Source organism: Thermobia domestica, chromosome 17 (assembly GCF_964235325.1).
Source record: "Thermobia domestica chromosome 17, izTheDome1.hap1.1, whole genome shotgun sequence".
Taxonomy (NCBI): domain Eukaryota; kingdom Metazoa; phylum Arthropoda; class Insecta; order Zygentoma; family Lepismatidae; genus Thermobia; species Thermobia domestica.
In genome coordinates this window covers 56,483,454-57,060,169 of record NC_137470.1, presented here as the reverse complement: position 1 = coordinate 57,060,169, position 576,716 = coordinate 56,483,454, and the positions used below count along the sequence as shown (strand labels likewise).

Genomic DNA, 576,716 nt, shown 5'->3' with positions numbered 1-576,716 from the left:
GAGAAACAAGGATGTTATCATGCTTGGATCGGTTCAGTACATGAAGCACACAAAGGCCTAACCTAGGCAACTCGTATGTTGAGACTTAAATAACGTGTTACTAAACTTCAAGTTATACTGCATTCTTCATTGATGGACGCTATATTGCAGCTAAAACAATACGTTTGTTCTTAATATAATTTTCAGTTTTGTGTCTTCCATGTTACTGATGCAATCTCGGTTACAGTAACATAAATAATGGGTATCACTAGCCAACACATTCACAATTATAAGCTATATTGCATGTATGTAACGAGATACTGATCTCGAAGCATTACTTCCCTCTCCTTGGGACAATGTAGCCTGTTTTTATATTGATTTCATTGAGATTAGTGACCAGGGACCTTATTAAAGAGAGGTGAGCCCGCGGAAGTCCTAATTGCAAAATGACCATTTCTGCTGCTGAGTAACTTGCAAAACAATAGATGAGTCAAAATGTTTGTTCCTCTGTTTGTTTCCAGTTATATAGAACAATTGTGTTTGGATTTAGGAGAAGTAAGGGCACAAGATACGCAATTGGCTTATTAAGGTAAGTCAGCAAAAAAAAAAAGAAAAGAAAAAAGAAAGAAAGAAGGAAAGAAAAAAAAAGAAAAAAAGAAATAGGTGTTTGTTGTATTTATTGACCTAGAGAAGGCTTTTGACAGCGTGAACTGGAATTGTTGTTGGGAATTCTAAAGAAGGTTTGGTTGGAATAGAAAGATCAAAGACTTATAAGAAACCTATTTATTAATTAGCAGGTAAGTGTGAAAATAGGGGTGGACACGATAAAGGAAAATGCAATTAGAAGGAAATTTCGAGAGGGACGTTAACTCCCGCTGCAGTTATTTGATATCAATCTAGATGAGATAATAAAGAAAAGTCCACACAATTAAAACAGTACAGTATTTCGGTGGGAAGTAGAATGATTAGATATATATAGCTTGCATATCATATGTGACTTGTTGCGGAATCTGAAAAAAAGAAAACAATATGTAGAAAACTTAAGGAAGGTCTGTGAAGAATATACTGTAGGATGAAAATAAATGTTACAAAGACAAAAGTCATGGTGATTAGATCGAAGCGGTCGGAGTCAAATATAGAAGTAGGAGAGGAGAAATTAGGTAACTAGTTTTAAATATCTTGGTAGTATTATTAGTGCTGTCGTGAACTCAAATCCTGAACGTGCAATCAAAGCAAGAATATAAATGAAGAAAGAATCATTTAGGAGGCAAAAAAGCCTATTTCGTGGGTCCTTGAATAAAGAGTTGAAATGAGACTTATAAAATACTTCGTGTGAATTATCGTACAGTTTGGGTCACAAATATGGACATTACGCAAAAATGATGAAAAATGACTGGAAGATTTCAAAATGTGGGTGTGGAGAAGAATGGGAGAGAATAAGCTTGGTCAAGCAGAAAACGAATGAGGGTGTTAGTGATAATGAAGAAGAAAGAAACAATTTTAGATACTATTGGAAAGAAGAAGAGAAACTATTTGCAACATTGACTAAGAAGGAACTGCGTAATGAGGGACGTGGTAGAAGGTATGGTGGCAAGAAAGAGAGGGAGAGGCGAAGGAGCCTACAGGGGGTATTGATATAGAAATATTGTATACGAAGACAATAAAGTTATGTAAAGATCGTTCATGGAAGCTTCTTATTTACAGCAAGTGATCTTCCAATAATGGCAGAATACTTCTGATGATATTAATGATAATGAGTCGTAGAGTTCTAATATCATCATAGAGTTCTGCAGACTCGTCAATTGCTTATGAAAGATGGTTGTCCCGAAGCGTTGGAGAGACAATCATCTAGCAGTGGATTGACAAAATTTGTGACAGAAACAGTTGCAAAGCAAAGATAAAATCTAGTGAAGATGGCACCCTCTTCAGGCCTCTGCTGTAGATACTTGAAGCTGACCTTGATTTTGGCGCCTTTCTCTTACACTCCCCTTCCTCCCCGAGATGAATTTCTTAACAAAAGAGGATCGAAAGCTTTTCATATGAGTTTACTGCTGTCCTTTTCAACTAAATTCGAATATGCGAACTTTACTGCTAAGAGAGAGAGAGAAAAAAGAAAGAACAAAGAAACCGGGTGGAAATGATGGTGAGCGTCGCCGTTCTATCTGCCATTATCACGCCCTGTTCAATCAGCTTCCATCTAGACGGTTTCGCAACGGCGTGTAGTTCAATAAGTATAGTGGGAAGATGAACGTAGAGCTCTCAGGTATTTTAACGTTTTTAGAAGTAAATTTTATTTATTCTAATCAATAGTTTGCATGTTGTGTAGTTGTAATTATACATATATTGAATTTATGTATGGGAAGATAATTTACTGTCACAAATTTTGTTACAGCGCGTGTAGAAAAGAGTGTCGTTGGAAAATGAAGAAAGCACGCCATATTTGTAGAAGTACCTCAATGGTCAGGAAATCTGTTTTAGTGTCATAGCTAAAATCGTTTGTATTTTAAATTCTTTAATTTCGTTATTCATGTGTTCAGTTTCCTTAGTTACGTAATTAACATAAAATCAGTATCCAATGCGTTGTAGAGCTGTGAAAATCCCTTGTTTTACGGAAGACATTGTAAGCATAAGAATAGCAGTACTCCATATTTAGGATAGTATTAGAACAAAAACTATATAATTTATTAGATATATTTATGGGAATCTCTTTATGAACAATATGATATATTTCATTAAAACTAGTAGAGAGGAAGTATTTGTTTAAAACTAAATATTTATGCATATTTCTCATTTGCCAAGCCATTAAGTAGCCATGTTTCTTTGACGTCATGTGACATTCGTGACCTTCAGGGCAACGGTGCAACTGACGCTGCTTAGGCAGAAGCAAGGACTTTCTGTAATCAAAAATTCCATTTCACGTACAAAAATCAATTTATGTGAATCGATGAATCAGAGAAAAGCAATGGTGTCATCCAATGAATTGATTTTATTGTGAATCTACTTGTGCAATTCCAAAAACGAGAGTATGCTTAGGAAATCATAGTGCAACGCCATTTTGTGATGTTTCAGAAACAGGAAAGAAAAAAAAAATATTTCTCTAGCAGATTTTTGTTTGTTTTAATTTCTGCGTGTGATACAAAGTTTGTGCTTATGTTTGATAGGAGAATAATGCAGAAAATTGATGTTTGTGTGAAGAAGTAGTTTTAATTATTTGTTTCACGAAAGCCATTGGAAACATATTTCGTCGTAAGAATGTCACATGGTAAGAATGAAAAAAAATTACTAATAATATATAACATTTTAGAAAGAACATTCTGTTAATTTGTAATCGAAGTTTAGTTGCCGTAGCTATTTTTCTATACTTCTCTTTCGTATACTTGGTAAGAAGTTGTTACTGGATATTATGAAATGAAATGAAATCTTTAAGTTTTACGTCCCACGCTATACCGGCTAGGCTAAAGGAGACGGTGATGATGAGAAATGAGTGAAATGGTGGAATGAAGAAAGTGGGAGGAAACGGGAGCATACCAGAAAACCCACGAGCACGGTGTTTGTCCATCACAAAGTCCTCACGGCGCGAGCTGGGATTGAACCAGGGTTCTGATGCACCAGAAGTAAACGCTCTACCACTGAGCAACGTAGTCTTGATGGGGAAGACTTGAGGTTTTTATTTTCACAATTGGACTTGAGCAACATTTACATTACATTTTGGCAACATCATTTGTTTTACTTTGGTATACTACTACTACTACTACTACTACTACTACTACTACTACTACTACTACTACTACTAATAATAATAATAATAATAATAATAATAATAATAATAAAATCTCAAAATGATAGTTTGCTGTATTTTCCTTTCTTTGAAGTATTTTCATACTCACATATTCACTGAAGAGTTAGATGATAGCATGGAAATGTATTGTTATGCAAAATTTTAAATGTTATATTGGTAACAAAGCTTTTGATTTTATCTATTTTGAAGTAAATTAATTACTTGAGTTTTTTCTTGTTTTCCAGAAAATAATTCGTATTTATATCGCATTGAGGTACAACCTCCATTGCGAAGTAGTCATGTACATGATTTTAACCGGATTCAAGCAGCGCTGACAACTTCAATTGGATCTTTTGGTTCATCTGCTTACACTGATCAACAAGAAGTAGTCAAGTAAGTATTTTGAAAGGTTGTACTTTAACAAAAATATATAAATGTCCAACTTATACTTTGTGTTTTCTATCAAAAAATATTTGTATTGGTTTTATTGGTCGTTGATGGAATTGAAAAAAAAATCTTGCAAAATTACAAAGAACTACTGTCAATACTGTTGTTTTTGGTTTAGTTTCTAAATAATAATAATAAAAAAACGCTTGAGTTTTAACGTCCTACGTTTATGCCCTTAAGTCTAAGGGAGACGGGTGATTAAGGCAAGTGAATGACGATGGAAGAATTAGTGTAATGAAAATGTGGGAGGAAACGGAAGTACTCCGAGAAAACCCACGGACAGATGTTGTTCCCCACACACTTACTTGACCGGGAGCGAAGCAGAGACCCCTACGCACCAGAAACACCGTGCTCCAAGTTTTTAAATAAAGTGAAGAGTAAGACAATGGAAAGCAAACTAGAAAAAAAGTAATGAACAATATATATAAACTCATTGACTGTACTCCTGCAGATTGTTTAAATTTGTAATTGATTTTGTGTCTGTTCATATTGAATACTTTTCAAGCCGAACTACACAGCTTATGAAGTAAACCTTCATCGTAATTTCAAGTAAATTTGTTATTGAATAACTGATAATGTATTCAAATGTCATTCGAATCCAATTCAAATGAACATTTTTATGTATAGTTCGTTTTAAACTGAACATTATATTTCCACCATTTCAATGAGTGGACCCCATCAAGTCTACGTTGCTCAGTGGTAGAGCGTTCACATCTGGCGCATGGGGTCCCGGGTTCAGACCCTGCTCCCGCTAAGTGAACCTTGTGGTGGACAAACACCGCATGCTTGGGTTTTGCTCGGGGCTATACCGATTCCTCCCACTTTCTTTATTCCACCATTTCATTCATTTCTCATCATCACCATCTCCTTTAGCCTAGCCGGCATAAACGTGAGACGTAAAGCTTAAAGATTTCATTTCAATGAGAAACAAACGTTTCTACACTAATGTGTAAAATAATGGTGTAAAATAATACGTCATTTTGTGAGTCTCTTTGTATAGCTTGAAACAACTATTTAGAAACGGAAGAGCAGAAAACAAGGTTCTGCCAAATTTCCGTGTTTCTATTAATGTGTTTCCAAAAGGTAAGCTGAGGTGTTGCATTTCGACAGCTGACTTAAGTGCTTTAATTTCCAGATGTAATAAAATGTGAAAATGTAGCCTACATGTCTCTACTCCCAATTCAACGACTAGTATCCAATAATATAGCGTGTTGTTCGCAGTAGATGATTTGTGCTAATGAGAACCTTAAAAAATCAACCAACTATGTATGAAATCGAAAGACAATTGTTCTGTCATGTCTTACGTCGCGAAAATACTTCACTTTTACAAAAAACTACGACCATGGATATGCAACGCATTTTGCATTTCGAGTTTTCGTTTGCCGTTACATTTCTATGGTTTTGAATTCTACTTTTTCTCATTTAAAATAGATCATTTACTAAACAAACTCCCAGAGGTGTCCTTTTTTGTCGGAAAATATATTTATTGTATATAAAACAGGAAATTTGAATACTGTAAAAGAAAATGTTTTTCTTCAATATTTAGAAACTGAAATTTTCGAAAACACTGTAATACGTGTGACTGATTTTTATGATACTCTATTCATAAAGGAAAGAAACCTTTACCCTTCTTCTCTTAGGACACATGCTTCAAAAGGGCCTTCTGTATCCCTTGCTTTACTAACAAAATTAAATTCCTGTCCAAATTTCACGTTTCTCTTCCAGCTATAGCAGCATGGGCTGGACGTTGATGAGTTAGTCACTTCTATTATTCTATGCACACATCATTTCGATTGTGACCAGAGATGTCCATTGCATTTCGACATTCATTTTCGTTTGTTCGCATCACATTTTCATGGTTTTTATGTAGCAAATTGCGGTGTAATACAGCTTAAAGTCCCTTGTATACGTAGAGAAGGTTCGGGTATTATGGAATACCATTTTTGTTGCGCTTGTAACTCAGTTAATAATTTCACATTGAAACAGAAAGGAAAACAAGTATACGCCTTACATATTTGTCTTTATTTATGCGTACCTTGATAAAGAAATTTAGTCACAGGGGTGAACAAAATTTATAATTTGAAAAGAAACTACTTTGGAGGGTAATATGAAATAGTCGGGTAATATGAAATAGAAATGCTATGTATAAAAGAAATGAGTTTTATGTTGAACATACAATGAATACAGTGACAATATATGAAAACTCTGAATGCCAAGCCATAACTGAATGTGATTACTTGCAAAAGACACAAATATAATACTCTGTTTCAGGATCGCCACAGTCACTGTGTGCTCTCATTAAACATGATAAACGCTGGACCCAAGCTCACCTCTTATATCATCAGAAAATTTGCTGTAATAAAAAATACGTTTAGCATTGTTATCATCATAAATGTATGTTTAATTGCCCAATACCGATAGATATTTTTGTAATTGGAATACCATACGGAATACGGAATACCATGTTTTTTTTGCGGGTATTCCATATTGCCCTCCATGCCAAATTGGAAACGAAAGAGCTGTTAAATGCATTCGAAGGCGTATAGAATAATGGCGCTTATCAAACTACCACTCTGTATATCCAACCTCATAGTAAACAAAGAATTGTTTTTCTATTACATTGCAATAGGAAAGTACAAGTTACCTGTTTAAAGTTTTCACGAATAAGAAATCAGATTTTCACGTCTACCAACAGAACGAATGTCACAATCACAAGGAGGCTGACTGTAGAGCATCATGGGAACGTGAGGTAGTAGTTTCTTTCCTCTCCGCTTAGAAGCAACACATCAAAGGCGAGATAATGAGATATTCCATATTATCCGATTATTCCATAACACCCGATCTTCCTCTATAATGGTACTGTATGCTTTAAGTTCGAGAGAAAGAAGCTATAATTGCAAACATCGAACCCAGGACAACTGAGTGCCTTAAAATAAATTTCAGGATTTCGATCTTAATTCAACTTTTATTGCTCTTACCTATAGCGATAATCTGACTTAACTTCCTAGTTCCAATGTTAAATTGTACTATCATGATGAAATATGGGGAATAGAGGTTCTAGAACTTGCAACGTAGTGTTGGTGTTGGCTACTCCAATCTGGCTTCCGTGCCATCACAGGTTTGGAACTTCTCATCTAATTTCTTCATTCTCTACACTTAAAATAATATTTGTCTGTTTGAAAAGAAAATAATTAAAACAAAATTATTAAATGAGGAAATGAAGTATCGGTCTTACACGGTAGGAATGTATCTTTGTACAGATGCACTTAATCTACAACAGAAGATGATGACTAAAAGTATTATGCTTTTGTTAAAAGTAAATATGTACCATAAAATGTCGTAACTTAGAAACTCTTTAGCTTAGTTCCGTATTTTGGTTCACTACGGGCGGGTGCCCATTTTTGGAAATTTACTCTTTTTTTATCACGTATTACTTAGTATTGGTGACTTATCAGTGTATCTCTCACGGCTCTCAGGTTGCTAGTTTCGGACTGAAAAACTAGATTTTGTGACAACCGCCCTTACTGAACTAAGGTCCGGAGTTACCTACAGATTAAGTGTGCACTTACATGCAGAAAACAACTGTAAGCTTGCTATTTGCATAACCTAAGTTTACCTAATAAAAAAGTTATGTTTGGTACAAAAATTTTCACCATTCTCTTACGTATCGGTTAAAGTCAATATTATGTATCTATGACTTACCGTTCCCGAGATATTGGGCAAAAATAGTTCCGATTTCTGGAGATTTAACCCTTTAAGGATTTCCAGTTTTTGAGGTAAATTTTAGACTTTCATTCCAACAGTCACTGTTTCCATACTATTTATCGTAGGATCATGGTTCATATCTAGTTTCTTTCAAGATGGATCATACTTTCCAACAGTACTACTCGCTTGTCCGTATTATTCACCAGAAATGGGAAAATGAAAAAAATCAGGAGAAATTTCGAAAAAAAAATCGAAAATTTTTTGTGCCCCTCTGACCCGGGTCTGAGTCCATATAGGGATCTGATTTTTTAAAAAGAGATTGCGCTGTTATGTATATAATACGTATGCAAAATTTCATTCTTGTATCTTGAAAACGGAGGTCGAGAGAAATGTTTGAAAGTCTGAAGGTGACCCTTGTGTTTCATATATGTAAGCCTATATACATATATACATAAAATATTTAAAAATATACTGCGTCATTCCTATTTAACCTAGAGTCATGGTTGAAACTCCATTTTCTTTAGCATAGGAAGCCCTTTCCAACGGTACTACTCACATGTCCCTATCATATACCTGAATCGGAAAATTAGGGAAGGACCCAGAAGTTTTTTTTTTTTTTTTTTTTGAAAATCCCACCAAAACACTTTGCTCCTCTGGCCCAGACCTGGGTTGACGTAGGCATTTAATTTTTTTTCGGAAGATACCTTGTTATGTGCACATGTGCAACCTTTCAGTCTTGTATATTGAAAACAAAGGGCGGAAAATATTGTTGAAAATCTGAAGTTAGACTCTCGCTACACACACGCACATACACACACACACACACACACACACACACACATACATATATATATATATATATATATATATATATATATATATATATATATATATATATAAATTTACTGCGTCATTACTATTTGACCTAGAGTCATGGTTAAAACGTTATTTTCCTCAGTATAACAAGTCCTTTCCAACGGAAGGACTCACATGTCAGTATCATATGCTTGAACCAAAAAAATTAAAAAAAACGGATTTTTTTCTGAAAAAAAAATCACCCCCTCGAAATACTTGCGCCCCTATTTCACGTACGGATCTCAGAAAAAAAAATGAGAAATAGAAAAAGATACACACAATCTGTGTGCAACGTTTCAATCTGGTACCGTGAAAACTAAAGGCGCGATTTTGTTTTAAGAATTTGCCTTAAGAAAAATAAAAGAGACACGCCCCTCCGCCTCCATTTGATGCCACCAGGTTGACCATCCGGTTCCAAAACGCATCTGAGGTGTTTTTTGGTCCACTCTTGACTTGACTATTAAAACAAAGTGGCTTCAATACCTGTTATAGAACCTAAATAAGCGGTCAAAGACGATACTACGCCATGGTAAAATTACCGAAAATCCTAAAAAGGGTTACGGAGCCATATATCGGGAACCGTAAGTCATAAAGAGATCTAATTTTCATATTGGTGTTGATCAATATCTCAGAGGATGGTGAACATTTTGGTACCAAATAGTAACCGGTGGCCACTGTCCAACTGATCACTGGCCTTGGAAAACAGTTAATATCGGTACCAAAACGTTTACTATCCTCTTAGGTATTTATTAACACCAATATTATCTCTCTATGACTTACCGTTCCCCAGATATTGACCAAAAAATAGTTCCGATTTCCCGATATTTAAGGAGTCATTTTTGTCCACGTGGGAATTTTTGTCCACGAGCTTTCACGTCGAAAATGGCCTGAAACAAGGAGATGCGTTGTCGCCATTATTATTTAACTTCGTTTAGGAATACGCTATAAGGAAAATCAAAGATAGCAACCAAGGCTTACAGTTGAACGGTATTCTCCAGGTTATGGCATATGCTGATGATGTAAATTTAATAGGAGATGATAGGAGAACAACAGAAAGAAATGCAGAGATCTTATTAAACGCTTGCAGGGACATGGATTTAGAAGTAAATGCAGAGAAAATTAAATACATGGAAGTGCGTCGGGACCGGAATACAGCAAATTATGGATGCGTTAAAATACTAAATAATACTTTTGATAAAGCGGATAGTTTCAAATATCTAGGATCAATATTAACAGAGGAAAATCATATTCACGGAGAAATTAAATGTCGACTAAAAGCAGGGAATTCGTGTTACTATTCGTTTCAAAATCTCTTGTCGTCGCGAATTCTGTCGAGGAATTTGAAACTTAAAATATACAAAACGATAATCATGCCTGTTGTTCTGTATGGCTGCGAAACATGGTCACTTACTCTGAGGGAAGAACATAGACTGAAAGTATTTGAGAACAAGATCCTGAGACGAATATTCGGACCCAAGAGGAACGGGAATGGGGAATGGCGGAAACTTCATAACGAGGAACTACATAATTTATATGGTTTACCCAACATTGTTAGGGTCGTCAAGTGTAGGAGGCTTAGATGGGCGGGTCATGTAGCTAGAATGGAAGAAAGTAGAAACGCTTTCAAAGTCTTGACTGGAAGACCAATCGGAAAACGACCATTAGGAAGACCTAGGCGCAGATGGGAGGACAATATTAAGATGGATCTCGCAGAGATTGGAATACAGAGTAGAAACTGGATGCAGTTAGCTAAGGATAGGAGTCAGTGGAGAGCTTTTGTGAACGCGGCATTGAACCTCCGGGTTCCATAGGCCATCGAGTTAGTTAGTTAGTTATCTCGGGAACTGAGTGTTATAGAGAGATGATATTGGTGTTAATCAATACCTAATAGGATGACGAACATTTTGACGAACATTTGATGACGAACATCAAAACGTAGCCGATGGCCCCTGGCTAACTGGTAACAGTTCCTCAAATATATGCCAAACAATTTTGAATTTCGGAGGATTTTAAGTAGCCAAGTCTCGAGAACCGTAAGTCATAGAGAAATGATATTTTGTGTGAAAGAGAAGAAAGTGCGGATAAAAAGATTTAAATGTAGAAACAATGACAGTTATTCTTTCCCGCTCCATCTCTCCATTCTTTTTCAGTTCGTTCTGTTAAGCTCTTAGAGCATTCTCAAGGATTTTTTTTTTTTTTTGCATATTTACTTTTAACGAAGTTAGTCTATGTCATCGAACTATTGATAAATTCTGTGAATATTATATACAGGGTTTTGAGCTCAGATTCATTTTGACCTACACCAAGCCAGAGTCCCTTTAAGAAATATCGTGTTTATTAACATTAAAATACACAAATTATGCAGTAAATAAACACTTTCCAGTTAAAGGTTACATTCTATATATAGAAAATGAATGTCATGCGTCAACCCTTTTCTGTGCTGACATCCACATATCTCGGTATATAGGTAATTTTCCCACTGATATATAATTTCAGGTTACATTTAGTTTTACAGTACTACTCATCTCGTTCATCGTTAGATATTAGATGTAAATAATCCTGCAAAATTTTGATTCAATTGTGGGGGTATCCTTTATAGTATCGCAAATGTTATAATGTATGCTCAATCAGTCATAATTGGATGCTTTCTGTACCATCACACAATGGACCTATAATGAAAAATTATTTGATTTCAATAAAAACCAGTTGAGAATGTTCCAAGAGCATTGCCAGAACAAACTTGAAAAGAATGGAGAGATGAAGCGGGAAGGATAACTGTGATTGTTCCTAGATGTAAAAGTACATCTTTTATATGCATCTTCCCTTTCTCGCAAAAATTAGCAAAATATCATCTCCCTATGATTTATAGTTCTCGAGATATGGCTGTTTACATATCTAGAAAATCGAACTTTTTTGGCCAATATCTCGGGAACGGTGGCCAGTTAGCCAGTGGTCACGGGTTACTATTTGGTACCAAAATGTTCACCACCCTCTTAGGTATTGACCAACATCAATATCATATCTCTATAACTTATAGTTCCAGAGATATGACTCCTTAAATCTTCGGAAATCGGTCTTTTTTGGCCAATATCTCGGGAACGGTAAGACTAATGCGAGAGATCCCATCACTTTCTCAGATAGTTTTTGATGCTCTATCTAATGGAAAGCTCAAAATTGAAAAAAAAAATATCGCAAATAACAGACAGATAGACACACAGACATAGAGATTTCAGTAACAAACTTTTTAAGTTTGTTGAAAAGTGTTAACGCAGGCATGGAAGATCCGGGTTCGATTCTTGGCGGGAACTGATGTGCTTCGGATTCCACGTTAAGCTGTAGGTCCACGTCCCATATAGCGTCGCTGCTGAAAGGGATACTAAACTGAAAAATAAACAACAAAAACAAAAACCTGATATTGGGGATTTTCGATGTCCCTGATCTCAAATTCCATATTACCTTTAAAAACATAAAATGGCGGATATAATACGGTGGTCTTAAAAGAAAAAGAAATAGATTTGAAGTGAAATCGGTATTAAGGTGTTTCTCAGGTTACTGATTTTAAATTTTAGATAAACTAATGATAAAGTGAGTTCACTGCCATATCTTATTGAATATTTTATTCATTTCTTGTGCATCAACTAGAAACGAAAAAGTCGTAAGGAGTGCCTAAAATCAAATTTATGTATCACCATAGAAAAGCGTAAATAGAACAGAAATGAAATGATATGAAATCTTTGAATTGTACGTCCCACAGATATGCCAATTAGGCTAAAGGGGACGGCGATGGTGAGTAATGAATGAAATGGTGGAATGAAGAAAGTGGGAGGAAAGGGAGAAAACCGAGGAAACACATGCACACGACGTTTGTCCACCACAAAATTCACTTGACGGGGGCGTGGATCGAGCCCGGGACTCTAAGCAACAGAGGTGAACGCTCTACTACTGAGCCACCGCGGCCCTTGTAAATAAAAGAAAATAGGGAACCGAGGCCAACTACTTTAATCTTGGATAAATGAAGAATGATTTGGAAGATCAGAAAATATTGTTTGAGAGTGCGATCTCGTGGGATTTTGACTTCAGTATATTTTACTATTTGCGATTCAACCTGTAAAGGATGAAGAAAGACGATGTTGTAAATCCTGTAACATAATAACAATCAAGTTTTACTGCATTTTACTTGCATAATTAAAATTTACTTACTTTGAGTCGCTGACTCTATTTCACCAGAAAACTCAAGAGAATAACCACAAATACACCGAAATGGAACGTGCATAAAAACTACCTTTACTTTTATTCTGAGCTATATCCGTAGTGGCTAGTTCAACACTTAGATTAAAATAAATTAGACAGATAGGTGTGTGTATCTGACCGTAAAAAAAAAAAAAAAAAAAAAAAAACGGTCGTTTCTGTCGGTAATCATACCAAGCTAATAATTTAGAATATTAAAAGTCTTCAAATAGAAACTTCGATGTAGGGGGTTTTGGCTGTGTTTCTTGTGACCGGAAACACTGTGCGACACTCTATATACAGGGTGTTTCAAAATAACACCGACAACGTTTGGAAGGTGATTCCTCGCACCAAGATAAGATGAAAAGTATAGACCAACCTGGGTGCACAAATGCTTCCTTTCGGAGTTATAGACTGCCGAAAACATGAAAAATAAACTTTAGAGGTCCATAACTCCATTATTACCCTACCAGCACAATTACATAGTAGGCATATGCATATCATATTCCACTAGGTATATGGGAATGTGTTCAGTATGTGCCTTACATACTTCTGAAAAAGAAATCACATGGATGGCAAGTGATAGTCAGTCTATCTCCGCCCCTAGGCACATGTCAGGGAACGTCCCTAGTATATTCTAGGTATGTTCCCCATGCCGTAAGCATCAACGAACCACAAAATTACTCCTCCAAAATATGTTAATTCGCCTATATGCGTAATGTATTTAGGTTAAGGTCATTCTAAACAACACCTTAAGCAAGTAAAAAAAAAATATAGGGCTGCCCTAGAGTGGGCGCAAACCACCAACCTCTGGGTTACTTGCCGCTTGTTCTTCCGACTTGGCCACGGAGAAGATGCAGAGAATGTCGATTGTACAGGGATAAATTATTGAGGTCTTTTGCATTCGGGCTAATCAGAGTGCTCCTTTAACTGCAAATATTCGACTGTAACCGTTTCTGATCAGATAAAATCTGCTCACCATCTAATTTTATAACAAATTGACGAGTGTTTATTCACTTTATTTCATGGTTCTTCCATATTCAGTTTCAAATGATCGGCGACAGTTGCAATCTGATAATGTTGATGCCTTTGTTGCTTCTAGTACACAATCGCTTAGAAAAAGAAGCAACAAATGCATCAAATGTGGGAGATGAATTTAGAACAACTAAATGGTGAATGCCTAGCACATCTTGTGCTGTTACGGTATGTGAAACAATATGTACCTAAAGGACGTACCTAGAACATGACAGATATGTCCAAAGTGACGACATAAAAACAAATGACTGTTAGAGTGCGAAACTGAGCCAAGTATATAAATGCTATATTTGTAGTACATAGTTTCAAATATCAATTAAGTGTAACAAGTACCTAAAATGTAGGTAGCTGAAGTACATACTTAGCACACGAATATCATCTATGCCAAGTGTCCGGTACCTAAAAAGTAGCTGGGACATCTAAATGGTACATTCCTAGCACATCTTGTGCTGTTGGGTTATGGGTCCTACCGTTGTCGGGTCAAGACTTCACTTTGGAACTAATATGTGTACTATCTAGAAATACATGTTTCGGAATCCTATGGTGCTCACGCAACAATTATTATGGAGACAGCTACGGGCATTTGAAGTACTCACCAATTACCTCTACATAATTTGTTGCGGAAGTACCAGAGGATTATGAAAGATAGATATTTGGATAGGAAACATGCTAGTTCCTACGTGAAGTCTTGACCCGACTAAGGTAGGTCCCATAGTTTTGGAGCTATGGACCTTTAAAATTCATTTTTTCATGCTTTTGGCAGACTATAACTCCGAAAGGATGCATTTGTGCACCCAGGTTGGTCTATACTTTTCGTCTTATCTTGGTGTCAGGAATAACCCCCCAAACATTGTCGATGTTGTTTTGAAACACCCTATATATATATATATATATATATATATATATATATATATATATATATATATATATATATATGTTAAAGCCAATTATAAGGATCGTTCGGGATTAAGTTTCTTGCTTAATCTTCCATGCTTATGCTATTTATAATTTGTAATACTCCTTCCCCTTCACATTTGTAAAACTATAATCCCGCCACTATATTTACATAATTGAAGAGTTCGGTGGAAACAATGATAACCCTCATTTTAAAACCAAGTGAGTTACTTACAGGAAAACATTGATAACACTCATGTGAGCTGAATTGTGAAAAGAGTTCAAATTTGAAACAACAACATATCCAGTATGCTATTTTTTCTATCTTAAATTGTTTCTGTAATTCAACTCACATGAGTGTTATTGTTTTTTCTGTAACCAACTCAAGCAGTTTTGTAATGAGGGTTATCATTGGTTCCCCCGAACTCTTCAATTTTATGCTCCACGCTACTCACAAAATTGCAACGTTGAAAACATTCCTTCTACCATGGTGACTCAGTGGTGGAGCATAGAGCTTAGTGATGCATAGGGTACCTGGTTCGATCCCAACCTGCCCCAAGTGAGCTCTGTGGTGGACAAACACCGTGTGCATGTGTTACCTCGCGGTTTTCCTGTTCCTTTCCACTTTCGTCATTCCACCATTAACATCCATTTCATTATTACAGACTCCGTTAGGCTCTGTACATAAGCGTGAGACGTTCAACTTTTTATTTTATAAGAAAAAAAGCATTCCTGATATCATGTGGAATCAGTTACTTTTACAGTTTTTCATGGAATTAAAAAAAATAGGGATGCCTGGGAACCCTTGCGTATTGCATCAGGCATGTATCAATCTTCACGTTGATTACGTCTGATAAACCTGCAAAGAAAATTCTGGTGGTTAGAAACACCAAAATTGAGTCGTGGAAAACCTCACCTGTGGCAAACTGCATACTACCATGATTAAACCCTTACCCTCTGATTTTCTGGAGGGAGAAATTTCGGGTTTCCGTACTTTTTCTTTTACTTGTACTGGAAATTTTACATTCCTGCCAAATTTCAAGTTTTCCTGTTTAGGGGAAATATAGGTTTTGAATTAAGTGCCCTAACTATATGTAAATTTTGCCCTTCCGCCAAATGTGCTTCCTTAGAGGTGCAGAATTCTAGTTTCCGTGTTTGTCTCATTATTTACGTCATAAATTCTACACTTCTGCCAAAACTTCATGTTTCCGTGTTTATAGGAAGACGAAAATGGTTGTGTCCAGTCAATGAATGAGTGTGAAAATTTGAGTCGTTTATTTTTACGATCCTGTATCTAGTAAGGATAGAGATAAAACATTGAAATTTCATATAGAGTATGCTCTGCTCCAGGTTAGTAACTCAATCCATTTTCATAACACTATCTTCATTGGAAACCAACTTATGTATGTTCGAAAAAAAGATCTGAGTTCCTTCGTGTACATAGAGATAAATAAACAATGGCGTGCTCCAGCTCTGAGTGAGAGAGAGAAATTGACTTGAAACACAGCTGTGTGCATTGTAACGTGCCCGTTACAAGTCACAGGAAAAAAAAATATAAAAAAAATAAAAATGTAAATCTACGATAAGAAAAATGGTAAAATTACTATTTATGTATTAAATATTATGGTTTACAGAAGGAGACATAAGCCTATATATATAAAAAAAAAATCATCTTCGAATTTTTTTAAAAATAGGAGAGAAAGATTTGAATGTAAAAATAATGCTTGTGAGAAGATTTCCTTTGCCTTTCGTAACCAAGAACTTCAAGGTCTTGGCTTATGCGCTGGTCGTCGACTGCGCATGGTCACAGCTTTGCGGCCGCAAGCAGCTGGTCTCGGCTAGCTGACTTGGGCTGTGCTTTGCGAACGGGTAACATCTGGAAGGATTCAGTTGTTCAAATGGATTACGAATCTAAATGGACGTTTCGTGTTGGTGCACGTTTCTTGTATCGAAGTCTTCGTTTGTAGAAGAGTGTGTTATTGAAAGAAATAAGAATATTCATTACAAGTGAGGATTATGATTATAGTGATATTTCATTTGCTGCTACATTTCGTGTATTTGCGTTTTTTTTTTTTTTTTTTTTTTTTTTGCAAAAATAGTGAAATTAATGTTGCTTGGAAAATCGATAAAGGTGTTGGAAGGGAGGCTTGGTTTAGTTCTCTCTGATTCTGTTAGCAAGCAAATTATAGAAAGGTGTGTTATTAATACTCAGAATCACGTAATTATAATTGTTTCTGCATTTTTTTTTTCGATTTCGTGAATGTGGGAAATTGTGGATCTACGTCCCATTTTCTCATTTGAATTTCAGATTGAATTGAGATCATTTAAATTGAATCCTGAGCATATCCTCACCTTTCAGTGGATTATTCTTGTTTTGATAAGAGAGTCCGAGACGATTGAGGGCATAGAAACTACAGAAAGTTGAGGTAAAAACGTGGTTTTTCACAGGTGAGTTAATTTTCAATTTTTCTATTAGATTGTCTGTCTACGTCTATTCTGTGGGTTGTCTTGTTGGCTCCATTTGGTTAGATTTTCAGCGGAATATAATTATCGCGAATAAGCTTGGCAAATCCAGGGGATCAAAGGTGGAGGGATTGTACCCGAAACCTTTGAAATGTGCTATTTACCCTATGTTCGTTACAGGTCTGAATTTCATGTTTTTGATTGAAAGAGTAAAATCCGAAAGGCTTATTAATGCTGTTTTTGAATGCTGAAGAATTGATAGTAAAATTTAATTCCCTTTTTCTAGAAAGTAAAACTTCGTTTGACTTGTTCGTGCTGTTTGATGTATGTTTGACCGGTTTATGTTTAATATGTTTCGATGTTGCAACGCATTGAATTGAGTATAGAAAAGTTGTTTGCGGTTGTTTTTCATCGGGAAATTTCCATTTTTGAACTAAATTGCGACAAATTAATAAAAATAATTTCTTTTTATGATAAGTGTTAATGGAACTTGTTCTTCGGTTTGAAAGAAAGGGAAATCTTCACTCGATTAAAGGTACGAATTTATTTCTTATTTTTAAAGAAAGGAATACATTAGTACTAGACAAGAGAGGTCCTGGACTGGCCTTGAGTATTCATACTAGAGTTAAATATGAGAGGTCCTTGACTGGTCTCGAGTATTTGCGTCAAACTTTAGAGGTTCCTGACTTGACTGGAGAATTTGCTTTATTATTTAATTTTGAAGATTTACGATTCAGCGGATGATTCTTTGAAATTATATTATTTTTTCTTTTCTCAAGCTGAGAAATAAAATATTATTGAATCCAGATTTTGACTTGGCAGCGAGAATAAATTAATTATTGTAATTTATTTGTAATAAACATTTATTCCTGAATTGGTTGTGTTGTTATTTCTTTATATATATATTTACTGTTAATTTATGAACTATTACTCCTCTGGATTTCCGAATTGAAATAACAGCCTGAGCTATCCGGATGCTTGCTCGTGTAAAGCCCCTTCTGAGGCCAGGCTGGATTGTTTTTTCCCATCTTGTCCGCTAGGCTACGGATGGGGGCGTTAAAGCCTAGATGCTCCTCACTAGGACACGAAAAATATTTTGCAATAAGTGAGGAAGCATTGAAGTTATTACCAATGACTCATTGGTTGTTCTATTTGGTCTCACCATAATTCAGTTAACATTAGTATTCAACTAAAGACATAAGCAGTGGTGCTGTTCTATTTTTTTTAACAATCGGTTCTGTATATATATGTCTGGGAGATATAGTAGACAGATAGGTAACTAGATAGACACAATTCTCTTGTAACATGTACACCTTTACAATTGTGTAGCGCCTCGAATATCTTGGAAACGAATTGTTCAAGATAGATGGTTGTCAAAAGGTATTGACAGAACCTTCATTCAGCAGTGGATCGACAATTGTTGATAAACGGTCTGTATGTGTGTCAAATATGTATAAATAACCCTCACCACTTCACTCATATGATTCCACACTTCATTCTTGATATTCGCGCATGTGAGATTAAGGAATAAACGTGTACACCTTGTTCTGAGAGATTGTATATTTAACTCTGTAGCTGCAATAATTTCTAAGAACAAAATTAAAAAAGCAATAAAATTTAAAATAAAATTTACCGTAACCCCGCCCTTCATTAATTTTCTGGTAAATACAGAGCAAAGTAATGTTCTTCAAATAGGTAAACTGTTTCTGGTTGTGAAACATCTGTATTCTACAAGCTCTTCCTTCCGACTGAAATTTGCAATACACACACTTGTTATGCTAATAGAAATAGAAAATATATAGAAATCGTGGTTTATTTTCGGTTTCCGAAAATGGGTTCTGCAACGTGAAGTTGCCACCGGTCATTTTGTTTTTGATATAAATTGTTTATAAATCGTGAACAAACGAACATGTTATGAAGACAATTGTGAACAAACGACCTGCATGGCTTATTCTAGATTTCCGAAAATGGGTTCTGGCAGGTTCACTCACATAATTTGACTCTTTTCTTTCACTCTTGGCTAGGTCATGCGTGTGTGTGTGTGTGTGTGTGTGTGTGTGTTTAGTCTGGGTATAACAAACGGTTCTGCGAACTCGAAATAATAATGGTCCTTTAAAAGTAACAAATTCAGATTAAAAGCTGTTGAAATGTATAAACGCTCCATTGCTGACCTTTATATCATCAATTGACTCTGGCAAAGAAACATTGCAACGTCGCGTCTATTGCGTCTTTTCAAGGAGTTGAGGGTGGCGACGATATAGCAGCGTCCAACACCCGTGCAACGATTTTTGTTTGCTAACCAAAATAAAAAGATTTTTTTTAAATGGATGTTGCATTTGATTTGAAAACATATCATTTCATAAGTTGAAGATAATTTTATATATTTAGTACATCTTACACAAAGTATACTTGAACCGAAATATAAGTGCTAAGAACTAACACGTCATCTGTTTTCGCCTACGAAACTCTTAACCTTGAAATAAGTCGAACTTGTTTTCGATGGGAAAAGCAGGAAGCTGAAGTTCATGGGTCATACGCAAAGGTATCTACCTCCTTCCATCTTAGTTTGGCGTTCCAATTTCATATTCGGAAGATGTGTTAGAGGATAGAAAAACAAAATAAGTACATTTTTTCAGGACAACAAATTAAAAGTTTTGAATTAAATTAAAATACTTTAGTTCACTCGCAAAAATGAAAACTACACTATCCACTTTTACAGCATACTACTAAATATGGTATATTTAACCCAGACATTAACTTTTTCCAGTTATCGAAGAAAGAAATATGAATTTACCAAAAGTGAAATTATCATGTTTTGCTATGCTCGTATAGAGACATTATACAGATTGACAATTGAAAACCCGGTCATCGATAATCCGATTCTTTCAGATTCCCAGCATGGATTTCATAGTGCATTTTCAAATTTACAGCGTTGACGCGAAACTGTTTTCTAGAGGCACCATTTATGTTTTGATGGCGTTGTAGTGAATAATCTGTTTTAGTGTCTTACTTGTACCTGCCAACATTCATTTGTTTTTATTTTATAGTTTATTTGCTGTATTTTCTTTCTTTAAAAAAAGACTGTACAGGTATTTTGTGTTAAGTATATATCACAGGTTCGAAGGTTGTCGGACTTTCAAATGTTATCCTGTATTATGTCAACTTTAGTTGTAATTTTAAGCAATGGACGATAAATAAAATAAATGATTATTATCTTGTCCATCTGTTGCTTGTTTACGACAGCTTTCAAATAAAAATACATTTTTCATCGAGGCATAAAACTGACCAAATTCTTGACAGCTGCAGGCATGGGCAGAGCTACGAATTGTCTGCTGGGCGGGGGGCAGTGGAGTACAGACCTTTTGGTCGGTCTCGGAGGTCTTGGTATGTGGCCTTCTTATAGGTGGCATTTTCGTTTTTTGGCAAAAAGTTGGGGGGCAATGCCCCCATGTCCTTCATAACTCCGCCCATGCCTGCAGTGATTTTAAGAGGGAATAAATCAGAAGTTTTAGTAGATATAATAATAATAATAATAATAATAATAATAATAATAATAATAATAATAATAATAATAATAATAATAATAAAACGTAAATAGCAGGGATAATATCACTAAGGACGTAGCGTCCACGACAACTGGTGAAGCACTCCTTCTGTGAGTAAACACAATAACACATTAAGCACAGTGTATTAACCTAAATATGGTAAAATTCAATCATCCAACCCAGTTACCCGGATCAATATCAGAAAATAATATATATATATATATATATATATATATATATATATATATATATATATATATATATATATATATATATAAATTTTCAAAAGAAAAGAAAAAAAGAATAAACGAAAAGACTACAGAGACAATAGGAAGAAAGAAGAAGGAACTCACTGAAATATATGTATTCGTTCCTACAAGTATAATTTCCTTGACATTCGTATAACCAACGTTAAATTCGAAGAATTCATTTGTATTTTAGGAATTGTGATTGGACTTTCAAAAAGTGAAAACGAGGTAATGTTATATTGTTAACAAATAAAGTAGAATTATAAGAATAACGGTAGAAATTTATCATTTTCTTTTATTTTTAGAACTATGGACGATTGACTCAATTATCCGGATTGTCCGGACCAATGAATTTCAAATATGTAGGATAAATATTAACAGACCAGAATCATATTCAGGAAGTAATTAAATGTCGAATAAAATCAAGGAATGCGTGTTGCTATTCAGTTCAAAGTCTTTTGTCGTCACGAATTCTGTCGAATAATTTGAAGCTCAAAATATATAGAACGATAATCATGATTGTTGTTCTGTATTGTTGCGAAACATAGTCGCGTTTTCTAAGGGAAAACCACAAACTGAAAGTAATAAAATCCTGAGACGAATATTCGTACCCAAGGGGAAGGGCAATCGGCAATGCCGGGAACTTCATAACGAGGAACCGCATAATTTACACCCTTTAACAAAGATTGTTAAGGTCTTCAAGTCTAGGAGGCTCAGGTGGGCAGGTCCTGTAGCCAGAATGGAAGAAAGTAGAAACGCTTTCAAAGTTTTACTGGAAATTCAATCGGAAAACGAACATTAGGAAGACTTAGGAGCAGATGAGAGGACAATATTAAGATGGATCTTGCAGAAATAGGAATACTAAGTAGAAACTAGATCTAGTTGCCTAAGGATAGAAGTCCGTGCAAAGTTTTTGCGAACACGGCATTGAAGCTTAGGGGTCCATAGGCAATAGAGTTAGAGTACCAGTGTAATGCAATAATCATTCGAGAGTGATGCGCAATATTTGGAATAACATTTTTCGACTATGCCGCTGCTGTTCGTTACAAACTTTTCTTTAGCTATAGTTAAAAACCCTCCAGTTCTTGATTTTACTTTGGTTTAGAAAACTAGTCTCAAGGGCAGTGTTTATGGTACGCCAGGGCTCGTAAAATCCGGGACCTCAAGTCACAGCGGCGCCTAGCTAATTTAAGGCCAAACCATACATTTTTAGTATTTTTGGCACTTAGATCAGAATAATATTTTTCCAGCACTGTCTAACGCAATTTACAGAAGCCATTCGATCTGTGCTAAAATGGATATTGAGTTAGACTTGGACTTGCTTAGTAAGGATGTGATCTCTTTTATATATGTCTTTGGTTTCCGAGTTATTGTTAATCAAAGTTGTGATTTTAACTTAGTCAACTTTTAGCAAAAAATCACCAATGCTATTCAGAACAATAATCAGTGAAAAATGTATGAAACAAAGTTGTTAAATGTTAGATAAAATGCAGCGTGTATTCATCACGAAGATTTGCTAAAGTCAATGATAGGGGATCGGCAAACTAATTACTAGTTATTAAAATAAAAACAACAAACGGGCCAGAAGAAATTATCTGAGTATTGCACTCAAACCATTGTTAAGACACTCGTTTGTTGAAAGAAGAATAATATGGAACAGATTATGTAGAGCTATTGAGTTTTACACACAATTTGATGTTTTGGTCTGTACCAGGCAGAAAATAATCAATATAACTATAACTATTATTCGAAGCTAAAATTACGTCTGGTAAGCTATTTGCTGTACTTAAAATATATTAAATAACTCTAATTAACTAACTCTATGGCCTATTGAACTCGGAGGTTCAATGCCGCATTCACAAAGGCTCTCCATTGACTTTTATCCTTAGCCAATTGGATGCAGTTTCTACTTTGTATTTCTCTTTCTGAGAGATCCTTCTTAATGTTGTCTTCCCATCTGCGCCTAGGTCTTCCTAATGGTCTTTTCCCGATTGGTCTTCCAGTTAAAACTTTGAAGGCGTTCCTATTTTCTTCCATTTTTCTACATGACCTGTCCACCTGAGCCTCCTAGATTTGATGACACTAACAATGTTCGATAGACTGTATAAAATATATAGTTCATCGTGATGAAGTTTCAATCATTCTTCATTCCTGTTCCTTTTGGATCCGAAATATTCGTCTCGGGATCTTGTTTTCAAATAATTTCAATCTATGTTCTTCCCTCAGAGTAAGCGACCATGTTTCGCAACCATACAGGCAAGATAATAGTTTTATATTTTTTAAGCTTCAAATTCCTAGACAGAATTCTTGACAAGTTATTTTGAACTGAATAATAACACAAATTCTCTGCTTTTAGTGACGTTTAATTTCTTCGTGAATATGGGTTTCGTCTGTTAATATTGATCCTATATATTTGAAAGTATCCACTTTGTCAAAAGTATTATTTGATATTTTAACGCATTATAATTTGCCGTATTACGATCACGACGAACTTCCATGTATTTAGTTCCTTCTGCATTTAGTTTTAAACCTATTTCCCTACAAGCGTTTAATAAGACCTCTGCATTTCTTTCTATTGTTCTTCTATCACCAAATATTAAATTTACATCATCAGCATACGCCCTAATTCTGGTGAATACCGTTCAACTCTAGGCACTGGCTGATATCTTTGATTTTCCTTATTCCAGAACAAAGTTGAATAATAATGGCGATAATGCATCTCTTTGTTTCAGGCCCTTCTTGATGTAAAAGCTAGTGAACAAAAATTTCCCTATCCGAACTTTCCTTTGGAATTCATTTAAACATATCTTAATGAAGCGTAAGCGAATTTACGCCCATTTTGCATCAAACACATTTGTGGCTTTTGCCATGCTTGTTTAGTCTCCTGGTAACATTTGAATTCAATATCGGAATAAAATGCTGCATATTAGATTGTTTTATCTAAGAAAAAACAATACTTAAATTTTCAATATCGTTTTTCTCCAACTTCATGTTTCAGTCTTACGCCCTTATTGCATCAAACTCCTCAATTAATCTAATTAGCTTTTCCGGTATTCCAAATTATGTAAGAATGTCGTGCAATGTTTCTTTCCTTACCGAGTCGTAAGTCTTTCTAAAATCAATAAATAGTTGATGTACCGGGGTATTGTATTCCCACTATTTTCGAGTATTTGGAGAATGATAAATATTTGGTCGATAGTTGATCGATTTCGTATAAATCCGCACTGATAATCTCCAATAATTTCATCTGCGTATGGGGTTAATCTTCCTAATATAATGTTTGAGGGGATTTTATAGGACGTTGACAGAAGAGAAATGCCTCGATAATTATTACAGTCAGTTTTCTCGCCTTTTGTGTGAATTGGAACAATGATTGATTCTTTCCACTCTTGTGGCAATTCCTCCTTCCACATAAGGAGAATAAATTTGTGTATCTTGTTCCACAATATTTCGCCTCCAGCTAAAATTAATTCGTCCGGGATTTTGTCTACAACCGGAGATTTGTGTGCTTTTAATTTCTTTATAGGGATTTCTACTTCTATTTGATTAGGTTCTGGAATATACGGTTCTGCAGTATGCATTTCCCTTTCTCCACACACGTCAGTTTTTGGCTATCTGTATCATTGAGAATTGTTCCATCAGCCAACGTAATTTTGCCTGTTTTCTCTTCTCTGCTAGTTTAATGCATTTCTGTTCTGTTCGAACCATGGTTTGTTCCTACGTATTTCCGCGTGTCCCAATTCTAGTTTTGTTGAAATTTTAATGCTATCTTTATTTTTAATGCAAGTATCCTCAATACTATTGCACTCCAAATCTTCTAAAGCCGAGAATCTATTCTAAACTTCAATCTTGTACTCCTCTCTTCTAATTTCTTTAAATTCAATCTCTGTTTTTAGACATCGAATATTTCCTTTATTCAACAATAATCTCTCTCTTATTATCGCTGCTATCAGGTAGTGATCAGTGTTACAATAAGCCCCTCCAAACGACCGAACATCAATTACTCTATGTTAGATTGTCTTCTTCTATCTACTAAAACGTGATAAATTTGATTATGTATTTTTTCCTTCTGGTGAAGTCCAAGTATATTTATGAACGTCGCGATGTGGGAATTTTATACTATTCACGATAAGATTATGGATATTGCAAAGTTCACGAGTCTAACACCGTTTTCATTACTTAATTTATGCAGACTTTCGTTCTCTATAATCAGTTTGAAGATATCCTCTCTTCCTACCTTCTCATTGAAATCCCCTAATAGAATTTTCATATGGTATCGCGGGAGTTGGTCAAATATCCGTTCCACTTCTTCGTAGAAAGTGTCTTTTATATCGTCATCTTTATCTTCTGTTGGGATATGTACACTAATGTCCAAAATGTTTGTCGCATATCTATAACTTCCTTCTTGTAAGAATATAATTTGATAATGATTTTGCAGGGTACTCTTAATTCTGATGCTATGTGTATAATCGAGAAATGTATATTTGTGGTAAATTTCATAGGAAAAGAATTATAAATACGAAAATTAGAATGAGTAAAAAAATGTTGCTAAATGTACAAGAAAGTTTTATTTTCGTTTTATTGTTCTTACGTGCTGCTTTTTTGACATGAAATTTGCCACATACGTGTCTTTGCCGATTATACACATACTAACATTATAAGAAATGACAGGCGTATTCGTTATCAAATTATATTCCGACAACAACATATTTATAGACATCCGACAATAATTTTGGACATGAGTGTACATTTAAGACAATAATATCACACCACCAGCCTTTAAGAGTAATAAAATAAAGTTTATAAGTAACAAATTCAACCCGCTTAATTGCTGATATTATTCGTTTGTGAACGAAAAATCCTGTTCCTAATTGGTGGTTTTTATTTCCTTCCCCATAAAAGAACGTAACATTTCTGGAATTCACAGATCCATTTCCTTCCCTCCTAACTTCTTGAACTCCTACTAGGTCCATTCTGTTTCTATCTAACTCACTCGTTACAGATTTTAACGCGCCTGCCCTATAAATACTTAGAATATTCCATGTTCCTAATCTCATGTCCATTTTCTTTTGCTAAGATCGTGGCAAGTCATCAGTCCTGGTTCGAGGCTTCTGTGAATGTTTCTGAACAAGTGTCTTTTTTTCTTTTTTCTTTTTTTTTCTTTTTTTACAGGATGAGGTTGTTAGCCTTACCTAAAACCCCAAGCTGGAGGACCACTCTTTGCCGTCTGTCCGCGACTGTTTATTCAGTATTCGCAGCTAACCTCTATATCTTTATACTTTCTCCTCGATTCGCAACCTGAGGAGGTGCCATGCCGTGGTGACAGGAACCCACATTATGCGGTAAAATATATTAAATACAAACTTCAACACATTACCTGGAGCGGGGTTCTTGGGTTTGATTCCCGGGGGAGCTCATGAGATTCAAATTTCACGTTGAGCTGTATGTTCACATCTCATATAGCATCTTTGCTGAAAGCTACACTAAACTTCAATCTAATTATTTTAATGCATCATTTTTACTTCAACCACAGGCGTATCAAGTGAGACAAGAGAAGTCGCCTTGAACGTAGTCTCACCTAGTCCCTAATCCAAGTAGAAGATGGAGGGGGTTATGAATCTCTGTGTTTTTCGAATAAATACATAGAATAATATATACAATCTTCTTTTTCCAAAAATAGACACACATTTCTCTTTAACAGGCTAAATTTTCAGAACCATGTATGGAGTTATTAGTTTTTGTTTGAAATAAAGATAAAAGTACAATAGTTTTTAAGAAGTGAGTGGCTATGATTTTTAGAACAAAAAATTACTTTTAAAATTAAGCAATTTTAGTTGCTGCACGCTGAACGAATATAGGACTGGTAAGCCTAATATGTTTTTGTGGAATACTAGCATCTCATATAACTTTGGAATGTCTGAACGAAATTTAACTTTTTGCATCCTATTACAGATCATTCGTTCATCTTTAACATATATAAAAACTCATTCGGTTTTGCTAATGCATTCTAAATTGTAGATATAATGATTCTAACAATGCTTACCATCTGCACTGTTAGAAGCACTTAAATATTTCGTATCATGGTACAGAGTAAGAGTTGAATAAAAAATCGCTATTTATAACTAGTGGGTAGTTTACTGAAACAGATAGTGGAGTATAGTTTGAAAATGCTACTTTACGTGAATAGTAGCTAATACAGAATACTTGAAATTAATCGGTAATCAGAATTGTCCTTTAAGAGACAATCTCTGGAAACAATCAGTCTCTGGAAAATTACTGTCTTCAGAGAGAAGAGGGTTACCTATTTTTTTTTTTAATCTTCAGAGAGAAAAATAATTACAAAAGTTTATTGTATTATTCCATGGATTGGCTATATTTTTTTTCCATTTCTTAGGTAAAACTGCGCGCCTATGACTTAGTATTCTATAGGATACCATTGTTTCTAAAGCATAACATCTTTAATGAATGTCTTCTACCTGTTTTGACATATGGATCGAGGAATAAATAGTTACAAAGAAAATCAGAGATTTAATCTTGAGAGTACGGGCAACGAAACGTGGAGAGATAGATCTATGCCAGGAATTGCCTGCGCACATACGGGAAAAATCGTAAGGATCAGACACATGACAGGAGAGATAACCGCAAAAACATAGACAATGAAGTGGCCGTAGGCTCTATATGTTGCAAAGACGAAATTGTGATCAGATTCCATAAACAATGTAAAAAGACAGGTGAAAAGAAGCGACCAGAAATTGTCCTCTTACAATTTGGTGTATCGATATCAACAACTACTGGTAACTACGTGGAAAGGATTGGATAAATGAACCATAAGATACTGATGTCAGTATTGGTTTCCACTGGGTTTCAGATAAATGCAAAATTGCCATGTGTTTTCAGCCAATATATTTAGGTATACAGATAAAATAGTAGTTACCGTTTAACCCCTTAAAGTAGCATGTTTTTAGAAGAATTTGCATATTTTGACTTAGAAAGATGATGTTCTATCCTAATAATCTTAACTTCACAGTTTGTGCAAGATTATCTTTGGAACGGATCGGGATTTCGGATATCACACATACTTCCCTATGTTTCTTTGCTGTCTCGTCTGAGGAAGGAGCCATTTCTGGACAGTGTGTTGACATGTGATGAGAATTGGTCCCGTACGAAGCTCCCAGGCGCCGTCTCATTGGTTAGCATCCCATGGACCGGTTCCATAACAGCCGAAACCAGCACTGTTCCAGAAGAAAATCATCCTGTGTGTTCGGTGGACTGCTCGCGGCGTCATGCCTCGGGGTCTGCTACAGCCGATCAGAGCATGAATGCAACTGTGTACTGTCAGCAGTTTAGCCGTGTTCAAGAAAAATTCAAAACTCTTGAGCCAGCAATTTTGAATCGCAATGGCGTTCTCCTGTTACAGGTGCAACGCTAAGCCCCACGTGGCATCGGGATACCACTCTACGCCTTGGATTCAAAATACTATTGCATCCTACGTACTCCTCGGACATTGCACTGTCCGATTATCACCTGTTCCATTTCTTGGACAATCATCTAAGAGAACGCCAGTTCAGATCTCTAGTAGATGTGCAAAATACACTTGATACTTTCTTCGCCTCACGGCGCACCGAGTTCTACCGCGATGGAATCGATGGTTTTCCAGAACGTTTGCAGAAAGTCGTCGATGCTGATGGGGACTATTTTTGACCTTCCAGGTACGTCTTAGGTGACATATCACTGTTTGAAGTTGGTGGTTGAAAAAACGACAGAACTTTCTTGGTTAACTTAATACAAGTAAAACACTCATCTAGATGGAGATCAAACGGAGTAAAAAATAAAATGTACAAATGATTGAGATTAGTGTAGAATTCATAGCTTAGTATCTTATGGTTGTTAATCATTACATTTTCATTTAACTGTCTATCCCAAGGAGAATAGGGACTTAAATATTTCCATAAATCTCGTCTCCCTGTGCAAAGAATGGCTATTTCAGGTAGTGAGAAATAAAATGCAAATAATAAATAGAATAACAAATAGAAAATGTACTCAGTTACGACTAGAAAGTAAAAAATAAAATACTGTTAAAAACGTTTTCCTTACTAGTAGAAAATATAATACAAAAAAGTAGAAAAGGAAAACAAAAAATATTTTTAAAAACACACTTTCTTTAAAAATAAAATAGCGTAGAAAAAATAAGTAATAAAATAAGTCCTATTGCAAAACTTAAAATAATTGTTTTCAAGAAAATTAATTAAAAAAAAAGAAAAATCTATTTATGTATGGCTGAAAATAAAAGTGTATGGGAGCTCTCATATGCAAAATTTAGCCTTTAAATGACCATTGATGCAACCGCTGCGTCTAAGCTTCAAACCTTCGTAACTCAGCCTCTAATTAAGCTAAGAAGATACTTTTGATATCAATTTGTTTCCTAAGAATGAAGCTTTCTGCTTATATACATTTTATGTATGTGAGGGGTGCCATTCTTCAGAGGACGGTAAAGCTTGTGCTTTTTGTATCAGTTTTTTGGAGAGGCTATTCCCCCCTTGGGGGTATTTATATATAACTTCTTTTGGTATGTGAAGTAATGAAGTAGTCCACTATGTGGTAATATCCTGTAATTCTTCCTCATATGCGGTTGGAGGGAGGGGGACAAAGGTGGCCAATTTTTTGAGTCTCAGTTCTTTTTCCACGTAAATTATATTTTCAGGATGGTCCCGTATAAGATATCTTCTCACTGAATGGATCTAGAGCAGGGTTCCTCAACCAAGGGGTCTCGGGAGGGTTTCATGATTTCCCGAAGACAAAGGGAACAGACAAATATAATTAGAATCTCATACCGGATATTACTCAAAGTGGTGGCCTCTCCAAAATGAAAATAATCAATAAATTTTCAACAACTGTCCAAGTCTTTACAAAACAAAATCAAAAATACGTTGTACAAATCACTTTATTTTTCATCATATGGCCCGAAATTAACGGAGCTATGAAATTTTTAAAATTTTCCAAACGTCCTCCATTTTAAACTGTATGACGAATCGAATTCGATATTTGTAGTATGGATGAACTGAAGTGGATATGAATAACACGTGTTGTATTGACATGTGCTTCTGTTATGATGTGGGGATCCTTACAATATATAATAAATTGTAAGACTATTCATGGCTTTGGATTAATTGTTTTAACAAAAGAGACACTGACCAAAGCTTAAAATTATAATTTAAAATAAAGTAAAATTTTAAGCTTTGGTCAGTGTCTCTTTTGTTAAAATAAGAAATTGATTCTACTATTATAGAAATAGATTAATGTCGTGAGATTTCCGAAATAGGTATATTAAAAATCACATACAAGGTTATTACAAAGCAGATACCGGTATTATAAGAAAGTCGCTGGCAAAAAGATGTGATAAAATGGGGCTCGTGATAGGAATTAAGCTGAGAACCAATGGTCTAGAAGCATAATTCTTGTTGCTGTAGTGATGTGTAAGCAAAAATTATGTGCATAATAACGTGTTACTCTCGTGGGGGTGGGCGGGTTGATTGTCAAATTCAATGATTTTTTCGTATACACGTTACATTTTTTGAGAATATTTCCTACATAAAACGAATTCATTACGTTTTTCTTTTTAGCATAACTGAAAAATTCCACTTTCTTTGACAAACACACACAACTCACTTACTCACTCAACTCATAATAATTTATTGTAGGAAGGAAAGAGTAACCAGGGCGCGGATCCGTACACTGAAAAAAAAAAGTATGTGGCATACGTAAAAACGTAAGCTACATGTGTAAATCCTATAGTTTCGGGACTTAACTTACAGCAAACGAATAACTGAAAAGGTATATTTTATACATACTTTCCGTATAAGTGTTCCGAATAAACGTACTTTCCGTAAGAACGAAAGAAATGTATATAGGTAGTCAGGATCTCACATACAGCTGGACGTATGTAACTTATAGCTGACATACGTATTGTATGGAAGACTGTTAGATGTCAGACATCCTACAACGGCATGATGTAACATCTAAGCGGGATTAAGGGTAGTACACATGTAGGGTATGGTTAACTTATGCTCCGTACTGATTTCTGTAGTAAATATAAGAATACCGTATATTTGTATATACAGTGTACCACTGTCCGGAATACGGATTTTTCTCAGTGTAGTTAGAAACAATCCTCCCAGGGACATCTTGAAACACATTCTAACCAAACTCGACAGCAGTAGACGCTGTCGAGTTTGTGCGGGTAACAATGTTCGTAAATATATCTGGATCTTTTTTTACTGGCTGCAATGTTCCACTCTGTGTCCCAGACTGCTATTGACGCTTTCACAGTCCCAAATAGTGGTAAGTACATCTTTTTTTTTTTTTGCTATGAATCTCGTTCTGAATTTTTATCTCGCTTTCTATTGCAGCAATGGATACCATTTTTATATTATTGTCACGAGTGTGTTGCCTACATGTTAGCATTATTTTGTCAACGTAGGGTGATTGTAAGGGTCGCCAGAGCCCCTCAAATTCTATTTTTTCACATTTTTACGACATTTTTGTTTCTTGTTTTTCTTCCACGACTAAGGCGGGAATTGTAGGAATATTACTTCGCTGAAATTTGTTCTCCATAAGCTATCCAACAATCTATCAGTCATGACTAGGGCCAGGAAGTTGAGGAAAAATCGTCTTTTTTACGAGTGGCCAAAGACGAGGCTTAACATAATATATGTTCATTTTGGGTCATTGTAGGCCAGAAAATGATGATTTTATTTTTCGCTTTTTGCCTTTTTCGGCATTCTTTTTGTTTATTGGTCTTTTTAAGTTTTTCATAGGTCTTAACGTCTTGTTTTGCACTTCATCTTTCGACCATAAATTTACTGGCCATTAACTCGAATCACCACACCACCTCTTAAAAATCTTTTCTTTAGTAAAGAAAATTCCAATGATAAGACATTCTTCAACGACTGGACTGATAAGACCAGATCTGCAACAATCACAAGTCAGATAAGGAGGCGTAACAATATGTTCCGGCAAGGGGAGTGAGGGTGGGGGAGTTTTCTTGTACTTCAGTTTGTGGAAGAACAACAGACCATTTACCTACCAGAAGCTTGTATTTCTTGAGTATTATATTAATTAAATATGTAATTCTAATTAAATTCGGTCTTATTTTTACGTCTTTTTTTTACAGTTTTTAGATCATTTTTTAAAGATATTTTTAGGTTTTTTGTACGTCCTTTTTAGGCAATTTTTAGGTCTTCAACTTCCAAGCTCTAGTCATGACTCTGTGATAACTAGTCACATAATTTGTGCTCCATAAGTTTTCCAACGATGTATTAATCGTGGCTCTTATAATAATTACTTGACTAACCCCACCCCGCCCCCAATGAGAGTCTACGATTTCGTTCAAATCCCTGGCGGACGTAAAAAAAAGGTTAAATATTTCTTTCAATTCTCATGTAAACCAAGTGATTATATATGAGAGCGCTTCCCATGCTTTTCTTTCTAGCCATGCATAAATAGTTTTTTTAAAGTAGTTTTCTTTAAAACAATTGTTTTGCAACTTTTTTAAAAAAAAAAACTTTTTGTACGATATGTTTTGTTTTTAAATTATGCACGTTTCTAAGAAATATTTTTATTTTACTTTTTTATATAATAGATTCATTTTTATACAATATATTACGAGTGTAGTTTATTTTTGTCAATAGCTTGTGTCTACCAAGGGGTCGCGTTACCGAGGTTGGGATTCACTGATTTAGAGCCATGGAGTTCTGCTAACATCGAAAATGACGAAATTGCTCGACTTTCAATTGCATAATGTAGATTATTATAGTGTTATTTGGTAATAGATAAAAAAATAGAAGCGGACAATCCAGGAAGTGATGTAAATCGGTGGTAAAATCTGGGGAAGATGGTGCCCTCACAAGGCTTTTGCGTTGAATGGTTAAGTTGACTTTGATCTTGGCGCCTTTCTGTGGCTCCCTTTTCCCTCCAAGTTGAATCTATAACAACCAACAGCTATTCATGTAAGCTTATTATTTGCAATTTTTCTTACATGGATGGATATTAATTTCGATAATTGTGTTTGCTACGCAGTTATATCTCAACTCTATCAATTATATTGTATTTTTAGTACATTCGAACATGCATGCTTTCAATGCTGAGATAAAAAAAATGCAAAGAAACGGATGCAGACGACAGTAGACGTCGCTGTTCCATTTACTACACTTACCCCCTCTTCTTATAGCGTCGTTCTCGACGCTTCCACTCTTCCGTAACAGCATTCAAGTGTTTAAATAAGTGAAACAGCGAAAAACGCTCAGTTATCTGAACACTTTTGAAAGTAAATTTTCTTAGTGATTAATCAAAATTTTACTCATTATATTAGTTTAAGTCTTATAGGATGAATTAATATGGTGGAGAAGATATCTTTATTAGGAATTTTGTTGCGACATGTGTAGAAAAGAATGTTATTGGGATATCAAGGATGGACGCCATTTTTGTGAGAACTACCATCGTCAGGAAAAATGTTTTGGTTATCATAGAAAGGTATTTTCTTTTATTAAGCTGATTTTTTAGTTTGGGAATTTAAGTGCTTAGTTTCCTTCCAAGCGTAAATAACATGAAACAAGTATTATTTACATTGTAGAGATATGGATGGTTGATTTTCAGAAGCCTTGCAAGCACATTTCTTATTTAAAATATCAGTATGATAATGATAGTCTTTAAACAAGAATTTCATTATTTCTTAGGTAGATTTATGGGAATATTTTTGTGCATAATGTAAATACTGTACGCTGTAAAGTGCATAAATGAAAGTTTTTTTTTCAACTAAAAGTGCATAGTTCTTATTTGCTGCGTTATGCGGTAGCCATGTTTTTGCACGTCATGTGACGTCATTCGCGGTCGTTGAGAGCAGTGATGCAATGGAGGATTCTTAGGCATAAGCAAGGACTTCTCTTTTTTAATCAATAATTGCATTTAATTTTGTGAGATTCGTAGAAGAGAAATCAAATTATGTTAATTGAAGAAATAGAAGACAGCAATTATGTCATAAAATGATGAATAAATGTTGTTGTGAAGCAACTTGTGGTATTCCGGAAATGTGAACATTCTTGGGAAATGATAGGGCAACGCCATTTTGTAACGTTTCAGTAACATAAAAGAAGACCCACCTTTCTTAGTTGATTTTATTTTTCCTAACTCCTGGGTGTAGCACAAAGTTTGTGTATTTATACTTGATCGAAAGAATTGAAATGTGTGATACACGAAAGTGATCTTTGTGTTAAAAAGGAATTTTAAGTTCTTTTTATCCACGGAAGCCATTGGGAACATATTTCGTCTAAGAAAATTACATGGTAAGAGCGAAACAATATAGTAGACTAATAATATTTTAACGTTTTCTAAAGTACATTCTGTTAATTTCTAATCGAAATGTATTGTCTTAGCGTTTACATCTATTGAATGTTCTAGGTACGAAGTTGTTATTAGAAATTCTGTAGGGGCGAGTGCTGTTTAAAACGACAAAATCGCGCATATTAGAAGTTCATTGTTTAGGAAAACATATATTAGTTTTGAGGAGATGCGGTTATATTTTAGCTTATTCTTTAGTTCTGCTTTTGAAATTTTTAGTTTTATTTTATATATAAATAGCGGGGGTAAATCGTCTGTGATTTTGAAAAGATTGAAGAGTCCTTTATTTTAAGGAAGTCATTACACAGAGCATCTTAAGAGGCCCCATCACGGCGAAATTAAAATACTGCTAATTTTACAGCAATTATGTGATATCCTCAAATAGATAAAAGATAATCAAAATCCGGAAGAAGAGCTCGCTAGACAATATTATTTTACATGAGATACCATTATCATGCCTCACATATCGGCTTTCGATTTCCAGCCATTTAGATAATCGACATTTATTTTCGCGTTTATAAATGGCTACAAACAAAGAGCTACTAAGCGACTCGTGATAACGGTACCTTATGCAAAATAATATTGTCTAGAGCACTCTTGTTCCATATTTTAATTATCTTTTATCTGTTTGAAGAATCACATAATATCTGTAAAATTAACGGTATTTTAATTTCGCAGTGGTTAGCCCTCTTAAGAATTCAAGTGTATTACGACAGTATCTAAGTAATAAATAAATTATTTTTTAGGATATTTAAGAGAATCATGTTGGCTATAATGCGCAATATTATTGTTTTTAAATAATGATTCAGGTCTAAGTATTATTTTCTACACGTCACAAATTAGCAATGTTTTCTATGACATATTAAGATCTTCGTGAATATTTTAAAGAATTACGTATCATCAGATGTCGAACATTTTTGTTTAAAATCGTTTTTAAATTTACCTGAGTCAAACAAACACGAAGATAAGTTATATTCATTCATAAGGTAATGCCGTTTGTCATTCATAAGTATTGTTTGTGCATGTAAGAAGCCGAGTTATTCATTTGATGGAAACCTGTGATCAAGATATTGTGTCATATTTAAGGAACATGTTGAACATATTGAGCCCTAGGAACATTATTATTATTAAGTATTCTGCCTTTCGGCAGGTCCTGGGACTAATGGTACTTTATTTTCTCAATTTTAGATTTTGTCCTCGAAATGTTTCTTCCACTTTTATCGATCTTCAACCCCTAGGATCATATTGAGATGATTTTAGAAATTACAAAAGAATGCAAATAAGTTAGTTTCAACGCTTCATAGAAATCTGTTAATTATAGTGAGAAATCCTTTTGCAGTCTAAAACCAAATTATTTTTAATTTACTTTAGCAGTTTAAAAATGGAGTAATGTATTTTAGTGTTTTAAAACATAATTTATTAGATTGTAACTGAAATTTGTGCATTTCTAGGTCCTAATGCCTTTTGTTTCTGTGGTTAGAGAAGTTCTGATTGTACATTCCATTGCCGAGATTATATTGGTGTGGGAAATTGAAAAAAAACAACTTCGTTGGATAATGATGCAACTGCGGTGAGGTGAGGTGATTTTTACTTTAGCGTTCTGTTCAGCAGCGAGGCTATATGAGACGTGGACCTACTGATTAACGTGGAATCCGAACCACATGAGCTCCCGCCGGGAAATGATGCAACTACGTCACCTGGAAAGGTGTATCAGGTAACTATGCCTAACATAATGTTAATAGCATGCCTTTCGAGCATTTTCTCTAACTCAACTTAATTCAAAATACATTTTTTGGTTTTATAAGTAATTGTAGTTTCACCTGAAATATATCGTGTCCGTGAGTTTTTCTCGGGGTACTCCTGTCTCCTCTCACATTCTCATTCTACCATCTATTCCATTATCATTCTCTTGCCTTCATTATACGTATCCTTTAGTCTTAAGGGCACAATTGTGGGACGTTAAACTGAAAGATTTCATTTCATTTCTGAAATACACAAATGAATGATAAAATTGAATACTTAAGCAGCTGTCTATTTACTATTAAGAAAGCATTTCGACTTTTGTAAACTGTTCGTAACTTTGTAATTTTATGAAAAAAGTATGGAAACATTCAATGCTATGCATAACCAATGATACCTCTATTGGATTGGATCTGAGTTTAGCGTCCCTTTCAGGAGCGAGGCTATATGAGACGTGGATTTACATGTTAAGGTGGGATCCGAACCACATGAGTTCCCTAACTGAATGCGGGTGTCTCATGCCATAGGTGCGTACGCTAACGGCTTATAAGCGAGGAAGCTCGCTATCTATGTTGCAATTCATCTTACTGTTAGATACTTTGCAGTTAGCATAAGGGCATGAATTCATGAAAATTGGAAACTAGTTTCTGTTTGGTAACACAAATTGCATAATTTCGTAAAATTAGGAAGCGTAAGATGTCATCTGAGTTTCGAAATTCCTAAAATGTCAAAATGAAAAACAGATTTATTTCCAATGTAAGAAAAATGGAGACTTATCATTAAGTTCTCGTGTTTTGTTTTGTGTTTGTAGCAACTCTGAGAAATATATATACGGACTCTCACTTCAGTCCTTTTGAGTAGAGGGATCTTTTAATTTCCTTTAGTTAAACACCTATGTCAAACATGTTTTCATTCTGAAGTTGACTCTAAACTATGTTTAGATAACATTTTGACAAAGTAATTTGCTTGATTTTTGAATAATAATAATAATAATAATAATAATAATAATAATAATAATAATAATAATAATAATAATAATAATAATAACTAAGCACAACAACACACTGAGCAATGCTATGTGATAATATATATATATATATATATATATATATATATATATATATATATATATATATATATATATATATATATAACACATAATCCTGTTATAGTTTCAACAAAACAACTATGCCTTTATCATATTTCCACTCCTGACTGCTTGGGAGTTACTCACCTGTGATATACTTTCCGGAGATCAACTTTTAATTAGGCTCTGCCCCTTAATTAAAAGTTGATCTCTGGAAAGTATATAGGAGGTGACCAACTCCCAAGCAGCCATGAGGAGTAGAAGCTTGATGAAGACACAGCTATTGTGTTGAAACTGCTATGCGATTATGCTCTTTACATATATTGTCACACAGCATTGCTTAGTGTTTTGTTGTGTTTAATTTGAAAAAATGGAAACAAGGCCTAATATAATAGTTAATAATAATAGTAAGTTAAACTCTTAAAATGTTATTTTTGCTCTTTTTCAATACGTATTTTTAAAGAAAGAGAACACCCGCCTGTTTACAAATTAATTAAATGATAGAATATAGGGGTATATATTCATTTTTAAAGCATAATGTAGTAAAATATCCGAAAATTTTATTTTTTTTTCAAATTTTCCGTTTTTTCTAACCTCGGCAAAAAACAGTAAAAAAACTGTTTCTTTTTAAAACCATGAATTTCCGTTTTTTTCAGGCTTTCACAACACTAGCAAGAACATTTAGTTGCCCAGCGTAGCGTACTCGCTAACACTTGGGCCTCTTGTGTGAGCGATCCCGGGTTCGATTCCTGATGGGGACACTCGGTCGAAAAGGTGTAACACATTTTTCAGGCGAACGTCCTAAGTGAGATTTTCCTCATTCCCACCAGGCAAATGGCGGGATGGTATCTAATATGATGGTCCCAGGCCGCTTACTCCCTTCCCCAACCCTTCTTTCCTCTCTAATTTCTCGACCAGTGTGATCGCCGAGAGAGGTTATCCCTGAGGAGAACATTTATTTAAAAAACTGAAGGTTCTACGTCTTATATTTTCGGAGATCTGGTAAAACATCACTTAGTCTCCCCCTTAGGATGTACAATTTCCAAAGTCCGAAGGATCCCCCTTAGGATATACCTTCTTTGCCGCTTCCGATGTAAACAGATCATTTATACAAAATTTCAAGGTTCTATGTTTAATAATTTTGGAGATGTGGCGAACGGAAAAAAAAATCATTCAAGCCCCAAGATAACCTTCTCATTGCTCCCTTTGTCTTTCTACAACCACTGACATGTTTCCCGTCTATAATTAGGTTTTGCTACTCCGTATAGTGTAATAAAGGGTTTATTTACATTTGACATATACTGTTTTTGTGTAATACTATTTGATATTCATTTCTTTTGGTAGAGAACTCATAAAAGTGCCTTACGGTTTGAAGAATGGTTAGCAGCACGTACACAACTGCCTCCTGATTTGCCGGATGGATCAGCACATAAGTTACATGCAAATCATTATTACGCTCGGGATGCACGACATGAGATGAAACCACCAAATGTTATAGCTGATAGCTCAGTAAGAGCTATTCCTGCCGAAGCAGAAGGAGGGTATGTGAGGTTTTAGTTTATTAAATAATATTCTTTCACTGTATGTCTTGCGTTGAAAGTGCAAGGGTGTTTAACGTAAAAGACCAGTGCTTATAAATCAGAAACGGTTCGAAATACTAAAAGAATGACACAAAATGTGAGACAGAAAAATGGCATGGGGTTCATCAAATAGAGTACTCTGCTTGCACTATAGGGTCCCTTATTATGACCATCCACATTTTGAATAGTAAGATAAGTAATTTGATGTATTATTAAATTAAAATGATTATGGAGAAATAAATTTGTAGGAAAAACATTTTTCTATAGGGCACCGTTTACGAAATTACTATCATTTAAGTATGAGTTATGTCTGAATATATTCAAGAATTCACAATGAAATGATAACCATTTTTTATAAACTTTGCATCACACGAAATACTTTTTCCTACAGAAGTTGTTTGCTTTCCCAAAATCCTTTCAATGTTCTACTAAATTAAATATATTTTTAAAATTTTCAGGTGGTCCCCCGACCAATAGTGTATATACTCTGGTTAGAAGTATTAGTTATTCCTTCCCTATCTCATTTCTTGTTTCATGATTTAGTATTTGTGATTTAAGACTATTGGACGTTTTATCTGTAGATATGTGAAAGAATTAAAAATTAAATGGATGCTATTTGTAAACGGGGTCTCACGAAAAACAATTTTCTACAAAAATTGTTTGCTTTTTTGTTGTCTTTTTAATGATGTGAAAAATTACATACCGTACTATTTAAAATTTTTCGAGTGATCCCCGGAGGCCCTATGGGGCTTCATTCTATGTACCCTCTGACATTTTCTATCATCTTTTTATCCCAAACCGTTTGTCATAAGCAGTGTTGTTTTCCTCTTCACCACATCCAGAGAATGTGAAACTTCCGACCTAACAAGTACATACTACATACGGCAGATTAATAATTCTTTCCACTTGACAAATCTGCAATATGCAATCACTTGGGAGTTAGAATCTTAGTTAATCTGTAATGCTATATGCTACAATATTCCGGTTATGCTATGAGTTATATATAATTTACATAGAACCGGACGTATGCAAGAGTTGTGATAGCAAAAATCACTTTCTTAATTAATCTAGACATAGACATTTTTGTACAAAAATATTCCTGATGTATCTTTTCAGTTGAAATAAAAGAATAGGATTTTTTTTTGGGGGGGGGATGTTTTTAATGTGTTTAATTTTGAGCAGTAGTGTCTATTTGAAACTTCCCAAGCACTGATTCATGACTAGGCATTGACAAATATGAAACAGGTACATACCTTTTCTTATTGATGTCGTCTAGATGAACAATGTAATACGCACTAGTAACAAGGTCATCGATGATACTACTGCCCTGCCTTAGTTTTGTTACTCGACTCGAGGCCAGGTTGGGGGCGCGGTGTCTCAGTGGTAGAACGTTCACTTCTGGTGCTTGGGGTCTATGGTTCGATCCCAGCTCGCGCCGTGTGGACTTTGTAGTGGGCAAAAAGCGTGCTCGTGGGATCTACCGTTTCCTCCCACTTCTTTCTTCCACCATTTCACTCATCTCTCATCATCACCGTCTCCTTTAGCCTAACCGGCATAACCGTGGGATTTAAAACTTAAAGATTGCATTTCATTTTTTCGAGACGAGGTTATGGAACTTCCTGTATTCGTGGTGAAATACGTAAAGACGTGAACCTCTGAAATCTACTTCTCTCATCATATTTGCCAATGCATGATCTTACACGTTGAATTCTGAAAGCTACCTGACTTCAGTGCTTGGCAACGATTTCAAAGATGGAATTACACAGCAGTTTTAAAGAATTCATTAATTAATCATAATTTAGTTTTGAAATATCCATCATTTCCTTTCGCTGTTCGTTGAATGTCCTTTGAAGGATATTGAACTAGAAGTACAATCGCGGACAAAGTTTAATGATGATATCGGCGAGCGTCCGTGACAATTGTTGCCACCCCATTTTTTTGTCGAAGTTATTTGTAACTCTATTTTCTTTTACTTCTTACCTGTTTTAGCAATGATAGTTGTGAAAATTTTTGTTTCCTAGGTTTAATTTTGAAATTCAATATATTCGTAAACATGTTTGCATCCTGTGAAAAAATCTAGACAGCTAAACGGCTTCCTGGTTTACGAAAGTACCTCCTCAATTACCTATGATATTGAATCAACACCAAAAATTGAGATAACTGTATTCTTTCACAGTAGGGTGGAAGCCCCTATGATGGTCACTGTAACGTTGTTTGCTCGATAACATGCGGGATATTGCAACGATACTCACAAAAAGTTGTGTACGCGAAGTGACACATTTCAACTATACACAGCCATAAGAAACAAAAAAAGACACTTAGTATATCCTAAGTTATTACAAGAAAACTGAAAGGATGCAAAGTGTCCATCATTGAAACACACGCTCCATTGATGGCCACAGGTATGTTCCTATTATGACTACATTAAGATCTGAATTCCAGCTTGCGCCGTGTGGACTTTGTGGTGGTCAAACACCGTGTTCGTGGTTTTTGGGGGTTCTCCCGTTTCCTCCCACATTCTTCATTCCACCATTTCCTTCATTTCTAATCATCACCTTCTCCTTTAGCCTAACCGGTATAACCGCGGGATCTAAAACTAAAATATTTTATTTCATTTCATTAAAATCTGACTATTTTCCGTCTACTGAGATCGAAAGAACGAATAAATTGTGTAAACAAATAAGAAGAATGTTATTTACATTGTGTATTAGTATAATGACGTTATATTATTCACGACATACACATGGACATACACAACAATTGGACATTCTGACGTACATCGTTGGATAAATGATATACAAGCTAGGCTACAAGTATTATATGTAAGGGCTAAGTACTAAATAGGGTCTAACACAAGCTACTACCTAAGATATTGGACATGTGCTAACTACAAAAGTAATAAATCATTTATATAGGTTACCTACTCATCGTTTATAATTACATAATTTATATAGGTTACCTACTCATCAAAGCAGTCGCCAGAAAAATATTTAGTTTTTTGTCATTCGACCGTACGATTGAGCACAGGTTTCGTGTACCCAAGCACTACAAAAAGTACATTGAATCCAGTTTCTACCATCTGCAGAGTAATCATAATAATAACCGTTACATTGTCCACAAAAATTTTCTTTCCTCGCCTTAGATGATTTCCTAGTCATCAAGCGAGTAGAAGGCCCAGCCTTAAACATCTCCGATGTATCGTTGGAAGTCTTAGTATTGATGGGTCTATATTCCTGACGATGAAGAGATCTAGAGCACTTAGGTTTTGTAGCCGCGGCACGTGATTTTCTTTTTTTTAGGTGTTGGATTTTGGACGGATACAATGGATTGTAAATAGCATTACGATGTGCCCTCTTTCGGTTAGTAGGCTGCACTTGTCGTAGTCACTTGTCGTTTGTCATCAGGTTGTGTATGAATAGTCCTACAATCAATACCATTAGGAAAATTCACAGATCTGGATGCCGGTGGTGAGTCAGATAGAGTGGATGTGCTGGGTTGAGAAGAGTTGGTTTGATTGCATCGTTGACTGTCTTTACTCATTTCTCTTGTTGGTTTTTGAATGTTTCCATGTGAGTCTCTGTGTCCACAGAACGAGAATCTTCACTGAAAACATATGCTTCTAAGGAATCTTACAAGGATTGATTGAAAAAATCCCACATGCTTCGAAGATTCTGACACCGTTAGATACAGTCGCTGCTTGCGACCAGGCTTCGAAAACACAGCTTTGGAAAGCTCCCTGAGTGAAAGTCTCTGAAGGATGGCGTCCTTTCCAAATGTTAGCTGCCTGGTTATAATAGTGTTTTAAAGGTTTCCCAGCTGTGTTGTGAATAATATAACGTCATTATTTAACAAAACTTCATTTTGTGCTCAGTTGGCAACACTGCATTACATACGATGTTATTAAGCATGTCTGTGGGTACAATGTTTGCTTACTATACTGTTGTGTAAATACCATTTTGATTACTTTAATCATTTTGAAGTTCTTTCTGTGTCAGTGTATCTTTTGCATTGCTATCTTCACATGATTCTAGATTCTTCTTTCCTCTGTATCTCCTGTGTTTCTGGGTGTCGGCCCGTAAAACTTTGGATTTCTCACTTTTCTTCACTCCTCTATCGATTGCACATTGTTTGATTGGGCAACGATACTATCAATATAAGATGTTCACTTATGAGTATTGCAATAATTTAATAACAGGAAAAAAACACTCACTATAATTTTCACTTCTGCAAAGTCTGACACCAGCATTTGTTTCTGCGCTGATGAATCTCCAGGTTGCGTAAGTCATTAAATGAGTTATTTTGTACTTTCCAGTGTCAGTAGACGGAGCGATGGCTCAGTGCTAATGATGGCCACGCCTAACTTCTCTGGGCATCATAGGAACTTCACTTTGTGGCCGTCATTGACAAACACACTTGTTTAATTAACCACCCACGAGAGGGCAGATCACTGTAACACGACAGCTAGGCTCCCGTGTTTTACCAACTAGAAGAAAGGTCAAAGCGACATCAACAATATTGTTTACAAAAAACACACTTAGCTAGACATGCATCCTTGTTGAACCTACTCAAAAGTTATAAGAAAGTATTAAAACATGCATATTTCTCAAAACGTTGTGTGTACGAGAGTTAATACTTACATTTCAACGATGACAATTTCACCTCGAAATCAGCGTGGCTCTCTTCATTTACAAAACTCACAACTATCGATGTTCTGTGATTAATGCTGAAATTACGTGCTTGTGGCCATAATAAGAACAATGACCATCACAGGGGCAAGGCCCTATAAATCTTTTTTGTCCCTTTTGATTTCGCTCGTAGCTAAATGATTAGTTAGCGTTACTTTTGGTGCAAAAGATGCAGGTACGATTCCGATGGGAACTTATGAGACTCGAACCTACATGGAGCTGTAGGCTCATATGAGATAGAGCCTCTATGTTGAGAATAAAAGTTAAGCTCCAAAAACAATCAACCAACCAACTATTGTTTCTATTTGGGTTAATCCATATGAAGTGATCCAATGAGGGCTGCTTGATCATTTTTATTTTTTATATACTACTAGCATATGTTACCCGCTTCGCTGGGTTAATAAATAATTTAAATGCACACTGATATAGCTCATTTTCGATCATTTTAATGTATGTCACCCCTCCTCATCCCCCAAGTATCGAGATTGAAAATGGATTTAAACAGCATCAGAAGTGTGACTGTTCATCTCGGCGACCGCAAAAATTATAGAATCAACACTAATATCGGTCTATAGTTATATATATATATATATATATATATATATATATATATATATATATGTGTGTGTGTGTGTGTGTGTGTGTGTGTGTGTGCAGGCCGTGGCATCGGAAGTGTCACGTTCATTTCAGCGACTCCAAATAATGTGGATTCAGCACTAATATCAGTCATTTTCGATGATTTTTAAATATTTCTTCCTCCCTTCGCTCAAATTGCGGGTTTGAATTTGGATTTAAGCGGGATCGAAAGTATTACTGTTCATCTAAGAGAACCAGAAAACCATAAATTCGACACTGATAGTGGCCATTTTCGATCACAAACACACACAAACACCACACACACACACACACACACACACACACACATATATATATATATATATATATATATATATATATATATATATATATATATATATATATATATATATCCCCCTCCCCTAAGTGGCGGGATTGATTTTGGATTTAACCCGATCGTAAATGTCACTGTTCATCTGAGTGATTCAAAACATTTTGAATTAGACACTAATATTGGCTATTTTCGATCATTATTATATATAGCTCCCCCTCCTCCGTGCTGCGGCACACCGCATCAGAATTGTCACTGTTAATCTCAGCTATTCCTAAAACTATGGATTCGACACTAATATTAGTCATTTTCGATCATTTTTAGAAGTTTATCCCTCTCCCCTACGTTGCACCCTCCCCCTCACCAACTATCAGGGCTGAACTTGGATTGAAACAGCATCAGAAGTGTTACTGTTTCTCTCATCGACCCCAAAAACTATGGATTGAACACTAATATCGGTCATTTTTTTATTATTTTAAAATTTCTCTCCTCCTCCCCTACGTTGCATCGTCAAAGTGAATAGCCTAAAGTAACCCCTGCCCCTAAACTCATGTATGTTGAAAATTTGATTTAGATTGGTCGGGTGGTTCAAGAGTGATGAAGTCACAAAGGCATTCATTTTTATTTAAAGGTTTTTTTTACATATATCTTCCCTTCCCCTCCCCCAGGTTGGCTCGTCAAAGTGAAACGATAAGAAAACACCAAAGGCCTGACCCTCATATATGTTAAAATTTGATCGAGATTGGTTGGGTGGTTCAAAAGTTATTAGGTTTTATTAGTTTTTATTTATACGCCCCCTCCCCTCCCTAGGATCTACCGTTAAAGTGAAATTACAAAAATGTTTCCAGGTCCAAACCACATATATCTTGAAAATTTGATTGAGATTGGTCGTATAGTTCAAGAGTTATTAAGTTACAAATATAGTCAGTTTCAGTCTTATATAAATTGATTTTTATATAGCTCCCCCTCCTTCTCCTCCCTAACGTTGTTCCGTCAAATTTAAATGGTAAAGGCGATTCCAGGCCTCAACCGCATCTATTTTGAAAATTTAATCAAGATCGGTTTAGTGGTTCAGGAGTTATTAAGTTTTATTTATTTTTATACTCCCTCTCCCTACCCAAACCCTCATAGTCCAGGAAATCTAGGGCAATTATACCCTTAACCTGGGCAAAATTGCAATAGAAGCTTTTAAATCAGTTTTTTATTCAGGAATCATTACTGAATAACATATTCAAAATCCGACAAAATCGGACCATGGGAACACTCCCAAAAACGGTTTTCAAAATGGCAGATCATGATTTAAAAACCTTGCGTCTATCTTGCAATTTTTTTGTGTATCTCGGTTTCCTGTAATCCGATTTTGACGATTGTTTTTTTAAATCAAATGTCATTTCACGTACTATATTTTTTATTATGAGCACTGATGTCCTATCTCGTACATTTTCTTGTGAAAAACGACATTTAATTTTAAAAATCATAATTTCTAACATTTACACCTTAAACAATTGTCTGTACCTCGGGTATCTGCAATCGAATTTACATTAAACATTTTTTAAATAAGAGCTACATATAAATGCTAAAGTTTTTAATAACAACACTTTTCTCCTATCTTACACCGTTTCATGTAAAAAAAAAACCTATTAATTTACGATCAACGTATTTTTATTTAATTATTTAATCGTTTGATAAAGCTCAATAAATTAAAATATTATTGCCACTTCACTGTGTTTTATATGTGTGAGAATGCTAACAATGTAATTCATTTAAAAATAGTATAACTCGTTTGTGCTTATCCTTTTGTATGCATAAAGTAAAACTTTCAAACTTAATCCAGCTTTCGTTTGTACCCAATAGTATTTAAATAAAACTACATATATCAACACTATTCTACAGCAACTGTTTCAGGTAACAATGATTAACAGAGTTCACATATCAACTTTTAAATTAAATAAAATTACTTCAAATTATGTATGTTTGCGTTAAAAAATTGAAGTTCGTAAAATACAAACACTTTAATGTGAATCATCCTCATCACTGAAATATTTATTATCAGCACGAGTTTGAATATTATCACAACCAGTGACTTGGCAGTCTCCACAAGCAGCTGAACATGGCAATCCTTTACGCCTGCATTCACATCGAACAGTTTCGCATCTACTCTTACAAGAACACCATATCATGTTAAGTAGATGCTCTGGAGCTGGTGGCATATCACAAAGTATGGGATGGTAGGAACTATTCTTTATATACCAACCCCACTCTTCAGCCTTCATTTCCCCTTCTGTAGATTTCCAGATTCTTATTTGAAAGTATGTACGAAAGCTATGGTACTTTGTAGACGAATCAGTAGGTGGTAAACGTTCAGGTGTAACAAATGATGTAGCTGCAACTACCTTTTCAAGTAATATTCAGTGGCGTAGTACATTTATGTATTCCAATGAATTGCAATCATATAACAGAAGCATTGCTTTTCTTCCAGCAGCCTCAATTTCAGACTGTTGACAAGAGTCAGAACAAAATACATTTGCAACTGAACGGAGGTCACTATTCTTGAGCAGCTTGTTAAATGCTGAGGACTTTCCAATTGAAAAAAAATCGAGACGTTGTGTCACAGCCTGTGAAAGCATGCACAAATAACAAGAACTCGCATATATCACGACCCAATAATGATTTAATGAGGAGAATATCATACACAGGATTGGAATGTTGTCCCCGTCTTATATCACTGCGATAGTGTAACTTGAAATCTGTATTATTTGCATGATACAGAAGCAGAATAAGCATGTCAGTATCTTCCCCGATGACTCTTGTATTTGCTTTTTCAGATGATGAGACTGCAGCACGAACTATATCCACATCAGCATCTCCAATTGCATTGTGCACAGTACACGAGCGATCCTGTAACTTTTCAGTTATTAGATAAATCATTGCCTCTTTGTTCTTTGCATTACCTAAGAATAGTTCTTTCTTGCCAACAAACTTCATGCGAGGATTGAAATTAATATCCTTACTGGTCTTGATGCAGCGTCTTCTGTGAGTCATATCCTTGATAGTTGGAGAATCACTATAACCATCGAAAACAATTATAGCTTTCCCATATGTTTTCAGGTTGAAATCTGTATAAGAAGCTGCAATGTTGTCATATGTTTCATTACTAGGCCATGAAAGTCGATGTAGGAGAGATACACTGTCCAATACACACTAGTTTGTAAACTGAATGTCTTCAGGTTCTTCCATGTGTACTTTTTTGTGTGTGTATTTTAGTATCGCATGAGCTAACTGAGACTTGTCAGCTTTCCTCATCACACTCTGAGATTCAAATAATGCAGGAGGATAAGGACAAAGTTCACAACACATCACATCTTCAAGATTCATATCCCCACCAGCAGCAACAGTCATCATTCTCTGAAAGAGAAGTGTTGCATCTATTTGTATATCACCATTAATTGGACTCACAACAGCAGCATCAGATCCTAGAGTTTTCGCTTTGTCGGATCTTTCCCCAGAATATTTTAATACATCATTGCCCATATTTTTTGAACGATGTCTGTACCAATGGAATGCAGTTCATCAACATTTACTCCAGGATCAGCTATTACACCTGTGACAATGTTAGAAAGATCTGGGCCAGAATTGAATGGGGATATTGATTCTAGTCGGTCAAAAACATTTTAATATCATTACTGTCCCTAGTTTGTCTACTTTCCCTCATTTCTTTGTGTTGTTCACTGCTTTCCAACAAACGTTTAGTGTATTCCTGCATTGCTAAGTTTTAAGTAGAAGACGCAGGCATAGAAAGTAGCCATATTACTCTTTGAATCTCTGTAAATCCACTTCATCGTGTCAGAACTCCTCTACTTTTCAGAGAACGCATTAATACTTGCTCTATCACCAGATCTGAACCTAATCCGGCCCATACCCTATCACTTCTTCTTATCACAAACTTGCCTTCCTGGAACATTTTGTGAAAAACTGGATTTTCAGATTCCAAACTGAACATTTTCTGCAAATATAAATATAATGACTTGAGATAATTGTGATGTCCAGCTGCTGCAACTATTGGGAAAATCTCCATCACAGATTGCAAATGTAAATCCCATGAGCCAGTCCTATCTGCTGTTATTAAGTTACATGCAACGTTGATCATTTGCATATACTTTAGCCAAAGTTTACTTCTTCTTGAGAAAGACTGAAGGTGAGTTTTCTTCTCCTCCAAAACAGTACTGATTTGAGATAATGCCATAGACAGCTCCACGTCCTCAACATGTTTGCCATTTATGACGTTATCAAGTAAGATACAAGCTTCTTTAACTAGATGATGAGGGGATGCATCTTCATTGCGAGGGAAAACAAATGAAACCAATAAGGTACAAAGAGCTACATCTACTATCATATGCCCTCGCATTGCTCGAGAAACAGCTTTTCCAGACATCATATGCAGAACAGCGTTTGATCCATAGATTTCTTGAAGTACTTCAGATAATCCTGAACCATTCATCAAAGTGCCAATAGAACCCAAAAGGTTGATCAGAGTATAAAATGTTCCCATCATTAAAACAATATCTTGGAGATCTTGTTGCTCATGGATAATTTGGGAAGCTTTCCAAAATAAAGGCTGATCAAAAGTAATGATACAAGGGATACGTTGATCATGTGCTAACTTGTTCAGGTATTGCAATGTTGAGAGTATACATGTCATGTCACTACCTGCCATATCAATGATAGGAAGAAATGTGATTGATGCCACACCAGGATGTGAAACATTTGTTCCAGAATGAATTGTTTGCATAGCTCCTGACCAACTTGGACCTGATCTTTCGGCTGCACATATTTGCTAGAAGATTTAACCTACTTATAGAGGCAATGGGCAATATTGGAAGTTAGCTGAATGAAATCTCCCTGAGCATGCTTCTTGAATGTCTGTATTCCACAATATCAACTGCGGCAACATTCTTAACATCACTTTCACTAATCTTACAGCGTTGAATAATTGGATGGATCTTGTTCTTTGGGTTTGTAGCTGCAATCATACCCATCCCATGAAAGGTGTTCTTTCCATCCAAAGTACAAACATTGTGGTCAACATTATCACCTGCTAGAAGAACTGCAGTGTTGTTGGCAGTATTTAACGATATATGACTACCTGATACTGGAGCATTTCTTTCAAATCTAATTACTTCGGAATATGATGAACAATAACCAAGACTGTGAAGCAAATCAACAAGGTACCTTGATCTAAAGTTGTGATGCAGCTGGATAGCTAAACCAATCTGCAGTGGACATAGTAATATTCTAGGACGTATACCTTGCATAATGCTCTGACCAATTGAACCCATTTTTATAGAGGGATCCTTTCCCACAAATAGTTTTGACAACAGTAATTTCAAACTCTTAGGCAGGTATTGCAAAGTACTTTCTTCAGTTAGGTCACTTGGAGATGGGTACACATCCACATTACAAACGTTGAGGGATTTCACCTCACTTCTGATTAGTTTGGCTGCTGCTTCTATTAATTATATCTTCTGTAATTCAATATCACATTCTCATGACTTTTGGTGATAATTTTGAAGAATTTCAGTGGCTGTATCAAGTAAAGTGACTACATCTGCCTTTCCACTTCCACCAGAAATAATAATTTTCTCTCCATAATACTCCAAAACTTTTCTCTTCATATGTCTCCGATCATAGGCACAGCTTCCACTCCCTTCAAGATATTCTTCCATTTTTGAAATCAGATCTCCCGTCAGCAGTTGTTCTTCATCATTATTTTCCAAGTACGAATAGGTCTGAAGGAATGCAAGGTACTGTTCTTCATTACTTGGCCGACCTTTCTTTATGTACTTATTAAAGGAAGAGTATTCACGGGGAATGTTCCTACCAGTTCGAAAATTGACACTACAAGTGTTATGATAGACGCAGTCAGCTGCATGAAGGTCACCAAGATAGTAGTCTAAATGTCCGCGTACCTTAAATGACCATTCATCACAACGATTTTCACAGCATTTTTTTAACACTTTCAACAAATTCTGACGTACGTACTTTTACATGCTCTGATGACGGTTTATGCTTCGAAGAAAAGTCCATAAATGTATCGCAAAACAAGCAATGAGTGGCACTATGAATTGGGTCTTCATTTAAACGTGCACTTTTTCTTGGTTTTGTTTCATCACTAGTCTGCAGTTTCTTGACACCAATATCCTTTGAATCTGTAAATCGTCTCCGACATGAAACATGGACACTAATACCAGGAACAGCAACGACATCACTTCCACGCCTGTGGCATGCTTCATTTATGCCATCTGCTCCTTTCTGTTTAATTTTAACTACCTCTTGCTTACTGTCCAATTTTTCCTTACATATCACACAATATTCAGACATCTCCATTTTTAAATGTGTAATTTAATCTGAGAACAAAATAGAAAAAAAGCAAATTATAAATAGTTGCTTTTTAAAATATTAAAGCCGTAAAAACAAAAATTAATAATAAAAACAAATTAAGAAAACAGGCAACTAACATACACAAATTAAACATTATTTAGAAATACAGGGTGGCCCAAACGTAGGTATAGACCCCTGCATTGATCAAGTATAACACTCTAGCTTATGGGTTTATTTGCTTCGGCTGTTCCGGGCTTAAAGTATAAGTAAAAATACATTAATAACAAATAATAAAGAAGCTAGGTGATAACAATAAGAAATTGTATGAAATAAAGGAGGAGATAAGTATACCTACTTTTGGGCCACCCTGTATATTGGAACATTTGGAATAAATTTATACTATTTTTGGGAGGGTTATAATTTTTCCCCTTATGATTTAGGAAACTTTATGTAGTTATATAATGTCCCCGATGGATGAGTGGTTACCCTCGTCACCTTGTGGTGAAGAGGTCCCGGGTTCGATTCCCGGTGGAGTCATGCGGTTCAGATCTCACGTTAAACTGTAGGAACCATCTTCAGAGGTCATCATCAACAAAACCGTGAAAATCGGATGAGATGAACCTGAGCTACAGAAGAAAATTGCAAGATAGACGCAAGATTCTTTAACCATGGTCCGCCATTTTGAAAACCATTTTTAGAGGTGTTCCCGTGGTCCGATTTTGTCGGATTTTGAATATGTTATTCAGTAATGATTCCTAAATCAAAAACTGTTTAAAAAACTTCTATTGCAATTTTGCTCAGGTTCAACTGTAAATTGCCTGGACTACTCATTTCTACCATCAAAGTAAATTTATTTATTTACTTATTTTATTTGCCTGTTTTGCATACAAATGAGAGTATTTTCGAGTACGCATACAGTTGTCAAGATTACAAAATAATTACATATATGCTATAAAAAGCTTACAGATAGAGTAATACATACATAACTATGACTTTTATAAGCTTACACATTCATAATATAATTAACAAAAAATTATACATTGTCTTCAAAAAACTCATTTACGGAGTAGTAACATTTATCTACTAAGAATTCGTGAAGATCAGATTTAAACATAGAATATGATTTGTTTTGCTTTAGAAAGTCAGGTAACTTATTGAAAATTTTTGTATAGTTTATATATAATTTTTTTTGAAAAAACGAGAAATTTTGGGGGATAACATGCAAATTATTAACGAATCGAGTATTGTAGTTATGGACGTTACAGTTTTCAATCAATAAGTGTTTGTTACTTACGGTAAACAAGATAATTTTATATAGATGCACACAAGGTAATGGTAATAGTTTTTGTCCTCGAAAATGGGCTTGCAAGAAGACTTTGTTGACAATCCAAACACAACCCTTAGTGCTTTCTTTTGTAAGCGAAAGGTGCTAATACATTCAGTAGAATAACCTCAAAAATAACACCGTAATTCATTAAAGAATGGAATTTTGCATAGCACATCGAAAGTAAAGCCTCTGTTGTGACATTACCTCTTAGTCTACGGAGGCCGAAACAATAGCCTAAAACCAGCTCAGCCTCGAAGCTCATCCATGTTGCAAACTTGATCGAGATTGGTTGGGCAATTCAGGAGATTTAGAGTCACAAACATAGTGATTTTCAATTATGTATATATATATATATATATATATATATATATATATATATATATATATATATATATATATATATATATATATATATATATATACAGTATGGCGCTAAATTCGTTGTACAAAAGTAGAGGAGTGATTCCTGAGAGTAAAACAAACAAAAAAGTTCCTATAAACATAGGGCGAAAACCCCATCGTTTACGTGTTATAGGCTGCCGAAAACATGAAAAAATGAATTTTAAAGGTTCATAGCTCCAAAACTATGGGACCTACTGTAGTCGAGTCAAGACTTCACTTAGGAACTAGTATGTGATCTATCCAAAAATACATGTTTTAGAATCCTAACGTACACACGCAATAATTTATATGGAGGTATTTGGAGAGTACTTTGTATCACAGGCCCGTAGTGTAACTCCCTCTAGAAAAATTGTTGTGGAAGCACCTAAGGATTCTGAAACACGCATTTTTGGATAGGGCACATACATACTAGTTCCTATGTAAAGTCTTTACCCGACCAAGGCAGATCCCATAGTTTTGGAGCTATGAACCTTTAAAATTCATTTTTTTTTTCATGATTTCGGCAGCCTATAACATGTAAACGATGGAGTTTTCACCCTATGTTTATTGGAACTTTTTGTTGGTTTTACTCTCAGGAATCACTCCCCTGCTTTTGTACAATGAATTTAGCGCCATACTGTATATATATATATATATATATATATATATATATATATATATATATATATATATATATATATATATATATATATATATATATATTCTGTACAAATTTATTAAATCTGTGAAATTTTAAATATCAAATATGTAACAATATTGATTTTATTTTTAGTTTCGAGTAGATTGTTCATTTGCATTTTCATTTCAGGAAAATTTCCACCTCAATATGGTGCTCAGATGTAACCTACATTTGGAAGTCGTGGGATGGACTTTTAACCTAGATTTCAGAAATTGGATCCAGTGACTCCTGTGCAGATGCTGATCGACGAGGTGTACCTAAGTAAGCATTCTCAAAAGTTGTAATTATCATTTGTCTTTTAATGTAAAAGTTTCGTTGTTTATTTACTTAACGAAACTAACATTCCCGAGTTAATTAGCTATTGGTTGTCACTAAAACTGTATTTTGGCGTTTTTCCAGTAGCATTACAAGAGACCATTGACAAGTTTCTTGAGTTGATTTTGAGTTTAACTTCCTTTCAGCAGCGAGACTATATGAGACGGGACCTACTGATTAGCGTGGAATCCGAACCACATGTGCTCCCGCCGGGAATCGAACCCGGGTGACAAGTTTCTTGTTAAGTTTAGAATAAAACAATATGATATTTTTGTTAAAACAATAATTTTGTGCCTCATAAGACGATATTTATTAATGTATTGACTTAACATTTCTTGTCTCAGTTTTGATTCAGATCTAGTACGTGTTGCACGAAAGAGAAATACTATTAACCTGGTATTTAACCCAAGTTTACCTAAACTATAATACACCCTAAAAGGTGGCAACCAACACATAACTGACCTACGTGAACTACATTAACCTATGTATAACTTGAAAACAGTAAATATTTCTTACGCAAACCTAAGCTTAACAAACCTCTGTTCTACTACAAACAATACAAACAGCAAATATCGCCCACCCTTGTGCCTGGGGCACACTAATCTTGTATGCTACTTTCATGCCCCTTCTGGCTGTCGCTCTCTCCAGCTCCTGTTCCTTCCGAATTTAGGATGTTTTCTTTTTCGTGCAAACGTAACCTACTTAAAGTTAAAAGTCACTAGAAAGTATATAAAAATTCAATATCTCAGAGGACAATTTTGTCTATTATTTCTGAAAAAGGAATTCAAAATCTACATATCTCGTTCTTATAATGGGTGTTTTTTTTTCTTTTTTTTTAAGAGGCGGAGAATTTTATGTTGCAATAAAACACAGAAAAAATGTTTTCAATATCCGTGAAACTGGTTTTATTTGACAGTTATTTTTATAGCATTAATGTTGAATACTATTTCGGGGATGTGGCCACCGGGGCTGAAGCATACATGGCGTAACCTGGAGGCCCAATTTTTACACACCCATGGCAAGTAAATCAGGCTTTATTTCGGCAATAACGCATCGAATGTTGGCTTCCAAGTGCTCAGTTATTTTCTGGTTTCTCGGCGTAGACATGCGACTCTGCATATCCCAGAGAAAATAATCTAATGGCTTCAAATCTAATGAACGAGGTGGCCAGTTAACAGGTCCTTTATGAGCACCGTAAAATTCACGTAATGCCCGATAAGTGTGTTGAATTGAATCATGGTTTTCAAAATAAATTTGCACAATTTACAAACGTTGCTCCGGCATGAGTCTATTCATGATGGATTGCCAAACCAAAATAACCTCAAAACAACTGAGAACTGTAATATCAGTTGCCACAGAAAACAGTGTTGCAAGTTTAAAGTTCTCCGCCTCTAGAAAAAAACTACATTACTGCAACTTTTATTATTATTATTATTATTATTATTATTATTATTATTATTATTATTATTATTATTATTATTATTATTATTATTATTATTGGAAGCCGCAGTGGCTTAGTTGTAAAACGTTCACCTCTAGTGCAGGAGGTCCTTGGTTCGATCCCAGCTCGCGCCAAGTGAACTTTGTGGTTGACAAAAACCGTGTGCGTGGATTTTCTCAGGGTTCTTCCACTTCCTTCATTCATCCATTTCTCATCATCACGTCTTCCTTAGCCTAGCCGGCATAACTGTGGACGTAAAATTTAAAATGTTCGTATTATTATTATTATTATTATTATTATTATTATTATTATTATTAGTAGTAGTAGTAGTAGTAGTAGTAGTAATAGTAGTAATAGTAGTAATAGTAGTAGTAGTAGTAGTAGTAGATGGCGTAGGAGTAAAAGTAACTTTTCTGTATAATTCAGTATATTTAATTTTTCTTTGTATGTCATCACATTTTGTAGCTGTGAATGTTCACAAATGTACCTTAAATTATAAGGGTCTTCTGAGAGTCACTAAATAGGAAACGGAGCAGAACAGATCTTCCCAATGCAGCTGTTAAATATTCCTGGTTGTTTTTCGTACAACTTTCCAGGCATAGCATGTTTTCATGTAGATTTTCAATTTTTTTTTCTCTTAAAGAACTTAAAAGCGAAATTACCTTCAAAAGATTTTCTACATTTATCTATTTTTTCAGCACAGCACTCTGGTCCCTGGTACAGAGGTATGCCTTGATGAATACATTTGCTCAGAGCTGTATTTTTTAACAAAATTATTGTACCGCACATTAGTAAAGATTTTACCAATCCACTCGATCGGCATTTGTGTATCTCTTTGTATGTCCGGGTGTCCGTCAATTCCACTATAACTTTCGGAAAGAAACGTATTCTATTTTAATGAAATTTCGTATATGCCTTCCTTCAAATTGCAGAAATAACCCGTTATTTGTAGTTGCAATCCATCTAGAATAAGTGGTTAAAATGAGTCAAGACTCACCACTACATTGAAAGTTTGAATACATGCAAGACAATGGCATTTTGATCATTTCTGCAGTTTGGAGTTAAAATCAGTAAAGAATAGAAAGTTGAATTTCCTTTCCCCTATCAATTTAATAAGTATGTATCGTTAAAAAGAATTCCATTTTTGTGTAATACGTTATACACTTTGTTTCAGGCTTCCTAATCGTTCCCTCTGTACAGAGCTAAAATCAGAAACTACTTGAAGTTAGTGAAAAATGAGGATTCACTTCATCTCTCCCTCAATCTTTTATGAGATTCATCTACGATCTTTCATCATTATCCTTCATTTACATCAATTTTTATATAGGTAGCAGGATTATTTGTAGTTGACTAGGTCCTAGGCCCGTACCTGAAGGTACAAAATCCAGTTAATGTTATGAAAGATGGTTTGATTTGATTTTCAGTTTAGCGTCCGTTTCAGCAGCGAGGCTATATGAAACGCGGACCTACAGCTTAACGTGGAATCCAAACTACAGGAGCTCCCACCGGGAATCGAACTCAGATCCCCCACACGAAGGGCATGTACTCTAACCACTTAGCCACGAGAAAGCTCCATGGGAAAAGGAGGATAAGAAACATTGAATATAGATAGCAATCAATAGTTATAAGAGAGAAACATATGTTACTAAAGAGTACTAGATTCAACAAAAGAAACAGACGACAAAATATGAGAGTGAAGTTTATTATTTGTTTCATAAAGAACGAATTAAAATGTTTTCTGAATCCACAGTAATTACATCGGTTCCTATTGAAAATAAGCCCGCATTTGAAAGTTATTTACTATATATTACCAAGCGCGCCGATCCTGGGGGGCCCGGGGACCCGGCTTCCCCCCAAAATCTCATGTGGCCCCCCTATTGTATTTATGAATATACAATATTTGGCATAATTTGAATGCAATTTGTCTTAAAATCCTCATATACATAACTTCTGCATCTGGATGGGCCCCGCCAAATTTACAGAGAAATCGGCACCCATGTTTATTACGTGTCTTTGAGGTATGAGTCATAGATGTTAATTTATGTTTACAAAATACCTTAATTCTAACATAGGCGAAAGATCTTGCAGATTAAGAATATAGGAGCCGATTTATAAAATTCTTTCACATCACTTTTTCTCCTTTAAATCATGTTTTCAGTATTCTAGACTATAATTTTCTTGGTGTATGCACAAATGAATAAGTACAAATTGATTATAGGCCTGCAAACCAACATACCGTGAAAACGATGCTAATGTGCAAAACATGCAGGTGACTTCCTTTGTCACTACAAGAGAGAAATTTATATATTCTTTAATTCCAAGAAGATAGAAGATGCTGGGACTGCTCAGCAACACATGTGTCTATTTATAGCCCTTTGTGAATTCTATGGTAAAATTTGTACCATACGCGTTTTTCGTGGTACATTGCGTTATTTCTCTTCTATCTGAGCCTTCTCGTCCGTTTTTTTTTTTGTTTTGTTTTTCAAGTCCAGAGGTATTGTAGAAGACATTACGTATGGTTTCAGACCTTCCTGCGTTCAGACATTGGAGGTGATGACGTCATAAGTCTAAAATTTATTTTTTCATTTATTAAGCCTATGTTTAATATTTTTTGGAGCGCTTATTTTTGCACGTAGAAGATTGAAGTTTTGCACAAACATTCAGTACACCGAGTAGTATTTACCAGATTTTTTTTCAGATTTTTGAGATAAAACAGGGGGAGGGGGAACCAGAGGGGCAAAAGGTTGAATAAAGGGATATTTTTACCCAAAAATCCCGTTTTTCAGGATTTTCCCGCCTCACATACATGATGGGGACACGTGAGTCATACCGTCTGAAAGGCAGTTCTATTCTGAAGAGAACGACGGTCGAATCATTATCCTAAGGGTAATTAGAGATGTCTCAGGGAATTTTTGAAAAATATACTTTTATATAAGGAAAAATGGGACATGGTCAGTATATTTTTTTGGCGGGATTAGTTTTGCACCTAGAAGATTGAAATTGTGCATATACATTCAGCCTACCTAGTAGTATTTATCAGATTTTTTTCAGATCTCTGCATTAAAACAGGGGGGTTAAGAGGGGAAAAACGTTGAAAAAAGCTATTTTTAGACCAAAAATCCCGTTTTTCAGGATTTTCCCGCCTCACATACATGATAGAGACACGTGAGTCATACCGGCCGAAAGGCAGTTCCATTCTGAAGAGAATGACGGTCAAATTGTTATTCTAGGATAATTAGGGACGTCTCAGTGAATTTTTATCAAAATATACTTCTCTATAGGGTAATATGGGGCATTGTCGGTATATATATTTTATGGCGGGTTTATTTTTGCACCTAGAAAATTGAAATTGTGCACAAACATTCAGTCCCCCGAGTAGTATTTAACAGATTTTTTTCAGATTTCCGCGTTAAAACAGGGGGGTCCAGGGGGGCTAAAAGTTGAAAAAAGGGAAATTTAGACCAAAAAATCCCTTTTTTCGTGAATTTCCCGCCTTAGATATAGGGATGCACGCGAGACGCGAGAAGTCTCGTCTCGTCTCGCGTCTCGTCTCGCATTTGCGAGACTGAAAATTTTATGCGAGACGCGAGACGAGACTAAACCATGCGAGACGAGACGCGAGACGAGACTCAGTTAAGTCTCGCACGAGAAGTCTCGCGAGACTTCTCGCAGTCTCGCAACATTTATGAATTACATGTAATTATATATTTAATGATTTTACATTTATTGAATTTTCTAAGTTGAGTGTTAATGCCTCCAGGAACAAAAAAATGATTGGGGCAATAGACATTTTATGAGATTTATTATTATTCAAGGTTGATTTTCAGAATTAAAGCCTTCTTTAGTTTCTAAACATCATTAAAAAAGAAAAGCTTTGTAAATTGGAAATTTATTACAACATCGATTTAGGACTTTATTTTGCGACACAAACACATACACGCGGGCGCGCACGAATACATGAACTTCTGTTTTTTGGTCTGGAAAGCGAATAAGACTCCCTATTGCTGCAAAATATGATATTTCTGTTGTTTCTGTCTTTTTCACATTACTACTAGCGATTTATGTTGGGGGATGGTGGGGAAATCCCCTCTCGTCAAAGTTTATCCCGGGTCCGTCTCGCAGAAATAACATGATATTTTTTACATGGAATAAGTATTTTTTTCTATATATTTATCAAAAACATCCCCCTCTAGTTTGGAAGTTTAATTCAAACACTGGTTTGGTAGGATGGCCCTATAGGTTTGATGCGAGATGGTAGGAATGGCCCTATATCTGTCAGTAATTTTATTTTCTAGATCTGGCAACACTATATAAGTTGAAAGCGAAAGTTGATAAAATGCGATAATGCAACATTGCTACAAGCGCGAACGAACCAAAAGAATTGGGTCGTATTGTGTTGTGAGGAGTTCTTTTGTTGTCTACAAGCGCTTTTGGCGGTATAAAAACATCTTTATAATGGAAAATCACCCTTCAAGGAAACGACCAAAACGTGTAAATGTTGATAGTGGCGACGATATTAGGGATGTGTCAGGAAATTTTTTACCTGAGATCATGGTGTGTTACTGTAATTTGGGGCATGGTTGGAATTCCTGATAAAATTTCTTCCGCCCTTACTATTCAAGATAGAAACTTGAAATTTGGCACACACATTTAGTATACCAAGTACTATTTATCAGATTTTTTAGATGAGTACGTTCACACAGGGCCGCTCCAGAGGGGCCCAAACTGCGAGAAAAAAATTCCCTCCGTAATTGTTCCTTTGACATCATTTTTCCCGCTCCTGGTATATGGTATGATCATGCAAGTGGTACCATTTGAAAGCCAGTTTTATTCTGAAGAGAAAGAGGTATGAACCATGATCCTAGGATAAATAGTGATGATGCAGTAGCTGCTTGACTGAAAGTCTAAAAAAATAGCCCAAAAAGCCGGGTACCGGAAAGGGTTAATTTGACGAAAATTAATGGTCCAGGAATCAAATTCCAGCACAACTTTTCTTTTAATTTGGAGCGGAGGGGACACAAGTTCGGATACCATGTTGAACTTTAGGTTCCGTCTCCTTAGAATGTTATGAACATTCATCCCATGGAAAGCAATGGCAAACCACCAAGGATTCAGCTTGCCAAGGGACTTTTAGGTCAAATACCTGCCTTCGGACAGAATATCACATCATCATTCATTAACAGCCATAGAATAACACATTGCAAAATTTTGACCACAATATATGCGAGATTGCGAGACCATGCGAGAAAGTCTCGCGCGAGACGAGACTCAAAATTTTATGCGAGACGTGAGACGATACTTCACATTTGCGAGACGAGACGAGACGCGAGACGAGACCAACATTTGAGGCTGCGAGACGAGACCAACATTTGAGGCTGCGAGACGAGACGATACTTTTCCATTTCTCGTCTCGTCTCGTCTCGCGTGCATCCCTACTTAGATACATGATGGAGACATGCGAATGGTACTGCCTGAAAGGCAGTTCTATTCTAAAGAGAATGATGGGCGAAACATGATCCTAGGGTAATTAGGAATGTCTCAGAAATTTTTTTCCCTGAGATCATATTGTTTTTTTGGTAATTTGGGGCATTATGATAATTCTTGATAAAATTTCTCCCGCCCTTAGTATTCAAGATAGAAACTTGAAATTTGGCACACACATTCAGTGTACCAAGTACTATTTATCAGATTTTTTTAGATGGCTACGTTCACACAGGGCCGTTCCAGGAGGGGGGTGGCAAAGTGCGAGAAAAAATTCCCCCCGAAATTTTCTTTTGGCATCATTTTTCCCGCTTCTGGTATATGGTATGAGCATGCATGTGAAACCATTTGAAAGCCAGTTCTATTTTGAAGAGAATGAGGTATAAACCATCAGTCTAGGATAATTAGTGACAATGCAGTAGCTGCTTGACTGAAAGTCTAAAAAATAGCCCAGAAAGGCGGAATCCGGAAAGGGATAGAGAGCAGGCGCGTTAGCGATGGTGAGTTTCGGAGTAAACTAAAATTTCCTTTCAGACTACAGCCAATACGGATATCTGAACTTAAAGCGTCTGTTTGTTTGGAAAATAAAAAAAAATACTGTTTTATTGTCAATTGCGATTGGTGAATAATAGGATAATATAAATATCAATAGTAAGACTATTCATGGCTTTGGATTGATTGTTTTAACAAAAGAGACACTGACCAAAGCTTAAAACCCACTTTATTTTAAATTATAATTTGTAACTGTTTCGGATATATAGCATATCCTTCTTCAGACACTATCGAAATTAATGAAATGCAGACATATATATATATATATATATATATATATATATATATAAATGTTGCTATAACATATATTGAAGAAAGGAGGGGTCAGAACTTATAGAAAGAGTGGAGAAACTTTATTAGGATCAATAAAGAAGAAGAATAGAAAAGGAACTAAAAAAGATTAATGAAGAGGAAGAAGGGGTCATCTACAGGGTATGGTATGAGGACTGCGATATGTCATATATAAGAGAGACAGGAAAGAGAATGAAAGAAAGGATAAAAAAAACATGAAGATGATGTTAGGAGGAAGAAAGATACCGATGCCATATACAAACATGTTAAGGAGACGAATCACGGAATTAATTGGGATAAGACGGAAGTATTGGAGATGGAGAAAAGAATGATAATAAGGAAGTGGAAAGAAGCGGATTGGATAAAGAAGGTAGGAAGAGATAAACTGATGAACTGGACAGGGGGCTTACCAATTAATGAATTATGGCAAGGAAGTTTGAATAGCATAGAGAAAAATAAAGTAAAAATAAAATAAAATAAATAAATAAAAAAAGCCCCTTATAAGAACCAAAAATGAAGGAACGTGATTAATTGGAAAGTGAACACGAAGACTTATAGGATGGGCTGAAGGCCTCGGTAAATAAGAAAAATAAATAAATAAATAAAAATAAAAAAGTACAACAATGACTATATACATATATATATGACGGTTAAAGAATTTAAACTTTGTCATAACAATATTTATATATATGTGTATGCTAGATACCCGAAACAGTAACAAATTATAATTTAAAATAAAGTGCGTTTTACGGTTTGGTCAGTGTCTCTTTTGTTAAAATAAATATCAAATATTTCCCTCGCTTGTACTATGCAAAGGATCACAATTACATTCATACATTTTCGTTATCACATATACTGTTAAATTTACTTGTGTAACATCTACTGTCTGTTCTGTAACATTTACTGTCCGTAACATTTCAGAAACATTTATATAAGATATCCTTTCAATTGCATTGTAGGAAGCACTCATCCTCCATATAGGAGGCTTAGCGAGGAGATTTGTTCTTGCCTCTTTGCAGGTGAAAAACATTGTTGTTTCCTTCCCGGGTTTCACCTGACGGGACATGTAATTGGACCTTGGAAGTAAGATTGGGCAGTCAATTTTACTATGTAGCGATTTGTGTAGAAATAAAGCATCCGCATGTTCTCTCCGACATTTCAAAGTGTGCATACGGAATTTTTTTGTAATATTTCTGAATATCATTCATAAGTAAGTAACGAAAATATTTATTTTGATTGTATTTCTTCAGTCGCGCTAATGGGCTTATGAATAATAATAAAGGAATGACATAATAACAACAGCAATTATATGAACATTATCTTCCCATTCAGAAAAATTAATAACTGCTACGACGGGATTTGGGCTTTTGCGTGGGAGACCCAGTTTCAATTCCCGGCGGGAGCTCATGTGGTTAGGATTTCACGTTAATCAGTAGGTCCACGTATCATATAGCCTCGCTGCTGAACGGGACATTAAACTCAAAATCAACTGAACTCTTTTTGGCTCCTAGAAAAAGTTGATTTCTAATTATTGGGTCCCCTTTCTCCAACTTTCTCTTAATCTTTATGGGCCCACTGGAGCCTGGGCCCTCCCGCACAGCAAGGTCTGCGGTTCCGTTAGTTACTACCTGGGCCCATTACATACATGGCAAAATTATTAAGGGGACAATATTGATAAATCTCAAAGCCATACGAATAAATATTACTCAAATGGGTCCACGACTCATTTTTACTCTATTTACCTTTTGTGTGCTGTTTTGTTTATGTAATGTAGCGACCCGATTTGATGCTTCATTTCTAATTTCATATTCCTATCGTATACGGAGTAAGAAAATTTTGTCTCAAAATGGGCCCCCTCAAACGGGGGGAGCTTCTCTGGGGTGCAGTTGCCCCCCCCCACAAGTTACGGCTCTGCCGATGACGTAGATTCTACTTAAGAACATTTCGTGATACTTTCTTCATTGAACAACGTGTGTGTAACTTGTTTTTGAGTTAAACAAGTAAATTTCGAGTAAGTCATTAAGACACACGCAAGTTGCTTATATTTTCTTATTTATATATGTTACTTATATTTTGTTTATATATGTTTTGTTATATTTGAGTATTTTGAACACACTGCTGAACAAGACTGCACTTATTTAATATAAATGTGTTTTTATATTAAATAAGTGCAGTCTTGTTCAGCAGTGTGTTTATTTTCCTGATTTTATTCGCAACACGTTGACTATGATTGTGTGTCAGTTTGAGTATTCTGTTCATATTTTTCCATGAAACGATTTTAACTAGGTGTTAGTTAGGGTGAAAAATTAAATGGCGCGTTGGGTGAGTGGTTAGCGTATTGAATTTCTATTGTGTAGACACGGATTCGAATCCCGGCTGGGCTGAAGCATTTTCAAGTTTTTTTGTTTCAATTTCAATTTCAATATATACTCAGTGTGATAAACAAAATCTTGTCTCCTCCAGAAAGAAGATGTTGGAATGAGGAGAATTGGAGAAGGTCTCTCAATGGAGGAAAACATCCACAAAGTTATTTCCAGCAGTTTTTCCAAATTTGATATTTTCAGCTACTTTCAAGCATTTTCTGATTCATATGTGATCAGTGTTTTTATTTCTTTTATTATACAGTATATAATGAAAAAAAATGCATTACATACACAGCAATATTGAGATTAACATATCATGCTCATTGGACAACACGCTCTGAAGCAGAGAGATTGATCTTAGAATGGAAAACTGTTTCGTTAGTCACCTACTTTACAATTTTACTCACATAAACACCTGGATGAGGGCTACCAACTGCTGTCAGTGCCTAGAAAAGTTACGTGTACGTTGGGTTGCATCTGTCTAGGCGTTCTCACAACTGCAAAAGACCTGGACCCCAACCAATGGAATTAGAGCACTTAGGGAGGGAGATACTTTTGTGGCTGGGTGTACTAGAATGCCAATGTGTCTTAAGAGTAATATTGTCGTATTCTATGTATTTGTTTTACCATATGGGTCAGACAGTGACAGTTAGACATTGATCCTCTGCATACTACGCTCCAACCTCTACTTATTTATGTTTGTGGCTATACAAGATGGTGTCACGAAATCAACGAATACCGTGGAGATCTTAGAAAACAGTTTCCCACGAGAGATGATTATGGAGAAGAGTGGGAAACAATCTCATGTAGCAGTGGATTGATAATATTGTTGTTCATGACGATGATATGCAAGGTGTTTCATAAAGATAAACCTGGGTGCAGAAATTGTCATTTTGGAGTTATAGGCTGCCGAAAACATAAAAAAATGAATATTAAAGGTCCATAGATCAAATACTATGGGACCTATTGTAATCGGGTCAAGACTTCACTTAGGAATTATTATGTACCCTATCCAAATATCCAAGTTAAAGAATCCTACAGCACTACGCAAACAATTTTACAGAGATAGTTGGAGAGTACTTCAAATTATATGCTCGTAGCTAAACTCACTCTATAAAAGTTGTTGCGTCAGTACCTTAGAATTCTGAAACTTGGATATTTGTATAGGGGACATACTAGTTTATAAGTGAAGTCTTGACCCGAATATAGTAAATCTCATAGGTATGGACCTTTAAAGTTCATTTTTTCATGTTTTCGGCAGCCTATAACTCCAAAAGGTAGCTTTTGTGCACCCAGGCTGCACTATAATTTTTATATTGGGGTCAGGAATCACTTCTCAAACGTTGTCGGTGTTATTTTGAAACAACCTGTATAGTCCAGTTTAACCAAATCCCGATGGACCTGACTCACTAAGAAAAATCTTCCCGATTCCGAATTTGTGGGTTACCTGACTCACTAAGAAAAATCTTTACCAGAAAACCATAAAGATTTTTTTTTTTTTTTTTTTTTTACAAACTGAATTAAACTTCGATGTTTTAGCCGCACACATTTAGTTTAGCAATGCCCAGTTCAAATGGTCCGTTCCACCATATGTTACCAACACATCTTTTCACGCTGAAAATCAAATATACCGACGTATATGTAAAATAAAACTTTATTCCACTTTAACCGAATTTTCGTTTAATCAAATTCGGTTAAACGGGACTCGAGTGTAAATTAATTGTATATTAGTGGTTCTGAAAGTCCCTTATATGCAAAGTGCCCAAGCTACGTGATCGACCAACATTTATATGTCATCAGGAATGGATGTCTGCAACACGAAAGTGAAGGTACTGACCATTTAGCCAGATGGAAGATTTAATTGAAATGTCATGACAGGGATTTTGATGTGAGAAAATCATTTAGCAAATAAGTCGCAATCAAGGAAACGAAACAATTCGATTGTGAAATCTAAGGATGGCGACAACAGTACAGTGTCTTGTACAGTGAATTCTTGAAGGTGACCTTCATTCTGGAAACTACTGGACGTTTTCTTCCCAGCTGAAGCTATTCTTAACAAGGGATTGCCGATAGCTTTCTTATAGCTTTGCTCATTTTTCTAGCTAATTTTCGGTAGCAGTGTTTACTATATAGAAATATATCGACGTATCAGATTTGCCTAAACTCGAACATACGTACTTTCCCTTTAAAAAAAGTTTTCAAACAGGAAAGAAAGCGGATGCAGACGACGGTTGGCGTCGCTGTTCTACGGACCATCGTTTCTCTCTCTTTTTTTTTTTTTCTGCGTCAATGTCGACGCTCACTCTCTTGTGTAGTGTGTTGAACGCGTGCAGAGGAAAGGCAACCGCTCAGGTATTTTAAATTTTATTAAGAGTAAATTTTGTTAATAGATTTTAGTTGACATTTTACTCCCTTTAAGCGCTGGTTGTATACATTCCATTAATATACTTGATTAAAAGCTTTATAACAAATATTGTAGTAACAAGTCAGGAAAAGGCGTTGTTGAAAAATGACAAAATGGCGAGCTTTTTTAAGAGTCAACTACTTAGAAAGAATGGTTTCGATATCACAACGAAAAGTAGTTGAGTTTGTATCTTATTCTGTAATTTCGTTTCTGAAGTGCTCAGTTATCTTTGATATGTAAATAACAAGATAGACACTGTTTGTGTCGCAGAAGTACGAAAGTTCCTTGTTTCAGAGTAGCCATTATAAGCATATTTCCACGCAAGAGCAGCAGTATATTTATAGTAGTAGGATACGGCTAAGGATTTCACCAATTGTTATGAATGTTTACGGAAATAGTGTCAGTTGTAATACTAAAGTCTGTGGCATATCTAAAGATATTTCCATTTAATAAGTAGGTCTAATGACTTTGTCCACATAATTTGGCAGCCATGTTTGCATAATTACGTGACATTCCGATCGTTCTAAGCAATACTGCAATGAACCAGTAAGAAGATAGTTCGCAAACTTTTGTTCGAAATTGTGTTTCAAATTACCCGAATCAAGAGTATGAAGGCAATAATGTTGTGATGTGATGATGATTTGTTTGAGGACCAGATTTGCTTGTAAGTTGTGTCCATGGGGCAAAAATTAATACAAATACGCCATTTTTATTACAAAGCTGGTTGAAAAAAACGTGTAGTTACATGAGGGGAAATAGATATATTTGTGTTTCCTTTTAGAACATTTCTTTCCCCCTCAGTTCTAGAAAGTTTGCGCTCATTTTTGATTCATACGCGAATAATAAATGTTTTTTTAGGTTGAAAACGAGGCTTTCTCCCTTTGTTTCATGGACGCCATCGTAAGCATATTCAATCCTAATAATATATTATGCTGTTAATAAATTACTAAAATTGCATTAAGATAGTGTACATAAATCTGTTATATATAACAGAACAGCCTATCACAGGATGAAGCTAAATTGTTTATAGTTTATTTAAAGATAATTTAGTCGTAATGCGTTATTTGAACATCATGTACTAGTCATACATGCAGTGGCGTATTTACGGGGTGACTATCAGGCTCAGACCTATATATATAACTGTATACCTATACCCAAACCCAGTGCATATACTCACTTAGGAGAATGTACATAGCCCCCCGAAACAAAATAATAAATACGCCACTGCATACATGCTACGTCATAATAATTGTGCAATCAATCGTAAGACCACTGTGAACCACTAAAGAACTAGAATAAGATATTTTATGAAAAATTATAAGTAATTGACTGTGTATGAATACTGAACAAATCTCCAATTATAATAATTAATAACATTTTTTATTAAAGAAGCACAAGACACAACTATGGTATATATATGTATTTGGACAAGTACAATTGAAACATAGGAGTCGAAACAGAGTAAGGCTCATGAGCTTCAAGTCTAACATTAACATAGTTTGATTTTGACAAAGAGGTATTCTCATGTGCTGCATTAAAAGTATATTTACATAGTATTTTCTAGTGATAGCATTACTGTAGCCTCGTTTCTCGTTTCCTTTTGTTAGTGAAAAGTTCATGTTACGAAGACACTTTTCTGGTTTTCAATTTGGCAAAATCTCTTATTATTGCATCCGTATCCATTTCATATTGATATTGGTCATTTTTTTTTATTTTCAATGGCAATCAAAGCTAGTCCAGTTTATCGTTCTTGAGATGCAGTTGATCTCAAATAATTCTTTATTAATTTTAACTGAATTGTTTAATACACAGCAAATGACAAAAGTGTGTGCCTCAATCGATATATAATTTGTCTTAGATTCAGTGTGCGGAACTTCAAAATCACCCATCCCCCACTAAATCCGATTTCCCATTTGGGTCCGAAGACCATCCATTTTTTGAAGTAGGCTACAAAATGCAAATAATGTTGTGAATTAGTCCCCTGAAGTTGTACATTTCTTTTAAAAAGTTAAAAGTTCTGAGTGATACAGAATCTTGAACACCTCCGCATCCCCAAACACAAGTAACTAACAATAATCAAAACTGTACTTTGCATCATTACTATTACAAAATGTTTAAAAATATCGCTCCATCTAAATTTAACACGAGAGAATGGATTGATAATGATTGTTACACTTTTACAATACAACGAACGTACGTATGTATGTAATTGACAGTGAGAGTTCTAAAAAAGATGTGTTACTTATAATCCTAATGACCTTTCAATTACAGTCACCCTTTCTAGCTATCTACACGTAAAAACGAATTTTATTTAAACAAATTTTGAAACATACTAAATTTAACTTAAACCGCAAAGGCCGTATCTATTCCATTTTAATTTAACACAGGGGTTAAAGTGAGGGGGAACGCTGGGAGACGCCGTCCGACCACATCCATAAATTATCTTTGTCATCCCCCCACTTTCTAAAAAAAAATACAATGGGTAAAGATAGGTATGGGGAACGGCGTGACGTCATGTTTTCCCCTATCTTTTCAGATCCACTTTTACCCCTGATTTAACAATTAAATTACGGCAATCAAGTAAAATAAACTTACAGTTTCAAAAGTTCGTTGACTTGCAAATGTTTTGTTAATAGTAACTGGTATTGATAACCCCCCACCTCAACATTTGTATGATTATCAGTTTCAAAATTTTGTCCAGAAATCGAAAGAATTTTGTTTAGAGCCTTCGCTTACTTTACATCTTCTTTCAAGTTTTGTAGCTTTGTTTTCGATAAAATGCTCACTTGGTTTCTTATCGTTGGCCATTATTATCACATGAAATATAAAGTACCATTGAAAAGTGAAACCGTACATCATTATAAATAAATATTTTTAAAAAGACGAAACGACTCGGGATAGAAACGCAAATGTTGACGAATGACAAATGGACTAATAGACATTAAGCAGTGGGCAGTAATTGTTAGCCACTGATCATTAGGAACTTAAGTTAAAATTTTCCCTCAGAAATGATCAAAAATTCCATTTGTATCACCCGCCTTTTCTTAATATTTGCCCGCTTCCACGGACCAATGGACAAGGAAAGCCTAGTTACTTGAACTTCGATAATGTGCATTTCATTTACACTGACCTTTCTCAACCTTAATTATGCTTATTAAACCGTAGCACTATGCGGGAACATTGTTTATGACAAAGTGAACCACCCTTGAAGACATTTAATTCTACTGTGATAATACCACCCAATCCATAAACAACACGTGCAGTGGACTTCCTTTTGTTTCTTGATCCATTCCCGTTTTAAAGACATATTTGGAAATGATATTCTGTAGCAAGGTCGCGGAAGGATTGTTGGGAGAGGAATGAAGAGTTTGTTATAGTTGTATTTTAGGCATATGGTGGGATTGTGGAAAGAATGCTGCTGTCTTTAGTCGTACTGCCATAGTGCTTAATATAACATCTATTGAAAAGCTACATTTCATTACATTTTATCTCATATTCGTAAAATCTCCCTTTTTCCCTCTTTTCAAAATCTTTCCTAAATCTTCCTGCGTCGCGGGAAATTTTCCTTAAACTAGCATCACTTATAAGTGTGGCATTAACGCCAATTGATGTGTGAGTTCATATCAATTGTAAAGGGGTATTTTACAGTCAACCACGCAAAGATTCATCTTTATTGTCCTTTTGGTGTATTTTGTTTGCATCTCAGTCCGTAGAATATTTATTTGAAGCTATTTGGAAAAATTTTTCATCATAACATTTTCTCCAATAAATATTTTCATTTACAACACACAATTCATTTTCCAGTTTGACACCCTTTTCATCTGGCGCCTCCAGCGAACGCATAGTTCGCAGGATTCTAAATCCGGCCCTGTTTAACACAGGGTGTGTGTTATGCTTTCAACACACAACCGGTGTTAAATTCGGATCTGTGTTGGTATTTTCGGTGTTGATTCGACACCATATGGGGTTGATAGTATGGGAAAAAATTTTGAGAGCTACCTGTGACGGTGTTGTACTAACACGAACAAACTAACACAGTGTGTAGTGTGTTAATTATTTTGTTTTAATATTACACTATATCAAGTATCAATATAACAAAGTTTCTGTGTTATTTCAACACACCATCTGTGTCATAATTCAAGGTCAAAACCATATAACACCGATTTGGTGTCATTTCAAAACCCACCTGCGTTAAAATTCAAAGCCAGACCACCACACTAACACCGTTTTTGGTGTTAGTTCCACTCCACTTCTATGTTACTTCGACACCTATTTCGGTGTTGAAATAACTCTGTGTGTGGTGTTGATGTATCCATTTTTCTGAGTTGGAAAAGCTTGTGGTGTGCATGCTTATGCTTGACGAAGATTCTAATTTTAAAATAAGAATAGTAAACTGCAGAACACTTTAGAAAATCTTCATAAAATGTTTTGTTGTCCTCCCCATAATTTATTCTGATGTGTTTCTTGATGGCGCGAAACACAACCTTCATCAACATCTTGTTCAAGAATAATAGGAAACTCTTACCTACCCATATATCCTTATAATATGAATGCTTTTCAATCGTATTTCTACTTGTTTTCCGCCATTTTTGAAACACAGTTTCCGGTGTGGCCTGGTGACCTTTATTGCAATGTAGAAGTGACACAATAATACGGTGTTATTTCTTGATGTTGATATATTTATTTAGAAACATTATGTAAAACAAATGAGAACACATCGCGCGGTTTTCATATTGAAATTTTGTGAATACCTGGATTTGTTTAAATGTTTGTTTTCTACTATGTTTGTTTTGGCTTAAGTATATAACCCTTTATAATTAGATTCCCAACATATTTGGCAATCACGCAGAAAAGAACCCCAAAGATTCTACACTTGTGTTAATTCAACATAGAGTCTGTGTGTCATTTCAACTACCAGCCTTTGACACACGAAGAGTGGAGAGTGAATTGTTCTAACCACCTGGTTGTGTTATATTTTAACACAACCGCGTTAACACATAGGCTTGCCGTTGAAATAACACGACGATTTTTTACAGTGTAGGACAAATGAGACAAAATAAATCCTACTAAAAAGCGCATAATAATTGGTTTCAAGAATTTTTTTTAAATCTATTTATGCATGGGTAAAAAGAAAATATGGGGAGAGCTCTGAAATACAAAAAGTTTACCCTTTAAACGTCCATTGACGCAACTGCGACATCAAAGCTTTAAGCTTCAATAACTCAGCCCTAATTAAGCTAAGGAGGTAATTTAGTATCAATTAGCTTCTTAAGGATTAAGCTTTCCGTTGATATGCAATTTATCTATGTGGGAGTACTACGGGGAAGGGGGAGGGTAAAACTCGTGTTTTTTTGCTTTGTTTCTTTGCATAAGTTTTTTTGAAGGGCTATTGGCGTTGGGAGTATATAAAACTTTTATTGGCATGTGGTAATACCCTGTACGTGTTGCTTAGGATCTTAGATTTCTGGACTCTCGGCATCTAAGGCGAGAGCGTTAGCTACTACACCATTTATTTTCAGAATGGTTCCAATCAAGATAAGGTATTTTTTCACTGAATTAGTCTAGAAGCATAACTCTTGCTGCTGTGCATGATGTGTGTAGCAAAATTGATGTGCACATAACGTGTTACTATTGTGTGACGGTGGGCGGGTCGATTGTCAAATTCAATCAATTTTTCTTCCACGCATAACATTTTTTGAAAAATATTTCATACATAAAATGAATTCATTGCGTTTTTATTTTTAGTAAAACACAAAAAAATCTACTTTCTTCGACACACACACACTAAGAATAATTTCTTGTAGGGAGAAAACAGTAACCCGCAAAGTTGTCCTAGGGCGCTTATCCGTAGTTAGAAACAATGCATCCAACGACATGTTTAAACACATTCCAAGCAAACTCGACAGCTGTAGACGCTGCCGAGTTTGTATGGGTATAACAATGTTCGTAAATATACCTGGATCTTTTTTACTGGCTGGAACGTTCCACTATGCATTCCAGCCTGGCATAGACGGTTCCACAGTCCCCAATAGTGGTAAGCATTTTTATATTTTATTGTTTCTTTCTTTCTTTTTTCTTTCTTTTTTCTTTCTTTTTTTCTTTTTCTTTTTTTTTTGCTATGAGTTTCGTTCTGAATTTTTCTCTCGCTTTGTATTGTAGCAATTGCTACAATTTTTATATTATGGTCAGAATTGTGTTGCCTACACATTAGCATCATTTTATCAGCGTAGGGTGACTGCAATGGTTGCCAGGGTCCCCCAAATCATTTTTATATTTTTACGACATTTTTGTTTCTTCTTTTTCTCCAGCAAATAAGGTGGGAATTGCAGAAATGTTCCTTCGCTGCAATTTATGCTCCGTAAACTTTCCGATAATGTATCAACCATGACTGTGATAATTAAGGGAATCACCATGGCTTCAAAGGTGAGAGTCCACACTGTAAAAAAAATCGTTGTTATTTCAACGACAAGCTTATGTGTTAACACGATGGTGTTAAAATATAACACAAACAGGTGTTTAGAATAACTCATTCTCCATTTGGAGTTGTATGTCAAATGCCGGTAGTTGAAACGACACACTGCCTTTGTGTTAAAATAACACAATTGTAAAATCTTCGATGTTGTTTTCTCCGTGATTGCCATATATGTTGGCATCTAATTATAAAGGCTAATGGATTGAAGCTACACACAAACACAGTAGAAAGAAATACTTACACAAGTCCAGGTATACGCAACATTTCAACACGCAAACCGCGCGATGTGTTTTCAATTGTTTTACATAATGTTTCTGAAGAAATATGTCAACAGCAAGAAACAACATCGTATTACTGTGTCATTTCTACACTGCACTAGAGATACCAGTCAAGACCGGGGACTGTGCTTCAAAAATGGCGGAAAACAAGTACAATCACGATTAAGAGGCAAACATATTATAAGGATATAGGTAAGAGTTTAGCTTTATAGAGTTGAACAAGATGTTGGTGAAGGTTGTGTTTCGCACCATCAAGAAATACTTCACAATAAATATTCGGGAGGACGTCAAATTTTTTTATGAAGATTTTATATATGAAGTATTCTGGTTTACTATTCTTATTTTAAAACTAGAGTCTTCGGTAAGCGTAAGCATGCAAACGACATGGTTTTCCAACACAGAAAAATGGTTACATCAACACCACACACGGAGTTATTTTAACACCGAAATAGGTGTCGTAGTAACTCAGAAGTGGAGTCGAACTAACACCAAAACCGGTGTTGATCTGGTGGTCTGACCTTGAGTTATGATACAGATTGTGTGTTAAAATAATAAGAAAATGATGCTGAAGTAATACAGGGACTGTGTTATATTGATACTTGACATGGTGTAATATTCACACAAAATAATTAACACACTACACACTGTGTTACTTTCCTCGTGTTGGTGCAACACCGCCACAAGTAACACTCAACACTTTTCTCCACACCACCGACCCTGACATGGTGTCGAATCAACACCCAAAATACTAACACAGACCCGAATTTAACACCTCTCAACACCGGTTGTGTGTTAAAGACGTAACACACCCCCTTTATTAAATGCCAACACCACGGGGTCTGTGTTGAACTAACACCGCACATTGAAAGGTAAATATTTCTTTCAATTATCATGTATAGCAAGTTATTATATACGAGAGCACTTTCCATGCTTTTCCTTTCAGCCATGCATAAATATATTTTTTTTAAAAGTAGTTTTATTGAAAACAATTATTTTGCACCTTTTTACTTTTTTGTACTAAGTTTTATTTTTAGGGGAAGCGCGTTTCTAAGACATTTTTTATATTTTATTTTTTTAAATAATAGATTCATTTTTATATAATATATTACGAGTGTAGTTTATTTCTGTCAGTAGCTTGTGTCTCCCAGGTGTAAGACCCTTTCTTCCTAGTCACGCCACACGAATCCAAATCGAGAGTCTTAACTAAGAAAAATAATTATAATTCAACAATCGATTTAAACTCGAGTAGCAAACCCGAAAGAAGAGTCTTGGCCGAACAGACACATAAACCCAAAGTCGCCGCGTCAGACTGGACGGATTGATATTCCTTGTGAATATGTTAATACAGAGCACAAATAAATAGGATATACAGATAGTCATAAATAATGAAGGGACCAGATTTCAAATTTTCAACATTAAAGTTTATTTCAGAGAGTTAGTTGTGCATATATACTAATACGTTAGATTAATGTATATGCACAAAGCAACAATAACAACAGAAGTAAAATTTTAAAAAATATATATGTATATATATATATACCCCGCGTAGTAATACGTAAGAGATCCAATTCAAAATATAATTCAATTTGATTCAAACATATTGATTATTAATTTAATTGCAATATCTTGCAGCAATCTCGGTATCTCCATTTGAATCTAAATTCGCTTGAATATAATACAAAGTCGAAAGGTAATTTTTCAAAAGTAATAGAAAATTTAATAATAATAAAATAAATCTGAAGCTAATCAGTCTCAACAATCTGATTTCAATTCAAATATATTATTCAAAAAATTTCTTTCGTAAATATTAAGCGAAAGTTTCAATGTTAACTAGAAAATCTATGATTCAATAACTTTTGTCACCGACTGTACAACAATCATTAATTGGTGGCATCAAGAAATATCACAATTAATCTTATGAAATTCTTTCGAATCAAAATCTTATTCATAATACAACACTCTTTACTAAAATTGTACTTAGTCCTATTTTTATCGACCGTGACTGTACAAACTTGAAAATAATACTTGATAATTACGTAATATATTAATTTCACAATTACTAATCTTTATGATGTTCAAAATATCGCACAACGTACCTTCAGAATTAAATGCTCTATGTAAAATTTTACTCTTAAGTGCTCGATATAGAATCTCAATGGAAATCATTCATCAATAGTAAATGTAATATGCACGTATTAACGAGTCAAAATTACGCTTTAAAGTCACAAACATATGCACAAGAAATAATGTCGAACTTCTTGATATTCTTTAGAATTATTCGGATCAATACTCCCGGATTATTATTCCACCAATTTCAAAATTACAATCTGGGGAGGATTTAACTAGATTATGTAACAGATCCCTACTGTGGCAATTTAAATCAAATGCAAATAGCGTCCTAACCAAAGCGGGAACAACTTTAACCACAACCAAACAGGAATTGTTAACAAAGTGACCCATCTACTACTTAAATTGAAAATCCACTCATCGAAATTTTCCGTCTTCTTGTTACCTTGTTTCGTGGTGTTACAGTATTGGAATTGGCTTCGTTGACTAACCGAGATAAAACTCGAAGCGAATAAACATATTGGTCAAACGGCACTTTTATCCAGAACCTTTTTTAAAAGATTCTCGTCAAAAAATTCAAACTAAACTTAGTTTCGGCGTACAAACGGTTACTTGCAATAGCAGTTGAGCTTATTAAGGGAAAAGCTTCCTGCATTACAAAACCAAAGCAAATAACTGTTGTTTCTCAGATCTTTTCTTTTCTTTTCGAAGATTATTGTCCCACAAAGAAAATGCAGAATTCGTCCTTTGAGGCAAAAATGCTCAATAAACTAACCAGACAACTAAGGTTATAGTAATCAAAACGATTACGCTGGTTATTAGGACAAACTCGTAACATATAAACGGGCACTAAGTTGACCTTCTTTGGTCCCCCGTTCAATTCCAGCCTCGGCTCCAATACTCCTCTAATCTTTCTGCTTAAAATAAGAAAAGAAACATAACAGAAATACTTGCTTCTGAGAAACTGTGATTATTTTCACATTACTAAGCACTTTTTCCACACTTTTCACTCCTTTTGCCGTTATGCCCAATACATTCATTGCACCAGTTCAACTTCACTGTTAAACTCATACACAAACAACGACACCAAGCAAAGATTGGTACACGTTTCGTTCCAGAACCGTCACCACACATACAACCATGAGTTAACGATCCGTGCTGGCTGACAAACTACAACCATGAATGCACGATTCGTCCTGGCTGATGAACTACAACTACGAGTTCATGATCCGTCCTTGCTGATGAACTACGAAACAGTATGCGGGCACAAGGCAACCGCATACCGCGAAGCTATGAAACGTCACGTGACGCGCTAGCAGACATGAATGATTTCCATTTCAGTTCTAATATACGCGCACTCCTACTCTTTCCTTTCTACTTTAAAAAAAACTAACTGAAAAATACAAAGATTAAATATATACATAGGTTAGATTTAACTTGTTTTAAACAACACTATAACATAATGTAAACATATTCCCTTATTTTCTATTTTTTTTACAATCTCTTGCTTCTCATAAGTCGTCATCAACATGGGACGAGTCCATTCAGTCGCGAGTCGGGGGGTGTCCTCAAGGCGACTCGTTATACAGGGGGACGCGGTAACCAGTTTGGGATCCACTGATTTAAAACCAAGGAGTCCTGCTAACGTCGAAAGTTACTAAGTTACTCGACTCACCCATTGCCTAAAATAGATTAGGCCTATTATAGCGTCATTTGGTAGTATATAAGAAAAAAATTAGAAGTGAATAATCCAGGAAGTGATGCAAATCGGTGGTAAAATTTGGAGAAGATGGCGCCCTCACAAGGCTTCTGAATTAAATAGTTGAAGTTGACCTTGATTATGGCGCATTTCTGTTGCTCCCTTTTCCCTCCAAGTTAAATCTGTTACTACCAACAGCTATTCATGTAAGCTTATTATTTGCATTTTTTCTTATATAGATGGATATTAATTCCGATATTTGTATTTGCTACGCAGTTATATCTCAAACCTATTAATTGTATTGTATTTTGCAAATACATTCCAACATACATACTTTCATTGCTGAGATAAGAAATATTTAACTGCAAAGAAACAGATGCAGACGACGATAGGCGTCGCTGATCTACTACAGTGACTCCCTCTTCTTACAGCGTCGTTCTCGACGCTTCCACTCTTGCGCAATCTTTTAATGAGCAGATCGCCGGAAAACGCTCAGTTATCTGAACACTTTTAAAAGTAAAATTTTCTCCTACTTAATCAAAATTTTACTCATTATATTAGTTCACCAATATGGTGGAGAAGACATCTTTATTAGGAATTTTGTTGGAGACACGTGTAGAAAAGTGCGTTGTTGGAAAGTGAATTATAGACGCAATTTTTGTGATAACTTCAATCGTCAGGAAAAATGTTTTGGTTACCATAGAAAGGTATTGTCTTTTATTAAGCTGATTTTCTTGTTTAGGTATTCAAGTGCTTAGTTTTCTTCTATCATAAAACAATTATTTTTTACATTGTAGAGGTATGGAAGTTCATTGTTTTAGAAAATCCATTGGAAGCATATTTTCTATTTAAAATATCAGTATAATAATGACAGTCTTGGAATAAGAATTTTGTTATTTCTTAGGTGGATTTATAGGAATATTTTGCTGTATAATACAAATACTGTACGTTGCAACATGCACCAGGGAAAGTTTTTCTTTTCAACTAAAAATGCATAATTCTTATTTACCACGTCATGCGGGAGCCATGTTTTCCCACGTCATCCGGTAGCCATGTTTTCCACGTCATATGACAATCGTGGACGTTGAGAGCAATGAAGCAATAGACGCCTCTTAGTCAGAAACAAGGACTTGGTCAATAATTGCATTTAATTTGTAAGATTTATAGAACAGAAATCAATTTATGTTAATCGAAGAAATAGAGGAAAGCAAGTATGTAATCTAATGATGAATACGTTTTATTGTGAAGTGACTTGTGCTATTCCGGAAATATGAACGTTCTTGCGGAATGGTAGGTCGACGCCATTTTGTAACGATTCAGTGACATGAAAGTGGACACGTCTTTCTTAGCAGACTTTTATATTTCTCAAGTACTGGTTGTAGCAGAAAGTGTGTGTACTTATAATTGGTGCAAAGAAGAATAATACATGAAAGTGATGTTTGTCTTAGAAAGGAATTTTAAGTTCCTTTTTCCACGAAAGTCATTAGGTACAAATTTCGTCTAAGAAAGTCACATGGTAAGAGTGAAACAATATAGCAATAATATTTTAACGTTTTCAAAAGAACATTCTGTTAATTTGTATTCGAAATTTAGTTGCCTTAGTTCGTCTCGTTTTGATTTATTTAATGTTCTAGGTACGAAGTTATTAGAAATTCTGTGGCGGCGTGTTATGAAAACAGTCCTGTTGAAAACGACAAAATCACGCAATCAAAGAAAACATGTATCAGGTTTGAGGAGAAGAAATGGTTGTATTTTAGGTTATTCTTTAGTTATGCTATTGAAATTCTTAGTTTTGTTTTCTACATTAATAACGTGGGAAAATATTTTGTGATTTGTAAAAGATTGAAGAACCCTTTATTTTAAGGAAGCCATTACACAGCGCAACATCTTAAGATGCCCTGTCATGGCGAAATTAAAATACCGCTAATTTTACAGTAATTATGTGATATCTTCAAATAGATAATAAATAATCGAAAAGCGGAACAAGAGCTCGTTAGACAATACTATTTTACATAAGATACCTTTATCACGAGTCACGTATCTGCATTCGATTTCCAGCCATTTAGGTAAGCGGCATTTATTTTCACTTTTATAAATGGCTGAAAACGGAATGCTACTAGGTGATTTGTGATAACGGTATCTCTTGCAAAATAATATTATCTAGCGCGCTCTTCTTCCACTTTTCGATTATACTTTATGTATTTGAAAGTGTCACATAATTACTGTAAAATTAGCGGTATTTTAGTTTCTCAGTAATTAGCACTTTTAAGAGCACAAGTGTATTACGACAGTATCTAAATAATAACTGAATTATTTTTAGGATATTTTAGGGAATCACCTTGACTATAATGCACATTATTATTGGATTCAAATAATGATTCAGGTCTAAGGCTTATTTTCTAGTACGTCACAATATTTTCAAGTTTTTTATGGTATTAAAATCTTCGTGAATTTGTTTAAAGAATTACATATCATCAGATGCCGGACATTTTTATTCGAATCGTTTTTAAACTGACCTGAGTCAAAAAAAAGGTAATTTATTTTGATTGATAAGGTAATGCCGTAATAAGTATTGTTTGTGATTGGAAAAAAGCCGTAAGTTATTGATTTCATGAAAATCTATGATAAACATATTGCATCCTAGGAACATATTAAGATTAATTTAGAAACTACAAAAATTGCAAAGAGGCTGTTATTTTGGACGCGTTAATTATAGCGAGAAAGCCTCTTGCAGTCTGAAACCAAATTATTTGTAATTTACTCTAGCTGTGTTAGAACTAGAGTGATATATTTTAAGGGGTTACAGTGGATCAGTGGTAGAGCACTTACCTTTTGCGCTGAGGTCACTGGTTCGATCCCCGGCCAGGTAAGTTTCTGGTGGACAACATCGTGCTCGTGGGTTTTCTCGAGGTACTCCCGTTTTCTTCCACCTACTCATTCCACAAATTCTTCCATCATCATTCACTTGCCTTAATCGTCGTCTTCCTTAGCCTAACAGGCATAATCGTGGGACGTTAAACTCAAAGATTTCATTTCATTTTCATAATATATTTTAGTGTTTTAAAACAAAATTTAGTAGTTTTTAACTGAAATTGGTTCATTTTTAGATTCTAATGCCATCTTTTCTGATAGAGATGTCCTGATTGTATATTCCATAGTGGAGATTGTATTGGTGTTGCAAATTGGAAAAACAACTTCGTTGTGTAATGATGTAGCTACGTAACATGGAAAGATGTAACAGGTAACTATGCCGAACATAATGTTAATTACTAATATCATTACTTTTACCAGTACAAAAAATTAGTAGACCTATGCCTTTGAACCACTTTTTCAAACTCAATTAATTAAGAATACATTTCTCGATTTTATGAATCATTGTCGCTTTACCTGAGGTATATCGTGTCCGTGGGTTTTCTCGTGGTACTCCCGTTTCTCCCACATTCTTATTCCACCAACCAAGTTTTCCTTCATCATCTCTTGACTTAGTTATACGTCTACCTTAGTATAAAGAGCATAATTGTGGGACGTTAAACTGAAATGTTTCATTTCATATTTCATTTCTGAAACATGTAAATGAATTATAAAGTGGAATACTTAAGCAGTTGTCTACTTACTATTAAATAAACATTTCACTTTTCGTAAAATGTTCATAATTTTGTAATTTTATGACAAAGTATAGGAACATTCAATGCTATGTATAACTGATGGCATCTATATTGGATTGGATTCTGAGTTTAGTGTCTCTTTCAGCAGTGATTCTATATGAGAGGTGGACTTAGATCTTAACGTGGAATCCGAATCGAACCCGGTTCCCCCACACCAAAGATGCGTACGCTAACCGTTTAGTCATCAGGGAGCTCGTTATCTATATTGCAATTCATCTTACCTTTTGATTTTTTGCTGTTAGTATTAAAGTCATGAATTCTTGAAAACTGGAAAATGTTTTCTGTCTGGCAAGACAAATTGTATACTTTTAGAAAATTAGAAAACAGATGTTGACGTCCGAGGTTCGAAATTCCTAAAATTTCAAAATGAAGAACTGACGTTGGTTTCCAAAGTAAGGAAAAAGTTCCCGTATTTTGTCTTGTGTTTGAAACAACTGTGAGAGAGGTATATATACAGACACTCTGACCTCAGCCCTTAAGAGTAAAGTGATCGTTTAAACTCCCTTTAGTTAAACACTCATGTCAAATATGTTTTCATTATAACTCTGGGTCTCAGGAGTAGGGATGGTACCGAGACCGAGACGGACTTTTATATACCGAGACGAGACCGAGACCGAGACGGACTTTTATATACCGAGACGAGACCGAGACCGAGACAGACCTCTATAAATCGAGACGAGACCGAGACGAGACCATGGTCAGTCTCGAAAGTCTCGGTCTCGTCTCGAATATTCATAGTTATTTTGCCTTTACTCAAAATTTGTTTCGTTGCTGTATGAGATAATATGGGAACGGTTGACTGATGTACCTGCACAGTGGCGTATTTAGGGGTAGATATTGGGCTCAAGCCCTCCCGAAACAAAATCCACAGCTGTTGTGTATATATAATCTTCTCTCTCTCTCTCTTTATCTATCTATCTATCTATCTATCTATCTATCTATCTCTCTATATATATATATATATATATATATATATATATATATATATATATATATACAGGATGGCCATTTTAATCTTTCTATGGAAATATCTCGAAAACGGTTGAACATAAATAAATTGAACAAAAACTAAAGTAAGAAATACCATTGGGCAGATCGAATGGCGATGTCACGATGCCCCCCAGGGCCGCTCTTCAAGGGAGCCCGGGGCCGAACTTTTAAGATTTTAAATGGAAACATGGGGCAAGAGATACCTCGTTCGATAGACTTTCAAACACTAAACAGAGTTGTGACAATAAACAGAACAAAAAGTGAGACAGGATATATATATATACAGGCGCGGATCCAGGATATGATCAAGGGAGGGACTAAACCATACTTTGTCTATTTATCCAGTGTAAAGCAGGGTTGAATTTCATTTTATTCAGAGTATCCCTGAACATTAAGGGGGGGGATATAGCCCCTATAGCCCTTTCCTTGGATCCGCACCTATATATAAACAAGCAGTGTTAGCAACGCAAAATAAAGTTATATTTTCTCAAATTGCACTATGTAAGGTATTACCTATTTCTAATTTAGATAAAAAATAAAACCACAATACCACATCCTGTATATTATTCAGTGTAATAAAGGACAATACATTATCACTAACATCAACATTTTGGAGATCTCTAATAACTCAAATGGCATAGACGGTGCAATGCGCATCATTTGTATCTTAGCGTCAAATACGGTACTACGGTCATGGTATAATGTATTTCGAATGAATGAAGAAACAAAGTTACAAGAAATGAAAAATTTAACTTTTTCTAAAGACTTTACTTCGAAAACGTGCTGATATATCACGTCTTATCATGTAGATGCTCCCAAAAGACTTACCGGTAAGTGATCATAATGTCATTTACAAGAATTGTTATTTCAAACCGTTTCAAAGATACCAAACACGTGGATAGTGATTGTTTTATTGCTTAAAATAACACATTTGTGTTAAGTTATTATAATGGTTGTTGTTTTAGTTTGCTTCTATAACATTATAATAATAGTTTTTGGTTGTTTTAATTAAAACAAGTTGCAGTTCCATTATTTTAAACAGCGTTGCCAACTTAAATAAATTGCTAAATATTATTCTAAATATAGTGCAAACAACATAACTAAGCTGCAAAATATTTTAATAACTCGTAATTTGCCTTATGGTGCAAGAATGGTTTCAAAAGACGACGTTTTTCATAGTGTTTGGGCTATTTATAATGTTAATGTCAAAATTTTGGTTCCAGCAATACATGTACCTGTAAATGCAAATTGTAACTGAAATTAAATGTAATGATAATTTTTCAGTAACACTAGTTGTTCCCCTAAACCTTAGGCCTAATGTACACAAAACCATGCTTAATTAAAAGTTCTAAATACACCCAAGTTACATTTCACTTGTTTTAGTTTGACCACCGACCACCTCAAACTCGATCCATACCATTAGTTATATGCAATTATTCAAGGATTTACAGTTAGTAATACACATTGTGTTGATTTTTGGTTTGGTTTGTTTTAGTTGAATGTCCCATGATTAAGCTAGGGTGTCTAAAAGAAGAGTGGAGCTAATGATTATAATGGAAACCGAACCACTTCGGTCGTTCAACTGTACCCCCAACGGAAATCGAATTCGGGAGCACGCGAACCGAAGTCAAGCGTGCTAGCCGCTAGACCAAATGGAGGTCCTCACATTATGTTGATTTAAATCATTGAGTCAGTGTTGCCAGATTCGAAGATTAATAAGTAGCGTGTCTGTGTTCCAAAAGTGGCGGATTTGAACTATTTGTAGGCCAAATATATACAGTGGAAATGAATTATTTGGCAACTATGACTGGTACTAATTGAATAATTTTTAACATGGGCTGGAACATGTGCTGGACATATTGCAAGAAATTATGAACAAAAACAATTCTAGACAGGATACCACGAGATAAAAACAGCCTAGGAAACGTCCTACTACAAGAAGGTTTGACGAAATCATGAACAACTGGGGAGTAACATGAAAAAGAATTGCTCAAGATAGATAGTTGTGGAGAAGACTTGCAAAGACCTTCATTCGTGCAGTGGACTGACAATGGTTGATAATGATTATGCCATGATTTTATTATATCTGGACCTCAGAGGTAAACTAAACCAAGTCATAATTTCGTAATTTTACAAGAGAAGCGAAAAACCAGTTCCTTAAGTAAGATCTATAGTACTGTTTTCAAACTATACTAAGTAGTTACAAAGTAATAGGATGCTTTTAGACTTACATTGTTACACCACTAGAAAGAACTTAGTCTATTTAAAAAGTATTCTTAACTCAATTTCGACCAAAAAATGACTGAGCATAGTTTACCTCTAAAGTTCATGTATGTATATAACTTACTAGGTAAGGTAGGGTAAAAACAGATCCAAAATTTAACGAAATTCGTACAACGAAAAACAAATTTGATCCCTCATATTGCAGCAAAACTACGAAAATTAATACTAAAGAAAACTAGGAAGTTAAGAATCACTTGTTTTGCCGGGACAGAGAAAATAGATACATATTGTTCGAGTTACCTATATACTTACATAATATGTATGTCCATGTTTCGCAAGTAATTTTCAAGCAATCTCGTGAAATTTCAGCGTAATGAACGCATGATTAGTTTTCTCGAATAAAGATCACATGCACCGCTGAGAAAAATGAAATGAAATTTTTGAGATTTACGTCCTACGGTTATGCCGGTTAAGCTAAAGGAGACGGTGATGATGACTAATGAATGAAATGGTGAAATGAAGAAAGTGGGAGGAAACGGGAGAACCCCGAGGAAACCCACGCACATGGTGTTTGTCCACCACAAAGTTCACTTGGCGGGGATTGGGATCGAACCCGTGACCCCAAGCACCAGAGGTGAACGCTCTACCACTGAGCCACCGCGGCCCCATGCACGGCTGAGAACTCAGGAATAAGCTTAATCTATGTTACGGCACTGGATATAGGCTTATATAATACACTACTACCTTATAAACTTGTATAAGAAACAGAATGTACTTAAAGTGAAAGGCGAACTATACGAAACATAAGACTTTGAATCTAACTTGTTTGGTGATCCAACCCGAGACCAAAGATAGCAAAGATGAGTGCTGTAGCTCCCACCATAAGGTTAAGGAAGTGCCTGTTTTAAAGTGTCAGTTAAACACTGCGATGTGAAACGGTAATAAAGCAATTGATCAATTTGAAACAAAATATATGGTAGTAATAATTTACTCTATTTGTTAAGATAATGAACGTTATATTCTGTTTTTAAACTGACAATCAAAGCAGAGCGTTTTGGATAATAACTCAAAAATTGTAAGATTTCAATTTCGGTATGATTAAATACGTTCGTTCTGCTATGTGTTGCGTTATCTGTTAGGAGGTATTGAACAATTCTGATTCAAAGGAAGTAAATAAACTACTTTATAGTACTGGAGTTAATTTAAGAGAGTTTAATTGTGTACAGTACTGAGGTTATTTGAGGCAAAGTCTATTGCTGAATATGAAATATGGGTTACTATTAGGGTTTTATCCCAGGTATGTTATACCCATTGATGATTGAACCCGGAATACACGCATGGAAAGCATTAGCGCTAGCAAATTAGCTACGAAGAAGTACATCATACCATAATTCTGTCAAGAATGAAGACAAAAAGTAAGAACCGGAAACGATAATAATACTTTCACAATTTTAATTTCATACTATTTCTTTCGAGACTTTCGAGACGAGACCCGAGACGAGACCGAGACTTGGCCTTCGAGACCGAGACCGAGATTGAGACAAGCATGTGTTGACCGAGACGAGACCGAGACCGAGATGGCGATTTTTGACTCGAGACGAGACCGAGACCGAGATCGCTATTTATCAACCGAGACGAGACCGAGACTGTACAAAGTCTCGTCTCGTCTCGTCTCGATACCATCCCTACTCAGGAGGTTGACTCTAACTGGGTTTAGATTACATTTTGACAAAGTAATTTGCTTGATTTTTTAATAAGTTATAATGAATAATTATAATTAACACAGCAACACACTGAGAATGTCTATGTGATAATATTTATAAAACACACAATCATGTAACAGTTTCAACACTACAATTATGTCTTCATCAGATTAATACTCCTTCTGGCTGCTTGGGAATTGGTCACATTTTATATACTTTCCGGAGATCAACTTTTAACTAGACTACACCCCTATAATAAGTTGACCATTGGAATGTATATAAGAGGTGACAAATTCCCATGCAGCCAGAAGGAGTATTAATCTGATGAAGACATAATTGTAGTGTTGAAACTGTTACATGGTTATGTGTTTCATATAAATTATCACATTGCCTTGCTCAGTGTGTTGTTGTGTTTAGTTTGTCAATATGAAAACAAGACCTGATTGAATAGCTAATAATAACAGTAAGTTAAACTATTAACATGATACTTTTACTTTCGTTCCATATTTTTAAAGAAAGAAAACACTGACGAGTTTACAAAAAAAAAAAAAAAAAAAAAATAGATGATAGCACAGTAACATATATTTGTCTGTATAAATATATTAATTCCGTAAAATTTTAAATGCCAAATTTCAAACAATTTTGATGATTTTACTTAATTAGTTTCGAATTAATTGTTCATTTGTATTTGTCTTATTTTTTAAGGAAAAGTTCCACATCAATATGTCCCTTAGATGTAACTTACGTTTCGAAGTCATCGGCATTAAATTTTAACCTAGATTTCAGCAATTGGATCCAGTGACTTCTGTGCAGATGCTGATCAACGAGATGTACCTAAGTAAGCATTCTCAAAAGTTGTAATTATCATTTGTCTTTCAATGTGAAAGTTTCATTGTTTATTTACTTTTAAAAAAAATCTATTGCATCGAGCTTATTTGCTCTTGGTTGTCACTAAAACTGTATTGTGGTATTTTTCAGTAACACTACAAGGAACCACTGACAAATTTCATGTCAAGTCAGAATTAAACATAATACGGGGATATGGTTGATATTAAAATAACTACAGTTGGTTGCGGCAGATTAACAAGCTGTTGGCAGAACAATGGTAATTTTATTGATCAATGTTTTTACTTCAAGTGACTAAATAGTACATAGAATAAACTAATTTGGACTAATGATATTATTTTCAATCATACTTTACAGATTGTTTTCATGTGTGTAGTTAAAAGTGTGTTATTTTTGTTAAAAAAATACTGTTTCTGCCACGTAAGACAATATTTGTTAATGTATCGAGTTAGCATTTCTTGTCTCTATTTTCTTTCTGAATTAGTATCTGTTACATGAAAGTAAAATACTATTAACCTGATATTTAACTTAAGGTTACCTGAACTGTAATAGAACGTAGAAGATGGCAACTAACACATAACTGACTTACGTATAACTACATTATCTTACACATAAATAACTTGAAAGAAGTAAATCTTTCCTAATCTAACCTATTTTAAAGATAATCTTAACAAACGTAAGCAAACATAACTTAACAAACCTTTGGTCCATTAAGAACAATGCAGATTGCAAATAATGCCCACTCTTGTGCCTTGGGTACACTAATCTTTAATGGTACTTGCTTGCTTCTTCTGGCTGTCGCTCCTTCCACATCTTGTATCACCCGGATTTGTAAATATCATTTTCCCTTCCAAACGTACATCGTTGAAATTAAAAGTCGCTAAAAAATACTACTCTCAATATTTCAGGAGACGTTTTTGTCTCTTTTTCTGGAAAAGGAAAATGAACTCAAAATCTTCATATCTCGTCTTTATAAATTATTATTATTATTATTATTATTATTATTAGTAGTAGTAGTAGTAGTAGTAGCAGTAGTAGTAGTAGTAGTAGTAGTAGTGGTGGTGGTTGTAATAGTGGGCGTAGGAGTAGGTGAAATTATCCTTATTTTTCAGTATCACGTGTGATATATTTAATTTCCCTTTGTATGTCATCGTATATTTTAGCTGTGAACTGTTCGCAAATGTACCTTAAAATTATAAGAGACTCTGAGATAGACACCAAATAGGAAACAGAGCAGAAATGGATATTTCGAATGCAACTGTTATTTCTCGTACAACTTTACAGGCAAGGCATATTTTCATTTAGCATTTGAAGATTTTTCTCTGAAAGAACTTAAAAGCCAAAAAAAAAATCTTTAAAATGTTTTCATATTTATTTATTTATTTATTTATTTGTTCATTTATTTATTCATTTATCAGCAGAATACTCTACTGTTGGGCACAGTGTCTCAATGGTAGAGTGTTTATCTCCGGTGCATAGGGTTCCTGGTTCTATCCCAGGACAAATGAGTTTGTGGTGGACAACATCGTGTCCGTGGGTTTTGTCCGGTTGTTCCGTTTCCTTCAACATTCTCATTCCACCAATTATTCCATCATCATTCACTTCCGTTAATCATCCTTCTTCCTTAGCCTAAAGGGCTAAATCGTTGGACGTTTTAACTCAAATATCTCATTTTTACAATACTCTAGTCCCAGTTACAGTGTTGCACGTTTATGAATACATTTATTCATATGTGGATATTTTAACAAAATTGTAGAACTGCTTGTTAGTAAAGTTTCTACTACTTAACTTGATCAGCTTTTGTATCTTAATTTGTCTGTCCATCTGTTGATTCCACGATAACTCTCGTAAAACGTATTTGATTTTGATGAAATTTTGTATATATATATACTCTTTGTCCTCCCCAGGACTGTGACCTACTATTTGCATAGTAATTTGATTCCCCAGAGTGGACGACAAGCTCTTAAGGAAGCGTTGCAAGTAAGTTGTTAATGAAATAATAAAAAAAAACTTAATGTTATATATATATATATATATATATATATATATATATATATATATATATATAGATAGATAGATAGATAGATAGATAGATAGATAGATAGATAGATATCTTCCTTCAATTTGCAGCATAACTTTTTTGGTTTATAGTGATAATTCATCAAAAATAAGTGGGTAAAATGTAGTGGAAACCACTGCAATGTTGAAAGTTTGAATACATAGGCCTGCATGCAAGACAATTTTCGATATAAACACCGTAATAATAATTCGATTACGACAACTTAGTGTATACTTTCTTCGTGACATTTTGATAATCTCTGCAGCTTATGGTTAAAATATGTTAATAATAAAAGGATGAATTGTATAAATATGACTCACGATAATTTTCGTTAAAAAATGTTCCATATTGGTTAAATACGTCATACATTTTGTTTGCGGCTTCCCGATCTTTCCCTGTGCATGGAGTTAAAATCAATAACTACTAGAAGGGAGCCAAAAATGAGGATTCACTTTATCTCTGCCTCAATTGGTTATGAGATTCATCCGCGATCTTTCATTTTTACCCTTCCTTTACGTCAATGTTTTACATAGGTAGCTACAGTATTTGTAGTTACACTGAAGAAAATCGTATGTGGCGTATGTAAAAATGTATGTTACATTTGAAAATCCTGTAGTTTTGGGGCTTAACGTACAGCAAGCATATAATTGAAAACGCATGTTTATAATACTTACCGTATAAGTGTTCCATCCATATGTACTTTCCGTATGAAACAATATAGGCGGTCAGGATTTCACATTCAAATGGACATATATAACATATAGCTGACGAAGGTAACGTAAGTATATGTATGCAATGTAAGGAAGACTATGAGATATCAGACATCCTGCAACGCCATGATGTAACATCTAAGAACAGTGAGTATGCAACATATGCATAAAGTATGTCCCGTACTGATTTTTATAGTAAGCAAAAGGATTTCGTCTATTTATACAATATACTGCTGTCCGGATAACGGATTTTTCTCAGTGGAGGCCAGTATCTGAAAGTACAAATTCCAATTAACGTCATGAAATGCAGTTGATCTGATTTGTAGTTAGCCTCTCTGAGCAGCGAGGCTATATGAAAATTGGACCTAGAGTTTAAACTTTGTATTGGAACTACCTAAAGTCCCGCCGGGAATCGAACTGTGGTCCCCACGCAAAAGGAATGAACGCTAACCACTTAGCCACGAGGGAACTCCATGAAAGAATGAGAATAATAAACATAGAATATAATTAGCAATCAATAGTAATAGGAGAGAAACATTTGTTACTAAACTGTACTCGATTCAACAACATCGGATAGGATATGTGAATGAAGTTTATTTTTACAAAGAATGAATTAAAATGCTTCATGAATCCCCAGTAATTATAACAGTTCATATTGAAAATAAGCCCGTATTTGAAACTTCTTGACTATATGTTACCTCGCTTTGAAATATGAGTTACAGAAATCAATTTATGTTTACAAAATGCCTTAATTCTATTATCGTGCAGATTAAGAATATACATGCCGCTTTACAACATTCTTTCGTATCTTTTTTTCTGGTTTAAATAATATCTTCAGTATTTTAGAATATTCTAGAATTGATGCATGCACAAATAATTGCGAACAGATTGATGATAAACCTGAAAACAGATATACCGCGGGAATGATGCGAATGTGCAGCACATGCAGGCGCCTTTGCTAGGTAGTCAGTACAAGATATATTTTTTTATATTCCTGTTCAGAAAAGGTAGAAGGTGGTAAGGTCGTTCAGCAGTGCACGTGTATCTCAATACGGAGCAGGCATGTTAGCGGTGGTGGGTTTGCGTGTAAACAAAAATTTCCTTACAAACTACTGTCAGTATGGATATTTGAACTTAAAGCGAATGTTTGTTTGGAAGATAAAGAAATACTGTTTTGTTTGCGATTGCGATTAGTGAATAATAAGATGTAAATATTATATAAAATATAATATTTCACTCGCTCCTACAACGCAGAGGATCACAAGTACATTTATACATTTTCGTTATCACATATATTGTTATCTCTTATATACTGTCTCTGAAATTCCAGAAATGTCTATATCAGATATCCTTTCAATTACATTACAGGAAGCACTCATCCTCCATATAGGAGACTTAGCGAGGATGTTTGTTCTTGCATTTTTACAGGTGAAATACATTGTTATTTCATTCCCTGGTTTCATCTGACAGGACATGTACTTGGACCTTCGAAGGAGATCGGCCAGTCAATTTTACCAGGTAGCAATTTCTGTAAAAATAACATATCCACATGTGATTCATATTTTGGATTCACCCCAATTTTTCTATAAGTAAGTAACAAATAGTTTAATTGTACTTTTTTTTCAGTCGTGCTAATGAGCTTATGTGTTTTTCAGTGCCTATGACAGAGCCGCATATTCTAATTGCGACCTCACAAAACAGAATTAGAGTTTCATATATATTCTGTATGAATTATTAATTGTTTCAATATGATAAGTGTTAGAAAGTAAACATAACGAATAATGGTCAACTTGGCGATGGGTCTGTAGCTACTGATAATAATATTGAAAATATGTTAGGATAGAATTTGAGTCTGTGATCATTATTAGCTAATATTATTGTTTGTTAGTTACAAGATGTATAATAGCTTATGAGTATTATCATTGCAGATTTAGGCTTTTAAATAAAAGCTAATTGAGATTATAATTGTGATTAATTGTATTAAGCTTTTAGTGTGGAATTTTAGGATCAAATAGGACTCGTAGATCTTTAATTAAATTAGGTGACTCTAAAATTATTCCATCAATACAAAAGTTATGTATAATTCTGTTTTCTTTACGTTAAAGGACAGAGGTTTGCATTTATTCACGTTCACCTTAATCTTTTTACTCTCACACCAGTTCATAATACTGCACAAGTATATTTGAACTTTTATACAGTCCTCAGATGAAATAATTTTGGAAAATCATTCGCGAAGAAAAGAGCGTAAAATAATGAACGTAACAAGGTAGGTCATTTATAAGTAAAAGAAATAAGAGTGGATCAAAATTTTAGTCTTGAGGAGAACCAGATAAGAGTATGAACTTTTCAGAATCATATTCTTTGTATACGATGGTCTGCTTATGACTTTGTAAAGAAGGACACAAAATATTTTTTTGCTTTACCAAATTAAAGGCTTTTGAGAAATCAGTATAAATCAATCCACTTGACCCCCTCTATTCAACTCATATGCAATAATGGCTAAGTTAGTGAATATTGATCTATTCTTTAATAAGCCCTGCTGGTATACTGATAGAATGAGTTTTGCATTACACATTATTCCCTTGAATATTACTTGTCTAAACACCTTGGCAAATGCTGATGAAATAGTAATAGGCTTTAAATTCTACATATTCCTTATATCGCAAACTTTAAGGATTGTATTATAGTCAAATTATAGATCATTTCTACTTGCCCAGAAATATTCTTGCTTTTAATGACACACGTATATTAGTATGCAGGGGATGTTAGTAAACATCTATACACTCTGTAAAAATGTTACGACTGTGTGTCATCCACTCCACAAGATTTTTTGGGGTTTCAAAATTCTTATTGCAGAGAAATTTCTTCAACTTTCTGTCGTGTTATTTTATTTAAAAGAACATTATCTAATGTTGAGTATGTAGTCCCATCAGGCATAAAGTTATCTTTGTCACAATATACTCTTGCATATCTGTAATCTGAATTGAAATAATGAGCAAATTCCTATGCAATAAACTCTTTGTGTTTATCGGTTATTGACCATTACGCGTAAGGAAACCTATAGACAATGAATATTTTTAGTTTTATTTTTATTATTATAATGTCTATTTTAGATCTGAAAGGGATAGGATCAAGTTTGAAGACGACATTGCCCTATTCTTATAAAGTCAGAAAAAATATCATTTTCTATAAAATGTTACATTAGATACAACATATCTAACACAACTAAGAGCCATATTAATTGTTGATGTAGATTGATTTCTATTAGTTTTTGAGGACGTTTGATCGGATTTCCAAGAATATACAGAAAAGATTACTAAGTTTAAACGAAGCAATAGACATCGTAGGATTATTACTCAATTGTATAATATATACATTCGCTGTGAGTGTGTCTTAATGTGTCATTTTGTAGACATAGTTATTTATTTTGTTATAAAGTTTTTATTAGGATACTTTTTTGGTTAGAGTCAAATCTTGCAATTTATTTTTTCATATTAACCAAAGTTCTTAAATGTTGCACAAATGTGTAAACCGGATCACAATACAGTGCCCACATAATTTTTTCTGCACAATTACTCATTAAGAATTAATTATCGAGCACTTGCTGCTAATATAACTCAAACCCCGAAAAAAGTGTGGGTGGTTGCAGACAACTCGGCACTCTACTGAGTTTATACCAATAAGTTTTAGTATTTACATCTTTAGATAATTTTGTAAATGATTTGAGGGAAGTTTTGTTAGTTTTGTAAGATGTCCTTAGGAAAGGCAACGTCTGAGCTTACATATTGAAATTATGTCTTTTGAAGTTATCCTTTGAAAGACGTTAGAAGAATTCATTACAGATATTGAATAAAGTGGGAACGGGCTAAAGAGTATTTTTAAAAAATCTCACGCCAATTTGTGAAAAAAAACAACGGAAAAGTGACATTTCTGTTTTCTCCAAGTCCGAAGCAGTTTTCACCAAAACCGATTTTGATACAAAATCGAATAGGATTTAAAACTGAAACTAGCTTTAATAGAAAACCGAATTAGTTTTCACAAAAATAAAAAAAAAAATGGTTTCGTTCTTTCAGACCCGATACCAAAAACAAAACCAAAAAAAACAAGGAAATAAAAAAGAAAAGAAAAGAAAAAGTTTTTTTGTGCCCACCACTACGATAAAAACTAACGAGTTAAGCAATAAACGTTAAGGAAATTTTATAAACAATATATTAATAATATACATTGAAAAGGAGACAGTATAAAGATTCTGGCTACGGAATCAATGTTTTTGTATTATTTCGTAATTTATTTATAAAAAAAAACTCTTTTTGTTCATTTTAAACCTACTTAGTTTTCAATAGTTGTTTTCAGTTGTTATTTACGATTTATGCATTAATACTCCCGTCTATCTCCTCTTTCCATCTTCTTTCTCTTTTCTCCTTTCAATTAGTGTTTCACATGAAATGAGACGAGACAAGAAATAAGATTTTCTTGTACATTTTCTAGAATTCTCACCTCGTATCTAAAATGATGTGATCTTGTCTCAAAGATGTTCTTGTGTCGTTTCCAAAATTCATATGGAAAATTTATGACCGGATTTTTTTTCACCTTAATTTTATTTAGGAATTATCACAATTCTTCCGCGTCACAAGAGATTTGCTACAATTGTGATATAACAATATTTACACCATACTTATTATTTTAATATATTATGAAATTACTTGCGTATCTTTAAACATTGATAAATTCTGTCCATTGTGTTTGCATAATCACTTTGTGAAATTATAGTTTTCTGCAATGAATCGTGAAACACTAAAACAGTGTTTTTGAGCGAATACTTGGGTGAGCTATTGTTGACTAGAAGATCCGTGAAATTTCTCCTCTCGTCTCTTCATCAACGCTACTTTCTATCGACTTTAGGTGAAGAAAGAGTATAGTATTGACGAAGGGAAAAACGAATTAGAAATTTACACGGATTTTCACCCTTCTTAATCTCTACATGCCAAGAAAGTGATTTCTGAATGCGTGTGCGTCTGTTCTTCCGAAAGCATGTACATCGGTCTGACATCATACTGTTCATTGTAACAGAATGGAAATTTAAATTTAATTTTCAAATAAATTCTACAGGGAGAGGAAGAGGTCTCGATTTTTTAAAGAATATTTGTATGCTAACACAATGAAAGCATTTATTATTTTCAACAAAAATTATTACAAGATATTTAATGAAGACTCCATTTTAGGAATATCGTCCAACACTTCTAGCCTTACTTTCTTTATTATACAAAAAATATCTTCTCCTTGTTAGTGCATGCTTTTTTTGTTTTTTTTTTTTTACTATATGTTACCAAAGCTCTGTTTTTAATCTTTTTAATGATTATTATTATAATAAAAAGCAAATTTTCAAACCTTTCTTTGAAAGAAATGATTAGATCATTTTCTTTTTTAAGTCTCCAGAAAGTGTGGTTGGATTTGAGTTTAGCGACCATTTCTGCACCGAGGCTGTATAAGACATGGAGTTTAAGGTAGAATTGTAATGACCGTTATGAGTTCAAATGAGAAGGCTGGAAACCTAACCCGGGATCCCGTGCACGGAAGACGCAGCGTATAGTGATTAGGGAGGAGCTCTGAAAATATTGTTAATACTTTAGTTCTGCAGAAGTAGTATTTCGCACATTTATAGTATGTAAATCAGAACAGACCAACATATAATTAGCTTCACAACCAAGATATATTACTATTTCCAAAATACAACTATTAACAATATAAATATTAAAATGCTATAGATTGTAGTTAATTTCTGATTAATAACACAATCCTTAATGTTGTTTTCTTCGTAATTTACATGAGACCATTTTCTCAAGTAAAATTTATAATTAATTAAGATCAAATCACGTTACCTCTTGTGTCAGTACTAATTAATTTCGGTTTACTCTAATACATGTTTGCTAATTTAAAATATCTCCTAGGACTTTCGTTTCACTCTGTAGGTATACGAATAATAGAATGTAGAAGTTTGTTAATTTATTTGGAATTTAGCTCTTTTGATCGACGTTGTTATACCGGAAGTTATATCTAAGGTTTAATGTGGTTAAAAAAAATGTATTTCTACCGGAAATCGAAAGCAGACGAAAACTGGTTTTAATGGAGGCGAGAATCATGAACAAGTTCTAATACCGTATTGTTTTTGTTTCTTCTTTTTGGTTCCATATGCTAGAAATACGATTGATGACAAGATCAATTAATTAGTTTACTATCCTTTTCCTTGTAAATTTTTTTAAAACTTTTTTGTTTAATTAATTTATTTATTTTTGTTCCATACACCATTTATTGTATTTTATTGAATATACAATGTAAAGACACATGTGTAATAAGCATATAGTATCAATAAAAAAGAAATGTCATTACGAATGGGTGCCCATAAGAGAAGATTATGATGCAATTTGTGCCATTTAAAGCCTACGGATCGACAAAAAAATAATTTAAACATCTAAACCAGTCAAAAATAAACTTTTGCTTTAAAAAAAAGTATAATTTATGCATAAAGAACGACTTTTATTCAAAATCGTACCCGGAAATTGGGAAAAGTATCAGAAGCAAAACAGACTAAAGGAAGTAGTTCCTTTTAGAAAATGAATTTAGGGGAAAGACATTAATCATCTGGGAGATGGGTAACCCTACATTACAGATGCAACTACTTAGAAATTAGACTAGGAGTATATGCACAATAAATATACAAAATAAAATATGTAACACTAACATTGAATACAGAGGTAGAACCACAACTTTATAATTAGACCTAGCAATTTTAGCTGCTGCATCTTACTTTTATTTTATATTATTACGATTAAAATTCCGGAATTACTTTTATTGCATAGAAAATGTTAAATAAATAGTCGTAACTGTGTTTTAGTTGCACTTCTTTGCACTTTTTAATGGCATTCTTATAATTACCAAACGTATGCGACATTGAATTCCTTTCACTTTAGTGCGAATTACTTTCACTATAGTCCCGTTAGTAAAAAGTTACTGAATAAGCAGTAAACGGAGGTGGTAACATTAAACTAACCAATTACGGCTATCTCTAAGTAGTATTACCAAATCACTTTCTACATACAAATATTTACTTTGTGATCAAAGTTACACCCTCACAAAAAAAAACACTCAAATAGGTTAACTGTTATTTGTTTTAACACTTTTCTGAACTTGGAACTTTGATTGAAAAATTAATTGATATTGGTTCCAAGAGTTTTCTAAATTTGTTTCTTTATTAACATTGTGTTCTGGAACTTTGTTTTAGGTGATTGTTCTAATATAAGATTGAATTTTCACTCGTTACGTATGATGTAGATAGTTTCGCTATTGTTTGTGTAAATATCTATATTTGAAGTTTGCACATTTTTCCCAAAGTTTTGCACCTTCTTTAACCAGAATTTTGCACATTTTTTTTTTCAAAATTGGAATGCAGTTTATACCACTATGGAGGACACTACATTTTCTGCACGTCAATGAAAACAGGATGAAGGTTGTTCTACAAGTTCTGAGCTTATTAAAAAAAAACATAATTTATATATACCTGCGTTTCCTGATGACTGTATACTATAGGGATATGTTATTATTGAAATGCTAATGTGCATGAAGAATGTTTTATGTTAGTATATCCTAACTATGTATAGAACTATATGAGCTGACATGAAATAACGGATACTTCCGCTTAACGTGGAAAGTTGAAATTTGGCTTGATTGTAGCTTTTCGGGACTAACGCACAGGAAAACTGTCAAAAGTGAATATTTTTAATTTCCAGAGAGTCTAAAGGGGGAATGAGGAAATTCCCCATGTTTTTTAAATGTTAGTTAACCTATAAAGTTATGTTTCAGGCACTTGGGAGTGGAATAGAGACTTAAAATTCGGTATGCTTTTACGTTTTTGTTAGCGTTATCCAAGTGTATTACCAAAAATAAAAGTTATCAAATTTAGAGTGATCTTGGGGCGTTTGGGGAAGAAAAATCTTTCCAATGTTATTTATATGGGACATCTTTTTCACCCCAAAATGTTTAGAAACTTGCGGCAGGATTAGAATGATGAAATTTGGCATGATTGTAGCCTTCCGGGACTAACCCAAAGAAAAATTGCCAAAAGTGAATTATTTTAGTTTTTAAAGGCTCTAAAGGGGAGCATGATATAATTCCCATGTAATTTAAATGGGCGTTTTCTTGGGATACAAAATTTTATCTTTTAGGTAGTTAAATTACCAAAAGAAATTTGAAATTCTGTAGAATTGTGAGTTTAGGAAGTGGGAGGTCGCAGGCCGAACAAAAGCGGGTGTTTGTGGTTAAAGCCTTCAGCTCGAAAATTTCAGGAAATATTGGAGCAAATGCACAAAATTCACTTTTCATGCAAAGGTTGATACATAAGAGATGCAGAATAGTAGGCATATTGTCTCCTTAATAATTTTGTTATGTACGGAATGGGCCCAGGTAGTAATAAATGGAACCGCAGACCTTCGCGTGCGGGAGGGCCCACAGGATTAAGAGAAAATTGGAAAGAGGGGGCCCAAGAATTAGAAGAGCAACTTTTCCTAGGGGGCCCAATTAAGCGTATTAATGCTTGAAACCCCAGAAAGAATCTAAGTTACGGCGCTGGTCATCGGTTGCAGAGAATGTCCCGATTTATTTACATTTCGTCTTTACCACAACTTCTAATTTCCAAAGAAAAAAAGAACACAAATTACTTTCACATTCTTCAAATTGTTTCAACACGGTAGAAATAGACAGTTCTATGTTTATGTTCGATAACTACTAGTTTCTTATGTTCATATGGAATGAAGAAAAGCTTTGTCAGAATGATGGAATGCTGGATTGAATCCCGAACTTCCCGATAGAAGCGCAAAAGCTCCACTCAGTCATGTTTGTTGTGCAGTTGTGTTTATCTTAACTTAAATATATTCGGTAGTCCTTTTTTTTTTTTTTTTTGGTGGTGGTGGGGTTGGGGAGAGTTTCGTAATGATATGAAGGACGTGAGCGAAGAACATGGTAACCAACAAATTTTCAATTGCTGAGTTATGCAGCTCAGTTATGAGACAGACAGCAACGCATACCGCTTTGTTCAGTCCTTCATGTATAGTATTATGTGAAAAATCAGCTTTCGAACTTTCAAAATGGATTGTGCAGCAGAAAATCTCTAGTTTCTTAAAATAGTAAAATTGTGGGTTACCATGTTCTTGCCTCATACCCTTAATATGTTGAATCCCTCTTGTTAAAAATTCAGAAATCTTGAAGACTGAGTAAACCGTGATGGTGGTTATATAAAACTATATAATTTCAAGAATATACAGAACCAAAAGCTGTAGATGTGCAGCTTTTAAGTGTATCATATAAATCTAAGTATTCTTCTTATGTTTTGTTTTAATTTTATTTTGTTCCAAAAAGAGGATATGGAATATTTTGAAGTAAAAATACTACATAGAATTTTGCTAGTTGTTTGTGTATTTTTTTAAAAGAAGTAATTACTTTTAGGGTTGGCTGGTCTACACCAGCTGTTTTTTTTTAAATAAACAACTGGTTTAAACCAAAAAAATAAAAAGAACGAAAAATGCGAATCTTGTGAACTTCATGGTGATGTTTCCACACATCAAACAATCTGCATTAGTTTTATTTTCTTTTCATCTTTTAATCAAGGTGTTCCATGTTCAATTATCGGTTGAACCACAACCCTTCTTTCATGCGTAAACGAAATAGCGGTTCGGATATAACTTTAAGCGAGTCTTCTCCTTGATAACCTCGGCATTACGTAAGGATGTTAAGCCTGAACATACGAAACGAAACCAAATTGTATATTTCTGCATGCCTGAAATTTTATAAAGAAGCCAAGGTTGCTTAAATATATTAATAGAAATTGGCATAATTTATCGATTGCCTACGTAGCTTCCAACATTAGCTTGGATTGTACTTTCAATGATATGTACGTACTAAATTTGTAATTTAATACCTCAGTTTTAGCGTACTGATTATGATACGTTGACCTTTAAATTTTACATGCAAAGCAATAACATGATTTTTCCGTTATAGTTTTACATTTAGAGTAATGACGGGATTTTCCCGATGGCTAGGGCGGGAGTTTCCCAATTTAAGAAATTTACTGACCGATCTTCTTTAAGCTTATGCGACCTCTTCCAGCATAACCCCGTTGTTGCATAATAACACCAAGGCGAAACAAACTTATTTCCGTCAATATGTAATATAAATACATAAAGCAAAATATCTAAACCCAAAAATCCTGGTTTAAGCCAGAAAAGCCCAGTTTAAACTTCCCCCCAAAACGGGTTTTTGGCATTTTCAAAAACAACCATGGTTCTTCCCAACCCTGCTTACTTTTGTATATAGGAGGTTAAAAAAATTCTTATTATATGCATTGGTTAGTCCTTTGGAATTCATAATGTAAATATGTTGAGAAGTAAAATTGTTTGAAATATCTTTTCGAAATTCATGGTTTATTTTCGAGGTTTTATATTATTATCGGCATCAACTATTAATTAAATGACTTTTTGTGTTATAGAGAAGCGAAACAAAATCTGCTTTATCAAATTAAAGCAGAATTTTGAAAAAAAGCCCAAAATTTCCCAAGCAAAAAAGCGAAGCAGAAAAAACCGAGTTTTTTTTTCAAAAAAAAGTCGTTTTATTCCGAGCCCTTGCAACTCTAATCTGGAGTGATCATCTATACACTCTGGACATTTTTTTTTTGTTTTATGTCATCTACATTATTACATGATTTTTGATAGAATTTGTTTTAGGAAGCTCTACAAGAAAAAAATCGCATGGAGCAAGATCTGGACTACTTGGCGGCCATTAGACACTTCACCCCATAGAAATAAGTCATTCCCTAAACTTCTCTCCTAAAAGATTTATAGTCGTAGTCGTATAAGAAGGTGGCGAGGATATCTATTCTGATTTTCAAAGTGATTTTGGGACCGGAGAAAAGAAGTTCTGGCCCCACAATGACAACTTGCACATGGAAGTAGCTTCTGAGCGTAAATTCTGTGATATTAGTGATTATTTTTACGCTCACGCCAATAACACAAATAACAAAAAGTTTGGATTTTTCTTGTCACTACTGTTGCCCAATAAGAAGGAATGGGCGTAATAAAATTCCAGACGCATGCACTATCATAAGTACAAGCGAAAGAGTGTTATTGTATTTCGTAACTAAAAATGCAAATTTACCGCAAAATTCTTACAAAGAATTAGAGAAAACTGCTTTCAACATTTCACATTGACACTCCCATTAGACAAAAGAAGTTCTGAGTCCACGCCCCTAAAAGAAAGCAACACATAGATATTATCTTATTGTCACTTAAGAATTCTTTCTAAACAAACATATTTTTTTCTAAAATAATGCCAAATATCACATTAATTATAAAAAAATGTTTCTGCAAGTAGGTCATTGCGTAAGAACAATCATATTGAATTTATGATGCTTTTCAAAGAAAGTTGTAGTCCCATATTAGTTACTGGTACATAAAAGTAGTATGGAGCATTAATTCTGTGCATCTTACAACTAATTTGACACTCATGAGCACTCCCAAAATAAAATTTGGAATTTCTATCAGTCCTCCTCATATGACCCCCAAAGGAACCAAATTACCCTGCGTGTCCTATGCTTCCTGTTACCAAAATAATATTCCAGATTTTTAATGTCATAACGACAAATTTCACATTAATTAACAAAAGATACCTTCTTATCTTATGTCCCTAATAAGGATTTTTAATATGATTTTGTTTTGGAAGGGAACTGTAGCCTCACACAAGTCACTGACCATGCAAGAAGCATTGGAATATTAATTTTGTGATATTTGTGAATAACCTGACGGTCACTGGTATTTCCGGAACAAAATTTGAAATTTTTATAAAGATTCATCATATGATGCTTCGTCCCCTGTGCCTCCTAAGACGATGCGTTACCAAAATAACAACCCTGATTTGAAAAGCGCATACTTTTTTGCTACAATGACGCCAAATTTCACATTAATTAAGAAACAATACCTTCTTCTCGTATGTGCCTACTAAGGATATTTATGGTGATTTTTTTTAATTTTTGAAAGAGGGCTATAGCCCCATTATCAGTCACTGTTACATGTAAGGAGCTTTGGAGCATTTATTCTGTGACATTCGTGATAAATCTGACGCTTATTGGCATTCCGAAAATAAATTTTGGGATTTTGGTAACACATCTCCTACCACCTTTTTATGTCCCTTCCCACCGAAAGGGGGTCCCTCCCAAAATAATATTTTAGACGGCTTTACTAGCTTTGTGAACGTGTGTTTTCGCATTTTGTAACACATACGACTCATTTACCCCAAGATCTTTACGAATAATTATTGGAGAAAATTGCTTCCAAAATTTAACATTGGATCTCCATAAGGAAAATGAACTTTCGTGTTTACACCCCTAAAAGAGGAGCAAGACGGTAATTTTCTTTTATTTCCTTTAGAAATTCCAAAATTTCAGATATTTCTCAATAAGAGTTCCAAATTTTACATTAATAGTGTGAAAACTTCATCTTCTCCCACTTCTGTAGAAAATTACACGAATTATGGAACAGTCTTTATATATAAATTTATGGTTAGTTAGATGCCTTAATAAGTCCTAGACATAGGTCAATCAGCTTTTCCTCCAGATCAATCCCTTGAAATTATTGAGGTACAGAGCTAGCGTTCTCTACCTGCATAATACAATTATTAACCAATCTTTGAACATAATGTGGCAGTAAAAGTTATTTAACTGATTAAATTGAAACATTTTATAGATAATTTATGCACTATACACATACTTTGGAACTCTATTGGAGAATGATTGTTGAAGTTTCAATATATTTTAAAAATATAAATATTATGCCCACTTCTTCATTTTTTCCAAACTTAGGCATCATTGCAGCGTTACAATATATTAACATTTTTTTTCAAATCTTACTAATTTATTATGTAATCCAAGTTGCAACTTTGCGTACTATTGGGATTCGATCCTCACACTTTCGATTTTCTCGACCTATTCTAATATAAATACTGCTACCACAACCATATATGGATAATACAGACGAAGTTCTTACCTCTAAAATAAGGTACTGCAGCAGGTGCGTAAATTGGCCTCTATGAACATCCGTGTATGAAAATCTGCAAAGCATGTTCCAATATAGCCGATGCTACATGTGAGGCATGTAACGTACCTCGTCCACAGCAAGGTGAATGCATTCTTGGAAAATTTGGGCAGAGGAAACTGATGACACGTACGCTACATGTTCAAAGGAATAGAGACTCATGTGGCAGTGAGAATGGAGAAATAATTTATGTATAATCCCTTTACAACAAGAGCATTTCTCAGAGTTGTATGTTGTATTCTTTTCAGATAACTAATTTGTGTATGTTGGGTTGCATAGTTACCCAGGCGTTTGAAATAAAAATAATATGAACTCAACTATTGGAGTTACGTCACTCAGGGGTCCATATACTTATACCGGTGACTGTACAATGTCGTGCCCACATTTACTGCAAACCCTATGCTAACGGTATTTCACAGGAGTATATTGAGGATTTTAAACTTCACCCACCTATTTTTTGTGACCATTGAATATATATCTGTCTTCTCGAATATTACATCATCGAAACGCAAAATCACTGTTTGAAAGATCTTTATAGTAAGAGGAATGGAAACTACAGAGTATATTGGCAAAATCCCTGCCGAAGGAAACAAGGTCTCGGATAATAAGGTGTGCGGTTACATTCCTTACTCTTTGAAAAAAACGAAATGAAATCTTTAAGTTTTACGATCCATGGTTATGACGGCTAGGATAAAGAAGACGGTAATAATGAGAAATGGATAAAATAGTGGAATGAAGAAGGTGGAATGAAACGAGAGAACCCCGAGAAAACCCACGCACAAGGTGTTTGTCCAACACAAACCTCATTTGGCGCGAGCTGGGACCCCACGTATCAAAACTGAACGTTCTATCACTGAGCCACCGCGACCCTTTCTTAGTCTTTGAATATATGCCACCTACTTTCACGAAAAATGTGTAGCGCCCTGCCTATCACGCGTGTGTTGGTTTCAAGAGAGGACGTTATCAATCTAATTTTAATCTTCTTCAGAATTATCATTGTGTATAATACGAGGTCGCCCAAGTTCTCGTCAAAGAGATAAGATTAACACTATTGTTTCTCGAAAATTAACACTACATTTCTTGAAGACGTGAAACAGCAATCTTCGATCAGCACTTCCAGATTATTAGAGACGCCTCGCTTCCAGACTTTGGCATTTAGTGTCTTCAGAAATTGGTTGCATATTTCCCAGGGTATGTCATTGACCTGGTTACTGTAGATATATTCTAGGCATTTCACACTAGAATATCAAGGAGTAAAATTAACTCTCTATCTTGATGTCCTATAATACCACAATTCATACTAAGACCCTCCCTACTGGTCTAGTGGCTAGTGCGTGCGTCTTTGGTGCACGTGGTCCCGGGTTCGAGTCTGGGTGGGGCAGCACTAACTAACTAACTTTATGGCCTATGGAACCCGGAGGTTCAATGCCGAGTTCACAAAAGCTCTCCACTGACTTCTATCCTTAGCTAACTGCATCCAGTTTGTACTTTGTATTCCAATCTCTGCGAGATCCATCTTAATATTGTCCTCCCATCTGCGCCTAGGTCTTCCTAATGGTCGTTTTCCGATTGGTCTTCCAGTCAAGACTTTGAAAGCGTTTCTACTTTTTTCCATTCTCGCTACATGACCTGCCCACCTAAGCCTCCTAGTCTTGACGACCCTAACAATGTTGGGAAAACCGTATAAATTATGTAGTTCCTCGTTATGAAGTTTCCGCCATTCCCCATTCCCGTTTCTCTTGGGTCTGAATATTCGTCTTAGGATCTTGTTCTCAAATACTTTCAGTCTATGTTCTTCCCTCAGAGTAAGTGACCATGTTTCGCAGCCATACAAAACAACAGGCATGATTATCGTTTTGTATATTTTAAGCTTCAAATTCTTCGACAGAATTCGCGACGACAAGAGATTTGAACAGAATAGTATCACGAATTCCCTGCTTTTAGTCGACATTTAATTTCTCTGTGAATATGATTTTCGTCTGTTAATATTGATCCTAGATATTTGAAACTATCTACTTTATCAAAAGTATTATTTAATATTTTAACGCATCCATAATTTGCTGTATTACGGTCCCGACGCACTTACATGTATTTAGTTTTCTCTGCATTTACTTCTAAACCCATGCCCCTGCAAGCGTTTAATAAGATCTCTGCATTTCTTTCTATTTTTCTCCTATCATCCCCTATTAAATTTACATCATCAGCATATTCCATAACCTGGTGAACATGTACTGTTCAACTCTAGGCCCTGGTTGCTATCTTTGATTTTCCTTATAGCGTATTCCAGAACAAAGTTAAATAATAATGGCGACAACACATCTCCTTGTTTCAGGCCATTTTCGACGTGAAAGCTCGTGGACAAAAATTTTCCTACCCGGACTTTACTTTGGGATTCATTTAAACATATCTTAATTAATCTAATTAGCTTTCTCGGTATTCCAAGTTCTGTAAGAACGTTGAATAATGTTTCTCTCCTAACCGAGTCGTACGCCTTTCTAAAGTCAATATATAGTTGATGTACCGTGGTATTGCATTCCCACCTTTTTCGAGTATTTGGCGAATGGGAAATATTTGATCGATAGTTGATCGATTTCGTGTAAATCCGCACTGATAATCTCAAATAATTTCATCTGCGTATGGGGTCAATCTTGCTAAGAGAATATTTGAAAGGATTTTATATAATGTTGACAGAAGAGAAATGCCTCGATAATTATTACAGTCAGTTTTGTCGCCTTTCTTGTGAATGTATGTGAACAATGTGAATTGGAGAGCACAAAAAAAAAATAATTTCGTAATCATTCACCTTCATTAACCTCCGTTTACTTTAGCCTAAAGAGCATAATAGTGGGACGTTAAGCTGAAGTTTCATTTTGTTTCAAACTAAGACACTGCCCAACTAGCAGTTGAACTAACACTGGGCGCTTTTATCAATAACGTGCTAGATATTAACCAAGTGGAACACAGTATCATTCTTTGACGCTTTTCAACCACATTACTGCAAGAATACCTCCTACAAACCGAAGAATTTCGACATTAAAGCTCCAACATCAACTACTTCTTTCGTGTAGCTACTAGCTATCTATTCTTTCTTTCTCTCTTGGTTGCATCTATGTGTGTCAATTCATTGCACTGAAAGACAACTACAAGGTCCATGAGCAGTGGTCGAAGTGAGACGGTATGCTGTGGTGTGCCATACCGCCTCTGGTTTTTCAGTGATGAAAGCATGCCTTCTCTGGTTATTCAGTGATTCAAAACTACCGTTACTGGAAGATAGATGCTAAGTATCTTTAATAAATTAATTTTTATACGCTGTAATTGACGAATAGCTTTGCACGTAAAAGGTTTTATTTCTTATGCACAAATAATTTCTAAGTTGACAACACGGATATTTTTCTTTCCTTTTGTTTATAAAATGAGGTGTCTTCAAAAAAGGCAACTTAGTTTATATTTTGATGTGCCATATTGAATTGTTTCTTTGTTATGTATGTTTGTCTGTGTGTGTCTTCTTGTCTTAATGCATATAAATGCCGTGTTTTGAGCAGGAGCGGATTTTAGGAGTTGTCTGTGGTGGGAGCGGACCTTGGAGTGTTTGGAATACCCCAGTAGACCTGGAGCTGAAAGTCACAGACAAAAGAATTAATTGTTTTATTACCTAACGACTTTCGATGTCAATATGGCCGTGCCGTCCTTGGGGAGGCTGTCCCGGCCTTGGGGTAGTTTTTTGGGGGAAGTGGTTTTATTAGTTGTGCAATAGATGTTGTTTGGAAAAGTGGAATGACCTCCTTTCTTGTTGATACACGCTCCTATATGATTCTTGAATCGAAATTTTAAAATTATAATCAAATTAAAATTAAAACTACGATTTAGATAATTAGAACTTCAGTATATGGATTAAAACGCGGTCCCTAGCTCCCACAAGCCTTTTCCCCATTAATTTAATTATGATCTGACTTGTAAAGCTTGTAACTAATTGAACACTCTTATTTGAACTATAAAAATTATGAATAATGAATATGATTACACCCTTTAAGCTCCTATGTTTAGCAATGATTTTTAATGGTGCTTTGTTTTACTGCGTAAAGTAGTATGATAATAAAAGGAAAAGGAAGGAAGAAATATTTATTTATTTTCATGTATTTTTTTTTGTTGCGAACTGCACTTCTTTCGTTTAGCTTGCTTGGCTCTTAAATGACAGACTTAACTTTGCTATTTTTCAGCGGTGCTCAGTACAAAATTCGCAGATACGTAGACTGATGTGTTCTTTCTCCAACTTCCATTGCAATACTGAGCGTGGGAGAATGAAGTTCAGTTTCTCACACCCTATGCAAACAACCTTGCGATATGATTGGCCAGGAAAGACCAGTTTGTTCCGCCTCCAATGTTTAACCAAGGGAGATAGTTACCTACCAATCATTAACTCTAGTTTTGAGTGAACGGAAGATCCCTCCCACCTGTTCCTCTCTTTGCCTCATCAATGTTTTTGTGTGAACAGGCTTATACCCTCTCTCCCCACCCCGCGACAACTGACATACATTCCTTGTCACAAAGGATGTTTACTTCTTTTTCTTCAAACCAGTTCTGGTGGTTGGTTCTGGAAACAACAACCTTCCCCCTCCATTACGCTGTTCGGACGAACAAACAAGGTGATGGGTGCCAGACTGGCCTTGCACTCAATGTCGATAACCTCATATTGAGTTTGCAAAACAACACACACAAAAAAACCTGTAGAATGGTTTCTGTGTATTGCCACATAAAATAATTGTGCTGTTCTTTACGGCAAAATACAAGTTATTGAAACAGATGTTGAAAATGATAACTATATAGTTTCACTGAATAAAGCCGAGATTTTAAAATTTAGGAACATTCCGCTTGAGCCGAGTTTAACGATTTTTATTTTTTTATTGCTTGGTAAACAACTATTTGCCTTGAAAAATACAATTTGGCGTCTTTGAGGTACGAATTCAGACATACTGGCGATGTTTTTCAAACTTTAGGCATTGTGTGAAAATTCCCTGGTATTACTTTACGATATGTATTATCCATTTACCTCTATAGAAAAAGAAAGAAAGAAAGAAATATTTCCTTCGATTCGGGAAGATACCGACAAACGAAATACCCCAATTCTTTTCTTTTTCTTTGTAAAGTGATGCAATTCTGTATTACAAGGCAAATTCATTTACTTTATTTTTTTCTCCCCCTATTCCATTCCCCTTATGTTAATAAATAAATAAAAATTATATTATATAAGTGCAGTACACATTCCCTGTATTGAGAATCTTTCTTGCGACGTGTTTGCGTTTGCTTCTTTAGTGTTTTTCTGGATTTTTTTCTATGTCTTGTTCAAAGAAGAAGATATCATTTTCATGTAAGTTTTATATTATTATAATTGATTAGATATATTTGCATAAGTATCGAATGGGGGACCCATCCTAGAAAATTGACACATATTGTTTTTTCTTATGAAAATAATTAACAAATTGTAGAAAAGAACTAAGAGTTTGTCAATATGTTTCAACTTGTGGGGGACCATAGCGCCCCCAAACAGGGGAACCGCGTCTGACTTATAACGCCTTCCGTGTTTGCCAAAATCGGGGGGAGCCATGCCTGGACCATAACGTCCATCGTGTTTACAAAAATTGGTGCGAACTACGCATGGGGTATAACGCCTTCCGTGTTTGCCAAAATCGGGGGGAACCATGCCTGGACCATAACGTCCATCGTGTTTACCAAAATCGGCGGGAACTACTCATGGGGTATAACGCCTTCCGTGTTTACCAAAATCGGGGGAACTAGGCATGGGCCATAACGCCCAACGTGTTTGCCAACACCGGGAAAAGCTAGCTTCCTGAACGGGCTGGCCCACCACCTCGAAGGAAGGAAATATTTGTTTTTTTTTAAAGAGATTAGTTGACGGTGTTAGCGCCCCATGAATTGTTTTACGAATAATTAAACTTTTGTTTGAAGATTATGTTTGAGTTTCGATTCCGTTTCGGTTGCATTTCTTGGACAAGTTAACCACAGGAAAGAGTGAAGAATGGAACTAGCATTATTATAGTTAAGAATATGTGGGGAACTTTACACGAGAAAATATCTTGGCAGTGTTAATCTTTTTAGAGAAAAATGCGTGGTGACATCCCTTAAGAACCGCCAATGAGATACTTTATAGTTTTAGAAATGTTTGGCAATGTGCCTTAAGACCTGCCACTGATGGACTTTAAGGCAAAAATCAAGTGTGCAATTTCTTTGAATCTTTATAACTGAAATTGTGATTAAACAGAATTGCGTACTGCCCAATATTTTTGGTTGTAGATTTTATATAAATACATTGTGTCTGAATGATTTGTCGTGAATATGTATTCATATTAGGAAGTCTTTTCGGAAAATAAGCAATTTACACATAAAGAACACTTTTAGAACAGATACATAATCAATATTTACTACAGATAATGTTCAAAATATATTGTTTAGTGTAAAATAATTAAGTTCAACAGAAAAGATAGACATTTATCTTGCTTGTATCCCTAATATTTAGAAAATCAGTCAGTATTAAGTGCACAGATGTATTCACAAAGTGTTCAGAACTGAGCAAAAGTGTTCAGAACCGAGCAAAAGTGTTTTATAGTGAAAAAATGTACTTATATATAGAGTTCTCAGTTGTAGTGGATGCAATTTCCAAAGATACATGCGAATATTGCAATTTTTACGTAAATGTGTAGACTTTTCTTTAAATGTATGACACTTTCCCACAGTTAGACTCGAAAGAAAAGAACTACGTTCATTGATTCATTTTGGATCATAGAACTGTACGGCGGACTTTCCCCTTTGAATTCGTGTTAGAATAGCTTGTCCATCACGAAACGTAGTGAATACTCAAATGGTTCTTTTTCCAAGACATGACGAATAAAAGAATGTAATTAAGTGAGAGAAATTTAAGGTAGATGTTCTTTATTCCTGAATAAGTGTTGGGAATATATCTGAAAAATGTAAGAAATATGAACCTGGGTATTTTTAACATGTGTTGCAGTATTCAGAATCTTAATCATATGGTAGTCATATGGTTTTTGTACATACTAACTCTATATTAAGCAAGGTAATGAGTGAGAAAAATAAATATTGGAACTACAGAAAAACTAAATGATTGCAACGTGCCTTGTAAAATGAAATACGAAATATCTTTTTAGGGGTGCAGAAAGAGAATCCAATGCAGTGTGAACGCTCTCTTTTGCGTAGAGAAGAGGAGACTATACCCGTGTTTAAGACTGAATTCCCCGTCATAACTTTTCAATTACTGAACGCTATCTTTTGCGTGGGGAAGAGGGGACTATATCCGTGTTTAAGACTGAATTCCCCCTCGTAACTTTTCCAAATAGTGAACGCGCTCTTTTGCGTGGAGAAGAGGGGACTATACCCGTCTTTAAGACTGAATTAACCCTCATAACTTTTTCAAATAGTGAACGCCCTTTTTTGCGTGGAGAAGAGGGGACTATACCCGTCTTTAAGAGTGAATTCCGCCTCATAACTTTTCAATTACTGAACGCCCTCTTTTGCGTGGAGAAGAGGCGACTATACCCGTGTTTAAGAATGAATTCCCCCTCATAACTTTTCCAAATAGTGAACGTTACTTGTTTTATACATGAATTTCACAGTGAGAGATCTCGGTTTTACTCCGTCTTTTTGGCATTAGGATTTCAATGTAAACGTATGCAGCAATAATAGTAGAGGGGTCATCCCCCTGAAATGAGGAGGTAGTGCTTCCTCACTGAAAGACTGGGCTTCATACCCCAGAAATGATGCGGTACGGCACCACTTAACTAAATACTCGTTCTGTCACTGAAAGACTTGGGTTTATATTCCTTATTTAACCCAATAGTTTTACTTATACTTGCTTGATTTTCGATACTTTTATAGAATATTAAGACCAACAGAATATACAAGTATATGTATTTGAATGAAGTGAATATGTGCTATGGTTTATTGCACATTGAAAACATATAAACTATACTCACCTGAGAAATATACGGAACTCTGCCACACACGTGTCAGCAGTGCTGAACTTTCGACGCACAACTAATCTTTAATTATGACTTTTGCCGCTAGGTGTCACTAGTAGTAGTGGTTGTGCAATACATAATAGGACATGATATAACGTGCATTTGGCGTGTGGGGGTATCATTTCCTTTCACGACAGCGTACGTGTAAGATCAAGGACAAGCTTTAGCGCATTTTAATTAATTAACTATATAGTTTTAATAGTATTAAATAAAGTATAAAGAAATTGATTCAAGCGTATTGTATTCCAGACATTGAAGCTTTGCCGAACCTTGAGTGGTGGTAGCAGCACAAATAGAACACCCAGACATATTGTTGTTCAGCCTTACAGCGCCGCAGAGTCAACATTTCTTCTTCTTTTTCTGGTTTTGTGAACGAACAACTAAGGCTTGAAAAATGTGTATTTCTTACGCTTATTGTGATTTTTTTAAAAAAAAGAAAGAAATTATACATATTTGAGCTGTATTTAACCAATATTAATGAACAGAGAGACTTATTGTGTGTGGATATTTAAAGGAATAGTTTACAACTCAATATAAGTGAATATATTTTACTGATTTTTTTTCATAAATTAAACAAATTGCTATCCACATAATACATATTATTATTATTATGTACATATTAATAAATTTACATATTATTATTTGACTATAGATTGAAAATAAGTGATTGCTTTTTATGTACATATTATTAAAATATAACTATAGGTTGAAAGTAATTGAATTGGTTCTCTTTCTCTTTTATATTCAGGTGATATATTAACGTCAACTTGATAACTCAAAATAGTTTTTTCTTTGTTTTATTTCTTTCAGATGGATTTCTTCTGCCCAACCGAAGAATTGAATATGGTTGATGAAATTTATCTCCAGGAATTGGTGCGCGGTTTCAACGACTACCCGAGGGTCTTCAGTACCTGGAAAGCCATCATGGAATTGAGCAGGCTGGGTCATCGGGGGTCGGGGAGATGCGATGCACTCCTACGCGCCCTTCGTGCCTTCGAAGGTAATGATACATTACTTCTCCAGCACTGTGTAAGCAGGGCTGATGTAATAGATTTATTTTTGTATGGGTTTTTCCGTATGTATGATACTTACGAATCGGCGCAGTCAAAACTCGTTTATTTATTATCATGTGGGGAACGTCAGGTGGATAGGATAAAAGATACAGAGTTATTGGACTTTTTTGATTTTGGCAAGCGGTTTGTTTCGGAACCGTGCTTAATCCCACCCGCAAATAATGCCATAGTCATGCCCCCTCAAGAAAATCATAACTTGAGTCCTAATAATCTATATCAATTAACAAATGAAGATTTAGCTTTCTTAGATGAAGTAAATGAGATTGGCACTCAAAATTTCGATGAAATACCAGCTGAAGAAATGAGTTGTTTGGTTCAAAACGAGGACAATGCTGTGGTTATACCCACGCAACAAGTCCAGGGAGAAAATCCTGTATACAATCCATCTGAATACTGTGTACAGGATAATCATGACTATGGGGACCAAATGTTTTTACTCCTCTGCCTGACCCGTCATATGCCAGTGTTCCACCAATGGTTGGTCATGGCAACGTAAACAACAATAGTACAACTGGTACTACTAGTAGTCCTAATAGTGGTAGTACAGGTGGTAGGGGTAGTGATAGTAATAATGGCGGGGATAATCAAAGAAATAGTAATTTCGAAGTTGTAAGAGAAAGCAGACAAAGGTTTCGTAAGTTCCATCTTACGGGACATGAAATTGCCGTCAGACCTGTGGGTGATGAAAGGAACATTAATAACCCAGAGGCTTATATCGAGAGTTTAATTGATTTTGCGTTTCAACATGTGATCTCCAACGCACGCCCCTCGGACTACATTGGCTTATACATAGAGAATAGTAATAGTACCAACAAAAAAACAGTGTACGTTCCGTTTAGAAGAAAGGGCAATTTCTCTGCTAGGACAGTCCTCACTTCAATCGAACGTGTATTAAATTCGAATGAAGTGTTCCTTTTGGAGCAAGAACTGTTGTTTCGATTCCATATAGCTGAGAGTATGCACGGCCAGTGAAGAAATAATACAACGAGTGCCGTTGACAAATATGCAAAATACCAAGATTACTTAGAAAAGCGATTAATTCGCATTGAAAATAGAAATATTTACTGTCTCCCTATGGCCATTGTATGGGGCCAAGTAAAGCTCCACGGTACAAAACATGATTTGTATAATTTAAGAACAAGAAACCAAGATACATGGCTTCTTAAAGCAGAAATTCTCTGCGAGATGGCAAGGGTTAATGTTGAAAGTAAGCAAGGTTGTGACTTTTCCGATTTGGACCTCTCTCAAGCATATTTGAAAGGGGAGTATCAAATCGTAGTTTATTAGGAGCATCAAAAGAATAACCGGGAATATATAATACGTTACCCGGGAGAACCGGCAGAAAATAAGATTTTTATCCTTTATCGAAGAGGTAACACTATTGGTCATTTCGAACCCATTCGTAACATTAGAACTTTCCTCAAGGCACGAAAGTATTGTTATTATTGTTTGGAAGCTTATGATGAAAGGTCACGTGCACACAAGTGTAAAACTCGTTGTACTTTTTGCGAACATACTCACGAACGTGATTATACTGCAAACAGAATAAAATGCAATGCATGCAATAGAGAGTTTGCTGAAGGTGAATGCTTTAATAATCATGTGACACGTAATAAATCGGCTAGATCTGTATGTGATAATGTCAAGCTCTGCATCAATTGCGGGGTCATCTTTGATAAGAGAGGGCGAAAATCTGATCACATGTGTGGTGAACATTTTTGTTTAACGTGCCGTGCGTATGTTGATACAAATCATACATGTTTTGTTCAGAGACAGCGACCTGTTCATACGAAAAGGTTTATGTACATCACCTATGATGTAGAGACGATGTTGAAGGCACCGAATGAGCGCGGTGAAAGGGAACACGAAGTTGTACTGGTGTGTTGTCGTCATGTTTGTCACGCATGTATAAGAAAAGGTATCGATGAGCCCTGTAAAACGTGCGGTGACAATATTGGAAATGGTTCGTTTTCTTTTAAGACAATGACGGCTTTTATTAACCATGTGTTAGTAGAGCGTCCTGTCTTTCAGAAGATCGTGGCAATCGCCCATAATGGCAGCCGCTACGATGGCCTCTTCTGTCTTAGAACTCTAATAGAAGACCAGCATATTGTACCTAGTGTCCTTATTCAGGGTCAAAAGATTTTTAATATCAGCATAGGTAATCGTATCTTTTTTCGCGACTCTTTCCTTTATATTGGCGTGAAATTATCCAAACTACCAAAAACGTTAGGCCTTAGTCAAAATTTAAAGAAGGGAGATTTCCCATATTTGTTCAATACTGAAGAGAATCAAAATTATGTTGGTCCCTACCCTCCGCTTGAGTAATATGACCCTGAAGGGCGAAGCACAGAAGAAAGAAAACAACTGGAAGCCTGCCACCAAGAACGTGCGGAACGTGGCGAGGAGCTTAACCTCCAGAGGGATATGCTGGCTTATTGTGAGAATGATGTTAGAATTCTAACAGAAGCGGTCATTAAGTTTAGCGATATCATCGAAGAGAAAACGGAGGGTTTGCAATGTTTCATAACATCATCTACCATTGCAAGTCTTGCAATGCGGACATATCGTACCTTGCACTTACCGGAAAATACTATTCCTATCATTCCCGCGTTGGGATTTCATCATAAGACCAAGTATAGTACGAAAGCTATGCAATGGCTTATGTATATGGAAGACCAATTAGGGATAGAAATCCAGCATGCTAGGAGAGGTGGGGAAAGTATATTGGTAGGTACAAGGTCGATGGATGGCACGAAGGACTAAACGCTGCCTTCGACTTTTACGGGTGCTATTTCCATGAATGCCGCCTTTGTTTTCCCTTTAACCGTGACGCGGTTTTGCACGATGCTCAAGACTCGTACAATACGATGGAGAAACGATATGAGCAAACCATGCGTCGCCGTAGGTACCTGAAAAGTATAGGTGTAAACCTATACGAAATATGGGAAAGTTCTTGGGACAATAAGGTAAAGACGGATAAGGAAGTGCAAAAGTTGTTTCAAGAACGCTGTACTAATCTACCTGATTTTCTTATTATTAAGAACTGTTACAACGGTGGTCGCACGGAGGTCTTTCGTTCCTAAGTCAATTATGCGAGTGATGAGCGAATTTCCTATGCCGATGTAACTAGTCTTTATCCATGGGTGATGGCGCGTAAACCTATGCCGGTTAAATTACCTGAGATTCACACGGGACCCGACTTTCCAGATGTGAAAAGTATTCACGGTGTAGTCAAATGCACAATCGTCCCTGCAAAGGACCTCTACTTTCCGATCTTACCATACGTTGCGGGAGGTCGATTACTTTTCGGCCTTTGCCGCACATGCATGGAAGAAGAAAACACTAACGAATGTACCCATAGTGACGCTGAGTGTGCTCTCACAGGAACATTTTGCACTCCAGAGTTACACCTTGCTCTTAAAAAAGGTTACAAACTAATCGATATACATGAGATATGGGAATTTGAACTCTTAGATCCTGAAGAGGGGAATTCAGGAGGGCTGTTCGGGACCTATGTGAATTCCTTCCTTCAGATGAAGCAGGAAGCCTCTGGTTTTCCTGATTACTGTACCACTGAAGAAGACAAACAAAAATATATCGATGAATATTATGCCCATGAAGGCATACGATTAAATTATGACAATATTAGGATGAACCCGGGATTGAGGCAATGTGCGAAGCTATACCTCAATTCATTGTATGGAAAGTGGGGGCAACGCACAGACATGTCGCAGAGTATAATCGTTAGTGATGAGGTTACCTTTCTTAGGTATTTAACTACGGCAAGGTATGAAATTCAAAGTGTGGTACCAATTGATGATAACCATCTCATTCTCACGTACAGAGACATTGAAAATGAAAACGTTCCATTAGAGTTTTCCAATGTGATACTAGCCCCATTTATTACTTCGTAGGCTATACTTAGACTTTACGAACTACTGACGACTGTAGGACCTGACAGAGTAATCTACTGTGACACTGACAGTATCATGTACTTACATAAAAAAGATGAGGAATCCTTGTTACCGCTCGGAAACTATTTGGGTGATCTGACGAATGAAATTCCTGAATGTTGGGAGTTTACAACCTTTATTGGTCTAGGCTGTAAAAATTATGCTATGCGGCTAACAAACGCCCAAGGAGATGTTCGGCATATATTCAAAATTAGGGGGATAGCACTAAATGATAGGAACTCTCGGAAAATTAACTTTGAGAGTTTCTATAAATTAATGTCTGGACAATTAGAGTCCACAGTAATAGAAAACCCAAATAGCATCGTTCGTAGACCGGGGATCCGTATCTTTAGCTGTAGAGAGACAAAGACGCACCGTGAGGTCAACAAAAACGAAAACGTATTGACGAACCTTACATAACCGACGATGAACCAATACGTAAACGTGCAAGTGTGCCTTACGGTTATAGGCCCACGAATGAGTGAATGTGACTTGTATGAATGTCTCTTTCGTGTAATGAAACCCCGAACCATCATCGATTGTAAAAAATATTTATTTCTAATTTATTTTAATTTATTCTTAATTTATTCCTAATTTATTTAATTTATTCTTAATTTATTTTATTCTTTTTATATTTTCGTTTGCTGTGCAAACAATATATAACCTAGCCACTTCAAGCTTTAATCTTATATCCCAGTGATTTTTATCCATTTCGTTTACTATGTATACTCCGAACAATCAACGATTGTGAAAATATTATAATTTCCTTGGAAACTTAATATTCAATGTATGAGTGTGAGTGTGTATATAAAGCAGAGCCTCTATTGTATGCATTCATTTGATTACAAGATGTTAAAGTTTCAACATCCCTCTACTATTTTAATTGCTGGTCCTTCAATGACTGGTAAAACTTGTTTTGTAAATCGTTTACTTAATGAACATGATCAAATGTTTAGTATAAAGTTTAATGATATTGTTTGGTGTTATGGTGCAGTAATACCAAAATTAGATGCAAATGCAAAAATACGTTTTGTAGAGGGAATACCTGACATGAATAATTTTGAAATTAACAAAATTCATTATTAATACTTGATGATTTAATGTCAGAAACTAATGGCGATGTTGCTAATTTATTTACAAAGTATGCACATCACAAAAAGTTAACTGTAATATTTATTATTCAAAATTTATTTCCAAAAGGAAAACATGCACGCGATATTAGTTTAAATGCACATTATATTATAGTATTTAAAAATCCACCTGATAAATTACAAATACAATATTTAGCAAGGCAAATTATGCCTCGGTATAGTAAAGAAGTCGTGAGTGTGTTCGCAGAAGTAACACGAGAGCCTCACACTTATTTATTATTAGACTTGACACAAAAAAAAACGATGCGTTGCGAATACGTACAAATATTTTTCCGAATGAAATCATGTATGTGTACGCTAACGTAAAAGACATGCATACAGAAATTTTTGTTTAGTCTGCATCAAAATGTTGAAGGTGAAACAACACTACAGCACGCTCCGTGCGCTGTGCAAATGCAAGAATACCAAACGAAAACAAATTTTACAAAATGCTTCATGGGATTTATTAAGAACAATATCTTAAGTAGCTAAAACACAATAAAAGGAAACATCCCTTTAAATTCTCGTCAGAAGCAACGTTTACGTAAACACAAAAAGATCTTACGTGTTCTATCTCAGCAACGTACTGCATTGAATAAAAAGAAAAAGTTGTTACTACAGAAAGGTGGTGCTCTTTTACCGTTAATCTTGGGACCACTTCTTGCAGCAGTGGGAAGCAGTATTTTTAGTCGTTAAGTATGTCAGAATTACGTAAAATGATTTTAGTTCCTGAAAATGCTGTACATGAAATTCAATCGAATCTTAAATCCATAGATTCACATCAGTCACGTTTAGATGAAGAAATGAATAACATCTTAAAACGTCGTGATCTTAGTGTACAACAAAAATGGAAATTATATCAACAAGCTTTGCATCGTTATTTACAGTATATATCTTCTTCACATAAACCTATTACTTTACATATCATTCAAGAAGAAGAAGAAGAAAAATCACCATCATCAACTTCCTAACAAGATAGCAATACTTCTATTTTACCATTTGTATCAGACATTTTACAATCAGTACCGAAAACACTTCGTAGGAAAACAGATCTATTATTAAAATAAGTTCTGATAAAATTCAATTGGATAAGTCTGGTACAGTACGTATTCATGAAAAAACAATACCAGGTTCCAATATTATAGATTTAGTAAATGATGTTGTTCGTACAAGAAAATATTCAAGAAATCCTATAGGTATTCATGAATTTAAAAATTTATTAGAAGATCTTAATGTTCCTAAAGAATTTATTGGTACACCTATTAGCACGCCAGCATCAAAAGTGAAAAGTAGTAGTAGTAGACAACGTATTCGTAAAGTAAGAAAATCTCCTAGTCCTGCAGTAGTAGCGAATTTATTTAAACATTGGAATGAATATAGTATGTAAAATGACAAAATTATCAAAAATATATTATGATTATTCAAATCCTGATTCTTTATCAAGTATACAAACATTACAACGCAAAACAAAGTTATCTAAAAAGAAAATTAAAAAATGGTTAGCCTCTCAAGATGCTTATACATTACATGCACCAGCTCGTAAAGTTTTTGAACGTAAAAGTATTATGTTAGTGCACCAAATGAAACATTACAAATGGATTTAGCAGATATGCAAAATATTGCAAAGTATAATAATAATTATAAATATATAGTATGTTGTATTGACATTTTTTTCACGTTATGCATATTGTGTTCCGTTAAAAACAAAGAAAGGTCCTGAAATGGTAAAAGCAATAACAAAAATTTTTAAAAATTTCAAGTTACCTGTGTTTAACGTACAAACAGATTTAGGTGGTGAATTTTATAATCGGCATGTAAAACAATTGATAAAAGAATATGAAATTAATCATTATAGTGTTCATTACGAAATTAAGTTTGCGTTAGCAGAACGCTTTATAGTACATTAAAAGAAAGATTGTATCGTTATTTTACTGCAAAGAATACTTATCGTTATATTAATGTATTAGATCAAATTGTAAAAAATTATAATCATTCATACCATTCAAGTATTAAAATGGCACCTGCACAAGTAAATGATTCCAATGTGAATCAAGTGTGGGAAACATTATACGGAAATAAAAAGAATAAGAAAAATATAACTTGTAAATTTAGTTCGGGTGATTATGTTCGTGTTAGTAAGTATAAACACAAATTAGGAAAAGGATATTTACCTAAATGGTCACAAGAAATATTTATTGTTGACAAATGTATTAAGTCAGATCCTATTACTTACAAATTAAAAGATTGGAACGGTGAAGAAATTAAAGGAATATTTTGTGCAGAAGAATTACAAAAAAGTAATTATGAATTCAAAGAAAACATATCTTATTGAAAAAGTATTGAAACGCAAAAATGGGTGGATGTATGTAAAATGGTTAGGATATCCATCAAGTATGAATTCATGGATTAGATCAGATTCTATTCAGTCTGCAAAATGAATTCGAACTTTACACACGACTTTTACGTTACTCTTCCTTCAAATGCAAGTAGCACTCTTTTTGATAATAATACAACATCATCATTTCGAGTTAAATTGGCACAACCTATTGATTTACGTGATGGGGAATTGGGTGTTGCATTAACACAAATTAATATTCCTTGGAGTTTTTACAATGTTGGTGAAAATGAAGAAATTATAATTACTAGTGTTATCGATGGTCGAGTTGAACGCCAACATGTTCCAATAACACCTGGATATTATTCATCAATTGAATCTATTCTAGAATTAATTCCAGAAAATGCTCGTATGTTACACTATTTAAAAAAATAAAAATCAAATTGTTATTAAACATTCTTTGAAATTAGAAGATCAATGCATGATTGGTGTCACATCAGGATTACAACACATTTTCGGATTAATTAATGAAAATACGTATGATGTTAAAAAAGTTATATACACAAAAGTTAGAAATGTTGATTTAATATTAACACGTGGAAAATTTCCATGTGATTTGGATTATAATATTCCCAATACAATTAATGCTTGCATTGATATTGTAAAACAACAACAAAATATAGGACCATTAGTTCGAAAACTTAGTGTATATAATGTACAACACGGTCATGTAAAATCGTTTGTTTTTCACTCACCACATTATGTTAAAGTTGAAAAGAAATATTTTGATATGATAGAAGTAAACTTAAAAGATGAACACGGGTTAAAATTACCATTTCGTTTTGGAACTTCAAACCTAACACTTCACTTTAAACGAAAATGATTTCTGAAAGTATTGATGATAGTCTTTACATTACACTAGTTTCAAATGCTAGTGCAGATGTATATCCTACAAATAGTCCAACACAGTTTATTAATCAATTAAAAAGTAATATTCGTTTATCAGAATCCGATTGGCATGTAGGATTAAGTGAAGTACATATTACATTAACATGTTATAATGTTACCGAAGGGGAAAATGTTATATGGTACAAATTTAAAAATGCAGAACCTATGAAAAGTAAAATTCTTGTTGGATATTATCCATCCATTCATCATTTACTAGAGGAATTAAACGCGATATCAAGTTTTATAAGATATAGTTTTTCAAATGTTGTGCATTTTGAATGTGATGAACGTGTAGAATCAGTTACATTATCGCCTACATTAGCTTTACAATTAGGTTTTTCTGAAAAATCAGATCTTGTTAAAGAATCTCGTGGATTCAAACAACCATATGTAGATATCGGATATCCACATCAAATTTTTATATATACAGATATTATACAATATCAATTTTTAGGTGATACAAAAGCACCATTATAGCACGTATAGCAACAATCTCTGATATTAAATACGGAAAAGTTCAAACAATTACCTTTCAAGATATTCATTATATGCCACTTGCAAAATTTTGTTTTAACACAATTGAAATACTATTAAAAGATCATACAGGGCGAATTTTGCCATTTCGTTCTGGGACACTGACCGTAACACTACATTTTAAACGCTCTCCTTCATCTGCTAAATAATAATTATAAAAAGATGACGACGACGTGGACGTGGAATCAGGACGCAAAAGAGCAGGACGTGTTACTTATCACCGTGGACGTGGAATACCATATTTTTCAGGACCTGTATGTCAAAGGGGACATGGTATAGGTAGTTTCTTTAAATGATTATTTCGTTTTGCTTTACCATTTCTTAAACAAGGTGCAAAAACTGTAGGGCGTCAAGCGTTACAAACCGGTATGCAAGTTGCGGGTGATGTATTAGAAAATCGACCATTTAAAGAATCTGTTCGTGCGCGTGTAAAAGAAGCTGGTAATAGTTTAAAGACAAAAGCAATTAATAAAGTTGGGCAGTTGCTAACTGGTAACGGCAAGAGACGGTCACGCAAGAGGAAAGCTCCTGCAATTGTAAAGTTTGGACCACCAACAAAACGTAAACATATACACGACATCTTTTCATAATGGCGCTCCTAAATTCAAGTAGTTTTGAATGTTGTACCAATGAATTTGATTTCTTTTCTATACCAATGACACAAACAGCTATTGAAGCAACTACAAATGCTGAATATCGTTTTATTTCCACATTAACCTCAGAAGGACCTATTGAATTTGTTATTCCAGGAGAAACAGGGGAATTTATTCATCCTGCATATCTATATCTTTATGTACGTTGTAAAATCACTAAAGCTGATGGTACAACTTTAGCTAATGATGATACTGTTGCACCAGTAAATAATTTCTTACATTCTTTATTTAGTCAAATTGATATTTCGTTAAATGATAAATTAATTAGTTCCTCATCAGGATCTTATCCTTATCGTGCATACATTGAAACATTATTAAATTATTCTTATGATGCTTCTCAAACACATTTAGCATGTGCATTGTGGCATAAAGATACTGCAAAAATTTTAATAAATTAGATAATACAAATGCTGGTTTTCAAAAACGTGCTAATAAGGTGAAAAATAGTAAATCTTTTGAAATGTATGGACGTATTCATACTGATATTGTAAGTTTAGATCGTATGCTTCCTAACAAAGTAAGTTTGCGTGTAAAACTACATCGTAGTAAAGATAATTTTTGCTTAAAGTCTCCTGAAGATACAAGTTATAAAGTTGCACTTGAGGAAGTTATTCTTCATGTACGACGTATTGATGTAGCTGCAGATTTAGCTATGCAATTAAATACACGAATGGGTTCGGAAACAGCAAGGTTACCTCTGACGAGAGTGGAGACAAGATCTTATACTATACCTGCACAAGTAAAGTCTTACAACATTGATAATCTTTTCCTGGGTAATGTTCCTAAAGGAATGGTTATTGGTTTCATCTCCAACACAGCCTTCAATGTGAAATCATATCTTAATCCCTTTGAATTTCGAAACTTTAACGTTAACAAACTGCAATTACAAGTCGGCTCAAATCATTTCCTCCCAACCCCCTCACTCCTGACTTTAATAACAATTTATACCTTCTAAGTTACTATACTTTGATTTCAGGAACTGGTATATATTATCAAAATTATTCACATATTGTTACTCTTGATGAGTATCCAAACGGATATGCTCTGTATGCTTTTATTCTATCTCCAACAGGAACTTTAGATGATAACACGTGGGATGTGGTACGCGATTTCCCTGTAAATTTAAAAGTACCATTTTCAGAAACTTTAACTGAACCTGTTACATGCATTGTGTACGCGCAATTCGATTCTTTAGCACAAGTAGACAAAGATAGAAATATTTATACTGATAACAACTTCTAATTTATTCAGTTGAGTACGATGAGGGCTGTTGTACACTTCTCGGCGTATCATGATAACGAAGATGATTTTATTGTAAAAGAATTAGCCATTGTAAATCCTGACGTTCCCTTTTCCCAAAATTAGATTTTTAAACCACCATTTCCTTTAAATAAGTTAGCTGAGCCGATCGTAAGTACAAACAAATATCTAGGTGAGAATGTGTATGGCATTACCTGGCACGAAGGCGATGTAGAATATTGCCATCTTAAGGAAATACTTCAATCATATTGTTCGAATACTACAACAATATACACTTACGGAATAAATAGAAAGTGTTTTCTTCAAGAGATTCTTCAAAGAGAAGTTACAAATATAGAAGAAATAAACTGTCCAAAGTATACTGCATTAAGTTTTCACGTTCATCGGTGTGCAGATAATAAGCATCGTTTCGGACAATATAGGTGCAGTGTTCATGAAGCATTACTGTATAGTGAATATGTAAAAGTGTATGACTATGTCTTACATGTGAATGACAGTGATAGTTACATACCTACTACAATTAAAAAAAATAATAATCTGCATCATGTATAGTGACGAATTGTTAAAAGTGTTACTAAGTGATAAAGTGACTGGAGCAAGTGTTACTGGAATTTACCCTATTGACAGACTTCCTGTAACGGTAGAACCTCCTGCTGCACTTGTGATTAATCTTGATACATCTGATTCTGCTGGTTCCCACTGGGTCGCAGTGTACATCAATAAGAAAAAAACATGTGTACTACTTTGACAGTCTTGCTATGGACATTCCCAAAGAAATAAAAAACCTTTAGTCAAAAAAATACTAAAATGTACTTTACAAATAATCATCAATATCAACATGATAATTCTGTGTTGTGCGGGTATTTTGTGTTGTCCTTTTTGCATCATATTATCCGCAATCATTTCAAAAGTGTTTAAAAATGTTTAACAAGAAAAAATTGAAAAAGAATGATGATATCGTTTATAAACATGTGAACATTTTTTTTAAAAAAAAGAAAACAGAAATATTTTTTTTATTTTTTAAATTTTTTTTCTTATTATATGTTTACAATTGTTTTTATTTTTTATCATATATACAATTTTTATCAACTTTTTTTCTTAAATTTTCAATATTTTTTTAAAACTTACATCCCTGCATTTTATTTACAGTTCCTAAGAAAAAACATTACAATCTTGATAATACATTAGTTAATGCTGTTGATCTTTCATATTTCCACCAATAATTCAACTGTTGTGCATTACGATATGCACATCCTGATTTCTTTTCAATATTTGTATGAAAATTACAATAATCATTAAATGTGTTTCAACATAATTCACTTAATGGTGGACAATGTTTTGTTTCTAAATCAATGACATTATCTAATGCAAATATTCTTTTAATCCAAAGAGATTTCTCTAAACCTTTACAATAAAAGGATGAATTCTTTGAACATAATTGATATACAAGGTTTCGTATGCATGATACAATATCCATTTTTGCTATTCCATTTCAAACCGTGTAAATTTAAAGTTAACCAATCAATTTGTTTTCGACATCCTAATGATAATAAATTATAATCTATTGGTGATTTTACCAAGCAATGGAAATTTACTGTATCATCGCATGCAGCTAAACAAAACTCACGTATGGTAAATTCATTATCAGACATTTTAAAACCTTGAATATCGATAATATATTGATTTACACATGGTGAAATTTCATTTGTGTGATAAATGAAAAACGGAATAATCTGTCCAACAAATTCTGTATTTTTTAAAAGATCACAAATTTTACGCATATACCATATAAATGAGATTTCACTATGTTCTTTTTCAAAAACTTCAAAAAGTTCACTAAGAGTTTTATCAAGAGATAAGTACTTCGCTGCAAATGTTCCAGTATTATGAAGATGAGTACAATCATGAGGAAGATTTAACTTGCATTCCATGCATTCAATTGGTGTTACGTAAGTATACTTTTATAGTTTTTAATACAAATTCACATTAATGTTTTCATCACTGCATAACACACATGAAACACTAACTTTATTCGAATACATTTTTTCAATCTGGAATGTTGGATTTCCGTCTGTCTTTTCTTATGAAAATGTCCAGTAATTCCGGAAGATAGTCTGTATCACTTAATAATTCCACATACGTTTCATAGAATTTTTTTCTTGTTAATATTCCAATAATATGGGTGTTTGCATACAAGTAAAACACATCTTCTTCAACACTAGGACTTGCAATAATACTCCATGCACGGGTTTCCAATGACTTTGGGTGTACATTCATACAATCATGCGCAAAATCATGAGGGGATCCTTCTTTACATCCATCGCATATTAGTGTATCGTTGAAATCCCATTTTACAATAGCCTTCTTGGTACATTCACGGTCCACCTTTTGACTATTACAACAACAATCTAAACCCCAAAATCGTGATGTTCTTGATAATACTGCTGGAGATGACGGTGGCGTTGGTGAAACTGTTGTTAGCACTGGTGATTCTATTGCATCAAAATCATATTCTTTATCTGACGATGATTCGTATATTTCTGTTTTAGCATCAGATATTGCTTCAGTGTTAACCTCGTAGTGTTCTTCTTTTTCAAAGAGATGCATGGTGTCTCTATATATATTTTCCGCTATGTCCCGTATTTAAAGTATTTTCATAGCCACAAGGTAATCACGTGTTCATCAATCGTCGCGCAAAACTTCTTTTCTATTACCAATTAGCATAGGAGCATGATTCAACATGTTTACCTGCCACAACCTCAATCCTCTTTGTATTCTTCGCCCACAATGTCTTGTGTTCACCTACCCTGGCGCCAAACTTGTTTTTATTACTCTGTCGGCACTCTGTGATGTATACTAAACACGTCGTTGGTTTTCCTTTGTATTTGTCTTCATGTTTTAACACGCACCTTTTACCCGACAACGCCATCTTTCCCTCTTGCCCAACCAGTTTCCAAAAAGCGCGCGAAAAGTTTAGTTCATGTATTGAGTTCAGCAGCGAAAGACGTACGAAAACTACGCTCTGTATATGTACCAGCATTCCCTATCGTACCGAAGTATATGTATTCCGTACACGAAATTTCTAGTATGCTCACACAGTGTTCGAGAAAATAAAAAATACGATCCGTCAAATTAAAAAGTCCCGCATGAATAAAGTTTATTCCCTCCACCATTTTAATATGATCACAATCAAAGATTGTTCTGAATTTTCTATGCAAATGGTCAAATTAATTAATATGATCACAATCAGAGATTGTTCTATGGGGTATGCTTTAGCATACGATTTGGGAAAAAAACATAATATGATCACAATCAAATTTAACAACGACTATGCTTTAGCATACGAATTGGGAAAAAACATAATATGATCACAATCAAATTTAACAACGAGCAAACGATCCAATAAATAAATAAGGAGCTTGCTTAGCAACCGATCCGTAAAATAAGATGCTCCAATTAATTTATTAAGTAAATGCAAATAAGAATGAGCTTCTAATGAAGCGAAAGAATGAAAAACGATCCAATAAATAAGGAGTTTGATTAGCAAGCGATCCAATACAAATTGGTCCGACTAATTTATTAGGAGAATGCAAATAAGAATAAGTTTCCTATAAAATAAAAGAATAATTAATTTGATCATAGCATAGCTGTTAGAAACAACCCTATCAAAATCACGTGATACATGTCCTTCAACCTCTTTTCTAGAAACTACTCCATCCCTCCTAACACCCAACCTTTTCCAGGAACCCGTCTAACCACCTAACAAACTGGGTAATAAAACCACCTCCCCCTAAAACCTCCCCAAGGCCGGCACGGCCATATTGACATCAAAAGTCGTTATGTAATAAAACAATTAATTCTTTTGTCTGCGACTTTCAGCTCCAGGTCTACTTACCCCACACTCGAGTGGGAGACCTTGATTTTTGCCGCAGGAAATTATTAATATCCTCATTCGATTTTTGAGCATCTTCGTGTATAATTCTCTATAATACAACATAAGGTGACATTTTTTTCAGAAAGTTGGAGGGGATCAAAGTCTCTCCATGAATGCCCACGCGTTACTACAGAGAAGCTGTCCAATGGTTTTCAGTCATTATGTAAATAGAAATTCAATCTTTTAGGCAACATACTCTTATTGCATTTCAACCTCTGTTTTTTTTTCACTTCAAACAGTGTGCATGAGAGTTTGAACTCATCAGCTGGCAAACACTGATCGAATAATTGTTTGCAACGTAGTAAAATAGATGTCGCATGACGTTCCAAGTAAGAATTTTATCTAAATATTATTTTTTGACAATTCTACGTTATCTATGCAAGTTACAGACTTTTTCTTGTTTGAACGTACATATATCTTTATCTAAGTTTCTACAATGTAATAGAAACAGGAATAGCTTTCAATAAGTTGACAATAAATAAAGCCGGCTGGTGGAGAAACATCACAACAGCGGATCGTGCCACGTCCTTTGAAAGAGGTGGGATAATGGACGGTACATGGAATAACATTGTTTATTGCCCGTACTGCTGCTTGGGTTTATTGATCAAAATAATTAATATTTCTGATTGCTGTTCAATTTTTTAAAATAAGATCTTTTTTTTTATTTGTGAGTGTTGCATTTAATAACTTGCATATCATTTCACAACTGTTAATATAGTTGCCATTCGGTATAGTAAAAGGAAACACACATGTCAACATGACCAGTGATGATCTCAAGGGTTGGTTCCGCTAAAAACCCCCCTGAAGCTACAAAACTCTCTCCCTGGATATATCTCCGACAGTGCTCAATGTGAATTACCTGTATTTTAGTACTTCCTATCCCCCGTATATTGAAATCCTTCCCGGAAAATGTCTTATGAAATCATAACTGTACATGACTAATTTGTCATCCGCTACCAGCTGGAAATTCTCAGCCCTCAGCAGTGTTGCCAACATTAGAGGTTTCCCTTTAAATCTAACGGTATTATGATGGCATGTAGCGGTAAAAGTTTCTGGCACGCGAGTTGGCGGAAAATTCGAATATTACAAAAACTATCCGCAATGCATTTCGAAAGTAATATTTCTATACCAAATATTTCTATGCATTTTCTCCAGGATATGCAACCAGATGCTTGCAAATTGCGAATAGACGAAGTGGAAACATTATTTTAACAACACATACGAACCACCAATATTATATGTCTCTTGTTCCTTACTATGATAATAATAATAATAATAATAATAATAATAATAATAATAATAATAATAATAATAATAATAATAATAATAATAATAATAATAATAATAATAATAATGAAACCACACTTTTTACGCAATAGTTATTCTTTATTTATATGGTGTTTAACGTCTCTTTGTTACAATATTTATAATATTTGTAGGTTAAATAACTCTAAGAAACAGCGTAATTTATTATATATTCGTGGCTTCTTGTAAATATATTATAAATTGTTAAAATGTCACTTTACGTCTTTCATTTATATTTTTCATAATTTCACAGTTTATTTCTGCCAGTATCTGCCACCCCCTTGCTAGCTCTTCACTATCCCCAGGTTGTAAACCACTGTTATCGACTATAATTACTTAAAGTATTATGCATATTACTCATCAATAGCGGAATTATGATGTTTTTTTCACGAATCTGGGTGAATTTTGAGTGATCTCACTGGCAATAGTGTCTTGAATCAGTTGAACTTACCGTTTACTGAAAAACAGGAAGCTCAAAATCATAGGTCAAACGCAGGAGCATCCATTTTTTTCTTTAGGATCATGCACAGTTCACAATTTCATAATCGATAGATATTATGTTGTGACAATTTGTAATTATAATTTGAAGAAATGACCCATAAATAAAATAAAATTAAATAATTATGTCCTCTCCCGATGGTTAGTTGTTTAGGACAGCTTTCAGAGAAGAAAAAAAAGCTTACATTTTACACTGAGGTATAAGATTGGACAAGTTCATGACACCTACTGCAATTTTAGTACGAACTGAATTATAAAAGGTAACCAAGAAAGTTATGTCGCTTTTTCACCCACCACCTTCGAACATCGATATGTAACCTAAGTCGTACCAGGACGATCAAAAATAGTCCCCATCAGCATCAACGACCTTCTGCAAACGTTCTGGAAGGTCATGGATTCCATCGCGGTAGAAATTGGTGGGCCGTGAAGCGAAGAAGATATCAAATGCATTTTGCACTTCTATTAGGAATTTGAACCGACGTCCTTTAAGATGATTGTCCAAGGAATGGAACAGGTGATAATCGAAAGGGTGCAGAGTCCGGAGTATGGCAGATGCAATAGTGTTTCCCATCCAAGGCGTAGAATGATGTCCACGGACATTTTAGCCACGTCAGGCTTAGCGTCTCCCAGTAAGAGGCGGACCCCTTTTCGATTCAGAAGTGCTGGCTCCAGAGTTTTGAGCTTGTTGTAACACGGCTCAACTGCTGACAGTATACAGTTGAATTGATGTTCTGACGAGCTGGTAGCAGTTTCGGAAGCACGATGCCGCGAGCAGTCCATGAAACACACAGAAGGACCTTCTCCTGATACAATGCTGGTTTCGGCTGATTTGCAACCGGTTCATGGAATGCTAACCAATGATGACGGCGCCGTGGAGCTTCATATAGTACCCAATTCTCATCGCTGCAGCGGCGTTTGACCCCAGTTTGAACTCGTACAGCATACACGCCGTTATGATGCTCTGTGAAGGTTTGATGTTCACTATGTCTTTACGCAAGTTCAAGGTGTAACTGAACTGCCACAACCAGGTAGTGTGCTCCATATACCCACACCAACAAATGACGTTCGCCTTATCTCTATTCGCATTCAACTCAAGATGTGAGGCCAATTGAACACATACCTCCACAAAAAGCGATAGAACGTTCTTGGTTATCTTTATAGATGTCGATAATTCTATTTTTTAAATAAAGTATGTCAGTTTGTGTAATGTAATAATTCCTAATAGTAAGCAGTTACATAAATAGATCTCACTACCTATGATAATAGAGTGTCGAATGTGCAGACAATTTCATAACTTGAAACTAATATGACGATTTATTTACATCTTTTTAAAGTGTTGTTTCAATAGAAAGGACCGTAGCATTAATATGGCTTAGCATTAAGCATTAATAAGTATGTCTTCCTACAGTAATATGCTCTAGACGATTTATTTGTACTTAAACAGTTTTGTTCCAATTTAATTATTTTAAAACTAATTAATAATTAATTAACTCTATGGCCTTTGGAAATCAAACTTCGACGACGCGTTCTTGAAAGGTCTCCCACGACTTTTGTTCTTAGCCAACTTTATCCCGTTTCTACTTTTATTCCCATTTCTGCGAGATCTATCTTAATTTTGCCCTCCCATCTGCGCCTAGGTCATCCTAATAGTCGTTTTCCTATTGGCCTTCCAGTTAAAACCTTGAAAGCGTTTTTATTTTTCTCCATCCTGGCCGTAGGACCTCCTCAGCTGAGCCTCCTCGACTTGACAACTCTAACAATGTTTGGTTAACGATATAAATTATGTAGTTCCTCGTTATGAAGTTTCTTCATTCCTGTTCCTCTTGTTTCCGAATATTCGTCTCAGGGTTTATTTTAAAATATTTTCAGTCTACGTTCTTCCGTCATTTCAAGTGGCCACAACACAACAGGCATGGTTATCGTTTAACATATTTTAAGCTTCAAATTTCTCGACAGAACTCGCCAACATGAAAGATTTTGAACAGAGAAACATAAATTTCTTGCTTTCAGTTGACGTTTAATTTCTTCGTGGATGGGGTTTTAGTTCGTTAACATTGATCCTAGATATTTGGAAGTATCCACTTTGTTGAAGGTTTATTTGATAATTTGACGTATCCATAGTTTGCAGTATTATGTTCCCGATGAACTTCCATGTATTTAGTTTCCCCGCATTTACTTCTAAACCCACGTCCCTACAAACGTTTAAGCCTTTGGGGATTTTATGGTACAATTTGTACCATACGTGTTTTTCGTGGTACATTGCGTTATTTCTCTTCTATTTGAGCTTTTTCGTCAGTTTTTTGTTTTATTTTTGTTTTTCAAGTCCAGACACATTGTAGAAGACATTACGTATGGTTTCAGACCTTCCCGCGTCCAGACGTAGGAGGTGATGACGTCATAAGTGTAAAATTTATTTTTCATTTATTAAGCCTATGTTCAATATTTTTTGGAGGGCTTATTTGTGCACGTAGAAGATTGAAATTTTGCACAAACATTCAGTCCACCGAGTAGTATTTACCAGATTTTTTTCTGCTGCAAAGCAGGGAAGCCCGAAGAAAATTTTCTAGGGGTGCCATCTCCATGGTTGCTATATTACGTCTGGTCTTTCTGGCATTTAATATACATGGTTTGATTATATTACGTATACATTTTCGTGAGCCAGGGTGCCCGGCCCTCTGAATATCCCCCCTCTTCGAGCGCCCATGCTACAAAACAATGGTGAAATCTAGCGAAGGTGGCGCCCTCTTAGGACCTGTGCTCTGGATAATTGAAACTGACCTTGATTTTGGCGCCTTTCTGTTACACTCCCTTTCCTCCCCGAAATGAATCTTTTCGTAACAAAAGAGGATCAACAGTTTTTTTAGATTAGTTTATTGCTGTCCTTTTCAACTAAAATCGGATATACGTCCTTTTGCTGCTGAGAAAAGAGGAAGTAGTTTAAGTGAAAAAGAAGGTGGAAATGATGGTGAGCGTCGCCGTTCTATCTGTCATCATCACGCCCTCTTCAATCAGCGTCCATCTTGAAGGTTGCGCAATGACGTCTAATTCAATAAGTATAGTGGGAAGATCGCTGTAGTGCTGTCAGGTATTTTAACATTTTTAAAAGTAAATTCCATTTAATCTAATCAAAAGTTTGCACGTTGTGTAGCTGTAATTATATATGTGTTGAATTTATATATGAGAAGATAATTTCTAGTCACAAAGTTTGGTATGGCGCGTGTAGAAACGAGTGTAGTGGAAAAACAAAGGAAGCACGCCATATTTGTAGAGGTACTTCAATGGTCAGGAAATCTGGTTTAGTGTCATAGCTAAAATCATTTGCATTTTAAATTCTTTAATTTCGTTATTTATGTGCTAAGTTTCCTTTGTTACGTAAATAACGTAAAATAAGTATCCATTGCGTTGTAGAGCTGTGAAAATCCCTTGTTTTACGGAAGGCATTGTAAGCATAAGAATAGCAGTACTCCATATTTACTATAGTATTAGAACAACAACTGTATAATTTATTAGATATATTTATGGGAATCTCTTTATGAACAATATGATAGCATGTATTTTATTAAAACTAGTAGGATAAGTATTTCTTTAAAGCTAAATATTTAACCGTATTTCTCATTTGCCATGTCATTCGGTAGCCATGTTTTTTTCACGTCATGTGACCTTCGTGGACGGTCAGTGCAACGATGCAACTCATGCTGCTTAGGCAGAAGCAAGGACTTTTCGCAATATTTTTAAAAATTCAATTTCACGTTCAAAAATTAATTTATGTCAATCCAAATAATAGAGAAAGCAATGATGCAATCCAATGATTATTTGATTTTATTATGAATCTACTTGTGCTATTCCGAGAAAGAGTGTATTCTTGGGAAATGAAAGTGCAACGCCATTTTGTAACGTTTCAGAAACAGTAAAAAAAAATATTTCCTTAGTAGATTTTTATTCGTTTTAACTTCTGCGTGTGATACAAAGTTTGTGCTTATGTTTGATAGGAGAAGGATACAGAAAACTGATGTTTGTGTTAAGAATTAGTTTTAATGATTTGTTTCGTGAAAGCCACTGGAAATATATTTCGTCGTAAGAATGTCACATGGTAAGAATGAAATAATATAGTAATAGTATTTTAAATATTTTTAAGATTACTTTCTGTTAATTCGTAATACAAATTTGGTTGTTTTAGAACTTTTCGTGTACATTTCATTAATGTCCTATTTAAGAAGTTATTATTAAAATTGTGTTGGGACGTGTTTCAATTTTTTTTCTTTTTTATTTTTTTTCTTTTGGAAAATGTTACTGCCGTGACATAATAGATCCTCACTGCTTAGTAAATAAAAATAGTTATCAGGAGACAAAGTGGTTTTCTCTGACTTGTGATATTCGAGAATATTTTATTAATTTCAGAACCAATGCTTGTTACGCAGCAACAAGATCTCTCACATTTCTAATCAAAATAATTAACACAAAGATGATTTTCGTTGATTGATATGTTAATAACGACATTTTTTGATGATAAGGAACCGTATGTCGTCGTTGGTTTTGTAGAATCCCATGATACAGACACTTTATTCTAAGAACTTATAAAGATAATTTCAAATTTTCGTAAATCGTAACGAAATTAGTTTCGATGCTTCATAGAAACCTGTTAGTTAAACAACAAAACTTTTCGCAGTCTTAAACAAAATTATTTGAAGTCAATTTTAGGATGACTTAATGCGCAATTTTCATATCACATAGTAGCCATACCTGCTACGTCATTAATAATTGTGCGATGAGTCGAGAGAGCACTGTAAAACTCTTCAGAACTAGAATAAGAATAAGATATTTTAATATGTTTAAAGCTACGTTTACTACTAGTTTTTAACTGATTTTTTTTTTCATTTCTAGGTACTAGTGATATCCATTCTCGTATTGAGAGACAGTTGGTTGTGAATTACATTGGAGAAATTGTATTGGTTCTAAATTGCAGAAATAACTTCATTGGATAATGATTCAAGCAAGCAGTCTGGCTAGAAGTAGCAGGTAATTATGCCAAAATGTTTATTATTAATCAAATTGCATTTCTAAAAAGAAATAATAATATTTGAGATAATTTTTGAAGCATTACTCACTATAGTATTCCATAATTCTAATTCCAGATCTCATGTGTAGTTTTTGAGTTAATCGAGGAAAATGAATTTTCTTGTAAACCTAAAAGTTGATGATGAAAAAGTACAACCTGTTAAGGAGAGTCTGCTCCTGAAGTATTTCCTCAAAAACCTCTTCATTATCATGCAAAGAAGTGGAAAGGACTCACTGTGGTTCATAATATGTATTCAAAAATTATTATTATTATTAAATCTTAAATTTTTGAGTTGTAACTTTTGAATATATAAATTACACAAGAATTTTAAGAATGATCCAAAAATGCATCAAAAGATTGCGATCTTGGCCAAGAATTAGTTTTTGGATCAAGTGCCACAAATTTTTTGAACGGCCTCTAAATCGAGTTTTCGTATTTTTTTACGAAATAAGCACATCATACTGAATTCAGTGATTGTTTGTATTTGGCTACACTATATGTAGTTCTCCAGATATAAGGCGTACAAGAAAATTTTTGATTGAAGTATATTGGATCTTTTGATGCATTTTTGGATCAGGGTCCCCACAATTTTTGAACCACCCCTAAACCGAGTTTTTTTTTTTTTTTTTTTTTTTTTTACGGAACAAGCATATTATACTGAGTTAAGTGATAGTTTGAGTACGGCTACACTGTATGTAGTTCTTCAAACATAAGACGTACAAGAAAACTTTTGTTGAAATATATCCGATCTTTTGATCTAAAAATATAGTCAAAAGTTGGAGATATGTCGATTCACATACATACAGTGAAACTTGTCTATATATTATCGAGCAGGACTCGTAAAAAAAAATCCGTTACAGATAGGTTTCCGCTTATTAAAAAAAAAGTCCTTACATAGTGTGAGAAAATAAGATGATGTACGTACTAAGTCAATTTACAGTATTTATTTTTAATAAGAATTAATACATGCACAACTTACATTGAACAGAAAACAATACTGTAGAGGCATTAACTTTGTTTCTTCCAATAGGCAAGAAGAGCAATATGTACCCACTACTGCTTTCTTTCCAGCAGTCAAGGAGGGTTTTCTGTATTTGTTACTGCTTGACTTCTCGCTTTCCACGAACACATTAACCTCAGAAAGCACAGTAAGCATATCAGTACCATTTCAACGAAAAGCTAATTATTACAGTTCTTTTAGCAGGGACAGATCTAGAAGATAAAAAGTGGAGAGGCCAGCCAGATCCCAGACTATGTTTGGTATATCATGAGTTTACTATACACTTTCAAAAATATATAAATAATAGATTATTTTTTTTTGTCACTCAAAAATTGGGGGGCCTACCCCCCGGCCCCGGGATGGATCTGCCACTGTCCTTTAGGCATTTGACAGGATCTTGGTAATTCTTTAACCTACACTCTTCTTCCAACTCAATACCATATTTCTCTTCTTGCTTCACTATTTTCCTCTCTTTTCAGACTTTTCTCTAATTCTCAATTAAGACATCTATCTACATTGTGTCTCTTCCGGTTCGCATATCACTGTCTTGCTGACAACGTAGTATATTGTATATATATATATATATATATATATATATATATATATATATATATATATATATATATATATATATATATATATTGAATCTATTCCTTTAAAAAAGTTATTTTGATTTCCGTTGTCTGCGGAATACATTTTCCGTTTCATGAAAGGAATTTGACACGTTTTTTGCCTCTAAATTCATTTGGCCATGAGATATTTCCATTTAAGAAAGAACCCGTTAAAGGCAGGTTTTACCGTATATATTAATCGATAAATCACATCAAACTGGAAGAAATGACATGTATAATAGTCATTTCTTATGCGTAGTTCTCAATAAAAAGGTTAAAAAAATAAACAATTTTATTGCGCATTTGATGAGGATCTTGGCTAGAAGATCGAAACGTCACGTGTAAATGTATTTTTATATTAAATAAATGCAGACTTGTTCAGCAGTGTGTTTATTTTTTATTGCGCGTAAAATGTTGTTTGCACCAAATAATGATCGATTCCTTTTGTTCTGCTGAAAAAGACTTTCTGCTTATTTATTTATGTTATACTGTATACGTAAAAAAATGCATATGCAAACAATAGATTCTCTCTTTTGCCTTTTGTCTCCTTCCAACACGCATATTACTTGCTGATTGATGAAGAATAAAACCAATAGGCATTGAGAAATCATAACGCCTCATTGAAAGAGTTCTTAATTTTGTAATCTCATAACAGAAGACGAGTATTATTCAGACTGTTAACTGTAACCAACTATACAGGGTGTTTCAAGACAACACCGACAACGTTTGTTAGGTTACTCCTGGCACCAAGATAAGACGAAAAGTATAGACCAACCTGGGTGCACAAATGCCTCCTTACGGAGCTATAGGCTGCCGAAAACATGAAGAAATGAACTTTAAACGTCCATAGCTCCAAAACTATGGAACCTACTGTAGTCAGGTCAAGACTTCACTTAGGAAATAGTATGTCCGTTATCCAAATATCCATGTTTGAGTTTTACGTCCGACGGTTATGTCGGCTAGGCTAAAGGAGACGGTGATGATGAGAAATGAAGGAATGAAGAAAGTGAGATGAAACGGCAGAACCCTGAGGAAACCCACGCACGCGGTTTTTGTCCACCACAAAGTTCACGTGGCGGAAGCTGGGATCAAACCAGGGACCCCATGCACCAGAGATGAACGCTCTACCACTGAGCCACGGCGGCCCCAAGTAAGATAAAGATTCCAACGCTGGCTTACTATCACATCTAGCGTGAAACTCAGAACTCCATTAGTGAAAGGACATCTTAACTGATACACAAAGCTGCTTTTCTATGTCCGGACTAGAAAATACATGCTGCAATGCAGTTTCAAATTAAACTTCGCATATATGCAAAGCTGCGCGCTAAGGGGTTAAATGTTATATTACTAGCAAAGTTGACAAGCTTATCTATTGGAGTAAATTATTCACTGGTGTTTCTTTGATTTCCAGAAGAATTTCCATATTCATATGGCATTCAAATACGACCTCCATTGCGACGTAGTCGTGAGAAAAATTATAACCAGTATTAAGCGAAGTTGACAACATAAATTGGATCTTTTCGTTCATCTTCTTATACTGATCAACAAGAAGTACTCAAGTAAGTATTTTTAGAAGTTCTACATTAACAAAAGAGTCTTTATGACCCAACTCTCATTTTGTATTTGCTATGAAAAGTTACTTGTATTGATTTTATTGGTCGTTGATGGAATTGGAAAAATATCCAGTAAAATTACAAGGAATCGCTGACAATAACGTTATTTTTGGTTTAGTTTATAAATAAAAATATTTCAGTTTAACGTCCAACGGTTATGACTTTAAGGGTAAGGGAGACGATGATTAAGACAGGTGAATGATGATGGAAAAATTGGTGGAATGAGTACGTTGGAGGAAACGGGAGTACCCCGAGAAAACCCACGGACAGATGTTGTCCACCACACACTTAGTTGACTGGGGATCGTATCAGGGAGCCTATGCAGCAGAGATGATCGCTCTACCACTGAGTCAGCATGGCCCAATTTGTAAATAATGTGAAGGGTGACAAGAGAGAAGCCATCGGAAGAAATTCGTTCAGAGATTTGGTATGTTGTGTTTCAAACGCATTACTACAAAAGCATGCATATCTACACAAAAGATTAAAATTGGCAATATAATATATACAGGGTGTACCATTTATCTCACTAGGCCCTTTAACTTTTAAACTAATTGATTGAAACCTATACTGATTTTTTTACCCTCCAAATATCGCCAGGGGGACGTTTAGCATACTCTGTGGTACCGTAAGGTTAACAATGTTGCCAACTTAACACAAAGCTTTTTTCAAGTTGCACTTCATCAGATTATTACACATTTCAAACTGTATGTAAAAACAGAAATTTGCAACGATACATCTAATATTCAGCGTTGCAAACTAGGGATGCTACAGTACCACAAACATCCAAATTTTGGTGGTCTTTACAGCAGTAAGAACGCAAGTGAGATAAATATGATAATGCACATCCAACGTATTTTGCTGTGCAACAGTATGACTATAATTTGATGGATTTCGAATAAATATGAACGACGTTACAAAATATTGGATATTTGACTTTTTTCAAAAGCGTTTATATAAAAATCTGCTTCATCCAATTACGAAGATATTTTTCAATGCATGTAAAAATTACAATGCCGTTTACAGGAAATAGATATCTCAGTTATGCAATTTCGTTTGATTTTGGTTTGATTTAGTGTAACATCCTACGGCTATGTCTGCTAGGATAAAGGAGACGTGGAGCTACTGATTATAGTGAAATCCGAACCGCTTTCGTCGTTTAACTGTACCCCACCGGGAATCGAATCCGGGACCACGCGAACCGAAGTCAAGTGTGCTATCCATTGGACCAAGCGGGATTCATTAATTTTTTTGCAATTTTGAGAACTTGTTCTATTTACATTTAACAAAAAGTATTGTTATGATGTTGTAGAAAAAAGTAAATAAAAATGTTTTTAAAAATTTCCTACAAATACGTCATTTTATGCAATTTATCGTAATTTATCACTTTTCTCATATCTCCGGAACAGCACGAGACCTCAAATTGCTATAAACGGCATTGTGATCTTTATGTCTATAGCAAATCATCTACCTAATTCCATATGGTACTTATCTAAACACTTTTTCGAAATAAAGTTATTTGAAAATGTAAAATTATCAATTGGTTGTAACGTTGTTCCTACTGTTCGAAATACGTCGTATTGTGACGGTAATTTTGATGTGTGTTACAGTGTCTGTATTACTTACGTTGTTAGTGTTGTAAAACCGTCCAAAATTTAGTTGGTTTTCCAAAAATGAAATGAACCTCGAGAAAACCCACAGACACGATGTTGTCCACCACAAGTTACTTGTTCCGGGATCGAACCAGAGACCCCATGCACCAGAGGTTAGCGCTCCACCACTGTTCGTTTTTGATCTCACCATAGTTCAGTTAACAACATTAGTGTTCAACTAAAGACGTAAGGGTAATAATAATAATGTTAAAAAGTAAGAAATTCAGTTTAAAAGCTGTTGAAATGTATAAACGTTCCATTGATGACTTTTAGATCTTCAATTGACGCTGGCAAAGAAACATTACAACGTCGCGTCTATTGCGTCTTTTGAAAGAATTGAGGTTGGCGACGGTACTTGCAATAGCAGCATCCACTACACGTGTTTCTATTTTTGTTTCCTAATCACAATACAAACTTTAATGTTTTATGTTTAGTTCATTTTTAAATAAATATTTCTTTTTCAGTTGAAAGCATATTATTTAATAATTTTCAGACAATTACAAATACATTTTATACAATGTATACGTGAACCGATATATAAGTGCTAACAACTAATATGTCATCTGTTGTCACCTGAAAATTCTTAACCTTGAAATCAGCTGAACTTTTTTTTTTCGATGCTAAGAGCAGGAAGCTCAAGTTCATGAGTCAAACGCAAAGGCATCTACGTTTTTTTCTCTTACTGTATAGTGCTGATGCACAGAAGTTCGCCGTTTGAATTTCATATTCAAAAGATCTATAGGAGGATAGAAGAACATGATATTTACACAATTTCGGGAGAGCAAATTAAAAGGTTTTGAATTAAATCAAAATTCTTTTACTTCACTCGTAAAGACGAAATATACAGTATACTACTAAATAGGTATGTTTAATTATTTTATCAACTTTTGCCAGCTATCAGAGGAAAAAAAAATCAGAATTTACTAAAAGCGACATTATCATGTTTTGCTATCCTTATATTGGGACATTATAAAGGTTGACATTTAAGATCTCGGTCACCGATAATCCAATTCCTTCAGATTCCCGGCATGAATTTCATAACGCAGTTTCAAATTTGCCGCGTTGGCGGTTGGCGCGAAACTCTTTTCTAGAGGCGCCATTTACGTTTTGATCCCACTGTACTCAAAAATCAGGTTTTATGTCTTGCTTACACCTACCGACATGCATTTCTTGATATTTTATCATTTATTTGTTGGATTTTCTTTCTTTAAAGGACTGTAAAGGTATTTTCTATTAAGTATATATAACCTTCCAAAATCCAGGACTCCTCGGGTTCGGAGGTAGCCGGTCTTTTAAATGTCAACCTGTGTTATGCCAACTTCTAATTGTTATTTGGAGCTATGACCGATAAATAAAATAAATGTTTATTGTCTTTTCCTCTGTTGCATATTTAGTACAGCTTTGAAAGAAAAACAATAAATTTTTCATCGGTGTATAACTTATAACAGTGACCAAATACTCGACAACTGCAGGAGTTTTGAGAGGGGTAAATTAGAAGTTTGGTAAATATTATAAAAAACACGAAACATAAATTGCAGGAATAACCATGACTAAGGGCGTAGAGTTTATGAAAACTGTGGAAGCGTCGCTTTGCTGAATAAACATAATAATGCATTTAAGAGAGTGCATTGACATAAATACAATATCTTATTCAACCCAGTTCTCCAGACCAATATCAGAAAATGAAATAAACATATACATTTTCAAAACAATAGAAAGAAAGGAAATATAAACTCGTTGACATGTTCGTATTCGCTGTTAAAAATATGTCGATTTCCTTGACATTCCTAGAACCAACGATAAATCTGGAAAACTCGTTATATTCAGAAATTGTGATTGAACTTTCAAAATGTGAAAAGCGGATAATATTGGACATTGTTCACAGATGTGGTAGAAGTGACGTTTGAACAGTTTATCGGAATTTCCCACTGCTTTTATACTTAAACTAGAAACTTTAGAAATGTGGGTGTAGAGAAGAATGGAGGGAATTGGTTGCGTCGAGCGGAAAACGAATGAAAGAGTGTTAGAAATAGTAGGGGAAAAAAGAAAAATTTTAGATATTATTCAAAAGAGGAAGATAAACTGGTTGAAACATTGGATAAGAAGGAACTGTATCACGAGGGACGTGTTAGAGGGTATGGTGGCAGGAAAGAGAGGAAGGGGGTGAAGAAGACTATAATTAATGGATTATATCAAAACAGAAAGTCGTACGTGAAGACGAAGAGGTTAGCGGAAGACGGTGGAGCATGGAAGCTTTTCAGTTGCAGTAAGTGACCTTCCAATAAGGCAGAATAGCTATTATTATTATTATTATTATTATTATTATTATTATTATTATTATTATTATTATTATTATTATTATTAGAAATATAGACGATTGCGTCAATTATCCGGATTGCAAGGATTAGTCCAGATAATTGAATTACCAATGTAATGCAATAATGATTTAAGAGTAATGTAGAATATTAGCAATAATACATTAAAAATAACAGTTTCCTACTGGCTATGCCACTGCACATTACCGTCCAAAGGCCATGACGCACCATTACAACCAACTGGTTTAAATGACTGATATTTCATTGTCTGAAGTTTAAATGACCTGCAGTTGTCAGCACTCCTGCAAAAAAGATTAATACCATTATATTAGATCTGAAATTAGCACCTTTTAAAAGTATTTCGATGCCCACACCTATGAAATACTAGAAATTTGTAAGAAACGCCTTTGGTAATATATAAACAATATAAACCATGACGTAAAGTAGAATTTCTGTTCACTGTTTGGAGAATACCACTCTGATGACATTGTATTTTTCAAATGATGCACAGTGAACTGCAGTAATCACAGCAAGTCTACATATTTCGCGTAAAATTTCTTTCAGACAGCGGAGATAATAGATCACTAAATATGTAAGTGTATCAAGGCAATGCTAAAAAAAATCTAAACGATTTAGTCAGTGGCGACAGTAGAGCTAGTCAAGCGAGGAGTGAACCCTCCGGTGGCATTGTCTGGGGACAGACTTGCAACGGACATGTTGGATTGTTATGTAGGTCAAGTAATGTAAAAGTACTATTTTCGGTATCCAATATATATATATACCTTGTCCCCAAAATGCATTGCTCCTCTTCCAACTCCCCCAAAAGTAAAAGCTGGCGCCGTTAGTGAGCCTAGCGCATATTTTATTGTTAATTTTCTGGATACTATTGTGTTACCACGGTTAGCCCTAACAAGGGACATCATCCAAGTGTCCGGCTCCGATTTCAATATTTTTTTTTTCTGATACAGGGCAGGTATGCATTACTTGTGATGACAGAAATTTTTGGCATGGTGCATGTTTTCTATTTAAAAAAAAATTAAGAGTTGTGATATAGTTATTAGAGATTACAGCAGAAGTTCCTTACTACCCTTTGCAAACGATGTGTTAATGAAAAATGTGAAGAATAACCATGTAGATACATATAAGGCCTAGAGGGAAGTCGTATGGTAAGTATGATCTTGACGGCAGATATCTTGAAATCCGTTATTTTGAATTAAGGTCAAGCTTTTTTAAATAAGAATAGGGTAATATGACACATAATTTCGGGCTAGAATTTAACCAGGAAAACAATGGTAAAGTTAGTTTTAAGGTACACTCATTTGGTGAAAAGTTACAGCCATATAAATTGTTTATATTTACTATCTGCGTAAGTCCCTTACCTTCGCTTCTAACCCGCGCATTAATAATAATAAGTGGATAAAGGTTCGGTAATACATATTAGGCCTAGAAGGGAGTGGTACGGTAATGGTAATTTTGACGGCAGCCATCTTGAAATCCACCATTTTGAATTAAAGTGAAGTTTTGAAAAATGAAGACCACAGCATTTGACATCTTCTTTTAATAGCAAATTCTCCCAAAATGTCAATGGCATGCATATTTTTGTTCTAAAGTTACCAGTATGAGTTTAGGACTGCTTCTAGTGTGCACCAAACGTCCATTATTCCCCCTTTCAAATTGGCAACACTCCTAATTTTCACTGCATGTTTTAAGATTCCAACTGGGACTTTGCAATTGTTGCTATGGCTCATGTTTTCTAAATTTATTACATTTTTAAGAGCTGCGATTTTTCAGTTCATGAATAGTGTTGGGATAAGCATCCAGCAATCTTTATGAAGTTTGAAGACTTGCAATGTCATTACTTATTTCAAACCAAAATACAATAGAAGCCTATGGACCTATGTGACATAATGAACGTGACACAAATGGAAGTCGAGAACGTAACCTTACTACAAATGAACGTAGTAAGTATAACCAATTAATATGCCTGTAATTCTCCTCCAAATGTGCGTATCTTAAAACTAACTTCACCATTGTTTTCCTGATTAAATTCTAGCCCGAAATTATGTGTCATATTACCCTATTTCCATTTAAAAAACTTGAGCTTAATTCTTAAAGCTTGAAATGGCGGATTTCAAGATGGCTGCTGTCTAGGTTATACCTACCATACGACTTCCCCAGGCCTTATCTGTATCCACATCATTGTTTTTTCACATTTTTCATTAACACTCTGTTTACAAAGGGTAGTAAGGAACTTCTGCAGTAATCTCTAATAATCACATCACAACTCTTAAAAATTATATATATAAGAAAATAGAAAACATGCACCATGGCAAAAGTTTCGTCATTGCAAATAATGCATACATGCCGTCTATCAGAAAAAAAAAATCATTGAAATCGGACACTTCAGTGATGTCCTTGTAAGTAATGTTCCAAAATTTCCGAAAATTTTAAACAGCCGTGGGAAAAGTTATTTTCCTGTTTTTAACCAAAATTTAAAAACAATTTTATTTGTATATATTTTTTCTTAATTAACACTATCCTTAATTAAATTTATTATTTCTCGTTTCAACTACCACTGTTATGATAAATACAATGCTCCTAGGCAATCTCATATATTAAAACGCTAGGTTTATATGTTTGTCTCCAAATAAAAGTTTATACGTTTGTCTCCAGTCCTTTCCTCTTTACTTCTTTATTACATTTTTAGGGGTACACGGAAAGTATTGATTTTTTTAAAGTATTTTTTAGAGTGGTGGGTAGTGACAGTACTTTATTTATTGAGTTGGAGGGTGTTGGGCATCAATTTAAGTATAACATTGGTTGATTGCTGAAGAACTTGGAATGAATGGGTATAAAGAAACGGCCACTAGAGGATTTCGCCCTCTCTCTTGGCCAGGGGTGTGGGAGCATCAATTATTCTTTATTAAACTCATAGCTGGTCAAAGAGCTGTGAAACAATTATTGTTATTATACACTAACAAAACTCAAAAAATAAAGATATTAAACAACAATAACATTAATAATATATGAATAATAACCAACTAGTAAGGAAAGGTACACATACAAAAGATAACAAAAGGTGCGGAAAAAACTGAAACTAATAAATAACGTAGAAAATGCAAAAAAAAAAATGAAACAATGATTATGAGTGAGGTGCTCGTAACGCCACAACACAACATATAGATGTTAGTACAGACAAATGCAGATTAATCTTCTGTCCTGGGGCGGCTCAGGACTGATGAGAAACATGGGGTAAGCCCACATTAGTGTTGTGGTGAGACAAGTGCTATGATGGAAAAAGATGTGGAAGATGTTGGCGGATGAGTTGGTGACGGAAGAAGGTGGCATGGTGGTGATGTACTGGCAGAGTGCGGATGTATATGGAAAGCAAAACTCTGAGTGGTGTATAGGAGTACTTAGATTGAGATTCTTGTTGTAAATCTGTAAATATGGTGTCAAGAAAGATATCCTTACTATCATGGAGACTGGTAGTTATGAACTTCTGACGCAATAGTGCTATGTGTTGAACAAGCGGAGGAAAGGTAATTTTGTCATACAAGTCAGCATTATGATACGGAAGTTTTATCCTAAATGCAAGACGAATGGCATATCTCTCAAGAATTTCAAGTCTATTGTAAAATTTCGGAGGCGCTGAACACCAGGCTATGTGTCCAAATGTAAGTATACTCCGCATAAATGCTTTGTATGTGTTAAGCAATAATTTGGAATTTAAACCCCAGGTCTGGCCAACCAGACGACGAAGAAGTTGTAAGCGGTTCTTTGCTTTGATAACAAGTTTCTGAAGCTGGGGTGTCCATCGCAACTTATCGTCAAAAATGATTCCTAAGTATGTTACTGTTTTAGCTGGTTGAAGAAAGTGATCTCCCACACGTATCTGTAGTAAATTTGGATTTCGTCTAACTTTGCTGCGGCATTTAGGAGGTAAAATAACAAGTGTTTGTGTTTTGTCTTCATTAACTGAAAGTCTCCATTTACTACACCATTTCAGAAAGCTAGTAATTGTAGTCTGTAAGTTTGTATTAATCTGCTGTATCGTGTTTCCCAGTGTAAGAAAAGCTGTATCATCAGCATATTGAAAGAGATAAGTGTTCGGCGATGGAGACGTTAAATCGGAAGCATAGAGTATGTATAAAAGAGGAGATAGACTAGAACCTTGCGGTACTCCTGTGTATGGAAAGACTGGATGTGATAATGAGTTGTTTATGCTGACGTAGGCTATTCGGTTGAGTATAAAAGAAAATATGACTCGGAGGTATGTAACAGGAAGACCCAGTTTAACAAGTTTATGAAATAATCCATAATGACAAATCCGATCAAAAGCTTTTTCCAGATCCATTAAAACGAGACAGAACGGAAGAGACTTATTATAATGATTGGTAATAATGGTAGTTAGACGAAGTAGTTGATCATTTATGCTATAATGAGGTCGAAATCCAGTTTGATGGAGAGGTAGAAGTTGTAGATCCATAATGTATGGGTATAAACGAGATACGAGTATTTTTTCAAAGACTTTACCTAACGTGGAAGTTAACTGGATTGGACGATAGGACTGTACGGAATGCGGGGGTTTGTTGGGTTTCAGAAACATACAGACTTTAGATACCTTCCACTCAAGAGGATATAAACCAGTTCTAAGCATAATTGTATATATCGATGCTAGAAATATGAAAAAATGACCAAACATTCCTTAAGTAATCTGTAAGTTATTTGGTCAAAGCCTGGGGCAGTACTACGTTTCCGCTTGATGATAGATTGTATCTCCGCGGAAGTGATTTCACGAGTCAAAGGATTATCCGCTTCTAAACTATGCTGGATGGAAGGTTGAAGTAATTGTGCAATTGCCTCTTCAGAAACTCTAGGGCTGAATTGATGTGTGCAAGGCGGAGGTGTAAATACTGACTGAAGATGTTGGCTAAAGCGTCTGCTTTATCTTGATCTGTATCTAGAGATTGATTATCCTGTATGAGAGGATAAGATGAACTAATTGTCTGTCCAGTTAGAAGATGAATTTTTTTCCAGTATTTCGTGGGATGTGACTCTGTATTCAATTGATTGCATGCTTTGCTCCAGGTAAGCCGTTTATGAGCAACAATATAGTTATGAACTGTCCTTTGCCATCGTCTTGCTTGAGTCAAATATTCTGGATTCCGTGTTTGTTCGTATTTTCGAAAGTAAGTGCGAGACTTTTTGACGAGAGTCAAGTACTGCGGAGGTAGCATAGGTTGGTAGGTTTTGCCTCGGTATGTAGGTATGTTTTTGTTGGCGCTACTGGTGATAGCTGTGCTAATGCTATCGACGGTATTATTAAGGTCGGTCTCTGATGTCGGTGATTCAAAGGAGGCAAGAGCAACATCTATATCAGTACGAAACTGATCCCAGTTAGCCTTGTCGTATAACATGATGGTTCTCATAGTTGATTCAGATACTTGCCGTCTCTGATGGTTGATAACGACTTTCACCGGAAGATGGTCGCTGCCGATACAATCTAGTACATTTATATTACATTTATCGACCATAGAGGCAGTGCTAATAACAACATCGGGTGTAGTCTGACTGCTTGGTCGCGTATGTTTGGGCAATTGATGGACATGCCCATTTAAATTAAGAGTTATATGATCGAAAAACTCAGCTTTATCACGGGCAGAGCGACTGTGAATATTAACGTCGGCTAGTACGACAAGATGTTTAGAGTGGTGAAACAAATAGGTGAAGAACGCAAGAGGAATGATATGACCTGGTCGAACGTATATTGTAGCTACTGTTAACATAAGGTGAGGAAGATAAACTGTTGTCACTAGGTGTTCCGGTAATTGTATATGCTGCGGAACAGAGTTGCATCTATAAGTAAGTTTATTACGAACTCCAATTGCAGCGCCACCTTGGGCTCGTGCGTTATTGTCTGCATAATCGCAGCGAATAAATTGATATCGAGGAAATCTGACATAAGTAGCAGGTTTGAGTGCAGTCTCATTTAGTACAAATAAATCGATATTTTCCTCAAGCAGTAACTGCTCAAACAATATTCGGTGTTGCGCTAAAGAACGAATGTTCAGAAAAAGAAGTGTCAGAGCCATATTCATACACAAAATTACGGACTTAAACTGCAGTGTCTCGGGGAGCAATATGAAAGTGAACGTACGGTCCAGAATATGTAGCATACAAATTAACTTGAAATATAGCGGAGGCTGCTGCAATAACATGATCTAATATAAGTTGACGTTGGAATGGGAAAATATTTTGTAATATGAGTGTTATGTAGCGGAGGAAGTTTTCCACAATAAGAGGAGAGGTGATAGACTGTGACAAAGGCACGTTAGAATCTATGGTACGTAGCGGTACCGTCATCTCCGGGTGGTCAGGAGTTGGATTCGGTTTCTCTTTACATTTATAACTATAAGTTGGATGCTTGTCACTGGAACAGGTCGAGCATAGAGGTGGTTTTCCCGTATTAGGACACTCTTTAGTATCATGGTTGCCAGCACAGTAGCCGCATTTTACGACATTCGGACACTTAGCCGTTATATGTTGGTTGTACACCTGGCACCTTTCACATCTAATTGGAAGAAGGAGGCTTGTTCGGGAAGGTTCCACCCTATAACGTTTCTTAAATATGTATGCGCCATCTTGAAACAAGGCATCGATGGAGGATTGAGAAGTAGTCAGAACTCTCACCATATATGTTGGACCATTATTATTTTTGATACGTATACATTTGGTCACTTCAATTCCCTCTGCTTTTAGCTCCTCAAGCACCTCATCATCTGTTATTTCAGGTAAAACTCCGCGAATAACTACGGACATCATTGGTGTTCTCGAAGGTGGAGGAGTTTGCTTGATTTTGTCAGGAAGCTTAGACAGTTGTGCAGCTTTGCCAAAAATTACCTTATTACGGAGAGTAATGCCAAAATTTTCGTCCTGAGATTTAATAATAACACCGCCCCTGGTGAAAACTATCTGTTGGATACTGGCCCTTGGAAGATACTTGATAATCTGATTAAAGATATGGCGGGTGTTACTGTACTTCGGGTCGAAGTTGGTTAGAAGGAAAGAATGCAATTTAGGACGAGCAAGGGTGGCTGCATATGACGGTTGTAATCCAACAGTAGATGTGCTAGGATCCCCAGCGGCCGTCTGCATTGGTTCCGATTCTTCCGACTTACGAATATAAGTAGGAGAGCGAGATCTGGAACGCTTATCAGCCGATTCTAAACTACCCTCCGAGAGCTGACGGGTACGTCGATTCGTTCGAGGATCGCGTTTGGCATCAGCCACTGCTTTAGGTGTGGGACCTTGAACTAATCCCGGTAGCTTATGCATGGTGCGATAAAAATATGCACCGCATAAAGTGATGTAAACAAACCCCGCATAGATAGTGCTACAGGTAGCCCTAACAAAGCGACAAAAATGTTGGTTAAACTGTGATTACAAGCAATGACCTTCAAAATTTAAGATAAACCCTCCAGAAGATGAAGATCCTCTGTCAATCTCCTATGTAGGGTATCTGCGCTGATCTCACAAGTACGTTTGCAATACTTGATCACTGCTTAGCACAGTAACTAACTACAAGAGGAGTTAGGTTTGTAGTAAGTATGTTTTTAAAGTATCATATTTTATGGGTTATATATTCCAACACAACACAGTTGTATACAAGGGTTGTATATCTCTCAGGTGTTTGAAATGAAATGACATTTTTAAGTTTTACGTCCCACGTTTATGCCGGTTAGGCTAAATGAGATGAAAATGAGAAATGAATGAAATGGTGGATTGAAGAAAGTGGGAGGAAACGGAAGAACACAGAGAAAACACATTTTGTCCACCACAAAGTCCACAAGGAGCGAGCTAGGATCGAACCAGAGACGCCAAGCACCGGAGGTGAACGCTCTACCATTGAGCCACCGATCCCCTTTCTTGTGTTTGTTTCATGCCCAAACGATAATGAAAAACGAAAGATAACCATTTCTCCAGTCCAAGACGAATCTTTATTGTTTGGAGTGTTTTGCCCAAGGAACACCATATATCACTGGCATTCTAATTAATTGTATATGTATGTATGTATTTATTTATTACATACTGCATGCAAGGAGAAAGAAAACACTGGTCATACATGAAATAAAAACTCCAACCAGAAGTATGCTCAATCTTGCAAACGGTGCGAGATATTGAAAAAAATAAATAGAAAAAAACTTCCCTTTATGGTACCCCTTGCCGATTTTTATGAAGACGTCTTTCACTTGTGTCTGTAAAGGGACATCTAGAGATGTTGTGAGGAATGACAAGGCGATTCATTCTCATATGTGAATGATGAGCTGTGTGGAGCGCAAGTTCAGTTTGTAGTAATGGAATTGAATGAAGAAAGAGAGATATTGATTGAACGTTTAGATCTATGACTAAATGTACTGACTCACTCATTACTAACTATCCAAAACTATTAGAAGTTGAGCCTTGAAATTTTGTAGATATAATGTACTTATACATTAGATTGCAAATGAGACGGAAGTCTGTAAGATTCGGCTCTAAAAGGGCAGAAGGTGGTTAGTTTTGTTGCTATTCTTCAAATCTCAGAATCTATTAGACATAGAACTTCGAAATTTTGTATAAATATTCCCCATAAGACGTAGTTTTAGGCAATGCAACTCCTAAAATGAAATGGATTGAGCTTTCATGCAACTCAAATGAAATCGCACTTCAATCAGCTATTCTGAAACCACAAATAATTTGCATATATCTTTCAAACGATTTCCACAAACTAGGCGATGGCCAGTTCCGGAATTTTTATTTTCCGGAATCCGGAACGTAAAATCGGAAAAAATTCGGATTTCAGAAAAGTCCGGAATTCGAAAAAATCTGGAATTCAAAAAAAGGAGGATTTCGGAAAAATCCGGAATCAGAAAAAAATTGAATTCGGAAAAATCGGATTTTTCCGAAATTAAGAATTTCTTCGAAATCCGGAAAGTAAAATCGAAATCATTCCTGAATTCGGAAAAAATCCGGAATACGAAGAAAATGCGGATTTCGGAAAAAAAATCCGCAATTCAGAAAAATTTGGAATTCGGAAAAAATCCGAATTTTTTCCGAAATCCATATTTTTTCCGAAATGCGGAAAGTAAAATTTCCGATTACGGAAAATAAAATTTCCGATTCCGGAAATTTGGCAGTCCCTATCACAAACCGTATTTTTCCAGTGTGAAGAAGACTGCTAGTTATTTTAACATTTTTACTACCCGTGGAGATCATAATAGAATTTACCACATCTATATAACAAATATTAGACTATGTATTTTATAATTTTTTAACTATAACTGAAACCCGTTTAGCCCTTCACAAATAACAATATTATGAATTCGAATATTTATACACAATCGGAAGTCGAAACTAACTGATCGTAATTCGACCAATCAATGATTTTTATTATTATAGTCAACCGGGAATCGAACTCGATATATCTCTAAGAGAAATCTAACATTTTTTATCAAGATTACCTAACCGGTTGATTTACCCTGTTGTTCTTGCAAATCGGTTACCATTTCTTTTTGTTCTTTCTCTCATGTTTTTAGAAAGGAAATACAATTTTCAATTCTTATAACAAATCCAAACCTTTTGCATTACGAATACAAACTTTATTTTAGTTTATTTATTGATTTTGTGATAAAGGGCTCATCTTTTATCAGCATGGGCGGATTAGTTATAAACCTTCTTAAATACAATTGAAACTTCTCCACTCCAATTGATTTTGTTTCTAAAAATTAGTCTCAAATACAGTATTATATGGCACGCCAGGGCTCGCAAAATCCGGGTTTCCAAGTCGTGGTGGCGTCTGTAAATATGAGTCTGGCGCCCAGCTAATTTAAGGCAAAACCATGCATTTTTTATTGTACACACCTAAATCAGAATAACATTGTTTGAGCACTGTCTAATGCGATCTGCAGAAGCCATTCAATCTGTACCAAACTTAGCATCGAGTTAGACATTGACTTGCTTCGTAACGATGTGATTTCTTTCATGTATATCTTTGGTTCCCAAGTTATTGTTCATAAAAATGTGGGTTTAACTCAGCGGTTTTTTAAAATTTTTGTTCTAAGGGAGGAAGCAAGAGTAAATATTATATATTTAAAATTGATGTATGCATGTGTGTATCTTCCAGCATAACTCTAGATCACCTTAATCAAATTCCGAAATGGTGGCCGTGCTGGCTCAGTGGTAGACCGTTCACCTCTGGTGCTTGGGGAACGGGTTCGTTCCCAGCCCCCGTCAAGTGTACTTTGTGGTGGCCAAACACCGCGTGCGTGGGTTTCCTCGGAGTTCTCCTGTTTCCTCCCACTTTCTTCATTCCACCATTTCATTCATTTCTCATAATCACCGTCTCCTTTAGCCTAGCCTTGATAACCGTGGGACGTAAAACTCAAAGATTTAATTTCATTTTTTCAATTTCCGAAACATGATACTAATATGGCATGAAATCTCGAAAGAAATTTTGTGATTGTAAAATAAACCTAAAACTCAGAAAACGAACCACATTAGAGTCGAATGCATAGTTTTCGGGGTTGCTAAGTTGATTAATAACATTCCAGCTGGTTCTTAAGCCAAAGTTCAGTCGAGGGAGGAAAACAATCATTAATATTGGGAATTATAAAATATGGCATGCACAAATAATCGAAGATGACCAATATTAGTATCGAATCCAGTTTTTTAGTGTCACTGAGATGATTAGTGAAAACCCAGCTGCCGTTTAAGTTTAGCTGAGCCCTCATCGGCATGGAAGTGAGAAATAAGTTCTCCATAATGAATGAAATGTGTGCAATCCATGTTTTTTTTAAAAAAAGTCGCTACGCTTATTGGTGACATTTCTGATGACATTGAAGAAAAAGTTTAGGCACATCAACTGGTTCTTGAATTCACGGGACTATACGCAGATGGATATGAATGTATAGATGCATGTTCCAGCAGGTCCTCAGTGCGTCTGGAGGAATTTCAACTACTTTTGGTGCACCCCTACCACCCCTAAATGGTGGGTGTTAGTGCCATAAACATAATAGTAAATATCTTATGTTAGTCCAGAATCAACAGTTTTCGGGCTTGCCGACATGAATTGTGTCATACCCAATGCCATTTATGAACAAGTTAAATATCCATCTACATGGAGGTAGAAGGGAGTGAAAAATAACATGTTCAAAATGACTGAAATTGAATCGAATTCATAGCTCAGTATCTCATGAATGCTTATCATGACCCTTGCATTGAAAGGCGTATTAAATGTTTCCATAAAACTAGTCTCCCCGTGGAAAGAATGGCCATTTCAGGTATTGAGAAATAAGATGTAAATACAGTAGAGTCAGGAAAACTCGTCGTAATGTGAATCGAAGAGTGACCGAGTTTGCGAAAATGCAGTTATCGGAAAGGGGTTAAAAACAAAAAGTACGAGTGTTTCCTCAGAAAATACAGTACTGTACTTCTATGTATTGGTTGCTTCAGAATACAACAGAGAATAATCTGCCCAATTACCCTTAAGCAAAGGAAAACTACGTACTTTATGAGAGCATAGAGACTTGACTATACACGAAAATGAATATTAATTAATATACACTGTACACTGTCATTTTTTTCGTTCTGCCAGCAGGGGCGGGTCCAGGAGGGGCGATGGGGGCAATCGCCCGCCCCCCAGAAGAGGAAACTATATATATATATATATAAAACCCATCCCAGAGTTTGGACCTCTTAAAAGCATCTCTAACTGACAGTATGACAACCTACCACCCCCCACAAACCGGACCTGGAACCGCCCATGCCTGCCAGGGTGTGGTCGAGTTATCCGGATTTCCGGGTTATCGAATACCGAGTTTTTGGGACTCCACTACTATAAAGGTACAAATAGAATAACCTGTAAATAGCAAATGTGTTCAATTACGACTAGATAGTAGAAAATATAATATTCCTGAAAAATGTATTACTTCTTTTTCTTAATAGTAACACATATCATATTAAAAATAAAACCGGAAAACTAAAAAAAAAACTGCTTAAAACCATACCTTCATTTAAAATGGAAAGCGTACACAGTAAAAAAATGGTTGTGTTAATTCAACTCAATTTTAACACAGGGAAGTGGTTTCAGCGTGACTACCACCATGGGTGTTAATTCAACACAGACCCCGCGGTGTTGGCGTTTAGGACAGGGTGTGTGTTATATTTTTAGCACACAACCGGTGTTGAGCGGTGTTAAATTCGAATCTGTGTTTGTATTTTCGGTGTTGGTTCGACACAATGTGGGAAAAAGTGTTGAGTGTTACTTGTGGCGGTGTTGGACTAACACGAAAAAAGCAACCCAGTGTGTAGTGTGTTAATTATTTTGTGTTAATATTACATCATATCAAGTATCAATATAACACAGTCTCTGTGTTATTCCAAGGCACCATCTGTGTCATAATTCAAGGTCAAATCTATATAAGTAACACCGTTTTAGTGTTAATTCAACACCCCCACTATGTTAAAATTCAAGGTCAGACCACCACACTAACACCGTTTTTGGTGTTAGTTCCACTCCACTTCCGTGTTACTACGACACCTATTTCGGAGTTGAAATACTCTGTGTGAGGTGTTGACGTATCCATTTTTCTGTCTTGGAGAACCATGTTGTGTGCATGCTTACGCTTACCAAAAATTCTAATTTTAAAATAAGAATAGCAAACTACAGAACACTTAATTTAGAAAATCTTCATAAAATGTTTTGTTGTCCTTCCCGTAATTTATTGTGATGTATTTCTTGATGGTGTGAAACACAACCTTCACCAACATCTTGTTCAAAAATGATAGGAAACTATTACTTACCTATATATATATATTTATAATATGAATGCTTTTCAATCATATTTCTACTTGTTTTCCGCTATTTCTGAAACGCAGTTTCCGGTGTTGATTTGTGATCTATATTTATTGAGAAACCTTATGTAAAAAAAAATGAGAATTCATCGCGCGGTGTACATGTTGAAATTTTGTGAATACCAGAATTTGTTTAAATATTTCTTTTCTACTATGTTTGTCTGTAGTTTAAGTACATAACCCTTTATAATTAGGTGCCCAACATATTTGGCGATCACGCAGAAAACAACACCAAACATTCTACAATTGTGTTAATTCAATATACAGGCTGTGTGTCATTTCAACTACCGACATTTGAGACACAACTCCAAATGGAGAGTGATTTGTTCTAACCACCTCTTTGTGTTATATTTTAACACAATCGCGTTAACACATAGGCATGTAGTTCATATAACACAGCGATTTTTTACAGTGTAGGAAAAATAAGACAAAATAAATCCCACTAAAAAGCGCATAATAATTGGTATCATGAAAACTATTTAAAAAAAAATCTATTTATGCATAGGTAAAAAGGGAGAGCTCTCGTGTACAAAAAGTTTACCCTTTAAACTTCCATAGACGCAACTGCGGCGTCAAATCTTTATGCTTCAATAGCTCAGCCCTAAGTAAGCTCACAAGGTAATTTTAGTACGTATTAGTTTCTTAAGGATTAAGCTTTTTGTTGATATGCAATTTATCTATGTGGGAGTACCACGGGGGAGAGGGAGGTTAACGTTTTTTTTGCAACAGTTTTTTTGAAAGACTATTTCCCTTGGGCGTATATACAACTTTTATTGGTATGTGGTAATCCCTGTACGAGTTGCTTATATGCGGGAGATTGTCCAATTTTTTGAATCTCAGTTTTTTTTACCTAAATTGCATTTTTCAGGATGGTTCCATATAAGGCAAGGTATTTTCTCACTGTATTATTCTAGAAGCATAATTGTTGTTGCTGTGCATGATGTGTGCAGCAAAAATGATGTACACATAACGTGTTATTATTGTGTGAAGGTGGGTGGGTCGACTGTCAAATTCAATCAATTTTTCTTCCACTCATAACATTTTTTGGAGAATATTTCATACATAAAATGAATTCACTACATTTTTTTATTTTTAGAAAAACAAAAAATCTACTTCCTTCGACACACACACACTAAGAATAATTACTTGTAGTGAGAAAACAGTAACCCGCAAAGTTGTCCCAGAGCACGTATCCGTAGTTAGAAACAATACATCGAAGGACATTTTTGAACACATTCCAACCAAACTCGACAGCTGTAGACGCTGCCGACTTTGTATGAGTAACAATGTTCGTAAAGATACCTGGATCTTTTTTACTGGCTGGAATGTTCCACTATGCATTCCAGCCTGGCATAGACGGTTCCACAGTCCCCAATAGTGGTAAGCATTTTATTTTTTCTTTCTTTCTTTCTTTCTTTTTCTTTCTTTTTTCTCTTTTTTTGCTATGAGTTTCGTTCTGAATTTTTATCTCGCTTTGTATCGCATCAATTGCAACAATTTTTATATTATGGTCAGAAGTGTGATGCCTACACATTAACATCATTTGGTCAGCGTAGGGTGACTGCAATGGCTGCCAGGGTCCCCAAGTCATCTTTATATTTTTACATTTTTGTTGCTTCTTTTTCTCCAGCGAATAAGATGGGAATTGCAGAAATGTTCCTTCGTTGCAATTTATGATCCACAAGCTTTCCAATAATGTATCAACCATGACTCTGTGATAATATAACAACATATAACACAAACAGGTGGTTAGAATAATTCACTCTCCATTTGGAGTTGTGTGTCAAATGCCAGTAGTTGAAACGACACAGAGCCTGTGTGTTAAAATAACACAAGTGTAAAATCTTCGGTGTTGTTTTCTGCGTGATTGCCGAATATGTTGGCATCTAATTGTAAAGGCTAATGGATTGAAGCTACACACAAACACAGTAGAAGGAAATACTTAAACAAATCCAGATATACGCAACATTTGAACATGTAAACCGCGCGATGTGTTTTCAATTGTTTTACATAATGTTTCTGAATTAATATATCAACATCGAGAAACAACATCGTATTACTGTGCCATTTCTACACTTCACTAGAGATAACCAGTCAAGACCGCGGACTGTGCTTTAAAAATGACGGAAAGCAAGTACAATCACGATTAAGAGGCAAACATAATATAAGGATATAGGAAAGAGTTTAGCTTTATGGAATTGAACAAGATGTTGGTGAAGGTTGTGTTTCGCACCATCAAGAAATACTTCACAATAAATATTCGGGAGGACGACAAAAAGTTTACTATTCTTATTTTAAAATTAGAATCTTCGGTAAGCGTAAGCATGCACCCCACATGGTTTTTCAACACAGAAAATGGTTACATCAACACCACATACGGAGTTATTTCAACACCGAAATAGGTTTCGTAGTAACACAGAAGTGGAGTGGAACTAACACCAAATCAGTGTTAATCTGGTATTCCAACCTTGAGTTATGGTACGGATTGTGTGTTGAAATAATAAGAAAAAGATTTTGAAGTAATACAGAAACTGTGTTACATTGATACTTGACATGGTGTAATATTAACACACTACACACTGTGTTACTTTCCTCGTGTTGGTGCAACACAGGAACAAGTAACACTCAACACTTTTCTCCACACCACAGACCTTGATATGGTGTCGAATCAACACCCAAAATACTAACACAGACGCGAATTTAACGCCACTAAACACCGGTTGTGTGTTAAAGACGTAACACACACCCTGTATTAAACGCCAACACCACGGGGTCTGTGTTGAACTAACACCGCATAGTGGTAGTCACGCTGGAACCACTACCTTGTGTTAAAATTAAGTTCAATTAACACAACCAGTTTTTGCTGTTCACGATTTCGTTCAAATCTCTGGCGGGCGTCGCAAGGTAAATATTTCTTTCAATTAGCATGTTAATCAAGTAATTATATGGAGAGGTTTTCCTTTTAGACATGCATAAATAGATTTTTTTTAAGTAGTTTTATTGAAAACATTTATTTTGCATTTTTTTTACTTTTTTGTACTAAGTGTTATTTTTAGGGGAAACACGTTTCTAAGATTCTTTTATATTTTATTTTTTGAATAATAGATTCATTTTTATATAATATATTACTAGTGCAGTTTATTTCTGTCAGTAGCTTGTGTCTCCCAGGGGTCGCGTTACCCAGGTTGGGATCCACTGGTTTAAAACCATGGAGTCCTGCTAGCGTCGAAAGTTACCAAGTTACTCGACTCATCCATTCACTAAAATAGATTATTATAGCGTCATTTGGTAGTATATAAGAAAAAAAAATTAGAAGCGAATAATCCAGGAAGTGGTGCAAATTGGTGGTAAAATCTGGAGAAGATGGCACCCTCACAAGGCTTCTGCGCTAAATAGTTGAAGTTGACCTTGATTTTGGCACATTTCTGTCGCTCCCTTTTCCCTCCAAGTTGCATCTGTTACTACCAACAGCTATTCATTTAAGCCTATTATTAGCATTTTTTCTTATATAGATGGACTAGCAGCGTTCACCCCGCTTCGCTGCGGTCACCCCGGAACGCAATAAACTTTGTTACTTAGATAATTTTTACTTTTTCGCTTTCAAATTGCAGTAAATGTTAACATTATAGCGCCTGTCATTTATGTTAACCCGCCGAGTGACACGGTCATGCGGGTTGCATATAAATACGTTTATTTTTATACCTATGATGAACTAACAAAGGATTTGTACGTTATGGACACTTGAATGGTCAATTATCTCAAGACACTGGTAATTAAAAATTAAAGTGATATGATAAAAACCATCTAGGGTCCAAATCCTAATAACCCCCCAAAAATGAAAGAAATTGGTTCAGCCGTATTAGCGTGATGAGCTAACAAAGGATTTGTGCGTTCTCTTTTATAATATAGATATTAATTTCGATAATTGTATTTGCTACTTAGTTATATCTCAAACCTATTAATTGTATTGTATTTTGCAAATACATTCGAACATACATACTTTCATTGCTGAGATAAGAAATATTTAACTGCAAAGAAACAGATGCAGACGACGATAGGCGTCGCTGATCTACTACAGTGACTCCCTCTTCTTACAGCGTCCATCTCGAAGCTTCCGCTCTTGCGCAACGTTTTAATGAGTGGATCGCCGGAAAACGCTCAGTTATCTGAACACTTTTAAAACTAAAATTTCCTCCTGCTTAACTAAAATTTTACTCATTATATTAGTTCAAGTTGTATACGATGAACCAATATGGTGGAGAAGACATCTTTATTAGGAATTTTGTTGGAGACACGTGTAGAAAAGAGTGTTGTTGGAAAGTGAATTATAGACGCAATTTTTGTGATAACTTCAATCGTCAGGAAAAATGTTTTGGTTACCATAGAAAGGTATTGTCTTTTATTAAGCTGATTTTCTTGTTTAGGTATTCAAGTGCTTAGTTTTCTTCCATCATAAAACAATTATTTTTTACATTGTAGAGGTATGGAAGTTCATTGTTTTAGAAAATCCATTGGAAGCATATTTCCTATTTAAAATATCAGTATAATAATGATAGTCTTGGAATAAGAATTTTGTTATTTCTTAGGTGGATTTATAGGAATATTTTGCTGTATAATACAAATACTGTACGTTGCAACACGCACCAGGGAAAGTTTTTTTTTCAACTAAAAATGCATAGTTCTTATTTACCACGTCATGCGGGAGCCATTTTTTTCACGTCATCCAGTAGCCATGTTTTCCACGTCATATGACAATCGTGGACGTTGAGAGCAATGATACAATAGAGACTTCTTAGGCGGAAGCAAGGACTTCTTCTTTTCCTTTCAATCAATAGTTTCATTTAATTTTGTGAGATTCATACAACAGAAATCAATTTATGTTAATCTAAGAAATAGAGGAAAGCAATTATGTAATCTAATGATGAATAGGTTTTATTGTGAAGTGACTCGTGCTATTCCGGAAATGTGAACGTTCTTACGGAATGGCAGGTCAACGCCATTTTGTAACGATTCAGTAACATGAAAGTGGACATGTCTTTCTTAGCAGATTTTTATATTTCTTAAGTCCTGGTTGGAGCAGAAAGTTTGTGTACTTATAATTGGTGCAAAGAAGAATAATACATGAAAGTGATGTTCGTCTTAGAAAGGAATTTTAAGTTCCTTTTTCCATGAAGGCCATTAGGAACAAATTTCGTCTAAGAAAGTCACATGGTAAGAGTGAAACAATATAGCAATAATATTTTAACGATTTCAAAAGAACATTCTGCTTATTTGTAATCGAAATTTAGTTGTCTTAGTTTGTTTCGTTTAGATTTATTTAATGTTGTATGTACGAAGCTATTAGAAATTCTGTGGCGGCATGTTTTGAGAACAGTCATGTTCAAAACGACAAAATCACGCAATCAAGTAAAACATGTATTAGTTTTGAGGAGAAGAAATGGCTATATTTTAGCTTATTCTTTAATTATGCTATTAAAATTCTTAGTTTAGTGTGGTACATAAATAACGTGGGAAAATATTTTGTGATTTGTAAAAGATTGAAGAGTCATTTATTTTAAGGAAGCCATTATACAGCGCAACATCTTAAGAGACCCTGTCATGGCGAAATTAAAATACCGCTAATTTTACAGTAAGTATGTGCTACCTTCAAATAGATAATAAATAATCGAAAATCGGAACATGAGCTCGCTAGACAATATTATTTTACATAAGATGCCGTTATCATGAGCCACGTATCTGCTTTCGATTTCCAGCCATTTAGATAACCGGCATTTATTTTCACATTTATAAATGGCTGCAAACGGAATGCTACTAGGTGACTCGTGATAACGGTATCTCATGCAAAATAATATTACCTAGCGCGCTCTTCTTCCACTTTAAGATTATATTTTATGTATTTGAAAATATCAGATAATTACTATAAACATTAGCGGTATTTTAGTTTCGCAGTGATTAGCACTCTTTAAGAACAAAAGCGTATTACGACAGTATCTAAATAATAACTGAATTATTTTTAGGATATTTTAGGGAATCACCTTGACTATAATGCACATTATTATTGGATTCAAATAATGATTCAGGTGTAAGGCTTATTTTCTTGTACGTCACAAGATTTTCATGTTTTTTTGAGATTAAAATCTTCGTGAATTTGTTTAAAGAATTGCATATCATCAGATGCCGGACATTTGTATTCGAATCGTTTTTAAACTGACCTGAGTCAAAAAAAAAAAAAAAGATAATTTATTTTGATTGATAAGGTAATGCCGTAATAAGTATTGCTTGTGATTGGAAAAAAGCCGTAAGTTATTGATTTCATGAAAATCTATGATAAACATATTGCATCCTAGGAACATATTAAGATTAATTTAGAAACTACAAAAATTGCAAAGAGGCTGTTATTTTGGACGCGTTAATTATAGTGAGAAAGCCTTTTGCAGTCTGAGACCAAATTGTTTGTAATTTACTTTAGCTGTGTTAGAAGTAGAGTGATACATTTTAAGGGGTTACAGTGGATCAGTGGTAGAGCACTTACCTTTTGCGCTGAGGTCACTGGTTTGATCCCCGGCCAGGTAAGTTTCTGGTGGACAACATCGTGCTCGTGGGTTTTCTCGAGGTACTCCCGTTTTCTTCCACCTACTCATTCCACAAATTCTTCCATCACCATTCACTTGCCTTAATCGTCGTCTTCCTTAGCCTAACAGGCATAATCGTGGGACGTTAAACTCAAAGATTTCATTTCATTTTCATAATATATTTTAGTGTTTTAAAACAAAATTTAGTAGTTTTTAACTGAAATTGGTTCATTTTTAGATTCTAATGCCATCTTTTCTGATAGAGATGTCCTGATTGTATATTCCATAGTGGAGATTGTATTGGTGTTGCAAATTGGAAAAACAACTTTATTGTGTGATGATGTAGCTACGTAACATGGAAAGATGTAACAGGTAACTATGCCGAACTTAATGTTAATTACTAATATCATTACTTTTATTAGTACAAAAAATTAGTAGACCTATGCCTTTGAACCACTTTTTCAAACTCAATTAATTAAGAATACATTTCTCGATTTTATGAATCATTGTCGCTTTACCTGAGGTATATCGTGTCCGTGGGTTTTCTCGTGGTACTCCCGTTTCTCCCACATTCTTATTCCACCAACCAAGTTTTCCTTCATCATCTCTTGACTTAGTTATACGTCTACCTTAGTATAAAGAGCATAATTGTGGGACGTTAAACTGAAAGATTTCATTTCATATTTCATTTCTGAAACATGTAAATGAATTATAAAGTGGAATACTTAAACAGTTGTCTATTTACTATTAAAGAAACATTTCTATTTTCGTAAAATGTTCATAATTTTGTAATTTTATGACAAAGTATAGGAACATTCAATGCTATGTATAACTGATGGCATCTATATTGGATTGGATTCTCAGTTTAGCGTCTCTTTCAGCAGTGATTCTATATGAGAGGTGGACTTAGATCTTAACGTGGAATCCGAATCGAACCCGGGTCCCTCACACCAAAGATGCGTACGCTAACCGTTTAGTCATCAGGGAGCTCGTTATCTATATTGCAATTCATCTTACCTTTAGATTTTTTGCTGTTAGTATTAAAGTCATGAATTCTTGAAAACTAGAAAATGTTTTCTGTCTGGCAAGACAAATTGTATACTTTTAGAAAATTAGAAAACAGATGTTGACGTCCGAGGTTCGAAATTCCTAAAATTTCAAAATGAAGAACTGACGTTGGTTTCCAAAGTAAGGAAAAAGTTCCCGTATTTTGTCTTGTGTTTGAAACAACTGTGAGAGAGGTATATATACAGACACTCTGACCTCAGCCCTTAAGAGTAAAGTGATTGTTTAAACTCCCTTTAGTTAAACACTCATGTCAAATATGTTTTCATTATAACTCTGGGTCTCAGGAGTAGGGATGGTACCGAGACCGAGACGGACTTTTATATACCGAGACGAGACCGAGACCGAGACGGACTTTTATATACCGAGACGAGACCGAGACCGAGACAGACCTCTATAAATCGAGACGAGACCGAGACGAGACCATGGTCAGTCTCGAAAGTCTCGGTCTCGTCTCGAATATTCATAGTTATTTTGCCTTTACTCAAAATTTGTTTCGTTGCTGTATGAGACATTATGGGAACGGTTGACTGATGTACCTGCACAGTGGCGTATTTAGGGATAGATATTGGGCTCAAGCCCTCCCGAAACAAAATCCACAGCTGTTGTGTATATATAATCTTCTCTCTCTCTCTCTTTATCTATCTATCTATCTATCTATCTATCTATATATCTATCTATCTATCTATCTATCTATCTATCTATATATATATATATATATATATATATATATATATATATATATACAGGGTGGCCATTTTAATCTTTCTATGGAAATATCTCGAAAACGGTTGAACATAAATAAATTGAACAAAAACTAAAGTAAGAAATACCATTGGGCAGATCGAATGGCGATGTCACGATGCCCCCCAGGGCCGCTCTTCAAGGGAGCCCGGGGCCGAACTTTTAAGATTTTAAATGGAAACATGGGGCAAGAGATACCTCGTTCGATAGACTTTCAAACACTAAACAGAGTTGTGACAATGAACAGAACAAAAAGTGAGACAGGATATATATATATACAGGCGCGGATCCAGGATATGATCAAGGGAGGGACTAAACCATGCTTTGTCTATTTATCCAGTGTAAAGCAGGGTTGAATTTCATTTTATTCAGAGTATCCCTGAACATTAAGGGGGGGATATAGCCCCTATAGCCCTTTACTTGGATCCGCACCTATATATAAACAAGCAGTGTTAGCAACGCAAAATAAAGTTATATTTTCTCAAATTGCACTATGTAAGGTATTACCTATTTCTAATTTAGATAAAAAAATAAAACCACAATACCACATCCTGTATATTATTCAGTGTAATAAAGGACAATACATTATCACTAACATCAACATTTTGGAGATCTCTAATAACTCAAATGGCATAGACGGTGCAATGCGCATCATTTGTATCTTAGCGTCAAATACGGTACTACGGTCATGGTATAATGTATTTCGAATGAATGAAGAAACAAAGTTACAAGAAATGAAAAATTTAACTTTTTCTAAAGACTTTACTTCGAAAACGTGCTGATATATCACGTCTTATCATGTAGATGCTTCCAAAAGACTTACCGGTAAGTGATCATAATGTCATTTACAAGAATTGTTATTTCAAACCGTTTCAAAGATACCAAACACGTGGATAGTGATTGTTTTATTGCTTAAAATAACACATTTGTGTTAAGTTATTATAATGGTTGTTGTTTTAGTTTGCTTCTATAACATTATAATAATAGTTTTTGGTTGTTTTAATTAAAACAAGTTGCAGTTCCATTATTTTAAACAGCGTTGCCAACTTAAATAAATTGCTAAATATTATTCTAAATATAGTGCAAACAACATAACTAAGCTGCAAAATATTTTAATAACTCGTAATTTGCCTTATGGTGCAAGAATGGTTTCAAAAGACGACGTTTTTCATAGTGTTTGGGCTATTTAAAATGTTAATGTCAAAATTTTGGTTCCAGCAATACATGTACCTGTAAATGCAAATTGTAACTGAAATTAAATGTAATGATAATTTTTCAGTAACACTAGTTGTTCCCCTAAACCTTAGGCCTAATGTACACAAAACCATGCTTAATTAAAAGTTCTAAATACACCCAAGTTACATTTCACTTGTTTTAGTTTGACCACCGACCACCTCAAACTCGATCCATACCATTAGTTATATGCAATTATTCAAGGATTTACAGTTAGTAATACACATTGTGTTGATTTTTGGTTTGGTTTGTTTTAGTTGAATGTCCCATGATTAAGCTAGGGTGTCTAAAAGAAGAGTGGAGCTAATGATTATAATGGAAACCGAACCACTTCGGTCGTTCAACTGTACCCCCAACGGAAATCGAATTCGGGAGCACGCGAACCGAAGTCAAGCGTGCTAGCCGCTAGACCAAATGGAGGTCCTCACATTATGTTGATTTAAATCATTGAGTCAGTGTTGCCAGATTCGAAGATTAATAAGTAGCGTGTCTGTGTTCCAAAAGTGGCGGATTTGAACTATTTGTAGGCCAAATATATACAGTGGAAATGAATTATTTGGCAACTATGACTGGTACTAATTGAATAATTTTTAACATGGGCTGGAACATGTGCTGGACATATTGCAAGAAATTATGAACAAAAACAATTCTAGACAGGATACCACGAGATAAAAACAGCCTAGGAAACGTCCTACTACAAGAAGGTTTGACGAAATCATGAACAACTGGGGAGTAACATGAAAAAGAATTGCTCAAGATAGATAGTTGTGGAGAAGACTTGCAAAGACCTTCATCCGTGCAGTGGACTGACAATGGTTGATAATGATTATGCCATGATTTTATTATATCTGGACCTCAGAGGTAAACTAAACCAAGTCATAATTTCGTAATTTTACAAGAGAAGCGAAAAACCAGTTCCTTAAGTAAGATCTATAGTACTGTTTTCAAACTATACTAAGTAGTTACAAAGTAATAGGATGCTTTTAGACTTACATTGTTACACCACTAGAAAGAACTTAGTCTATTTAAAAAGTATTCTTAACTCAATTTCGACCAAAAAATGACTGAGCATAGTTTACCTCTAAAGTTCATGTATGTATATAACTTACTAGGTAAGGTAGGGTAAAAACAGATCCAAAATTTAACGAAATTCGTACAACGAAAAACAAATTTGATCCCTCATATTGCAGCAAAACTACGAAAATTAATACTAAAGAAAACTAGGAAGTTAAGAATCACTTGTTTTGCCGGGACAGAGAAAATAGATACATATTGTTCGAGTTACCTATATACTTACATAATATGTATGTCCATGTTTCGCAAGTAATTTTCAAGCAATCTCGTGAAATTTCAGCGTAATGAACGCATGATTAGTTTTCTCGAATAAAGATCACATGCACCGCTGAGAAAAATGAAATGAAATGTTTGAGATTTACGTCCTACGGTTATGCCGGTTAAGCTAAAGGAGACGGTGATGATGACTAATGAATGAAATGGTGAAATGAAGAAAGTGGGAGGAAACGGGAGAACCCCGAGGAAACCCACGCACATGGTGTTTGTCCACCACAAAGTTCACTTGGCGGGGATTGGGATCGAACCCGTGACCCCAAGCACCAGAGGTGAACGCTCTACCACTGAGCCACCGCGGCCCCATGCACGGCTGAGAACTCAGGAATAAGCTTAATCTATGTTACGGCACTGGATATAGGCTTATATAATACACTACTACCTTATAAACTTGTATAAGAAACAGAATGTACTTAAAGTGAAAGGCGAACTATACGAAACATAAGACTTTGAATCTAACTTGTTTGGTGATCCAACCCGAGACCAAAGATAGCAAAGATGAGTGCTGTAGCTCCCACCATAAGGTTAAGGAAGTGCCTGTTTTAAAGTGTCAGTTAAACACTGCGATGTGAAACGGTAATAAAGCAATTGATCAATTTGAAACAAAATATATGGTAGTAATAATTTACTCTATTTGTTAAGATAATGAACGTTATATTCTGTTTTTAAACTGACAATCAAAGCAGAGCGTTTTGGATAATAACTCAAAAATTGTAAGATTTCAATTTCGGTATGATTAAATACGTTCGTTCTGCTATGTGTTGCGTTATCTGTTAGGAGGTATTGAACAATTCTGATTCAAAGGAAGTAAATAAACTACTTTATAGTACTGGAGTTAATTTAAGAGAGTTTAATTGTGTACAGTACTGAGGTTATTTGAGGCAAAGTCTATTGCTGAATATGAAATATGGGTTACTATTAGGGTTTTATCCCAGGTATGTTATACCCATTGATGATTGAACCCGGAACACACGCATGGAAAGCATTAGCGCTAGCAAATTAGCTACGAAGAAGTACATCATACCATAATTCTGTCAAGAATGAAGACAAAAAGTAAGAACCGGAAACGATAATAATACTTTCACAATTTTAATTTCATACTATTTCTTTCGAGACTTTCGAGACGAGACCCGAGACGAGACCGAGACTTGGCCTTCGAGACCGAGACCGAGATCGAGACAAGCATGTGTTGACCGAGACGAGACCGAGACCGAGACGGCGATTTTTGACTCGAGACGAGACCGAGACCGAGATCGCTATTTATCAACCGAGACGAGACCGAGACTGTACAAAGTCTCGTCTCGTCTCGTCTCGATACCATCCCTACTCAGGAGGTTGACTCTAACTGGGTTTAGATTACATTTTGACAAAGTAATTTGCTTGATTTTTGTATAAGTTATAATGAATAATTATAATTAACACAGCAACACACTGAGAATGTCTATGTGATAATATATATAAAACACACAATCATGTAACAGTTTCAACACTACAATTATGTCTTCATCAGATTAATACTCCTTCTGGCTGCTTGGGAATTGGTCACATTTTATATACTTTCCGGAGATCAACTTTTAACTAGACTACACCCCTATAATAAGTTGACCATTGGAATGTACATAAGAGGTGACAAATTCCCATGCAGCCAGAAGGAGTATTAATCTGATGAAGACATAATTGTAGTGTTGAAACTGTTACATGGTTATGTGTTTTATATAAATTATCACATTGCCTTGCTCAGTGTGTTGTTGTGTTTAGTTTGTCAATATGAAAACAAGACCTGATTGAATAGCTAATAATAACAGTAAGTTAAACTATTAAAATGATACTTTTACTTTCGTTCCATATTTTTAAAGAAAGAAAACACTGACGAGTTTACAAAAAAAAAATAGATGATAGCACAGTAACATATATTTGTCTGTATAAATATATTAATTCCGTAAAATTTTAAATGCCAAATTTCAAACAATTTTGATGATTTTACTTAATTAGTTTCGAATTAATTGTTCATTTGTATTTGTCTTATTTTTTAAGGAAAAGTTCCACATCAATATGTCCCTTAGATGTAACTTACGTTTCGAAGTCATCGGCATTAAATTTTAACCTAGATTTCAGCAATTGGATCCAGTGACTTCTGTGCAGATGCTGATCAACGAGATGTACCTAAGTAAGCATTCTCAAAAGTTGTAATTATCATTTGTCTTTCAATGTGAAAGTTTCATTGTTTATTTACTTTAAAAAAAAATCTATTGCATCGAGCTTATTTGCTCTTGGTTGTCACTAAAACTGTATTGTGGTATTTTTCAGTAACACTACAAGGAACCACTGACAAATTTCATGTCAAGTCAGAATTAAACATAATACGAGGATATGGTTGATATTAAAATAACTACAGTTGGTTGCGGCAGATTAACAAGCTGTTGGCAGAACAATGGTAATTTTATTGATCAATGTTTTTACTTCAAGTGACTAAATAGTACATAGAATAAACTAATTTGGACTAATGATATTATTTTCAATCATACTTTACAGATTGTTTTCATGTGTGTAGTTAAAAGTGTGTTATTTTTGTTAAAAAAATACTGTTTCTGCCACGTAAGACAATATTTGTTAATGTATCGAGTTAGCATTTCTTGTCTCTATTTTCTTTCTGAATTAGTATCTGTTACATGAAAGTAAAATACTATTAACCTGATATTTAACTTAAGGTTACCTGAACTGTAATAGAACGTAGAAGATGGCAACTAACACATAACTGACTTACGTATAACTACATTATCTTACACATAAATAACTTGAAAGAAGTAAATCTTTCCTAATCTAACCTATTTTAAAGATAATCTTAACAAACGTAAGCAAACATAACTTAACAAACCTTTGGTCCATTAAGAACAATGCAGATTGCAAATAATGCCCACTCTTGTGCCTTGGGTACACTAATCTTTAATGGTACTTGCTTGCTTCTTCTGGCTGTCGCTCCTTCCACATCTTGTATCACCCGGATTTGTAAATATCATTTTCCCTTCCAAACGTACATCGTTGAAATTAAAAGTCGCTAAAAAATACTACTCTCAATATTTCAGGAGACGTTTTTGTCTCTTTTTCTGGAAAAGGAAAATGAACTCAAAATCTTCATATCTCGTCTTTATAAATTATTATTATTATTATTATTATTATTATTATTATTATTATTAGTAGTAGTAGTAGTAGTAGTAGTAGTAGCAGTAGTAGTAGTAGTAGTAGTAGTAGTAGTAGTGGTGGTTGTAATAGTGGGCGTAGGAGTAGGTGAAATTATCCTTATTTTTCAGTATCACGTGTGATATATTTAATTTCTCTTTGTATGTCATCGTATATTTTAGCTGTGAACTGATCGCAAATGTACCTTAAAATTATAAGAGACTCTGAGATAGACACCAAATAGGAAACAGAGCAGAAATGGATATTTCGAATGCAACTGTTATTTCTCGTACAACTTTACAGGCAAGGCATATTTTCATTTAGCATTTGAAGATTTTTCTCTGAAAGAACTTAAAAGCCAAAAAAAAAAATCTTTAAAATGTTTTCATATTTATTTATTTATTTATTTATTTGTTCATTTATTTATTCATTTATCAGCAGAATACTCTACTGTTGGGCACAGTGTCTCAATGGTAGAGTGTTTATCTCCGGTGCATAGGGTTCCTGGTTCTATCCCAGGACAAATGAGTTTGTGGTGGACAACATGTGTCCGTGGGTTTTGTCCGGTTGTTCCGTTTCCTTCAACATTCTCATTCCACCAATTATTCCATCATCATTCACTTCCGTTAATCATCCTTCTTCCTTAGCCTAAAGGGCTAAATCGTTGGACGTTTTAACTCAAATATCTCATTTTTACAATACTCTAGTCCCAGTTACAGTGTTGCACGTTTATGAATACATTTATTCATATGTGGATATTTTAACAAAATTGTAGAACTGCTTGTTAGTAAAGTTTCTACTACTTAACTTGATCAGCTTTTGTATCTTAATTTGTCTGTCCATCTGTTGATTCCACGATAACTCTCGTAAAACGTATTTGATTTTGATGAAATTTTGTATATATATATACTCTTTGTCCTCCCCAGGACTGTGACCTACTATTTGCATAGTAATTTGATTCCCCAGAGTGGACGACAAGCTCTTAAGGAAGCGTTGCAAGTAAGTTGTTAATGAAATAATAAAAAAAACTTAATGTTATATATATATATATACATATATATATATATATATATATATATATATATATATATATATATATATATATATATATAGATAGATAGATAGATAGATAGATAGATAGATAGATATCTTCCTTCAATTTGCAGCATAACTTTTTTGGTTTATAGTGATAATCCATCAAAAATAAGTGGGTAAAATGGAGTGGAAACCACCGCAATGTTGAAAGTTTGAATACATAGGCCTGCATGCAAGACAATTTTCGGTATAAACACCGTAAGAATAATTCGATTACGACAACTTAGTGTATACTTTCTTCGTGACATTTTGATAATCTCTGCAGCTTATGGTTAAAATATGTTAATAATAAAAGGATGAATTGAATAAATATGGTTCACGATAATTTTCGTTAAAAGAAGTTTCCATTTTGGTTAAATACGTCATACATTTTGTTTGCGGCTTCCCGATCTTTCCCTTTGCATGGAGTTAAAATCAATAACTACTAGAAGGGAGCCAAAAATGAGGATTCACTTTATCTCTGCCTCAATTGGTTATGAGATTCATCCGCGATCTTTCATCTATACCCTTCATTTACGACATTGTTTTACATAGGTAGCTACAGTATTTGTAGTTACACTGAAGAAAATCGTATGTGGCGTACGTTAAAATGTGTTACATTTGAAAATCCTGTAGTTTTTGGGCTTAACATACAACAAGCATATAATTGAAAACGCATGTTTATAATACTTACCGTATAAGTGTTCCATCTATATGTACTTTCCGTATGAAACAATATAGGCGGTCAGGATTTCACATTCAAATGGACGTACATAATATATAAATCACGAAGGTAACGTAAGTATATGTATGCAATGTAAGGAAGAGTATGAGATATCAGGCATCCCGCAACGGCATGATGTAACATCTAAGAGCAGTGAGTATGCAACATATGCATAAAGTATGTCCCGTACTGATTTTTATAGTAAGCAAAAGGATTTCGTCTATTTATACAATATACTGCTGTCAGGATAACAGATTTTTCTCAGTGGAGGCCTGTACCTGAAGGTACAAATTCCAATTAACGTCATGAAACATGGACAGTTGATCTGATTTGTAGTTAGCCTCTCTGAGCAGCGAGGCTATATGAAAATTGGACCTAGAGTTTAAACTTTGTATTGGAACTACCCAAAGTCAATCGAACTGTGGTCCCCACGCCAAAGGAATGAACGCTAACCACTTAGCCACGATGGAACTCCATGAAAGAATGAGAATAATAAACATATAATATAATTAGCAATCAATAGTAAGAGGAGAGATACATTTGTTACTAAACTGTACTCGATTCAACAACATCGGATAGGATATGTGAATGAAGTTTATTTTTACAAAGAATGAATTAAAATGTTTCATGAATCCCCAGTAATTATAACAGTTCATATTGAAAATAAGCCCGTATTTGAAACTTCTTGACTATATGTTACCTCTCTTTGAAATATGAGTCACAGAAATCAATTTATGTTTACAAAACGACTTAAGTCTAATATCGTGCAGATTAAGAACATACAAGCCGCTTTACAAATGTTTTTGCATAATTTTTTCTGGTTTAAATAATATCTTTAGTATTTTAGAATATTCTAGAATTGATGCATGCACAAATAATTGCGAACAGATTGAAAATAAACCTGAAAACAGATATACTGTGGAAATGATCGAATGTGCAGCACATTCAGGCGCCTTTGCTAGGTAGTCACTACAAGAGATGTTTTTATTTTTTATATTCCTGTTCAGAAAAGGTAGAAAGTGGTAAGATCGTTCAGCAGGGCACGTGTATCTCAATACGGAGCAGACATGTTAGCGGTGGTGGGTTTGCGTGTAAACTAAATTTTCCTTACAAACTACTGTCAGTATGGATATTTGAACTTAAAGCGAATGTTTGTTTGGAAGATAAAGAAATACTGTTTTGTTTGCGATTGCGATTAGTGAATAATAAGATGTAAATATTATATAAAATATAATATTTCGCTCGCTCCTACAACGCAGAGGATCACAAGTACATTTATACATTTTCGTTATCACATATATTGTTATCTCTTATATACTGTCTCTGAAATTCCAGAAATGTCTATATCAGATATCCTTTCAATTACATTACAGGAAGCACTCATCCTCCATATAGGAGACTTAGCGAGGATGTTTGTTCTTTCCTATTTACAGGTGAAATACATTGTTATTTCCTTCCCTGGTTTCGTCTGACGGGACATGTAATTGGACCTTCGAAGGAGATCGGCCAGTCAATTTTACCAGGTAGCAATTTCTGTAAAAATAACATATCCACATGTGATTCATATTTTGGATTCACCCCAATTTTTCTATAAGTAAGTAACAAATAGTTTAATTGTACTTTTTTTCAGTCGTGCTAATGAGCTTATGTGTTTTTCAGTGCCTATGACAGAGCCGCATATTCTAATTGCGACCTCACAAAACAGAATTAGAGTTTCATATATATCATATCATTTTGTAATTCTTTGCTTAGTCTCATAATAAAACCAAGATTTCTGTATGAATTATTAATTGTTTCAATATGATAAGTGTTAGAAAGTAAACATAAAGAACAATGGTCAACTTGGCGATGGGTCTGTATCTACTGATAATAATATTGAAAATACGTTAGGATAGAATTTGAGTCTGTGATCATTATTAGCTAATATTATTGTTTGTTAGTTACAAGATGTATAATAGCTTATGAGTATTATCATTGCAGATTTAGGCTTTTAAATAAAAGCTAATTGAGATTATAATTGTGATTAATTGTATTAAGCATTTAGTGTGGAATTTTAGGATCAAATAGGACTCGTAGATCTTTAATTAAATTAGGTGACTCTAAAATACTTCCATCAATACAAAACTTATGTATAATACTGTTTTCTTTGCGGTAAAGGAGAGAATTTTGCATTTGTTCACGTTCACCTTAATCTTGTTACTGTTACACCAGTTCATAACACTTCCCAAGTCCATTTGAAATTTTACACAGTCCTCAGATAAATTAATTTCGTAAAATCATTCGCGAAGAAAAGAGCGTAAAATAATGAAGGTAACCAGAAAAGAGTATGAACTTTTCGGAATCATATTCTTTGTATACGGTGGTCTGCTTATGACTGTGTAAAGAAGGACACAAAATAATTTTTTGCTTTACCAAATTAAAGGCTTTTGAGAAATCAGTATAAATCAATCCACTTGACCCCCTCTATTCAACTCATATGCAATAATGGCTAAGTTAGTGAATATTGACCTATTGTTTAAGAAGCGTTGCTGGTATACTGATAGAATGAGTTTTGCATTACACATTATTCTCTTGAATATTATTTGATTAAATACCTTGGCAAATGCTGATCAAATATAGTAGGCTTTAAATTCTACATATTCCTTATATCGCAAATTTTAGGGATTGTATTATAGTCAGATTGAAGCTCATTTCTACCTGCCCGGAAATACTCTTGCTTTTAATGACAAACTTATATTAGTATGCAGGGGATGTTTAGAAACATCTATACACTCTGTAAAAATGTTACAATTGTGTGCCATCCACTCCACAAGATGTTTTGGTGTTTCAAAATCCTTATTGCAGAGAAATTTCTTCAACTTTCTGTCGTGTTATTTTATTTAAAAGAACCTTACCTAATGTTGAGTATGTAGTCCCATCAGGCATAAAGTTATCTTTGTCACAATGTACTCTTGCATATCTGTAATCTCAATAGAAATAATGAGCAAATTCTTATGCAATAAACTCTTTGTGTTTCTCGGTTATTGACCGTTACGCGTAAGGAACCCTATAGAAAATAAATATTTTTAGTTTGATTACTTTATTATAATGTCTATTTTAGATCTGAAAGGGATAGGTTCAAATTTGAAGACGACATTGCCCTATTCTTATAGTCAGAAAAAATATGCTTTCTTATAAAATGTTACATTAGATACAACATATCTAACACAACTAAGAGCCATATTAATTGTTGATGCAGATTGATTTCTATTAATTTTTGAGGACGTTTGATCGGATTTCCAAGAATATAAAGAAAAGGTTACGAAGTTTAAACGAAGCAATGGACAAAGTAGGATTATTACTCAATTGTATAATATATATATTCGATGTGAGTGTGTCTTAATGTATCATTTTGTAGACATATTTATTTTGTTACTAAGTTTTTATTATGATACTCTTTTGGTTAGAGTCAAATCTCGCAATTTATTTTTTCATATTAACCAAAGTTCTGAAATGTTGCACAGATTTGTAAACCGGATCACAATACAGTGTGCCCACATAAATTTTCTCTAGCTTAGCTATTGTTTTTTTTTCTGCAGAATTACTCATCAGGAAAAATTATCGAGCACTTGCTGCTAATAGAACTCAAACCCCGAAAAAAGTGTGGTTGGTTGCAGACAACTAGGCGCCGTACTGAGTTTATTCCAATAAGTTTAAGTATTTACATCTTTAGATAATTTTGCAAATGATTTGAGTGAAGTTCGGCTAGTTTTGTAAGATGTCCTTAGGAAAGGCAACGTCTGAGCTTGCGTATTGAAATTATGTCTTTTGAAGCTAAAGAAGTTAGAAGAATTCATTACAGATATTGAATAAAGTGGGAACGGGCTAAACAGTATTTTATAAAAATCTCACAACAGTTTGTGGAAAAACCGGAAAAGTGACATTTCTGTTTTCTCCAAGTCCGAAGCAGTTTTCACCAAAACCGATTTTGATACAAAATCGAATAGGATTTAAAACTGAAACTAGCCGTGATAGAAAACCGAATTGATTTTCACAATTAAAAAAAAATGGTTTCGTTTTATCAGACGCGATACCAAAAAAAAAAAAGAAAAAAAGAAAAGAAATAAGTTATTGTGTCCACTACTACGATAAAAACTAGATTTAAACAATAAACGTTAAGGAAATTTTATAAACAATATTTTAATAATATACATTGAAAAGGAGACAGTATAAAGATTCTGGCTTCGAAATCCATGTTTTTGTATTTTTTCTTAATTTATTAAAAAAAACTCCTTTTGTTCATTTTAAACCTACTTAGTTTTCAATAGTTGTTTTTAGTTGTTATTTACGATTTACGCATTAATACTCCCGTCTATCTCCTCTTTCCATCTTCTTTCTCTTTTCTCCTTTCAATTAGTGTTTCACATGAAATGAGACGAGACAAGAAATAAGATTTTCTCGTACATTTCCTAGAATTTTCACCTCGTCTCTAAAATGATGTCATATTATCTCAAAGATGTTCTGTTGTCGTTTCCAAAATTCATATGAAAAATTTATGACCAGATTTTTTTCACCTTAATTTTATTTAAGAGTTATCACAATTCTTCCGCGTCACAAGAGATTTGCTACAGGTGTGATAAAACAATATTTACGCCATACTTATTATTTTAATATATTGTGAAATTACTTGCGTATCTTTAAACATTGATAAATTCTGTCCATTGTGTTTGCATAATCACTTTGTGAAATTATAGTTTTCTGCAATGAATCGTGAAACACTAAAACAGAGATTTGAGCGAATACTTGGGTGAACTAATGTTGACTAGAAGATCCGTGAAATTTCTCCTCTGTGATCGTTACTTTCTATTGACGTTAGGGGAAGAAGGAGTATAGTATTGACGAAAGGAAAAACGAAATAGCAATTTACACGGATTTTCACCCTTGTTAATCTCTACATGCCGAGAAAGTGATCTCTGAATGCTTGTGCGACCGTTCTTCTGAAAGCATGTACTCCCATGCGCAAAAAAAAAAAAAAAAAAAAAATTGTGCGTATACTGTAACTCACGATTTTCCGCATTTATTCCTTTTACCTTACGTTTATGAGTAAAATTGAGTTATTAGTATATGGAGATAATAGAGAGCAATCCATCTAAGGTGATATTTCCAAAAAATATAATAAAATAATAAAAATATAAGCAAAAAACAAAATTATGCTCGGTTTTGTGTATACTGGCAACGATGATTTCTAGGGATTTTTTCAGTAGCACAGCGCGATTGCGGAGGGAATTCAGTAGGGGAGTCGAGGAGTTGGATCAAGGAACTGGATAGTGGAGTAAAGTGTTGCATTTATTGGTTAAAACCTAGTGTGTAGATTGCCTGCCAAATATAAATTAGCTTCTGTAACTAAGATGTCGTACGAAAATATAGAATTAAACAGAAAAACTCTTATGATAAGGTTCGAAGCGGTACGCACCATGGTTATAAAGATTATTTCTTAAGAAAAAAGAACAAACACAACGTAGCTTCTGTGGTTAGGTGGAGAGAGTGGCGGACTAGTAGTTATTTTATTATTTTGACACCACATCGAATCCCATCCCATCCCATCCCTTCCCTTTTTTTACAAAACATTATTGGAAATGAATAATTTTGATGTTAATAACAACTGAAACAGTATAATAAGGAAATAACTTATTGATAGTATCCTTTAATCGACGTATTTATTCAGTATTAGAATACGTGTACTATTTTAAACAGTTATCGTTTTCAGTTTATGGTCTTGTATGATACCTGCCCGTTCTTGAACAGCAGACAACTCACTTCGGATTTGTGTCCGAAACAGGAAAAATAAGATACGCGACCTTGACAGTCTTTCCAAGTTTACCTCTTGTTATATCGACATGACGTTACATCGAATGATGCTTGTTGTCGTGAAAAAAAGGAAGAAAAGAAAAAGCTATTGTCAAATTATCGTTTGTGTGTGTGTGTTTGCTTGTGTTTTTTCTTTTTAGAGTATTGACTTTCTTCCTCTCTCTCATTTCTTCATATCCACAATTCCAAGAAATTATGACCGACCATTGTGGGTTTATTGGGAATAGGACGATTTATTTTGGATTGCTAACAGACGATATTTTTTTTAACCATTTGCTTTAAACTTTGGCTTTGTGGCTCTTAGCACCCACAAAAGGTCATTATAAAGTATATAAGCAGTTCCCGTTTTCACCGGCCGCTGAAAAGATATTGGGGAAGAGAAAAGTGCTTTTCGTAAAGATAATGAATAAAACAAATTAAAACAAATAATTTATAAATCTTTATAATACACTGTAAAGTTACGAGCGATTACGGCTAACAATTAAACGTGAGATTAAAATTACGAGTATTATGTATTATGATTAAATAATTAATACACAATAAGCAAACTACAAGCAAATTATATATTTAACAACCTGAGTGCTTAAAAACAATTACTTTATTTTTAATTTTTATTTTTTAAAAATTATTTACTTTGATTAGATGGCTTTTTTGATCTATAGGAATGATTTTTTTTAAAAATTTTATTTATAATTTGCGCTAGCGGCAACGAATGAGAGTAGGGGATAATTTATATAACACTTGCGTTTTATTATGCACTGCACAAGGAGGATTTGGATTAAGTCAGCCGCAGTTTTTTCTTTTGGGCTTTTTTTTACAGAAATTTGGTTTTCTGTAAAAGTCAAAAACTAATTTGAGTGTTATGCTTATATTTACTAAATTCTACGACGACAAAAACACGATTTCAAAATGCAATCATAAGTCTGTGTAAGGAAAGTTTTCGTTGAACGAAGCTAAATTATACAGATTCGTATGCGAAAGACGAATATTTCCAAAAGATAACATGAATATGAACGATAACCATACCGTATTTCTACATTATATAGTAGCGTGAAAAACTGATATTAAAACGATATAACAAACAGGCATAAGCTTTTTTTTCTAGCACGGCAACACATTAAACGTAACTAATTAAATTTCGGGAATTACAAATTATCACCTTACGTGTCGTTGTATTCCTATTCGTTTTCACGTTCGAGCGACGAAAGAAGAAATTGTAGTAATAGTGATAAAAATCGAATTCGAGATTTCAATGAATTCAAGTTTCACGCCCCCACATATCGAAAAAGTAATTTTGATGTCTGTCCATCTGTTCGTCTGTCGGTTCGTCACGCTTTTTCATGTATTCAAATAGAGGCTATACTGTTCGACGTATCTGGACCGAATTCTAGACATGAAGTTTTTATAACACTTTATCGTTTCGAATTCTATATCCTCCGACACCTAAAAACAAGGGTAGTTTACTGAAGGATGAAAATTTAAAATCATTAAATTGTCTCAAAAACGGCTGTAAAGGGTTTGCTTATATTTTTACAAATATAGTATGAATCATTGCTCTGAAAAAATACGTAATTTGTAATTTACTGTATGGGATGCGTTTTTTTGAACAATTTTCTCAATCACATTTTATAAATAAATGTATCATTAATAACCTGACAATATGACACAACTCGTTCGTCCTGTAAACATTCAGAAGAGGTAGTTTAGCCTACTCTTCGACGATTTTCCCATTAACACCTGACCTAATTTTGTTCATCTTTCATAAATAAATGTTACATAAATAACCTAACGATATGGTATAATTCCATCATCCTAAAAAGCTAGAAGTGGTATATTACTTTTCAGAGCAAGTTTTACCCTACGATTTTGTCGAGAAAGACTCAGGCAATTTTGTTCGTATTTCATAAATAGCATAACTCGTTTGTCCTGAAAGATATACAAGGGATATTTAATTCTTGGAGATGACTTTTTTTAACGATTTTCTCAGAAAGTACTCAGACGCTTTTGCTCATAGTTCACATACAATTATCTCCTTAATAATTCTAATGTATGGCATAAGTTATTTCTAACAGAAATATGACGAATGGGTACTTTACTTTTGGACGTAAATTGCTTCGAACAAAGTTTTCTAAAACACATTATTTTATTCGCATTTCCCAAATAAATGTTTCAGTAATAGCTGCAGCCTAACAAGAGTCAGTTTAAGAAATTCGAGCGAGAAAATTCAGTGCGTTTCATCCGTACCCATTCTTAAATATATTTTTAAATGTTACACCCAATCACAATTTTCCTAACAAACTCGAAACTTCTTTTTAAATGTGCCTTGTTGTGGCCAAATGGTTCAAGTGCATTGGTTCTGGATTTGATTCCCGGTGCTAGTGTATTTTTATCCACCGTTAAGGAATAGGTGCAAAGAGAAAAGTGTTTAAAGTTGCCTAACCAAGCTAATGAATAATACAAAGAAATAATACAATATTACGAAATTATAGAAGAAACGTTGTTAATATTAGATATGTGCGTGTACAATGTCCAACCCATGACTGTCAACTCCAAAGGTAAGAAAGTGAAACATCCAATACCAGGTTAATCAGTGGTCTCTAGTTAAAGCTATCCTACTAGGAAATAATTGAGATACCTTTTTTGGTATACATGTTAGGAGATACATCGCTGGGATACATGTTAGGAGAATACATTGGGTGAGAGAGTTTAATACTGGAACTCATGAATAGTCTGCACCTTCGTTGAGTATTGAAGTGCGTAGGTCTATATAGGTTTCCATTGAAATGAGCATTAATACATAACATCTGTTGAACATTACGGGGGGCTTGCGGACAGGTTTGCAGTGCATTTTACGGGGTTCGATATTGTAACAATCCTAGCAAACTACTCAGCCTTTCCGCACTGTACTCTATAAGTTAAATTCGTGCTTAATTAAAACTATTTGTTTAAATTTAAGACTATTAATCGTTATCACCTGTGCACTACGGGCAACAATCCGCCAGTAATTCTTTATTTTTGCCCTTTGTTTTAGCGCCATAAATGTCTTTGTTCATAAATTTCTTTGTCTATGGTTTTGCATATACGTAGCATGGACATTAAATTTTGACTTCTACGCCATATTCATCTAATTACAAACGCACCTATAGAAGTAACACAATAAACTTGGAATATATAGTTTGTGTATGGAAAATCATACACGAGGCGCTGCACGGGAGAGCAGTGTGCATACATATGGCAGTCAACTTCCTAAGAAATTTATAATAATAATAATAATAAAAACAGAAAATGAAACAGTTATTTACATAATGTATTTATTTAAGCATGGAAGTGGAATAGACTTAAGTTATTTCTCTCTCTCTCTCTTTGAAGGCAACAACCTTTAGGGTGCCAAGACGTAGAAAAGGACTTGTTTCACTCACGACTATAGAGTGGTGTGTGTTTGGCACATCGGGTTCCTTCGTTGTTAGCCCCAGCTTTCTAGACCGGATGCAGTTATTCCCGGTAGAAAATACAAGAAAATATACCTTTCTATTACTATTAAAGTAAATAATTACACTCATTCTCTCAACGTGATACTTGTTTGTTTAACTGTATACAGACAGCTGATCCATGGAAGAATCTTTGATAATAATAAATCAAATAAACTCGACAAATATTCTTGTAATTTGCTGGGCACGCCAGTGTGCCTGTTATCCGGTTGTGGCACACTGGAATATAGGGTATGGCTTTCTAATTTTTCCCAACTATTTTAACTGCTTCAATTGAAATGAATCTATAATAATAAGAGAGTGAATTTAGTCTTCTTACCCTTCGATTTAGAAATAAGGCCGCTAGAATTGTATATTTAAAAAATAATAATACTCAGAATTTTATAGAGTAGTTTGTTTTATGCGAAATGACATACTTCCTGCAACTGTTTGGGTTGGAATTATTTGAGATCAAATCTTTAAGTTTTACGACCCACGGTTATACCGACTAGGCTAAAGGACACGGTGATGATGAGAAATGAATGAAATGGTGGAATGAAGAAAGTGGGAGGAAACGGGAGAACCCCGAGAAAACCCATGCACATGGTGTTTGTCCACCACAAAATTCACTTGGTGCGAGCTGGGGTCGAACTAATGATCCCATACACCAAAGGTGAACGCTTTATTACTGAGCCACTGAGCCACCCGGACAATACTTGAGCTCCGGGGGTCAAGAGTAACTCCTGCTTTTACATCATGAAGTAAAAAATCTTGATATGGGTGCGTATAATTGTATGAATTTAGTTGGCAACTGTCGCCGATCAGTAGCAAGTGAATATGGGAGAACTATGAAAAAAGTAAATAGACGCTTGCCATTTTGTTATAAAATCACATGACGAGTGTATTTCATCTGATTCCAAACAGTTATCGTCAAATATGCACGGTTAATGGAGCACTCCGATTAGAAATATTAAAAAGACTTCAACGATTTATCACTCTACAAGCTGTGTCTTCATAATCGCCTCCGTGGCGAATTCGGAAGAACACGCAACTAATAACCCTAAGGTTGGTGGTTCACGCCCAGCTCAGGGCACTTTATTTTTACTCTTTTTAAAAATGTTTGTAGACTCACCTTAATGCAAAGGCGATTTAACGTATTTTAGGGGAATAATTTTGTGGTTCGTTGGTGTTCCGTCGCTTCTGTGCCGGTGTTGGTATAATTTTCAAAGCGGAATGGGACCAATTTTTGGCTGCGGGACCACCGTTTTTGGGGACATGTCGCTAGTTGCCTATCGGTAGTCCACCGACGCTTACGGCATGGGGTTGTCCCCTCACGAGTGAGGCAGATTGTAATCGACCAAGAGTGTTTTGGAAAAATGGGAAACATCTTCCGACTTCGACTTCTAAATAATCCGTTTAGGATCAAGTCGAATCAAGGCTGCGTCACGGGAAGGTAGAACAAGTGAGGCAATCTTTCCAAGCACTACGCTGAAGAGCCTCTGTCTCATTCAAAACTTAGACTCTTCAGGAAAAGTAACAGGTTTATTACTTGTAATTTATTCTTTGAGTCAAAGTATTTTGCAATAAACCATCGTTTTGTAAGATATTTTTACGATTGTATACTATTAATTTCGAAAATTGTACACACAATATAATTTCCCATCATGGATTTGATAAAAAAAATCAAAGTTCGAACAAAGAAAGATCTCCGATCCACATGTCTCTTTCATTATTGACCCTTAATTTATTTTATTCCTAGGCAAAGCTAATCGACGGGATGGCTCTAAGTGAAAACATTCATTTAGATGGTTAAGTAATCAGGAAATTCCTGCTGTTATTTCACGAATCACAACATATCTTGAGAAACAAAAACAATTTTGCTTCCCAGGGGAAGGGAGTAAATCGTCTGCTTACGTTTGCTTAACTAGGAAGAAGGCAAGGGCGCCGATCCTAGGGGGCCCGGCCCCCCAAAGCTCATGTAGGCCCCCTTTGTATTTATGAATATACAATATTTGGCATACTTTGAATGCAATTTGCCTTAAAATCCTAATATATATCTTCTGCATTTGAATGCCCCCCCAAAAAATTACAGAGAAATCGGCGCCCTTGGAAGAAGGTCTAGTGAAAGGAATAAAAATGTGATAACGTAATACTTGAACAACTCTATCTAATGGAGAAAAGTAAATTAGTATTCAACACTTTTTCAATTTTAAGCATTTCAAAGATTCTCGTAATTTAGTAGCGTCCCGGATTTGCATTTTTGAAGTACGGGTACTCTATCTATACCTTAACGTTTCAGACCACGCACTTAAGCCGCTTTGCGACAAGAGGCACATCGGAGTTTTTCTTTCGATTTCCTTAGAAATATTCAGAGTGGTATGACTTCTAAAATTATGTTTAAAAAAGAATACATATCGACACAATATGATGATAATCTAATACCTAGGAAATGTATTGAATTGTTTTTAATTTGTTCTCACGCTACCAAAACAGTATTTATTTTTTTATTCCAGCCTTTTAATATAAGCATTTCACACTATTGTCTGTTCTAGGACAATACAATTCTAGTTCATGTATATGCTAGCTTTCTAAATACAGTAGAATTTTGCTTATCCGACATAAACAGGCAGGCAGAACGCTGGATAATATGGATGTGTTAAGAAAAGATCTATTAAAAGTAAAACTTATGATATAATTTTACATATTACACATCTAATAATAATAATAATGTTTTATAACAAATAACTGCACTGCACTGAATCAGGGACGTATCCAGCGTGATGGCCTGAGGGCTGTCCCCCTCCGAAACTCAAGCACTTTTTAATAAACATGCTTTTACCCTTTTGAGATTCTTTTATATCAGTTTACTAATAGTCAGTGTCCAAACTTTGGGCAATGTGCTGTTGTCTTGTTATAATTCTAAGAACATACCATAATGTCATTATACCATTTGGAATTAAAGACCGTTTTAAGTAGGATTAACATTTTGTTTCCGTTCTGTTTTTATCTTTAATATATTAGAACGATACACTCAATGTCTTCTTGCTATTTTTATGTTATGTTATATACGTAGCAGACAGTTTTCTTTATTTACATTTCTCTCGAAAATATGTTTCATTTTGTATGTGCTATAATGCAGTTTCCAAAGTAAACCGGTTTATAAATGAAAAGTAGGAAAAAGTTTAAGAGAAATACAGAACTGTTGCATTATTATTATTATTATTATTATTATTATTATTATTATTATTATTATTATTATTGATATTGATATTTTTAAAACATTAGAATTACGTGCTAACGAGGATTCATGTTGCCCCCCCTCCGAATAGAAAACCTGAATACGTGTCTGCACTTAATAATAGATGTATGAGTCAACGTGTAGATGGGCGCGCTAGGCGATAAACTCCAGAGCATGAAATATAGATTAAGACCGCAACTTGCAGTTGTTCTTGCCGATTGGTGCTTTCTGCAATGATATATCGGATCATATGGTATGTGTAACAAAGGATGGTCGGAAAATCGAGACCATGGTGTATTGGTGTTTCACGCACCTAAACCTGTAAAATGTTTGTATAAACAATTATCTTTCACTCCCTAGCTAAATTTGTGGGTATGATCACACACCTTGCCTCATAAAATATAGTCTTATAAATAAAAAATATTTTTTAGCTAAAAGCTAAAGGGAAGCCAACTTCAGTAATTTACTTTAGCTTCTTTTTTTAAATAATGGCAAACTAGTCCATTTCATCACGATAAATCACGTTTGATACTAAGATGTTTTTTTCTGTCCGTATATATCCTTCACACTTTGTTGGAGACAAAATTGTTATTTTCCCAAGCAAACAGGATGAGAGAAGCTATACAACAACATGAACTGAAAACAATAGCTATTACCAATAGTACTCCAGGATATCAATAAGTTGTCCTTATTATATTGCTTCGGTTCTTATTAACATGAAATGTTTTGTAAAAAAAAGAAAAGAAAAGAAAAAAGAAAAAAAGAGAATGGGATAGGATGGGACTCGATGTGGTGTCAAAGTAATAAAATAACTACGAGTCCGCCACTCTATCCACCTAACCACACAAGCTACGTTGTATTTGTTCTTTTTTCTTAAGACGTAATCTTCATAACCATGGTGCGTATCGCTTCGAACCTTAACGTAAGAGTTTTTCTGTTTAATTCTATATTTTCGTACGATATCTTAGTCACAGAAGTTAATTTATATTTGGCAGGCACTCTACACACTAGGTTTTAACCAATAAAAGCAACATTTTACTCCACTATTCAGTCCTTGATCCAACTCCTCGACTCCCCTACTGATTTCCCTCCGCATTCGTGCTGTGCTACTGAAAAAATCCCTAGAAATCATCGTTGCCAGTATACACTAAACCGAGCATAAATTTGTTTTTTGCTTATATTTTTATTATTTTATTATATTTTTTTTTGGAAATACTCCTTAGATGGATCGCTCTCTATTATCTACACATACTAATAACTCAATTTTACCCATAAACGTAAGGAGAAAAGAATAAATGCGGAAAATCGTGAGTTACAGTATACGCGCAATTTTTTTGCGCATGAGAGTACATCGGTCTGACATCATACTGTTCATTGTAACAGAATGGAAGTTTAAATTTAATTTTCAAATAAATTCTACAGGGAGAAGAGGTGCCGATGTTTTAAAAAGAATATTTGTATGCTAACACAATGAAAGCATTTATTATTTTCAAGTTACGTAACATAGGAATAAAAATTATTAGGAGATATTTAATGAAGATATTTACAAGATATTTATTTATATCTTCTCCTTGTTAATGCATCTTTTTTTTACTATGTTTTACCAAAGCTCTATTTTTAATCTTTTTAATGATTATTATTATAATAAAGAAAGAAATTTTCAAACCTTTCTTTGAAAGAAATGGTTAGAACAAACTCCTAGAGAATCTGAAAAGAGACGAAAATATAAGAACCTCTTGGACAAATACCACTTCGTCACCATCGCCATTGAAACTTGTGGGTCCTGGGGTCATGAAGGACTAAATTTTATTAAAGAAGTTGGGCGCCGAATAACTCTCAAAACAGGCGACACTCGAGCTTCAGCCTTTCTTATACAGAGATTAAGTATGGCTGTGCAAAGAGGGAACGTAGCAACGATGCTAGGAACGCTTCCACCGGGAAAGGCGCTGGAAGAAATCTTCCTTCTGTAACCACCCTCCTCTCACCAAACTCACGCAATTTCTGCTGATTATGTTGCATATTATATAAGAAATTACGGACAACCATTCTTTTACTGTATGGTTAATTTACCTATCTGTCTAGTCTAAATAACAATATTATTACTATAGGTGCAGTATATAAAAACTCGTCAATTGTATGGAATTTAAGTGTTATAATATGCAGTATTTTAATCCGAGAAAAAAAATTATGTGTCAAATTTTTGTGTACATAAGTATGATTTTTAAACTTTCAATGTTCCAATTAAAATTATAGAACAATATTTTCCTATTTTAAGTCTCCAGAAAGTGTGGTTGGATTTGAGTTTAGCGACCATTTCTGCACCGAGGCTGTATAAGACATGGAGTTTAACACTAGAAGGACCGGATGGGTCAAAATGACCCATCACCATATTTTAATATTCTACTGTAAACGTATTTGAAATACTAAGTGAATAATATTTTATGAATTTGTTAATGCTGTTGGTCTGCACCAATGCTAAAATTCAGAGCATTGTGGGTTCACAAACTAAGGCAAATTTTATAGTTATACCTAAAATTCCCACAATGGGTCATTTTGAGCCATGTTAAATTCCATATATTTTTACGGTATATTTTAATTTAAATATTTGGTCGAACTAAACACATAGCAACATATTTTATGCCATTGTGTTTTACAACTGTGTTACACATAACTAGACGTACCTCATTTTTACTGAAGTTTTTGATGTGTCTGACAGATGGCGCGCAAGGATAAAATACATGTTACTACCAAGTGAAATACATAATGCTACCTCTAGATATTATTCGTTAATGCTGTAATCTATAAAAAAATCTTCTTTCACTACGTCTGTTATTTTTTACTCCATATTTATTCATTTCCAATCCTTATCAGTAATAACTAAATAAGATCCCATGGAGAAATGGTCGCTTGCTTTCTAGAAAAGTCTCTTGATCTCAAAACTTACTCACCGTAAGGCTACCCTGTAATAAAAAAAAAAAAAAAAAAAAACTTACTCAATATTTACAAGTTACTTGTGTTATTGGTGACGGGTTGTGTGATGAAACAGAGTGTTTTGTAGACAAAGATACAATTTTTATGCGATCATTGTGGAAGCATGTCAAAGGAAATATCGAAAATGTTACGTAACAACGAAGAAATACTAGCAGAATTGCAAAGTATTTCAGATAGCGATTCTGGAGATGAAGATGGAAATACATTGTGTGATGATGTGCCGATTTCAGGTTCGGATTCTGAATTTACAGAAGAGTGTGAGAACGTGTCCGAAAGATCAACGGAATCCTCTTCGAATGAGTCAAGCGATATTGAAGATTCCGTACCACAAACACATAATCTACCGAGATCTGTAACTGCGGCTGATGGAACAAAATGGGAGGTTATAGATTCATCAGCTCCATCTCAGGGTAGAAGACAGACGCATAACATCGTACGTATTACTCCAGGGCCAACACGTTATGCAAAGCAAAATATAACCGAGGATTCGATGTTTAGTGCATTTCGACTGATTATCAATGATGAATTCTTATCAATTATCAAAAGATGTACCGAGAAAGAGGCGGAGAAAGAAAAACCTAATTGGACAGTAGATAAAGGTGAACTTCTAATTTTCATAGCATTGCTCTATGTTAGAGGTGCGTTAGGTCTGCGGAATATGCCACTGAAAAGTTGTTGGTCCAGCAAATGGGGAGTAACTCTTTTTAGAGATGCAATGCCTAGGAACAGATTTCTTGAAATCATGACGTACATTCGATTCGATATACGTGCAGAGAGAAGAATCAAGCTACAAACTGACAAATTTGCCCTTGCATCTTCAATATGGGACATATTTGTGAAAAATTCGTTGAATTGTTTCAACCCTGGGGAAAATGTTACATGTGACGAACAACTATATCCCACAAAGTGTAGATGCAGATTTTTGCAATACGTTGCAACGAAACCGGATAAATTTGGAATAAAGTACTTACTGTTAGCTGATGTCAATACCAAATACTGTCTTCACGGGTTTCCTTACCTAGAAAAAGACGAAAATAAGCCTGCAGATCAGCCTCTTCCCGAATATGTAGTTTTACGTCTAATGGAACCATATAAGAAAACCGGCTTGAACCTTACATGCGACAACTTTTTTACTTCTGTATCGCTAGCTGAGAAGTTGAAGAAAGATGGTATCAGCATTGTTGGCACAGTACGGAAACAACGTAGAGAATTACCAGTCTGTGTCAAGAAAGTGGAACCAAATCGAGAGCTATATGATACAAAAATATATAAAAACCAATATGGCCACACGATGACAGACTACCTCTGTAGAAAAAATAAGAACGTGCTAATTTTGAGCACTCTGCATCCTGATGTACAAGTACCAACAACAGGGAAAAAGAAGCCTGAAACAGTTGTCTTTTACAATCACACGAAAGTGGGTGTAGATGTTCTGGACCAAATGGCGCGCAAGTACTCTGTTCGAGCTGGTAGTAGACGATGGCCAGTTCATGTTCTTTATAACATATTGGACTTGACAGGCATAAATGCTTGGATAGTTTACAAAGCAGTCACTGGAAGACGGATAAGCAGAAGGAAGTTCCTCTTGGATCTAGCTGACGAAATCATAAAAGAGAGGAAAGGGAATCTACAACCCAAACAATATCTTCCACAGCAAACTAAGGGTTCTACAAAAAGAAAGCACTGCCAGGTCGCACCAAACTGTGCCAACAAGTCATCTGCATGCTGCCCATCATGCAAAAGATTTGCCTGCGGAAAGTGCTCATCGAAAGTGTTGGTGTGTAATGAGTGCAAGAAAGACGTGTAAGACAGTTTTCTCCTTGCACCATTTTCATGAGTGGGTGAAGCTCAATAGCTCATTGTATTTCCAAGATTATTTCAGTAAGAAAGGAAAACTGTTAACTGAAGTGTTCATCTGTAAAATAACAGACTGCCTAGAAACAATTTTGTGTTCAAGAAAAGAATAATAAAAGAAAAACTATTAGAAACATCATTTTGTAATAAATCATTTATTTTTTTCAACATTTTAATTCTCATACAAACTAGAAAAATAAATTGTGTATTGTTGAAGTATATATCACTTCCATATATCCTGTAACTAGCTATCTATCTGTATATATAAGTATATAAGTATTTCTGTTTACCCCTTAATGTACGTAAAAAGTACTTCTGAACTAACATTTACTATAATTCACGCTCTCTAGTGCAGAAAGACAAGAACCCAATAGAAAAATCCACAATATCAGTATAAAAATTAATATGGGTCAAAATGACCCATGGCGGGCATTATAGGTAGGTAGAAACTGTGGTCCTTCTAGTGTTAAGGTAGAATTGTAATGACCGTTATGAGTTCAAATGAGAAGGCTGGAAACCTAACCCGGGATCCCGTGCACGGAAGACGCAGCGTATAGTGATTAGGGAGGAGATCTGAAAATATTGTTAATACTTTAGTTCTGCAGAAGTAGTATTTCGCACATTTATAGTATGTAAATCAGAACAGACCAACACATAATTAGCTTCACAACCAAGATATATTACTATTTCCAAAATACAACTATTAACAATATAAATATTAAAATGCTATAGATTGTAGTTAATCTCTGATTAATAACACAATCGTTAATGTTGTTTTCTTCGTAATTTACATGAGACCATTTTCTCAAGTAAAATTCATAATGAATGAAGATCAAATCACGTTACCTCTTGTGTCAGTACTAATTAATTTCGGTTTTCTCTAATACATGTTTGCTAATTTAAAATATCTCCTAGGACTTTCGTTTCACTCTGTAGGTATACGAATAATAGAATGTAGAAGTTTGTTAATTTATTTGGAATTTAGCTCTTTTGATCGACGTTGTTATACCGGAAGTTGTAACTAAAATTTAATCTGGTAAAAAATGTATTTCTACCGGGAATCGAAAGCAGACGAAAACTGGTTTTAATGGAGGGGAGAATCATGAACAAGCTCTAATACCGTATTGTTTCTTTGCTTCTCTGTGGTTCCATATGCTAGAACTACGATTGAAGACAAGATTAGCTAATTAATTTACTATTCTTTTACTTGTAAAGCTTTTTTAAACTTTTTTGTATAATTAATTAATTTATTTTTGTTTCACACACCATTTATTGCATTTTATTGAATATACAATGTAAGAATACATGTGTAATAAGCATATAGTATCAATAAAAAAGAAATGTCATTACGAATGGGTGCCCATAAGAGAAGATTATGATGCAATTTGTGCCATCTAGGGATCGAGGGATCGAGAAAAAAAATAAACTTCTAAACCAATCAGAAATAAACTTTTGCTTTAAAAAAGTAAAATTTATGCATAAAGAACTACTTATATTCAAAATCTTACCTGGAAAGTGGGAAAAGTATTAGAAGCAAAACAGACTAAAGGAAGTAGTTCCTTTTAGAAAAGGAATTTAGGGGAAATACTTTAATTATCTGGGAGATGGCTAACCCTACATTACAGATGCAACTACTTTGAAAACAGATTAGGAGTATACGCACAATAAATATACAAAATAAAACATGTAACACTAACATTGAATACAGAGGTAGAACCACAACTTTATAATTAAACCTAGCAATTTTAGCTGCTGCATCTTACTTTTATTTTATATTATTACTATACAAATTCCGGAATTAGTTTTATTTCATAGAAAATATTAAATAAATAGTCGTAACTGTGTTTCAGTTGCACCTTTTTGCACTTTTTAATGGCTTCTGTACTGGATTCTATTCTTATAATTACCAAACATATGCGACATTGAATTCCTTTCACTTTAGACAATTAATGAATAGGCAGTAAAGGGAAGTGGTAACATTAAACTAACCAATTACGGCTATCACTACTTGGTATTACCAAATCACTTTCTACATACAAATATTTACTTAGTGTCCAAAGATACACCCTCACTGAAAAAAGCAGTCAAATAGGTTAAATGTTATTTGTTTTAACACTTTTCTGAACTTGGAAATTTGATTGAAAAATTAATTGATAATGGTTCCAAGAGTTTTCTAAACTTGTGGTTCTATTAACATTCTAATCTGGAACTTGTTTTAGGTGGATGTTTTAATATGAGAGTGAATTTTCACTCGTTATATATGATGTAGATATTTTTGCTATTGTTTGGGTAAATATTTATATTTGAAATTTGCACCTTTTCCCCAAGGTTTTGCACCTTCTTTCTTTAACCAGAATTTTGCATTATTTTTTTCAAAATTGGAATCCAGTTTATACCACTATGGAGGAAACTACATTCTCTGTACGTCAAAGGAAACAGGATGAAGGTTGTTCTACAACTTCTGAGCTTATCAAAAATAAAAAAAAATATAAGGTATGTATACCTGATTTTCCTGATGACTGTATACTAAAGTGATATGTTATTATTGAAGTGCTAATGTGCATGAAGAATGTTTTATGTTAGTATATCCTAACTATGTATAGAACTATATGAACTGACATAAAATAACGGATTCTTCCGCTTAACGTGGAAAGTTGAAATTTGGCATGATTGTAGCTTTCCGGGACTAACTCACAGGAAAAGTGTCAAAAGTGAATATTTTTAATTTTCAGGGAGTCTAAAGGGGGAATGAGGAAATTCCCCATAATTTTAAATGTTGGTTAACCTATAAAGTTATGTTTTAGGTACTTGGAAGTGGAATGGAAACTTAAAATTCGGTATGCTTTTACGTTTTTGTTAGCGTTACCCAAGTGAATCACCGAAAATAAAAGTTTTCAACTTTAGAGTGGTCTTGGGGCGTTTGGGGAGGTGAAAAATCTTTCCCATGTTATTTATATGGGATATCTTCAACACCCCAAAATGTTTAGAAACTTCCTGCAGGATTAGAATGATGAAATTTGGCATAATTGTAGCCTTCCGGAACTAACCCATAGAAAAATTGCCAAAAGTGAATAATTTTAGTTTTTAAAGGGTCTAAAGGGGTGGATGAAGAAATTGTGGGTTTAGGAAGAATTGTGGGTTTAGGAAGAGGGAGGTCGAAGGCCGAACAAACCCAGGGGTTTGGAGGCAAAGACTTCAGCTCGCGAAGTTCAGGAAATATTGGAGCAAATCCACGAAATTCACTTGTGATGCAGAGGTTGATACATAAAAGATGCCGGACAGTAGGCCGAGGAAACACGGGGGTCTGTGGTCAGAGTCCCCAGCTAAAGAAAAACTAGTATATAAAAGAATAAATTCAGTGATTGATTTACTGATTCACTTCTCAACAGACATTCGAAACTATTAGGCATAGAACCTTGAAGCTTTTTTAAAAATGCTCTTCTTAAACTTTTGGCTGTAAATACAAGTAAATTGCATATCCATACGGGGTTGAGAGGATTAAATAGTTGTGTGTGTGTGTTATTTACTTTCATTCAGTATCGAAGGCGAATGGGAACGAAACGGAGGGGAAGGAAGACATGAGAAATTTCCGTGGGTTGCGACCCTCGCAGGGGTAAACGATAATTTCAATTAAATGAACTACGTAGAAAAGAGAAAGAGATGAGGATGATTCTGGAAAGCAAATTATTTCGCTCAAAGGCGTCCAGCTTCCTTGCTGGAGTCATTTGAGTTACTTAATCTTTCATGGTCAACAAATAGTAAGTTTCCTATTGGTACTAGCCGTGAGTCTTGGTTCACGCGAATGTCAGTAGATGGAGTTATGGCGGTCTTGTGTAAATGATAAGTTGTTTTTTCCTAAGCCAGGAAAGCTGAGCAACTCAAACGACCTCAACAATGGAGCTTGGTTCATTCTGGGGCAAATCGTTTAATTAGTGAGAGATTAAGAGAACAAAACAGTTTGAAGATAAAGAAGAGGAAATACTCAAAGAAAATAAAATTAATCTTTTAGCTTTACGTTTCTCGATTATTCCCTTTAGATTAAGGAAGGCGGATGATAAATGAAAGTGATATTACAATATACTGATTATGAAAGAATTAGCGGAATCACAATGTGAAAAGATATTGAAGAACCTCGAGAAAATTCACGCAGACGATGCTCTCCAGTACTTTTCCCAAAGGTGTTCATTGAGGGAGATGTAATAAAGTATGCAAAGAAAGTAAAAGTAGGAAGAGAAACATTTCATTTTCTGAATCCATGGATGATAAATAATTGAAATAGATAGTTGGTATGTAAAGACGAAATGGAAATGAAGGTACGAAAGTTCTCAACTTAAATCTATTGTAAGTAAACCATGTTGTTTGAGATCTACTTTCAATAAGTTTATAAATCAATTTCGTTCTTCATAATAATCTAGGATAATAAATATGGCCTGCAATACACGGAAATGGATGATTATATGGAAGGAATTCTTGAAATGAGAATGTAGAAGGAAACGGAAGAATTTCGAAAAAAAAAAAAAAAACGATTGTTGTCCAATACAAACCCACGTAAGCTGAAATTGAAACAGATACCCCGAGTACTAGAGGTACGCGGTCTATAATTATGGCAGTGTGCTCCCATATTTCATTTGCAATTGATATCGTCACTTAACAAGCCAACAACCAACTTTATTAGTACAGTATTTCCATCTACAAAGGCAGACATCCTTTTTGATACTTGTATTTGGCTATTTTAAAGAGTTTGAATACATCAAGTTATTACGCCCATTTAGACAGCCCCCACCCACCTTCTCAAAATTGTTCGAAAATGGTGTAAATCGTTTGTGCAGAAATCTGCAACACAAATTTTCGTTTGTGGAACAATGAACAATAAACTAGAAGAAAAACAAAGTGCGGGTTGTCTAAATGGTAGCCCCCCACCTTGTCCAAATTGTTCGAAAATGGTGTAAATCGTTTGTGCATCGTTTGTGCAGAAATGTGCAACACAAATTTTCGTTTGTGGAACAATGAACAATAAACTAGAAGAAAAACAAAGTGGGGGTTGTCTAAATGGTAGCCCCCACCTTGTACAAATTGGTCGAAAATGGTGTCAATCATTTGTGCAGAAATGTGCAACAAAAATTTTTGTTTCTGCAACAATGAACAATGAGCTAAAAAAAAACAAAATCTTAGACTGCGTAAACGGTAGCCCCCAACCTTGTCAAAATTGATCGAAAATTGTGTCAATCATTTGTGCATCGTTTGTGCAGAAATGTGCAAAACAAATTTTCGTTTGTGCAACAATAAACAATGAGGAAGAACAAAAACAATATGAGGCCTGTCTAAACGGTAGTCCCCACCTTGTCCAAATTGGTCGAAAATGGTGTTAATTGTTTGTGCATCATTTGTGCAGAAATGTGCGAAACAAATTTTCGTTTGTGCAACAATGAACAATGACCTAGAACAAAATAATGTGGTGGACTGTTTAAACGGTTGCTCCTCCACCTTGTCAGAGTTGATCGAATAATATGTCCGTCAAATTGGCCGGTATATTTGAGGATGGCACATATTTAAATACATTAATCATTTGTGTTTCGTTAGTGGTGAATTTTGCTCTAGTATTAATTTGTACAATATAACTCGTAACGTTATTTACATTTCAAAAATCCGAGCCAACTTGACGCCAAGTTGGCCGGGATATTTTTCGAATAAGTAAATTCTAATCTTCTGATTATTTGCTCTACGTTTGTACAGGAAAGTGCTAGAGTTTCATTGCTATCGAAGTGAATTAAATGGCATTTGAAATGTCCCTGTCAACTTGGGGTCAGGTTGGCCGGGACACTTTCCGAAAACAGTTTTCAATGTCAATTTATTCTTCAACGTTTGTGCTCCAAAGTGCTTGAATATTGTCGTTTGTGCATTGAAACTAACGGCGTTATTAGATAAATAACGAGAAGCAAAGTGTTAACATTCATAATCTTAGGTGCCTGAAATTGCCCCCCCCCCGACCTGGAGCGCAAACGATTGAGATTAGTATCATCGGTTAGTGTTTCGTTTGTGAACGAAACAACATCGTTTCTGCTTAATTAGTTCCGGAGATATAAGCGAGAAACTGGTATTGGCCAAGTTAACACTGGTCCTCGACCTTAAGCACGAACGATGGAAATACTGTAATTCATTAGTGGATCATTTGTGCTCGTTTGTGCATGAAAACCTGTAGTTTGAGGGTAATCAGTTACGGAGATGTAAGCGAGAAACTCGTGGGAATGGAGTTCACGTTTCCCGACCGACTTCAAGCACAAACGATGAAAGTATTGCCGTTCGTTAGTGCATCGATTGCGCTCGTTTGTGCGCGAAACCTCATCGTTTGTGCTTTAATAGTTTATGGTGAGTATAAGCCAAAAACCGAAAAGAGTTGGAAACTAATATCTCCATATCTCATAAACTAATAACGCAAAAACAATAGAGTTTCATGCACAAAGGATGATATGCAATGCACTAAGCAACGGCACTAATCCCATCGTTTTTGCTTCACATGTGGGGGAAATACAAGCATTTTATTTCAAAAGAAATGGCAAAAAAGTTGTATCTAGTGTCCTACTATGTTTTCAAATTTTGGCTTATAACTCAGGAAGTATTGAAGAACAAATGATGGCGTTTCGTGCACAAACGATGCTCTAACAAATGGCACTACCGTCTTTATTTGTGCTTGAAGTCGGGGGGCCAGCTTGAACTTGGACCCCTACCAGTTTTTCGCTTATATCTCCGAAACTAATAAAGCAATTTCCTGCACACACGAGCAGGAACGACTCACTAATGAATGACACCATTTTCATCGTTTAAACTTGAGGTCGGTGATCCAAGTTTATGCAGGCACCTAATTTTTTTTGCTCATAAGCTCAGGAGCACAACAGAAGCACTAACAATTGACACTAATCTCATCTTTTGTGCCCCACATGTTGAAGGGATGCAAGCATTTTATTTCAAAAGAAATATCAAAAATTGTACTCAGTTTCCACTCTTTTCAGTTTTTGGTTTATAACTCACCAAGGGGTTTTGGGTACTAACGAGCACAATCGATGCACTAACGAACGGCAATATTTTCATTGTTTGTGCTTGAAGTCAATGGGAAAGTGTGAACTTCGCCCGATACCAGTTTCTCGTTTATATCTCCGGAACTGATAAACCTCAAATAACAGGTTTTCATGCACAGACGAGCACAAATGATCCACTAATGAAATACAGTATTTCCATAGTATGTACTCGAGGTCGAGGACCAGTGTGAATTTGGCCCCTACCAGCTTTTCACTTATATATCTGGAACTAATAAAGCAGAAACAATGGGGTTTCGTGCACAAACGAAGCACTAACCAGTGACACTAAACCAATCATTTGTGCTCCAAGTCAGAGGGGGGTGAAGTTCATCACGTGAAATTATAAATCTTATCATTGTGTTTTACGTTATATATTTAATATCGCCGTCAGTTTCCCTGCACAAAGGACAAAATTCAAGGACTTTTGAGCACAAACGTTGAAAAATAAATTGACATTGAAAACTGTTTTCGGAAAGTGTTCCGGCTAATCTGACTCCAAGTTGACAGGGACATTTCAAACGAAATTTAATTCACTCCGATAACAATGAAACTCTAGTACTTTCCTGCATAAACGTAACACAAATAATCACAATATTAAAATTTACTTATCAGAAAAATGTCCCGGGAAACTTAACGTCAAATTGCCCAGAAATTTTGAAATGTGAATAACGTTGTTGAACATAAAAAAGAGAAAACATATCAGCACTAACGAAACATAAACGATTGACACCAATTTCGACTGATTTTTACAAGACCGGGATCTACCATCTAGACAGCCCCTACTTTTAATTCTAGTTCATTGTTTCTTGTTGCACAAACGAAAATTTGTGTTGCGCATTTCTGCACAACGATTGACAACATTTTCGAAAATGTTGACCAGGTGAGGGCTACCGTTTGGACAGCCCACTCCCTTATTTTTGTTTTTAGCCTATTATTGATTGTTGCACAAACTTAAATTTGTGTTGCACATTTCCGCACAAACGATGCATAAACGACTAACACCATTTTCGACCGATTTTGACAAGATGACGCTAAACCTTAGAAAGCCACCACCTTGTGTTTGATCTGGCTCTTTGTTCATTATTGCACAAATGAAAATTTGTGTTGCACGTTTCTGCACAAAAAATGTACGTGTGATTGAACCAGTTTTGATCAATTTTGGAAAGGTAGAGGCTACCGTTTAGACAGCCCCCCATTTTGTTTTTGTTCTAGCTCGTTGTTCGTGTTTGCACAAACGAAAATTTGTGCTGCGACATCTCTGCACAAACGATGTACAAACGATTGACACCATTTTCGACCAATTTTTACAGTGTGAGGGGCTACCCATTGGACAGCCACCACTTTGTTTTGGTTCTAGCTCATTGTTCATTGTTGCACAAATGAAAATTTGTGTTGCGCATTTCTGCACAAACGATGCACAAATGTTTGACACCATTTTGGACCAATTTGCACAAGGTGGGGGGCTACCGTTTAGACCTCGCCCCACTTTTTTTTTCTTCTAGCTCATTGTTCATTGTTACACAAACAAAAATTTGTGTTGCACATTTCTGCAAAAACGATTGACACCATTTTCGATCAATTTTGACAAGGCGGGGGCTACCGTGTAGGCAGCCCCCACTTTGTTTTTGTTATAGCTCATTGTTCATTGTTGCACAAACGAAAATTTGTGTTGCACGTTTCTGCACAAACGATGCACAAACGATTGACACCATTTTCGAGCAATTTTAAGAAGGTGAGGGGGCTGTCTAAATGGACGTCAAGCTATTACCACTTCAAAAATATATGTAATCAGAAAACTATGTTAGAAGAAAACCGCGATATGCATTGGATTTCTGTACACAAATGGCGAACTATCTTTGAAATAAATCATTACATGTAAAACGAAATGAAATAATTTTCCAGTAAACTAATGCAATTGAAATAAATGACGTGTTCAGTACAAAAGGGAATCTTGTCGAGTTTTCGTCATTTTAGACATATTTAATCTTTGACATCTCAATCCGAAGCTATGTTCTGAGTTTAGAAGATTCATGTGCAGATATTGTTAATAACTCTTATAATGTTAATAAGAGTGTTCACTTTTCTGTGCACGTAAGCGTAACGTACAAATTCTCACAAATTCGGTAATTGGGCTAGTTTGACTTTACTCTGAATGCTCCAAAGTATATGCACCTATAAGCAAATATATTATAAAACCAAATTTCCTATAAATTTTATATTACTGATGCACACAAAATTAATCTAATCTAATTACATATGTAAATTATTTCCTTCTTTTGTTAGGTCTATCAAATGTAATTCTCCAGGTAGAAAGAAATCCTTGATGGTTTATGTATTAGACAGAGAAATGTGAAGCGGAACATATTGTCTATAAGGACCCTCGTGGACTTAGAGTGTACAGGAAAATAATAGTATCTCAACGCAGTATGTAAATCAAGAAATTATTGTCATATAATTTTATGAATATTGTGTTTGAACTTTTATGAATTGAACACAAAATAAGTAAAATAGAAAGAGTTATCTAATATAAGAATAGAAAATATTAGCACCAAGGCTGTGGAAAGAGGGTTGGTTGTAATTAATTTCATTGGGGTTAATATAGAACTTTCTGTTAGTACAGAACTCCCAAGTGATGAATTTGGAGCCATAACGCACGAAACATACAGTAAGATATAAAATTTGTTGACATAAATGATGGAGAATACCTTGAAATATCCATTTTCGGTTATAATTTAATGTATCTTAGGAAAGTTGTGACCAACAAATGGTATTTTTTCATATTTCTAAAGAGTGTGGAAGGTTTTCCATCAAAATCCGATGCTATACAAGAATTATAAAAACATACCTAAAATCTTAAAAGAGATTAAGGATACAAAGGAACATACTGACAAATTCAATTAATCTTAAAAAAAAAAAACAAGCAGCACTAATAGAGACCTAATTTCGAAACATTACATATGTATTTCTTAAGAAAACAAATACAAATAATCCAGGATTACTATTTCGTGATAACTACAAATATATCCTCAGCCTTTCTGTTAGCTTTCAGTTGAAATCAAGCATTTCCTACAGTGATATTCAATCCACTGGGAGTATGCTGTATGTATTCCAGGCCCGTAGCCAGTCAAAAATGTACAGAGGGCCTGGTAGAAGTTAGGGGTGGCCCGATCCAACCATATTGTAGTCCACTACCATATTGTAGATGACTCGGAAGCCTACCGTGAAAATTTTAGGGTGCAGTAAAAATTTAGGGGGGCGGACCCCTGTGCCCTGCCATGGATACGAGCCTGATACATTCTAAATTTGCTATCCTTGGCGAAGTATACATATCAGATCACGTGACATTGGTAGGAAGAACCCTATGGTTTATCGACCAGCTCCTTTTATGTTGCTAAAGTTATAAATTGTAAATGTATAGTAACATATAATTAGTTAGCTTAAGTTTCACTTAATTTCACCAGTTGCAATTGGTTGGATTAAGTTGAAAATTTTTACAGGCACAACCATATATTTTCATAAGTTGATCTCCTGTCTAACTCCGCCACCTACCAAAATTGAAGCCACGTAGATTTAGTGGTTACTAATGAAGTTTGATTCATTTTATTAAATTGGACATCACTCCTCCCCATAGTCTAGTGAGAAGCTCGTGAACCTTTGATGCATGCAGTCCTGGATTCGATTTACAGTGTTTCGTATTCCATTTTGCGCAGCAGGTTTACGCACCATAAATTGTCTCTGTGCTGGAAATGGACGATAAACTTCAATAACAAACTCGACATTATTGCCAAGCTAAAGGTGGCTATCTTAGACAGGTTCTTTCTATGTGAACTATACACAGCTATACAACAGTCGGTGACACAAGCAAGAAATCGACAGACGTAGTTGTTCTTATATTCTCCAATGAAACTCGAGTTCAATGGGTTTCACAAATAACAGCTTATCAGATTCGGCCAAAGTCGAGAAAAAGTGGCGTTGTGTTGGTGTTCCTTTTGACGTCACAAGGAGATTAGGGGAAAAATATATATACAAATTGTTAAGTTTAGCTGCATTAGGGGAGAGAACTAAGTAGAAACTAGAAAAATATGATAGGTTAATAAACTCTTTCCGTAATGAAAATTTAGAACTGGTTTCTGTAATGTCCTATTTCAATAGCGTATCGTATGCAACTAAAGATTTCCTTTATCTTTACAAGGTTTCTTATTTGTCTGCCAACTGCACTGAAAACCTTCCACTCGTCCTGTTCTATGATTATGTTACCTGTATGTGGCCACTGAATTTATTTTGAGTACTTCCCCAAAATATCTGATTAGGTAACTACGATTTTGCTACAATAGGTCTATCCTTATAGGAAACAAAAGGAATAGATATACGATCAGTGCTGTCGTGCATGCTACATTAGTTAATAGTAAACCAATCACTTTAGACCTTTGTTGTCCAATGGGAAGTTACATGCTTAGTTGTCATGGTCACATGGGCAGTTTAATTGTTTAGCATGTAAATGGTATTGTTGCCAGAATCCTGGTTTCAATCTATCTGTAATAATGACGTGCAACAACATGGTATGGAAAGTTCTAGCTTTAGTCTGACGTGTGTAAGGCCATATTTTAGATACTAGACAAATGGAATAATTTGATTTGCAACGATACAAAATCAAAACATACTAGCAATGCTGAACTTAGATTTTCTTCGAGAGAGTTTGAAAATAATAATAGAAATAAAAATAAGAATTCAATAATATGATATATATATATATATATATATATATATATATATATATATATATATATATAAGTGGCTCGGGTGAAAATAATGGTAAATGGTAGTTCCGTGAAATTGAGCTATTAGGTGGAATGAGGAGTGATCGAACCACAGAAGAGTATGTAGATAGTTTAATTTCGGAAATGTAATTGAAGATGTCAGGGAAAGTCTGTTTGGTATGTGTCATGGCATTGAATTGCACTTTCTCTTTCTATTTCACTTAAAAGTTAGAAAATGTGACATATCTATTATGTTCGCTCGAGTCGCTTGTATGTAATTCACATTTTCTTAGATGACTTAAGATCATATCAGGTGGCGAAACTCGCTTGAAATGTCAAAACTCAGCAGTGCATAATAATTATGTAAATATTTAAAGTGTAAACAAATCAATGTAACGATGTTGGTGTCATGGAAGAATATTTCGCAGCCAAATCCAAAGAAATACAAAATGAACTTCTATGTATTTGTCTCAAAAAAAGTATCAATTGATCTCGGATATATGAAGTTAAAGATGTCCTTTTTTCAGTGAACATAGAAGGGAATACTGTTTGGCTCATTTTCAAATAAAAACATTCCGTTTTGCGATTATAGTATAAATGTTACGTTGTGTTCTAGAAATGAGTGGCAACATGCCACAATATTTCAATCCAAGAACAAATCGGTGTAGAGCAGTGTTACAAGATTCTATATTTTCTTTAGGCATCTCTAATACCCAATCTGTGTACTAATGCATGTTATATTTGATAAACCAAAGTTCCAGGATAAATCGTGCTTTGATAACACAAATGCAAGGATTTTGAGATTTTGACTCATGGTATATATTACTAAGCTCTTGCTTAAACCACTTAGCTAACACAGTATCAATATTTTAAAAGTCATTTATTTCCCTCGAATGAAATTATGTGATTTTAATTAGATGACGGATGTTGAACTCATTACTGAAAACCAAAATCTTCATCAAATCTCGTTTTAATTGGACAAACCGCTACATATTACACGTAATGTGCAGTATTGATCCAAAAATCTCAGCTACCCACCACCTTTTAATATCCCACATTCTAAGAGCCACATGTAGAAAGTTCTAATTCTCTGGCTTTAAATCAAGGTCTTGTTTGTCCAAAGAAGATGCACACTTGTTTGACTTAATTCCGTTTCTGGGTAAGAATGTATAGCTTGTTGAAAAGAGGTGAGTTGCCAGGCATCTTAAACCGTCTTGGAGTGTAGTCCTTGTACTTGTTTACATATTTTCAACGAACTTAAAAAAGTTCGATACTGAATTCTCTATGTCTGTCTGTCTGTCTGTCCGTCGGATGCTATTTGCGATATTTTAAATTTTGAACCATGCATTCGATGGAGCATCAAAAACTATCTGAGAAGGTGATTAAATTTTTCGCGCCACTCTTAACGTTCCCGTGATATTTGCTAAAAAATAGTTCCAATTTCGGGAGATTTAAGGAGCAATTTCTCGGAAACCGCAAATCACAGAGAAATCATAATCAACATATAAGAGGATGGTGAACATTTTGGCTCAAAATAGTAACCGGTGACCACTGATCAACTGGCTACTGGCCAACTGGCCACCGTTCCCCCGATATTGGGTTAAGAAAGTCGATTTTCGGAAGATATAAGGAGCCATATCTCGGGAACTGTAAGTCGTAAAGGGATGGTATTTTGCGAATTTTTGCGAGAAACATAAAAATGTGGCGATAAAAAGATTTGCTTTTACATGTAAGAACAATGACAGTTATCCTTCCCGCTCCATCTCTCCATTCTTTTTAAGTTAGTTTTGGCAATGCTCTTGGAACATTCTCAACTGGTTTACTATGTAATTGAGGCTACCAAAGTATATCAGTTTTATTCATTTTTGTGGAAATATACTTGAAATATATATATATATATATATATATATATATATATATATATATATATATATATATATATATATATATATATATATATTTGATCTTTTACACTTGTAGACATTTTCCAGAGTCTCTCTGATAGATCAATAGATCAGCAGTACTCAGCACGCATACTTTGTGTTTTTTCCACTGCAGTGTTTTCCAAATGTGTGGGTGGACACGGTGACTCAGTGGTAGAATGTTTACCTCTGGTGCGTGAGGTCCCTAGTTCGACCACCGGCCAAGTAAGTTTGTGGTGAACAACGTAGTGTCCGTGGGTTTTCTCGGGGCACTCCCGTTTCCTCCCACTTTTCATTCCTTTAATTCTTCCATCATCATTCACTTGCTTTAATCATCGTATCCCTTAGCCTAAAGGGGGTAAACTTGTGACGTTAAATTGAAAGATTCCATTTCATGTCATTTTTCAAATGTCAAACTCGTGACAAAGCTATTGTCCGTATTCATCGCTTACTGTGCCAGGTTTTTACCTATTGCATTCTATGAGTTGAAAACTTTTCATCATGTGACTGACAATCAATTCATAACCTTTAGCTTGTAAATTTCCAAGAAAACTTGAACATAGCGATTTAAATGACACCAAGCTGATTTACTTTCAAAGGGTTCATCCTGCATGACCGCTTCAATTTCTGGCGTACAAACAGTTCTTCCTTAAGCTCGTGATTTCTCCTTTGAAGCACGTGAACAACGTACATTCTCTGTCTAATGTTCTAATAGGAATCTTCATCAAACTAAACTTGATATATAATAGTGGTAAAAAAAAAATCTTGAAAATTTATAATTGGTTTGTGAGATATGTTCTTGTTTTTGGTGACAACCACTAAAATCGTAATGTTTAACACAAAGGTCCCAACATATCCAATAACATGGTAAATGCTGATTTCCAAAGATCCCATGTTACTATAATGCTGGTGAGAAGTGTCGAAAGCTCGGAATCGCTATTCCGTTTAGGGCAATAGTCTATACCAACTTTTACTGTACAACTGAGTTCAGGGAAGGATTGCAACGCCAATGCTTAAGTATGCGTCTTCCACCGTCACACAGAATGATACCATCATCACCACATTCATCTTCATCTTCACCAGGACGTCTGGGCAATTGTGGTAGCCATCCCACATTGTTGTCCTGAAATACCACAGGAAGAAAGGAACAAACTTTCTTTACATGTCTTCATTTCAACTAACTATTAGCAGTAAAAATACATTCTTACAACTCCTATCACATTAGAAGCTTTTACACACACAAGCGGAAACACGTTTATAGAAAGCGTGCCACTTGCTAATGAAAGACCACTATGTATACCAGATATGTTACAAGTCTCAGATATTTATGTAAATGTTATGAAGCACAGCATCCACTACTAATGTATATGATGCATCACTTCACACTCTTCCCTTCACCATTTTCGTATTACTATCAACCACTGCTACCCTCTGAAACCTTAGATATGGAACGCCCTGGAGATTATCAAACTCATTATCACCTTCCTCTCATATTTCCATCATTTGTACAGTAAATACATTTGTTACTAACATCGGCTCACAGTGTTTGCATCAAAGCCTAGAGTAGCCCTTAGGCGAGAAGATAACTAACTTTCCTAGTGATATGCTGTGATAGTGCACCTCACCTCATCCTCCATCTTCATCATCTACGCATTTTTTTCATTTATAATGACATCTTATCTTTCGATCTATATTACATAATAAAATGTTACCACTTCGACAGTAATATACTAAGTACATCTATCTAACATTCGTCATACCTAATATTAACCCTCGAACTACCTAGGCATTTTTTGTAACGCGGACTACCAAGGAGTGGTATTTTGTGCTCACTTGTTAAGATTAAATATATCTCTCAAAAGAAATTAGAAACTCTCACAGAAATCTACAGGGAATGAAGTGAACAGTGCACGGGATGAGACTAAGAGCTATTTATTATGCTGCCATCTAGGAGTGGCAATTCTAAATGTCAGTCACATCTCTTACCAACGGGGGGGGGGGGCAGTCTTTGTGCCCACTAACTGAAAATAGCAAATTTCATGAGACACACATACGTCCAATTTGAATTACAGTATCCCATTGGTAGTCCGAGGGTTAAGAATCGCACAGGTCCTTTACAATAAACATTCTCTACAGTTTCTCTCAATCTCTGATTACACCAGTATATTAACTACTCTTTCCTAAGTAGAACTATTCACGACTAGCAAAAAATATCACAAATATATTAACATTTTAGAAATTTAATTTACGTATATGCAATAAACATACGCACTTATTGTTAACTTGAATTATTCTTACTTTCATGGTATCAGTGTTTAAATGGAAAATGCAGTAAGTATGGGACCTTTTTTTGTTAAATTACAAAGATACATTAAAATAAAAAAATAACAAACTAAAACATCGTGTACAAAAACAATCTTCCGTATTATCTCTTTGTGTCTAGTTCTCATGGCTCTAAATATACCCAAAGGAAATATACATTTTATATTTGCTTGCAAATAGTAATTATAATGTAGAATATAAATTTATGTACATAAAACATATACCTCAAGTGAAAGTTTTGTATATAATACTCAGTGTGTCCCATAATATTGCCCGTTTGTTGGTCGTATGAAATGCGATATGAGACCTAATTTTGTCTATGTACCATGAAGAATATCATGTGTTACAAGATCAAATGCTGTTTTAGTTCTGAATTAACATTTTCTTTTTCTCTTTCAAATTACTCATGTTTGTTTAGTGGTTCCAATCTCAATGTTGTCGGTGAAACATTATTCGTAACTTCGTTACATCCGATTTTAACTCTGGGGCCGCGGTGGCTCAATGGTAGAGAGTTCACCTCTGGTGCTTGGGGTCCCGGGTTCGATCCTCCCCCCGCCAAGTGAACTTTCTGGTGGACAAACACCGTGTGCGTTTGTTTTCTCGGGGTTCCCCCGTTTCCTCCCACCACCTTCATTCCACCATTTCATTCATTACTCATCATCACTGTCTTCTTTAGCCTAACCGGCATAATCGTGGGACGTAAAACTAAAGATTTCATTTCATTTTTTTTTATTTTAACTCTGGAAAGCAGAATTTATACTTAGCATTCACCTATGAAGACGCCATCTCTGTTCATTGAGGCAAACTGCGTCACTGCTGTGCCTTCACAATGTGTCTATATGACGCACAATATATTCCTAAAAATAGTAAGAACCTTCTTAAGATTATAGATAACAGAGGGAAACAAACAAAATATTCTTTATAGTTTCATTGTCTACCTAAAAAACTGCGGTATTCTTCCTCATACTCTCAAATAAAATACTTTCATACCTAAAATATTTGCAGTGCACTTCGATTGAATCATAGACGAGATATTGCAAACCTTTTAAATTCCTTCAATTTCTTCGGTTATGTTTACTTCATCTAGCTGGTATTGGTTTCTTTCTACTACTACTTCTACTACTACTACTACTACTACTACTACTACTACTACTACTACTACTACTACTACTACTACTACTAATAATAATAATAATAATAATAATAATAATAATTATTATTATTATTATTATTATTATTATTATTATTATTATTATTATTATTATTATTATTATTATTATATCAGCTCTTCGCAGTGGTAGGTTCAACAAAGTAAGTTCACACACTTGAGCATTTAATATTATTATTAAACTAAGTAATACACTGAAACCTCTCAAAACGGACATCGGTGGAACCGATTATTTGTCCGTAAATGAGAAATGCCCCTAAAAGAAAGGTTTCTCTCTCATAACACCACACCACACATACACTCTGTAAAGAAAAAATAGCGACACTTGCTCGGATATGGTGTTCGCAACATACTTTAATAAATATGATTTTTTACATGAATTCCTGATAATATTACAATGCATATCCTAATGAGTATTTCATTCTTAATACTTGCATCAGAGTTTCAGGCTTTTGACATGAATTTAATGAATTTATATGTATATATAAGTAACTATGTGTGTTTTGAGCAAAATCGTTTATAGGAAGAGTTATACATAAAACCGAAAAAGATCAACAACAATAGCAGAAAACAAAAAATGGAATTTCTTAAGGGTAAGACATATTGTGTGCAAACATCGGGAAGTACCATACACTAAACTAGTATTTTGTATGTGCACCATGGGATTTCTGCAGTGCACCGAATCATCGGAACCCTTTGGTAACAAGGCTATTGCAAAATGCAACCTCAATTTCACGGAATAACACTCGGATTATCTGTTCCTTGAATTCCAGTCTATTTGAGATAGTTGTCTATTGAATCTTCTGCTCATATTGATCCACAAATTTTCAACTGGATTCATGTCAGGTGAGTTGTAGGCCACATGAGTCTCTAAATAGTCATATTCTTGAACCACGTATTAATGATTTTCGCTCGGTGACATTAAGCATTATCGTCCTGAAAAAGGAAGTAGTCCAAATTTTCTTCAGAAAAGTCATCTTTAGCTGTTGTACGAACTTTACGTACCAGAATTTGAAGATATGTTCATGCATCAAACTATCCTTCACATATATTCGTCATTCTGATGTCTTTAACAGTGAACCAAACCCATACCATCACTCAGTAACTGAATATTTGCATCTGTTAAACAAAATCCTTGTCAAGTTCCTTGTTTGTTTGTATCCACAACTTCACACCACAATCGTTTCCCACTATTTTAAACTTCTTTTCAACGAAGAAAACGACGTGCTTGCAGTTGTCATATGTCCAAGTTGCATATCGACTCACTCATGTTGAAGTCATCTGTATTTGTCAGTTTCGACTTTCTACGCGGTTTCTTCTTTGTAATATCCTCTTCATACAGTCAAGACAATACAGTTGTACAGTAACTACAGTTCCAAGATCATGTCAAACTACATAAGCGATTTTTAGAGAAATCACTCCTTAAATCTGCAGTACTATTGATTTCATTTAGCAATCTGCTCTGGGTGATGCTTTCTTTTTTCTTTCACACTGTTGACAAAGGGACGATTTGTTATGCTGTTTCCACTTGTGAATTACTCTTCCTGCCGTAGAATGATGGATTTTCAATATTCCATCTATTCCCTTTGAGATTTGCATTAGCTGCGCAAAGCAAGAATTATGTCTTGTTCACATGGCAACAGGACACATTTCTTACCCATCTTATTTGTTTACAGTCCACATGTAGCAACAATATCACACACAAACAACGCTGCACAACAACAATTTCGCAACTTGACACTGTCCAAACAATGAGAAAGCAAAGAACAATCATGAAATGCTATTTACCTCAGCCTACACATCACAAATGCAATGCAGAATTCTCACTACAATAATTTACGAGACGCACTCAGTGCTATCTAGCGAAAATATTACTGATACACAAACAATTGACAAGCGATGTCGTACACCATAGGTGTCACAGATAACCCAAATGAACTATTCCACTCTTCATTTCCTTCTATTCCTCTTCTAACGGGCTGCAACTATGATCTTCTGTGTAAGTTAGCTTGAGAAGTGAAGTGTCGCTATTTTTTCTTTACAGAGTGTATTTATGGCATGGAAGAATAAGAAAGTTTGTCCTCTTATGAAGGTGTCCACTATTGAGAAATGGCCGTTAAGAGAAGTTTCACTGTATTAGGAATAAACCTCCACTATTTTGCCCAGTAATTACATTTGATTTGATTACATACGAATTATTGTAATTATTTTGAAAACTTCTGCTATTATTTCAATTTATTCAAACCCAGCAAGTTTTAGCGGGTGATTCTTTTTTCAAAATATTAATTGGGAAAAAATCCCTCGCCCCATGTTGACATCACATTCGTGTAGTAATTAATACTGTATATAGTTCCAATTTCATTATTTTAATATTCTAACCCTGTTGTTAACTTTAAAATTGTTGTAATATTATTCGATCTCTTAATCTCGGTTCCTGTCCCTTCTTGGCTACGTTATTGGCTCTGAATGTCTATCATAAGAAAATTATTCATTGAAGTTGTTTTCCAGAAATCCAGTTTTTCAATTTACAAATATTTTGTATCTTTCTGTTTTGTCTCTTTTAATATAACCTAATTTTAATAATCCCAGGGCTCATAGTGGTCTGATCTCTTGTAAATAGTTGAAAGGTGACCAAAAATGGTCAAAAGCACACGAAAAAGTTACAAAAATCTAATCATGCCCATTTTTTCCTTTGTCAATTTCTGCATCATATTTCTATTTGTTTGTTGTTTTGTTTCTTCCTTACTTATTCTTTTTGAGCTTTCTACTTTCTTAAGTTTTCTAAGTATGCTTTGTAGTTACGGTAAGCAGACGTAAAAAGCTGCTGAGTAAGTGGAACCAGTTCTGGCCTATTTCCGAATTTCTTCATCACGGACACTACATTAACTTAGCATTAAGAGTTCTCAAGAACGTGAAATATTCAAATTCATCACCTACTCTTAAGAAGAACATACAAGAAGCATAACACAAGACGAATATGATGAACCACATGAACACACACACATAACGTTGAACGGAGCGTTAACTATTACGAGAGAAAACTAAATGATTATTATGATAGAAGAAATAATAGACACAGAAGGGTTCTCAACCCCATCTACCAACCGTCCACTCTGCTTTAGAAAGAATAAAAGCTGAAGTGAGAGGAAAGCTGACTGTTTCACATGTGGCAGCAAGTACTGAAGCTTTCAGAAGAGTAATGAGTAGCAAGTTTCTGCCTTTTCCCATTTGATTTTATATTTTTCTTAGAAAACTGCCAACGTAAAACATAAATCACACGAAAAAGTCACTTTACCTCTCAAAAAAGCAACTTTTAGAGACAAATTTGGAAAAAAAAAACTTTTAGTGACCAACTTGAAAACAAGTAAATTTTAGTTAAAAAAGTGACTCGCTATGAGCCCTGTTCTGCTCAACGAATTTACATGAATAAAAATATACTTTACAAAAAATTAAGCTAGCGCCAAATGCATTTACGCATAACACTAGACTCATTCTTAAAAATATATAATTCTTACTTCGATCGATCTCTTCATTTCTAAAAACGTTTTGACTACACCTTTCTAACGTCCGTCCGTTGATACACTACTTGCAGAACAGACTCGGAAACAGCCACAGAGCTCTGGGGGCCATGAATCTGTTAGAAGGGGCCAAGTCATTAAAATTTCTCTTACAAATATCTAAATTGTGCATTTTGTATTGAGGTCTGATGGGGACATGAAAAATTTAGGAAGGGCCAGGCGCTCCCTAGCCCCCCTCTGGTTGCGAACCTGTTGCAGAGTAGCACTACCGGATCTGGTATAGACTTATTACTACATTGTCACATTTTTTTATTGAGGAGAAGGTAGGTTAATGACCGCTCAAGACGTTGTCAATTTTAGTCATCTGCATCTGTCCATCAATCTCTTTTCTCGGAAACGACCGCGGAGCCCAGGAAGGTAGGTACGACCGGTCTGTTTGGTCAATTGTTTCGATCGAAACACCGCCCGAAACAATGAGGTCATGTGATTCTCGAAACCGTACATGAGAACGAGGTCGCTTCGTATTTTGAATTGAAATAAATGAATAAGAATATTGCCTTCTTTCCTCAACGCTAAACCTTTTTTAACTTAATGTAATAAATAACCTATATGATACCGATTGATACAATTAGATTTGGGGAAGTATTCATTTTCCATCCAGGGGTGTGTGTAAAGAAATTTGGAGGGGTCTTAGGGGGTGTTGGGGGTGTAGATTACTCCTTCAAGAGATTTATGATATTGTCCGAAAGAAACCGAAGGAAATGACGAGCTTGAGAACATTCGGAATTTAAGCAACACTATAGACAAAATTGATTGATATGGGAAATATAATCTAAATTATTTTGCTGCGTTAATAAAACAGTGTCCGTTATCGACTCCCACTACTGCCTTTTATTATAAAACTTTTCACTATAAAAATATTTTTTACAAAATACTGTACAAATAATATCTCTAGTATACAAGGTTAGTTATAGGTAGTCTTTCACCGTAAGGCCGCAGACAGGATCTCTATATCGCCCCGTAGCAAGCTTAGCAGAGGGGAGTTTAAGGACCCAATGGTCCGTAGCAAGCAGAGGAGGGTTAAGTGGCCAACAGAGCCCCGTAGCAGGTTAAGCGGCTGTGGTTAGGATTCCCAGACAGAGCCCCGTAGCAGGCTAAGTCAGGAGATAGGATAGGCGTAGTCCTGTAGCAGACTAGAGGCCTGAGGTTAGGTTACTCCTAATGTTCCATGGCAACTAGGAGGGTCACTAGAAAACTGGTACAGAAATGCCTTCGTCCAGCCAATTTAAAGGGTTCCTTGGATGGCAGTGGCCAATTTAAATTGTTCCGTGGTCGTCTGCTGCTCCGTGGGAGGGGCTAGAAGCCGTCGTCTGCAAGTGATTGTAGATCCATCTGATGTGAAATCCTCTTGTCAAACCACGTGGTGGTATTTGTAAACCCTGGCGTGTGGAATTGTTTATACACTACATCACGTGGGACATTACAATATAGAAGAGTATTGAATTGCTGTGAAGCAATTAATAATTATTTTGAAATACGAAGTGATCAAAATTAATGTGTAATCCTTGTATTATCATCGGAGTAAGTAGCACCAAATATTGTACACTAGTATATACTATGATAAATCTTTAAAATAAGTAAATAAAATGAACTGTGCGGACAACGTTATGTCGTATCCGAACCATCGTAATGTGTTCATTGCTTTCCCACTGGAAATCGAACCCGGGATGTCGTGCATCAGAAGTACATGCGCTAGCCACTAGACCAACGAGGAGGGCTCGATCTGGAAGAAAGTTTGTACATTCCTTAATACATGCTATCGGGCATTGTTATGCTGAAATACACAGTCCGCAGATAGGTTATGTTGACGTTCCCTACTATCACAGCCGATTTTACCATCAATGCGTAACAGTCGATATCGCGTGTTGTGCACCTTACACAATCACACTTGCCAGTTTTCTTTATATTCTATCGTTTCTAAACCTGGTTAGCTTACTTAGCTACCATAGTCAAGATTGCCATACTTGTCGTTTTGATCGGGACAGTTCTGGTTTGAAGATTTTTGACCTGGGGTACCGTCAGGTTACATTTTGTTCCAATTCTAGGCCGTGTCGATCTTTTCACATTTTTGAGGGTACTCTATCCTTATTGCAGCACTCTAAAACATTACTTTTGGTACTATATATTTCTACATTAACAGTTGCCTTTATTTATAGCACACTTAAATGTTGGTAGAGCACACATACAGTTCATAAGTTATATAATCTTTGTATCTAAGATGTATGTTATTTCTCTAACAAAGTATTATGACTAATACATTCAATAAATAGTTCCTTTGTTGATTAAGGACCCAATTAATAATTAATACTGCGGATTAAGTACTTTCGAACAATACGGAATGAGTTAATCAAGCTCGAAGTGGATTTTTACATTCAATTAAGCGTCCTAAGAATATATCCATCATTAACTTTGTACTATAACCGGAAGTAATAGAAATCTACTACGACTTCCGGTTTTAATATTGATCTACATAGATAAAAAATGATTAAAGATATAGCAAGCAATGTTCTTTTTAATAGAAACGACTTATCGTGCCACGAATAGCTACCATCATTTCGGTTATCTCTCTATTGAAGCCGGAAGTAGTTGAAAATACATCCTTCTGGTTTTAACGTTGATCGCTATAGAGTATACGCGGTAACAGTGAGAAGCATTTTTCTGCAACCAATGAAGCGTATCAAAATACTACGCTTCACTACAATGCTACGCTACAATTCACTACAAGTCCTGTGCCGATCAACGTCAAGCAGTGTCCGTAGTCTTGCAAGATGAATTTAGTCCGTAGCTGTTCGCATATGCCTTCCACCGTGCATTTTGTCCGTTGACTGTCGTCCCGCCTGAAATGCTGCAACCCATCTCGCCATTGTGCGATATGGTAGAGCAGCATCACCACAGGCCTCTACTAATCCTCTCTGAATTGTCCTAGCATTTCGCCCTCGTGCTACCTGGAATTTCATAAACACATGGTGTTCTGCACGCGCAAATATTGCGTTAGGGCGGTATTTCAGACAACAATCACTTTAACAATGTCTACTCGCCATACACACCGTAATATTGGACCGCAGCAGCGCTGAACTGACTCGTAAACTTCCACGAAAGAAACTACGTTTGTCATTTGTCTCCTGCCTACACGAAAATCCAATTGTAGCAGTGTTTATAGTTCTAGTGGAATAACCGTCGTATATACATTTAGTTTTATTACCATGACGTGTAATTACACCTTCACATTCATATCCTTTCGTATAACTTTTAAAAACTATATTTACTCTTTATTTACTATATTCTTTACAATACGTTTTATTATAAATATCGAAACTATACTATAAATTTTAACAAATGAAGGTATTTAGATGTTTATTAAAATGTTAGCAAATGTAACATTAAAAACTGTAACGGAACAAACCTCTTAATTTGTAGTCAGTGTTTTTGCAGCGTTTCGATTTGTCCAAAATAGCAACAACTAACATTTTCCGACTTGATGTGGAACGTTATATCTCTTAGAATTTTCCTTCACTATCACAGCAACACGTATTAAAGAGTGTCAGTCTTACTTTGATGCAAGGCACCATCATTCTGGAAAGAATGAAAGTTGTTTCAATATGGTTTAGAAATTATGAAATCGTATAAATGTCAAAGCATATGATATTTTTCATGGTGGTCTCAGTCATTGTTTTGCCTTCGAATACTCGCTTCATAAAATCACTCATAATAAAAACTTAACTTCTGACTCCACTGATTCTTCAACTGTTTTTAGTTTGAAATGATTACTCGATTTTTCCAAGCATTCAATAAGCGATTTATTTCAGAAATTGCGCTCCGCTCCATTCCATTCCATCCCTTTTTCTTTCCTAAATGAAAAAAAGAAGCTTGCATATTGATGTATATCTCTGTCTGCGGCACCATTTGCACCATAATTATTTTCATTTATGTAAGTTATTGTATTTAATATGTTACTATGGTGGTGGGTATTATGCTTTTTTAAGTAATTGTTTTACTTTGGAAGTGGAAAGTTTAGAACGGGTTGTCATTGTAACAACAATAAGTAGCTTAACTTGGCGTGTTTGACGATTCTGCACTTTGGATATTACCAAATCTTCTACATTTCTATTAAGAAATCAGTGTTGCCAGTTTAATACTACCCACTAGTATAAGATAATTGCCAGTGAAATTATAGTTTAGACAGTATATATACATTTAGCCTTTCTTGCTATAGAGTAGAAACTTGTCACTAGAGTTGCCTACAAAACAAGGGTTGAGGTTGTTTCCTATAGAAAGGTTTTGTGAAAGTGATGTCTCTTCTCTGACAGTGCCAGTGGAAACAGTATCTGTCTCTAGTGGAAAAGCTCCGCCTCATCTTCTATCTTGACACTGGGTTTCCCTACGAGACTAGAGTAGAACTGTCACCAATGGAAAGTATGCTCTGGATGTGGTGTCACTTCTCCGAAAGTGTATCTGTATGCATCTGCTTTTATTCGAAAAGCGCTATCTCGTCTTACCTATTGTCACTAAAGTTGCTACCAGACTATAGTTGAAGCTGTCTAGTATAGAAGAGGTGTTTTGAAAGTGATGTCCCTTATCTGAAAGTGTATCAGTTTTAATTGGAATAGCTCTGCGTTGTCTTGTATCTTGCCACTAGGGTTGCCTACCAAACAAGGGTTTAGGCTGTCTTCTACTGGAAAGCTGTTTGCTGTTTTCAAAGTGATGTCACTTGTCTGAAACTGTATCTTCTTTTGTTGGAATTGCTCTGTCTCATCCTGTATCTTGTCACTAGGGTTGCCTACGTGATAGGAGTTCAGACTGTCTCTTATAGAAAAGGTGTTGTCGAAATGATGTCTCTTGTCTGAAAACTTACCTGTTTTATTGGTATAGCTCTCACTCGACTTTTATTTTTAGTTCGGTTGCCTACAAGACAAGAGTTCAAACTGACTCCTATAGAAAAGACTCGTCTAGATTTAGATTATTCTTTTCCTTTGTGTTTGGAAAATCCTCGGATAAGGACGGTAATCAGTTAATGAATTTCCGAAATATGATTTATTCTGAAGAAATGAAGAAGGAAATTGATCCTAAAATCAAAAACTGTAATCTAAGAGGAGCGGAAATACATATTTGAAAAAAAAAAATAAAAGTACTGAGTTTTAGCTTTGAAAGTTTTAAATTTCAGTAGAAACAAAGAACTAACCACGCACGACTTATTTTAAACGGATTTCTCCTTTAATCACTAATAAGACACAAACTTCCTAATTGTCTTCATTCTGAACTAATGCCATGCATCTGCTGTCGAAACACACTGGAAACATTCCTTTCAGTTGTATTGATAGAGAAGGGAGTTTTTAAAGGAACTTAAAAAATATCAGGCGCGCAAATGTATTTTGGAGAAGTGTGCAATTTGTTCTATATTTTCTTTAATATTTTATCAATCTGCATGCATAGTCCCAACGTTAAAGTATTTTCTTTTCTGAAATCAATATTTTCTCTTATGTCACACTACTTTCGTGATTTGGTCTTCTTGTGATTCGGACTAGTGACCCAGGTATTCTCAGCAATTTTCTCTTCTTTGTTATTTTCCCGACGGCAGCGCTTATAGTTTGCATCCGACGTTAACTTGTAGGTTCCCGTTCCATATAGCCTCTCTGTTGAAAGGGACGCTAAATTTCTACCCAACCCAGCAAAAGATCTTCTCTCTTATTGGAGTTAAAGCCCTCACACTCTCAGTGAGTGTATTGAAATCTACCAATCAAAAACATTCGTCTTCTTTGTCTTCCTCTTCCATTTATGTTTCTTGCAATTTGCTTTGTGACACTATTTTACGAGAGATACTGCAGTTATCAAACTGTATCAAAATCTTTGGTTTGCACTTGTGTTGTTTATTCACTTAGACGTGTAGGATTACTCGTGGGTAAAAGTGGATCTGAAAATGTAGGGAAACGGTATGTATTGGCAAGAAGTCACGCCGTACCCCTGCCTATCTTTGCCTATTGTAATATTTTCGGAACTGGGGACGCCGTACATATTTTTGGAGGTAGGAGGACGGCGTCCCCCTCACTTTTACTACTGGACTTATTTTGATCTAATACTCCATTTGAAAGCTTCTGCTTGTACATGGAATCGAGTTTTGGAACAACTGCAGTTAACATCGGTCAAAAGCAAACAAACAGAAAATGGTTCCAACCGAAAAAAGTGATGGTAACATTCTTCTCTGCCACAGAACATAACTATATAACGATTAACTTCATGTTACATTTCAGCCCACAGTTCGTGTAATTATTAGATGTGTCCACACGATCAAATTACATTAAATCAGACACGTCACCTTGTAACAACATTACCTTTTATTCTCAAAATCTTCATGAAAATTATTATGTTGTCATAGCAACGAAGCAAAATAGCTATCTTCCTTTAAACAACTCACATTATATGATTATCAATATAAAAATTAACAACATATATATCTTCTTTCTTTCTTCTTCTTCTACTCAACAGTTTGTGTACTTTCAAGCGCCAATGCCCAAAATAACAACAAGAAAATGGAAGTAATTTATCGCATAGATATACAATACCGTTGTAACTACAGCTAGCAGTTCTTAAGGTATCTTGATATTTCTTCTTGTGGTAAGTTGACCGTAAAATACCAGTCCAGAATTCATTTGTAGGGGAACCTAGATAGTTTTTAAAATCATTCCTAACATTAAATACCTTACCTTCTTGAAACTGTCGAAGCTCTTTTGTATTATAGTGATTCGCATGCTAAAATTTTAAATGTGTAGTTTTCAGTTAAGAAGCAAATTGATTATTGGTCTAGAACGAAAGAAATGTTAAATAAGTGGAAACATAAGAATTGGAAAGGGACTCAGAACGAATATGCAAGAAAAAATAAAACATGCTCAAATGGAGAAAAAAGAAAAAAAATTGAAGGAATAATCCAAAAAAAGAGGCATAACATTTAGATATTAAAGGAGTAATATGAAGAACTAAAAGAAGAGGCATATGTTCAGAAAGATTGATCCTGATAAAAGAAACAGTTTTTTGTTTGTCTTTTATGTCTATGTGTGTGTGCTGACGGCTCCTGTATAGCCCAAAACTGGTGTAACTATAATATTACCTCTCTTTCTCAAAGTTAAATTCATTTTTCCGAAATATTCACACTCGTTCTATCCATATTTACCGTAAAAGGGGGCTATCTTGACAGGTTTAGTACTATTGTAGTTGTGTACAGGGGACACTGGCCGCAATCAGTCAATGATACTATTCTCATGACAACAATAGGTATCTAGGTTATCACATAAACTATTGAACATAGTTTTCTGCAAGGCAAGTAAGTTTTGGAGGGAAAAATTAAAGAATTATCTGGGGCTACTTCGGTGAAACTTACTCGACGTATGAAATAAATTTAACATAAATTAATGCAAATCCAGTGTAAAACACTGTTTTGGTCATGCGTAATATATGTTGTATGCTTTTTTAACTAGGGTGTTTAAAAATCATTATACAACATTATACAAGTTTTTCTTAAAGCTTTTCTTCTAACGTACCTTTACATGTAACAACGGAATGAAAACCTTAATCAACATCACAATCGGAATAAGAATACTGCATCAACCATTTTGACCAAAGTTTTGGATCAAATATTGCAAAACTCACACACCCAGTTTTATCACCTGAAATACTGAACCAATTCTTTTCCGCCTTTGTAGTTTCGAAAGTCACATATACAGGTGGCACAGGTGTTTTCGTAATACTCTTTTATTTTATTTTATTTCCTGCCGGGCCTTTTTTAAGCTGTGATGGTTGTCCAGTTTCCAGTTTCTTCTGTCTGGGGTTCTTCCACGACCTCCTCATCCGTCACCAAGGGCTCCCCGACGTCTCCCTCTTGCACCCTCATATCTGATCTCAGTTTCCGGTTCTTCTTTCCGTGAGAGCAACCAACGTTCAGGACAAAACAAGTTATTTTAACCTCGCTTCCCTACGCTCGTCTTCGCTCTGGTGCTTGGACCCGCCCTGCGATCGTGAACAAACTGTAGAAACTTGCGTCCATGTCCTACCTGACATGTGTGCTATGGGGCTCTTTGCGTAAGTTTGAGAGGTGATGTTCAACATTCAGGGGAGCCAAACCTGTAGCGCGAAATCCTGCCTTCAAATTCTCGCCTATGGTGGGAGCCAGGGAATCCATGAGCTGGGAGAATAGACCAGGGAATGGCTGCTTGGGAATCGGTCTGCTTCGTCCGTCCTTCGTCCGCCATGACCTCAGTATCGCTCTCCGCTTCTTTAGTGGCCCACATACGCTCATATCCAGACGCTTTAGCGCTCAGATAGGAATAATCACTCATATGTCAAAGTAGCTCAGCTCTATGTCAAGGAAACCTCCAGTGTCAAAGTAGCCTCATTTTACGGTAACGTCTCCTTTACAGTGTTGTTCACAAGTTTGTCGATTCCCTCTTTTATTCCAAGAAGGAAACTCAATTTAGCTAAATTTTATCTTATGAGGCATTTCCTCAAATATTCTTCGTAAATTGTGTCGCACATTTTTCTCCTTCCACGCACACTTTTTATATTATATACTGTATACACTGACGAAATCTGACCTAATACAACATGCTTTGCATCATCTGATTCTAAGGCAATTTGCTCTAATTTGAAGGCACACTGACATTTTGAAAATCACATGAAACACGTCATAGTAAATTATAGCTTCATGAAGCAAAAGCTGTACTGAATATATGTGTTTAAATTGTAGTTATAAAATCATTTTAGTTACAAAATTACAGCCCACCGTGTGCAGCAGTGCTAAATGTGTCTCTCATGGTCTCAAAAGATGTCCCACCGACGTAGTTTCTTTTGCAGAAAATTAGAGGAAGCTTTGGCAGTTTCTTGCTTGTCTTTTCTGTCTATGTGAGTGTGCTCAGGGTTCCTATATAGCCTAAAACTGGTGTAACTATAATATTACCTCTCTCCCTACAAACCTAATTTCAATTTTCCAAATTATTAAAACTCGTTCTATCTATCCTTACCGTAAAACGGGGCTATTTTTAACAGGTTTAGTAGTATTGTTGATTTTTACAGGGTACACTGGCTGCAACCAGTCAACGATACTATTTACATCACAACAATAGGTATCTAGGTTATCACATACACTATTAAACTTAGTTTTCTACAAGGCAAATGGGTTTTGGAGGGAAAAATTAAGAATTACCTGAAGCTTTTTTGGTCAAAGTTACTCGACGTATGAGGTTAATTTAAAATAAATTAATGCAAATCCAGTGTAAAACACTGTTTTGGTCATGCGTAATATATGCTGTATGGTTTTTTACAAGGATTTATTTTACATCATTGTACACCATTATACAAGTTTTTCTTAAAGCTTTTCTTTTAACGTACCTTTACATGTAACAACGGAATGAAAACCTTAATCAACATCACAATCGGAATAAGAATACTGCATAAATATTTTGATCAAAGTTTTGTATCAAATATTGCAAAACTCACACACCCAGTTTTAGCACCTGACGTAATGAAAACACTCTTTTCCGCATTTGTAGTTTCGAAAGTCACATATACAGGTGGCACAAGTGTTTTCGTAATAATCTTTTATTTTCTCTCCTGACGGGCTTTTTTTGAGCTGCGATGGTTGTCCGGTTTCCAGTTCTTCTGTCTGGGGTTCTTCTTCGACCTCCTCATCCGTCACCAAGGGCTCCCCGACGTCTTCCTCTTCCACCCTCATATCTGATCTCAGTTTCTTGTTCTTCTTTCCGTGAGACTAAGTGACTTCCAGCACAAAACAAGATATTTTAACCTCGCTTTCCTCCTCTCGTATTCGCTCTGGTGCTTGAACTGGTCGTGCGATCGTGAAAAAACAGTAAGACACTTGCGTGCATGTTTTTCCTGACCTGAGTGCTATCGGGCTCTTTGGGTAAATTTGGGAGGGAATGTTCAACATTTAAGAGAACCAAACCTGTAGCGCGGAATCCTGCCTCTTTCCGCCATGACCTCAGTAGGACTCTTCGCTTCTTTAGTGGCTCATACACGCCCTGATCCAGTTGCTGGAGCTCCCAGAAAGGAAGAATCACTCATATGTCAAAGTAACTCAGCTCTATGTCAAGGTAACCTCCAGTGTCAGAGTATCCCCGTTTTACGGTAACGTCTCCTTAACAGTGTTGTTCACACATTTGTCGTTTCCCTCTGGTATTCCATCAGGAAACTCAGTTTAGCTAAATTTTATCTTAAGAAGCATTTCCTCAAGGATTCTCCGAAAATTGTGTCGCACATTTTTCTCCTTCCACGCATTTTTTTGTGGAATCTACTGTATACATTAACGAAATCTGACTCAATACAACATGCTTAGCATGAACTGATTCTAATGCAATTTGCACTAATCTGAAGGCATACTGACATTTTGAAAATCACAGCAAATACGTCATAGTAAATTACAGGTTCATGAAGCAAAAGCTGTCCTGAATATACGTGATCAAATTGTAGTTATAAAATCATTTTAGTTACAAAAATATAGCTCACCGTGTGCAGCAGTGTTAAATGTGTCTCTCATGGTCTCGAAAGTATCCCAGCGACGTAGTTTCTTTTGAAAAAAATTAGAGGAAGCTTAGTCAGTTTTTTGCTTGTGTTTTCTGTCTATGTTTGTGTGCTCACGGTTCCTATATAGAATAAAACTGGTGTAACTATGATATTACCTCTCTCCCTCCCAACCTAATTTCAATTTTCCGAATTATTAACACTCGTTCTATCCATCCCTACCGTAAAACGGGGCTATTTTAACAGGTTTAGTAGTATTATTGATGTGTACAGGGTACACTGGCTGCAACCAATCAATGATACTATTTTCATCACAACAATAGGTATCTAGGTTATCACATAAACTATTGAACTTAGTTTTCTGCAAGGCAAAAGTGTTTTGGAAGGTAAAATTAAAGAATTATCTGGGGCTACTTCGGTCAAACTTACCCGACATATGAGGTAAATTTAACATAAATTAATGCAAATCCAGTGTAAAACACTGTTTTGATCATGCGTAATATATGCTGTTTGCTTTTTAAACTAGGGTGTTTAAAAATCATTATACAACATTATACAAATTTTTCTTAAAGCTTTTCTTCAAACGTACCTTTACATGTAACAACGGAATGAAAACCTTAATCAACATCACAATCGGAATAAGCATACTGCATCAAGCAATTTGATCAAAGTTTTGGATCAAATATTGCAAAACTCATACACCCGGTTTTATCACCTGAAATACTGAACCCATTCTTTTCCGCATTTGTAGTTCCGAGAGTCACATATACAGGTGGCACAGGTGTTTTCGTAATACTCTTTTATTTTATTTTATTTCCTGCCGGGCTTTTTTGAGCTGTGATGGATGTCCGATTTCCAGTTCTTCTGTCTGGGGTTCTTCCACGACCTCCTCATCCGTCACCAAGGGCTCCCCGACGGCTCCCTCTTCCACCCTCATATCTGATCTCAGTTTCCGGTTCTTCTTCCAGTGAGAGCACTCAACAGCCAGGACAAAACAAGTTCTTTTACCCTCGCTTCCCTATGCTCGTCCTCGCTCTGGTGCTTGGACCTGCCCTGCGATCGTGAACAAACTGTAGAAACTTGCGTCCATGTCCTTCCTGACATGTGTGCTATCGGGCTTTTTGCGTAACTTTCAGAGGGGATGTTCAACATTCAGGGGAACCAAACCTGTAGCGCGGAATCCTGCCTTCAGATTTTTGCCTATGGTGGGAGCCAGGGAATCCATGAGCTGGGAGAATAGACAAGGGAATTGCTGCTCGGGAATCGGTTCGCTTCGGCTGTCCTTCTTCCGCCATGACCTTCAATATCGTTCTCCGCTTCTTTAGTGGCCCATATACGCTCATATCCAGACGCTTTAGCTCTCAGATAGGAATAATCACTCATATGTCAAAGTAGCTCAGCTCTATGTCAAGGTAACCTGCAGTGTCAAAGTAGCCACGTTTTATTGTAACGTCTCCTTAATAGTGCTGTTTACATGTTTGTCGATTCCCTCTTGTATTACAAGAAGGAAACTCAATTTAGCTAAATTTTATCTTATGAGGCATTTCCTCAATGATTCTTAGAAAATTGTGTCGCACATTTTTCTCCTTCCACGCATTTTTTTTTGTGGAATCTACTGTATACACTAACGAAATCTGACTCAATACAACATGGTTTGCATCAACTGATTCTAATGCAATTTGCACTAATTTGAAGGCACACTGACAATTTGAAAATCACAGGAAAAACTAATAGTAAATTCAGGTTCATGACGCAAAAGCTGTCCTGAATATATGTGACCAAATTGTAGTTATCGAATAATTTTAGTTACAGAAATACAGGCCACTGGGTGCAGCAGTGTTACATGTGTCTCTCACAGTTTCGAATGTTGTCCCAGCGGCGTAGTTTCTTTTTCAGAAACTTAGAGAAAGTTTAGGCAGTTTTTTGTTTGTCTTATCTATCTATGTGTGTGTGCTGACGGTTCCTTTATAACCTAAAACTGGTGTAACTATGATATTACCTCTCTCCCTCCCAACCTAATTTCAATTTTCCGATTTATTAACACTCGCTGTATCCATCCTTAACGTAAAACGGGGCAATTTTAACAGGTTTAGTAGTATTGTTGATGTGTACAGGGTACACTGGCTGCAAACAGTCAATGATACTTTTTTCATCACAACAATAGGTATCTAGGTTATCACATGCACTATTGAACTTAGTTTTCTGGAAGGCAAAAGGGTTTTGGAGGGGAAAAATAAAGAATTACCTGAAGCTATTTTGGTCAAAGTTACTCGACGTATGAGGTTAATTTAACATAAATTAATGCAAATCCAATGTAAAACACTGTTTTGGTCATGCGTAATATATGCTGTATGGTTTTTAACCAGGATTTTTTTACATCATTATGCACCATTATATATGTTTTTCTTAAAGCTTTTCTTTTAACGTACCTTTACGTGTAACAACGGAATGAAAAACTTAGTCAACATCACAATCGGAATAAGAATACTGCATCAAGCATTTTGATCAAAGTTTTGGATCAAATATTGCAAAACTCACACACCCGGTTTTAGCACCTGACATACTGAAAACATTCTTTTCCGCCTTTGTTGTTTCGAAAGTCAGATATACAGGCTTCAGGTTCCTCCACAACTACCTAATCGGTCACCAAGGGCACCCCGACGTCTGCCTCTTCCACCCTCATATCTGATGTCAGTTTCCGGTTCGAATGTTGTCCCAGCGGCGTAGTTTCTTTTTCAGAAACTTAGAGAAAGTTTAGGCAGTTTTTTGTTTGTCTTATCTATCTATGTGTGTGTGCTGACGGTTCCTTTATAACCTAAAACTGGTGTAACTATGATATTACCTCTCTCCCTCCCAACCTAATTTCAATTTTCCGAATTATTAACACTCGCTGTATCCATCCTTAACGTAAAACGGGGCAATTTTAACAGGTTTAGTAGTATTGTTGATGTGTACAGGGTACACTGGCTGCAAACAGTCAATGATACTATTTTCATCACAACAATAGGTATCTAGGTTATCACATACACTATTGAACTTAGTTTTCTGGAAGGCAAAAGGGTTTTGGAGGGGAAAATTAAAGAGTTATCTGGGGCTACTTCGGTCAAACTTACTCGACGTATGAGGTAAATTTAACATAAATTAATGCAAATGCAGTGTAAAACACTGTTTTGGTCATGCGTAATATATGCTGTATACTTTTTTAACTAGGGTGTTTAAAAATTATTATACTACTATATACAGGTTTTTCTTAAAGCTTTTCTTCTAACGTACCTTTACATGTAACAACGGAATGAAAACCTTAATCAACATCACAATCGGAATAAGAATACTGCATCAAGAAATTTGATCAAAGTTTTGGATCAAATATTGCAAAACTCATACACCCGGTTTTATCACCTGAAATACTGAACCCATTCTTTTCCGCCTTCGTAGTTCCGAGAGTCACATATACAGGTGGCACAGGTGTTTTCGTAATACTCTTTTATTTTATTTTATTTCCTGCCGGGCCTTTTTTGAGCTGTGATGGTTGTCCGGTTTCCAGTTCTTCTGTCTGGGGTTCTTCCACGACCTCCTCATCCGTCACGAAGGGCTCCCCGACGGCTCCCTCTTCCACCCTCATATCTGATCTCAGTTTCCTGTTCTTCTTCCCGTGAGAGCAACCAACGTCCAGGACAAAACAAGTTCTTTTACCCTCACTTCCCTATGCTCGTCCTCGCTCTGGTGCTTTGACCTGCCCTGCGATCGTGAACAAACTGTAGAAACTTGCGTCCATGTCCTTCCTGACATGTGTGCTTTCAGGCTTTTTGCGTAACTTTGAGAGGTTATGTTCAACATTCAGGGGAACCAAACCTTTAGCGCGAAATCCTGCCTTCAGATTTTTGCCTATGGTAGGAGCCAGGGAATCCATGAGCTGGGAGAATAGACCAGGGAATTGCTGCTCGGGAATCGGTTCGCTTCGACTGTCCTCCTTCCGCCATGAGCTTCAATATCGTTCTCCGCTTCTTTAGTGGCCCATATACTCTCAGATCCAGCCGCTTTAGCTCTCAGATAGGCATAATCACTCATATGTCAAAGTAGCTCAGCTCTATGTCAAGATAACCTGCAGTGTCAAAGTAGCCTCGTTTTAGGGTAACGTCTCCTTAATAGTGCTATTCACACGTTTGTCGATTCCGTCTTGTATTACAAGAAGGAAACTCAATTTAGCTAAATTTTATCTTATGAGGCATTTCCTCAATGATTCTTAGAAAATTCTGTCGCACATTTTTCTCCTTCCACGCATTTTTTTTTTGTGGAACCTACTGTATACACTAACGAAATCTGACTCAATACAACATGCTTTGCTTCAACTGATTCTAATGCAATTTGCACTAATTTGAAGGCACACTGACAATTTGAAAATCACAGGAAAAACGTAATAGTAAATTCACGTTCATGACGCAAAAGCTGTCCTGAATATATGTGATCAAATTGTAGTTATCGAATAATTTTAGTTATAGAAATACAGGCCACCGGGTGCAGCAGTGTTACATGTGTCTCTCACAGTTTCGAATGTTGTCCCAGCGGCGTAGTTTATTTTTCAGAAACTTAAAGAAAGTTTAGGCAGATTTTTTTGTCTTATCTATCTATGTGTGTGTGCTGATGGTTCCTTTATAGCCTAAAACTAGTGTAACTATGATATTACCTCTCTCCCTCCCAACCTAATTTCTATTTTCCGAATTATTAACACTCGTTCTATCCATCCCTACCGTAAAAGGGGGCTATTTTAACTGGTTTAGTACTATTGTTGATGTGTACAGGGTACACTGGCTGCAAACAGTCAATGATACTATTTTCATCACAACAATAGGTATCTAGGTTATCACATAAACTATTGAACTTAGTTTTCTGCAAGGCAAAAGGGGTTTTGAGGGAAAAATTAAAGAATTATCTGGGGTTACTTCGGTCAAACTTACTCTACGTATGAGGTAAATTTAACATAAATTAATGCAAATCCAGTGTAAAACACTGTTTTGGTCATGCGTAATATATGCTGTATGCTTTCTTAATTAGGGTGTTTAAAAATCATTATACTACATTATACAAGTTTTTCTTAAAGCTTTTCTTCTAACGTACCTTTACATGTAACAACGGAATGAAAACCTTAATCAACATCACAATCGGAATAAGAATACTGCATCAAGCAATTTGATCAAAGTTTTGGATCAAATATTGCAAAACTCATACACCCGGTTTTAACACCTGAAATACTGAACCCATTCTTTTCCGCCTTCGTAGTTTCGAAAGTGACATATACAGGTGGCACAGGTGTTTTCGTAATACTCTTTTATTTTATTTTATTTCCTGCCGGGCCTTTTTTGAGCTGTGATGGTTGTCCGGTTTCCAGTTCTTCTGTCCGGGGTTCTTCCACGACCTCCTCATCCGTCACCAAGGGCTCCCCGACGGCTCCCTCTTCCACCCTCATATCTGATCTCAGTTTCCGGTTCTTCTTCCCGTGAGAGCGACCAACGTCCAGGACAAAACTAGTTCTTTTACCCTCGGTTCCCTATGCTCGTCCTCGCTCTGGTGCTTTGACCTGCCCTGCGATCGTGAACAAACTGTAGAAACTTGCGTCCATGTCCTTCCTGACATGTGTGCTATCGGGCTTTTTGCGTAACTTTGAGAGGGGATGTTCAACATTCAGGGGAACCAAACCTGTAGCGCGGAATCCTGATTTCAGATTTTTGTCTATGTTGGGAGCCAGGGAATCCATGAGCTGGGAGAATAGACCAGGGAATTGCTGCTCGGGAATCGGTTCGCTTCGACTGTCCTCCTTCCGCCATGAGATTCAATATCGTTTTCCTCTTCTTTAGTGGCCCATATACGCTCAGATCCAGCCGCTTTAGCTCTCAGATTGGCATAATCACTCATATGTGAAAGTAGCTCAGCTCTATGTCAAGATAACCTGCAGTGTCAAAGTAGCCTCGTTTTAGGGTAACGTCTCCTTAATAGTGCTATTCACACGTTTGTCGATTCCGTCTTGTATTACAAGAAGGAAACTCAATTTAGCTAAATTTTATCTTTATGAAGCATTTCCTCAATGATTCTTAGAAACTTCTGTCGCACATTTTTCTCCTTCCACGCATTTTTTTTGTGGAATCTACTGTATACACTAACGAAATCTGACTCAATACAACATGCTTTGCTTCAACTGATTCTAATGCAATTTGAACTAATTTGAAGGCACACTGACAATTTGAAAATCACAGGAAAAACGTAATAGTAAATTCAGGTTCATGACGCAAAAGCTGTCCTGAATATATGTGATCAAATTGTAGTTATCGAATAATTTTAGTTACAGAAATACAGGCCACCGGGTGCAGCAGTGTTACATGTGTCCCTCAGAGTTTCGAATGTTGTCCCAGCTGCGTAGTTTCTTTTTCAGAAACTTAGAGAAAGTTTAGGCAGTTTTTTGTTTGTCTTATCTATCTATGTGTGTGTGCTGACGGTTCCTTTATAGCCTAAAACTGGTGTAACTTTGATATTACCTCTCTCCCTCCCAACCTAATTTCAATTTTCCGAATTATTAACACTCGTTCTATCCATCCTTACCGTAAAACGGGGCTTTTTTTTTAGCAGGTTTAGTAGTATTATTGATATGTACAGGGTACACTGGCTGCAACCAGTCAATTATACTTTTTTCATCACAACAATATGTATCTAGGTTATCACATACACTATTCAACTTAGTTTTCTGGAAGGCAAAAGGGTGTGGAGCGAAAAGCTAAAGAATTACCTGAAGCTATTTTGGTCAAAGTTACTCGACGTATGAGGTTAATTTAACATAAATTAATGCAAAGCCAATGTAAAACACTGTTTTGGTCATGCGTAATATATGCTGTATGGTTTTTAACCAGGATTTTTTTTTACATCATTATGCACCAATATATATGTTTTTCTTAAAGCTTTTCTTTTAACGTACCTTTACGTGTAACAACGGAATGAAAAACTTAGTCAACATCACAATCGGAATAAGAATACTGCATCAAGCATTTTGATCAAAGTTTTGGATCAAATATTGCAAAACTCACACACCCGGTTTTAGCACCTGACATACTGAAAACATTCTTTTCCGCCTTTGTTGTTTCGAAAGTCAGATATACAGGCGGCAGGTTCCTCCACAACTACCTAATCGGTCACCAAGGGCACCCCGACATCTGCCTCTTCCACCCTCATATCTGATGTCAGTTTCCGGTTCTTCTTTCCGTGAGACTTACCGACATCCAGGACAAAACAAAATATTTTAACCTCGCTTTCCTCCTCTCGTATTCGCTCTGCTGCTTGAACATGGTCGTGCGATCGTGAAAAAACAGTAAGACACTTGCGTGCATGTCTTTCCTGACCTGAGTGCTATTGTGCTCTTTGGGTAAATTTGGGAGGGAATGTTCAACATTTAGGAGAACCAAACCTGTAGCCCGGAATCCTGCCTCTTTCCGCCATGACCTCAGTAGGACTCTTCGTTTTTTTACTGGCTCATACACGCCCTTATCCACTTGCTGGAGCTCCCAGAAAGGAAGAATCACTCATATGTCAAAGCTAGCTCAGCTCTATGTCAAGGTAACCTCCAGTGTCAGAGTGTCCCCGTTTTACGGTAACGTGTCCTTAAGAGTGTTGTTCACACATTTGTCGTTTCCCTCTGGTATTCCATCAGGAAACTCAGTTTAGCTAAATTTTATCTTATGAAGCATTTCCTCAAGGATTCTCCGAAAATTGTGTCGCACATTATTCTCCTTCCACGCATTTTTTTGTGGAATCTACTGTATACACTAACGAAATCTGACTCAATACAACATGCTTAGCATCATCTGATTCTAATGCAATTTGCACTAATTTGAAGGCATACTGACATTTTGAGAATCACAGCAAACACGTCATAGTAAATTACAGGTTCATGAAGCAAAAGCTTTCCTGAATATACGTGATCAAATTGTAGTTATAAAATCATTTTAGTTACAAAAATACAGCCCACCGTCTGCAGCGGTGTTAAATGTGTCTCTCATGCTCTCGAAAGATGTGCCAGCAACGTAGTTTCTTTTGCAAAAAATTGGAGGAAGCTTAGGCAGTTTTTTGCTTGTGTTTTCTGACTATGTGTGTGTGCTCACGGTTCCTATATAGCCTAAAACTGGTGTAAATATGATATTACCTCTCTCTCTCCCAACCTAATTTCAATTATCCGAATTATTAACACTCGTTTTATCCATCCCTACCGTAAAAGGGGGCTATTTTAACAGGTTTAGTACTATTGTTGATGTGTACAGGGTACACTGGCTGCAACCAGTCAATGATACTATTTTCATCACAACAATAGGTATCTAGGTTATCACATAAACTATTGAACTTAGTTTTCTGCAAGGCAAAAGGGGTTTGGAGGGAAAAAATAAAGAATTATCTGGGGCTACTTCGGTCTAACTTACTCGACGTATGAGGTAAATTTAACATAAATTAATGCAAATCCAGTGTAAAACACTGTTTTGGTCATGCGTAATATATGCTGTATGCTTTTTTAACTAGGGTGTTTAAAAATCATTATACTACATTATACAAGTTTTTCTTAAAGGTTTTCTTCTAACGTACCTTTACATGTAACAACGGAATGAAAACCTTAATCAACATCACAATCGGAATAAGCATACTGCATCAAGCAATTTGATCAAAGTTTTGGATCAAATATTGCAAAACTCATACACCCGGTTTTATCACCTGAAATATTTAACTCATTCTTTTCCGCCTTCGTAGTTTCGAAAGTCACATATACAGGTGGCACAGGTGTTTTCTTAATACTCTTTTATTTTATTTTATTTCCTGCCGGGCCTTTTTTGAGCTGTGATGGTTGTCCGGTTTCCAGTTCTTCTGTCTGGGTTTCTTCCACGACCTCCTCATCCGTCACCAAGGGCTCCCCGACGACTCCCTCTTCCACCCTCATATCTGATGTCTGTTTCCGGTTCTTCTTCCCGTGAGAGCAACCAACGTCCAGGACAAAACAAGTTCTTTTACCCTCGCTTCCCTATGCTCGTCCTCGCTCTGGTGCTTGGACCTGCCCTGCGATCGTGAACAAACTGTAGAAACTTGCGTCCATGTCCTTCCTGACATGTGTGCTATCGGGCTTTTTGCGTAACTTTGAGAGGGGATGTTCAACATTCAGGGGAACCAAACCTGTAGCGCGGAATCCTGCCTTCAGATTTTTGCCTATGGTGGGAGCCAGGGAATCCATGAGCTGGGAGAATAGACCAGGGAATTGCTGCTCGGGAATCGGTTCGCTTCGACTGTCCTCCTTCCGCCATGAGCTTCAATATCGTTCTCCGCTTCTTTAGTGGCCCATATACGCTCAGATCCAGCCGCTTTAGCTCTCAGATAGGCATAATCACTCATATGTCAAAGTAGCTCAGCTCTATGTCAAGGTAACCTGCAGTGTCAAAGTAGCCTCGTTTTAGGGTAACGTCTCCTTAATAGTGCTGTTCACACGTTTGTCGATTCCCTCTTGTATTACAAGAAGGAAATTCAATTTAGCTAAATTTTATCATATGAGGCATTTCCTCAATGATTCTTAGAAAATTGTGTAGCACATTTTTCTCCTTCCACGCATTTTTTTTGTGGAATCTAGTGTATACACTAACGAAATCTGACTCAATACAACATGGTTTGCATCAACTGACTCTAATGCAATTTGCACTAATTTGAAGGCACACTGACAACTTGAAAATCACAGGAAAAACGTAATAGTAAATTCAGGTTCATGACGCAAAAGCTGTCCTGAATATATGTGATCAAATTGTAGTTATCGAATAATTTTAGTTACAGAAATACAGGCCACCGGGTGCAGCAGTGTTACATGTGTCTCTCACAGTTTCGAACGTTGTCCCAGCGGCGTAGTTTCTTTTTCAGAAACTTAGAGAAAGTTTAGGCAGTTTTTTGTTTGTCTTTTCTGTCTATGTGTGTGTGCTGACGGTTCCTTTATAGCCTAAAACTGGTGTAACTATGATATTACCTCTCTCCCTCCCAACCTAATTTCAATTTTCTGAATTATTAACACTCGTTCTATCCATCTCTACCGTAAAAGGGGGCTATTTTAACAGGTTTAGTACTATTGTTGATGTGTACAGGGTACACTGGCATCAACCAGTCAATGATACTATTTTCATCACAACAATAGGTATCTAGGTTATCAAATACACTATTGAACGTAGTTTTCGGCAAGGCAAAAGGGTTTTGGAGCGAAAAAATAAAGAATTACCTGAAGCTATTTTGGTCAAAGTTACTCGACGTATGAGGTTAATTTAACATAAATTAATTAGAAATCTAATGTAAAACACTGTTTTGGTCATGCGTAATATATGCTGTATGGTTTTTAACCAGGATTTTTTTTACATCATTATGCACAATTATACAAGTTTTTTTATAGCTTTTCTTTTAACGTACCTTTACATGTAACAACGGAATGAAAAACTTAGTCAACATCACAATCGGAATAAGAATACTGCATCAAGCATTTTGATCAAAGTTTTCGATCAAATATTGCAAAACTCACACACCCGGTTTTAGCACCTGACATTCTGAACCCATTCTTTTCCACCTCTGTTTCGAAAGTCAGATGTACAGGCGGCAGGTTCCTCCACGACTACCTCATCCGTCACCAAGGGCACCCCGACGTCTCCCTCTTCCACCTTCATATCTGATCTCAGTTTCCGGTTCTTCTTCCCGTGAGACTAACCGACTTTCAGGAGAAAACAAGGTATTTTAACATCGCTTTCCTCCTCTCATATTCGCTCTGGTGCTTGAACTCGTCGTGCGATCGTGAAAAACAGTAAGACACTTGCGTGCATGTCTTTCCTGACCTGAGTGCTATCGGGCTCTTTGGGTAAATTTGGGAGGGAATGTTCAACATTTAGGAGAACCAAACCTGTAGCGCGGAATCCTGCCTCTTTCCGCCATGACCTCAGTAGGACTCTTCGCTACTTTAGTGGGTCATACACTCTCAGATCCAGCCGCTGGAGCTCCCAGAAAGGAATAATCACTCATATGTCAAAGTAGCTCAGCTCTATGTCAAGGTAACCTCCAGTGTCAATGTTGCCTCGTTTTACGGTAATGTCTACTTAACAGTGTTGTTCACACGTTTGTCGTTTCGCTCTGGTATTCCGCCAAGGTAGCTCAATTAGGTAAATTTTATCTTATGATGCATTATCTCAAGGATTCATCGAAAATTGTGTCGCACATTTTTCCCTTTCACGCAATTTTTCTTGTGGAATCTATTGTATACACTGACGAAATCGGACTTAATACTACATGCTTTGCATCTTGTGATTCCAAGGCAATTTGCATTGAAAATCAAAGCAAACACTCATAGTAAGTTACAGGTTCATGAAGAAAAAGCTGTCCTGAATATATATGATCAAATTGTAGTTATCAAATAAATTTAGTTTCAAAAATACAGGCCACCGGGTGTAGCAGTACTAAATGTGTCTCTTCCGGTTTCAAAAGATGACCCAGCAAGGTAATTTCGTTTGGAGAAACTTAGAAAAAAAATTAGGCAAATTTTTGTTTTCCTTTTCTGTCTATGTGTGTTTGTTGACTGTTCCTATATAGCCTAAAACTGGTGTAACTATAATATTACCTCTCTCCCTCCCAACCTAATTTCAATTTTCCGAATTATTCACACTCGTTCTATCCATTCTTACCCTAAAAAGGGGGCTATTTTAACAGATTTTGTACTATTGTAGATATGTACGGGGGACACTGGCGGCAACCAGTCAATGATACTATTCTAATAGCAACAATAGGTATCTAGGTTATCGCATACACTATTGAACTTAGTTTTCTACATGGCAAGCAAGTTTTGAATATAAAATTAAAGAATTACCTGGGGCTACTTTGGTGAAAGTTACTCGACGTAAGAGGTTAATTTAACATAAATTAAGGCAAATGCAGTGTAGAACACTGTTTTGATCATCTGTAATATATGCTGTATGCTTTTAACCAGGATCCCTTTACATCATTATACATCATTATAGAAGTTTTTCTTATAGCTTTTTTCAACGTACCTTTCCAGGTAACAACGGAATGAAAACCTTAATCAACGTCATATTCGCAACAAGAATACTGCATCAAACATTCGATCAAATTTTTGGATCAAATATTGCAAAATTCACACACCCATTTTTAGCACCTGACAGACTGAATCCACTCTTTTCCGAATTTGTGGTTTCGAAAGTCACATATACAGGTTTCACAGGTGTTTTCTTAATAATCTCTTATTTTATTTTCTTTCCTGGCGGTTTTTTTTGAGCTGTGATGGTTGTCCGGTTTCCAGTTCTTCTATCAGAGGTTCCTCCACGACTACCTCATCCGTCACCAAGGGCACCTCGACGTCTCCCTCTTCCACCCTCATATCTTATCTCAGTTTCCGGTTCTTCTTCCCGTGAGAACATCCGCTTTCCAGGACCAACAAACATCTTTTAGCCTCGCTTCCCTCCGCTCGTCTTCGCACTGGTGCTTGGATTCGCCCAGGAATCGTGAACAAACTGTAGGAGACTTGCGTCCATGTCTTTCCTAATCTGTGTGCTTTCGGGAAGACCTCGATAATGGTTGTGTGTACAGTCCTTGTATCAATTCGTACGTCATCTGCAATGCCTTGAAGACCCAACCATCGGTATGACTTCAAAACATCACGTACAAGTTCCACATTATCATCGGTTTTGTTTGTGGACTGATGACCTTGCACTGGGTTCGTCTTCATCACTTTTTCTATCGTTCTTGAAGTAACTAATTGTGTCATCTCAAAACAACAAATTTCGATAGGCTTTTGTTCTCGAACACTTGTTTGCTCATTGCCAACGTCTAAATAGCCGATTTTCCAGGTTTTACTCAAAATTTAGCGGCACAGAAGCTCGTAAGCGACGGATACTAGGCGGGTTTGGAAGCTCACTTCCCTCTCCATCGAGCACACCTATAGCGAGCGAGCTGAAACATATTGTCATGTCAGGAAAGAAAGAATGGTTTTATTACTTTTTATACGAAAATTATATTTCCCTAGAGCTCTTCAATGAAGGAAAACCTTTTGCTTTTCAGGGAATATTTCAAACTAGGAAATCGAAGAAGTCTGGATGAACTATATCAGAGGAATAGCAGTTTGTACAGGAACTCAGAATTATACCAAAAATTCCTTGCTCGTAAATTGCATAAATAACTTTATCGTTTTCTAGTAGAGAATTCGATTCTTGTATCTTCAGAATATAGACCCGTTTTCCGGCACAATTTCACGTAAAGGCTGAGGAGCACTTTATAATATTTCTAGAAAAATACCTGTGCCTTGAAAACAAATTCATGATGTATAGCACAAGCAGAATTAAAGGAAAAGAAACAATCTTTTCTTTAAATTCAACCAGTTTTCTCGTTCTCTTTTCTGACTTTGCATTGCGATAATTGTACGGTGCTTCTAGGTCACACCAATAAACCTGTCTTGTCTCCTGCAGTTACTCTATTTAACGTATGTCAGTTTCTGTCCATTTTGGTACTTTAAATCAAGTGCGAAATCACTCATCCGAAGAACCGATCACTGGTCTTTACTCGCCAGGCTACCACTCTCTACTAAAGATATATATAAGGTAAAGATTTTGGCAGGGCGTTCCAATGACAGAACAGGATTTTACTTTCACAGCATGCTATTTTCCTTTCCGAGCAGTGGCGTCTTCTGATTTAAAACTTTCCAATCACACGACATAAATCTTGAATAAAATCCTGCAACTGAACTACTTATTGTCATTCTCTGGAGTAAAATGTCTCCACATGTAAAATTTCGTGCACAAGTCTGTCAGTACAGAAAAATCTCCAATAATGGTGAACCATATAGTTACTAAACTTACCAGTAGAGGACGCTGCTTTTTCCAACATATGTTGTATGGCAAGTTCAGAAATGCAAGACGTTGAATGTTATGATACGCTATGTTGCACATAATGCATTATATAATAAATACTATAAATTTATTGTATTTATACAACTGAGATAGATATTGAAGTGTTGGATTAAAATAAATTACAAAATTATTATAATTGGTACCTGGTTTTATACGCAGAAGATAACCTGTTGTTTTTTAATGAAATCGTCTCACACCTCTATTACTTTCCACCTTTCACCGTCAGCGTGTTCATCTTTGTCAATATTCCGCAGAAACCTCCCTCTCGTACAGATGATGACCTTTTGTTATCCATACGGCTTTCCATGAAGTGGCACCTTCATTTTGGCGAAAGAGCCATAATCGCAGTGGCCTATATTAGATGAATACGACGAATATTTTAGCATCTCACACTGCCACCGACGAAATATATCCCTCATAGTGTTAGACGTATGACACCAAATATTGTTATGAATGATGACGGAAACCATGTTCGCCGTGATGTCCCTTTGTCTAGAGTGCAGGATGAAGGTTTTGCAGCAGCAAGCTCCATCGACCCTTATTGTGAAGTACAGTATTGTGTAGAATGATACCATTTACATTGTAAACCACAATTAACATCATTTTCACAACATCACGGTGTGAAGGATTACGTTCTTTGGGAGAGGACAATTAAGATAGTGTCTTTCATTGGATTGCCGCTTCAACGGTGGTCGATCTATCCCACGTTTTGTCTATAGTAACAATCTTTCCAACGAACTATTCACCTATCCCCTGCTAGTGATTCAGTGACTCTTGAGACATTTAAACTCTGTGATTTGATATGGTATACAGTTTCATCTAACCAAAATCATGCAGAATGTGTAGTACTCTTTTGTGACACATACCCACAATCGTGAATAACTCACATGCAGTCAATCGGTGATTCGCTTACAACAGAGAAGTCAGTAGCTGAAATGTAATGTTGTCTGTTGCAGTTGTTCCCCAAACATGGGCGATCGTTGGATATTCTCAGGCGATACCATAGGCAGTTACAAAAACATGGATTATTCCAAAACCATCATACTAGATTGAATTGATAATTGTTTTAAAATTATGCCATTTGATATTTTATTTATCATCAGATTTGTACTAAAGCAGTAACTTCATATAATAATCCATAAATTTTCCCAACGCTCTTTGTTGTAGCCATTAGATTATATATAATTGTCCATAAATCAACACAATTCACATTGGAAAGTAGGGGAAATTATCATTTTTAATGTCAAATCGATTCGTTTTTTAACTAATTTTAATTTGAAACCGCTACTTTGTTTGATATTTGTTATTAACTTAATCAATCATCTTTCAATAGCCCATATTTTTTATTTTAATCCCTTTAATTTTTCATTATTTTCTCAAACCTGGTCATTAGTAGGTCTACTGGTTTATCTATTGCTGTAAATACTTACAACTCAAACCTCTAACACGCACGTAACATTAAATCCACCGCTTCATCAGCTTTAAATTTAATGCGTTGTTTCAGGATAATCATAGTTTCATAATGCGCCTCCCTGTGCTTACAAGGTAAAAAAATTGTAATAGTATCATCAAGTTTAATACTGAGGTGATATTGCGTTCGTTACATTGTTCAGTCAATGGATCAGTCCAGTAACTTTGTTGCTTCCGATTACAATGAAAGCACAAGGTTCCAAAAATTACATATTCGGCTCTAAACAACAAGTCTGCCACTTAAAGAAACAATAGGCTGGTGCATGTTTCAATTTATTTTCGTGCATATGCGTTTTCTTATCTCTGATCCAGTTATTACTTACAGCCTTATCTTTCTGAAATTGAACCAAAATATACCTTATCAACAGGCCCGTAGCCAGCCTCCAAATTTAGGGAGTGCAAAATGAAAATTAGGATGGGCAAGTTTCTCTGTCACACACACACACATCCTATATATATAATGTCAACCTCTGTATGTGTGTGATGATGAATAACTTCTTATGCTCTTAAAACTAAAACTACAGCAAGAAGGAATTATCGTTACTCTGTAATTTGAGGGAATAACGGACAGAGGTAGCCTATATCGTTAGTACAACTGTATCTGAAAGCTAGAATACAATGTGTCTCCGTATTATTTATTTATTATGGCAACAAGATATTTCTTCCGTTTCCTCATCTTCAAGGAAATATAAGCAATAGAAATATTTAAAAAAATAGTTGGACGAACGAACCAATAATTAAAATTTCCAAAGAATTTACACAGGAAATATAGTTTTCAATTTTTGATCGACTGAAAAAAAAATGTGAAACTTGAAGAAATAACATCTAGATAGTAATGACATTTAATACCACCTTCAAAGAGATTCTACAGAGAAGTTTCTGAAAATTTTAAATCAATATTTTGAAATGTACGTGACTTAAATATATGCATATTGGAAAAATGAAATGAAAATCTTACTTGTATTGTTACTTACATTTCCTTAGATAAGAAACTTGATATTTCTTCAAATATCACGCGCTTTATTTTACACTTGTACTTCTAAACATTTTTGATAAGTTTTTTATGATGATGTTCAAAAGAAGTAATGATATGCTTATGGTTTCTTTTTCTGTCTACAAATTTAAGATTAAGAAACACACATACAACACGCATATATCGCAATGATTTTATAGGTAGAGACTAAATGACGGTCCGGGCGAGTACTTCCCTTCACCAATTTTATTACAAAGTTCTAATTACAAATGTCTTTGATTACAAAGAGTAAAAAGTGTCTATGTTCTTATTGACCAGACTAAGGGAGATTGGTGTTTTGCACGGTGCTCCTTCTCTGAAAGCAGTCTCCAAGGCACCTCCAATTTTTTGGTGAGTCTTAAAGGAAAGCCCCCTCAGCCAAAGGCAGCTTCGCGTCGCTTGGTTGTAGTGAGGATCAATAGTCCAATACGACCTCGGGTTAAGGTAAGGTGTACCCCTAGTCCAATGCGAAGTCGGAGCAGATGTTGGTTAGTTGATCAGTTGGTTGACTGATACCAGGTACCTCCGTGGTTGCGCTTTTATGTGTCCTCCGGGTCCTTTCGTGTTGTCCGTCTTCTTTCGGCTTCCTCCGGTGTCTTCCGTGTTGACTTCTCGTCTGCTTCATTGTTTGTAATCAATAACACATGTTGTATTGACATGTGCTTCTGTTATGAAGTGGGGATCCTTACAATATACACTCCTCATGATGGCACACTAATAAAAGCAAATTGAACTATAAGTAACAACACAATCACAGTATAAGTTTCCTTGTTTAGGATGTTGCCAATTTTAGAACAATTGTGTCCAGATCGATGTTTTTGGTGATGTCCTTGTTGTAACTCAACAAAACAAGATCGGCTTTGTGGTCGTGAAACATCCATAACCTTTGAGGTCGTAAAACTGATGTCAAGCTGAAGAAGCAGTTTCCTACGATAGCAGCACTACTTGGTATGGCTAGAGCTTCCTCTACCAAAAAAAAAAAAAAAATACCGGGAAAGGATGTCCCATATGTTTGCAATTTATTACCCAATACTGCAAGAGAAGTTACATTCTGAATATCTGTTTTAGCTAATTCAAGCTCAGCATTTAAATGTTTCAATGATTCTCGGTATTCCGGGTTGTGAATCAACAGTCCCTTTAACGGATTCAATTTTTTCACTAGTCCTAATTGAAGGAAGTACTTGGAAACAGATGTTATAACTTCATTGTTTATTCTTCAAACCGATTTGTAATTTCACTGCAAAAACGATCAATTATCTCGTAATATATTCTCAAATACTCTGCTTCATCATCACTTTTATCTTCAAAGTTAACACCACTAGCATCAACAATACTGTCAGAAAACACACGTGGAAGATAAGGTTTTCGTCTCAATGGAGGGTCTCATCAGATACCACCACGTTCTTTTTTTACTGTATCAAAAATATATTTGAATATAGCAGGTTTTCTCATTTTTTGCAGTTGACTTGGTACACTTTCGATTAACTTCAGTGCTGCCTCAATATCTAACTTCCTTTGTTGTAGTAGCACAGTAGCTGGTTTCAGATACCCCAATACTTTAACCATAACTGTTGTGAGGAGATGAAACATTATCTGTTTCATTTGCCACAACAACCCAATAGCCTACGTCTTAAGTCCGTCCAAATTTACTTCCAGATGAGGAATCCGCGATTGGCTCAAGTGTTTCTAGAATTAACTCCTTTTGTGAATGAACAACGCTGATTCCAAAGGACACCAGTCTTTAATATTGTCTGAGGTGGTGTATAATCCATCGGTATGTCCTGGTTTCTATAAACCTAAAACCCCATCGTCACGTTTACAGTACTTATTTAGTCGTGAAAAAGGAAATAAGACAAGCTGATGATTGTGGTTCCTCTACAATCAGGGTTCTCTTTTAATGAAACATATCGAATATTTGATATAACTCGATTTACGTTCAACAGCACTTGAAGTGACTGAATTACTTTCTGTTGTTATCCTTCTGTTCCGGTCACTTCTCTCATAATTTATATTGTCTCATCTTCTTTGTTCTTAAACCAACGTTGTCTTATGTTTATCATTAAACTAATACGGCACACCAATGTTCACGGAAGTTGTTTAGACATTAGAACGAAAAATTCAGGTGATTCCTTCCCAGTGTGGATTCTTTTTCACTTTAACATTTGGATTCCTCGATCTAACCTGGCCTACATCCAATCTCATATTGAGTAACTAAACTACTGTTCACCTTTATCTTTGTCTTTCGGTCTCTTGTCTCTTATTTTCTGTCATCTGATCCTCTTTGATCTTTAACCAGCATTGTCTTCCGGTTTCTACTAACTTAAACCGCTGGCAATGCTCACGAATCTTATTTAACCCGTAACGAGTTTTCGTTACCATTTGGCTACACATTTTTTGATCTTGCCTATTGCGCTTGAAGAGTTATTATTTTCAGATATTGTACGTTGTACAATATATTTCAGATATTGGCTATTTGTCTACATACTCTCTACAATGGTAGGGCAGTTATTGCCCCCTGGTGAAAACTCGGGTGAATTTTACGCGGGAAGTAGTCTGTGTACATGTTGTTTTGCAAGCAGTGCTAGAAGCTGAATGAAAAGGTAAGAAACCGTTCACGATTGAACGAAAGAAAAGAAAACAAGTTGGCTTAGGTGAATCCCTTTTTCTCTTTAGCACATGAAATATTCATTCTAAGTTGACTTGTCTTTAACAGCTTCTCGAATGACAATACGACTTCCTACTTTTATAGTCGTCTTCCGGTTTTTATAAACCTAAAACGCAATCGAAAGTTATTTAAACGTAACAATGAGAAGGAAGCTGACGCAGGTAGTTGCTACCCAATTTGGGTTCCTTTTTTACTTGAACATATCGTTCTTGGTTGTAAGTTGAGTCACCTCCAAGAGTGCTTCGAGAAAGTGAACTACTTCCGTCTTTAATGCTCGTCTTTTGGTCTACTCGTTCCTAATTTATATTATTTGTCTTAATTGAATTTTTACTAACGTTGTCTTCTTGCTTTTTCCAACTTAACACAGCATTACGATGTTCACGAAAAATGTGTGAATGTGAGAATCAAACAAAAAACATCTTTATCAATGTTTTATCATGTGCGTTATCATGTAAATGTTACAATGTTCTATCATGTTCTTAATTTACGGAATTTTAGGTCTGGATTTAGTAAAAAGATTATTCGCTCGTTATCCTTTCTCGCACATTTCTAAATTATCTAAATGCTTATGTCACAATATAAAATATTTGTCTGCCAGTAGCATTTGTTAGCTATAGCACGTCGTTCTTTACGTACAGTGTATATCAATGTCATTCCCTTTGTATTGTCAAGCCTAACCGGTACAGCTGTAGATCGAAGAACTAGAAAATAACTTGCTATTACTTCATCAATTACTTGAATATGCCGATATAAGGTATTTTGTAGTTAGAAGTTGTAATTGAAATATATTTGTATTGACAAAGTATGAACAAAAATAGCAGTATATGAAAATTTATTGCTGTTCGATCTGTAGTGAAGTGAGACTTTCCATGCCAGCATGTTTTGAGTAAATAGAATAAAAGTTTGTTTAACTGTTTCCTGAAGACTTTTCACAGAACAAACTGGTGAACTATTTTTAACTCTGCATTTACACTCATTCCTATCTTGATTAAGAGGATATGCAAATGTGTAAAATAACCTTTGTAGATATTGCAATACACAAATTAAAGAGCATAACAACTATTTAGCAGCAAATTAGTATGACTCGACACTACGTAATATATATATACACACACACACACACACACAAAACTTACCTCTAAAAACTTACAATTAAAACTACAACTAAATTATTCTACGCATTTACAAATATAATCATATCCATAATCTTCACATCTACTACATCTTCCAAAGCTACAGAAGTCACTTGTGCATTCTTTTTTAGTTTGCGTTGCAATTGATTTACATGTTGTGCAATAATATCGAAAGTAGTCTAATTTTATTATGTTTTGCTTAGTCATTTATTATATAAATGAATTACATATATTTTATTTCATTTCTATCTTATAATGACCCCATGGTAGGGTATTGATCTCATCCTTTAAAACACATCTCTTATCATGCACATAACTTAAAGCTAACTTATTCACTTCTATACTGTACAAATCGTGCTTATAACTTCTAATTAAATTCATCTTCTTATAATATTCTCTTTGGTTAATCAAACAGTCCTTATATTCGTTAAATGTACGTTCTTTATACACAACACTCTTCTTAACACCTTTAGCTTTCTTACAACACTTTTCTTTATCGAACTTGCCTTTAAAGTCTTTATCTGTTAAATCTATTTGAGGTGCTTCTATACTGTACATCTTACTTCTTAAACCCGCAAACTCTTCTATGATTGTACCTTTAATCTCATCCTTCATCTTACCAAGTATTTTCTTCTTGATTTGTGGTATCTTATATTTGTTATCTTTAGGGTAATCACTCGTATCGAAGTAATCAATATAATTTTTCATGTTCTCGTACACATCTTCTGTTTGGATATGGTATATATAACTATCAGTATCTGTATAACATACTTCTATTTTGTCTTGATATTTTAGTTTCATCACATTATAATGGAAATCGTACATTAAATATTTTGACAAATCTAGAATTGACATACCTACATAAATCGGTTTGTTGAATTGCACTTTAATCTTGTTCATGTGAACTGCTACTAAATTTTCCGTAAAAACTGTAGTACTCTTATAATTTGGTTTTGCTACAAGCTTCTCGTATTTTTTCTCATCACTTACAAGTTTAATATTAACTCTCTTTCTAATATTTTCCATAGTCTTCCCAAATACTGAATTATTCATGAGCTTATAGAAGTCTTTTTCAAAATCATTTGTTGATTTCGTTATCATCTGTGTGTTTAAATCAATATATTTATTTAACCAATCCGATTGTTCGAACTCTATTACTCGATGTATCTTCTTAAGTTTTAATCCAAGTGAAAGACATTGTTTTAGGTTTCGATAGTGAATTACATATTTTTCTTTGTCATATAGGCTTGTTAATAGCTTTGATTGTTTTGAACCAGGCGGACATATATTTTGAGGAGCTAATGGATAGTCTTTGTGATAGTCATGTAATTTTTAGGATATTCAAGATCAACTTCTAATATATAACCAGTATCAGAATTATCAGTTATACTTGTAAAATCTATTTCTTCAATCTCATCTTCACTTAACCATCTAAATCCCTTATACGGTAGATATTGACTCATTGCCCACCCAGACAAGTTATTGGCATCTAGATACATTAAGTAAGAATCTTCTTTATTCTTATCATAATCTTCCATATACTTATTATTTGCTTTAACATATCTTTTTGAGCATTGAGTAATCCTTCCTCTTATACCTTTCTCTACCATTAATACCATATCATAATCCCACAACAATTCTAATTTTATATTTGTCATCTTTAACATTGCATCCCAAGCAAAAACCTGGTGCCGTCATATACCAAGCAGGATCAAGGTCATAAGTTTTAAGACATGTTTCTCTAAAGTTCTCAAACACATCTGCTAACAATAATACATCCATTTTCAAATATAAATCATGGTGTTGTCCGAGATTCTTAATGTTAAACGTTTCCCATACTTTCTTTGCATGTTCATAATCTTCATCACTTATATGTGTGTTCATAAGCTTGTTAAAGAATGCTTCCTTTAGCGGTAATTTTCTTTCTCTAAACCTATCCCAATTGTTAATATAATCATATGGGTAAACACCTTTTCTTATTACAAGTTGAAACTGTTCTTGATTAGGAGAAAAGTGTTGTATATGTATCATTTGTTTAGGTTTCAAGTTTGATGATTATTTGTCTAAACTAGAAGCCATAAATCTAAATGAATCTACAAATTTCAATTTAATAGTTCCAACCTTTTTACTGAATGATATGTATCTTTTTTCATTATTTTGTATTAGATCTATTTCTTCTTTATTACATCCAAGTTCTTTTATAAACAAGTGTGAGTCATATTCTGTCAAGTTATGTATGATTACTGGTACAAACTTTGGTACTTTGACTTTTAAATTCCAGTTATTACATAGAGGTGCTATAAATGTTCCTGTTATATGATCATGATGCTTAACTTTATAATTTTTTTAGTATACTCCTGCTTACAGTAATAACAACATTTAGATTCATTGAACTCTTTTCTCTGACTTTTTGTTAATGGTAATTCGTTATTTTGTTTGTATATGTTCGATACGTGTTTAGCTTCTTTTGTTAACAGTCTTATAAATTTATTAGCATCGTTCTCACCTCTATACAAAACAGGATTAGTCTTACTTCCATCGCTCTTTACTACATAATAACAAAATCCAGATGGTTTATGTTGTTGATATTTTTTCGTATATGGCTCGTTATCTGGATAACATTCTTCACAACCCATAACTTTATGTAACAAACATTCAAAATCAGCATTAATCACAAAAAGCATTTTCATTGTGTATTGGTAGTTTTTAAATTCAACACATTTACCTTCTTCGGGCATTATTATTTTTACCGGCTCATTTAACGAACAATCTTGCTCATGTTTATTTAAAGCGTTTTGAGAGTAAAAGTATAACAAACATCTATCACATAAATATTTTCGAGCTCTCTTTTTAGTTAACTGTGTACATACTAGTCTGCTTAAATCCTTAATCCAACAATAGTGTGTTTTATCTTTATCTTCATTTTGTTCTTTTATATATAATAAATTAACATGATTTTCTTGCTTGTTTTGTGTGATGTAGTATACAGATTGAAGTCTTTATCACACGCATAGACATTTATAGAAATATCAAGTAATTTTTCAGCTTTTAGAATTTCGCTTAGTTTTTCAGGAAAATGAATGTTTTTTTTAATTTTTCTTCTAAGTATTTAGCGACTTGCTTGCATTTGGAAGGTCGTTGTGGATCTTTATTAACTGGGTGTAGTGTTGGGTAACTGGGTAACTTATATTCTTATTAATTGAAAATAAGAAACAGTTTTCATCTTCGTTCTTTACATTTATGACTGCTTGTTTACTTTTAATTTGTTTAGGTAATTCTATGTATGTTGATCCTCTATATGGTGTATGTTTGACGATTGCTAGTTGTAAAAAGTTAATGTTTATAAGGGCCAAGCCAGAACCTCTAGCTTGGAACGCATCCATTCTTGTTCTTAATCTTTGTTTCATCTTAGTTATTTCTTCTTTTAAATTACTTGATTGATATATTTCTTGGTTTTCAGTGTTAAAATAGAAGTTTTGAGTTTCTTCACCTTTCTTATATGTACAACTTATATAAAGATTAGCTTTTAATGAACTATGTTTACTTAAGCTAATTTGTAATCTGTTTAGTATGGCTTTAGATGTTGCAGTAATATATTGTTCAAGTGGATCTTGTGATTTGTAATCTGTTGTATGATCCCATGTTTCTAATCTTGATTTCATTGTCGTTTCTTTGAGTTTTACATCAATTGGTACTGATTCAACTTCGATTTTTGGTTCTTCAATTATTTCTTGTTTAAATGGGAATATATCTCTAATCTGTCTTCTGCTTTGTTCATCATCATATTGTTTAAGAAGGTTTATTAGTTCATGTTTTCTTAATCGGGAATATCTTCTGATTCCCTTCTCTTTATATTGTCACCTTAACTCTATTACGGTAAATCTATTATAATTACTCATCTTTTACTATATTGAAAATCTTACTATAACTCAATTTTTATCTTCGCTGCATTATTCCTAATCATTTTTTTACTATTTTTACTTCCATATATCCTAATACAACATTTAACATTGTACTATTTTTACCTCCATATATCCTAATACAACACTTAACATTGTACACTCCTGCCATTGTCTACATATTACGCGTTGTATTAGAACACGACTTTAATGGGAATAACCCATCAAAGTTACATATACACATATTAAAATTAAATCATTTTTGTAAACTTACTCATCATCATCATAATCATCACTACCATATTTATATTCATCATCACTACTCAAATCAGTTGTTTTTGTTGCATTATTAATAATTCTGTTTCGTTTAACAGTAGTTGTTTCTCTAGTAGTGCTGCTAAGAGTTTAAGATAATGATGAATTAGTTTAAGTCTATCATGTAATAAATCAAATTCTTTCTCCATATTTATTATATAGAAAACCAACAAAAATGAGATAAATTTAAAAATCTAAGAATAAAAAACGAACAGGTGAATATGACTAGTGCTAAGGAAATATTATCTTTCAAACCTATATTTGATTGTGTATGTAAACATTTAGATATTGGTGGTTATAATGATGAAGGCAAAATAAATTTTAGCGTGTCCATAGGTATGTTAGATCATTTGTTCAAGAAAGCCACTAAAGAAAAGAACTCATTTCTTATACAAAACATTCTCTATGCAAACGTTATGAATTTGTCTGATGAGATATTAGATTCACTGACTGATGAACAATGGATATCTATAGGTTATTTTGATTATGAGGAGGAATATAACTATGATCACATTAAAGAAGACTTTATACGTAAATATCTGCAGAAAGTTAATTTGAGTGAAATATGTTCATGGAAAAAGTTATCGGAAGAGTTTATAAGAGAATTAGCTGATAAAGTTGATTGGGAGATTATTTCGGAAAGCCAAGACTTATCAGAAGACTTTATAAGAGAATTTGCAGATAGAGTTGATTGGAAAGAAGTATCGTACAATCAAAATCTATCTGAAGAATTTATTAATGAGTTTATAGACAAAGTTGATTTTGATGCTATATCTTATGGAAGCAAACTCTCTGAAGCCTTTATACGAGAACATGCAGATAAAGTTTCTTGGTGGCGCTTATCTGGAACTCATCAATTATCAGAAAACCTTATAAGAGATTATGCTGACAAAGTAGATTGGGAAATAATTTCAATGTTTCAAAATTTAACAGAAGGATTTAATGCAGAGTTCAAAGACAGAGTTCATTGGCATAACATTTCAATTTATCAAAACCTCTCTGTAGAGTTTCTATATTTATTTAGACATTATGTAGATTGGAGAGTTATAATAAGAAAATACCGTAATAATTCCGATTTAGGTAGTATGTTGAATAGTATGTTGAATTTAGCATTCGATGTTACAACAGATGGTTTGTTTAATGTTTAACTAATTACCTTTTATGACCATTATATCATAGAAGTTGTAGCCTTAATTATTATATCATAAAAGTCGTAACCTTAATTATTAGGTATTAACTGGTCATACAAGCAATCTATTCTGTTAATCAATTCTTCTTCCGATAGTGATGTCCAAAACTCATTACCCTTACCTTTAAGATTATCTAGTTCTTGCTGCATTAGGTTGAATAGCTTAATACTGTTAGGATCTCTAAACTTTTATTGCATGATATATTACATGATACTATATTATTACATGATTCGGATATTTTTCTTCTGCTTCATTAAGAGGCTTATATAGACTTCTCTTTTGACATTTGATAGCATAATAAGGGAAAGGATCATTAGGTTTGTTTTTCTTATATATGATTAGAAAGAATCTCATGAATTATCTTTTGAAATATCATCTTTATATGGTGCTGCAATTTCTTTTAAGCTCTCATTTTGAATTCTCAATCTCTCCATTGTTTGTTCTATTTCTTCTACTGTTCTTTGCAACTCTTCTTGATCTTCTTGAATCTGTTTAAAATTAGAAACGAAATAGTCCTCGATGATTACCGAACATTTTTCGTGAAAGTTATGTGATATCCAAAAAGCAATAGGTAGGAAAATTCTTTTGTACACATATGTTCCAGAAATTATATTATTTATCTCGTTACCTGCAAGTTTTATTTCGTATGTTGAACTTTTTAAGTGGAGCACATCTTCTCTATTTATTTTTTGTTGTAATATTCAATAAGATTCTTTGAGTTAACCAATCGTAACCAATCTTTAAACGGCTTACCTCCATCATGACACAGATTAGTAGCATTAAAGTAGCCAGGTTTTTTTATCGATAATCAATCTAAAATCACCAAGCAAACCATACCAGTAATCATCTTTAATCTGTTTATAGCAAATATCGTTTAAACTAGGAGAATTATCCTTAGTACTCATATTTATTATATAGAAAATGTTGATTTTTTAAACTTTATTTCGTTACAAGATAGTTTTACTGTAAACAATGAGTTTTCAAAGTGAGCCGAATTCGGTCCACTTAGTTTGTTATTGTAGTATTCTAATATTTCCTGTGATTTGATAAGTAGAGCGCTGGAGCACTTTTGCTCTAACGCTTTTTTCTGTTGTATTGCTAATTTTTCATTATAGTATTGTATTAGTTTTTTTATTCTCAAACCAATCTTTCTTGGTTATTATTCCATAAAAGACAATATTTATATTTACACTACAACATTACTTTTATCTATCCAGCTATTATGTGAATCATCAAAACCTAGCCATTTAACATATACTTTATCACCATTCTTTCTCAACACCTTTTCCACCAAGTATTCATCTTTAAGTTTCGTCTTTAATAGTTCTGGTTCGTAAAATCTACCTTGTACATCCACTTCTTCTAAATCTTTAATTCTATATGTTGGCGGATTAGATTTAATGACTTCACTAATAACAAATACTTCTGTTGACCAATTAGGTGTATATCCTTTCTCAAATAACCCCTTCAACTTACTTATACGAACATGATCACCTAACTTGTATTTAGGTTTAACACGCTTATATTCTTTCTTATACATTTTATCCAATATTGCTCGCTCATTCTTCTTATTAACTTCTATAGGCTTTAAACCAATTGTTCTATGTACTCTATTATTATACTCACTAACCAATGTTGGTAATATCTCTATCCATTTATAATTTCCTTGTGTTGTGAACCTTTTCCACTTGTTTTGTTTCAGTGTTCTATTAAATCTCTCAACAACAGAAGCTTTCTTACCACTATAGGTTGAGTAATGATTAATCTTATTTTCCTCCATTAACTTCTTAAACTCTTTATTGTAAAACTCTTTACCTTGATCAGTTTGTAAGTTACTAGGTTTTCTCGTTCTTAATATGGATGCGAATGCTTCTGTAAAATTTTTACCACTCTTATCTTTAACAGGAACAGCAAACGCATATTTCGAGAACACATCTATAATCGTTAGCAGATACTTATAACCTTTATTTAATTTAGAAACACCTTTTAATACTCCACTATCCATTTCTACAAGATCAGCTTCCCAAAGATCATCAACACCTTTTATAACCACACTTTATCTGTCAAAGTTTTTTTCTAGATGGTTTGTGAATTTCTTCTATAATGTCTTCTCTAACACCTTTACCATCATATAGGCAATCATTCTTTTTAACGAATTGAGATTTAGTAACACCACATACAGAACAAATACTTTTCTTTAGATATCTTCCATTCTTTCCATTCTTTGTTTGTTCTATCCTAATGGTATCTTTCTCCGTATCTGTCAATTTCTTACATTTAACACAATACATTATCATTACTATTTATTGTATAGAAAATCAACGAAAAAAAAATAAAATTTATCATTACCTAATGCTATACTTTTAACATTATCGTCATCATCACTTGATTCGTTTTCATGTTCTGTTTCTATAAGCATAATAATCAATAATAACTTACCTTCTTTCAATTCAGAATCTTTGGTTGCTCTAATTGTTAACTGATCATGTATATTAAAGTGTAATGGAAAACTTTCAACTAATGCCTCATTTAAAAATAGATCTATAAGATGTTAATTAATACTTGATTCTATATGCATTAACCTACCTCTATAAAGAAATTTGTAAGCAGCAGCTAGATTATATAAAAAAAGGTTGGTTTCCCAAGATCATCTTCTGCCAATCGACATGGTAATTCAACAATTTCTTTTCTTGTAAGTAAATTAAATTCTTCTTTCACTGATTCAAGCTATTCTAATGTTACATCTTGTTTATCAATACCATTAGATACATTAACCAATCCTTTGTTCTTAAAATCAACCCAGGATGTAAAAACTTCTCTAGATTCTTCTATTATACTTTTAACATTACCAAAAATATCCATATTTATTATATAGCAAACGTCTTTAGGAAAGCTCTCTTTCTATGTATATTACAACAAACAATAATTGTTCTTCTTCCATAGCTGAATTTTTATTTGGTTTAATTGTGATTATATCGTTCTTGTTAAAGCAAAAGGTAAATTTTCAATCAAAGTATCACCCAAATATACCTCTAGAAAGTATTTATCCAAACTTAATTCCATGTGCATTATTTTCCTATTATAGAGAAATTTGTAACCATTAGAAAGATTTAATATTCTAAAGATTGGGTCTTTAACATTCTTAGTCCTCAATCGATATAATAGAGGTATAGTTTCTTTTTGCATGATCAATTTAGTAGTATCCATCCTAATCTTTTGAAAATCTTCTTTCTTTATATATGTGTCTTGTAACGTATCTAATGCATCTTCAAATCGTTTTCTATCGTTCTCTAATAGAGCTTCTATTGATCTAAGTTGACTTACGCTAACAACATCATTTAAATTATCCAACAATTTTAATTTTTCTTTACTAATATCAACATCACCTTTTCTATCTTTAACATTACCAAATATATCTATACTCATTTATTATACAGAAAATGCCCATCCTAATTTTTCAAAACATTTCTTTAACATCTCTATTTGTTTAGGTGAGTGTTTAAAATCAATATCAACATGAACATCATGCTTTCTCAACAGATAGTACAATACACATTTTAAGTTAATAAACAATACTCTTTTCGGATACAGTTCTTTAAAGGTCTCGTATAAGTTTTCGAACTCGTTTATAAGTGTTTATTCCATATGTCGTAAGTTTAATGGTTTTTGATTGGTAACGTGGTAGTGTATTAAATAAACATCATCATAACATTTTGTGTATTTGTTTTTCTTTAATACTTTTAGAACATCTTTTGTTGATATTAAATCTTCTGCTATATCTCTAAATTCATCATTTCACACCTTGAACACATCTTCAGGAATAATTCTATCCTGTAAAGCTTGCAAACGAGATAACTGTAACTTAAATCTTTTTGTAGTATCATACCATGGTTTTCTTACACAACTAGTTCTCATTTCTTCATTAGTACTAAAAACCCGACCATTCGCTACAGAACAATAATCACAAATGTAACTACTTATACCTTTTGTTAATGGGTTACATGCACAGGACCGACACGGCATAGGGCCGACACGGCGTAGGATCGACACGGCGTAGGATCGACACGTCACAGAACCGAAACGGCATAGGATCGACACGGCACAGAACCGAAACGGCACAAGATCGACACGGCATAGGATCGACAGCAGAACTTTCATACGATCGAAATAATAAAAAATACATTATTTTATAATTACGCAATATTAAGTAACAATTATTTTCTCAAGGATATATAAGAGAGAACCGTCATACGATCGAAACGGCATAGGAACGAAACGGCGTAGGATCGACACGGCATAGGACCGAAACGGCACAGGACCGACATGGCATAGGACCGAAACGGCGCAGGATCGACACGGCACAGGACCGAAACGGCGTAGGATCGACACGGCATAGGACCGAAACAGCGTACGACCGACATTTTGTAGGGTGGTCAAGACTTTCTGAATATAATAATATCGCATATCCCTCACCTTGAATTTGGGTATATAAAAATTGTAAGGATAAATAATTCTAAACGGTATATATAAATTGTATAAAAATACTGTTCTTAATATATCCATGTCCCACACCTTTAATTTTGTGATATTAAAAAAAAATGACGGTAAATAACTCCAATAGTTGATTCGAGGTTTTCAATACCGAATAAATAATATTATTTGTCAGATGTTTTTATAATGTTGTAATTTTTTATGTATACTAAGTTGAAGTATGTACATGAAACTGCAATTTTAAAACAGTAGGCTTAGAATTTGCGTGTGGAAATTTGGAATTTTTTAAGCGAATCAATGCACCTATGTGAAGTTGCTTTTTTTCAAATTTCAAATTGAAATCGGAAGCCAATCATTTGTTTTTCGTTTGTTATTGACTTTTTTGAAGAAAAAAATCGTAAAAATCGTATCTTTCTTAAAACATAAAGAGATGTTTACAAAATAAAGTTGGTATATGGCCAAATTTACTCTTGTTCCTCCACTTAAAATTTTGATTGAAAATCAAAATCAATTGTTTGATATGCGTAAGCTATTAATTATTTTCAAAAAGAATAGTCTGTTTCGAAAAACATAAAGAGTCTTTTCAAGAGAAATGGGTGATGGAATTTCATATTGGCTCCACTTTAAAGTCTCGAATCAAAACCGAAGCCAAGCGTTTCTTATTGGTTGTTTTTAAGAGCAAATCGCTTGTTTCGAAAAAAATAGAGAAAGAAATTTACAAAATAAATTTAGAATGTGATCAAATTCAATCTGATTCCTTTACTTACAAATTTCGATTCAAGACCAAAATCAATCGTTTGATATGGATTTGTTGTTGCTTGTTTGGAAGAAAAGTAATTTGATTCGAAAAAACATTAGAATATAATTAAGAAATAATGTTGATGAAGGTGATTTGTTTCGGGGCGGGTTGCTTATTTTGAAGAAAAAATCACTTGTTTCAAAACAACAAGTAAAATATATATATTTGCAGGATACATTTGGTGGTCAACTTCTTACTGTCTTTTTTTCTGCTTTTAAATATCGATTCAATACTCAAGCTAATAACGTGTTTTCCTTTCTTATTGATTGGTTTGAAGAGAAAATAGTTTGTTTTGAAAATTATTAAGAGGTATTTACAAAATAAGGTTGGGTGGGCCAACTTTTTGGTGGTATTTCAAATTTCGATTCAAAATCAAACTGAATCATTTATTTTTCGTTCGTTATTGATTGTTTTGAAGAAAAACTGAGAACCATTAAAGAAATTTTGATAATAAAGGTGGTCACCTTCACAGGGTCCCTGCACTTCAAATTTCGTTCAAAGCATAAAACGGTTAAAATAATAAGAGAAACACAATCAGTATTCTACGCAAATGTTTAGGGGGTTCAGGGGCTTTAGGAACACAAGTTTATATAATATCAAGTGTTTATATATATAAACGTGCTAATATGATAAACGTGCTTAACTTTGCATAATACCTTGCTCAAGGGGGGTTTCAAAGTCCATAATCCCTTTCCTTCAGTACGCCACTAAACATCAATTATAAATCATTCGTTATCCAAATTGTACTTCTTGTACTGATTCAATTCTTAATTTCAAAGTTTAAAAGTATATGAGCACTTATTATGCTATTGGAAAAGAGCACATATTTTATAACAGTGCAAGGAAGTTTCTTGTTTTAACAATTGAAAGAAAGGAAAACACCAATAAAATAATAATAATACCTGACACGAATTCCGATAGTAAATCATATTTCATTATCTTATTTGAAACTTTGAGAAAATTGAAGCTCTACACCGAATACAAATTGGATAATAAGCAATGCTTTATAATTGCTTGATACATTTCAAATTGATAACAAATAGAGTGATACTGTTTAAAAGAAAGATTGGATAAAAACAAGAATTTTAGGAATGATCTAAAAAAAAAGGATCAAAATATTATGATCTTGGCTAATCTTAATTTTTGGATCAGTTACCATAAAATATTCGAACAGTCTCTAAATAGAGTTTTCTCCAGATATGTAGTTCTCAAGGTATAAGGAGTACAAGAAAAATTTCGATTAATGAAATATTTTGGATTTTTTTTATAACAGGCCACAAAATTTTTGGGCGGTACCTAAATCGACTTTTCATATTTTTTACGCAATAAGCATATCACACTGAGTTAAGTGATATCTTGGGTTGGGTTGCACTATATGAAGTTCTCCATATATAAGACATACAATAAAATTATTGATAGAATGGAATATATTGGACTTTTTGGATCAGGGGCTACAAACGTTTGGACGGTCCGTAAATCAAGTTTTCGTATTTTTTCGGAATAAGCACATTATGCTGAGTTTAGTGATAGTTTTGGTTTGGCTGCACTATATGTAGTTCTTCAGATATAAGACGTACAAGATTTATTTTTTATTATTGAATGAAATATATTAGATTTTTTTGGATCAAGGGCAACAGAATTTTTGAATGGCCCCTAAATCGAGTTTTCGTATTTTTCAGGCACTAAGCACATCATACTGAGTTCAGTCATAGTTTAGGTTTGGGTACACTATATGTTGTTCTCCAGATATAAAGCATACAAGAATTTTTTTTGTCTGAAATATATTGGATCTTTTGATCCAATAATAGTCCTTCATCCTCCATTTATACATTAAGCAAGTAACAATATAACGTGTACATTACGTGATACACTTTGTATTTTATGGTGTGATGTTTAATAATAAATTACTAACAGAATACCCGTTCTTCGCACGGGGAGAGTAGTTTCATTTTGAGCATAAAGGGCAATGGAATCTGACTATGGATTTAAATTGCATCGGAAGTGTTACTGTTCGTCTGAGTGACTCCAAATACTATTTCATCGACACTAATATCGGTATTATTTTTTATCATTATATATATAGGGTGTAACTTAATTAATGTAATGAACGTCTGGAGGTGATTCCTGGACTCGGAAGAAGAATTTAAATGAAACGATTTCACGTACAAGAAACTGAAGGGACCCCTCTCTCGAAGTCGAATATGGAGGCGTGGAGAAATACAAGGAAAGTTACTCTCTTTTGTGGGCGACGGTCACGATATAAACGCCTCGCCTCTGGGTTATTGCCCCTTGCTACTCCATAAATGAGTTGCATATCTGCCAGCTCGTTGACAGGGTAATCTTCCATTGCGCAGGCGTGTACAGGTTATCACAATCAATTTTACTTAAACACCAACGTCTACACTTTTACACGACCTTAAATACCTTGACACAACCCTCTACCGTTGAACGCAACACTTCCCATCCTGTTATACAGCAATTACACGCGTAACAGTAGAGCATGTGACTATGTATATCACTCACAAGTTGCGTAGATGCTTATTACAACTCAGCCATGCTAATTGATGCCATTCCACAATAAAACTGCAAGACAGCCTTCTGCAAGCCACTCGCAATTGGCACACAAGGAACGATAGTTGCGTAGGTATTCCTCCCTCGAAAAAAGACTATCCTTTTTTTAAATGTACTTTCAACGAGCTTCCTTTTAGAAAATTTCTCCAGCAATGACAAAATCAAAATGTAAGTGGTCTACACTAGGATAGTATATTGGTATATTTACAATAGCAATGAAGTTTTTCATAGCTCAGGGAAAAGTTGAGGTTTGCCAACTCGAAGAAAGGGGAAAACGCCATCAAAAGTATTCATGGGAGAAGATTCACCTAACGGATAAATCAAGTATACTGTTCCAGCGCACTTCTTGGTATGGTTATGCAACGTGTACAACATCCCTTGTTTCTCCACTTTTGTTGCTTCTGTGCACAGAAGTACCATATTCCACGGAATTACATATTACGAGGAGGAAACCATTTAATGCAGCTTACTTTTGCCCCATATGTATTCACACAATATTTGGAATCCCTGGGTCATGTGGAGAATTCCTTGTACACTCGTTCATGACATTTGATCTTTGCATTTTTTGATGTTATATTTCTTTACATGCCGCCTGACTGTCCTATGCACAGTCGTTTTAAACCTAATCTGAATCAAAGTTAGTTTTCCTTTTTCACACACTCTTCGACAGGAAGCCGTTCATTTACCATCCGTTACCATTAGCCTAGAAGATATAAGTGTGATACGTTAAAGACTTCGTTAAATTTAAAATCTTCTTTCGAGACTTTATTCTGTATTGAGACAAAATAGATGAATCACACATTTGTATCTCTCTTTCTTTCGAATTCTGAGTGTTCTTCTAACTTGAACGATGCACTATTATTTTTTAATGTTAAATCTTGTACTTGATTGTTCATTTCTTCATTCAATGTTTGATAAAATACTCAAGGAATACTCCAATTTCTTTGGAAGTCATCCTTGCATCGCCACTGCACTATATCCGTTTGTACGAAATCGAATCTACGACTAAAAATAGTGAACATTCTTTTACCCGACTTCAATCCGACGTTTTGTTCATGAGTTATGGCGGTTTATACATTTTTCCGACATATTTTCGGGTGTTACACCCAGGTTGTTGTATAGTTTTCGTTTTATTTCGGTGTCAGGAATCACCTAACGACGTTTGTTATATTAATTAAGTTACACCCTATATATATACGGGCGCCATTTTATGTATTAAAACCACCAAATTTGTTTAGTAACGTAAATAGCTAAACTATGAAAACGTATTTACTAGAGAAACACTTTATAGTTCTTGTAATAATTTTCTCTCAACAACCTGAATGTAAATATATACCAATAAATCAATGTAGCTATATTTTAGAAAATGAAATGAAATCTTTGAGCTTTACGTCCCACGGTTATGCCGGTTAGGCTAAAGAAGACGGTGATTATGAGAAATGAATGAAATGGTGGAATGAAGAAAGTGGGAAGAAACGGGAGAACCCCGAGAATACCCACGCACACGGCGTTTATCCACCACAAAGTTCAATTGGCGGGAGCAGGGTTTGAACCCGAGACCCCGTGCACCAGAGGTGAACGCTCTACCACTGAGCCACTGCGGCTCCAGCTATATTTTAGAAATACAATAGGCACTGATTATTCGAACACTGCTCTAATACATAGGGACAACCAAATTTGTAAATAGAGGATTTTGTTTTTAAATAAAACAAACTGAATTGCTTAAACTGCGTTATATCGATTGGTTTTAGCATCTGATTTTTTTTAAAATTAAATAAGTAACAGCACCAAAAATTCCTATATTATCTTCGAAAATAGACCTACATGTTAATTGCTTTACTGGCTTTATACATTTTTTTTGAAAAAGTGATTGTAGGGGAAGGTGGGGCTAGTTGCAACAATTTTCAGGTCTGTTTTTCACTCGAAAACTATTATAGATATAAAAGCTATATTGAGTATACTAAAAGGTACATGCCTTAACTACATACCAAAAAAATAGAAGTGCAAAACATCGAACGGCAGTTTTGATAGCATCCACTTTTTGAACTAAGTCCGACTGTTGACACTTGCCTCAGCCATGGGGTAAATTGCAACATCATCTGGGGTAAGATGCTATCAAATCTACAGCTTCAACATCGCTTCACTCACTTTAACTGTGGCAGTCACTGTCTATAATCTATACAGATATAGTACGGATTTCTCTCGGAACACGACCAATGAGACCACTTCTCACAACATAAACTCTGTACCCAGTCTTCTTCTGCATCCTGTTCTTCGTACGGTTCTTCAGAAACCAAACAAACGACTTAAGAATAAATTCTTCTCAGCTGATGATTTTACGTTTTCGGTTGCTTTTAGATGCTTCTTTTCCACTTCGATAGTACTTTTTTCTAGCGTGTCTGTGAGAATAGCACATCTCTTCCTTTTCCGAGCTGTCACGTTTTCTAGTTCCAGATTTTGGATAGAACCATACATGTTCAGGAGATCATCTGAAGGATTCTACACTATCTTCTTAGATGCATTTGCAGGTGATCCATGAAGCTCACTTTGACCTGCAGTTTGAAGTTCTAACTGAGGACATGAAAGGAAACAACTACTACTAGGCACTGCAAACAATAAGCCATCACTGTTGTCCTATAATAATAATAATAATAATAATAATAATAATAATAATAATAATAATAATAATAATAATAATAATAACAATCATAATACTCTTAGTTTTATAACCAACAACAATTGTTCATATAACAATGCTTAACCGCAAAAATATCTATTTCAATGGCATGGGGCATGTTGCAACAGATGTTGCAAGTTACCGCATATAAATATTTATATATAAAAGCTTCCCCCGCCACTAAATAGCAGGTAACATGGGAACAGAAATATAATGTAATTGTACTTCAACTGTTATACTATTTGGGTACTACATGTTACTTACTGTTGTTACACATATGTAAGGTGTAGTTAGTGCTCTCAAACGGGTCGGGTCAACTCGGGTCGGGTTGTCGTGTCTGGTCAGTCGGGTCAGCTCGAGTCGGGTTGTCGGGTCGGGTCAGTCGGGTCAGCCCGGGTTGGGATGTCGGGTAGGGTCAGTCGGGTGAGCTCGGGTCGGGTTGTCGGATAGGGTCAATCGGGTCAGCTCGGGTCGGTTTGTCGGGTCGGGTCAATACTGTCAGCTCGGGTGGGTCACTCGGGTCGGGTTGTCGGGTCGGGTCGGGTCAGTTTACTTTGGTCAGCTGAGTTTAGGTTGAGATTAAACTCGGGTGGAGTCGAAAGCTGCTGTTTTTCACTAGCTGCCTAATTAAAAATAGCAATTTTCAATTGATTTTATAGAAGACATAAATTTATTTTGAACACTTGCAGCTAGTATTTTTATCGTAAATCCTTATTTTTGTACTTGTGTGTACTTTAATTTTTAAATGTGGAAGATTGATTTTACCAATCGACTATAATATTAATATCTAGGCCAGTATGGAGTCTGGATTTAGAACAAAACTAGAAGTTGTTTAAGCAAGGCTAAAAGAAAGATTGGATATGGACGGCCAAGCCCAAGCAGGGCCGCGGTAGCTCAGTGGTAGGGAAATCATCTCTGGTGCATGGTGTCCATGGTTCGATCCCAGCTTGTGCTAAGTAGGCATTGTGGTGGAGAAACGCCGTGTAGTGGGTTTTCTCGAGGTTCTCCTGATTCCTCCCACTTTCTTCATTCCACCATTGCATTCATTTCTCATGGTCACCATATCCCTTAGCCTCGGTGCAGAATCGAGGGACCTTAAACTTAATATTTCATTTTATTTCACCAAGCCCAAGAACATCGATACAGGAATAAGATAAAGATTGGATATTCCTGACGAAGTGCATAGTAGTCTTGCTCTTGACCTTGTTTTGGTGATCACCAAGTAGCGATGAGCATATTTTCTTGCTTTTCGTATAGTATAAAGACCATAATCAAAATCACACTTGGTCTTCATTTGTACCTATAAGACGAGCATTCTTGGATCTTGTATAGCATGAAAGACTACCAAGACTACGAAATGCAGGACCAAGACTTGACTGTGGGGCAAGACAAAGAATAAGACGCAGTATTGATGACCAAGACCCAGGGTGTGAATTGTTTGAATTTCATTTGTTGGGCTGAAAGTAATGAAATAAAATTAGTACTTTATAATTAACTATCATACTGTATTTTTAAATTTTAAATTACAAAATTCATATTATGTATCTTCTTACTTGCAACTATATATACTGTAAAATACGTTTTAATTACCGATAAAGAAAAATCAAATTCGCGCTGGTCCCGGAATCATAAGAACCTATTTTGAGTGAAAGTTGAAGGGTTGGAAAAAATCACAGGTGTTCTCGCGTTTCCTAAACCCTTCTCATTGTAGTTAAACGATTTCCTTTTGTCTCCGCCAAGATACTCTTGCTACTGCCTTAGGAGAAGATCCCCTGCCGTCCGAGTAGATGAGAACACTGACCTTGAATAAAAATTTCGTCACATAGAACTAAAGCAAGAAAAAATAAATTTCTCCCACGCCGGACACTGGTATCAGTTATAAAAAGAAATAACCAAACCTCAAAAGTCCCAAATATTCATCGAGATGCATGTACAAATCCCCCGCTTGATGTAGCTAGTGGTTAACGTGCAAAACTTCGGTACACGTGGTCCGGGTTCAATTCCCAATGGGAGTGCATTTTGGCGTTCAGCCAGTGTCATGACCATAGTGCTCTCAAACGGGTCGGGTCAGCTCGGGTTGGGTTACGGATCGGGTCGGGTCGGGTCAACTCGGGTTAGCTCGGGTCGGGTTGTGTGGTCAGGCTAATCGGGTCGGGTTGTCGGGGCTGGTCAGTCGGGTCAGCTCGGGTCGGGTTGTCGGGTCGGGTCAATAGGGTCAGCTCGGGTCGGGATGTCGGGCCGGGTTATTCGGGTCGAGTTGTCGAGTCGGGTCAGCTCGGGTCGTGTCACTCAGGTCGGGTCGGGTCATCAATTCTGGTCACGGGTCGGGTCGGTCTTCAACCCGACCGGATCCGTTGAGAGCACTAGGTGTAGTAACGAAAGAAATGGGACCAGGTTATGCGTACGCTGATGATGTAAATTTAATAGGGGATGATGGGAGAACAATAGAAAGAAATGCAAAGGTCTTATTAAACGCTTGCAGGACAAGGGTTTAGAAGTAAATGCAGAGAAAACTAAATACATGGAAGTGGGTTGGGACCGTAATACGGCAAATTATGAATGCGTTAAAATATTAAATAATACCGGTAGTCCGGTACTTTTGATAAAGTGGATACTTTTAAAACGACCCGATCCGTTGAGAGCACTAGGTGTAGTAAAGAAAGAAATGGTACCAGGTTATGCGCACGCTGATGATGTAAATTTAATAGGAGATGATGGGAGAACAATAGAAAGAAATGCAAAGGTCTTATTAAACGCTTGCAGGACAAGGGTTGAGAAGTAAATGCAGAGAAAACTAAATACATGGAAGTGGGTTGGGACCGTAATACGGCAAATTATGAATGCGTTAAAATATAAAATAATACCGGTAGTCCGGTACTTTTGATAAAGTGGATACTTTCAAATATTTAGGGTCAATATTAACAGACGAAAATCATATTCACGAAGAAATTAAATGTCGACTAAAAACAGGGAATTAGTGTTATTATTCAGTTCAAAATCTCTTGTCGTCGCGAATTCTGTCGAGGAGTTTGAGGCTTAAAATATATAAGACAATAATCATACCTGTTGTTCTGTATGGTTTCGGAACATGGTCGCTTACTCTGAGGGAAGAACATAGACTGAAAGTATTTGAGAACAAGCCCAGACGAATATTCGAACCCAAGATTAACGGGAATGGGGAATGGCGGAAACTTCATAACAATGAACTACATAAATTATACGGCTTACCAAACATTGTTAGGATCATTAAGTCTAGGAGGCTTAGGTGGGCAGGACATATAGCCAGGCAGGGATGAATTCAGGGGGTAGCCCGGGGGAATCTCCACCCGAACAAAATTCATTCCCCCCCCCCCAGGAGAAATTCAAAAAATTCAGTCACAAATTGTAGAAATTACTTCACTCAATTATTTACTTTTCTTTCCGTGTACGTGCAGACAAAATCCGATCTCTCAATATACATATAAATGACGCAGACCCATTCTATATAAGTATTAAGCATATAACATCTAAGATAGAATACCAAATAGCAGCGGCGGCGGGTACTATATGTTTCATGGCTGTGCAACCGGACATTTTTTAATACTAAAATATTTTTAAGTATTAAAGCAGTGTATCAGTAAAAAATAAACCTTTGATCTTGAGCGCAAAACAGTATTGATGCATTTCTGAAAAAAGTCAATTAAAAATAGAAAGAAAGAGAGAAATTTACATTTCCAGTGGAAGCGAACGTTGCCACTGAAAGGAGTAACATTGAGCATATGACAGCGAGCTCCTATTTCTTAACATGGAGAAGTGGATTTATTCTTGCATCGCTCCTATCTTCCCGTATTGCCCTCTTGCGATTGCATTTTCTCCCGCAACTTGTCAGCTTCTGTAATAGTTACGAATTCCTCCGCTTAGCAGCGCTTGACTCAATTGATAGGGTGAGAGAGATACAGACGCTTGGAAGAAAGAAGTTATTCACAAAACATAAACTCGCAAAGTCTGGTGGTAGCAGGGACGTATCAAGGCTGAAAGTTTGGGGTGGCGGTTGTTCGAAGTCAATAAATTTTATTTAACATTTATAATACAAAGTTGAAAATTCTTGGGATAAGTTTTATTTTTTAAAAAATCCTACTGTGGGGGGTCGATCGAGTCTTACTACTGGTCTAATTCCTAGCTCTGTGTCTTTCGTGCACATGATTCCGTGTTCGAATTCCGGCGGAGAGCATAAATTAATATCAAATCATTCACTTCCAATACTCATCTGTCTTCTTTAGCCTAATTTGCTGGAATGTTAAACTTTTTTTTTTTCATTTTCGAAGGAAAACATCTTAGATTTCATGCTTCTTTACAGACAAAAATACGTAGTTTCTGAAAATGGACATTTTGTACCGTTTATTTATACAAAGAAATGCTAACAAAATGCATATTGTCGGAGGAGAGAGGTGTTTCTGGACTCTAAAGAAAATAAAGAAGAAAATATTTGCGGTAGCGATGCTTTCTATTCAGAAAAACTTGGCGAGCAGCATTTCAGATTTCAATAAAGTCATATAAAAATTTGAAGCCCAAAAGATCGAAGAAAGACCTTCCATTCTAAAATAATGCATAGTTTATATCATTAAATAATTTTGTTTAACTGCGTGCATGTAATTTTCTTGCTTTTTTTCTTATGGCTTACAGCACATACTATATATTCGAGCATCGTATACTATATATATACTTACAAGCAGAGCGCATAAACAGGCAGAATCTTTATTAAGCCTATTACTAATATTACATATTATTAATAGCAGTAATAATAATGACAACTTAATTCCTGGCGAAACAGCCTTTAGAAGGCCTGGACTTATGGCACTCATTTCTGTGGGGTAATGTGTTTAGAGGTCTGCACGGGCTCGGGCTACTATGATAACCATAATGGGGTTAGCCATACTGAGAGCTTTATACAGTTCTACCTGAGTTGGAGCGGATTTATGTTAGGGACAAGTAAACCCTTAGATCTTGACCTTCGAGGAAAAAATTGGTTATGTTTTGTCGCGAGCTATATATATCGGGTGTTGCAAAATAAGTGTTACAACTCTTGAGAGGTGACTCCTGCCACTGAGACAAGAAAAAAAAGTTCTCTTGAACTTTCGGCTATCGGACATAGTTTCAGATCTACAAGGTGCCGAAAGCGAGGAAAAATGACTTTCGGACGCCAATAGTTCGGAAACTATCCAACATAAAGAGGGCGGGTAAAAAATTCACTGAAGAAGTCATACCTGCTTCATTGAATTTTGAATGTTTCACAATCCTACCATGCACGCGCAAGGGATTCCCCAAAGGAACGTAGGGAGTCCCGGATAATCTGCCAAGTGAAACTTGGTCTAAATGGATATGAATTGATAGGCTTTGTACCAGGTAACAATAATTCGTTTGTATTAAGTCGATATCTGGAACAAATACAAAATGCCGGACACCTTCATGCCCGTTGTGTGTGGTTGCATAATCGCCAGGTACGGATGCCGGACAACAGTGACGTTCTGAGTATCAAGTATAGCGAATTTATACTCAAATGCTCTAGAAAGACATCTGGAGTGTCGGTAGAGCATAACAGATGAAGCAGGGTGATTCACATGTGTGGAAACACGTAAAGAAAAATGCCCAGAAATGCACTCATACTCAGTAAACGTGAGTTCAAATCGTCGGAAATGTAAGGATTAGCGTCAAGAACATGAAAGCCATTGCCAATTCACCAATAATATTCCCTCAAACTGATGCAATGTAATGTGCACTGTTGCATACCAATACGGATACAATAACTGAAGCCAAGTTAATTTACATATATATGATTGTTATTAATAAGAAAATAAATAAGAAAATAATCAGGCAGTATATTATAAGGAAAGAACATTAATGATCATAACGAAGGATTAGGTATAGAATGCACGATACGTATGATATAGTAATGGGCGTGAATGATGTGGCGAGGTGCATACACAGGACAACACGTGGGTGATATTAGTTATACAAATGAGCCTATCTTTAGCCTAGAGGCTGCTCTATTCAATGATGAAAATGAATGAGTCCCATGTTAGTAAGTAATGGTAATCACTGTGCTGGAAATGATGGGTGAATGAAAGGAAGATATTCATCAATGACGTAAATGGCGATGATAAGTAAAGCGGGATCTAACGGTGGTAGATTATAGTGATATAAGGTGAAGAGAAGCGAAAGTGGAGAATGATAGTAACGGTGAGGTTTTGGGTGAAGTGCTAAATATCGCATTGTATCCTGAAGTAAAGGATGTCGGGTTTCGAAACGTCTTGTGATATATATTAGCCGCAGCTTTTCAAGAAAGTATTGTAAGGTCGGAAAGGTAATTTGGCGGAGTGTGCAATTAAAACAGTTATCGTCGGACATGAAAAGAACACGAGAAGCTGACTTCCAATACGAGGCCGAAACGTGTAATTAGCCAGTAATGAAATTTAATGCATAAATGATAGATTTACTCTTAAAACATTTCTAAGCGATATAGCCCAATTCTTATCCTATGCCTGGCGTGTTATTTCAAATCATTTTGCTAATATGATAATCTTTCTAAGTCAAACAAAATATATATTATTTTAAACTCTGTTTAACTAACTTCTGTGACACACAGAGTTTGACCCTGGTCTAGCAGATACGCAGTAGTGACCAACAGATTTCCTTTTGTTGTATGTATACCTTATGTAAATAAACAATCATCATCATCATATATTTTCTCTCTTATTCATTTTGCAATTGTTAAATAAGATTAACAAAGGGTTGTAAGAACTAATAGCGTTATATTAACAAAGGTTCACCAAGTAGTTTATAAAATAATTTCGTCCTTATATGTAATGGAATTGCAGGGGCTTATCGCCCAGCCTTGTTAGGAAGAAGAAGCATATACAGTTTATTGCATTGCAGATAGCATACTCTACAGGGAAATTAAATCATAGGTCACACTCTATCACTGTATTACCAAACCAAACTAGTAATATTCCAAGACAAGAACCATTGTCGTGTTCAACAAATAACACTAGACTAGTAAGTGATAACACAATACGTGTGCAGAAACCAATACATAGTCATTCAGGGTGTAGCCAGCAAGTTATTCTAGAGGGCCTTGATTTTTACGAACTAAAAACAAATCAAAAGTTTCTTTCAAGATTATGAAAGAATTAATAACACATAGATACATATGTATTTCAGAAGTACATATTATTATTATTATTATTATTATTATTATTATTATTATTATTATTATTAGTAGTAGTAGTAGTAGTAGTAGTAGTAGTAGTAGTAGTAGTAGTATATTTCATATATGCTACATTTCTGAGACTTGAGTCTTGATTGTACGTAAAGTTAAAATCAAAGGTTATGTTACGGACGGCAAATGATGGCTTAACACCAAAAACATATTCCTGGCCGGGACCGGGGGTTAGTCTGTTTTATGTTTATTAAACGTGTTTAATAATTACAGCAAATGAAGGATGTTTATAATAGAATGTGAAAGAATACAGTTTTAAAAGAATTAAACTACGTCAACATGTTAAAATAATTAAAAGAACCTAATTAATCAGCCACTTTGTACTCTCGTTTGCTTAACTGGACGAACCGAGGCCTAAAGGAAAAGAGTTTTCTGCCCAAATCTCATAAGCAATGGGATATTTTAATATTATAGAAATTGACCCTCCTTTCCCTTAGAAGGATCACTATCGGTCGCAAGCGATTTTCTGCGAGCGACAACCGCAATAGCGTGGCTATTGTGCTTTTTGGAAACCTTCCTTTTCCATATCCCGGAGACTTTTCTGTGTCATTCCTACGAGCCCTGCACTCCAGACTGATCAAGCCAAGGGTGTGCAGTGCTACGGGTCTGTCCGGAAACTTCCTCCTACCTTGGTGGCTATCCAAACGGGTCACCTCACCTTCATCATCTCTCATCACATCATTGTACACTGCTGTAGTACCTTAAGTTTGGGCTTCGGCCCATCTGTTGATCTCCATGGCGGATCCTTCTCAGATCACTGGGGCTTCGATGGATGGTCGTCACGGAGGATTACCCCCAGTCTTTCTCGCTCCACCGGCTCAAGCCACGAAGGTGGAAAGACGGAAAGAGGGCAGCAGACATCGTAGAGCCTCAGAGCACTCCAATGCCTCCACCATTTCGAACGCCTCCAGTCGATCAAGATCGCCACTTTGTACTGCGAATTATGCTGAGCGTGTAAGAAACTCACCGCCGGCTAAGAGACAACATTTGTCAGAAACATCGTCAGCATCTAATGCTATGGATTTGGAAACTGCTCACACATCTTCACAATCACCTATGATTACTCCGTCATCCGAAAATCAGCTACATTCATTTTTACTCCAGAATTTTGACCCGAAATTCGAAAATGTTAAGTTTGTAGTTCTCCAGCTACGGAAGTATCTTCCAAGCATAAACGTCACTAGAGTTGTTAAGACTCGCAACGGAATCATTCTGAAATCAACTGATCCCAAGTTTGCCATCACTGTACGCAACAAAGCCTCGTTTGAAATCTTTGGCAAGAACGCTACAATGGAAACTCTTAGTTCATCTCGGCGCAAACAACCACCACCTCCTAAGAAGCCTCCCCTTTTGTCCGTGGTTATTAGGGGAGTTGAACCGTCGTATACAGACGAGGAAATTTCAGAAGAGTTGCGGGCAGAGGGACTTACCATCACGAAAGCACTTCGAATTCGCAATGATCAAGAACCGACCTTTATGGTGCGGATATTAACTTCATCCCAAGAAACAATCGATACCCTACTTGCAAATGGTGCTTTCATCTATAAGCAACGACATCGAGTCGAACCCTCTCGTTCTTCACCACCATTACCGGTTCGTTGCGAGAAATGCCAAGTTTATAACCAACACACAACTGCAAACTGTCGTAACACTGCCGTCTGTGGCTACTGTAGTGGCACTCATCCTACTCGTTCCTGTACTAATCTAAACCTACCACCTCGATGCGCTACTTGCAATGACCAACATCCCACTTATAGTTATAAGTGCAAAGGGAAACCTCCACCAGAAACTTCACATCCTGAATTAGTAGCTCCATTACGAACACTTGATTCATCCACCAACACAGACTGTCCAGTGGAATCCACACCAGTCACTATCGATAAACTTCTGGCTTTCACAACTCTCGCCTTACAAAATATCCATCCTTTTATACGCCCACATATCCTACAACAAATTACTCATGCCGCCCGGATCATCTTCCATGCTTCCTTTAATGCTACGTACTCTAACACCGATGTCTATTTTCACACAACAAATCTTCCGTCCGACTCCTAACTACCTCCGCATACTTCATATCATGGGTATTGTGTTCCTATTTCTAAACATTCGATCCTTATTCAAAAACAGGCTGCTTTTTGACACGCTTCTGCTGGAAGAAAAGGTGAACGCCTTCCTTCTGAACGAAACCTTCTTAAAACCTCGTGATACTATACACATACCCCGTTACAATATACTTCGTTGTGACAGCCAGCTTCTTGCTCACCGAGCTAATGGTGGAGCAGCTATTGGCTTCTACCACGCTTTACCATTTCGACGCCATACCTGTCCACTTACCAATCTTCCAGTGCATGTTATCACAACATTGTATTTTCCCAATATCGCAATCAGTGTCATCACCATCTATATCCGTCCTGGACATCAGATTCCTCTTGCTTTTTTCCAACATATTTCACATAACTTTAAGCACTATTTAATCAAGGCAGACATCAATCTCCATAGTCGAACTGATAATGAACGCACTACGTTCCTTCAATTTATTTCTTAGCATACAACAGGAATTATACATGATTTACCCACACCGTCCCGTCCTATCTCTCAAACAACGCCTGATGTTGTTATCACTTCTAATACCATAGCTTCCCACTGCACAGTCGAAGTTCTTGATCTCATTGGCAGCGATCACGCACCTCTCAAACTTACTTACCACCACAATACCGACAACAACCCTGTCAATGCACCACCTCCTCGCACATCCCTTCGTTACGACAAGGCCGACTGGAACAAATATCGTGAATATATTACCCATTCACTTCAAAATCACGCACCACCATCTACGGAAGAGCAGCTATACAACAGCATAACTACAATCAGCTCTGCCATTTCTAACGCATCCGAACTCTATATTCCCTGTTCAGCTTCTGTTCCATACAAACCACAACTACCGCCTCAATACTTAGCCATGATTCGCCGCTCTCGACAGCTATATCGGGAATACGTTCGTACTAGAAACCCAGAAACCCTTCATCACCATCATCAACTGCAACGCACTGTTCGTAATTATCTCAAAGCATATAAACTGAGAAACTGGGTAAAAACTTGTAATAACCTCAACGAAACCGGCCACCCTTCTAAATTCTGGAAACGTTTCAACGCACTCTGCGGTAAATATACAAAACCTCATTATCCTCTACTCCATAATAACACACCACTTCAAAGTGATCAAGAAAAAGCCAACGTCTTTGCAGACTACTTGCAGGAAATTTTCACACCCACACCGCTTTCCGATCTCACAGCTCCGCATCCTGTTGCCAACCTACCTCTTGACTCTCCGCATTTACAGCCCAGTAGCAATCATACGCTTCCAAATCATCCGCTTACAACACCCATTTCTGCAACCGAAATTATCGCTGTTGTTAACCGCAAACGAAACTCTGCCCCAGGTTTTGACAGTATTACATATCGGCACATTAAGGAAAGTCCTCCTTTACTTCTGACGCTTCTCGCCCTCATCTATACTTTCATTCTCCGTACCGGATTCTTCCCAACGGATTGGAAAACTTCTAAAACACTTATGTTCCTGAAGCCAAACAAGCCCCCTACCGCCACATCTTCTTATAGACCTATTCAACTGACATCCACATTTAGCAAAATTCTCGAACGCATCATCGTTAAAAGATTGAACCCATACTTAGAATCTAAAAATATCCTTCCTATTCATCAAGCAGGTTTTCGCCCTGGATTCATATCAATGATCAACTCCTTCGCCTCACCAGTCTAATCACAAATCATTATAATTCTGTCAAACCTTCTTGCTTACTTTTATTCGACCTCGAAAAAGCCTTTGATAAAGTCTGGCACCTGGCACTTCTTCATAAGCTTCTCCATCTGGCATTTCCCATTACATATGTTCGCTTTATCTATCACTTTCTTGTATGTCGTCTGTCTTACGTCAGCATCAACAATCAGTTTTCTCATCCCATCTTCCTTCTGTCAGGAGTACCACAAGGTTCTGCTCTATCTCCGCTGTTATATATCATCTTTGTAGCCGATTTCCCTCTACTTCCTCCTGATGTGTACTTATTTCAGTATGCTGATGATACTGCTTTACTAGCCTTAGGAAATACTATCCGTCAGATCACTCGAGATCTCCAAGAAGCCATCAACCAGTTCACTCATTGGTGCCGGAACTGGAGTCTTTCCATCAATGCAGCAAAAACTCAGGCCATTACCTTTCTACCCCCACGAAAGCGCACCAGAGTACACCGTAACCCATCGCTGCTTTCACTCACAGTTAATGATACTCCAATCATTCAAACTCGATCCGTTACTTACCTGGGCATTCTTTATGATTCTCACCTCACATGGAAACCACACCTCAAGAAAGTAGCTGCCAAAGCTTATCAGCGCCTGAACCTTCTAAAGCGACTGACTGGCACAACCTGGGGCCTACAACCTAAAACAGTTCTGAATACATATAAAGCGTTCATGCGACCAGTGCTTACGTATGGGTTTACTGCGTGGATTTCCGCCCTTCCAACCTACTATGAAAAGTTCCGCATCCTAGAGCGACATGCGTTCCGCATCGCACATCGTATTCAATTACCAAGCCCAACCCGTGAGCTGTATGATCTCGTCACCTTCCCCGACATTTCGTATCATCTTGAATCTCTTAGACAGAAGTTCATCACAGTCCGATACACTTCTCACCAGCCATTACTCCTCGATACCATGCACTATCATGCTCTTCATCCTGTCCGTCCCCGCTATGCCTACTCCCCACTTAGTCTGCTCTTCACTCTATACTGTTATACGCTGCCACCTGATCACCCGGATTTACTCTTACTCGCAGACTATCACATTCATGCCCATCTACCGCACGTATTTCCATCATTTTCTGCACAGTAAGACCTTCTGTCTCTAACAGGGCTCCCTCCGTCTTCATCAGCCTAGAGCAGCCCCTAGGCAGAAGATAACCTCATTTGTCATACTAATTTCCCTTGTGTTTGTCCCGTGTATTGCACCTCATCCCATTATTCACCTTCATTCTCTTTAATATAACTTATCAGGATTTCTCAATCACCAAATCATATATATAATTGTGTTCGGAGTTTAAGTATTTATGCACTTTTTTTCTCTATATTAATTTCCTTATATGTTTATGAACACTTTCTTTATATTTTCACTCATTATACTTGTTATTTCACTTTTTATTCATTCTATGTATTTATAACAATGTGTAACGTCAATTTATAATTATATAATTAAGTAGTTTTCACCTCTCCTAAATTTATGATTATGATCGCAAAGGTCATAATGTCCATATATTCTATGATAATAAATAAATAAATAAATAAATGAAATCACTTAGCCCATCTGCCTATTAACCCTCTATCCATTAATCCTCAATAACTCTCCCCCCTCAAAGAGGGTGTAGCCCTCTTATAGGGTGCTAGCCTCCGGCTAGTAAAAAAAATCCCTTAGAAGTGTAATTTTCAAGACGCTGAAACATATAGTAGTTTATTACTTTTAGTTAAAAGTTCAAATACCGAGTTTCACGCATCTAGTTTAAACAAATCCTTCCTTAATTTATTTACATATTTTCTGAGTAAGTAGTGAGGAATTCGAACATAAAAAATGTGCTCCCTTTTATGTGTTCAATTTTCAGTATTTTTTAACAGGAAAGCTTATATGCCAAGTTTCATTTTACTAGCTTTAGAAACTTGCGAGATACGCTACCCTTTAAAAAAATCTTACCCCACCCTTTTTACGATACTTATTTCCAAAAACAAAATCTTTCTTATGTCCTGCTTTCATAAGAAAATTAGATTTTATAATTAAAATTTAACGACTCTACTTGTAGTAGTATGCCCAAAAATCACTCATCTTTACTCTTTTATATAAGAGTACAAAACATAAATACAGTCAAACAAATGGACTTCCATGAACAGTTTCCGATTTCTTATAACTAACTTATTCGTACATTTCCCACAAGCTGTGGTTTTAAATTCACGCTCTGTCAAGGTCCAGGTTTCAAAAAGGAATTAACTGGAAATATAATAATATTATGTTTTCATGTACATGTGTAATATGTATAAATTTATTGTTTATTGAAGCTTTCGTAATCTGAAAATAAACTTTTGATTTGCTTTTAATATATAAAAATCATCCTACCCTAGAAAAATTTGCAGGCAACTCCCCTAAATGACTATGTAGTAATTTCTGCAAAAATGTCACAGCACCTAAAATTTAGGTCTAGTGCCTATATTTTTTAGGACTTGTGCCGTTTAGAACTTATGAATGTCACCCACTGTATTGTATAATAAATGTTCTTTGTTCAATTTTAAATCTACTGCGTTCTTTATATATACAGTTGGTATTTAATGTTCACTCGTGAAATGTCTAGTGAGCTTTTGTCCTAATTAAATAAACTTTGGTGGATTTTTGTCTTACTCTTAATAAAATACGCTCCATACAGTATATATTGCAATTCTGAATGTTTGCTTGCTTTCAGAAGTCTAGTAAAATATGCTTTTTAAACATTTTTTTCATTTTTTTATTTATTTATTTTTGTTTTAGGAATTTGTCTTGGGATTCTCGTATCTCCATTCGAAAGAAACGAATTTCTTAACTAATTATGTAATTAATTCTTAGAATGAAATAGGTTGAGTTATGTAATTCGTGTATAAGTGCAGAACATATAGTGATAATAATAATCTTAGTAGTACAAATATAGCTGCTATTGTTGGAATTAGCTATGTTCGTGACATTATTGACAACTAGTTGCTGCATCGTCGCAATTTCGTAGGGTGGTGGCGAATTTCAGAACTAAAGCAAGTGATTGAAAAAGGCACAAGACTTAAACGGCACAAGTCCTAAAAGGCAGAAGTCCTAAACGGCAGAAGTCCTAAACATCATACCGCGGCACAAGTCCTAAACTGCAGAAGTACTAAAATTCAGGTCTAGTGCCTATATTTTTAGGAGTTCTGCCGTTTAGGACTTCTGGATGACACCCGGCACATCATGCAGCCTCAGTGATGGTTTGGTGGGGAGTGAGCTACTCAAGCACAACCCAGCTGTATATTTGCGAACAAGGTGTTAAAACATCTGCCAAAGTATACCAGGACACAGTGCTAACACCTATAGTGTAACCACTGTCTGCTACCATGTTCCCTGGAGAAAGGTGGACCTTCCAACAGGATTCCGCTCCAGGCCACACAGCGAAAGCAACTTAGGACTGGCTGGCGTGGAACGTCCCTCACTTTATTTCTACCATTGATTGACCTTCTAGCAGCCCGGACCTTAACCCGTTGGACTACAAACTTTGGGCAGTCCATCAGGCAAAGGTCTGCCATAAACGACATAAATCTGTTGACAGTCAGAAACAATCCTTGACCCGAGCAGTGAACAATTTTCCCATAGACAGTGTTGGGTAAGTTACATGTAAAAATGTAACGCGTTACAAGTTAGTTTACTTTTTCCTAAAATGTAACGCGTTACTTTCCCCCAAAAAGTAACTGTTACTTTACTTCGAAAGTAACGCGTTACCACTGGCGCAAATCCCGGGGGTACGAGGGGAACATGTCCCCCCAATCTTGGACCTGGGGGGACTGTCCCCCCAATAATCTGACGTGAAAACTGCTTTTTAGTATACGTGTGATGATTTGTGTCCGACTGCCACAAAGGAATATAAGATGAAATTGATTTCTCTTGGCTTTTCCATTTTTTAGAAAGAATCGTATTCTGCAGTATTTCAAACTGAACTTCGTGCTGTACTGCGTTTAGTAGTTTTATCAATATGTATTAATTCCACTTCCGCTTCTTGAGCACAAATTGCAATAAATGCCAGAGGAGGATATGGCCCTCTTCTCATGTTGGAAAGTTGTCCCAGCTGTAGGTACGGGCACAAATTCCGGAGAAATGGGCAGATATGTCCCCCCTCCCAACATTGGAACTGGAGGCCCTTCCAATAATTCGATTTGAAAACTGCTTTTTGCATATAAGTCTGATGATTAGTGTCCGACTGCCACAAAGGAAAGTGAGATGAAGTTGGTTTCTCTTGGCTTCTTCACAATGTTGGGTAAACCATATAAATTATGTAGTTCCTCGTTATGAAGTTTCCGCCATTCCCCATTTCCGTTCCTCTTGGGTCCGAATATTCGTCTCAGGATCTTGTTCTCAAATACTTTCAGTCTATGTTCTTCCCTCAGAGTAAGTGACCATGTTTCGCAGCCATACAGAACAACAGGCATGATTATCGTTTTGTATATTTTAAGTTTCAAATTCCTCGACAGAATTCGCGACGACAAGAGATTTTGAACTGAATAATTACACGAATTCCCTGTTTTTAGTCAATATTTAATTTATTCGTGAATATGATTTTCGTTTGTTAATATTGATCCTAGATATTTGAAAGTATCCACTTAATCATAAGTATTATTTAAAATTTTAACGCATTCATAATTTGCCGTATTACGGTCCCGACGCACTTCCATGTGTTTAGTTTTCTCTGCATTTACTTCTAAATCCATATCCCTGCAAGCGTTTAATAAGACCTCTGCATTACTTTCTACTGTTATTCTATCATCTCCTATAAAATTTACTTCATTAGCGTACGCCCTAACCTGATGAATACTGTTCAACTCTAGGCCCTGGTTGCTATCTTTGATTTTCCTTATAGCGTATTCCAGGAAAAAGTTGAGTAATATTGGCGACAACGCATCTCCTTGTTTCAGGCTACTCTCGACGTGAAAGCTCGTGGACAAAATATTTCCTACCCGGACTTTACTTTGGGATTCATTTAAGATGCCTCATCACTGCGAAATTAAATTACCGCTAATTTTACAGTAATTATACGATATTTTCAAGTAGATACAAGATAATCGAAAAGTGGAACAAGACTTCCCTAAACAATATTATTTTGCATGAGATACCGTTATCACGACTCATTTATCTGCTTTCGATTTCCAGCCATTTAGAAAATCAGCATTTATTTTCGCGTTTCTAAATAACTGCAAACGGAAAGCTACTAGGTGACTCGTGATAACGGTACATCATGCAAAATAATATTGTCTAAGGAGGTCTTGATCCATTTTTGATTATCTTTTATCTATTTGATGATATCACATAATTACTGTAAAATTAGCGGTATTTTAATTTCGCAGTGATAGGGACTCTTAAGCATGCCTTCATTAATCTAATTAGCTTTTTCGGTATTCCAAATTCAGTAAGAACGTTGTACAATGTTTCTCTCCTAACCGAGTCGTAAGCCTTTCTAAAATCAATAAATAGTTGATGTACCGGGGTATTGTATTCCCACTTCTTTTCTTGTATTTGGCAATGGTTAATATCTGATCGATAGTTGATCGATTTCGTGTAAATCCGCACTGATAACCCCCAATAATTTCATCTGCGTATGGAGTCAATCTTACTAATAGAATGTTTGAAAGGATTTTATAGCATGGTGACAGAAGAGAGATGCCTCGATAATTATTACAGTCAGTTTTGTCGCCTTTCTTGTGAATTGGAACAATGATTGATTCTTTCCACTCTTGTGGCAATTCTTCCATGTTCCAGATAAGGAGGATGAGTTTGCGTATCTTGGTCCACAATTTTTCGCTTCCAGCTAAAATTAACTCAGCCGGAATTTCGTCTACACCCGGAGATTTGTGTTTCTTTAATTTATTTATAGCGATTTGTACTATTTGGTTGGGTTCTGGAATATACTGTTCTGAGGTGTGTATCTCCTTTTCTCCACGCACACTAGTTTTTGGTTGTGTGTTAAGCAAATCGTCAGAGAAATCTTTCCATCTATTTAAGATGCTATCCATGTCAGTGAGAACTGTTCCGTCAGCTTTCTTTAATACATAAGAACATGGTTGATAGCCTTTCTTAAATTTGTTGATGCTTATACATGTCCCGAATGTTTTTATTTTACTATTATCTTCAAGTTCCTTAATTTTAGCTTTACAAAAATCGCGTTTCTTTGTTCTAAAAGTTTCGGAAGTTTCCCGCCTGATGTCTACGAAATTTTGTGTAGTTATTTCATTCGGATTTTGTAGCCAACGTAATTTTGCCTGTTTTCTCTTCTCTACTAGTTTAACGCATTCCTGGTCGAACTATGGTTTGTTCCTACGTATTTCCGCGTGTCCCAATATTTCTTTTGAGATAGGATGTTTTGTAAGCAAGGAAAAGAATTCAATTGCTGGAATATTTTTCTCCCTAATTTTAAGGTTTCGTCTGTTAACTAAAGAGTATATGACATGCGTCAAATTTCTATAACGATTTCTGTAATGCTATTGAGATTATCATCATTTTGCTCAAATAAGAGTATTGTTGCGTCAAATATCATTGATATTCTATCTTAATAGTGGTGGGGAAGTCATTATCTATATTATTATAAGACAATTTAATCATGTATCTATGTGGATGCCTAATTAGAAACACCAATTATAAATATGCATTGTTTTCAGATTTCAGAATGTGTTCACGGAAGTGATTTGTAATACTGATATATAATACTACTTCATCTACATCACCTGATATATAATGTACTCTACAACAGGTTCATCTAAGAAATCAGAGTCATCTACCGTAATATGAGATTCATCTCCCTTCCCTAGAATGAGCCACAAATCTGCCCATCTCCCAATGTTCAAGACAACCAATGGCGTATTTAGGATCTTGTTCGAGGGGCTATGCCCAATACAAGGAAGGATGTGGGCAATTGCCCACCTGAGTTTGAGAATAAAATATATTTTAATTTATGCATAAATTGAAGTTATAATGGCAAGAATTGCAGACCAATTACTCCTATATGATATGATACAAAAATTTAGTAGTGAATCTAAAACTTTATTCTATTCATACAAGAAAAAAGAAGCATCCTCCTTGCCTACCTAATTTCCCGCCCTAATTATTCCCAAGTTTTGATTTTCTTTAATTCAAACATTTCCTTATTTTAAAAATAACTAAACGGTATAATTTTTCCTTTGTTATAACTAAAGTCTCGTCATGCTGATATCCGCGCAAGTTGGTGTGGAACACCAGTTTCGCTTATGAGCTCTTCTTATTTTTGGTGTTACTCATGACGGCCGACTTGAATCACAACTGACAACGGTCGGTAAAGTATGACAGGCGAAGCGAAAGAAAGTAACATCAAGAAAAAGGAAAATAAAAATAGAAAGGTCGAAAGAAAGAACAAACGGACGTAGTTTTTTTTAGTAATGAAATTTGAAAAATACATTATTATTTCTCAACAAAGAACATAAGAAAATGGAAAGTCAATGATATTCTTAGAAATGGTAAGAAGGATTATTGTTGTACGTGTAATGCGAAAATCAAACAAATTTATTCCGGGGGGAGCTTGAGCCCGACAGCCCATAAATACGCCATTGAAGACAATTGTTACCATGATCCTCCACAGCATTGTTTTTCAACTTCATAAATATTTTGAGCATCGTTTTTATATATATGGGAAAAGTCTTACTCATCCCCCCCAATGTTGAAGACAGATTTGCGCCTATGCGCGTTACTAACGCGTTACTTTTAGGTCCGAAACTTAAAATATGTGAAAAAATGTTATCACTTCAATTTTCCGTACTACTATTACTATCACTTTTATTATTATTATTATTATTATTATTATTATTATTATTATTATTATTATTATTATTATTATTATTATTATTATTATTATTATTATTATTATTGCCCTTTCTGAATCGCTTTATGTAAATGCAAGGACACATTTTTACTTGACAGCTGTAAGTTATGAATATTTTCATATAATGTAACATTGGCTAAAGTGCCATACTGCGTTACTCGTAGGGATGGGCTAGGGTAACCAGACGTACTGATTTTCGCAGTAGTGTACTGTTTTTCAAAGAGCTGTCCTGCGTGTTGCGAAGATGTCTAGGAAATCGAGAAATATCCTTCTTCTTTAAAATGTCCTGTGAAATGTCCAGAGTTAATTTATTTCCAATATCTTAATGTTTCATTCTTTATTCACAATATTTTGAATCAAACACACTCTTTTATTGAATGATGAACAGCTGTGTTTTTTTAACACTCCTCAGAAGACTAGGGATGGAGAACAATCAACCAACCATTTTTTACAATACATCGCTTTTACTGAGAAGGGCTTGTTGAGATATCGCTAAAGTAGAAAAGGTTTTTTTTTGAACTTATGACAATGATGCTAACCAAGTTAAATAGAAGTTCCCTTGTGCTGGTCTAAATTTTCTCTCATTTCTTAAAATAATACCACGCTTCGAAATTTATTATTTTTTTTTAGCCCAACACGAACTTTGACTGTACGTTCATAAAATAAACCAATTTGTTATTCATCAAAGCATTTGGTGTTGTGTTTAATTCATTTAATAATTTTGTTCGGTGCTTCTTCTAAGGAAAATGTTTATTAACTTAAGGTTAACATTAAATGAAATAATGATATGCGTATTGCCGACGCAGTAAGATATCATATACTATTATACTTGTGTCCTACTTTTCGATTGTTAGAATGTGGTCATCCTACGATGGGCACGAGCGAGTACGAGCGAGTATTCTTTGAAACTCGATTCGATTAAAAACAGACATCTTTGAACGCGATTCGAAAAATTTCCTTCAACCCACTCGAATTCGGGTCGAGTCGAGCCAAATCTGGTGTGTAGTTTCGAGTATTCTCTTCAAGTATCTTGCATAGACAATATAGGTTATCAATGATACTAGTACTACTACTAGTACAACTTTTATTATTATTATTATTAATAATAGATAATAATTATAATTATAATTATAACAACACTGTGTTTAAACATGAAAGATACGCGGTCTGTATTTGAATACTAAAAAAACTAGTTGATTGCTAACCTCGGTAGTCGTGAATTCTAGGAGTCAAGGATATTGTTCACGAGCTTGTGAATTTGGGTTGAGGGTTTAGGTTGAGTATTCGGGCTCGAGCCAAACATTGTTAAAAGTTATAGGGCACTGGCCAAATATCTTCAAAACTGTTCGGCCCGGGTTTACTATTTTCAACAACTTGAGCAGCTCGGTTCACAGCTCACTCACTATCGACCCAAACCGAGAAGTCAGCCGAGCCAACAGCTCACCGAACCGAGTCAGCTAGAGCCTTCGGCCCAGATGAGCCAAACCGAGCAGATGGCTCATTCCAACCAAGCCAGCTCGAGCCATCGGCTCAGTTATTACTTCCCAACTGAGCTTCTTATTAAAAAATCTCTTGTGGTCTTGATATCGAGACGAGAAGACATGCGAGCAGTGTTTCCTCTAGTGAGCAACATTAAAAGTATTCCATATTACTACTTAGCTTACATTTCTCATGGCTTTCGCTTTCTAGTGTAATCAGGGCATGATTTCAAAACGAGTTAAAACGTAATAATAATAATAATAATAATAATAATAATAATAATAATAATAATAATAATAGTAATAGTAATAGTAATAGTAATAATAATAATACATATAAGTATTCCATACATATAGAAATGCTTTGGACCAACCACACAAGAAATTACATTTTGTCCATTTACCACTATCATTCTTTTGTCACTCACAATTATTAATATTCATATAATAAATATCTTATAATTCTTATATTTTAAAATCAATTGACAGGGCTATGATTGCTTTTATGAGAAATAAATCTTTGGTTTTATAGATCGTACGCAGTGGCGATGATCGTGCGTCGTTTCGGTCCTGCGCCGTGTCGATCCTGTGCCGTTTCGATCCTGTGCCGTGTCGATGCTGTGCCGTTTCGGTCCTATGCCGTGTCGATCCTGTGCCGTTTCCGTCCTATGCCGTGTCGATCCTGTGCCGTTTCGGTCCTATGCCGTGTCGGCTCTATGCATACGTATTTCGATCGTACGTATTCTATGCATATAACTTGCACAGGCATACAATCGACAGGAGTTTATAATTTGTAAGAGCAAAGATTAAACAGATAATAAAAATATTATTTTTTAGGCACATGATTAAAAGTTAAATTATTTCAGAGCAGCGGCGTGAGAACAAAACGGCACAGGACCGAAACGGCACAGGATCGACACAGCACAGGGCCGAAACAGGTTTCTGAGCTGAATTGTCGGTCGTATGCCGTGTCGATCCTGTGCCGCATACCCTTGTTAATGACTTACTACCACAATAATCACATTTTAATGGTCCGGAGTTATAATTTGACAACAAGTCCTTTAAGGTAATTATTGGATATAACTTGTTCAACTCTTCTTCCGTGTACAAAAATTTAGGTATAAACATTTTCCATAATTGAATAACTGTATATACCTTGTTTTTATCTTTTAAGTCTATCTTACTAACATACTGAAAATACCGATATAACTTATAACTAACTAGTCCATCTAGTTCATATTCATGCTTCTGGTAATAATCTAAAAATCTATTGTGTATAGCTTCCATATTTATCTTAAAACAAAACTTTTATGAATATAAATCATAAAAGCACTTTAACTTAATCATTTTTAATCATATACATAACGTCACTAAAAGAATACCCTTGATTTAGAAGATTTAAAACCTTAACACAAAGATGACCACATATAACTGAATTAAAGTATTGTATTCCTTCGTCATTGTAAAATAAGTTTTTGGTACCAAGATATTGTACTAGTGTTTTAGGAGGAACACCACTATAATATACTTTATGTTGTTATCTTTCCAATAGCATATCCAATGAGTACCAATGTTTTCTGATTTATCGAGGTTAACTACACCGCACTCATTTACATAGGGTTTTTGTGGAAGTTCGTCACTCATAAATACACCACTAAATTGTTTTATCTTTAATTCTTTAACTAACCTCTCTATATCGAAGTTGGTCAATGGTTTTAGTTTTTTTTTTAATTCTTTGGTTTACCCGCTCCATGTTTTTCTTCTATTGCCATATTGTGTCTTTTTTTGTTTTTCAAGTTCTTATTTATTCTTCTTAGCATCAAGTACGGTTTTAGTAATCGCTGCTGCACCACCTGCTAATGAACCAACTGCTCCTAAAGCTGCTAAAATGGCTGGAATTGTAAAGATAAAACCACCCATATGCTCTTTCTTAATCTTTTTCATTTGTGCAGTAGTTAAAGCTAAATCCATTGCTTTACCTTCTTTAATTTTCTTAGATTTATCACTAAGTTGTTTCTTTGTTAATACATGATCGATATTTAAATCCTTTAGTTCGTTATAAGGAACACTAAACATACAACCTTTAATAGAACACATCTTCCTATTTATTTAAGAGAAAATCTTAGATTGTAAAAGTACAGTTGTTGTTGCTCCACCAAAATCAATTAAGGGATCATTCTCATCTGTTATCCTTATCTCGAAATTGTCAACCTTGTCTTTGGATATAGGGAAAAATAATGGATAAGTAGGATCATAAATAATACTATGTTTAAATTCAGCATCTGTTTTAAATGATGCTATAATTCCTGTTTCTCTATGTGTGTATTCAGTATATTTAACAAACATACCATCAGCTATATTACAGTGAACATTAATTGTATCAAACGGGTGAAACTTTGGCAACTTACTTCCAATACGTGTTTTTCTTAAACTTAAAGAACATTAAACCCGGGGACAGTACCTATACCCCCAATCGTAACATCATTACTATCAGTTTCTATTTTAACTCTATTTCTTAAATGATCTTCTGATAATGTTATGTTGATGGATTGAGATTTTAAGTACTCATTAAGTGATTTTAAATTATATTGCCCTTCTGGTATAAAAACTTGTCTATCACCTTATGAGAAACTGTTTTTTTCTGTAATGTTTGGAGTTAAGTATGTTGTGTAAAACCCATCAAATTCTATGCTTAAGTAGTTGTTACTGTTGTCTAATTCACAATGGAGTTTCTTCTTTAAAACAGAAGTATCACTCGTTAACTTAAATACCTTAGCCATTTATTATATAATAAATGAATGAGTTTGATTTGCCTAGAGATATTCCAAGAGATAAAGTAATTAAGTTAATAGAAGATATCATTCAAAAGTTATAATACAGTTTAAAGAAGAGAAATAGAAAACTACGAATTGTTAGATATGCATACTACAGTTTGATTACGTTATCGGTTATACTTTCTGCAACAACTGTGTTTATTAATATTTTTATACCTGTAACAATTTGCTCAATATTAAATACATCTCTTGCAACTGGAAGTGCTATAATAACAGGTTTGTCTTCTAAGTTAAACATAAGCAAAAAAGAGACGAATATAAAACCATTGTCACTTGTATTAATTCATTTAAAGAACAGTTAGAGATAATAATAACATTAAATGGTGAAATGGATAACGAATATATAAAAGATACGTTGCTTAAGATCAGAGAACAACTTAAAGATATAAGATCATAAAAGGTGTTAGCAGATTATTTTCTCTATAATAAACGAGTAAGAAAACTATTCATTGGGGTGTAAAAGAAAAGATAAAAGAAACAACAGCTAAGAAAAGAAATGGAGAACTTATACCTGATGATATTCGATGTTTTATAGTGGGTCCATCTGGGTGTGGTAAAACATTTCTGTTATTTATTTTTTTATTACAGCCAGGTCTTTTAAACAATAATTACTTCTACATATATTCTAAAAGTATGAATCAGCCAAAGTACGAGCAATTAAAAGATCGATTTCAGAAAGCAGAACTAAAGTTCAATAAACAAATAGCAACGTTCTTAAGCAGTAATGATTGTATTGTACCTATTGATGAATGTGAAAAACACTCTGTAGTTGTATTTGATGATTACATTTTGGAGAATCAAGATACTGTTAGAAATTACTTTACAATTGGTAGGCATAGACATTTAGACTGTTTCTATCTTGCACAAACATATTCAAAAGTTCCTAAACAGCTTATAAGAGATAACGTTTACTTCCTATGTGTATTTAGGCAAGATGATACTAATCTAAAACATGTGTATAATGAGTTTGTTGGGGGAGATATGTCTTGTGATAAATTTAAAGAGATATGTTCAAAATGTTGGCAAGAAGATTATGGTTTTATAGTAATTGATATGACAAGGAAGGTAATCAATGGTAAATATAAAAACAAAATAAAACACTTCTTAAACGTTTGATGTTTTTTCACGTTTATTGACGTTTTTTTAATGTTGACGTTTTAGCGTTTGACGTTTATTGACGTTTGTTCGTTTTCTATATAATAAATGGATGAGAAAGAAATTAATAAGAATATTAAGTTAAAGGAGTTTTTGATAAAGGGCTTCAAATCTTGGAAGAAAGAAAGAGCAGGTATATACGATAAATTTAAGCCACAAGAACAACCTGTAATTGATGCTATTCAAAACTTGGGGAGTGAGATCAAAGAAGTAGCAGAACAAAATAAAAAATCTAATAACTGAACTTGTTCCAATCGTACATAAGACGGCTTCAATAGATCCTAGTCTACTAGTAACACCTAAAAAGATATCTTATGATAGTCCTCCAAGTAGTAGTGATACGCCTATACCGGGAGAAATAAAGCAGATGAAAAAACAAATTAAAGACAAAGTTGAAGGAGAGATAACCTTTAACAACAACACAATCATTTCGTAAGATTGCAACAAAATATTATAGTAAAAGAAATGATAGTGTATTTGGAATAAGAGCTGTAGAAGAAGATGGAAGAATAATAAATAATATAGGAAATTCTGAAGTTAAAGTGAGTGGTGATGATTTGATAATTAATGGTAGAACTTATAAAGGAACAGAAGGTCTATAGGAATTATTAACGATGAATACTAATAAAACCATCGAAGATTATGATGATGACGATTTTGAACAGTACAAGGAAATAATAATGGAATCAGATGCTGCCTGCCTAAAATATAATCGAGGTAAAAAAGTAGCATCTAATAGAGGTTCTAAATACATTAATATTATCAAGCCTATTTGGGATTATTATATTAAGCCAAATTTACCTCCGACTCCTAGAAGGACTGGTGAAGGAATTAAACAATATACCGAGATACCTAAAGAATATATGTGGATGGATGATGTGAGAAAGTTAATTGATCGGCTAATAGTTATAGATGGAGAAGAAAAGACTGGTAATAATAACTTGTATAATGAGAAAGTAGGTATAGTGAGTATGATTAATAATGAGCTTTCACAATTTATTCCTAATGATCCAAAAGGTATAGGTTATTTGATTAAGATCTTAAATACGTTACCACCACAATTCTGGAATGATGAGAAGCTTGGAAAAGGACTAATGAATAAGATTTTAAACATGAAGGAGATACCAGAGTTACATATACCAGGCTTCAGAATTAGCGGACCTTTTACGAAGCTTCAAGAAAGGTTAGAAAGATGTGATGAAGGTATAAACCCATTAGATGAAACTTGTAAAGAACACGATATATACTACAGAGACAATAAAGATACAGAGTCAAGACATATTAGAGATAAGGAAATAGAAACTAAAGCATGGAAAAGAGCATTTAGTAGTGATGCATCAATTGGTGAACGATTAGCTGCTTTTGGAGTCGGTACTGCTATGAACGCTAAGGTTAAGTTAGGATGGGGATTATAAGTTAGGATGGGGATTATAAGTTAGGATGGGAATTATAAGTTTTTAAATGTTCATTATGTATGATTCTTTTATGGATACATTCCAAAAAAGCGTGGTTTCAAGATTTTCTTTATAATAAATGGATAGTATTGAGAGTTACGAGTTACAGAATTTTAAAGCTAACACAAGAACATTTAATAATTTGAATGAAGCTAACAAAGATATTGAGTTCGATTTCGATGTGGGGGTTGGGTTCATACAACCACACAAAGCAGATTGTCATATGACTTTTGAAGTTGTTGGTGCATGAGTTGGAGGAACATTTGATGCAAATGATACTATAAAACTTGTAGATAACTTCTTACCATTTTTCTTTTTTCAAATTGAGGTTAGAAAGCATGGAGTTGTTATAGATAAGATTGAACTACCAGTAATAACATCTACAGCAATTGGAACATTAAAAATATCCAAACCAGAAGTTGAATATCTAAAACAAGCAGGATTCGAAACAGATGATAAACTTGTTCTAAGAAAGGACTTTAGCGTTTTGTATCCCTTCACATTAATTCCAGGCTTTTTAAGTGATTATAAAGAGGTTATGTGGAAAAGCGGATTGAGAATATCATTTACAAAAGCTAATAAGAATAACGACGTCTTGTACAAATGGACTGGATCAGGGGCAGGTGCAGCAGCTCCTCATGATGAAAAAATAACAATAAAAAGTATGGAGATAAGAATGCCGATTATTGAATACGAATCTAATTACGAAAACAAGTTAAAGTTGAATATTCTTAAAGAACCTAAAATCATGTTTTCATCCCATACTAATCAATGTGTTCAGAAGATTGTTGTAGGTTCTTTCTTGGAATTTGATGTTACTACTCAATTTAATTCTAGACAATTTGATATGCCCGATTTCGTAGTTGTAATGTTCCAAACTGATAGAAGTGGCAAACAAACAGCAGATGCAAGTACGTTTGATCATTGTAAGGTAAAGAATATCTATCTTAAGAATGGAAGGATTGAGGTATTTCCAAAAGAATCAAGAAACTTAGATATTGCTAACAAGGATTATTTTAAGATGTACGAAGATTATACTGCATTTAAGAGAATAACATGTGGTAATACCCAAATGTACTATAATCCTAAAGAGTTTATAGATAACAGTCTAATGTATGTGATTAATTGTAGTAAGAGGAAGAATGTATTGGTAAATGAGAGAACAAATATAAAGATTGTAGTAGACTTTGCAGAAGCTATGGCTGTTAATACTATATGTTATGCGATTTTTATTGGACAAAAGAACTTTACATTTAATCCTAAGAATGAGAAAGTAGTAGAAGAGTTTTAGATAGTTAAATGTATTTTTGTGGTGTTTATGGAGGTTATTCCATAAACGAAATTAGCAAAAAATGATTAAAATATTTTCGTGAAGATAAAAATTGAAGAGTGTTCATTGATTTTCTATATAATAAATACGATGGCCAGTCATATTAAGATTTTAAATAAACTTGGAAGTCTTGAGCAAAAACAAGTTATTGGATTAAGAGAATTAGAATTAAATACAGAATATAAGATTGTGAAAATGGAAAAGATTAAAACTAAGTTTGGAAAGAGCATTTTAGTTGAGTGTGAGAAGTTTAAGGTATTTCTTCCACCTAGATTCACAAAACACTTAACAGATAAAATGATTTATGAGATCGTTAAAGATGGAATAAAAATCAATACACTGGTTTAAATGATAATTATCCAACTGTTGAGTTCTGTATGTAAATTTCAAATGAAAAGTGGTTTTGTGAATTTCAAATGAGGATTGGTTTTTATGAATATTTTCATAAAACCTACATTTTCCTTACAACAAATAAAACGCTATGGCTAATTATTTGAATAAGAAAATGACGTTAAAGCATTAAGATTCCTTCGTATAGATTAGTTAGAAAAAGGTAAAGCGTACGAGATAACATTATGGAAATTGATTCAAACACAGCGTTATGGTCAAAGAGTTTTAGTACATTTAGATGAGCAATATAAGACGTTATTACCACAAAGATATAATGATGAAACTTAGCAAGTGTTGAAAGATATGAAAAAAATATAAGTTGGTTGTTAAGTACGAAGGTTTGAAAGATTTAGATAATGGTTATAAAATACATCAGTTTTACTTTAGAAATGAATCCGAAATAGCAGAAGATTCCATTATCAATATCCGAACTTGTAATTTTAAGTATGTTTTAAGTGTATAAGTGTTTTTATAGTATCAAGGCTATAAAAAACTAAAACCTTTGGATATACAGAACATAATGTCAATTGAATTTTAAAGATACATGTATAAATAAGGTATTTATTTGAGTTTTTGGTAATTATATCCTTAGAGTTATGCAACCTACAAATATTCGATAGATAGTAAATTTATTTGTGTATTGATTACCGTTTTAATTTTGAAAATCGGTTAATAAATAACGAAGTTACAAAGATTTGAAAAATACTACCCCTTCAATACACCACTAATGACAGGGTTGGTTATCGTGCTCAAAAAATTATCATGTTTACCTTATTTATTACTAGTTCATTTGTAATAGTTTCAGAGCTTAATTCGTAATTTTAACAATTCTGGAAAAACATGATAAAAATAATTAGTTTCCAACCCTGTTTTCTAGATTATGTGATACAACTTAGTTATTGAAATCTGGTATCACTGAATGCTTCAACTCTAGAGATGTGTGGGAGAAAGAGAGAAGAAGATGTGAGAAATACATTTTGTATATGGAACACTAGCGCATGCATGTGGCAGGTTTTAGAACTAGATGCTGACTCTGTCGACAAGGATGCTAACGGCGAAGATGCATTCGCTTGAATTCTGATCGTTACGAGAGAAAAGTTGAGCGAAGAATGCTGCGCCCGAGCTATGCTTAGTTGTTAAATCCAATGTTAAGTATATGGGAGGCGAAGAATACAACGCCGTTACTTCGCTGTTGGTCATTCTCTCTCTGTTTCTATTGCACAAGCTTCTCTGTCGTTCAGAGCTGAGAGAAGGGAAAAGAGAAAGAGAATCGGATTGCGGTCACGTTTTACTTCCTCCTTCTTCTTTGCTATATATGTATATGTGTTCTCGGCAGCTGATATTGTAAACGTGTGTGTGCGATTAAGCGAGAGTGTATATACATATATCCGTAGCAGCTGTATACAACATACTAAACTTTAAACTTTTATAATTCAGTTATTTGTGAACCGATTTCGATCAAACAAAAACTATTTTTTCAATCAAATTCAGCGCTATAAGTTATAAGTTTTTATGATTTTAAGTGTCATAAAACCTATGCGCAGTCCTCTCAAATCAATCTCGCTTTACGTTATCCTTCTGTGTTAAAGTGTAATTGTCAGTGGCGGGTTCGTAATTTTTTGATAGTTAGGGGTGGGAGGGGAAATTGCGCTCGTAGTAAAAGCAAGAACTATTGAAAGAAAATGCTCTTATCATCTACAATATATTTTATCCCGAACACTGTACATTAATAAAAATCTCATTGTTAGTAACTGTAAAACCTTTTTTAGGAACAACTTTGGTAAGACTTATCACTCGCTTAATCAAATGTTTATACTGAGGAAAAGGAAGCCGTTCTCTAAAATGTTGTGGAAGAGGTTCTGGAGCTGTTTCTATTTCAAACTCCTTTATACATTTTAATCTCATGCCGTCCTTAACGGTCTTCCACCAAAACAGAGATACACCATCTGGTCTCTTCTTAGGAATATTTGGGTATTTCTGTATTAAGTTCAGTTCTTTCTTCGTGAGAATATATGTTTCAAATGCTCTAAAATCAAAATCATCATCTACTTCTTCAACTTCACTATTGTTATATTACTCTCTTTTCTTTTTATTACGACAGGCTTTGCACTCATTACGTCTTGTATTACCATTTCTAGAAAACTCTTGGTATTGTTTTAATTCGTTACAATTAATGCACTTCTTCATTTATTAAATATAAAATAGATACTTGTTCTTAACTTTTGCGCGCAACGCTACTTCATTCATTTTATGTCTAAATAATCTGGTCACAAAAAGGGCCAAAATTGCGCTCGTAGTAACCATATCCTACTACTTCCCTTGCCAAATTACTTGTCTCATATGTTAATACTTAGTATTTCCACCCTTAGCATGGAATACAGCTTTCACACTTCGTGGAAGTGACAGTGTATGCCATTTGTCGAGAAAGATATTGCTCCACGCTTGATGAAGTGCTGCGTCCAGTTCCGTCAAATTATTGGGCACCCGGTCAAGAAGGCGCAGCTGGGTTTTCAACTCGCCCCCAAGTTTTCAATCCGGCTCATATCCGGGCTTTTTGCAGGCCAATCCAGATAACAGCCAACTATTATCCGTGAACCACTGTTGACCAGCCTTAGACCAATGTGATGTCGCGTTGTCGTCCTGGTAGATGCCATCGCCACCCGGAAACCAGTCTTCCATTAAGGGCTTGACAGCAACCTCCAGATGTTCGAGATACTCCTCGCCAGTTCTGTGCCGTTTTAGAGTAATTACCGGACCCACACCATTCCATCCAAACGCTCCCCAGACAAGCACACCGCCGCCACCAGCTCGCACAACAGGAACAATGCAATTTGGATGTAGAGCTCCGTGCTGTTCCCGTCTTACCCGTCGTTTCCCATCAGTTGTAAAGAGTGTAAACCGGCTCTCATCACTCCACACTACCTGTTTCCACATTTCTACGACCTACTGACGGTAGTCTTTAGCACAAACATCCCGACAACTTTTGTTTGTCGTGGTCAAATACGGTTTGCGCGCGGAGCGGCGAATTGCAACCCCAATGCTCTTAGTTTCCGTTGCACTGTACGTTCGGAAATTGCTGTATTTCTCATTAAATCCTTCCGTGTTTTGGAACGTTGTCATGCGCCTGGTTTCATGATTTGCATTCACTAGTCTTTTTAAATGACGACGAACACGATCCGACAGGGCTTTGGGGCGATGGCCACGGGATGCTGAAGCACGTTTTTCTCCCTCAATCAGGTACGCTTTATATAGTCTTGATATACTTCTCGTTGATACTTTTAACTCACGAGCTGTGTCTCACACTTTCTTTCCACATTGTTTCATAGCTACAATCTGGCCTTTAGTGAACTCGTCTACTGCTTTCGTTGACGCCATTCTACCAAGGCTGACATTGGTTCAAATCTACACAACACACAGCATATGAGCCGAGTAGATCCACAGCACATTACCACTAGCGCCAACTATCACTAGGCACACAACTGTCCGAATTACTTACCTTGCACACGTATATATATAATGGAATGAGATGGTTGACAAACCAGTGTGGCCTGTAAATATTTTTACTCGTAAGAAATTCTTGATTTTGTTGTTCTTTTTCATACTTAATCGTAGAGTTTGTCTATTACTTTCACGTCTTCAAGAGAAAATAATATGTCTAACTCAGAGTAGTGTTTCTGTGTAGAATGCGGAAGGTCTGTGATTTTTCTCTTTGACACATGCCAGTTCGCGATGGTCGGGCAGCTGGAAACAAGCATCTTGGAAACAGAACGACTTGTCGGTCGGTGATGAACTGCTGTGGTTAATGTTTTCTAAGCGTTGAAATATTTTTGAAACCAGCACCAAAGGACAAGGTGTAGGGCGAGGCGCTGCATTAAACATGCTGCATGTTATTGCCTACCGAAGTTTTGATACAAGAAGATAGGGCGCATATTCTGAGACAATTTACAGCTCTCTTAACACTGGTCGAAGTAAAACTGTGTCTCAACATACAGTTTATTGTACACTGTTAGCTATTGGCGATCATAGGCGTTACAGAACTCGTTTATCAATATTAATTACATAGCATTGTTGATTACTAGTGAAATGGACAGGTACCCACTGTCTTTACACCACCGAGCAATATCACAATGATAATTGGTCTGTTGTGGTTAATCCTACCACGATGAATCACAATACTACCTTCATCGAATCTAAGAAAGAGTCAAAGACCATTGTCTTACAGTTCAACAGCTGCCCGAAAACTTTCCCAGTGGCTCGAAAATAGCCTTGTGAGTACTCCCTTGTGATTCGGGGAAAGGTCGAACGTTCGTCATTTTCTTATTAGTGCGTGTGCTGGCACTATGACGAGTTCTATCTATCGGCAGTTCATTGCTGCCCATTGAATGGACATCATTGGTCATGTTTCCAGCTGGCGGTGGCATGTCTCACAATGACAACTCTCCTTGTGAAGGCTAAAGTTCTTCAATGTTCACGGAAGTTGTTCAAGCATGAGAACGAAAAATTCAGGTGATTCCTTCCCAATCTGGGTTATTTTTAACTTTAACATATGGAATCATCATTCTGACCTGACGCACATCCAACAACACTTTCATCTTTCACTCAACTATTGTTCGAATTTATCCTTGTCTTCCGCTCTCTTGTCTCTTATTTTCTATCATCTGATCCTCTTTTGCCTTTAACAAGCGTTGTCTTCCTATTTCTATCAACATAATACTGCTCACAATGCTCACAAAACTTATTCAAACGAGAGAAAAGGAAATAAGTTGGCTTAGGTGATTCCTTCACAATCTGTTGGTTTTCCTTTAGAACTTATTTAACTTATTTAATCCTAACATTAGAAAGGGAAGCTGACGCAGGAGCTTGCTACCCAATTTGGGTTCCCTTTTTACTTGAACATATTCTTGGTTGTAACTTAAGTCACCTCTAAGAGTGCTTAAAATAAATAAATTACTATCCTCTTTAATGCTTATCATCTCGTCTGTTTGTTCCTAATTTCTATTATTTTCTTAATTCATTTATACTCACGTTGTCTTCTAGCTTTTATGAACTTAACACAGCATTACAATGTTCACGGAAACTAAGTGAACGTGACAAACAAAACAATATCTTGCTGAGGTGGCCGCTACCCAATCTGGGTTCTTTTCTATTGGAATATATCGAATCTTGCTTCTATCTCGAATCAGATTATAAGGTTTCTTCTTTAACTGAACAATGTTTTAACATGTATATTAGTTTACGTAATTTTTTGGGCTGGTTTTAATAGAAAGATTATTCGCTCGCTATTATTACTCGCACATATCTACTTTATGTAAATACTTTTTTTAATGTAAAATATTTGGCTGGCAATTGCTGGCTGCTAACTATAGCACGTCCTTCTCTACGTCAGTGTGTATCAGTGTCATTCATTTTGTCTTATCAAGAATAACCGGAACATCTGTAGAATGTAAAACATGAATATAAGTTAATATTGCTTCATCAATTACCTCATCATGTCAATATAATATATCTTGTATGTCGAAGGTGTAATTTCAATATATTTGTATCGACAAATAGAATACAAATAAACGTATCAACACCTGGAAATATATTGCTGTTAGATCTGTAGTAACTTTTGGATTCTCTATCACAAGTCTTGAGCAAATGTACGAAACATTTGTTGTTTGCTTACTCTACCAAGACCTCTGACAGTAAAAAGTGGTGAAATATTTTTATACTCTGCGTTTACACTCATACCTGCCTTGAATAAAATGTTATGAAAGTTTGCAAAATAAACTTTGTAGATATTACAATACACAAATGAAAGCGTATAACAACTATTTTGCAGCAAGTTTCTATTACTCGACATTAACTAATATATACATATAATTAAGCTATTTATTATTTTGTTCACAACTTACTTCTAACGCTTCCTCAAGAGCTTGTCGTCCACTCTGGGGAATCAAATGACTATGCAAATAGTAGGTCACAGTCCTGGGGAGGAACAAGAGACAAATTTTAATTTTTTGGAATCTACTTGGTTTAGATAATACAGTAAGACTCCTATTATTCGAACTGAGCTGTTTGAGACAATAGTGTTTTCTGTAAATATTTTCATTCGTAAGAAATTCTGGATTTCATTGTTCTTTTCCATCTTTAATTCTAGAGTTTGTCGATTACTTTCAAGTTTTCAAGAGAAAATTAAATGTCTAACTCAGAGTAGTCCTTCTGTGTAGAATGCGGAAGGTCTGTGATTTTCCTTTTTGACAGCTGGCAGTTCGCGATGGTCGGGCAGCTGGAATCAAGCATCTTGCAAACAGAACGACTAGTCAGTCCATGATGAACTACTGTGGTTAATGGTTTCTAAGTGTTGAAATGTTGGTGAAACCAGCACCAAATGACAAGGTGTAGGGCGAGACGCTGTACAAAAAAAAACTGCTGCATGTTATAAACTAGCAAAGTTTTGGTGCAAGAAGATAGGGCGCATATTCTGAGACAATTTACAGCTCACTTAACAGTGGTCGAAGAACAACTGTGTCTCAACATACAGTTTATTGAACACTGTTAGATATTGGCGATCATAGGCGATGCAGAACACGTGTATCAATATTAATAGCATAGCATTGTTGATAACTAGTGAAATGGACAGGTACCCACTGCTTTACTCCGCCGACCAATATCACAATAATATTTGTTCTGTTGTTGCTCTTCCTACTACGACGAATCACAATGCTACCTTCATCGAATCTAAGGAAGAGTCAGAGACCATTGTCTTACAGTTCAACAGCTGCCCGAAAACCTTCCCAGTGGCTCCAAAATAGGCCTGTGATTACTCCCTTAAGGATTGGGGTAAACGTCGAACGTTCGTCATTTTCTTATTAGTGCGTGTGCTGGCACTATGACGACTTCTATCTATCGGAAGTTCATTGCTGGCCATTGTATGGTCATCAAAGGTAATGTTTCCAGCTGGCCGTGGCATGTCTCACAATGACAACTCTCCTTGTGAAGGCTAGAGTTCTTCAATGTTCACGGAAGTTGTTCAAGCATGAGAACGAAAAATTCAGGTGAATCCTTCCCATCTTGGGTTCTTTTTCACTTGAACATATGGAATCCTCATTCTAACCTACGCACATCCAACAGCACTTTCATCTTTAACTGAACTACTTATCGCCTTTGTCCTTGTCTTCCGCTCTCTTGTCTCTTATTTTCTATCATCTGATCCTCTTTGACCTTTAACGAACCTTGTCTTCCTATTTCTATCAACATAAAACTGGTCAAAATGCTCACGAAAGTTATTCCAACGGGAGAAGAAAAAATAAGTTGGCTTAGGTGATTCCTTCACAATCTGTTGTTTGTTCTTTAGTATATGAAATCTTGAATTTTTGCTGGCTTGTCTTCAACAGCTTCTATAATGATAATATGACTTCCTACTCTTATCGTCTTCTTCCGGGTTTTACAAACTTAAAACCAAATCAAAATACGGAACTTATATAAACCTAACATTAGAAAGGGAAGCTGACCCAGGCGCTTGCTAACCAATTTGGGTTCTTTTTTACTTAAACATTTTCTCATTCTTGATTGTAATTTGAATCACCTCTAAGAGTGCTTAAAGGAAGAGAATTACTATCCTTTTTAATGCTTATCATCTCGTCTGTTCGTTCCTAATTTCTATTATTTTCGCAATTCATTTTATACTTACGTTATCTTCTGCCTATTATCATCTTAACACTTCATTCCAGTGTTCACGGAAGCTATGTGAATGTGAGAAACAAAAGGAAATTGCTCAGGTGGCCGCCACCCAATCTGGGTTCTTTTCTATTGAAGTATATTGAATCTTGTTTCTATCTCGAATCAAGGTCCATAAGATTTCTTCTGTAACTAAACAATGTATTAACATGTATATTAGTTTACGTAATTCTTTAGATTGCATTTAATTGAAAGATTATTCGCACGGTATTATTACTCGCACATATCTACTTTATGGAAATACTTATTTGCCAATGTAAAATATTTGGCTGGCAATGGCTGGCTGCTGACTACAGTACGTCCTTCTCTACGTCAGTGTGTATCAGTGTCATTCATTTTGTCTTATCAAGAATAACCGGAACATCTGTAGAATGTAAAACATGAATATAAGTTCCTATTACTTCATCAATTACCGCATCATGTCAATATAAGATATCTTGTATGTCGAAGATGTAATTTCAATATATTTGTATCGACAAATAAAATACATATAAACGTATCAACACCTGGGAATATATTGCTGTTAGATCTGTAGTTAATTTTGGCTTTTTTTCACAACTCTTGATCAAGTGGACGAAACATTTGTTGTTTACGTACTTTAGCAAGACCTCTGACAGTACAAAGTGGTGAAATATATTTATACTCTGCGTTTACACTCATACCTGCCTTGAATAAGACTTTATGAAAATTTGTAAAATAACCTTGTTAGATATTACAATACACAAATGAAAGAGTATAACAACTGTTTAGCAGCAAGGTTCTATGACTCGACACTAACTAATATATACATATAATTATACTATTTATTATTTTGTTCACAACTTACTTCTAACGCTTCCTTAAGAGCTTGTCGCCCACTTTGGGGAATCAAATGACCATGCAAATAGTAGGCCACTGTCCTGGAGAGGAAAAAGAGACAAATTTTAATAATTTGGAATCTCCTTTGTTTAGAAAGTACAGTAATACTCCTATTGTACGAACTGAGCTGCTTGACAGCTGCATTCTGGGTTCTTTTCTATTGAAACATGTCGAATCTTGGTTCTATCTCGAATCAAAGTCTGTAAGATTTATTCTGTAACTGAACAATGTATTAACATTTATATTAATTTACGTAAGTTTTTGGGCTGGATTTAGTAGAAAGATTATTCGCACGCTATTTCTCGCACATATCTACTTTATGGTAATACTTATTTGCCAATGTAAAATATTTGGCTGGCAATGCCTCGCTGCTAACTATAGTACGTCGTTCTCTACGTCAGTAAAGGCTTGTGGCCTCCTCGGTCACCAGACTTGTCCACGTGTGACTTTTACTTATGCGGACTTTTAAAGGGAAGATTATACGAAACAAATCCACACACAATTGAAGAACTCAAGACCAAAATCCAGGATGTCAGCAATAGCATTACAACACAAGAACGGACAAGGGTATATATGAATCTCCTCAATCGTGTTCACATGTGTGTTGAAGTGGGCGGAGGACACTTTCAGCACCTGCTGTGAAGGCTGCTGTGAAGATAAGTAGTCATATTCAATACATTACATTTCATTTATGTGTGTAGTTAATCATATTCAATACATTACATTTCATTTTTTATGTGTTCACTTAACGGGCCGGTTTTACGTGCCGCACCCTGTACTTCAACATATAGTTCTTGGTTGTAACTTTCGTCACCTTCAACAGTGCTTCGACAAACTGAACGTCTTCCCACTTTTCTGTTTGTCTTTCGTTCTGTTCCTTTCTAATGTGTATTATCTGTCCTAATTGATTTTATACTAACGTTCTCTTCTAGGTTTTACCAACCTAACATACCGTAAAAGTATTCACGAAAAATATTTGAACGCGAGAAAGAGAAAACAAGCTGGCATAGGTGGTCACTACCCAATCTGGGTTCTGTTTTACTTAAACGTATCGAATCTTGGTTCTAAGTCGACTCACCTTCCAAAGTTTTTTTTTTTTTTTTGTCACAGATTAATGTCTCAACTTGTACGTCAATATACGAAATTTTAGGTCTGCATTTAGTGAAAAGATTATTCGCTAACTATTCCTTCTCGCCCATATCTAATTTATGGAAATGGTTAATTGCCAATATAAAATATTTGGCTGGCAATGGCTGTTTTGCGCTCTTTTTTATGTACAGTATATATGAATGCAACGGCGCCGATCTTGGGGGGCGGCCCCCAAAGCTCATGTGGGTCGTTGGTCGTCAGATCCGAGCTCATGGTAGAGCTTACATGAATTAAGTGAGTTATGCAGGTGTGTGAATCATGTCCCATAGACCCATCAAAGACTCATTGCCTTCATGCTAAACTGCAAAGGTGCTGGTTTCGTGTGAGTCGAAACTGTGTGTAGCATATAATAGGCAAATTATCATGTTTTAGAGTGCTTCGACAAACTGAACGTCTTCCCACTTTTCTGTTTGTCTTTCGTTCTGTTCCTTTCTAATGTGTATTATCTGTCCTAATTGATTTTATACTAACGTTCTCTTCTAGGTTTTACCAACCTAACATACCGTAAAAGTATTCACGAAAAATATTTGAACGCGAGAAAGAGAAAACAAGCTGGCATAGGTGGTCACTACCCAATCTGGGTTCTGTTTTACTTAAACGTATCGAATCTTGGTTCTAAGTCGACTCACCTTCCAAAGTTTTTTTTTGTCACAGATTAATGTCTCAACTTGTACGTCATTATACGAAATTTTAGGTCTGCATTTAGTGAAAAGATTATTCGCTAACTATTCCTTCTCGCCCATATCTAATTTATGGAAATGGTTAATTGCCAATATAAAATATTTGGCTGGCAATGGCTGTTTTGCGCTCTTTTTTATGTACAGTATATATGAATGCAACGGCGCCGATCTTGGGGGGCGGCCCCCAAAGCTCATGTGGGTCGTTGGTCGTCAGATCCGAGCTCATGGTAGAGCTTACATGAATTAAGTGAGTTATGCAGGTGTGTGAATCATGTCCCATAGACCCATCAAAGACTCATTGCCTTCATGCTAAACTGCAAAGGTGCTGGTTTCGTGTGAGTCGAAACTGTGTGTAGCATATAATAGGCAAATTATCATGTTTTAGATGCAATATTTATATATAGATATAAACTCAAGCTATGAAGTCCCGCTCGTCTATACACTTAGATCACGTGGTTTTCTCTTGAGATATATTTGCCGGTGCAACCTTATGATGAAGGGGACGTTAGGTTACAAGCCCAGTCTAATATAGTATTGGTATTCAGTGGAAAACTAATCCCCAAGTCACTCATTGTGCTGTTCATGTCATACCAATGCTATTGTATCTGCTGGGTTCGTCTATATGTCAGTATTGTCTGTCCGTTCCATTTAGTTGTCTTAATGGAAGGAGAAATACCGTTTCTTCATTTCTCCCTTGGTGATCTCTTTCTTTACTTACAGTGTCGCAAAGGTATTGCGTAATGTGAAGCCGTCCCTTCTTTGTCATTATGTTGTTTCAATTTGACTTTTATTTATCACCGCTTTTGTAATAAAACAATAACTTCTAATTATAACCAAAAATTTTCATAACATCCTTCGTTGAATCAATAATTTTGCAGGGCCGCGGTGGCTCAGTGGTAGAGCGTTCACCTCTGGTGCTTGGGTCCCGGGTTCGATCACGAAGGAATACGTGCGTCGTGGTCAAGAACTACTTTCTTCAGCACTACTCTTTCACATGTTCATCATATTCTTATTACTATGTGTCGGTGGCACAATGGCCGATCCTATCTGCAGCTCATTGCTAGTCATGTACAATCATTCATATCGGACATGTTTCTAGTTAACAGTGGCATCTTTCAGACGAACAACTCCTTGTCATAAGGCTAACGTTATTCTGCAGTTTTTCGAAGAGTGTAGTGGTGAATTCAAATTGCCACAATGAGACCCGAACTCACAAAATCTTAACTCACCTGCCAGCTTTGGAATGTAGTTGATCTTCAGATCTCAGTTCATTGTATAATTTACATGAATTAAACGACTTATACAGGTATGTGTTCCATGTTCCCCAGGTACCCAACATTTCGTCATTGCTTCCATGCTGAACCACACCTGTGCAGCTTTCCTGTGTGAAAAGTAGGCGTAGCAGATAATAGTACGTGAATATGTTTTAGATGACACTAGTTAACAAAGATTTTGTTACATAAAAGGAAATACCTGTTCTTAAAGGAACTTTTTGCGCTGAATTCGAATATGCACTCGGTTTTTCTCCATCACGTACGTTTTTCCCGTAACAGAGGGATTTTCGGGAAAATCCCTCAAAAATTTCTCATTTCGTTTATTTTACACCCCAAGATCTTGTCCCCTTGCCTATACTAACATAGAAATTATACCTAAGTATACTTTGATTCATATTTAACAAACCCTCCAAGTTTCGTTATAATCGCTTTATTCTTTCTAGAGAAATAAAAATGTTTGTATGTATACTGTGTGTACTGTTTATTGCACCTTATAGTAATGCTTTCAGATCTCTTAAGTTGAGGTAAAACGTTTTGCTTTATTACCACAAACACATATATAAAATATAATACAATATAATTTACAAGTGTGACAATTTACAATAAACAATAATACAAATGTACCAAAAGGTCATGAAAAGACAATCAAAACTATCACAATATATGAAACTTCCATTGGGTTACAAAAACGTACACAACTTCCTTCTTTTGTAAGAAATGTTGCATTCTCTAACAAGACCCCAACAATAGTCCCCCATCATTGAAGGATCCCATCGTCCCTGGTACCTTTTCTCCATTGCCATTATATATTGGTGGAATCTTTCCCCCTGTTCGTCGCTGAGAGCACTTAGGTTAGCAGGAAAGAAGCTGAGGTGGGAGTGCAAAAAGTGGATTTTTAAAGACATCCTACAACCCAACTCTTTGTATTTCTGTATCATGTCCTGTACGATTTCTGTGTAACTCTGAGCTTTGTTATTGCCCAGAAAGTTGCGCACAACACACTTAAATGCTGTCCAGGCAGCTAGCCCAGCACTGTTTAACTTGCTGTGAAAGCTATCATCAAGCATTAATTTCCTAATTTGGGGACCAATAAACACTCCCGCTGAAATCTTAGCATCACTCAGCTTAGGGAACTTATCTCGCAAATACTTGAAACCTTCACCAGATGTGTCCACGGCTTTGACAAAGTTTTTCATAAGTCCTAACTTGGTATGAAGTGGCGGTAGTAATATCTTATTAGGATCTACCAAAGGAGCGTATTTGACGTTGCCTTCTCCAGGTACGTAATTCACTCTAGGTTCCCATTCCTTCACTTCATAATGTTTGTCATCAGCTCGGCTATCCCATAAACATAAAAAAAACATTGGTACTTCGTGTAACCGCACTGCAGTCCTAATAAAATACCAACTACCTTGAGATCACAACATATTTGCCAACAATGGTAGTTGTAATTTATAAGATTTAGCAAAGTTGACATGGTGTCATAGGATTCCTTAATCTTCACTGAGTGCGCAAGTGGTATAGAAGGTTTTTTTAATTCCATTATGTAAAAGGACAGCTTTAAGGCTGACCTTTGACGCGTTGATAAATAACCTCCATTCTTCTGGAACGTAAGGAATTCCTAACTCCGTCATCAACCCATTTATATCCGTACATACGCACACATTATCTTGCATTGAGAAATAGCTTGAAAATTGAACATGCCTTTTCCTGTACACTGATATGTTCGTTTCTGCATCCAATAAGTTCCACTGCTGGAGCCTTGATCCCAGAAGTTCCGCCTCTTGTTTTGTCAGGTGCAAATCACGGACTAGGTCATTAAGTTCACATTGCCGGATGAAATGTGGCTCGCGAACACAGTCAGGGATCAACGTTGGATCCTTGGATGTACATGTTTATGTCGATGGTTCATCAAGGTCATGATCATCATCAGAGTCTTTTGGCCATATCTCTTCCCAGTTGGTAGGGGGCTCGGGAAGTGGAAGTTCATCCCCGTGCGTAATAGGTCTAATTGCTGATTTAACGTTGGGATAACTTATTGTGTATTTGCTTTTTTTAAGAATGTCCCTTAACTACTGTGAGACAAAAATAACAATCATCCAGATGGTTGGTGGGTTCTCTCCACACCATTGGTACAGCAAATTTCATGAACCTCCGTTTCCCTTTGGCCCATGCAAGTAAAGTGACGTAGCACGACGCACAAATTATGTTGGGTGCCCAAGTTTTGTCCTGATCTCCCACACGACATCCGAAATATATAATAATATGCTAGTTTCACCGATGGCGTAATGGATCTGCACTGTCCTTTAAGTACAAACTGGCCACACACATAACAAAAACTATTTGGTGAGTTAACACAGGAACGCCGTCCTCTTGACGCCATTGTACTGATCACAAACTAAACTTCTGGTCTTAGTTGGGTGTAATGCCGTTAAGATCAAACATGAAAGCACTCTTAGCAGCAAAGACAACTTTGATAGTGAAGTAGTGTTAAACCACACGTCAATATAAAAATGTACAAAACTCCCTCACCAAGTGTCAAGAACACAAGAAAGAAAGAAATGCGCGGGGGGAGGTGGGGAACGATACCGGGAGGGGGGAAAGTGTGTTGTTGACTATTGTAAATATTCATTTTTATGTCTGTGTTTGTAGTAATAAAGCAAATCGTTTTTACCCCAACTCAGGAGATCTAAAAGCATTACTATCAGGTGCAATAAACAGTGCACACAGTATACATACAAATATATTTATTTCTCTAGAAAGAACAAAGCGATTTTTACGAAACTTTTAGGGTTTATTAAATATAAATCATGGTATACTTAGGTATAATTTCTATGTTACTATATGTAAGGGGACAGGAGCTAGGGGAATAAAATATCTGAAAAAGGGAAACTTTTGAGGGAATTTCCCGAAAATCCCTCTGTTACGGGAAAACTGTACGTGATGGAGAGAAACCGAGTGCATATTCGAATTCAGCGCAAAAAGTTCATTTAAGATCAGGTGATTTTTCTCATGTAACAAACAAAAAGTTTAAATTTGTTAACTAGTGTGATCAAAATATACATATTTATAATCTCACGCTATGAACTCTCGGACATCTATACAGTTAGCGCACGCACTTTTCTTCTGGGAAACCTGAGTTCGTTTCACGGTGTGGTCTCATCGTACGTTGTGCTACAGATACAGTCTCATATAGCCTTGGTGCACAATGAAAAGCGAAATATCAAATCATGGACTGTGTGGGTGATATCATACAGAGGCTATTATGGTTGTAGGGTTCATCTACGTATCAATATTGTCTGTGTATTCCACTGAGTTCTGTTGAGAAGGGAAAAGTATATTGTTTTTTTTTCTTTACTGAGGTATAAGTGGAATTTCGATTTTTCCGTGCTCCTGCGCAGAAGATGCCACGATTGTTGGAGAACCATCGTCTGCGGCTTATTTTAACAATGTCTTACTACGTATCCTTTTTTTGGATTTTCCTTATCAAGCCATTTTCGAAAATTTTGGCCACTACTTGAAAATACTTGCGAGATCTTGCTTGTAGCTTTTACTCTAGATGTTAGCGACCTGTTGTAAAACTACCTGGCTCAGGTGGCGGATCCATATCAGGATTCCTCTTTACATCAGCATATCGAATGTTGGCTCTAATTGAATTCAACTCCAACAGAACTTTGGGTATCTGAACTATTTCGACCGTTTAACATTATTTTGGAGAGTCTTCTCTACTAATTTTTGTCGTCTGATAACCTTTGTTCTTAAGCCAATGTTGTCTCCTAGTTTTTGTCAACGAAAAACTCCATCACAATGTTCTTGAAACCTATTTAAAAAAAACGAGCTGGTTCAGAATGTTCCTTCTCAGTGTGGGTTCTACTTTGCTTTAACATAACGAATCTTGGTTCTAATTCCACTCATCTCAAATGACACTTAAAGTGATGGAAGTACTTTCCACTGTTATTGCTATGTTTCGCTCTCTTTTCTCTTAATTTCTACTGTATCATCATCTATGTTCTTAAACCAACGTTATCTTCTGCTTTTCAATGAACGAATATATCACGACAATGTTTAAAGAAGTTGTTCAAACATGAGAGCGAGAAAATGAGGAGATTTCGTCCCAATCTGGGTTCTATTTTTACTTAAAAATGTCGTATGTTTCCTGTAACTTGATTCACCTCCAACAGCACTTCGGTTGACGGAACTACCACCCAACTTCATCATTGTCTTTCAGTTATTCTAATAAACTAGCTGGCACAGGTAGTTGCTTCCCAATCTGAGTTTTTTTACTTAGTCCAAAGTTTCCTTCCGTTTCTTATCAAGCTAAAACCGCATCACAATGTCAACTAAATCTAATTACACGTGAGAAATAAGACAAGCCAGCTCAGGTTGTTTCCCCCCAATGTGGGTTCTAGTTGAGTTCAACATATTAATCTTGGTTCTAACTCGATTTGCATACAACTGCAACTCGAGCCACAACGCTACTTCCTATTGTCTTCTGGTTGCTTTATAAGAAAACTCCAATCACACCGTTGAGAGAACTTATTTAAATGTGAGAAAGGAAACCAACTGACACAGGCGGTTGATTCCCAAGCTCCGTTCTTTTCTACTCAAACATATAGAATCTTAGTTTTAACTCAACTCACCTCCAAGAGCAGGCTAAAGTACTTCCGCATGTTATCCACATCTTTCAGTTTCTTCTACGTGGATACTTTCTACATTATAATACGGAAAACATTAAAGCAAAGGATCTACCAAGTGAGACCAGATTTTACCTGAAATTGGAAGCTACTTCTAGAAACACCTGCTTCATAATGAGGGACTACTGTCTCTGGAATATATAAAAATGGGCTTCTATCTCTGGGTCGTGCTGATACACCAATAGTCGGCGCTGGTCATTATATTGTTCAAATGCGCTGCACAACTGTTTGCCTTTAGTCTTCTGTCAAAACTTTCGGAACGAGTTTAGAAGTTTTTCATCTGAAAAACCTTGGCAATTATTGTCTGGATAGTCATTTTGTCCATTCTTAGTCGGTCTTGAATCATTCGAACAGCTAACCATCTCGACAGTATGAGTTCAGCACATCACATACACATTGCACACCTACTTCAACTCTACATGTAGAAGGGGATCCTGCTCGGGGTTCATCTTCCATACTTTCTCAGCCGCATTTGAAGCACATACGCCCTCTAAAACAGCAGCTTTTGATAGGCTTTCACTCTCGAACACCTGCAGACTCATGGTCAACGTCTCCACACCTGATTGTGCGAGCCCCTAACAGAATTTAGTGGCATTGAAGCTCATAGGCGACTGGCAAGAGGTGTGTTTTGAAGTTTATTTCTCCTCCTATCGAACCCACCTGGAGCAAGCGCGCTGCACGTATATATGCATAAGAAAAAATGGTTTCATTACTTCTCATACAGACATTGTATTTCCCTCAAGGTCTTGAATTGAGGAAAATCTCTTCCCTTTCAGGGGAGATTTCTTTTTACAAATAGAAACAAGTAGGAGTCTATATAAGCTATATCAGGGGTATGCGAAAGCTCGGAATTTGGCCGAAAAGTCCGTGGTCGTGAACGCACAATAATCCCTCCCGTTTTCGAGATGGAGAACACGTTTTTTGTCCAGCAATAATGTTGTCCCTTTTTCCGCACATTTCCACGCAAATGTTAAATAACCTTTTTAAAAAGTAATTATGGTTATCTTTCTGACCTTAGAGACTAGTCCCTCATATATACGTGATTCCCGTAGAATTAAATAAAACGCCAATTTGTGTTCACATTCACTTATCTTTCTCACGTTTTTTTTGGCCCTGGTGAATTTGGACCCTTATACTTCCACGATTTTTTTTTTCATTTAATTTTAGATCATACCAATAAACCTATGATTAGTCGTTTGTAGTTACCTTATTTAAAAGCATGCGCCAGTCTTTGCTTTATTCGGAACTTAAAGTCCGTGTTTCCTCTGTTATATTATGAAGAATATAAGGAACATATTATGAAAAAACGAAAATACTATGAAACTTGAGCAATTGACTGTTCCTACAGTGGCAGATAGTGTCTGATGAGGCCAAGTAAATAGTTGGCGAAACTGTTAAACGTTAATATTTTTTACAATAAACGCATGTCTTGGTCAGCGAGTAGTTAAATTGGATTTAAATCAAACTTCTAACAGTCCCGTAACGTTAAATCAACTGTCTAAAAATTTTAGTTTGAATTCTTTCTTTTCCTATTTCTGCGAAGTCAATTTTAGTATTGTCCTACCACCTGCGCCTACGTCTTCCTAATAGTCATTTTCCGATTGATCTTCCATTTAAGACTTTGAAAGCATTCCTACATTTATCCATCCTGGCTACATGACCAACCCATCTGAGCCTCCAAGACTTGATGACCCTAACAATGTTTGGTAAACCGCAGATGAACGGCATAAATTATGTAGTTACTTATTATGAAGTTTCCGCCATTCCTCATTCCCGCTCCTCCGAATATTAGTCTCAGGATCTAGTTCTCAAATACTTTCAGTTTACGTTCTTCCCTCAGAGTGAGTGACCATGGTTCGCGACTATATATAACATTCATGATATTCTATCTAGTTGAAGCAAATTAAAGTAGAACTTGTTCTCCTACTAGTTAAAGATAGTTGACATCACTGAAAAGTTGTGCAACATTCTTGGTACCTTGAATTCGTACTAATACCTCTCTTCTACACAAATAGTGTGATATTTAGTGTTCAAGTATTTCAACATACAAAACAAGTATCATTTCAAATACATCACATGGCATAACTCGTAGCTGATACATTTAATATTTTTATTCTTTTCTTCTTTATAGAATGGATATGTATTTTTCTTAATAATTGTTTTCACAAAAGACTACAGGGCTTCGTTGAAAAATTTTAAAATTAACTATACATTTAGACCATTAATTTTGTGGCTCCAGGAGAAAAATAGCATGATAATGAGGTGTTGAGACATTGAGTCTAACAAGGATTTACAGCTCGTATTTGGTGTCTGGTATTGCTCTAAATATCCCTACGTACCTGTGGGCAGTGTTTCTACCAGAAATGTTTTTTGGGGCACTGTGTCCACCGGAGGAGACCAAAAATAGTACGTCTATAATATAATAATAAATAGAATAGTACAGTGTGCAAATAATATGTACCTCTCTGAATACTAAATATGCCCCCGGGAATATTTTTCTCAAGGAAACACTACCTGTAGCAAGGAACATTTTGGTTCTTTTGAATTTCTAACACTGGAAACGGTTTCTTAAGTGTAGCAGATTCACGGGATAAATCAATACTATTTCAAATCGTAGATACGAAATAGTCATTGTGGAACCCATCTAATAGCAAATGCAGTATTTGTTCTTTCTTGTCTCGTCATCAATGCTTCTTCCGATGACCGCAAAGCTCACTAATAGTTGTTTTCCTAGCCTGAGATAGACAGAGTTCATATTATAGATTGTGCATATAAATAGCAGTGATAAAGAAGATAGCTACTTGTCATGCTCAGGTATGCATGTACTTGCCTTTGAATACTTCTATAAGTAAAACATTTCGGAGGACCAAATGTAGGTCAATAGTCCCTTGTAGCCAGCATTTGAATAACCATGCTCTTTCCGGCACCTAACCTAGTGTTATAATTACAGAGATGAAATTAGTGGGCCCCTTCGCATGTTAGTATCATGTGTGGTAGCTTCAGTTGCACATGTTCATTAATACTTTAGAATGACTACAAACAACCTTTTGGTCAAAGAACAAAATAGTTTTTCAAATTTTACTTAATTGGTCACGTTTTTAAGAAATTTACTCTTTCCTAATAAATCGTGACAGGGGATATCGCAGAAGGGACATATTTCTCATATTACTGATCTGTCTTTATTTTCTATGAAGGGAAATGGAACTCGTAATTTTAGAATAATAATCATAGTACATACTCATTACAATATTATTCCTTAAGTTCGCAGCCAGGGCGTCTACGCATTAAGTACGTCTAGTTACCTCAATTTTCTTTTAATTACTTAGAACACAACACTCTAAAACTCTGTTTTAACAAATGCACATTTGCTTTGTTGTTTCAGGCGGATCGTAGTTTCATAATCCGCTTCGAAATACTTTCAAGACGTATCATAGTATCGTCAAGTTTAATATCGAGCCAGTATTTCGTTCGTTGCATTCTGCGGTCAGTGAATGTATCAAGAAATTTTGTCACTTCCGATAGCAATGAAAGTGGAGGGCTCCAAAATTACATTCTCGGATATAGGCGGAATGTAAGGATTCTATCCTAAATGCACTATTTTCTCCGCCTCGATCCTCAACCTGAGGATGCACCATACTCTGTTGACAGTACCCCACATTACATGAAAGCATGTTTACACATAGTGTTAAAAATATACATTAGAAACGCTAGTCATTAAGAAAGTGTAACTTACAGACACCGGAGGGGTAACACAAGCAGTTCTTGGGATATGGTTGTGCAGATGGCGACTGCACTTCTGTCACACTCGTTGTAAAGCAAGACGTAGATCGACAACGGTCGATGTGGAGCCTGGCTGGTTCTCGTTAGCACCGTCCAACAATGCTCCATAGGGTTCAATAGGCCTAGACTTCTGGACACCTAGTGTGGCAAGGTAGGTGTATTCCCAGTAGAACAACTGGGATTGCCCTGTACAGAGGAATACGCGTTATCCTGCTGGAAGATGTGCTCTCGCAAAGTGTCCAGATCAGTTATAAATTTGCATATGCATGTCAAATTCGAATACATGGTTGATTTCCTGTTCACGTGCATGTCTACAGACACCCACACCATCGTATCGCTACTATGTTCAAAGCAGAAAGAACTATAATGAACGGGATTTAACAGCGTGTTATTTACATACATACACACACACACACACATATATACACATACATGATATATTGAAGCAACAAGAGAACCAAAAGTGAGCGGGATAAGAAGCAGTTCATAATGTCAACCGAATAATGTGGACAGCTTAGAAAACCCTATCTTCCACTAAAGAATTCTGTAATGAAGGGTCCGGTTCTCCTTATGAAGGAGTCTCATCTTTGACCTCAAAATATCAGTCAAATCTCATAATAGCTATTATTATTTAACCTTGAAATATTGCCACCTTAATATAGTATTATTACCTTTACGTTTTGAGAATCATAACGTGTAATACAAGGAAAAGTGTGAAAGATATTGTGACTGTTTTGTACAGCACTCGAGCTGAAAGTATTGATAGTATTCGCACTAAACATATAGCTATTTCTTCCTGTCATATTGGTGGATGCAAAGAATCTCTATGCAATACAAAATAGTTCATTCGTTTCTTGCAATTAAAGAATAAAGAATCATTAAGCACAATCATTCTTTTCCAAGAATATTCACTCTGTCACTCTTATGCAATTATAAAATAGTAATAATTTATATAATTTTGCTTTTCTCACTGAAACCGAATTAGCTTGGTTGCAAGCAAGGTGATGAAAACGTTGACAGAGAATTGGTGTTTCTTTTCTTTACTAAAATAAGGCTAGATTGACTGATAGTAGTCTGTGCAGGAGAGAAGCTTTCTCCTTCGTTCATTTAAGGGATTTGAAAGTTTTTCTCGTTAACGTTTGTAAACATAAGTAGGCTATAACACATCCACGGAGTTATACATGTAATTCGTATATATGACAAAGCTGTATATAGGAGAGTTATATAATCTTGATACTAAAACGGAATAGAAAAGTTCATCGTCGCAAAGGAAAATATTATCCATTTTTCTCATCTCTGCCAAGCCAATGAACTCAAGGCTTTTATTACGGATTTTCATAAATAATGCCTTATATCACCCTTCCAATTTCCAAGTTAATCTGGAGGTTTCTTTCTCCAGGGTTCTTCCTACTATTAGTGAGCTAATTGCATCGTATGTAGTTGTGGAAGATTGTGGTGCTGACTCTTAGAAGAGTTGATTCAGGACACTGTATTTGGGTGTGAAACATACTTAACCTGTTTGGCTTGTTTCTTTTCTGCCATTAATGTTTTCTCAAGACTTCAGGTTCTCCGTATGTGGCCACATAGAACCCTATGGAGAGTCGCTTTTAGCGTTACATTAATATTTCGACTAACATTTGATTTCAACTTCTGTATTTAGAAACACACTTATCAAGTTAACAGCGATTTATATCGAGAGAGGTCTGCTACGATTTAACCGCAGGGTTGTCCAAACACGTTGGGAGAAATCTCGATGAGGAGTATTCTCCCTTATATTGAAATCACCAAAGGATCATTAATGTTCCATAATGATTAGAGTCGTATGTTTTGTTTGTCGGGTACCCATGGTTTTGTCGCCTCATTTTGCTGCTTTCTAATGGAAGTTTTCTCACATTCTGGAGACCACTTGTAGGGACACATTTAACTGCATTGTCATTTTAGCTTGGGACAATCTTTCTTCCAAATATGCATCACTGGTTCCTCCTACGGTGTCCAAACGATAGGTCAAGTCTACCCCTCTACACTCTAGTGCATCATGCGCTACATGATCGAGAGTTCAATAAACAATTTTTTGTTTCCTGCAACTTATTCATATCTCTTTAGTGGTACTGAAGTTATAATGTCTCTATGGTACACTATTTTCATCTTACGACACACTTCCGTTACACTTTTCAACTCTGTAATCCAAAAGACATCCATAGCTCCAATATCCTCCTTAGCGTGGACAGACCCAACTTACACCAGGAGTCGCCACAGTCACTCATTAAACAAAGTTTGCAACATGTTTATAGCTGGCAGTTAATTATTTTACAGCAAAGAAATGTAGTATTCATTCTACTGAGAGACGAAGTTGAATACAACATTCGTACATACTTTAGTTCTCTCTAATGTTCAACTTTTCAAAGGTCTGAAGTAATTATGCCTATTGTACACTAAGTCGCTTTTATCTCACATTGAAATTTTGCATGAAAGAAATTTCAAATTTAACACATCGTGAGCAATTCAGATTACTGTTGTGTTGACAACCAAACAACTACTATGCAATTTGTGGCCATATAATTTACTATTTAAAAAATGTATCCATTAATGAAACTGAATGGAAGCATTAGTTCAGTTTTGTCATTTTTAGATTTTACGTAACTTTGTATCAATCGTTCTAATAGTCTGTAATATTTGTTACTAACGACGTTGCAATCCTATACCATCATACGTCTATGACCACATGAGTAGCAAGTAAGTTCTGGTAAACAGTGAAAGGTATCACGCGCTACAAACGTCAACTTCGTCCGGGAGATGTTCACACGTCGTAAATGTCTCCTGCCATCTAACGGTGAAGTGAATAACGTGTATTACCTCTGTCTGAATAGTAGAAAACGGGATATGGGTAGGTAGTGTTAAGGTACATGTTGTCCGTGAAGTCGTTAACGGGTTAACTCGCCCTGGAATACGATTATTAGCTAACACTTCATAATTGTTTCGATACATCCTTTTCGCACTAATATTCATAGAGGTTGTTTGGTTACGGGTATATAATTAGAAGTACTCACCAAATCTGACTATAAAGTTTGTTGCGGAAGTACCACAGGATTCTAATAGGTGGATATTTGGATGGGACATATACTAGTCTTGATTAGACTACGGTAGATCGCACAGTATTGCAGCTATGCGCCCCTCAAATTCATTTCTTCATGTCTTCGGCAGCCTATAACTGCAAAAGGAAGTATTCGCGCACCCAGGTAGGTCTATACTTTTTGCTTTATCTTGGTGTCAGGAGTCACCTCCCAAACGTTGTCGGTGTTGTTTTTAAACACCCTCTATATGTCAAAATTTGAGATTTCTAGAACGCTGTTACTAATTCCAAACTATTAAACAACTATATAACTAGCAGGGCTAACTCAGGAACTAAACCCCAGGACAATAACAACGAAAAAAAATATATCGACTCACATAAACCAAAGAAAACCATAGAAGGAAAATTCGCATCTTCACTACGGTAGAGAAGTGCTCAAACATAAGTACCTTCATAATTTGTATTAGTATTATGAATATGAAGCGGAAGGAGGACAAATCATTTTTTCTCGAGCACTTAGAAGTGGAAATAATAAACTAGCACGTCATATTGCAAATAAACGCAATTCAGAAATGAAACATGTAATCCTCATTACCGATATCTTACTTATAACTTTGGGTGCAACAAGCGGGAACATTTTAAACTTTCTTACCCTATTTTACAATTTGAGAAGATTTTGAAAGGGCACAAATCACCTGTTAGTCCAAATTGAGGAAAAATAACCGCCAATAACTCCACCCTAATTAACGAATCCACTACCATACCGAGATCCTTCTACACAGATTACATGGTCTTGCTTCACCTCAACAACTACGTTTTAATGAAGAATCCACAAACATCTGAAATACGGGGAAATATTTCTGTTATATGTGGTCTTCATTATGTCAATTAAACTAGGACGAATTAAAAAAACTATTAGGCGTCCTCCTTCATCCTTTATACCTTAATGGTACTATCTTCTCAATCATTATCAGACGTTGAGTAGTTACTCTAAATTGATGTAGTCGACTTTCTTTAGAACTTAAAATATATCGAAGTATTTGGCCTACTTCGTCCTCAGACCACACTTAATTATGATTACTTGTAAAATTTACATTGTTCGGAAACTCACTCATTTGAACACAGTGATACCTCTTCAGCCATAATCTTTACTAATACCCGGCAAAAAAAAAACAGTCCCTCTTAAACCGAATGAAAACAAACCTATGCAATTTAAGTTTCTTTAATATAACTTTCTAACCTAATAACCATATAGTCCTATATGCAGTAATATCTCATAACAAGTAACATTATTAGTATATGCAAAAGAAATAAAACATTATTCTTACTCATACTTAATGCCTCAATTTAAGAAAAAAAGCTATTTTGATTATGACTAAATTACTTTCGTTTCTTCTCCACAGGCAACAGCACAATCGCAGACAGCGAGAATTGTAAACACACATTCGAGAATTCTTAAAGTCTAACGCACGAGAGGCCCAATTTTTTGTCTTCAAATTTCGTATCTAACTGCCATGGACCTTTTATATATTAGCGGAAAAACACTGTATCAAAGTGTATCGTGCATCACAGTTTTACACCGGATAGCAGTACGTCACAGACGCTTCCTACGTGCGAACGGTGAAAAAGTTGAAGCGAAGGGTCAACAGATTAACACCAGAACTTGCCTTAACTCGCATGCTCACCAAAACACAGCTGTTTTGTGGACAAAGACTATTTCGTCGGGAGGATATAATAAGTCGGCATATGTCTCTGGATCGTACTGAAACACTCATATTTCATCGCCCGTAATGACATTGTTCAAACAATTACATGACATTGTCTTTTTGAACGTGATGCACAAGTTTTTGCCTTTGGTCTTCTCACAAGATTTTCGGGACGGGATTTGCAAAAATTTTCTCATCAGCAAAACTTCGGCAATCATTATGTTCACAGTTATTTTATCAATTCCTTGTGGTTTGCAATCATTCAAACATTTAACCGCGTTCATTCGAACACTTAACGGAGTTCAACAAATCACGCCCCTTTGCACGCTATCTTCTGTCCTCCTTGTAGACTGGGTCTTTCTCGGGATTCGTCTTCCGCACTTTTCGACCGTCTTTAAAGCATTTTGTGATTTCGAAACAACAGCTTTTTATAAGCTTTAACTCTCTAATACTTGCTACCTCATGCTCTATATCCAATTTTCCGAGCCCCACACAGAATTTAATGGCTAAGAAGCTTATAGGAGACAGACACTCGGTGCTTTTTGAAGCTTACTTCCCGTTCCACAGAATTTACTTGGACGTCCACGCTGCAACGTACAGTCGGATCATAAAAAAAATTCATTACTTTTTATACAGAGAGTGTATTTCATTCAAGGTCTTAAATCAAAGAAAATCATTTTCCTGTCAGAAAAGGTTTCAATTAAGTAAACAAGTACAAGTCTTCATTAGCTATATCAGGGGAATAAAGAAAGCAGGAACTCGGTATTTAGCCCAAAAATCCGTGAACATGATCGCACAATAATCCCTAGCGTTTTCCAGAGGGTAAACGCAGTTTGTCTCTCCAGAATGTAGGCGCTTTTTTCTTCGCGTTTAAATGCAAATGATGAAGAACATTTTAAAACTAATTATGGTAAGCCGTCTGACCCCTAGAGGCTAATTCGTGATATACGATACCCGTAGAATTAAAGAAAACACCAAACTTGTTTTCACATTCGACAGATTTTTTCACGCTTTTTTGTTTCTTTCTTTCTTTTTTGTCGTGGCGAACTTGGACATATACTGCGATGATTGTGCGTTTGATTTTAGGCCATGCCAATCAACCATGATTCGTTGTCTGTAGTTACCCTACTTAAAAGTATGTGTCAGTTTCATTTTTGTCTGGAACTTAAAGCTCGTGCTTTTTTGTTGGTCTGACAATTTCAGATTAAGTTTGGCTAACAGTCCATTCATGTTCAAATAAACAGTTAAAATTAAATAAAATTACATATCTGAATTACAAGTCCTACATCTGAAATCTGGATTTAAATGTGATTTCGAATATCCGGAATTGGAAGTTATCGAAATCCGAACATTCCCATGTCCAGATTTTTGATAGTACTGTTTTAATTTCCATATTAACATAGAGTAAAGAAACAAAACGCTCCATTTCGTCCTAATTTTGCCAGACTTGCCGAAGTTTCTTTCTCTTCATTTCCTTCCGTTTCTGTCGCCCTTCTTCGATTGATTCGATTTTGTTCATTTCGAACCAAATCAAGTATGGTCCGTATCAGTGCTTTCACTTGAACCGACCTAAGAAAACAAAGTTAGAGACACGTCGCGTCGTCTTATCGCATCCAGTAGTGCTTGCTTCACTAGCCGCAAATAGTAGCGCCCTCTGTTATTTGCATAATGAAACGGCGACTTGGTGCAGATGAATTTTCTGTCATAACTGACGCTTCGAATACGCACTAGAGGCGACGGAAAGGGAAAGTATGTCCACAAGCCTTCTTTATCTATAGTTTACCAGGAATAGATGTAACTCATCTTGTTATTGCAGAGAAACCTTGAACTGTTACTTGGTTTTATACTCAGAATAAGAACTGCAATTTCATTTAATGAATCGTCTCCTTCTGTACCACTTTCTGCCGCATGCGTGGAAGTCTTTGTACACCGTCAGCAAGTAAATCTTTGTTGATAATCCGCAGAGACCACCGTATGGTATAGATGATCGTTTCTCGTGTGTCATAGTGCTTCCTGTGAAGTAGTTCGATCATTGCGGTGAAAAAGTTGAAGTAGTACTGGGTCGTACCAGATGAATGAGATGGATGTTCAAGTGTATCACACTACTTCCGACGAGGAATCTTTGTCATAGTGTTAGACGTGTGACACCATATAATGCCATGGACGATTATGGCCGAGCTTCTGTCAATTTGTCTAGAGTTCAGGATGAAGGTTTTGTCAGAAGTTGTTGCAGTAGTAAGCTTCATTGCATGTTCTTGTGAAGTACAGCATTGTTCAGAATGATAGTGTGGATGTCGTAAGACTTTACTTTTAAAAGGTCACCGTGTGAAGGAAGCAGTTTTTTTAGACGAGTGCCATGTTGTTAGTGAGATGAAGCTGAGAGAAGACGTATTTGCTTAAGTGAAGTGAAGTGTGACATTGAAGTATCAATTGGAGGACCAGAATTGGGTTCTTCAGAAATACTGGAAAGAAAATATTGTGTAGTATCCCAGGTGTGGGTCATCATCATAGATATTCCGCCATTATTGGCAGGTAATTTGCGACAACTGAGAAGCTTCCATGTTCCATGGTCATCCGCTAACCTCTTTGTCTTCACGTACGATATATTCATCAAACAACGATCGAAAGTAACTAACAAAACAGTCTTCTGAAAACAAGTCGAACAAACAACCTTTATTATACGACCACTAGCAAGAAGAATATCCCATAAAATACATACGGTGGATAAGCGAAACCTCTGTGGAGGCTTATTTTTAGTGGCATTGAAATAAAACACATCTAAATAAGTTAAACCGTTACATCCTGTGGCTAACGGTATCTCCATATGGCAAACCAACTCTTTCCAATGACTCACTTTACTAATAAAATACGATTGCACAGAAATGGCAATCAAAGAAAATAATGACTTTCTACCGCTTATCTTTTAACAGCCCAAAAGTAACATGTACGAAGTGCTATCCAAACTATCCGAGAATGGCATTGAAAAAATCGGAAAACTATACTTATGTCGTAATATCCTGCGTCACCTTCAAAGTAGTCCCCTCTGGCATATATGCAAAATTCCCAGCGTTGTTACCCATTCCTGTAAGCACTTCTGGAAGTCAACAAGCAGAAGGGTGTTCAGGACCAGTTCCGATTCAACTTGGATGCTTCAAATGGAGTCAAAACCTAACCCTTACAACGTCAGTTTCATCTCCATGGAAAGGTAGTAACCGCTTCGGGAACAGGGAGGATGCAGGACATTTAACGTGTTGTTTTTGGCTAGGAATTTCATCACAAACACCGAGGTGTGAGCGGGCGCGTTGTAATGATGCAGCAATCAGTATTTCGTTTCCTAGAAATTAGATTGTTAGCCTTTTTGAAACCAATAGGTATGTTAGCCCTTCTCATTTGTGGAATGATCTTTCTAGCTGGGAAACTGGAGAAGAAGAAAGGAATGTTAAAGGAAGGAAGCGGTCTTGGTTCATTATGGTAGGTACCCTCCCGGCATTTACCTACTGTGAATGAGGAAAACCCCCGAAAATCCCACTCAAGATAGGTGACTTCATACATTTTAGGTACCGGTACTTCTGAACTACTGTTTTTATAAATTTCGTGGACACATATTTGGAGGGACCTATGGCCCACCTAGTGTTATAAACTTTCCGAACACTTTTCAACGATCTGCGAAAAAGCTTTTTCTGTTACTTCTTCTTTTACTCGGAGAGACTGGAAAATTTGGGAAAAAAACGTTTTATTTGAATGCAGTTTCACTCAATATACACTGCCTTTAAGGAACTTTGAAATTTTTGTTTCGAATTCGACACTATTATGAATGTAATGCTACTGCACAATAATAATGAAATTGAATAAAGAAGAAGAAAAGCCGTTTATTTCGAAAAGCGTATTGAGATAATTCAAACTAAAGTTGGGGTGTAGCTAACTTCGCCCTTTTCTCTTAAATTTCAATTTCGATTCAAAATCCAAACCAATCGTTGCTTTTTCATTTGTTATTGATTATTTTGAAGAAAACGTTGTTTGTTTCGAAAATTATAAAGAGATATCTCCTGTATTTAGCTCGCATTGTACGTAGACTGTCATTTGCATACTTCGTTATTTCGTCAACCACAACATCAGGGAAAAAGGTTTCCATCCATCCAGAACCGTCACTACATTTGTTGCAGTAGCTCCCTTTACTCCTGGTAGATGGATGACTATGTTTATGCATCCCCTACGCGTTTGTTGTCGTGGCGGCTGAGTATTCCAACGAGTCTCCTGGTTTCTTCCTACATACTGTACACGAGGAACTATGAGTTCTTCATTTATATCAGCTTCATCTCCAGATAGTTCACTTCCACTGTCATGTTCGCTGTTACATGGCTGTTCGGCTTCTGAATCAGCAGAATCTTCAGATAAACTAACATCAATATCATCATCAGTTTCTTCTAATAACCATTGATTAATTTGTATTTCTGAGAGATCCATTCTACTAATATGTTACGTAGGGCTTCAATACTCACAATTCACACCATACACACTTTTCAATCCAGAAGTTGAAACTAACTGAGCTCCATTTCACGTAAAGTATCTAATGAAATTTCACTGACACCGTCGGTCGAGGTGTGAGAGCAGCGCTCACTCGTGTGACACTTCAATACAAAACACAGTATAATTCACACTGATTCTTGGCGTCAAACCTTCTATCAACTAAATTCCGTTCGTAACATTCCAACTAACATATAGATGGTACCACACGTAAGTAGAACATTACAACGACCAATGGCAGCTTCAGAAATACAAAAGTGAGCGCTGCGATCACTCCTCGACCGATGCAGTGTTAACAAAATGATAACTCGATAATTCTTCACATGTAACAGTCGGATCAAGCCTTGTAGCAAAACCTCATTTAGTTTGTGTGTTTTTTATTAACTTTTAGTTATCACTCACCTTTTTCCCTTGCACCAATGTTGATCTAGTTTTGACAGGCTCATATGCCTTCGTGTTATCAGAAACCAAATCCTTTCTACTGTTAACTGTTACTTTTTGTACAACTTACCACTCGCTGTCTGTGTCTTACCTCGGAGAACTGATTTTGACATTGCTCACCTGCATACTATTGCTATTGCAGTGGGGTTGTTGTCTTTGCACCTGAGTTGAATTCTAAGATGGTTTGTTTGCAATACCAGCATACGTTACATTTGTTATTTTAGTGGATTTTTCTAACAACTGGGATAACTTCATGTTTTCTTGCTTGGGAGAAATGACTTCAGCCTTAAGGGTTTCATAATTATCACTCACAGTTTGTAAAGCTGCAAACACTTCTTTAAAATATACAACCACAAGACTACAACAATTGCTGCAGCTCCCATTTTCGTATTGGTTTTGGAGTCACTAATTGAGTTATTTCCAAATTCTTCTTCACTACACGACTCTATTAATGAGTTATCGTTGTTTAAGTCTTCAGATATTTTTGTTGTCTTCAGAATAGTTGGGGTCACTATTGTGCTGTCATCCCTCTTCTCGATGCAATCTTGACATTTGTATGTTGAAATACCTTTTTCCAAGTGCATTTCATACTCGACACGTGAAAATTTCAAAGAATGTTTAACATGAAATCGTTTTGTGCACACAGAACACGATAAAATCAACTGTTTGCCAAATATTGGCTTCCAGCATAAAGCACATGGATCCTCAGCCAGTGCCCTGTTGGATTATAATAATAACCATCTTTTTCAAGAAAGAAGTTTTCATCAGGCGATATCCTCACACAAAATGTCGACAAACGTTGTGTGATTTTTTAATACCTCCAGTTATATGTAATAAGTTAACTTTTTTTGTTGATGTGTAAACTGGACGCGAAAGAAACTCCAGTCTAGCTGCCAACAACCCTTGTATCACCTGATCGCTCACTGGATGGGTTCTTTCTCCCTCAGCCCTCCCTCAACGAAGCGGCGTCCCGAAGAAATACGGCTGGACATTAATAATAATAATAATAATAATAATAATAATAATAATAATAATAATAATAATAATAATAATAATAATAATAATAATAAAGCTTATTAGTGTATTGAGTTTACTTTTTTCCAACCCAATTAGGCAAATTGTCATCACCTAGAGAACTTTGGCTTTGCTCTGCCTGTCTTTCTGGCTCTTAACAATTATCCTTGCACTAAAACAGTGTGACAATCAGGAGAGGTCAAATACTGGAGTCATTAAAAGCTTCACCGTAAGATCGCTTTTTGGCTTTCCTTTCTTCTCTTTTCTTCAATTTCTTTATCCAAGTAACACCAATAATACCGATTATCTTTTTTACTCACCACTCAGCGACGCAACTAGGCTAGTTTTTTGCTCGGGACAAGAACTTGTCTTAACACTCCCCGACCTCCCAAACCATAACACTCTCCGACTACACCTGAATTGGCATCACACAATAATTCTATTCCATTTTGTCTTCAAGTAGTAAAGCTTGATTTCAAAATTGCAGTACATAATATAATTTTTAGTACGAGATTAAAGATCAAACTAATTAGTATTTGTTGCCAAGTAATCTGAGATTAGCATGCTTTAGATATTCTTATAGTGTTATCATAATAACTGTAATTCACAATGTTTTTGGAATTATATCGGGATGTGCATATGTGTAGAATGAATCAACAGTCTAGTCTTTAGAATAGAATATTTAATTGTGGCAAACAGTCAAGCTATAGTCTCAAGTTTTATACTCGGACATTTTGCAAATCTCTTAAATCGAAAAATTAAGTGAAAACACAAAAAGCTGAAACTAAAATTTAACTTTGCGGGCTGCTTTTGAGGACATTGTAATATTTTTACAATGTCCTCAAAAGACAGCTTTGAATGTAACTTATGCTCTATGGATATGATTCTACGGTTAGCGAGCCGTCGTCGTCCTGTTAAGTTTCTGAAGTATTTTTTTATGATTTTTAGTTTGCTAAAACTCCTTTCCTTACCTTATAGTGCTTCAGTGGTTTTCTTTGCTTTTATCCCCAACCACTATCACTCCGCGGAATTGTTTCTAACGAATGCAGACCTAGGCGGTGCCCAATCTCTCTCTCTCTCTTTTTTTTTTTTACTAACTCTCTATGTGAGCACAGTGTTTCAGTGCGTTCTTTGCTTGGATCCCCAACCACTTTCTGGCCGCGGAATTGCTTCTAGTGAATGGAGTGACGCGCGGCTGTCAGTCTCATTACTTTCTAAACACACTCTTTATATGAGCACAGTGATTCTATCTTTCCTTGGATCTTGCTTCTACCTAAAAATGCCCGACGCGTTGGCCAGACATATTTCTTTCTGGATACATTTCGTATGTGAGCAGAGTTCTTCAGTGCGTTGCTGAGGTTTGATCCCCCTCCTAAATCCCACCGGGGAGCTTGCATCCAGCAAATGGAGCACCATGCGGCAGCCAGTCTCATCACATTCTGCACACTCTGTATCAGAGCACAGTACTTCAATGCGTTGCTTTTTTTCAACCCCGCCACTATCTTTCCGGGAAGCTTGCATTTAGCGAATGGAGCGCTAAGCGGCGGACAGTATCATTACTTTATGCACACTTTCTATATGAGAACAGAGGTTCAATGCATTGCTTTCCTTGCATCCTCCACGACGATCCCCCAGGAAAGCTTGCTTCTAGTGAATGGAGCGCCGCGCGGCAGCCTGTCTCATTACATTGTGGACGTACTCTGTATGAGAGCAAAGTGCTTCAGTGCGTTTCTTTGCTTGGATCCTCCACCACAATCCCTCTGCATAGCTTTCATTTAATGAATAGAGCGCCACGTGGCGGCCAGTCACACTATTTTCTGCGCACACACAGTATGTGAGCACAGTGCTTCAGTGCTTGCTTTCCTTGGATCCACCACTAATAGACCACCGATGAGCATGTTTCGATCGAATGGAGCGCCACTCTGCGGCAAATCTCATTCTTTTCTGGACACAATCTTTATGTGAGCACAGAGAGTCAGTGCGTTTCTTTGCTTGGATTCCCCGCCACTATCCTCCCGGTGGCTTACTTCTAGCAAATGGATCTCCACGAGGCAGCCTGTCTCATTAGTTTCTGGGCATACTCTGTATGTGAGCAGAGTTCTTCAGTACGTTGCTTTGCTGTGATCCCCCAAACTATCTCTCCGGTAAGCTAGCATCTAGTGAATGTTGCGACACGAGGGTGCCAGTCTCATTTCTTGCTGGACACACCTTGTGTGTGAGCGCAGTGCTTCAGTGCGTTGCTTGCTTTGGATCCCCAAGCAAAATCCCTCCGCGGAGCTTGCATTTAGCGAATAGAGCGCCACGTGGCGGCCAGTCACCACATTCCTTCCGGGAAGCTTGCTTCGAGCGATTGCAGGACCATGCTGTGGCCAATCTCATTACTTTCTCTACACACTCTGTATTTGTGCACCGTCCTTCAGTGCATTGCTTGCCTTGGATGCACCACTAATTGACCTCCGAGGAGCACGCTTCTAGCGAATGGAGACCAACTCTGCGGCAAGTCTCATTACTTTCTCGACACACTCTGTATGAAAACGCAGTGCTACAGTGCGGTGATTTGTTTGGAGCCCCCACAACAATCCTCCAGGTGAACATTTATCTAGCGAATAGAGCGCCACGCGGCGGCCAGTCTCATTACTTTCTGGGCTAAATCTTTATGTGAGCACAGTGGTTCAGTGAGTTGCTATGATTGGTTCCCCAACCACTATCCCTCGGGGAGCTTGCTTAAAACCAATGGAGCGCCGCGAGGAGTCCAGTCTCTTTATTTTCTAGACACACACTGTATGTGAGCACAGTACTTCAGAGCCTTGATTTCCTTCGATCCCCCACCACAATCCCTCCAAGAAGTTTCCTTCTAGCGACTCGAGCGCAGATCGGCGGCCAGACTGATTACTTTCTGTACACACTCTGTATGTGAGCGCATTGCTTCAGTGCGTTGCTTAGCTTGGATCCACCTCCAAAATCACTCCAGGGAACTTGCTTCTAGCGACCGGAGCGCCGCGCGACGGCCAGCCTCATTACTTTCCTGACACACTATGTATGTAAGCACAGTGCTTCAGTCCGTTGCTTAGCTTGGATTCTCCACCTGAATCCCTCCGCGGAGCTTTCTTCTAGCGACTGCAGCGCCGCACGGCAGCCAGTCTCATTGCTTTCTAGACACAACCTGTATGTGTGCACAATGCTTCAGTGGGGTGCATAGATTGGATACCCTACCACTATTCCTTCGGGAATCGGCGGCGGCCAGTCTCATTACTTTTCGACACACTCTGTATGTAAGCAAAGTAATTTAGTGCGTTGCTTAGCTTGAATTCTCCACCACAATCCACTCGGAGAGCTTGCTTCTAGCGAATGGAGCGCAGCGCGGCGGCCAGTCTCATTAGTTTCTGGACAGACCCTGTATTTGAGCACATTGCTTCTGTGCGTTTCTTTGCATGGATCCCCCACCACAATCCCTCCTTGGAGCTTGCTTCTAGAAACTGGATCGAAGCGCGGCGGCCAGTCTCATTACTTTCTGGACAGGTTATGTATTTGAGCAAATTGCTTCAGTGCGTTGCTTAGCTCTGGTGCCCCACTACTAAACATCTGGGGAGCTTGCTTCTAGCGATTGGAGCGCCACGCTGCAGCCAATCTCTTTATTTCTTCACACACTCTGTATGTGAGCTCAGTGCTTCCGTGCATTGCATTGATTATATCCCCCATCACTGTCCCTCCGGGAAGCTTACGTTTAGCGAATGGAGCGAAGCGCGACGGCCAGTCTCATTACTTTCTGCACACATTCTGTATATGAGCAAAGTGCTTTAGTGGCTTGCTTAGCTTGGATTTCCCAATACTATTTATCCGGGGAGCTTGCTTCAACGGAAAGGAGCGCCAAGCTGCAGCCAGTCTGATTATTTATTCAAACACTTGTATGTGAGCACAATGGTTCAGTGCGTTGCTTTTCTTGGAACCTTACAAATATCACTCCGGGGAGCTTGCTTCTAAGTGAATGGAGCGCGACTCGGCTGCCAATCTCATTACTTCCTGGAAACACTGTGTATGTGAGCACCTATCTTCAATGTGATGCTTTGCATGGATCCCACACCACAATTCCTCCGGGGAGCCCTATTTCTATGGAATGGAGCGCTGTGCGGCTACCAGTCTCATTACTTTCTTGACACATTCTGTACATGAGCAATATGGTTCAGTTCGTTGCGTAGGTTGGATCCCCCACAACGAGTCATCTGGGGAGCTTGCTTCTAGGGAATGGAGCGCCACTTGGCGGCCAGTTTAATTATTTTTCTGCATACAGACTGTTTACGAGAAAAGTGCTTCAGTGCGTTGCTTAGTTTGGATCCCCCACAACTATCATATATGTAAATAGAACGTCATATAGGTGAAAAAAGTGCCAATGATTATTAGTGTTAGTGACAGCAAAAACAAAGTGTAGTGTAGTTTTAAGAATATTAGTTATGGTGCACAAGTGTTAGTGTGGAAACACAGGTGAAAAGCATTAGTGCAGTGAACGAAATAGGTGAATACCAACGGAATATATTTAAAAATATATATATATATATATATATATATATATATATATATATATATATATATATATATATGCATATATGTGTATATAAATGTATATAAACATATGGGTGAAAACAACCTAAACACACAGGGAAAACTTGCAAGAAACATAAAAACATAAATACGCAGAGAACACAGAAACCAAACACACATACAGAAATACACAATAAACAAGCAATCTAGATTCACACTCTTTTGTTATTTTTTTGTTTTGATTAGTTTTTTGTATTTTTTCCCTTTTTGGTTTCTTTTCCTTCCTCATCCTTTCCCTCCCAATTTTTCCGACTTTTTTTTCTTTTTTTCACTTATGGAAATAAAGAAAAAAATCAAAACTACCATAGAAATCATTCGTAATGATGATAGCTCGTCGCTTTTCGAATGCTCTAGTTAACCGACTAAGAGTAACACGACTGAGCGAATGTAAAAAAAAAAAAAAAAAAAAAAAAACATTCGGGGAGCTTGCTCCTGGCAAATGGGGCACCACGAGGCGACCAGTCTCATTACTTTCTGGACACACTCAGTATGTGACCAAAGTGCTTCAGTGCGTTTCTTTGCTTGATTCCACCACTACTAAACATCCGGGGAGCTTACTTCTAGCGAATCGAGCGAAACTCGACGGCCAGTGTAATTACTTTCTGGACACAATCTGTATGTGACCACACTGTTTCAGTGAGTTGCTCAGCTTGAATTTTACAGAACAATCCTACCGGCAAGCTTGATTCTAGGGATTGGGGCGCCACGCGGCAGCCAGTCCTTTTACTTTCTGGACACACTCTGTATGTGTGCACAGTGCTTCAGTTTATTGCTTGCTTGGATTCCCCCAACTATCCCTATAGGAAACTTGTTTCTAGCGAACGGAGCGCCACTCGGCGGCCAGGCTCAATACTTTCTTGACATACTCTGTATGTGTGCACAGTGCCTCAGTTCATTGCTTTGCTTGGATCTCCCTAACTATCCCTATGGGAAACATGTCTAGTGAATGAACATCAGCCAACTCAAGAGCGCCTGGGAAATTGAGCATCTTACACCGTGAACCCACGGTCTTTTACGACCTCCATTTTAGGGGTGAATTTATTCCCTTTTATGAACACTTTTTAAGGGGTGTATTCGTTCTCTTTTATGAGCATATTTTTAGGGGTGAACTCGTTCCCTTTTATGAGCATATTTTCCAACCCCTACGAACACATAGCAGTATATCAGACTACGGACACAGCACAGCTAATAAAAGAGTATGGCTTTCGACCTCCATTTTAGGGGTGTACTCGTTCTCTTCCAAGCCCTACGAACACATAGCAGAACATCAGACTACGTAACATAAGAGAACTAGTAAAAGAGTATGATTTATTTTTCAACCCTTAATTGAACATAGTGCATCAGACAGAGACTACGAAACATAGCGGGGGTGAACTCGTTTCAACCCTTATTTTAATTACGAACACACAGCAGATACATAAGACTCGTTGCACCCCTATTTGAGCATAATGAACATAGCAGAGAATAGGGGTGTACTCGTTACCTTTCATGAGCATCTTTTCCAACCCCTATTTGAACATAGCAGAGAATACATGGAGACTACGAACACATAGGATAGCACATTCATTCCCTTTTATGAGCACATTTTTCAACCCCTATTTGAACATAGCAGAAATTACATAAGACTACGGGGGTGTACTCAACCCCTATTTTAACACAACAAACATATCAGTGAATATGGGTGTACTCGTTTCACACAGCAGAGCGGATTCAACCCCTACGAAACATAGCATGGATGTATCCATTCCAACCCTTATTTTAACATAGCAGATAACACATAGCCGAACATAAGACTACGGGGGTGTGCTCCAACCCCTATTTGAACATAGCAGAGACTACGTACTTGTTCCAACCCTTATTTTACCATAACGAAATATAGCGAAGATTTTAAGGGTGAACTCGTTCCCTTTTATGAACATATTTTAAACAGCATAGGGGTGTACTAGTTCCAACCCTCTATAGCAAAGATTCTTTTAAGGAGTGAACTTGTTCTAACCTCTATTTGAACATAGCAGAGATTATTTAAAGATTGCAAAGGAATGCAAAACTTCACTGTTTTATTATCAGTTACATAATAACTTCCGTCATATGTGGATAATTCTCATTACGTCATTCATCCGGATTTTAAAAACATTGTGCTAGTTTTCTCTTTAACAAACAATACTGATTAATTAGTATAACTTGTCATTCAACGATAGGATTTTAAAAAAAGGGGAAACCCCGACCGTGACTTGATGATATCATCTCTATTGCGCAATATTACGCAATGAAATCACATAGGCATATGTTGATCGCTCGCGGTCTGTCTTGTCATTCACACCTGACCGTGACTCGGTGACATCATCCCTATTGCGCAATATTGCGCAATGCAATTACAAAAGGTATAAAAGACTGATCGAGAAGCTCTTTTTTAATCAGTTACTTGTTAGTGTTTCAGGTGTAAAGTTCTGATTGTTTGTGTGTGTTTTGTTTTTTTAGTTGTCTATAGGTAAGACATCTTATAACAATAATATCAGATTATAAAAACTCACTTCTGAATTATTATAGTAACATTGCATATTTTAAAAAAATGGCAACGAAAAAGGTTAAACCAAATACTATCAATTTATCAACTGATACTCTATTTAATAATAATTTTAAAAAAAATATTTTAAAATGTGATGATGTTTTAAATGAGGATAGTGGATACTTTTTAAATAATAAAAGAAAAAACTGTTTAGTTATATTAAAACAGGAACAACATAATACGTTTTTTAAAGTAAATTTTTCTTTGGCTACAACTTTTGTAAAACCAGTAGATTTAGAAACATGTAGATTTTTGTAAATAGTGGTAATAAAATTATTTTATCGAGTACAGATGTGAATTTTATAATTGAAAAATTATTTAATAAAATTTTAGTTGAACAAGAAAACAGAGCAATTAAGAAATCAGGGTGGTCTATATGCTCTGAACCTAATCATCTCTTAGAAATTAAAATCAGTAAATATGATCCAATGACTTCACCATCTTTTATAAAATTGCTTCAATGGATTTTATCTAAAAAGAAATGTGTTTTAAATATTCAAAATAACGATAATAGATGTTTTTATGTATTGCATTATAGCTGCATTGTATCCCGCAAAAGAACATCCACATCGTGTAAATAATTACATACAATATATTAATACTTTATTACCGTTATTTGTAAAAACGAATATAAAATTCCCTGTTGAAGTAGAACACATAAGCAAATTTGAACATATGTATAATTCCGTATTTACTAAAGAACAAATTTCTAGTAATATATATGGCATTGATTATGATAATGAAGCAATTTTTCCGTTACGTATAAGCGAAAACATAGCTGTAGATAAATGTATACATTTACTGTATTGTGAAGAAAATTGCAATAGTCATTATTGTCTCATAAAAAATCTCAATGCTTTATTGAAAAGTCATAAAGAGAAAGCTTATATAAAATTGCCTCAATGGATTTTATCTAAAAAGAAATGTGTTTTAAATATTCAAAATAACGATAATAGATGTTTTTATGTATTGCATTATAGCTGCATTGTATCCCGCAAAAGAACATCCACATCGTGTAAATAATTACATACAATATATTAATACTTTATTACCGTTATTTGTAAAAACGAATATAAAATTCCCTGTTGAAGTAGAACACATAAGCAAATTTGAACATACGTATAATTCCGTATTTACTAAAGAACAAATTTCTAGTAATATATATGGCATTGATTATGATAATGAAACAATGTTTCCGTTACGTATAAGCGAAAACACAGTTGTATGTAACCATATAGATTTATTATATTTAAACTCTCATTATTGTTTAATTACAAATTTAAATGGTTTAGTTAGACATCAATTAGGTACTCATCAAACATTTATTTGTAGATTATGTTTAATATCTTTTTATAACAAATCAAAATTAGATGAACATGACAAATTATGTAAAGAACATACTCCAACCAAAATTAACATGCCAAAACAAGATGTTTTAAAATTTCGAAATCTGAAATTATTACAAAATGATGTGATAATAGTTGCAGATTTCGAAAGTTTATTAAAACCTATAAATAAACAAATTGGATCTAGTACAATACAAATTCAGGAACATATACCATGCAGTTTTGGTTATATTGTGTGTTGGAGTAACAAACATATGAAATCAGATATAGTTATTTATCGGGGGGAAAATGTATCGATTAAGTTTATGTCTGCTATGGAGAATGAATTAAGAAAAATAATAAACATATTAGATCAACAAAAACCAATAATACCATTAAATAGTTCTCAATTACAGGAGTATAATCTATCCACTGAGTGCTCTGTTTGCGATAGTAAATATATGAGTAACAATAGAAAATTTAAACATCATACCCATTTAACTGGTGAATATATTGCCACGGTGTGCAATAATTGAAATTTGCAAATTAAACGTCAGAGTAATTTCATCCCTGTATTCTTAAATAATTTATCTGCCTATGAGGCACATTTATTTGTGAAAGAACTAGGTTGCACACCTGGCAATATTTCTGTAATTGCTGAAAGCACTGAGAAATACATCACATTCTCTAAACATTTTAATTTTAATGGTAGACCTATCGAGTTACGTTTTGTAGACTTATATAAATTTCTTCCGTAGAGTCGCGAAAATTTGGTGTGAAAATTAAAACCTGAGCAATTCGTATATACAAAGCAATATTTTTCTGATGATAAGTTTCCTTTAATTCTCCGTAAGGGAATTTATTATTATGATTACATAACAAATTTTGATACATTTAAAGAAACTGAATTTCCTGAAAGAGAGGCATTTAATAGCAAACTGAATGGAAAGGAAATTTCCGAGACTGACTATCAATATGCAAAACTGATTTGGCGTGTGTTTAAATGTCAAAATTTAGGGGACTACCATGATCTATATTTAAATTGTGATGTACTTCTCACAGCAGATGTATTGAAAAATTATCGAAAGACGTGTTTAAATTCTTTTTGTATTGATCCAATTGATTGTTTTGCTGCACCTGGTTTGGCATGGCAAGCCATTTTATATAAAACAAAAATTGAACTTGAACTTTTATCAGATATCAATATGTATATGTTTGTAGAAAAATCGATTCGCGGAGGCATTACACAAGCTGTATTAAGATATGCCAAAGCTAATAATCCTTACGTACATGATTTTGATGCGGAAAAAGAAAAATCCTATTTACTGTATATTGACATGAATAATCTGTACGGACTATCAATGATAGACTATTTACCATATGGTGGTTTTCGGTGGGAGGATAAAATTTACAATTGGCAAGACAAGAATAAAATTATCAATTTTCCCACGGATAGTGAATGTTTTTTTTCTAGAAGTGGACTTAGAGTATCCAAATTATTTACATGAATACCATTCTGATTTTCCGTGTGTTCCCACTGATGAAGTTCCACCATATGGTAAATACTCAAAATTACTATTAACACCTAAATCGAAATCGAATTATTTCTTGCATTATAGAGTATTACAATTTTATCTAAAACAAGGTTTAATATTGGTAAAAGTACATAAAATATTATGGTTTCGTCAATCTAAATGACTTGCATCTTATATACAAGAAAATACTCAACGTCGTGCAAATGCCACAATTGAATTTGAAAAAGATTTGAATAAGTTATTAAATAATTCTGTATACGGAAAGACAATGGAGAATGTTCGAAAACGCATTGATATAAAATTAATTAACAATGAAAAAAGTGTAAAAAATTAGTAGCTCAAGATCAGTTTCAAAAGTGTGTAAAATTAGGAGATAATCTTGCATTATTCCATATGTTAAAGAAATCTGTTACTCTAAATAAACCGATCTATGTAGGAGCTACAGTTTTAGAACTATCAAAATTAGCAATGTATGAATTCCATTACAATATAATGAAACCTCGATATGGAGATAAGATTAGTATTACTTACATGGATACTGACTCTTTCATTTACTACATTAAAACCGACGACATTTATAAAGATATAAAAGACATGAACGGATATTTTGATACTTCTAATTATGCGGAAAATCATGCTTTATATAACACAAAAAATAAACACGTTTTGGGTAAAATGAAAGATGAGTTAAGTGGAGTTCCTATCATTGAATATGTTGTTTTACGAGCAAAAAATTATGCAACAATAACTGATGGAAATAAAGAATTGAAAAAATGTAAAGGGATCAAGAAAAATGTAGTTAAAGAACAAATTACGTTTGACGATTATAAATCATGTCTATTTAGAAACGAAACTATTCATAGAACACAATTTGAAATTAAAAGCAAATATCACAATTTAACAATAAATCAGGTAACAAAATTAGCGCTAGATACGTATGATGACAAGAGAAAAATTTTAAATTGTAATATGCATATTGTTCCCTGGGGGTATCATAATAAAGATTTGTATATGGTAAATATGATAATTTAGTTTTTGTATATATTAGTATTGATAAAAAAATATGTCACAATCAGTTCGAGAACAAATAGTTGCAGAATTACATAAAGGTGCAAGACGAAACTATCCTCGAATACCCGTGATAACGAAAGGAATTCATGATTTATGGCAAGCTGATTTAGTTGAAATGAATAGTGGAAAATTAAAAGGTTTAACAAACATTAATCGAAATTTCAAATATATATTCACTGTTATAGATACATTCTCTAAATATGCTTGGGCTATTCCTGTGAAAAATAAAACTGGGAAAGAAATTACACAAGCATTTATAACAGTACTGAGGAAAGCAAACAAAAGCCCCAAATTTTTACAAACTGACAGGGGTCGAGAATTTTATAATTCAGAGTTTCAGAAGGCGATGAACCAAAATAACATTAAACATTATTCCACGTACAGTGATGTGAAAGAAAGTATTATTGAAAGATTTAATAGATCATTACGTAATTTAATGTGGAAACAATTTACACTGCAGGGAAATTATAAATGGATTGGCATTCTGCCGGATTTACTACATAAATATAATAATACTATTCATTCCACTATTAAAATGAAACCTATCGACGCTATTAAAAAAGAAAATGAAAAACATCTATTGACAAACATCTATTGCAGAAAGTTTTCTGTGATAAAAAGAAAAAGTAAATTTAAGACAGGTGAATATGTAAGAATTAGTAAACTGAAACGTCCTGGTTTTGATAGAGGTTTTACACGCAATTGGAGTACAGAAATTTTTCGAATTGCTGTTTTCTTCACTAATCCTCCGACATATCACTTAGTAGACTCAAATAATAAACCTATTGAAGGAAGATTTTACGGACACGAATTACAATTAACGATATTTCCAAAAACATATTTAATTGAAAAAGTTTTGCGAAAGAAAAATAATAAGGCGTATATGAAATGGTTAGGTCTGCCAAAAAGTGAAAATTCTTGGATTGATTTAAAACATACTATATTGTAAAAAAAGAAAAGTCAAGAATTTATAGGTGAAGCATGTCGTCACAAGTATTTCTTGGAGATTTTATAATTTCAAAAGGTGAATTTTATATTTTAAATTCTAGCAACACTGTAAATTTTCGTTGCTTAGTTAAATTGTCATCATCATCATCATCACGAGCTCTATCAGTGTCACAAGTAAAAAGTATATTAGCTCAAATTTGTTCTTCAACAAACGCTGTGTTTTTATGTAAAGGTGAAAAGAAAGCAAAATATTTAAAAACGCTATTTAAAATATATGTAATATATCTGTAATACAGATGGAATGGAAAATTCCTTTTACATGTATGGTAGCAGATCCTAAAGGCTGTTGAAAATCATATTATGTTAAAACATTTCTTGACCATTATAGTAAGTTATTTAAAAATATTGTATATTGTTATGGTGAATGGCAGCAGTTGCATGATACTCTTTCAAGCTGTACGTTTAAAGAAGGTTTACCTCAAAATAATGAATTTCAAGCACAAGAGGGTCCACATTTTGTAATTATTGATGATTTAATGTGTGAGTGTTACCATCGGATTGTAGATATTTTTACTAAGGGTAGCCATCATAGAAATATAAGTGTAATATTTATAACACAGAATATTTTTCATCAACAAAAAGGAATGCGGGATATTTCGTTAAATTGTCATTATATTGTTTGTTTTAAAAATCCTAGAGACCAAGCTCAAATTAATTATCACGACAATTGTATCCAGGTAATACAAAATTTATTTAGAAGCATATCAAGATGCAACTCGAATTGCACATGGTTATTTACTTTTTGATTTAAAACTAAATACTCCTGATGAGCAGCGAGTTCGAACAAATATCTTTCCAACAGATTTTTTAAAATTATATTTATGTGCCTGTAAAATAATGGCAATATGGTTTATATTCTAACAACTATTTGTGCTATAATATCCGGAAAAATGATTAGTAAGGAAAATGCACATTTGTTAAAACTTTTAGCAAAGTCAAAACCGAAAGCACGTAAGGCAATTTTACAAAATGCAGATCCTGATTTAATTCGCTCTATTTGTGAATGTTCCTATAACGCATTACAGGGAAATGTTCCATTAAATAAAACAGAGATAAATAAGCTAAAAATAATATAAAAATGAACTGAGATATTTGGTGAAAAAAGGTCCGTCATTAAAACAAAAGAAAAAAGCGAATAATTATACAAAAAGGTGGTTTTCTTGCTGCATTGCTTGCACCCATTTTAGGAGGTATACTATCTAGTTTAATAAACTAATTATGCGAAACGCACAAAAACTTATTTTAATCTCTCCAGAAAAATTACATCATTATCAAACGATATCTAATCTTGATGACGAAATGAAAGAAATTTTAAATAATAAAAGTTTAAATGCAGAAGAAAAAAGGATAAGATATGGATAAATCTTACAAAAATATTTAAATATAATTCAAAAACCGGCAGTAGTTACACCAACAGCAACTACTACTACTACTACGGAGGAAGAAGAAGAGGATGAGGAGGAGGATGATGATAAAATAATATCTACTCTCCCTGAAACTTGTAAACCTAAAGCAAGACCTTTATTACGTAAATTGAAACAAAATCCAAATATTCAATGGGACGATAATGGAAATGTGAATATTAATAATAAATTAATTCCAGGTGCAAACATAGTGGATTTGATATCCGATTTTGTTAGATGTCGTAAGAAAAATATTTCAGTTGCCGGTTGGAAACTTTTTGCTACATTATTAGCAAAAGCCAATATACCCTTAGAGTACATTGGTAATCCTCAACGAATAGATTATATTAGAAAACTCACAGAGGAAGAAGAGGCCCGTATACGCAGATGGTGTACTTATAAGCAATAATACTAATATTCAATTGTAATATATTGATATTTTTAAGTATATAGAAGAAAGATGAATGATCAGTACTTTAATTATTACACACATCAAGCAGGAGGTGATTATAACGTGTATAAAGGTACATAATATCAAGAAGGTTATGGCATTGGTAGTTTACTAGGAGGTTTATTTCGTACTGTATTTCCTTTATTAAAACAAGGTGTAAAAACTGTTGGTAAAGAATTGATACGTACAGGAATTAATGTAGCAGGAGATGTACTAAATAATAATGGAACTATTGAAGAGTCTTTGCATGATCGGTGGCAAGAAGCTAAAACCAATTTAAAAAAACAAAGCTCAAAATAAATTAAATCAGGTGTTGGAAGGATCTGGAAGAAAAAGAAAGAAAGTTCATTTTAGTGGTGGTGGTGTGAAGCGGATAAAAAAATCCAAAGATATTTCTGATTGATTGATTATGGAGGAAAGTGATAGTTTTTATCTCACATTTCTTAGCAATAGTTCTATGAAATATTTTCCTCAAAATACTCTTGCTTGTTATACAACTAAATTATATCATCCTATTGTACTGGAGAAGGGAGTGTGGGAAACAGCTGTTGTTGAAGTACATTATACAAGTTCATTTCAGAATGTTTCCAAATATACAAATAATATTTATTACGGTATCATGAATACAAAAAAATGGAACATAACTCAAATCTTACCAGGACACTATTATAATGTTGATGATATTCTATCTCAAATTAATCATAAAAGTGATATATTAAATTTACAATTAAAAGTCAAAGCATCTGAAAAAACGAATTGAGGTTAATAGAGTAATAAAGGATCAAGAGAAGCCTATAGAAGTACGCCTATCTCTTGAACTAGCCAGAATACTAGGTTTTGATCATATTCAACAGGAAGATATAGCAGTTGTTCATCACGCTCGTTATCCACTTGATTTACAAAAAGCGCTACCTACACTTATGTATATTTACAGTGATATTGTACAACCACAAATGGTGGGTGACACCATAGCTCCATTGTTATGTATTATAAATACAAATATTACAGAGCATGGTATTAATAATGTACATATTTTTGATAATCCTCATTATGTGCCAGTGCAACGTAAACAATTTGATCAAATTATTATTGATTTAAGAGATAGTACAGGTAATCCACTTCCTTTCCAATATGGCAGTGTATGTGTAAAATAACATTTTCGTAGACGTAATACGGTATTGTAAATTTTACCATGTGTGAATATTATTAGTAAGAAAAAGACAAAAATGCACTGTGAGTGTATGAAATCAGAATTAGATTTATTTGCTGGTTTACCCACTCAAACCAGTATATAAAGCTGTGGCTTCAATATCTGATAATGCACCAATAGAATTTGTAGTCCCCGGTCATGGGGATGACTATATTGACTTACCGCGCACAATGTTTTATAATAAAGGTAAAATTACTAAATCAGATGGTTCTAATTTAACTTCTGCCGATAAGAAAATCGGCCCTGTAAATGATTTTCTCAATGCAATGTTCAGTGAAGTGCAATTATATTTAAATAATCAACTTAATTCCTACTCTTCACATACATATCCATATCGATCGTATATTGAAAAACTACTAAATTATAATGCTGAAGCTAAAACAACGCATCTTCAAACATCAATGTGGTTTAAAGATACTACAGGGCATATGGACAGTGTGGCCGATAGTAATGTAGGATTTAAACAATGTTTTCTTCTCACTGCTTTAAGTCAGTCATTCGAATTATTGGGTTATATTCATGCTGATATTTTCAATCAGGACAAATTTTTACTGAATGGTGTACAATTGCGTATTAAACTAATTCCAGCTAAACCTACGTTTTGTCTAATGCGTGACGCAGATGCTGATGGAAAAGTTGTAATTACAGATGCAACATTGCTTGTGAAAAAGGTTAATGTATCACCAGCAGTTAAAATAGCACAAAATAAAGTATTACAAAATCCTAAATTTAGAATAAAATATCCTATAACAAAAGTTCAGGTGAAGACAGAAACTTTGCCACAAGAAATTATGGATAGTACACTTCCAGATCTGTTTTCAGGCATAATGCCTAAACGTATTATTATTGGTTTTGTTACCAACACTGCTTTCAATGGTACTTAACAAACAAATCCATTCAATTTTCAACATTTTAGTATGACGTTTTTTACACTGTATGTTGATGGAACTCCGGTCCCATTCAAACCATTACAACCGGATTTTGATAATAATCTATATATACAAGCATATTCTACGTTATTTACAGGTTCAGGTATTTATTATTCTAATCAAGGTAATGATATTTCACGTGCTGAATATCCTAATGGTTATACTCTAATGATATTTGATTTAACTCCTGATTCAAGCGCAAGTGCTGTATTTCATACTAGTCCACAACGGCAAGGAAGTGTACGTTTAGAGGTTCATTTTAAAGAAGCACTGCCATCTCCTGTAACAGCAATTATTTATGGTGAATTCTCTTCAGAATTAGAAATTGATTTCCAGAGAAAAATATATATTAATTAAAAAAATGTTAAATACAATTGAACTTTATGAAGCATTACAACAAAATTTGCCTAAAGATCATTTTATTGGTGTATATGCTGCTGATGAGTTACCTGTGTTTATTCATACATTTCCAGCCACCATAATTATAAATACTGATTCTAGTGATAAGCCTGGTGAACATTGGGTTGCTGTTTATATATCTAATATATGTGTGGGAGATTTTTTCGATAGCTATGGTATACCTCCCTATATACAACATCATATAAGGTTTTCAAAATGAAATTGTCTGTATTATACATGGAATAATAGACGTATTCAAGGTGATTTATCTCAATTTTGTGGACATTACTGTTTTCTATGTCTAGCATGTCGTGCATCTGGTTATTCACTGCACGAATTTTTAAACGAATTCTCACCCACTACTATTGATGCTAATGATATTATGCTTTGTTCATTTATGAGAGTATGATGATGTTATTTTTTTAAACTCCGTCATTGCCGGTCCCAAACCCTGGATGAGAAAGGAGGAGGGTTGGGGGTTGCTACCCCCGTAAAAGAAAATAATCTCTGCTATGTTAACATAAGTAAGTCATACTCTTTTAGTAGTTCTGCTATGTTCAAATAGGGGTTGGAAAATATGCTCATAAAAGGGAACGAGTTCATCCCTAAAAATGGACTATGCTCAAATGAGGGTGGAAAAATAGGCCAACTGCTATGTTACATTAGAACGAGTACACCCCTGCTATGTTACGTAGGGGTTGTATCCGCTCTGCTGTGTGAAACGAGTACACCCATATTTTCTGTTATGTTTGTTGTGTTAAAGTAGGGGTTGAATACACCCCCGTCGTCTTATGTAATTTCTGCTATGTTCAAATAGGGGTTGAAAAATGTGCTCATAAAAGGGAATGAATCTGCTATGCTATGTGTTCGTAGTCTCCATGTATTCTCTGCTATGTTCAAATAGGGGTGGAACGAGTCTTATGTATCTGCTGTGTGTTCGTAATTAAAATAAGAGTTTAAACGAGTTTCCCCCCGCTATGTTTCGTAGTCTCTGTCTGATGCGCTATGTTCAATTAAGGACTGAAATATAAATCATACTCTTTTACTAGTTCTCTTATGTTACGTAGTCTGATGTTCTGCTATGCGTTCGTAGGGGTTGGAAGAGAACGAGTACACCCCTAAAACGGAGGTCGAAAGCCATACTCTTTTATTAGCTGTGCTGTGTCCGTAGTCTGATATTCTGCTATGTGTTCGTAGGGGTTGGAAAATATGCTCATAAAAGGGAACGAGTTCACCCCTAAAAATATGCTCATAAAAGAGAACGAATACACAACTTAAAAAGTGCTCATAAAAGGGAATAAATTCACCCCTAAAATGGAGGTCGTAACAGACCGTGGGTTCACGGTGTAAGATGCTCATTTTCCCAGGGGCTCCTGAGTTGGCTGATGTTGTTCTAATATGAGCTATGTTGGCCCAGATCGACCCATTTTCTACTACTCAACAATCCAATATAGTTATAATCATAGACGATTTCCCTATGGCTACATTAGTTTTAGCTGATCCTAGTGGTTTATGCTTGTCCAATGGAGGAGTGTTCTCAGTCGAGTATCTTTGTCGAGTAATCTGAGTGATACAGGTTTGAGGTCCAGGGCCCACTCAGAGCACTTAGTGCAGGCCCTGGTTCGTTTTGTCCTACCACCTATATCCGAACTGAGATCCGCACACCGGCTTACCTTATTCCAGTCTGAGATACTCCTGCATCCAGTCCCTAGCGGGGTAACAATTCCTGTAGCACACACGCGCGCACACAAGAAACACCTAGTATGAACACAAACACTCACACACACGATTCGAGCGCTTTCGGAGTTCCGATCCAGGTTTAGCCCGGGAATGCACTGGCTCATCCACTCTTCCCCGGGGAGCACGGAATTCCGGTGCCTTCCAGAAGGTGCCTTCGGTCCTGGGGAGGGGTCCACTTTCTCCAACACGCTTCCATCTCACTTTATCCATATTTGATTCCTACTTGTTTCCATTGTAATAATTTCTTCTCCTCATTTCTGGGTATGCTTGTATGATTTTGCTTAATATTTTGCAATCCCTTTCGCTGCTGATTATCTGTTCCAGCGTTTTTGTTCTTATACTATCTCTTTCTGGTAACTCATCTTCCAACACTGGGCACCAAAGAACATGAAGTTCAGGTGATCCTAGTTCTCCGCATTCACAGAACGGGTTGTCTTTTGCTTTGATCTTATGTAGGTAAGTTTTGTAGGGTCCGTGTCCACTGAGGAAGTGTATCAATCTTGATGCTGGGTAAAGGTATTTTAATTCTCTTCTCGTCTCCAATTGAATAACCTCCTAGATTTAGTCGAGGTCCTCCATTCTTGATCCCATATGTTTTCAATGGCTACCTCGATGTCATTCTTGGTTGTGGCCTCATTGCCAGTTAACTCTTTTTATTTTTCTTGGTTATTTTTCTTTGGCCAATAATTGCAGCCTCTTTGTACGACTATGAAATTCAAAGGTTTAATGTTTAGCAGTATACATAAAGCGTTGTTTGGTGTAGTGCTGAAAGCTCCGCATAACCGTATAAGTAAGTTCCTCTGAGGTATGTTTATACTTTCTTTTATCCTTTTATTATTAATAATTCTATGTGCCCATACACTTGCTGCATAAGTCATAGTCGCACGGAGTAAAGTTTCGTGATATAATTTGAGTTTTTGGATGGGTAATTTATAAGTATTCGTGCCAATTGTGAGTAATTTATTTGTCACTCTGTTTCCACGTTCAGAAATATATTCAATATGCTTTCCAAAGTTTAGTCTGTCATCAATATTGACCCCTAAATACTTAAACTCTGTTACTCTTTCTATTTTCTGATCTTCGATCTTAATTAGTGGATCTCTTTGCAGTTTTGTTCCGAATAAAATGTATTTAGTTTTCCTATTTGGTAATTTTAGTTTGCAGCCAGTACACCAATTTTGTAATTCGTTTAGTGTTTGGTTTGTCTTCACCTCTAATTCTCTTCTAGAATTTGCTGATACTATTATGGCGATATCATCAGCGGAAGCTATTATTTTGTCTATTTGTTAGCTATTATTCATTTTATGAAGGCATGGTTGCAACTGTATGTCCCACATGAGTGGTCCCAAAATTGAGCCCTGTGGACATCCTTTTTCGTTATTCACATTTATATTCCCTTGTTATAGTTGTATTAATATTCGTCTATTACAGAAGTAGCCTTTGATTATATTTATTAGGTATTGTGGAAGCTCTATACTTTTTAAATTATCTATTAGTGATGGTATCCAAAGATTATCAAAAGCACCCTCTATGTCTACAAATAGCGGTAGGACTAATTTCCTCTGGAAGCTACTTCTCTGCAATTGTTCTTTAAAAGCATACAGCGCGTCCTCTGTTGATTTGCCTGCCCTAAATCCAAACTGCAGTTTCTTTTACGTTCCTATATTTGTTTAGTATGTTGGCAATTATATTTTCAAACATTTTACTAATGTTTTTAGCAAGCAGATTGGTGTGTATGCTCCTATATCCACTGGGTCCTTCTCTGTACTTTTTAACAGTATAATCAACTAAGAAATTTTCCTGCTATCAGGGAATTCTTGTCTTTTCAGTAGCATATTAAAGAGTATTGCAAGATATGAGTCCAAACATCTTTATTTCGTTTATAAATGTCGTTAGTTATGCCATCTAATCCCGGCGATTTTCCAGACTTTAATTTGTTGATAATCATTTGTATTTCTTCGTTAGTGACCAGGTCTGTCTCCGGAATTTCCTCTGCTAATTCTGTTTCTTCATATTTCTTTCGTAGTTGTTGTTGTTCCTCAGTTTCGTTTTCTTTTAAATCTTTAGGAAAAAAACTTTTGTGTTAGTTTGTCCAGTGTTTCTTTCCTTGTGTTAGTGAATGATCCATCCGCATTTCTAACAGTACGTAATATCACCGGGTTTATTTTTTGCATAATTAGTTTGTATGGCAAGCCCCATGGATCAAATTGTATGTTTCTAGCTAGGAAAAGATCCCAGCTATGTTTCTTTGCTTCCAAAATCTCTGCTTGATATTCTTCTTTAGCTCTTCTGTACTCCTGGAGCCTCATCTGTTTCAGCTGTGGTACCCACGTCGCTTGGTAACTTTTCCTCTTTGCTCTTACTATTCTTCTCATTCTTTCCAGTCAGGGATTCCAGAAGTCCCGGTAACCTACTCTCTGTATCTGTTTGGGAGCTGATGCTCTTATTGCTAACACTGTTGCTTCTTCAATTCTTGTCACCATCGTGTCGGTTTCTTCCATTATTTCTAATTGCGTGAGTATCGATTTTTCTTTTAAAATTTTCCAATTAATCTTCTTTGTATTCAGTTTTTCGCTAGTTGTTCTTTTTTTCTCCCTAATTAAATTAAAGAATAAAACTTCATGGTCGTCATTCGTTAGTTTATCATGCACTACCCAGTTGTTGATCCTCCCCATTAAATTTGGCGTACATACTGTTAAGTCAATATACGATTCACCAATGGCCCCACAAATTTTGGTTGGTTTCCTGAGTTTATAATTAGGAGTCCGTTTTGCGCGATAAAATATCCCATGTCTTCTCCCCTTGTATCTGTACATAGAGACCCCCAAGCTACGTATTTTGCTTTGGCATCCATGACCATCATTATCTTCTTATCGGGGTTTTGCCAAATTATATGTTGCAATTTTATAGTAAACTGGCTTATCTCTTCACTATATTGAAAATATGAGATTACTAGTCAAATCTTTTCTGATCCCAGTGCGATCTCTGTGCTGACCGTCCATTTGTCGCAATACTACGACAATTTTAGAAGTTCCTGTTCATAATTACTGTTATTGCTAAAGGTTCCTGGCCTCCATATATTATTTTCGCCGTTTCTGGAAAGGTGGTTAATTTGTTTCTATAGGTATAAAGTTCTTGAATTGCAACTATATATATATCGTTATTTCCCGCGTATCTTCCTAGTTCCATTGTGCCTAGCTTCGATCGTTGCGAATTGTTCTGTGCAATTTTTATTGTTGTTAGTATACTATGCATATTTTGTGTAAACGTAAGCATCCATACCCGATCTGCTATAGTCTAAAGATATTCTTCCATGCGCATTGACCTTTGTTTGTAGACATTTTCAAGTTCCCAATGGATACCCCTTCTTTCATATATTTCATTAATCAAATCAATCATTTCTCACCAATTTCCTGGTAGATCATAAGTTCTAAGTTCAATTCTATCTACTTCTTCCAGAACTTGAATATGTGATTGTTCTTCCCATATCATGTAGGTCTCTGATAACTTGACGGAATGCTATACTTAGTATATTTTTATACTGTAGTGTTGCCAATCTGTAAGGGTGGTTCATGTTTTCATATAGTGGTTTTGGCTCCCTAAAATTGTGCCTAGCTGTTCTCTGCTGTCCGCGAGTGTAGATGACGTTATTTTGTTATCCTGGATAGTTTCCTCCGTAACCGGAAATAGATATTTATCTTCCCCGTGCACAAAGTGAATCTTAACATCCCTTTTAACATTTTGTTTCTATGTCTGTATGTGAGCACATTGCTTCAGTGTGTTGCTTTGCTTGGATGCCCCACCAAAAACCTCCCTGAGAGACTTCTTTCTTGCGACTGAAGCGCCGCGCGGCGGCCAGTCTCATTACTTCTTGGACACATTCTGTATGTGAGCAATGTAGTTCAGTTCGTTGCTTAACTCGGATTTCCCACAACCAATCATCCGGGGAGCTCGCTTCTAGCGAATGGAGCGCCACTCGGTGGCCAGTCTCATTATTTTACTGGATACACACTGTTTGTGAGCACAGTGCTTCAGTGCGTTGCTTCGCTTATATTCTTCACCACTATCTTTTCCGAGTGCTTGCTTCAACGGAATGGAGAAACAAGCTGAATTCAGTCTCAATATTTCTTCACACACTCTGTATGTGAGCACAATGATTCAGTGCGTTTCTTTGCTTGGAACCCCCAAAAATATCATTCCGGGGAGGTTGCTTCTAAGTGAATGGAGCGCTACGCGGCGACCAATCTCATTAATTCCTGGAAACACTCTGTATGTGAGCACATTTCTTCAATGTGTTGCTTTGCTAGGTTCCCCCACAATAATTCTTCCGGTGAGCCTTATTTCTAGGACTGGAGCGCCGCGCGGCGGCCAGTCTCATAACTTTCTGGACATTTTCTGTATGTGAGCAATATGGATCAGTTCTTTGCTTAGCTTGGATCCCCCACAACCATTTATCCGGGGAGCTTGTTTCTAGCGAATGGAGCGCCACTCGGCGGCCAGTCTAATTATTTTTCTGGATACACACTGCTTGTGAGCACAGTGGTTCAGTGCATTCCTTTTCTTATATTCCCCACCAATACACCTTCGGAATGCTTGCTTCTAGTGAATGGAATGCCACGCGGCGTCCAGTCTCTTTAGTTTCAGGACACAACCAGTATGATAGCACAGAGCTTCAGTGCTTTGCGTAGCTTCGATCTCTCACCACAATCATCACGGTGAGCTTGCTTCTAGCGATTGGAGCGACGCGCGACGGCCAGTCTCATTACTCTCTGGATACAATCTGTATGTTAGCACATTGCCTCAGTGCTTTGCTTTGCTTGGATCCCCCACCAGAATCCATTCGGGGAGCTTCTTTGTAGCGACTGGGGCGCCACGCGGCGGCCAGTCTCATTACTTTCTAGACACACTCCGTATGTGAGCACAGTGTTTGAGTGCGTTCCTTTGCTTGAATCCCCCACAACTATTCTTCCGAGGAGCTTATTACTGGGGAATGGAGCGCCGGGCCTCGGCCAGTCTCCTTACTTTCTCGACACATTTTGTATGTGAGAAAAGTGCTTCAGTGTATTGCTTAGTTTGGATCCCCCACAACGATCATATAGATAAATAGAACGCCATAGAGGTGAAAAACAAGAGTCAGTGATTATTAGTGTTAGTGACAGCAAAAGCAAACAGTGTAGTGTAGTGTTAAGAACATTAGTTTTGGTGCACAAGTGTTAGTGTGGGAACACAGGTGAAAAGCATTACAGCGGTGAAAGAAATAGGTGAATACCAAAGAAATATATATATATATATATATATATATATATATATATATATATATATATATATATATATATATATATATATGTGTGTGTGTGTGTGTGTGTGTGTGTATACATATGTATATAAAAGATATGGATGAAAAATCTGCAAGAAACTAGGAGCCTAAGGTAAAAAGAAGAAGCCGCCAAAAGGTAAAAACATAAAAAAAGAAATACGCAGAAAACACAGATACCAAAAACACACACAGAAATACACAATAAACGAGCAATTTAGGTTCACACTCTTTAGTTAAATTTCAGTTCCCTTGCTTTGTTTTGTTTTTGTAATATTTCTCTTTTTCCTCTCTTCTCCTTCCCCATCCTCTTCATCCAAATTTTCCTAACTTATTTCTTTTTTAACTTATGGAAATAAAGAAAAATCAAAACTACAATAGAAACATTCGTAATGACGATAGCTCGTCGGTTTTCGAATGCTCTAGTTAACCGACTAAGAGTATCACAACTGAGAGAATGTAAAAAAAAAAAACATTCGTGGAGCTTGCTCCTGGCGAATGGGGCACCACGAGGCGACAGGTCTCACTTATTTCTGGACATACTCTGCACGTGAGAACAGTGCTTCAGTGTGTTGCTCTGCTTGGATCCCAATCCACAATTTCCCCGATGAGCTTGCTTCTAGCGAATGGAGCTCAACCGGGAAGCCAGTCTCATTAATTTCTGGAAATATTTTGTTTGTGAGCATGGTACTTCAGTGAGTTAGTTTTTTGGATCAACCCCCACAATCCCTCCGGAACCTTACTCCTAGCAAATGCAGCCCCACGCTGCAGCCAGTCTCATTATTTTCTGGACACATACTGATTGTGACCATAGTACTTCAGTGCGTTAATTGCTTGGAGCATCCACCACAATCCCTCAGGGAAGCTTGCTTCTAGCAAATGGACCGCCATGCAGCGTCACGTCTCAATACTTTCTGGACAACCACTGTGAGCATAGTGCTTCATTGTGTCAATTGTTTGGATCATCCACCACAATAACTGCGAGTAGCTTGCTTGTAGCGAATGGAGCGCCACGGGGAGGCCAGTCTCATTATTTTCTGGACACATACTGTTTGTGAGTATAGTACTTCAGTGCGTTGATTCGTTGTATTATCCACCACAATCCCTCCGGGTAGCTTGTTTCTAACGAAAGGAGTGCCACGCGGCGGCGACTATCATTACTTTCTGCATACACTGTATGTAAGCAAAGTGTTGCAATGCGTTAGTTGCTTCAATCATCAACCACAATCCCTCCAGGTAGCTTGCTTCCAGCGAATGGAGTTCAACGGGGCGGCCAGTCTAATTATTTTCTGGACACATTTTGTTTGTTTTCATGGTACTTCAGGGCGTTATTTTTTTTGGATCATCCACAAGAATCCCACCGGGGAGCTTGTTTTAGCGAATGGAGCGCCACGCGGAGGCCAGTGTCATTATTTTTTGCATACACTGTATGTGAACATAGCGCTTCATTGCGTAAATTGTTTGGATCATCCACAACAATAACTCCGAGTAGCTTGCTTGTAGCTAATGGACCGCCACCCGGCGGTGAGTCTCATTACATTCTGCATACATTGTATGTGAGCATAATGCTTCAGTGCGTTAAAAGTTTGGATCATCCACCACAATCCCTACTGGGAGCTTGCATCTAGCATCTTGCATCTTGCGTCAAAATTAGAAAGGCTAATAATTCCAATCAGAAAACAATTTATTTAGCAATATTATAGAAAAAAATATTGCTCATTTTTATAATATGACGTTAACAATAACAATAATTAGTGCAAACACTAATAGTAAAATTACTTAAAAAGTTTAATAACCAAGGTGAAATAACTCCAACATTTAACTTCAAATTTTCTCATTTTTCATACGCCAATAGTCTTTATCAAGGTAAATCAAGATTTTACTCAGTACTTAATTTAATTTAATACCTTCAAATGGATTACAGATCTCGAATCTCAGCACGCAACCACAATTCTTTCCGGTCAATATCCCGTAAATAATACAAATATCGATTCTCCCGAGCAAAGTATAATTATTCCAAAAATTAAATTGTTGGCCGAATTCCTTTCCACAGTATCCAATGGTCCGACTCCAGATGGCTTCGATTTTGAAGATTTAAGCTTACAAAAATATATACTGTAATTGAATAACAAAGTGAGAATTAACCAGCAAATTTTTAATGAAAAAATTATTAATAGAACCACCTAAAATACTCGGGAACCTTCGTCGAATCATATGGACAAATAAACTAACAAGTTGTATTAGAAATTAAATCCAAAGGAAACCAACAAACGTAAAAGAAAAAACAGATAGTCACCAAAGAAACTCAGAGTTGGGCTAAATTAACAGCAACTCCTGCTTCACTCACCCAACCTCGGCTCGTAAGGAATCAACCCAGGTTTCAACCAAAAGTACATTTCCAGAAAATTCGTCAAGGGCAAGTATATTTTTTTCCAATTCCGATAATCCTCGGAATACTCCAGGCTCGGTAGAAAAACGAACGAAACCGTATAAAATTAAAAATAATACGCTTTACCCGGCCTTTGACAACGAAAATCAGTACTCCATTTTCATTTTCTTCAATTAGATCTTTACGGTATCAATCCAATGCTTCAACTCGAGGAAGCAATCGCTAGCCGTCAGAAACGAAAACAACAGGCATTACGTCATACGTGAAATGACTCGTAGCTGCGTACTCAGAGCAGAAGACCTTGACTTTTCGCTCGTTGCTTCCTACCACACAAAAGTAGAAAAGAAAAAAGAACAAACATTTTTGTTAAACACAGGTTTCCAAAACAATACAATAAGATATACATTTTTCATTCTTTTCTTTTCTTGCTAATTTTCTTTCCTTTTAATAATGTACTTTTTGGTTTGTTTTTTCCAACACGCTTTTAATAATCTTTCTTTTTATTATTTTCTTTTCCAATTTTACTTGTTCTTCACAATCCACTAGTCCTCCGGAAATTAACAGTATACACTGCTGAAAGCACATTTCAGTGACGGTTCGGAAATTAATGTCACCTTCGCCACAAATCTTCCACCCTTGATGGATAAAATTCCTGCAGAATTTTTCTGTCACAAACTTGGAATGGGCAACATGTAAGCTGGAAAACTCATAAAAAAAGTATAATATAAAGACGCATTTGTGATTATTTATAATTATTCCATATATATATATATATATATATATATATATATATATATATATATATATATTGTTGCAGTATGCGCTTCACGACACTTCAAAATTATAGAAAATGTAAAGATTTAAAATTTATTAATTTCGTTAATTGGTTTAAAGAGAGAATTATGACAATGTTTTGTTTATTATTCTAAAATGCTGTAATCAAGTAGCAGACATGTTATATCATCAGTAGGCATTGCTGATGCCTGTTGTTTCATCAAGAAGCAAGACACTAGTCTGCAGTGTCACAATAATAACAAAACAAATATGAAATATATAAATGTCAAACGTTGTGAAAATTTTGTAAACACAGACACATAACTGAAATGAGGTAAAAGTGGAAATATCGCAAACATAAGCTGTCTACAGAATTTGGTCAATGAAAGAAAATGCAGAAATTGTGAATAAGCACAATTTCGGCTCAGAGATGGGAAACGTCAAGATAAGCAATAAACAACAACAGAATTCATCATCACGAGAATGACGATAAAAACCTAATGTTTGAGGGAATCAGGATCAGTGGAGGATCAGTGATGGATGAGTGAAGGAGGATCAGTCTCAGGGAGTCTCTATGATCAGTTCTGGGAGACTCGTAGAGGAGCAGTTGTTAGCAGTATCCATAGAACAGTCTCCAAGGAGTTTTATTCTTGGAATAGTCTCAATGAGCCCTTATTGAGATCAACATCGAACCGAGTTCCAGTGGACATCCATCCACTGGGCGACGAACTTCGAAGTCTACAGTCCAAACCTCGTTCATCAAAGGTATGCTAAATAACATCTCTGATATTCATTCTTTGACCAATTCATAGATAGTTCGATGCAATGCGAATTTACTATTTTACTTAATAACACAGACAAACATCCTACTACTAAAACTCTACTATAAAACAATAAGTGAATAAATGAATTCTCTAAAGATTAATTTTATAATGTTTTAATTCAATCTCCTTTCGAATTATAATTAGTAAGTAAGTCATAATACGCTCCCGCAAGGAGGTTGAAATGCTGGTATTGTACTTCATACCCAGCATCTCCACCATGACAACATAAATACTGTGCTTGTGCCTATTAAGCCAGGGATGTAAACTAAGTGCACAGTATTTGTTGCTTCTACTCACTATCCAAAGTAAGTAGGAAACTAGAAACTTCTTCTATCTCCACCAACCTAAGAAACTTAGGATTTTATATTGAATGACATGCGAAGCGATATAATTAAAACATAATAAAGTTAATCTTTAATGAACTCATTTATTTACTTATTGTTTTATAGTAGAGTTTTAGTAGTAGGATGTTTGTCTGTGTTATTAAGTAAAATAGGAAATTCGCATTGCATAGAACTATCTATGAATTGGTCAAAGAATGAATATCAGAGATGTTATTTAGCATACCTTTGATGAACGAGGTTTGGACTGTAGACTTCGAAGTTCGTCGCCCAGTGGATGGATGTCCACTGGAACTCGGTTCGATGTTGATCTCAATAATGGCTCATTGAGACTATTCCAAGAATAAAACTCCTTGGAGACTGTTCTATGGATACTGCTAACAACTGCTCCTCTACGGGTCTCCCGGAAATGATCATAGAGACTACCTGAGACTGATCCTCCTTCACTGATCCTTCACTGATCCTTCACTGATCCTTCACTCATCCTTCACTCATCCTTCACTCCCTCAAACATTAGGTTTTTATCGTCATTCTCGTGATGACGAATTCTGTTGTTGTTTATTGCTTATTCTGACGTTTCCCATCTCTGAGCCGAAATTGTGCTTATTCTCAATTTCTGCATTTTCTTTCATTGACCAAATTCTGTAGACAGCTTATGTTTGCAATATTTCCACTTTTACCTAATTTCAGTTATGTGTCTGTGTTTACAAAATTTTCACAACGTTTGACATTTATATATTTCATATTTGTTTTGTTATTATTGTGACACTGCAGACTAGTGTCTTTCTTCTTGATGAAACAACAGGCATCAGCAATGCCTACTGATGATATAACATGTCTGCTACTTGATTACAGCATTTTAGAATAATAAACAAAACATTGTCATAATTCTCTCTTTAAACCAATTAATGAAATTAATAAATTTTAAATCTTTACATTTTCTATAATTTTGAAGTGTCGTGAAGCGCATACTGCAACACGCCCCTACTTTAAACTAAGGCATCTCCGATGCCGACTAGATCTTTGTAAAAGATCGGCTTTCGGAGAACTCCCTGTATATGAAATTTCAACATTGTTAATTAATATGAAAATTTTAAAAATAATTTATTTTGAAATCGAAAGCCAAATTATTGTTAAAACACAAAAACAAGAATTAATGATATTAATTTTGATGAATTTTCTTTTTCCTGATTTCTTTTCCAAAAGTTCATTTAGTTTTTTTTTTTTCACTTACAAATTCACCTCTGTCTGATAACAGCATACTGCATCTGCTTGATAACAGCATGTGTCTGCCATCTATTGACAAAACACAACACTATTTGACCTTTGTTCGCTGTCGACACAATAATGAATGTTTCTAACCTAAGTCCTTTCTTAGGAAAATTGAAACAGCTCTATTCATATTCACACTATATATATACACACACTATAGTATTTGTTTAAACACTTTCACTATGGATTTCCATTTAAATTCAGCACAACACTAAAACACAAACATAAACAGCATTCTGTTTTCCGCAACCTTGACACAAATTGATTACCATGGTTGGCAACACAATGTCAATCTCGAGTCAACGCTTTTATGCAAAAACTGTTGAACTCAGCAAAAACTTCATCTCTCTCTCTCCTCCTTCTGCAATTTCCGCTCGACCTTGACTTAATTACATATTCACTCTACGTGTAAAGCGTCTTTCTGATACAGAATTGTCTACGTGCACTCACTATTACAGTTCTATTGTATGATAAAATATCATCCTGATACTTTGATCAACGAATTCATAGTTCAAATGCAAATTATGTGTAAATCTAAATATATTACCCTTTTTTTTTCAATGAAGTGTGTAAATTACGTGATGTTTAATTTCGTGTGTGAACGCGTTATATATATATTACTTTTTTTTTCAACATCCTTTATTGTGTTATAGATCACCTCTACTTTTGATGGTGAGTACTCTACTATTTTATTAATTACTTTGCCAAATTTAAACATTATTTATAATACTCTACATGTTACATTTTACAAATATTTTAATTTCTATTATTAATTATGTTCCGTAACCGATTGTTTTTATTTATTCCTATTACTAAATTACTTATTTATCACAATTCACTGCACATAAAACGTATTTACAGATTCGGGGAATTATACTGAAGCAGACTCATATTTCCATGAATCTGGGATCTAGGCCTTTGTTGTTGTCTTGCGGCCATACTCGCAAGCCATCATGTAAACCCGTTTTATATACAGTTACTTTCTCCATTTATTTACTTTTTTTACTACTATTTATTTATTTAAAAAAAATTATTTACTTTAAAACTCCCTTCTTCTCCATACTCAAAAATCTTATTTATTTATAAAACTTGTCAAAATCGGTATAATAATCAACTTAAATCGATATCTCGATATTATATTGATAATAAATAGTACATTAATTGTACTTCATACTTGTCTATTTCTAGATCTTGACTCAAACGTCTTTAGTTACTGGCCTTGTAACCCAAAAACTATCTAAGCCATTGTCACATTCAGATATAATTAATATAATAATAAATCAATCATAATAATTTTGATAATAATTAATCATAATAATCTTAATAATAATTAATAATAATATAATAATACAGTAATGTTAACTAGCGCTAAATAATAATAATTAATTAAATCATTTCTTGCCAAATGGCCTAAACGTTGAAACGAACGCTTTGATCAGTTTATAAACATGATACTATACTTCGTCTCATAGTGTGCTATATCTATTTAAGGGTATCTAAATCGACTGCATATAGCGTAGTCCTATATCCCCTGAAAATCTTATTTAGTAAGCTTATTTCTTTATTATAGCTATCTCTAGAGCTCTATATCTTAACTAGTATTTATCCTCAATGCTTACTCATATATTTATCTAGCTAGCTTCTTTTTTTTTCATTAACATTACTAAATGATAATAATCATAATAATACTTAATACTCATAATAATCATAATAATCAATAATCATAATAATAATCGTCAAATCCATTGCTAATAATAAAATATTTCAAGATTAATTAAAATCTTGCCTTGTCAAATCCATAATATTCTGTTTATTAATCTATATACTATTAAATTAGCTATCTATTTCTTTATTTTACTTATTTTCCTTCTCTTTTCCTCTTTCCAGATCTTTCCATCTCATTTTCTCATTCCTTAATTTAAATGCATGTGATCAGTATAATTTACCTTTCCTTATCCTATGAACTTAACTATTCTAACTTAATTGCTAGATAGCAAGTCTATTTTCTATTCTTAATTTTCTTAACACTTATGTTCTTAACATCTAACTTATTTCTAATCCTACAATCCAATTACAAAAAAAAAAAAAATTCAAAATTTTGATCTTCCTAGTACTCGACTAACTAGGTAAGACTCACTAAAAAAAAAAATTCACCGCTTTGCGGAACGACAAGTGGGTATCCAATTCCTTTCTGTACCGCCTTAATGTCGCCGAAGACTTATGTGTTCCTACTAATTTTCGTGAGAGGTTTGGCGCACTCCCAGTTCAACGTCACGAAAATGTGATTTCTAACCTTCCTAGGTTTTCCTATAAAGAATGTCCTAATTACATTGAATCTATTTACTATGACTTTTAAACCTAATCACTATACATTTAAATTTCATCGATCCATTTTTTTTTATTCTTTCTTGCCTTTATTTACTTATTTACTAATATTTACTACTATATTCTTATTCTTCTATTTTTCTTTTTTTTTCCCGATAGCTACCTAAAAATTATCCTTCATGACCTAGCTATTTAATCCTATTTATTACTTTTTTTAAAAAAAAATTCTTATTACCTTAGTAATGTATTATTTCCTATGTCTTGAAGACATTTCTGTTTATTTACTTTTATTTTAACTTCTAATGTTTACTTCCTTATTTTAACTTCATTTTATTTTAATCTTACCCAAAATTACTTATTTAAGTTTTCCTAAAACTACAATAATATACAAATCCTCAACCTTATTATCTATATAACCATAATAATAATTCTTACTGACTAAACTAAATATAATTCTTATTCTTAAACTACTTATAATTACACTAACTATAATTTTAATTAACTACTTATATCTATATATACCCGACTCCTATATTATAACCTTACAACTATAATTAATATTCACTATATACATACTACTGGCTATGCTCCATTTCTAATATTTTACATAACGCCGCTTCTTTCTTTCCAAGAAGAAATTAGCAAACGCTGCCGTATCCAACATTATCGTTTCTCTAGATACAATTAGCTTCGACTTTTTCTCAAGTGAGCTAAAAGTCCCTATCACATCAGCAATTTGAATTGCGTCCGTGCATTCGTATGTCTTTTTGAACTTCTCGAGCCATGTGTTGACCCTAGCCTGGTCGACACATTCCCTAAATATCCCACATATTTGATATGACAGGCCATTTAACTTCAACCCAAAGAACGTAGCGTTCTTTAAGCTTAAAGATACTTCTACCACACCTGATATCACCGACAAGAAATGCCTGCGATACCCTAACTCAATTAACCTATTCACATCAAAATCCTTTCTCTGAAAGGTCACCATGTACCACTTTTGATACTTCCACCTTTGACTCTTTTCCTGAATTACTTCCTCTTTTCTGTCAGAATATGTAGGCCCGTACTCACTAAAACTTCTCAAGACACCTAAGTCTAACTTATAATATCTACTGTCCGTAAATATTGATGCTGGTTTGCCATCATCCTTAAGAACCGGATAATGATCCTTATGATTATTTTCTAATGATAACATGGCTCTACCTTATTTCTACAATTATCAGTACGGGTGGGTGGTGTGGGATTAATTTTAACTATTACTTACTGAAATACTTAATTTATGGAAAATTACTTCACCTAACGCATGTCCTTACTTAGCGTGCAAGAGGTCTAATTAACTAAGATACTGGGAATCGAACTCCTAAGCATCTGCACCATGACAACATAATACTGATCCAGGGATCAAACCTAGAGTCACTTTTTACTTTATCACTAATGGGTTACTAAACTTATTAAACAGTAGACCTCCCGGAAATCGAACCAAAGGTCGCCTCCACCATTTCAACCTCCTTGCGGGAGCGTATTATGACTTACTTACTAATTATAATGCGAAAGGAGATTGAATTAAAACTTGATAATGTTAATCTTTAGAGAACAGTATTTTGTTGTCATGGTGCAGATGCTTAGGAGTTCGATTCCCAGTATCTTAGTTAATTAGACCTCTTGCACGCTAAGTAAGGACATGCGTTAAGTGAAGTAATTTTCCATAAGTTAAGTATTTCAGTGAGTAATAGTTAAAATTAATCCCACACCACCCACCCGTACTGATAATTGTAGAAATAAGGTAGAGCCATGTTATCATTAGAAAATAATCATAAGGATCATTATCCGGTTCTTAAGGATGATGGCAAACCAGCATCAATATTTACGGACAGTAGATATTATAAGTTAGACTTAGGTGTCTTGAGAAGTTTTAGTGAGTACGGGCCTACATATTCTGACAGAAAAGAGGAAGTAATTCAGGAAAAGAGTCAAAGGTGGAAGTATCAAAAGTGGTACATGGTGACCTTTCAGAGAAAGGATTTTGATGTGAATAGGTTAATTGAGTTAGGGTATCGCAGGCATTTCTTGTCGGTGATATCAGGTGTGGTAGAGGTATCTTTAAGCTTAAAGAACGCTACGTTCTTTGGGTTGAAGTTAAATGGCCTGTCATATCAAATATGTGGGATATTTAGGGAATGTGTCGACCAGGCTAGGGTCAACACATGGCTCGAGAAGTTCAAAAAGACATACGAATGCACGGACGCAATTCAAATTGCTGATGTGATAGGGACTTTTAGCTCACTTGAGAAAAAGTCGAAGCTAATTGTATCTAGAGAAACGATAATGTTGGATACGGCAGCGTTTGCTAATTTCTTCTTGGAAAGAAAGAAGCGGCGTTATGTAAAATATTAGAAATGGAGCATAGCCAGTAGTATGTATATAGTGAATATTAATTATAGTTGTAAGTTTATAATATAGGAGTCAGGTATATATATAGATATAAGTAGTTAATTAAATTTATAGTTAGTGTAATTATAAGTAGTTTAAGAATAATAATTATATTTAGTTTAGTCAGTAAGAATAATTATTATGGTTATATAGATAATAAGGTTGAGGATTTGTATATTATTGTAGTTTTAGGAAAATTTAAATAAGTAATTTTGGGTAAGATTAAAATAAAATGAAGTTAAAATAAGGAAGTAAACATTAGAAGTTAAAATAAAAGTAAATAAACAGAAATGTCTTCAAGACATAGTAAATAATATATTACTAAGGTAATAAGAATTTTTTTTAAAAGAGTAATAAATAGGATTAAATAACTTGGTCATGAAGGATAATTTTTAGGTAGCTATCTGGAAGAAAAAAGAAAATAGAAGAATAAGAATATAGTAGTAAATATTAGTAAATATAAGGAGAAAAGGCAAGAAAGAATGAAAAAAATGGATCGATGAAATTTAAATGTATGGTGTTTAGGTTTAAAAGTTATAGTAAATAGATTCAATGTAATTAGGACATTCTTTGTAGGAAAAGCTAGGTAGGTTAGAAATCACATTTTCGTGACGTTGAACTGGGAGTGCGCCAAACCTCTCACGAAAATTAGTAGGAACACATAAGTCTTCAGCGACATTAAGGCGGTACAGAAAGGAATTGGATACCCACTTGTCGTTCCGCAAAGCGGTGAATTTTTTTTTTAGTGAGTCTTACCTATTTAGTCGAGTACTAGGAAGATCAAAATTTTGAATTTCTTTTTTTTTGTTTTTTGTAATTGGATTGTAGGATTAGAAATAAGTTAGATGTTAAGAACATAAGTGTTAAGAAAATTAAGAATAGAAAATAGACTTGCTATCTAGCAATTAAGTTAGAATAGTTAAGTTCCTAGGATAAGGAAAGGTAAAAAATTATACTGACCACATGCATTTAAATTGAGGAAAGAGGAAAAAGAGAAGGAAAATAATTAAAAGATAATAGAGAAATAGATAGCTAATTTAATAGTATATAGAATAATAGACATAATATTATGGATTTGACAAGGCAAGATTTTAATTAATCTTGAAATATTTTATTATGACTGGATTGGACGATTATTAATTATTAACTATTGATTATTAAGTATTATTATGATTATTATATTATCAGAATTATGATTATTATATTATAGTAATGTTAATGAAAAAAAAGAAGCTAGCTAGATAAATATATGAGTAAGCATTGAAGATAAATACTAGTTAAGATATAGAGCTCTAGAGATAGCTATAATAAAGAAATAAGCTTACTGAATAAGATTTTTAGGGGATATAGGACTACGCTATATGCAGTCGATTTAGATACCCTTAAGAGATATAGCACACTATGAGACGAAGTATAGTATCATGTTTATAAACTGATCAAAGCGTTCGTTTCAACGTTTAGGCCATTTGGCAAGGAATGATTTAATTAATTATTATTATTTAGCGCTAGTTAACATTACTGTATTATTATATTATTATTAATTATTATTAAGATTATTATGATTAATTATTATCAAAATTATTATGATTGATTTATTATTATATTAATTATACCTGAATGTGACAATGGCTTAGATAGTTTTTGGGTTACAAGGCCAGTAACTAAAGACGTTTGAGTCAAGATCTAGAAATAGACAAGTATGAAGTACAATTAATGTACTATTTATTATCAATATAATATCGAGATATCGATTTAAGTTGATTATTATACCGATTTTGACAAGTTTTATAAATAAATAAGATTTTTGAGTATGGAGAAGAAGGGAGTTTTAAAGTAAATAATTTTTTTAAATAAATAAATAGTAGTAATGGAAGTAAATAAATAGTTAAAGTAGCTGTGTATAAAACGGATTTATAAGATGATCTTGCGAGTATGGCCGCAAGAAACAACAAAGGCCTAGATCCCAGATTCATGGAAATATGAGTCTGCTTCAGTATAATTCCCCGAATCTGTAAATACGTTTTATGTGCAGTGAATTGTGATAAATAAATAATTTAATAATAGGAATAAATAAAAACAATCGGTTACGGAACATAATTAATAATAGAAATTAAAATATTTGTAAGATGTAACATGTAGAGTATTATAAATAATGTTTAAATTTGGCAAAGTAATTAATAAAATAGTAGAGTACTCACCATTAAAAGTAGAGGTGATCTATAACACAATAAAGGATGTTGAAAAAAAAATATAATATATATATAACGCGTTCACACACGAAATTAAACATCACGTAATTTACACACTTCATTGAAAAAAAAAGGTAATATATTTAGATTTACACTTAATTTGCATTTGAACTATGAATTGGTTGAGCACAGTATCAGGATGATATTTTATCATACAATAGAACTGTAATAGTGAGTGCACGTAGACAATTCTGTATCAGAAAGACGCTTTACACGTAGAGTGAATATGTAATTGAGTCAAGGTCGAGCGGAAATTGCAGAAGGAGGAGAGAGAGAGATGAAGTTTTTGCTGAGTTCAACAGTTTTGCATAAAAGCGTTGACTCGAGATTGACATTGTGTTGCCAACCATGGTAATCAATTTGTGTCAAGGTTGCGGAAAAAAGAATGCTGTTTATGTTTGTGTTTTAGTGTTGTGCTGAATTTAAATGGAAATCCATAGTGAAAGTGTTTAAACAAATACTATAGTGTGTATATATATATAGTGTGAATATGAATAGAGCTGTTTCAATTTTCCTAAGAAAGGACTTAGGTTAGAAACATTCATTATTGTGTCAACAGCGAACAAAGTTCAAATAGTGTTGTGTTTTGTCAATAGATGGCAGACACATGCTGTTATCAAGCAGATGAGTATGCTGTTATCAGACAGAGGTGAATTTGTAAGTGAAAAAAAAACTAAATGAACTTTTGGAAAAGAAATCAGGAAAAAGAAAATTCATCAAAATTAATATCATTAATTCTTGTTTTTGTGTTTTAACAATAATTTGGCTTTCTATTTCAAAATAATTATTTTTTAAAATTTTCATACTAATTAACAATGTTGAAATTTCATATACAGGGAGTTCTCCGAAAGCCGATCTTTTACAAAGATCTAGTCGGCATCGGAGATGCCTTAGTTTAAAGTAGGGGCGTGTTGCAGTATGCGCTTCACGACACTTCAAAATTATAGAAAATGTAAAGATTTAAAATTTATTAATTTCGTTAATTGGTTTAAAGAGAGAATTATGACAATGTTTTGTTTATTATTCTAAAATGCTGTAATCAAGTAGCAGACATGTTATATCATCAGTAGGCATTGCTGATGCCTGTTGTTTCATCAAGAAGAAAGACACTAGTCTGCAGTGTCACAATAATAACAAAACAAATATGAAATATATAAATGTCAAACGTTGTGAAAATTTTGTAAACACAGACACATAACTGAAATTAGGTAAAAGTGGAAATATCGCAAACATAAGCTGTCTACAGAATTTGGTCAATGAAAGAAAATGCAGAAATTGTGAATAAGCACAATTTCGGCTCAGAGATGGGAAACGTCAAGATAAGCAATAAACAACAACAGAATTCGTCATCACGAGAATGACGATAAAAACCTAATGTTTGAGGGAATCAGGATCAGTGGAGGATCAGTGATGGATGAGTGAAGGAGGATCAGTCTCAGGGAGTCTCTATGATCAGTTCTGGGAGACTCGTAGAGGAGCAGTTGTTAGCAGTATCCATAGAACAGTCTCCAAGGAGTTTTATTCTTGGAATAGTCTCAATGAGCCATTATTGAGATCAACATCGAACCGAGTTCCAGTGGACATCCATCCACTGGGCGACGAACTTCGAAGTCTACAGTCCAAACCTCGTTCATCAAAGGTATGCTAAATAACATCTCTGATATTCATTCTTTGACCAATTCATAGATAGTTCGATGCAATGCGAATTTACTATTTTACTTAATAACACAGACAAACATCCTACTACTAAGACTCTACTATAAAACAATAAGTGAATAAATGAATTCTCTAAAGATTAACTTTCTCATGTTTTAATTATATCGCTTTGCATGTCATTCAACATAAAATCCTAAGTTTCTTAGGTTGGTGGAGATAGAAGAAGTTTCTAGTTTCCTACTTACTTTGGATAGTGAGTAGAAGCAACAAATACTGTGCACTTAGTTTACATCCCTGGCTTAATAGGCACAATCACAGTATTTAGGTTGTTAATATATATATATACAATTTCGTTTTTCCAGTCTTCAATTTTTTTTCAAATGAATTTAGACATAATTTAAAATTTTTACACGTTAAAATTTTAATCTTTTAAATTTATTTCTTTTCAATTAACTTGAAATTTCATTTAATTTTTTTCATTGTTTTGCGCAAAACAATTTAAAATTATTCCTATTTTACATTAATGTTAACTTTTCACAAATTTTAAAGGTAAAAAATTTTCAAACACACTAAAATATTTTACAAAGAACTTCACAAATCATACAAATACACTTATAATCAGTTTTATCCAAGCATAGTAATTAAATTACATCGCAATGATTCTACTACAAATCAATAGCCTTCCGGAAGTCAGTTGTTATCTGAGTTTTCATTTTTTCTTGGAAAATATTTCTTAAGTTCAGAAACATGAACTCTTCTGGAGTCCCTCGAATTCTCCAAATCACAGACCAGCACAGTATTTGGAGTTAAAAATTTTCTAATAATGTCGGACCTTCCCACTTCACGCTCAATGACCTCGTTATCTTCTCAGACAAAGAAGATTTAATGTGAGATTTGATCAAAACCTGATCATCAACTTTTACAACAACTGGATCTCTTATTTTAGAAAATAATTTCCTTCTATTCATCCAAGACTTTTTCCATATTGACTAGAGCTCGATTCCAAATTTCGGTATTATTAAGATTCATAATTTCTGGATTATTAATCTTCCATCGAGATTCAAGTGGGGTGTTAATTGGATGTCCATAAAATAGCTCGTATGGTATTGACTTTAACCCAGAATGTTCACATAGGTTAAGAATGAACTGCAGCTCGGGAATGAACCGCGACCAGCTGATTTGGTTATCAGAACAATAAGCACGAAGAGAATATTTTAAGGTTTTCACGAATCTCTCCAAAATGTTTGCCTCAGCATTGTACGGGCTTATTCTAATATGCTCGTTACCCAAGCCAAAACGAATATTTTAAAATAGTTTGATACAAAGACGGAAGCATTATGAGTAGAAATTCACTCTGGGATGCCAAGTCTACTGAAAACTTTAAGAAGGTGATTACAAATTGATTGTGAACTTAATTTCCTTAATTTCTCAAGAAAAACATACTGTGAAGCATTATCCACTACAATTAGGATAAAACTATATTCATTGGAAGCAGGGAGAGAACCAATTATGTCTATCATTATGTTCTCAAAGACTCTGGTTGCAAATTTAGAAATTAAAGGTCCCATTTTCTTTTGATTATTATCTTTCACTAGCTGACATTTAGGACACGTTTTTACGTATTCTTTACATCTTCTACTATAGTCCCCCATGTATAACGACGCATCAACTTTTTTAGCGTACTGAAAATCTTTGGGTGTCCCCCGATCAAATGTATGTCATCAAAATATTCCATTATTAATTTCTGCAAATTTTGAGTTATTACTATTTTATATCGAAAAGTTAAAGCTTTGCTTTTCTTCATCAAAATTCCTTTATTCATAATATAATTTCTAACGATCTCTCCCTTTTCAATCATTTCCATAATATTTCTTAATTCTTCGTCTTCTCTCTGCAAAACCTCAATTGGTTCCTTTACGAGATGAAGATTCCAACTATTAGCTAGTTTTAATTTTTCCTCACAATAGCAAGACCAACTGGACCGTCTACTTGCACAAACTCATAGGGATCATAGCAACGTGTTAGAAAATTTGCAACTATGTTTCCATAGGATCTAATATGTTTAACCGTGAAATTAAATTGGCGAAGAGTTTCAACTAAAGGTCCATATTTAAGGAGTCTCTTCAAATTTCCAAGTATCCAGGAAAGAGCGTTATTATCCGTGAACACCACGAAGTCATTGACAAGATAGTGCCGGAGTTTATAAATTGTTTTTACCAAACTAATAAATTCTATTTCATAGATAATTCTATGACGGTCCGCTTCCGTTAATTTTTTACTACAGAACGCGATTGGGGCCAAGTTATTATACTGATATAATTGTGACACTAGGTCTCTGATCGCTTTCCCTGACCCATCAATATGGACAAAAATCTTCTTCGATAGCTCAGGAGTCTTCAAGACTACATTTTCAATCAATAACTCCTTCAATTTATTTAATATTTCTGGTGTCCATGTGTCCAAACAAAAGGTTTTTAGGCGATTTCAATTCACTAATAGGTTTCATAATTTCTTGCAACCCACTAGCAAACCTCCCGTAATATGAAAAAAGGACCACAGATTTTCGAAACCCCACGTCTATTACAAGGAGGAGGGATATTCTTAATTGCTGTAATTCTAGATGGATCGAGCTCAATTGTTTCCCCATCTGCTAAGAATCCCATATATTTAATATTTGTCCTAAAGAAAATACTTTTTATCTGGTGAAACAGTAACTTCATGTTTCCTTAATCTTTCTAGCATTAATTTAAGTACCCTCTTATGTTCTTCTAAGGTATCTGTCGTTACCAGAAGATTACCGAAATAAATCCTTATGCCTTGATCTTTTAAATCACCCAATATTTTCTCCATTGCTCAAGCCAAAATACAAGTGCCGGTCTTTATACCAACTGGTACTCGAGTATATTGATAACTTCCAAGAGGAGTAACAATCGTAGTTATCTCTCTAGGGTTTTTATGAAGGGGGATTTGGAAATACGCTTTGGTCCAGTCGATCGAGAAAAAACAACGCTTCTCCGCTAAACTAGCCAAGCATTCCTTCAAATTAGGCGAAGGAAACACATCGTCACATACCAGCTTGTTAGCATTACAAAATTCCCTACAATACGATGTGTACCATTTATTTTTTACCAAGAAACAGCTGCTACCGCAATTTGAGTTATCCACTTCTACTAGAATACCCTGTGATACAAGATATTCTATACAATCATAGAAATTTTTTCCTTATTTTTCGCTACCGGAAAATGAGTTTCTTTGAAAGGTTTTTCTTCTTTGAGGTAAAATTTGGCTTCAAAGTCTTTAATACAACAGATTTTATCATTTATAACTTCTGAAAAGCTCGAACGCAATTCACTGACGAACTCCAAAATTTCTGGATCATCGCAACAATCCAAATCATGCGAATTCCCTAAATTAATATTATTATTATTATCCTCGGAACCAACTTTCGAAACTTCAATATTATCCGGAACCGAAAACTGTTTTTCATTTTTCTTTATTAAATCCAGAAAGTTCTTTGTTTGTTCTACATCAATGTCTGAAGTAGTAGAATCACTATCAACTACATCGTTTTGGACCGCCGCAATACATTCCACCGTTTGCGAACCATTTTCCTTTATTGTCTGCTTTGACTTCCTTTTCTTCCTTTTTCACATCTTTTTCTTGATTGATGTTTGAACACAATCTCCTTCTATAATAGAATCCTCATGAAAAGAGACAACTTCTTTTTCCTCAACCTTCGCATTTGACTTAACATCCTGCCTATCATCAACCAAATATCCCATATCAACCACTGGATTAACTACTGGTCAATCTTCCTCATTTCCATTAGATGGCATTGCACTCGCACCACCTTGTTCCCAAGTGGTTCTTGGATCAGCAGACGAAAAACTCGGATTATCTAAATGACACAGTTCTTTAGTACCCTCAGAATTCTTTGGTACATCTACACGGTCCGTACATTCGAAGAATTGTCTAAGTCCCCTTAACTGATCTTGAGATGGCACAGTAATCTCAAAAATTTGTCGTTCAATTTCCGCTCATTCGATCTCGCACTGAACACCAATCTCGCCTTTCATATTAACTGGTCTTAAATCACGACTAAATTCTTCAGATAAATCATCGAAATTGTCAAAATTGCCTGCACGACTTCCTGATATAGTCCTTTTCATGACAGAAGTGTCTCGAGAGAATAACAAGGCATTTTTTCTAAAATCATTTACACCATTTCCTTCAATCTTTTTTCGATGGCCGGTACTATGTCCTGATTTAAATCCCGTAGAGGTACACGAAGATCTTTCACTTTCTTTCAATGGAAAATCACCAAATTGTAAAAGAACTGATTTCCTACCATTGCGTAATACCAATCTCTTTTCAGCGAAATCAACTAAAGACGAAATATTTTTTAAAAATGGTGTTCCCAGTAAGGAGTCACATGGTAATTCCGAAAACACTAAAAATCTTAAAATCAATGTTAACAGTTATTTCATTTCACTTATGTAAGTCAATCCAAGAGATGCACGAATATATAATGGTTTGGTTTCCACACGATAGTGCGCCAACCCACAACGTTCGACTAATCGTTTGGTAATAAGATCATATGAAGATCCACTTCAATGCAAATATTTACGAGTTTATTATAAATTAAAGCCTTAGCGAAGGTTGCCACCACATTATCCATCTGTGCCGGAACTACTCCCGATCGATTAAAACTATCATACAGAGTATTGGATTTCATCAGTGAATCAGATTCTTTCCTTTCTGCATTATAATTACCCTTTACCCGTGGAGCTTGCATGTAACGAATGGAGCGCCAGCAGGAGGCCAGCCTCATTATTTTCTGCATACACTGTATGTGAGCATAGCGCTTCGATACGTTAAGTGTCTCCATCGTTCACCACAACCCCCCCGGGTGCTTGTTTGTAGCGAGCCGAGTGCCACGCGGCGGCCAGTCACATTTTTTCTGGACACATACTGTTTGTGAACATAGTCTTCACTGCGTTAACCCTTATCCGGGCAAACGGGGCCTCCCATGCCCAGTAGATTCATATTTTTCTTCTAATTTCTCAATAACCATAAATATTTCGATGCCATAAAATTCTGAATTCTTCAATGTTTAGTCGAAGTTAAAGTTATGAACATATCGAGTTGGTAAGGCTAATAGAGTTGGTAAGGCCCCAGTTGGAGTCTACGTTACAAAAATAGCTTGCCCGGATAAGGGTTAATTGTTTGGATCATCCACCACAATCCCCCCGTGGAGCTTGTTTGTAGCGAAGGGAGACCCCCGCGAGGCCCAGTCTAATTATTTTCTGCATACACTGTATGTGAGCATACTGCTTCTGTGCTTTAATTGTTTGGATCATCCAGCACAATCTTTCCAGTTAGCTTGCTTCTAGCGAATGGAGTGCCACGCGGCGGCGAGTCTCTTTACATTCTGCATACACTGTACGTGAGCACAGTGCATAAGTGCGTTAATTGTTTACATCAGCCGCCACAATCCCTCAAGGGAGCTTGCGTGTCCCAATAGATCGCCACGCGGAGGCCAGTATCATTAGTTAATGCATACACTGTATGTCAGCATAGTGCGTCAGTGCGTTAATTTTTTGTATAATCCACCACAATCTCTCCGGGTAGCTTGCTTGTAGCGAATGGAGCGCTACGCAAGGGCCAGTCTTATTATTTTCTTCATACACTGTATGTGAGCATACTGCTTCAGTGCTTTAATTGTTTGGATCATCCCTTACAGTCCCTCCGGGTAGCTTGCTTCGAGCGAATGGAGTGCCACAATTCGACGAGTCTCAATAATTTCTGAACAAATAATTTTTGTGAACATAGTACTTCAGTGCGGTAATTGCTTCGATAATCCACCACAATCCCCAAGAGGAGCATGCTTGTAACGAATGAAGCGCCACGCCTAGGCCAGTCTCTTAATTTTCTGCATACACTGTACGTGATCATAGTGCTTCAGTGCGTTAATTGTTTACATCATCCGCCACAATCCCTCCGGGGAGCTTGCTTGTCCCGAATAGATCGCCACGCGGAGGCCAGTCTCATTAGTTAATGTATACACTGTATGTCAGCATAGTGCGTCAGTGCGTTAATTGTTTCGATAATCCACCACAATCTATCCAGGTAGCTTGCTTGAAGCGAATGGAGCGTTACGCGAGGGCCAGTCTAATTATTTTCTGCATACACTGTATGTGAGCATACTGCTTCAGTGCTTTAATTGTTTGGATCATCCCTTACAGTCCCTCCGGGTAGCTTGCTTCGAGCGAATGGAGTGCCACGCGGCGTCCAGTCTCATAAATTTCTGAACAAATAATTTTTGTGAACATAGTACTTCAGTGCGGTAATTGCTTCGATCATCCACCACAATCCCTAAGGGGAGATTCCTTGTAGCGAATGAAGCGCCACGCGGCAGCCAGTGTCATTATTTTTTGCATACACTGTATGTGAACATATAGCATCAGTGCGTTAATTTTTGGATCATTCACAAGAATTCATCCGGGTAGCTTCTTTCTCACGAATGGAGGCCACGCGGAAGCCAGTCCCATTCCTTTCTGCATACACTGTTTGTGAGCATAGTACTTCACTGCATTAGTAGTTTGGATCATTCACAAGAATTCATCCGGGTAGCTTCTTTCTCAAGAATGGAGGCCACGCGGAAACCAGTCCCATTCCTTTCTGCATACACTGTTTGTGAGCATAGTACTTCATTGCATTAGTAGTTTGGATCATTCACCAGAATACCTCCGGGCGTTGTTTCAAGCTAACGGAACGCCAGGCGGTGGAGAGTCTCACTAGTTTTTGGACATACTCTGTACGTGAGCACAGTGCTTCAGTGCGTAGCTTTGCTTGGATCCCCATCCATAATTTCCACGTCGATCTTGGTTCTAGCGCATGGAGTGCCACGATGCGTCCAGTCTCATTACTTTCTGGACACATACAGTATGTAAACACCGTACTTCAGTGCGTTAAACACAATTCCTGCGGGGAGTTTGCTTCTGGTGTTGAAGCGCTAAGCGGCGGCCAATCTCATTACATTTCTGGACCAATACTTTTTGTGAGCATAGTTCTTTAGTGCGTTAAATGTTTGGATCATATACCACAATCCCTGCGGCGAGCATGCTAGTCCCGAATAGATCGCCACGCGGAGGCCAGTCTCATTAGTTAATGCATACACCGTATGTCAGCATAGTGCGTCAGTGCGTTAATTGTTTGGATAATCAAATACAATCCTTCCAGTTAGCTTGCTTCTAGCGAATGGAGTGCCACGCAGCGGCGAGTCTCATTACATTCTCCATACACTGTGTGTAAGCGTAGTGCTTCGGTGCGTTAATTGTTTGGATCATCCACCACAATTTCTCCGGGTAGCTTCCTTCGTGCGAATGGAGTGCCAAGCGGTGGCGAGTCTCAATAATTTCTGGACACATACTGTTTGTGGGCATAGTGCTCCAGTGCGTTATTTGTTTGGATCATCCAGCAGAATACCTCCGTGGAGCTTGCTCCTAGCGAATGGAGCGCAACGCGGCTGCCAGTCTCATTAATTTCTGGACATACTCTGTACCTGAGCATAGTGCTTCACTGCGTTGCTCTGCTTGGATACCCATCCATAATCTCAAAAAGGAGCTTTCTTCTAGAGAATGGAGCTCCAGACGGAGGCCAACCTCATTACTTCCTGGACATATATTTTATGTGAGCATACTTTTTTCAGTGTGTTAATTGTTTTTAATCTTCGACCACAATCTTTCATTATTTTCCTCATACATTATATGTGAGCATAGTGCTTCAGTGCTTTAATTATTTTGATCGTCCATCACAATCTCTCCGTGTTGTTATCTTCCTGCGAATGGAGTGCCACGCGGCAGCGAGTCTCATTTCCTTCTCGATACATTCTCTATGTGAGCGTAAAGCTTCAGTGCGTTAATAGTGTTCATGATCTACTACCATCCATTCGGTGAGCTTGTTTCTAACGAATGAAACACGACGCGGCGGCGAGTCCCCTTACTTATTGTATTTGAGCATAGTGCTTCAGTTCGTTAATTGTTTGGATCATCCATAACAATCCTTCAGGGTAGCTTGCTTCTAACGAATGGTGTGCCACCCGCCGGCCTGTCTCATTACTTTCTGCATACACTATATATGAGCATAGTACTTCAGTGCTTTTAATCCTTGTATCATCGAACACAATCCTTCCGTTGTGTTCAATTCTACCGAATGGAGCGTCACGCGGGGGCCAGTCTCATTACTTTCTCCATAGACTGTATGCGAGCATAGAGCTTCAGTGCGTTAATAGTTTGGATCATCCGCCACAACCCATTCGGGTAGCTTGTATCTAGCGAATGGAGTGCCACGCGGCGGCGAGTCTCATTATATTGTGCATACACTGAATGTGAGCATAGTGCTTCAGTGCGTTAATTGTTTGGATCATCCACCACAATCCCTCAGGGTAGATTGCTTCTAGCTAATGGAGTTCCACGCGGCGTCGAGTCTCAATACTTTCTGGATACATAATGTTTTTCAGCATAGTATTTCAGTGAGGTAATTGTTTGGATCATCCACCACAATCCCTCCGGGAAGCTTGCTTCCAGCGAATGAAGCGCCACGCGGAAGCCAATCGAATTATTTTCTTCATAAACTCTATGTAAGCATAAGGTTTCAGTGCGTTAATTGTTTTGATCATTCACCAAAATCCCTCCGGGTAGCTTGCTTCCTGCGAATGGAGCGCCAAGAGGAGACCAGTCTCAATATTTTCTGCATACACTGTGTGTGAGCGTAATGTTTCAGAGCGTTTATTGTTTGGATCATCCACCACAGTCAATTTGGGTAGCTTGCTTCTAGAGAATGGAGCGCAAACCGGAGGCCAGTTTCATTACTTTCTGGACATATACTGTATGTGAGCATAATGTTTAAGTGCGTTAATTGTTTGAATCATCGACAACAATCCTTCCGCGGAGCTTCCTTGTAGCGAATAGCGTGCCATTCCTAGGGCAGTCTCATTACCTTTTGCGTACACTGAATGCGAGCATAGTGCTTCAGTGTGTTAATTGTTTTGATTATCCACCACAATCTCTCCGGGTAGTTTGCTTGTAGCGAATGAAGCGCCACGCGGAGGCCAAACTCATTACTTTCTGCATACACTATATGTGAGCATAGTGCTTAAGTGCGTTAATTGTTTGGATCCTTAACCACAATCCCTCCGGATAGCTTCCTTGTAGCGAATGGTGTGCAACGCGGCGGCGATTCTGGTTATTTTCTGCACACACTGTATGTGAGCATAATGTTTAAGTGCGTTAATTGTTTGAATCATCGACAACAATCCTTCCGCGGAGCTTCCTTGTAGCGAATAGCGTGCCATTCCTAGGGCAGTCTCATTACTTTCTGCATACACTGTATGCGAGTATAGTGCTTCATTCCGTTAATTGTTTTGATTATCCACCACAATCCCTCCGGGTAGTTTGCTTGTAGCGAATGAAGCGCCACGCGGAGGCCAAAACTCATTACTTTCTGCATACACTATATGTGAGCAAAGTGCTTCATTGCGTTAATTGTTTGGATCATCCACCACAACCCCTCCGGTTAGTTTGCTTCTAGGGAATGGAGTGCCACTCGGCGGCGAGTCTCATTACTTTCTGCAAACAGTGTGTGTGAGCATAGTGCTTCAGTGCGTTAATGGTTTTCATGTTTTACCACAATCCCTCCGGGGAGCTTGCTTGTAGCGAAATTAGCGCCACGTGGAGGACAGACTCTGTATTTTCTACATACACTGTGTGTGAGCATAGTGGTTCAGTGCTTTAATTTTTTGGATCATAAGCCACAATACCACGAGGTTACTTGCTTTTAGCGAATGGAGTGCCACGCGGCATCGAGTCTCATTACCTTGTGGATACATACTCTTTATGAGCATAGTGCTTTAGTGCGTTAATGGTTTGATGTTCCACCACAATCTATTCGGGGAGCTTGCTTCTAGCGAATGGACCGCCACGCTGTGGCGAGTCTCATTACTTTCTGGACAAATACTGTATGTGAGCATAGTGCTTCAGTGCGTTAATTCTTAGGATCATCCACCACAATAATACCGGGTAGCTTGTTTCTAGCGAATGGAGTTCCACCCTGCGGCTTGTGTCATTACTGTCTGCATACACTATATATGAGCATAGTACTTCAGTGCGGTAATAGTCGAGATCATTCGCCACAATCCCTCTGAACAGTTTCATTGTAGCGAAAGGGGCGCTACGAGGTGCCCAGTCTCATTATTTTCTGCATACACTGTATGTTAGCATAGTGCTTCACTGCTTTAATTGTGTGGATCATCCCCCACAGTCCCTCCGGGTAGCTCGCTTCTAGCGAATGGAGCGCCAACCGGAGGCCAATCTCATTACTTTCAGGACATATACTGTATGTGAACATAATGTTTCAGTGCGCTAATTATTTGGATCATCCACCAGAATCCCTCCGGGGTCTTGCTTGTAGCGAATGAAGAGCCTGTCGGAGTCCAGTCTCATTAATTTCAGCATAAACTCTATTTGGGCATAGTGCTTCAGGCGTTAATTGTTTGGATCATCCACCACAATCCCTCAGGGTAGCTTGCTTCTAGCGAATGGAGTGCCACGCAGCGGCGAGTCTCATTATTTTCTGAATACACTGTATGTGAGCATAGTTCTTCAGTGCGTTAATTGTTTGGATCATCCACCACAATCCGTCCGGGTAGCTTGCTTCAAGAGAATGGAGTGCCACGTGGCGGCGAGTCTCATTACTTTCTGGACACATAGTGTTTGTGGGCATACTGCTTAGGTGAATTAGTTGTTTGGACCATCCAGCACAATACCTCCGTGAACTTAGGGTGACTTACTAGAAAATTTAATTATTCAAAATGGACTGCAAATCTTAAACGTGGGAAATATACCAACCTTTATAGGAAATAGAAGAAAATCACACATAGATGTATTATGTGCAACCACTGAGTTAGCATACAGAGTAACAAATTGGCATCTGGGAGACGGTAACACGCTAAGTGATCACAAAATTGCCACCATAGAGATTCAGGCAAACCAAACAACCAAAGTAGCAGAGACATATAATATAAAGAAAACAAACTGGAATAAGTTTAAAGATAATTTGAAGTTACCACAAATAGAAGAAAATAGTCATATTACACAAATAATACAGCAAATAGAGTTAGTAACCAAAGAAGCACTAAAACATGCTACCCTGACAAATAAGGAAATTAAGAAATAGGAAGACTTTTGGAACCCCAAACTCCAGAGGTTGAAACGAATAGCAACATCAGCAAGAAAAAGCAACCAATCAACACTTCATCCCACTCTGTAGGAAAGGAGATTAGAAAAATACAGAATTGCTAAAAGGGAATACAAGGAAAAACTATTAGAGGCAAAAAAGTAAACCTGGGATTTATTCCTAAAAAAGAATATAGATATAGACCCATGGGGAACAAAATACAAACTAATTACACAAAAAGTCAACCCTTTAATATTGAGCACAGTTAAAAAACCTGATTGAATGCTAACAACGAACAGAGAGGAAACAGTAACGGCATTAGCAAATAAGTTCTTCCCAAAGGATATAAAGAAGACAGATACGGAAAGTAACATCGAGTTAAGAAACAAAATGATGGAGGAAACCATTGATACTGTACCTGAAGAAGATCTGGTAACAAATGAGGAGATGGAAAAGATAATGAAGAAACTTAAAAACAAAAAAGCACCAGGAATAGATGGACTAAAGAATGAAATATACAAAAAGGCAAAAGATAATTGGACACCATATCTAGCTAGACTATTTAACTGGTTACTTAAGAAGCAACTTTTCCCAGATACCTGGAAAGTATCAAAGTTAAGTATCCTATCTAAAGGACCAGAAAAGGACGCCTCAGAAGTTGGATCTTATAGACCCATTTGCTTCCTTAAAAACATTTCCAAAATTTTTGAAAGAATAATACTAAACAGCTTACAAAAATATCGAGACGTTAAGGACGATCAATTGCAATATGATTTTAGAACTGGAAAATCAATAGTAGACGCTATAAATAGATTAGTAGATAATATAAAGGAAATAGGTACGAACTAAAATATGTCTTAGCACTCCTCATAGATATTGAAGAAGCTTCTGACAATCTTTGGTTTCCCTCTCTTCTAGAAAATATCAGAAAATTAAATTTGCGTAAATACATAATAAACTTAATAAGAAATTACTTATTAAACGGTAAAATCATAATACCGAACGAAGAAGGAGACATAGAAATTGAGACCGAGAAAGGTTGCCCACAAGGTTCTATCCTGGGACCAACTTTATGGGACATTCAGCTACAACCATGCTTGGAAGTACTAAACAAGATGCAGGAAGTGGACATAGTTGTTACGTTTGCCGACGATATTGCAATAACAGCAAGTGGAAATAGCAGAAGAGAATTAGAAATTAAAACTGCAAAAATAATAGAACAATTAGACAAGTGGAGCAAACACAGTAAACTAAAACTATCAACGAGCAAAACTAAATACCTAATTTTTCGAACAAAGTTACAACGAAACCCAATAATGAAGCTAAATAATATAAACATAAAAAGAGAACAAAGGATAAGATATCTGGGAATAAGATGAAAAACTAAATTTTGATGCACATTTTAAATTTATAACAACTAGAGGGAACAGCATAGCAAATAAATTAATTGCGATAGCTAGAAACAAATACAAACTACCATTGAAAATAATAAATTTGTACCAAGAAACTATTTTAGCAGCTGCAATAACATATGCATCAAGTGTTTGGATTGGGACAACATTAGAAAATAAAACATATAAGAATAGATTAAATAGACCACAAAGAAACATACTGATAAGATTAAGTGGAGCTTTTTCATCAACATCACATAGATCATTAAGTATAATATTAGGAGTAAAACCCATGAATATTGTAGCTTTGCAGAGGGCAGCGAACTATTGGTTAAGAAAAGGAAATCTAGACAAAATCAGGAATACATTTGATAAAGAACTAAATACCGAAGAAGAAATTGAAGATCATATGATAGCAATTTGGAACGAAGATTGGCAACGGTATGAAGGAGCTCACAGAGTACATCAGATATTTCTAAACATAAAAGATAGACTACAAATAAAACATTTAAATCCCACTTACGGAATAATTCATTTCCTAACAGGACATGGACCGTATGAAGATTACTTGTATAAAATAAAATCCAAACGGACACCAAGCTGTGAATGTGGAGAAATTGGCGCACCAGAACACCACATTATGTGGTGCCCAACAATAGAAGATGACGTGATACTAAGAAGGGGTATTCGAAACAAGACTTTACAAGAAATATTAACTAGTAAGGAAGATTGTGAGAAATTGAAAAAAATAACTAATGAATACTCAGATATAAGAAGAAATATGTACAGAAGAAATTTAAACAATGGAGAGAATTAAAGTGATGAATAAGAAAATGAACGAATGTGAGACTTGTTCCTGAACCGGAGAAAAGACTCCAGGAGAGGAAATACAGGAAATCCTTGTCTCGCACCGGGAACAAATTGAATGAATGGATGCACCTCCAGCCTAGGGACTGGAAGAGGAATTCCGGTGCAAGAGTGCGTGAAGTGGAGAGTGGTGGTGGGTTCACGGGAGGGAATAGGGTAACGGCAAGAAAGGACATAATGGAAAACACCGCATTTACCGTTCGGGAGCCAGGTGAGGTTGGTGAGGATAGCACTGGGATACAACGGACCGGGGTCCACACTAAGTGCTCCGAGTGGACGCTGGACCCAGTCTATAAGAACCAGCGAAGATACCAAGGAACGCAAAATGAGCGGTTAAAAGAAAAAAATAAATAATGAATACAATATTAGAGTTAAACGAATTTTTAGTACGTGGAAGAGTGAAAGCAAACAATAAATGGAAAAACACACAGGCTGAAAAACTAAATGCTTACGTTAAGCCAGAAATTCGTGTGGTGCAAGGAGAAGTTATATATATATATATATATATATATATATATATATATATATATATATATATATATATATATATATATATAATAGAAAGTCATATAGGTGAAAAATAAGTGTCAGTGATTATTAGTGTTAGTGACAGCAAAAGCATACAGTGTAGTGTAGTGTTAAGAATATTAGTTTTTGTGCAAAAGTGTTAGTGTGGAAACACAGGTGAAAACCATTAGTGCAGTGAAAGAAGTAGGTGAATACCAAAGAAATATATTTAAATATATATATATATATATATATATATATATATATATATATATATATATATATATATATATATATATATATATTTAAATCCCTCTACTAATTTGGAGACCGTCATAAAACGTATCCTTTTTGCAACCGATAGAACGGGTGGAGTATATAAATTTGTTTTTGGATATATCGTCTCTAGACATTGAGGATGACACCGTAGTCAACTTTTTTTCTTCAAAATTGATGTATTTCTGCCTGTTCCCAAACTGGCGTTCTTCTGGAGACAATTCACTCAAGTACCTCTTCGGAGTCCAGTATAGATGTTTTTTTGCGTACAGTTTCAGGCAATTTCTGCGCCCATTCAAGCAGATGTTCCAACGTTTGCTTGGGCGTCCAATTAGCCTTACAATGAAGCGGACTTCCGGCGAAGCTGTGTATAGATGTTTTATGCACCTCTAGTTACGAAAAAAAAATATGTATGTATTTATCTGATGGAGCGACGAGCTGTTCCATCTGCTTTTTACTATATAAAAGGAGTATCAGACCACCCGTCCCAGGCACTTTTCTCGCCTCGTAGTGCTCGTTGACACTTGAAACAAAAAATGAACTACCAAATCGTATGTGAAGAATCAAATAATGGTGCTTCCGTATCCAGTGGCGTAGCGGGAATACTTTCACGGGGGATCAACCTCAAAAATTTTAAATGGAATACTCCACGGAGGATCAACCGCAAAAAATATATTTGGAAAGTGGTATCAGTTTCGATTTCTTTGGAAGTATTATTGATAAAACAAGCAATTTTGCAGGAAACACTTTTCGTTAAATTCTACGGTTTGGCATCTGTGTGTGTTATTTGTTGTTGAATTGCTATTAGACCACCCGTCCCATGCATTTTTCTCAGTTCGTACTTCGTAGTGCAGGTAGACACTTCAAACAAACAAACAAAAAAGGAATGACCAAATCGTATGTGAAGAATCAAACTGTGCTTCTTTCATATTCAGTGGCGTAGCGAGAATACTTCCGCGGGGGATCAACTTCAAAATTTTAAATGGAGAGTGGTACCAATTTCGATTTATTTGGAAGTATTATTGAAATGAAATAAAATTTTGAGTTTTACGTCCCACGATTATGCCGGTTAGGCTAAAGGAGACGGTGATAATGAGTAATGAATGAAATGAAGAAAGTGGGAGGAAACGGGAGAACCCCGAGAAAACCCACGCACACGGTGTTTGTCCACCACAAAGTTCACTTGGCGGGAGCAGGGTTTGAACCCGAGACCCCTAGCACCAGAGGTGAACGCTCTACCACTGAGCCACCGCAGCCCCGGAAGTATTATTGAAAAGGAAACAACTTTTACAAGAACATTTTTCGTTAAACTCTACGGTTTGGTATCTCTGTATTATTTGCTGTTGAATTGCAACTAAGAACAACAGTTTTAGTTGGTAATAACTCCAAAAGAACATCAGATAGGACATGTTCTATTAAATAGTTGTTGAAAACTCTTTACAGCATTCAGTATCAAACGTTAAGGTATATCTCGTCTACTTATCAACAAACGAAAACAATATTACAGGACAGTACTATTTTAAAACATACTTTACCAGCTGGCGCAGTACAGCTTTCGTAACAAGTCTAGACTGTTTTCTTTGCGTACGTGTGGACGCACGGCGATCGGAATTCAGTTTCGGGCGACAGGTTACGAGAGATCGAGGGTTTCACCCAAGTGGAAGCCTGCTGAAGTACACTATTATTGTGTATTTTTTTGCTCATCAATTCTGACTCCTTCGTTTCGCTTCGCTTCCATCACTTCACAGTTAGCAGTGTATAATTTCACATCGCTTATGGTATCTGGCTATGGATACCGGACAGGCTTCAGGACCATCAGCTTCCAGACCTTCTACTATCTCGACGAAGACGGAAAAGCGGAAGCCTCGTAGGGAAAAGTCTACAGCAGAAACAAGCCCAGATCGATCTCGCTCACCACTTAGCTGCCCAGTACCGTCGTCAAGATCGCCACCATCCAAGAAATACCATACAGATGCCCACAGCATCTCTAGTTCCGACGATGACCGTCTCATCATTGACGAGGAATTTCCTCCTCTGCCTCCTCCAAAGCTGAAACCAGACATTTATAGCTATCTTCTTCAAAATTACGATCCGAAGTACCGGAATTCGAAACTTCTTCTTCAACAACTTCTGAAATACCGACCACGCTCTGAGATATCACAAATAGTAGAAACCAGGAACGGCTTCATCATCAAGTCATCATCACCAAACTTTGCTACAACCATCCGAGATAAACATAGCTTCGAAATCTTCGGAAAAACCGCAACACTTTCTCCACTCGCTAACAATAAGCAGAAACAGCGCCCACCCCCACGCCAACCACCTACCATGTCGGTAGTGGTCCGCGGGGTTGATCCGTCGATAACAGATGCAGAGATTGAAGATGAACTACGAGAGGAAGCCTATTCCTTCAAAAAATGTATCCGTATTCGGAATAACCAGGGGCCTACTTACATGGTCCGGATCTTGACCACTTCACAAGAAACGATCAACGATCTACTAGATAATGGAGTATTCATCTTCAAAAAGAGACATCGTGTAGAACCGTCACGATCACCAGCACCACTTCCTCTTAGATGCGAAAGATGCCAGGAATACAATACGCACTCCACTGATCGCTGCACAAACCAATTCAAATGCGGCTATTGCTCTGGACCACATCCAACTCGCACCTGCACTAATCTTCAACAAGCTCCTACTTGTAATACTTGCCACGAAAGATCTCATCCAACTTACAGTTATAAATGTAAATCTCGGCCTACTCCAGAAGAGACTAAACCAGAGCTAGTAGTACCATTACGTACTCACGACGCTCAGAATCAAACAGTGGATACACCACTGGAACCCAATCAATATGTCACCCTTCATCAATTATTAGCATTCATCACTTTGACCCTTCAGAATGCCCAACCTTTTGCACGGCCACTCATGTTACAGCATGTTCAACATGCCGCTCGCAACCTTTTCCATCTTGACTTCCATGCTACCTATAATGGCCCCTACGTACATTTCCATGCAACTCCACTTACAACTGCTGTCTAAATCTATCTTCACTATGACTTTTATCATGGCTCTCATATTCTTATTCCTCAACATCCGCTCATTTTTCACTCATAAAATTCTATTTGAACAACTTCTATTAGAAGAAAAAGTCAATACTTTCCTTCTGAATGAAACTCATCTTACACCCAAGCTCACTTGCCGCCTTTCAGGATATCACATTCTTCGCCATGATAGTACCATACCAGCCCGCCGTGCTAATGGTGGCGTTGCCATAGGCTTTTCACCTCATATACCTCATCGTACTCATTCCGCTCCGATTCAAAACCTACCAGAACATCTTATTACTACTCTATATTATAAGTCATTATGTGTAACAGTAGCCACCATTTATGTTCGTCCCGGTCACACAATTCCACTATCATTATTTCACTACATCTCTAACAACTTCCGTCATTACATCATTTTAGCAGACATTAACTTTCACAGCCGCTCTGATAGAGATAAGACAACTTTCACGAATTTCATTGTCACAACTACGACCGGTATAATTCATCCTTTACCTAAACCCACCCGCCCGGAATCTAATACTACTCCTGACGTCGCCATAACTTCATCCTCTTTATCACACCGTATTCACATCGATATTTTAGATCCAATAGGAAGCGATCATGTCCCAATTAAACTCAGCCTCCGATTATCCACTACCTCTATCACCAACACACCACCCCCTCCCAGACTAATCCCCCGCTATGATAAAGCAGATTGGTCGAAGTATCGGACTTATTTAAGTCACTCTCTTCAGCAATGCGTTCCTCCCACTACGGAAGATGAGTTATACTCTATCCTAGATCATATCACTAAACATATACAAGTTGCCTCCGAACAGTTCATTCCTAAATCTACCTATTCACCCCATAAACCTAAACTACCCCCACAATATCTTACTCTCATACAGCGCTCCCGTCAGTTTTATACAGAATATGTGCGATCTGGTAACCGTGAAGCTCTTCAACATCACCGAGCCCTCCACCGTACAGTTTCAAACTATGTTAAAGCTTATAAATTACGACAATGGATCAAGGCTTGCAATTCTCTTTCTGATACATCCCACCCTACCAAATATTGGAAGCGTTTCAACGCCCTCACCGGAAAATTCACCAGAACATCCTATCCACTCATTCATCATGATCAAGCACTCCACTCAGACCAAGATAAAGCTAATGCCTTCGCTACCTATTTACAGGATATCTTTACGCCTTTGTCAGCTACACGTCATTTTCGTCATCATCCTACAGATCACTTTAACTTTTGGTCTCCACATCTTCAACCAAACGTGCATCACACAGTCTCTTCTCATAAAGCTCTCACTGCCCCCATCACTCCTATCGAGATCAAGCATGTAGTTACCCGCAAACGCAACACAGCACCCGGCATCGATAACATCTCTTATCGCCATGTGAAAGAAAGCCCACCTGTTCTGATAAATATTCTTGCCCTGATCTATACTTTTATCCTTCGTACTGGCTATATACCCGCCCAGTGGAAAACGTCTAAAGTTCTTATGTTTCTTAAACCAGAGAAACCTCCCGACCAAGTATCCTCTTACCGTCCGATTCAGCTAACCCCGGTTTTCACTAAAATTCTGGAAAAAATCATAGTGCAACGCCTTCATCTCCATCTTTCACGGTACAACCTCTTGCCAGTCCACCAAGCAGGATTCCGCCCACAGTTCAGTATTAACGATCAGCTCATGCGTCTTCTAAACTACATTACTAATCACTACAATACGGCAAAACCATCCTGCCTGGTCCTTTTTGATCTGGAAAAGGCATTTGATAAAGTTTGGCATAAAGGACTTCTCTCTAAGTTACTCAATTTTCGCCTTCCCCTCGCATACATACGATTCATTTATAATTTCTTGTCTGGACGCCTCGCATACGTTTTCATTAATCAACAATCATCTCATCCTATCTTCCTACATTCCGGTGTACCACAGGGTTCTTCGCTCTCTCCCCTACTCTACCTGCTGTATGTTGCAGATATGCCTCCACTTCCTCACAACGTTCATTTATTTCAATACGCCGACGACACTGCCTTTCTTGCCGTAGGTCGCACTGTTCACCAACTCAACACAGCACTGCAGGAGGCGATAGATACATTTGTCCTATGGTGTGATAAATGGAGGCTTAAGATCAATGCCAGTAAAACACAAACTACAATATTCCTGCCACCCAATAAACGCTCCAAAGTCCACCGCAATCCATCTCTCTTAAATCTCACAGTTAACGACACTCGTCTTCAGCTTTCTAAGACAGTCAAATATCTGGGACTTACATTGGACAGACACCTTTCTTGGAAAGCACACCTGCAGGATGTTACAGCAAAAGCTTACCGTCGACTTAACTTACTTAAACGTATAACTGGTACCACTTGGGGTCTTCATTCAAAACTTCTTTTAAACACCTACAAAGTATTTCTTCGCCCAGTGTTGACTTACGGCCATCCTGCCTGGATTGCAGCTCCCCCTTCCTATTATCACAAACTTAAAGTTCTCGAACGACTCGCCCTTCGTATAGCATACCGCATCAAGCTTCCCAGTCCAACTCAGATTCTATACGACCGAATGCCTTTTCCTCACATCTTATTCCATCTCGAACAACTTCGCCTTAAGTACTTTCAGAGACGTCTCACTCTTCATCACCCGCTTCTCCGAGATACTATCAACGCTCATACCAACTTCGATCTTCCACATCCCATCACACATTCTCCTCTTTCCCTCCTTTTCACACTGTATCATTACTCTCTACCACCCGACCACCCTGATCTTCCATTGACTCGTACTTTTCTCATAGAACATCCTCCACCTCATATCACACCGTCATATTCAGCACAGTAGTCCTCTGTTACTAACAGGGCTTCCCATTGTCTCTCATCAATGCTTGGAGTAGCCCCCAAGCGAGAAGATTAACTTGCATCTGTCCTCTAACAATCACCCTCGTGTTGTGTTGTCTTGTGCACCTCATCTCATCGTCATCTCATTCTTCTCTTCTCCCATATAGAAAGTATTGTCCAATCTCACAATCAATCAATCATACAATACCGACATTCCCCTACCTCATGATTGCTATCGCAAAGATAGCAATATCCACCTGATGAATAATAATAAATTTTATGAAATAAAGTGATAATAAAATAATGAAAATTCCCTTAGACCATCTCCCAGTCCTTTCCTCCCAATTCCCAAACTTCTCTTTCCCCATGGAGGGCGTAACCCTCGGGCGGGTAGCTAGCCTTGGCTAGCAAAAAAAAAAAAATTTAAAATTCGGGATATGAACCAATTAAAAAATAGCAGAGAAAAACACTCTTTGGTTTTAAACTACGTATGAAACAAATTTGGATGTAAAGTCCAAGAACAACCCCTCCCCTCCCCAAAAAAAATCAAATTTAAGAAATCACTGCCACTCTCTTAGTCTTCTTAACTTATGTAAACATTTTAATAAATCACTTTTCGGAACTCTTTGCACAAACAATTGTTCAAGAATAGTATAAATAAACAAACTGAAGATAATAAATAAAATAAATAAAATGAACTGTAAGTTCTTAACATTCTTACCAAAATATCGTACTCCCCCCCCCCCAAGAAAATAAAACTCATAATAAATGTTCAAAGGATCGTCCAGCACGTGCGATCCACATTCGAATGCGCACCGGGACATTGTAGATTGCTCTTAACACTTCATTTCCCCTTAGTCCATGGCATACATTATAAATCTTGTTCATTATGTCTTCCCTTGTAGTAGAACGCTCTTGCTAAACCAGCTCCTTGACTCGTCCCCAAAAGAAAAATCGAGATGAGTCAGATCTGGAGTACGAGCTGACCAGCAAACGGCCTCCTCTTCCGATCCACCTGTTTGGAAATAAATGAGCAACAGTTTGTCCGGCAACTCTTGCAAAATAAGCAGAGTAAGCGTCTTGTAATCACGTTATTTCACGAGTTGCTAATGAGACCTCTTCCAAGAGCTCAGAAAGAACATCTGACAAAAAATTAGCGTATCCTACTTCTGTTAAAGTACCTTCGAAGAAGTAAGGACCAATTTGGCCTCCCATTATACCACACCAGACATTAGACTCCAGATATGTTGATTGTCAACTTTACGTACCCAGTGAGCATTCTCGCTGGACTAGTAGTGAGCATTGTGTACGTTGACTTACATTAATCTTGAAGATCGCCTCATCCGTACACAGAATGTTCTGGTGAAGCATGAGTTCCTGGCGCTCACCCATTGACAAAACTCCAGATGGTTATGGAAATCTTGTTCTTGGAATTTTTGGTGCAGATGAACATGATAAGGATTTAACGCATTATTGTGCAGAGTCCTCCAAATCATAATATGGCTCATAGCAGCATCCCTAGCTAATCGTCCTGTTTTTGCGATTTGAGGAACCATATTGACTGCATCAAGGATGTTTTGAGACATGGCGCCTGATCCTGAAGATGGCGCCTGATCTGCAGACGTTTGTTGTGGTGAGGATGGACGTGCACAATCCTTTTGGTATGCCTCCGAAACAAGATGCGCTACATCGTATTCGGATGTCTTTACTCCAGCATTCTTGCGCATCCACAGTGAACAAGCATCATTGTATGCGTCTTGAGATGGTTTCATAAAACACCTATCAATGAGTTGAGTCTTGTGAGTGTTATGTGGAGGAGTATGGAGCAATGAATCCTGTGATCTCTCGCATATTTAATCACTTTCAGTTGTTTATGGCTGCCATGTTTATCAACAATTGGATGTGAGGGGATGACAGAATTTCACAAAGTGTTGCAACGAAGTTTTTTTTTAAAAAAAGTATCACTCGTTATCCAATCAGTACTTTGTGCTACAGCAATACTCTCAGGTGGAGCATCAACAAACAGTCCCTCACTCATTCTCTGGCGCGGAAATACGACTATGAAGAGGGGTAGTACAAACTGACCAGTAGCACTCACGCAGAATATCAATGTTATATTCCGACCTCTTTCAGCCGACGTAGGATTGCCAGATTTTGTAAGCGAAAAACAGGGGAAACCAATCTCACGCTATATAGCCATTAAGATCACGGTTCCTACTCGTCTGGTAAGAATCGATTATACCTGTCTATTTCAGATTAGTAGCTACTTACAATTTTCCCGTTCATTCGTTTTATATACAGTTAGCACAAATGAAGCCCCACAAAGGATGTATAAAAAATGTGGAGAGGTAACGGGAGAGCTGTCTGGTGTCCCTTATTCCAAATTCCGAGCTTTTGTATTTAGCATTCCTTAAGTATTGCGCCAATTAGGACACACTCTCCCATTTATGATTGAAGAGATACTCTTTTCTTTGTTGCGTCATCATTTGAGTCAGAAATACTACCTTCCGTTTTCAGGTGAGACATACTAGTTCTTGCGGGCTATTTCTTTTTCAATCTGAAGAGCGAAAACAGGCGTCCTGAAAGCCTTTTTCGGGACAGTTAATTCTTTCATTGAAAATCGGGGCGTCTGGCAACCCTAGCCCGACGTCAACTTGCCCAGAACTCGTTTCCGTTTTTCACATATCACTTTGGGATTAACATTAACACACGATACACTAATCTCATGAGCGTTCAGTATTCGTGATGGTGGAAAAGAGCATTTGCTCATCAGTGTGCACTAATTTGTATAGAACTTTGCAATTTGTTCCTTATTGAAACTTGTTGTTCACGATATACTTACGGGTCGCTGTGGCTCAGTGGTAGAGCGTTCACCTCTGCTGCATAGAGTTCTTGGTTCGATCACAGCTCTGCCAAGTGATCTTTGTGGTGGACAAAAACCGTGTGTGGGTTTCCTCCGGGTTCTTCCGTTTTCTCCCACATTCTTGATTCAACTATTTCATTCATTTCTCATCATTGCCGTCTCTATTAGCCTAGCCGGCATAAGCGTGGGAAATAAAACTCAAAGATTTCAATATACTTGTAGACACAGGTGTTCTAACAAATAAATTGGGAAGTCACTTCTTAAACTCGTATAAAAACCTTTCACAGCACTCTGTTTGTCTTTGTTGAATTGTCATTGATATTTAGTTCTTCAGCTAAGTCAAACTAGCTACAGGTATTTTTACCGTGATAATGACATTAAACGATCAGCTAACTGTTTCGCACGGCATTTTAGCTCTTTTCCATACATATCGGGAAAAGTATTTTCTCAACTCCTAACTTACGCGCAACAGGTAATTTTATTCCTTGCTTTCACTGTGACAGTATGTGTTGCAGAGGAGTATTTGGGACACCAAATCTATGTATCAAATGCCATGTGAAGCAGTTAGCTGATCGCTTAATGGCATTATCATAATAAGAATACCTGAAGCTAGTTTGACTTAGTTGAAAAACCAAATATGAAAGCATCACCATTTGTTGTTTGAAGTGTATACGTGCACTACGAGCCGAAAAAAAGCCTGGGACGGGTGATCTGATACACCTTGTATATATGTTACTTTAAAATTTCTGCAAAATTCCTGAAATGGGTTAAGTGAAATAACATCTGAGGTTTGAAAACATTTCTTTCAGTTTCAAACAGTGTTCAGTAAACAAAATTAAACGTTTACTTTCCTTTAAATGGGTGAATATGCAACTGAGGTAAACTGTATGGCGTTTTTTACTTCAAATGTAGTTTTCTGTTATGTAAAAATAAAGCGTTGACTTTCATTTATATATCTACAGAATACTTCAAAAGCGCTGTAATATACAATAAGTTGGTAAAACTGAATTTGCGGTGAAAATGTGTGAAAACAAATTTTTTACAATTTTAAACATTATATTCACTTCTGTTATATTAAGTGTTTCCGATGTTCCCAACGTAGTTTCCTTGGAGTGAAAGTCCGTGGCCATAGGAAAAATTGTTGAATATGCATCTCAACTAAAAGTTCATAAGATTAAAAGTTTTGTAGTTTCAAGCGTAGGTTTTAATTAAAGGACATTTTAGATACCGTATTTACGCGAGTCTAAAACCTCCTCAAATGTGAGACAAAAAAAAAAAAGCTACTCGGCATTGACTTTTAAGAATGAAAAAGATAAATAAACATGTGAAAACACAATGAAAACTTTTCGTCTTCCGTTTTCAGTTTCCAATATCCGGATAAAAAAATTTCCCAATTTTCGGAAAATGTGAGTGTTCCTAGTACACATTTTTCACAGAATCATGACTAACAAGATTAGCTATCTCCGGCAAAACTCAATCGTTTTCTGCTGTAAATTGGGCCTTACTGACAGTGCAAAATGTAGGCCTAAACTTGCAAACTCGAATGTAAGACACACCTCTTTCAGACTGTTGCTTCGTAATGAATAATTTAATTCAGTCTCAGTTTTCATTACAACCTTACGTGCTCATTGACGAGTGTCACAACAACAGGCAAGTAAAAGTCTTGAAGCCTAAAATACCAATTAATCTATAAAGAAATCTTACTTCCAGTAGTGACAGCAAATGCAATAGTGTTGATAATCCGCATTAATTGAGACCGCTGTTACGCATCTAATTAAACATGCGTTTGTTTAGCAAAGAAAGGCCCTACAGTGCATGGTTACTTTTCTTATAATACGTCAAGCTTGAAAAAGTTATGGCGGAATATCAAGCAACCTTAATTAGTTTAAACTATAATGTTTACGTTGTTCCAGGGAAAATATATAAAGGAGAAAATGTCTGAACAGTGTTCAAAAGGAATGATGCTTGCTTCAATTCGTTATTTCTGATCACTGTTCAGATGATGTAGTCAATGAAATATTGACCCAAAACCTATTGACCCACCACCCATCGTGACCATGACCCACTGTGGTCCACCATCCACCATGAACCACTTCGACAAACCGTGACCCAATATGTCCCACTACCTAACGTGACGCACTCTGACCCACTACCCATCAAAACCCATTGTAATCAACTTTAACCCATGATCCACGTCCTCCTGTCCACTGACTAAAGAGTTTACACTTGCAATTAAACAATGCTGTGAAATTATCACTAATCGGAGTTTGAATTTCCACGGTCAATCGCTCAAGCACCGCTCTGTTATAATAAGGTGGATCTGACCTTTACAATATAAAATTGTAAAGTGGTTGTCATGGGTAAAATTACGATGAATTTGAAGTATTATATATAATTATTTCCTTGCTGATTTACAGATACTTTTCAGTGGAAAAAAGGATGAAATTTGAAAGTGGACCAAAGTAAATGTGAAAAAAGATGTAAAGTTTTCCATATACTTAAGTATACAGTGAAAACTTAAGACTTCCATGTAATTAAACTTACAGTACAAATTTTATATATATACATATATATATATATATATATATATATATATATATATATATATATATATATATATATATCTCGCAACCTTATATCTTCAGTGCCTTGTGCTGAAAGGTTCCATATAATAAACATAAGATTCAAAAAATATTATATTAGAAAGTAGTGGATATATGATACCACTGCTTTCTAATTATTACTGCTTTCTAATTAATTGAGACTGTAATTTTTGTGTCTCAATTAATAATTGTTTCTTATTTTTTTCTCAGGTAATATCGATCGTTTTTGATTAGTTTTACAAATCAACTCACTACCGATTTCCCATATATAGAAAGTCTCCCCCATAGAAGAGAAATTTAAAAACTGCTAGAACACGTTCTGTTTATTTTTAATAAAGAGTTAATATACTGAATTTCACTCCCTAAGTTGAACGACTTGTGAGATACTCAATTTTTCGTAAAAAACTTGGACCTCCTCTCCCTCTTTAGTACATGCATTGTAATAAAAGTGATATGATAACATCCCAGTTGGGTTTAGGGTCTAACTATCTACCAAAATTCATTTCATTTGGCTTTGCCATTTGTCCGTGATCATCACTCACACATAGTTACATTCGCTTTTATGTAATAACTCATGTATTACAGGTGATTCAAAAATGTATTTTTTTAGTAGTTAGTTCCTCTAAACACTCACAGGCTGTATCTCGAAAGTCAGGTAGTAAGTCCTATTGTTGTTACAACAGTTACAAATATCAATATCCAAAATACCTGAAGTTCTTGTTTCACATAGATATACTCATCTCAGATAAGTAAACAGAAAAAAATGAAAAAGGAATAAAATGGAGGCCTTGAAAGTGAAACACAGGCACAGTCACCAGTGTTCAGAAGATGCTGTCTACTATAGAGTGAGTCAGTCGGTCTGAGTGTGTCGGTGAGTCACGGTGGGTCACGGTGGGTAGTAGGTAGCAGTGGGTCACGTCCTGCTGACCACGACCCACTGACCCACTCACAAATCTTGACCCACTAACCTATTCCATCTCTGTTGCACACATTTTATCCTTTGGGGACTTTCCTTGGAAAAAAAATCATCATAGTCCAAGTCTTCCAAAGTGTGAAGGCTGATTAAGATTCAGACATCACTTCAACAAACGAGAAAACAAGATACAGTAATTACAAGAATTTTCATTGAATTTGCGTAGTGAGGACAACATAATTGAAATTAAGTACTCATCAAGGTTACTCGAGAAAAGTATAAATAAGTCATGAGAGCAGAACAACTCTTTTCTTCGGTCGGGGTAAAATAGGACTAGTTTATCAAATTGAATGTGAATGTACAACTTTCTAAATTAAAACATTCTGATTTGCTCAGTGTGATTTTAATCTATATTAAGTAAACAAAGCTTGTTAACATGTAAAATGTCACAAACATTATCACAAAGACATACTGGAAGTGAAAATACAAGTATGGATAAATTACTTTCTTATTGGAAAAAGTTTCTTCAAATTACACACAGTATGAAAGATTATAAGTTACTTTGAATAAAACCGTCAGTAATAGAACTTAATTACTTGACCAATAATTATGTAGTAATGTTTGCACTAAATTGTTTTGAGAACCAACTTACATCATTTACTTCAATTATTTTAACCCCAGCCAAAAACCAAGAACAATTAAGGAGGAAAATGAGTGATTGAACAACAAGGAAGAGTTGTATCTAAACACATGAAATTACTCGTACTTTTAAAGAAACTCGAAAGCAGTTGGCTGTACCAGTAAATATATCAGTACAATCTTCCTGTCTTTACCCAACAATGAAAAATTAAAATTACCCTTACCAATTTCAACCTAGAAATTACAAATATTCAGAAAAGGAAGTTCATATCTCATTTAAAGGCTTGATTGTGCCGACGTTTTAAAGTTATTTGCCTTTCTCATTGTTAAAGCATGCCATACACCAGGCACGTTGCCAAGTGGGGGGTCCAGGGGATCCGGACACCCCCCTCTTCAGAACCAGAAATGTAAACATTAAGGAAGGATGAAACAAAAAGAAACGAGAAAAAGAAGAATCACCGGTAAAAATATAAAGCTACAGCAAGAGTTTGGCTACTTTTTCTTATGAGGAATTTTGTGTAGAGGAAACAGGGGGAGGTAAAGTTGAAAATGGATATTATTGTAATGGAGCATTCCGAATTTCATCTCGCCCCATGCTAATTCTATGGACTACAAATGACGATCGATGAACAGGTTCGATTAGATAGATTCTCAGAAGAACTTAAGAAATGCCCACAATCACGAATAACATGAGATTGGTAACATACATTCCAGTTACACTTGTTAAAGAAATTTTCAATTTTCAATTTCATGTCATTACCCCTTCCCCCATTACGAAATCCTGGCTAAACGAACCCATATAGGTTTTCAGTTGAATGATCGAGCCTCTGTTGTAATAACCACAGTATTTCGTCACGGACCCCCCTATTACGAAATCCTGGCTACGTGCCTGCATACACCATGAATGAGCTCGGTGTTCCGTTTTGTAGGCACTCCGTTCGAACTTTTTACATGTCAACAGAGTTTTTTTTTAATACCATCAATCAGAGCCGTAACTAGAGCGCCCGAGGTGAAGTAGAATTCGGCACCCAGTCAGGGGTGTCATTTAGGGAGGGCAGGAGGGGGCAATTGCCCCCCCCCAAGAGTTTGAGGATTACATATACTTTAATCGAGTGTCTACTAACATACTAGTACAAAACGTGAAAGTGTCAGTGGTACTCTTGCCCCCCCAAGTGAAATCTGAAATGACGCCCCTGCACCCAGTACAGACACCTTACCAAGCTTTCTGTTTTTTAAATACGAAAAGCAGCTTTTGTTATTATGCTACACTGAATTTTTATTAAGCTGCTTAAAAGAGCATTACAACACCCAAGAGCGATCATTATGTATTCTTTTACAAATAAGAGCTGCTTTCAAGAGGTTTATTTTGGAATTTTTGTTAAACTTGACAAAACTCCCTTTGGTTCTATACAAATCCACCTGGAGAATAGTTATGGAAACTTACAGTACAACTATTTGCAATATTTCATACTATCGATAAGAAATGAAATTTCAGTACAGTAGAAACTATGTGTTTTTAAAATGCTCAAATTGAATTATAGCATTAATTTCCAGTAACAATTGTAACCCTTTGTAATTTTATTCTGTAGATAAATTGGATTTTAATTTCAATTCTTTTACGATAAAAAAATATTTTGTGAAATGTAATGGACATTTAGAAGAAGCCTTCTTTGCGAATTTCTCAATATTGATCTATGGAGCTAAAGAATATGTTTAATGCTGTATTCTAAATCCAAAATATAGTTCGCTACAACATTTTGAAATAATAGTAATTACTAAATCTCTTAATGAATAGAAGTTCTGAATTTAAGGTTGCTTATTATCAGGGTTGGCTGGTTTAAACCAAACAAAAAACGAAAGAAAAATGCTTTAAATCGTGTGAACTTCACGGTGACGTCTCCACATATCAAACCATCTGCATTACGTTTATCTACTTTTCACCTTTTAATCAAGGGGTCCCGTGCTCAATTCTCGATCGAACCACAACCCATCTCTGAAGTGTAAACCAAGTAGCGATTCGAGGTGTCCCTTTAAGCGAAAGTCCTCTCCGTGATAACTTTGGTATTTCATAATGATTTTAAGCCTAAACATACAAAATGAAACCAAATTACATATTTCTACTGTAATGAATGCCTGCTGCTTTATAAAGAAGCCAAGGTTGCTTAAACATATTTATAGAAATTGGCAAAATTTATCAACTGCCTACGTGTTTTCCAACATCAGCTTGGATTTGACTGTTTTAATTTTATTGAATGATACCTACATACCAAATTTGTAATTTAATACCTCAGTTTTAGCGTAGTGATTATGATACGTTGACCTTAAAATTTTATATGCAAATACACTTAAAGTAATAACAGGATTCTTCCAATGGCTAAGGCGGGAGTTTCCCGATTTATTTATAATTGTATAATGTTTTTACTTGTGTAACTGATTATCTTTTTGTCCTTCTGAAATGACTCTTGACAATTATATTAACAAGTAGGCCTATGTAAAGATCAGGAGTCCTTCTTGAGTGAGTCGGCAATCGTATTTGTGACCAATTAGTCCCGGTTTCGTGTCGAAATAGACAATTTTTCTTGGATGAAGCCGAGAAGAAGCTTGGATTCTGCTTCAAGCTTATGTGACCCTTCCAGTATAACCTTGTTGTTCCATAATAACACCAAGGTGAAACAAACTAATTTCTGTCCATATCTAATATAAATACATAGAGTAAATTATTTAAACCAAAAAAAAAACTGGTTTAAACCAAAAAAACCGGGTTTAAACCAAAAAAAACTGCTTTTTGTTTTTTTTTCAATAAAAACCATGGTTTTTGCCAACCCTGCTTATTATTAATTAACATTAAAAATACACTAACAGACATACACACATATATATTATATATGTGTATACGTTTGGTATGTATGCTGATAGAAAAACCACAAAAGTAGATACGTGTGCACAAAAGAAAATAACCTGGCGATACAAGTGGTTGATGAAAAAATGATTCCAACCAATTCCTTCAAATTGGAAGCATTTCATATAGCCTATCGAAGGAATAAATAAAAAAAAATACACTGGTAGTGATCAGTCTTTGAGAAAGAGGAAATTCGCTGACTCTCCTTTCCTGACTGAGAGGAATATTAACACTTTCGAACTACAAGCAGTTGTAAAACAACTGCTTGTAGTTCGAAAGTGTTAATATTCCTCTTGTTTTCCTGCACTTTTAATATTCCCGCGCAAACAGCAACTTGCATTTCCTCTCGTGTCTCTTCACTCTTTTCATTTATGTATCTTCATTCTCACAGAAATATTAATTCCATTGTGTAGAAAAGCATGATTAAGTACACAGAGAAAAATCCGTTCTCCGGGCAGCGGTATATTGTACAAATATCCGGTATCATCTTGCTTACTACAGAAATCAGTACGGACAATACGTTATCCGTATGCTACATAGTCACTGCCCTTAGATGTTACATCATGCCGTTGCAGGATGTCTGACATCTAACATTTTTCCGTATATCACATACATATACTTATGTTACCTTCGTCAGCTATATGTTATATACGTCCATTTGTATGTGAGATCCTGACCGCCTATATTGTTTCATACAGAAAGTACGTATAGATGGAACACTTATACAGAAAGTATTATAAAACATGCGTTTTCAGTTATACGTCTACTGTACGTTAAGTCCAAAAACTACAGGAATTACGCATGTAACCTACCTTTTTAAGTACGCCACCTACAATTTTCTTTCTCAGTGTAAGCAAACTCATCACCATCAACGTATTTCAGACTCAGACTTTGACTGTTTCTGATTTTGAAAACGCTCTTGAGTACATTATAAATCATTACTTAGCACCTTATATATCACATCGTCATTAAAAATCATATACAGCAATAACTTTCTTTAAGTACTAACATGTAACACTTCCCAAGTGTAACACTCCGATTTTGATAAAATTTGGCAGGTAGATATTACACATGAAATAAATGAATACGTACTTTCTTTTTACGGAAAAACGGTTTTAGGGTGCAGAAGCCCCAACCCAAAATTTTGAAAGTTGGCACTCGGAAAGCAAGAACAAGTGGACCGAAGTAAATGAAATTATGCATAGTTATCGTAGAATTAACACTACAGTGGTAACTTTCAGGAAACTTTCATAAATGGTAACGTTGGGTTTACGGGACCCATTCAAGTTTTTACGCACTGAAATCAATTAAAGAAGAATATTTTATAACTTCGAGCTTACATTGATGAAATTATCTTTAGTTACATTAAACGAAAGAGTACAGTAATTTATTTTGAATGCCAAATTCAAAATTAATATATGTCTTTTATTGTTATGAAAGTATTTAACGAACATTTTTCATTCAGCTATTATTTAGTTAGGTTTGGTTTAAACACAATATTCAATACGTAAAACAATATTCCAGGCATGATACAAAAAATGAAAAGTGTTAGGTAATGACGATATTACTTGAAACTGAAGGAAAATATGTCTTTTAACTTTATTTCAATTTTTCTTTGCACTAACTTCCAATTTATGAAAAACTGCAGCCACTCTTATTGGCATCAGTAGTAGTGGCCCGCGTATGCGCGAATGACTCATCCTCACTCTCTTTCATGACCAGGGTGAAAGGTCAATGACCTGGCCCGGGGTCAATGACCTAGGGGTACCTAGGACCACCCCCTCTAAATTTTGGCAGGGGTACCTTGGCCCACCCCCTAAATTTTGGCAGGGGTACATAGGACCACCCCCCTTAAATTTTGGAAATTGCCAAATCTAAAAATTTGGTATGGTAGCCTAGGACCATAGTATGTACCTCTATCAGTATTGGGGGTCTATGTCGTTCCCTTTTATGGGTAAAAAATTGCCAAAAATTCAAATTTCGGGGGTTTTTGACCTAATTTATCCCCTTGGATGAGGTATTATTATCCTATATAGTTATATGGGCGTATACAGGGGTCCATTACCTTTCATAACATATGGGTATATTAATGCACCCCTTGAAAAATTTGGGAGGGGTACGTTGGCCCACCCCTTAAATTTTGGAAATTGCCCAATTTAAACATTGGGTATTATAGTACAGGACCCTAATATGTATCATGATAAATTTGGGTGGTCCACCTCATTCCCTTCTAGGGGTACAAAATTGCCAAAATATAAACGTAAGCAATACGTTGTACCACGTGTTTGGTCTTTTGGCCCAATTTGTCCTCTTGGATGAGGTCCTATTACCTTATATGGTTATATGGTCATGTATAGGGGTCCATTACCTATCATAAGACATGGGTATATTAATGCACCCCTTGAAAAATTTGGGAGGGGTACTTTGGCCCACCCCTTAAATTTTGGAAATTGACCAATTTCAACATTGGGTATTATAGTATAGGACCCTAATATGCATTATGATAAATTTGGGTGGTCCACCTCATTCCCTTCTAGGGGTACAAAATTGCCAAAATATAAACGTAAGCAATACGTTATATCACGTGTTTGGTTTTCGGCCTAATTTATGTGCTTGGATGAGGTCCTATTACCTTATATAGTTATATGATCATGTATAGGGGTTTATTACCTATCATAAGACATAGGTACATTTGTGCACCCCGGGAGGGGTACAATGGTCCACCCCTTAAATTTTGGAAATTGACCAATTTAAACATTTGGTATTATAGTACAAGACCCTAATATGTATTATGATAAATTTGGGTGGTCCATCTCGTTCCCTTCTAGGGGTACAAAATTGCCAAAAAATATAAACGTAAGCAATACGTTATACCACGTGTTTGGTTTTTGGTCGATTTTATTCCCTTTGATGGGGTGTTATTACCTTATATGTTTACATGAGCGTATACAGGAGTCTATTACCTTTCATAAGACATGGGTATATTGATGCACCCCTTTAAATTTTGGGAGGGGTACCTTGGCCCAACCCTTTAATTTTGGAAATTGCTTAATTTCAACATGTGGTGTCATAGTACTGGATACTAATATGTATCATGATAAATTTGGGTGGTCCACCTCGTTCCCTTTTAGGGGTACCAAATTGCCAAAATATAAACGTAAGCAATACGTTATACCACGTGTTTGATTTTTGACCTAATTTATCTCCTTGATGAGGTCCTATTACATCATATAGTTATATGGTCATATAGGGGTCCATTCCCTATCATAAGACATAGGTACATTGATGCACCCCGGGAGGGGTACAATGGCCCACCCCTTTAATTTGGAAATTGCTCAATTAAACATTTGGTATTACAGTATAAGACCCTAATATGGATCACTATAAATTTGGGTGGTCCACCTCGTTCCCTTTTAGGGGTACAAAATTGAAAAAATATAAACGTAAGCATTACGTTGTACCACGTGTTTGGTTTTTGACCTAATTTATTCCTTTGGATGAGGTCCTATTACCTTATATGGTTATATGGTCATGTATATGGGTCCTCGCTATCATAGTACATGACCTCAATATGTATCATGATAAATTTGGGTGGTCCATCTTGTTCCCTTTCATGGGTAAAAATTGCTAAAATATAAACATAAGCAATATGTTGTACCATGTGTTTGGTTTTTGGCCCAATTTCTTCCCTTTGATGAGGTTTTATTACCTTATATGGTTATATGGTCATGTATATAGGTTCATTTCCTATCATAAGATATGGGTACATTGATGCATCCTTTAAAAATTTTGGGAGGGGTATCTTGGCTCATCCACTCGGTTTTAGAAATTGTTTAATATAAGCATTTGGTATCATAGTACAGGTCTCCAATATGTACCACTATAAATTTGGATGGTCCACATCGTTCCCTTTTCATAGGTAAAGAACTACCAAAAATCAAATTTCGGAGGTTATTGACCCCTATTTAGCATGTTATATGGTTTATTACCTTTATATGTTTATGTTCCCTTTTAAATTTGGGAATTATCAAATAACAAAATTCGGTAAACGCTTTTTAAGACCCCATTGTAGATGTTGATGTTCCTCTTATGGCCAAATATTCAAAATGTAAATATTATTGACCGGCTTTATTATTGAATAAGTACAGGATTTATTACTTTTTTCATAAGACACAGGTGTATTTGTGTACCAATCTTAAATTTTGGAAGGGGTACATTTCTTATTGTCGTATCAATAATTGGTAATTGTTCATTGGGTAAATCATTACGATCACGTGATCGGTTATTGACCTATGATGGGATTAGGAGTCCAGGACATTGGTACATTGAAACTTTGTAGGATAATTTGAGAATGCGTCATTGGTTTTGATTATTCCCGCCAAATATAAACGTAAGCAAGACGTTGTACCACGTGATTGTCCTTGATGAGGTAGTGTACAGGGATTCATTTCCTTTGTTGTGGTACTTCTTAAGTTTGAGTACACACACACTTCTAGAAAACAGTTGGTTCTACTCAGGTAAACAATTGACGGACATTATTGACCTTATTGAACATATAATGATATGATTAACTCTAAGACTTAGGTATATCAAGAGAAGTATTCTTTAAATTTGGGAATGGTGATAAACAGAATTTTAACATGAGGTGCGAAATTTGAAACAATACATTGAACTTTAGTCACAGCTCATAGTTTAAGATCATTGGTGGTGATTGATTTGAAATCTGATAGCTAACCTTATTGAATCTTATGACTCATAGACGAAAGGCAATACATGCTACAACAGTTTAAAATTTAATCATAAGTTGATGTAATCTGACACTAGCAAAGTTATTGTGTATGCAATTTGATTGGATGATCACTATCTTTCCTGCAATCTGATTGGTTGATCACTATCTTTCGTGCAATCTGATTGGTTGATGATTTTCAAATCTTTGCTGTATTCAGTTTTAAGTTTAACATTTAAAAATCTTGGTTTCGTTCAACATTTTGCACTCACTGATAAATATGATCAAAACCGTTTATTTGTTAATCGAATAGTTAAAAACCGGTTAAAGTTTGACGGTTAACCGTGAAACGTAAAATTTTTTGCTTGAAACTTTTTGTTTAAAAATTCTTGCTTTCAAATTTTTGTTTGATTTTTTTGTTTCAAAATTTTGTTTGACATTTTTCGTTTCCAAATTTTTTGTTTCAAAATTTTTTGTTTAAAAATTTTTCGTTTGAAATTTTTTGTTTGAAAATTTTTGTTCGAAAATTTTGTGAAATTTTTTGTTTCAAAATTTTGTTTGAAATTTTTTTTCGCTTCAAAATTTTGTTTGAATTTTTTTCGTTTGAATTTTTTTCGTTTCAAAATTTTGTTTCAAAGATTTTTTGTTCTAAATTTTTGTTTCAAAGTTTGGTTTGACATTTTTAAAAGTTTGTGCACTCATTAGTAAAGAACCGGAACTGTTTAGAGCAAAAACCTCTGGCAACATGTGGTGCAATAGTACATGTCAGAACATGATAATGCAACGTCATCAGTTTTGCATCATATATAAGTATCGTTCGAGTTAGTATTCATGATAACATCATCATGGCTACTTGTCTGCAGTTTCTAAACACACGTGATGTGATGAAATCATTTACCAAGATTACTGATTTACAACAGAATGTACCTTATAGAATCTTAGCTAGCCAAATGATCCCTACAAAGTTTGGATTAAGAATCGTAGTGAAGCTTGAAAATGATAAGAATATAATTTTACCAACAAGATATTTACCCATGGAAGCATCAAAACAAGAAGAACTACTGCGTTTCTTAAATACTGGATCTGTATCTTTATGTTACAAAGGATTCTTGGGTCGAAGTCATCAACTTGAATTTAGTACACAGCAATTGTGATGAAATCATGAATCAGCACATTTCTTTCCAATGACGTCAGCTGTAGTTGTATGAATTTGGTTGGTCGGCATGACGTCAGCAACTGTGATGAAATCATAAATTCAAACGTCAGCACATTCCTTTCCAATGACGTCAGCAATAACTATAAACCAGCAAATACAGTGTCATCCCACGAAATCATTTGAGCAAGTGCTTTTCAGGAGGAAAGATGTGTACTTCTAACGATAAAGAGTTCATCTTCGCAAGCTATTATCCAATAAATATATTTCAAACAAAACATGTGATGATTGGTATCAGTGCTAGAACATTTGAACCTGTGATTCGATTGGGCAAAGCAGAACAATTTGGTGTACAACTGACCTGTGAAGAATGGCAAATATTATGTTCACGAATCGACCAAATGAACGATTATTTTCATGATGAGCTAAATGTGACCATAGTCAAATCATTAGGCTCAAATCATGAAGTGGTGCTGCGTACAGTCCTCGAAGAGAAGATGGTGCTGTTACGTAAAAAGAGTACATTTCATGTCCCTCGCAACATGGTGTATCTAACACAAACAGAATGGAACAAATTCATCAGCGTATTCCAGTGTGTGAAACATGCAGTGGAAGTGTGCAACAAAACTAGTATATTCCTGAAAAAGTACTATTTTGAAAAATGTGTTATGCATATTGTACAACATGTATCTAGATATTGTGATGGTTGTCAACATCGTTCGTGGGTGCATAATTGTATTGATAAACAGTTTATTTGTGATCAAATGGACATTGAGTTTCCACCAATTGATATCGCAATAGACCTTAAAAGACTTCAATTGGAATTAAAATTATATGCTAAAGACAAACTAGTGCAAGAAGTTCAAAATACATTGTATCGACAATATCCAGATCATATATCTGGTATGGATGTATGTGGAGTGTAATAAAATGATCCATTTTAATGAATTGTGTTTTTTCATTTCAAGTACAACCCCAGGTTCTGACGTGTACTATTGCACCACAATGTTGTCAAAGGTTTTTGTTCTAAACAGTTCAGGTTCTTTACTAATGAGTGCACAAACTTTTAAAAATGTCAAACCAAACTTTGAAACAAAAATTTCGAACAAAAATCTTTGAAGCAAAATTTTGAAACGAAAAAAATTCAAACGAAAAAAATTCAAACAAAATTTTGAAGCGAAAAAAATTTCAAACAAAATTTTGAAACAAAAAATTTCACAAAATTTTCGAACAAAAATTTTCAAACAAAAAATTTCAAACGAAAAATTTTTAAACAAAAAATTTTGAAACAAAAAATTTGGAAACGAAAAATGTCAAACAAAATTTTGAAACAAAAAAATCAAACAAAAATTTGAAAGCAAGAATTTTTAAACAAAAAGTTTCAAGCAAAAAATTTTACGTTTCACGGTTAACCGTCAAACTTTAACCGGTTTTTAACTATTCGATTAACAAATAAACGGTTTTGATCATATTTATCAGTGAGTGCAAAATGTTGAACGAAACCAAGATTTTTAAATGTTAAACTTAAAACTGAATACAGCAAAGATTTGAAAATCATCAACCAATCAGATTGCACGAAAGATAGTGATCAACCAATCAGATTGCAGGAAAGATAGTGATCATCCAATCAAATTGCATACACAATAACTTTGCTAGTGTCAGATTACATCACCTTATGATTAAATTTTAAACTGTTGTAGCATGTATTGCCTTTCGTCTATGAGTCATAAGATTCAATAAGGTTAGCTATCAGATTTCAAATCAATCACCACCAATGATCTTAAACTATGAGCTGTGACTAAAGTTCAATGTATTGTTTCAAATTTCGCACCTCATGTTAAAATTCTGTTTATCACCATTCCCAAATTTAAAGAATACTTCTCTTGATATACCTAAGTCTTAGAGTTAATCATATCATTATATGTTCAATAAGGTCAATAATGTCCGTCAATTGTTTACCTGAGTAGAACCAACTGTTTTCTAGAAGTGTGTGTGTACTCAAACTTAAGAAGTACCACAACAAAGGAAATGAATCCCTGTACACTACCTCATCAAGGACAATCACGTGGTACAACGTCTTGCTTACGTTTATATTTGGCGGGAATAATCAAAACCAATGACGCATTCTCAAATTATCCTACAAAGTTTCAATGTACCAATGTCCTGGACTCCTAATCCCATCATAGGTCAATAACCGATCACGTGATCGTAATGATTTACCCAATGAACAATTACCAATTATTGATACGACAATAAGAAATGTACCCCTTCCAAAATTTAAGATTGGTACACAAATACACCTGTGTCTTATGAAAAAAGTAATAAATCCTGTACTTATTCAATAATAAAGCCGGTCAATAATATTTACATTTTGAATATTTGGCCATAAGAGGAACATCAACATCTACAATGGGGTCTTAAAAAGCGTTTACCGAATTTTGTTATTTGATAATTCCCAAATTTAAAAGGGAACATAAACATATAAAGGTAATAAACCATATAACATGCTAAATAGGGGTCAATAACCTCCGAAATTTGATTTTTGGTAGTTCTTTACCTATGAAAAGGGAACGATGTGGACCATCCAAATTTATAGTGGTACATATTGGAGACCTGTACTATGATACCAAATGCTTATATTAAACAATTTCTAAAACCGAGTGGATGAGCCAAGATACCCCTCCCAAATTTTTAAAGGATGCATCAATGTACCCATATCTTATGATAGGAAATGAACCTATATACATGACCATATAACCATATAAGGTAATAAAACCTCATCAAAGGGAAGAAATTGGGCCAAAAACCAAACACATGGTACAACATATTGCTTATGTTTATATTTTAGCAATTTTTACCCATGAAAGGGAACAAGATGGACCACCCAAATTTATCATGATACATATTGAGGTCATGTACTATGATAGCGAGGACCCATATACATGACCATATAACCATATAAGGTAATAGGACCTCATCCAAAGGAATAAATTAGGTCAAAAACCAAACACGTGGTACAACGTAATGCTTACGTTTATATTTTTTCAATTTTGTACCCCTAAAAGGGAACGAGGTGGACCACCCAAATTTATAGTGATCCATATTAGGGTCTTATACTGTAATACCAAATGTTTAATTGAGCAATTTCCAAATTAAAGGGGTGGGCCATTGTACCCCTCCCGGGGTGCATCAATGTACCTATGTCTTATGATAGGGAATGGACCCCTATATGACCATATAACTATATGATGTAATAGGACCTCATCAAGGAGATAAATTAGGTCAAAAATCAAACACGTGGTATAACGTATTGCTTACGTTTATATTTTGGCAATTTGGTACCCCTAAAAGGGAACGAGGTGGACCACCCAAATTTATCATGATACATATTAGTATCCAGTACTATGACACCACATGTTGAAATTAAGCAATTTCCAAAATTAAAGGGTTGGGCCAAGGTACCCCTCCCAAAATTTAAAGGGGTGCATCAATATACCCATGTCTTATGAAAGGTAATAGACTCCTGTATACGCTCATGTAAACATATAAGGTAATAACACCCCATCAAAGGGAATAAAATCGACCAAAAACCAAACACGTGGTATAACGTATTGCTTACGTTTATATTTTTTGGCAATTTTGTACCCCTAGAAGGGAACGAGGTGGACCACCCAAATTTATCATAATACATATTAGGGTCTTGTACTATAATACCAAATGTTTAAATTGGTCAATTTCCAAAATTTAAGGGGTGGACCATTGTACCCCTCCCGGGGGTGCACAAATGTACCTATGTCTTATGATAGGTAATAAACCCCTATACATGATCATATAACTATATAAGGTAATAGGACCTCATCCAAGCACATAAATTAGGCCGAAAACCAAACACGTGATATAACGTATTGCTTACGTTTATATTTTGGCAATTTTGTACCCCTAGAAGGGAATGAGGTGGACCACCCAAATTTATCATAATGCATATTAGGGTCCTATACTATAATACCCAATGTTGAAATTGGTCAATTTCCAAAATTTAAGGGGTGGGCCAAAGTACCCCTCCCAAATTTTTCAAGGGGTGCATTAATATACCCATGTCTTATGATAGGTAATGGACCCCTATACATGACCATATAACCATATAAGGTAATAGGACCTCATCCAAGAGGACAAATTGGGCCAAAAGACCAAACACGTGGTACAACGTATTGCTTACGTTTATATTTTGGCAATTTTGTACCCCTAGAAGGGAATGAGGTGGACCACCCAAATTTATCATGATACATATTAGGGTCCTGTACTATAATACCCAATGTTTAAATTGGGCAATTTCCAAAATTTAAGGGGTGGGCCAACGTACCCCTCCCAAATTTTTCAAGGGGTGCATTAATATACCCATATGTTATGAAAGGTAATGGACCCCTGTATACGCCCATATAACTATATAGGATAATAATACCTCATCCAAGGGGATAAATTAGGTCAAAAACCCCCGAAATTTGAATTTTTGGCAATTTTTTACCCATAAAAGGGAACGACATAGACCCCCAATACTGATAGAGGTACATACTATGGTCCTAGGCTACCATACCAAATTTTTAGATTTGGCAATTTCCAAAATTTAAGGGGGGTGGTCCTATGTACCCCTGCCAAAATTTAGGGGGTGGGCCAAGGTACCCCTGCCAAAATTTAGAGGGGGTGGTCCTAGGTACCCCTAGGTCATTGACCCCGGGCCAGGTCATTGACCTTTCACCCTGGTCATGAAAGAGAGTGAGGATGAGTCATTCGCGCATACGCGGGCCACTACTACTGCATCTTTACATGTAATGATCTGAACATTCACCACACAATATTCTTGCGTGACCCAGGCAAATCCACTTACCACAATTTTGACAAAAGTACCTGATTTTGCTGTCTTTACACATGTTGCAACGTCCTCGTTTCAATTCTCGCTGCATAGGAGCATGCTCTTCAAGGGTTAATCCACATAATCTTGCAGCTGATTTTCGAAGATCAGTAGGATTTCGTTTATTTTGTGCTCTCTGCATCAACTGCCTCTGTATCAATTCTTTAGACAATTCTTTATACATCGGTATACGAGCAGTCACGATGTTACTACGAATATTCACATTTCATTTTTTCTTAACTCCATTTCGTGTCCTTGTCTCTACCTACAAAATATTTGTGCACAGTTTCTTCAAAATCAGAACTTCCATCACTGTTTCCTCCTTCATCACTAGTATAATGATCACTAGGCAAACAAAAGTCAGGATCACAATCTTCATCATCTTCTTTGCAACTTACATCACTTAGTTCTTGCTCTAACATGTCCCTTATTCTTTGAACATATGCCTAATAGCTTTCAGCCATGCTTCACTTGAATATATATATATATATATATATATATATATATATATATATATATATATATATATATATATAAACTATACGACAAGTGCTTAAAAACATGCAAATCAACACACAGAAATATGAAGTTTTCTCTTCTAAAATCGCTACTTAATATTATTTAATCGTGCTAGTAAAAATAACATCACTGGTAACGTTGGGTCTGTCTGGCCCACTCTATGAAAAAGCACGCGGCACACAACAATGACCAAGCGAAAACTAAAACAGGCTACGTATGATTAAAGTACAATTTACGAGCGGAAGGTAGGGGAAGGATTTAGCAGTTCGAGTGTTGTCAACTAAAGTTATATTATTTTTTGTAAAGGCTTGGGTCTCACAGACCCAACGTTACCAGCGTAGTGTTAAATCGAAGGAATACGTATTTCGTATTTTCTTAAAACAAAAAAACATAAAACAGGTGGGTGGGGCACAGACCATTCCAAACCTTTGATTACGAAATATCAAAAGTGCGAATAAATATATATTAGAAGTGCCTAAAGGATAAGGTGAATTACTACATTGCTTTGTGTAGGGACAATAGGCAAAAAAAAAAAAAAAAAGCGAACACGTGTTTTTAGTTTCTGCGGAAATGTAGTGTTGGGGCCAAGGCCCCTCTGAAGAAAGTAAATATTAGAGCAGAAGCACAAGAAGGAGTGGACCGAAGCGAATGAAATTGTGTGTAGATATTGTATATGTAAAATAAAGCAATTCGTGTTTCCCAAGTGTCCCGTACTGATTTGCTTCAAATTTGCACATCAACAGTAAACAGAAAATAAATCGACACGTGTTTTTATTTATGGGAAAAACACTGTAAGGGTTAAGGGCGCACCCCGAAATACTATAAAATACGCTATAGGTAGAAAAAACTAGTGTGAAAATGGTGAAATTTTACCAATAGATAGATGACCTAAAAGTAGGAATCAATACAGTGAATTTCGAGTGTTTCGTGTTTCTGCCCTCAAAAGTTTAATGTCAAAGACTGAAGTTAGCGCCCCCTAGCTACTTGCGAAACACGCATTGCCTTATTTTACATATACAAGATCTATGTATAATTTCATTCGCTTCGGTCCACTCCTTCTGCTTTATTATGTACCTTTTTAGGAGAGGACCTTGGCATCCACTCAGTTTTTCCGCACAAACTACAAAACACGGGTTAGCTTATTTTTGTGTATTGTTTCTTAACACACTTTCGTTGTGATTCTCTATGTAATTTAGGCACTTCGAAAGTATACTCATTAGCACTTTTCATATTTCGTAATCAAATATTTGGAAGGGCCTTTGCCCGACCCATTTATTTCTTTTGTTTCAGGAAAATACGAAACAAGTATTCCCTCATTTTACATCTACTACACACAATATTTGTGTACAATTTCAATTCACTTCGATCCACTTCATACTGCGTTCGGGCGTCAACTTTCGAAATATTGGGATGGGGGTTTGGTCTCCAATAATTGTTTCTCCGCAGAAAATTAAAAAAAAACACGTATTCGTGTATTTTATGTGTAGTATCTAACTGCCAAATTTTATCAAAATCAAAGTGTTACAGTTGTATCAAATTATATCAAAACCGACAATAACATTGATTTAATAGGGCGTCAATACGTTTTTAATAATTTCTAGCACTTTTTCTTTCTTTTTGCTCGTTCGGATCCTTCTAGCCATCAGCGCCCGGGACGACCGCCCCGCGCGTCCCCTTCTAGCTACGGCTCTGGGGGAAACGTTTCCGAGATTTAATGAAACTAGTATAAAGCGATTGACAATTTTCTTATAAATGGATATAAAACATTTTTAAACTTCTGCCAGTAACTTTCGGCTTTCATTATGTGAAGGTGGCCCAAAGACGCCCAACACTGCTTGTAAAAGTATTTGACATCCCACACGATCAATATGTATGATAATAGTTGAAACAACGTATTATAATAATTATTTGTAGATAGTCACATGTGTTCTATATACAATCTAAAAAGCACTGTTACTTTTTCTTGTTTCAGTTACTTTTTAATCATTGTTTGATTCCTTCATTCATGTTGTTTCTTCTAGCTTCCGAAAACGTGAGAAATCTCTCTATCTGCAAACAGAACAAAGTGCATGCACGAGCCATTGGTGCAAGCAAAGTGCATGCAGCTGCCACCTGCGAAATGAGAACTTCCGGTGGTCCAACGCGCCTTGATGTATACAGAATTATACGATCGACAAGCTATACGCTCGCGACTGTCGCGCACCTGCCGAAACCCTGAACTGCAGTTATACAAAAAAAAAAGTTATCTCAGCACCGTTGGGACCACCAACGTCAATTTTCAAAGTTGATTTCTACGCACTAGTGGTGGTGAGAGGAGACCATCTAACACGGTTTCCTACTGGACGACCATATAGTGTCGCCTGATCGACCAGGTCGCCTGATGGAATGCAAATCGCCAATGTATGGTCGTTCCATCGGTATCAGGATATATATATATATATATATATATATATATATATATATATATTTAAATCCCTCTACCAATATAGAGACCGTTATAAAACGTATCCTTTTTGCAACCGGTAGAACGGCTGGAGTATAGAAATTTGTTTTTGGATATATCGTCTCTAGACATTGAGGATGACACCGTAGTCAACTTTTTTTCTTCAAAATTGATGTATTTCTGCCTGTTCCCAAACTGGCGTTATTCTGGAGACAATTCACTCAAGTACCACTTCGGAGTCCAGTATAGATGCTTTTTTGCGTACAGTTTCAGGCAATTTCTGCGCCCATTCAAGCAGAAGTACCAACGTTTGCTTGGGCGTGCAATTAGCCTTACAATGAAGCAGACTTCCGGCGAAGCTGTGTATAGATGCTTTACGCACCTCTAGTTATGGTAGCAGATATGTATGTATTTATTTGATGGAGCGACGAGTTCTTTAATCCGTTCCTTCAGCTTTTTACTATATATAAGGAGTATCAGACCACCCGTCTCAGGCACTTTTCTCGCCTCGTAGTGCACGTAAACACTTCAAACAAAAAATGAACTACCAAATCGTATGTGAAGAATCAAACTGTGATTCTTTCATATTTGTGGCGTAGCGAGAATACTTCCGCGGGGAATGAACTCTAAAATTTTAAATGGAGAGTGGTACCAATTTCGATTTATTTGGAAGTATTATTGAAAAGGAAACAACTTTTACAGGAACATTTTCCGTTAAAATCTCCGATTTGGCATCTATGTATTATTTGCTGTTGAATTACAACTAAGAACAACAGTTTTAGTTGGTAATGATTCCAAAAGAACATCAGATAGCACATGTTCTATTAAATAGTTGTTAAAAACGCTTTATAGCATTTAGTATCAAACGTTAGGGCATATCTCGTCTACTTATCAACAATCGAAAACAATATTACAGGACAGTACTAGTTTAAATTTCGGAATATGAACCAATTTAAAACAGAAAAACAGAGAAAAACACTCTTTGGTTCTAAACTACTTATGAAAGAGATTTGGGTGTAAAGTAAAACAACTCCGCTCCAAAAAAATCAAACTTATGAAATCACTGACACTCTCTTAGTCTTCTTAACTTATGTAAACATTTTAATAAATCACTTTTCGGAACTCATTGCACAAACAATTGTTCAAGAATAATAAAAATAAACAAACTGAAGATAATAAATAAAATAAATAACATGAACTGCAAGGTCTGAACATTCTCACCAAAATATCGTACTCCCCCCCAAAAAAAATAAAACACAATAAATGTTCAAAGGATCGTCCAGCACGTGCGATGCACATTCGAATGCGCACCGGGACACTGTAGATTGCTCTTAACACTTCATTTCATCTTAGTCCATGGCAGACATTATAGATCTTGTTCATTATGTCTTCCCTTGTAGTAGGACGCTCTTGCTAAACCAGCTCCTTGACACGTCCCCAAAAGAAAAATCAAGAGGAGTCAGGTCCGGATAACGAGCTGACCAGGAAACGGCCTCCTCTTCCGATCCACCTGTTTGGAAATAAATGAGCAACAGTTTGTCCGGCAACTGTTGCAAAATGAGCAGAGTAACCGTCTTGTAATCACATTATTTCACGAGTTGCTAATGAGACCTCTTCCAAGCGCTCACAAAGAACATCTGACAAATAATTAGCGTATCCTACTTCTGTTAAAGTACCTTCGAAGAAATAAGGGCCAATTTGGCCTCTGACTATACCACGTCAGACATTTGGACTCCAGATATGTCGATTGTCAACTTCACGTACCCAGTGAGCATTCTCGCTGGACTAGTAATGAGCGTTGTGTACGTTGACCTACATTAATCTTGAAGGTCACCTCATTAGTACACAGAATGTTGTGGTGAAACATGGATTCCTGTCGCTCAGCCATTGACTCCAGATGGTTATGGAAATCTTGTTCTCGGAGTTTTTGGTGCAGACGAACATGATAAGGATTTAACGCGTTATTGTGCAGAGTCCTCCAAATCATTATGTGGCTCATAGCAGCATCCCTAGCTAATCGTCCTGTTGAGATTTGGGGAACCATAAAGACTGCATCAAGGATGTCGAGAGACCGTTTATCCTAAACATGTCACCTGATCTCCAGACGTTTGTTGTGGTGAGGATGGACGTGCCCAATCCTTTGCACACAAAGTGCCGATCAGATACTCGTGAACGTTTGCGGACAGATAGTCAGTGTCTGTGAATATCTGAGGGTTCAATGAATATATTCTTGTGAAGGCAAATCGGTTGAGAGCTACGTCCATGTGACATACTTTTTGGTGTGCCACTGAAACAAGATGCGCTACACCGTATTCGGATGTCTTTACTCCAGCATTCTTGCGCATCCACAGTGAACAAGCATCTTTGTATGTGTCTTGAAATGGTTTCATAAAACACCTATCAGTGAGTTGAGTCTTGTGAGTGATATGTGGAGGAGTACTGAGCAGTGAATCCTGTGATCCCTCGCATATTTAATCACTTTCAGTTCTTTATGGCTGCCATGTCCATCAACAATTAGCACAACGGGGATATGAGGGAAAGGATGACAGAATTTTACAAAGTGTTGCAACGAAGTTAAAAAATATCAGTCGTTATCCAATCAGTACTTTGTGCTACAGCAATACTCTCAGGTGGAGCATCAACAAACAGTCCCTCAGTCTTCTTCTGGCGCGGAAATACGACTATGAAGAGGGGTAGTACAAACTGACCAGTAGCACTCACGCAGAATATCAATGTTATATTCCGACCTCTTTCGCCCGACGTAGGATTGCCAGATTTTGTAAGCGAAAAACCCGGACACCAATCTCACGCTATTTAGCCATTAAGATCACGGTTCCTACTCATTTGGTAAGAATCTATTATACCAGTCTTTTGAGATTAGTAGCTACCTACAATTTTCCAGTTCATTCTTTCATTCCAGTTCCAGTTCATCAGTTAGCACAAATGAAGCCCCACAAAGGATGTATAAAAAATGTGGAGAGGTAACGGGAGAGTTGCCTAGTGACCCTTTTTCCGAATTCCGAGCTTTTGTCTTTAACAGGCCCTAAATATTGCGCCAATTACGACACACTCTCCCATTTATGATTGAAGAGATACTCTTTTCTTTGTTGCGTCATCATTTGAGTCAGAAATACTACCTTCCGTTTTCAGGTAGGAAATACTAGTTCTTGCGGGCTGATTTTTTTTTCAATCTGAAGAGCGAAAACAGGCGTCCTGAAAGCCTTTTTCGGGACAGTTAATTCTTTCATTGAAAACCGGGAAGTCTGGCAACCCTAGCCCGATGTCAACTTGCCCAGAACTCGTTTCCGTTTTTCACATATCACTTTGGAATTAATATGAACACACGATAAACCAATCTCATGAGCGTTCAGTATTCGTGATGGTGGAAAAGAACATTTCTTCATCAGTGTGCACTAATTTGTATAGAACTTTGCAAATTGTTCCTTATTGAAACTTGTTCACGATATACTTACAGGTCGCGGTTTCTCAGTGGTAGAGCGTTCATCTCTGCTGCATAGAGTTCTTGGTTCGTTCACAGCTCCGCCAAGTGACCTTTGTGGTGGACAAACACCGTGTGTGTGGGTTTCCTCCAGGTTCTTCCGTTTTCTCGCACTTTCTTGATTCCACCATTTCATTCATTTCTCATCATTGCCGTCTCCATCAGCCTAGCCGGCATAAGCGTGGGAAATAAAACTCAAAGATTTAAATATGCTTGTAGACACAGGTATTCAAACAAATAAATTGGGAAGTCACTTCTTAAACTCGTATAAAAGCCTTTCACAGCACTCTGTTTATCTTTGTTGAACCTGTCATTGATATTTAGTTCTTCAGCTAAGTCAAACTATCTTCATTTATTCTTACCGTGAGAATGACATTAAACGATCAGCTAACTGTTTCACATGGCATTTCAGCTCTTTTCCATACATATCGGGGAAAGTATTTTCTCAAATCCAAACTTACGCGCAACAGGTAATTTCATTCCTTGCTTTCGCTGTGACAGTCTGTGTTGCAGAGAAGAATTTGAGACACCAAATCTATGTATCGAATGCCATGTGAAGCAGTTAGCTGATCGCTTAATGGCATTATCATAATAAGAATACCTGAAGCTAGTTTGCTTGTTTGAAGAACCAAATATGAAAGCATCACCATTTGTTGTTTGAAGTGTATACGTGCACTACGAGCCGAGAAAAACGGTGTGATCTGGGACGGTGTGATCTGATACACCCTGTATACATGTTACTTTAAAATTTCTGCATAATTCCTGAAATGGGTTAAGTGAAATAACATCTGAGGCTTGAAAACATTTCTTTCAGTTTCAAACAGTGATCAGTTCTTTGAAAATAAAACGTTTACTTTCCTTTAAATTGGTGAATATGCAATTGAGGTAAACTGTATGGCGTTTTATTCTTCAAATGTAATTTTCTGTTATGTAAAAGTAAAGCGTTGACTTTCATTTATATATCTACAGAATACTTCAAAAGTGCTGTAATATACAAGAAATTGGTAAAACTGAATTTGCGGTGAGAACAAAATTTTTACAATTTTAAACATTATGTTCACTTCTGTATATATTAAGTGTTTCCGAGGTTCCCAACATAGTTTCGTTGGGGTGAAAGTCCGTGGCCATAGGGAAAATTGTTGAATATGCATTTCAACTAAAAGTTCATAAGAATAAAAGTTTAGCAGTTTCAAGCGTAGGTTTTAATTAAAGCGGGTTGCAGGACATTTTAGATATCGTATTTACGCGAGTCTAAAACGTCCTCAAATGTGAGAAACACACACACACACACAAAAAAAAAAAAACTACTCGGCATTGACTTTTAAGAATGAAAAAGATAAATAAACATGTGAAAACACAATGAAAATTTTTCGTCTTCCATTTTGTTTCAAATTTCCGGATAAAACAATTTCCCATTTTTCGCAAAATGTGGGTATTCCTAGTACACATTCTTCACAGAATCATGACTAACGAGGTTAACTATCTCCGTCAAAACTCAATCGTTTTCTGCTGTAACTTGGGCGTTACTGACAGTGCAAAATGTAGGCCTAAACTTGCAAACTCGAATGTAAGACACACCTCGATTTTGGGCCTGAAAATAATTTAAAATGTGCGTTTTAGGATTGCGTAAATAAGGTATTTGAAAATGAAAGGAGGACAGGAGGATAAGACAAGACGCTCAGCCATTCACGATATCCCAAAGGAAAACTACATCCATTTAAGCTGCGACTTTTCCTTCCCCGCAATCGTGAATACAAACTAGTATTGTGTGGTCATTTCTTGAACATGGATAAGAATATTGCACTTTGTTATTAGAACATATAAAGAAAGCATGGTTCATGCAAGTTGGTGCCCTAGCACACCATGTCTTGCTCATACTAAACTACTTGAACACTAGATTTCAGCCAAACTGTATTGATCGTCAAGGAGCCCGAGGCTTACTTTGAGTTCGATTAACTACGCTTTCTGGGAGTACGGTTATCTCTGTTGTAATGCAGCATATAGATTCCCGACGGGGCTCATCTTGCACGAAAACAAAGGATATATAAGGGAAGCAATTTGTCCAAATTCCCCCCCCCCTATTTTCATTTTTTACCATTCCGCTTCAAAACATGGGTAGAATTCAACAGAGGGCACATTGAACAAATGTGCTTTCATCTATGATACGGGACTTTTTGGACACCCTGTAAACAAACTTCATATTTCTTTGCTTCTTGAAACTATTGTCATCCCTTAAAAATTTTACCCTTATACGTATAGCTTTACTAAGGAACTTTTATATTTACCTATCATCCTCCGCAACAAAATCTACTTTTTTTTTCTTGACACTCACCCTCTTTAAATTAAACCTTTTTCAGGCTGTTACTTCGTAATGAACAATTTAATTCAGTCTCATTTTTCATTACAACCTTACGTGCTCATTGACGAGTGTCACATCAGGAGGCAAGTAAAAGTCTTGAAGTCTAAAATACCAATTAATCTATAAAGAAATCTCATTTCCAGTAGTGACAGCAATGCAATAGTGTTGATTATCCGCATTAATTGAGACCACGGTTACGCATCTAATTAAGCATGCGTTTGTTTAGAAAAGAAAGGCACTACAGTGCATTGTTACTTTTCTTATAATACGTCAAGCTTGAAAAAGTGATGGCAACCTTCAAAACCTTCAAGTATTAATTTACACTATCATGTTTACGTTGTTCCAAGGAAAATATATAAAGGAGAAAATGTCTGAACAGTGATCAGAAGGAATGATGCTTGCTTCAATTCGTTATTTCTGATCACTGTTCAGATGATGTATGTCAATGAAATATTGACCCACAACCAACTGACCCACCACCCATCATGACTATGACTCACTGTGATCCACCATCCACCATGACCCACTTCAACAAACCGTGACCCAATATGTCCCACTTCCTAACGTGACGCACTCTGGCCCACTACCCATCAAAACCCATCGTAATCAACTTTAACCCATGATCCACGTCTTCCTGTCCACTGACTAAAGAGTTTACACTTGCAATTATACAATGCTGTGAAATTATCACTAATCGGAGTTTGAATTTCTACGGTTAATCGCTCAAGCACCGCTCTGTTACAATAAGGTGGATCTGACTTTTACAATATAAAATGGTAAAGTGTTTATCATGGGTAAAATTACGATGAATTTGAAATATTATATATAATTATTTCCTTGCTGAATTACAGATACTTTTCAGTGGAAAATGGGATGAAATTTGAAAGTCTCAAATCAAGGTATAGTGGACCAAAGTAAATGTGAATAAAGATGTAAAGTTTTCCATATAATTAAGTATACAGTGAAAACTTAAGACTTCCATGTAATTAAACTTACAGTACAAATTTTGTATATATATATATATATTTCTCGCAACCTTATAGCTTCAGTGCCTTGTGCTGTGAAGGATCCATATAATAAACATAAGTATCAAAAATTATTATATTAGAAAGTAGTGGATATATGATACCACTGCTTTCTAATTATTACTGCTTTCTAATTAATTGAGACTGTATTTTTTGTGACTCAATTAATAATTGTTTCTTAATTTTTCTCAACTAATATCGATCGTTTTTGATTAGTTTTACAGATCAACCCACTACCAATTTCCCATATATAGAAAGTCTCCCCCATAGAAGAGAAATTTAAAAAACTGCTAAAACACGTTCTGCTTATTTTTAATAAAGAGTTAATATACTGAATTTCACTCCCTAAGTTGAACGACTTGTGAGATACTCAATTTTTCGTAAAAACTTGGACCTCCTCTCCCCCTTTAGTACATGTATTATAATAAAAGCGATATATCATCCCAGTTGAGATTAGGGTCTAACTATCTACCAAAATTCATTTCATTTGGCTTTGCCATTTGTCCGTGATCATCACTCACACTTAGTTACATTCGCTTTTATGTAATAATTCATGTATTACAGGTGATTCAAAAATGTATTTTTTTCAGTAATTAACTCCTCTAAAAACTCTCAGGCTGTATCTCGAAAGCCAAGTAGTAAGTCCTATTGTTGTTACAACAGTTACAAATATCAATATCCAAAATACCTGAAGTTCTTTTTTCACATAGATATACTCATCTCAGATAAGTGAATAGAAAAAAATGAAAAATGAATAAAATAGATGCCTTGAAAGTGAAACACAGGCACATTCACCAGTGTTCAGAAGATGCTGTCTACTATGGACTGAATAGAGTGAGTCAGTCGGTCTGAGTGTGTCGGTGAGTCAAAATGGGTCACGGTGATTGGTAGGTAGCAGTGGGTCACGTCCTGCTGACCACGACCCACTGACCCGCTCACAAATCTTGACCCACTGACCCATGTGAATGTTCAACTTTCTAAATTAAAACATTCTGATTTGCTCTTTGATGATATTAATGTATATTAAGTAAGCAAAGCTTGTAACATGTAAAATGTCACAAACATTATCACAAAGACATACTGGAAGTGAAACTACAAGTATTGATAAATTACTTTCTTATTAGAAACAGTTTCTTCAATTTACACACCGTATGAAAGATTATAAGTTACTTTGAATAAAACCTTCAGTAATAGAACTTAATTATTTTACCAATAATTATGTAGTAATGTTTGCACTAAATTATTTTGAGAACCATCTTACATCATTTACTTCAATTATTTTAACCCAAGCCAAAAACAAAAAAAAAAAAAAAAAAAAAAATAAGGAGGAAAATGAGTGATTGAACAACGAGGAAGAGTTGTACCTAAACACATGAAATTACTCGTACTTTTAAAGAAGCTCGAAAGCAGTTGACTGTACTAGTAAATATATCAGCACAATCTTCCTGTCTTTACCCAACAATGAAACATTAAAATTACCCTTACCAATTTCAACCTAGAGATAACAAATGTTCAGAAAAGGAAGTTCGTATCTCATTTAAGGGCTTGATTGTGCCGACGTTTTAAAGTTATTTGCCTTTCTCATTGTTAAAGCATGCCTTACACCATGAATGGCGCCGGTATTCCGTTTTATAGGCACTCCGCTCGAACTTTTTACATGCCAACAGAGTTTTTTTTTTTTTAAATACCGTCAACCAGAGCCGTAAATAGAGATTTCGGCGCCCGGGGTGAAGTAGAATTCGGCACCCAGTACAGACACCTTACCAAGCTTTCTTTCTTTCTTTTCTTTTCTTTTCTTTTCTTTTTTTTACATAAGAAAAGCAGCTTTTGTTATTATGCTACACTGAATTTTTATTAAGCTGCTTAAAAGGGCATTACAACAACCAAAAGCGATCATTATGTATTCTTTTACAAATAAGAGCTGCTTTCAAGAGGTTTATTTTGGAATTTTTGTTAAACTTGACAAAACTCCCTTTGGTTCTATACAAATCCATTTGGAGAACAGTTATGGAAACTTACAGTACAACTATTTGCAATATTTCATACTATCGGTAAGAAATGATATTTCAGTACAGTAGAAACTATGTACTTTTAAAATTTTCGAAATGAACTATAGAATTTCCAGTAATAATAGTAAGCTTTTGTAATTTTATTCTGTAAGCAAATGGGATTTTAATTTCAATTCTTTTACGACAAAAAAATATTTTGTGAAATGTAATGGACATTTAGAAGGAGCCTTCTTTTGCGAATTTCTCAATATTGATCTATGGAGCTAAAGAATATGTTTAATGTTGTATTTAAAATCCAAAATATAGTTCGCTACAACATTTTGAAATAATAGTAATTACTTAATCTCTTAATCAATAGAAGTTCTGAATTTAAGGTTGCTTATTATTAATTAACATATTAAAAATACACTAATACACATACACACATATATATGTGTATACGTTTGGTATGTGTGCTGATAGAAAAACCACAAAACTAGATACGTATGCACAAAAGAAAATATCCTGGCGATACAAGTGGTTGATGGAGAAATGACTCACACAAATTCCTTCAGATTGGAAGCATTTCATATAGCCTATCAAAGGAATAAAAAAAAAATACACTGGTAGTGATCAGTCTATGGAAAAGAGAAAATTCGCTGACTCCTTTTTTACAACTGCTTGAAGTTCGAAAGTGTTATTGTTCCTCTTGTTTACTTATATTTTTTAATATTCCCACGCAAACAGCAACTTGCATATTCTCTCGTGTCTCTTCACTCCTTTCATTTTTGTATCTTCATTCAAATATTAATCCGATTTGGTAGAAAAACATGATTAAATAAGCAAACTCATCACCACCAACGTATTTTAGACTCAGACTTTGATTGTTTCTGATTTTGAAAACGCTCTTGAGTACATCAATACTTAGCACCTTATATATATATATCACATCGTCATTAAAAATCATATACAGCAATAACTTTCTTTAAGTACTAACATGTAACAATTCCCAAGTGTAACACTCCGATTTTGATCAAATTTGGCAGGTAGATATTACACATGAAATAAATGAATACGTATTTTCTTTTTACGGAAAGAAGCCCCAACCCAGAATTTTGAAAGTTGGCGCTCGAAAAGCAAGAAGAAGTGGACCGTAGTAAATGAAATTATGCATAGATACCGTAGAATTAAAACGAAGAAATACGTATTTCGTATTTTCTTAAAAAAGAAAAAAAACATAAAATAGGTGGGTGGGGCACAGACCTTTCAAATCCTTTGATTACAAAATATTAAAAGTGCGAATAAGTATATATTAGAAGTGCCTAAAGGATAAGGAGAATTACTACAACACTTTGTGTAAGGACAAAAAAAAAAAAAAAAAAAAAGTAGCGAACACGTGTTTTTAGTTTCTGCGGAAAAATAGTGTTGGGCCAAGGCACCTCCGAAGAAAGTAAACATTACAGCAGAAGCGCAAGAAGTGGACCGAAGCGAATGAAATTGTATGTAGATATTGTATATGTAAAATAAAGCAATTCGTGTTTCCCAAGTGTCCCGTACTGATTTGTTTCAAATTTGCGTATCGAACAGTAAACAGAAAATAAATCGACACGTGCTTTTATTTATGGGGAAAACACTGTAAGGGTTAAAGGCGCACCCCGAAATACTATAAAATACGCTATAGGTAGAAAAAAAATAGTGTGAAAATAGTGACATTTTAGCAATAGATAGATGACCTAAAAGTAGGAATCAATACAGTGAATTTCGAGTGTTTCGTGTTTCTGCCATCAAAAGTTCAAATTCAAAGACTGAAGTTAGCGCCCCCTAGCTGCTTGCGAAACACGTATTGCCTTATTTTACATATACAAGATCTATGTATAATTTCATTCGCTTCGGTCCACTCCTTCCTGCGCTTCTGCTTTATTATGTACTTTTTTAGGAGAGGACCTTGGCATCCACACAGTTTTTCCGCACAAACTACAAAACACGGGTTAGCTTATTTTTGTGTATCGTTTCTTAACATCCTTCCGTTGCGTTCTCTATGTAATTTAGTCACTTCGAAAGTATACTCATTAGCACTTTTCATATTTCATAATCAAATATTTGGAAGGGTCTTTGCCCCACCCATTTATTTCTTTGTTTCAGGAAAATACGAAACAAGTATTCCCTCATTTTACATCTACTAGGTACAATATCATTCACTTCGGTCCACTTCATACTGCGTTCGGGCGTCAACTTCCGAAATATTGGATATGGGCTTTGGTCCTCAATAATTGCTTCTCCTCCACAGAAAATTATAAAAGAAAAAAAACACGTATTCGTGTATTTTATGTGTGGTATCTAACTGCCAAATTTTATCAAAGTCGGAGTGTTACAGTTGTATCAAATTGTATCAAAACCGACAACAACATTGATTTAATAGGGCGTCAATACTTTTTTAATCATTTCTGGCACTTTTTCTTTCTTTTTGCTCGTTCGGCGCTTTCTAGCCATCAGCGCCTGGGACGACCGCCCCGCGCGTCCCCTTCTTGCTATGGCTCTGCTGGAAACAGATCCGAGGTTTAAGGGAACTAGTATAAAACGATTGACAATTTTCTTGTAAATGGATATAAAACATTTTTAAACTTCTGCCAGTAACTTGCGGCTTTTATTATGTGAAAGTGGCCCAAAGACGCCCAACACTGCTTGTAAAAGTATTTGACATCCCATACGATTAATATGTATGATAATAGTTGAAACAACGTATTATAATAATTATTTGTAGATAGTCACATGTATTCTACGTACAAGCTAAAAAACATTGTAACTTTTTCTTATCGTCTTGTATATTACTATATAAAATATTCTGTCAGTTTTTTTTTTCAGTTATTTTTTAATCATTGTTTGATTCCTTCATTCATGTTGTTTCTTCTAGCTTCCGAAACCGCGATAAATCTGCAAACAGAACAAAGTGCATGCACGAGCCAATGGTGAGCACAGCTGCCAACTGCGAAATGAGAACTTCCGGTGGTCCAACGCGCCTTGATGTATATAGAACTATACGCTCTACAAGCTATACGCTCACGACTGTCGCGCACCTGCCGATGAAACCCTGAACTACAGTTATACAAGAAAAAGTTATCTTAGCACCGTTGGGACCACCAACGTCAATTTTCAAAGTTGATTTCTACGCACTAGTGGTGGTGAGAGGAGACCGTCTAACACGGTTTCCCACTGGACGACCATATAGTGTCGCCTGATCGACCAGGTCGCCTGATGGAATGCAAATCGCCAATGTATGGTCGTTCCATCGGTATCGGGATAATATATATATATATATATATATATATATATATATATATATATATATATATATATATATGTATATATATACATATATATGTATATATATATATGCATATAAAACATATGGGTGAAAAAACCTAAACATACAGGAAAAACATGCAAGAAACAAGAAGTCTAAGGTAAAAAAGAAGAAGAAGCCAATAGGTAAAAGCATAAAAACATAAATACGCAGAGAACACAGATACGAAACACACACACAGAAATCCAAAATAAACAAGCAATCTAGATTCAAACTCATTTGTTAAACTTTTATAGCTTGTTTTTTTTTTCATATTTGTAAATTTCCTTTTTTTTTGGTCTCTTTTCCTTTCCTATCCTTTCCCTCCCAAATTTTCCTATTTCTTTTTCTTTTTTCGCTTATGGAAATAAAGAAAAAAAACTACTACAGAAATCATTCGCAATGATGATAACTCGTCGGTTTCCGAATGCTCTAGGTAACCGACTAAAAGTAACGCGACTGAGCGTATGAATAAACAAAAAAAAAAAAAAAAACAGAAACAAAAACAAAAAAAAAACCTCCGTGGAGCTTCTTTCTAGCGAATGGACCGCAACGCGACGGCCAGTCCCATTAATTTCTGGACATACTCTGTACGTGAGCACAGTGCTTCAGTGCATTGCTCTGCTTGGATCTCTACCCTCAATCTCCCAGAGGAGCTTCTTATAGCGAATGGAGCACCACGCCGCGTCCAGTCTCATTAATTTCTGAACACATACTGTTTTTGAACATAGGAGTTCAGTGTGTTAATTGTTTGGATCATCCACCACAGTCAATCCGGGTAGCTTGCTTCTAACGAAAGGAGCGCCAGGCGGAGACCAACCTCATTACTTTCTGGACATATACTGTTTGTGAGCATATTCTTTCAGTGTGTTAATTGTTTTCAATCTTCGACCACAATCTTACCGCGGAGCTTGCTTGTAGCGAATGAAGCGCCACGCGGAGCATAGTCTCATTTTTTTCTGCATAGACTGTGTGCGAGCATAGTGCTTCAGTGAGTTAAATGTTTGGATCATCCACCACAATCTCTCTTGGGAACTTGCTTCTAGCTAACGAAGCGCCACGCGGAGGACAAACTCATTACTTTCTGCATACACTGTATGTGAGCATAGTGTTTTAGTGCGTTGATTCCTTGGATCATCGAACGCAATCCTTCCGTGGAGTTTCCTTCTAGTTAATGGAGCGGCACGCGGGGGCCAATCTCATTCCTTTCTGCATACACTGTATGCGAGCATAGTGCTTCAGTGCGTTAATTGTTTGGATCATCCACCACAATCCATCTGGGAAGCTTGCATCTGACGAATGCTGCGCCACGCGTAGGCCAATCCCATTATTTTCTTCATAAACTCTATGGGAGCATAGGGCTTCAGTGCGTCGTTTGTTTGGATCATCCACCACAGTCCCTCCTGGTAGCTTGCTCCTAGCCAATGAATTGCCAGACTGAGGCCAATCTCATTACTTTCTGGACATATACTGTATGTGAGCATAGTGTTTCTGTGCGTTAATTGTTTGATTCATCCACCACAAACCCTCCGGGTACTTTGCTTCTAGGGAATGGATTGTCATCTGGCAGCGAGTCTCATTAGCTTCTGGAAACATATTCTTCATGAGAATAGTGCTACAATGCGTTAATGGTTTTGATGATCAAGCACAATCCATTAGGGGAGCTTGCTTGTATCGAAATGAGCGCCAGCGGAGGCAAGTCTCACTGTTTTTTTGCATACACTGTATGTAAGCATAGTGCTTCAGTGTGTTAATTGTTTTGACCATCCACCACAATTCCTCCGGGAATCTTGCTTCTAGCGAATGGTGAGCAACTCGGCAGCGAGTGTCATTACTTTATTCATACACTGTATGTGAGCGTAGTGCTTCAGTGCGTTAATTGTTTACATCATTCGCCACAAACCCTCCAGGGAGTTTGCTTGTAGCGAAAGGAGCGCCACGCGGTAGCCAGTGTCATTACTTTCTGCATACACTGTATGTGAGTGTAGTGCTTCAGTTTGTTAATTGTTTGGAACATCCACCACAATCCTTCCAGGAAACTTGCTTTTAGGGAATGGAGTCCCACGCTGCGGCGCTTGTCATTAATTTCTACATATATACTTTTTGTGAGCAAAGTGCTTTAGTGCGTTAATTGTTTTGATCATCTACCACAATCCCTCCAGGGTGTTTCCACGTAGCGAATGGAGTGTCAGTCGGCGGCGAATCTTATTAATTTTTGCATACATTGTATTTGAGCATAGTCCTTGAGTGCGTTATGTGCATGAATCATCAAACAAAATACCTGCGGGTACACTGCTTTCTGTGAATGGAGTGCCACGCGGAGTCCAGTCTCCTTATTTTCTGCCTAAATTGTATGTGAGCATAGTGCTTCATTGAATTCATTGCTAGGATCATCCACCAAAATCCCTCCGGGTAGATTCCTTCTGGAGTGCCACGCCGCAGGCAGTCCCATTACTTTCTGCATACATTATATATGAGCATAGTACTTCAGTGTGTTAATTGTTTCGATCATCCACCACAATTACTGCGGGGAGCTTTCTTGTAGCGAGTGAAGCGCCACCTGGAGGCCAGCCTCATTATTTTCTGCATACATTGTATTTGAGCATAGTGCTTCAGTGCGTTAATTGCAAGGATCATCCAGCAAAATACCTAAGGGTATATTGCTTTCTGCGAATGGAGTGCCACGCGCCAGCGAGTATCATTAATTACTGAACACACTGTACGTGAGCATAGTGCTTCAGTGCGTTAATTGTTTGGCTCATCCACCACAATCCCTCTGGAGAGCATGCTTGTAGCGAATGGAGCGCCACGCGGAATCCAGTCTCTTTATTATCTGCATACACTGTATGATAGCATAATGCTATCTTATGTTAATTGTTTACATTATCCGCCCCAAAACCTCCGGGGAGGTTGCTTGCTGCGAAAGAGCGCCACGCGGAGGCCAGTCTCATTATCTTCTGCATACACTGTATGTCAGCATATTGCGTCAGTGCGTTAATTGTTTGGACCATCCACCACAATCGCTACGGGTAGCTTGTTTCTAGCGAATGGAGTGCCATGCGGTATCGAGTCTCATTGCTGTCAGCATACACTGTATGTGATCATAAATTCTTCATTGTGTTAATTGTGAAGATCATAAGACACAAACACTCCGAGGAGCTTGCTTGTACCGAACAGATCGCAACGCAGATTCCAATCTCATGAGTTTCTGCATACACTGTATGTGAGCGTGCTGCTTCAGGGCGTAAATTATTGGATAATCCACCACAATCTCTCCGGGGAGCTTTCTTATAATGAATGAAGCGCCACGCGGAGGCCAGACTCTTTATTTTATACATATACTGTATGGGAGCATAGTGCTTCAGTGCTTTAATTGTTTGAATCATCCACCACAATCCGTCGAGGGAATTTGCTTTTAGGGAATGGAGTGTCACGCGACGGCGAGTCTCATTACTTTTTGGATATATACTGTTTTGAGCATAGTGATTCAGTGCGTTAATTGTTTGGATCATACACCACAATCCCTCAAGGTAACTTGCTTCTTGCGAATGGCGACCAACGCGGCGGCGAGTCCCATTCCTTTCTGCATACACTGTATGTGACCATAATGTTTCAGTGCGTTAATTGTTTGGGTCATCGACAACAAACTTTCCGCGGAGCTTCCTCGTAGCGAATGGGGTGCCAAGGATACGCCAGTCTTATTATTTTCTTTATACATTCTATGCGAGCACAGTGCTTCAGTGTCTTAATTGTTTGGATTGCAGAACACAATCCCTCCAGGGAACTTCCTTTTAGCGAATTTAGTGCCACGCGGCGGCCGGTTTCGTTACTTTCTGCATACATTGTATGTAAGCATAGTGCTTTACGGCGTTAATTGATTGGATTATACACGACAATCCCTCCGGTTAGCTTGATTCTAGCGAGTGGAGCGCCACGCGGAGGCAAGTCTCATTATTTTCTGCATACATTGTATGTGATAGTAATGCTTCAGTGCGGTAATTCTTTGGATCATATACCACAATCCCTCCGGGTTGCTCTCTTCTAGCGAAGGGAGTGCCACGCGGCCGCGAGTCTCATTACCTTCTGGATACATACTCTTTATGAGCACAGTTTTTCACTGCTTTAATTGTTTGGATCATCCACCACAAAACCTCCGAGTGGTTTGCTTCTAGGGAATGGTGTGCCAGTCGGCGGTGAGCCTCATTATTTTCTCCGTGCACTGTATGAGAGCATAGTGCTTAAGTGCTTTAATAATTTAGATCATCCTCCACAATCCCTCCGGGAGCTTGCTTGTAGCGACAGGAGCGCCAAGCGGTGGGCAGTCTCATTACTTTCTGCATACACTCTATGTGAGCGTAGTGCTTCAGTGCGCCAATTCTTTGGATCATCCACCAGAATCCCACCAGGAAACTTTCTATTAGGGAATGGAGTGCCACGCGGCGGCGCTTCTCATTGATGTCTGCATATATACTTTTTATGAGCATAGTACTTTAGTGCTTTAGTTGTTTGGATCATCCACAACAATCCCTCCGGTGACCTTGATGTTGCGAATGGAGCGAAACACGGAGGCTAGTCTAATTATTTTCTGCATACACTGAATGTGAGCATGGTGCTTCAGTGCGTTATATCTTTGGATCATTCTCCAAAATCTCTCCAGGAAACTTCTTTCTAGCGATTAGAGTGCCACGCGGCGGTGAGTCTTATTACTTTCTGGAATTATACTGTTTGTGAGCATACTGCTTCAATGCTTTAATTCTTTGTATCATCTACCACAATCCTTCCGGGGAGCTTCCATATAGCGAATGGAGTGCCACTCGGCGGGGAGTCTCATTAATTTCCTGCATACACTATATATGAGCATAGTACACCAGTGCGTTAATTGTTTGGATCACCCGCTACAATTCCTCCGGGGAGCTTTCTTGTAGCGAATGAAGCGTCACCCGGAGGCCAGCCTCATTCTGCTTACATTGTACGTTAGCACAGTGCATCCGTGTTTTAAATTTTTAGGATCATTCACCACAATCCCTACGAGGAGCTTCCTTCTAGCGAATGGAGTGCCATGCCGCAGCCAGTCTCATTAATTCCCTACATACACTATATATGAGCATAGTACTTCAGTGCATTAATTGTTTGGATCATACACCAGAATCGCTCCGGGTAGCTTGCTTCTAGCGAATGGAGCGCCACGCGGTTGCAAGTCTCATTACTTTCTGCATACACTATATGAGGGTACAGTGCTTCAGTGCGTTAATTGTTTGGACCATCCACCACAATCCTTCCAGGCAGCTTCCAGCCGGTGGAGTGCCATGGGCGTTTAATCTCATTACTTTCTGCATACTCTGTATGTGGGCATAGTGCTTCGGTGCGTTAGTAGCTTGGAACATACGCTACAAACCCTCGGAGTAGCTTGCTTCTAGCGAATGGAGAGCCACGCGGCGGCGACTATAACGATTTTCTGCATACACTGTATGTGAGCATAGTGCTTCGGTGCGTTAATTGTTTGGATCATCCACCACAATTACTCTTGGGAGCTTGCTTCTAGCGAATGGAGTGCCACGCGACGGCGAGTCATCATTTCTTTCTGCATACACAGTATGTGAGCACAGTGGTTCAGTGCGTTAGTTGCTTGGATTATCAAACAGAAAACCTCCGGGTAGGTTCCTTCTATCGAATGGAGCGCCACGCGACAGCGAGTCTGATTACTTTGTGCATATACTTTATGAGACCGAAGTGCTTCAGTGTGTTAATTGTTTGCAACATCCACCAGAACCACTCCGAGTAGCTTGCTCCTAGCGAATGGAGCGCCACGCAGCGGCGAATCTCATTATTTTCTGGACACATAGTGTGTGTGAACATAGTGCTTCAGTGCGATTATTCTTTGGATCAACTACCACAATCCCTCCGGGGTGCTTGCTTCTATCGAATGGAGCGCAACTCGGACGTGAGTCTCATTATTTTCTGGACACATACTATTTGTGAGCATAGAGCTTCAGTGCGTTAATTGCTTGGATCACAACCCGCAATCGCCATGGTTACCTTGCTTCTAGCGAATGGCGTGCCACGCGTCGGCGAGTCTCGTTATTATCTGCATACACTGTATTTTTTTTTCATTTCACTCAGTTTACCTGTTGTCAGCACCTAATAATTAATGCTGGACAAGGCATTCATCATTGTGAAATGTTTCTTGTGCCTTGTTATCGTTTCATTTATTTAGAAAAGGTGTGGCTTAACCACAGCTAAAGAACAAACAATACAAAACAAAAACCAAACGGTAAACAAAACAAACCCAAGTGGAAACAAAAGAAAAAAAAACAAACAAAAGAAAAAAGAAAATTCCTTGTATATTAAATGCTTCCTGTCAGTGCTAGACTCTAGTCCTTCGTCTTTCGTCGTTCTGTTCTTGTCTGTTTTGTCAATGTCTCGTCATTTGGCTTCTTCTTCTTTTCTTCTATTCTGGGCGTTATTTTTTCACCTGTATCTTAAGGGTTTTCCCTGTATGTTTTATATTATTTGTTGTTTCACTTCACTGGTTATTCACCTGCAATGTTAACACTATTTCTTTATTTACACACCTTTTCACTTATATTGCTCCTTATATTTTTCACCTGTATGATTATTTTAAATTTTCTTTTATGCTCAAACCGGGAAAAAATTCTTTTATTTACCACTACACAACACCACACTATAATACACAACACTGCACTAAGAATATCATCCACTAAGCACACATATTTCAAACACTGTTATTACACTTATTTTTCCATTCTCTCGTGGTACTAGGCTGGTCCATTGAACGATAATTGGGGCCCAAGATTCACTCGGAGAACTTAGTATGTATCTTGGTCCGAAGTATCCCACCTTGTCGTCATGTGTATGTTCTCAGCATCACCACCTCGAGACGTTCCCCTCACCATCACACACACACACGCTCCTAGTGCATCCGGAGTTCCTTCCAGTGGCTTACCACGGCGATGCACCAGGCTCTTTCACTCTGTTCCTCGGCTAGTGCGGTGGTTCCTGCACTTCCTAGAGTAATCTCCGGTCCGGAGGATCTGTTCACTCACATACTTCACTTCCACTCTTCCTAATCGTTACTGCTTTAGGTTTTATCTTCTTGATGTTCTATAATTTAGCCTGCGTAAATTTGAATATTCCATTGTAAGTGACTTAAGGATGTTAAAATCTTCTCTACTCTTTACTATGTCTTTGTATATTTTTTTCTTAAGCATTCTCTTTCCTGTATATTTGTCTTTATTTGATGGCACCACAGGACGTGATGTGCAGGTGTTCCCCTACTTCCACAGTCACGATTTGGCGTGTTTCTTTTATTAATCCTATATAAACATTCCTCATACGGTCCATGTCCTGTGATGTAGTGTACTATGCCAGAATTTACTTCTATATGTTTCATGTTCAATCTTTCACGTACGTTTGGAAATATGTCTCTGGTCCGTGTTTTGTTGTCTTGTTTTTGTAGGTAATCTATATTTATTTGTTGCCAGTGTTACTAATTTATTTATGATTTTCTGTCCTTTTTCAGTCACGTAATCTATATGCGAACTAAATGCCAATTTATCATCTATTTCTATCCCTAGATATTTAAATGTGTTGACTCTTTCTATTTTGTTTTCCTGTACTTTGATTATTGGGTCTCTTTTTAATATTGACCCAAAGATCATATATTTCGTCTTCTTTGCTGACAATTTTAACTTATTTTTAGTGTACCAGCTCTGAAGCTTTGCTAATATTTCATTTATCCTTGATTCTAGTTCACTTCTCGAATTTCCCGTCGTAATAACTGCTATGTCATCCGCAAAAGCTACTACCTTTTCTACATGATGCACTTTTTCCAGTTCTTCCAAACACGGTTGTATTTGAATATCCCACATTAGTGGTCCAAGAATGGACCCCTGTGGGGATCCTTTTTCTACCTTTATGTTTATATCTTTCCCCTCTGTTACTATTCTTACTATCCTATCCGTAAGGTATTTCTTGATAATATTGATGATATATCCGGGAATTTTGATCTTTCTTAAGTTTTCAATTAACGATGTCCCACAGATTATCAAATGCTCCTTCAATGTCTATAAATATTGCCGCTGCATATCTCTTTTCTGCTTTACTCATTATTACCTGATTCACAAATGTATCTAGAGCATCTTCTGTGCATTTTCCTTTCCTAAATCCAAATTGTAGATTGTCGTTCCTTATGTCTCTCGCTTCTTTTATTCTTTCCGCTAATATCTTTTCATACATTTTGCTTATATTTCTTAGTAGACATATTGGAATATAAGAACTAACTTCTGTATTATCTCTGTCCGTGCTTTTCAGTAATATGATTAATCTTGATTCCTTCCACGAGTCTGGAAATTCCTCTCTCTTGAGTAACAGGTTAAACAATCTTGTAAGATAAGGTATCCATATTTCTTTGTTTTTTTGAGTACACTTTATTTTTTATCCCATCCCATCCTGGAGCTTTACCAGTTTTTAGTTTTCGTAATATGCACTCAACTTCATCACTTGCAACTTGTTTATAATTGGTTTATAAGTTCTCTTCTTCGTGCTGCATACTTTTCCTTCTAAACTCATGATGTTCTTCTATATCATCCTCCTCTTTATCTTTTGGAAAGAATTTCCTCATGAGTACTATTAGTATTTCCTCTCTCGTTTGTGTAAATGTTTCATCTTCCTTTTTGACCGTGCACAGGACTAATGAATTAGTTTTTTGTGTTGCTAGTCTATACGGTAGACCCCACGGATCTAATTCTATCTGTTGTTTGAGGAACTTTTCCCAACTATTTTTCTTTGTGGTAAGAATCGCATCTTCGTATTCTTTCTTCACTGTTCTATATTGCTCTAGTCTTCTTTCCCTAATCTCCTGACTAATTGCCATTTGATAGCTTTTCCTCTTTGCTCTGACTATTTTCCTTATTTTTTCCAAGTCCTTGTTCCAGAAATAACCATATCCTCTTTTCCGTTAAATTAGTTTCATTGATCTTTCTATTGCCTGCTTCGTAGCCGTTTCTATATTATCAATTATTTCATTTATTTCACTTTTTTCGTCTATTTCCGGCAATTTCAGTTCCGTTTTAAATTTCTCCCAGTTTGTGTTTTTGTAATTATAATTTTTGAGTAGATCATTACTTCCTTTTTCTATTTGAATGTTGAAAGTAATAGTCTCATGATAACTCATTGTTATTTTATCCTGGACCTCCCAATTTTTATCCTATCGGTTAGTCTTCGTGTTGCTAAGTTTATATCAATATATGATTGTCCTCTAGGCCCTACAAATGTTGGTTTATTGCCAGTGTTAATAATATATAGTCCATTTTGTTCTATGAAATCTTCCATTTTTTGACCCTTTTTCATCGGTATGTGGTGATCCCCATAGTACCGATTACGAATTTGAGTATACTGTCAAGATTATGTTATTATCAGGATTGTTCCATATTATTACGTTTAATTTATCCAGAAATGTTTCTATGTTCATGCTGTATTGAAAGTATGCGTTTATATTCCAAAAGGTAAATGTTCCATATGTTATTTCCGTTACTATTATCAAATTATCACTAAATTGCGATATTTTCAGGATTTCAGTCTCGTTATTTAAAATTATCGTGGCTGCTCTCGGTTCTTCTCCTCCTACTATTATTTTCGCTGTATGTGGAAAACCCCATGACCTTTCCTTTTACTACATATGGTTCTTGTACATTTAGGATGTCTGTTTCATTTACTTCAACGAATCTTCTTAATTCCATTGTTGTTGTTTTCGAGTGTTGCGCATTATTTTGTGCAATTCTAATTACCTTTATTGGTTCAGGCATATTTCGTATGTACATACATATCCTATTCAATCTTCGTGCAATCAAGGTATACTCTTCCGTATGCGTTTACCATTTGCTTGTATACATTATCAATCCCCCAATAAATTCCTCTTCTTTCAAACGCTTCATCAACAAGGTCAACCAGTTGCCATCCGCTCGCAGGTAAGTCGTATACTCTTAACTCCATTCTATCTACTTCTTCTAAGATTGGATATGTTATCGTTCTGCCTTTCGGATGCATATCTCTTATTATTTGCCTGAGAGCTATTGTTAATATGCTTCTATCCTCTAGTTTTGCAATTCTATACATGTGATTCATATTATTATATAATGGTCTTGGGTCTGGTAAAATAGGATCATTTTCTTCCTTAGTGGAATCTAATTTATTTACCTGTACTGGTTCTTCTTTGGGTGGGAATAAGAATTTTTCTCCCCTTGTGTGAAGGATCTGTCTATATCAGGTATGTTTTCTAGTTTTGTTTTATATTTTTATCTTGACTTCTTGTTTTTTATTCTATTCTCTAAAAGTTGATGTAATTCCCCTTTCTTATTATCTTCATTTTCCTCCCATGTTATTGTTTGAACACATTTATCTTTCATTGATTTCACTTCAATCCTTTTCCTTTGTAAAAATTTCTCTAATCTCTCCTTATCTCTTTTGATTTTGCTTGGTGTTTCTTTTTTCCTTTTTTCATCAATTTGCTCTCTTCTCTATCCATAATTTATTCTACTAATTATCTTTTCTCTTGCATACCTATACGAAACACATTCCTCTGAGTTTGGTGTTTGGCACTTTTTATGTCTTATCAAGCACGGCACACAAATATTTTTATCCTTTTCATCACACTCTTGGCTTCTATGTTGTAGTGTACCACAGTATCGGCATCTTTCTCTTTCTTTATCTGAACAATATTTTGCCACATGACCATAATCTTGGCAAATGTAACATTTTGGAACGACTATAAAGTCCTTAATTTTATTTGCCTCATAGTCGATATACACCTTTTCTTTATTGAGCAAAATATTCATTATTCTAGGTGTGACTTCTATCACCAGATGACACCTATTTTGGTTCTTCTTTCCAGCTCTAAATCTTGGTTTTATTCCTCTTGTCTCTTGTTGCTCATTATCTTCGAAATTTTGCTCTATCATTGTATCAATAATCTCTCCATCTTTCATATCTGCCGGAATGCCGTATATTATCATAAGAGTTTTTTTCTCTTTATTCTCTTCGAATCTAAAGTCCCTTCTTATTTCGTCTTTTTCCTTAATTTTCCTTAGGTCTTCTTTTGTGGCTGTCTCCAGTACGACGATATCTTTCGTTGTCTTAACACCTGTGATTCTTAATTTCTCCTTTCTTGGGTCAATAATGCTGGTTAGCCGTTGTGCTGTTTGTCTTGTGGATTCACCCTGGTTCAGTTTAAATATTAAAGCTGGTCTTGTTTTAGCTGATACCCCTTTTATTGTTTTCTCTCTTTCTGTTATTTTTCTTGTTCCTTTTTAACAACATCTGTCCATTGTTGCGTTGTTTTTTTCTTCCGTATCCATTTGTTCTACCTTAGTTTCTGTTATTTTTCTTCCTATTTCTTGAAGCTCACTGAACACTGTCTCGGCATCTACTGTCTGTCTTTCTCTATGATGTTCAAGTTGTTGGTGTAGGATATCTAGTCGTTTAACATGGTCTATTTCCTGTTGTCCTAGTACTCTTTGGTTTTCTACTAAATCGTCTCTAGCCTTGTTATATTTTTTTTCTAAGAACTGCAATTCTTCTTCTAATTTCCTAATTTTCCTATCTTTATCCCGTATCTTGTTTTCTATTTCTTTGTTATGTTCACTTAACTCTTGTATTTCCTTTTCCATTCTTGAATATTGTTTATCTTTGTCCTGCTTAATTTCTATTTTCTCCCTTTTTAGTTCTTCTATTTCTTTTTCTAATCTAGCATTTCTCTGAAGAAGTTCTTCCCTTTGTTTCCTTTCATCAATCTTTCCTCCTCTTGGTCCCGACATGATTTCCATTCCCATCATTAGTTTTTCTTTCATCACTTCTTCATATTTTTGTTGTGTTTTAATGTTTTGTTTATTTAAGGCTTCTATTTTCCCTAATAGAATTGCTCTATCATTTACCCACACTAATACCCGCTTTTTTAGCTTTTCTAAGTGTACTCTTTCTATTTTTTTCCAGTCTAGTAGTCCCTCGAGATATACCATTTCTCGGTCTGCTTGGGAAATGCTGTCGAAGCTGTCCGCTTCCGTTGTTTGTCTTTTTGATTCCTGTTGCATCTCTGGTGTAGATTCTTTCCTAGTTCTTTTCCTCTGTTCCATCTCATCCATCCTTGTTTGCTTGACCGTGGGATTTGCGGGGGATTAGTCTCTTCACTCTGCGTTAATTGTTTGGATCATCTACCACAATCCCTTCGGGTAGCTTGCTTCTAACGAATGGAGCTCCACGCAGCGGCGGGTCTCATTACCCTCTGCATACACTTTGTGAGGCCATTGTGCTTAGTGCTTCAATGTTAGGACCCCTACTATGGCACATAGAATCACAACCATGCTTGGAAAAAATAAACAAAAAGCAAGAAGTCGATAAAATAGTGGCATTCGCAGATGACGTCGTAATAACAACATCACGAAACAGCCGAAGGGAGTTAGAAGAAAAAGTTAAAAAGATAACAGAAACACTTGAAGAATGGAGTATGGAGAGTAAATTAAGGATATCATCAAAGAAAACCAAATATCTAATTTTTGGCACAAAACTACAAAGAAATCCGACTATAAAATTAAATGGAGTAGGGGTAGAACGAGTGCAAAGCATAAAATACCTTGGCATAATGCTAGACGGTAGACTAAATTTTGATGAACATTTGAAATATATAGTAAAAAGGGGAAACAGTGTAGCGAATAAATTGACCACTATTGCAAGAAACAGATACAGGTTACCATTAAAAATACTAAGGCTATACCAAGAAACTATTTTGTCAGCTACCATCGCGTACGCATCCAGCGTTTGGATTGATAGACTATTAAGAAATAAGACCTACAAAAACCAAATCAACACACCACAAAGAAACCTATTAATCAGAATGTCTGGAGCTTTTAACAATACTTCGCATAGCGCACTCTGTATAATCCTTGGTATCCAACCAATGAACTATGTGTTATTGCAAAGTGCAACTAATTACTGGTTAAGAAAAGAAGAGAAAAGGAAAATTAGAGAAATTTTTAACAGGGATCTAAAAGACGAGAAAGAAATTAATGACAACATAATACAACTATGGGATAAAGAATGGCAGGAATACAGTGGAGCGCAACGATTACATAGAATCTTTCCCAGCATCGTCGACAGACTAAAAATAAATCACTTAAATCCAACATATGGATTGGTTCATTATCTATCAGGCCATGGACCATACGAACAACACCTCCACAGAATCAAGTTAAGACCCAGCCCAATGTGTGAATGCGAAGAAGAAGGAACTGCTGAGCACCATGTCATGTGGTGTCCATTATTAGAAGGAATTTTAGAATTAAGAACGCAAATAAGAGAAAAACCGCTGAAAGAAATAATACAAGTAGAAGAAGACTGCAAAAAATTGGAAAATTTGACAAATGAATACTCCGAACTAAGACGAAAAACTTACAGAAGAAGAATAGAAGGATGAGTGCAAGTGGAAGAATGTGTGAAGAAGTCCTCGGACCGGAGAAAAGACTCCTGGAATCCAAGCACTGGATTACCGTGCTTTCGCCGAGGACCAGAATGCGTGCTGCACCTCCAGCCTCTCGGTTTGGAAAGGAACTCCGGTGCAAGGGTGAATGTTGCGTGAGTGCATGAGTAGAGGTGAAGCGAGGATAGTGTCTCAGAGAGAAAACATAGAGAAACTCTCGCAAATAGGACGGCCCATCCCGGGCGTGCCGGGCGAAGGATAAAACGGAACAGGGCCTGCAATAAGTGCTCTGAGTGGGAACTGGACCTCAAGCCAGCATAAATGGGTAGAATCTGGCATTAATACGCAACTGAGAACACTAAAGCATCAAAGCAAAAGTAGCAGGAAACGCTTAAATAGAAGCATAAGAAAATTTAAAAGTTTTTGAAAATGTGAAAATACGACATACATAACATACGACATACAAAAAAGACACACGTAAAAAACTCAAACTCAATAAAACAAAAAACACGCAAAATCTCACAAGACTAGAAATGAGAGTAGAGTTAAGCAAATATTAAGTATAGTTATTTTTTTTGTTTGTTTGTTTTTTTGTTTTATCGTTTATCTTTTGTCCAATCCCTTGTTTTAGTTTCACGTCCTTTCTTCCTTCCCTTTCCTTCTTCAAAATTATGAAATAAATAAACCCAAAAGAGAAATCATTCGCAATGATGATACTTCGCCGGTTTTGAATGCTGAAGGCACCGGCTGACAGTAACGCGGCTGAGTGAATGAAAAGAAAAGAAAGATCATCCACCACAATCCCTCCGGGTAGCTTGCTTCTAGCAAATGGAGTGCCACTCTGCGGCCAGTCTCATTACTTTCTGCATACACTGTATGTGGTCAAAGTGCGTCACTGCGATAATTGTTTGGATCATTAACCACAATTCCTCCGGAGAGCTTCATTGTAGTTAAAAATGAACATCGCGGCGTCCAATCTCATTACTTTCTGAACACATACTGTTTATGACCATAGTACTTCTGTGCGTTAATTTTTTTGGATCATTCACAACAATCAATCCAGGGAGCTTGCTTCTAGCAAATGGAGCGCGACTCGGAGACCAGTCTCATTATTCTCTGCATACACTGTATGTGAGCACAGTGTTTCAGTGCGATAATTGTGTCGATCACCCACAAAAATCTCTCCGGGGAGCTTGCTTATAGTGAGCAAAATTCCTCCGGAGAGCTTCATTGTAGTTAAAAATGAACATCGCGGCGGCCAGTCTCGTTAATTTCTGGACACATACTATTTATGAGCATAGTACTTCAGTGTGTTAATTCTTTGGATCTTTCACCACAATCCCTCCAGGGAACTTCCTTTTAGCGAATCAAGCGCGACGCGGAGGGCAGTCTCATTATTTTCTGCATACACTGTATGTGAGCACAGTGCTTCGGTGCGATTATTTTTTGATCATCCACCACAATACCTCCGGGGAGCTTTTTTCGTGCGAATTTATTGCCACGCGGCGGCGAGCATCTTTATTTTCTGCATACACTGTATGTGAGCATAGTGCTTCGGTGAGATAATTGTTTGGATCATTCACCACAATCTCTCTGGGGAGCTTGCTTCCAGGGAATGGAGCGCAACGCGGAGGCGAGTCTTATTATTTTCTGGACTCATGCTGTTTGTGAGCATAGTGCTTCACCGTGTTAATTGTTTGGATCATCCACAAGAATCCCTCCGGATAACTTGCTTCTAGCGAATGGAGTGCCACGCAGCGACAATTCTCATTACTTTCTGGAGACATACTGTATGTAAGCATAGTGCTTTAGTGCCTTACTTGTTTGCATCTTCCAACATAATACCTCCGGGGAGCTTACTTGTAGCGAATGTTGCACCAGGCGACGGCCAGTCTCGTAATTTTCTTCATACACATTATGTGAGCATAGTTCTTCAGTGCGTTCATTGTTTTGATCATAAACCATAATCACTCCGGGAAGCTTGCTTGTAGCGAATGGAGCACCACGCTAAGGCCAGTCTAATTGTTTTCTGCTTACACATTATGTTAGCATAGTGCTTCACTTCGTTAATTTTTTTGATCATCCACCACAATCCCTCCGGTAACTTGCTTCTAGCGAATTTAGTGCCACGCGGCGGCGAGTCTCATTACATTCTTACACATACTCTATGTGAGCATATAGTCTTATTATTATTATTCCAGTCTTATTATTCCAGCATAAATTGTGGTGACCAGAGTGCTTCAGTGCGTAGCTCTGCTTCGATCCCCACCCACAATCTCCCCACGGAGCTTGTTCCTATCGAATGCAGTGCCACGCGGCGGCGAGTCTCATTACTTCGTGCATAAACTGTGTATGAGCATAGTACTTTAGTGCGTTAATTGTTTGGATCAACCACCACAATCCCACCGGGGAGCATGCTTGTAGCGAATGCAGCGACAGGCGGAGGCCAGTCTCATTATTTTCTGCATACACTGTATTTGAGCATAGTGCTTCAGTGCGTTAATTTTTTGATCATCCACCACAATCCCTCCGGGGAGCTAGCTTCTAGCGAATAGAGAGCACCCGGGGCGAGTCTCAATATTTTCTGAACACATACTATTTGTGAGCATAGTGCTTCAGTGCTCTAACTGTTTGCATCGCCAACTATAATCTGTACGGGGATCTTGCTTCAAGCGAATGCAGCGCCACGCGACGGCCAGTCTCATTAATTTCTGGAAATACTCTGCACACGAGCAAAGTTCTTCAGTACGTTGCTCTGCTAGGAATCCCTATCCACAATTTCCCCGATGAGGTTGCTTCTAGCGAATGGAGAGCCACGCGGCGGCCAGTCACATTACATTCTGGAAAATACAGTATGTGAGCATAGTGCTTCAGTGCGATAATTGTTAGGATCATCCACAACAATCTCTCTGGGAGCTTGGTAGTAGCGAATGAAGCGCCACACAGAGGCAATTTCATTATTTTCTGCATACACTGTATGTAAGCATAGTGCTTCAGTGCGTTAATTGTTTGGATCATCCACCCCAATTCCCCGGGCTACCATGCTTCTAGCGAATGTAGTGACACGCGGTTGCATATCTCGTTACTTCTGCACACACTGTATGTTAGTATATTGCTTCCGTGCGTTAATTGTTTGGATCATCCACCAGAATCACTCCGGGGAACTTGCTTTTAGTGATTGGAGATACTCGCGGTGGGGAATCTCAGTACTTTATTACTACATTGTATGTTATCATAAGGCTTAAGTGCGTTAATTGTTTGTATCATCCACCACAGTCCCTCCGGGTGGCTTGCTTCTAGCAAGTGGAACTCCACGCTGCGGCCAGTATCGATATTTTTGGATATACTGTATTTGAGCATAATGCTCCAGTGCTTTAATTATTTGGATCATCCACCACAATCCCTCCGGGGAGCTTGATTCTAGCGAATGGAGTGCCACGCGGCGGCGAATCTAATTAGTTTTTGCATGTGCAGTATGTGAGCACAGTGCTTAAGTGCCTTAGTTGCTTGGATCATAAACCACAAACTTTCTGGGTAGCTTGCTTCTAGCGAAGGGAGTGCCACCCGGAGGCCAGTCTTGTTATTTCTGCATACACTGTATGTGAACACAATGCTTCAGTGCGTAGCTCTTCTTGGGGTCCCCACCCACCATCTCCCCGAGGAGCTTGCTTCTATCGAATGCAGTGCCACGCGGCTGCGAGTCTCGTTACTTCCTGTATAAACTCTATATGAGCATAGTGCTTTAGTGCGTTAATTATTTCGATCAACCACCACAATCATACTGGTTAGCTTGCTTCTAGAGAATACAGTGCCACGCGGCGGCGAGTATGATTACTTCCTGCACACATACTATATGAGAGCATAGTGTTTAACGCGTTAATTATTTGGATCATCCAACACAATCCCTTCGGTAAGCTTGCTTCTGGAGAATGGAGCGCCACGCGTCGGCGAATCTCAGTCCTTTCTCCATACACTGTATTTAAGCATAGTGCTTCACTGCGTTAATTTTTTTGATCATCCACGACAATCCCTCCGGGTAGCTTGCTAGTAACGAAAGAAGAGCTACTCGGTAGCAAGTCTCCTTACTTTGTGCATAGACTGTATGTCATTATATTGCTTCCGTGCGTTAATTGTTTGGATCATCCACCACAATCACTCCGGAGAACTTGCTTCTTGTGATTGGAGATACACGCGGCAGGGAATCTTAGTACTTTTTTAATACATTTTATGTGGGCATAAGGTTTTAGTGCGTTAATTGTTCGTATCATCCACCACAGTCCCTCCGGGTGGCTTGCTTCCAGCGAGTGGAACGCCACGCTGCGGCCAGTCTTGATACTTTTTGCATACACAGCATGTGAGCATAATGATTAAGTGCGTTAATTACTTGGATCATCCACCACAATCCCTCCGGGCAGCTTCATTCTAGCGAAAGGACGCCACGCTGCGGCCAGTCTCCATATTTTCTGCATACACCGTATGTGAGCATAGTGCTTCAGTGCGATTATTCTTTGGATCAACTACCAGAATCCCTCGGGGTGCTTGCTTGTAGTGACAGGAATGCCACGCGGAGGACAGTCTAATAATTTTCTCATTATTCTGCACATGAGCATAGTGTTTCTGTGCGCTAATTGTTTGGATCATCCACCACAATCGCTTAGGGGTGCTTGCTTCTAGCGAATGGAGTGCCACGCCGCGGCGAATCTCATTATTTTCTGGACACATACTGTGTTTGAGTATAATGCTTCAGTGCGTTAATTGTTTGGTTCATGAACCACAATATCTCCGGGTAGTTTGCTTCTAGCGAATGGAGAGCCACGCTGCGGCGAGTCGCATTATTTTCAGGACATATACTGTGTGTGGACACAGTGCTTCAGTGCGTTAATTGTTTGGATCAACCACTACAATCCCTCCGGTTAGCTTGCGTCTAATGAATGAAGTGCCACTCGGCGGCAATTCTCATTACTTTCTGGATACATAGCGTGTGTGAGCATAGTGCTGCAGTGCGTTAATTATTTGGATCATCCACCACAATCCCTCGGGTAGCTTGCTTCTAGCGAACGGAGCACCACGCAGGGGCGATTCTCATTATTTCCTGGTCACATAGTGTGTTTGAGCATAGTGCTTAAGTGCGTTAATTCTTTTTATCATGAACCACAATCCCTCCGGGTAGCTAGCTTCTAGCGAATGGAGAGCTACGCAGCGGCGATTCTCATTATTTCCTGGTCACATAGTCTGTTTGAGCATTGTGCTTAAGTGCGTTAATTCTTTTTATCATGAACCACAATCCCTCCGGGTAGCTAGCTTCTAGCGAATGGAGAGCCACGCAGCGGCGAGTCTCATTACTTTCAGGACACATAGTGCGTGTGAGGATAGTGCTTCAGTGCGTTAATTGTTTGGATCACCCACCACAATCACTCCGGTAGCTTGCTTCTAACGAATGGAGCGCCAGACGGTGGCAAGTCTCATTACATTCTGCATACAAATTATGAGGGCATATTGCTTCAGTGCATTAATTGTTTGGATCATCCACCACAAAATCTCTGAGTAGCTTCGTTCTAGCGAATGGAACGCCACATAGCGGCTAGTCTTATTACTTTCGGGATACATATTCTGTGAGAGCATAGTGGTTCAATGCGTTAATTGTTTGGATCATCCAGCACAATATCTCCGAGTAGCTTGCATCTGGCGAATTTAGCGCCACGCGGTGGCAAGTCTCATTACTTTCTGGACACATACTGCGTGTGAGCATAGTGCTTGAGTGCGTTAATTGTTTTGATCATACACGACAATTCTTCCAGGTAGCTTGCTTCTAGCGAATGGAGCGCCACAGAGCGGCGAGTCTCATTAAATTCTGCATAAAATTCATGAAGACATAGTGCTTCAGTGCTTTATTTGTTTGGATCATCCACCACAAAATCTGTAGGTAGCTTGCTTCTAGCGATTGGAGCGCAACGCAACTGCGCGTCTCATTACTTTCTGGACACATACCGTGTGTTAGCATGGTAAATCAGTGCTTTCAGTGCAGTAATTGTTTGGATCATCCACCACAATCCCTCCGGGTAGCTTGTTTCTAGCGAATGGAGCGGATCACTGTGGCAAGTCTCATTGCTTTGTGCATACAATTTATAAGACCATAGTGCTTCAGTGCGTTAATTGTTTTGATCATACACTACAATCCGTCGCGTAGCTTTCTTCTAGCGAATGGAGCGCCACGCATCGGTGAGTCTCATTAATTTCTGGACACATATTGTGTGTGAGCATAATGGTTCAGTGCGTTATTTGTTTGGATCATCCACCAGAATCCGTCGGGTACCTTCCTTCCAGCGAATGGAGCGCCACACGGTGGCAAGTCTCATTAAATTCTGCATAAAATTCATGAAGACATAGTGCTTCAGTGCTTTATTTGTTTGGATCATCCACCACAAAATCTGTAGGTAGCTTGCTTCTAGCGAACTTAGTCCCACGCAGCGGCGATTCTCATTAATTTCTGGACACATACCGCGTATGAGCATAGTGCTTCAGTGCGTTAATTGTTTGGATCATCCACAACAATCCCTCGGGTAGCTTGCTTCTAGCGAATGGAGAGCCACGCAGCGGCAAATCTCATTACTTTTTGGACACATACTCTGTGTGAGTATAGTGCTTCAGTGCGTTAATTGTTTGGATCATCCATTACAATCCCTCAGGGTAGCTTGCGTCTTATGAATCGAGCGCCACTCGGCGGCGATTCTCATTACCTTATGGACACATACCGCGTGTTAGCATTGTGCTTCAGTGCGTTAATTGATTGGATCATCCACAACAATGCATCCGGGTAGCTTGCTTCTAGCGAACGGAGCGCCAGGCAGGGGAGAGTCTCATTATTTCCTGGTCACATACTATGTGTGAGCATAGTGCTTCAGTGCGTTAATTGGTGTAACATCCACCGCAAGCCCTCCGTGTACCTTTCCACTAGAGAATGGAGAGCCACCCAGCGGCGAGCCTCATTACTTTCTGGACACATAATGTGTATGAGCATAGTGCTTCAGTGCGTTAAATGTTGAATCATCCACCACAATGCATCCGGGTTGCTTGCTTCTAGCGAATGGAGCGCCACACGGTGGCAAGTCTAATTACATTCTGAATACAATTTATGAGGGCATAGTGCTTGAATGCGTTAATTGTCTGGATCATCCACCAAAAATCTCTGGGTAGCTTGCTTCTGGCGAATGGAGCGCAACGCAGCGGCGAGTCTCATTACTTTCTGGACACATACTGTGTGTGAACATAGTGCTTGAGTGCGTTAATTGTTTGGATCATCCATAACAATCCCTCGGGTAGCTTCCTTCTAGCGAATTGAGCGCCACGCAGCGGCGAATCTCATAATTTTCTGGACGCATACTGTGTGTGAGTATAGTGCTTCAGTGCGTTAATGGTTTGGATCATCCACCAATATCCCTCCGGGTAGATTGCTTCTAACGAATGGAGCGCCAGACGGTGGCAAGTCTCATTACATTTTGCATACAATTTATGAGGGCATAGTGCTTCAGTGCATTAATTGTTTGGATTATCCACCACAACATCTCTGGGTAGCTTCCTTCTGGCGAATGGAACGCCACATAGGAGCGAGTCTCATTACTTTCGGGATACATACTGTGTGTGAACATAGTGCTTGAGTGCGTTAATTGTTTGGATCACCCACAACAATCCCTCGGGTAGCTTCCTTCTAGCGAATTGAGCGCCACGCAGCGGCGAATCTCATAATTTTCTGGACGCATACTGTGTGTGAGTATAGTGCTTCAGTGCGTTAATGGTTTGGATCATCCACCAATATCCCTCCGGGTAGATTGCTTCTAACGAATGGAGCGCCAGACGGTGGCAAGTCTCATTACATTTTGCATACAATTTATGAGGGCATAGTGCTTCAGTGCATTAATTGTTTGGATCATCCACCACAACATCTCTGGGTAGCTTCCTTCTGGCGAATGGAACGCCACATAGGGGCGAGTCTCATTACTTTCGGGATACATACTCTGTGAGAGCATAGTGGTTCAATGAGTTAATTGTTTGGATCATCCAGCACAATAAATCCGAATAGCTTCCATCTAGCGAATGAAGTGCGACGCCGGGGCGAGTCTTATTATATTCTGCATACACTGTATGTGAGCATAGTGCTTCAGTGCGTTAATTGTTGGGATCATCCACCAAAATCCCTCCGGGTAGCTTGATTCTATCGAATGGAGCGCCACACGGCTGCGAGTCTGTTTAATTTCTTCTTACACTATACGAGAGCAAAGTACTTCAGTGCGTTACTTGTTTCGATCATCCACCACAATCCTTCAGGGTATCTTCCATCTAGCGAATGGAGTGCGACGCCGGGGCGAGTCTTATTATATTCTGCATACACTGTATGTGAGCATAGTGCTTCAGTGAATTAATTGTTTGGATCATCAACCACAATCCCTCCGTGTAACTTGCTTCGAGCGAATGGAGTGCCACAAGGCGACGAGTCTCAATACTTAGTGAACAAATAATTTTTGTGAGCATAGTATTTCAGTGCGTTAATTGCTTCAATCATCCAGCACAATCCCAAAGGGTAGTTTTCTTTTAGCGAATGAAGCGCCAGGCTTAGGCCAGTCTCTTAATTTTTTGCATACACTGTATGCGAGCATAGTGTTTCAGTGCGTTAATTGATTCTATCGTTAACCACAATGCCTCCGGAGAGCTTCCTTCTGGCGAATGGACCGCCACGCGGCTGCTATTCTCTTTACTGTCTGGACACATACTGTTTGCGAGCAAAGTTCTTCAGTCGGTTAATTATTTGGATCATCCACGTCAGTACCTCTGGAGAGCTTGTTGTAGCGAATGAAGCGCGACGCGGAAGCCAGTCTCATTATTTTCCGCATACTTTGTATGTGATCATTCTGCTTCAGTGCTTTTATTTTTGGATTATCCACCATAATCCCTCCGGGTTGCTCTCTTCTTGCGAACGGAGTGCAACGCGGCAGCAAGTCTCATAACGTTCTGGATACATTCTCTATGTGAGCGTAAAGTTTCAGTGCGTTAATAGTGTTCATGATCTACTACCATCCATTCGGTGAGCTTGCTTCTAACGAATGAAAGACCACGCGGCTGCGAGTCTCATTACTTATTGTATTTGAGCATAGTGCTTCAGTTCGTTAATTGTTTGGATCATCCATAACAACCCTTCAGGGTAGCTTGCTTCTAACGAATGGTGTGCCACCCGCCGGCCTGTCTCATTACTTTCTGCATACACTATATATGAGCATAGTACTTCAGTGCTTTGATTCCTTGTATCATCGAACACAATCCTTCCGTTGAGTTCCCTTCTACCGAATGGAGCGTCACGCGGGGGCCAGTCTCATTACTTTCTCCATACACTGTATGAGAGCATAGTGTTTAAGTGCGTTAATTCGTTGGATCATCCACCACAATAACTCCGTGGAGCATGCTTCTAGTGAATTGAGTGCCACGCGTCGAAGAGTCTCATTACTTTTTGCACACATACTGTTTTTGAGCATTGTGTTTCAGTTCGTTAATTGTCTCAATCATCCACCACAATCTCTCCGGGTAGCTTGTTTCTAGCGAATGGAGTGCAACTCGGCGGCGAGTCTCATTACTTTCTGCATACAACGTATGTGAGCATAGTGCTTAAGTGCTTTAATTCTTTAGATCATTCGCCACAATTTTTCTGCGGATCTAGTTTGTAGCGAATGGATCGCCACGCGGATGCAACTCTCATTAGTTTCTCCATACACTGTATGAGAGCATAACGCTTTCGTGTGTTAATTGTTTACATCATCCGCCACAATCCATCCGGGGACCTTGCTTGAAGCGAAAGGAGCACCGCACGGAGGCCAGCCCCATACTTTCTGCATACACTATATGTGAGCATAGTACGTCAGAACGTTTATTGTTTGGATCATCCACAACAATCTCTCCGGATAGCTTGCTTCTAGAGAATGGAGTGACATACGCCGGGGAGTCTCATTACTTTCTGCGTACACCATATATGAGCATAGTGCGTAAGTGCGTTAATTGTTTGGATCATCCACCACAATCCCTCCGGGTAGATTGCTTCTACCTAATGGAGTGCCACGCGGCGTCGAGTCTCAATACTTTCTGGATATATAGTGTTTTTGAGCATAGTATTTCAGTGCAGTAATTGTTTGGATCATCCACCACAATCCCTCCGGGAAGCTTGCTTCTAGTGAATGGTCCGCCACGCGGCGGCCAGTTTCATTACTTTCCGGACCCATACTGTTTGTGAGGATTGTGCTTCAGTGCTTTAAGTGTTTGAATCTTCCACCACAATCCCTTCGGGGAGCTTGCTTGTGACGAATATAGCGCAACGCGGCGGTCAGTCTCAGTAATTTCTGGACATACTCTGTACCTGAGCACAGTGCTTCACTGCATTGTTCTGCTTGGATCCCCATCCACAATCTCTCGCAGGAGCTTGCATCTAGCGAATGGAGCTCCAGGCGGAGGATAACCTTATTACTTTCTGGACATATATTGTATTTGAGCATACTCTCTCAGTGTTATAATTGTTTTTAATCTTCGACCACAATCTTTCCGCGGAGCTTACTTGTAGCGAATGAAGCGCTAAGCGGAGACCAAACTCATTATTTTCTGCATACACTGTATGCGAACGTAGCTCTTCAGTGCGTTAATTGTTTGGATCATCCACCACAATGCCTGCGGGTGCTTGCTTCCAGCGAATGAAGCGCCACGCGGAGGCCAATCTCATTATTTTCTTCATAAACTCTATGTGAGTATAACCAGCAGGAGTTCTAGTCGCTGTTCGGGCGTCCATTTATTTGTAACCAACTCAAGTTCGTGGTCCATGTTCGGGCAGCTATTTATTTGTAACCGCCTGTAGTTCTGTTCGCTGTCCTCGGCTCGTGGTATTACCAATAAGTATACTCCTGATACTTTAACTTACCTGGACAGGACGACGAAGACCTCTCCAAGAAAGGTTACAAACTGTTTCCCAAAAAGCTCGTCGGTCTCAATAATGAGATAAGCATTAGGCGCCGAGAGGTTCGGGTGTCTCGTCTCGAAAACCTCACGGACGATCAGACGGTCATCCAGACCATAACGCACACAAACATCACTCATACAAACAACGAAAACACACTGGATTAATTGACACTATACTTATTTATTAGAACACTATTTTGAAAAAAAAATAACGAAGAGAAATGAACACAACACTGGACACTAATAAATTTTGCCGCTGAAATTACGTTTTGCCCTATTCGGGAAATATAGCCCTTTCTATATAAATGATTATAATTCAGGTATCACTATAAATACTTTGCTCACACCATTAACACACTTGGGGGATTCGCACTGGAGAAAAGTTGTCTGGATCGTCCCACGATGAATCCAGTTGTTACGCTGAACAGTCCTGCAGCGTAAAGGTGAATCTTCGAAAAAAAGATCTGCCCAGTGGGATACTGATATTGGTGGGCGCGTATATAACTTTTTAAACGCACAAGGTCTGAGGACCTGGGATTTCACTGATTGGGGCTAGCCGTAAGAAATCGTCCTTCTCCGGCTAAATAGCTTGTGCCCCTTAACACAACTTATGTTTGAAGTTCAACGCGAGATGCGTGGTTGCATCTTCCAGACCTGGAGTCAAACTCCTCGAGCGTCCAAGCTCAAGCTACGGGTTGCAATGGTCAACGGAAAAATGTTGGCAGTTCATTTCAAAAATTACTCAGTTACTCACCTGTATGCACATACAAACAGAATACGGAAAACAATTTATGTTAATTTTAGTCAACTGCCCATAATGCACTAGACACTGCGATAACTTTGGCGTGAGAAAGTACAGATAACGGGCTGGAATACAACGCAGTTGGTGCCACTTCGGCTATTGGGACATCTGGTCAGCCCATATTTCTCTAATCTATTATAATGTTTCCATAAGCGATTAAAGAAAGCACTTAATTCAGTTCCCAATAACTATAGAATATATACTGTGTATATAATGAGTCAGGGAGAAACACTGAAATGGTTAGTCACTAACTGAAATGTTCTCAGCAAAATCAATGTTTTAAATGTATATATGAAAAAACGATGAAAAACTTCTTTGTCCAATTGTGTGGGAAAGAAGCAATTCCCACCAAAGAAAGAACTTATGTGCGTTGCAGAATAAAGTATAAATTGAAAATAATAATCACTGTCTTCACGAAATATACAGGGCGTCCACAAAAAATCCTTCTATAACCTGGTAGCGGTTATATATGGTGTCTGAACGTGGAACGACCTGTCAAGTGTACACGTAGACAGGTTGAGAACCCTTGGCCGTCTGACGAAGTATGAATAAAATTAGGTTTTTCACCTGAAAATTTAAAATAAGTTAGTTGGCAACACTGTCAGATGGTGTGAGACTTACGTGTATGAACGTTGAATGGTTTTTCACCTGAAAAAGGGCTATTAAAATAGTTAAATAACTAGTCCACTCACTACAACATGATGAGGTTCCTGCATGAGCAATGTCCAATCCAAATGTTCCATGAAGTAATAAGATCCTCTTGAACAATTGGTGCAGTTGGGTTTCCTTATCTTCCGTTACTTCACATGTTGAAACCATGCTGTCTTCCTGTGTTGAGTATCCTCCGCGATTCTCCAACGATGAGTTGATGAGGGGAGAAGGGGAGTTTTTTTTTTTTTTTTTAAGTTCGCAGAAAGCGTTTATAGGGCTATTAAAATTCTTATTAAAAAAAAAAATCACAAATACTTTTTGTAAAATGTTTAAGTGTTCCGTTTCGATCACTTTATTTGATATAATATGAAGTAAATACGTTATAGGGCTATTTTCACCTGTATGTCCTTTTTTTTTTTTTTTAACTGTGCCTCGTGTTGTTTGGTAGAAAAGAACGAAAAATCGTTTTTCAAAAATAAAAAAAATAAACATAAGTGTCAAAATTGACGTTCATAGTAATTCCAAGAAATAAGCATGATTCTGCATATCAAAGAAAAAGATCGTGATTTCGTTGACATGTATGAAGAAAATTCGGCACGCCATAAGATCAAATGCCATCTGCTCGTCGTGAAAATCGAGACTTTAATTTAGTAATGCTCAATACAACAAATGATTTTATTCTGAAACAAAGTTATTATTAGCTTAAGCCTAAAATAATGGTTGTTGTTCACTTCCATAAACGTAAACATTGTAGGGTTACTAGAACATATGGGTATTATCTGCAAAAGAACTTATTAATGCAGCGTTAAAAACTATACGGTGTTGATCCAAGTTTTTCAAAGGTCTGAATCAAGGAAGTTGACTCACTAGTCCAAACATTCCTGAAAATAAATGGTCATTACACCATGAATTGACCAAAACCATAGGTGGGAAAAATGTGTAATACTACACGTACTTACACACACAATATGCCATCGACACCTGCGAGGCAAAAAAAAAACTAGAAACGAGGAAGGCCTGCAACCCTAGGCACTTACAAAATTGTTTCTGCACAAAACTGAAATATAAACATTAATATTCAGTAAACTACGCGTATGTTCCCTGGAACATAACATACGTCTTCCACCTAGAAAAAATGTGTAAACACACAAAATACAAATGCTCTCGTAGCATCGTAAAGATATGTCTCTATAAGACAAAATACATGAGACCTACTAAGAGAAAAACATGAGATACAAACAAGAATATAGTCAACGACATTACAACTTTCTGGTTGGTCTGAAACATCCAATTAAATTCCCTACAAAACAGCTGTAACAAGCTTCCTTAGGCATCTTCGCTACAAAATTTTCAAAATGGTCTTATTAACATATTAAAATTCAGTCATCGAGCATATGAAATAATGGACAGAAAGTAATTCTCAAAAAACGTTATGGCTTCATACTGTCGGAAAAAAAGAAAATAAGTTTATTTTTCGGGATCTATATAAATATCTATAAGACGGCTGAAACCTCATAAATAATGGGCCATGTCGATTTTTGAAGAAAACCATCCGTCATTTGCAGTATGGCTGAAACCTAAGATTTATATTCCAAAACCTTTGGCCATGTTGATTTCTGAAGTCCTCCATACTGTTTGTTATGGCTGAAACCTAAAGGTTTATATTCCAAAACCTTTGGCCATGTTGATTTCTGAAGGAAATCCTCCATAACAAAAACAATTTTACTAAAAAATTCCAAATAGTTTTGGGACATACTGTGACTAAAATATAACTTTCTCAAAATTAACATGAAAAATAAACATTACAACTCATTAGCATACAAGTACACAATATAGTTACGATTCATAAACATTAAAATATTCACTGAAATGTTACTAGACATTAAAATATACTCTAAAAATCTAACCTAAGAATACGCATGCTTAGTTACGGGTACCATAAAGGAAGAAGAGAAATGAAAAACTATATTTTGCGATTGATGGCGAAAATACAGTTAGCTATGGAATATCCAATGGATTAGCCACATCCATTTTTGCAAGAGATCTGCAATTCCAGGAAATATTGCCTCCCTGAAAAAAAAAATATTTATCCCCATAAAATATCCTACCCGAAGAAGTTCCCCTACGGTCGTTCAGTGGTCTAGAGAAGACAAAAAAAACTGTTAATTAGAAATTACAAGAACATATAGAAGTTAAACATATTTCCACATACATATTAATATGTGGGGAAAAACGACCGTTCACCATCAGAATATCTGTTCATATAGTTCCTTCTACAATAAAAAGATTACTGCTTTCGTTCGGAGAATTATACTATTCACACGACATTCCTGCACATTCTATTACCAACAAGGAAATGTCTGTTATCACTTGTTTAAGGCTTAGCCTACTTTCCGTTCTAAACTTTTCTCTTCGAACAAAATATATCATGTCACATCCTGGAAATTCAAATAAAGTCAAAATCGGGTAAATGACGTAAATGAGGTTCAATAAAATTACAGTAAACACTTCAAAATGAAAACGAAAATTTAAGATTAACACTGAAAAGAAATTTAACGTTGATTATAAATGTAAAGTTTCATATTCTACGCATGAAATTACGTACTAAGTTTTAATCATAAATATACAAGTGTACATATAATGAATAACTAAAAAAATTTCTCTTCCTGGGCATCTCGATATTTTTTTTTTTCTGAAAAGAAAATCAAACATTAATTGTGAGTCATACGTATGATAACATGTTTAAGGATTTGGAAAGTGGGAAGGGATTCTAATTTTTTTTTTTTAATTTGAAAACAATAAAAATATATATATTATAACGCCAAAATATCTTCCCACTAGCTGGGAATACGGAACTGCGCCACTAGTTCAAGATTGCTTTTGGATAAATGCAATCTCCCTACGTATATGATTACATACTAAATTTTAATTATAAACATATAGCTATACACATATATATTAGTAACAACTAAAATATTCTGATCCTGCACATCTGGATACATTCTTCTTCTTTTTTTTCTAAAAGAAAATCAAATATTTATTGTAAATAACATGTAGTAACATATTTGAGAATTTCGAAAGTGGGAAAGGATCCTAAAAAGGGATTTAAAATTTAAAATATTTAATAAACATATAAGGACAAAATATCTTCCCACTAGCTGGGGGTACGGAAATCTCGCCAAGATTTCAAATTGCTTTTAAAATGCAATTCCCCTACGTATGTGATACGTTAATTATTTACTAAAAGATCTAAATTCAAACATCTGAAATGAAAACAAGAAAAAATTAATGACATTAAACTAATAGTAAGTCAGTGATAAGGTTTGCAACACTCATACACAGCTGACTGAGGTGTGAAGTGCTACACGGAGCAAAGACAGAAAAAAGAAAAGAATTAATCAGCTGTATATCACCCGTTATTCGTAACCATAAACACAAGTGGTTCTACAGTCTGGCGACTGCCTTATCGAAACAAGAAAAAGAAAGAAAAACATGTTATCTACTCTTTGCCGAACAGTTAAAAGCTGGAAGCAAAAATGAGTTTAAAAGAAATGCGTAGTTCTTCTTTTCGTGTCCAGGTGTTTTATCCACAACTAAAAGCAAAAAAGAAGAAAATGAATGAATGTCTATCACCTAACAGTTAAAAGAAAAATTGAAAGAAATGCGTTGCTTTCCTAAAAGAAAATTCGTATCAGTGTAATTTTTTTTTTTTTTTTTAATGAAGTTAACCTCACTTAACATCTGTTTTAATTCCTGCTCTCTGTATAACTTCTACGTAATTGTAGTCCACCTGTAAGGTTAGGTGCGATTAATGGGATACACGTAGGCGCCCAATATGTGGAATTTAAGTAATAATGTAACCAAGGATCTCCTAAATAAAGAGATAGCAAACGGGTGGTTGATAAGTTATTAACCTGTAAAGGAGTTGAATTATTCTCATCGGACTTGTCGTTTTCGGAGTTTGACAAGTTGACTTCTCCACTAGGGGAAAAAGAGATTGGTTCTTGAATTTCATTAACAGGTGACAAATTAAGGTCATGCAAAAGATCTTCTGGTAGTTGGCGACGTGCCAAGGCCATCCAAATTTCACGGGTTTCAGGGGTAGGTTCCCATAACTTGGTCCTGTCTATCGAATGAAGTCCTAAATATTCACCTGTGGAAGGGTCAACAAGTTCAACAACACGGTCATTAATGACCTTAACACATAAAAGGGGTCCTCGGTACAAATCAAAAAATTTTGATATTTCACCTTTCAATAGGCTACTGATATTACGCTGTTTGAGAAAAATCAAACTTCCTTGTTTTAAACGTCGTCGCTGTTGCTGACTGTCGTTCCATCGTGCGTTCCTTTTTTCAATGATGGCTTTTCGTCGGTGGTCTGCCATAAGTAATTTATTAGACCAACTAATCCCGTCTTCCTTATCAAAATCTTCAGATACTTGTAAACCAAAATGCTTAAAAATGGGACGAGAGAAATGAATATTAAGATACAAACTTGCTGGTGAAACACCAAGACTTTCAACGATGGAGTAGTTATGTAACAGAACTGCTTGCGTCAGGTTCTCGGCCCATTTATTATGTGACTGACAACATAATAACCTAAGGGTAGATACAAGAATTTTATTAGAGTGTTCTGTGATGTTACTCATGGGGTGATACGGTGTTGTATGATGGACTTTAATATTGTACTCTTGCATTTTAGATAGAAACTTTTTGCTATGAAACACTGCAGCGTTATCTGTCAGTACTGCCTGCACGATACCTAAATGTAGCATGTATATATCAAATAAACACTTGATGACTGCAGTAGCAGTGGCGTTCTTCAAGGGGTAAGCTGTACAATATTGAGTAAACACATCAACAGTAACTAGTGCGAAGCGCGCACCATTTTTGCCTGATGGGTATGGGCCTAAAAAATCAAGGGCTAATAAAGCTCTAGGTTCTGAATAAGGATTAGTGGACAAGAAACGAGCTGGTGGGTGGTGATCGGATTTAAATTGCATACATTTCACGCAATCCTTTAAATGTTTCTTCACATCTGATCTCATTTTGCTCCAATAAAATGATTTTGAAATGATACGAAGCGTTCTGTCTACTCCCGGGTGATCTAAATCGTCATGGTAAGCTGTAAGAACGTTATTCACTAATGACCTGGGAATGCAAATTTTATATGAATCTGGGAAATGAAAATCTCTGTATAAAAGAATACCATTATCGAGTTTGAAAAATTTTTCCCAATTGCGTGAATTCCTTGGAAGTTCTTTTATTTCCTCGCCTGCTAAAAAAGAAATAATGGGGAAATAATCAGGATCTTCCTTTTGCGCGTTCTGTAACTCTTCAACTGAAATATTTTTGATTTTGTCTTGAATAGCCTGTAAAAGATGAACACGTTTAGTTGGTAATTCTTTGGAAGGGAAGAGACGTGAAAGCGCATCTGCACAAAGGTTCTCGGAACCTTTCTGGAAACGTATTTCGTACTCCAGCTGTTGTAATTCCAGGGACCATCTAAGAAGACGAGTGTTCCAAGGATTAGCCTTATCCAACCAACTGAGATTTTTATGATCTGTAATAAAAATAACATGGTGACCAATTAGCAATTGACGCCATTTTCGGACCGCAAATACGATTGCAAGACATTCGATCTCACTCACACTATAGCGTGACTCCGCAGGTGTTAAAGTCCGACTAGCGAACTGGATTACCTTTTTCTGTCCATTACTGTACTGATATAGGACTGCACTGACTCCCAAGCGGGATGCATCCGATTCTAGGTAATAAGGTAAATTCAAGTCAGGGTGTGACAAGAGAACGTCTTTACAAATATCGTCTTTAACTTGTTGAAAAGATTGTTCGTGTTCTTCAAGCCATTTCCACCGTTTTCCCTTTTTGAGAAGCTGAAAAAGAGGTTGCATTTTTTCTGAGAAATGAGGAATAAAATTTCGTGACCAATTAAAGAGACCAATTACAGATTGTAAAGATTTAATATTGGTGGGTCTGGGTAAGTTACGAACCGCTTCTATGGTTTTTGGATCTTTTTTGATGCCTTCGGGAGTAATCAAAAAACCTAGAAAAGATATTGAATTAGTGCAAAACGAACATTTTTCAATGTTGAGAGTAAGGTTGTGTTCTCTAAACTTTTCAAAGATTTGTCTCAGCAATGCAAGATGTTCTTCGAAACTATCTGTAAAGCAAGCCAAATCGTCAATGTATCGTAAGATTTTAGCATGTAACTCTGGTCCCAATACTTTTTTGAGCATACTGTTTAAAACACTGCTACCATTTTTGTAACCAAAACATGTGACTCGATATTGGTAATGCTGGCCTTCGAAATTGAATGCTGTATATTCCTGGGACTTAGGAGTAAGCAAGGCCTGATTATAGCTACTTACAAGATCCAGAGAGCTAAGGAAAGGTTTACATTTTACTTTTAATAATAAGTCCTGTATGCCCTCAGATTTTGTTTGGCGAAGTTCCACAAACCGGTTCGGCAAGCGAAGATCAACACATATTCTTGGTTTCCCGTTTTTCTTGGGAACTACAAGGATAGGATTGCTGTGAACAGAATTTGAATGACAAATTAATCCTAATTCTAATAACTTATGAATCTCATCTCGTACATCTTGGAGATACTTATGAGGGATGGGATATTGTTTACGTACTAGTGGCTTGTCAGTTTTCACCTCCATCTCATAAACGAAGTCTTTACAGAGACCTGGATAATTCGTAAAAATATCCTTATATTGTGATAAAAGAGAGTATAATTGCCTTTTCTGTCGGTTGTTTAAATTAAAAGTGCGGTTAACAGCATCTCTAATCTGCTCGTCTGTAGCACATTGTTTTACAAAAGTGGCAGCTGAAATAGAAAAATTGTTGTCTATCGTATCTCTCTCTTCATCTTCGGAGATTTCCTGAAAGTCAAAATTTTCTGGTAAAAGATTAATAATGGTTTTCAAATTATTATATTCCATGGAAATCGTACCATCCGAAAGATTAATTTGGCTTCTCAAAGCAGTAAGTGCATCAAGTCCTAAAATAAGATCCTGATTAAGAGATTCTGTAACATAAACTTTTACATAAACAGAAATGTTATCAATTTGAATGGTGACCAATGTGTAACCTCTTACTTTTCTTCTGGTTGACCCACTGAAATCCACTAAAAGTACATCATCAGCTGGAGTGAGTTTGGGTGACGTCACATCTGCGCTAATGCGTTTCCAAAGCGCTAAAGACATGAGGCACGTATCGGAGCCTGTGTCCGCCAGACATTCAACTTCAGTATTACAAACTAAAACTTTAAGTTTAGCAGAGATAGGGTTGGGTTGCGCATTAATATAATGGTCTAGACAGTCTGTGTCCGATTCGCAATCACTTCTAGCTAAATCAGGATTATTTACACTACAAATGTGAGTATGCGATACCAGAAAATGCTTAGTTGGACCTACAGTGGGATAGTATGTATTGGCCGGTACCCGGTCCTCAGTACCGCCTTCTAATTGTTTTCCGAGTGGCCAGAATTCCATTCATTACGTCGGTTTGACCGGTTTGAGTTGTTCCTATTGTTATGATTTTGCCTATTGTTGTTATTTCTACTATTATTATTCCTCCTTTCATTATTGGTACTATTGTTTCGCCGATTCCTAGAATTATCGTTCTTTCGTTCAGGTCTAGTGTTAGAATTATCGCGCGAGTTGCGATTCCTGTTCCGTTCCTCACTATTTCTCTGATCACGTGATCTCGAGGGTCGGTTCCTATTATTTCTACTATTGTCATGTCGCGTACGACCTCGGTTCTGATTCCTATCAATTCTCATGTTATTTACACGCTGATCCTGGTACCTTTGATTATTACTCTTATTATACGAAAAATTTCGTTGGTTACTTTGGAAACTGGAATTTTGATTACTATTATAATTATTACCCTGCTTGTATCTTTCCTCTCTACGACTTTGCTGAGCGTGTAAAGTTTCTAATTTTTGAATTGCGGCCAAAAACTCCCTGATATTATTACATGAATGAAGAAAGAGTTCAGTTTTAAATCTATTAGGCAAAGTCTGTATTACATCTGTAAGTATGAGAAATTCAGGTAATTGCGGTGTCAATTCACGAAGTTTATTGAATTGATCTAGCGCAAAATCATGTACGGAACTATGTACCTTGGGATCGAACCTAGTACTCTTACAGGTTGATAGCCTGTGTTGCACTGTAGCTTTTCCCGCGAAAGCTTCAATAAGTGCTTGTTTGATTTGCTCATAGTTAGTAAAGTCGTCTTTCCTGATATTGTACCAACTTAATGAAACTCCTTGCAACAAATGTGGAATGAGTTTAAACAGAGCTTTATCAGAAAGGTTGGCTAATTGAGCTGTAAGCTCTAGCTTTTGTAAATAATTGTGAATTGATTCACTAGAAGGATCACCCTGAAATTTAGGAAAACACTGAATTTCCTTGAGCATGACATCGTCTTTTAATTTCGTATTTTTTCTCTGGCGATTAGTGAAAGTAACATTTTTGTCGCGCTTGCGCCTTCGGTCACATACAACCTTGATTTCTGAATCATCACTTGTGCTATCACTACTACTGGTGTTCTTACACTCCGAATAAGCCGAATCACTATAATGCCTAACTTGTCTAGGAGTATCTGTTTCTACTCGGGGTTCGAATTCTGACGCTCTATTTTCGGTACTTTCTACTCTCTGGGCGAGCTCTACCATATCACGCCTAATTTCTTTTATGTTCTTATCTATTGCCCGTATTTCGGCGCGACATTCTGCGTTAGATTCATTTTTTACCTTCATATTGTAATCTATCAGTTTCGCCTCTTCATATACCATTTTAATGTCTTTACCTTGCCTTTCTACGCGTTCAGAAATTTCCTCAATACGGTCATGCATCTCATCTAATTTATCAATTGTATCTATATGTAAACTAACGCAACGTTCCTTATTAGCCTGACACACATCTCGGGCTGATTCCAACTGCCCTTGGAGTGATTGTGTGTAATCGTGCAAGCCTCCTAAATGATTCTGAATTTTACAGACTTTTGTTTCAATTTGTTCTACACGATGGCATGTTTCTTCAGTCTGTTGCCTAACTTCGACGCTGGTCTGTGTGGCGAGTTCTATTGCCTGCTTAGTACTATGACTGACTTCGTGAAGCTGGTCATGAATCTTAAGTGTGATGCCATCGTATTTTTGTTCGAGGATTTCGTTCCTTCGTTTACTTTCGGCCTCCACATTCCTAATGCTTTGTTCTAATCTTTGGTTATTTTCGCGACATTCCCTTTGTACAGCGTCTAACTTCTGACCTAACTCACTCTTTAGTTCTTTTTCTAATCTATCAATATTCTCTTTATTTCTTTGTTCTAATCCATCTAGGTTTTCTTTATTTTCCTTTTTTAAATCTTCAATATTCTCTTTATTTCCCTGTTCTAATCTAGCAAAATTCTCTTTAAATTGAGCAAAATTCTTTTTATTGTCTCTCATCGATTCTTCGAGAAGTGAACTCATTCTAGTTATAATATCTACTTCCTGATGTTCCATTATGGACAAAAGTAAAATTTAAAACGTATGATTAGAATAAAATATATTATCACCAAAACATATGATTAAAATCACCTGAAAGAGATTTTTTTTTTTACTGGTACTGAGCTGAAAGAGAAATGATATATTAAAATATTGATCTTATTATTATATTCGAGCACCAACGGTCTCGATTCGGGTCGCTAGTTCGGGCGTCATTTATCTGTAACCAACTCAAGTTCGTGGTCCATGTTCGGGCAGCTATTTATTTGTAACCGCCTGTAGTTCTGTTCGCTGTCCTCGGCTCGTGGTATTACCAATAAGTATACTCCTGATACTTTAACTTACCTGGACAGGACGACGAAGACCTCTCCAAGAAAGGTTACAAACTGTTTCCCAAAAAGCTCGTCGGTCTCAATAATGAGATGAGCATTAGGCGCCGAGAGGTTCGGGTGTCTCGTCTCGAAAACCTCACGGACGATCAGACGGTCATCCAGACCATAACGCACACAAACATCACTCATACAAACAACGAAAACACACTGGATTAATTGACACTATACTTATTTATTAGAACACTATTTTGAAAAAAAAAATAACGAAGAGAAATGAACACAACACTGGACACTAATAAATTTTGCCGCTGAAATTACGTTTTGCCCTATTCGGGAAATATAGCCCTTTCTATATAAATGATTATAATTCAGGTATCACTATAAATACTTTGCTCACACCATTAACACACTTGGGGGATTCGCACTGGAGAAAAGTTGTCTGGATCGTCCCACGATGAATCCAGTTGTTACGCTGAACAGTCCTGCAGCGTAAAGGTGAATCTTCGAAAAAAAGATCTGCCCAGTGGGATACTGATATTGGTGGGCGCGTATATAACTTTTTAAACGCACAAGGTCTGAGGACCTGGGATTTCACTGATTGGGGCTAGCCGTAAGAAATCGTCCTTCACCGGCTAAATAGCTTGTGCCCCTTAACACAACTTATGTTTGAAGTTCAACGCGAGATGCGTGGTTGCATCTTCCAGACCTGGAGTCAAACTCCTCGAGCGTCCAAGCTCAAGCTACGGGTTGCAATGGTCAACGGAAAAATGTTGGCAGTTCATTTCAAAAATTACTCAGTTACTCACCTGTATGCACATACAAACAGAATACGGAAAACAATTTATGTTAATTTTAGTCAACTGCCCATAATGCACTAGACACTGCGATAACTTTGGCGTGAGAAAGTACAGATAACGGGCTGGAATACAACGCAGTTGGTGCCACTTCGGCTATTGGGACATCTGGTCAGCCCATATTTCTCTAATCTATTATAATGTTTCCATAAGCGATTAAAGAAAGCACTTAATTCAGTTCCCAATAACTATAGAATATATACTGTGTATATAATGAGTCAGGGAGAAACACTGAAATGGTTAGTCACTAACTGAAATGTTCTCAGCAAAATCAATGTTTTAAATGTATATATGAAAAAACGATGAAAAACTTCTTTGTCCAATTGTGTGGGAAAGAAGCAATTCCCACCAAAGAAAGAACTTATGTGCGTTGCAGAATAAAGTATAAATTGAAAATAATAATCACTGTCTTCACGAAATATACAGGGCGTCCACAAAATATCCTTCTATAACCTGGTAGCGGTTATATGAGCATAAGGTTTCAGTGCGTTAATTGTTTTGATCATCCACCAAAATCCCTCCGGGAAGCTTGCTTCCTGCGAATGGAGCGCCAAGAGGAGACCAGTCTCAATATTTTCTGCATACACTGTATGTGAGCGTTATGTTTCAGAGCGTTTATTGTTTGGATCATCCACCACAGTCAATCCGGTTAGCTTGCTTCTAGAGAATGGAGCGCACACCGGAGGCCAATTTCATTACTTTCTGGACATATACTGTATGTGAGCATAATGTTTAAGTGCGTTAATTGTTTGAAACATCGACCTCAATCTTTCCGCGGAGCTTCCTTGTAGCGATTGGCGTGCCACGCCGAGGGCAGTCTCATTACTTTTTGCGTACACTGAATGCGAGCATAGTGCTTCAGTGTGTTAATTGTTTTGATTATCCACCACAATCCCTCCGGGTAGTTTGCTTGTAGCGAAATGAGCGCCGCGCGGAGGTCAGACTCTTTATTTTCTACATACACTGTATCTGAGCATAGTGCTTCAGTGCTTGAATTGTTTGAATCATCCACCACAATCCCACGAGGGAACTTGCTTTTAGCGAATGGAGTGCCACGCGGCGGCGAGTCTCATTATTTCCTGCATACTCTGTATCTGAGCGTAGTGTTGCAGTGCGTTAATTGTTTGGATCATCCACCACAATCCCTCCAGAGAGCTTGGTTGGAAATTTCGTAAACCAACTCTGAACTAAAAAGAAGGGAATACGTATTTCAGAGTTTTCAAAATTCTCCTTTTAAGCAGAAGGAGGGAGGAATTAATTTACTTATTTCTCGACATTCAAATCGGCGTTCGGTGTCTCATCATCATAGAATGTTCGAGGAGAATTACTGAACATATTTAGAACTACTCTAGAGCATGGTTTCATCATATCGCTTTCACTGAAATGCGTATCCTAAGGGGAGGGGTCAAGGTCATAAATATTTGCTAAAAATACAGTATCTTTCAAATCTCTCATGTATGAAGATGAAATTTAATATAAAAACGAAGTGGACACGCAACCCAGCGTTCTAGGAAATTCCACTTCCGTCTCTTCTCATGGAAAATGATTGAGAATTTTAGAACATAGTTAGCACTTGGCTGAATCCATTTCTTAACCATGTCAGTTTCATTAAAATTCGTATCCTAAGAGGGTGGAGGAGTTAATATATACGGCGAAAATTAAATATCTTCCAAGCCAAGGAGATTAAACTTGGTATATAACCTTTTATTTAACGAGGTCATCATGTGGACATGCCCCAGCGTTTTCGAAAATTCTGCTTCCAAAAGAGGTTACAGTGTGGCAAAGTGTTTGAAACGTCTGAAATGAATTTTTAAACATCTTGAGCATGTGGGACATTTCTATTTTATCAACTCACTTCGAAATAAAAGAATCGTAAAAGCAGAAGATAATTTTGATTTCTTTCAAAGAATAAATACTGCATCGTATGAAACACATTTTTGAACATGGTCGAGCTAGGGGTTTTATTTCCCTTTTGTTCAAATAAGTTACGTAATGAGGAAAGAGTGATCAAATATAACTTTCAAATATTTCAAATAAACCTATTCTACCCGTACGAAGAACGGGCTTGCATATAATAATAGTAAATAATAATAGCCATATTCTCACAAATTTATATTTATTTCCAGCAAGATTCCTGCATAACATTGTAATCCCGTGGAATATTATATTTTACCAGTTTTGTCAATGTAAACACAGTTCTTACAGAATAGTTATTTCGTGTTTAGATATTTCATTTAATGTTTTTTACAACATTCGTAAGATTTGTAATTTTAAATTTAGATCTGTCAGAGACTCGCACCCATAGATTAGGAGCCACTGCTCTAAGGACTACCTAGAAACTTTGAATTTACACCTACATAGGATTTGTGACGTGGGGTACCAGTAAGAAAAATTTTTGAAAATTCACGAAAAGAGGAGGGATTGTGGTGAGAGTCATTTTAATAAGGTACCCTCATCTCCGAAACGTATAGGACTGTGAACTTAAAATTTGGTATTTGGATTTCCAATTTAATATAATTTAACACATGTTTCACCATTTCTTTTATATCTTAGTAATAAAGGAGAAGGAAAAGGTGATAATAGGAATTATTACTCATATAATAGCATATCGGTATCTCAGAATCTCTGAAAGTTACAAACATGAAATTTGGCTTTAGGACTTCTCATTTAAAACAAAATCACTTAAAGACAGTAAACAGGACCACCCAATATTTTTCAATTAAAATTGAACCAGGGGTTGTAGTAGATATCTACCACTTAGTGTTATTTACTAGTGATTATAGTGGAGATGGAATATATTCTAAGGGCGCTTAATCGAATACAAAATCCGTGCCTATCTATTGCCGTTTGTCACATACAGTCTTGTTCAAGAAAACTTTGGCATTCATCTCTCTTTGAAAAGGCCTGTGGTCTTACCTATAGTTAGAATTAAATCAAGTAAATGCGAATTTTGTTTGGTCAATTAAGAAGTTTATTTAGAGCCACAGCACTATAATTTCCTTTTGCGGTTGCAAGAATATTATATTTCATAGCAGGGTGAGTGGTCAAGATTTCTTGAACAAGACTGTACAACGATGAACGTTAAAACCGGAAGTGGTTGATTTCTAATAATTACGTTTGATTACAGGGTAAAAGAAGAGATGGTATTTTAAGAACGCTACCTATTTTAAGAACGCTCATTTAAAAAAAAAAAAAAACTCTTCTCGCTGTCTCCTATAGGTCATGTTCTATGTATATTACATTGAACCTGGAAGTCCTACTGGATTATTAGGGTGTCTATCGGTCACGAAAAGGATTAAAGAAAGTCACGAAATCAGAAAATGGTCATGAAAGTCAAGACATTTTGATTTTGGGTCACGATTCATTTTGTCTGTACAAATATAAGTACATACCTGTAAATGTTGTTCTATAAAGTGTCAAAATTCACCACCAAAAACGCATATAGTTTTAGACGCTACCAAATCACAAGTAAAGCACGCTTCTATCACGTGCGTGAAAATTGGCCCAAGTCGCGCTAAAATACGCTTTTGAGAATGTTACTAAATTTAATGGTTTGTTAAAGGAAAGGTCATGAAATTTCATTTTGGAATTTTAGTAGACACCCTGTAATTTCTGATTTTATTAGAGTGTTATGGAAAGACAAAATGTATTCTTGGGATGCTCCGTCGATTGTCGAAAACAGCTTCTCGCTATCTATTACAGCTTTTGCTCCACAGTAATGAAACGTAAACCGAAAATTGTTGATTTCTACCGCTTCTAGTTTTATCAAAGTGTTAAGGATAGAAATGAAAGGTGTTCTTGGAATCTTTTAGTCGATTTCCCAAAACTGCTTCTCTTTATATATTACAGTTTTTCCCCATTCAATGTTAAAGCGGGAACTTGTTTATTTCTGCCACTTTCTATTCCAATACAGTATTAAGGATGGAGTTGAAAGGTATTCTTGGAATGCTAAATCGACTGCCGGAAACCATTTCTTGCTATCTATTACCCTTTTTGGTTTACAGGGTCAACGTTAAAAGCAAAAATGGTTGATTTCTACCACTCCTGGTTTCTGATCCATAACCTCCTGGTTTATGATCCTCTACTAACGAACTCTTTCGAGATAATTACTTTAGCTATCAATTGCAAAAAACAGAAGTCAAATTCAGTTTCGTTCAAGAGTTTCGTGCGGAGTAACGGACGGAGTAACTAACTGTACAATATTATTATAAATCTTACTCTGTAATCCCAATAATTAGATACATATTTCAGCGTTTTTGATTCTGATCTAGAAAGAAAGAAAAGGGTTTGGAAAAGAATAAAGGTGGATATTACAATTATTATTATACTAAGATGTTTATATCTCGGGATCCCGTAAAGTTGAAGGCATGAAACGTGGTATTTGAACTGAAATTGGTATGCTTCCTGATATATAAAGTGCAAGGCAGGGACGGCGCTAAGGGCGGGCGGGGGTGGCAACCGCCCACCCCAACAGAACAGGGGTGTAATTAAGGGGGGACAGGAGGGGGCAATTGCCCCCGCAAGATTTTGAGGAATACATATACTTTATCGATTGTCTACTAATATACTAGTGCAAACTGTGAAAGTCTTATGTTGTTGATGTTCTTGCCCCCTCAAGCGAAGTCTGAAATGACAGCCCTGCAACAGAAGGAGAATAACAAAGGTGACCAGTGCCGGATTTAGGTTTGATGGGGCCCTAAGCTATTGAAGATAATGGGGCAATTTATTTCTAGCATTCTTTTTCAGCGACAAAATTTCGCCTTTTCTGTTTGAATATATGTTATATGGTAATTTATGGACCTAATACATGTCTATTAATAAATACGTTTTCGTGTATATTTCGTTAACTTAACTTACTGTTTTGAATACATTACAGAAAAACTGTAAAATTTGTAAAATTAGTGGTACTTTAATTTGGTACCAATAAAGTCCCTTGCCGATCTTTTTGCACCAACTATGATCAACGCTCCACGCCATGCTTCTACAATATGTGGAGACCGCATCATTTCTCATTTCAAGTTGTTTTTATTCAGTTGGGTAAAGTTTGAAACGTTTCCAGGGATCCGTGTAAGTAAATACAGTCTAAATATCATCCAGGGTTGGTAATTACTGCCTGAAGCTAAACTAATCGTGTGAGCTTTTTCCAGGTCAGGTTACTGGAGTAACTCAAAATGGAATGCAACCCTCGAAGATTACACAAGGTGTAATACGACACAAATTCGCTGGAACTAGAGGCGAACTTAGAAGGTTAAAATAGGAGAAGGGGCAACTAAAACCCAGATTATGATAGATGTATCGTGAGTTTACTCTAAACTTTCAAAAATATGTAAGTAATGGCTTCAATTATTTTTGTCACTCAAAAAACTGGGATCGTAGACCTCTCCGGCCCCTGGCTAGATACGTCTCTGGCTGAAAATCATTAAAAAAAATCGTTAAAAAACCTAACTGTTGCACTAAAATTATTATAAGACCTATAAATGTAGGTAGCATCTTTTTACTACGACGTGAAAAGATGTTGGAACCTTGCCTTGCTATGTAGTAACCAGTGGCGTATTTAGGGGGGTGGCTTCCGGGCTTAAGCCCCCCGAAATCACTTAGTATATAAAGTAAATGAAATATCTTGCAGAATTTTCACATTTCTAGGCAAAGCCCCCCCCCCCGAAAGTTAGCAAAGCCGCTTCCGAAACAAAATCGTAAATACGCCACTGGTAGTAACTAGTGCCGATAACCTAATGGATTCAGCCTGTTGCATACTAACTTATACAAGGTAAATTCGGGCAGTTCTGAACGTAACAATACATAAAATACTGTTAATATATACAAACGAGCGACTCATATGCCTAGAATGAATGGATGAAATCACTACGATTCGTGCTCCTATTCTTTCCTTTAGTCAGGGGCGGATCCATTCTAAATGTGTAGGGGGGGCAGTCGTTCGAAGTCAATAGGTTTTATTTTACGTTTATAATACAAAGGTGAAAATTCTTAGGATAGGTTTTATTTTTAAAATAAAAACATATTCAATTCTGGGGGGCGATCGCCCCCTGGATCCGCCCCTGCCTTTAGTGATCCATTATTGCACTCTATAGATCACTATATGAGCTCCTCTGTGGTTAAGCGGTTAGCGTACGCACCTTTGGCGTGGGAGACCCGGGTTCGATTCCCGGTGGGAGCTCATGTGGTTCGGATTCCACGTTAATCAGTAGGTCCCGTCTCATGTAGCCTCGCTGCTGAAAGGGACGTTAAACTCAAAATCAACTCAACTCTATAGATCACTATGAAAATCAGTGCCAAGTTCTGAAAGTTATGAAAATACTTCTGCAAACTACTTTTCATACTTACGTACAGCGAAATAAAATAGCTATAATTTTGCGATGTAAAGATTATTGCCGCTTAGGGTTGTAATTTCTTTATATTTTACTATTATTTCGCGAGCTTGTCGTTTCATGCCTTCTTCTTAAGCATCCACTGTTTCCAGACTCAATTTCTTGTCGAATTCCAAATAGTACAAGAAAGAGTAGCACTAGAGTTCTATCCGCATACAAGATACTGTATCACTTATGCTGTGAAGTCTTATCAAAGTAGCTAAGTGTAATGGCTGGAAAACAGGGTCCCAATTACAAATGGGGCTCTGAAAGAAAATCCCCATTACAAGCAGAGCTGGGAAACGAGGGTTCCATTATAAGCGGGGCTGGGCAACAGAAATCCCATTGCAGGCGGGTTGGAAAACAGGGCCCTATTACTTGCTTCATGAGAGCTTAATACATAACAGTACAGAACACCGTTGTTGTATGTGCGTTTCATCTTATTTGCTTTTTCTTATTATTTGGAAATGACATTACAGCCACTTTTTCTTTAAAATGTTTGGGGCCCCCAAGAGAGCTATAGCTTGTTTAGCTTATACGCAAATCCGGCACTGAAGGTGATATCCTGTACTTCACAAGCAATAGGTATTGCTTTCGATTGTAATGTAATAGGTTCTATGACTCTGTTTAACTCTGCAATGGACAATGATTTTAAGACAGATACTTGTAGTAATATAATGGATGCCAAAAGTCGTGATAAGTGAATTGAAGTTTAACACACACGCACAATCGTACTATTGAAACGCCAGTGTTTGTATGTGCTGCACTGAAAAAAAAGTGCTTTCTAAAAAGCCAACTAAATAATGAACAGAGCTGGCCAGTATTATCCATTGTCTCATTTTGAGAAAGAGAGGGAGGAGAGTAGTGATTTGTATCAAGGGCGCCGATCCTGGGGGACCAAGGGGGCCCGGGCTCCCCCAAATCCCATGTGCGCCCCCGCATTTTGTTTATGAATATACAATATTTGGCATAATTTGAATTCAATTTGTCTTAAAATCCTCATGCATGCCTTCTGCATCTGAATGCCCCTCCCCCCAAATTTACTGAGAAATCGGCGCCTTTGCTTTGTGTTGGCGCGATAGCTTCTTAGAAGAGGGTTCCAACTTGCAATTGTTTACAGCAATGTACCACATGTCTTACCCGTGTGGCATTAAACAGATTTGTAAAAAACCCTTATTATAGCATTGTTGAGTTGATCTCTGTTGCGTTCAGAAGTTTTGGCGGTCGGTGCTTGTTCAGCTAATATGTCGAAAAAATTTAGCGATTTCTTCTCAGGCTCGGTGTCTTTCTCGTGTTCAAAGAAGCGCGATTTTCAATCCGTTGATGTTAGTGATAATCCTTCTTCTTCAATGGGGAAAAAGACAAAAAATACAAATACATGTGACAACCAGGGTTCGCAATTTGAAGTGTTCGATTTCGAGGAAAGTGAAAATGAACTAGATGTTGGAGAGAGCGAAGACGACAGCATTGCTTCTGAAGTTACACATTTATATTTTTTTGTCTCTTGCTTTCTTGTAATAAATACTTCAAAGATGAAAATGTTTGCAGCAGCCTATTTTATCCTTGTTTTACTTTACCTACTTATTGTGTATTTTATGTTATTAACGAAAAGTAGAGTATTATCTGTTAGTCTGCGTTCTTTGAACCTTCTTTTATTTCTATGCATTCTTGGAGGGAGAGGAGTTAAAGCAGTCTTGAACTTCTTCGACTACACAGAACACACAGTTATTAATATTTAAAAAGCTGAAAGTAGAGGTAGTGTGTGTGCCACGCGGAATTCGGTAGGTCGAACATATTGCCACGAACTCCCGCAGCCCATCCTAAGTCCTGCATTTCTTCAGTCTTACCAGGTGAATGCTGTAATGGCACCTTCTATAAGGCCAACACAGCTGTTTTCCACATCCTTGTTTCTCCCCTATTTCGGTCTGAGCCTTAGCTAACTAAAGAGTATAAAAATTCAAATTTAATTATTGTCAAAAAATGTCTACATTGCCCAGTTCTCATTTTCGTTGTCCGCCCACCCAGCAACTATGTCCGCCACTTTCCGCCCACCCGATCAAGCGTTCCTGGCGCCGTCCCTGGTGCAAGGCCATAGGCCGAACAAACACGGTGGCCTGGGAGCAAAGCCCCCAAGTACTTCAACTGAAATTCAGTATACTTGCAGGTATGTGAGGTGCGAGGCCGTAAGCCTAGCAAACACTGATGATTGCAGGTTTGAGATGCAAAGCGTTAGACCGAACAAATTTGCGAGTCTGAGGGCAAAGCCTTCAGCAAGACGAAGGCTCGTATTGAATAAACTCTGATGAAGACACTAAGGAGGCTTACACAATATTTTCTTAATTAATAATGAAATAGGAAGTGATAGTAGATTTATACCACACCCGGTGTTAGTAGAGGGATTGGATTGGTGACACAATTATATTCTTGGGGTGCTTAATTGATTGCAGAAAACTGCGTCTTGCTACCTACTTCCGTAGAGGTTGATATCTACCAGTTCCAGTTTTAGTAGAGGGTAAAGGATGAAGATGAAGTGTATTCTTAGTCGATTGTAGAAAACCGGGTTACGGTTTCTGCTCTGCAGTGATCAACGTTAAAACCGGAAAGGGTTGATGTCTACCACTTCCGGTTTTAGTATAAGGTTAAGGATGGAGATGAGAACGGACGGTTAATCGATAATGGAAAACAACGTTTTGTTATCTATTACAGTTTTTCTTCCATAGAAATCAACGTTAAAAACAGGAAATAGTTAATCGCTACCACTTCCTGTTTTACTTGTAGGTTAAGAACAGAGATAATATGCATTCTTAGGACGCTTAATCTATTTTCAGAAACAGCTTCTAGTTTTCTACTAACGTCTTTTGGTCTACAGTGATCAATCTTAAACCAGAAATCGTTGATTTCTGCCACTTCCAGTTCAAGAGTCACCCCCATTAATTTTAAAACATTTTTTCCTACATATTTATGTAACACTTGATTTAATTCCAACTAAACTTGATATGTCTTACAATCTGGAAAGAAATACGCGGGAGGGTAAGGAACCCCTAGCATCCCAAGGAGTGGGGATGGGAGAGCTGACATTTTAAAATAATTGTAATGATCGATATTCGTGTTGTATCCATAGTTTTCGGGTGAGACGCTGATATGGACTGTTTCCATGCCGTTCAAGTTCAAATATGAATAATCGGGAAAAGTGACATTTTAAAAGTAATCGAAAATGACGGATATTAAAGGCGAATCCATAGTTCTCGTTAGTGCTAAGACGAATAGTGGTACTTTTCATACAATTTAAAAAGAAGTTAGAATGCAAGTTTTGAATTTAATTAATGTAAACTTATGCATTAAGAAAAACTAGACTATTTGCCATCCAATAATGTAGGTGCGACTGTAGAGTTTATTATTATTATTATTATTATTTTTAAAGTATACTTTTAAATAGCACCACGACATGGGAGGGAAGGAGATTGAGAAATTTCTGGCCTTTTCGACATATTCTTAAACGTTTATAAAGATTTTATTAAGATTTTCTTATAATTTTAATTTATGTTTGTTTCTTATAATGCAAGTACATACAACTTGTAAGATGTCAATACAACTTAATTTTGAAGAGACTAGAAAATGGTGACGCCATTTCCGGTGTTCTAGTAGCTAGCCCGCGCGCCTTTCGTGCACGTAGTTGCACGTTCGATTCCCAGTGGGAGTCTCTTACAAAATTTGGACGATTACTGTGTTTGAGTTTCATCATAATCTTTGAGTCTACTTCTCATATAATCTCGATGCAGAAATGGAATTCTAAACTGAAATAATTAACTAACTCGAAACCGATGAGAGTTCAAAACTCAAGGCTTCGGCAGAAAACTAGCACAAAACTTTGGAATAGAAAAAGTATCAAGTATCCAGTTGGAGGGGGAGGGAAAAGGTGGGAACATGGACATAAGACCATAAAACACATTATTGAAATGGCAGTCAGTGATGATTGCAGAGGTGGCTCTTGGGCCTAGAGCTTCGAAATTCCCTCTAGGGCATTTCCCGAGCGTGCTCAATCTAAGTTACCAGAATTTTCACAGTACTGTATTCACCCATCGTTTATTCAATCCCCCCGCACTGAAAAATCTGAAATGAACATTGTCTCATATCGTGCTCAATATGAATTACATGTATTTTTGCCGTACTGCTTTTCAACTATAGTGTAATTAAATTCTTCCACGAGAAAATCTGTAATCAACACTCAGGCACGTAGCCAGGGGGGTCCGGACTCCCCTTCGAGACCAGAAATGAAAAAAAAAATAAGGAAGGAAAAAACAAAATGAAATGACAAAAAGAAGGATCAGCGTTAAAAATTTAAAAGGAAACTACAGGAAGCTTTTGCTTACTCTTTCTTATGAGGAGATTTGTATTACTTGCAATATGGTGGCGAGGTAAGCGAGGTAATCTGGAAAAGTCAGAGAATTTGAAAAATCAAGAAAAGTTACGGAATTCTCAGAATTCCTGCTACTAGTCAGGGAGATTTCAAGCTTTCGAAAACGTAAGTGCCGTTGTGTAACAGCGTGGACATTTTTAATCATAAATTTTCGTCATCTCATCCTTGCAGTATCAAATATGTCATTTCAAGGACAATTTTGTGTTGCTTCTTTAACCTGTCATTTGGAACCGACAGTAGTTGAGGAATAATAAAAACAAAAAGTTCTGTTGAAAGAAAGTTCTCTTAGCATTTGATTCAACAGAGAAAGGAACGCATATATTGTAAAACTAGTTAAATATACACATGCTTCGCACAGGGGCTGTATTTGGAAGTCAACGCCTGTGGGAGTATCACCATTGATCTCAGCGACCGCGAAAACTATGGATTTGATACTAATATCGGTCATTTGGGGATATGTTTTACATGCCTCGGTATCCACCCCCCGCTGACTCCCGGCCCGCATACTTGCAAGTCATCGCTAATGGAAGTGTCACCATTGATTTCAGCGACCGCGAAAACTATGGATTTGACACTAATATCGGTCATTTCGGATTACTTTTATATGTTTTGGTATCTCACCCCCCTCCGGTGACCCCCGGCCCGGAGCCGAATAGCGTGAATTTGGAAGTTAATGCGACTGGAGTTTCACCATTGATTTCAGCGACCGCGAAAATAAGAATTCGACATTAATAGCTCAAGTGGTAGAGCGTTGGCTTCGCATTCGGGAGGTCGTGGCTTCGAATCCCGCTGCCTACCATCCTGACAAGTTTTCCAGGGTTTCCCTCAGTCCTACAAGGCAAATGCCGGGATGGCACCTACTAAACTGGCCCTGGGCGATACCTTCCCAAATCCTTTCCATTGTTAATGTTGTTCGATATTGTAACGTTCCTATTTAGATAGGAGCTCGTTACTCGGTACGGGTCTCCCACCGGTGAAGTCCCGCCACATTTGAGAAACAATAAATATATTTTCAAATTAAGAATAGTTACTACTAATCCTAAGCACCTCCATATGTTCAGCTTAAATATAAATACCATATAACCTTCCCAAAAATTAGGACAATCGCAAATCCATAAATAGGTCAAGGATTTTAATATTTGTTTCGTTAAGTAATAAGTCAATGATTTAGGAAGCTCTTCTTTATAACAAAATCAATCGACATTACAAATTTCTTTACAAGTCATTAAACTCGCTGGTACTGATTGGACACATTAAATCAAATGCAAGTGAAATTAATATGAGTCCCAGCAAATCTCAACTTAATCGTGTTCTTCGACAACCAAAAAGATTTGGATAATTTTACCGAGTTTTCAAATATACGTATATACATATATCGAATACAGGAAGTTATAAGTATGGTTAACACACAACTGTCTATATCCCATTTAATCAAACAGATTAGTTTCCATTAGAACATATATGAATTTGATTTAAATTTAAGAAAATTATTATACAACTCACCAGATTATTAAGTAAATAACAATCCATACTTTGGAATGTCCAAGTGAATTCACTTGTAATATACACACAACTCTAATAGAATAATTTACTAATTTTCGACAAATAGAGCTTACTATTTCAATATTTTACCGAGTACATTTCCAGCACACATCTGATGAGGATAACTCAAGTGCTGGGTGAAGTAACAAAAATCCCCACTAGAGGCGCTATGTTCAAAATTTGACAAACGAAACTAATTTATCGAAGACTCGAAATAGAATGAATTTCTTACAACTTTTTTTTTTGGTAACTAACAGAGTGACATGTTACAATATTCAATGCAAAATGGCCTCTGAGCTGTATCTGGTGGTTGTTAAATAAATAAATAGTAAAATATCGGTCATTTTCTACTACTTTTACATGTCCCGGTAAACGCTTCCCTGAGACCCCCTGGTTCGAATTTCGACAAAAACGTTTACTCTGGTCTGGAGCCTTGACCAAGGTATTCGTGACTAAAATTTGGTAACGCTCGGTCAATTTGTCTGGTTCCCAAGCCGGTTCCGGTAAAAGACCCCTGAGACCCCACTGCTTCGAAATTTGAAAAAATCGCTGCGTCTTGATCTGGGGCCTAGGCCCTGAACAAAATTTGGTAACTCTCGGTCCACTCGTCTGGTCCCCAGGCCGCACACAGACAGACGGAGACAAACGCACAAACAAACTCTTTATTTTATTTATATTAGGAGATAGTTTACAAGACAGTATTCAGTATGTACTTTTTATAATAATTGAGGTCATAACGAAAGGAAAATTATTATATTTGAATAAACAGGAGAAGAACGTAAATATTGCAAAATCTTTTTCAATACTTTTTCTATTATTTTGCTAGAAATTTCTTCATAGTTTGTTATTAAAATACTTGGCAACATATCCTCATTTTATTGTCCTAACAAACAAATATATGTTGATAGTAAAATAGTTAGATTGATCGAGATACTGGATCTTCAGAATTTCATGTCACTCCCCCTCACCGTTACGAAATGTTGGCTAAACTAACCAATATATGTTCCAGTAAAATAGTTTAGAGTGATCGAGCCCCTCTTATGATGACCACAGTATTTCATGTCATGGACCCCCCCCCCCTCTTTACGAAATCCTGGCTACGTGCCTGCAACACTGTCAGTAGCTAAGTCCTCGACTAATATACATTTACAACTACAGCTTTTTTTCGTATTTTTTTTCAACAGTTAACGAATTTAAAACCGTATTATAATTCAAAGTACTTATCATATTTTTATTGCCAAACAAGAATATATAGTTAACTTCTTAAATACTTCGCTCCGCAGGAACTCGTTCAGCGCGTGCAACAAGTAAAAACAACATGCTTGGCGTTTCACAAATGACAAAGGACAAAAAAGAAAAGCAAAAGCAGCACAGCAGTGCCTTATCGCAGCCAGAGCTGACAACATAGTTTCGGTCGTCACTTACGCCAATAGACCTACAAGCGGTGTACAAGAGTTATACAGTTACCATATACGTTGTCCCACAATAGCGCTACAGGCGGAATGTGCACGAACTACAAATGAATATGTTTCTTACAAGTATCCATCACTGTTGAACCCTCTTTACATTCTACAGATCAATTTTTCTTCCACTTTTTGACCTTGACAAGCAGAAGTACCAGGCTTTCCGAGTTCACAACCATAATCTGTTTGTGTATAGAGTACGTTTTCAGTTCTTCGAATGAGTCTGCGCGCAAAGAACAGGGGTGATGATCGGGCTACCGAATACGGCAGTCAGAGACACCCGGTTGCAACTTTAAATGTAAAATACAAATATAGAGCCTTGACAATGCCGTGAGGATGATTATATATATATATATATATATACAGCGTTTTATTTCTAAAAATAAAGGTGCTGGTATCCTGGACCTTAGGTTGATAATGGTTAAAAATTTGCATGCCATTCAGGATATTATTATTATTAACAATAATAATTATAATGTCTAGTAGCATGTCACTGCAGTCTTGTAACTAAAAACTCTTACGTATATATATATATATATATATATATATATATATATATATATATATATATATATATATATATATATATATATATATATATATATATATACATACAGCGTTTTATTTCTAAAAATAAAGGTGCTGGTATCCTAGACCTTAGGTTGATAATGGTTAAAAATTTGCATGCCTTTCAGGATATTATTATTATTAACAATAATAATTATAATGTCTAGTAGCATGTCACTGCAGTCTTGTAACTAAAAACTCTTACGTATATATATATATATATATATATATATATATAATGATTTTAAAATGTTTGATTCTTACATCTTGATTTTATAATACAATAAACGTAATGATAATCAATATTTCCTAGTGATGTGTTTCTTCTCTTTCCTCTTTTTGTAAATGGTACAAAGTACGCTGCTATTATTTGTTCTCAACAGCCATCTAGACGTAAACAAATACTGAATATCAATAACAAAACATATTATTCACATAATGTTCTTCAAAATACTAGTCATGCTCAGTATCGGACTGGTGCCTCCGGGTCCCCGGCTGGAAGAGAAGTTTAGGGGCCCACGGTGGGAGTTGTATACATCCCGTAAAATACGTGATCGTCCTTTTCTCAGACTTCTGTTCATGGTGTCCTAAAACCGTTTGCTGGAACGCTAAAATGTCCCGTATTTTATTTATGAAATACAAACTACAGAGTCAATAGTTGATAATGAGGTCAGTCAATAAAACTAACATGATAGCTCATTGTTTCTCAAAAAGTAATTTAATTTCTACTACTCCCGAGTGAGGGACATACAATAACTATTTTAGTTCGATCAATTTAGCGTTTAGTTGTAACAACAACATAACCGAAATATTCATTTTAAGTAAAAAAAAAAAAAAAAAAAAAATGGGGAATGAGTTATACCTGTGAACAGTTTCAAAGTCTTCGAAATTTTGGTGCTAATATTCAACACTTTTCCCCCAATTTTTGTCGTACATTTGAAGTGTCATCTCTTTGCTATCAAATAGGATGATTTTTAAACATGTTACATAATTATAATAGCTTTTATAAGATAAAATAAGAACAAATCCGTTTTGTTCACAGGTACATTATGGTCGTGTACCTTTGAACAGACCCTCTTGTACCTTTGAACAGTGATAATTACAATGTTTCTGCGGCAATAATATAAAAATAAACCCAAATATTAACAGTTATAAATTGCAATAAAAGGTTTAGCTATAAAAAGCTCCCCAGAAAAAAATTATCAATTAAATTAAAAATTGAAGAGAAGTTCTAACAAAAACTTGTGAACAATAAAGTTGAGCATATACAACTCTTAACATTATGTTATACAATAAGCGAATATATACAAATTACTTAAAATTATAATTAATAACTTTATATCCTAATCTAACCTATATAAAATATATCAGTTGTTTTAACTACATTGTGTAGCTTTAAACAGTATTATTTATCGTTCAAAGGTACAGGATGCATTAATGTTCATAGATACAAGAGGGTCACCATTACGAAAAAAAAGTTCTCCACTAGCTTAAGTATTGAACAAAAGTTAAAACTAAAAATATTACTGTATTCACCAATGATTCTACCCCAAGTTTGAACAAATAAATATCACAAGTTGCGAAAGCCGAACAGCACAAAACTCAAAAGGTAACTACAAAAAAATATTCGTTTTGGGGGTGAAAAAATTGAAAGGAACATTACTCGACACAACACTCAGTAAACAACACCCAAACGCGTTTTTAGTGTTTTTTTTTTTTTTCATTTAATCTTTCAAATGAATTTTAATCACTACACCTAGATAGCTCTGAATTCGAGAAAAGCCCAGTTGTTCAAAGTACAACGCCTTCCCCTACAATATGCAAAATGAGTAATTATCCTAGCCTTACTGATAACATAAATTCAATTACTGTAATATAGAAAAGGGAACCCATTCTGTTTGCTCTATTGTAACCGAGCGAAGTAGCTCAAGTAATACAGCGTTGGCTTCGCATTCGTTAGGTCGTGGGTTCGATTCCCGCTACCGATCATTATGACTGGGGTTTTCCAGGGTTTTCCTCAGTACTACAAGGGAAATGCCGGAATGGTACCTACTAAACAGGCAGTGGCCGATACCTTCCCAAATCCTTTCCATTGTTATTGTTGTTGTTAGATATCTAGTATAAAATGGCCTCTGAGCTGTATCTGTTGATTGTTAAATAAAAAATAAATAAGTAAATAAATTCAGGCTATAATGATCATAATTGAACAAGAAATCACAGAAATGCCATGTTTTCTAAATGTTATTTCTGTTTACATCGCAGTAACCTTCAGGAAGTAACCCGCAAGGTAATGGGGACATTCTGAACGTAGTAAGATCTACAGTTATCTTTCTGATGTCTGTGGGTATACTTAGTAACGCGTATCTGATGTAGGCCTGAATTTCGTGGTTCCTTTTGTTATGTTCTAGATACTTACATAAGGATCAAAAATTTATATTAAAAAAAAAACGAATTTGAGGGTGTGGCTTCAGCCGATATTCCGGTCGTCAGGCCCTGGCCAGTTCGAGACTGATTATGCTAACAAAATGTTCTACAAACTTCTGCTAAATTAATGTATAAACTTTCCGAAAAAAAAAACTCTTGGAATGTTTTCACTTAGGGTGCAACGGAGAATTGGGAGGTATGTTTTATTTCAACCTTTTTTTCTTCCCAGGTTACGGGTGTTTCTCTAGTTTTTAAGAACTGACTGTATGTCGCAGGCTCTTCTATGATAGTGGCAAGCTTTCGTCATCTTTACTTTTGATACTGCGACATTTTTATTTCTGCGGTCTGGTTTTCACCCAATTACACCCTTGGGGGTAATTGGGAGCAAAATGATTAAAGCCATTGCTATTGGACAAAAACTCGTGAAAGTGATTGGGTGTAAATAAAGAAAACTCAAGCTTTCATTTGGTGTATATAACTTGTATTCTATTCTACTTAAAAATTAATAGTTTTGTGTGGCCTAGAAAAAAATATACATTTGTTTACGCAAAATAAGGAGTAACTTATTTCTAAATTTCGAAAATATTTAAATGCCTTTTCTGACCAGATTCTGACAAGCAAAAAGTAGGACACAAGTGTGATAGTATATGATAGCCTACTGCGTCGGCAATGTCCTTATTTAATTTAACGTTAATCTTAAGTTAATTATTCATTTCTTCTTTTAAAAAATTACGAGAGCCACAGTGGCTCACTGGTAGAGCGTTTACTTCTGGTGTATGGGATTTTGCTTCGATTCCAGCTCGCACTAAATGAACTTTGGTGTGGACAAACACCATGTGATTGGATTTCCTCGGGGTTCTCCCGTTTCCGCCCACTTTCTTCATTCCATCATTGGGTTTTTCTCTCATCATCAGTCTCATTTAGCTTAGCCGGCATAACCGTGGGACGTAAAACTCTTAAGATTTCATTTCATTTCATTCTTAAAAGATTTCATTTCATTTAAAAAAGGAAAGAAAAAGAAATGTACTCATCAAAAATATTGAAAAAAATTTCAACACAGCTTCAAAACTTTCATGAATCACAAACACAATATAGATGAAACTGTTTAAAATAATTTGATGGAGATACGTAAAAGAGTTACTTATATAATGAAAAAAAAAAACAAAAAAAAACTTCTCGTATATTGAAGTATAAAATTTTAATGAAACAAAACTGCGGTTCATCTTAACGGTTATTTATCCATTATCTTGGAAATTTTTAACAAATTCTTTTCATTAATATGTGACATCTGTACTGAAACATCAATCCAGTATTTTTCGTTTAAATGTACAGTGCGCAGAAACTTGTTTTTTTTTTCTGCAAAACTACAATTTTATAATAACTCACCTCAATTTTCTGAAACTTCAATGTGAAACAGCCATTAACACAATTGCTTGCCACCATACTGTTTTGAAGGGAAGCAAATGGATATCTATTCCAAACAGCGTTACCGAATGAATCTTATTTTTCTTTGATAACGCTGACCTTTCACTATTGTCACACAAACATGATTAAATCTTGAGAAAATGATTCAAAGTTTTAAATTTTTAGGTTGGTTCATGAAACTAGAAACATAAATCTTTTGTATTTTGCTGCATAAATATTATTTGGACTAATTTGAATTTTTAGTGTAACAGGATTATTTTATTCTGGATTGGGCGATTTATCATTCTGGAAAAGAGTGCCTGCGATTTGAAATTTTGTGAATAAAGAATAAAACATTAAAATATTGCAAATAACTTAAATCAGGACATTCCGCAGGACATTTTGAAAGAGAAGGACATTTCTTGATTTTCAAGGTGTCTTTGAAACACGCAGGACAGCTCTTTGTAAAAACAGTACTGTATTGTGAAAAGCAGTATGTCTCGTCACCCTATGTTTATATTGTTCTGTGAACTTAATCCAAAATATATCACATTCGAAAAGAAAAACTATAAGTGATCAAAAGTTTGCCCGAAAACGAAATAAACTTTTAAGAAAACAAGAGAATATGCTCTGATATTCAAACAAACATAGGATAAGGTAATAAGATTAATGCTAAATAACTATAAACTATCACAATAGAACAGGTGTTGGAACTCAGAATTCAGAAGCAGGTCCTATTTACAGCATCAGCACTATTGGCATACGCAACACTTTTTTTTTTAAGATCAACCGATCATATCTCAGTTTCCTGAGCAACCCGAGTTTCCTTCTATACAAGGCCTCTTTGACGTTTACTAAATTCAAGAGGGACACGAACACATACATATCCGGGACAGTTAAAATTCTAAAGCCTTTCCCACCGGGAATCGAACCTGGGACCCCGTACAGCAAAGGCGCACGTGCTAGCCACTAGAGCAGCGGGGAGGGCTCCACTGAAGGCCTAAGTTAAACAGGGGGCTTTCGGTCGAAAAAGTGTAACCGCTTTTTCAGGTCAGTCACCCTGAATGAGGTTTTCCTGGGTTTTCTTCATTCACACCAGGCAAATGCCGGGGTGGTACCTAACGTAAAGATCCCAGGCCGCTTCCTTCCCTCCCCAATCCTTTCTTCCTTGCCTTTCCCGAATAGTGTGCTAGTCGAAGGATGTCATCCCTCAAACGTGACGGGCTAAATGGCCTTAGAAGCAAAAGCCCAGAAATCTAAATCCTAAATCCTAAAAATAGTTTAAAAAGCACAATGCACTATGAAACAAATGCGTACACTACAAAAGACAAACATAGCACAGCATTTGAATGAATTCTAAGCAAGAAAATGAAACGAAATGAAATCTTTGAGTTTTACGTCGCATGCCGGTTAGGCTAACGGAGACGATGATAATCAGAGATGAGTGAAATGGGGGAATGAAGAAAGTGGAAGGAAGCGGGAGAACCCCGAGAAATCCCACTATCACGGTGTTTGTATACCACAAAGTCCACACGGCGCGAACTGGGATCGAACCAGGGACCCCAAGCACCGGAGGTGAACGCTCTACCACTGAGCCACAGCGCCTCCTGAATTCTAAGCAAGAATTGTTCACTTGACTCATTCCATCCATTTACCCACACATCGCTTCTTGGCGACGGGGTGGGGAACCAGCCAATCAACTCTGAATTCCTCAACCTCGCATTAAAGCTAGCTCCCTATAATACCGGTATGTAGTGCCGTTGCGTACCTCCAGAAATAAAACACTATATATATATATATATATATATATATATATATATATATATATATATATATATATATATATATATATATATATATATATATATAGTGTGTATGTGAGTGCGTTAGTAAAATCTGTTGAGTATACAGGGTGGTAGGTAACTACACTGACAGACTTTGGGAGGTGATTCCTTATATGAAATAAAAAAAAAGTTCTGATAAACTTAGGTCGAAAAACGTCTCTTGTCATAGTTATGAACCGCCGAAAATTCGAAAAATCATGTTTCGAAACGCCCTGCCTTAGAAACTATAGGACCTATCCCAAGCGGTTTTTAGGAATTACACAGGAACTAGTATGCGATCTATCTAAATGTCCATGTTTTAAAATCCTAAGTTATCGGCGAAACGAACGCGCCATTAGTACTTAAAAAATTATCCCTATACCTCAACTTCCTTTTTTATAGTTCGTTTCGCCGATAACGGACTACGGTAGAACATGGACATTTAGATAGAGCGCATACTAGTTCCTTTGTAATTCCTTAAACCGCTTGGGATCGGTAATGTAGTTTCTAAGGCAGAGCGTTTCGAAACGTGAATTTTCGAATTTCCGGCGGCTCATAACTCGGAAAGGAGACGTTTTTCGTCCCATGTCTATTAGAACCTTTTTCTTTCATTTCATATAAGGAATCACCTCCCAAAGTTTGTCGGTGGAGTTACCTACCACCCTGTATAAAACTACATATTCATCTTTCTGAGTGAACATTAAAGAATATTATCTAAAGAATTGAACTAACACTCAGAAAAACGACATGCATTAAACAAAACTTTCAAATTAAAAAAATAAATAATATTGATAATGTTCAATTATAAATCTTCTCATTACAAGAGAAAATTCCCGATGAATTTAGGTGTTACATTCCTTTGAATACATTTGTTTACTCTCCCTTCCAAATTTGCGTACTTTGATGAAGAAAATGTTAACTCCATGTTACGCTTTACAAGAATTTATATGTGAATTGTATATAATCACTTGGTATTACCACTAATCTTTTTTCATTCTAATTAAGTGGTTACGTTATTGACTCTTTAACGAATCTATGTGATACTGAGAACAACTCCTACAGAGTCTGGTAAACTTGGATCCTAACTATTGCATTAAAATTAAGATCCCTTCGGAGTTTGAACGTGGGCCCATCTCTCTGTAAAAGATCGCGAAGCCATTAAATTCTGTAATAGCTGTTTCAGTTTTATTTCTTTATTTATTTCAGCATCAGAATTACAATAACTAAAACTTTCCAGTAAATGGAGTCACTGGAACAAAATCTGAAACACTTTCTCAATAACTGCTTTCGTTGATAGGCAACCGCATGATCGTGAGTCGTTAAGAGTCTGTATCACTGCGAAATTAAAATCCCGCTAATTTTGCAAAAATTATGTGATAACTTCAAATAGATAAATAATAATCGGAAAGTGGATCAAGATCTCCCTAGACGATGTTATTTTGCATGAGGTAACGTTATCAAGAGTCACCTAATAGCTTTTTGTTTGTTATTATTTAGAAACGCGAAAATAAATGCAGATTTTCGAAATGGCGGGAAATCGAAAGCAGATAATTGAGTCGTGATAACGGTATCTCGCGCAAAATAATACTGTTTAGGGAGATTTTGTTCCACTTTTCGATTATATTTTATCTGTTTGAAGATATCACATAATTACTGTAAAATTAGCGGTATTTTAATTTCGCAGTGATGAGGCCTTTTAATAAATAAACCAAACTCTATTCAGTTTTACAGTCACCAGATTTGAATCGATGATCAAGGTCACTGAACCCAAATCTGAAATCAGTTTCTGTCTGCCTTTCAATTGGGACCTACGATAAATTCCTAAAAATGGAGAAAGGTTAATCAAACGGAAAAGACCTGCTGGTTTCAGAGTGATGATATGAAAAGTGAAATCCTAAATGAAGGCATTGAGCCGGTCATGTATTACACTAAACAAAAATTCAGAAGAGACCAGGTGTAATGTTCCTCATTATTCATTCCCAAGGGGTGTTCGATTCGATATCCAGTAGAAACACAAACATATCCATGTTAAACATTTGGTCCCAAACTTAGAAGCTAAAATAAAAAACCCTCTAGACAGAACATCCGTCTCCAGAGCACAAAATAATTTGCACAATAAATTTGTGTGCTAAGCATTCCGTTGTTTGGTTGTCTAATGCTAATTTCAACCGTTCTTATTGGATAATAGGCTCCTTTTCCCAACGTAATAGAAGTGTATTTATTTTAGCAATTATGAACCGAAGTGCCATAGCACATTACTAAGTATGGATGACAGATCAGAGTCACGAATCTAAAGAAATCGTTAATAGTTAGCTGATCTAACACAAGCTCTATCACGATGAAATCCATGGCCTTCCAGAACGTTGGAAGAAGGTCGTCGATGCTGATGGGGAGTATTTTTGATCTTACAGGTACGTTTTAGGTAATATGGGATTTGAGATAAGGATAGCCAGCGTTAAAGTCACCCTTACTAGTGAAGATATTTAACGAATTGACTCCATTAAGGAACTCCAGATAATTGAAGAAGCAAAGTGTTTATCCTTTTGATATAAGCAACCGACATTTCTTTGTTAATGTGCAGACTGCATAGCAGTTAGGGAATATTTTTACTTTAAATGGGATACTGATAGCCATGTTAACAGGTTGACACTATTAACGAACTCACGAAGGTACTCGCTCTAGCTGCCTATTGGAAAGAAAGAGAGAACATTTGCTTTTCTTCAAGAATTGTCGTGGAGTAACGGACACAGTAACACTGCAATGTAATAAAACACACCAAGTGATTTTAATAATAATAATAATAATAATAATAATAATAATAATAATAATAATAATAATAATAATAATAATAATAATAATATAGTATACTAACTACCGTATATATAAAACTACATGAACTTGCATAAAATGAAAGGGTGTTTCCGGTTGACGTGGAAAGTTGAAATTTGACATGATTGTAGCATTTCGGAAGTAATCTACAGAAAAATTGCCAAAAGTGAATATTTTCGATTTTTAGGTGGCCTAAAGGGGAGATGAAGATATTCCCCATGTTATTTAAATGGGTCTTTTATTGGACCTATAATCTCATGTTTCGGTACTTGGAATTGGAATAAAAACTTGAAATTCGGTATGCTTGTACGTTTTCGTTAACACTACCTAAGTAAATTAGTAAAATGTTAAAAAAATCCAACTTTAGAGTGGTTTTATAGGGATCTGAAAAATCTTCCCCATGTTATTTATACGTGACACCTTTTACGCCCCAAAATTATTTTGCACTTTCAGTAGAATTACAATGATTAAATTTCACATAATTTTAGCTTCTTGTGACTGACCTACAGAAAAATTGCCAAAAGTGAATATTTTTAAGTTTCAGAGGGTCTGAAGGGGCGGTGAAGAATTTCCCAAAGTTATTTAAATGGGCCTTTTTTCAGACCTGTAACCTCATATTTTAGGTAGTTGGTATTGGAATAAAAACTTGAAATTCTGTATGCTTATACGCTTTCGTTGGCGTTAACTAAGTAAATCGCTAAAAATAAAAATTTTAAACTGTAGAGTGGTTTTATAGGGAACTGAAAAATCTTTACCATTTACTTATATGGGACGTCTTCTATACCCCAAAATGTTAGGCACTTCCGGCAGGATTAGAATGAGGAAATTTCTCATGATTGTAGCCATCTGGGACTAACCTACGGGAAAAATACCAAAAGTGAATATTTTTAGTTTTTAAGGGATCTAAAGGGGGTTTGAAGAAATTCCCGTGTTATTTAAATGGGTGTTTTCTTGGGAACAAAATCTTACCTTTAGATAGTTGAAATAGGAAAGGAAACTTGAAATTTGGTAGAATTGTGGGTTTAGGAGGTACGAGGCCCTAGGTCGGGCAGGTCAGGTGGCGAAGCACCGAGCTGGGCTAAATTCAGGAAACGTAATTAAAGAGCAAATGCGCGAAATTCACTGTTGATTCAAAGGCTAATACATAAGAGATGCAAGCATGGGCGTCTCTGGCGGGGGGTCGAGGGGGACGCGTCCCACCCAATATTTTGGAGTACATAATATTCAATATTTTATTCTAATTTGATTTATTTACTAACGACAGAAATACATATAAGAATAATTATTTTATTTATTTGCAATATAATAGGTAATAGAGTTCCTGGTATACCTCAGGGGGTCCGTGAAGGTAAGCAGAAATGTAACACATGGAATCAAAGATAATAAACAGGTTGGGCTAGGTAGTACCATTTAAATCAGTTTGTTTGATGCCCCCCCCCCAAATTTTACATGCCAGAGACGCCAGTGGATTCAAAGCCGTAGGCCGAGTAAACGCGGATGTCTGCGGTCGTATCCTACAGCTAGTCAAAAGCTAGTTTATTATATAAAAAGGAACTAGTCTGAAACTTTTATTACCATATAAAGTTTACTTTAAAAAAATAGAGATAATTTAGTGATTGCGTACTACTTCTGCGGCATTGAAACATATAAATCTTCGTTTTCGTTATTAGCAACTACAAATGAGAAGCAAAAATTATGTGATAATGATGGTTTAATATCAAGTAAAAATCGTCATAATCCAAACTATATACCCACACAGATGAAACGAAATTAAAATAAAACATTTCAATTTAAAGTTCCACGTTAATGGCCTTTACTCCAAGGGAGACGGATGATTAAGGCAAGTGGATGATGGTGGGAGAATTAGTCAAATGACAAAGTTCAAGGAAGTGGGAGTTCCGCGAGTAAACGCACGGACACGATGTTTTCTACAACAATCTTAATTGGGCGTGGATTAAACCAGGGATCCCCACGCTCCAAAGTTAAGCTCTCTACCACTGAGTCACCTTGCCGCCCTACTCGAAGATATAAAGGTCATTTTTGAAACGGTTGCGCTGAATTGTGTCGTTAAAATTTCATTTCTGCTATGGAAATGGTTGAGACCAGATTGAGGAATCTTTGGCGTCTTCATTTCGCATCAAACTAGTGTGGTCATATGATTTTTCACTGTTTAATTCTTGCTGGATGCAAGCAAAATTTCACTTTTTAGCATGAGTAGAGTAAAAAGATCTTAACCAATCCGCTCACCAGCATTTGAGTTTGGTTTATTGTTCATTCCTGCCGTAAGCAATAATTCTGTAAGCACAATGAAGTGGATTAAATGAAGTTTCTAGCTGCATGTCCCAAGGTTATATCTTGCTGGTTAAAGAGGACGGATAATGAAAGTGAATATAAAAAATAGTAAAATAAAAAAGTGAGAAAAAATGCACATAATCTGAGATCGAACGAAAGACCATTTGCACCAGAAGTAATCCTTCTACAACTGAACCACCGTGATCCAATGATCACATTTGATCATTATCGATGTATTTAACAATGTCTAATGTGCTGTCACTTGGTTTTAATATTTTGTGGCTGACTTTATTTTGACTGTTAAACTATCAACTTCACTTTATTAAGACAATAGCAGTGAGTATTATGAGATTGTAAAGTTAGTACGTCCCTCGGTAACAACTGAACAAAAAATAATTTCTGAATTCTGCTTTCTGCAAAAACACAGCTAGACTGATCATCTCGGGCAGAATTATTAATGAAAAAAAAACATTAATATCTTCACGGGTAACTGTGACTTTAACAGTGGACATCCATATCTCGTTTAAAATACAAGTATTTCCTAGCTTCTGTGCAACCTACACAGCAACAAAGAAATTATGGTAGCATATAATCAAAGGATGTGCACGTTTTCCTGCAGTTATCTCGGCCGAGTTCGGTAATGGAGTAATTTGAGTTGATTTTGAGTTTGTCCCTTTCAGCAGTGAAGCTATATGTGACGTGAGATATGGATTAAAGTGGAATCCGAACCACATGAGCTCCCACCGGAAATCGAACCGGGATCTGCCACGTCAAAGGCGAGTACGCTAACCGCTTAGTCACGAAGGAGCTCTCGATAATGTAGTGAATCCCTTAATATCTTCTCGGGTAACCCGACTTTAATGGTGGATATCTGAAAATATGGGTTGATATATTTTTATTAGGTTAAAAGATAAAAGGGTATATTTAAGGTTAAAAGTATTTTTAATACTATTTTTTTCTTGTTTTCAGTTATACCTCAAGAAATACTGGTCAGGTTAACACTTGACTTAGTTGGGCTATGGGAAGGCATATAAGAACTAGAATTTTGGTGTTTAAACTAATGTCAAACTGATTTCCCTTCCAGAAGCTAAAGGTTCTTAGACGAGGTCGAAAGACATATGTATACATTTGCTTTCGTGTATCTGAAAGGTTAGAGCGCGTGTTTAAAGGCTTGATTTAGAATTGTTTGTTTTTACCATAAAAAGTGTTAGTGTTCAAATAGCATTTTGAATCAATTTAGAATTTCTTGATTAAAAAAAGTACGAGCTCATCTCTAGAAGTGACAATAAAGGGAGCCAATTATCTGACCATATATAATGCAACTAAATAACTGGAGGCTGACCATATCCCTTTTCTGTAACAAAGTGACATTTTGTTTGGTTCATTGTCGCGTAAGTGTAGATCTATGTATTAAAATGTTAGGTTTATATGTTTGTCTCCAAAGAAAAGTTATATGTTTGACACCTATCTTTTCGACGATGAGATCTCAAAAATCGCAAGTGCTGGAAACGTGCCCTTTTCGCTGGTCGATTCCTAATTATGTGTAGATTGTTTAGTTCTAATTGAATATTTGAAAAACATGCTCTTTATTTCTTTTTTTTTTAATTTTTAAGGGTACACTGGAACGATTTTTTTTAAATTCATCATATCCTGTGAGTTATACATTTCAACACCACACTGTTGTATACAGGGATTGTACATCACCCAGGCGTTTGTTACATGGCCGAATGATAATGAAATACGAAGGATAACCATTTCTAAAAGATAAGAAGATCTTTATTGCTTAAATTGTTTTGCCCAATGAACATAATATATCACTGACATTATAATTAATTGTGTATGTAATATATTTGCTTATTACATACTGCATGCAAGAAGAAAGAAAACACTCATCATACATGAATTAGAAACTCCAGCCGGAAGTAGGCTTAAATCTTGCAAATGGTGCGACATATTGAAAAAAAGTATGAAAAAATCTCCCCTTTATTGTACCCCTTGCAGATTTTTTATAAAAACGTTTTTGGCTTGAGTCTGTAAAGGGATATGCACAGATGTTGTGAGGAATGACAAGGAGATTCATGCTGATATGTGAATGATGCGCTGTGTAGAGAACGCAGGTTCAGCTAGTAGATATTAAAATATAAAGTGCTGACAAGTAAATTCACTACTTCAATGCAATGGATATTGACACTATCACTCTTGTAATCTGCAGTGTAAACTAATTTTTAAGGGTTTGATACAGATTTGATTTCATTTCATTTTCAGTTTGGCGTCCCTTTCAGTACCGAGACTATATGAGACGTTGACGTCCAGCTTAACGTAGGATCCGAACCACATGAGCCGACGCCGGGAATCAAACCAGGGTCTCCCATGCGAAAGGGGCATACTCTAACCCATTAGTCACAAAGCAGCTCTAACTACCTTTTAAGAAGTCAAGATAAAGAAAGTGTTATGCGTTTTCAAATTTAAAAAAATGTATCATTAATATCTACAGTAAATAAGAATTGTAAAATTCTATACACTCAGTGGCAAAAGGCTCACTTGTGGTTTCTAGAATTGAAGATTCAATCCAAGGCCAGGTGGACTGCGCGTTGGTAGTTCCTCAATTCCTACCCAGGGTCTGTGGCGTGCTCTTGTAATCCACCTGTCTCGGATGAAATATGAGGAACAAGCGCGCACCGAGAAATTTTTGTTGTGAGGGGTTCAAGATTTGCAAAGGTCCAATAATTCAAGTAGAGGTTTGCATGGGTCCTAACTTTTAGCCCGGGCCCGATCCATCCCGTGAATTTATAATGTAAGGTGCGACCCGATTCCGAAATATGTTTTAGAATTTAGGCCCAAGCCCGATCCGAGCTCATGCGATAATTAAATGAGTCCGAAATAATCCCGAACTACAGAAACTTAGTAATGAACGCAAAATTGCATTTTTATTTACAACAATTAGAGGTTTAATGTTGAAATTGCGCTTTTAAAGTTTTCCAGAAACAACGGTCGATTAAATCATTATGCAGTATATTTACAAAGTTAGGCCCGAATGGGATAGAGAAATATGGTTGTATATTTAAAAATTTACGGCCCGAGCCCGACCCAGGATCGAAGTGATATATGCTTTGTAGGCCCGAGTCCATCCCGCGGACTCGGTCGGAAACCATGCAGAACTCGAAATTCAAGACACTATGCGTATGTAGTCTCGAATAGCTGTTATTATACAGAAGAGAGAGAGAGAGAGAGAGAGAGAGAGAAAGAGAGAAAAGATGAGTAATTTATAAGTAATGACACTTATATTCTCATCAAAAATGTTAAATGTAATTTGCTATATCAGAAGAATATTGTACGGATGATGAGTAAGGTCAAATCTTTACACTCTGTCTATTATTTATCTGAGAAACAAGTATAATTTTATTAAGAGAGAGTACACATGTATGTAGAGTTAAGAAGTTTATTTTGGGGGGTATGGACCCGGTGGACCTACCCGTGAGTGCGACCTTGATTACCTATCATGGCCAGCTTGACTGCAATAGCATGTTTAAATACACCCCCCCAGCCACACTCACACACACATAAAAGTTCTGCCCAGTGGCCCCCAGGGTATGGATTCGATGTATTTCGATACACAGAACCTAAGTTTCGAAACCCCAACATGACCGGCCATGTCATTTTTATTTATGGGCGAAAAACTTCAGCGAATTTTGGTGAGAATTTTGGTACGTAAGGCAGCGCATACCTTTATCACCCTTAAAACAAAATTGACCTGGTCATTTGTCCTTTGGTTTCGAAATTTTAATTGTGTGTAACAAAATACATAGAATCCATACCCTAGCGTCATGTGAACAGAACTTTTATCTTATTTTATTTTATTTCATTTATTTTTTTAATTTTATTTTATTTGTGTGTTAGTGTGTGTGTGTGTGTGTGTGTGTGTGTGTGTGTAACGGCGCCGACTTTCCAAAATTTATGTGGGTGCGTATCAATGCTGGGACGTAGGTATTAGCCTAAGTATATGTTTTCAGGGTAGTTTCGATATTTGATTGATTTATTTTTAGTTTTTTTTTTATATATAAACAATGTTACAAAGAGATGTGCTGTGATAAAGTAAAATGCTATAAGGTTAAGTTGGGGCTGCCCTAGCTGAGTCGGTACACAGCTGATTTAAACACAAGAAAAAGGGATCAAACCCTTGTCCAAACTAAAAATCTTGTGGTTGCCCCGCACCCACAAGATTATTTGTGTAGGTGCCGGAGCCCCAGAGCACCCACGTAGTCGGCGCGCATGTGTGTCTGTGTGTGTGCGTTGGTGAACCCGCCAATCTTTGTAGGTCGATCGGCTACAGAGCAGCACTCTGAGCAATTTTTGCAAAGCGAGAATTTTTTAGTGGTTGCTCGAAAAGTTTTTTACTTTTAACGCGTGCAGGACCATTATAGGGGTCCCCCCGCGAGTTCTTTTGACTCCGCTCGTTTATACGGATACAGCCGGTTTGTGTGTGAAAAGTGTGTATTCAGACTGAAAAATTTCGTTTCTCGATCGGTGTGTATTCCGACGCAGTGCCATCTACGTGTGTATTGCAAGCAGGAACTAGAGCAATTCAAACTCCCTGCAGCAACGTTCACCATTGTTGCCAATCAAGTATTTGTTGAAATGTTAAAGAAAATTAGCAGCTATAGCAGAGGAATTATTCACAGTACGAACTAGGATATGAATATTACGTAAAAATAACCCTATGCCTAATTTTTTTTCGTTTGAACTGAGGGGAGGGAGAGGTGTATATATATAAAAAATCTATATTATAAAATTGAAAGTGACTATGTTTGTGGCTTAATCTCTTGAACTGCCCGACCAATTTCGATCAACTTTGCAACATAGATGCGGTTCTGGCCTGGGAGTCTTTTTAGCTGTTTACTTTGACAGTAGAACTTAGGGGTGGGGGAGGAGGGGGACGTATAAAAAATAAATAAAACTTAATAACTCTTGAACCAAATGACCGATCAGGATCAAATTTTCAATGTAGATGAGGTTTGGGACTGGGATGACTTTCATCATTTCATTTTGACGGAGAACGTAGGGGAGGGGGTGGAGGGGAAATTTATGAAATCAATAAATATAAAAATAAAAGTGACCATGTTTGTGAATTAATAAGTTTTGAACAACCCGATCGATCTCAATCAGATTTTCAACATATATGAAATTCAAACCTGAAAAGTTTTTTATCATTTCGTTTTGACAGTAGGATGTAGGGGAGGGACAGGGGGAAGGGGAAATATATGAAAATGAATAAAACTTAACTCTTGAACCACCCTACCGATCTCGATCTAATTTTCAACATAGATAAGGTTTGGGCGGGGATGGTTTCTTCATTTCACTTTTACAGTACAAAGAAGGAGAGGGGGAGGGGAGGGGACAGATATATAAAAATAAATAAAACTTAATAAGGCTTGAACCACTCAACCGACCTTGATCAAACTTTCAACATAGATAGGGTTCGGGCATGGGATGTTTTTATCATTTAACTTTTACGGTGCAACCTAGGGGAGGGGGAGGGAGGAGATATATAAAAAACAATTCATATAAGACTAAAAGTGACTATTTTGTAATTTAATAACTCTTGAACTATCCGATCGATCTCAATCAAATTTTCAAGATACATGAGGTCCGGATCTGAAAACATATTTGCAATTTCACTTTAGCGCTAGATCCAAGGGGAGGGGGACGTATAAATAAAAACTAATAAAACCTAATAACTTTTGAACCACCCAACCAATCTTGATCAAATTTTCAACATATATGAGGCTCGGGCCTTGAGAGTTTTTTTTATTGTTTCACTTTGACGAGCCAACGTAGCGGACAATAAAAATGACTGCATTAGTGACTTCATCACTTTTCAACCACCCGACCGATCTCAATCAAATTTTCAACATACATGAGTTTTGGGGCAGGGATTGCTTTAGGTTATTCAGTTTCACAATGGAACGTATGAAGGGGGGGGGATTTCTAAATGATCCAAAATGACTGAAATTAGTGTTGAATCCATAGTTTTCGGGGTCGATGAGAGAAACAGTGAAACTTCTGATGCTGTTTCAATCCAAATTCAGCCCTGATAGTTGGGGAGGGGGAGGGTACAACGTAGTGGAGAGGAATAAACATTTAAAATGATCGAAAATGACTAATATTAGTGTCGAATTCATAGTTTTAGGAGTAGCTGAGATGAACAGTGACAATTCTGATGCCGTATGTCGCAGGAAGGAGGAGGGGGAGGGGAGCTATATAAAATAATGATCGAAAATCACCGATATTATTAGTGTCTAATTCATAGTTTTCGAGATCATTCAGATGATTAGTGACATTTGCGATCCGGTTTAGGTCTAAAATAAGCCCCGCCACTTGGGGGAGGGGAAGAAAGAGATATATAAATATGATAGAAAATGGCCACTATCAGTATCGAATTTATAGTTTTCTGGATCCCTTCTATGAACATTGGTACTTCCGATCCCGTTTAAATCCAAATTCAAACTCACAACTTGGGGGAGGGGGAGAATATATATAAATCATCGAAAATAACCGATGTTAGTGCTAAATCCACATTTTTTGAGGTCGCTGAGATGAACGGTAACACTTCCAATGTCATGGCCCGCAACATGGGGCTGGGGGAAATGTATATATATAAATGGTCAAAAATGACAGATACTACTAATAAATCTATAGTTCCTGCGGTAGCCGAAACGAACAGTGACACTTCTGATGCTGTTTAAGTCAATGTTCAGCCCTGACACTTGGGGGATGATGAGGGATGACATACATTAAAATGATCCAAAATGAGCAATATCAGTGTGCATTTAAATTATTTATTTCAACGCAGCGAAACGGGTAATATATGCTAATAAATCTATATAGATAGATAGATAGATGGAAAAAATTTAAGATAACTGTTTGTGACTCTAAATCTGCTGAACCGTCTGACCGATCTGGATCAAATTTGTAACATGGATGAGGTTTGAGGCTGGAGGCTGGGCTGGCTTTAGGCTATTCAGTTTGATGGTAGAACTGAGGGATGGGGGAGGAGGAGTGGCTATAAAAATAAATAAATCTTAATAACTCTTGAACAACTCAACCGATCTTGACCAAATTTTCAACATAGATGAGGTTCAGGCCTGGAATCGTTTCTATGATTTAAATTTGACGGAGCAATGTATGGGATGAGAAGGAAGGGGAGATATATAAAAATCATTTTATATAAGAATGAAAGTGACTATTTTTGTAACTTAATAAATCTTGAACTATCCGACCGATCTCAATCAAATTTTCGAGTTACACGAGGTTCGGATGTGGAAACTTTTTTGTAATTGCACTTCAACGGTATATTCTAGAGGAGCGGGAGGGGAAGGGGACGCATGAATAAAAATTAATAAAACTAATAACTTTTGAACCACACAACCAATCTCGATCAAATTTTCAACATGTATGAAGGTCGGCCGTTGGGTGTTTTTTATCGTTTCACATTGACGAGCCAGCATAGGGGAGGGTGAGGGAGGAGAAGTATATGAAAATTAAAATAAAAAAGACTGCTTTGTGACTTCATCACTCCTGAACCACCCGACCGATCTCAAATTTTCAACATACATGAGTTTTCGGGCAGGGATTGTTTTAGGCTATTCAGTTTCACGATGCAACGTAGGGGAGGGGGAGGGGGAGAAATTTAAAATGATCAAAATGACCGATATTAGTGTTGAATCCATAATTTTCGGGGTCAATGAGAGAAACAGTGATACTTCTGATGCTGTTTCAATCCAAGTTCAACCCTGATAGTTGGGGAGGGAAAGAAAACAACGTAGGGGAGGGGAATAAACATTAAAAATGATTGGAAATGCCTAATATTAGTGTCGAATCCATAGTTTTAGGATTAGTTTAGATTTACGGTGACAATTTTGATGGCGTGTGCCGCAGCACTGTTGAGGGGGAGGGGAGCTATATATGATAATGATCGAAAATGAACAATATTTGTGTCTATTCCGTAGTTCTCGCGATCATTCAGATGAGCAGTGACATTTCCATCCAGTTTAAATCCAAAATCATCCCCGCAAGTTGTAGGAGGGGGAGAAAGTTTTATATAAAAATGATCGAAAACGACCACTATCAGTATCGAATATAAAGTTTTCTGGGTCGCTTAGATGAACAATGATACTTTTGATCCTGTTTGAATTCAAATTCGAACCTTCAACGTGGAAGAGGAAGAGATTTAAAATGATCGAAAATGACCGACATTAGTGCTGAATCCACATTTTTGGGGGTCACTGAGATGAACGGTGACACTTCCAATGACATGGGCTGCAACATGGCGGAGGGGGATATAATGGTCGAAAATGACCGATATTAGTATTGAATTTATAGTTTTTGAGATCGCCGAGATGAACAGTGACACTTCTGATGCTGTTAAAATCCAAATTCAACCCCACGTCTTGAGAGAGGGGAAGAGAAATAAATCAAAAGGATAAAAAATAAGCCATATTAGTGTCGAATTCATAGTTTCCGAGGTCGCTGAGATGACCTGTGACACATCCGATTTCCTGCCGCGCAACATAGAAGAGGGGGAGATATATAAAAATGGTCAAAATTTTTCGATATTAGTGTTTGATCCGTAGTTTTTAGGGCCGCTGAGATGAAGAATGACACTTCAGATTCCGTTTAAAACCAAATTCAGTCCGCAACTTGGGAGAGGGAGAGATAATAAAATGATCGAAAACGATTAACATTAGTGTCGAATTCATGATTTCCGGGGTAGCCGAGATGATCAGTGATCTTTCCGATGCCGTTTAATTCGATGCCATTAAAAACGAAACAGCATATTTCGTGGTGACTGAACACATGAGAGACGGGATTGTGCATTTAAATTTTCATTTTACCCAACGAAGCGGGTAAATATATGGTGGTAAAACTTCATAACTTTGGAACCACTGAATCGATCTCATTCTAATTTTCAACCTGGATGTAGTTCGGAGCTGGAATGACTTTTATCATTTTAGTTTTACTGTATATATATATATATATATATATATATATATATATATATATATATATAGAGAGAGAGAGAGAGAGAGAGAGAGAGAGAGAGAGACCACCCGGAGTAGTAATCGCCCCACTTGGCCTAACTTTGGATTATCCTCAATGAGGGGCCACAAGGCCAGGGGTCAATGACCTAGGGGTACCTAGGACCACCCCCCCTAAATTTTGGGAGGGGTGCCTTGGCCCACCCCCTAAATTTTGGCAGGGGTACATAGGACCACCCCCTTAAATTTCGGAAATTGCCAAATTTAAAAATTTGGTATGGTAGCCTAGGACCATAGTATGTACCTCTATCAGTATTGGGTGTTTATGTCGTTCCCTTTCATGGGTAAAAAATTGCCAAAAATTCAAATTTCGGGGGTTTTTGACCTAATTTATCCCCTTTGATGAATTATTATTACCCTATATAGTTATATGGGCGTATACAGGGGTCCATTACCTTTCATAAGACATGGGTATATTAATGCACCCCTTGAAAAATTTGGGAGGGGTACCATGGCCCACCCCTTAAATTTTGGAAATTGACCAATTTAAACATTGGGTATAATAGTATAGGACCCTAATATGTATTATGATAAATTTGGGTGGTCTACCTCATTCCCTTCTAGGGGTACAAAATTGCCAAAACTATAAACGTAAGCAATACGTTGTACCACGTGTTTGGTTTTCGACCTAATTTATCTCCTTGGATGAGGTCCTATTACCTTATATGATTATATGGTCATGTATAGGGGTCCATTACCTATCATAAGACATAGGTACATTTGTGCAACCCTTTAAATTTTTGGGAGGGGTACCTTGGCCCACCCCTTTAATTTTGGAAATTGCCCAATTTAAACATTTGGTATTATAGTATAGGACACTAATATAGATCACTATAAATTTGGGTGGTCCACCTCGTTCCCTTTTAGGGGTACAAAATTGCCAAAATTTTAGTACAACCACGTGTTTGGTATTTGGTACATTTTATCCCCCTTTGATGAGGTTCTATTACCTTATATAGTTATATGGTCATGTATAGGGGTTCATTATCTATCATAAGACATACGTACATTGGTGCACCCCGGGAGGGGTACCTTGGCCCACCCCTTAAATTTTGGAAATTGCCCAATTTAAACATTTGGTATTATAGTACAGGTCCTCAATATGTATCATGATAAATTTGGATGGTCTACATCGTTCCCTTTTAGGGGTACAAAAATTGCCAAAATATAAACGTAAGTAATACGTTGTACCACGTGTTTGTTTTTTTGGTCCATTTTATCCCCTTTGATGAGATCCTATGATTACAAGGGGTCCATATCCTATCATAAGACATGGGTATATTGTTGCACCCTTCTTAAATTTTGGCAATGGGGGTCCACTGAAATTGTCCAATTTAAGCATATTACAGGACCTCAATATGTTTCGGTGGTCCTATTTTCAAATTTTTAAGTACAACCACGTGTTCGGTTACTGACTCAATTTATCCTATTTGATAAAGCTATAAGGTATGGACGGTATCTCCTTTCAATTTGGTAGTACCCTTCGGGTGTAGTACGGTCACGTGATCAATGATTTGGTTTTGATGCGCGACGATGTCCCTGGTCAATGTTCTCTAGGAATTAGGCGGAAACTTTGAACAAGATTCTTGGCATTTAAAACTTTTTTTTTCAACTTTTCAAACTAAAAAAACATCAAAACAAAAAATTGAAAACGAAAACTTTTAAACAAAAATCTTGAAACTAAAAAATTTTTCAAAACAAAAATTTGAAACGAAAAATTTTGAAACGAAAACATTTGAAACAAAAATTTTGAAACGAAAAATTTTCAACAAAAAAAATTGAAACAAAAAATTTTCAAACAAAAAAAATTGAAACAATAAATTTACAAACAAAAAAATTTCAAACGAAAAAAATTTGAAAAAAAAATTTGAAACAAAAAATTTTCAAACAAAAATTTTTGAAACAATTTTCAAAACAAATTTCAAACGAAAAATTTTCAATTAGAATTTAAATCAAACAGTGATCAGCTTTCACGGTTAACCGTTAAACTTTATCCGGTTTTTAACTATTCGATTAACAAATAAACGGTTTTCAACTATTCGATTAACAAATAAACGGTTTTCAACTACTCGATAAACAGATGAACTGTTTTAACCTTTTCACACCAGTGAGTGCAAGAATTTACAAACTAAAACAAAAAACAATTTTACTCGCTTTAAATACGCATCATTTTTGAAACAAGGTGTTAGTGTTCATCATGGATACACAGTGGAAACCTCCATTTACCTGTATTCTCGCAGGGCCTAGTGGGTGTGGAAAAACGTATTTTGTGAAGCGATTACTGTCACATCTCCCAACCATGATCAATGCAAAATTTCGTAAGATATACTGGTATTATGCAGAATGGCAAGACATGTATGCAACAATGCCAGTTCCAGTAGAATTTCACGAAGGACTTCCACGAATGAAAGATTTTCAGCCTCAAGATGGACCACATTTGATTATTATTGATGACCATATGCGAGAAGTGAATAGTGATATTGTTGATATGTTCACGAAAGGATCACATCATCGAAATATTAGTGTGATTTTTATAACACAAAATGTATTTCATCAAAGTAAAGCAAATAGAAATATGAGTTTAAATTGTTCGTATTTGGTGTTGTTTAAAAATCCACGTGACAAGTCACAAATCAAGCATATGAGTTATCAAATCATGCCTGAGCATCCACTGTTTCTACAAGAAAGTTATGCAGACACAACAAGAAATCCACATGGCTATTTACTGATGGATCTTAAACAAGATACACCCGATGAAATGCGATTTCGTACAAATATTTTTCCCGACGATTTGCATCATTATGTTTACGTACCAACAAAACATGTTTAAATTATTGTGCATGTGAAAAGAATGACTTAGTCTGTCACGATGTCTCCTACAGTGAAACACGCTGATCTGCTACGTGCTCTGCACAAAGCTAAACCAAGATTGCGTAAAGCTATTATTGCCAATGCAGACGCTTCATTAATTCATAGTATTTGTGAATGTTGTTATAATGTCTTAAAAGGCAATGTTCCACTGACAAGTGCGCAGAAGTCAAGATTAAAGCGTTACAAGAACACGCTCCGCTATCTCGTAGACAATACAAAATCATTGGATAAAAAGAAGAAACATTTAGCCGTACAACAAGGAGGATTCTTACCTGCATTACTTGCACCTATTGTAGGAAGTGTGTTATCCAGTATTTTGTTTAAACAATAAACATCATGGAACATAGCAAGAAGATGGTTTTAGTGCCACCAGAAATGCTTCAACGAATGCATGCATCATCATCCCGTGCGAGTGAAAATCGAGAATCTAATCTCGATCGTGAAATGCAATCCATATTGAATACATCGTATCCAAGTGATGAAGAAAAATGGAATCAGTACAATAGAATATTACAGAAATATCTTTATGTGATACGTAAACAAGAAGAACCAATACCACTTACAATTACATCAATGAAACCTGATGGTGACGTCCCGAATGTTGACGATAGCACGAAACAAGAAATTTTAGCCGCAATACCACAAATGTATCGTAAGAAAGCCGAACTACTATTCCGTCGTTTAAAACAAGATGACGCAATTACGTGGGATCATAAAGGAACAGTGTACATCAACGATAATAAACTACATGGATCCAATATTGTAGATTTAATGTGTGATGTGACTCGACCGAGGAAACATTCTAATCCTCAAGGCTGAGAATTGTTTTGAAACTACCTTGCATCGTCAAACACACCTCAAGAATTGATTGGTAATCCACGAAGATTAAACTATATTGTCAAGTATAATAGTACATCAGCATCTGAAGGATCTGCACCACCAAAACCGGCACCTGAATTATTTTCTTCCGGAGAAGAAGAAGAAGAAGATGATGATGATGATGTTTTAGAAGTCCGACCAAAAAGAAAACGTATTATTCCACAATGGTCAACGTACAAACCATGAACAAAAAGTTGAAATCCATTTATTACAATCCAGCACATCCTGCATCGTTTTCTACTGCAAAGAAATTATGGCAAGCCACAGGAAAATCTATACCTCTAGCCAAAATAAAACTTTGGTTAAACAAACAACCTACCTACACGTTACACCGTCCTGTACGTCGTCGTTTCCGTAGAGATTTTTATCTTGTCAACAATATTGATGATCAATGGGAATGTGATTTAAATGATTTACAATCACTTCAAAACTATAATGACAATTACCGCTATATTCTTACAGTGATTGATGTGTTTAGTCGGTACGGGTGGGCTGTACCACTAAAATCAAAAAGTGCCGAGGATATAGTGAATGCATTTGAAATGATTTTCCAGGACAGGAAACCAATTGTGCTACGTAGTGATCAAGGAACTGAATTTACCAACAAGACAGTACAAAAGTTTCTCAGGAAACACAACGTGCAACATGTTACAACAAAGGATCCAGATATTAAAGCCAGCATCGCAGAAAAGATTTAATCAGACATTGAAACATCGTATGTGGAAATACTTTACCAAATATCAAACATACAATTACATCAAAGTATTGCCTTTACTTGTAAAAGCATACAATGAAAGTCGGCATTCCAGTATTAAAATTGCACCTGCAAACGTTTCTCATGACAATTTACTGGAGGTGTGGCATAACTTGTACGACAAAAAGCTACAACGTTCAAAACAAGATACGGATTTATCTGTTGGTGATACTGTTCGTATAAGTAAAACAAAACGTATCTTTGACAAGGGTTACCTCGAGAACTGGACTTGGGAAATATTCAGAGTAAAAGCCATTGTACCAAGAAACCCACCAGTGTATCGACTAGAGGGTTTAAATCATCAACTCATCGATGGTGTTTTCTACAGAGAAGAATTACAACCAGTGCCGCTCCCTTCGACGTTCCTCATCGATAAAATATTACGTACAAGAACAAAAGGTCGCAGAAAGGAGTATCTCGTCCAGTGGAAAGGATATCCTTCCTCATTCAATTCGTGGATCCCTGCAACTTCATTGAAGAAGAAGAAGAAGAATGGAACCTGATCAAGATTTTTACGTTACACTTCCCAGTAATAGTTCCATGGATTATTTTCCAGAAAATACATTGACTTCATATATTACGAAATTACAACGACGTGTAGAGTTTCGCCAGAAATGGGATGTGGCAATTGTAGAGATTCATTATCCACATCCTTTGCTGAACATTAACAGTGAAAACAATAAAATATATTACAAATCATCAAGTAGTAATGATCAAGAACCGTGGAAGGTTGTAACGATCCCTGTTCGCTATTATAACAATATACGGGATCTTATTCATGCAATTAATATATACCATAAAGAAACCAATTTATTTATATCTCATGACGCAACTAATAATATATGCCTCATAAGACATCCCAAAAAGGAAATCCATACTTCTGTACAAATTTCACCAAGTGTTAGTTTAATGCTTGGATTTGAACCGAAAAGTGATTTAAAAGATATGGAAAAGGGACAATATACACCGGATGTACGATTAGGCTTACCATCACAAATGTACGTCTATTGTGATATTATTGAATCTGTCATTGTTGGAGATACAATGGTACCATTGCTACGAATTGTCAACATGGATCCTGTGAATCATACTTTTGGAAGTCATGCAGTACAAATCTTTAATCCTGCACATTATGTTCCGGTGGAAAAAATGAATTTTGAGCAAATACAAATCGATATAAGGGATAGCACAGGTCATCGGATGCCATTCACCTTTGGAACGGTGTGTACAAAACTACATTTCCGTCGTCGTCGTCATGACTGATCCGTATTTGCAATACTACCAAAAACAAGCGTTGTCCGGTATCGGCAACGTCTATGTGGGAAGTCCCTATCAAGCAGGACATGGCATTGGAAGTTTCCTTGGTGGCTTATTTCGTTCAGTGTTACCACTTGTGAAGCAAGGAGCTAAAACTGTGGGAAAAGAATTATTAAAATCAGGTGCCAATATGATTAATGATGTTGTGATCTCGAATCAACCGCTGGAAGAATCGTTTCATCAACGGATGCAAGAGGCAAAATCAAATTTACAAGAAAAAGCTAAAAATAAGTTGAAAACTATGCTGGGAAGTGGATATCATAAACGAAAATGGGATGACTGCTCTCAGTTTGAGGTTGACCTTCCAACGATCAACAACACCATCAATCCTACAAAGAAACGTAAATTATCACATAAGAAGAAGAAGAAATCATTGGCATCGTCACCAGATATTTTTGATTAATTCAACGATGGCTTTCTTACATCATCAATCCTGTGAATGTGTAAAAAGTGAATTGGACATTTTTTCAACGTTGCCCACGCAAACCAGTGTTCTGGACAATCGTATTATAGGCTGCAAACCAATTAGTTCATTAGCTGAAAATTCACCAATAGAATTTGTAGTGAGTGGTAGCAGTGATGAATACATTGATTTGCCACAAACCTTATTGTACATCCAAGCACAAATTGTGAAACCAGATGGTTCCTCCTTCACCAATACGGATAAAGCAATTGCACCTGTTAATGATTTTCTAAATGCTATGTTTAGTGAAGTACATATCTACTTGAACAATAAACTGATTTCATTTCCGTCACATAATCATCCATATCGTTCGTACATGGAAAAACTGCTCAATTATAGTGATGGAGCTAAAAATACACATTTACAAACAGCAATGTGGTTTCAAGATACGGCTGGTCATATGAACGCAACCACAAGTGAGAACAAAGGATTTCAACAACGCTATGAACTGACAAAACAAAGTATGAAATTCGATATGATTGGACATCTTCATTGTGACATTTTTAATCAAGATAAATTTTTAATTCATGGAGTGGAATTACGTGTGAAACTTATTCCTGCAAAACCAAACTTTTGTCTCATGGCCGGTGAAAGTGGTGTCAATGCAAAAATCAATATTCTAGATGCATCGTTGCAGGTGAAAAAAGTCAGCATCAGCCCTAGTGTTAAATTGGCACACAATAAAATTTTACAATCTACACCGGCAAAGTATCCTCTGACAAGGGTTCAAATGAAATCATTTACCATCCCGAAGGATATACAATCCAAAACTATTGATAACCTGTTTATGGGAACATTGCCAAATCGTATTATTGTAGGATTTACATCGAATGAAGCATCCAGTGGAACTATTACCACCAATCCATTTGAATTTCAACATCTAAACATTAATTTCTTTACATTGTACGTGGATGGAAAAGCTGTACCTTCAAAACCATTGCAACCCAACTTTGAAGAAAATCTCTACATTTCATCGTACCACACATTGTTCTCAGGCTCTGGCATACATTTTACCAATACTGGAAATACAATTTCAAGAGCCGACTACAAGAATGGATATACACTGTTTGTATTTGACCTAACTCCCGATTCTTCTGCTGGAGATTGTCACTATTGGAATTTACAACGACATGGCGCCATCCGATTGGAAGTTCATTTCCAAGAGAAATTAGCAGCACCTGCAAACTGTATTGTGTATGGAGAGTTTTCCTCACTCCTAGAGATCGACCACCAGCGTAACATTATCCTGGACTTTTAAATTACAAGGTACGTATACGTTATGTATCATTTCCATTCACGATGTTGAATACATTACAATTAGCTAGTGCTTTACACGGTAGTCCATTATTCAGAAATCATTTTACCGGGGTATTTGCAAGCGATGAGTTGCCCTCACGGATTTCTCTTCCTCTGGCAATGATTGTAAATATAGATCCATCCACAAAACTAGGAAGTCATTGGATTGCAATTTATATTGATCATCGCGGTGTTGGAGAATATTTTGACAGCTATGGCCTTCCTCCTTATGTACCACAACATGTTGCATTCTTAAAACTTCATTGTATGTACTATAAATATAATAATAGCCAAATGCAAAGTCTTGGTTCATCCGTATGTGGCTATTATGCTTATTTTTATTTGTGCTGTAAAGCCCAAGGAAAATCTCTGCGTGAAATTCAATACTTGTTCACAACAGTACCCACGGTTAATGATCGTAGACTGCTGCAATATACCTTCCAGGTAATTTTATCATATTTATCATTGCAAATGTATTGTTTAATCATCATCTATTTCTATACTAATCATCTTTTTCCTCGTTCTTTTTTACAGAATTCACAATACGAAGCTTTGCTAACGGGTGCTATGCTGCAAAACATGGAAACAAATCATTACAATCAAGAAAAGGAGGCGGTCTAATGAAGAAACCCAGCTCAATATACAAACATTGTCAATAAGAAAGAAAAAGAAGAAACCAGAAAAATGAATAAAATACAATTTATACTTATTTATGTCTTTTTATTGTCCATTCCATATACAACGTTATCAGATTCTCCTAAAGAACTGTGCGATAAAAGACGAGAACCCTGGATAAAGTTTCCACCTAATTCCTAGAGAACATTGACCAGGGACCTCGTCGCGCATCAAAACCAAATCATTGATCACGTGACCGTACTACACCCGAAGGGTACTACCAAATTGAAAGGAGATACCGTCCATACCTTATAACTTTATCAAATAGGATAAATTGAGTCTGTAACCGAACACGTGGTTGTACTTAAAAATTTGAAAATAGGACCACCGAAACATATTGAGGTCCTGTAATATGCTTAAATTGGACAATTTCAGTGGACCCCCATTGCCAAAATTTAAGAAGGGTGCAACAATATACCCATGTCTTATGATAGGATATGGACCCCTTGTAATGATAGGATCTCATCAAAGGGGATAAAATGGACCAAAAAAACAAACACGTGGTACAACGTATTACTTACGTTTATATTTTGGCAATTTTTGTACCCCTAAAAGGGAACGATGTAGACCATCCAAATTTATCATGATACATATTGAGGACCTGTACTATAATACCAAATGTTTAAATTGGGCAATTTCCAAAATTTAAGGGGTGGGCCAAGGTACCCCTCCCGGGGTGCACCAATGTACCTATGTCTTATGATAGATAATGAACCCCTATACATGACCATATAACTATATAAGGTAATAGAACCTCATCAAAGGGGGATAAAATGTACCAAATACCAAACACGTGGTTGTACTAAAATTTTGGCAATTTTGTACCCCTAAAAGGGAACGAGGTGGACCACCCAAATTTATAGTGATCTATATTAGTGTCCTATACTATAATACCAAATGTTTAAATTGGGCAATTTCCAAAATTAAAGGGGTGGGCCAAGGTACCCCTCCCAAAAATTTAAAGGGGTGCACAAATGTACCTATGTCTTATGATAGGTAATGGACCCCTATACATGACCATATAATCATATAAGGTAATAGGACCTCATCCAAGGAGATAAATTAGGTCGAAAACCAAACACGTGGTACAACGTATTGCTTACGTTTATAGTTTTGGCAATTTTGTACCCCTAGAAGGGAATGAGGTAGACCACCCAAATTTATCATAATACATATTAGGGTCCTATACTATTATACCCAATGTTTAAATTGGTCAATTTCCAAAATTTAAGGGGTGGGCCATGGTACCCCTCCCAAATTTTTCAAGGGGTGCATTAATATACCCATGTCTTATGAAAGGTAATGGACCCCTGTATACGCCCATATAACTATATAGGGTAATAATACCTCATCAAAGGGGATAAATTAGGTCAAAAAACCCCGAAATTTGAATTTTTGGCAATTTTTTACCCATGAAAGGGAACGACATAGACACCCAATACTGATAGAGGTACATACTATGGTCCTAGGCTACCATACCAAATTTTTAAATTTGGCAATTTCCGAAATTTAAGGGGGGTGGTCCTATGTACCCCTGCCGAAATTTAGGGGGTGGGCCAAGGTACCCCTGCCAAAGTTTAGAGGGGTGGTCCTAGGTACCCCTAGGTCATTGACCCCTGGCCTTGGGGCCCCTCATTGAGGATAATCCAAAGTTAGGCCAAGTGGGGCGATTACTACTCCCGGTAAAGGCATTTTTCTGTTCGAAGTGCACGCAGAAATTTCAAACAAAAAATGAATCACTGCTGACGACAAACAAGAAGTATCCCCCTTTTCCTCAACCCCAACCGAAGTTGCGCATTGTGGGTCTTCAAAGGTAGGCCTAGTATATCATCTTGGAACACGAATCAAATTTGCGGACAGATAGCCGGATCTGTAAATGTCTGAGGGTTCAGTGAATATATATTCCGGTGCACGCTAATCTATTGAGAACAATATCCATGCGACACACGTTTCAATATGCCTCTGAAACAAGTTAAGAGCCGTAAATTAGTTAGAAATAAATAATTGCTAGCTTATTCTCAGATCGGTGTTGTGGTTGCAACGACAGTAGCAACACCATGCGGCTTAGCTGTAATGCTTTTGCCTCTACCAAAGTCGATGGTGATAAGTAACTTAAGATTAAAAGGTAAAATCTTCTATCCCACAGCGGTCTAGGTTGGTGATTGAAAGGATATTGCTTTGGAAACATCTGTTAAAAACGTTCTATCTTCATGGCAAAATCCTTGATATGTGCCAGTAAGTAGGAATATAAGCCCGTAAAACTGCAAAATTCTCTTTTGGTGGAATCTTGAACTCTATATTTTTAGCTTTCTTGCAGAGGTTTTAAAAGAATTACCTGATACGAAATATACGAGAACATTCACTCTGAGTAAAATAAATTTGTCTTAGGTGAAGCACAAAAATTTCTTAATTTTTAAAATAAAATTCCCTTAGGTATTATTGAAAAGTGTAGCCTCTCAGCACGATGTCATCGGCAAAAGATCTTATTCGTTAATCAATGTAAAATCATCCTAGTTGCAATTAAGAGAGCTTGTGTGCTAATTTATTAGGTGGTTATGTATTTTTTTGCCTTTTAAAGTGTTTAACACATACTCAATTGACTGGAATGGCACCCACAGGTATTTAATGTAAGTTTTACACTGCTGTAAATTCAAAACAATTCTAAATGCGTTCGTATTTGGTTTCTTGACAATAATTTGTGGCGAGGCGAAGCTATTATCGTCTGTGGGTTGTATAATTCTAGCATTAATAAGGTCTTGAATTTGTTTGTTTTCCTGATCTCGAACATGCATTGGAACAGGGAGATTTGTTCTGGAACACTGCCGATTTAGGGATTCTTATTTTATGACTGTAGCCCTATAATGTCCAATGCCGTCCGGAGTGTATAAAAACATTTTTGTATTTGTATAATAACTCGTGAATGGCATGTTTCTGCGACTGGTCTAAATTAGGATTAATATCAAAAACATCAATTTTGAAAATTTTTATCTATACTTCAAAGAATTGTCAATCTCCTATTTTATTGTACAATTTTTATTTTCTTCTATTGAGTTTGCTTCCATTATTGCAAAAGATTAATCTTGACATGCCACAAGTTCCACCACTGGCCTATTTTCCTCAAAGTTACAGGATAACTGGACTGGACATTACCAGTCATGTTGTTTACGTGTAACCTTTGCTCGATAGCTTGTATATGTCAAGGAAGTCTTGGAGAAACGATACGAAGAAAGATGTAGAATCATCAATCTGTCTTTTCGCTATCACCGGAATAAATGCGTGGAAAAGTGGAACTAAAGTAATGCGTTTGTCGATAAAAATGCAAGCTTGTTTTCGTTTTCTAAGTATATGAGTCGTGCGTTGTGATAAAATGTTTTCCTGGTTCTTCTCTGGGAATGTTGGCTTTTTATGATTTTTAAATAGAGAGATAAGATTCTTTGTTAAATCGATTGTAACATGTAAGCGTTTTAGCAAGTCTAAACCAAAAATAACTGGAATACATGATTTCTTCATCATACGAAAGTAATGATAGAATTTCGTTTCCCAACTTTGAATGATACCATTGCTACATATTTCAAGTTAATTTTATTTCATATCCATTTAACCGCTGTTTTATGTTGTATTAATTCAACATCAGGAAGTAAATATTCGAAGGGCCAGATGGAAATGCTCGATCCGGTGTCCACTAGCACTGTTCGTCTGCGTAATTTAGTGATTATTTATAGGATTTGTTCTGTCATTACAATTGCTTGATATTTGACTCCAGAACAAGAGTTGGCCCTACTCGCTTTTTGGACGTTTAAAATAGGTAAAAGCATAGGCGCCGGAACCTAGGGGCTCAGACCCCTTCAGCCCCCCCCAATATTACCGATGAGGGGGCTGAGCCCCCCCCAATATTTCAGTTATGTTTTCGTATTATTTCTTCAAAATACTTTTTCCAGACAGTTTAGAAAATAACTACTCAGGTGCGTTTTCAGTTTCAGAATATAATATTTAGTTTTCTTTAGTAAAATTAGTGTCGCCAAACAACTATTTTTCCGTTTCAGAACTTTTATTGAAAAGAGGAAAGAGAATACTTTTTTTCTCCCGTTCCCAGCTTCAATTCTTTACTGGTGACTGTATTGGTGAGTATTGTCTTCCTGGAGCATCAAAACAGAGAGAGAGAGAGAGAGAGAGAGAGAGAGAGAGAATTACCGTCATTTTATTACTATATGAGCGGATGTAAAGGAAAAGTATAGTGCGCCTTTCTTTCTAGGAATTCTGGAAGCCTTCTGAACTTTCCCTGCTAGCAGTTGCAACACATGCTAGTTTATATAGGGGTTAATGACCCCTGGTTGCAGAAAATCAACCCTGCTTCCCTTTCTTTGTTCTGAAGTTTTTCTTTCTATATTTTCAAATATTGAGTTTTGGTCATTTTGTGGAGATAACGCAGTCAGTAATAACGTATACTCCGATGTGTTTTGTCCCAAAGATTTCGTGTCGTGTCGGTGAGTTAGTTTGTCGATAATGTTGACAGAAGAAATAAATATTATTGTGGTGACGTGTTATTGTTTCAGTTTTCTGGAAGAAGAGGAGCGTGAGTTTTAGTGGTGTTTGTTTTATTTATTCACTCATTCATTATTTGCGGGTCAATAGTGTTAATTGAACACTTGAAAAATGGATCGTTTTATAGTGAGAACGAAAAAAAAAGTGCAAAATGAATCTTCTATTTCAGTGATTGACAATATTGATAGTAGTGCTTCTGTTGTTGAGGAAGAGAGAGAGGAAATTTCAATGCCGTCTTCATCTACAGACAGATCTATATCAAATAAAAGAACCTTTCAGGTACATTGGGGTGAGAAGTTTCCTTGGTTGTTTTATGACGCTAAAGTAGACGCGGCATTTTGTAAAATTTGCAAAGACGCATATGAGAAAAAACTTTTGAGGTTTTCATCAAAAATGGAGTTAACCTTTATTGAAACTGGTTTCCGTAATTGGAAGAAAGCGCTGGAAAGAATGAGAAAACATGAAAGCTCTGATTGTCACTGAGAATCGTTTTCAAAACTTCATGTTCTGAATAGCAAGATCAATGTATCTTCCCAGCTCTCTGATGGTAAAAGAATTCAGATGGAAGAGAGTAGAATTGCCCTACTGAAGATACTTTCTTCTTTGCGTTATTTGGCTGTTCAGGGACTAGCTATAAGGGGTCATACTGACGACAAAAGCAATTTCAATCATTTGCTCCGGTTGAGAAGTAAAGACAGCCCTATCCTTAAGTTGTGGCTTGAACGAGAGAGAGAGAAAAGATGGATATCACACGATATATGTAACGAAATGTTATCAATTATGAGTAGTGATGCAACTTGTGTCCACTATAAAATCCACAAAGTTTTACGCTTTGATTGTTGACGAAACAGCAGATATCTCAGTGAAAGAACAGATTTCCTTTTGCTTTAGAATAGTCACCAACGATCTTGAAATTGATGAAATTTTTCTAGGCTTTTACTCAACAAATGACACACAGTCAAAAACGCTTTTCAAAATAATTCAAGATGTTCTTCTACGTTTCAGTTTGGAAATAACGTATTGTAGAGGCCAGTGTTACGACGGCGCTTCCAATATGGCTGGCGTACGTGGAGGACTTCAAGCAAAAGTATCTCAATTAGAATCGAGGGCTTCTTATGTACATTGCTTTGCTCACTCTCTTAGCTTGGTTGTTCAAGATACTTTAAGAAATGTGACAGGCTGACGAAATGTCCTCAACCTGGTTAGGGAAATAATTGTCTTTGTAAAACATTCCCCTAAGAGACTGGCTTTCTTTCATCAACTGCAAAGTGAAAATGATAAGTCGATTAATTTACGACCGTTTTGTCCAACAAGAATGACAGTACGGCATGTCTCTCTTCAGTCGTGTTACCTTAACTACCATGAGCTTATGGATTTTATGTCAGAGCAATCTTTATCAGATAAGTCAGATGCTGGTGCCAAAGCACATGGCTTCCTGGTTCAAATGCACTCGTTCGATTTCTTTTTTCATCTCGCATTGCTAATGAAGCTGTTTTGTCACATACATAGCGCAAATACAGCATTACAAAAGAAAACTTTATGTATTCAAGATGCTGTAAATATGATTTCAGCCTACAGCTCACTTTGCAGAATTTCCGAACAGATACTGAATTTGACACGTTCTGGGCAGATGTAGTAGGAAAAGCAAACGAACTTGAGCTTTCAGAACCAGCTCTCCCGCGACCAAGAAAACTTCCAAAACGGATCAATCAAGGTGATAATCCCCATGAATATGAAAACCCGCAGCAGCTATATCGTCAACAATATTTTGAAAATATTGACACAGCAGTACAGTGTTTAGAATCACGGTTTGATACTAAAATAAAACATTTTCTAGGGCTCTGTGAACGGTTTATCATTGGTGAAACAAATGATGTTAGTGCTATAGACGAATTTTAAAAAGACGATATAGATATCGAACGGCTCAAGCTACATCGTGATATGTTACTTGATCTTCGCAAAACACAAACTAGCTCCGAACCTTTCCGAAGTTTCGCGTGTGTTCTTGACCTCTTAAAGCAAAACACTTATCTTCAAACCATGTTGCCAGAAATCGTTAAGTTCGTTCGATTATTTTTGACGCTACCATCCACTAGCGGAGAGATCCATTTCTTCTTTAAGACGACTAAAGTCCTATCTACGATCTACCATGGGACAAAACGGCTCAACGCGTTAGCAATTTTAAATTGTCATCAAGAACTTTCTGCAGGACTCGATCTTGATCTTATTGCAGACGAATTTATAACGCGCACCGAAATTCGCAGGCAAACCTTTGCTATGAAAAAGAAGTAATTCTCCATTTGCCACCTACAAACCTGAACCTGGATAGAAGAAAATCAACTAAATACAAGTAAGTTAATATTAACATAATATTACAATTTAATAAGAAATTTAAATTTGGTAATCATATCTTATTCCTACATCTATTTTATTGTCTCGTATCATTCAAACATTGGAAATGTTCAAACTTTTTTTTCTGCCTCCCAGCACAAATATATGTATTGTTACGGGAGAGAACACTCCCTTTTACAGTCGCCTTTCATATATGAACAAATAGTCATGTTCCATTGATGTCCATTATTAAGAGGTTTAACTGAACTTATTATGAGATAAAAGGTTAAACAGTTTATTGGTTATAGTGAATTCTTAGCCATTATCGTTTCTGAATTGTTGCAACTGTATTGTTGAGTTGATTTGATTATTATTCATCGTATATTTTCAGCAACAAGGCTATATGAGACAAGGATCTACAATTTAAGCTGAAATCCGACCCACTGTAGTTCAACGCTCTCCCACCGGGAATCGAACCCGGGACTATGTGCACCAAATGGACGCGCGCTAGCCACTAGACCAGTTGAGAGGACTGCAACTGCATTGTGACGAGTTGTCAGTAGTCCATTATTGACGCACAGAAACGGGGAACGTAAATAGTGAGAAAGTGAATGAAAACTGTTAACCAAACGAAGCGGGGGGAGGGAGAACTTAGGCTACAAGCAGGGACGTAAGCAGGGGTGGGCCCTGGGGGTCCGGATCCCGCACCCGAAATCCGGACTTTTTTGTAAATTTAGTCTAATTTTAGGGGCAATTTTACAATTTTTAATATAATTTAGCCTGAAATTGTGTTTGGACCCCCCGAAAAGCTTTGGACCCCTCCCGAAATAAATTCCTGCTACGTCCCTGGCTACAAGGTGTCTAAATCCACTCTGATTAAAACCAGTTGGTTTTCAACCAACTAACCCTAAATCATTGTTTCTATTTAGAGTAGTTGAGGCCCCCAATGTTTTCTTCGTGTCGGCGCCTATGGGTAAAAGCACAGTGCCTACGCTTTCTGCATCTTGCGAAGTCCAGTATTTCATCTTCTGTTGTGGATTTTGTTGGAGGTTTTGTGGTGACCCCTGATTCCTCTATACTTCTCCCCGTTCTATTTTTTTTTTTTTTTTGTTTCATCGATTATTCCCTTAATTCCCATTTCTGTTTTGGTTATGCAAACTGGTTTGTGCAACTATTAAATACGGCTCTACTATTTTATAGGCCAGGGAAGAAAAATCGTTTTAAACAAGTTTTCTCGTGCTGTGGAGATTCTACGACGTCGAGGTTAGACTTATGATCTTTCTCTAGTTGTGGTGATATTGGAGTATGTAATAGCAGAGAGGATTATATTGAAAAATAGGATTTTGTATAGGTACTGCTAAATTGACATTAACTTTATCCTGTAATGATTCAAGAGACTGAGGTAGTACATTTATGTATATACAAGTATAGTGCGACAATAATATATCGATTTTTTTTTTTGCAATAGAGAAATGAAAACTGCGCCGAAAGCAAATATGCTTCTTCGTTGCTAAGCGGTTATCGTGCGCGCCTTTGGAGTGGGAGACCCGGGTTCAATTCCCGGCGGGAGCTCATGTGTTTCGGATTCCACGTTAATCAGTAGTTCCCTTCTCATATAGCCTCGCTGCTGAAAGGGATGTTAAACTCAAAATCAACTCAACTGAAAGTATATGTCTATCAAGTGGCTAGCACAAATGTCAGTAGTCGAACAATAACAGTTACTTATTATTATTATTATTATTATTATTATTATTATTATTATTATTATTATTATTATTATTATTGAATAGAATCTTGCAATTAGGTTTTATTCCCTGAAGATGGGAAATTCAACTACGAAATCTCATAGGTAGTTATATAATGCTCATATATTAAGTATTGTGTAGCATTTGAGTTGCGCAATATTTCGTAGGGCAGTGAGTCTTTGAAGCATGTCGGTAAGACAGAAAACCGAGAGAACAATTGTGCACATGTAGAAGCCACGGATCAAGTTTTGTTGGTGACTAATTTTGGTTTCCAATGGTCTCGCTATTCTTTCATTAAATTAACAGTTGAATCCTTTAAGAGCATATGTATGAATTTCATGAAGAGATCGAAGTAGAAAAAATTCTGTAAGAGTACTGTAAATATGTGAGACAAATGGATAAAAAAAAGTTATCAGAAAAGTGAAGGCACAGATTATTGCTAACCATTCGCATTAAAATTGACAACATTGCATATTAGCATAAGCTATGGTTTGTTTCATAGTTAGTACGGCTAAAACAGTAAAATAGATAAATTGATTCGATTAGACAAATATATTATAATATTCCAGAGAAACAAACATTTTAAGTGATACAAGATTACGACGTTCAATAGTATAATAGTATATTTGTGTTTTGTTGCTAAATGTTAATTGAAGTAATATGATAATGTCTTAACCTCTTAAAATCCACCCTTTGTCACTTTTAGCCTTTTTCGTCTTCTTTTGCAGTATTCTTACCGTTTAGTACTTCATTTTCGACGTTATAACAAAAATATTAAATTCGGTGGTACGAATATTTCAGTTAAGTTGATTTTGAGTTTAACATCCTTTTCAGCAGCGAGGCTATATGAGACGGGAACCATAGATGTTCATTTTACTGCGACCTCACTCACCCTCGCCCTCGCAGTAGCAGTTGGCCCTCGCCCTCGTTCACCCTCGCCCTTGCGAATGATATTGTCCATCGCCCTCGCGCGCCCTCACCCTCGCTGTTGAAACTTGTCCTCGCCCTCGCGCACCCTCGCCCTCGCAGCCAAAACTTGTCGTCGCCCTCGCGCACCCTCACCCTCGCCATCGAAGCTTCTCCTCGCCCTCGCACACCCTCACCCTCGCCATCGAAGCTTGTCCTCGTCCTCGCGCACCCGCGCCCTCGCTGCCGAAACTTGTCCTCGCCCTCGCGCACCCTCGCCCTCGCCGTCGAAGCTTTTCCTCGCCCTCTCGCACCCTCACCCTCAGCATCGAAGCTTGTCCTCGCTCTCGCGCACCCTCACCCTTGGTGTCGAAGCTTCTCCTCGCCCTCGCACATCCTCGCCCTTTTCGTCGAAGCTTTTCCTCGCCCTCGCGCACCCTCACCCTCGCCATCGAAGCTTGTCCTCGCCCTCGCGCACCCTCGCCCTCGGGATAGGAGTTGTCCATTATCCTCGCTCGACCTCGCCTTCGTGCTCAAAACTTTTCCTCGCCCTCGCGCACCCTCGCCCTCATATCATTGAGGGCGAGGGTAATTGAGGGTGAGGAGGCCTCGAGAGGGCCTCCTTTGTGAGGATCAGAGCATCAATTATTCAACCTATTTGTTGAATTATTTCCTTATCGTCAGTGGCAGATCCGGGGGGGTGATCGGGGCGATCGCTCCCCCCCACAAGAGGAAACTTCTTTATTTTATATATACAAATAAAACGCATCCCAGAGTTTGGAGCTCTTAAAAGTAGCTCTAAGTAGCAGTATTACAACCCACCACCCCCACCAGAAGTCCGTCCTGGATCCGCCCTTGCTTAACATACGTTCTAAAGAAAGGAAACTAAACATATCATCGTATAACTTACTGTGGAACACCTAAAATGGAACAACTGTTACAATAGAGATCTCGGTCGATAGTGACGTTTACATCATTTATCAACAGTATCCAATGCCTTTACTTCAAAATGTTCCTTGAACTACGATGCAAGCATAAGTATTCAGCCACACAAGGGCGGCTCTCATGAGGGTGAGGGTGAAATCAAGGTTTGATGAGTGGCGGCATAGTGACTGCCGCGGAATATCTGTCAGAATTTGACGGTCAACACGTTGGCCATCCCTGATGTATGTAGCGTAACTGAGGAATTTGAACAAATTCAAAGGGAAAGATCTAAAGAGCTTAATTTTGAAACTCCGTCAGCAAACAAATAAAATACTTCAGAACACTATTGTTGAATTATCACTCGGAAATATATACCAACTCTAACCTATAACATGAATGACTTCATTGATTTGAATGTGAATCTAAGTTAATTGGTATTTTAAAATATAAACTGAAATGTGTCAATGTGCTTGTAAGGTTAATTTCGATGCTCAAATATTGTTAATATTCACCACTAATAGAGATACATTTGTCCTACCTTAACAATGTTAAAATTTTTAATTATTTTCAATAATTGCCATAAATATGAAACTTTGTCTCAAGAAACTACCCTAGGGGCCAATTTGTGCACTTTATCAATTTGGTTTTGGTTCATTTTTGGCAGCTATCATTGCTGGAAAGTTTATTTTCAGTAATTCCCACAATTATGAAATGATACTTTCAAACGTTGTCTCAAGGATTCCTTACACTACAAATACGTAAAGGCAAATAAAAAATGAAATCTTTAGTTTAAGATCCCACTATTATGCAAGCTAAATGCTAAAGGAGACAGAAGTGAATGATGAAAGAAATAGTTGAATGAAAATGTGATAGGAAACTGGAGAATCCCCAGAAAATCCACGAACACGATGTCCTCCACCACGAACTTACTTGGACGGGAATCGAACATGCGACCCTTCGAACAAAGGTAATTTCTCTATCGCTGAGCCACCGTTCCTCCCTACATGGCACGCTCAGAGCTTTGCACCTCCAGGGGCCTTGGAAAGATTATCGAGCCTAAAATGATTTAGCACTGACTTTTATAAATCCACCAATTTAACAATTAATAATGTCGTGCAAACTTTAATACGTGCAAACTTTAAGATTGTAGTAATGAAAGAAAAGATGAAATATTTAGTTTAGCGCCCCAGAGTTATGTAACTGCTAAAGGAGATGGATGAAATTGCAAGTGAATGATGATGAAAGAAATGGTGGAACGGGAAAGTAAGAGAACAAACCTTTATTTTCTTTAGCACAAATAATTAAATGTGTAGATTAATTGATTTCCAGAAATTTTATTATAATTAGCAATTAAAAACTGAAAGGGCGATCACAAACTTTTCTTGCCCAGGACCTCGCAACAATTTGTTACACGCTGCCATACATCATTAAAACAGGAGTAGAGTGACTGGATTATTTTGCTCTGTGGTTGAAAAGTAATAACGCAAAACAGACAATTATTGACTTGAAGAGATAGGATAGTTTAAAAATTCTGACTGGGGAATAAAATCTTCATTTTTACGTCCTACGATTATCGCAGTCTTGTAGCCAACCTGGAACGAAAGAGATTCAGCCCACTGAAGATTCTTTGCGAATATCATTTCAATGTGAATTTCGAACAAAGATCTAAGCTTACCTTCATGCTTACGTTACGTCAAACAACTAACATATAAGGTGGAAATTATTCAACTTTTTTTCATAAGATGTAATCCAGCTGACTAATTAAAATTTTATAAGCTTTATATGTTATATGTTGATTGATTAAATGTTGCACCTGATAATATTTAAATATGTAGTCGTTACTGCTTGTTACATAGTATTAGCGTGTGTAATAGTTGTATGGGGGAGAGGAGTATTTAAACGCTAATATTCTAAAGTGAAATATTTACATAAAAATTAGGATAATTAAACATTTTCAATAACTCCCTCTTAGACTTCGACTCTGGTTATAGGTCGATTATCGGTGATTACTGAAAGTTAATGATATTGAAATATACAAAGGAAGTTAGTATAGTGTCTAGCAAGCATGTCTACTTTGCAGCAAGTCTCAGGTTCGATTCCCTTGAGTGAAGTTTGAACGCATTATGGTGGTTCGGATCCTACCATAAACTATAGATTAACGTACCATTTAGCATCGGCATCGGTGATGAATTATAAAGGGACATTAACTCTAATACGTCAGAATACAGACAGATCGACTGATTCCCAGATATTCATAAGTAAAACTTATATTTTCCAAAACAGCAAATTAAGTTAGTAGAGTGCTATTTTTTTTCTAAATATAGATCATGAACGGTTTGAAATTATGTTTATTCTGTTGTGTGAGAACGTTTCTCTATAGTTAGAATTGAGGACATCTTCGAAAGTTCCCCTTCGGGAGGATGAACACTAAGAATCATGAAATTATACTGGGTGTCTACTAAATGTTCATTTTCAAATTCCAGGTTTTTTCAAGGTTTTCAAGGTTTTTTTCTCCTTTTTTTCCAGGTCTATTCAGTAGAGTGACACTTATTATAACACGTATAAGTTAATGCAATTTTATATAGTTCTTAACAAAAACTGGTTCTAATTAGAGAATGCATATGGGAAGTGATAGTTTCTTCAAGTGACAAAGATGAAAAGAAAAAAACTGAGTGAAATGTAGTTTTTCAAAACATTCTACACAAGCAAATGTTTAATTAAAAAAATCTCCTACCAAAAGGCCGGTTGAGAAAAATGTGCAGTAGCTTCACATATCCTAATGTAGCAATACTATGCAGGGGTGAACCTTAATTAAACCGACAAACTTAGGGAAATGATTCCCGGCACCCAAACAAGAAAAAAAAAACATTCTCTTTAACTCTTTTCCAGGGCGCATAGTTTCCGAGCTAAAAGGTGCCGAAAATGTGGAAAAATGAACTTCCGACGCCTATATTTCCAAAATTATTCAAAGTAAAGAGTGCTGCTTAAAATCTCACAAAGGAAATCATATGTTCAGAACAGATAAGATTTCCTTACAGAGATTTTAAGCTGCATTCTCTACGTTGGATAGGTTTGGAAATATAGAACTCGGAAGATCATTTTTCCACACTTTCGGCACCTTGTAGCTCCAAAACTATGTACCGTGGAGAAAAGTTAAGAGGAATTTTCTTCTTGTTTCGGGCTCGAGAATCGCCTCCTGAAGTTTATCGGTTTAGTTAAGGTTTACCCTGTATAAATTTCCGTCAAAAACAATACTTCAAATAAACTAATATTATAGTAGTAGCACGTGAATGTTGATGAACAATGACAAAAATGGCGGGAAAATAACTTACTCACCGCTAAGTTATGGGATAAAATACCACAAGAGTATTTTACTACAAGCACTCCCCTTTAAAGTACTCTTGTGGTATTTTATGCTAACTACTGGTAGGACTTAGCGGTGAGTAAGCTATTTTCACGCCATTTTTGTCAAACTAGTATTAGTTTAGAAGTAAAAAGAAAATGATCATATATAATACAAAAATTTAACGCAAAGTAGTCCATATTGTTAAACGTTACTGCACATTCTTCTTGGATGGGGACTGGCCATCAGTTATATTTTATTTAAAAGTGTATTGTAACGTGAAAGTTTAAAAAACTGAAAGTTATGGAACCACGCACATTATATGAACAAATATAGAAAACAACTTTCACAGTGAACAGTTTTTGACATTTAACTTCTAGAGTTCAACATCCCTTTTAACTTTTTCGCCTGTTCTTCCAACGCATCTACTTCTGCTTCGGCGTCAGTTAGTATTCTTTTCTTCTTTAATTCCAACTCTTTTATTTTCTTCTTAACATCTTTCTTTTCTCGAGCTGCTCTGTCTTCTTTTTCATCGCGATCTTTCAGATACTCATTTCTTCTGCTTGATGCATTCCTCACATACTGGGTCATATTCTTTGTGATATTCATATTACGCATGTCACCAGCAACACGCACAGCATCCAACACACTTCTCTAGGCAATCAAGCAGTCCTCTTGGAGATTTTTAACAATGCACTCTTTGTTAATGGAGAAACTCCTTTCCACTGCTGCGTTGCTATGGAAAAGTACACATATCTTAAACATGAATGTTTTAAATGCATTGGAGACACCTTCTTTACTTAACAGATCATGGAGAAAAACGTCTGTCATTTTTGTAACTGAAATTTGACAGTTTTCGTCCTGTGTCTTTAAACAAAGTTTTAAATATTCCAAATTCACCATATCAGCATTTAGACAAATGTCTCCAGGGCGAGTGTGATACGTGATTCACGAAGGGTTTCGTTGGTCATAGTTTCTGGAGACAAGCAATTTGCGGCTCTTGTTACACTGTGTTTTAAAGGACATTTTTGCATATTTTTTTTTACACAGTTCTTGCAAGAATCTTCTGCATTCTTTCTTAAAGTTCAATATATATTAACATCCTTCACTCCTTTAAGCGATGTAACCGCAGAAAATCCAACATCAACTAGATTAAGTGGTTTTAAGATGTCCTTATCAAAAACATCTATTAAGTTTTTTTTAGCTACTTTTAAGACATCTTTCACGAAGCGGCTTAACAGACTACGAATCAACGTGTTTAGGTAATTCCATAGAAACGGTAGTACAAATGGACTGTCTGTCTGGTACTTAGTGAGGAATTCTTCTAGTTCTACAGATACGGACTGAAGGAACCCTAATCTAGCAGGCAACAGTACATCAGAGATGTGGGCTTTTACTTTAGAGGAGTGATGTTTCAGGAAGTTTTGTTTTCACTGCATCAACATGAACTATTAAGGCAGGAATCATAGTTATGGTACAGTGATAACTTTAGAATGCTCCACCCACCTAATAGAACAAAATTTAAGAGGGAAAACTGCTGTTCCAGATGCTGCCACGAAATCTGCTCTTGTTGAAGGGAAGTCCTTGAATAAATAGTACAACGCTCTCAAAAACTCTGTCACATTTCAACCAGCTTTGGTATGCGCAGTCTTAAAATCCCCATTAACAATATGTAAAGAGCACGTTCCTGCCTCCAAAAGCTGTGGACCTTCACCATTTTCTTCACTCAGATAGGGATTCAAATCACTCAGAAATTTCAAATTAACGTTGAGGTCATCAAGAGAAACCTGAAGTAACTTACAAAAATCGAGACCCTTGTCCTTGAAAGTATTTATAAACGCACTTAACAAATCCTGGGCAGTAGCATGTCCGAAGAATACTGATGTTAAATAACGTGTTAAAGCTTTATTTTCGTCACTGTGCCAGGAACGAACTACTAAGTCCATTTAATTTTTCTGTGAGATAGTGTTTACGCTTTCGTCGAACGATAATTTTGTAGTTTACGAACTAATGTCTGTTGGAAATATGGACCCAATCCAAAAGTGATGACATAGCCTATTTTGTCTTTGTGCAACTGCATATTTTTAGCGACTTCACACTCAGGAAACATTAAAGGAAACAAATCCGTTGCACTCGCTTGGCTTCTGGCCGATGCATGACTTGTAACGTTTGTGCAATATTAAGATTATTTCTGCTTTCATCACTTGATCTTTGATAAGATAACTCTTTATTACACCACTAGTTTTTGCTGGCCTTTCATTTTTCTCCTAAACAACTGGAGTAGATAATGTGCCAGTCACTGAACTGAAAGACGCTGTAGAATTTTTTGTACAGGAAGGCTCCTTGTTAACATTGCTTGAGAACTTTACGATCGAACATTGTGCATTAAGAGCTTTAACAGCTATTTGATGTTTCTTTCCTTTCTCATGAGATTTCAATGATCCAGCTCCCATACTTGAAATGTCAAAATCAGTTCTGCAGAGTTTACAACTTGCTTTAAATGGATCGTTGAACCTAATAACCCATTTCCACTGGCCTTTCCACGAGTCCTGGAATTTAGTTTTACTTTTCCCCATTTTAATGGTTGAAAAATAAAATGTTAATTGTTAGTGTGTAACAGGATTTATTGCAAGACTAGTAAAATGTTAACCTAAACACAAAAAGTGATTCCGTTAAGATGTGGGCAATTTTACTTTTTTCCGGTGATACACCTTTCGGCCACCGGAAATGGTGTTCACTGCGACATCCACCGACTTGAACTCCTGTTAAAAAGCTTCGGCACAGGAGTATAAGCGGAAAGTTGTTCCAGACCTGTCTACTACTCTTGCTACAGAAACATGTAAACCAATGTCTTCACAAAGCAGAAAATAAGCTTGATTCATACTATGCAAATATGCAGCAACTACAGAGAAAGCTTCTAGCTTGTATGCCAGTATTCCCTCAGTGTAAGACACAAACTTAATAGATAATAAAATTTAACTTTTTCAATTACCTTACTCTCATCATCGGGGACTAATTTAGCTCTTTTTGTAGTCACTGTTATTCACATGCCAAACAAATAAAATCTTATTCAGTCTCTTCTTGTACCCTCAACATACTTTCCCAAAACATTCACCGCTTGCACTCTGCTCACGTCTGTCTGTCTTTCTCAACTACGTCTCCACTGAATAAGTTATTATTGGCTTTTAACTTATGTTGTAGTATGTAACTTTATTGCATTTTACAAAAATATATTTATTCCATACCAATCCCAAAAAGGATATTTTAAAAACAATTTTAAAACTTCCAGGTTCCTCGTCCAATTCCAGGCTATTTCCAGGTTTTCCAGGTCCAAAAGTAAATTCCAGTCTAATTCCAGGTTTTCAAGGTTTTCCAGGTCAGTAGACACCCTGTTATAGGTGTAAACCTGAATGCAGTTTTACCCACTTATCTCAATAGTAATCTATGTAAATGTAAGATCACTTGACTAAAGGCTTAGATAATGTCCCCACAACCTCCACGATGCGGGGCCACCAACTCCAGGGATGTAAAATATATAGAAAATGTTTAGAAAGTAGAGGCGAATAACTAGGGGCTGCAGCGGGCAGGGGCTATGTTGCAATAATAGACTATCAAAAACTTCCTACTCAAGTCCTAAAATTTCACACGGCGTACACCATAGTCTTAAAATTTTCACAGAGTATACGCTAGTCTTAAAAATTTCACAGGTTATATATGCTAGTTTTGAATATAGTACTACACGCCTTGAAGCAGAAAATATGCGCAAATGACTAAGATTGAGCAATACACCTTCGTATACTCTCGACTGCACCCCTGAATATATGCTTTTATTTTCTTAGTTTGCTTACATACGTGTGACGAAAATCTGGGAGGAACGCGACCACCCAAGCCCCTCGTTACGACGCCCATGATTAGATGAACCATAGCCGAATACTTCAGGTAGTTTTGTTTCTTTATTTCTAAGTTTTCCTATGCTTTGCTGACTAAATATCAATTGTCAGGGAGCTTTAAAACTTGCGATATAGAACCAAATCATTCTATTTTAATATCCTATATAGCGAAAAAAAAAAAATAATAAAAACGTCGATAATGAAGGGTAACAGATCACAGAAAGAAGCCTACTGGACGCCCAAAATAGTCTCCCTTTTCAAGACTGTGCGCTGCATATTCTTACACTATATTAAAAACGCTTTCAAAGATACCAATCTTTAAAAAAAATAAATAAATAAATAAAAAAATAAAAAAAATAAACCTTTAGTTTAACATCCAACGGTTATGCCATCGATGGCTAAAGGAGACTGATGGAATTGCAAGTGAATTATGATGAAAGAATAGGTGGAATGAGAAAACTGGAGGAAACGGGAAAATCCCAAGAAAACCCGAGTATACGCTATCGTCCTCCACGAACTCACTTGGCCTGGGATCGAACGAGTGACCCCTGAAACCAGAGATTGGCTGTAGCACTGAGCCAACGTACTCACGTCCAATAATACCAATCGTGTTAATCGTTTAATTGCAATAAATATTTTCGTTTTTAGTTTTCTATGGCCATCTATGAACCAAAGTCATTCCATCAAGTCTTTTTCCATCTGATCTACTGCATTCTGATGGTTCTCTCATTGATTGTGTTTGTTCAGATATCAGCGCTCTTGTCATTTACTGCTGAATGACGTGAGTGACTGTCTGTCTGTCTACCAACACTCTTTAAACATGACAGTGTAGTAGACACTTCTTATCTAAAACGTCTTCTAAAACGTCTCCAGCACAGGGAAGGCAACAATGAGGCACACTTACTTCTTAATGTAGCGCTATTTCTACCTGGAAACTTTCATGGGAAAAATCAAGTATTATTCTTATTTGCATTATTATTTTTAATAATTATGTATGTACACACGAGAAATTGTCTACTGCAATTAATTGAAAGAAAAAATACGATTAATGTATAACCTTGCTATGACACTAACTTTTCATCTAGGGGACATGGCAGATAATATTTTAAATTTTGCCTCTCTCCAAAAGAGGTAAAACAGCAAACTCCAAAACAGTTGCTTTTAAGGAAACTTGTCCTCCTCCCTCGCGTGCCCTCGTTCTCCTGAAGGAAGTTGTCTCTAGCCATCGTGCACCCTCGCTCCCGCAGTAACACTTGGCCCTCACCCTCGTTCACCCTCGCCCTCTTCGTCGAAGCTTTTCCTCGCCCTCGCGCACCCTCACCTCCGCCATCGAAGCTTATCCTCGCCCTCGCGCATCCTCACCCTCTCTGCCGAAACTTGTCCTCGCCCTCGCGCACCCTCGCCCTCTTCGTCGAAGCTTTTCCTCGCCCTCGCGCACCCTCACCCTCGCCATCGAAGCTTGTCCTCGCCCTCGCGCACCCTCGCCCTCGCGGCCAAAACTTGTCCTCGCCCTCGCGTCACTGTAGGCGAGGGAACTTGAGGGTGAGGATGGCCTCGAGAAGGCCACCCTCGCGAGGGTGAACATCTCTGACGGGAACTACTGATTAACATGGAATCCGAACCACATGAGATCCCACCGGGAATCGAACCCGGGTCTCCTACCTGGTATGAATAATGTATCTTGTCTCGTGTTTCTTTAGGCATATAATATTGTTCTCCCGCTGGCCTTATAGCTAGCACGTGCCTCTTTGGTCACATGGTCTCACGGAAGCATTAATAAAATCTGAACTATTATAGTGGTTCGGATTCCACCTTAACTTATAAGTCTCTCTTACAGCCTCGGTGCTGAAAAGAAACCCTAACCTTCATCGAAAAACAAACAGATATAACCCTACTTTAGTCTCGCCATTCCATTTCAAAATGAAATTAAATCTTACAGTTTAACGTCCCACAGATATCCTTGTTAGGTTAAGGGAGGCGATGGTTAAGGCAAGGGAATGACGATGGAATAATTAGTAGAATGAGAATGTGGAAGGAAATGGGAGAGTTTCGAGAAAACCCATGGAAACGATGTTGTCCACCACAAACTAACTTCTTCGGGGATTGAATCAATGCAGTATTCCATTTGAAATCAAATGAAATTTCTAGTTTTATATCCCTTGGTTATCCTCTATAGCTTATAATCGACGGGTGATTAATGAGAGTGAATGATTATGAAATAATTGGTGGAAAGGAAAATGTGGAAAGAAATTGGATGGCCCAAAAAAGTCAACAGCATATATCCATGTGATTCATTTGCTACAAAGTTAACTAGTGTTTAAAGGAATTGCTCTAATTACATTGCTCACATTTACTCACTGAACTCGCATTTTACACATTTTACACACAATATCTTTGTTTGTTTGTTAGTGTCTTCGTTTGTTACAATTACTCCTTTTGCAAATGCGCAGTTGTTTTGGGTGCTCACTTGTACGTACCCAGTCAGGTTCGAGATACTGCATTCTGGTGCCTCTGGAAATGTAGCTTTATCGCTGGCGCAACTTTTGAGAGCGTATCAGGAAAATAGCTCCATTGGTAAAGCAGATATGATTGCATACTCGGTTTTCCTATGGCCCAGCTTGCATACACCTTTTGTAGGGTAGACAAACAGGTGTGTGTGTGTGTGTGTGTGTGTGTGTGTATGTGTGTGTGGCTGTGATCTTAAAGCTCTACCCGATTTGTAAATGATTCTATTATCAATGAGCTTTATTTGAAACTTCGATAATAATAATAAAAAAGTACAAGGAAAATGAATTTAACTTCGAAGTACAATTGAAGACAACTCCGTCTCTTGCTAAAGTGGAAATTGCTATCTCTTAATTCATGTAGATGCCTAATTGCGTCATGACGCTGGATTTTCACAGAAAATTCTATATTTCACCGGAGATACAATCGAAGATCACTGATACCAAAGATGACGCACTGACACACTAAACATAGAATTAGTCACCCCATAAACAAATTAATAAATAAACGTTTCATATCACTGAAATATAGTAGGAGAGGCTGAGGCTGTTTGATGAACTTTTTATTCTTTATTTTTTATGAGCAGATAGACCACTGTGTTGCAATGCAATGGACGTCCATGAACAGATCAAGGTTTCCTCTGATAAATCAAATTTTGTTGGTGCTTTGTTCCTTACGGTTTTCGAGAAATATTTTTTTTCTTTCTTTTAAAGCGAAGTATACCAACCGCCCCCTAGTAAGGGACTTGTTGGCAGGTACTGTGGGGCTAGTTGGCATAATTTTTAAATGTAGCATATATATATATATATATATATATATATATATATATATATATATATATATATATATATATATATATATATATATATATTCAACTGAATTGAGTCAATTTTACGCGGGCTATCGTTAGTGAAATACCAATGGACAGACAGACACACATAGAGACGTCAAGCCGAATATGGTTCTCATTTACGTTTCAGAGGTAGTAGAGCCCAAATCCAGTCATATCTCGATTTCGAAATTTTGACAGTAATCCAATATGTGCATCATAGAATGGAAGTACGGAAGTAAGAGATTGATAGAACTGTAAACAACATAGCAGTAAAAAAAAAACATAACAATAAAAGTAAAAGAACATAAATTCCGCACGGGGTTCGTTGGCGCACTTGCCAACCAGCCCCAAATTCTATACGCCAACTAACCCTAGCACATGTTGTGCAACAAAATTGTAATTACTAAACAATTGTTTGGCATTTACGTTTTATTGTTTGAATATCAATAAAAACGAAGTTCAGATGGAACTAATGCTATATTACTTACCTCTGTACTCGAAGTAGTGACGATTCTTTTATGTGGTAAAGGAGAATCGAAAAGAACACTTCGGAATGGGAAAATCTCTTTATCTAATTGACGCCATAATCCGCAAGTTACAAATTCCATATGAAGGTGGCAGCAGCATTCATAGATCCCTCTTTTATGTTAGCAGCAACAACGCATTATGCTAATTATATACAGTTCGTCAACCAGCCCCTGCTGCCAACCAGCCCCAGTGTCCCCTAATGTTTTTTTTTATACAAACCGAAGAACCACGGAGAAATGAGGTAAAAAAAAGTTGGAGTAAAAGTTTGAAAAAAAGAAAACTCTCCCTTACCACAGCACCCGTAAATATGTTCAAAGTAGACAAAACGGAACCTAATTTTCACCATAAAAACTGATTAAATATATCTGAATAGAGGAAAAATCATCACAGTAGGAATGAAATGCATCTCCTTATTTTTCATATCGCTACAAACCTAACCGTAATTATCACCTCCAACTTCCTTGGAGATTAATTAATTTAGTAACAGTTTGGTAACAGTGTTTCTTCTGCAACTTAGTGAATGTTTTCAATATATTATTCACGAAATTGTATTGCAAATTTAATTATATTGTTGGAAGACTTACCCATTGACAAAAGTACAGGGCTCACGTTTGAAGATAATTATCGGAGTTGAATGTTGGATTCCGTCTACTGAACAGAGACTGACACCTTCCAATGTTGACTATGCACCACTTCTAACTACTCACAAAGTCGAGAATATGACGTAAGATGTTATTCGTAAGCTAAATTCCCGTGAGACTGTATAAAACGACGCTGTTTTTTTCTTAGTTTGTCCTTGAAACGCCTACCGTCGGCAGCGCTAACTCTTGGACAAAGTTCCTTTTGGCATGGTGTTTTCGTTTTGATGTTTTCGTTTTGATATTTTCTCGAACTTAGAAAACCGCCGCATGTACAAGGGCAAGAGAGTGCATCCGCCGGTTCTCTAGTTAGATGTGTTCAAAAAGATACTTGTTTATTCTTTCTACTTTCATACAAAAAAGAAGAAGCGTTTTCCTCTGGTTTAGAGACTATCAGACGCTTTTATGTGCGGCGTCGCGAGTTGCGATTTCCGGTGTGAGAATATTTGAATGCATTACCGCCCTTCGGATTCCACTTTAAACTTTAGGCATAGATAGCATGCTGTAGGTTATGGTAGGCTGAAAAAAGTCATTTTTTTTTTAGTTTGTACCAGGGAAAAGTTGCGAATTCGGAAGACTAAAAAGGAGTAAAGGAAAGAAATAAAATCGATGTATATCTTCCGGTCACGCATGTGCTCTAAAGCTTCCCAAAATTTTGAAAAATTCACACTTCTATCCTAATTTTTAACATTTCTAAATTAGCCTCTTCCAGAATATAATAGTAAAAAGTCTTCCAATTACAACCACAGAACATAATGTGTAAATATTATTTAAATCTATGAACATCTTCCGATTGCGCATTGCGTTCTATTGTGAAACAAAATCCTAACTATGTATACACAGCTACTTGAACTGACATAAATTAAACGGGTACTTCCGGTTGACGCGGAAAGTTGAAATTCGACATGATAGTAGTTTTCCGAAACTAACCCACAGAAAAATTGCCAAAAGGGAATATTTTTAATTTCTAGGGGGTCTATAGGAGGGATGAAGAAATTTTCCATGTTATTTAAATGTTTTTTTAGACCTATAATATCATGTTTTAGGTACTTGAAATAGAAATAAAAACTTGAAATTGGATGTGCTTGCATGTTTCTGTTATCGTTATCTAAGTAAATCAGCAAAAATAAAAATTTCCTACCTTAGAGTAGTTTTATGGTGAAATGAAAAACCTTTCCCATGTTATTTATATGTCACACCTTTTACACTCTAAGTTATTAGGCACTTCTTGTACGGCTACGATGATTAAATTTGATATTATTATAGCTTTTCGGGCCTAGCCGACAGGCAAAATGCCAAAGTTGAATATTTTTAATTTCTAGGAGGTCTAAAGGGGTGATGAAGAAATTCCCATGTTATTTAAAATGGCATTTTCTTGGGATACAAAACCAAATCTTTTAGACAGTTGAAATAGGAGAAAAAACTTGAAACTCGGTAGAATTGTGGGTTTAAGAGGTGCGAGGATGCAGGCCGAGTAAACTTGGGAGTCGGGGGACGAAGCACCCAGCTTGGCCAAATTAAGGAAATGTTAAAAGCAAATGCACGAAATTCATTCTTGATGCAATACATAACAGACGCTTGGCCGTAGGCCGAGCAAATGCAGGGACTGTGGACGGAGCCCCCAGCTAGCCAAAGTCTAGTTTACAAATAAAGGTAGATCATAGTTTAAGGGAAAACATACTAACAATTTACAATTTTTGTTTTCTTTATTTAATACAAGTTTAACTGTTTAAAAACAAACTATTGTAGACCATTAGTAATACATTATAAGCCGTTTGGTATTGGCAAAACTATTGTTTTTTTTTTTTTTTTTTTGTGAAGAGTTATAAGTCCAAAAAAATCACGTTGAACAATTGAATATCTCCGTTCTCACTCATTCTTAGCTGAAGGTACTTTGAAATTTGATTTATAGATGGGTGGAGCGCCGTCCTCATTGGCGTGAGCGAGTTCAACGAACGCCTGAATTTCTTAAAATTGACAGCGGTTGCGCAAATAGAATACCTCAAACGATTTGAACATTTTTTTCTACATCGTAACTGGCTTTAGCAATATTACATTTAAATATTGACAATTTAACTACGATAGAAAAATATGGTAACAAGAATTTTAGGAATGATCAGAAAATGGATCAAAAGATTGCGATTTTGGCCAAGAATTTTAGGAATGATCAAAAAATGCATAAAAAATTGTGATCTTGGAAACTAATTAGTTTTTGGATCACCGGCCACAAAATTTTTCAGTCGCCTCTAAAAACGGGTTTTCGTATTTTCTACGGAATACACACATCATACTGAGTTAGTGATAATTTGGGTTTGGCTACACTATATGTAGTTCTCCAGATATAACATCATCTTCATAGTTATTCTGCCCTTACTGGCAGGTCACTTGCAGCAGCTGAGAAGCTTCCATGCTCCACTAACCTCTTCCTCTTCACGTATGATCTTTCTGTTTTTATATCATCTATTAATTGTAGCCTCCTTCGTCCCCTCCTTCCAGATATAAGGCGTACAATATTTTTTTTTTGAGTGAAATATATTGGATCTCTAGATCCAAAAGTGTTTTTCTTTTTTAATTTCGAAAGATATAAAATGATTTTATTTCTTTTCTTACTCTTTTTTAATCTCCCGACTCCGTAACATTTTTACTGTATTACGACTTCAATAAAACGTTTTGTATTTTTTCGGCCTTTTCTTCTGTAGATCCACGTTTTATGTACATTCAGTGTTAAAAAAGAAACATGAAAATTTGAGAAACAACGAGAACAAAAAGTTAAATAAAGTAGCAGCTAATGTGTATTGTCTTTATCTGCATGGGTTCTTCTCTGAATAATTGAAAATTACTAATTGAAATGGAAAAAGGGCGTATCCTTGGCTGTATTTTTATTTTACGTTTTATATTAATTTAAGGAGACTAATGTCAATGGAAATATTTCTATGTATATTGTCACAAGTATTGTAACAAGACAAATGAACTCGAAGTTGGGATGTAAATAAATAAATAAATATACGAGGAGAGGTCAAAAAATAAAGGGACTTCTGCAATTTCTCGTATTAGGGTTTGGTAACACGTCTGGTACCCAGTGCTGAATTAGTGTCGTTTGCAACACTGCTATGCAACGTGTTACTCTTGTTCCCGCGTTAGTCTTTGTAGTGCAGCAGACCGTTAACCTCTTCGGGATCATATGGTACAATTTGTACCATACGCATTTTTCATGGTACATTGCGTTATTTCTCTTCTATTTGAGCTTTTTCGTCCGTTTTTTTTTTGTTTTGTTTTCCAAGTCCAGAGGCCTTGTAGAAGACACTACGTATGGTTTCAGACCGTCCTGCGTCCAGACAAACGAGGTGGTGACATCATAAGTCAAAAATTTATTTTCTCATTTTCTAAGCGTATGTTCAATAGTTTTTGGCGGGCTTATTTTTCTACGTAGAAGATTGCAATTTTGCACAAACATTCAGTCCACCAAGTAGTATTTACCAGATTTTTTGTTCCGATGTCAGTGCTAAAACAGGGTGGAACCAGAGGGGCAAAGTGGTGAAAAAGGGATATTTTTACCCCCAAAATCCGGTTTTTCGTCATTTTCCCGCCTCACATACATGATGGGGACACCTGAGTCATACCGTCTAAACGGTAGTTCCATTCTGAAGAGAATGACGGTCGAATCATTGTCCAAGGGTAATTAGGGACGTCTCAGGGATTTTTTGAAAAATATACTTCTATATAAGGAAAAATGGGACATAGTGGGTACATTTTTTTTTTTTGGTGGGCTTACTTTTGCACCTAGAAGATTGAAATTGTGCACAAACATTCAGCCTACCTAGTAGTATTTATCAGATTTTTTCAGATCTCTGCATTAAAATAGAGGGGTTCCAGAGGGGGAAAAACTAAAAAAAAAGGATTTTTAGACAAAAAATGCAATTTTTCTGGATTTTCCCGCCTTACATACATGATGGAGACACGTGAGTCATACCGTCTGAAAAGCACTTCCATTCTAAAGAGAATGACGGTCGAATTATTATTCTAGGGTAATTAGGGACGTCTCAGTGATTTTTTTTCAAAATATACTTCTGTATAGGGTAACATGGGAAAATTTCTGAATTTTTTTCTGGTGGGTCTATTTTTGCACCTAGAAGAATCAAATTGTGCACAAACATTCAGTCCACCGAGTGGTATTTAACGGATTGTTTTCAGATGTCTGCGTTAAAACAGGGGGGTCCAGAGGGGCTAAAAGTTGAAAAAAAGGATTTTTAGACCAAAAAATCCCTTTTTTCTGGAATTTCCCGCCTTAGATACATGATGGAGACAGGTGAATGGTACCGCCTGAAAGGCAGTTTTATTCAGAAGAGAATATGGGCGACACATGGCCCTAGGGTAATTAGGGATGTCTCAGGAATTTTTTTCCCTGAGATCATAGTGTTTTGTGGTAATTTGGGGCATTGTGGGAAATTTTGATAAAATTTCTCCCTCCCTTACTATTCAAGATAGAAACTTGAAATTTTGCACACACGTTCAGTATACCAAGTACTATTTCTCAGAATAGTACTGTTTTTAGATGGCTACGTTCACACAGGGGGTTCCAGGGGGGCCAAAGTTCGAGAAAAAAATTTCCACCGAAACTTTCACTTTGACATTTTTCCCCGCTTCTGGTATATGGTATGAGCATGCTTGTAGTACCGTTTGAAAGCCAGCTCTGTTCTGAAGAGAATGCGGTATGAACCATGATCCTAGGATAAATAGTGACGATACAGTAGCTGCTTGACTAAAATTCTAAAAAATAGCCGAAAAAGCTAGGATAAGGAAAGGGTTAAACCATGTCAGCTCCATCGTAGATCTGCAGCAAAGAGGAAATTAGGGCAGTGAGACGCAGTATGGTGACAGCTGTTTATCCTAAAGCAAAATCTACGAATGGATAGAGCGTTTCAAACAGGGACGAACTTCTTTATGTGACTAGGAAAGATCAGGCAGGTCATTGACGTGAACGGCTGAGAACAAATTGAAAGTCGGTGAGGTTTGGTAATGGAAAAAAGACGAATCGCAGTGGACGAAATCGCTAATACTTTACGTACTGCACTTGCATTCGACGAATAATTTTCGCATGTTTAACATCTTCCGCAAACAAAAATCGAATCACTGCCCCCATTTCCTCCTTGGTGAAGATCGACAATAGAGCTGCCATGTTTAACGGTTTTCTCCATTGCAACAACTAACGCGGGAATAAAAATGACACCTTGCAAAGAAGTGTTGCAGACGACACGAATTTAGCGCTGGATACCAGCAGTGTTGCCAAACACTAGTGCGAGAAATTGTGGAAGTCCCTTTAATTTTGACTTCTCGCAAGTAACCCAAATTTGAGGTTTCTTTTCTCGTCACTCTTCCGAGAGATATTTTTGAAAATAGTACGTTGGAAAATAGAACATCCTTAAGTTATTTTAAAGAGTGCGACTAGAAATTTGTAGAAATGTGGGCACTTTTACCATTGATATAAGAGGTTAAGTTACTTTTACTAATTTCACATTTAAGGCCAAATATTATCTAATGCCTTGAACTAACACAGGTTACCGTACAGGCATATTCAAAGATCCATAAACATTTACTTCTCTGATGAATACCTTCTACTAACAACAACAGAAACAAGGTTCTAATGAGGTTGGCAGGAAATTCTGAAACAGACAACTACAATAACTTAGTTTCATATAATTTTAATAGGTGTGAGTACAAAGATTTCAGAAAAAAAATAAAAATTACAATCTATTTAAAATGGCACTCCACAGGATTATTTGAACAAGTCCTAGAAGGAATTACTCCTTTTGGTAGAGAGTGTAACAAGCACAATCTGTTAGTTAACTTAATTTACTATTAATCTCCTTTTATCTTTTCATTACATTAATTGACCACAGTTCGAATAATAAAAAAGTCATCACAATTCAGAACCTTAATTTATACACATAATTGCAAGAATTATCGATTGTATAACTTTGAAATTAGATACATCAAATACACATAATTTACTTTTATTCTCAAATATCCATTAATTTATCTTTAGTTCTCACAGCAACTCGAAACAAACAGCCAATCATAATTACTCCAATTACTATTACTCATTAATCATATATAAAATCAACATATTTCATATTTTTTTCTTCTTCTTAGTAACAGATTGTGCTTCTTTTAAACACCTTTGCCAACAGTAGTTACAAGAAAAATGGGAGTAATTCACATGAAAATAATGCATAGACATACAATATCGTTGTATATATGGCTCCCGAAAATTGGTTACAGTTCAAGAAATAATCCTGAACCGTTACATATTTTACATATATCCAAGACGTTTCAGTGTTGAATCAGCTTACTGCAGTAATTCTCTACGTTATAAACGGTCAAGTATTTGGGCGGCTGTTAGCAGTTGTCATAAACAGTGACACTACAAGACAAGTAACTTATAATGAAATCAAAAGAGTACTTTGTGCGAACAATGTTTTAATGTCTGATATTGTAAGAAGCTTTTTGATGGAGCTGCTAACTTGAGTGGATGTTATAAAGCAGTTAAAGCATTACTGGAAAAGGATAATCTGCAATCATTTACACCCAATGCATGTCTCATGCCCTTAATTTGGTTATAACAAATTTGACTGAGTAGATCAATGAAGCTGCAAACTTATTTGGTGTGGTTGAAACCAGTACCGTGTTCTGTCTGAATACTACAAAAGAAAGGATGTTTGGAAGAAAATGATTGATGCAATCCTCGAGCGAAATGACAGACTAAGAAAAGCTGAACAAGTTGGTGCAACACGATGGTGGAGCAAAAACAAGGCAATGAATGCGATAGTCGGCATTAACGAGTTTCTCTTCGAAACATGAAGCCAAGACGATGACGACTGTCTATCACAATCAAGCTTTCATTCATTTTTATTGTTCTCAATGATGATGTATAGGACAAGAGTTTTAATGCGAAATCCAAATTTCAAGCTAAACTTTGCTCAATTAATAGAATTTAATACTGTAATCATGTGCTCTGTGTATCAGGACTTGTTTACAGAATAAAACCTGTTTCAAAATACCTGCAGTCTCACGGTATTTTGTCTACAAGTCGAATTTGTCACACGGTATTTTCTACAAATTGTGTACAAGTCTCCAGGTTGTAAGATAATCCATATCTTACAACCTGGATACTTGTAGACAATTTGCTACAGCAGCTTCACAAGAAAATAGAAACAAAATATATCTGTTTAATGCTTTACGAAAATACAAAAAATAATTTTGTGTGAAAATAAATCAAGAGCTTGCACAACCTGGTGTAGAAATAGCAAGGGAAAAAGACTTTCCAGCCAGAAGAAAATTAAAGAAGAAGAAAATGTCAGGAGAGCTTGCGGCAGATGAACTGGAAAATAACTTAAATGTAAGTGAAAATGATTTATTCAGAATAAAAAAACTTCAACAAAAACTCTGAACTCAACTGTTACATATGTCAGTGATATATTTTAGCAGGAAAAAGAACTCCAAACGCTGAATCCCAAGCACTTTTCGGAAATCAAGAAAAATGGTGTGTCTGCAGGAGTTTCAGAGTTCTTGCGAAAAAAGAACTAAATATAAAACAGGAGGGAATATACAAAGAGCTCAAGTACTTCTCTGTCATGTATTACACTCTGCCACAAAACGTTCTTGTTGTTGATGATCCTGAAGAGAATGATGCCACTGAATCCGTACAAGAAGAAGATTATGTTTATACTATCTGAGCACGCTATGGGAGATGGAACATCTTTGGACGGGATTCACGGCAAGAGTGATAATGATGCTGCAAATACCTTGCGTAAAAATTGTTTGTCATGTTCAGGGAAAATTTTGTACCAATTTCTGTCAGTCTAGTTTCAATAATTTATATATTGTATACAAACATGCGTTGACTCTACTATGCACGCAAGTCACATGTGAAAGGTGCTTCTCAAAGTTAAAGTTACAGAGTAAACAAATCTCAGAGCTAGTTTGTGTGAAGACATTTGGGATACATTTTTATTACGAAGATGTAAAGAGACATGTTAAATTAACGTCTGTGAACGAATCTATTCAGCAACTCTGCAATACATAATCTGAACTGAAAAGAATCTTTGTTTAGTGCTTCAGCAGTCTTTTTCATTTTCAGTAAGACTGTCGTGTTCATTCCACAGTCAAAATTTATTATCAGTAGTTTAGTGTTACAATTTTCAGTAAACTTTCCTGTTCATTTCATAGTAAAAAGTTACTGGCTATTATTTGTTTCAGCTAATATACAGAGTGTCTCAAAAGTCCCATGACACACGGTAAATTTCTTATAATCAGAGTTACAACAAAATGTAGGAGGTGAAACCGTCTCCAAATATGATGTTTTCAATCTAAAGTTAAAGAATTTTTCAAATCAGACAAGTCGTTTGAGGTGTACACTTAATATGCACCTACTGTTACATGAAAATGCAATGTTACCATTTACCTGGACCCACAACATTAAGGAATGAAATTAGTTTTATTAAAAGCTTTATATTTGGAGACGGTTTCTCCTCTTACATTTTGTTGGAACCGTGATAATAACAGAGTTATCTAATGTCAGGGGACTTTTTAGACATCCCGTGTTGAAATACAATAATAATTATAAAATATTATCTTGAAAGTTTATGTTTCTGGAAATCTTGTGTTTGCTGTGACATCAAATTTCCAATGACTAATAATAAATCATAGCTTGTAAAAACTATCAAGTAACAACGAATTTACAACTGCATAAGGCGATTGCTCATCGCAGATGTTCATTGTACGCAGTGGCGCAACCAGGATTTAATTTCGGAGGGCCAAGAATATTCAGTACAATAGTATTCAAACGACGTCTTGCCATTTTGATATAGACAAAATTGAAAGTTTGAATTTCCTCATTACAAGCAATTTAGTTATCCTTATAATTAACATGCTAAAAAACCTTAAAATGAAAATTCCAATTCACAAATTCGATATTATTAACGGGTACAAGTTTCAAAATTTGCGCTATAATTAATATTTTGTAAATCTTTATTTTTGCATAAAATGACACACTCTTTAGAAACATTTATTACTCTAATTGTAAGAAATTAATGTAGGGGTCTTCACTGGGTGTTCTCCTCTCGTACAGTGCTCTGACTTAATTCGATATTCATTTATGTATTGATCTATTTTGAAATTTCATCAAAATTTGTCTGTTGTATAAGATAGACCAGGTTTGTTTCGGAGATGGAATGGGCCCCCGAGCTCATAGCTGGTTGCGCCACTAATTGTACATTATTTTTGAAATTGGTGTTATAATCTCAGGGCCCTCCATGGTAACCGCAGCCAAGGCCCTAATATACCCAGTCCGCCTATGACGGGAGTGCAAGTAAACTTCCATGGAGAACGACTTAAGCGATAACGATTGTTGCAAAACAATCAACAAGCAAACAAAACTAATATCACCATTCAAATTTCCTAATTGTCACTAATAACCACAGATATATTTCCTTCTTTAGCACAAACACTTCAACTGACTAAGGAGACACAATCCTCTTGTGCATGCCTGATCTCCACAATTGCATTGATCTCAAGCTTTTTACCGGTGGAACCATGTTTACCGGGCCCTTTTGACGCGGGGCCCTTTTGACTCGCGACAATTGACGCGCAGCTGTTTTGACACGCGCCCTATTGTAGAGGTGCCCCTTTTCACCAGGGACCGTTTGACGCTGTTCGCTGTTGATGAGGGCCTTTTCGATGAGAGTCGTATTGATTCGGCCCCTTTTACTCGGGTTCTTTTGTCGCAGAACCCTTTTGACGCAGCGCCCTTATGACTCGTGCCTTTTGTAGCGAAAAATTTTTGGCCCGATCCCTTTTAACACAGACTCTTATAACTCGGGACCATTTGTCGCGGAGACCTTTTATCTGGGCGATTTCGACATGGAGCAGTTTTGACTCTGGCATTCTGTACCGGGGCCTCTTTTGACCTGAGTCCGTTTGACGCAGGACCCTTTCGACTTGAAACCTTTTGTCGTGGGACACTTCGATCTAGGCCCGTTTGATGAGATGCGCTTTTTATTCGGCCACTTTTGACTCGAGCTCTTTTGTTGCGTAGTCCTTTTGATCATGACCCGTTTGACCCAGACCCTTTCGATAAGGGTCGTTTTGAATCGGTCCCTTTTGACTCGGACCTATATGTTGCGTAGACATTTTGGACTTAGCTCTTTTGACACGGTGCCGTCTGTCTCGCTCCTTTTCTAGCGGGGAACCTTTTCACCCGTGCCCGTTTTAGGCACAGTCCTTGCGACTCGAGCCCTTTTGTCGTGGGACCCTTTCATCCCGACCCTTTTCTTGCGGAGACCTATTAACCCTGGTCTTTTTTGACACAGGGCTGTTTGACAGGGGAACTTTTGCAGCGGGGCTACTTTTGACCCGGGCTCGTTTGAGGCAAGTCCCTTTTGACTCGAGTTTTTTGGTTCTGGGACCCGGCCCTTTTGATGATGGTCTTTTTGATTTTGGCCCTTCTGACTCATGACCTTTTGTTTGCGAAGACGTAAATAAAATTCAAAATATTACTTGGAAAGTGAAAATATAATTTTACATGTACTGTTTTAATTATTTGAATGTTTGTGCAATGTTAAATTGTAATTTTTGAAATGTTCATTGATTAAGTTTGTGTAATTTGCATTAAACACATGTAATGTTAATCTATAATTCTTGAAATTTAACTTTGCAATTCGTTGTGTGTTTCTTTCACTATCTTAAACTCAAGATTATTTTTAGATTCGTGTCAGTATATGAAAGTCTTTAATCATTGAAGTACATTTATTATTTCATTAAGCTAAAGTCATTAGTTATTTAAATTATTCTTTATTTATTTCATTCACAATAAATTATTTGTTTAGTTTAAAATTTTATTTATGCAATTTTCTAATCTTTCAAACAAAAATATATTCTTATAATATTAACTTTTAAAATTTATGTAAAGTAAATGAATACATTCCGCCGCTGGATAGATGCAAATATGTCTAACAGTACACGGTGTATCAGATTTTTCGACGCAAACACAACACTTGTATGCTGCTTCCAACACTGAAACAATAAAAAATTTATTAATATACATGAAAAACAATTTCAGTTCTAACAAAATACATTTAACATTTTAACTTGCTTCTTATTTTTCCTAACTTTACTATGATTTTACTTTAATGCGTTGTATTTTGTAAGTTCACGCTAAGCTATTTAGTAATATTAAAATCATTCTTTATCAAATCACAGTTTTTAAGAACAAATATTTAACAATGACCTTTCAATATAATCACAATCAAAGATTGTTCATCGAGTAATTACATTATGAAATACTCTTCCTATTTAAATGTGACGGCATTAATCTTGCTTGCGTACTTACAGGATAACTGCAGATGCTTTATCCCAATTTCTTCAAATTACAATAGTCTTTGGGTTGATCTACTGGGCGATCCTAAACAAAAAAATACATATTCTTTCAGTGAAACATTTTTTTAATTTTATACATTCACAATCTGCAATTGTTGTGAGGTTTCGCAGAAAGGGATCAAATAAATAATTAACATCGAGTATGCTAAGCATACGAACCAGCATATATAGCGAGTATAACAAACGAATTATTTAGAAGTTCACAACAAATTGCCATATTTGGCTAATTTATTTATTTACTAGATGGCAACTATTTTTAACATCGAGTGTGATTGTAAATAACACGAAAGAATAAATAAACTGAGGTTTCACAGAAAACGATCTCCTGATAATTACCATCAAGTGTTATTATAAATAACACGAATTACTTATAGTTTCACACTGTAAGGGTTCTTATCAGCTCCTACAAGAATTTTTAATATTTTCACAATCTACGATTATTCTGAGGTTTCATAGAAACTGACCTAATAAAACAATTAAAAAGGGGTTTTTGAAAGGAATTTTAATATGATCACAATCACTGATTGATCAAATAACTATAATACGAAAAAATTACGAATCACAACCCAAAATTCTTCATTGATTTTTTGCAACGTTTACACAAGTTTTTAACATCGAGTAAATAATAACGAGAGAATAAAAGATTCATACTCATGGAGTGTTCAGAGCTTCTACGTGAAAGCGAACCAACAAAAGTTTCTACGAATTTTAGTATGTTCTCGCAAAGTTTTAGTATGTTGTTCAAAGTTTATTATATAATTATTTAGAAGTTTACTATTTTTACTATTTTCGGAATATAATTCATCTGAGTTTCCTACGGAAGCGATCCATAAAATATTGGGAGAGTATAAAAGAGTTTCCAAAGTAAACGAATTATTTATTACAGGACAGCTGTTCTAATGAATTTCTTATAAAAAATGAAGGAATTTAAAATAACTTTGATACTAATCCACAGAGAGTGTACTACTGTTGCAGTATGTCATTCAATGGATCAATTTCGTTGATATGCCACACTAATGCTTGTAGCGATAATTCCACAACGGATAACCTAAACATAACAAAATTTGTATTAGAAATAGAGCATTTTATACGCATACACTATATATATATATATATTTACTGGAGATTATTTTATACCCATACACTATATATATTTATACTATAAAATATATCTATTACGTTTTATAAAATAAAAGAATGGTATCATGAAAAGCTAAAGTGTTAATATCCAATTTTCAAAAGAAGTTATCTCCCCAAGCTACGGAGTGTGACCACGATATACCAATAGTTGATTCTATATATATACGTTAAAGATTTGTAAGGGAAAGAAGTAATTTTCGTAATATCAAATGGTTATATAAGAGAACAGAAATCTATTATTTCTTAAACAAAAAAAATAATTATTTTTAGGCCGGGCCTATCTAATACAAAGGGGTCGTGCTAAAGCATGACCAAGATGTCCATTTGGTGTGAGAGATAAAATGTGGGGCGAGTATACGAGTTTATTAAAATCAATAGGTTTTATCAGAAGACATGAAAAAGGGCAAATATCTGAAACTACTAGATTTTTAATAAGACAATAAAGATTAGGCAAAAATATGAAAAGTCTTAGTAAAAAAATAAAAATAGGATTGACTAAAAACTAATCTGTTATGGAAGAGGGCTAAAGTGTTGTTTCGTATAATTACTAGAACATAGAAAAACAAGAGGATGTTAAATGCTATATGTAGATGCAAGGTGTAAACAGATAGGAATTTTATGTGATAGAACAAAACCAATAGAATTCATAATACAAGTCATAGAAATCATGTAGTTAAACAGAAAGGGAAATGAAAAATAGATCTTAAAACATTTCATAGCACCAAAATATTACATATACAACCAAAGAAAGAAAAAAACAAAGAGAAGCATAAAAAGTAAAAAAAACAAATAGAAAAAATACAAAGCAAAGTTAGGTTAGCTTAGTTTAGGTTTAAAAGATAATCAACAAAGTTATGAGACCAGAAAAATAAAGGGAAGAGAAGCAAATGAAATGCAAAAGATTGAATTCTAACAGTTCACATATCACAAAGAGCAAAGAAAAAGGCAAAAAACATAATATTGTAACACCGACAAATAGATAAATACCCAAAGAGAAAAAGAGGGAAAAAGAGAAAGAAAGAGGAAAGGAGCGAAATAAACAAAGAGGAAAGAAGGAGGGAAATTGCCAAAGACGTAGAGAGGAAAGAAAAAGAAATAGAAATAAAGATGAGAATAGCAAGATATGTAAATTGGCAGAAGGATGGATAAGGAGAGAAATAGGCAGAGAGAGGGATAAGGAGGGAAATAGGCAGAGAGAGGGATAAGCAGGGAAATAGGTAGATAGAAGAATAAGGAGAGAAAAAGGTAAAGATGTGCAGAGGAAAGGAGTCGGGAAATAACAAAGAGGGAATAAATAGGGAAAGAGTAAAATTTAATTACTCCATATTATCTAAAGGAAATATTTTATCTAGTATTAAAGTGCAAGAAGCGTAAAGGGGAAGTAGATGGTAAAGAAAATCATAACTAAACTCTAAATAGTAAGAAATCAAAAGCGGTAGCATAAAGCAAGTTCAAAGAATAGTGATAGAAGTCTATGAAAGTGACTCAACAGGTCGAACTAAGAATAAGGGAAGCATTGAATTCATTCATAATTCCATGGGGAAACAATTACTATTTCAGAGGGAAAGCATATTCATATAGAATCCATCTAATGTCTATAAAGAGCAAAGGGAAGAAATAGCAAAATAAAGAAAAAATATCAATTGGTGAGTATGTATTACTCCTATATACAGCTATGAGAATGTTAAAACTTCTGCACATTTTTTTTATAAAACGCAAAAGTGTAGGCAAAACAAATAATATAGCGCCATCAATTCGTATGAGGATTAGATCAAATAAACTTAATTTATTCTGTATCTGTACAACGTAAATTTGAAACAAATATTTTAAATTTTTGTAATCTCACCCAGTAACGCTATAATGCAATTATTCCACTCCGTAACACACACGCACAAGCACAATCGCATTCTGCTAATCGTAAGAATTAAATTGCTTTGGTTATTACCCATTAAAAATTCACTTCAGTTCCTTGATGATATGCATTCCAGCACTATAACACTGTCATACCAGATTGCTTACCCTCACAGGATACAACCGTAGGCAAAGTTTAAGATTGAGTCTTATTTTATCTAAATTATATGTTATGGGTACGTGAATATTTTCTATAACCTTTATAAATATCATTATAGTTTACATTGTAAATTGTATCTCTAATCCGCTTAACACCTTTCATCTCAGAGTCCTCTGAGTCCTCCAAAACGTTCTAAGTTCAACAATATGACCCACAAATTTTACCTGCAACCTAACTACACTCCCACAAACTGCAGTCCAATTCTCCTAAAACAAGTCCCACTTCTCCTTTTATATCTTCCGACGTCCATAAGCCACAATCTCATTCTCACATATTCCATTCCCATATGGGATTCAATTTTTATACTCTCCACTCTTTCTTGTCTTGTGACGCCCCTCTGATTTACTTCACTAAGCACTAAGCTCAAAGATACGATTCATCTGTATATAATAATATCATAAGTTTTTTTTCGTGTCTACCATGAAGAAAATACTTTTTTACAAACTCCTAACTTTATCAAGCTATTTTCAATTTTTTGCAATTATTTACCAATAAACTTCCACTAAATAAATAATATATCCATTACAAAAAAAAAAATTGCTTCACGTTACAAAATAGTAAAAAAAATATAAAAAATATCATAGCTTGGCAGAGGTTCAACCAGAGACCTCTAAACACATTACCCCACAGAAATGAGTGCCATAAGTCCAGGCCTTCTAAAGGCTTTTGAGCCAGGAATTTAGTTATTATTATTATTGCTAACAATAATATGTGATATTAGTAATAGGCTTAATAAAGATTCTGCCTGTTTATCTGCTCTGCTTGTAAGTATATTATTTCTAACTTTAAGATATAGTTATACAGGTCAATATATAATTGATCAGTTTCTTTCTAATGTGATTCGTCACGTGTATAAAAACTGGACAAACTACAAATTTGGATACTATACACAGGAAATTAATAATAATAGCTTTATTACTCAGATATGAACCTGCATACATTAATACAGATGATGATTTAGGTACTTAATAGAATGCTTTTTAATCATTTTTTAAAGAAAAAAGGTTTAAATTGTCATTATAGACAGATGGCCTGTCGAATAATAATAATAATAATAATAATAATAATAATAATAATAATAATAATAATAATAATAATAATAATAATAATAATAATAATAATAATAATGTTTTCCCAGGACATTGAAGAAAGTTATTGTGTCTTGCAAAATACGTATTTTTGATGGAGACAAAGATCATGTTGTCATCGAGATAGATCAATCGTCCTCAGAAACTGAGGAAAACGAGGACATGTTTTGAACTCTTGAAGTGTTAAGTTCCAAATGTTTATTTTTTTATCTCTTTATGTGACAATTTTCAAAATTATGTTCAATCACGTCTGATATAGTGCTTTATGTGAGATTGATTCTAAGTTGCATGAAGGGCATAAACAAATAATAATAATAATAATAATAATAATAATAATAATAATAATAATAATAATAATAATAATAATAATAATAATAATAATAATAATAATAATAATAATGTTTTCCCAGGACATTGAAGAAAGTTATTGTGTCTTGCAAAATACGTATTTTTGATGGAGACAAAGATCATGTTGTCATCGAGATAGATCAATCGTCCTCAGAAACTGAGGAAAACGAGGACATGTTTTGAACTCTTGAAGTGTTAAGTTCCAAATGTTTATTTTTTTATCTCTTTATGTGACAATTTTCAAAATTATGTTCAATCACGTCTGATATAGTGCTTTATGTGAGATTGATTCTAAGTTGCATGAAGGGCATAAACAAATAATAATAATAATAATAATAATAATAATAATAATAATAATAATAATAATAATAATAATAATAATAATAATAATAATAATAATAATAATGTTTTCCCAGGACATTGAAGAAAGTTATTGTGTCTTGCAAAATACGTATTTTTGATGGAGACAAAGATCATGTTGTCATCGAGATAGATCAATCGTCCTCAGAAACTGAGGAAAACGAGGACATGTTTTGAACTCTTGAAGTGTTAAGTTCCAAATGTTTATTTTTTTATCTCTTTATGTGACAATTTTCAAAATTATGTTCAATCACGTCTGATATAGTGCTTTATGTGAGATTGATTCTAAGTTGCATGAAGGGCATAAACAAATAATAATAATAATAATAATAATAATAATAATAATAATAATAATAATAATAATAATAATAATAATAATAATAATAATAATGTTTTCCCAGGACATTGAAGAAAGTTATTGTGTCTTGCAAAATACGTATTTTTGATGGAGACAAAGATCATGTTGTCATCGAGATAGATCAATCGTCCTCAGAAACTGAGGAAAACGAGGACATGTTTTGAACTCTTGAAGTGTTAAGTTCCAAATGTTTATTTTTTTATCTCTTTATGTGACAATTTTCAAAATTATGTTCAATCACGTCTGATATAGTGCTTTATGTGAGATTGATTCTAAGTTGCATGAAGGGCATAAACAAATAATAATAATAATAATAATAATAATAATAATAATAATAATAATAATAATAATAATAATAATAATAATAAAATAATAATAATAACATTTATAAAAGACTAACATTAGTGCATCACACTAACTCCTAATAGTAAATCATGTTGATGCTCCTTGCAATAATATAATGCAATAATTTAGATTTGAGCATTTATATTTATGTATCCGAAAGTTCGTTGGTCAGCTAATTAAAAAAGAAGCAAGACAAAAGAAACAAGTGAATGCAAACAATTAGAGCTCTTAAGTATTGACTTTAACCTATAATTAGTGCTTCAACTTTTCGGGTAAACTGTACCCGGCCGCACCCATTGCGTTTGGTTTACTCGATCCTTAGACCTGATAAACCCGTTTGACCCGTGTTTTGCCTGTTTGGACCGTTTGACCCTATACACTCGGTATGAGTTCGTACATGATAATTAGAACAATTTGTGTTATGATAATAAAGTGAAACAACACATTATTTACAATAATACCAGACTAAGCTTGTTTTCATAAAAACGGGATTATCAGGTCATCCCTATTCATACGGTTCAATCGGGCAAACCCGATTCATAAGGGTAAAAATACAATATCGGTCCAACGTGCGGTCCAGTTTCTATTCTATTTTCCGAGCATTACCACAAATGCACAGTAGCCCGAAACGGCTCGGACGTAGAAACTATCATATTATTATTATTATTATTATTATTATTATTATTATTATTATTATTATTATTATTATTATTATTTTTATTATTACATTAATAGGAGAGAAAATTACTTGTTGAATGATCTGTACTTATTTTATTCCTATTTTAAATTATTATTCTGGTTTCATGCATCTGCTTATTGGTTTGCAACACTCAGAGGGAATAGTTTGAGACTTCATTGTTTACCCTGGCGACAGGGAGAGTGGCTAAGCTTTTGTAATACCGGCAACATCCAGCTGGTTGACAAACCGCACGTGGCCGCTAACAACCATATGACAGTTTTACTGCTGATAAGAAAACTTGGTTTAGCTTTGAAAACCACTATACCAAGAATATACTTTGCTTATGGTTTCAGTATATTAATACATACGTCAACTTATATCAGTTGTTCTATGATACCAAGGTTTACTATTTTTCTTTCAAACAACAAAGAATTTTAGCATCAGTGTTAAAAATGGTACATTACGAATAAGTTTATTACGATGCATTAAAAAATCTTTGAAGAAAAGCAGTCTACATTGGCTGTATTTACACTAGTTTTAATTATACCAGGTGTCACCACCTGCAAGCATGCAAGTTATAAGTAAACTCAAATGTCTAAATATATTTCGTTCATTCAAACTATTTTATTACACACACAATTTAGTATTTTCTGAATTTTTTTAACGTTTCACACAATGTGTTTCCTAGAAAAACAAATCGTAAAAGCCCACGAACTCGCACCTCCAAATCTGGGGCGTCGGCAGAACCATCTATTTATGGTGTATTTGACGTTCAAACCTAAGTTCAATTTTTACCAGTTTACACTTTTTACGTGTTTTGTTAAAATCATCTATGTCGTAAATAAGTCCATGCAGTAACGGGGCGCGTTAAAACACTAGCAATTACACGTATTGTTTGTGTCTTTAGCTCATGAAACTTAATTGGTTAATGTAAGCATGTGTACCTTAAAGACCCGACTTCAAAACACGGATTAGGCCCGGTATAGTACCGCAAGCAACCGCGTAATACCCCGGTTAAAATAACTCGCGCACAGTAACTCATATAGTACACACTTCTAGTATGAAATGACCCGAGTTCAAATCTTGCTCAGGAAGAATTATGTGGATCGGTTCCCTGCCGGACATATAGAGGGTTTGTTGGTAAAATCGCTACAAACAAAGTCTTGTGAGGATATAGCTTTCTTAACTATGTAATTAGTAAGTAACCAACTAAAAACTGACCAGTAAAAATTGTAGGTTCACGTCTCATACATACGTGGCGTTGAGCAATAATTTTACTCTTAATTCCTAAATTCTACCCATTATTTTTCCTCTTAACGCTTTTTCATACAACTTTGCTCAAGAACTCAACAAGTTATACTATATAATTACATTATGTCCGTGGGTTTCCCCGGGGTTCTCCCGTATCCTTCCACTTTCTTCAGTCCCTTATTTCATTCATTCATTTCTCAAAGATTATAACTTAATACCGACTAAACTTATTATTACTTATTACATCGAAACAAGTTTTTCTTAACACCTGTTGATAAGAAAACGACTAAAATAAATATAACACACAATGTGTTTTTCCCTGTGGTTTGTCTCGGGGTTCTCCCGTTTCCTTCCATTTTCGTGAGCCTATCATTTCATTCACTTCTCAAGGACTGCACAATACCTCAACAGCTTTTCATAAAAATAAAATAATTTTCAACTAGTTAGGTTATACTAAATAATTACATTATGTCCGTAGGTATTCCCGGAGTTCTCCTATATTCTGCTACATTCACACTGCATCAATCTTTTAACAGTTCCAGCTTTTTTATTCCTATGAAACATACATTCTATCATTTTAACGAAATAGCTTTTCGTATGGTCACGTAGTGTTTAAGTAAGTAAAAATACAAAATAACCATGATTTATAGGATCAAATACTCTAGGTAGCTTGTAAAGAGTCCCTTAGTAGTACAAGCCCGCGTCTCACATTGCCACGGTCTTGCATTTAGTCAGTTAAACTCAAAATAAGATTATCACAAAAGGTTAAAAATCCTATCTCTCGCCCAAATATTTAATGTTTTTGTGACCAAAAGAACAATGTTCAGCAAAGGATGTCTATGGGTTAATATTTTTACCATACTTTTTAAACAAAACTAAATTCATAACCTCCTAACATCTAAAAAGAAAAGGTCTATATTGTAACAAAATTCATCACAAGACGAATTCTGACTCGGGCCAAATGAGCAAAGGATAACAAACACCCAAATGCCCATTACACAATTGCTAATTAACACTCTCAGGCGTAGTTTAACTGATATCAATAAAAGTGAAATGAGAATGTGGGAGGAATCCTAGTCCAATATTTTACTAGGCATACGTTGTTTAAATTTTGTGTTAAATTAAAGACTTCCATATAAGTAAGGTATACGAATAATTTCCAGCAGCTAATATTTCTCAAAGTATATAAATAACCTGGGTTATAAACGGCGAGTATAAATGAAAATTTATGAATTTAAAGGAATCCTCTTTATAATGAAAATCTTCTCAAATGAATACAAACAAAATACAATAATTTCCCATTAATAATATAAAAATAATAAATAGGGAATAATATGGAAAACCAAACTGTATTTCAGCTAATCTTCTAACGTTAGGTATTTTAGTTTCAAGATGAACACACAACATACAAGGATTTGCTTCCTATGTAGCATACGCTCAATGTTTTGACAAAATAATAATTTAGAATTGCTCTTATTGGGAAATTGATATGCAATATTACAAAGTAAATCAAGAACTTAGCTAATATAGGGTATAGATCAATTTATGAACAGCAACTCCTTGTTATATATGACTCCACAATTCAGCCTAGGTGCTTATTAAAAATGTATCACAGGTACGTGAAGTGGGAGATGACTACCCTACTTAGCTCGTAGATTGTTGAATATTTTAATGTTGAAGAAATAATTCCGAATGATTGACTTAATTTATAGATTTCCATTTGATCACCCACACAAACAGTCCACTCGTGGAAAATTCCATACTACCAACAGAACGTCAAAATGGTAATATGAATGATCAATCAATTAAAGAAACAATTTCCACAGAATGTCAATTATAATGTAATTTTAAACACCATATTATGCATTGCATTGCACTATTAAATCGAAAATCACTGCCAAAAAATTCCGTCCTTTTATTTCATACAAAACTTTTTTGTTCGCTAATATATGTATATATATATATATATATCTATCTAATCTTATCAAACTTCCTCGGAAAGGTATTGCCCGTTCCCAATTTCACACTTATTATGCCAGTACCTACTCCAGTGTGTTTTTTTCTTTCCAGCCATACTTCGGCATTCCACCACTCAAAACAAGTGGCACTCTAAGTAATATTATCATGTATAGTGCGCTGGTCTTCCGATAATTTCGAAATACGTAAATAATACATTTATATGAAGGAGGTCAGATAGATCCCACTTCACATAAATTGTCTTTTTTTTTTTATTAAATTACCATATTCTCGATTAACGAAAAATCGTTACAACATGCAATATAAGGAATCTTATCCAATTGTACAACATAAAATGTTTGTCTGTCAAAGCAAATTACCCGACAAACGGTTTTAATTCAACAAAGCTCCAAATATCCGTAAAAGAAGGAGGTGGGACAAATATAGTTATTTTCTAAGGCAATTTTACGCAAATGTGTCAGAAAATATACTACTACCAACAAAATTTATTCCTGAAAACCCAAATTCAAATTGTTTCTTAAAAATCTGTAGGAACAAGTCTCAAAAAGCCTGGGTGTTGAAAGCTAAACTCCAAAGCAAATTATAACCGACATGTAAATTCCACGAAGAGACCTATATTTTATTGCTGTTGATAAAAATATCCGTTTTTACGGAACCCACCCATGCTACCATTATGAAACTAAATATTCATCCGGTTATATAGGACTGACAAATATATATTATTTACCAAATTTAGATTATTACATACCCACGATAATCTGCACGTTCTGTAGCAAATGTCCTCTATATTACAATGGAAGTCCTTCTCACGTATTATTTAAACTAACCCAGCGATTTATATTTCAAAATATACTTTTCCTACACTCTACGTACATTGTAAAATCTTTATGGAATAATTACTTTCGCAAATATCTCCAATTAAAAATTACAAATCATTGTAGAACAGTAACTTGTTTTCTCCACGTAATTTATACTTTAGTTAACAGATGGCACTGCACCCTTTGTCCACGAACTCAACTGATGTTAACTGTTCTAACTTCTCCAGTCAAAATAATGTTTAAAACAATTCTAAATATTTTCCTTTACAATCATAATAATATTTATAAAACTAAAGTTTTATTCCAGCAATTATTTTCATAGATTATAGCATAGTTTATTCCACGGAAAACTAATTCTAATAGACATAACCTTTTTCAAGTGAGTATACGGAAACCAAGCAACGTAAATGGTAATGAACACTATAATTTTCTTATGGAATTTTTAAAGGAGGCAATAAACTTCCGGATAATTTCTCACCAATTATAATATAGATTACAGTATATTTTTAGTACTATAATAAAATGTGGAGCAATAGAAAATACGATTTTTTCTAATTGTCCCTTCCATAAGATTTTTCTTTGCTTTCAAAGCTACACTCTAGCCAATATATAGTGTATATTACATAAATTTACAGTTAAATAAAAAAAACATTTTGTTCATTCTCATCAAATGCCATAGGTGGATCCTTTTCTAACTAAAGAACTTCGGTTCAATTCCTGTTGTAAGCCCGTCATTAAATAATAAGTAATGTTCTCTTGATAATCAAAGGAACGTTAACATTTTGTAATACTGTTTCATAAAAAGCTCACAATGCCCAACAAAGTACAAATATGCCGTCACTAAAGTTAGTCAAATGTCTTCGCCTAAAAATGCATACGCAATACCAATAAGCTATGGGATCAATTCCCGGTGGGAACACTCGGTCGAAAAAGCATAAAAGCTTTTTAAGCCAGATAACTGAATGAGCGTTTCCTGGGTTTTCCTTATTCATACCAGGCAAATGCCTGGTACCTAACTTACAGGTCCCGGGCCACTTCTTTCCTTCCTCAATCCTTTCTTCCTTCCATTCCCCAGACAGTTTGCTCGCCGAGGAACGTAAAGTGCTAAATAATCTCAGATGCTAAAAGCCCCTAAATCTAAATCCTAAATCCCTAACCAATAAGCTACGATGCTCACTGAAATCCACAGGAATCGAAATTTAATTTTAAATTTTATTCTCTTATCAAATTATATGGAATAGTAACAAATAATTCTGTCTATTAGCCGCATAACAAATTTCATAATCAAGTATCAATAATATTTACGTACACCAGCAAGCTAAATTGAAATATCCGAGCACAAACTATAATAATAATAATAATAATAATAATAATAATAATAATAATAATAATAATAATAATAATAATAATAATAATAATAATAATAATAATAATAATAATAATAATAATAATAATAATAATAAATTTTATGTTCATAGTTGCGGATAAAAACCTAAAAAAATAATGTGTTCGCCTATTTTAATAATTTTTGCTTTTTCAAACGCATTTCCAAATTCAAATCTTCTCCATTGAAATCTACTTTGAGACAAAGGAAATAAACGAAACGAAACGCGTATTTCATAAAGTCAAATAAATTGTTTTAAATATATCTTCAAAATACTAAATATGAAATAAATTTCAAATTAACTTAACACATTACTCGCAAAACATTGCACAAATAGGAACAGTACTTAGTAGACTTTACAGAGCGACCACGACGTTAACCACAATAAAACTAAAATGCAATAGTGGTCTAGGTGAGGTTGTGGCATTCATTTATGGACAATTCGGCAAATGAAAATGCAGTATTCAAACCTAGCGTCGGGACATTCATCTCACGAGACGTAAACTATTAAAATTTCACTTCTTACAAAGTGCCAACGGAGTCTGTGACTGTCTAGCTTCTTCTTGCCTCGAAAACAAAGTTTTCATCGAAAAGAAAAAGTTAGTATAATATCCAATAAACAAACGAATATTTTATTCTTTAATACTCTGGGTTTATAATCCGTTTTTCAATATTGTTAATGTAGCTCAAACATTAAAATGCATCTAATCCGTTTCCTCACTAAAATTTTGTCCTTATAAACACCTAGTTCTATTCTCGGTGGTAGCTCGTCTAAAACCACGTTAAGCTGTAGGGTCATGTATCATATACCCCACTAATAAACTCACAATCATTCAATATTATTCCTTCTTTAACTCGTATTCAGGCTTCTCCAATGGTAAGCGATTATCGTGCAGTTCTTTGACCTCAGAGTTCCGAGGTCAATTCCCAAAGGTAGTTCATATATTTCGGATATCACGTTAATAGGTCCATGTCTCATATAGCGTTGGTGTTAATTTCAAATCAACAAAACGCAACTCCACTCCAGGGTTCTCCAACTAATGTAGGTCATGATATACATTAAAATCATATTTACTTAAAAGCATTGTTCAATATTTTGAGACGACCCTATGGACAACTGCTGAAATATTTTATACTAGGACGCATATTTCAACCTCCATCATAAATTTATTCTAAAGCATGCTACATAACAAAATCGTGTTCTCGATTCCTATGGTTAAAACAAATATTCTCCCCCCCTACAAATATTACTACCTCGAAACTCAAATACTGTTCAATAATATGTAATGTCATCACGAAAACAGTTTAAATAATACAGCCGGTGTCAATAAATCAAGAAATAATTATGTTATCCGAAGCAAACCTAAACGAGAATTTTTAGTTTCACTTTCAATACAAAATAATAGTGCAGCGTTTCCCAACATTAGGCAGGGGACACTTGCGGGTGTTTTTTTCCTACTGCGCATGCGCAAATCCTTGACGCTGATTGCCTGGCGCAGGTCACGTGACTCCGCCCCTTGGCCACGCCCCTTGACGCTGATTGGCTGGCGCTGGCCACGACCACAGCCACGCCCCTTCACGCTGATTGGCTGGATATACACACGCTCTTTTATGACCTCCATTTTATTAGTATCTACTGCACTGACTGGCTGGCGCAGGTCACGTGACTCCGCCCCCTTGGCCACGCAACTTGACACCGATTGGCTGGCACCGGACCACACCCCCTTGACGCTGATTGGCTGGCCACGCGCACAGTCTTTTATGAGTGCCGCGCTGATTCGCTGACGCAGGACCCCGCGTACATGGCACATATCACATAAGATTCGTTCCCTTTTATGAGCACTTTACGAACACATAGCAGATCGATAACACACAAGACTATATAACATAGCAGGGGTGTACTCGTTCCCTTTTATGAGCACTTTACGAACACATAGCAGAGCACATATAACATAAGGCTATCTAAAATAGCAGGGGTGTACTCCTTTCCTTTTATGAGCACTTTACAACCTGATAGCAGAGCAGATATCACATAGCGCATAGCAGAGCTAATAAAAGAGTATGGCTTATTTTCTTTTAAGGGTGTAGCAACCCCCAACCCTCCTCCTTTCTCATCCAGGGCTTGGGACCGGCAATGGAGGAGTTTAAAAAAAATATCACTATCATACTCTCATAAATGAATAAAGCATAATATCATTAGCATCAATAGTGGTGAGTGAGAATTTGTTTAAGAAATCGTGCAGTGAATAACCAGATGCACGACATGCTAGATATAGAAAACAGTAATGTCCACAAAATTGAGATAAATCACCTTGAATACGTCTATTATTCCATGTATAATACAGACAGTTTCGTTTTAAAAACCTTATATGATGTTGTATATAGGGAGGTATAACATAGCTATCGAAATACTCTCCCACACACATATTAGATACATAAACAGCAACCCAATGTTCACCAGGCTTATCACTAGAATCAGTGTTTATAATTATGGCGGCTGGAAATGTATGAATAAACAGAGGTAACTCATCTGCGGCATACACACCAATAAAATGATCTTTAGGTAAATTTTGTTGTAGTGCCTCATAAAGTTCAATTGTATTTAACATTTTTTAAAAATTAATATATATTTTTCTCTGGAAATCAATTTCTAATTCTGAAGAGAATTCACCATAAATAATTGTTGTTACAGGATATGACAGTGTTTCTTTAAAATGAACCTCTAGGCGTACACTTCCTTGCCGTTGTGGACTAGTATGAAATGCAGCACTTGCGCTTGAGCCAGGAGTTAAATCAAACACCAGTAGAGTATAACCATTAGGATATTCGGCGAGTGAAATATTATTACCTTGATTAGAATAATAAATACCTGAACCTGTAAATAACGTGGAATATGCTTGTATATATAGATTATTATCAAAATCCGGTTGTAATGATTTGGATGGCACAGGCGTTCCGTCAACATACAATGTAAAAAATGACATATTGAAATGCTGAAAATTGAATGGATTTGTCTGATAAGTACCACTAAAAGCAGTATTACTAACAAATCCGATAATAATACGTTTAGGCACTATGCCTGAAAACAGATCTGGAGGTGTACTATCCATAACTCCTTGTGTTAGAGTTTCTGTCTTCACCTGCACATTTGTTATAGGATATTTTATTCTAAATTTAGGATTTTGTAATAAATTATTTTGTGCTATTTTAACTGCTGGTGATACATCAACCTTTTTCACAAGCAATGTTGCATCTGTAATTACAACTTTTCCATCAGCATCTGCGTCACCCATTAGACAAAATGTAGGTTTAGCTGGAATTAGCTTAATACGCAGTTGTACACCATTCAGTAAACATTTCTCCTGATTGAAAATATCAGCATGAATATAACCCAATAATTCAAACGACTGACTTAAAGTAGTGAGAATAAAACGTTGTTTAAATCCTACATTACTATCGGCCACACTGTCCATATTCCCTGCAGTATCTTTAAACCACATTGATGTTTGGAGATGCGTTGATTTAGGTTCAGCATTATAATTTAGTAGTTTTTCAATATACGATCGATATGGATATGTATGTGAAGGGTAGGAAATAAGTTGATTATTTAAATGTAATTGCAATTCACTGAACATTGCGTTGAGAAAATAATTTACAGGGCCGATTTTCTTATCGGCAGAAGTTAAATTAGAACCATCTGATTTAGTAATTTTACCTTTAATAAAAAACATTGTGTGCGGTAAGTCAATATAGTCATCCCCATGGCCGGGGACAACCAATTCTATTGGTGCATTGTCAGCTATCGAAGCCACAGGCTTATATGGAACTATTTTATTACCTATAATACTGGTTTGAGTGCGTAAACCAGCAAATAAATCTAATTCTGATTTCATACTCACACTGCATTGTTGTTTCTTACTATTAATATTCACACATGGTAAAATTTATAATACTGTATTACGTTTGCGAAAATGTAATTTTACACATACACTGCCATGTTGGAAAGGAAGTGGATTACCTGTACTATCTCTTAAATCAATAATGATTTGATCAAATTGTTTACGTTGCACGGGGACATAGTGAGGATTGTCAAAAATATGTACATTATTAATACCATACTCTGTAATATTTGTATTTATAATACGTAACAATGGAGCTACGGTGTCACCCACCATTTGTGGTTCTACAATGTCGCTGTAAATATACATAAGTGTAGGTAGCGATTTTTGTAAATCAGGTGGATAACGAGCATGATGCACAACTGCAATATCTTCTTGTTGTATGTGATCAAAGCCTAGTATTCTGGCTAGTTCAGGAGATAGACGTACATCTATATGCTTCTCTTGATCTTTTATTACTCTGCTGACTTCAATTCGTTTTACTGATGCCTTAATTTTAATTGTAAATTTAATATATCACTTTTATGATTAATTTGAGATAGAATATCATCAACATTATAATAGTGTCGTGGTAAGATTTTAGTTATGTTCCAGCTTTTTCTATTCATGAGACGGTAATAAATATTATTAGTATATTTGGAAACATTCTGAAATGAATTTGTATAATGTAGTTCAACAACTGCCGTCTCCCACTCACCTTTCTCTAGCACCAATGGATGATATAATTAAGTAGTATAAAATGACAAAGTATTTTGTGGGAAATACTCCATAGAACTATTACTCGGTAAAGTAAGATAAAAGCTAGTAGTACTCGGTTCCATGTTAATCAAAAATATCACTCTCCCTCTTCTTTTTCTTTTTACCACCAGTCTTTGCAAAATGAACTTTTTTTTCTTTTTACTCCGGATCCTTCGAACACTTGATTTATTTTATTTGGAGCTTTAGTTTTAAATTATTTTTAGCTTCTTGCCAACGTGATGTTAAAGCTTCGTCAATAGGTCTATTATCACCTAATACATCTCCAGCTACATTAATTCCTGTACGTAACAATTATTTACAAACAGTTTTTGCTCTTTGTTTAATTAACGGAAATACACTTCGAAGTAAACCACCTAAAAAACTTCCAATACCATAACCTTCTTGATATGGTGCACCCCTATACACGTTATAACCAACTCCTGCTTGATGCGTATAGTATTTAAAGTATGGATCATTCATTATTATTTTTCCTATATTTACAAATATAACAGTCGTTTATAATATTGTATTGTAGCTAAATGTTTTTAAATGTGACACAGGAATCCATGAATTAAAAGAAGGGGGTATCCCCGCCAACGAACAAGTACACGTTTACCTTTAACTTCTAAAATTTCGTCTATTTTATAAAGTTTCGGCAGAGGCACTCCTTGTAATTCCTCTTCGTAAAGTGTACCATCAATTACTTCACCACCTAAGTCCTCCAACATATAAACCACTTTCTTTTCCTTATGTATCACCTGTTTTATTTTAAATATTTCTATAGTAGACTTTTCTTTGTACCCTTTTTCAAAATGCCGTTTTGCTTTAGTAATGCGCACAGTATCACCTTTTTATATTTTGCAATGTTAGTATGTGGCAGCGGTTTTATTAATTTATTCCAAACTTGTTGAAAAGTGTCCTGGTTCACACTGGCGGGTGGTAATTGATGAGCTCTATGTGGTCTAGAATTATATGCTTGAACAAGTTTCGATAGAACATCCATGTACCGGTAAGTGTTCTTTGCTGTAAAATATTTCCACATTCGTTCTTTAAGAGTTCGATTAAAACGTTCCACTACACTTGCCTTAATATCGGAGTTTTGTGTCTGAAGAATGTAATATTTTGCTTTTTTAAGTATAACTGAAATGGTTTATTAACAAACTCTGTACCTTTATCTGTTTGTAGACGTAAGGGTCTACGACGGGTAGATGCAAATATTTGCTTAAATGCTTTTATAATGTTTTCACGAGTTTTTGTACGTACAGGCACAGCCCATGCATAACGACTAAACAAATCAATCACTGTTAAAATATACCGATTGCCTTCATTATACTTTTGCAGACTTTGCATATCGTATAAATCAGCCTTCCACTGATCGTCAATATTGAACACTTAATAGGGGTTACGTGGAAACTTTTTACGTACTGGCTTATGCAGAGTATAAGTCGGCTGTTCTTTCACCCATTGTTGCACCTTGTAAAAGGAATTGATTTCTTCACAGCTCCTCATAATGACGTAGCAGTTGAAAAGGAGGCAGGGTGTGAAGGGTTATAATAAATATCGGCCAGCTTCTTCATATTTTATAATCTGTTGACAACTTTACGTTTACGTGGTGGCTCCTCTTCTTCCTCCTCTTCTTCTTCCTGTTTTGGATCAGCAGCAGCGGCAGATGATGATGATGTCAGCTTACGAATATATTCTATACGCTGTGGGTTACCAATATACTTTAAAGGTATATTAGATTTTGCTAACAGTACAGCAAAGGGTTCCCAACCTGTAGGGGGAATATTTTTCTTACGAAACCTGACAAAATCTGTTATTAGATCTACTATATTTGCTCCAGGAATTAATTTATTATAAATATTAACATTACCATTGCCATCCCAATGAATGTTGGAATTTTGTTTTAATTTACGTAATAAAGGTCTTGCCTTACGCAGACAATTTTCGGGAAGAGTAGATAGTATTTCATCCTCATCGTCCTCCTCCTACTCCTACTCCTCCTTCTTAGTACCAACACTAGGTGATGTTGTTGCAGTAGGTTTTTGCACAATGTGTAAATATTTTTGTTACACCCCTTTATAGCGTATCCATTTTTCTTCAACACTCATATTTTTATTATTTAAAATATTTTACATCTCATCATCTAAATTAGATATAGTTTGATATTGGTGCAATTTTTCTGGTGCAATTAAAACAAGCTTTTGTGCATGCTGCATGATTATTTAATTAAACTAGATAGTATACCTCCAATAATAGGTGCAAGCAAAACAGTAAGAAACCCACCTTTTTTACAATTATACGTTTTTTCTTTTGTTTTAATGATGAACCTTTTTTTCGCTAAATACCTCAATTCCTTTCTATATCTTTTTAATCTATTTTTCTGTTTTTTATTTAACGGAACATTTCCTTGTAATACGTTATAGGAACATTCACAAATAGAGCGAATTAATTCGGGATCAGCATTTTGTAAAATTGCTTGGCGTACTTTGGGTTTTGCCTTTGCTAAAAGTTTTAGTAAATGTGCACTCTCTTTACTAATCATTTTTTGTAGCTATTATACTAAAATTGAGTATTAAAATATAACAGTTACTGAGATTATTTTTTACTGGTACATAAACATAATTGCAAGAATCTGAGGGGAAAATTTTTGTTCGAACACGATGTTCGTCGGGAGTGCCCTGTTTTAAATCAAAAACCAAATAACTATGAGGATCTCGTGTTGCGTCCTGATAGGCCTCCTGTACAAATTTTGTGTTACCAAGATATAATTGGCGTGCTAGATAATTAATTTGAGCCTGGTCTCTGGGGTTTTTAAAACATATTATATAATGGCAATTTAATGATATGTCTCGCATACCTTTAGCTTGGTGAAAAATATTTTGCGTTATAAAAATTACACTTAAATTTGGGTGGTGTCTACCTTTAGTAAAAAAGTCAACAATTCGTGTATCACATTCTCGCATTAAATCATCAATAATTACAAGATGTGGGCCCGCTTGTGCTGAAAAATCATCTATATTGGGGAGCCCTTCTTTAAATGTACAACCTGAGGATAGAGTTTCATACAGAGGTTGCCACTCACCATAACACCATACTATATTTTTCCATTTTTCGGCATAATGTTTTAAAAACTCTTTTACAAAATATGATTTACCACACCCAGTGGGGCCAGCTATAATACAAGTAAATGGATGTTGAAACTCCATATTCTGATACACCACAAAATAATTATGAATATAATAACATATTATTATTATTACGATTCAAAATGTGAATACTTTTAGACGGTAGACATGTTTACATCTTTACATAATTGAGAACAAGTAACTATGGTCCGCTGAACGCACGGCAAATGAAGCTGGAGTTTTCGCTATGTACAAACACAGAAATTTACCTGACCATTACTATCGTCATCTGACGAGTGAATAAAACACTGACGAATACCTTTAAGAGTATCTGACAATGATATTTTATAATTTTCACTAATGGAAAATTGTGTAGGCAATGAAGAATTTTGTGACTGCGTTAAAATAGTTTTCAACATATGAATAATATGATAGAAAAGAATACTATTCATCAGGTGAAAGACGAAAATGAAATGAAATCTTTAAGTTTTATGTCCCACGGTTATGCCGGTTAGGCTAAAGGAGACGGTGATGATGAGAGATGAGTGAAATGGTGGAATGAAGAAAGTGGGAGGAAACGGGAGAACCCCGAGAAAACCCACGAGCACGGTGTTTGTCCACCACAAAGTTCACTTGGCGGGGTCTGGGATCGAACCCGGGACCCCAAGCACCAGAGGTGAACGCTCTACCACTGAGCCACCGCGCCCCCCCAGGTGAAAGACGAATACGAGTAATTATGTAAAATTCTCCCTCATCATCGTATGCTAGACAAACACATACCTTTATTTCATTGAAATGATAATAATAATGATTTAAAATTTGATTATCCATTTTTTGCTCTCTCTCTATTTACCCTATTCGTTTTCTTTTATACCCGTAGGGAAGTGTATCAAAATTTTCTATTCGTTTCCTTTTACTAGCAGTAACCTGATAGATTTTATGCGCCTCCGGCTAAGTAATCAATTTATAATCTTTAGTACCTACAATTTGTTGACCGAGAGGAACGCTAATAGAAGGTGAATTATTTAAAATCATATCTTTCATCTGTTAAAAGTTAACATTTTTTAAAGTTTTATTATTCAGTGTGATTCCCTTGATTTTACATATTGTCTTTGTTTTACCATTAAGAGTGTTGACAACGGAATAGCCGTAACATTTGGGACCACCAGCACAAAATTCTTCGATATATGCATCCGGACCATATTCCGCCAACACATTCTTCCATTCCCCTAAATGCACTCCTATTTTTAACTGTGGCTCACCAGGCGATTGAGTGTAAATAAAACTATCGCTATCATAATATAACACACGCTCGCCAAGTAAATCCAAATAACGAAATAAATCGAGGCGAGCGTGTGTCGTGGTGTATGCGGCGATTATCACGTTAATATTTTTAGCAGGAGCAATAACGCTCTCATTAACACTCCAGTTGACCACACGGAATTTGTCGCCGATTGGAATACACGATTTAACCTCAATATTCGGATTTGTTAATTTATCGAAATACTCCTCGGGAGTTTTAATGATAGAGATTTGCTCCATGTTTTCTCTTTGTGCGAACTTACCCCACAGGCTGTTTACTCCTAGCTTTGAAATTCGTTTCTTAGGTTGTTCAGAGATGTTCAGAGAAGTTCCCTCGCCCACAGTGACGCGAGGGCGAGGGAGCGCGAGGGCGAGGACAAGCTTCGATGGCGAGGGTGAGGGTGCGCGAGAGCGAGGACAAGTTTTGGCCGCGAGGGCGAGGGTGCGCGAGGGCGAGGACAAGCTTCGATGGCGAGGGTGAGGGTGCGCGAGGGCGAGGAAAAGCTTCGACGAAGAGGGTGAGGGTGCGCGAGGGCGAGGACAAGTTTCGGCAGCGTGGGCGAGGGTGCGCGAGGGCGAGGACAAGTTTCAATGGCGAGGGTGAGGGTGCGCGAGGGCGAGGAAAAGCTTCGACGAAGAGGGCGAGGGTGCGCGAGGGCGAGGACAAGCTTCGATGGCGAGGGTGAGGGTGCGCGAGGGCGAGGACAAGTTTTGGCCGCGAGGGCGAGGGTGCGCGAGGGCGAGGACAAGCTTCGACAGCGAGGGTGAGGGCGCGCGAGGGCGAGGACAAGCTTCGATTTCGGGGGCGAGGGTGCGTGAGGGCGAGGAAAAGCTTCGAATAAGAGGGCGAGGGTGAACGAGGGTGAGGGCCAAGTGTTACTGCGGGAGCGAAGGTGCACGATGGCTAGAGACAACTTCCTTCAGGAGGACGAGGGCACGCGAGGGAGGAGGACAACCTTCCTTAAAAGCAACTGTTTTGGAGTTTGCTGTTTGACCTCTTTTGGAGAGAGGCAAAATTTAAAATATCATCTGCCATGTCCCCTAGATGAAAAGTTAGTGTCATAGCAAGGTTATACATTAATAGTATTTTTCCTTTCAATTAATTGCAGTAGACAATTTCTCGTGTGTACGTACATAATTATTAAAAATAATAATGCAAATAAGAATAATATTTGATTTTGCCCATGAAAGTTTCCGGGTAGAAAAGGCGCTACATTAAGAAGTAAGTGTGCCTCATTGTTGCCTTCCCTGTGCTGGAGACGTTTTAGAAGACGTTTTAGATAAGAAGTGTCTACTACACTGTCATGTTTAAAGAGTGTTGGTAGACAGACAGACAGTCACTCACGTCATTCAGCAGTAAATGACAAGAGCGCTGATATCTGAACAAACACAATCAATGAGAGAACCATCAGAATGCAGTAGATCAGATGGAAAAAGACTTGATGGAATAACTTTGGTTCATAGATGGCCATTTTGCTCTGGACTCTCTCGGACTCGGGCTCATTTTTTTCAACTGGGCTCTCGCTCATTTATTCCTTTGGGAATCGTGCTCGGGCTCACTTCCCTCAGTTGGACTCGCCCTGACTTATTTCATTGGCGCTCGGGGTAGCGCTTAATTATTGAACCCGAGAACGGTTGAGCGCGAATACCGAGCTAGCGAGCGTTGGGCTCGTGAGTTTGGATGCCCATGAAATGGGCTGATTAATAGCATACATCCTCCTCCAATGTCCACCACTGATGAAGTTGTTACAATTAATCGGAATTTTTAAGTTTTCATAGTTTTGTGACAGTCCAAACTATTATCTGAATCGATATTTGTTAAAATAATGTCAGTCACTATTGTATCGATTTTCATTGTTTCTGCTTTTATAATCTACGTGGGTAGAGCTATCATTTAGTTACAAAATAAATAATATGCTTTTTCTTGTCCTTAAATAGAAATATCTGACACGTTAATACTGAAATTTTGTTAAAAGAGCTGCTTTAACAAAATAAATTTAATAAGTTCCACAAGACATAAGTTGTTTATGCAGCCGAAATTTGCAACTGTTGACTGATTGCCGTTTAGCGTCCTCTTTCGTCGGCGAGGCTATATGAGAAGTGGACCTATAGGTTTAACGCGGAATTCGATCCACTGTCGTTCAATGTTCTCCCACTCGGAATTGTCCCCAGGACCCCATGCACCAAAGGTTCGCGTGCAAGCCAGTGAGATAGGGTTTGTATGTTGTGTTGTTCAATGATTTTTATTAGGAATAAAATAAGTTACAGGATGATATACTGATTGCAAATATTATAGTGCAAGTATTGAACGATTGTGTGGTAAAAGGAGAAATATAAATTTCTACAAATTAAAAAAAGGCCTGAAAAAAACTGTAGGATATATGAAACATATAAAACTTAGGAAAAGCCACTTCAGCAAAACGAGCAGGATTTTGTTGTGGGTAAACAGTTTAATCATATTATTATTAATTTCGCACAAATGTGCCACACATCATAGCATGGGCGGCGATTAGGGGGGAAAGGGGGGACAGTTAACCCCCCACTCTTTTGAAATGACCCATTAATGTCGCTATATAGTTTCATTTGGAAATATAAAGTTTTTGTATGTATTAAGGTTCATAGAATGAAAATGGTGCCATAAAATATTTGCCGTTCCGTGAGTACATATTAGTTGTCTTCCCATGCAGTTAAGAAAGCTACAGGAGTTGCGTTTTAATTGCCACGAAAAATGGCTCAAAAATTAACCTATCCGAGTGTACTTTCATATTCATTTCTTCTTACAAGGGCTCGATGTGTTAGTCAGCCGCTTTGGAACTAATTGAGATAACATTTCGCAGAAAAAGAAGTCCTTCATAAGCAGTGTTTTTTTTTCAGAATGTTCTGGGGGGGCGTCACACTTAGTATCCCGGGGCGGCACTGCAGGTACTATTCTATTCATTATTATATTATAGACGTATTATTTTGGTCTCCTTCGGGGAGAGGCTTTCAGAGCTTCGGGGGGCAGTACCCCCCCAAAAAAAAACATGTCTGGAAGAAACACTCTTCACAACTTATTCTGTAATTACACAAAAATCGACAGTTCCTGAAATGTTTTTTCTTCTTTCTAATAGTAAGGAATATTTGATTTGATTTTTTTAATATCCCTTCAGCAGTGAGACTATATGAGACGTGAACCTACCGATTAACGTAGAATACGAACCACATGAGCTCCCGCCACGAATCGAACCCGGGTCTCCCACGTCAAAGTTGCGGCATTGTTTTGCAGTGTAATATACGAGTTCAGGGGTGTACATATACAATTTTGTATATACAATTAAATTTAGTGAATTCAACATAATTCTAGGTTTTAGGATTATTTGGGATAACTGGAGTGTGGAGTGATTCTAAGTATTGTTGAAATGAAATGAAATGAAATCAAATCTTTAAGTTTAACGTCCCATGGTTGTGCTGGTTAGGCTAAAGGAGACGGTGATAATAAGAAATGAGTGAAATGGTGGAATGAATAAAGTGGGAGGAAACGGGAGAACCCCGAGAAAACCCACGAGCACGGCGTTTGTCCACCACAAAGTCCACACGGCGCGAGCTTGGATCGAACCAGGGACCCCAAAAACCGGAGGTGAATTACTGAGCCACCGCGCCCCCTTAAATATTGTTGAGTTTTGATATATTCCAAGAAAGTGAAAACTGCACCTAATGGCAATAAACATGTTTCGGGAAGCTGCAAAAGTATTTCTTTAAATGTCGCAGCATATGCTTGTAGTATTTACTGTCTTTCTAACAGTAATAACATATAATAGCATGCGTGGAACTAAAAAAATATAAATTGTTCATTAATTCCCAGTTTCAATATAACTTTTGCAAAACAAGCCTCATTTTTCATTAGTATTCGATTAATATTATTCTTTCTGTTTATTTGTTTTGCAAATTTGTTATTAAATAGGCCCTTAATCTAATCATACAAATTTCCAGACAGAATTATAAGATATTCATGAGCAAGGAATCCAACCTCTTCTTACACCTTCGTTGTTTAAGAGTACAAAGCGCTAGTATCTACTTTGCGTTGCTCTTGTAAATTTACTTAATAAAATATGAAACACGATATATGGTATTTTAACTGGAAAAGACAGTATCCTAATAGTTATACAACATTTTGTCAAGAAAAATGTTAGAAGCAACCAGGAAAACTAACATTGATTTACAAATATTGAGATCATGTCTTGCCCCCCTACTTTTAACGTCCAACCGGCGGCACTGCATCATAGCCCAAATACTGAACATATTTACCTCTTCTGGGATGCTTGTCTATCAGCAGACAATTATCCTGGACATAACAGACATCAAACATTACGCATAAATATCTTTTTTTTATTTAGAAGGCAGCTTTATATCATGAGATCGAACCTTTGGAATTATAATTAGAAATTTAAGGAGACTTTACAGGTATTCAACATTCATGAAATTACAGAACTTATAATCACAACTGCTAAAGTTTCTCCAAGGTGTTAAACGTTTGGTAAAGGAAGTAACAGGATCTGATATCAGTGATTACACGTGTTGGTTAAAACCATTTTATAAGAAAACAGCTATTTCTGCGGAAACTAAAAGCAAACCAAGAGGTAAAAAGGAACTTTCTCTAACCCCTTAGTATCGGTTTGAATGTAACACAAAGAAATAATGGTACTTCAGAAGGTACTGCAATATCAACGGTCTCTTTCAAAATATACGTATTTCAGTTTATTTAATCAACTTTGGTCTCCATCCAGCCCATCTAAAGGGAGGGTGCTAACCAAGGCACTCGTAAGAGTGAACGCTTTATGAGAAATTTTGACAGTACCTCCCTAGCACTTACCTTTTTATATGAAGAAATACTACAGTGGTCTGTTACTGCAGAAGAATGTGATTAAGAGAGAAGGAAACGTAGATTTTTTTTTTACATTGTAGTTTTAATTGGAGTCGGCTTGTGAGAGAAATAGCACGTAAAAATTAAAAGATTTTTTGTTGCTCCAAACTATTAGAAAACTTTCCAAAGGTCGTAATATGACCCCGTACGATAATTGTAAACAATGATCAGGCCCGGAATTGGACCGATTTCTCCCAATCTAGCCCCGCGCTAGAGTGTTATCCAATCCATTCGACAGTGTCGTCTTAGCAGCCTAATGGACCCTGTAGAAACCAGTGTGGCCCCTACGACTAAATTTTGCAAATAATACATTATAATATATTCTATAAGTAATATAATCTGCTTGCGGGGCCCTCGGCCAAGTGACCATCAAGTGGCTCTGTTACTTTTGGCTTGTGAAGTACACATATCATGTTGCAATACAAGCGCATCCATGGACGTAAATAAGTGAGCGTATGGTCTCTACCTAGAATTCAAATGAATGAATGAATAGATTGTATTGTTTCTGGAAACAAGGAATATGTTCTAAAGTTGATTTGAGCTGGAAAGTTTATTTCTTTACGTTTCCAGCTTCTGTTGTAAAAGTATATATTATAAGTGATATGTGATATGATACCTCCATTAACATCCGGTTGGTATAACCTCAGTGCGATTTCTTTGTATGTTTCTTTCTCTTCTCCCACCCAAAACCAAGACTTATATGCTCTCTCTCTCTCTCTCTCTCTCTCTCTCTCTCTCTATATATATATATATATATATATATATATATATATATATATATATATATATGTATGTATGGCTTGGGGTAATATAGTATGTGCAATATGTATGCAGGTTAGTTGGGAACCTGGGGGTCCCGCAATAATGCTCCCAATCGGATCCTGCCCTTTCTAAGTCCATTAGATTACCTTTTCTCCTTACATTGAAGCAAGAAAGCTTTAATTTTTTAACTATGTGACTTCCCTCAGGAACAGCCTCTATCTTTAATTATGTGTCCTGCTAAAATACATTAAATAGTATAATTTCTTAATTAGTAATGAAGGTCGGTCGGATACGTGTTCCTATACTGCATCAACGAAGAACTGGATGATCTTTGCTTTAGACGATAGACTATATTACCTACTCACCAACCAGTACGGAGTACGCATTCCTTGGAAAAGTCAGAACAAACCTTCAATTTACGATACCCGAAAAAAAGATTTTATATGCAGCTATAACGCGTACAGGTAATCTAGGATGGAATTCACGGTTGGATTTACGACGGGCTCCTGGGGGGGTGGGGGGGAGTGAAAGAATCCTTCGATGATCTGAAGCTGCCGCACAATAGTGTCGCTATGGGGAGGGGCAAACGGCACTTCGTCCTGTGTTTATGCAAAGATTTCTTTGAATTTAGTACAGGTGTCTTTCTAGTAAAAATAGAAACTAACTTCTACACACAAAAGTGGCATTTGTATTCAAACTAAAAAAATGGATCAGAGATTTTTGCACATACGAAATGCATATATACCACATATTACAAAGGGTGTTATTGCTGGAATTGTAAACGAAATTCACGAAACTAATTTCGTACAAATAACTAACTCAAATCTTTATGTACATCTTAAATATCTCCTTATATGTTAATAATTATAAGAAACAATATGTTGAAAGCAACACTTTTTATACCTCATCAACGTTATAATTAATATGAATTGCACAACAAGACGAGAATTTTTTCGAGTCTTGTGAACAACATAAGTTTACCCAAGTTTTAGGTCTCAAGCACTATTTTAGTGCTAAATGATCCGTATGTAAAACCTATAAATTGATAAGAGTAATTGTACGATCATAATGAAGGGCATTTATGAAGGTTTAAAGATACTCAAATCACAATATATTATAATAATATATATATAGTTTAAATGTTGTTAGATACACCCTTCTTACAACTCTCGTGACGCAGAAGGATTCTGAGAACTTCTAGATAAAGGAATATATTTTGTACGTAAATTTACAGAAAGAGACGAGAAATGAGCCGTCCAGAATCGAGACAATAAATAAGTTTCCGAGAATTGAGACGAGACGAGACTTCTGTAAGATTTATGAGACGAGATGATAAACCTTATTTCTCGTCTCGTCTCGTCTCATGCTCAACATTAGTTTGCACCGAAAGATGTAAAGGAAACTATTCAAATATTGCCTGAACATTTTCATGGTAATATTAAGCTTGGAGTACTTAATGATTTCAGTAAATGCTAGTAGGTATTATTTTTTCGGAGGGGGGGGATGACCACAAATTTTCGCTCATTCGATTTTCGGTAGCTGACTCAAGATTATAGAACTCATATTTTTTCTTTTCAATTCTAGTTCCTTTATCTACATTGTGGCGTATCAGAACGGAATAAAATAAACTTGAAGGAATCAATTAAGAGTAAGGATGAGGGCATCATTAATATTTGAGTGTGATGATGAGTGAGGGGAGTGTGAGGAAGTTCTCTGAGAGTGAATGTGAGGGTTAGGAAAGAAGAAAGAAGGCTATCACGGAGATAAAATCCTGAAGGATGTTTGTTTAGAAAATTGTTGAAATAGCACTTTTGTGCGAATTTCAAATAGGAAAGCAAGCTGGTTGGCATGAAGAAACATAATTTGATCGCAAATGAATTTATGTTTGTAATTCTTTCGTAATTATCTTACATACATTATGGAAGTAATAAAGATGATAACAGGTTGAGAGTGTGGCTATGTTAGTTTAAATATTAAACTTATCTTTTTGTCGGTGAGAGCATGGGAAATGGAGTATGTAGTGTATAGTGTTCCCTCACATTTCGTTTATCGAATAAATAAATAAATAAATAAATAAATTTTATTGATGTAAGTGGCCAACATTGCTCCTTTCGTCCGAGCGATCCCACGATAGATTTTAACTCATTTACTCTCGCGTACCTTAGTGGATCCATACGTCTAGAAAGCAGAGGTGGGGTCGATAGCTTCTTGTATGAAATGTTGACCTACAGAGGGAATCCGAACCACCCTAATGTCTTCAGTGCCCTCCAACAAAAAAAATGAACTAGTAAGCACGTGATCCAAAACCGCGCGCGCTAGCCACTAGGCTATCTGGGAAACAAGAATTTTTATGACCTATAGGCCTACGTGCTGTGATGGAAATTTACCTGCGCGTACCATATTTTTTTCTTTCTTTTAACGTACGAACTAACTGTTTGATTTGAGTACAGTTGATTTGCTTATGTAAGCGACTGAAATCTATAACCTAACTGAAGAAACTTTTTCTAACCTATTATAGGCTGCAGAAGAGGTACAGAGTGGACATGTATTTTTGCGTCCGCATATACGTGTAATATAAATAGTATCAACTATTCTACTCTTATCTGACGGATGTCATTTTTATATTAAATTTAATGCATTTTTTTTTAAATCTCCTGATCTTCCTCTTCCGTCTCGTTCTAATCTCGAATTATCGAGAGTCTCGGTCTCGGTACCATCCCTACCTATTATTTAGAAATGTTTTGGTTATTTATCGCAACGCAGTTGAGATTCTTCTAAGCTAATGTTATTTATTCAGTTATTTATTCATTATATCCTAATATTAGAATATGTATTATATTCTAAAAAATGTTCAAGTAAATGAAGTAGTTAAGGTCATGGAAAAATAAGGAATGATCGCATTGTCTGCTGAGAAGGGTTTCTATTCTAAGGATTTAGTTTTAAGGAATAGTGGAATGAAACAAGAGAGATGAAAATATATTGCAAAACTAGAAATGACCATTTTTACGTCAGCAAATTTGCAGTGCAACGTAATCTACGTACTCTTTTTAGTAGAGGCAAATAATGGACAGTACTAACGATGACAGAACATTTATGATAATGAGGTAAGTATTAAGATGGTATCTTAGATGCTGACAAATTACATTTCTTTTCAAATGTTTCCTTTATAGTATTAACCACTGGTAAATGTCCTCTGTGTTGTATTGTTCTTGTTTGGCTTCTCACACCCTTCATCAGCCAATTCACATGAAACGAGACTTACAAGTTAACGTGGTATCTATCTAAGCTACATGACCAAGTGGGGGATCAAAATCCGGTCTCCCGCACCACTTAGCCACGAGGGAGGGAGTTAGGCTGTATTTTGTGAATTTAATATATCCATATTTAAAAACGTTCTGTGTTTAGAAGGAAAAAATGTAACTAACAGGTGAACAGAATATTTTTTTTTTCAAAGTGTAAAAAAAATAAAACTGTTGGGTGTCACACTATTCTTTGTTCGTGGAATTTTCCAATGAGTCGTTTGAGTTCAGAGGTACTTGTTTGTGTCGCTTCCCATCTCAGGTAGAAATATCTTAATAGTAGCTAGCAGGGATTTGCAGAGGTTTATGCCTTTGTCGGAAATGTTTTTAGCGATCTGATTCACATCTCTGCAATTCATTCTTCAATAGTGAGACTGAGACTACCAAATGTGTCACTTTGAGCATAATTCAATTCCTAGAATTTGCCAAGACCAAAGAATTCTGTGAATACAAGTGCTTCGTTTAAAAGTGCGTCCAAGCGTAAAATCATGTGATGCTTGTTTGAAAACAGAAATTTCAACAATTAGATATTCATTTGATTAGAAAGCTCGTTCTCTTTTTGTTGGATGGAAACAGATACGTTGATCATAAACCACAAAGCAATGAAGGAAAAGAAGGGTTATATTTAACTATGTGAAGCTGTCATACATAACAGAGTAAACCTTCGAAGAGGTCTCGCGTTCAATTCTATGATTTTTTTTCCTGGGCGTCGTAACGAGGGGCTTGGGTGGTCGCGTTACTCCCAGATTTTCGTCACACGTATATAAGCAAACTAAGAAAATAAAAGCATATATTCAGGGGTGTAGTCGAGAGTATACGAAGGTGTATTGCTCAATCTTAGTCACTTGCGCATAGTTTCTGCTTCAAGGCGTGTTGTACTATATTCAAAACTAGCATATATAACCTGTGAAATGTTTAAGACTAGCGTATACTCTGTGAAAATTTTAAGACTATGGTGTACGCCGTGTGAAATTTTAGGACTTGAGCAGGAAGTTTTTGATAGTCTATTATTGGAACACAGCCCCTAGTTATTCGCCTCTACTTTCTAAACATTTTCTATATATTTTACATCCCTGGAGTTGGTGGCCCCGCGTCGTGAAGGTTGTGGGGACATTATCTAAGCCTTTGGTCAAGTGACCTTACATTTGGACCTGTCAAATGACCTTACATTTACATAGATTACTATTGAGTAAGTGGGTAAAACTGCATTCAGGTTTACACCTACAATTAGTGTTCATCCTCCCGAAGGGGAACTTTCGAAGATGTCCTCAATTCTAACTATAGAGAAACGTTCTCACACAACAGAATAAACATAATTTCAAACCGTTCATGATCTATATTTAGAAAAAAATAGCACTCTACTAACGTAATTTGCTGTTTTGGAAAATATAAGTTTAGCTTATGAATATCTGGGAATCAGTCGATCTGTCTGTATTCTGACGTATTAGAGTTAATGTCCCTTTATAATTCATCACCGATGCCGATGCTAAATGGTACGTGAATCTATAGTTTATGGTAGGATCCGAACCACCATAACGCGTTCAAACTTCACTCAACGGAATCGAACCTGAGACTTGCAGCAAAACAGACATGCTTGCTAGACACTATACTAACTTCCTTTGTATATTTCAATATCATTAACTTTCAGTAATCACCGGTAACCGACTTATAACCAGAGTCGAAATCTAAGAGAGAGTTATTGAAAATGTTTAATTATCCTAATTTTTATGTAAATATTTCACTTTAGAATATTAGCGTTTAAATACTCCTCTCCCCCATACAACCATTACACACGCTAATACTATGTAATAAGCAGTAACGACTACATATTATCAGCTGCAACATTTAATCAATCAACATATAACATATAAAGCTTATAAAATTTTAATTAGTCAGCTGGATTACATCTTATGAAAAAAAAAGTTGAATAATTTCCACCTTATATGTTAGTTGTTTGACGTAACGTAAGCATGAAGGTAAACTTAGATCTTTGTTCGAAATTCACATTGAAATGATATTCGCAAAGAATCTTCAGTGGGCTGAATTTCTTTCGTTCTAGGTTGGCTACAAGACTGCGATAATCGTAGGACGTAAAAATGAAGATTTTATTCCCCAGTCAGAATTTTTAAACTATCCTATCTCTTCAAGTCAATAATTGTCTGTTTTGCATTATTACTTTTCAATCATAGAGCAAAATAATTCAGTCACTCTACTCCTGTTTTAATTATGTATGGCAGCGTGTAACAAATTGTCGCGAGGTCCTGGGCAAGAAAAGTTTGTGATCGCCCTTTCAGTTTTTATTTGCTAATTATAATAAAATTTCTGGAAATCAATTAATCTACACATTTAGTTATTTGTGCTAAAGAAAATAAAGGTTTGTTCTCTTACTTTCCCGTTCCACCATTTCTTTCATCATCATTCACTTGCAATTTCATCCATCTCCTATAGCATTTACATAACTCTGGGGCGCTAAACTAAAGATTTCATCTTTTCTTTCATTACTACAATCTTAAAGTTTGCACGACATTATTAATTGTTGAATTGGTGGATTTATAAAAGTTAGTGCTAAATCATTTTAGGCTCGATAATCTTTCCAAGGACCCTGGAGGCGCTAAGCTGTGAGCGTGCCATTTAGGGAGGAACGGTGGCTCAGCAATAGAGAAATTATCTTTATTCGAAGGGTCGCATGTTCGATTCCCGTCCAAGTAAGTTCGTGGTGGAGGACATCGTGTTCGTGGGTTTTCTGGGGATTCTCCAGTTTCCTACCACATTCTCATTCAACTATTTCTTTCATCATTCACTTCTGTCTCCTTTAGCATTTAGCTTGCATAATCGTGGGATCTTAAAGATTTCATTTTTCATTTGCCTTTACGTATTTGTAATGTAAGGAATCCTTGAGACAACGTTTGAAAGATATCATTTCATAATTGTGGGAATTACTGAAAATAAACTTTCCAACAATGATAGCTGCCAAAATTGAACCAAGACCAAAGTGATAAAGTGCATAAATTGGCCCCTAGGGTAGTTTCTTAAGACAAAGTTTCATATTTATGGCAATTATTGAAAAAAAAAAAATTAAAAAAATAACATTGTTAAGGTAGGACAAATGTATCTCTATTAGTGGTAAATATTAACAATATTTGAGCATCGAAATTAACCTTACAAGCATATTGACACATTTCAGTTTATATTTTAAAATATCAATTAACTTAGATTCACATTCAAATCAATGAAGTCATTCATGTTATAGGTTAGAGTGGGTATATATTTCCGAGTGATAATTCAACAATAGTGTTCTGAAGTATTTTATTTGTTTGCTGACGGAGTTTCAAAATTAAGCTCTTTAGATCTTTCCCTTTGAATTTGTTCAAATTCCTCAGTTACGCTACATACCTCAGGGATGGCCAACGTGTTGACTGTCAAATTCTGACAGATAGTCCGCGGCAGTCACTCTACCGCCACTCATCAAACCTTGATTTCACCTTCACCCTCATGAGAGCCGCCCTTGTATGGCTGAATACTTATGCTTGCATCGTAGTTCAAGGAACATTTTGAAGTAAAGGCATTGGATAGTGTTGATAAATGATGTAAACGTCACTATCGACCGAGATCTCCATTGTAACAGTTGTTCCATTTTAGGTGTTCCACAGTAAGTTATACGATGATATGTTTAGTTTCCTTTCTTTAGGACGTATGTTAAGCAAGGACGGATCCAGGACGGACTTCTGGTGGAGGTGGTGGGTTGTAATACTGCTACTTAGAGCCAGAGATGGAGTGGGTCAGTGGGTCAAGTTTTCTGAGTGGGTCAGTGGGTCGGTGGGTTAAGTGGGTCAAGTTTTCTGAGTGGGTCAGTGGGTCATGTGACCAACTGTGACCCACCACCCACCATGACCACTGTGAACCACCACCCACCGTGACCCACTGCGACCCACCACCCACGATGACCCACTGTGACCCACCACCCACCGTGACCCACTGCGACTCACCACCCACCATGACCCACTGCGACCCACCACCCACCATGACCAACTGCGACCCACCACCCACGGTGACCCACTGCGACCCACCGACTCAGTATGATCTACCGACCTTCTCTGCTCACTGCATTGTAGAGAGTATCTTCTGAAGACTCGTAAATTTTTCTCCGTTTTGCTTTCAAGACCTTCATTTCCTTTTCTTTTCCACTTGTTTCTGTCTACTTACCTGAGGTGAGTATATCTAACCAAGTGAAAAACGAACTTTGGGCACTTTTGGATATTGATATTTTAAATAGTAATAATAGCAATAGGACTTACACTACAACTTGGCTTTCGAGACCTGTGGGCTTTTAGAGCTAACTACTGGGAAAAAATACATTTTTGAATCACTGTAATATATAAATTATTATATAAAAAAATGAATGTAACTATGTGTGCCTGATCATCACGGTCAAATTGCAAAGTCAAATGAAATTACTTTTGGTATATAGTTAGGCCTTAATCCAAATTGGGATGTTATATTGCTTTCATTATAATACATAATATCCTAAGGAGGTATGAGGATCCGAATTTTTGCGAAAAAAAAAATTAGTATCTCGCAAGCCGTTAAACTTACGGAGCTGAAATTCAGAGTATTAACTCTTTATTGAAAATAAACAGAATGTGTCCTAGCATTTTTTAAATTCTCCTTTATGTGGGGGGAGGGCACTTTCTATATATGGAAAATTGGTAGTGAGTTGGTTTGTAAAAATGATCGAAAACGATCGATGTTATTTCAAAAAAAAAAAAAAAATCAGAAACAAAAAATACAGTGCTTGGCTTCATATATCCATTGTTTTCTGCTATAATAATTGCTAAAGCTTATGTTTATTATATGGAGGGCTCACAGCACAGGGCAATCAACCCATAATGTTGTGAGAAAAATAGGCATAAAATTTGTACTGTAAGCTTCATTACACGGAAATTTGAACTTTGGATTGTATGCATAATTGTATGGAAAATTTTACACTTTTTTTCCTTTTACGTTGGTCTACTTACTTTGATTTAGAACTTTGAAATTTCATTATTTTTTGCACTGAAAAGTATTGATAATTCAACAAGGAAATAATTATACTATGATAACACTAGTTAACAAAGGTTTTGTTACATAAAAGGAAATACCTATTCTTAAAGGAACTTTTTGCGCTGAATTCGAATATGCACTCGGTTTTTCTCCATCACGTACGATTTTCCCGTAACAGAGGGATTTTCGGGAAAATCCCTCAAAAATGTCCCTTTTCGTTTATTTTACATCCCAAGATCTTGTCCCCTTGCATATACTAACATAGAAATTATACCTAAGTATACTTTGATAACAAACCCTCCAAGTTTCGTAATAATCGCTTTATTCTTTCTAGAGAAATAAATATGTTTGTATGTATACTGTGTGTACTGTTTATTGCACCTTATAGTAATGCTTTCAGATCTCTTAAGTTGAGTTAAAACGTTTTGCTTTATTACCACAAACACATATATAAAATATAATACAATATAATTTACAAGTGTGACAATTTACAATAAACAATAATACAAATGTACCAAAAGGTCATGAAAAGGCAATCAAAACTATCACAATATATGAAACTTCCATTGGGTTACAAAAACGTACACTACTTCCTTCTTTTGTAAGAAATGTTGCATTCTCTACCAAGACCCCAACAATGGTCCCCCATCATTGAAGGATCCCATTGTCCCTGGTTCCTTTTCTCCATTGCCATTATATCTTGGTGGAATCTTTCCCCCTGTTCGTCGCTGAGAGCACCTAGGTTAGCAGGAAGGAAGCTGAGGTGGGAGTGCAAAAAGTGGATTTTTAAAGACATCCTACAACCCAACTCTTTGTATTTCTGTATCATGTCCGGTACGATTTCTGTGTAACTCTCAGCTTTGTTATTGCCCAGAAAGTTGCGCACAAAACACTTAAATGCTGTCCAGGCAGCTAGCTCAGCACTGTTTAACTTGCTGTCAAAGCTATCATCAAGCATTAATTTTCTAATTTGGGGACCAATAAACACTCCAGCTGAAATCTTAGCATCACTCAGGTTAGGGAACTTATCTCGCAAATACTTGAAACCTTCACCAGATGTGTCCATGGCTTTGACAAATTTTTTCATAAGTGCTAACTTGATATGAAGTGGCGGTAGTAATATCTTATTAGGATCTACCAAAGGAGCGTATTTGACGTTGCATTCTCCAGGTACGTAATTCACTCTAGGTTCCCATTCCTTCACTTCATAATGTTTGTCATCAGCTCGGCTATCCCATACACATAAAAAACATTGGTACTTCGTGTAACCGCACTGCAGTCCTAATAAAATACCAACTACCTTGAGATCACAACATATTTGCCAACAATGGTCCTTGTAATTTATAAGTTTTAGCAAAGTTGACATGGTGTCATAGGATTCCTTAATCTTCACTGAGTGCGCAAGTGGTATAGAAGGCTTTTTATTTCCATTATGTAAAAGGACAGCTTTAAGGCTGACCTTTGACGCGTCGATAAATAACCTCCATTCTTATGGAACGTAAGGAATTCCTAGCTCCGCCATCAACCCATTTATATCCGTACATACGCACACATTATCTTGCATGGAGAAATAGCTTGAAAATTGAACATGCCTTTTCCTGTACACTGATATGTTCGTTTCTGCATCCAATAAGTTCCACTGCTGGAGCCTTGATCCCAGAAGTTCCGCCTCTTGTTTTGTCAGGTGCAAATCACGGACTAGGTCATTAAGTTCACATTGCCGGATGAAATGTGGCTCGCGAACACAGTCAGGGATGAACGTTGGATCCTTGGATGTACATGTTGATGTCGATGGTTCATCAAGGTCATGATCATCATCAGAGTCTTTTGGTCATATCTCTTCCCAGTTGGTAGGGGGCTCGGGAAGTGGAAGTTCATCCCCGTGCGGAATAGGTCTAATTGCGGAATATACATATACTGTACATTTTAAAAAAATATACGTTGGAAGTACTTTCTATTTTTATACACGTTTCTAATTTACAGAGAGCAATACAAGTGTGTTGTTGACTATTGTAAATATTCATTTTTATGTATGTGTTTGTAGTAATAAGGCAAATCGTTTTTACCCCAACTCAGGAGATCTGAAAGCATTACTATCAGGTGCAATAAACAGTGCACGCGGTATACATACAAATATATTTATTTCTCTAGAAAGAACAAAGCTATTTTTACGAAATTTTTAGGGTTTATTAAATATAAATCAAGGTATACTTGGGTATAATTTCTATGTTACTATATGTAAGGGGACAGGAGCTAGGGGAATAAAATATCTGAAAATGGGAAATTTTTGAGGGAATTTCCCGAAAATCCCTCTGTTACGGGAAAACTGCACGTGATGGAGAGAAACCGAGTGCATATTCGAATTCAGCGCAAAAAGTTCATTTAAGATCAGGTGATTTTTCTCATGTAACAAACAAAAATTTAAATTTGATAACTAGTGAAATTTAACTGAAATTCATCGTAATTTGGCACATGGCTAACACCAGTGTGGTAATTGAAGTTGAATAAGGTGTGGTAATTCAAATTCCCATTCACCTCTGAATACTTTCCAGAAACCTCGTTCCCTTTCTCTTTCTAGACGGGGGAGGGAACTTGGTAATGGTATCAAACCTTCATGTGTAATTACAAAAATTAAATTTATAAACAAATAAGAAATCATCAGTTTATCAGGCTTTAATTGATAATTTATTCAAAAGATTCCCTATCAAAGGCATGGTAGATGAAGTTTTTGTTCTACATGGGTCGACATTGCCAACTGACATGGTCGATATGGAAAAGATGTATGGTGATAGAGCGATGATACTTCTTGCTGAGTATTTCAAAACTGACCGAGAAAAATCGTTATCAGACTTAGGTGTAACCAGGGGTGCCCACCTCCCCCAAAGCTGATGGCGCACTCCCCCCTAAAACTAATAATCTCTTTCCTCCTCAAAACTCAAGTCCTCTAAAAACAATTGCCCAGTGTAGTAGTAGTTTTTATAGTACTAGAAATTATTATTTTTTTGTTGTTTTTATTTCCTGTAGTAGTATTATAGAATGCTTGTAGTAGTAGTAGGGGCAGTAGTAATTATAAAAATGGCATTACGTTTATTAGTAGTCTCGGTAGTGTACAATACTAAATATGTTCTATAAGGATATTGAAGGGTATAAAAACTTCTACACACTGTGTATGGCACAGGTATTCTTTTTTTACAATTAGTAGTATTTTTTTTTCTTTACAAAATATTGATATAATTCCCTTGTACATGAAAAGTAAGACGCAAGTTACCAGTTATTGAGTTTGATACCAAAAGAAAATGTTATCTTCGAAATTAGCCTACAAAAAGAAGTGACATCCAACAAAAAACATTCCTGTAAAAGAGCCAAGTACGAGTGGCCTTAAAAAGAATTGAAATCACAAAAATAGGCGCCAAGTTCTGGTGGACAACAGTTACAAACACTCACTGGCTCACTTGAAATTTAGATTTAAAACTTGGCTGTTGTCTGTATGGTTACCACTAGCTCACAGTTATGTCAAACTACTTTATAATTTTCAACAGACAACATACTCGTAGGCAAGTTTCAAATCTAAATTTGAAAGTGATTCCTTGAGTGTTTGTAACTGTTGTTCACCAGGACTTGACGCTTATTTTTGTGATTTCACTTCTCATTAAGGCCGCTCATACTTTTTTTTATATATAGGAATGATTTTGTTGGATTAAATTATTACTGGTCGTGGTGGTGACATTAACCTACCCTTGATGTCCTTTATAGAGTAATATTTTTTTTCTTTGCTCACTCGACAAAGCAAATTTGTCTATAATATCGCTGTTGGGAATGCATTCTAAAATGTCTTTTTCGGAAGAAAGGACGAGAATGTCGGAGAGCCATACATCTCATATGCTGCTTCTTAGTCTATTTTTTACAATCTTTTACTTTACTCATAATCCTCTCTGCTGAGCAACTCGTTGCTGGTAATGACAGAAGTATCTGGTATAATATTGTTAGGTATGGAAAACCAGACATATTCAACAAACACTTGTAAGGCCTAATGAATCCTTTCTTCACCCACTGATCCAGACTGATCCAGATATATCCACAAAGGGATAAACTGACCAGCCCATCCTTTCATATAGCAACTTGCGCGGTACTTCATTAATAGAGTTTCTAAGCAGGGGGTAGGGGGATTCATTCTCGAGATTAAAAAAAAACGCATCGTGTTCCAATGTTATTCTGACGACAGCAAAATTACTTATTCGACATTAGAGTAAAATTCTTCCCCATTTTTTTATTTCCCCCATTTTTTTCTCGATGGCACAACTTGCGCCATTCATCCGTCCTGTGGGCGGCCCTTCTCTCTTAAAACGAACCAAACTTTCGTTTCATACGGCTACTTGCGCGGTACTTCATTCATCGAGTATTGAAGCAGGGGGTACGGGGGTTCACACCGGAAAATTTTTGAAAATTAGCTTCTCAAAATCGGGTTTTAATGCTATTCCGACAGTAAAATTGCTAGTTCGAAAGTAGAGTAAAATCCCCCCAAAATTTTTCCCAATGGCGCAGCTTCCGCCATACATCTCCCCTGTGGGCGGCCCTGAGTGTAACAAGTAGATGGTCGATGAGAAGTTGCAGAAATCGGGTAGAAGTATTATCAATTTCCACGACAGAGTGCGAACGGGGATTTCCTCTTATGAATTTACTGATGACTGATATTAGAAATATATTAAGTGCTCAAACATTGTCTAACTTGTTGCTCATCAATGTTAATGGCTCACCGCTAGACAAGCTCAAAGTAGACAAGCTAGTTATTTCTTGGCTGAAGGATGGATATCATTCCACTGCGGATGATTTACCGCCAAAAAGTTACCAACAGGAAATAAATCCGATTTCAGATTTGTTTTAAGGTGGAAAGTTACGAGTTACGGAAAATGTATACGTGTATTACTAATGGCTTATTTGAGTTATTCAACTTTGTACCTACTTTTTAGTAATTCTCTTCTTTGCTTTAGGTAAACTACTTTTGAATAAATATTCATAATAATTGAAATTATGCATATTTCTAATTTAAATTTAACGAGGTGTTTTAGTGATTACACAAATTACAATTATGAGCCAAGTCTTTTGTGAGAAAAATAATGTGAACTGAGAAACCATAACCTTTATCATATTGTACAGGGGTATTTTCCTGCGAATAGAAGTTTCTTGTGGAATGAGTTCAGAAATTAACACTTGCAAGAATACTCTCTTAGTACAGATATATTTTAGGCACACACTAATTTTCCCTCACCTCGAACTGTTTCAATTTCCTCACTGACAAACACTTTACCATTTTATATCGTAAAGGTCAGATCCACCGTTATTGTAACAGAGTGGTGCTTGAGCGATCGACTAGAAATTCAAACTTCGATTAGTGACAATTTCACAGTCTTGTTTTATTACAAGTGTAAACTCTTTAGTCAGTTCAGAAGAGGCCCTGGATCGTGTTCAGAGTTGATGACGATGGATTTTGGTGAGAGTAGGTCAAAGTGGATGAGAGTGGTTCATAGTGGTTGGTGGGTCAGAGTGGGTCACCGTGGGTGCTGGGTCAGAGTGGGTCATCGTGGGTGGTGGGTCATGGTGGGTGACAGTGGGTCATCGTGGGTGGTGGGTCATGGTGGGTGACAGTGGGTCATCGTGGGTGGTGGGTCATGGTGGGTGACAGTGGGTCATCGTGGGTGGTGGGTCATGGTGGGTGGTGGGTCAGAGTGGGTCACGGTGGGTCGTGGGTCATGGTGGGTCGTGGGTCAGAGTGGGTCAGGGTGGTGGTGGGTCAGTGGGTCATGGGTCAGTGTGGGTGGTGGGTCAGTAGGTTGTGGGTCAAGTGTCCATTGACCCACGCCAACTCTGCTTAGAGCTACTTTAAGAGCTCCAAACTCTGGTATGCGTTTTATTTGTATGTATAAAATAAAGAAGTTTCCTCTTCTGGGGGGGGAGCGATCGCCCCGATCGCACCCTCTGGATCCGCTACGGACGATAAAGAAATAATTCAATAAATAGGTTGAATAATTGATGCTCTGATCCTCACGAAGGAGGCCCTCTCGAGGCCTCCTCACCCTCAATTACCCTCGCCCTCAATGATATGAGGGCGAGGGTGCGCGAGGGCGAGGAAAAGTTTTGAGCACGAAGGCGAGGACGAGCGAGGATAATGGACATCTCCTATCGCGAGGACGAGGGTGCGCGAGGGCGACGACAAGCTTCGATGGCGAGGGTGAGGGTGCGAGAGGGCGAGTAAAAACTTCGACAGCGAGGGCGAGGGTGTGCGAGGGCGAGGACAAAATTCGGCAGCGAGAGCGAGGGTGCGCGAGGGCGAGGACAAGCTTCGACGGCGAGGGCGAGGGTGCGCGAGGACGAGGAAAAGCTTCGATGGCAAGGGTGAGGGTGCGCGAGGGCGAGGATAAGCTTCGATGGCGAGGGTGAGGGTGCGCGAGGGCGAAGACGAGTTTTGGCCGCGAGGGCGAGGACAAGCTTCGACGGTGAGGGTGAGGGTGCGCGAGGGCGATTACAAGCTTCGACAGCGAGGGTGAGGGCGCGCGAGGGCGATGGAGTATTCCATTCGTGAGGGCGAGGGTGAACGAGGGCGAGGGCCAACTGCTACTGCGAGGGCGAGGGTGAGTGAGGTCGAAGTAAAATGCACATCTATGGGTTTGTTGCGCATAATCTTTTAGCGGTCTAATTGAATACCCTCTTTCTCATAATACTCCTGTATGAACTGATCTTTTTGTTGTTCAGTGACGCATCCTGATGGCCAACCGTTACACTCAGTCTTGATCTTAATAAACAGGTTAATGTATTCCGTGAAAAGACCGCCCTCTTTCTTTTCAGCGTCATACATTACAACCTCATAGCTCCATACCTCGTGTTTTTCTAGCACTCTATATCCTTTCTGGACAGCTACCCGCACTTCGTCTACAACCCATACTCCAGTCAAAGCTCTGCCCTCTTCCGAATGCGTGCATTCTTCTTCTTCATTCAGAGTGTCCGCGCATGTTCGGCATAAGGGGAATAATAACTTTTTACCACTCCGATAGGGCAGCACCGGGTGGTAGAGATCGGCCAGGGGTAATATCGTGCACTTTATTTTTCCCTCAAATCCCGAAATATCAGGACACTCGTCATCACCCACATAAACTTTCGGATGACCCACACGATATTTTTTACCTTACAACAATAAGGATAAAGGGAGATTATATCGGTATACATGATACGTTCTCCCCCTTTCACCTTTTTGTAGAGCTTCATGGCGTCGACTCTACAGCCATACAGGGCATCCCGCGGATGAATTGGGGATTTCTTAGCCATGATGTGTTTTTTTACAAATATATTCACCGGCGGGTGTTCTTTCAAAAACACGCGCCACCGGCATTCCCACATTTCATGCACTATATACCCCAGCTCTTTTAATCGATTAATTTTGTTTACACTACTCTCATAACGCATATTAAGAGTAGTGTACGCGTCGTTATATATGGGGTTATCACGGCCTGTGTGGTAACACTCCCGGCATCCGTGGAATAGACACCCCTGGTACTCCCAAACATGTTCTGCACCATTATAGTGCGCCTAACCATCCACTTTATACCCAACTCTCACCACAACCTCTCGGCCGTTACCAGAATGCTGGATTCGTGTTTTTAATTTGTCGGCCTCGTACAGGAGCCACTGAACGGCTCCGACAGATTGGTTATCACGCCACCTGTACCCACTATGTGGGATAATACCAATGGTGTCTGTCCCCAAGAACTTTTTTCTATACATTAAGTTGCACGCGCTGGCAATGCTTATACTTTCTAGGAACGTGTTGACGCCAGATATAACCTCAAACTCGTTCATAAATTTTATGCACGCATTGCGCAGCACGTTCACATCGTTTACACAGTATTTGATAAACTGTTCTTTTAAAATGAAACCCGTCTCTCCAAGTATTTCCTTTTCCTCATTATACCAACGCAAAAACTTCTATTTCTGTTTCTTTTTTAAGCCCCCCCACATCGTAATACTCGATGCCTGGTAAAGCACCCCTATACTCCTTATTAGATTTTGTGTTGAATACATGAGGGAAATGACCCTTCGAGACGGGCAAATCGAACGCGTCCCCTAATTTGGACAAAGGCATTGGTAAGAAATTTAGACTATCAATAAATTTTAAATATAAATATTCCATCGATATAATTTTGCACCCCCGCATAATTATTCGCGGCGTCCACTCTGTATGAAGCATAATCGTGCGTAAAATAAAACAGCTGTCGTAACCCTTTGCGTTATGAGCTACAACGACTATTTTATTTATTTCAGAACGCCCTTGTGCTAAATAACCTAAAAATTCGACAATTCATTTGTCCCCATAAAATACATGTTCTCTATCACCGCATACAGCACACCGTTCACTCGCACTGTTTTTACAACAGTAGCACACCTGTTGGCTAACAAACAGGTTGGGCTCATGCTCAAAAATACCACCGGCTACTTTTTATCTTGGCGGCACTCAATGTCGTAAAACACTAATAGCCATTTCTGTGGAGTACGCGTTCGGCACGGTTGTATATAACATAAATGAACTGACGGCATCATATTATTACACCCTGTGCAGAATACTTCCCCACAGACATGGGGATTCCGCCCTTTTTTCACCACGTGTGATTTACGACATTGAGGACACACTTTCAGAATATCGCACAATGAAGCCTTATGGTTTTGAGGCACTGAGTCCCATAAAAGCATATATTTCAAGTAGTAGAAAATGGATCGATCTGGGCCAGACCTGGGCCAACATTAATCAACTCAGGAGCCCCTGGGAAATTGAGCACCTTACACCGTGAACCCACGGTCTTTTACGACCTCCATTTTAGGGGTGTATTCGTTCCCTTTTATGACCACTTTTTAGGGGTGTACTCATTCTCTTTTATGAGCACATTTTTAGGGGTGAAATCGTTCCCTTTTATGAGCATATTTTTCAACCCCTACGAACATACAGCAGAACAGATAATACATAAGACTCGTTCCCTTTTATGAGCACTTTTTCAACATAGCAGACAATGAACATAGCAAAGGGGTACGAACACATAACATAGCAAGGGTGTACTCGTTTCCAACCCCTATTCTGAACATAGCAGATAACACATAGAAGAGCAGATAACACATAGCACTATTTTAACATAGTAGGTAACATAAGATTACAAACACATATAAGAGCAGAAGACTAAATAACATAGCAGGCCTCCATTTTAGGGGTGAACTCGTTCCCTTTTATGAGCATATTTTCCAACCCCTATTTCAACATGACAGAGATTACGAAACATGGCGGACATAGCACAGGGGGTGTATTCATTTTCTCCACCCCTAATTGAACATAGCAGAAATTACACTGAGAGTACGTAACACACAAAAACCTCCATTTTAGGGGTGGACTCGTTCTCAATTACTTTTCCAACCCCTATTTTAACATAGCAGAAATTACACTGAGACTATGAACATACAGCAGAGCAGATAACAAACACAACCACCTCCATTTTAGGGGTGTATTCATTCCCTTTTATGAGCATATTTTTCAACCCCCTATTATAACATAGCACAGATTACATAGCAGAGCTAATACAAGAGTATGGCTTATTTTTCAACCCTTATTTTACCATCACAGAGACTAGGAAACATAGCGGACATAGCACACAGTGTGTATTCATTTTCTCCACCCCTAATTGAACATTGCAGAAATTACACTGAGACTACGAAAACACAGCAGACCAGAGAATACATCAAATTCGTTCCCTTTTATGAGTACTTTTTAAGGGTGTACTCGTTCTCTTTTATAATTACTTTTTCAACCCCTATTTTAAGACAATGAATACCTATGTAACATAGCGATTCGATACGCTCTTTGAACCGTTTTGGATGAAACTCATCATATGGGGGTATTCGACCATGCTGATTACAAATATCATACTTATTTTTACCTGGGTCCTATAGTTTATGTGGCATACGCCCTTTCTATGACAATTTTAACCGATTTGGATGAAACTCAGCATATGGGGGTTTTCGACCATGCTGATTACAAATATCATACTTATTTTTACCTGGGTCTGATAGTGTATGTGGCATACGCCCTTTCTATGACCCTTAAAACCTAATAACTCAAAAACGAAGCAACGTATTGAGATGGTATTTCCACATTTAGTAATCGACCACCAACTACTACAAGTTCCAAAATAGTGGCCATCGAGGTCAAAGGTCAACATACTTAAAACCTAATAACACGAAAACTGAGCTACATATTGAGGTGCTGTTTCCACATTTAGCAATTGGTCATCAAATACTACAAGTTCCAAAATAATGACCATTTAGGTCAAAGGTCAACATACTTAAAACCTAATTACTCGACAACTGAGACACATATTGAAGTGCTGTTTCCGAATCTAGTAACTGGTCATCAACTACTACAATTTCCAAAATAATGATCATCGAGGTCAAAGGTCAACATACTTAAAACCTAATAACACGAACACTGAGCCACATATTGAGATGCTCGGTCATCAACTAGTACAAGTTCCAAAATAGTGATTATCGAGGTCAAAGGTCAAAATACTTAAAACCAAATAACTTTTAAATGGATCCACATATTGAGGTGTTGTTTCCAAATCTAGTAATTGGTCATCAACTAGTACATGTTAAAAAATCATGACCATCGAGGTCAAAGGTCAACATACTTAAAACCTAATAACACGAAAACTGAGCCACATATTGAGATGCTCGGTCACCAACTACTACAAGTTCCAAAATACTGATCATCAAGGTCAAAGGTCAACATACTTAAAAACTAATGACTCGAAAACTGAGAAAAATATTGAGCTGCTGTTTCCACATTTAGTAATCGGCCACCAAAGACCACATGTCTCAAAAGTGTCAACCATCGAGGTCAAACTCGAAAACCTAGCCAAATATTGAGGTGGTGTTTCCACATTTAGTAATAGTTCATCAATCACTGTAAGTTCCAAAATAATGACCATCGAGAGCTTGTAAACGGAGCAACGGATAAATTTTGTACAAAGCAGAAAAAGTGAAGGAGGAATAAATTTGAGTGGCCTATTGAATTTTGGACCAACGAGAAATGTCATTTTTTCTAGACCATGTTCTAATATTTAAACAAACGAAGGGGTGAATTTGAGTGACCTATTCAATTTTGCATCAACGAGAAATAATTGCGTATTTTAAACAAACAATCGGATAAATTTAACCGGCTCAGAAGTTCAATACTATTTTGTACACTTGAGTGAGCTTTCCATTTTTGTAGCAAGAAGGACCATTTTTTAAACTAACTCAGAATTTCATTTCATTTTTGTAATACTCAAATTTGGATGGAGTGTTTAGTTTTGTACGAACCACAAAAATTTGATTGGATTATTTCCTTAGGTATCAACTGGAAAAAGTGAAGAAGAGCTACTTTAACTAGCTCATTATGTACTATTTAAAGAAACGAAAATTGACCATTATGTAACTTTTGAACTATTGAAATGTTCTATTTTTGTATCAATCAGAAAAAAAACGAAGAAGAGCCATTTTAACAAGTTCATAATTTCGATGTTCTACTTTTTATACCAACGAGAAAAAAGGAGCTAGCTGAATATTTAAATATACGAAAGAATAAATTTCGGTGACCTAATCAGTTTTGTACTAAGCAGAAAAAAGCGAAGAAAGTAAAATTTAAATAGCTCAGTATTTATAACGAAGGAATAAATTTGGGTGTTCTACAGAAGAAAACGGGGAAGGGCCATTTTATTTAATTTTGTAGTACTCAAAATATACAAAGATATAAATTTTTGTGACTCATTCAGTTTTGTACTAAGCAGAAAATTTGTTGGTTTTTGTGCTCTACAAATAAACAGAGGAAAAGCAAAGAGAGACCATTTTATGTGTCTTTTGTAACGAAGAAACAAATTTGAAGGAGGTTCATTTTAACTAACTGAGAATTTCTGTACCTTTTTGTACTATTTAAACAAACGATGGGATAAATTTGAGTGACCAGTTTTTTGTACTAACCAGAAAAATCGAAGAAGGTCCAATTTAGCTAACTCAGAATTTATGTACCTTTTGTGCTAGCCCAATGAACGAAAGAAAAGCAAAAAAGTCCTTTTAAACTAGCGCAGAATTTATGTAAGAATAATTTCGATGTTCTACTTTTTATACCAACGAGAAACAATGAACTATCTGAATATACGAAAGAATAAATTTAAGTGATCTATTCCATTTTGTACCAAGGAGAAATGCCATTTTTATCTAGCTTAGAATTTCTAGTGCATGTTGTATTATTTAAACAAAACGAAGGGCTAAATTTGAGAAAGCGAACATGAACCATTTTACTCAAATTTGACCATTATGTAACTTTTGAAATACTGAAATGTTCTATTTATGTATCAATCAGAAAAACCCGAAGAAGGATCATTTTAACAACTTCATAATTTCGATGTTCTACTTTTTATACCAACGAGAAAAAAATGAACTAGCTGAATATACGAAAGAATAAATTTAAGTGACCTATTCAATTTTGTACCAATGAGAAATGTCATTTTTAACTGGTTCAGAATTTTACTACTCAAATAAACAATGGAATATTGTACCATTTTGGAGTTTTATAATTTGTGTCAACATCAACAAACAAAAGGAAAAAGCAAAAAAGGATCATTTTAACTAGTCTAATAAACGAAGGCATAAATATGAGTGAGCCATTTAATTTTGTAGCTATTTTAACGAAAGAACAAAATTGTACTAATCAGAAAAAGCGAAGAAGACCCATTTTAACTAACTGAGAATTTCTGTACCTTTTTGTACTATTTAAACAAACGATGGGATAAATTTGAGTGACCTGTTTTTGGTACTAACCAGAAAAATCGAAGAAGGTACATTTGTACTTACCCAATGAACGAAAGAGCAATTTTTGGTGTTCTATTTCTTTTTTTACCAACGAGAATCATTTTTAACTGACTTAGAATTTTATACCTTTTTGAAAAATTTGTATCAAATCGAAAAAAGCAAGGAAATACCATTTTAAATAGCTCAGCATGTTACAGCTTTTTGTGTTTTTGGTCTACCCAATTTAAACAAACAAAGGAATAAATTTGTGTGACCTATTCACTTTTATAGCAAGCAGAAAAAGGAAAGAATAAATTTGAGTGGCTTAAGCAAAGAAGGTCAATGGTAACTAATCTTTTAGTGCTATTAAATTTGAGTGACCTATTGAAGAATGAATAAATTTTGTTTGCAATTAAAAAAGCGGAGAAGGTCTACTTTCTGTACCAACCATAGAAAAACAAATTTGTTTGATCTATTCACTTTTATAGCAAGCAGAAAAAGCACGAAAAAAAGGGAAGAAGGTTCATTATAACAAGCTAGGTATTTTTATACCATTTTGTATTACGGGTGGTCTATTTCATTTGTGTAACAATCAGAAGAAAAGCTCAGAATGTTATACCTTTGTGATGCTACATTTTGTATTATTTTTGTGTCATCCAGAGAACAATTTAAATTGCCTCTCCCTGATAAATCAGTTGCCAGAGTCCAATGTTTGTAATATTACAATACTACAAATTGATCCAGTTAACAGTTCAAGTTCTTCTATTCTTACACAATCAAATTCATATGCTACAGTGGGCTCAGTGTTCATTTACAGAAATAAATAATTGTTTATCTTTCTCTAAAAACATTTCTACTATTTTGTTGATATAATAATCACACTCTGTAATGTATTCATATACCAGATTAAATTTTTTCTCCAAAGTATAAGTGTTCTTAATATTACAACTTTTAAAATGCTTCTCTCATTTCACGTTTAATTAAGATCGTCCACACCTTTTGCAATAATTCTTAATCATACTGCAGCAAACAGTTGTGATCTTTTTCATTCTCATTATGTTTAGAACATGCTTCACATAATAATACTGAATTTGGTGTATACTCATTAAATAATTGTATAACACATGTATCACTAATAGTTTCACTAATACAGTCACACTCATTAGCTTCCAGTTCAAAACAGGTAATATTTGAAACACTGTCATCATCACTTTCCGGGAGTATTTCATCATAATATCTATTATAGCGTCTAAAATAATACACTTCTTCTATTTCTTGTGTTGGATATATGATTCTCACTTTATCACGTAATTCATCTGGCAAATCGGGGTCAGACGGCTGGCTTAACAGTATAGGTTTCTCGTTTTCACGCTGAATTTCTTTTTCTCTAGGTGAAACATAAACAATCTCCGTGCTCGTCATTTTTCTGCTCTTCAGCAAAAAAACAAATCAAATAAATAATTTTATATATCTACAATACAAGCAGTCTATGCATTCTCCGTGTTTAATAACATGTTTCAAAACAATACAACATCATGATGTATGTTCTATGATTTTCCAAATATACTCCATAAACTTATATTCCATTATAATAAAATACATAAATCCAAAAAATATATATATGACTTTTTGACTTAGACGAGGAAAAAAGTTTTAAAAAATAATTGAATCGTTGAGCAATACGCAGTACCTTAGGACCCTAACTGCAGCAACATGGAACTTTGAAAACTTCTGCTGTGATTCAAAATGGTCAAGTATGCTGTTACGCAAATTGCTGTGTAGTCTGTTCTACACAATTATGACTCCACTCTGGTTTGTTAAATCTCAAGTTCAATATTTTATGAGCCTTTCTTAGTGACGGGAGAGGCAATTTAAATTGTTCTCTGGATGACACAATAATAATACAAAATGTAGCATCACAAAGGTATAACATTCTGAGCTTTTCTTCTGATTGTTACACAAATGAAATAGACCACCCGTAATACAAAATGGTATAAAAATACCTAGCTTGTTATAATGAACCTTCTTCACTTTTTTCGTGCTTTTTCTGCTTGCTATAAAAGTGAATAGCTCAAACAAATTTGTTTTTCTATGGTTGGTACAGAAAGTAGACCTTCTCCGCTTTTTTAATTGCAAACAAAATTTATTCATTCTTCAATAGGTCACTCAAATTTAATAGCACTAAAAGATTAGTTACCATTGACCTTCTTTGCTTAAGCCACTCAAATTTATTCTTTCCTTTTTCTGCTAGCTACAAAAGTGAATAGGTCACACAAATTTATTCCTTTGTTTGTTTAAATTGGGTAGACCAAAAACACAAAAAGCTGTAACATGCTGAGCTATTTAAAATGGTATTTCCTTGCTTTTTTCGATTTGATACAAATTTTTCAAAAAGGTATAAAATTCTAAGTCAGTTAAAAATGATTCTCGTTGGTAAAAAAAGAAATAGAACACCAAAAATTGCTCTTTCGTTCATTGGGCTAGTACAAAGGTACCTTCTTCGATTTTTCTGGTTAGTACCAAAAACAGGTCACTCAAATTTATCCCATCGTTTGTTTAAATAGTACAAAAAGGTACAGAAATTCTCAGTTAGTTAAAATGGGTCTTCTTCGCTTTTTCTGATTAGTACAATTTTGTTCTTTCGTTAAAATACTCAGCTACAAAATTAAATAGCTCACTCATATTTATGCCTTCCTTTATTAGACTAGTTAAAATGATCCTTTTTTTGCTTTTTCCTTTTGTTTGTTGAAGTTGACACAAATTATAAAACTCCAAAATGGTACAATATTCCATTGTTTATATTAGTAGTAAAATTCTGAACCAGTTAAAAATGACATTTCTCATTGGTACAAAATTGAATAGGTCACTTAAATTTATTCTTTCGTATATTCAGCTAGTTCATTTTTTTCTCGTTGGTATAAAAAGTAAAACTTCGAAATTATGAAGTTGTTAAAATGATCCTTCTTCGGGTTTTTCTAATTGATACAAAAATAGAACATTTCAGTATTTCAAAAGTTACATAATGGTCAAATTTGAGTAAAATGGTTCATGTTCGCTTTCTCAAATTTAGCCCTTTGTTTTGTTTAAATAATACAACATGCACTAGAAATTCTAAGCTAGATAAAAATGGCATTTCTCCTTGGTACAAAATGGAATAGATCACTTAAATTTATTCTTTCGTATATTCAGATAGTTCATTTTTTCTCGTTGGTATAAAAAGTAGAACATCGAAATTATTCTTACATAAATTCTGCGCTAGTTAAAAAGGACTTTTTTGCTTTTCATTCGTTCATTGGGCTAGTACAAAAGGTACATAAATTCTGAGTTAGCTAAATTGGACCTTCTTTGATTTTTCTGGTTAGTACAAAAAACAGGTCACTCAAATTTATCCCATCGTTTGTTTAAATACTACAAAAAGGTACAGAAATTCTCAGTTAGTTAAAATGAACCTCCTTCAAATTTGTTTCTTCGTTACAAAAGACACATAAAATGGTCTCTCTTTGCTTTTCCTCTGTTTATTTGTGGAGCACAAAAACCAACAAAGTTTCTACTTAGTACAAAACTGAATGGGTCACACAAATTTATATCTTTGTATATTTTGAGTACTACAAAATTAAATAAAATGGCCCTTCCCCGTTTTCTTCTGTAGAACACCCAAATTTATTCCTTCGTTATAAATACTGAGCTATTTAAATTTTACTTTCTTCGCTTTTATCTGCTTAGTACAAAACTGATTAGGTCACCGAAATTTATTCTTTCGTATATTTAAATATTCAGCTAGTTCATTTTTTCTCGTTGGTATAAAAAGTAGAACATCGAAATTATGAACTTGTTAAAATGGCTCTTCTTCGTTTTTTTTCTGATTGATACAAAAATAGAACATTTCAGTAGTTCAAAAGTTACATAATGGTCAATTTTCGTTTCTTTAAACAGTACATAATGAGCTAGTTAAAGTAGCTCTTCTTCACTTTTTCCAGTTGATACCTAAGGAAATAATCCAATCAAATTTTTGTGGTTCGTACAAAACTAAACACTCCATCCAAATTTGAGTATTACAAAAATGAAATGAAATTCTGAGTTAGTTTAAAAAATGGTCCTTCTTGCTACAAAAATGGAAAGCTCACTCAAGTGTACAAAATAGTATTGAACTTCTGAGCCGGTTAAATTTATCCGATTGTTTGTTTAAAATACGCAATTATTTCTCGTTGATGCAAAATTGAATAGGTCACTCAAATTCACCCCTTCGTTTGTTTAAATATTAGAACATGGTCTAGAAAAAATGACATTTCTCGTTGGTCCAAAATTCAATAGGCCACTCAAATTTATTCCTCCTTCACTTTTTCTGCTTTGTACAAAATTTATCCGTTGCTCCGTTTACAAGCTCTCGATGGTCATTATTTTGGAACTTGCAGTGATTGATGAACTATTACTAAATGTGGAAACACCACCTCAATATTTGGCTCCGTTTTCGAGTTTGACCTCGATGGTTGACACTTTTGAGACATGTGGTCTTTGGTGACCGATTACTAAATATGGAAACAGCAGCTCAATATTTTTCTCAGTTTTCGAGTCATTAGTTTTTAAGTATGTTGACCTTTGACCTTGATGATCAGTATTTTGGAACTTGTAGTAGTTGGTGACCGAGCATCTCAATATGTGGCTCAGTTTTCTTGTTATTAGGTTTTAAGTATGTTGACCTTTGACCTCGATGGTCATGATTTTTTAACATGTACTAGTTGATGACCAATTACTAGATTTGGAAACAGCACCTCAATATGTGGATCCATTTAAGAGTTATTTGGTTTTAAGTATTTTGACCTTTGACCTCGATAATCACTATTTTGGAACTTGTACTAGTGGATGACCGAGCATCTCAATATGTGGCTCAGTTTTCGTGTTATTAGGTTTTAAGTATGTTGACCTTTGACCTCGATGATCATTATTTTGGAAATTGTAGTAGTTGATGACCAGTTACTAGATTTGGAAACAGCACCTCAATATGTGGATCCATTTTCGAGTTATTAGGTTTTAAGTATTTTAACCTTTGACCTCGGTGGACATTATTTTGGAACTTGTAGTAGTTGATGACCAGTTACCAGATTTGGAAACAGCACTTCAATATGTGTCTCAGTTGTCGAGTAATTAGGTTTTAAGTATGTTGACCTTTGACCTCGATGGTCATTATTTTGGAACTTGTAGTAGTTGATGACCAATTGCTAAATGTGGAAACAGCACCTCAATATGTGGCTTAGTTTTCGTGTTATTAGGTTTTAAGTATGTTGACCTTTGACCTCGATGGCCACTATTTTGGAACTTGTAGTAGTTGGGGGTCGATTACTAAATGTGGAAATACCATCTCAATACGTGGCTTCGTTTTTGAGTTATTAGGTTTTAAGTGTCATAGAAAGGGCGTATGCCACATAAACTATCAGACCCAGGTAAAAATAAGTATGATATTTGTAATCAGCATGGTCGAAAACCCCCATATGCTGAGTTTCATCCAAATCGGTTAAAATTGTCATAGAAAGGGCGTATGCCACATAATCTATAGGACCCAGGTAAAAATAAGTATGATATTTGTAATCAGCATGGTCGAAAACCCCCATATGATGAGTTTCATCCAAAACGGTTCAAAGAGCGTATCGAATCGCTATGTTACATAGGTATTCATTGTCTTAAAATAGGGGTTGAAAAAGTAATTATAAAAGAGAACGAGTACACCCTTAAAATGTACTCATAAAAGGGAATGAATTTGATGTATTCTCTGGTCTGCTGTGTGTTCGTAGTCTCAGTGTAATTTCTGCTATGTTCAATTAGGGGTGGAGAAAATGAATACACCCTCTGTGCTATGTCCGCTATGTTTCCTAGTCTCTGTGATGGTAAAATAAGGGTTGAAAAATAAGCCATACTCTTGTATTAGCTCTGCTATGTAATCTGTGCTATGTTATAATAGGGGGTTGAAAAATATGCTCATAAAAGGGAATGAATACACCCCTAAAATGGAGGTGGTTGTGTTTGTTATCTGCTCTGCTGTATGTTCATAGTCTCAGTGTAATTTCTGCTATGTTAAAATAGGGGTTGGAAAAGTAATTGAGAACGAGTCCACCCCTAAAATGGAGGTTTTTGTGTGTTACGTACTCTCAGTGTAATTTCTGCTATGTTCAATTAGGGGTGGAGAAAATGAATACACCCCCTGTGCTATGTCCGCCATGTTTCGTAGTCTCTGTCATGTTGAAATAGGGGTTGGAAAATATGCTCATAAAAGGGAACGAGTTCACCCCTAAAATGGAGGCCTGCTATGTTATTTAGTCTTCTGCTCTTATATGTGTTTGTAATCTTATGTTACCTACTATGTTAAAATAGTGCTATGTGTTATCTGCTCTTCTATGTGTTATCTGCTATGTTCAGAATAGGGGTTGGAAACGAGTACACCCTTGCTATGTTATGTGTTCGTACCCCTTTGCTATGTTCATTGTCTGCTATGTTGAAAAAGTGCTCATAAAAGGGAACGAGTCTTATGTATTATCTGTTCTGCTGTATGTTCGTAGGGGTTGAAAAATATGCTCATAAAAGGGAACGATTTCACCCCTAAAAATGTGCTCATAAAAGAGAATGAGTACACCCCTAAAAAGTGGTCATAAAAGGGAACGAATACACCCCTAAAATGGAGGTCGTAAAAGACCGTGGGTTCACGGTGTAAGGTGCTCAATTTCCCAGGGCCTCCTGAGTTGATTAATGTTGGCCCAGGTCTGGCCCAGATCGATCCATTTTCTACTACTATTGCATTCCCGGCAGTATATTACACTTTTCGTAATTGTGCATGGTGGTCTGTTCTGGCATTTATTGCATAAAGCTTTACACTTCCCCACGTGCCTGTCTTTATTCTGAAATTTTTTGTGGCATTCTTCGCAATAGTATCCGCATGAAAAGATTGCTGTTAGGCTAGTGATCACGTTATAATGAGTGCTAATATATAACAAATTAATCTGTTTGCCATGACCGTGACCCTCAAAAAATATTTTTCCCCCGATAACCCATTATACACTGTGATTTTATAATCCACTAAATATGCCTGAAATTTTTTTTTTAATTCCGGTATCCCCCGCCATTCTCTATGCCAGGCCTGTCCATGAATTGGCTCCCGGAGCCAAAGCGTGAGCGAGTACGAGCGAAGATAAGAACAAGTGAGCACAGGCGCTGCTAGCTTCGCTTCTTCCACTGCATCCGATAAGTGTTGCCAACCACACATGATGTCAAAAAACCTATGGCCAAGCCTGGCCAGAAATTCGCACGATGATAAGCATTGAGCAGACGTAACCGTGAAATGTGCAGGTGCTCTCCCCCTCCCCATTTCGAAAGCAGTGACGCGAAATCACTGCAGGAAATAAAATTGGTACGTTTCTTGGTCGAGGAAGACGCATGATAGAGGTTACAGTTAGCGTTGAAGTAACTAACAAATGAACAAGAAAGAAAGAAAGAAAGAAACTAATATTAAACATGTCATCTTACAGACGTAAAAACGACTGCAAAAATCGGAAACGAATTGTTTCAGACCTTTTTAGCTTGCTTACACAATTCGTGACGTTGTATTACATTAGCATTCGGTCTGTAGCTTGTCACTCGCTTCACGTTTGCTAAGTTGGAAACGCCTTTCGTTGCTAGATTGATAGGAGAACGACGGGAGGTTGAAATAATAATAATAATAATAATAATAATAATAATAATAATAATAATGCGTATTATTATTATTATTATTATTATTATTATTATTATTATTATTATTATTATTATTATTATTATTATTATTATTATTATTCGGACCAAACAAGGATGAAAATGGGGATTGGAGGAAATTCATAACTAGGAATTGCATAGTTTATACCGCTCATCTAACATTATTAGGGTTATTAAGTGTAGAAGGCTCAGGTGGGTAGGCCATGTAGCCAGAATGGAAGAAATTAGAAACGCTTTCATAATTTTAACTGAAAACCCAATTGGAAGAAGACCACTAGGAAGACCTAGGCGTAGATGGGAAGACAATATTAAGATGGATCTTGCAGAAATAAGAGTACAGAGTAGAAACTGGATCCAGTTGGCTAAGGACAGAAGTTAGTGGAAATATTTTGTAAACGCGGCATTGAACCTTCGGGTTCCATAGACCATAGAGTTAGTTAGTTATTATTATGTAAAAGAAATGTTCAAATGTTGTTAGGAGACAATTACACAGAAGAACTGAGTTCCGACCAAACACTAATTTGCCGGAAGGAAATTCCAGTGCAGTCCAGCCTACTTTAAGCGTTATCCGTGTAACCCACGTTTCATGTTCAAGACATTGGGAATAATTGTTGGTATCATTCAGTTGGAACGTTTCCTTCCGAATTTACGCTATTACAGTAGGCCTACGCTATTACAGTAGGCCTACAACATTGTGACTTTCAAAATCAGTCAGTAACTATCAAAGAAAGACAAGCGTGTAGCTTCAGTCTTTGAAATGATTTAACATTCTTTTTCACTTTTAACAAGCCACCGGCAAGCAACCAGCCGGGGACAATACATTTTTCCTTATTAAAAAGACACTCCTTGTTAAAAAAAAAATAAAAAAAAAACTAATTGCAGTCACTAACGGTCACTCTTAAAAATGGAAAATCTCTTTGACTCTCTTAATATTTTGTTTGATTCTTTGCGATCAAAGTAGCTTTAAAAGTGGAGGAAGAAATACTATTCTTCCTATTGGTAATGTACTAGTGGCTTCTAATCTCCACAACCAACCCCTTGCTAAGCCTATTCGTACACACATACATGCATAAGCTAATTTTCTGGAGATAATACTTAGATAATTACAAACAAGTGCTACAGTTTTTTCGTATCAACAGATTATCTTTTTTCCTAAAAAGCGAAACAACATAATATAACAAACCCACACTCGGATATAACAAACCCACATCCTTCTTTAACAAAAGGAAAGAAAAAAGAAGAAAAGGAACGTACATAGTTTATCATTTGATTGCTGTTACAAGTTTGTATTCTCTATAGTTAACGGTTACCACTTTAAAAAAAAAAAAACACTTTACACTAAATGGCAATCAGTTACCATACATACTTTTTTTTTGGTAAGCTAGTGATTACCGCTAAGGTTGACAACACTTCCGCTCCTCTAAGGACGAAACCCGAAGATCCACGAAGCACGAACAATGGTATTTGCCCGTAGAATACTCGTGAGCGTTCACGAGGAGAGTTTCCACTATCTGCTCGCCGTGGGCAGGGCTGCTCTAGGCTAACACCAGCCTTTTCACTTAGTTCGGATACCTTTTGAAACATATGTTTTGCGTATTGATTGCGATATCTATCTCTTTCTTTTGTATCATTTCTTGTTCAATAAGCCCTATAGCTACCACCAGAGCTTGACCCAAACAATAGTATTCAGGGATTTTAATGACTATAATACCTCTGTTATGTTTTATGTATTCGTTTATGTCAGAAAAATTCTGTTTCACCCGTCCCATACCAATAGGTAATTCGACGTGGTGAAAATAGAGAATAAAACGACCTTGATATAAGAATGATGTATTGGATTGAATTACTTTTTCTAACGCACCCCACACATTTTCAGCAGTCATATTATTAGCAGTTCGAAAAGACAAATAGAATGGTTTATCTGGGTGATTTTGGTTTATAAAAGTCAACCCTACACGATGATGAGGGAGCACACCTCTCATTACATACCGTACCAAATCATTAATGCCGTTTTCTACCCATTCAAGGGGGGTTTTCTCCCTCTGGGGGAGGAGTTAATTCAATTGTCAGTAAATTCCCGTTATCTTTAAACTGTCTATAATATTGCTGAGATTCGGATATTATATTAATTCGCTCCATTTTTTTGCTGTTTATCTAACTTTTAGAATATTGTAAAATCGTTAATGCTTGCTGTTTTATCTTAATTGTGGTCTTCCAACTATAGAACGCCAATTAGTGTTTTTTTTTTTCTAATAACCTATTATTCTTAACGATCAACAATTATTCACTGTAACGCTATATTGAAAGCAATGCTTATAGAATTCTTTTCCTAATAATTAATTATTGTAATTTTTTTGCAAAACTCTTCTCGGAAAAATCAGGTGTTTGCAAGAAAAAAGTAATTGGGGCTGCTCCCACTATAGAACGCCAATTAGTGTTTTTTTCTAATAACCCATTATTCTTAACGATCAACAATTATTCACTGTAACGCTATATTGAA

General features: G+C 36.0%; 1 protein-coding gene across 1 annotated transcript; it reads right to left on the bottom strand.

The window, feature by feature from the left end:
* Nucleotides 1–144,783: 144,783 nt before the first annotated feature.
* LOC145674027 (uncharacterized) lies at nt 144,784–146,058 on the bottom strand. The gene has a single exon (XM_081743853.1). It carries the CDS (start codon nt 146,056–146,058, stop codon nt 144,784–144,786), a length of 1,275 nt encoding a protein of 424 aa, XP_081599979.1.
* Between the last annotated feature and the right edge of the window lie 430,658 nt (nt 146,059–576,716).

Bases quoted from the DNA above. Each gene is read 5' to 3' on its own strand.
- LOC145674027 (XM_081743853.1), bottom strand. From the start codon at position 146,058: ATGGCTCTGACACTTCTTTTTCTGAACATTCGTTCTTTAGCGCAACAC.